The following is a 494,874-nucleotide window of genomic DNA, read 5'->3' on the forward strand; positions in this document are numbered from 1 at the left end:
TCTGCACAACCAAACTGCCTCACATGTTGCTGCACACATAGATTGATATTCTGCTTCTACTGAGGATAAGGCTACAGTATGCTGCTTCTTGCTAGACAAAGAGATGACCCCGGACCCAATGATGAAGGCGTAACCTGTAATTGATCTTCCATCATCTAAATTTCCTGCCCAATTAGAGTTTGTATAACCTGTCAAACTCACATCAAATGAGTCAGAGTACAAAATACCAAAGTCTAAAGTTCCTTACAGATACCTCAGTACTCCTTTCGCTGCAATCCAATGGTTCTCATGCGGTTGAGTCATGAACTGACTCAAAACACTCACTCCATAAGCTAAATATGGTCCCGTTGTAGTCAAATAGATAAGACTACCAACCAACTATCTATACAATGTTGCATCTGCATATTTTGAACCATCATCTACCTGAAGATTGTTGTTCTGTTGTAAAGGCACAAATGTAGCCTTACACTCATCCATTTTGAATTTAGTTAACAAACTCTTAGCATACTTACCCTGGGACAAGAAAGTTTGGCTTGAATCTCTCCAAACTTCTAGACCCAAACAGTAATGCATTTCTCGAAGGTCCTTCATCTCAAATTTCTGTGATAACTGCTGCTTGATTTCTTCAATGAGATTGTTTGCACTCCCTGTCATGATCAGATCATCTACATATAAAGAAATCAACACTATCTGTCCCTCATCATTAAACACAGTATACAAATTAGGATCATTTTTGCTCCGTTTATAACCATGCATGAGGAAAAATGAATCAATTTTTTCGTACCAGGATCTAGGAGCCTACTTTAAACCATATAAAGCTTTCTTTAATCTACATACTAAGTGCTCTTCTCCCTTCTTAACAAACTCCTCAAGCTACACTAAGTATACTTCTTCTTTTAAATCACCATTTAAGAAAGCAGATTTAACATCTAATTGATGTATTTTCCAATGATGCTTAGTGGCTAAAGAAATAATCAATCTAATGGTATTTAGTTTTGCAACAGGGGCAAATGTTTCCTCAAAATCAATACCTTCTTTCTGGGAATACCCCTTTGCAACCAACCTTGCTTTATGCTTATCAATATACCCATCTGCTTTAAATTTCAACTTAAATAACCATCAACAACCTATGAATTGTTTAGCATGAGGAAGCTTTACTAGATCCCAAGTATTGTTCTTAATAATCGATTCATATTCCTCCTTCATTGCTTCCTTCCATTCAGAACTCTTACTAGCTTCATAAAAATTAGAAGGTTCTGCAATGTTTAACATACCAGTCATGAGCACACAATCCCTATATTGAGCTGGTAACTGTTTCGGCCTGCTAGATCTCCTAAGTGGCGGGGGTTCAACTATTTTGCTGTGTTCTTCTCTTTGTGGACTTAAGTGGATTTCTCCTCTTTATCCTGTTGCTACTGCCACTGTTGTTGTTGTTGTTTCTGTTGCTGTTGTTGACTGATCCCTATTTCAATATCCTCATCTGAAGGTAAGGGTACATTCCATTCTTCATTGTTTTGAATAGGATTTCCATCGTCAACCTGTTCATGGAATACTACGTCTCTACTAACAAACACCTTGTGAGTAGAAGGATCAAACATTTTATAAGCCTTATACTCACTGCAATATCCAATGAAGGTACATTTAGTGGCTTTTGAATCTAACTTCTTCCTGTTCTCTTTGGGAACATGCGCAAAAGCTTTACAACCATATACTCTAAGGTGACTTACTGCAGGCTTGAAGCTAAACAATGCTTCAAAAGGAGTTTTATAATCAAGACTTTTAGTGGGACTTCTATTCTTCAAATACACTGCAGTATTAACAGCTTTTGCCCAAAAACCATCAGTTAGATTCTTGCCTTTCAACATACTACGAGCACACTCCACCAATGCTCTGTTTTTCCTCTCAGCTACTCCATTCTGCTAAGGAGTGTAGGGTGTTGTAAACTACTACTGTATCCCATGATCTTTGCAGTATTTGATGAAAACCCCTTTCTTTAATTCTCCACCTTAATCTAATCGAAGAATCATGATGAACTTTCTTGTCTGTTTCCCAATCATGTTCCTGAATTGCTTGAAATACTCAAAAGAATGACTCTTTTGTTTAAGAAAATATACCCATGTGAATCTTGTACAATCATCAACAAAGATTAAGAAATAGTAGGCCCCACCTAACGATCTTGTCTGCATAAGGCCACATAAATCACTATGTACAAGTTCGAGTATATCCCTCTATTTCCTATCTTTAATAGCAGGAAATTCATCTCTATGATGTTTACCGAATGCACATGCTTCACAATCAATATGCAACTTTTTCAAAACAGGAAGACCATCTACCATACCTTTGTTCTGCAACAGAAGAAGGTCACTGAAATTGATGTGCCCAAGTCGCTGATGCCACAAATTTTCAACAGACTTATCCGATGACATCAAGGCTTGTTATGGTATACTCTTCACATCTAGTTTGTAGATTCCTCCTGTGCGAATACCTGTAGCAATAGGCTTCATTTGGTCCAACAAGTATTTAATAATACAATGAGATTTAAAGAATTCTACCTTGAGATCCTGATCTGTAATCTTTGATACAGAAATCAGGTTCTTCTTAATACCAGGAACATACCACACATCAGATATATTCCTGATCTTTCCATCAGGTAGAGTAACAAGGACATCTCCATGTCCCTTGATCTCGTACCCTATATTATCTCCAAGGTATAATTTTACTCCACTATTGGATTCTCTAAAATTTTTGAACCATTTCTTTTTACCTGTCATATGTGAGGAGGCTCTAGAATCTATGAACCAAATATCTGATTCATCCTCCTCAGTAGCTAAAGTAGTCTCGGCTTCAACCATAAACAATCTTACATCCTAATTTTGATCTGCATCTGCATTAGCCAAATAACCTGCATGCCTTCTCTACTTGTACCTCTCCCCATCTACCCTTTTCTTATGGCAAAATTTAGCAATATGGCCTATCTTACCACAATAAAAGCATTTAGGATCAGAGTCATGTTTATGCGAGGTCATACCTTGTGGTGTCCTTTTTCTTGATGTGCTGCCTCTCCTGTGATCAGCCACTGCTTTTCCCTTTGACTTGAATTTGGACATCAATGCAAGATCTGGATTTTGAGGTTCGAGAGACAACCTCCTTTCCTCTTCTTGTAGCAAGATCCCAGTGAGCTCTTTAAAACCGAGAGGCTTTTCTTTTACATTCAATCCGATTATAAACATCTGATAATCATCTGTCATGTTGTTCATAGTAATCGTCACCAGATCATCATTTGCCACGGTCTGACTGATATCAGTTAGTTTATCTTTAACCTCCTTTATTCAGGATATGAATGAAGAAACAGACTCATTCTCCTCCATCATGATTGAAAGAATCTTCTTTCTAAGGTACAAAGTTCGACTGTTGTTCTTGATCTCATACATCTCTTTGAGAATCGTCCAGATATCATTCGTTGTCTTGCAATCCCGAATGTGAGGGATGATGCAATCTTTGACTGATAACTTGAGAAGAACCTTCGCCTTCATCTCCCTTTTCTCCCAGTCTTGAATTGTTGTATTCGATCCCCTAGTTGCAGTAGTCAGCTTGACTTCATCACCAATGGCAATGCCATAGGCATTCTATCCCTCAAGCAGAGTCTAAAGCTTAAATTTCCAATTTGTGTAATTGGAACCATCAATCTTATTACTCTCATTGAGATAAGCTTCAACGATTTGATTATTCATCTTGAATGAATAAAATATTCAACAATTTAAGCAACCCTCAAATGTTAAAAAAAAATACCATGATCACTGAGAATTTCCTTCGCAAAAAAAAAATTGCCCTGAATAATAATAATTCCTCAAATTTCAAAGGAACTCTAGATATATATATATTTTTTAAAAGATCACTCCGAATTCTCTTAAAAGAAAAAAAAAATACGCACCCCCTTTCTTTTTATTAAAATAAGGAGCCCTCCAATTAAAAAATAATCCACAGAATTTTTTTTTTAAATTAAAGCTTTGAAGAAAATTTAATTAAAAAAAAATATCTGAACGATAGGTCCAGCTGGCAGCTTTGGCAATCAACTTCCAAGCCAGCCCATGCAGCAAGGCTCGGTGAGCTCCTCTCTGCATCACGGCCTTCCGTCGAGCTTCTCAAATTAAACGCAGGTCCAATGGGCTTCCTCCAATCACACGGCCTCTTGAATGTTGTTGCAGCCTCCTCCTTTCTGCTCTGCTGGTGTTACTTTTCAACATAGGTCCAGTACCCACTAATTCCACACAGAATCCAACGCCTTCCTCCACACAGCCAAATGACAGAGCCTCCTTGGCTTCACCACCGCACAGGTCCAAAAACACGCCTCGCTGCACGCATCCACCACGCAGTCCTCTCACGTAGCGATTGGGAGATTCAACCTCCACGCAACTACGTAGCCAAAAAAACATGCAGACTCCTTCCTCCTTCTCGACACAGGTCTCCTACAGGATAGCGCGAGCTCCTTTCACCCTGGCAGACTACACAACACGCAGTTTTTGTTCATCGCACTCCTCTTCGGCAACCAATCAGAAGTCATCCACCACGTAGCTATGACAGACTCCTTCCTCAACATAACGTAGTGGACGCTTTCCACGCAGCTTCCGAGCACATGCAGCCAGACAAAACGCAGCCAGCACAATCGTCGCAGTTATTTACCTCGGATCTGTGACTAGTCGCTGATGTAGACCAAAATCCAGCGACGATGCCGAAAAATAAAAATTAGCGTAGTGTCCAAGAGTATCGGTGTGATTACTCTTCAGTCCCCACGCGACAGTGTCGCATTCCTCAACTCAGCGTACAAGCCTCTCCTTCTTGCAGCTCTGATACCATGTCAACAGTTGCACATGGAAGACATGAATTGGCAAACAACACAAGAGGAGCTCACAGGTGCGGATCACCAGGAGCTCCTACAAGCAAATATGCCGCTTAGGCTTCACATTAAACTTCAATAATAAATAGATACACTTAGTTAGGCATAGTAAATCAAATCCCTGAATGATAAGTACTGAATGTCCAAGAAAAGCACAATCATAACTACGTAACAATATTAACCTAATCTCCATTAATTCTAACAAGTTTGAAGAAGCCTAGTACGAAGAAGAAGAGAGAGAAAGCATAAGGTAGTACGAAGAAGAAGAGAGAGAAATCATAAGGCTCTTTGAGAGAGCAGTGGATGTTTGAAGAAGCTTGAAGAAACTTGAAGAAGCAGCAGAGAAAAAGTTTGTTCTAAAAAATGACAGTTTTTTTCATTTTTTATTTTGGTTGAGAGCATTATAACAAATAAAAGCTCAGCGGATAATAGCGTTACAGGTCTCAAACTTGTGAAATTCTGCACACATGCAAATTTCTTGTGTGCTTTGTGCGTTAGAGCACTAACGCTGACCTTCACTATCTAGAAAAGAGTTGGCACGCGACCTTAGCACCCATCCCGCCGCGTTAGCAAAATCAAAGGGCATAAGTCGAGAATTTTTGAAAAGTCAAAATCAAATACTTGGTCTTTTTGAAAGGTTCACGACATTCATATAAAATCCACCACATTTGAAAAAGCTTCATGTTTTTTTAAAAAAGGGTGTGCTTTATAATTCTTTTAAAAGGTACAAAGATTTGTCATCTATAAAAGGAGTATTGAAAAGGGATCTTAAGGAGTTATGAAAATGACTTTTTTTTTTCAAGAAGAGCTTAGTTCCATTTTTTTTTTTGTTAAAAAAAAGTGATTTAAAAAAGACGTATTGTTTCAATCGATTGTAGGCACTGTGATTTCTTTTGTAAAAGCTTTTGTGAAAGTGTAGTTTTCGCGAAAATTTGTAGACTCGTTTGTTTGTGGAAGCGAAGGAGCAACGACATTTTTTATTGCAGTTAGATGCAATGTCTAGAATTTGTTTTGCTTGTTGAGTCGTAGTGAGCGAGCGCTCAACAAATGGGAAAATCCAAGAGGCTTCTTGTGATTTCAGAAGCCAAGACAACCAAGGAGGCCTAGGATGCCCTTGAGAGAATTTTTTGTGTAAAGAACAACACTTAAATTGAAGATGAAGGTGGATCTATAGAAACCAATCTACAACGAGATGAAAAGTTTGTTGAATCACACTGTTCTTAGCCACAAATGGACGAAAATTTGGTGATTCCAACAATAGAGCTTGTTAATGATAATATGGTGATTCCAGCAACAAAGCTTGCTGATGAAAATTTGGTAAATCCAGTAACAAAGCTTGCTTATGAAGATTTGGTGATTCCAGCAACAGAGCTTGCTAATGAAAATTTTGTGAATCTAGCAACAAAACTTGCTAATGAAATTTTAGTGAATCGAGCAAGAGAGCTTGTTGATGACAATGAAACTGTCATTGGAGAAACCGTAACTATGGCGAATCTAGCAAATAATATTGTTGAGGTAAAGTTTTATGAAGAATTATTAGCTAATAATGAATGGTTGGAGGTGATGCAACAAAAACATCATATAGAAATGATGTTATTCAGCGAGAAAAACCCACTTGAGTCAGTGGAAGACAACCTGTTTGCAGTAGCACATGTTAGTAAAGAAGTCAAAGAGAAGATAGAGAAAAAGGCAGAAGCAGAGTTGGAAGTACAACAGAAGGAAGCTCTCATTACTGAGCAGAAGGAACAAAACCAATGTGGTTCTCCAAATATTTTTAATTCTAACATTTATTTCCAGTGTGCAGGTACACAGAATGACTATGAAGAAGAGTTAAATTTCCTTGAAGCATGGTTTTCAACACCATGTCTAGATGAATTCTGCATAGAAATTGCAGAAATGAATGTTGAAGACAGCATGCATGATGAAGAAATTAATGAAATTTTTAGGTGCTGGAGTCGTGAAGAGATGAAATTATATTATGGTCTAATTTTGCAACATATTGATTATGAAAAACGCACTACAAAAGATAATATGCGTGTTAGATGATCCAAAAATACAATTTTTATCATAGGTTATAAATTAGAATAAAATAATTATTAATTTAAGATATTAAATTAATAATTATTATTCTAGAATGTTTAATTATTTAATGGAGATTTTTAGAATTAGCATATTGTTGTAACTAGATATGACTCTCCAAATGTGTCGTATCTTAGGCTCTATTATAGGAGATTAGTTAGCTAGTTGGTTTGAATAGCATTTATTGTAAATGGACACTTGTTATTTAATAAGTGATTCATAATTAGAGGTAGTTAGGACATGGAGCTTATAAATCGCTCATTGCAAGAGTGTTTGGTTGTTCGGGTGTAAACTCTTGCAAATCAATTATGTAATTGTTTTTTTTCTGATTAATAAAATTACGTGTCTGAGGACACTTCTGCCATTATTGTGGTATCAGAGCTCCAGTAATGCTGCAGTTGATTTGAGGAGGAGATTCCAGCTGTGGAAAAACTCAACTCCGTTGAAGTGATCAGCAAAAGATTGGTATGCAATTTGCAATTTTTTTATTTTTTTTTTTGATTTTAGATCTGCCCATTCTAAAATCATTTTAAAAACAACTGCAAATGCAAATCTGATGATTTTTTTCAAATTGTTTGAGTGAATTAAAAAAAGAGGACAGCGCTGTATATTTTAATGTTTTTTAAAAAGTCATTTTAAAACATTCAAATCGATGCATATTTATGGAAGTTTCGAGTTGTTGGTTGTTTTGGCTGTCTTGGCGATTATGTTGCGGTGATGCCTGGATTCGTTGAAAGGAAATGTCACAAGCTGAGAAGCATTTGCAGATGACAATGGATTTCAGTGCTGTCGAATGGTGTGTTATATGCAAATTGGCGATTATGTTGCGGTGATGCCTGGATTCGTTGAAAGGAAATGTCACAAGCCGAGAAGCATTTGCAGATGACAACGGATTTCAGTGCTGTCGAATGGTGTGTTATATGCAAATTTATTTGTAGCTTCAAGTTTGCAGTGTCAACTTCAATTGCAGAGTCAAACATATCTTCCAGCAAATCTTGCAACTTAGAAAAACAGGAAACCCACTGAGATTTGAGCAAGATTCTACCAATCGTCCCTGCTCCACAGTCATATTATGTTGTGCATTTTGTAACCTCTGGACGAATTGCGAAATCGTCTGAACTAAAGCCAAGGCCTCCTTCTTTTCATTTAAAGATTTGTTCAAATCCCTTGCCTGGGTTGCTAATTGGCAGAGATCCACGTCGATGTAAATTGGAAGGTGTATCCCCTTGCCATCGTCCGTAGAGGGCTTGTCAAGTCGTCGAAGAACAACATTTAAATTATCGGATATGTTTTCCACCTTTGAAGCGCCATCAGAAGCCCGCAATATGATGCTGGAAAAGTCTTGATAGTGCGATTTAACGTACTTGTGGACTCGATCTTTGATTTGGAGGGATCGAATGTGCAACCTGTCCTTCAGAAGGTGGAGATCGGGTGCCGACACTGGAGATGATTCATCCAACTCCGAGGCCGAGTTTGAGACTAACAGTTCTCGGATGTCCATATGTTCTTCTACGTCCGAATTCAGTAGATTGCCCTCACTTCCCGACGATGTGAGCAAATTTGAATCACATTGACGTTGGTGGAATCTGGCATATTACTTACGTTTCCCAAATTAAATCTTCACGTCATTTTTTTATAAATCACTTTTGGAAAGTGATTTGAATGTTTTATCACATTGTTATGTAAAAGTGATTATAAAGGTTTTTTAATGGAGCGATAAGGTGTGAAGTAATGGAGTGATAAGTGAGGTGTTTAAAAGTATTTTTTTTTTTAAAAGTCATGTCATGGAGTATGGTGTTTTGAAATTTATGATTTTTGGAGTAATAAGGAGTTTTATTTGTAACTTGGAGAGATAAGGTGTGTTTGATAATTTGAAGCTATTTTTTTAATTGGGATCATCATATTTGTAACTCAAAGTAATTTTACTTTGAGGGGGGGTTAATTTTTTTTTACCACATTGTGCAAAAGCACCGTTGTAAAAATCAAATTTTGAAAGTTGCCTTGTAAACATTTGAGAAATTGACTAGAGCCAAGTGCAAAGATCAGTCAATTTTCTCTTGTTTTGACGACTATTCGAGGGTCAAGGCCAAGCCCCGATAGTTTGTTTTTTGCATTGTGTGTTGCTGTTGCGTTGACTATCTTTTCCTTTCTGTTCTGCTTCTTGGTGCGTCTCTTCATCGCTAAAAATGTCTAAGTTGATTAACTTATTTTCTGATTCCAACAAACTTGAGGGCACTAAATCTTATAAAACGTGGCATCGTCTTATTGAAAGCACACTCATTTACAATGAATTATGGCAAGGAATATGTGATGGATATGTAAAGCCGAATAAACCCACAGATGCAGATCCACTGGCAAAATGGGAAATCAAGAATGCTAAAGCCTTAGCTCTTATTAAATCGTCTGTGAATGATGAAATGTATGTACATATAGAGAATGCCACAGATGCATGGACTGCCTTGAAAACTTTTAAAGACCTCTTTGATACTCAGCTAGAATCAAAGAAGGTTGATCTACAGTTAAAATTGTTGCAACAAAAATTAACTGAAGATGGTGATATTCTTGAATATCTCTCCAGACTTAAGAATATTAGGCAGGAAATTATTAATGCTGGTTTTCCCGCAATTGATGATAGCTTTATGGTCGCAATTGTAATTGCTGGGCTTCCTTCTTCCTATACGCATTCTTTAGAGACTTTACAAGTAACTGGGAAATTAGAAAAACTAAAGTTTGATGAACTTTGTGAAATGTTAAGTCAACATGATAAAACTTTTGGGAAGAAGAAGAAAGTTGGTGAAAATGTTTTTCTCACAGAAGCCAGCACAAGTAAGTCTTCAGCAGATAGTTCTCGAGGAAGAGGTAGATGGAATCAGAATCAAGCAACACATAATCGAGGTCGAAGCCAAAGTAGAGGCAACAATTTTAACAGAGGAGGAAGAAATAATTTTCAAGGTAGAGGAAACAACCAAGGAAGAGGCAATTTTCAAGGACAAGGGTATAATAGTCAAGGTAGAGGACAATCTCAAAATAGAGGTCAAAGCAGAGGCAGAGGACAATATTCAGGACGAGGAAGAGACTTAAGTCAAATTGTATGTCGAAGATGTAACAAAGTTGGCCATTATGCTGAAGATTGTCGAAATTCACTTAGTAGAATTCCCAAGTTTCAGCAGCATTCAACACAATTTGCAAATGATCAAGATGAAGACAGCTCATAATATGTTTTTACTTCCTCACCAGCATCACAAATTTCATCTCATCTTAGAAGTGACTATGAAGATGCATGGATCTTGGATTCCGGGGCAACTCAGCACATGACTTGTCGACGTGATTTTTTCTGGAATTTTCAAGAATGCCAACTTAATTCAATTTTTCTTGCTGATGATACAAAACATACTCCTTATGGAAAAGGAGTAGTGAAAGTTTTTCTCCCTGACATTGGAGAAAAATTGATTTCCAATGTATGGTATGTACCTAGTTTCAAGAAAAATTTGCTCTCTTTAGTCACGATTCGACAAGCAGGACATCAGGTAATTATGGAATATGGTTTAGTGAAGATTAATTCAGTGAAACAGAATTTGAAAACAGTCATGACAGGTTATGAAGATGGAAAACTGTTACGGATGAAAGGGACAATTATTCCAAGGCATTCTGATTTTGCAGGGGCAATGACTATAGGTATTTCACCTATCAGACTATGGCATGTAAGATATGGACATTTGAATTTTGAGAGTCTTTCACAATTGCAGAAACAAGGAATGGTTAAAGGCCTTCCCACATTCAAAAGGGAAAATGCAAAATGTGAAGCTTGCATTTATGGCAAACAAAACCGTTTTTCGAAGAAGCCTAGGAGCTAAGAAAAATGGAAAACCTGCACCAACAAATGAAGAAACTCAGGTTTAAAGAATACAACAAAGAGAAAAAGTTGAAATAGTTTAGAGGCTACAAAATTTGGAAAAAGAGGAGAAGAAAAGTAAAGCCTTTACCTTAAAGTTGTAAGCTTAGCTGAAACAAGACCAACATGTATCTTAATTGAATTTTATGTGGTTCTAATTAAGGGTGAGTGTTGGAGAATCTAATCCCAACCATCTGTTAGGTGTCACCACCGTCCCTCCAAGTGTCCTAGTTTAGTTTCATTGAGTCGAGTTTAATTCCAATCATTTATTACTCATGTTTCAAATGTAATCTTATTTAAGTGATTCAAAATATGGAGAAGAGAATGTCCTCTCCTCCATTTTTTTTGTTCTCTTCAATTTTCGTCGAAAACACCTAGGTAGAACCCATGGAGTAAAATGTCACGGAATAAATTGTTGTCTATCATTTTAAGCAATACGTATTGTTTGTCACTTGAACGAAGTGGAAATTACGATGGAGTTAAGTTGAATTTTGTACCACAATTAGTAAAGGTTGAAATTTGTACCACAATTAGTAAAGTTTCATCGTTATTACATTTGGGGTTGTACATATGATTATATTTTAGAGCCATAGTGTAACCACACTGCTTTTTTTTTTCGTGAAAGTCATGAAAATTCCAACCATATTTTGAGAAAATGCAGTAAGGATTTTTGTAAATCCAAGTTACAGTGGTTAAATTTCAAAATTTTAGGTGTTTTAAACGTTTTTGATGGTGTTCAATCCATTTCCACCATCAAAAACATGATTCAAATACAACCTCTAGAAATATTTTTTGAATTTTTTTTGCCAGATTCCAGCCACATTTGACCATCAAGACAATTCCTCCACCTCTGTAGACAACTCCTATTTCATATTGAGTCAAATGTGAACACAAAGGCTTATGTCCTTAGACAGTAACGACTAGCGTATAAGACATATGAGTAGAGAAACTGTACCTAGAAACTGTAAAGAAATGAATTATTTAGTTTGATTTAAGATTTTATTCCTATGCTCAAAAAGCTTGGAGAGAAACCTCTCGAGCTCACTGAATTTTGACAACATAAAAGCCTAGGAAGGTCAGTATTGCAACAAAGATTTTGAAACAAAGATCTAAGGTGGTTTTATGAGGGGCACTCTATGAGGAAGTGATTTTCATCCTCGATGTTTGTATTCTCACAGAGATGGCAGAACCTTTCCATCCATGGTGTTTTAGGAACTACCCAACGACTCGTTTCACTATGGAGCTCATAAGAGTTCATTCTAATCTTGGCTATATTAATTTCTTCTTTGAGCTAGATAAAACAAAGGGATATTGTTGATCTTCTAGGGTGGGTTTGATGACCTCCTTATAATATCTTAATTTTCTTTTAGCTGCTAAGTCTCTCTCACACCACATTTTTTCTTTGAACTTAGAAGTAACAATATTTTTAATGTTATTAATGTTTTTCAATGCAATGTTCTCGTCGATCTCCCAATGGTTTAACCAGGCCCTGGTGTCTTTATACCAACCTCGTTTGAGCCTTAGGTGGTTTTGGGTGGAATTTAAGGCTAGCTTAGGAAGTTTATGGTCTCCTATGTTATTGAGTTTGTGCTTGTACAATAGAAGCCTAGTCATAGCTAGGCTCTCGATAGGGGAAAGATTCTATAAGGAGAATAGGATAGGGTGTGTTGCTTTTAATTTTGAGGTTATACGTTATAAAATGCTTCTAAATTTGCTCAATCTTTCTCCAGGATTCTCTAGAGATGCTACAACCCCAAACCTCACATTCATATAAGATAATCGGAGTGACTAAAGTTTCAAAGAGGAACTTCTTTCTATCCCACATTACGAGGTTTGTCGTTTTACAATTATTTCAAGACCAAAATAATCTTTCCATCCCTGTTATGAAACCAGCTCAAGAAAAGATAGAAAAGATAGATCAACGCCTTAGAATTCAGCCTCTTCGAGGGGGCAACCTCCTTTACATTACATAAATGAACAATTCTTGGATGATACAAATGACAAAACCTCCTTTCTATATATAGGAGTCTAAGGAGTCACAATATAATCCAACCGACCTAACAATAATAATATAAAGCCACAAAAATAACAATAGAGGGATTCTATGGGGCACAGAAATAACAATATGGGGGTAATAGGGGCACAACAATATAAATAAGGGGTATAACTACAATAGTAATGGGGTAATCACTAGTATTATAGGGACCCAACATGCCCCTCTCCTTCAAAAAAGTGTTGTCCTCAACGCTTGAGTAGTTTTGGATACTTCTGCATAAAATTCTCATCCTCCCATGTGGAATCTTCAGCGGATAAGTTCTTCCACTTGATAAGATACTCTGAAATTGATCGATTTCGTAGCTGTCGAGTTCTTGTTTCTGTGACTGCTTCCGGTTCCAATATAATTTTTCCTTCCTCATCAAGTTCTGGCAATATTGTTTGAATTGGGAGCTTGTCACCTATAACCTTCTTTAAACATGAAACATGGAAAACTGGGTGCAATCGAGAAGCTGCAGGAAGCTCCAATTTGTATGCCATAGTACCAATCTTTTGCAACACCTTGTACGGACCATAATACTTTGGTGATAATTTATTATCCTTCTTAGCTTGCTTTAGGGACATTTGCTTATATGGTTGTAGCCGTAGGAATACCCAATCACCTACATCAAAACTTCTTTCACTGCGATGTTGATCTGCCTGTTGTTTCATTCTATTTTGTGCCAACACGAGATTATCCTTTAAGAGTTGGACTTTTTGTTGATGTTCAATATGATGTCCCACAGCCTGAACCTTAGAATTTTCTCTTAAATATGATGTGATGGATGGTGGTTGATACCCATAAAGTGCAATAAATGGGGTCATTTTTGTTGCTGTATGGAAGGAAGTGTTATACCACCATTCAGCCAGAGGCAACCATTTGACCCATTGTGTCTGTTTATCAGATACAAAGCAACGAAGATATCCTTCCAAAAATTTGTTTACTATCTCATTTTCCCATCAGATTGAGGATGATAAGATGAGCTATGAGCTAACTGAGTACCAAGACAAGAAAATAATTCTGTCCAAAAATTTCCAGTGAAAATGGGATCTCTGTCACTTACAATAATCTTTGGGTTTCCATGTAGCTTTTGAACTGTTTCCATAAATGCAGTAGAAACTGTACTGGCTTTAAATGGATGTGATAATGCACAAAAGTGTGCATACTTGGTAAGTCTGTCAACTACCACCATGATGACACTCTTTCCCTCAGACTTGGGTAAACCTGTGATAAAATCCATTGAAACCTCCTCCCAACGTTGGCTTGGAATGGATAAAGGTTGTAATAGACCCGATGTCTTAATTGTTTCAACTTTATTTTGTTGGCAAACCAAACATTCCGCCACAAACTTTTGAATATCTGATTTAAGGCCATCCCAAAAAAATTCCTTCTTAACCCTGTGGTAAGTTTTTAAAAATCCTGAGTGCCCTCCTAAGGGAGAAGTGTGCAATTCCATAAGAATCTTTTGTTTTAGCTGGGAATTCTTACAGAGGTATAAGCGATCTTTGTACCATAACGAATCATTTTGCCAGCTAAATGTATCAGAAGTACTGGAATCTTGTTGTAGCTTTCGAATAAGTGCCCACACTTCTTCGTCATTCTTCCATTCCTCCCTTGCTTCGTTTATCCAATCTGGTTGGATAATAGAAATGGCACACAACAATGCTTCCACATCCTCATCCTTTCTTGAGAGTGCATCTGCCACCACATTTTGCTTCCCTTTTTTGTAGATGATTTCAAAGTCAGAGGATAATCTTTGTTCTAAAAAGTATTTAAGGCTATCATGATCTGTTTTTACCTTGAAGTGTCTTCCCATTAGGTAGGGTCGCCATTTCTTAAGTGCATGGAGTATTGCCAACATTTCCTTCTCATAAATAGCTTTGCTTAAAAACTTTCCCTTGATTGGACGACTTTCAAAAGCAATGGGTCTTTCATCTTGCATTAGAACAACACCAATTCCATTTCCTGAAGCATCACATTCCACAATAAAGGTTTTTGTGAAGTCCGGTGTAGCTAAGACCGGTGCTTGGCACATTGCCTCTTTAAGATGTTCAAAGGCCTTTGTTGCTTCCGGAGTCCATGAAAATGAATCTTTCTTCAATAATGTTGTTAGAGGTGCTGCTATTCTCCCATAATTCTTAACAAACTTGCGATAATACCCTGTCAACCCAAGAAATCCTCGCAGATGCTTTATGGATGTGGGGATTTTCCATTCCTTAATGGCTTTAATTTTGCTAGGGTCTACCTTAACTCCTTCATGAGATACAATATGACCCAAATATTCCACCTCCTGGACTCCAAAGAAACATTTGGATCTTTTTGCATATAATTGTTTCTCCTCCAATAGTTGTAGCACCCTGTGAACATGATCCTTCCAAGACTTGTTGTAGATTAGTATATCATCAAAAAATACTAACACAAATTTTCTAAGGAATGGTTTGAAAATTGAATTCATCAAACCTTGAAATGTTGAAGGTGCATTGGTAAGGCCAAAAGGCATGACCAAAAATTCATAATGACCCTCATGAGTTCTAAATGCCATTTTTGGAATGTCTTCAATCTTCATTCTGATTTGATGATATCCCGAACGAAGATCCAACTTGGTGAAGTAAATTGATCCATGCAATTCATCCAGTAATTCATCAATAACAGGAATGGGGAACTTATCTTTAATAGTGAGCTTGTTGAGCTCCCTATAATCTGGACACATGCGCCATGATCCATCCTTCTTGTGCACCAATACTACTGGAGCTGAGAAAGAACTTTGACTCGGTTGAATTATACCAGCCTCTAGCATTTCTGCAACCATACGTTCAATTTCACTTTTTTGGACATAGGGATATCTGTACGGCCTGATGTTTGGAGGAACACTTCCTGGAATCAGATGAATAGCATGATCATGATCACGCATAGGTGGGAGACCCTTGGGAGTCTCAAATACCTTGGAATGATTGTCCAAGACTTTTTGGAGATCTGGAGAAATAGATGATTCCAATGTGGAAACATCTAGCGAACATAATTGTGCAATTACACCTCTTTGCTCCTTTTTTAGAAGCTTTGTCATACCATTAGAGCTGATTATCTTTCCTGGTTTCCCTGCAATACCCCTTAATTCAACTTCCTTTCCTTCCGTAGAAAATTTGATGAAAAGTTCTTGAAAATTAAAAGCTATTGTACCCAAGGATTGTAGCCATTGGACTCCTAGTACAACATCCGCACCTCCCATTGGAATGGAAAGCATTGGGCTAGTCAATACATATTCTCCCATGGATAGCTTGATATTATGGCACTTTCCAGAGCAATTTATTGTTCCTCCATTTGCAATCATCACTTGACACTCTGGTGCTGGATATAGGAAGCAATTCAATTCTTTTGCTACCCTACAATGAATAAAATTGTGGGTGCTTCCTGAATCAATCAACACTATTACCTTTTTCTTCTTGATTTGTCCTTCTATCTTGATGGTTTGAGGAGTGGTAATTCCCGCCAATGCATTACAAGATATGGTCGGATTTATTTGTTCTTCATCTAGGCTTTGTTCCTGGACTATATCTTCTTCTTTTGACCTTTCTTGCTCCTTTTCTTCTTCCTCTTCACAATCTATGTAGAATAATTTCTTCTCAGCACACTTATGACCTTTAGTGTATTTGCTATCACAACTGTAACAAAGCCCTTTTTCTCTTTTTTCTTCCAATTTTTGTGGTGTCAACCTTATAGGTTGTGGAAGACTAGGGGCAACAACACTTCCGTCTTTATAGTTGTGAGTGGTATGCTTCCTGGTTGCCATAATTTTGCTTTCCATTTTTCTTGCTAACCTGAATGCCTTCTCTAATGAATCAGGTTCCCAAAGGCGAACATCATGTTGGATATTATCCTTTAAAGACCCTATGAACACATCAATCCTATGCTCCTCTGGAATATCTTTTACCCTTATGTTCAATTTTTGGAACTCCTCAATGTGCTCCATTACTGAACCCTTTTGTTTGAGACTTATCAATTGGCTAAAAAAAGTGTTGCTTTTTGTATCTTCATAATGTGCTATCAATTCTTCCGTAAAAATTGCCCAAGTGATAAATTGTTTACGAGAGCAAAGCCATTGATACCATACAAACTGATTTGGTTCCAAATATACAGTTGCCATACGTACCTTTTGTGTGTTTTGCACATTATTGAGATCGAAGAATTGCTCCATCTGTAATATCCATGTGGCGGGATCCTTGCCATCAAACTTCCTCATATCGATTTTTGGAATATGGTGATTCTTCGATCCAACATTAGCGTCTATGGAATCATGATTAACATTTCTTTTGTTCTCATCATGAGTTTCCTTTACTACCTTTTCACCATTAGTGACCCTTTCTTGTAGCAACTTCTTCAATTGTTCAATATCTGTCTTCAAATCTATCTTCAAATCTGCCATGTCTCTCTTCAAATCTGTCTTTGAATCCTCCATCTTAGCTTCCATGCCCTTTATCTTAGATTCCACGCCACTTATCTTAGCTTCTGTTAGCTTTTGTGAGCGTGACATTTGTTGCACTTGTTCTTGTAATTTTGATATATCATGTAGCATTTCTTCTTCTTCTTCATGAGTCATGCTAGAGCTTTCAGGTTCCTTACTAGGTGTTTGCATTTTCTTTCCTCGGGGCATTAGTTACCGATAATAATGTTTTACTATGCCCTTTGAATTCCGTTAAACCAAGCTTACACAAAAATTTAAAAAAGCCTACACACCGTTTTTCACTTTATAGAAGCCTGATATTGAATCTGATGTATCTCTGTAATTTCGGATCATCCAGTTCTGAAATTGCTACCTGTAGTAGCCTTCTGCGTCCTCTTTCCAATGCCACAAGTCTAAGCCAAATTGGATTCTCCAAGGAAGAGTTATGTGAAATCTCCCACAGTGACTTGCTTTTAGACTGGTTCAGTAGAGCGAACTTGTACGACATGCCACGAGTCACTGTTTAAACCTTTGAATCTGAAACACACACATAAGAAACTACAGTCCGTCCTCTTTTTGTACCTTTTTACGAAATTTCAATCCGATCCTCAGAGAGAGAGTTATGACGATTTTCCCCAGGTCACCTGTTTTGAATGTAATTCAGGAGTCTGCAAAAAGGCCAACTTCCTCAGATCATATCTCCGAAAATATCGCGCGAAAGGCTCTGAAATTCGGATCCAAGGTTCAGCGCCAATTCTTCTCAAATGGGTTTTTTTTTGCGACTTCTGAAACGTCACAGAAAAAACGTTATAGCGAAAATGCCACGATGACCTGTTTGGAGCAGCGAGAACCTAGAATCCAAAGCTCTGATACCAAATGTTATGAAACTAGCTCAAGAAAAGATAGAAAAGATAGATCAACGCCTTAGAATTCAGCCTCTTCGAGGGGGCAACCTCCTTTACATTACATAAATGAACAATGTTTGTATGATACAAATGACAAAACCTCCTTTCTATATATAGGAGTCTAAGGAGTCACAATATAATCCAGCCGACCTAACAATAATAATATAAAGCCACAAAAATAACAATAGAGGGATTCTATGGGGCACAAAAATAACAATATGGGGGTAATAGGGGCACAACAATATAAATAAGGGGTATAACTACAATAGTAATGGGGTAATCACTAGTATTATAGGGACCCAACAATCCCCCTTTAATCCTTTTCTCAATGCTATAGTTCTAGTTGAGCTTGTGATGAATATCAATTCCTAGGTACTTGTAGGAAGACACTTCCTCCAAGTTACTATTGTCATACATAAAATTAGCGTAAGTGTCCTTCTTGGATTTGATAATCATAACTTTTGTTTTGTCCGTGTTAACAATCATACCCATGGTAGAGCAGAAATCCTTAAGAAGTATAAGTTGCTTATCAAGGTCGGATGGGCACCTTGCGAAAAGAAAAATATCGTCAGCGTAGAGAAGAAGTATGATGGCTATCCTAGCTAAGATTGTGCCAGCACATCCTGCTTCCTCTAAACAACCTTCTAGCTTGTCGATGTAAATGCCAAATAGGGTAGGGGAGAGGGGGCAACCTTGTTTAACTCCGATATTACACTTAATATCTTTCGACCACCCCTCATTGCTCTTTAACTTGGCAATTACATTCTCGTATAACCTTATAGCGACATCTCTCAACTCAAAAGGAACCTTTAGCTCTTCTAATCTGTTCCAAAGGTTGTTTCTAGGAACCGTATTGAAAGCCTTTCTAAAGTCCACAAAGCAACAAAAGAGATTGGATTTATCATTCCGACATTCCTCCACAATGATCCTAAGCGTAACGAGGTGGTCTGTTTTTGAGTGCCGCTTTCTAAAACCCGCTTGGACTTTAGCCCACTTACCTTCAATTTCAGGACATATTCTCAAATTCCTTTCCAAAATAATACCATATAACTTGTCTAGGAGAGGGCTTATCATAGTTGTCCGATAATTAGAGGGGTTATTTGTATCCACACTTTTAAAAATAGGGATAAAGAGGCTTTGAGTCCATGGTTTAGGGAACCCTTGCTTGATCGCTTTATTGAAAAGCTTATGAATGTGGGGGATGAGGACAGGACCTCCAATTTTTAAGATTTCTGCCTAGTAACCTTCAATGTCCTTAGCTTTCCCATTAGCCAAGAAATTAGCCCCAAAATCAATGTCTTCTAATGAGAAAACTTCTTTCGTTGTGAGGAGGGTTTCAAAGTTATCCATGACATTTGGAGATTCATAAAGCTTTTTAAGATAGGAATTCCAGTCATGTAAAGTAATTTTATTATTATCTTTAGTTTTCCTAGTTAGAACATGCCTCCAGAATTTCTTAGGAGCTACCTTAGAGAGGTGTAAGAGATTCTCTTGTCTTTTACGAATATACTACCTTTTTTTCCTTTTAGTTAGGGCTTTGTATATTTTTATCTTGCCAATTTTAAGAGATTCATCAACTACTTCCTTAATTGCTCTCCTCGCACTTTTACAATCTTTGTTATACCATGGGTTGGTTTTGCTATTTCTTTTATTACTTGAAACTTCAATTGAGAACTTGTTAATAAAATATGAGAGGGTTGTAGTAAAATTATGATAGAGATCTTCTATGTTGTCTATACTAGATAAAGGAAGCAAATTAGTTTTTAATTCATTTAGAAAGAGATCTTTTTTATTTCTATCAAAGATTAACTTCTTTTGGCTATAAGTTTTATCTTCTATGGGATCTCTATGTATGACAAAATTGAGAGTTATAAGTAAAGGCCTATGATCAAAGTCAGGCTCGTGGTCATTAAGATGCCAAAATTTGTTATTTTGTTGTATAGAGGGAGATCAGAGATAACATAGCCTACCATGATGCTACCAAGCCTATGGATGCAGGTCATCTGGCTAGAATTGGGCCACTTCTTTAGACGGTTGAAAATTATGAGATCCTGAGCACTACAGAGCTTGACTAGCTCCGAACCAAACAAATTCTCCCCAAAGTCTTCAAAGCTCCTTTTGTACTGGCTAGCCAGAGGAATGTCTTCGTCTAACCAAAGGGGATTAGGGTTGGAATGGTTGCTTAGAAGAATAGCTTGGTTGCTTGAGGTTCGAGCATTAAAGTCACCCATTAAAAGGATATTGCCTTCATTCCTTAGGCTAGAAATATCATTTTCTAAACCATTGTAAGGAGTATTTTTATCTAGATTATTTTTCTTATAGAAGTTATAATTGATGGGGGGGAAATAATAGATTGCTATGTAGGTCTTTTAATCATAAATGTTAGTAATTTCTATCCAACTATATTTGTTGTAAGGGTCGTTTTTATAAACCCTAGCATGGGGAGAGATGTCCTTAATGTAACAAGCTATACCCGCAATGCCTCTACGGGAGGATCACTTATTCCAGGTAGACCATAATGTAAAGCCATCTATGTTAGGGACCTTAGATTCTTCATGCTCCCAAGTTTCAACAAGCAAAAATAATATCAACATCATTCGAGATCCAACTTAGCTTGGGGCCTCTGTTCCATGGAAAGCCCCGACAGTTCCAAGAAGGAATCTGGCGCATGTTGAACTGATATTCATTATTATCTTTTTGGTTTGTATCTCGAATAATGGCTTTTCTGTTTCTGATTATTGCCCATTTTCCTTCCTTCCTTCCTTCCTTTACCTTTTGAACCTCCTTTCTCAATTCTGCTTGATCTTCTGGACTGAGATCTATTTCGATATATATATATATATATATATATATATATATATATATATATATATATATATGTATAATAGAGTTTTAAATTAATTATGAATATGTTATGATACTTATTCTACAAATAAATTATATATATATACATATATATATATTATTTACAATTTTTATTAAATATAATTTTCTTTTGTAAAGATTAATTATTATTGTTTTTTATTTTTATTTTTTAAATGAAGGTTGTATGTCTATCATTTTTACTAGTTTTTATAGAATATTTGATTAAAAATATATGCATAGTGAAAAGTTTACTATTCACTTCAAAATAATTATAAATGGATGACCTTTCAAAGCTTATCCCTGTGAGATTGTGGCTCTTATTATTTTATAGATCTAAAAAATTTAAATGCACAATTTATAAAAAAAAGTCTTAAAAAATATAAAACAAATTTACAAAAAAATTATAACTTAATATCAAAATTAAAGTCAATTTACGTCATCATATGCTTATAGAAGTAAGCGTTTTCCTATAATGATCATGGATATGATTAGATACTTAAATATACCAAAATAAAACAAACAACATTGGGTATGTGATGCATAAGAACAAACAACATGGATTACAAGTTCCAAAATTACTTGAAACTATATTAAAAATATTATTACATTTAAATTTAAGAAAAAAATGTAGCGTGATAAAGAATTATAGGATAAAAGAAAATTACATACTATAAAGACATGATTAATCATAATTTAGAAGATCAAGCATCTCTCCTTTTAGCTAGGATAAAGAAGAATACAACATTTCTAAAATAAAAACATGAATAAAAACAAACTCTAGCAAACTTCATACTGAAACTGGACCTTAAATGATTCTTGAAACACTTTGAGATGAAATAATATGTCTTGTTTGGATATTGAGAAGGTTAATCATTAAAAGCCCTTATCTTAAAGTGACTTGCAATAATCCAAATTATTTCTTTCCAAGAATTTGTCACAACAATGACCTTCCTAACCTTCTAAATCATCAAAAAGATAACCATCTTCAAATATTTCTCTTAATATTTTAAAGTATAAAAATAAAATGTTGAAAAAACTAAATAATCTCAAATTTTCTCCTAAAACCTAATTCCCAATTAATCATTATCAACACCCATCATCTAAATATTTAAACTAAAAATATAAAACCATCTCAAATAATGTATTCTTACCATTATTGAGATTTTACATGAAACCTAATTATTTTTTTACCTATTTTTTTTTAGGTATAATAAACTCCCTTTGTGCTCTTTCTGGCAAAAAGATAAATTAATAGGAAGAAAAAAATTGCATTGTAACCCAACCTTTACCACCATGCATGGATTATATGTGGTATGAACCTATGAAAACTTCCATGTGTCTCTCACCTAAGAACCTTCACTTAAATCTTCTTAACCATAAATTAAGATAACAAACACTTAATAAATTGAACAAATTCACTTGAAAGAAATATTTATAATACTTAAAAGTTAAAAAAAAGGGTGTAATTTATCCAAATGCATTTTGTGCAATGAGGAGCTTTTCATTTAGTGAGGGATCCAATTTGTTGTTGAGGAGTCCAATTTGCTTTAAGATTAGGTTTATGAAGTTGATTTAATATCTATTTTTGTATTGGGATGTGTTTTGAGTTTATTGATGTGTTTTGGGTTTATTGTCATGATTATTATCTCTTGTGTAAGAAAAGGAAATAAATGAACACAAATATATTAATAAATGGATTAATATAAATAGATAAACATAATTTATAATTTATAAGAATATAAATTGACATATAAAAAATGGAAAATAATATTTGTTAATTTATATGAGCATTTTATTATGTATTATCAATTTTTTATATCTTAATTTTTTCAACAACATAGCATATCAAACTTGCAAAATTAAACTCCTCAATGAAAACGCAATTTTTAACCAAAGATGCAACAAAATTTTACCCAAATACTGTGAAATGGAAATTTTAACACTAGTTGATTAATGGTTTTAAATAATCTCCCATCCAATAAATATAGAGTGAATTGAAATACCTAGAGACGGTGAAATTCCGTAGTAATAGAATATGTACTTCATGGTAAATGAAATCAAGGGGTATTTTTCATCGCACCACATAATTATCTACATTCCCAACGGGAAATGGAGAGAGTGGCGAGAGGAAGTGGACACTTTTTGTATATATAAAATAATATTATATTAAATTTTATTAAACACCATAAAATTATGGTCGTGGTTTCATAAGAAAATCTATGTGACTAGAGGTATTCCAGTGATCCACTTTATTTCCACTTTTCATTAACATGATACATGGCTATTAAAGTAAGAAGATCAATATACGAAGGTTCAATGGAAGGGATGACTATCAACTTAATAATTATATTTTACATATTGTATAAACATTAGGGAAGAAAACAACTCTTCTAGGATACTACAACAATAAAGACAAATTAAAAAGAGAACCTATGGATTGTTACTATAACAATAAAGACAAATTAAAAAGAGAACCTATGGATTGTTAGTAATCTTATTAGTTTAAATTAATATAAACAATTATTTTTTCTTAAGTTTAATAGTCATTTTTAACTTTAATCTAACTTAGAATCATCTTAATTATAGATTTATCAAGTGTCTAGAGGGATCAAATCTTTGGAGGTGTAAATCATTCCTAAGTTTTTCACAAAAAAAGAGGTTTGCACCTCAATAGATTTGATCCTTCTCCGCACATATCATATATAGGCTCAATGCATCTCTTCTTTCTCTCTCCTTCTATCTCTCTCTCTTCCCTCCCACTCTACTATCACCCACATGCTCTCTCCATCTCTCCCTTGTCACCTTCTCTCGCATTCCACATTCATCTCCTTATGTGTTTCTTCTTCTCTCCCTCTCTCTCCGCCTCCAACTCCATCTCTCCCTCCCTCCTTCTCGCCTTCTCTCTCTAAAGTCGTCTCTCTTTTCCTTCCTCTCTCTCCCTTTCTCTCCCACCTCCCTCTGTCTCTCCCCTCATCACACACGCACTCTCTCTTTTCCCTCCAACTTTGTCACAATATCCCTCCTTATCTCCTTCTCTCTCTCCCCTTCTCCTCCCATCCATATTTGTGTCTCCTTCTCTCTCTCTTTCCCTTCACTCCCTCTCTCTCCTCTACGCCTCTATATCTTCCCTCCTCGACTCACTCACACTCCCTCCATCTCTCCCTTGTCACAAACTTTCTCTTTCCACCTCTATCTCTCTATGTCTTTGTTATTCCCTCTCTCTCCCCCTCCCCCTCCAGCTCCATCTCTCTCTCCTTCCCTTTCTCCTTCTCTTTCTCCAATACTCTTTCTCTTCATTCCTCTCTCTCTCTCTCTCTCTCTCTACCCTCCAACTCTGTCACTATCTCCCTCCCTCCCTCCTTCTCTCTCTCTCCTACTCTCTCCCCCCTCCATCTCTATGTATGCCTCTCTTTGTACCCTTCCTTTCCATCCTTTCCTTCTCCTTCTCTTTATCTTTCCTCCTCTGCTCTCTCCCTCACTCTTTGTCCATATCTCCCTTGCCACACCCTCTCTATCTACCTCAATCTCTCTATGTATTTATTCTTCCATCCCTCTCTCTCTCTCTCTCTCTCTCGCCTTGAATTGTCACTCTATGCAATCAAAGATAGATGTTATTTGTAATATATCTTAAATTTTGTTTTTTGTTTTTAATTGTGAAATGGGTTATGGTTTTTGGGCATGTGGCCGTATGATTAAGCCATGGTATTGTAACAAAACATATTTACAAGTTAATAATATCTATGGTAAAGTTATATTGTAATTTTATTATAAGTATTAATTTTACATGCTTATTAATTAAATATCAATATGCTTATGGAATCATTATTAGCCCCTACCAAAATCTGTTTGTCTATTGATCACTATTAGTTTAGCATTGACACATGCAAATTATAATTTTTAACTTTGAAAAAGAAATATTTACTTTTCAATATTATTAAAATATTAATTTTCAAACATTTGATTGGACCATAACTTAAAGGTCTTATTGCATCTTTTGCACAATAAAATGCCATGTGGATAATTTCCATATATATTTTATGCCATAATTTATTGATATGGTTGCAATATTCATGCATGACTTTTAGATATCCATCCAAAAAATAAAATAGTTGAACATAACTTTTAATCACGTAAATAACATATTTACCTTCAATTACTTCCCATCATAATTTAAGCGATTATTTGCATAAGAAATGGCTAAGAATAAGATGTAAAAAATATACTTACATGAGTTATCTTTTCTTCAACACTTATGTAAGAGTAATTCTTCAACACTTATGTAGGAGTAAAATTGTAAATGTGTAGACTTACTAGTGGTTACTACACACCAAAATTTATAAGTTATTATGCTTAAGCAAGCAATTTGTGTATCCACTTCATGTCTCAATTTATTAGTTTTTTTCAAAGCAAAAATATAGCATGATTTGTCTAATTTAAGTTGATTTGTATAGGATGATTTATTAATTTAGCCAAGTTGGAGGGACTAAGCTCCCATACAAAACAAAATTACAATATAACAAATTGAATTTTATTATTTTTATTACTTCTAACTTTTTATTATTACTTTAGCCAAGATTTAAATGTTGATACTCATTTAGAAACACTACAAGATGTCCCTCGTACTTACTTTTAACATGTTATTATTCTTTAATTGAGTAAACATATAAATGTTAAATGTTTACGTTAAATGTTAAATTTCACAAATATTTATTCCTACATATCTACCCCTATTCTTTCAATGCAATTATAATTTATTTGGTTTTTTTTATTTTATTTTTTATTTTAGCAAAGTGAAATGTATTTTGAAGTAAGTGCTTTGATATTTATTATGGATTGATGCATACCAATATTTACCCGTCATTCAATTAATATAGTTGTGCTAGTTATGTACAAATAAAATTAAGGTTATTGTTTAGTTTATAACATTCATAAAAAGATTTTTTAAGCGATAAAATTTTATTTAACATTATATCTACTAAGTATTGAGAATAATCAAAATTTTCTAGTTATAAATGTCTTTTTCAATGTAAAGAATGAACTATATAGAGTTAAAATGAATTTATAGTAATTCTTTATAATATTATTTATATTATATATTAATTTCAAATATCTATATTGTTATTTTTAAATCTATTTTTTTTTTATTATCATCATCATCAATAATTAATAAACACATTTTTTTTTGTAAACCCTGGTATATGATGATTTAAAGGATATTTTAGAAAATATGAATGCATTTCTTTTCTTTTCACTAAATTTTAGATTTATAGACCTATAAAAAAGAGTGTTCTCTTATAACTATGTTAGTCTATTTTCATAACTAAGAAAAAGAAATTGTTACATATAATGTAAAATGAATTATGTTTATTGTAAATATGTTTTACCCGAAATTTCGTAAGAATCTCACCATCATGGTATAAATACTAAGTGTGAACTCACAATTCTCCACCATGACGTGTGAATGTTTTATTTATGATGTAGCTGATATAAAAATTTAACCTTTCTCAAACATTCTAATTTGTTTGTTTCTTGGTTCAAAAACATTGTAATTTAATATTTAATAAATGAAGGATTTTTAAGTATCCATGATACAATATAAACAATCAAGTGTAGATGATAATTTCAGTTACAAGCCTATAAATAAAAATTGCAAATAATTAAAATACACATATAATATTGTTTATTTTCTTTTAAAAAATAATAATCAACTCTTTCTCTTTTGTCTTTTTTCTTTGTTTCATCTTGCCACCCCTTGAAGAAGGGTTCATAAGAACCAACTATAAGTTGAGATATAGTATCTTGGGATTCATAGAGTGAACTACTTCTATATCTCAATGAGATAAATCAATTTCATGAAGTCTCTTTATTCCAGCTAAAAAAGATTTAGGGGCTACTAACTTCTTCAAGGAGGAAAACTTGGTATCCATATCTTTTATGTTGGTCCTTAAAGGAGAAGTAGAATCCCCCATTGACAATCCCCATCATGATTATCATCATTTTGTTAAAAGTTTCATCTTTTTTATTATGTTCTTCTCCTACGAAGGTAATCATGAGCATGGAGACAATTACCTAGTAAATACGTTCGTAGATGCCAAATTTGATAGAGAAATTGTGTTCTCATAATATAAGAACTAATTGCATGTAAAAGTTTTTCATTTGAGAAGAAATTTGTTTAAAATACCTTTTTGTAAATCAATATCAATACAAATGTGAGTATATGTATAAAATCCTACAATAGCACTCTCAAGAGAAAATTTGACATAAAAACCAAATAATTCCCAATATCTTAAAAAATAGATAAATACGACAAAGGTAAAAGTAGCTTAGCAAGACAAACCCAATCTGACCTTTTAATAATCGATGAGAAATAAAATTTAGAAAAAAAAGGAAAAAAAAAAACCTATGTTTCCCAAAACAATTGACCATCCTCAAATAAGATGCGATAATCAACTGATCACAACAATGAAGAAAGGAAAGACGAAATTCACTTTTATTTATCAAAATAAATAAATCATTAATATAAAATTAAAGTAAAAGGCCTATAATAAGGGGTATATGGTTACATCTTTTTCGAAAAAGAATGAAGGAAGATAATTAACCTCAAATGTTGTAATTTTTACGGCCGGCACAACATCCTTCTTATCATCTCACAAACTAGGCACAGCATCCTTCTTATCATCTCACAAACTAGTCCCATGAATCCTCGAAGAGAATTTCCAAACAACCACTCGATCATCCACAATATGCCCATGCTTCCCTAACCTTTCGATTTGAGTTCCCGATACATCTCCAATGATGGCTCCCAAAATATGAGAGCGTTCATAATTGTCTCGGCATGGACTTCAAATTTCAAGCAGTCTTTTGGGGAGAAAGATTGAGTGCCTCTCGTCTCACTATGACCAAGGAAACCTAAAAATAGACCCAACTCATTAGTGAATCTCCCTAAACATATACCAAACTCATTAGTGAATTTCAAAATTATTTTTCTTTTCTTCTCTCTTACTCCATTGAATCAACAATATGTTCAAATGCAAGTTCAAAATAAGTGTCCTTTCTAATTTATTGTCATTCATTCATTCGTTAGTAAGCTTGAGAAATAAACGTTGATAAAATTAGTTTTCAAAATAATGAAGGACAATCCCCTTCGGAAAACAGAAGTGTTTATTTCCCTTAGAACGGTATTACTCCAAAAATTTAATAGGTTCATTTCCCATCAAAGAATTGACATCAACGAAAGCAAACTCCAACTTTCCAATGGTCTTGATAAGAACATATATAAAATACAATTTGATACGGTTTAAAAGAAGGCGACTTCAAGTTTGAGGAATCTTTTTTGTTAGTAAAAAAAAATTGCATTATATTTTTATTACAACACAGTTTACATAGTTCATCTTATTAGTCTCTACTCTCTCATTCCAACCAAATTTTCGAGAGTGGGGTTGGAACTAGCCAAAATGAGCTTGTAACAACTATTATTTCCAAAGTAAATACATATATAAGCATATCTTGCATAAACAAAAAGGAAACCAAAACTATCAACTGCATATCACGGGGGTTTGTGAGGAGGGAGGAGGAGGAGCAAAGAGGCCACTGCCACCATGACGATGAAAATCAATGTGCTCCACACTTGCTTCCAGACTGCGAAGGTGGTCAATCATACGACGTTGTTGACGTCTCACCCTGTTGTAAAATCTCGAATTGACTAAACTCGATGTTCTCGAAGTGTGCCATGGTCTCATTTCTCTCTTCATGTCTGTGGCCATGGAGAATGTACGTGTTGAGTTCTAGTTGACGTAATTGACCAGCATTGGAGTCAAGGGAAGTTGGAGCTTCAACTTGACCTTTAGATTGGACTCAAGATATATTCTAAGTTTCCTCTGTCTCTCAGCTTTCTGAGATGGATGACGAGGCATTGTGGTTGGGCTCATGATGCCGCACCTCATGTTGTTCCCCCCCACCACGTCTTTCCCACCCTCTTTGCTTAGGAATTGAGGAGAAATAACAATTAACCAGAAATAGGGGTGATGTTCCCGTGAAGGAGAATTACTTATAAAAAAAAATAAAAATACCTACGATGAAGAGATGCCATAGAGAAGGGTGAAGCGCCTAACTCGGTGACTCCCTCCAACTGCACTGAGATGCACATGCCACTTCCCAAGAGACAAGACCTTCCTTCCTTCCGCGACACACTTCTTGGGTCACCTCGTGGCCTTATTTCCACTTCATGGCTCCAAACAAGCTCCGTCCCAACTACACCGACCACTTTCCAAACACTATCCAAAAGGAATAGGAGGAGGCAGACCAAGAGGTGAACCTAGAAGGCCTCCATGCCAATTCCTTCTCCCCACCTATGAGCATGTGAATTTGATTTTTGCCCACGACTAAGAAGTATTGCGAGCTAGCCTCACTCATTCAACCGAGGTCCCTTCTAACATAATTCGACCTCAAGGTGCACTGAGGATTCCCTGTAGAATCCCCAACAACCTTCTTCCCCCAAGTGACGGAGAAATCAGCCACGTAGAGCTCAACTCATACAATCCAAATCTCTCGGGAGGAGCGAGAGACACCAAGAACCACCGGACCGAGAAAAACAGTTGTTGCTCTTCTTCCCAGATAAAAATAATGAGGCTTGTCGCCATGTCTTCCAAGTTCCCGAGGCACCAATGAAGCATAGTGTGGAGATGACTCGGTTTGACTTCCGAAGAAACCCGGGTCCCAGAGACACAGCAGAGAAATCACCCTTGACCGCACCAGAGAGATGAAAGAACACACAACACCTCGCAAGCAAGGCTACAACACCGGGGAGTCACTATGAAAATAGAACCAATCGCACTACCTACCCACACTCATTTCCCAATTCGTCTTAGTGAATTACCTCTGCAATGACCTTTTTATATTAATCTCTAGCAAGACCTCTTAGATCCGCTGTAAACGGAGTCCTTTATAGCGATAAGTGGAGTAATTCTCAGCATGGAACCAGCAACGGTCCCGACCACTGATCCTCTACCACTTGGTTGGTTGTCGAATCACTCCATCACGGATTCAAGTTTGACCAATCTTAAAACAAAGTGACTTTTTAATAAACTACTTGAGGTTTTGAAAAATATGCGAGGCTTTAGAGTGTATATATGGAAATATATATTACCTTTCTTTAGTATAATTTTTTTAAATATAAAAATAACACAAAATTTTATTGAGATGAAAAATTAAGTTATCTATAAAATGAGGACCCAGATTAACCCAACAGCTTAACCAATAGTAAGCCTTCGTAAATATATTATGTGTTATTTTTTTTTACATTTTTTTTTAATAATTGTGTATATAATTTCTAACCATTAATATCTTTATTTTATTATTAAATTATTATTTATAATGATGTACAACATCACCTAATTCTTTAATGAAGTGTTTTGCTTCAATCCCAATTTGCATTTTCAAATTTGATAAGTTTTAGAGCATCTTTGAAGTATACCATCGAGTTCTTATAGAGGGTAATGAACAATGAAGATAATTATGATTTATTTTATGGTTATAATGTAAATGAGTTTATTTTTAAAAAATTATTAATATAAATTTTTTACTTTCAGTATATTTTTACTAATTTCAAAATAGGAGTTTACAACATGGAATATAATTTCCTATTCAATATTTCACCTGGAAGACTAAATTATACTTAAAATGTTATTTTCCTTAAAACAAAGATGGACAACTCAGAACAAATAAAAATAAAACAATCCATGACAAGATTGATATACTAGCCTGATTTCCCTTCAAAAAAGCAACAAAACTAAGGAAAGTAGTGAACATATCCATATCACTATCACATTCACGGGTCCAATTTCAAGCCTATAACCTAAATGGGTTCATATGGATTTGTTGGCAAGTGGTGGAAATCTGTCCACCAAGGGAGTATCTGAGATGTGAAGTTCCAGTTAGACCTCACACTGTTTGGAATATGAGCCCCATCCAGAGTATTTGTCTGGTTGCCATATATTATTATAGATTTTCCTTGGCTTTAGTTGTGAGAAAGAGAGAGAAGCATGTATGTCCCTTTGCAAAAGGAAAGTAAGTGTGACTAGTGAATGTCTGGTTGCATGTGTATCAACGTTCTTCTACTACAAAGGGAGGAAAGATGATCCTCTAAGAGAGAGGTAATAGTACCACTCTAGTGGAGGTGCACACAAGTGAAAAGGGAGTCGACTAACATCAAGAAGAATATTCCACATAGATGCAACAATTGTTACAACCATTACAACACATTTTCCGTTAGATAAGCACTAAAATTATCGAAATAGTTCAACTAGTATAGTACAAGTAAAAGCAAACATGAATCATAAACATTCACATAGTAGTCTTATAAATTTTCACAATACATGCATGAAAATGTTCTAGCCATCAGGATTAGAGTATTAAGTAAAAGTTCCAAGATACATGAATACAACAAACATCACTAGTTCCAATAGTGGAGTGTTGGAGCCATGAATTGCTCCACAAAAGTATTGAATTTGTCTCTTTGATGCCTAGAAGCCAAGGTGAAGAGTCATTTTCTTGTACAATGAGGGTGTATATATAACAAGTGGAGTGATCCTTGACATGCCTTGTGACTCTTGGACTACCCTCATGACTGTTCGACTTTTGTACAACCTTTTGACTTCCTACATGACTTTTCACATTACCTGAATTACTCTTAGACTTCCAATTTACATTATATTTCTCCATTATAGAACTTACATAATACACAAAATGATGTGGCACATGATGACTCATGATACAACATGACATGACATTGATGACATGGAATTCATGATGATGTGGCACTGTCAAGTCACTCTTTTCTGCTAGTTTCTTTGTGTCTTCTCGATAGATAGAAAATGGTCTTTTGTTTCTCCTCCTCATGACTTGAAGATAAGGAGTCTTCAATGTGGTCTTGATTTACTGTCTTCTATATTCCTCGTGTGTTCCTTCATCTTTTCTCCTGATGGTCATCTGGTTTCTTTAGTTCCATAGATGTGTCTTAACATTGTCTCCTTCTCCATCTCCTCCATCATCATCATGTCATAGCATGAAATAATACCTACGACTGCAATACACTAATGACAAGACGACATTAGTTTGAAAAACACCTAATGTAATATGCTTCATGAAATCGCTTATTAGGGCTGGAACTAGTGACTAGTCGATTCATTGGCTAAGGGATGATGCAGTTCCATAGGTCAAGGTTTGAGACTAAGGCTTGAGACTACGCAATGTGTAGTTCTGGAGGCCTAGGTAGAGGGACTGCACAGTTGAGCGAATCAAGAGCTCAAGATGGAGACTTAAGGCTTGAGACTGTGTAGTGCATAGTTCTGAAGACCTAGGCTAAATGGTTTCACAGTTGATCCACGTGGATCTCTAAAAAGTACTAGTGGCATGATAAGAAGGCTCAAAACTCAAAGTGGCAGAAACTCTACAAACTTAGCATCGGATCGAAGTGCTCCTAATCCTTATTCCAATAGTGCGAACAACACTCAAATCCGAGTTCATATGAAGAAGATAGAGTAAGTCAAAGATCAAGGCTGACTTGGATAGGTGGTAGGAGAAAGATGACGTGGCAGACACTCTCAACTAATGGGGAAGCGCCAAGTGGGAGGCCACCATTGGCCCCGCATATTGCAAATCATAGAAGGAAGTGGTCAAAGTTAAATAAAATCGGCCCCAAGCAAGTCAGGTTTTCGATGTGATGTATTGTAATCGCAGAGTGAGATTGCAATATCACAATCGCACATCGCAAAAAGGGAAAGGTTAAACGAATTGGCCCCTGGAGCAAGCCAGGTTGTGATGCCATATATCACAATCATAGAATCATGTTGCGATTTGCGATATTGCAATTACAGTTCGCAAAGGGGAAAATAGTCACATATTGTACCAACCTTGGTTCCCACCGATTTTGATATGAGCTTCCAGACCCGATATCTTATATGTTGTGTTTAATAGCCTGTCAGGTCCATGGTCATCAGACGGTGCTTTTTGTAAATACTTGGGTCTGTACATTGATGGAAAATTCCGATTGCGATTTTCGATGGGTTATCAGTGCCGATAAAGTCGTCGGTTAAGGAGTAAGCATCCATCCTTCGTATTCATTCATCGTTTGAGTTTTAATGTGGTAACTAGTATGTGGACTGTTTTTCCATGTTTCAAAGGGTTGTTTCCGCATAATATTCAGGGGACCAAGAATCTGTGCCTGAAACAAACCTGCCATCTAAAACTTGTCATTTGTTTGGAACTACCTGGAAATCGAGGAGTTAGCCACCAACCTATATATATTGGACTGTCTGCATAGGAAAAGGGGAGAAGATTGGCTTATAGTTTAAAACATTGTACGCAGCAGTAACTCTAGCAGCAGGGGCTGGAACCTTGCCTTGAGCAGCAGGGAAGTTCCGAGAGGGTGAAAAAAGCCCGATTATCCGAATTGGGTGTTCGGATAAGCGTTTTTGCATGATTTTTCGCCAAGATTATGGTGGTATTGTTTGTTTCTAAAGTTGGGCTCTCCATTCTTCGTCCATCTTCAAGCTTGGAAGTAAAAGGATTATACTTGAATGTTGCTTGTACTTTTATCTCTTTTTATGCCACTTAATGAAAGAAGGCATCCACATTATTGAGCAAGGCCCGGAGATGTAGTCCAAATTGGATGAACTCCGTAATCAAATCTTTGTGTCATGGTTTCTTTCTTATTGTGTTATTTCCGCATTGTTTTATGTGCTTTTAAGTTCCATGGTTTAAAAGATTTGTTTCATGTAATTCTGATGCATCTATAAGTAAAAGGTATTTGATTTAGTTTCGTATCGGAGCAGGTCCTTGTTGATGCAAATTTCATGAGTATATCCTAACTCAGAACAAGTTGCGAAAAGGTGAAGGAAAGCTTATGTCCTTTGATCATGAAGCAGGACGTGCAGAACGAAGAAGAAACAATAGATCAACAAATCATGAAGGTGGTGGAGAATATCCCCTCCCTCTCCATCTTCCAGTGACAATTTTGCTTCTTCTTCTGATCATTCTCATAGACGTCATAGACATACATCTAAGAAATCGTTCCTTAAACTAGATGTAAACTTTGAGTTTCCTATGTATGATGGGGAATGTAATGCAAAAAATCTCAACAACTAGATTAGAAAAATTGAGGTCTACTACCGGATCCAACAGATCAAGGAAGACGAGGCAAAGATCCAGTTGGCATCCCTTTGACTAAGTGGCACCACTCTCATTTGGTGGGAGAGCAGATTGCAAGGTAGAGAAACTGTGCGTAACCTTCTCTCCTCATGGTCAAATTTTGTTTCTGCATTGAAGAATCAGTTTTACCCTTTGGGATATAAACAAAAAGCATTAATGGAATGACAACACCTAAGGCAAGGCCAGGGTCAATATGTGCAAAACTTCACCGAATAATTTAGAAAACAAGCATTGAATTTGAGCATTCCATTAGATTCACCAGATGTTGTAACTAAGTATATCGATTATTTACATAGTTACATGAGGAATTCATTATTATTATTTGAGCCTGCTACTATTGATGAGGCCATTTTCAAGGCCATGCATATTGAAAGCTGGGGAGAGCATGAAAAAAATGACCACCCGAAAAGGGTCGCAACAACCAAGAGAAGAGTGGCAAAGCCCTCTTGTACACATTGTGAGAAAGAGGGACACGATGAAGAGAATTACTGGAAATTGCACCATGAACTGAGACCTACAAGGAATGACAGAAAGGAGAGGCAGAAAATAACTACCAGTAAGCAACAAGATCATGAGTCTGAATCAAAGGAAGATGAGAAGGTTACAACTGCGGTATTTGGACGAGGTAGACCAATTGACCTGGGATCAGATTCCTGCGACGAAAGGAAGATTACAGCTCTCGGGATCGCAGCAGATGGACCCATCGATTTAAGTTCTGATTCAGATTATGAAACAAAAGTTTCAATAGATATTGTACCAAAGATAAAAGTGACACCCAATGCAGCATGGCTCCAGGAACTTGAGGAGATCAACCAAATCATTCAAGTAGAGAATGCTGAGCTAAGGAGACTCCTATAGGAAGAAGAAAAGGAGAAACAAAGGTTACTATGCCAATTGCAAGCCAAAGACGAAGCCTTGGAAAATATACAACATAACCACCTTGAGGTAAAATGTGGTTCTTCGATTTCATGTACCTTTCGTGGTGATGATTTTGCTGCTTTTCAAAAACACGCTACAAGTATCGGCTCCAAACTATTATGGAGAATGCAGTATGAGGGGAAGGGCCTCGACATTAATGGCCAACATATCATAAACCCCATAAAAGTAGAGGAATTGCCTCGTCATGTAGGACTCCGGTATGTCAGGAAGGATGTTGGGGAATGCTCCAAAACAATCAGCGACCCACCAACGAAAGGTGATGAGGACACCTCATCACATTCCAGTAACAGTGAGGGATCCATGAACACTTATCAGAGGCACATCAGGAGAAAGCGTTCCAAGATGATCAAGTGTGGAAGAGGAAGAGACAAGGATGAACATCAGAAGCCTCCATGCCAGACACTTTAGGCCCAAAAATCACCCATGAAGGATACTATCATTGAGGATATTCCACAAGAAAATATGCCACAGGAAGATGACCCATTTACTTTATTAAGTAAAATATGATTTTTTTAGATAGTAGCTTGTTATGGCCACGGTTTGCAAATCATACGTTGCAAGTAAATGTAAAAAGTGATGATGTGTTTTCGATCGCTTCAAAACGCAATGATAATATTTGTGTCCTTATATTGTGAGTAGTTGAGGTATTGGTTTTCCTTATGTAATCCTTGTCCAAAGAGTGTGTCCTATAAACTCTTGGAAAGTGAGGTGTTGTTTGAGTCATGTATGGTTTCTATATGACTGCAATGGATGTACTAGCTTTGTGTGCAGGTGGTTGAAAGTGTTGTTTAGCGAGGACACAGATAGTGTGTTGGATGTGTTAATTCTTTGGTGGAGTACACTCGTGTGAGCTTCAAAGCAATGCATCCCAGAAAATCTCGGTGGATGGAGAAATAAAAAGTGAGGGAGAAATTTCATCACTTGCCAATTGACTGAAAGGGCATCAGATAAACTTAGCATCGGATCAAAGTGCTCGTCATCCTAATTCCAATGGTGCGAACGACACTCAAATCCGACTTCATATGAAGAAGATAGAGAAATTCAAAGGTTAAGTTTAACTTGGACAGGTGGCAGGAGGAAGGTGACGTAGTAGACACTCTCAACAAACAGGGAAGTGCCAAGTGCCAGGCCGCTATTAGCCCCACATATCATAGATCACAGAAGGAAGTGGTCGAAGTTGAAGAAAATCAACCCCAAGCAAGCCAGGGTTGCAATGCGATATATCACAATCGCACAGTCAGGTTGCAATATCACAATCACACATCGCAAAAAGTGAAAGGTTAAAATAATCGACCCCTAAAGCAGTCCAGGTTGCGATGCCAAATATTGCAATCAAAAAATCATGTTGTGATTTGCGATATCACAATCACAGTTTGCAAAGGGGAAAACAACTGCATATTGTAGAAACCTTGGTTCCTACCGACTTGGTTCCCGCTGATTGCAATATGAGCTTCCAGACAGGATATTTTATATGTTGTGTTTAATAGCCCGTCGAGTATGTGGTCATCACAGGGTACCTGTTGTAAAGACTTGGGTCTGTATGTCGATTACGATATGCGATGGGATATCAGCGTCGATAAATCTGTTGGTTAAGGAGTAAGCGTCGATCCTTTGTATTCATCTTCCATTTGAGGTTTAATGCGGTAAATAGTTTGTGCACTGTTTTTCCATGTTTGAAAGGGTTGTTGGCGCATACTATTCAAGGGCCCAAGAATCTCTCCTTGAAACAAACCTGTCATCTAAAACTTGTCATTTGTTTGGAATGGCCCTGAGATTGAGGATCTAGCCACTAGCATATATATATGGACTATTCGCATAGGAAAAGGGGAGGAGACTGGCCGATAGTTCAGAAAATTGTACGTAGCAGTAACTCGATCTCGAAGCAGGAGCCGAAACCTCACCTGGATCAATGGGGAGGTTCCGAGAGGGTGTGGAAAGCCCGATTATCCAAACTGTGTGTTCGGATAGGCATTTTTGCAGCATTTTCTGCCAAGATCATGATGGTATTGTCTGTTTCTGAAGTTGGGCTCTCCATTCTTCGTCCATCTTCCAGATTGGAAGTATAAGGATTGTACTTGAATGTTGCTTGTACTTTTATTTCTTTTTACACCACTTAATGAAAAAAAACCTACCCACTACTCAGCAGGGCCCAAAGACATAGTCCGAATTGGAAGAACTCCGTAGTCAAATCTTTGTGTCATGGTTTCTTGCTTATCATGTTATTTCCGCATTTTTTTATGTGATTTTAAGTTCCATGGTTTACAAGATCTGTTTCATGTAATTCTGATGCATCTATAACTAAAAGATATTAGATCAACAGTTTAGGGACTCATGAGGTCCAGACTGAGGCTTGCATTTTCCAAATGTGTAGTTCAAATAGGAGAAAAGGCTAGGAGCTTGTGCAATTGAGCAGTTAAAGGGCTCAAGCTTAAGGCTTAAGCCTTAAAGTTTCCCAATGTGCAGTTTAAGAGGGACAGAGGCAAGTGATTTCATAATTCAAGAGCACAAGGCCAAGGCTTGATGCTTGACACTGCATAGTGCACAGAGAATGTTGGTTGGAGGCAAGGATTGTGCGGTTCTGGAGCTCAAGGGTAGGAAATGAGCACTGAGATTGTGCAGTGCACGGTTCTGGAAGGCAGAAACTGCACATTGCACAGTGCCAAGAGACAAGGTTGTTGCTTTTGGGTTGAGAGTGCACAATGCTTAGTTTAGGCTGGCTAAAGGAGGCTGAGTGGTCTGGTCAAAGGTTTTTCCCAATTTGACTAAGTGTCAGATTAGTGAGAGGAATATAAGCAAAATCATGACTCTGAACATGACCACACACTTAGATCACTTGAGGACACAACATGGAACACTCAATACAGATGAAAAACATCCTTTCCTTAATGCAACAACTTTGCGAGGACCTACACCAAAGTTACACTTTGCGACGACTGTGACGACACGTGTGTGACAGTGCTTGAAACTTTTGGAATGAGTACGATACATGTTTACATAAGAAGAAAAACTCATTATCACCAATATTAACACTTGAGAAAAACAAAAACTACTTTTATACGATGTTCAATGCCTGCTATGCTAAAAGGTGACATTTTTTATATGAAAAGAAAAGTGTTAATGCCACCTGCGATATGTGAATGACAGTGAAAACAACACATGTCAGAGAAAGGATAACATGAAAATGACACTAACTAAAGTGAAAGAAAGAAAAAGAGACAATCACAAGCATGAAAATGACACTCATGAAAATAGAAGTAAAAACGCAGCTAAAAGTGAGAGACTATCAATGAAAGTGCACGCTCACTTTCAACATGGGTTGAACATTTCACGGGAACTATCTTGATGGACTATGCGAGGCCATTTCAAGTTTTCATGAAGGAATACGCTCGTGAATTCATTACAGGTTGACCATGTGTGAGAAAGTGACTTTGACACTTACAACCCAAGAGGGGAGCTTAAAGACTTAACAAAATAACAACCGACAAAGAAGTGACTACGAAATGATTGATCACAAGATCCACAATAGGCTATAAAATTCAAGTATAGAAAAAAATTTGAGGGTGTTTGTCGCAGTGACAACACCTCACAACACATTAGTATAATTCTAGCTTCTCTTGCTTGGTAAACCTTTTTTTCCAGAGCATATTTGTTTAGGGAGTATTGATTCATTGTTCAGGTTACCATGGCTTCCCTAATAAACCTTTGCATAAACATTGTCCCTTTCATTCCTTTACACAGTTAAACACAAACTTAAGGTCAGTGATCACACAATGTTTCAAATCAGGAAACGTCAATGAAGTTCATGAGGTTTATATTTTCAGACTGTATTTTTTCATCTCTAGTGTTTCTCTGCTGCCAGTAGACCTGGACAGTACCCCAACAAAGTCACTTTAGGGACACAAAGATTACTCCACTATGAGCAGGCCTAGACAGTACCCCGACCGAGTTTATTACTTCGCGTCTCTGCGCAGGAAACATTTCTCTTCTTTCACCTTTATTTATTCATTTTATATAATTCTATGCATCGAAACTTATATATCTCATGGGAAGAAGAGATATCCCGACTTATTGAGAGAATAAGAGGTTATCCCTATAGAGGAGCATATATAAGACCTCTTATATTGGTTTTCTCATTTAGATTTTCCCCTTGTCCTTCTATACTAGATTGGATTAGCTTGAAAACCCCGAAATATAAATACCCAAGTGTAGGCATGAGGTTTCCATAATAGACATGGAGATCATGGTTCAACACAAGGATTTTCTTATGAAAGGATCATATTTTCCACCAAAACATCATCGAATAAAAGTCGTAACCAAGAAAAGTAAGAACGATAGAGAGTTAGCCAAATGTTGCAGTGTCACAAGGTCCTTTTTTATTTTTCCGCACTGTCTTTTGAGACCAAATAGGACACCCTTCATGCAAATTCTCATTAAAATAAATACAAAACAGAAAACACAACAAGGAAACAAAACTAGGAGGACAAAACAAAAGGAGACTAATCGAAAGCATGATGTGAAACCAAAATGAAAAAACAAAAGACAAACTACAGAAAATGAATGTATGATGAATGTGCAGGTAAACTACTATGCAACTACACCTAGTCCTAACCTAAACAACTAGAAGGTTGGGGTATTGTATAATGAAATTTCCAATGTAGTCACCACAATTATTTGCGACCTACAATCACAAAGATATGATTGTTTAAAATTGAGATAAAAAAATATGCAACAATAAAGGTAAGAGCTTGAATATTCTCCACAACAAATTTAAGTTATTTCCTGTCAATGGAAATATATGTCATAACCATTACTTCTAACCAATTCACAATTTTAATTCTTTTATGAAAACTGTAAGAAGAGAAACTTTGGGGTTTTATTGCAAATGTATGTTCATCTATAGTGTACTCCTTAGAAAGCATGAGAAAAGGCCTAAACATGTTATTTACGATGGAGATTTATAGGTAAGATTACTCCAACCATTCAACGATTGGATCATGAAACTCAAAACAATCCTCTTGAGAATCTTGAAATCTTTGAAAATATGAATTTTCAATTAAAAGCGTGGGATCCGGATGAGAATCTTGTAAGGAAAATGAATCTAATAATATTCAGAAGGCTTGTGAGGATAGTGAGGGCCTGACATAACCATCAGTGAAGGATGAAGTACATGATTTGCTTGACAAGTATCTGAATGGTGAGATAAACCATAAATATTAATCAATGTGAAGCAAATGTCATTAAATATACTAGTGGGAAAATGATTAATGAATGAAATTTAATATTATGATCATATGGGCCATTTGTGGAGAGAGATTCTCGGTTAGAAGATAACAAAGATATATCAGTTTGAAAATCTTTATGAATGCCTTGAACAGATGAACTATCTTCCTGATGTGATAAATTTAACAAATGATTTCCTTGTGACTGGTCGCACGTTGTACTTTCATGGTAATCATCGAAAGAAGTGAGAAAGAATGCCAGTAGAAGAAACATGTGAGACCAATCAAGATACAATGAACAAAGAAGAGTTTGATTCACACTATAAATCATAAATTCATTAGCACTCAGGAGGATTTCAGGTGTGATGAAGAACAAGATTCACAATATAGCATTCACTAGAAAAATCAGGAGTTGACTATTCTGAAATCAATCTGATAGGCATGATTGCTTCGGCCAAAGATGATTTTTGAAATGATTAACTTCACAGTTCCATGATTCTATGCGAGATACACATAACAAACCCAAGTTTGATACAAGAGATTTTCATGAAGATGAATCAAATGAGGAAGGTTCTTGAATCTCATAAAAAATAAAATCTTGCAAGCTTGAAAGACTACATCCAAAATATCAAACATCTTTCAAGAAGAAATTTTGATTGAGTGAAACCATGTAAAGGTGATCTGAAATCACTTATGAATGATCTCAGTTAATTAATGTAGGTATTATAGACTCATGCGTTGGGATATGCCTATGTTATTTTAAGCAACGGATCGATAAGATTGTGAAAGACACAGGCTTTGGAAAACAGTAAGAGAATCACAACAAGTAAATTCAACAAAAAAATAGAACAATTTAATAAGGAGTTCACCCAATCCTCCTGGCTACATCTCCTGGTCCAGCTTTCAGCGGTGGCCTTTTTTAATTGTGCCTTTAAGCAGAGTTTTTACAATGAGGAGCTCAATTTAAGTCTCCTGTAATAGATGATGCTTAGTAGGGTGGTACTTGGATTCCCCAAGCCGCTAGAGTACACAGACTCCCCCTTACCAAGTCTCGACCTCAACTGGTCTTAATGGGATGAGTCCAATTTAGTACTGAGTTCTCGACAGATATCCTCACAGGGATTGCTTGAACCTCTCAAGCCTTCTCAGTTCTGTCTCCTCAATGCTGCCTTAGCTCTGCAAGTTAGCTCGACTTCCCTGTTCTCTGCTTCTTTCTTCACTCTCTATTCTGTATCCCCTCTGCTCTTTGTCTGTTCGTGGCTTAAAGCCAATCTATCCCGTGACTGTTCGCTTCCTCTTCCAGCTCTTCGAATCGTCTGCCTCTGTCCGCTGGAATTCCCTGCTTCTATGTCATCGCCACTGTGTAACATTTCACAGAGAGGTGGCCACTTGTCCCCTCACGAACTAAGCGTCAGCTATTCCTCGAACAATTGTTATTCCAGTTATTCGTGAAATGATTCATCCGCCAGCTCATCAGTCATGTCGGACCCCAAATGTCATATGCCTCAGCCTATTCTTTGGTTAAATCCGGTCTCCCATCGGGTGCAATCTCCGCCGTTGATTTGGGGTCTCCAGATCCTACGTCATCGCTTTTATTGCACGGGTGAGTTGCTTGACCGTTACCCTGCGATGAGAGTGGTTTTCTCTCTCATCTACTGGACACGCATCATTCAGTGTATGGCATTGCTTGGTCCTCTGCCAAACCCGCTTACCGCCCGAAATGCCTCTAATATTCCACTGGTTTTGAGCGCGGTACTCGCCTTCTAACGTTTCGTGTATTTCTACACGGTTTTACCTGTTTTTCGCATGACTAGGTGCCGGGGCTTTTCCTTCTCTAAGGTTTTTATCCTGCAATTTCGCTAATCGCGTATCAAAAATGACCTCTGTTTTCTGATCTGGACTCCCTATTGCTAGTTTGCGCCACTGGGCGGTCTCCATGGGCCAACGGTCAGTGTGCTTTGACCTAGGGTCCTCGTTGTTCCGTGATGGCTACAACTGCCACTGTCCAGAGGTCCTTCCTGATAGCTCGTTGTTCACAAGATTTTGGAGTTTGACATAATATGAAACAGTCATAGAACTCTGATAATTTTCAAGGATCCAATTCGGATCACGACCTTCCCATTGAAAAAGCTTTTGGACCACAAAAAGTTGGTTTTCAACCATCGACTGAGGATACAACTTTCTCACCTGTCCAATCTCTATCCATTTTGCATTGCTCGTCTTTGAACACCTGAGCCCAATTCTGAGGTACTCAACATCTCCCCTGTGCGTCGTTCTCACCTTCTTGTCCAAAATTGTGTCTTCTTGCAATTCATTAAGATATTCAGGTAGCAGGTCATCAATAGAAGGAAATTGACTACGTTCTTCAGGATCTTCAATTAGTGAAGGTTCAAATAATCTCAAGCTATCTGCATTTACGACTGAGTAGATGTGCATGTAAGCTGGTAGATCAAGGTGAAAAGCATTCTCACCAATTGTCTCAAGTATCTTGAAAGGTCCATACCTGATAGGCTTTAGCTTTTTACCTTCACCTTGCATTCTGTCCTTGTTGATATACAACCAAACTTGATCACCAAATTGGAAACTATGATCCATCCGATGCTTGTCATGCCTTGCCTTGTATTTGGCTTGGCTCTTTTCCAGTTGTTCCTGTACTGCCTGATGGATCTCTTGGATTTGTTCAATGAACCTAGTTTCCTTGTCCACATCGCTGTGTCCCTCAAATGTTGTGTCTTTATCAAAGACATAATCCAAGGGAGACCTTGGTGTGAAACCAAAACAGATCTCAAAAGGAGATCTCTGTGTAGAAGAATGTTTGGCTCGGTTGTAAGCATGTTGCACATAACACAAATGTTCATCCCAAAGCTTAGGATGCTTGCTGCAATATCCCCTGAGTAACTGGATCACTGTCCTGTTGACTACTTCTGTCTGGCCATCGGTTTGTGGATGGAAAGCTATGCTTTTCTTCAGTTTGGTGTCCACCAGTTCCCACAGACTTGACCAAAACTTCCCCACAAATCGGGTGTCTCGATCAGATACAATGGAAGTGGGTAATCCAAAATGAACCCATACATGTTGAAAGAATAGTTTTGCAATTTGTTCAGTTGTAATCTGTTTATTACAAGGTATCAAAATACACATTTTGCTAAACCTATCCACAACAACATACAAATAATCATGACCTTTCCTAGATTTAGGTAGTCCTCCAACAAAGTCCATGGAAACACTTTCCCAAGGATGAGAAGGAACTAGTAAGGGAGTGTACAAGCCTAGTTTTCTATTGTCGGGCTTGCTTTTAGCACACATAGTACACCCTCTTACATATCTAGAAACTGTCTCCTTCATTTTTGGCCAATAACAAAATCTTTGCAGCTGTGCAACTATTTTAATTACCCCAAAGTGACCTGATATTAGAGAAGTGTGTGCTTCTCAAATTATCTTTACTCTTTCAGTTTGTTGAATGCATAGCTTCCCACAATGATTTAAGAGACGGTCCTTAATATGATAATCCAATTCTTCTACCCGTTTTCCTTGACTTAAAGTTGAATATACATCTTTAAAGTCTATATCGTGAGCATATTGTTCAATGTAGCTCTCATGTAACACAAAATTATGCTTAAGTATAGTAGATGCATTTATAATGGGTCTAGATAACATATCTGCAACTTTATTGTGTATGCCCTTTTTATATTTGACGGCTAAATGACATTGTTGTAGAAAACCCATCCATCTATAGTGTCTTAATTGTTGCAACTTAGTTTGGGAGTGTAGAAATTGGAGTGGTTGATGATCAGTATGTATAACTATTTCTTTGCCCATTAAGTAATGTTTCCACTTTTTCACGCTCTGTACTAATGCATACAATTCTTTATCATATGTGGGATAGTTAACTACTGTAGGATTAAATGTCTGAGAATGATAACATATGGGTTTACCGTGCTGTATCAACACTGCTCCCATGGCATAGTCACTGGCATCTGTTTGGATCTCAAACGGTCTTTGAAGATCAATCAGTGCTAGTACTGGTCCTATACCATCCTGTTAAAGCATGTAAGGGAGCTGCAATTAAGGAAAAGTCAGAAATGAACTTTCTCCAATATTGTGTTGCTCCTAAGAAGCTCCTAACTTCTATAGCAGATTTGGGTTTAGGCCACTTTACAATGACTGCCACCTTAGAGGGATCTATCTTCAATTCACCACCCCCTACTATATGTCCCAAATAATTCAGAGATGTTTTGCCAAATTCACATTTTGAGAGTTTAACATAAATTTTTTCTCTTTTCAAAACATCTAGTGTCTACTTAACATGCTTTAAATGTTATTCCCATGTTTTGCTAAATATCAGAATGTCATCCAGATATACAATAAAAAAAATCATCAAGAAAAGTTCTGAGTACATCATTCATTATTCTCATGAAAGTAGCAGGAGCATTAGTTAGGCCAAAAGGCATAACTAGCCACTCATACAATCCCTGCTTTGTCTTGAAAGCAGTCTTCCATGCATCTTGTTCTGCAACTTTGACCTGATGATATCCACTATGTAAGTCTAACTTGGAAAAATAAACAACTTCTTTCAATTGATCTAATAGATCATCTATGCGAGGAAGGGGATAACGATTTTTTATTGTTATCTTATTCAGTGCTCGATAATCAATGCACATTCTCCATGAGCCATCCTTCTTTCTCACCAAAACGATTGGAGATCCACATGGTGATGTGCTAGGTCTGATGAACCCCTTCTCGAGCAACTCTTGCACCTGCTTCTTGATTTCTGTATTCTCTAAAGCGGACAACCTGTACATTCCAATGTTAGGCAATGGAGCATCTTGCTACAAATTAATATCATGCACTATTTCCTTTTTGGGTGGCAGACCTTTAGGTTCTTGAAACAAGATATCATACTCTGAAACAATTTTTTCTAAATCAGCTTGCTGTTTAGCATCACAGCCCTCAAATACATTGGTTTATCAAGTTTCTTTTCCTTTACAACCATCAATAAAAATTGTTTGCATGAATTTATAATTCGTTTCATCTACCCTGACTTTATGAGAGTATAATTATTCCTGAGCTTATGAGCTCTTACAAAGTATTCGATTCCATCTTTAACGAGTAGATACTTGTTATTGGCTCTAAAGAAAATGGCTTTTCTGTCGTACAAGTAAGGAATTCCTAAAACAATTCCACATATATCCAAAGGAATTATGTCTAACTCAACCTCATCTACAAATGATAACCCAAAAGAAAACTTGAGTTTGCATTGTCTAGTCACTTGTAGTTGTGCTTTATCGCTTAACCATCCTAATGGGTATGGTTTCTTGTGAGGTGTAGTCAGTAATCCCAACTTCTTTACAATTGCTTCAGAAATTAAATTTACTTGTGAGCCACTATCAAACAAAGTATCAATCTTTTAATGTTTGGAAATAACTCGAATATGGAAAAGCTCATGCCTTTTTTTCTCATTTTCTTCATCAATAGTAGATTGCCTAGAATTACTAGTAGATGCTTCAGAATTCTTACCTTTTATACCTGTGACTGCAATGGTTGTTTCATCTCCTGAGTTCGACCCCAAATATTTCTGAATAGATGTAACAGTCTTCTTCTTCTTGCCCTAGAACTTCTTAGGTCTCAGCTCCGGGTGCAAAATCCAATAATTCTCATCATCATGCCCATCCTTCTTACAGTGACTGCATGAAGACTTGCTTTTCAGTGTAGTGTTGGCCTTCCTTGCTTTCCATTTCTGTTTTCTTTTCTCCTTATTCTTGCTTGCAGTGGGTTGGGGTGATCCCCCAACTTCTGGGTTTCCATTCTTTCCTCTATCTTCTAGATGTGTAGCTTGAATAGATATCTCATCTATACTAGTGGGATTAAACATGAGGATAGTGTGCCTCATGTATTTGTGTAGACCACCAATGTACTTCAATAGAGTCTCAGGTGAGTCTAATGAGATTCCCAGAATCAAAGCTCTCTTCCTAAATTCTTGGGTGTAACCTTGTACACTTTGCCCTTTCAATTGTTGAAGATTTTTCCAGCTCATCATGGCTTGCTGCATGTAGGCCAATGGATAGAACTGCTTTTTGATTGCAGAAACAAATTCACTCCAGACAGAAAGAGTCTTACCATGTCTCTTCATGTCAGCTTAGGTCCTACCTTCCCACCAAACCAAGGTAGTGCCTCCAAGGCGTAGGCTAGCTAGCTAAATCTTACTCTTGTCTGAATCAATACTCTGCACTCTGCAATAAACATCAATTTGTTTGATCCAATTGTCCAACAATTATGCATTCAACTCTCCATCATATATTGGTAAATCAAATTTAACATCTAGTTTAATCAAAGATGTCTTCTTTTTATGTTCAGGGCTATTAGGAGGTGTGAGAAAGCTTTCTTCTTTCCCTTTGCCTTTTGAGTGGTCATGGAGGAGAGACTCTTCTTCTCCTTTATCTTGTTTGGAGCCTGATGAGTCTTCATCTTTATGTTTTCTAAAGTCCTTATACATTTCCTCTACCATGGACCTTATGGTCAGGAAAATATCTATAAATTGAGGGTCTGGCCCCACAGGACCTTCCTCTGACATTATCTTCCGAGGATAGACTCTTCCAATTTCACGATTAGTTTCAACGAACTCTCCTCCTCCCAATTTGAGCTTTGATCTAGTGAGCATTCAACAGCTAAATCCAGCACAAGCTTGTCTAACCTTAACAACCTAAAGCTCTGATACCACTTGATCTGAAATCACTTATGAATGATCTCAGTTAATTAATGTAGGTATTACAAACTCATGCACTGGGATATGCCTATGTTATTTTAAGAAAAGGATCGATAAGATTGCGAAATACACAGGCATTGGGAAATAGTAAGATAAAAACAACAAGTAAATCCAACAAAAAAACACAACAATTTAATAAGGAGTTCACCCAATCCTCCTGGGCTACGTCTCCTGGTCCAACTTTTAGCGGTGGCCTTTTTCTATTGTGTCTTTAAGCAAAGTTTTTATAATGAGGAGCTCAATTTGAGTCTCCTGTAACAGATGATGCTTAGTAGGGTGGTACTTGGATTCCCCAAGCTACTAGAGTACACAGACTCCCCCTTACCAAGTCTCGACCTCAACTAGTCTTAGCAAGGAAATGCGACGGAAAAGCTCCGGTGAGACATCAGGTAATGCTTTGAGTGCAGAGTCTAGGGGAAGAAAAATGGAAAGAAGAAAGAGCTCAAGATATCGCAGTAAATCAAGGAAAGGCATATCCAAGTCCAGATCAGGGATAATGTGTTGGAAATGAGGAAAGAAAGGACACCTAGAGAAAGACTGTAGATCTTGGAAGGGAAAAGAAGGAGATGCACAACAAGAAAACAATCATGAAGCAAATGTGATAGGTGAGGTGTTACAAGATGCTTTGATTCTTTCTTTCGAAAATATTACTGATTCCTGGGTGGTAGATTCAGGGGCCTCATTCCATGCCACACCTGATAAGAAATACTTTCATGACTATGTTCAAGGAGATTTTGGACAAGTTCGTTTGGGTGATGATAAACCCTTTAAAATTGTTGGAATCGGTAAGGTTCTTGTAAAACCGCAAAATGGAAACCAATGGCTACTAAAGGAGGTAAGGCATGTTCCAGATCTAAAGAAAAATCTGATTTCAACAGGGCGGTTAGGAGGTGAAGGTTTTGTGACAAATTTCATAGATAAAGCTTGGAAGCTCACCAAAGGAGCCCTGGTGATAGCAAAAGGCGAAAAGGTTGGTACATTGTATTTATGCAATGGTATTTCTAACTCTGTTAATGCTTTAACTTCCAAAGGAGCAGATGCAACATTATGGCATCATAGGCTCGGACACATGAGTGAACAGGGGATGACGATTCTTCACTCAAGGAATTTGTTGTCGGGTTTGAAGAATGTTGATTTGGACTTCTCTGAGAATTGCATTTATGGAAAACAGAAGAGGGTCAGATTTCTCCCAGTTGGGAAAGAAAAGAAGAGCGAAAAATTAGAGCTTGTGCATAGAGATGTATGGGGACCTGCTCAGGTATCATCTCTCGGTGGCTCTCGTTATTATGTTACTTTTATTGACGATGCAACTAAAAAAACTTGGATTTATTGTATTAAGAATAAATCTGATGTATTTGACACTTTCAAGAAATGGAAAGATTTGGTTGAGATTGAGACAGGAAAGAAATTGAAGTGTCTTAGACCAAACAATGGAGGTGAATACTGCAGCAAAGAGTTTGGTAGGTACTGTTCAGAGCATGGAATTTGCAGAGAGAATACAGTTCCAAGACCACCACAAGAAAATGGTGTGTTAGAAAGGATGAACAGAACAATCATGGAGCGTGCAAGGTGCATGAGATTGCATGAAGGATTGCCTTTACAGTTTTGGGAAGATGCTGTAGATACTGTTGTTTATCTAATAAACAGAGGGCCTTCAATTTCCTTAGATGGTGGTGTTCCAGAGGAAGCATGGACAGGTGAAAAGGTAAACTACTCCTTTTTAAATCCTTTTGGTTGTGAGGCCTTTGTCCATATTGATAAAGAAAATAGAACAAAGCTTGAGGCAAAGTCAAAGATATGTACCTTTATTGGATATGGTCTTAATTATTTTGGTTATCGCTTATATGATTACGAAAATCACAAAATCATTAGGAGCAGAGATGTAATATTCAATGAAAAGGTCTTGTATAAGAATCAGTTGCAGGAAAAAGAAAACAAGGAATACACAGTTCTTGATGAAATCACTGAAAAAGTAAAGGTGCCTGAAAATAATAATAATCAACAACCACAACAATAGCAACCACCACAACAGCAACAGGCACACCAATCACCTGAAAGTGGTGTTAGAAGATATACCAAGATAAGTGGACCCCCTGAACGATACTCTCCTTCATTATCTTATTTATTGTTGACTGATTCTGGTGAACCCGAATGTATGAAGAAGCAATGCAGGTTCAAAGCAGGAAGAAGTGGGAGGTAGCCATGGAAGAAGAGATGGACTCCTTAATGCATAACCAGACTTGGGACTTAGTTAGGTTGCCTGCAGGAAAAACTACATTGAAGAATAAATGGGTTTACAGGCTGAAGGCAGAAGATGGAGGAAAACAGAGGTATAAAGCTAGACTTGTGGTGAAGGGTTTTCACAGACGAAAGGTATTGATTTTGATGAGATATTTTCTCCTGTTGTTAAAATGACTTCAATCAGAACTATTCTAAGTCTAGTAGCAGCTGAAGATTTGCATCTTGAGCAGTTAGATGTAAAGATAGCCTTTCTCCATGGGGATTTGGAGGAAGAGATATATATGCAGCAACCACAAGGATATGAGGTAAAAGGGAAGGAGAAATTAGTGTGTAGGTTGAAGAAGAGCTTGTATGGCTTAAAACAGGCTCCAAGGCAGTGGTATCTAAAATTTGACAAGTTTATGTCTGAACAAGGTTATACTAGATGTCACTCTGATCATTGTGTTTATCTGAAAAAGCAAAATGATGGCAACTATATTATATTGCTATTGTATGTAGATTACATGCTTGTTGCAGGGTCTAACATGTAGGAAATAAATGTGCTCAAAAGAAAATTGGCAAATTCATTTGCGATGAAGGATTTGGGAGCTACAAAACAAATCCTTGGTATGAGAATAACTAAAGACAGGAAAAATCGTAAATTAGCATTGTCTCAGAATGAGTACATACAAAAGGTGTTGAAAAGATTTAATAAGCACAATGCAAAACCGGTTAGTACACTTTTTTCTAGCCATTTCAAGCTTATTAAGGAAATGTTCCCAAAGACCCAAGAAGACATGGATTATATGTCTAAAGTTCCATATGCATCAATAGTTGGAAGTTTAATGTATGCAATGGTCTGCACAAGGCTTGATATTGCACATGCAGTGGGAGTTGTAAGTAGGTACATGAACAATCCAGGAAAGGAACATTGGATGGAAGTGAAATGGATTCTCAAATATTTGAAAGGTACCACAAATCAAGCATTATGCTTTGGTGGTTCAAGCATTTCTCTACAGGGATATGTTGATGCAGATATGGAATGTGACAGAGATAACAGGAGGACCACTACAGGATATGTATTTACTGTTGGTGAAACAACTGTCTGTTGGGTTTAAAAAATCCAAAGTGTTGTTGCACTTTCAACAACAGAAGCAGAGTATGTTGCTACTACAGAGGCTAGTAAAGAAATGATTTGGTTACAAAGGTTTATGGGTAAATTGGGTAAGGAGCATGATATGGGCACGTTATACAGTGATAGCCAAAGTTCCATTCATATTACAAATAACTCAGCTTTTCATTCCAGGACTAAACACATACAACTCAAGTACCACTTCATACGATCAGTGTTGGAAAATGGAGAGTTGAAGCTGGAAAAGATACACAATAGCCAGAATCCGGTAGATATGCTAACAAAAGTTGTAACCATGGAGAAACTGAGAATATGCTCAGTTTCAATTGGTCTTCAAGGATGATGAAGAAGATGAGAAATAACCAGGTCCAAAGAGGAGTCATTGTCCAGCAAATGAAGCAGCAGTGGAGTTGCTACAATCATTCTCCAAGTGGGAGATTGTTGAGTATGGAGCATGATTGTTTAGAGGTCTTTGTTTCAGCCGGATGTATACCCCAGCAAGTTTGTATACCCCTCCACGTGGGGGGGTGTGGCGGGGGACTTGTCCCCCCCTCTGGGGTCCATGGGGGTTGATCCCTCCCGACTGGGGGGTCCCGAGGCCAGCGGTCCCCCAGCGGGGGCTTGGGGGCAGCGCCCCAGAAGCTAAAAACAGATTTAAAAGTGCCTTGTAAAAGTATAGTAATTTCTAGTCAATCTGGGCCATTCATTAGGCGAATGATCTGATGGTAGAACTTATGTTTAGTTTACGGTTTTTGGCCCTAGAAGGAAACCCCTCTTTTTGTATGAGGGCATTGTATTTGAGGTTGTGTAATAGATGTGTATTTTGTGTGCAAGAAGCAAAGAGGTGAGACTGTGAGAGAAAACAGAGGATATTACAGCAAATCTGCTGTAGGTTGTGTCTATTCATTTTGCTGGATAATAGAAAGGAAGGATTGATTGTTCGGGGTGGACATAGCCCAAACTACGTGAACCACATATATTTGTGTCTCTCTTGTTTGATGCGTTTTCTGTGTTTATATTTCTACAATATTTTATGTGTTCCATTGCTCCGTAATATATAATTTTATAACAGAAAGAATACTTAATGATTTTATTTTTCTCATTTCTATCATGGATAATCTCACCACGTTGTGTCAATTCAAAATTTAACTCTTCATATGGAGAACTTGAAGAGCATGTAGTCTCTTCATCACAAGTTGATGCATTACAAATGACAGAGAACAAGAGATAGAGAGATGAAGAGGAAGTTTCGATAAGAACATTTTCTTCGGCTCGATCAGATTCCAAATCTAATTCCGTCAAATCAACATCTTCTAGAGGAACTAAAGTATCATTTTGTGCACTTGGGAATACATCATCCTTACAATAATGGAGTTAGAATCATCAATATGATGGTTGTACAAGACTTCATATTGATTAAGAAATTCGATTCTATTCAATTCATCACTAATATTCTTAGATTCAATATTAGCCAAGAGTGAAGAAACACCATCTTCACAAAGAGGACTCTGGAAAAGGGAAGAAAGATCAAAAGAATCCTCACCTTCTTACTCCTCTACCTATGAGATTGAGTGGAAATGGGTCATGAGAAAGAGATGGTAGAGGATGACAAGTATCCAAATCAGATTCAAGATTTAAATTATGAGTGGTAATATGATCTTATGAAATGGAGAAATTAGAATTCACGATAGGCTTCATGAACCATTATGTTATTTCCTCCATGGGATTTGAATAATGGAAAGCGAAGGGTAATGAAAAGTTGTATTAGGAATTTGATTAACAAATTTCCCAACTTTCTTATCATCGCAAGGAAGCACCCTCATCGGGACTGGAAAATGAAGAGTACAAGTAACAAAACGAGTAGAAGGTTCCTCCTCTGAAATTTGAGGTGTCTGAAGATTTACAAGTGTTGGGGAAGTAGAAACATCAGGGGTTCAGATTCACCATACAAAGAGACATGGACCAAATGCTTAAAATTTTGTTTAAAGAAATCCCAATCTGTGTCTTCTATCGAAAGCTCATAAAAAAGGTGAAGGAATCGATCAAAAAAATATTAATTGATTCATTAGGCTTCATTTTTAGTTGACTGATTCTTTTAAGAATATCCTGGTAATCATACCTATCAAATTTTTTATGAAGCTCCTTCGCAAGTTGTTCAAATTAATGGACAGAAGAAGTGGGTCATGTATGATACCATCTCTTAACACAACCTTCAAATGTGAGGGTGAGCTATCTATCCATGACATCCTTGTAATGTATTCCATTAAAAAGGAAAAAATGAACAACTTTAAACAAATGTTCACAGAGAGCTAATTCACCCTTGCCATAAAACTCAAAATTGGCACAAGTTATTAACAAAATTCACAGGGATGGTAAGATTAAGCCCTTAAAAAAAACATCTTGGCATTGTGATTTGGGGAACAACCATTTTGGATAATATGTTCAAAGAAGATGGAATGGGCATATCCTATCATCTAGCCCTCCTTTTAGCACCATTTGTCAATGAGTTATGGAAATCCGTTAACCAAGGGATTCTCCTCAATGTGAAGTCCCAATTAGACCTCACACTGTTTGGAATAGGATCCCCATCCATAGTATCATCCTGGTTCCCATATATTCTTATAGATTTGCCTCGACTTTAGCTGTCAGCAAGAGAGAGAAGCATGAATGTGCCTTTGCAATAAGAAAGTATGCATGTTGAATGTTCAGTTGAAGCTATATCAAGGTTCTACTATAAAGGGGGAAATGTGAGCCTCTAAGAGAAAGGTAATAGTACCACCCCAGTAGAGGTGCAAATAAGCGAAAAGAGAATCGCCTAACCTAAAGCAGAATAGTCACATATATGTGATGATTTTTCAACCATTACAACATATTTTCAATTAGATAAGCACTAAAATAACTGAAATAGTTCAACTACTTTAGTATAGGTGAAAGAAAACTTGAATCATAAACATTCACATAATAGTCTTACAAATATTCACAATCCATGCATGAAAATGTGTTGGCCATCATGCTTCAAGTATTAAGTAAAATTCCCAAGATACATGAATACAATGAACATCGCTAGTTCCAATAGTGGAGCGTTGGAGCCATGACATTCTCCCCAAACGTATGGACTCTATCTCTTTGATGCCTTATGGCAGAAGCCATTGTGGAAAGTCAATATCTTGTACAATGACGGTGTATATATAACAAATGGAGTGATCCTTCACCTACCTTAGACTCTTGGACTACCCTCATGAATGTTCGACTTCTCTATGTCCTTTTGAAATCCTACATGGATTTTCACATTACATGAATGACTCTTGGACTTCCACTTTACATTATATTTCTCCATTATAGAATTTACATAATCCAAAAAATGATGTGGCACATGATGAATCAAGACACAACATGACATGGACTACATGATGACGTGGCAGTGTGAAGTCACTCTTTATTGTTACTTCTCGACAGATAGAACATGGTCCTTTATTTCTCCTATTCATGAATTGAAGATAAGAAGTATTGAATGTGGCCTTGATCTTCTGTCCTCTATTGTAATCTTGTGTTCCTTCATCTGCTCTCCTGGTGATCATCCCGTTACTTTAACTCAATAGGTGTCTCTTCGTGTGGTCTCCTTTTCCATCTCCTTTATCATCATCTTCCACTAGCATGCAAGAATACCTGTCACTACAATCCACTCATGACAAGACGAAATGAGTCTGATAAACCACTAATCTAACATGCTTCATAAAATCACTTGTTGGGGCTAGAACTGGTGACTAGTTGAGTGAATGACTCAGTCATTTCACAGTTCCAGAGGTCAAGGTCTGGTAGTGAGGCTTGCGACTACACAATGCATAGTTCTAGAGTTCTAGGTAGTGGGACTACACAGTTGAGGGACATAAGGGCTCAAGCTAGATGGTTGAGGCTTGAGACTGCACAATGCACAATTCTGAAGGCCTAGAATAAATGATTGCACAGTTGAGGGACTCAAGAGGTCAAGCTTGATACTTGAAGTTTCCCAATGCACAATTCAGATAGGGGAACAGGCTTCGAGGTTACGTAGTTGTGGGTTTCAAGGGATCAAGCACAAGACTTGAGGTTTAAAGTTTCACAATGCATAGTTCAATAGGGACAGATGCCAAGTGATTGCACATTTGCACAGTTCAATAGCTCAAGGGCGAGGCTTGATGCTTGAGACTGCGCAGTGCACAAAGAAGGTTGGTTGGAGGCAAGGATTGTGTAGTTCTAGAGATCGAGGGTGGGGAATAAGTACTAAGATTGTGCAGTGCACAGTTCTGGAGGGTAGAAACTTCACATTGCACAATGCGAAGAGACAAGGTTGCTACTTGAGGGCTGATACTGCGCAATGCATAGTTCAAGCTAGCTAAAAGAGGTTGAGTGGTATGGTTGGAGAGTTTTCCCAGTTTGACTAAGTGTCATATTGATGCGAGGAGGATAAGAAAAATCATGACTCTAAACATGACCACACACTTCGATCACTTGATGACATAGCATGGAACATTGAGAACACATGAACAATATCCTTTCCTTAATGCAACAACTTTGCGATGACCTACACCAAGTGCGACATCAAGGATACACTTTACGACAACTGTGACAAAACTTGTGCGACAGTGCTTCAAACTTTGGGAATGAGTGCCATGCATGTTTACCTGATAATAACAACTCATTAACACAAATATTACCCCTTGAGATAATCCAAAACTAATTTTATTTGATGTTCAACGCATGCCATGCTAAAAGGAAACATTTTCTATATGAGAAGAAAAGTGTGAACGAAACTAGCGATATGTGAACGAGAGTGACAACAACACATGCTAGAGAAAAGATTACATGAAAATGACATTAATTTATTAGAAATAGAGAAACATTGACAGTCGAAACCATGAAAATGACACTCATGAAAGTGAAGGTGCACCAAAGAGACTGTTGGAAAATCTCACCGAAATAGAAGTACAAGCACAACTAAAAGTGAGATATTATCAACGACTTTGTGCATTGACTGTCAAAATGTGTTAAAGGTTGCACAAACACTGTCTTGATGGACTGTGTTAGGCTAGTTCAAGACTGCGTGAAGGAATGCGCTCATGAATTCATTATAGGTTAAGCATGTGTTAGTCCGTGACTTTGACACTTACAACCCAAGAGGGGAGATTAGAGACTTAATAAAAATTCAAATGACTAAGAAATGACTATGGAACAACCGATCACAAGATCCACAGTAGGCTCCAAAATTCAAGTATAGACAAAATTTTAAAGGGTGTTTGTCACAAAAACAAAGAGAGCATATATATGTCTTTATGCTATTAGGGGAATGTCAAGGTGGTGTTCCATCCTCTCCATCCTCCGGTCCAAATCACAGAATTCCTTATGCACATGCTCTAGAGATTAGAGAATATTGTGGTGGGATTCATGATGATCCAAGATAAATCTCCCTCGTAGAAACTTCATTTTCCAATACATGTCCACTATCTAATGTACTAGTTGAACATGCCCTTGTATGCCCTGTATGAGGGATGAAATTTTCCCCTTTAGTCAAGGCCTCAGTATCTGATAGGGAGGTTTTGTGAGAGGAGGCCCTACCTTATGTTTGATTAATTTCCTCATATATATCGCCTAGAGTTAACTTTGAGTGGTGAGAAGCAAACCCCTTGATATGATGGTGCATATGTGTATATCCCCAGTGAGCCCTCTCTTAGTAATAAGTTTCTCCCTACCGAACTCAAGCACCTTGCCTCGACATGATTGGCCAGCTCACTAGTATCCCTAAAGAGGAACCTGACTCGACTAGTCTAGATACAACATGGAAAACATTGTAAGCGCTCTACTTGATGGGCCTCCAAATTAGACACAAATTAAGGCCCATATAACCTTTCTTAGGCACATGAAGGCTATATTAAACCTCTCCTTCTACAATTAATAATTTTTTTAGCTTTAATATGTTCATTAGGAAGGTTTAGAGTTGATTTCATATTTGTGCCTAATATTATTTATTTTTGTAAAATATTGTCAGAATATTGTGCAGATTATGAATATTTGGAGGAGTAATTTAGGGACTTGATCCCTACTACACGAGGATCAATATTGGATAATAAATCAACAAGATACTCTAAAATTATTGCACAAATTCTGGAGCTCCAATAATTGAGAAAATCTAGGAACACTTTTTGTGTCATTTAATGCACATTCCTAGTGTTAGGAATGAGATACATTATTTGAGGGATTTTGGAGGGGAAAGGTTCCTCCCTTCAAGGAGAATGCTTCCTCATCATCTTGTATAAGTACCAATTCGAATTTTCCTTTAGGGGTTGGTTTTTCTTACTCCTCGTATGGAGAAAAATTGTATTTTTGTAGCTCCACTTTCATCTCTTACCGGGATGCAATTGCATTGATGGAAATACTGAATTTTGGTATCATTTTCAGCTTCTAAAGCTTGGTATCCTTCATAAGACTCTGAGTTTCCTTGGTCTTGGCCATCCCAGGAGCCTCAGAGCCCTTTTGTATAATTTACTTTTCTTCTTTTCACTTCTTATTCACATTCATCTCCTGTTCTTGTTTTTCCTATTTCTGCATTTAGTATTGATGATTTCTTGTTGTAGGATTGGGTTAAATGGTTGAAGTAAGTTCTTTTGCAGGACCAAAAGAATTATTTCATCCTAAGAGAAGCTTTGGAAGGTCACAATAATCATTGAGCTACTTGGATTTTTTTGCTTATTCCCAAATCTAAATTTTTTAGAAGTCCCTTGTGGCAAATAGTAGTAATTTTATACTATTTTTTATAACATTCTAATGAGCTCCATTTGCATTGATTCCAATTGCATTATATCGTAAAAACATTCAAGTTAATAACAAAATTCACCCAATTTCATTTTCACTTTATTAGGTTAGGTGTTTGATAGATTAACTAGCTCACTAGTTCTCAAATTTCTAAATTTTAGACTAGTAATTTTCTAATATTTGTAAGCATGTGTTAACATGGGTATTTTTAAGTGATTCCACTTGTAATGGAGACCTAAGACATCCTATTTAATAAAAACAATTGTCCCATCCAATTTGGATTTTATTTTCTTGGTCATTCGGTGAATTCTATCTTCCTGTAGCAAATCCTATAGCAACACCTATAATTTCTTGTAGCACTCTTCTAGCACGTACATATTTTCTTGGATTTGCTCAAAAAGCTTGGTTTTTCCCCTTAGGGTTGAATCATGGTGCGTAGTCTCTAAATCCATGATTGAGGAATAATAAACACCAATTAGAACATGCATTTTTAAAAAGTAGATTAGGCCTATTTATTTCAATTCATGCTCTTAGGATTTCAATTACGAATTGTTTTTCTTACCTAGGATTACCTTCTTTTCAAAGTAACATTTCCATTTATGAAATTAGTTTAGGATTCGATTTCATTACATCATGAAAGTGAAGGAAGGACACATTGTATGCTGCACATATAGTGTCGATACCTCTTAAGTTTGTACGAACCCTGGGTTGATAATTAAAGTTGGTAGCCTTGGGTGTTCCAACATTCTTATCGCAATACTAAAGCTCATCACTACTCTGAAAGGACTCAAGTCTAGGCTAGGGAAGGAGTGGGGGCCTTCCTAGGTAGACTTTGCCATAATTAACTATAGGGCAGTGAAAAACACAAGTGTCTCTAGTTCATCATCTGCCCTACTTTAACTCACAACTATACAAATAAACCACCAACCTAGATGAGAAGTCAGCCAATAACAAGACAACAAAAAATCTGGCACTCAAAGTCACTGATAGAATAATTCTACAACGTTGAAGATAGTGTTGTTGTCCCCCAAATGTTAGAAAGAAAACCACTACCTAACCACCATCATAGAAAAGAACTAGTAAGAAAAACCACTTAAACACAACTCATCAACCACGAAACAATATGGAGATTGCAACATAGGATTGAGAGGTAATGCACCATTAGATCTAACACCTAACCCTATTGCCACCAACAATTTTCCCAATCCCAAACTGAAGAATTATAGAGACACCACCATAAATGCGATATAGTGACCATTCTAATCTTTGAAACAGATAATACTTTCTACAACAATAATTGGAAAAGTAACCAAATTTTCTATCAAAGAAATAAAACTAAAGTCGACACCTCAAATTATCTGTCAAGGGAAGTGCCCAAATCCAGCTCAAGTTCGAAGAAGGGGAGCTCGCTCACAAATTCCAGTAATGAGAGGGAAAAAATTGTAGTTTTATGACATTCCCGATTTCCCATCCTATTATCTTGCAACTTAATCGATTATTTTGAAGGAAATCAATGTAGAGGCAATATGTAGTTTTACCTGTGGGAAGTTGAAGCCACCAAGTATAAATTCCAACTACAATCACTTCCTAGTAAATCCTTCGTTGGTCTAGATCCTCCAACATTTGACAATCACCATCATAGCTACTTATCACCCCAGATTGTGCAATGTCAGTTACCTCCTCTATAACCCACGACCATGTCTCACTTGAAAACCCTTTACTGCTACAAATTTCACTGCATGCTCCCAAGTGTCAAACCTCAAACAAATATACTTAACGCCTGCAGACTCCACACAATTAATCTTCTCGTGAAAACCATAAGTGCCCTACCATCATCCCTTCATTTGTAACATAAGATTACCCCTAATTAGCACACTAACCTTCATTTACTATTGTTGCGGTTATGTTGCCACATCCCCTGGCTCGGTAACCAAATGGGGCAGTGGAAACCTGCCTCATCCCCATGCGTGAACTCACAAGTCACCCCATCTAGGGATGAATAGAATTAATTTTAATTAAAGATAATATTTTATAAAAAAATAGTATTTTTATATATATTGTAATAATTAATATATTTTTTACGGGGCTTTGAATTGACGGTGAATGGGTGCGCTGTTAAGGCACTCCTTGCGATAGGTCATTGGTTCAATTCCCCGTGGGTACTTAGTTTAGTCTTAACCTAGAAAAAAAAATAATTAATATATTTTTTAATTTAATAAATATCTTGAATAATATTTCATCTTAAAGAAAGTTTAAACTTACTTAGTAACTATGTCTCTAAGTTTATGTTTGTTTGTTTTTCAATTTTTAGATCTTATTCATAAAGTTGAAACTTTTACTCTTACTAACATAACGAGGGTAGTTATTTTTTAATATAAATTTTGTAAACGAAATAATAATAATATATAAATTCTACAATTTAAAGATTATTCGGTATATTTTCTAGTCAAATTTATCCCAATTATGCAGGAATTTGTTGTAACGATAACTTTGATATGTGAACTTTGTACAATTTGAATGCCCTCAAAGTCTTTTCAAGATATTGAATCCATTTATGTATTCAAAAATAATTACGAAATAACATAAAAACACTACGTGACTTAAAAATGTTTTGTCGCGACAACACCTTTATATGATATATATTTTATGTTTAATGGATTTTCAATTTCTAGAAATAATTACAATAAAATCTGTAAATGAGTAAAATGAATATAATCTTGTAAATGAGATGATAATATTATAGATATTTTTAGTTAGTGTGTTTGTAAGATATAGATTATTTTATGGGTTTTAGTTATGAGATCAAATAATTTTACATATATTTTTATTAAATAAAAATATTTAATAATATTAAATTAGAAATTTTAATATGTATAATATTTATAATTTTTAAAATAACTTTTAGGATTATTGTGGAAGAATATGGCAATAATAAAATTGTTACCTTTTGTTGTTTTGTAGACATTAGAAAAGCTTTCGACATAGTTTCTTGTGATAAGCTACCGAAGAGGCTAGAAGAGATAACAGTTCCTCTCATGTTGAGGGTTGTTTTGTCTAGGCTATACAAGAATTGTATTTCCAAGCTTAAGACCACCAAGTGTTAGTGAGAAGAAATTAAACACAATATCGAAGTTAAGCAAGGGTGTCCCCTATTGCCTACCCTTTTTGGCATTTACATTAATAAGCTAGAAGAGAAATTTGGAAGCTGGAGGATGTGATGACCCTAGGCTCACTCGTATGATCATTACTCGTCTCCTTTACGCTAGTGATATCATTCTTCTAGCCAGGAGCCATGATGATTTCGACAAGCAGGTTACAATCATCAAAGATAATCGATCCAATATGGGTATGATTGTTAATACTAGAAATACTAAACTCATGATAATTAAATCCAAAAAGTTCAACTATGATAATTTCATTTATGATAATAACTAATTGGAGAATGTTTCTTCATACGAATATCTGGGAATCAACATTCATCATTAGCTCAAATGGAATTATATCATTGAGAAAAGGATATTTGGAGGTTGGAAAGCTTATTATGGCCTTGAAAACAATTGAAAATCGATATATCTTTGGGTATGTAGTAAAAACAACTCCTCTTTGAGACTCTCGACACTCCTGTTATTTTTTATGGATGTGAGGTTTGGATTTGTTGTATATCTAGAAAATCGTAGAGGAATATTGAGCTGATCAAAGAAATTCATAATGTACAACATCAAGATTAAAGAAAATACCCCCTACCCTATCCTCCTGATTGAATCTATCCTTACCCCCATTGAAAGTATTGCTATGATTAGGTATCTTATGTATAAGAAGAAGCTATAGAACATGGAAGCCAAAAGGTTCCCCAAAATTGCTTCTAACTTTAGGCAAAACCCCCACCTCTCACTCACGAGAGGTTGGCATAACGATTCCCAGTATTGGCTAGGTCAATGGGGGCTAAAGGAGGAGTTAGAGGGAAAAGGGAAGCTATGGTATTATAAAGAGGTCATCACCCTCAATCTTGTTAATCAAAATTGTGTTTTTGTCTTGGCCAGTGCTAATACGAAAATGAGCAAATCAAAGATAAGAACTAATTCTCATGAAGTTCAAAGTGAAACAAGGTGTTGGTTAATTCCGAAAACGCCTTGGGATGAAAGAGTTTGTCACCTTTGCGACACTAAGAGGGTTGAAGATGAAAATCGCTTCTTCATGCACTGCCCAACTCTTACTCACGATTGTTCTGATTTTCAAATTATTTGTCACAATACCAATCTTCTGGACTTGGCAATTTTTTTATTATCTAGGAACACTTCTCTCCCTTCTTTTCGATCATAGAAATAAAATATTAGATAAACTCAATTAATACCTTACTTTCTTTAGGTCTCATAACACATATTTATCTTAATAGAAATTAATCATCACCATCATTATTATTATATTTTATATTATATATCAAAACTGAATTTAAATAAAAAATATCAAAATTCACCACTATTTGAAATAAATCAAATAAGGTAATTTCATAAAAAAATTATTTAGTATAAAAGTTTTTTTAGAATATCAAAAGTTTATAAATAAATTGAATTTAGATAACTTAACTATTATTATTTAACTTGAATACATTAATTTCTTTAATTAATTAGTACATTTAAAATTTAAAAGCATCAGATATTAAAATTTCTCTTCAACCATTCATCCTAAGACATATTGTTAAGTTACTTTATGATGAAGAAATATAAGTCAATAATAAAATATATTGTTAAGTTATTTTCTATGCTTTTACAAGGTAATTGAGTGGAGGTTATAATTTTGTTCCAAAGTTTTTTTTTTGGGAAATGTGAGTTAAGACAATCAAGATTAGATTTTAGGTGTCTAAATTTTTTCGATAATGTTAAATTTATTTTTATTATGAAAAATCCATTCAAACACTCAAAACAATATTATCATTTGTTTATTATAAACTTGAAAATCAATCACTGAAAACAATTAACACTTTTCAAAATACTGAAGGAAAATTACCTCCGAGAAATAATCAGTGTTTACGTCCGTTAACAAATAATTACTCTCAAAAAAATTAATAGGTTCATTTCCAATGGACTTGGAAAAATAATCAGTGTTTACATCCATTAACAAATATTATAAACTTGAAAATCAATCACTGAAAACAAAACACACTTTTCAAAATACTGAAGAAAAATTACCTCCGAAAAATAATCAGTGTTTACGTCCGTTAACAAATAATTACTCTCAAAAAAATTAATAGGTTCATTTCCAATGGACTTGGAAAAATAATCAATGTTTACATCCATTAACAAAGATTATAAACTTGAAAATCAATCACTGAAAACAAAACACACTTTTCAAAATACTGAACGAAAATTACCTCCGAAAAATAATCAGTGTTTACGTCCGTTAACAAATAATTACTCTCAAAAAATTAATAGGTTCATTTCCAATGGACTTGGAAAAATAATCAGTGTTTACATCCATTAACAAATAATTACTCTCGAAAAAAATAATGGGTTCATTTCCAATGGACTTGATAAGACAACAATCAAAGTAAACTCCGACTTTCCAATGGAATTGATAAGAACGTATATGAAATTAGATTTGATCCGTTTTAAAACAAAGCGACTTCCAACTTGATAAATCTTTAAAAAAAAATGACATTTTAAGCGAGTGCTTTGAAAGATATGCGAAAATAATTTCAAATCTTTTTTAAAATTGATTTTTTTTAATTAAGCCGTAAGTAAGGCGATCCTGAGCCATTGATTCTGTGTGTTAGACAATTGGGGTATTTTTTGCCGTTAGTTTAATCTGTTTTTTTTCATAGAAAAATGGTTTTTTTCCCACGGGTTGGAAGAGAGAGAGAGGATCTCGCTATGGGCCATGAAAGGCCAGGCCTGCTAGCGATGAGACTCTTCGCAGTGACTGAACCGACGAAACGTGTCTTTCTTCCCTGGTTTCGTGTCTTTCTTCCCTGCATGCCTAGCCTTGTGCTGTTATATCAATATTTGTACTTCTCTGCTTCACACATGGGATTTCTGCTCAGAGGTCTTCTGGTTGGAAAACTCTTAGCGGTCAGTGTTTCTTGCCCTTCTTTCTGTTATGGTTTCTGATTTATGTTAGCCCTTCTTTCTGTTATGGTTTCTGATTTATTCTTTTAAAGCTGTTATGGTTTCTGAAGTCATTGGGATTTGTTCTTTGCTCTGAGCCTCATTTTGCAGCTTTGGCATTTTTGCACTCGTACGTTGGCCGTTTGCACAAATTAAATATGTGCATCTTTGTGCCTGATAATCTGTAGGGATATATCAAACCTGGGTTCAGATGGGTTTTGGTAGTATCCATATTCAATATACCTAATCTAGCATTTAGATTCAATGCGCAAACGCGCGAACATAAACATGGTGGCTCACCCCACCCTCTCCACCTGCGCTGTAGAATGCTTTTGGGTTCACTGAATGTGCTAAGTCTATCAGTTGATGTTGGAATTCCGTTGAACATAGCAGCTTTCTTTAATCGACTTTTTCAACTTTACTTACAAGTGTTAGAGATGAGCTTGGTTTGTGCTCCTACTCCAGTGTTAGAACAAAGCCTTTAACACCTGATGTACTTGGACAACAGATTTGTGTTACACATCTTTGATCTTTTCCTTAAAAATCAATTTCTGTATGAAATTCTTTCTTATCAATTTGCATGCATATAAATTGTTCAACACTGTCAGCTCACACCGTGTACTTGATCCAACCATGCAGCCAAAGATGAATCCATCAATAAGAACTTTTCTTGCAAGGTGTGCTTCTAGTTAATATAACTTGAATCCCCTGTTGTCAATTAATTTGTTGATTCATTATGGAATCTATCCAACAAATAATTTAAAGGTAAAGGCCTCCAGTAAAATTGCCAAACTTATTGGATTGGTTCAATATCGACCAGTCCTCTGTGTTCCCAAATAAAGCTTAAGAAGAATGACTTTACCAGAATCCGTTCTTAGACATTCCAACATATCAATTGCATGAATTTTGCAATTCTTCATGATGCAACCCTTACCAATGACACTGTGGTAGGTTGGAGTTGTAGCAATAAAGGTAATGTTGGATGCTATGCGTAATTTGGAAAAGGCTTACAAGGTAACATCCCCCCAATTTTTTTTGAAATCATGGTATATATTCTGAGATTTGGAGGAGCCATTTACCTTAGCCATTGTGACTATTTGTGTTCTTAGTGTCACTGCTAATCTAGATAGTATCATAAGGAGAATCCTCACTAGTGCATTGAACAGAGCTGTCTTGTTGTCCGTCACATAGAATTATGTTGGCTTCTTGGAGGCCGTCTTCAATAATTAAAGCTGAGAGCACCCTTTGAACTCTCCATATCCTTTGTGTCATTCAAACTTCCAAGCCTCAAGGCCTTGTTATTCACACTTCCATTTGACAATATTTTTTTGCTTTCCTTTGTGTCATTCAAACTTCAAAGCCTCAAGGCCTTGTTATTCACACTTCCATTTGACAATATTTTTTTGCTTGCTTGTAATAATGAGACCAGCCTTCCATTCTGATGGTCTCCAGATATATAATTTGTAGATGCATGTATGTCCTCCACCTATTTGATTTGTTCCTTGAGGAGGTCTAGGCCATCCTAAGTGAAGAATGCAAAAAGAGGCTCCAGTTATTCCAAAATGGTCATGAACATGCAGTTTCACTTGCATTGATAGCAGTATTTGCAGCTGCTAGGAGTTCTTCACGATCATCATTCGACTCCCAAAATTCCTGTGTTTTATAGAACTTATCAAACTTTCTCTAGTGCCCCCTTCATGTTCTGATATTTGTATTATATCAGCATTACCTTTGACAACTCCACAGAGAATAATTCTAATTCCAGTTTCTGGTACAAGCTTGAAAGAAAACTTTGCCTTTGGATTTACCTTGCTAATAGAAAACATCTCTGTGTTTTTTGCTACTTATTCCCACAATCTGTAGAAGTTGCTATAGATAAGTAGTGATTGATGACAAATGAAGGGTAATCAAGTCGTTGCTTTAGTCTAGAGATTATTGCTGCTACAATCACTCTTTTTACAAATGTAACACAACAAATATCTTCACCATTCCTCTACAGTAAAATAAGCTGCACTAGAAGATGTACCTTGGGTGTTAAAATATTCCTTTTATTTGCATCTAAAATGTCCTCCTTTGTTCTAAATAAATTTCCCACATCTTATAAGCATAAAATAAACCAAGTCCTCAAGAGAGTTGGGGAATGTTAAAAGTTCATCTTTACTGATGCAGACGTTACTGCCACCTGACAACTTTTCAAACAAGCCTGAGAATCTGAGTGATGTTGTTGATTTTAATGTTATAAGGCCAGTCATTATATTAGCTTTAAATATCAACATCGGAATGGCGGAAAGAAGTCCACATAAGACATTTCAAATCAGGGCAAAATCTCTATAAAATCTCTCAACAATTATTAATTGTTTGATCTTGTAGATCCTACCAACAATATATACCATATCTTGTATGCCTCAAACCATTTGAAAATTCCTTATGAAATCCTTCCAAAGGACCTTTTTCAATGTTACGTTCTCCTTTTGGGATTATCCTTCCTTCAAATAACGCTATAAAGACCTTTGCGATAAAAAAACAGTGCCTATCAGCAATTTTAGATCGCCTCTTCCCAATTGGTTTAGGGTCCTTTTCTCTGGTGGTAAACATGCTCTTGATTGGTGGAACACCACACAAGATACAAGAAATATGAAAGCAAGTCCCATCACCAACTCCAGCCTCTGGAGTTTTGGTGTTTAGTTCATTGACGTGAATATCTATCTGCTTTGCTTGCCTAGAGGCTATGAAAGATGAATGTGCCACTGTTGTAAGACACATTGTGAGTTTCACATTGCCTTGACATTGATCATGAAAACTGAGACTAAATTAAAATTATTGTGTTGGAAGGGACCTTTTTTGACTGTGGACTCTGGTTTATTTCAATAATCAAGAGAGCAAGCTTAGTGGTTTACTCACAAATTCATTGAAAATTGAAAGCAGGAATAATATTCTAATGGAAAGTGTCACAGGGGTGCAACTCAATTGTTGTATTATGTAAATAAAGAGACTTGAAATTCAAATCCTTGGAGGAGCCCAATCTACTGAGATGAGATGATAGGTCCCAGAAGTATAATGAAAGGGACAATTAAAATTAAAATTAAATAAATAAATAAATATTTAAACAAGAACATTCAATTCATACACCCATTTCTCTATTCTTTCAGATGTTTGCAGCTTGCCAACCAAAATGAAAGAGGAAGAGTGCATGCGTCCAGCTACCCAGAGATGCCAAGCATATAAGTATCAATTATTGCCCTGTGATTCAATTTCACCATCACTCAGTGCTGGTTATGTTAATATGATTCTTCTTGAGTTATGTAGTACAATAAACAAGGTTTTTGCACTGCAACATCCTTGTTGTATGAAGTCCAATGTGTATGTGCATTTGTAAATGGTAGCCAAGAGTTCTGTTAGAATTTTTTCATGTGGCTGCTAAAGTAGATATACCCATAAGGAACTTTGTTGATATTGTTGGTAAATTATTTACTTGCAGTCATGGAAGCCATTTGAGCACTGTACAAGAATAACAATACCCTCTAGCTGGAAATGGGTGAAACAGTTGGGTAGGAGGGACTTAGAGCTATTTTTATAGGGCATTTCTTTCGACATGAACTTGCAATTGGGCTTAATTTGTTCTTTCTTGTTTCTGTCATCCTTGAAATGTGTTGGACGTGGTGTAAATTTTGCACACCTCAGCCACATACACCTCTTGTTCCATTTGACAGCTTTTCCAGTAAGTTTAAACTGGGGATTATGCAAAAGCTAGCAGTAGGTGGTTGCATTTTCCTGTCTATATGCTACAGTGTTCTCGGGATATGGATCCCTATGTATTGGTGGCTGAAGGAGAAGCATGAAGGTTTTGCAAATGTGGGCAAGTATATTTTCTAGGCTCTGACTTGGTCTACAATGTCATCTTATGTTCATCACTCAATCACAAAAGAAGGTAAAGACAAGTTCCCACTTTTATTATAGTCGTTGTGGAGCCTATCATTCATTCTTCGTACTTTCTTCATCTTCCTCGACATTCAACAATTGACAGAATAAAGAAGCGTGGATGTTGATATCTTTGTTGAAATTATGGTTCTTCCCTTTTTGGATTTCTTTTGTTATAGTAGTTGTTGTGCCAAAAGTGGTGAAGATTCCTCCTCACAGACCATTCAAGAACCTCTCTCAGTTGGCTATCATTTTCTTGGATGAGTCCTTTGCATGTTGTTGGTTATAAGAGCCCTATGCACATTGATGATGTACCCCAAGTTGCAGATGTGGAGAGGGCAGGTCAGATATACCATAAATTCATAAATCAGCCAGAGGCCAAATGTCATATTGGTCATTAGCAAAAGGCTTATTCCTATCTCTCTGGAAGGAAGTACTTTTGACCGCATCCTTAGTAGCACTGGAAACCTGTGCATCATATGTAGGTCCATATTTTATAAGTGCCTTTATTCTGTTTCTAGATGGAAAGAAACAATTTGAAAGTCAAGGCTATGTGCTAGTTTGTGAATTTCTTGTGGCACAGGGTCTTCATCAATCTCAAATTTGAATTTTAGAAGTATCCATTTACTAACGAAGTTCCATTCAGTAAACTCAGGGCTAACACTCACACTCAGATATATTCTTTTCTTAGGAGACCAAGAAGATCAACTTCTTTTATTTCTTCACTTCTTATGTTAAATCTATTGTTTACTGCAACTTTGTGATTGATATCAAGCAGGGGACGAATCTTGTGAGGTGTGTTTGCACTTAATGTTGGTTGATGCATTGCTTTCCATCATTTTTTATGTATCTTGGGTTGAACCTCCAGTAAAAATTCTTGTTATATTTCTCTCTAGTACAATTTCTAAATTTAATGATATCATATTGTACTAAATTTAATGATATCATGTTTGTGACTAAAGAATATCAGCAAGGTTGCTAGTGCTCAGAAACAGGCTTTGCTTTTACCTTTAATGAGTCAAAATTTTCTTGGGCAGAATTTGGCAAAATAGCCTTTATGAGAACAGGGCACAGCTGAATTTGATATCTACGCACCTTGGAGAAAGTGTTGGTAATGTTTTCTTTACTACTTGTTCTCGGATCATCTTGCATGCAGTTTAATCTCTGTTCTGTTATTGAATTTGAAGTTGTTTCTCCCTACCTTTATCTGACAATAGCCATTTTTTACTATATAGCAAGCAGTTGCAAGGTAAATATGATATTAACTAATTTGTAGTTGCTGTTTTTATTTCCCTTTTTACAATATTTGGATGCTAACTTAACACTATCAGGATACATCTATGGGTTGTCCCAGAAACATTAGACAGAATGGAGTTGCATGTTTTCATGTTGATGTTTCCTGAAGGAAGGAATCCTGTTGCAATGACGTCTCTTTACTTCATCTTTTTCTTAATAAATATGCCATAGGGTATATGATAATAATAATTTCAGGTCTTAAACAAATACATCTCCTACAAAGTGATTCTTAGCTGACTAACAATTATCTTGCAACTGACATAGTTTTACACCTACAAAGAGATCATAATATGTGGAATGGACTAGAAAGCCTGTTGACAACATTTGTTTAGTAATTTGAGCTTAAATTGGACGTTAAGGAAGAAGTTATAGCCACCCATTTTATGAATCTATTCAAATGGAGTGATGGCTTCTTCAACAAGGATGGAGATAGTTACAGAAAGAAGAAAGAAGTAGCCTCTATTGGAAACCATTTTTCCTACAAGTTTCCTCTTGCTAAACATGGGAGTGACCTACAAATAAAATAAACATAACAAGTAAATATGAATGGATAACAGTTATATATACATAGTTGGGGAATCTATCATCTTTTGAAAGGGTCTTTGCACAATGTCTATTGATTATTCCCCTCCAAAAAGTAAGAATCTTGGTCACATGATTGCATTATAGTTTATAACAAATGATAAATGGTCAGATAGAAACTAAGCAAGTAAAATGCATGCATTAATTCTAAAGTGTACATCATGGAGCTAAAACAATTAGTTATTCAACACTATGCATTCAGTACCAACTTCCAAGTATAAGGCGGTAGGCTAAACATATTAAAAACATGAGCCATGGAAATGGTTGATAGTATGAAAGGAGAAAAAAACAACTTACTTGAAGCAGAAAGTGTTTTTCATATATTTAACATTATGTATATTATAGAAGTAAAAGATGAATCTTTTATCATATTGTTCAATTTACTTTGGAGACGATGCTTAATAGTAAGTGGGTATTATGGTATACATTTTTATTTGCTGGGGCACCCACATTAGCCTGGGATTTTATAACATAAGAAAACCTTTAAATCCGTGCAAAACCTTCTTCGTGAGGATTAGATTGTGTGGATTATATTGGGTTTTTTTCCCGCAGAGACTATTAATTTGCATAGCATTGTGCAACTTTTGTTGGTTACTCACACAGCAATGTTAAATACAGATACTTTGCCTTGGCCTACTCTGTTTTTTCACTGGGCAATTCAACTTTCAGTGTTGAAGGACATTTCTAGACGTTTTTTGTATTGCTTCATCTCCGGTAACAACCTTAATCTCCTTTCCGAGTTTTTGCTTCATTTCTATTTCATCCATGGACCATGATAGAAAATCCTCTTCCATCAATTGTAAATTAGCCACTGAGCAGCTATAGATTCTTATAAATTTGATTCAAATTTATTTCACGATTGAAATGATTCAGTTATATATATGCTTTCTTGATAATTTAAACTTTATTCCTTTGTGTTAAACTAATGCAAAGTGGTGCCATCGTGACTGTCTTGTTTCTAGTGAACAGACTCTAGAAATGCCTTACCTGCCCTATCCATGAAATTCAATATGCGTTACAATCTAATATCTATTAGCAAGTGTTTGTTCATTACTCTCATTCTATGAAGAAATGATGTTGTGTTAAGCTGAGTAGAAATAGATGAGAAGGAAGCATCTTGCCAGTAGCGTGTGTGAGGTGGCAGGACTATTTCCTGGGAGAGTAATCAGCTAAAAGAGTTTATAGCTTTAAAAGATCACAGGTGTATCAGAATTTCTTCCATTAGATCATGGCCTCGTATAGCCTTAAAAGATCACAGTTGTATCAGTGTCTTTCAGAGGGATATAAACACTGTTGTCATATTTTTTCTTGCGTTTGACATAAGCCATGAGTTTATTTTCCATTTTATCCCCAAATAGTAACAAAATATATCTTCTATGTTCTTTCTTGCTTTAGTCTATTGAAAGGATTACTTCCTCCGAAAATTACCAATACCGGATAACAGCTTCAGTCACATCTTTTAAAGGAAATATGCTGGAAGATATTATGCTTCAAGCAGTGCTTAGAAGATGCTGCTAGCTTAACTTGTCAAAAGAGTTGTAATGGTAATTTCAAGTCCAAATTACATAGCACACTGATTAGAAAATGCTACTAGAATAACTTGTCAGAAGATCTGTAATGGTAATTTAAAGTCGAAATTATATAGCATACTGATTGGTTCTTGTGATGCTCCTAAAGCTGACTGATTTAAGTACCATTGCCAAGTCTTTCACTGTTTGCATTAATCAAGCTAACTACAGAGAAAATATAACAGAGTCACAAATAAAAGCTTAGCCCATATGCTCACTGTCAAAGACAATTAACATTCCTATAGAAAAAAAAGGAATCAATAGTTTCGGTGGCTTAACCAATAGCTAAGCCCACTTCAAATAGCTAGCCTACCTGTGAATCTGTTTACAACAGAGCTCCCCAAATTTCTAAAGCAAGCATAAAAATCTCAATAGGCCCTTCACAAGCTTCACGACTAGCATAAAAATCTCAATAGGCCCTTCACAAGCTTCACGACTATACTATTGTATTGCTTGCTTGCTTGGTCATCTAAGGGGTTGAGGGTTCTATATAGTCTGTAATCATGCAGAAGAAAGTAATCCTATGCATACTATATTTTTGCAACAACCTCATTATCATATTACAGATAGAGGACAACAAAATAATACCATGCATACTAGTAGTTATGTAGCAATCTCCTGATGCTCATATTACATATAAGAGGCAATAAAATTTTCATCTTTCCAAAAAAGGTGGAATATGGGCCTATTACAGTCTGATAGCTTGGTCTTTCCTTCATCTGCTCGAAGTAATATATAAGATGAGGATGCTTCCGAAAATACTCTTTGTCCAACTTCAAAACCTCAGCACAATCTGCCACAGAAAACTCAGCTCCAGCCAAAAACTGTGTGTTTGTAAGCTATTTCTCAACCTCATTAAGTAGCCTTATAAGTTCATTCGTGTTTGAAGCCAAAGCCTCCTGATCCTTCAACATTTCCTCCATGGCATGCATGGCTTGAAGTTTGTTGTGATATTTTCCAGCCAAATCAGGATTTTCCACAAGACGAGTAATGACAACTTGCCTTTTGAATTAGCGTGATCACTTGGACAGTGATTTATCCTAAAGAGTTTCGAGTCCCATGAATCAATCTTCTCTAGCCACTCCTGGACCTTGCTCTGATCTACCCTTTTATGGCCTAAAGGCTTGCCAATCTTGGCAAGATACCTGTTTTCCAATAAAAATTGGTAGGATACGAATAATTAAATAGACATCAGTAAGGCCTCTGAAAATAATTCAAATATTATACATTCTGTAGGTGAAAGAAACTTACCGAATCATAGTTAGTGAGTCACAAAAAACTTGATCCGCAGTGATTAGTACAAGAATCTTACCATTAGGAATTTGCCTGAAAAACTCTGCATCCAAATTCCTTGCTTTGAAAGGATCCACAATGTGGGGGTTATACTTCGTATTTTTCTCTTCCATCACCAAGCATACCTTTTGGTAGTCAACTGTAGGGGGATGGTAATAAAAATCCATCATATTGAATGCCTTACAGTTTGCAGACCTTGCAATAGATAATTCACAGACATGCTTCTTACTGTTGTTTCCGACAGCAATGAATGTGATGCATATAGCAATGTGAAAGGGAAAAATTAGGCTGGTAAATTATTCTCAAAGATAGGACAGATTTTTTCATTTAGTATGTAATCTATTATAAAATCGCACTTTGATGCGTTCAATTACTGGAGAAGCCTCAATGCTACAGTTAATCAACAATTTAGGTGTATCAATGTCTTTCAGAGAAATATATACTCTGGTATATCTTTTCTTTATTTTGGATGATTCTTAAAGTAGAAATATATCGTTATTCAATATAATAGACAAATTGAGACTGGTTGGTCCCTACCTAGGTTTCTAAGTGTTTGTACCTTGCAACATGTTTTGCTTCATGGCGTTTATCCAGCAATAAAATCCAGTATTTCTGAAACTATTATAATACAGCAGATCCGGCTATGGAATCCTAATTTTCATATGGGAATTACAGGACTAATCCAGCAATGGACGTCCAAATTTCATATGGTAATATGTATCTCTGAAACTATTACAACAGGACTGAACCAAATTTTCATATGGGAATTACAGGACTAATCCAACAATGGACGTCCAAATTTCATATGGTAATATGTATCTCTCAAACTATTACAACAGGACTGAACCAGCAATTGAATACAGATTTTCATGTCCATGGGAGTATTATTTCTTTTCAAGGGTGCAAGTCAGATTACAAAGAAAATATTATGAGAAAACTTAACACGCTAGTTTTTTTTTGAAATTTAGGTGATGGGATTCCATCAATATCTGGTATGTTCTCTTCAATAAGACAAGTCCAATTCCAGAGTGCGAGTAAGTAGTCAAATTAGTGAACCACCATTAGATTTAGCAAACATTTGATGAGTTAAAGTGTTTGCAATGAGAGAGAATTAGTTAAGATATTATTTAAGTTGTAGCTTAATTATGTATTCTTTATTGGTGTATATTTTTAAGTTAATTTTAATATTTATTTAAAAATAAAAATTTACATTTTCCTCAACTATTTAACCAAATTTACTAAATCTCGAGATAAAGGTAAATGGTGTTTCATTTTTAGACGAAGGTTGATATTAATCTACTATCTCTCTCTCTCTCTCTCTCTCTCTCTCTCTCTCTATATATATATATATATATATATATATATAGATATAATTTATATATATAATTTATATTTATTAGTCTTTGCCATTATAGTTTGTTGATCATTATTAGTTTAGTATTGATCAATCCAAGTTATAATGTTTGAATTTGAAAATAAATATTTATTTTTAAATATTATTGAAAAAAATATTTTTAAAACATTTTATTGGACCATAACTTTGAAGGTATAGCTTTTTTGCCATGTCAACTGCTACCTCAGATTTTTTTTTGCCATAATTTCTGGATGTATTACTGTGGTACGCATATTGGAATTATCAATTCATTTCCAGGAGGACAAATAGTGACAGAGGAAACAGAGTATCTTTCTGCACTTAATAGGGCCTCCAAATGAAAAGAAAAGCCAAATTTCTGCACTCTGAATGACTCTATCTTTCATAGGTCTGCATCATGTACGACCTGCAAAGGAAATAGAAACCAAAGTTGAAACCTCGAAAGTAATATGCATTTTAGCTTTGCTATGTTTTCTAGAGTCTAAGGAGCGTTTTTCCACCATTTAAAGACTGCCACATAAGCAAGGGTGTTACCTGGCAAATGGAATGTTCGTAGATTTATCAGTCCATTTTTTTGCATGTCAATAATCATTTTTATTGACATCACATGGCATCCAATGCTACAGATTTAGTATTGATCTTGTGAGGTGTGTTTGCACTGAATGCTGGCTGATGTACTGCTTTCCATCATTTTTTATGTATCTTGGGTTGAACCTCCAGTAACAATTCTTGTCTCCTACCTTATCCCAATCTCCTCTTTGATCACTTTATGTACATTTCCTTTACTTCTTATTGTATAACCAGGCACCAAAGCCACCATTGTCCAACTACTAATGCTTTCAAGCCTGGCTGTAGCTAACCTTAGCATAGAAAAATTAATAAAACTTGAGATAAATATAATGCCTCAAATAGACCTGTGTCATTCTAGTATCTGATGATTTGGTGTTTTTAACTTGGAAAGATACACCTTCAAAACAAATAGTTGCAAATGCCATCAAATGTATCTGTAACATTGCCTTCACGTGAGAACTTATTGATCTACACTGCCTGCACATGTTTCTAAATGTATTTTTTTCCACATCAATACCACATGAGACTATATGGACTACATCCTGGTTACTCATGGGTTCACCATTCTCTTGATATCGTTTTGCACACCTTTAGATTAGTCATCCATTGGTGTTTCACCAACATTCATTTTAACTAATTCCAGGAGCTTACTTCTCATTGAATCAAAATGTACAGTTTGGGCATAGTCTTGTACTATAAGCCTTGATCATTGTAAAAGAGGCATCTCTGTTTAGCTGGGAATTTTTTTTGTTTATTTAGTTGTCTAATACCAATGATTCTATTTGCAATTCTTAGACAATAGAGGAGAGTTATGTTCGCCTTCCCATTCCAACCCCCTCAAAGTGCTTACTATCACTAAGTTAATTGTGTGCACACATCAAATACCAATGACTTATAATTCTTGCCATGACTGCAATTAATAGACTATTGTTCTTCAACGTCACAAGCTGGTTGCAATTCACATCAAGTACAGGATTTGAATTGGGCATTTCAACATATTATTGACAACTTTTTTTACTTTGACTTCTAATTCTATTTCTCAATCGACTTTTTCAACTTTACTTACAAGTGTTAGAGATGAGCTTGGTTTGTGCTCCTACTCCAGTGTTAGAACAAAGCCTTTAACACCTGATGTACTTGGACAACAGATTTGTGTTACACATGTTTGATCTTTTCCTTAAAAATCAATTTCTGTATGAAATTCTTTCTTATCAATTTGCATGCATATAAATTGTTCAACACTGTCAGCTCACACCGTGTACTTGATCCAACCATGCAGCCAAAGATGAATCCATCAATAAGAACTTTTCTTGCAAGTTATGCTTCTAGTTAATATAATTTGAATCCCCTGTTGTCAATTAATTTGTTGATTCATTATGGAATCTATCCAACAAATAATTTAAAGGTAAAGGCCTCCAGTAAAATTGCCAAACTTATTGGATTGGTTCAATATCGACCAGTCCTTTGTGTTCCCAAATAAAGCTTAAGCAGAATGACTTTACCAGAATCCGTTCTTAGACATTCCAACATATCAATTGCATGAATTTTGCAATTCTTCATGATGCAACCCTTACCAATGACACTGTGGTAGGTTGGAGTTGTAGCAATAAAGGTAATGTTGGATGCTATGCGTAATTTGGAAAAGGCTTACAAGGTAACATTCCCCCAATTTTTTTTGAAATCATGGTATATATTCTGAGATTTGGAGGAGCCATTTACCTTAGGCATTGTGACTGTTTGTGTTCTTAGTGTCACTGCTAATCTAGATAGTATCATAAGGAGAATCCTCACTAGTGCATTGAACAGAGCTGTCTTGTTGTCCGTCACATAGAATTATGCTGGCTTCTTGGAGGCCGTCTTCAATAATTAAAGCTGAGAGCACCCTTTGAACTCTCCATATCCTTTGTGTCATTCAAACTTCCAAGCCTCAAGGCCTTGTTATTCACACTTCCATTTGACAATATTTTTTTGCTTGCTTGTAATAATGAGACCAGCCTTCCATTCTGATGGTCTCCAGATATATAATTTGTAGATGCATGTATGTCCTCCACCTATTTGATTTGTTCCTTGAGGAGGTCTAGGCCATCCTAAGTGAAGAATGCAAAAAGAGGCTCCAGTTATTCCAAAATGGTCATGAACATGCAGTTTCACTTGCATTGATAGCAATATTTGTAGCTGCTAGGAGTTCTTCACGATCATCATCCGACTCCCAAAATTCCTGTATTTTATAGAACTTATCAAACTTTCTCTAGTGCCCCCTTCATGTTCTGATATTTGTATTATATCAGCATTACCTTTGACAACTCCACAGAGAATAATTCTAATTCCAGTTTCTGGTACAAGCTTGAAAGAAAACTTTGCCTTTGGATTTACCTTGCTAATAGAAAACATCTTTGTGTTTTTTGCTACTTATTCCCACAATATGTAGAAGTTGCTATAGATAAGTAGTGATTGATGACAAATGAAGGGTAATCAAGTCGTTGCTTTAGTCTAGAGATTATTGCTACTACAATCACTCTTTTTACAAATGTAACACAACAAATATCTTCACCATTCCTCTACAGTAAAATAAGTTGCACTAGAAGATGTACCTTGGGTGTTAAATATTCCTTTTATTTGCAGCTAAAATGTCCTCCTTTGTTCTAAATAAATTTCCCACATCTTATAAGCATAAAATAAACCAAGTCCTCAAGAGAGTTGGGGAATGTTAAAAGTTCATCTTTACTGATGCAGACGTTACTGCCACCTGAAAACTTATCAAACAAGCCTGAGAATCTGAGTGATGTTGTCGATTTTAATGTTATAAGGCCAGTGATTATATTAGCTTTAAATATCAAAATCGGAATGGCGGAAAGAAGTCCACATAAGACATTTCAAATCAGGGCAAAATCTCTATAAAATCTCTCAACAATTATTAATTGTTTGATCTTGTAGATCCTACCAACAATATATACCATATCTTGTATGCCTCAAACCATTTGAAAATTTCTTATGAAATCCTTCCAAAGGACCTTTTTCAATGTTACGTTCTCCTTTTGGGATTGTCCTTCCTTCAAATAACGCTATAAAGACCTTTGCGATAAAAAAACAGTGCCTATCAGCAATTTTAGATCGCCTCTTCCCAATTGGTTTAGGGTCCTTTTCTCTGGTGGTAAACATGCTCTTGATTGGTGGAACACCACACAAGATACAAGCAATATGAAAGCAAGTCCCATCACCAACTCCAACCTCTGGAGTTTTGGTGTTTAGTTCATTGACGTGAATATCTATCTGCTTTGCTTGCCTAGAGGCTATAAAAGATGAATGTGCCACTGTTGTAAGACACATTGTGAGTTTCACATTGCCTTGACATTGATCATGAAAACTGATCAATAGCCATTTTTTACTATATAGCAAGCAGTTGCAAGCTAAATATGATATTAACTAATTTGTAGTTGCTGTTTTTATTTCCCTTTTTACAATAGTTGGATGCTAACTTAACACTATCAGGATACATCTATGGGTTGTCCCAGAAACATTAGACAGAATGGAGTTGCATGTTTTCATGTTGATGTTTCTGAAGGAAGGAATCCTGTTGCAATGACGTCTCTTTACTTCATCTTTTTCTTAATAAATATGCCATAGGGTATATGATAATAATAATTTCAGGTCTTAAACAAATACATCTCCTACAAAGTGGTTCTTAGCTTATTAACAATTATCTTGCAACGAACATAGTTTTACACCTACAAATAGATCATAATATGTGGAATGGACTAGAAAGCCTATTGACAACATTTGTTTAGTAATTTGAGCTTAAATTGGACGTTAAGGAAGAAGTTATAGCCACCCATCTTATGAATCTATTCAAATGGAGTGATGGCTTCTTCAGCAAGATGGAGATAGTTACAGAAAGAAGTAGCCTCTATTGGAAACCATTTTTCCTACAAGTTTCCTCTTGCTAAACATGGGAGTGACCTACAAATAAAATAAACATAACAAGTAAATATGAATGGATAGCAGTTATATATACATAGTTAGGGAATCTATCATCTTTTGAAAGGGTCTTTGCACAATGTCTATTGATTATTCCCCTCAAAAAAGTAAGCATCTTGGTCACATGATTGCATTATAGTTTATAACAAATGATAAATGGTCAGATAGAAACTAAGCAAGTAAAATAAATGCATTAATTCTAAAGTGTACAGCATGGAGGTAAAACAATTATTTATTCAACACTATACATTCGGTACCAACTTCCAGGTATAAGGCGGTATGCTAAACATATTAAAAACATGAGCCATGGAAATGGCTGATAATATGAAAGGAGAAAAAAACAACTTACTTGAAAGCAGAAAGTGTTTTTCATATATTTAACATTATGTATATTATAGAAGTAAAAGATGAATCTTTTATCATATTGTTCAAGTTCCTTTGGAGACGATGCTTAATAGTAAGTGGGTATTATGGTATACATTTTTATTTGTTGGGGCACCCACATTAGCCTAGGATTTTATAACATAAGAAAACCTTTAAATCCATGCAAAACCTTCCTCGTGAGGATTAGATTGTCTGGATTATATTGGGTTTTTTTATCGCAAAGACTATTAATTTGCATAGCACTGTGCAACTTATGTTGGTTACTCACACAACAATGTTAAATACAGATACTTTGCGTTGGCCTACTCTGTTTTCTCACTGGGCAATTCAAATTTCAGTGTTGAGGGACATTTCTGGACGTTTTTTGTATTGCTTCATCTCCGTAACAACCTTAATCTCCTTTCTGAGTTTTTGCTTCATTTCTATTTCATCCATGGACCATGATAGAAAATCCTCTTCCATCAATTGTACATTAGCCATTGAGCAACTAAGAGTCTTATAAATTTGATTCAAAATTATTTCCCGATTGAAATGATTCAGATATATATCTGCTTTCTTGATAATTTAAACTTTATTCCTTTGTGTTAAACTAATGCAAAGTGGTGCCATCGTGACTGTCTTGTTTCTAGTGAACAGACTCTAGAAAATCTTAGATACAAACTTCAATAGCTTTGCTTATGTCTGTCAGAATTCTGGACTAGTCATATCCCTGTATTGATATTATATTCCACTTGGCATTTTTTTTGTCATCCACACATTAAGAAAGCGGAAAACAAATACATGCATGTACATTTACATTTAGAATGCATGCGGAAATTGATTTAGGACTTAGTGTGTGCTCTCTGCTCTATGTTGAAACAATTTCACTTCTCTTTCCTTAGTAGCTAGGATTTTCACTGCAAAAAGAAAGTAAACGACTGTTTATCATCTTAGATTGCATATTTAGGAATTGTATATGTACATCACGCGATCAACCTTAAAGGAAAACTTCTTAAGAAAGATCAACTGTAAAATACATTTCAATAAACATAAAAACGCTTTGGAACCTAACGCACACCATTTAGAAGTCTAGGCTAGAGACGTGTTCCGACATCGTAAAGCCTGGTAACTATCACTTTCATCGTAGGTTGGGTGATTCCTCCTCTTTGAAATGACAAGTGTGAGTACGAACTTGTGCTCCCACGTACCGTCGAGTATATATTGGGAGACCACAGTAGGCTATATCCTTTATCCTTAGGAAGCCGTGTCTTCCGCCCTATCGATCGCAAGGCACTTAACACAGCATTCAGGAAGATTGACTGCCGTACCATAAAAAGTATTCTGCAGTTTTGCGATTGGTTTGGTAATCCCCCTGTCTAGATATCCAGAGTAGTCACTTTCGTTCCTTTTCGGACTCCTTAAAAGAAAAGGACCATCTGAGCACTTGTCACTTCAGGCTTGTTAAAAATCGAAGGCGACTAGAGTCATCTTTAGCTTTTTCTCGACTCTTAAAAATTGAAAAAGCAAATTGTGTCAAAGCATCATAAAATTTATTTAAATCGGAATAACCTCACTGTTCCCTCGTTGGTCTTAGGGTGGGAAAATCGAGTCCACCAATCAAGGATTTCCCCTTGGGGGAATCCTACTCCCTTTTCCTCTAGGGGAGATGTTGGTCCACCTCATATGGCTACATTGTCCATTCCACGGCTTGCAATTGGCCTGCCAGTATGCTTTTTCTCGACCTCTGCCGTTCAAAACACCATGCTTCTTGAACAATCAACTCAGCAACCAGATGATACTAGAGTTACCCAAATCGAAGGTGACTAAAATCATCTTTAGCTTTTTCTCGACTCTTAAAAATTGAAAAGCAAGTTGTGTCAAATCAGAATAACATCACTGCTCCCTCATTGGTCTCAGTTTGAGAAAATGGAGTCCACCAATCAAGGATTTCCCCTTGGGGGAATCCTACTCCCTTTTCCTCTAGGGGAGATGTTGGTGTACCTCATATGGCTACATTGTCCCTTCCAGGGCTTGCACTTCGCCTGCCAGTATGGCTTTTCTCGACCTCTGTCATTCAAAACACCATGATTCTTGGGCAATCAAATCAACAACCAAATGATACTAGAGTTACCCCCAAACCTTCTATTTCGTTTGCTTCTCCCTCTCCTTCTTCCTCTTCGCTTGGTGGAACTATGCTTCAAAAAAAATGATTGTATAAAAGTTGTTGTAATAAATATCTTTCTTCATTATGTTTACAAGCTTAGATGCCCACTCATTTAGAAAAAAACTGAACATGCTTCTTTCCCTTTGCCCTTTAATTCATATTTTTTCAAGTAATGTTGTAGGAATGTAATGAATTTTAAACATCTTACGCGAAGAAAACAACATTTTTGTGTTTTCTTTTGTACCAGAAAATGACATCAAACCTTACTGAAAATGAAATTTCCTCAATGTTATCTGGATCAACTCATATTCAACCATACCTACAAATTTTTGAACTTGAACCAATACAATCAATGCAAAATTCAACTCCACAATATCGTACTGCAATTTCAGATGGAACACATAAGAAACACATCATGCTTCCAAAAGATTTCAATGATCTCGTAGCAACAGGCTTGCTACAAAAGGGTTCTGTTATAAATGTTAAAAGTTGGACTACCTCAGCTATTGGTCCTTCAACGTAAGTTTGTTATAAATTTCTTATTTCAAATTTAACATTTTTTATTTATAACACAACCGCTTCTAACAGTTATTCCTTTGACTCTCATTTGTCGTGTAGGTCTATAAAGCTAATAGACTTTGAAATATCTACTTCATTTGCACCCTTAATTGGCAATCCAAAAACTATGAGTATCCCCATCACATCTGATGAAAACACTCCATCCTCATCAGACCCACATCCTTTATCAAAAAGACACTGCCCTCTTCCAACTACTCCAACTCCGTCCGTTCTACCAGTTCAAATTCCCATCAAATCGTTAAACCCTTGCCACTCAAACTGGTGCATAAAAGGATACGTCCAAAGAAAAACAACTCTTCGACAGTTTCAGAATCAATACGGACCCGGTAAAGTGTTTGGTTTTGACCTGTTCGATACAGAGGGTGGAGAAATACATATTACATGTTTCAACCATGTTGCAGATTATTTTTTCGACAAAATCCAAAATGAAAATGTCTACATTGTCTCTAAAGGGAATGTAAAAATGGCTAATAAGCAATACAACCACTTGAAGAATGACTGGGAAATTTTGTTGAATGCAACATCTACCATAGAACATGTTGCCAACGAAAAAAAACATAATCCAAGAGCGCGATTCAATATAAAATCAATCGATGATATCAGAACAAGGAACGTCAACTCCATTGTTGATATTCTTGGTGTTGTCACGGACATTTCCAGTGTATGCACTATAGGTAGAAAAGACGGCTCTGAAGTCAATAAACAAACAATACAACTTCGAGACATGTCAGGGTATAGCATAGATGCAATCTTTTGGGGAGATAATTTTAATGCCGTGTCACAGGAAATCTCCTCCCTATGTGCTACAGGAAATAACCCCATCATTACAATCAAATCTGCGTGTGTTGGAGAATTTAATGGAAAAAATATCGGCACTACAACGAGATCCATTGTTCCTGTAGATCTTGACATTGAAGAGGCCCATGTGCTAAAGTCGTGGTTTAAAAAAGAAGGTTCGACTGCAGCTTCTACATCTTTGACAACAAGATCTCCTTTTGGCCACCAACAAAAAAAATAACAATTGCTGACATTTACAGTATGGATTCCTTAGAGAAACCAACATTTTTCCAATTAAAGGGCATAATAACAAAAATTGGGATGGATAGTTTTTACTACATTTCTTGCCCGTCGATCGTTGGTGGGAAAAAATGCATGAAAAAACTTATTCCAAAAAATACAGGGATGTGGTTCTGTCCAAAATGCAAGCTGAAGTAAGCGACTGTGATTACAGATACTTATTGAAAATCGACATAGAAGATCACACTGGGGAATTGGCTTCAATTGTTGCTTTCGAAGACGAGGGATCTAAAATTCTTGGAAATAATGCCAAAGACTTCTATCTGTTATCTTCAGATCCAGAACTGATCAACGAAATTGTCTCTAGAGCTCTATGGACAGATCATATCTTCACACTATCGGTGAAGACATAAACTTTTAAAGAAGTCCCATGATTGAAATGCGTTATCATAAAAGAAGAAAAATTGCATTTCACGACAGAATGCAACAACATCCTTCGAGAAATTCAGAACATCTCAACATTGTAGATAAATATTGCAAAATGTATTCCTTGCTTTTTGGCAATTCCTATTGTCCAATTTTATAAATACAACTTTACAAGATATACTGTTGCATGCCTTCTTATGAAATTTTCTTATATACCATTGAAATAAGTATTCGTTCTCCATTGTATCTAGCATTATGTGAGTAGACAAATTCACATTTTTTTTTTCCTTTTATCAGCTTTACACATGAAACTACCTACATGTATACAGAAAAAATACTAATACGTTCTTTCAAAAACATTACTCAAATAAAAAATTTCACATAACACTGTTCAGAACTTAGATTTTTTTCCCTTCTTTCGCTTTCGCTTGCATTTTTTACCCTTCTTTCGCTTTCATACAATAACATGGTTGTTGTCTCCAAATAACATTCTTCTTTTCCCCTCTCTTGCTTATAGGTACCATAAATTTTGCGAATGGCTTCTTCTTCTAATAATGAACGTGCTCGAAGATACTATGCAACAAATAAAGAATGAATAAATGCACGGCGCCATGAGCTTTACCAAGCAAAAAAAAACATCATAGAATGTCAAAAACACAAAAAACAAAAGGGTAACCAACCTTCCTCGTCTGAAATGGCCCACCCTGAAAACAATCCTCCCTTGCAATTATCAGACTCTTTATCTTCTCAGCAAACCTCTCAAACAAATACATCCATGCCTCATTGCCCTAACCCCTCCTTCGCACATGCTTTCAACAACGTTTATACTAATCAAGCACATCGAGATTTCCGTTCAAAGATTGATAAACTTCCACCTAAATTCCCATGCTCCATTTGTCTTGAATCATATCCTGGAATACATATCCGCAATTCCAACCGCATGTATTGCTGCTCCAGATGCGTCTCTGAAACAAAGGGTCATCGCTTCTCATTATCAAACAACATGAACCCTGGTCCTCAACCAGCTACCCTTACATCTCTTTCACAAATAGAAGAAATTCTCATTGCTAGGGTTAACCCTATACTGAAAGTAACACATGCACGTGGTGGCCAGTATAAATACAGTGGCCACACAATTTGTTTTCCTCAAGACATTACAAAAATCGAAAACATGTTGCCACGACGTGTTGAACACTTGGACATCCTAATTGTCACGCATCATAGTAATGACCATAAGGCTTATGATTTCATTGTCAGTAGACATCGCGTTCTCGCTGCATTGGAATACAAATTGGAAAATGACCCATACTATAACAATGTTCGTATTAATACCAATGCACTGACATCCTTACCAGCAATCCCCACCAATGTCTCCTCCTCCCTTCACCATTCCAATACTACAGAAACCATTGTCCGCCTTCCACTTGAACCACCCCATGAGCTCACCGAAGATTTCACAGACCCATCCGCAGACCAAACGTCATCGTTCGTACCCATCATACCTAATACAAATATAGAAATCCAAGAAATCCGCCATTATTTGCATGCTTACAACCACCAATCTGATACTATAATTGAGTGGCCAACAATTGGTTTATCGCCAGTCAATGAATACAACACAGAAGGTCTACTCTCTATGGCTTTCCCCGCCCTTTCCCGATAGGCGTTGCAATGCCAAATCAACCAAGAATGAAAGCAGTGCAGTTACATGAATATGCACTTCATCTCATACATTACTATGATAACAGATTTGGAAGCCACCCACGCTTTCGTTATTACATATATAATCTCATGATGCGGCATCGCAGTCAAGCAACAACATCGATTTTTGTGAAAAAAAACATCACAGATAACTTTCCAATATCTATTCAAGATCTGAACATCCGATTAGAACAATTTCCAGATGAGCAATTGGCAGAGCAAGTCATGCGATTCGGTAGCTCTTTACGTGGAACAAGGTCATTTTGGCACAAAGCTAAAAATGAACTAACGGACATGATATCTCAACTCGGTTGCCCGACGTTCTTCTTCACATTAAGTGCAGTTGATACAAAATGGCCTGATCTTCATGCAATCATGCCCGGATGTCTTCCTTCTGATATTGCAAAACAACAAAAGTGGAGAAATGATAACATTATCTCTAACCCACATTTAACATCACTATATATGCACCATAGATTCACAACATTTCGTGAGATTATCTTAGAGAAACACTTGAATACAAAAGATTACTGGTACAGGTACGCATTCTACCACATTTTTTTTCTCCAAGAACTCTAAACAACATTCCTCACCTATTGCAGAATTATCTTACAAAAACGCATACTTGATAGGTATGAATGCAACATAGGGGATCTGCACACATCCATGGTTTCCTTTGGATAGAAAATGTACTTGATATGGAAAATCTCAACCGGGAAGACACAGAAGCAGTCGATATTACAAGGCAGTTCTTTGACAAATATATTTCCGCTTGGAACCCTCGTGCTCCTTCGACTTCAAACCAACCAAATGCTTGGACAAATCCCGAAGACCCTTGTCTATTGTCCACACTAAAAATCTTCAGAACCAATCCTTTCAGTGACTATGAACAGCTCGTCAATTGTGTTGAACGTCACACAAAATGCTCAGAAAGCACATGCCTAAGAAAAAATGGATCCTCACTCCAATGTCGTTATAAAGCGCCGTGGGAATTACATCCAAAATCGGCCTTATTCATTGATTCCAATGGCCAAAAAACATACACCCCTGCTCGCAACGACGATCGACTCAATAGCCATAACCCTACCATCCTATCTATTTGGTTTGCAAATGTTGACTGCCAACCAGTACTCTCCATACACGCTGTACAAAAATATATCGCCAAATATGCATCCAAAGCAGAAAAAAAATCTGAAAGCGTCCACCACATGCTACGTAGAATTGTCCTGGATTCACCCATTACTGATCCAGCAACATCCACATTTCAAAAATTTCTTGCAGAAACCCTTGTTGATCTTGACATTGGAGCACAAGAAACCTGCCATATGCTGCAAAAATTACCATTAACATTATGTAGTCGGCCATTCATTTCTTTAAATGTAAACCAAAAAATTCTTATGCGCCTTCCACAAATGAACACCACCTCCACTACATCCCCGCACATCATAGATACATATATCTAGCGCCCTTCTACCCTAGAGTCCACATCACTAATAGAATCGGCAAGATCCTCGTCATATGATCCTCGTCACAAAACAAACAATGGAAACAAAGGCCTACAAAAGCAATTGTTTGGGTCATACCACGTTACTCCTCCATACCATCCACAACAGAACCTTGCTACGTTGACTTTTGTAGGGTTGAACTTATGCTATATAGGAGATTCTGCTGTAGAATTCATCGCAAATTGGAAAACATTTCGTCCATTCTACAATCCTTGGAATCAACACTGCACACTATCTGATATTGAATCTGTCACAAATGATACCTCAACTATAAATGAAACCAATCCAACAGACACCATGGAAATAAATGAATGGGAATTACTTTCCCAATTACACCCTACAAATGAGCTTCTCATAAACGACCTTGACATGCTTGGTCTTCATGGCTTTGATGACACCCATAACTGGAATCATAACACTATCCCATTCGATCTACAAAATAATGCAATACAATTCATTGAGAATAGCCGCTCCATCCACCGCATTCTTCAAACACATCAACATATCCTGCCGACCCTTACTACATTATCTCCAATGCAAAGAAAAGCTCTAAATATTATTTTTAATCATTTTGCTAGGAAGGATTATTTACCCGCTCTCAGAATTATAATACAAGGCACTGATGGTATGGGAAAATCCCTCCTTATTAATTGCATCAAAGATATGCTCATAGGCCTTGCAAGCCTGGAACCTTCACCGATCATGCTCCTCGCCCCTACAGGGGTTGCTGCCTTCAACATACAAGCATCGACAATCCATTCTGCTTTGCACCTTCCTATAAAGGATCTTACGCCCTTAGAAGGTAATGCTCTTGCAAAATTCCAAGAAGAACTCAAGCATATAAGATACATACTAATTGATGAAATGAGCTTCATTGGGCCAAAGCTTCTCGGCCATATTGATGAACGTCTTTGTGAGGCATTTCCCCACCAAAGAAACACTCCTTTCAATGGTTTTTCCATAATATTGGTTGGTGATCTCGGTCAGCGACCACCCGTCAAAGACATACCTCTATATACAGGGACGAGCCACGGAAGCGCACTGTGGAACACCTTCAACACAGTCATCACATTAGACACAATATTTCGCCAACAAGGCGATGGCATCGCACAGGTTACTTTCAGGAACATTCTCCAGAACATTAGAGATGCAAATCCAACAATCGATGACTACAATGTACTCATGTCGCGCACAGATTCCTTTTTATCAGAAGAAGAAATATGTTCATTCCATGATTCCATGCATCTATTTCCAACAAATGCTCAAACAATGGTCCATAATAAGCAAATGATGAAATCTCTAAACACTCCTATCACACGATCCATTGCTGAAGATGACAACACATATTCCAGTGTTTTCTCTAAAGACGAGCAACTTGAGCGAATTGTATTACTATGCAATGGCGAAAAAGTTATGTTGACTTCCAACCTTTGGGTTTCAGCCGGACTTGTTAATGGTTCCCTTGGAAAAATTTTAACCATATTTTACAAAGAATCAATTGCACCACCACAAATTCCAACATTTGTTGTCGTAGATTTTCCCAAGTACATTGGGCCTCCTTGGGATGAAAGAAACCCCACTCACTTGCCTATTCCAGCAGTAAAAAGAAATGGTCGTGCACAAATTCCACTGAAGATGGCTTGGGCTTTAACCATACATAAATCTCAAGGTATGACACTTCCAAAAGCAACAACTGACATTGGAAAAACAAAACGTCAAGGTCTCACATTCATAGCTATTTCAAGAGTGCCTTCTCTACAAGATCTCCCAATTAACCCCGCATTCATTTTGGATCGTTACAGTAAAATGAAGGACAACAAAAACATTGTTTGCAGAAAACACGCAGAAGAAATTCTCCGTTCAATGCCGCCTCCAGATAATCTGCTCCAACCCATACTTTGACATCAACAAAAGGTTTCCTCCATTTATTTACCTCATTCTATTTCATAACATATTTTTCATATCTTTCAACAACAACAAACTTTAATCAATATTAGTAAATAAGAAAATATTAGAATGTCTTTATATTATTTGTACATCTCATTCTAACCTTTTCTTTCTTTTGCAACAGGCCACATGGACTCAGAAATAACATACGTGCACAACTACGAGTAGACTGGCAAGCAAAAAAACTGCATCTCCAGCTGCGCATTTACCTCCAATGGTGTTCAATATGCCATTATTCACCATGCATCTTCCACTAACAATATATAAATCCCCATAGCAAAGGTAACTTCATTTCCATTCATTCCAGATTAATTTTAACACAACTCACCTGCAAAGTATTACTAATAAATTTTCGCAGCTGATTTACATATTACTAATTCTAACAAAATATACATTTTGCACGTCCATTACTGCTTCTTCAGGTCTTCTCTACCTCCACCATGTTTTCATACAACTTCAAATATGGAATGACAAGCACAATGTTCTTTAGACTATTATATTCCTTCTCGAACATCTTTTGTTACAATTCACTGTTTGTATTTTCCATTTCAAACTTGAAAAAGGATGTTTCAAGATCAAATACCGTTTTCATGATTTGTTTCCTCACAACTATTTGTGTTTTCCATTTCAAACTTTAAAAAGGATGTTACAACACACTATTTGTATTTTCCATTTCAAACTTTTAAAAGGATGTTACAATACACTATTTGTATTTTCCATTTCACACTTAAAAAAGGATGTTTCAACATCAAATACCATTTTGATAGTTTATGTCCTCACAACTATTTGTGTTTTCTATTTCAAACTTAAAAAGGGATGTTTCAAGATCAATACCATTTTGATAGTTTATGTCCTCACAACCAATTCATTGTCAATGGGTTTTAACATATTTTGTTGACAAAATCAATTGATTTTAATGATTATAATACATGTTTTCAATATATCTTCATATTAATTTAATTTTCCATTTGAATAATGATTTCTTAAATAGCCCTTTCCAAATCAATATGGTTGCCGAGTTGTTGTTCCCATATTAATTTAATTTCCCATTTGAATAATGATTTCTTAAATAGCCCTTTCCAAATCAATATGGTTGCCCGGTTGTTGTTCGCATGGATTCATTCATTTATCTTCACCTTTAACTCCACAATTTTTACCAACTACAAACAAAGGTCTCTAAACAGGTTCAATGCATATTTATGGCTACTTGCATTCCATTTCAACGGTTTTTGGCATGGATTCCTCAAATTAAAACTCAAATTGATTGACCCTTTATTTCAAAAAAGCCCGCAAAAGCCTATTCACATTTCAATATTCTTCCACACATTATGCCTTACAGCGTTTCCTTTGCAACATTAGGTGCAAATGCTAGTTTAATTTAAAATATATATATATATATATATATATATATATATATATATATATATATATATATATATATATATATATATATATATATATATATATATATATATATATATTATTAAGTTTGGTAGGATTATATTTTCATCATGTCTAATATATCACTTTAATAGGCATAGGGAATTAAATTGGGGGCTTCACATCAAGGAGTGCCTTAAGAGAGCTTCTGAATCTATCCAAAAACCTGATGAACAATTTAAAAAATATTAAAATATAAAATTATCTGTTTTTTATCCAAATACTTGCTTAAGTTATGGTGGGTAGTAATTGATCAAAAGTTATCCTTTAATTTTTGGTGGTTAACAATGAGAATTCTAAAAGTATCTAAAAAACATGGCATAAATATTGCATGCCACCAAAATATGAGGAAGTTGCAATAACAATCATTACAAAATAAGACTTACGAATATAATTTTTTTTAGATTTTTTATTTTTAAATATAATTTTCATATTTGGCAATTTGAATACATTTTAAAACATTAAAATTTATTTATTAATTTTCAAAATATTTAGTTTAATATTTAGTTTTTTCAAAACTTTCATAAGCTTCATGGAAGTTTTTTTTTTTTAATTTCAAAATTAATTGAAAGTCAAATCTTTTTTATTAAAAGAAGAAAATAATATAACACGTATAAAAATAGCCTCATATAAGCTTTTTAACTATGTATAGCTTATAACTATCAATATTTTTATTTTTTTTCTTGAACTATTAATTTAAATGGTATACATCATCACAAAATTATTTATAGCTTCTAATTATCAATATTTTTATTTCTTTATTGAATTATGTTAGGGTGGTTTACTTAAACTTGATTTGGTGATGTTATCAACATTTTTTGTGCTTTGGTTTCCACAATTTTTCCCATGGTATTCTTGTATAATGTAACCTATTTAAAGGTATAAATAATCCAAATAAATTTACCCTTCAGAGCCGCTCGGATCCCAAGCAATAATGTCTTTATACACCACCAATTCTCTTGGTGTTTTTTGAACCTAACAACTCTTATCAGAGCAAGGGGAGGTGAGTCTAATATGTGATTATTGAGTGGAGACACAATCAGTAAGGAGTATTTTGAATAACCAGAACAGTTGAAGAATCAATTTAGATCCGATAGAATAGTGTGGCGAAGAAGTTTTGTAAGCCATGGAGAAGCTACTAAGAAGAGAGTGTGCATGTGCTCTCAAAGGTTGTAACTATTGTGATAAAGACGAATGACAGTTACTAAATGGACATGAGTTGTATTAATAAGATATTTTCTCGATCTAATTAGTACAAATGAGGATCAAGTTGAAATGGTTGAAATGATTGTCTAGTGGAGGCACAATATAAAGGTGCTCAAATGTATTGAAATATCGCATTGTGGGAGGTGGTAAGGATAAGAAAATGGAGATAGATTCAATGGTGTTTGAGGAAGGTGAAGGAGCCAACATGTGATGAGAGTTACAGTGATGTGATAACACTAGTGCTTTATGAACAACATAAAGGTTTTGGTCAAAAGTAGATGTATTTCCTAAGGATGTTGTTCGACTTTTTGTTCATGCGTACATATTTCTTAGGGGCAAAGATTTTATGATCTTTAGAATTTGGTAAGGCATAGATGTAGTGCAATGGTACATGGAGTCCTTAAATTGTGGAATGGAGCACTTGGATAGGTACCATGGTGGTAGGTATGCTGGTATCCTAGCTTGAGGGGGAATGTGAAATCTCAGGGGAGATGGTTGATGAATGATTAGGACTAGCTTAATCTGCTAAAGTCATTTATAAAGGGGGGATTGTTAGGGTGCTTCATCTAAACTTGATCAATAATTTCCTCCTCTAGATTTGGGAAAAACCATAAATTTTCTCATTCTATTTATCTTTAATGTATCCTATTTAAAAAGTTAGAAAATTCCAAGTAAAATTTTCTTTCAAGTCACATTAAGATTTCAAGCAAATGCCTCTTTAAAAACTACCACTTCTATTAGTGTCATTCTAATAGCGTCATGTGAACCCATCAAATTCTTAATTAAAATGATATACAACACCACACCATCCTTAATGGAAGAAAAGTGCTTTCCTTAAATTCCAATATGTAGAGGTTTTGAAATGATAAGTTTCTTAGCATCTTTAAACTATATCATATAGAGTTCTTAAAGGAAAGTAATGAAAAATGAAATTCATTATATTTGATTTTATGATTAAAATATAAATAATATTTTGTTTCAAAAATATATAAATATAAAATCAATTTTTTTTAATTTATATATATAAAATAAAATATTTATTTTATAATATATTTTAATTTAATAATTAATATACATTTTAATATAATATATATTTTAAAATATTATTTGACATAAAGTTTATTTTTTCTTAATAAGTATGCTTTATGTACTTACGGTTTCCAACGTCTATATCTTGTTTATAAACCTGAAACCTTCACCGTTGCTCACCCTTCTTGTCATCACGAGAGTATTGATCTTTGCATATAAATCTTTTAAACTACATAATCAGAACATTAAAAAGACATGAGTTAGTGTAAATATAAAATATCACTTATGTTTTATGGATTTTCAACTATCAGAGAAAATGATTATAAATCTTTGTAAATGAGTAAAATGAATACAACCACGCTGATCCTTGCATATAAATATAGTAAAATACATAATTCAATAAGTGTAATTATAAGATATAAATTATGTTTTATGGATTTTGAATCGTCGAAGAAAATGATTATAAATCTTTGGAAATGAGTAAAATGAGTATAACCTTGGTGAATGAGATAATAATATTATATAAAAATTTAATTATTATATTTGCAAGGTATATGAAATATTTTGTAGGTTCAGTTATGGTAAACTATATATATATAATGAAACTTTAGTTTATCATATTTATGAGTGAATTTTAAATTTAAATTTACTATATTTATGGGTTAGTTTTAAATTTGATTAATATTTTTAGGATTTTCTATAAAATTGTTAATTTATTTTTCTGATTTTGTGTATTATTAAGCTGAAAGGTATATTGTAAATTTAATATAAAATAAATATGTAATATTTTTTGTGTTTAACCTAAAATAATGTTGTCTACAATGAAAACAAAAATGAATATATATATTTGATTGATTTTAATTATAAACATTATAAAGCATTAATATCTCACTCTTAGTGTGCTCACTTTGTGAGTTGTTGATATGAAAACCCAAAATCTAGAAACAAGATAAAGTAAAAAAAAATAAAAAAATCTTATGTTTTAACTTTTGAAATGAGGAAGATGTATAATTCTTAAAAGGGAGATATGTAATTCATTCAATTCTTCATATAAAATTATTAACAAAAATAAAAAAATCACTATACATTATAAATTAAATTTGGTATTAAGTAACTTCTCTCTTATATATATATATATATATATATATATATATATATATATATATATATATATCCGATCACTAAACAAGAGCTCACACATCTTATTATCGTTTTGATATGGGTGATGCAATACATTAATAAAATATTTCAATGACAACTATATAAATATATGTGGTTAAAAGATATATATATATAAAGTAATCAAATTTCTTCAAGTGCAAATAATTTTTCAAGTTTTGCACTCTAAAAGATTTATGAACATCAATATATTTGATTTTTGTCTCCTCTTGCTAGATCCATGATTAAAATGGATTGATACTTAAATTATATAGTATCATGTTAATACAGTTTGAAAATTAAAATGATAACTATGTGAATCTAATTTTATATTTTTAAATGTCAAAATAAATAATCATAATAATAACTTTGAGATAAATATATATTTTTAAAAGAGGTGTTGCAAACCAAACCCTCTTAAAATTGAAAAGAGCATATTTCTATATTTCTCTTAGAAGACAAAACATAGTGGAAATACATTCACTACCATCAAAAACTCATGGGGTACTCAAAATCTTGAAACTTTAGAATTGTAACCTTGATTTCCCAAAATTTCTGCCAGCTTTTATGAAAATCTTGCTAGAAATTCCATTATTTTCCAAACAAATTTGAAGCCCACCCAAAATAGCCAGCAATTAACATCGAATAAAAGATAAAAAGTGAAACCTTCTTTTTCATGCAATTTACAATTTTTGGCATTAAAAAATAACATCCATTACAAGGTACAAGTTTGTGCAAATCTAATCCTCGCTTTGTTAAAACTATTGGAGAATCTAATCCCAACCACCTATTAGGTATCAAAACAGCCCCTCCAACTATCCTAGTTCAGTTTCACTAAGTCGAGTTTAATTCCAGTTTAACTCTAGTCATTTATTATTGATGTTTCAAATGTAATCTGATTTAACTCATTCTTAATACTCATAAGAGCATGTCCTCTGCTCCATTTTTTGTCCTCTTCAATTTTTGTCATCTTATCACATCTTAGACTGCATAAGACTCTTTGACATAGCAGTAGAGATCAGATAAGTTTGCATAAGACTCCATGAGAGAGAAACAACCTGAATGAAGAGAGAGAAACATAAAGAATAGGTGAGCTGGCATAAGACTCTTTGAGACATCAGTGGAAGTTTTGTCAACAGTTGCACATGGAAGACACGAATTGGAAAACAACACAAGAGGAGCTCATAGGTGCAGATCACCAGGAGCTCCTACAAGCAAATATGCCTCTTAGGCTTCACATTAAACTTTAATAATAAATAGATACACTTAGTTAGGGATAGTAAATCAAATCCTTGAATGATAGGAACTGAATGTCCAAGAAAAGCACAATCATAACTATCTAACAATATTCACCAAATCTCCATTAATTCTAACACCCCCCCTTAATGGAGAAAGGGTTCTTAAATATATCAGCCATATTATCACAAGAATTACAATATTCAACACAAATCTCTTTGGACTGCACCTTTTCCCTGACAAAATGAAATTGAGTGTCTATGTGCTTAGTGTTTTTATGAAACATGGGATTGTAGGCCAGTTTGATGGAACTTTGATTATCGCAATTGATAGCCATAGCTTTTGTCTGTTCTTCTCCTACATCTTGGAGAAGTCTGCACAACCAAACTATCTCACATGTTGCTGCACACATAGCTTGATATTCTGCTTCTGCTGAGGATAAGGCTGCAGTATGTTGCTTCTTGCTACACCAAGAGATGACCCCGGACCCAATGATGAAGGCGTAACCTGTAATAGATCTTCTATCATCTAAATTTCCTTCCCAATTAGAGTCTGTATAACTTGTCAAACTCACATCAAATGAGTCAGAGTACAAAATACCAAAGTTTGAAGTTCCTTACAGATACCTCAGTACTCCTTTCGCTGCAATCCAATGGTTCTCATGCGGTCGAGTCATGAACTGACTCAAAACACTCACTCCATAAGCTAAATCTGGTCCCGTTGTAGTCAAATAGATAAGACTACCAACCAACTATCTATACAATGTTGCATCTGCATATTTTGAACCATCATCTACCTGAAGTTTGTTGTTCTGCTGTAAAGGCACAAATGCAGCCTTACACTCATCCATTTTGAATTTAGTTAACAAACTCTTAGCATACTTACCCTGGGACAAGAAAGTTTGGCTTGAATCTCTCCAAACTTCTAGACCCAAACAGTAATGCATTTCTCCAAGGTCCTTCATCTCAAATTTCTGTGATAACTGCTGCTTGATTTCTTCAATGAGATTGTCTGCACTCCCTGTCATGATCAGATCATCTACATATAAAGAAATCAACACTATCTGTCCCTCATCATTAAACACAGTATACAAATTAGGATCATTTTTGCTCCGTTTATAACCATGCATGAGGAAAAATGAATCAATTTTTTCGTACCAGGATCTAGGAGCCTACTTTAAACCATATAAAGCTTTCTTTAATCTACATACTAAGTTCTCTTCTCCCTTCTTAACAAACCCCTCAAGCTGCACTAAGTATACTTCTTCTTTTAAATCACCATTTAAGAAAGCAGATTTAACATCTAATTGATGTATTTTCCAATGATGCTTAGTGGCTAAAGAAATAATCAATCTAATGGTATTTAGTTTTGCAACAGGGGAAAATGTTTCCTCAAAATCAATACCTTCTTTCTGGGAATACCCCTTTTCAACCAACCTTGCTTTATGCTTATCAATAGACCCATCTGCTTTAAATTTCAACTTAAATAACCATCTGCAACCTATGGGTTGTTTACCATGAGGAAGCTTTACTAGATCCCAAGTATTGTTCTTAATAATAGATTCATATTCCTTATTCATTGCTTCCTTCCATTCAGAACTCTTACTAGCTTCATAAAAATTAGAAGGTTCTGCAATGTTTAACATACCAGTCATGAGCACACAATCCCTATATTGAGCTGGTAACTATTTCGGCCTGCTAGATCTCCTAAGCGGTGGGGGTTCAACTATTCTGCTGTGTTCTTCTCTTTGTGGACTGGAGTGGATTTCTCCTCTTTATCCTGTTGCTACTCCCATTGTTGTTGTTATTGTTTCTGTTGTTGTTGTTGATTGATCCCTATTTCAATATCCTCATCTGAAAGTAAGGGTACATTCCATTCTTCATTGTTTTGAACAGGATTTCCATCATCAACCTGTTCATGGAATACTACGTCTCTACTAACAAACACCTTGTGAGTAGAAGGATCAAACATTTTATAAGCCTTATACTCACTGCAATATCCAATGGAGGTACATTTAATGGCCTTTGAATCTAACTTCTCTCTGTTCTCTTTGGGAACATGCGCAAAAGCTTTACAACCATATACTCTAAGGTGACTTATTGCAGGCTTGAAGCCAAACAATGCTTCAAAAGGAGTTTTATAATCAAGACTTTTAGTGGGACTCCTATTCTTCAAATACACTGCAGTATTAACAACGTCTGCCCAAAAACCATCAGTTAGATTCTTGTCTTTCAACATACTGCGAGCACACTCCACCAATGCTCTGTTTTTCCTCTCAGCTACTCCATTCTGCTAAGGACTGTAAGGTGTTGTAAACTGCTACTGTATCCCATGATCTTTGCAGTATTTGATGAAAACCGCTTTCTTTAATTCTCCACCTTAAGCTAATCGAAGAATCCTGATGAACTTTCTTGTCTGCTTCCCAATCATGTTCCTGAATTGCTTGATATACTCAAAAGCATGACTCTTTTTTTTTAAGAAAATATACCCATGTGAATCTTGTACAATCATCAACAAAGATTAAAAAATAGTAGGCCCCACCTAACGATCGTGTCTGCATAGGGCCACATAAATCACTGTGTACAAGTTCGAGTATATCCCTCTGTTTCCTATCTTTAATAGCAGGAAATTCATCCCTATGATGTTTATCGAATGCACATGCTTCACAATCAATATGCAACTTTTTTAAAATAGGAAGACCATCTACCATACCTTTGTTCTGCAACAGAAGAAGGTCATTGAAATTGATGTGCCCAAGTCGCTAATGCCACAAATTTTCAGCAGACTTATCCGATGACATCAAGGCTTGTTGTGGTGTACTCTTCACATCCAGTTTGTAGATTCCTCCTATACGAATACCTATAGCAATAGGCTTCATCTGGTCCAACAAGTATTTAATAATACAATGAGATTTAAAGAATTCTACCTTGAGATCCTGATCTGTAATCTTTGATACAAAAATCAGGTTCTTCTTAATACCAGGAACATACCACACATCAGATATATTCCTGATCTTTCCATCAAGTAGAGTAACAAGGACATCTCCATGTCCCTTGATCTCGTACCCTCTATTATCTCCAAGGTATAATTTTACTCCAGTGTTGGATTCTCTAAAATTTCTGAACCATTGCTTTTTACCTGTCATATGTGAGGAGGCTCTAGAATCTACGAACCAAATATCTTATTCATCCTCCTCAGTAGCTAAAGTAGTCTCAACTTCAACCATAAACAATCTGACATCCTGATTCTGATCTGCATCTGCATCAGCCAAATGACCTGCATGTCTTCTCTGCTTGTACCTCTCCCCATCTGCCTTTTTCTTATGGAAAAATTTAGCAATATGGCCTATCTTACCACAATAAAAGCATTGAGGAGCAGAGTCATGTTTATGCAAGGTCATACCTTGTGGTGTCCTTTTTCTTGATGCGCTGCCTCTCCTGTGATCAGCCACTGCTTTTCCCTTTGACTTGAATTTGGACATCAATGCAAGATCTGGATTTTGAGGTTCGAGAGACAACCTCCTTTCCTCTTCTTGTAGCAAGATCCCAGTGAGCTCTTTAAAGCCGAGAGGCTTTTCTTTTACATTCAATCCGGTTATAAACATATGATAATCATCTGTCATGTTGTTCATAGTAATCGTCACCAGATCATCATTTGCCACGGTCTGACCGATATCAGTTAGTTTATCTTTAACTTCCTTTATCCAGAATATGAATGAAGAAAGAGACTCATTCTCCTCCATCCTGATTGAAAGAATCTTCTTTCTAAGGTACAAAGTTCGACTGTTGTTCTTGATCTCGTACATCTCTTTGAGAATCGTCCATATATCATTCGTTGTCTTGCAATCCCGAATGTGAGGGAGGGTGCAATCTTTGACTGATAACTTGAGAAGAACCTTCGCCTTCATCTCCCTTTTCTCCCAGTCTTGAATTGTTGTATTCGATCCACTAGTTGCAGTAGTCAGCTTGACTTCATCACCGATGGCAATTCCATAGGCATTCTATCCCTCAAGCAAAGTCCGAAGCTTAAATTTCCAATTTGTGTAATTGGAACCATCAATATTATTACTCTCATTGAGATAAGCTTCAACTATTTGATTATTCATCTTGAATGAATAAAATCTTCAACAATTTAAGCAACCCTCAAATGTTAAAAAAAATACCCTGATCACTGAGAATTTCCTTCGCAAAAACAATTGCCCTGAATGATAATAATTCCTCAAATTTCAAAGGAACTCCAGATATATATATATATATATATATATATATATATATATATATATATATATCACTCTGAATTCTCTTAAAAGAAAAAAAAATACGCACCCCCTTTCTTTTTATTAAAATAAGGAGCCCTCCAATTAAAAAATAATCCACGGATTTTTTTTTTTTAAATTAAAGCTTTGAAAAAACTTCAATTAAAAAAAATATCTGAACGATAGGTCCAGCTGGCAGCTTTGGCAATCATCTTCCAAGCCAGCCCATGCAACAAGGCTCGGTGAGCTCCTCTCTGCCTCGCGGCCTTCCGTCGAGCTTCTCCAATTAAACGCAGGTCCAGTGGGCTTCCTCCAATCACACGACCTCCTCAATGTTGTTGCAGCCTCCTCCCTGCTGCTCTGTTAGCGTTACTTTTCAACACAGGTCCAGCACGCACTAATTCCACACAGTATCCAGCGCCTTCCTCCACGCAGCCAAATGACAGAGCCTCCTTGGCTTCACCACCACACAGGTCCAGAAACACGCCTCGCTGCATGCATCCACCACGCAGTCCTCTCACGTAGCGACTGGGAGATTCAGCCTCCACGCAGCTACGTAGCCAAAAAAACATGTAGACTCCTTCCTCCTTCTCGACACAGGCCTCCTACAGGATAGTGCGAGCTCCTTTCATCCTCGCAGACTACACAACACGCAGTTTTTGTTCATCGCACTCCTCTTCGGCAATCAATCAGAAGTCGTCCACCACGCAGCTATGACAGACTCCTTCCTCAACATAACGCAGCTTTCCATGCATCTTCCAAGCACACGTAGCCAGACAAAACGCAGCCAGCACAATCGTCGCAGTTATTTACCTTGGATCCGCGACTAGTCGCTGATGTACACCAAAATCCAGCGACGATGCCGAAAAATAAAAATGAGCGTAGTGTCCAAAAGTATCGGCATGATTACTCTTCAGTCCCCACGCGACGGCGTTGCATTCCTCAACTCAGCGTACAAGCCTCTCCTTCCTGCAGCGTTGATACCATGTCAACAGTCGCATATGGAAGACATGAATTGGAAAACAACACAAGAGGAGCTCACAGGTGCGGATCACCAGGAGCTCCTACAAGAAAATATGCCGCTTAGGCTTCACATTAAACTTCAATAATAAATAGATACACTTAGTTAGGGATAGTAAATCAAATCCCTGAATGATAGGTACTGAATGTCCAAGAAAAACACAATCATAACTATGTAACAGTATTCACCTAATCTCCATTAATTCTAATAAGTTTGAAGAAGCGAAGAAGAAGAGAGAGAAAGCATAAGGTAGTACGAAGAAGAAGAGAGAGAAAGCATAAGGCTCTTTGAGAGAGCACGGGATGTTTGAAGAAGCTTGAAGAAACTTGAAGAACAGCAGAGAGAAAATCTGTTCTAAAAAAAGACAGTTTTTTTTTTTTTTTGTTGGGTTGAGAGCGTTATAACAAATAAAAGCTCAGCGAATAACCGCGTTACAGGTATCAAACTTGTGAAATTCTGCACACACGCAAATTTCTTGTGTGTTCTGTGCGTTAGAGCACTAACGTTGACCTTCACTATCCAGAAAAGAGTTGGCACGCGGCCTTAGCACCGGTCCCGCCGCGTTAGCAAAATCAAAGGGCATAAGTCGAGAATTTTTGAAAAGTCAAAATCAATTACTCGGTCTTTTTTAAAGGTTCACGACATTCATATAAAATCCACCACATTCGAAAAAGCTTCATGTTTTTTTTTAAAAAGGGTCTGCTTTATAATTCTTTTAAAAGGTACAAAGATTTGTCATGTATAAAAGGAGTATTGAAAAGGGATTTTAATGTGTTATGAAAATGATTTTTTTTTAAGAAGAGATTAGTTCCATTTTTTTTTGTTAAATTTTTTTTTTTTAAAAAGACTTATTGTTTCAATGGATTCTGGGAAATGTGATTTTTTTTTATAAGTGAAAGTGTAGTTTTCGCGAAAATTTGTAGACTCGTTTGTTTGTGGAAGCGAAGGAGCAACAACATTTTTTATTGCAGTTAGATGCAATGTCTAGAATTTGTTTTGCTTGTTGAGTCGTAGTGAGTGAGCGCTCAACAAATGGGAAAATCCAAGAGGCTTCCTGTGATTTCAGAAGGCAAGACAACCAAGGAGGCCTAGGATGCCCTTGAGAGAATTTTTTGTGTAAAGAACAACACTGAAATTGAAGATGAAGGTGGATCTATAGAAACCGATCTACAACGCGATGAAAAGTTTGTTGAATCACACTATGCTCAGCCACAAGTGGACGAAAATTTGGTGATTCCAACAATAGAGCTTGTTAATGATAATATGGTGATTCCAGCAACAAAGCTTGCTGATGAAAATTTGGTAAATCCAGTAACAAAGCTTGCTTATGAAGATTTGGTGATTCCAGCAACAGAGCTTGCTAATGAAAATTTTGTGAATCCAGCAACAAAACTTGCTAACGAAATTTTAGTGAATCGAGCAAGAGAGCTTGTTGATGACAATGAAACTGCCATTGGAGCAATCGATACTATGGTGAATCTAGCAAATAATATTGTTGAGGTAAAGTTTGATGAAGAATTATTAGCTAATAATGAATGGTTGGAGGTGATGCAACAAAAACATCATATAGACATGATGTTATTCAGTGAGAAAAGCCCACTTGAGTCCGTGGAAGACAACCTGTTTGCAGTAGCACATGTTAGTAAAGAAGTCAAAGAGAAGACAGAGGAAAAGGCAGAAGCAGAGTTCGAAGTACAACAGAAGGAAGCTCTCATTACTGAGCAGAAGGAACAGAACCAATGTGGTTCTCCAAATATTTTTAATTCTAACATTTATTTCCAGTGTGCAGGTACACAGAATGACTATGAAGAAGAGTTAAATTTCCTTGAAGCATGGCTTTCAACACCATGTCTAGATGAATTCTGCATAGAAACTGCATAAATGAATGTTGAAGACAGCATGCATGATGAAGAAATTAATGAAATTTTTAGGTATTGGAGTCGTGAAGAGATGAAATTATATTATGGTCTGATTTTGCAACAGATTGATGATGAAAAGCGCACTACAAAAGATAATGTGCGGCAGCAGCCCACATACAAATCGTTTTTCGAAGAAGCCTAGGAGCCAAGAAAAATGGAAAACCTGCACCAACAAATGAAGAAACTCAGGTTTAAACAATACAACAAAGAGAAAAAGTTGAAATAGTTTAGAGGCTACCGAATTTGGAAAAAGAGGAGAAGAAAAGTAAAGCCTTTATTTTTAAGTTGTAAGCTTAGCTGAAACATAGACCAACATGTATCTTAATTGAATTTTATGTGGTTGTAATTAAGGGCGAGTGTTGGAGAATCTAATCCCAACCATCTGTTAGGTGTCACAACCGTCCCTCCAAGTGTCCTAGTTTAGTTTCATTGAGTCGAGTTTAACTCCAATCATTTATTACTCATGTTTCAAATGTAATCTTATTTAAGTGATTCAAAATATGGAGAAGAGAAAGTCCTCTCCTCCATTTTTTTGTTCTCTTCAATTTTCGTCGAAAACAACCCAGGTAGAACCCATGGAGTAAAATGTCACGGAATAAATTGTTGTCGATAATTTTAAGCAATACGTATTGTTTGTCACTTGAACGAAGTGGAAATGACGATGGAGTTAACTTGAATTTTGTACCACAATTAGTAAAGGTTGAAATTTGTACCACAATTAGTAAAGTTTCATCGTTATTACATTTGGGGTTGTACATATGATTATATTTTAGAGCCATAGTGTAACCACACTGCTTTTTTTTCTATGAAAGTCATGAAAATTCCAACTATATTTTGAGAAAATCCAGTAAGGATTTGTAAATCCAAGTTACAGTGGTTAAACTTCAAAATTTTAGGTGTTTTAAACGTTTTTGATGGTGTTCGATCCATTTGCACCATCAAAAACATGATTAAAATACAACCTCTAAAAAGATTTTTTGAATTTTTTTTGCCCAGATTCCAGCCACGTTGGACCATCAAGACAATTCCTCCACCTCCGTAGACAACTCCTATTTCATATTGAGTCAAATGTGAGCACGAAGGCTTATGTCCTTAGACAGCAACGATTAGCGTATAAGACATATGAGTAGAGAAACTGTACCTATAAGTTTGTAAACAGGTTCGTATTTTATAAGGGGTAAAGGTAGGTCGATGCCTGATGCTTTTTTTCGTCTTTGTTATTTTGCCAAAGAGAGACGAGGAGGCTTCTTTTCTTCTTCGAGGGGCGCTCCAAGGAATATTTCTATAATTACATTTTTTTGGGACTTTCTGTTATCGTATGCAGTTATAATTGGAAGCAATTATTTTATTCCAATTTTGGCAACACTCGTCATCTGTTGCGCGAATATAGTTGTTCGAAATCATCCGATACATCATACGAGAGTTTGCGGTTGTATTTTTGGAAGGATTGTCGTTGATTGTTTGGAGTGAATAACAAAGAGAAAAGGACAAGAATGGTCAGGGGAAAGACACAGCTGAGGAGGATCGAGAACACCACCAACAAACAGGTTACATTTTGTAAGCGCAGAAATGGTTTGCTGAAGAAATCTGACGAGCTTTCACTACTTTGCGATGTCGAAGTTGGACTGATGATTTTCTCCACTAGCGAGAAGCTTTATGAATTTTCCAATCCCAGGTATCTCTGTATTTTACCTACCTACCTGATAGATTGCTTCTGCTGTATAGATATTTGATTGCCCCATTATCTTTTAACAATAAGGTTAGCTGGTTGAACTTTGCCTTCACAAATGAATCTTAATAATCTATAATAATCAACGAGGCCTTATGGGCATAACTTTCCAGATGTCGACTTCCTTATGGTCAAACCATTAACAGGCGGTTATTTTGGATTTTGGAACCAAGGACTTTTATTGATGTTATGTTGTTATGTTTTCCGAGAAAAAGGTTTCGTGACCGATCGTCGAGTCGAATTACAATAGTTTACTTCACTTTGATGGCAATTTTGCCTTGGTAAATGAGAGAGTTAATTAAAGGTAGGTGACTTTGGATTTTGGAACCAAGGACTTTTATTGATGTTATGTTGTTATGTTTTCCGAGAAAAAGGTTTTGTGACCCATCGTCGAGTCGAATTACAATAGTTTACTTCACTTTGATGGCAATTCTGCCTTGGTAAATGAGAGAGTTAAGTAAAAGTAGGTGACGCTTTAGGTTTGATTCTCAAAGTATTTTATGTTATACGTAAAGAATTATTTATATTATAGAGCTACGGCCCATGAGATCATTCGAAAGAATGTTTTAAAAACATAATCCAATGGATATATCGAAGGATCTCAAACCGCATTTATGAGTCCCCAAGCACCATATGGGATAATAAAACCCAAGCACCATATAAGATAATAAAACAAATAAAGAGAACATATTAGTGACGATTTTGGGATTATTTTGTAATTATCTCAAATTAGAATATTTTGAAATATGATAAAGAGGACTGCAATTAAACAATCTATTTCTCTCTTGTTTATGAAATTTTAAAATATTTTTTTAGTATGCAATGAAATTAACATAATCTACAAATGAAGGTAAGGTCAATTTAGCAATCAAATGATGATTTTCCCCTAGTCTATTCTTCATAATTAAAGCTAGTGCTAGAGAGAATATACTATCGGAGCGTTTCAATTCAAACCATTTTAGGATGAAGCATACTATTATCTAATTTTGTAGTTATGGAAAATACACACAATTCACTCCAAAAAATTATCAACAAAATATTTTTTCATTATAAAAATGTTTAGAATAAAGTCTAGACTAACCATAATCTCAGGTTTAGTCAACATGAAGACACTATGCTTTTACCATAAACTATTTTTCATAATTGAATGTTTTATAGTTTTATTAGGTAATCAAAAGATTCTTTTACCCTAAACTATTCTTCATAATTGAAGTCAGTGCTAGACATATCATACTAAATTCAAGCCATTGCAGAATGAAACACACCATTATCTGATTATGGAGTTGTAGTGAATACACAATTCACTCTACAAAATTATTAACAAAATCATTCTTTATTATATATATATATGTTTAAAATAAAGTATAAACTTCCTATAATCTTAGGCTTAGTCAACATCAAAAGATTAAAAAAAACAGAGCTTTTTTTTTATAGTTTTATGAGGCAATCAAATGATGCTTTTACCCTAAACTAGTCTTCATAACTCAACAAAATCATTCTTCATTATATGATGTTTAGAATAAACTATGGACTTACCATAATCTTAGGTTTAGTCAACATACAGAGAGTAAACAAACAAAGTTTGTTTTATAGTTTTATTCAACAACATAGTTTGATTAGATCATAAAACATTCTACATATTAAGATAAATATAAGTTTTTCTATTGTATTATAAAATTTGTAATTTTTTATAATTATTGTGTTCTTGTTATTTATTTATGTATTATTATTATTCGTTATTTTTAATATTTTTGTGTTAATTATAGATCTGGCATATATTTTTAAGTTATAAATATACACAGTGTTAGAATTTCATATGTATTTTTGCTAGTCAAATATAACCAATTTTAATAAGTATCTATAAATTGTTAAAAGGAAAAATAATAATATTTTAAAATATTTACAAAAATTTATTTCTTATTTAATTTAAACAAGATTACATGTTAATTAGATTATATGGAAAAAGGAATAGCCTAGAAATATTAAGTTAATATCCAAGAGAGATGAAGCTTCTACCTACTTGATCTAAGTTCTTTGTTTTAAGACAAAAAGAGTTTAAAAAATAAGAGTGAAAGAGAATGCAAAATTCAATTTCATGGAGTTGAAAAAGTATTAAGAACTAGTAAATATCTTATCAATCTTTCAATATATTCAATTCTTTTCATAGACCCCTTAGTCCTTATTTTGATTCATCCACTACAAGGAGTAGAGTTAATCTGGCACAAACGTGTGTAGGTTGTAATTTTTTTGTTACCAGTATTTTGGAATTGACTCTTTATGGTTATAATTGGAAAAAATAAATCCACTCTTTATGGTTATAATTGGAAAAAATAAATCTTTCTTAATATGGTAATTCATGTTATACATATTTCCACTTGCAATAATTAAAAAAAAAAATACATATTTTATTTATAGAAAAATATTTATGAACGACTACATAATGAAGGACAAAAAAGGTGTATATAGGTGATATCATATCCTCTTCCACAAAAGAACATGCATTTAAAGAGAGTCAATGTAATCAATTGGGTTAGAATAGAGGCCTCTCTTACTAACGGAGGTCCTTTGGCCAAGAGTCTATGGAACTTAATCCCACCACATAGAACTAAAGGAATACAATTATCTAAACTCATAAGAAATCTACCTTACACCTTATCTTCCACTAAATAGATAAGGTTCTGATCCTCAAAAAATGCCAACTCCCTGGAAGTTTAGGGAAATCATTATTACGTTAATCACCAAATAACATAGACCTCTAAAAGCACCTTTGAGCATTGATCCTTAAGAAACTTTAACACTTTTTGGAATATTGACAATCAATAATGATGTGCTTCACTATCTCAATCATTGTCAAATAGGATATAGGACATTAGAAATCATATTTTTGGCCAACCTAGCTTTGGCCAAAACTCAATGATAAATCACTAGTCATATAGAAACTCTTAACATATAAGAAAACTATAAGACCAGATGTAGTTCAATTGATGAATCCATCTATACTTGGAATCCCTAGATATACAAGTAACATTCATGAGTAAAAATGGAGGATGAATTTGATAAAATATGGAATACATGTGATGAGAATTATATTGTTAAAGGTGTCAAGCAAGAAACCAACACTAGTCCCTCTAAAATGGCCCATACATTCAAATGTTCTATTTTTACAACTTAGAATTAGGGACAAGCAATTTTAGATACATATTTAAAGTATCATTATAAGTAAAGAGAGCATACTCTTAAGAAAGTGCATGTGGCTCCTTCGAAGAATGAGAGATTAAATCCAACAAATCATACTAGATAATGATTCCCTTCTCGCTCAACATACAAGACAAAAAATGAGGTAACTGCACCATCCAACTCTAGATGGGATTGCAAGATAAATCCCATCAAGCCCTATTTCATTCCCATTGCCAACAATCCAATTAAAATTTTCCTCCCACGTAGCCTAGATGCTCTTAAATGTGTTTGGAGAAAAACATCTAAAATATATAACAAGAATAGATTATATCACATAGTCTCATTAAATTCCAACTAAATGTTTCATTGCAAGCACTCAATGTTGAAATAAAATAAATGAAGCAGATATATACTCAAAATACCACACTAGCCACTTCGCTACATGAATACTCCTTGACGGGTAACATCAACCAATCCAATATCCTCCTTGTCCTTGGCCGTAAGGAAAACATTCCTTGGCACCAAGGAAAATTATCAATATCCACCATAATTGAATGATAAATATTCTCTGAAAATAAATTCAAGTCATCAAAATCGATCACTACTAGGAAGCCAATGGGATATATAATAACATGATGCACTTGAATAATATGGCCAAGAACAATCAAATTACCTAAAACAAAAGGATTTTATGATGACATGTATGAAGCTTACTTTACAACTTTTGTAGACACTAATCCCACATGGTGACTAGTGGCAACCTTACTCAATAGGGAATAAAAAAATATCATCTAATAAGCCTAGGTGAAATACAATTCTAGGAAGCAAGGATCTAACTTTGGGTATATCCAAAATTAATAACCAAAAACTAGTTTTATGAACATTGACTATGGTACTTAAGGTATAATTATGCCCTAGATAACCAAGGGGTCATCAATAAATGTTCTATCCACTCCAACTATGAGAAGAGAGTCCCCTTTTGGGTGCTTGTTAGTCATATCGAAACCATATGATAGAAGAATTCCACGAGTCCAATTAAAAAGACAATTAGGATCCAAAAAATAACCCAAATAACTTTTAGCAAGATATAAAAATAAGGGGCCAAAAGACACTCTTTGTGAATGGAATGATGAAAATTAATTCTTTCAAAACAAGGCCCTGTGGATTGAAACAAATGTTGAAGCATCAATGGAAAAATCATTCACCATGGGAACACATTGGGGACAAAACCCCAAACAAATAAATGACTTATAAATAAGGCCAACAAACTTGATGACAAGCTTTGTTAAAATCTAGTTATAATATTATCGTATGCTTACCAAATTTTTTTGCCCACTACATAGGCTCCCATATAAAATTCATATTGTCAAGAATGAATATCCATTAAACAAATCATGTCCACTACTATCAAAGAGCATACTTTTCCATATAGTATATTTGTAATGCCAAAGAATTCACCAAAATTTTATGAGAAACCATGATCAAACTAATAGGTTTACAACCACCATTAGAATCATTGGGTACATTCTTGGGAATAAGCTTTATCACCCTCTGGTTAAGAAATTTAGATAGTTGAATAGGAAAAAAGGCTTAGAAGGCGAAGGAACATAATTCATCACTAATAGATTCCAATAGGGCCTTCTAGAAATTACAAGGAAACCAATCCATATTTGGGATTTTCCATTCTACATAGAATATAATGAAACGAAAAAAAAAAAAAAGAATCATGGAAAATTATTTGTCTAACCTATCCTTATTACCAAAAGAAACCTTATGATGGACCAAATGGAAATAAGCATCTCTGGAAATTACCACCCCATCTATCAAAGGATAATGAGATAAAACATTATTACAATTGGAGTTAAACATGCTTCTAACCTCAACAAGACACTATATAGGATAGCCATCTATGTCACATAACCCAGACACCCTTTCATTGCAACATGTTACTTTAGAAAGTCAAAATAAGACATTGAATCCTATTCCCCTAATTGAATCCTTTAAATATGGGAGCAGACCCAAGAACCTCTTACTAAATAATCCTTGATGATGTGAACTACCATCTCCAATTTTCTAACCTCAACCTAAAGAGTCACATTATGGAGATACTCTCCAAGGAAGGTTTGAACCCCTTTCAAACATTGATGAGCTAACCAAAAGTCCTTGTTTTGGTTCCTAGTTAGCATCTTCACCCAAGTGCTAATGAGCTTAACAATATCCTCCCACTAAATAATCTACCCTCTATCCCCAATTAGATGAGGGAAAAGGCTCCATACTCTCTCAACAAGGGCCAAAAGTCCTTGGAATCCAAAAGAAGAGACACTTAACTTGGATAGTGAATAAGGGAGTGAATTAATAGATTTTTCCAAGGAAATTATATTATAGATCACAAATGGTTTGAACTGGTCACATTTAAAATCATATCAATATGACAAAGCTAACAAGAGAACGAAAATCCATCCTATAGCCCACAGAATGGATCTACTCAAACCTTCACCCTATCCATTCCTGATTAATATTTAGACTAAGTATACCAACAACCATAATCTAGCCTCTTTTTCTTTGAAATGGGGTAAAAAATTTGAATATTATCTTTATAAAAACACTACGCATTCTTCTCTAAACAACTAACCACAGAACTTATAGGTGCACATCTATCCCCTCCCCACTCAAACATATTAAAATTCCCTCCAACAAATCTCTTGGAAATTATATGAGATAAAGCCATCCAATACCAATTCATGCGTCGCTTTGAGCTAAGATTAGCAGGACGAATTTCACTAAAACTAACCCCTTGATCTTGAATAAAAAGGGTGAAAAAATTACTTCAGTTTGAACTAAACAAAACTACACAAATTTGAAAAGAGGAAGAGGGATCTATTTCCACACATCCAGTTTGGAAATGCTTTGAATTCCAAAATGGTCCATTGATACGACCTCAATGGGTTAATACATGGAATTAAATTTATAGGATATGACCCTAAGAGAGGGAATATATGGGGTTAAATGTGTATATAATGTGTTAATGTAGATGTAATAGGGTCAACCTAATAATGAAGGAGCCACCTGTGCAATGTGTGGATAGGTATATATATATATATATCTATCATGTAGTCATTATTGAGAAGAGGTGCTTGGGATGTATGAATGAAATTGGGTATTCACAGTAGGTTCTCCTATTCTTGAAAGAGTTATTGTATAACTTAGCTCTCTTATCTATATTGAATTTGTGCTCATACATTGATGTACATGGTGTGTACTTTTGGTTCTTTATCTATTTGAATGATAACATTCAACCTAAAAATAAAGAGGCCACATGTGCATTGTATGAAGACTAATATATAAGTATCACATAGACGTTATTAGCGAGAGGTTATTGGGATGTACGAATGTAATTTGGTATTTGGGGGAGCTTCTCCTATGATTAAGTGGTTATTTTATAACATACATATTTTATCTATCTTGGAGTTGTACTCAATGCACACATAGGTATATTTAACTTCCTAAAGGAAGACAACATCTAGTGTGACACGTTGCAAGGCATTTTTCACAAAAATATTGTAACTAGGAAGCATCATCCCATGGAAATTCTATGATAGTAAGGGGAGAATCATTCCGGGAGAGATGAAAGCATATGCTACCAAACTTTTTTTCTGTCTCATATCCATCAAACTAAATGAATGAACCATCATACCCTTGCAATAATTTTTCTTTCTATTGGGGGATAAAATACCTAGTAAGTCAATCAACATGAACAAGAGAGGTGACCACCTTTTTCTTGTTCATTTTGAACTATCGAGTAGGCTCAATGTCCATGGAAATCAACATAGAAGAAGCAAATACATTTGGGATAACTAACATAGGGATCTGTTGATAGGGATGGAATTCCCATCAATAGTCAAATGATATTATCCGATGTGAAACCCCTCTTAGATCTCACAACATTCGAGATAAGAGACCCATCTACATTCTATCATGGAAGACATCAATGAATGATTGATTTTATATCAATTAAAATCAGTAAGGGTAGAAAATATAAAAAGGCAAAGAGAATTCTAACCTAAATGTAAAAAGTAAACTACATGTAACTATCCTTGCTAAGATTAATTAACTATCAATGAATGAATCGCTTGTACCAAATATGGCTTATAGATGAGGAAAATCAATTAGCTCATTCCATGCACAGTTAATGTTAAAATTAATTTTAAATAGTGGAACATATTGACAATGTCCATACATAATACTAATTAATGCTATAAATTCATAATAGAAAGCAATTCCATAGGTAGAGATAAAAGAAGTGACATTTGTAATTAGCATGAAAATAGTCAACTAGATGAATATTGTATTTCACATGAAGTGCAAACACGAAAAATATCACTGCATAACAACTTGAAAAAAATTAGAATTCTCTAACTATGTTAGGAAAGCCAAAAAATCAAAGTTGAGTCTTTACCCACAGGAGGTTTCAATGGATTTTATCACAGGTTTACCCAAGTCTGAGGGAAAGAGTGTCATCATGGTGGTAGTTGACAAACATACCAAGTATACACACTTTTGTGCATTATCACATCCATTTAAAGATAGTACAGTTTCTACTGCATTTATGGAAACAATTCAAAATCTACATGGAAACCCAAAGATTATTGTAAGTGACAGAGATCCCATTTTCACTGGAAATTTTTGGACAGAATTATTTTCTTGTCTTGGTACTCAGTTACCTCATAGCTCATCATATCATCCTGAATCTGATGGGAAAACTGATATAGTAAACAAATGTTTGGAAGGATATCTTTGTTGCTTTGTATCTGATAAAAAGACATAATGGGTCAAATGGTTGCCTCTGGCTGAATGGTGGTATAACACTTCCTTCCATACAACAACAAAAATGACCCCATTTATGGCACTTTATGGATATCAGCCACCATCCATCACATCATATTTAAGAGAAAATTCTAAGGTTCAAGCAGTGGAACATCACATCGAACATCAACAACAAGTCCTCCAACTCTTAAAGGATAACCTCGTGTTGGCACAGAATAGAATGAAACAATAGGCAGATCAACATTGCAGCGAAAGAAGTTTTGATGTAGGTGATTGGGTATTCCTATGGCTACAACCATATAAGAAAATGTCCCTCAAGCAAGCTAAGAAGGATAATAAATTATCACCAAAGTATTATGGTCTGTACAAGGTGTTGCAAAAGATTGGTACTATGGCATACAAATTGGAGCTTCCTGCAACTTCTCGATTGCACCCAATTTTCCATGTTTCATGTCTAAAGAAGGTTATAGGTGATGAGCTCCCAGTTCAAACAATATTGCCAAAACTTGACGAGGAAGGAAAAATTATATTGGAACCGGAAGCAGTCACAGAAACAAGAACTCGATAGCTACGAAACCGATCAATTTCGGAGTATCTTATCAAGTGGAAGAACTTATCCGTTGAAGATTCCACATGGGAGGATGAGAATTTTATACAAAAGCATCCAGAACTACTCAAGCGTTGAGGAAAACACTTTTTTGAAGGAGAGGGGCATGTTGGGTCCCTATAATACTAGTGATTACCCCATTACTATTGTAGTTGCATCCCTTATTAATATTATTGTGCCCCTATTATCCCCATATTGTTATTATTGTGCCCCATAGAATCCCTATATTGTTATTTTTGTGGCTTATATTATTATTGTTAGGTCGGCTGGGTTATATTGTGACTTTTTAGACTTCTATATATAGAAAGGAGGTTTTTTCATTTGTATCATCCAAGAATTGTTCATTTATGTAATGTAAAGGAGGTTGCCTCCTCGAAGAGGCTGAATTCTAAGACGTTGATCTATCTTCTCTATCTTTTCTTGAGCTGGTTTCATAACAGTGTGTGTCACATCAAGGGAAGGTTTTGGCACAATGTGCCTCAACATACATTACTTTTAATATGTCATAGCATTGGGAAGATAACTATTTCAGTGATGCCCTAAAAAACAAAATTTAAATGAGGAAAAGGAAGTAAGTTACATTGAGGAATATATGTTTAATGTTCCATGTCATTGAAGAGGTAAATTTTTTATGATACATCACAGAAGAAGTATAATTTCCTACAGTGTATCCCTAAAAAGTATAGTGTTGTATTACAAGGAAAAGGTCTTTCGAAGCACTAAACATGAATGTTTCTCATTAAAAAATCTCATAGGAAAATATAGAAAATGATTGGGATGATTCCATAAGGTCTTTAAAATAGCCCATAAACATATACATAAATTTGAAAAGAAGTGAAGAGGAGAAACCTTGTTAAAAAAACCTATAGACAATGAAAATGGAAGGTCCCATTTCCCCTTCATTATTTGCTTGAAAATTCCATTTATGAAGAAAATGATGGGATTAAACGGAAGTCATTGATACTTACACAAAAATTTCTAAGGTATCCTAAGAAAACCAATCACCAAGGTAGACATAATTCCCTCAGTTTCACAATAGGGCCTAACGAGATTTGACCAATTTAACTACAATGGATACATTTGAGAAAACATCCTCAAATCTAAATCTTCTAGAGTTTGAGAAATTTAAAGCTAAACCATCAACACCTGAGCCAACTAAATTTTTACCAATAATTCCTGAAAGGTTCCTAACTCTAACACTAGAACTTTAATAGAAGGACATATTTTTTATGAAATATTGCCTTCCCTAAGCTCTAAATAAAAGAAATTGGAAGTGTAACTAGTTCTTTGACCATTAGAAGGAGGAGGGAATAAACCACTACCCTCCCTTACCCCATCACCCAAGTGTGGCTTTCAAAGAGTACAACCTCTGATAAGGTGATATTGAGTATGAAAAACATGTGTTCAAGAGATTTATGTAATGAATCTTTCATTGAGTAAAACCATAAATTTTGTTTATATAGATAAAAGGAGGGAGGATATTGTGGATATTCACCTCCAAAAATACTCAATTATTTTCCATAACATCATTCAAATGACCATTTGGAATAAGGAATTTATAGATAATTTGAATATAGGGTCAAAAAATAGATAAAAACTAGAGAGAAGTGTGGAAAGCTCTATCCAAAGAGGGGTTGGGCCTAGTCACAATCATGAATATTGAAATCTTCTTGCTATTAATAAACACAAGTAAGAGTAACAATGATACTCCAAGTAGAAAACTATAAGACATGGAAAGTTGTAGCATGAAAATTAAATAAAATGTAAACATATTTTTTTGCATATATTTCACTCTATAGAAAAGGGACTATTGTCCCATAGATCTCGCCTTAGGATCTACTAGACTACAAATAAATGATAAGAATAATTTCCATAAATATCATTGCATATAATTCCTTTCATAAAAGAGAAGAGGTAAAGAAGAAAATGAACCTATCAATCCTCACATGTGGTGCAAATTGCAAACTTGATCTAGAAACTGAACACCTTGCACCTCACCTAGAGACTAGCTTGATCCAGAAACTAAACACCTCGCTCACCACCCAAAGATATTACTTTAGCTCGTAGAACCTTTCAACTACACACATTCACAAACATACAAAGCATATTTTTGCCTCTAACCAAAGGAAAATAGCATACAATAAGATCCAATCACAACAAAAACATCATGATCTCATGCAAGGAAACATATAACAGGGAAAAATCGATATAAATGAATTACAATGGGATCATTATACGTTATTCATAGGGTGCTTCTCTTTGATTAATTCATCTTCCTCCGTCCTTTACTTAAACACATAGACTGAGCTCATCTATCCAACATGGAAGGATCTTCAGGTAGCATTCCTCCATGATGACAATGCACTATACTCACTTTGTCCTACTCTACCACCCCTAAGAAGGTCTAGATTTATATTCCATTCCTAGATGTGGGAGGATATATCTAGACACTTTGGGCCAATAGAAGTTAGACTTGAAGTCATGTGAATTGGATGGATACAAGTCATGGATCAATTTCATGGCATGTCAACCAATAAATTGCATACAAGTCACAGATAGACTTGATGGCATATGAAATAAGCAATTACAATTCATGCATAAGTTCCATGCTTAATTATCAGTTTTTCCTAACTCACTATGAAATTTCATCTAAATTATGATTTTTTCTCAATTATGAAATAATTATTATTTCAAAATTATAAAATTGTGATAAAATAATTATGAGAAATTAACAAATTAAGTAATTTTGACCCTTCAATATCGAATAACTTCCTTGTAATGACTATGATGATAAATACCAATATAATGGATGCCCCATAATGCATGGTTAAAAGAGAAATTGATGGTCAAAATATAATACAACTAGTTATGGTGTTCTAATGATCATTTAAATATTATTACTATGTAGGTCTCATCCGTACCATTCCAATGGTATATCATGCTCTTGAAAATTCCTCTCGAATGAAAAGTTATGGCCATTTGAAAACCAGCTCTAGTTGGAGGCCCAAACTATAGGGCGAAAATAAAAAAATATCAATATGTTAAAGAGTGCACACCTTCCGAGTGTATCCGTAGTCCATTGACCCAACCAATGGCTAATATTCGTAGAAAATGTATGACATTTAACCCCATTAAATATTGTGCATCTTTCCAAGATATAATACATCTAATCAACAGATGAAGAAACTAGAAGGTAGATGACATGACAACTTGCATGACAGTTAGTCCACCACCATGACCTCCCTCAGACTAACATGTGGCATGCCAAGATTGGCTATCACATAGAAAAACATCATAGACGATATGTACATGTAGATGAGATGTCACTTGACGACATTAATAAGCCTATGTGGCATCACCAAAAGTTGCCATGTGGTAGGGAAAAATGGCAAGTTTTTGTTGGTATAAATGCTAGAAATGGGTGATATGTGGCAACCCAATGGACTGCCATCTAGCATGATGATGCCATCATGCGAATGGCCAGATTCCCTTAGGGACTTTGTCATAGGGATCGTCACATAGGACTAAGGCACTAATTTTAAGAGGCCTAATTAAAAATGCTAAAGAGAGTGTGGTCACATGGTGGGACCAACCCCGATATTATGGCAGAAGTAATGGTTGTATGGTACTGTGTTGTGGTTATATGGTTGAACCAAACCTAATTTTATGGAACGTTGTTATGGCCGAAAGAATGTTGGATGGCATGCATTGAATCAAAGTTGAAAGAAGGGGTGTGGCCCTTGGTTACATAGCATGGATTTTAATAGAGATTTACCTTATTGTATAGGTCGAATCCATGGGCCCTCGAGTCAACCCTTAACAATCTTGGGACCTTGGACCACTATAAATATCTGCCCTAGTTTCTCATTCAAACAATAAAGCGATCAATTGACATATTAGTAGACTCAATCTCGATGGAGCAATTCGTTTGAATTTATGTATGGTTTTGGAGAATAGTAAGGAGGCTTGGAACTTTTCATCATGATTCAAACTCATATCATCCACCTTAGTTATGGCCACATTATGATACACACATAAAAAAAGGTATGGACTACAATGGATTCCATGTCATCGTTTAGGCAAAGTAATATATGTGGTCGCACATCTTGACATGGTGTAACACGGTTTGGCATGAGGGTCATACCCTTGCTCTGGTCTCGGATTGCAATCCTTATAATGTCGGAGGATTTGGCTTACAAACCTCACACATAGGTCGGTTGCTGGCATAACTATGGTGTATTGGCTGAGACCCTAGTTTGAGTCTTGTCAGTAGTTAGGCGCACACATTTTTTTTATATCACATTGGATATGTTTTGTGGAATTATTAGCATATAGATAATGGCTTTACCGTCACGCAGGCATGAAAATATAGACAATTTGTAGAAGTGTGCCCTAAATTGACCAGTTTTTCCAGTGCTTAATTTAATATAAGGCTTTATTTAGTTTTTCTAGGATTTTGGTCTCAATATTGGTCAAAATTAGATTCCCAAATAACTTGGGAAATGAAGCTTAATTTTAGATATAACGAAGGGTGTGCAATTTCTTATTGGTACTTATTTGATTGATAGAATTTCTTTTTTACATTTTGAGGGTCTATGAGAAGGTTACATTCGTTTTCGGTACATAATGAAAATAGGTTTTGATAAGGGGTATGTGTGGCCAGATTAATGGATAAGCTGACGTGCAGTATGGAAAATAGCATGACAACTAGTGATAGTGGTTTGCATGATAGTTTGTGGCAGTCATTATAATGACAGTGGTTGTAGGTAATGACAATGGTTGCAATTTGTGATCGTGTTTTCTGATTTTATTTTTATGTAGTGATAAATGATGACAGTGGATCCAATTTGAAAATGATATGAAATAATGATCCGCAAGGAGTTGAAGAAAGAGGTGGGTTCCTCCATTGATGTTGTAGCCTCGATTGGGTTGGAGTCCTGAGCATGTTGGAGCTTGCTCTTCACTGAGGTCGGAGCTTTAATTAGGTTAGAGCCTAGAGCAAGTTGGAGCCCACACATCATCAAGGTTGGAGCATCAATCAAGTTGGATCCTACAGTGAGCAGTTGCATTCATTCTTTCGAGGTTGGTGCCTCAATTAAGTTGTAGCCTACCACAAGTGGTAATCTTGCATACCTTGGGGTTAGTTTCCTCTTATAGGTTGTAGCCTGTGAATTTATGTAATGAATTGGAAGTAAAAATGAAAAGGTTTGTGCTTTTCTCACGTATGGGTTTCCGCAGAAAATTCTTGTGTCCCTTTCTGATGTGATGGCTTCTTGACATGTTATTGATATGTTGGTAGCTTGATGATGAATTGTTCTAGTTTATGATATTGTACTTATGGTTATGATTCATTACTATATGATTGTTTGAATGTGAAAAGTTAAGAAATTGTTAAATTGGTCTCACATTGATTCACCTGCTCTCTATGTTTTTTAAGAACTGGGTCTTTGAGGTCGCTCTCACATGCAACATTCACCACTTATCACATTTTCTTCTTTTATGGAAAATAAGCTCCTCTTTAAAGCTTTTTTAGGTTCAAACCTTACACATCCTTACTCTTAGAGCATCTCACAACTCGTTTTCTTTAGATTTTTATCTCTTAAAATTAGGTTCTTTTTGGAGCAAACACACCCATTGAGATATTGCTTCTACACATACCCTAGACTCCTTCTTTCTTAATAGTTCTTTTGTTTATACTTGAACTCCAAATCCAGCCTAGCAATTTTATTTTCACCAACAATTCACCCTAAAGAAAGATATCCTTCCTAGTCAATCTATGAGACAAAAATCAAGGTAGACCCATCAAATGATTCTTGAACCCTCCAACCCTAGATGGAATGACAAGCTAAATCCCAACCAGTAACACTGCACTCCCAGTGTCAATAAACCAAACCAACAACTACCTTCTAGATCACCTAGATTCTCCTAGAGATGATGGAGGCTAAAACCAAAATAAATGAGGAGGAAAGATGATATCACACAGTTTGAAAGTCCCTTAAATTCACTTGATTGCTACACTAAAAGCACTAAATGTCAAAATAAGATATGCCAATGAGTTGAAGCCTCCAGACACGATATTTTTGGGCGTGTGTTATATTCTTTGCATTATCAGTTCGACGCCTTGAACATTGTGTCAGGCACATCGAGGGGGAGTCACAAGGGGGGTGGTAGTAGAACCCCCCATGCATGGGGTCTCAGGTAGCACCCATGGAATTGTTTTTTATGCAGACCCAATAATAGTTTGGCAAACCCAAGGATGGGGGGGGACCCAAATATGGTGGGCAGACCTACCGATGGTTTTGTCCATGGGTTTTACACATGGTTTTGGGTATGATGGTTTTCTGCCCATGGTATTTTGTAGATCCAATCAAGGGAACGACAATTATGTTCTATTCCAGGGTTAGTGGATTGGGGTTTATGAATGTTTCATCATGTATATATATGTATTATAATGTTGGAAGGAAAATAATGAAAAATAAATCTAGTAGTCCCAGTTTTGGGATCCAAGGGAAAATCTCTATGTATATTCGTTTTATGTTCTCACCATTGTATATTTTCTGTTTTTAAGAATTCGTTTGTAGGTAATTTATATACATGGTTAAAACCAACATACACCACCCTCTTGGTTTCCATAAAAATAAGATGAGTGGCAACATTAATCAATCTAACACTCCCCTTGTCCTTAGGCGTTGTGAAACATCCCATGACACCAAAGGAAATCCTTGAAGTCCACCATTGTTGGACCATATATAAGGTCTCAAAATATGCTCGAGTTGTCAAAAATCAGTCATTATAGAAAAACTAATCAGACACTTGATAAACATGGTATGCCTAAAGAATATGGCCAACAATAGTCAACATACTTGCAAATGGAATGATGTGAAATATGAAGATTAGTTTGCAAGTTCTACGAATACCAATCCCACATAACAATTGGAGGTAGCCCAATATAAAAGGGAATGCAAAATATTATTTAATAGCCCTAGGATAAGTATAAGTGTAGGCAATAAGGATCTAATATGGTGGGTTATCCAAACCTGATAACTAAATTTTATTTTATGAAAATTTACTATTGCACTTGAGGTAGTGAAAAAAATTTGTCTAGGAAAGAAACATTCAATCAATATATGAATTATCTACCCTATTTGAGAGAAGGGAGTCATTTGCAAAGTATTTTTTAACCATCTCGAAATCATTTGGGATAATAATACCACGAGTTTGGCTAGTAATAAGGGTGACCTCCAATAAATAACTAAAGCATTAGTAGTCAATACATATAAATAAGGGGCCAAAGGCATCCTGATTGAGTATAAAAATGTGAATTAATATAAGGATACAAGCGTCTATTATGTGAAACAAAATTTGAATCATTCGTAGAGAAAGAATTAACCATGGTAACACATCAAAGGAAAAGTCCTAAAAACATAAACATATCAAAGAACAATGAACAAAATCATAACCTTTGTCAAAAAACAAAATAAATATCGAAGTATATTCCCTAATGTCACATGCCCACTCCATGGCATCCCATGAAGAAACCACAATATCAAGAATGAATCTCCCATAACCAAATCTCATCTACTCATGTTCAACCAAATTATTTGTCATTAACTAGATTCACAATGTGAAATACTTTTACCTAATTTTATAACCAACCATGAGCAAAGTGATAGGTTTCCAACCACCATTGGAATCCCTACCATCATACCTCATAATAAGCTTGATAACCTCCTAGTTTTGAATCTCATATAGTTCACTCATAATTGGACATTAGCATTGTTATTAGAAGACAATGTAGTAAAAAATGCATACTTGGAAAATTATTTTTCTCCACAAGAATCCTTACGGGGGACAACACAAAAATACGTATGTATAGCTCAACCACCACCCTATTTTCAAAGAATTTTGATAGCCTGAACCATTTTTAAAATTGGATCTAAGAATACCTTTAACCTTAGCAAGGTCCTTGGTAAGGGAGCCATCCATGAGGTGCAATATAAGCTCCATTTCCATCACAAACGTTCACTTGGTATCGTTAGAATAAAACATGGAACCCCCATCTGTTTCATGAATCTATTAAAATTGGAGTGGACCTAAGCATCCCTAGATAAATAATCCTTATCTCATCAAACCACCATCTCCAATTTTGGATCATTTTGGTAAAGATTCACATTTGGACAACCTATTCATGAAAGGTTTGAATGTGCTCCAAATGCTTATGAGCCAATGACAAATGTTTGTTCCACTTCGCAATCAATATCCTACCCAAAACATTATTTGGATTAATTTTAGGATATATTGTAGCCTCCCACCAAATAATCCACAACTAATCCCCAACTAAATAAAGGGAAAGGTTTAATTCTCTCTAAACAGGGGCCCAAAATTCCTTCGGCACTAAATAAGATGTATTTAGATTCAATAATGAAGAAGGGGGTGAAATAATGGAATGTGTCAAGTAAATTAGATTTGGATGACTAAATAATTTGACATGACCGCTTTTGCTTCCAATTTGGGAAAAATCGTGATGAGAATCTTTACAATGAAACCAAGCACACTTCTCTAAATTAATATGCATGGAACCTACACATGTACATATATCCCCTTCCCACTAAACCATATTGAAATCTTCTCTAGAATAGGAAGAGACAAATCAATATGCCACTTGATCATGAGTCAAAAAGGTGACTTGTATGCATTGATCATATACATCTAAACTAGGCAACTATAACACCTTACAAAGATGAAGAGATATCAATAATAACACCCCCACTCCCTTGAAAGTTCTTTAAAGTCCAAAAAGGGTCATTTATAGAATAGATCATTCTATTATTGTAAGGTCCCTATAATACTAGTGATTCCCCCATTACTATTGTCATTGTAGCACTAAGTTTTATTGTTGTGCCCCTATTGTCCCCATATTGTTATTATTGTGCCCCATAGAAGCCCAGTATTGTTATTTTTGTGCCCTTATATTATTATTGTTGTGTCGGCTTTGATTATATTATGACCCCTTAGACTCATATATATAGAAAGAATGTTTTGTCATTTGTATCATCCAAGAATTCTTTATTTTTGTAATTTAAAGGAGGTTTCCCCCTCGAAGAGGTTGTTTTCTAAGATGTTGATCTCTCTTTTCTATCTTTTTGTGGGCTAGTTTCATAACATTTGGTATCAAAGCTTTGGATTCTAGGGTTTCACTACTCCAAACAGGTCATCATGGAATTTTTGATATAACATTTTTCTGTGACGTTTCCAAATCTAAAAAAGAAACCCATTTGAGCCGAAATCCTTATGAACCTAGGATACAAATTTCAAATCTTGTAACTCTATATTTTCAGAGATATAATCTAGGGAATTTAGGGTTTTTGCAAGGTCTCAATTACATTCCAAACAGGGGACCTTGGGAAAATCATCATAACTTTCTCTTTGAGCAGCAGATTGAAATTTCATAAGACATTATAGAAAGAGGACGGACTCTAGTTGTCTGTGTAGCTGTTTCAGATCTGAAGGTCAAAACAGTGACACATGGCACATCATACAAGTTCGCTCTACTGAAACATTATATAATCAAGTCGTCTTGGGAGATTGGGCATAACTCTTTCTTGGTAAATCTAATTTTGATTATACTGGTGGTGTTGGAAAGAAGACTGAGAGGGCTACTGCAAGAAGAAATTTCATACCTTGGAGATCCTCAATTACAGAGCTACAACAGATTCAATATCGATCTTCTACAAAGCGAAAACATGTGTGTAGTCTTTTTAGATTTTTGCATAAGTTTGGGTTTAAAATTTAAGTTGAAGTTCAAAGGGCATACTGAAGCATAATTATAATTAATTTATGCCCTGAAGAAAGAAAATGGAAACACCTAGTAAGCAAACTGAAATCTCTAGCGTGACTCATGAAGAAGAGGAAGAAATGCAACATGATATATCAAAATTACGAGACCAAGTGCAACAAATTTCACTCTCACAAAAGGTAACAGAAGCTAAGATTGATGTTTTAAAGAAAGGCGTGGAAGCTAAGATGGATGGCGTGGAGTGTAATATGAATGGCGTGAAAGTTGAGATCGATGTCGTGGAAGCTAATATGGATGGCATGGAAGCTATGATGAATGGCATAGACACTAAGATGGAATATTTGAAGATAGATTTGATTAAGTTGCTACAAGAAATGCTTACTAATCGTGAAAGGGTAGTAAAGGAAACTCGTGATGAGAACAAAAGAAATGTTAATCATGATTTTATAGACTCTAATGTTGGATTAAGGACCCACCATGTTCCAAAGATCGATATGAGGAAGTTTGATGGCAAGGATCTCTTAACATGGATACTAGAGATGGAGCAATATTTCGATCTCCATAATGTGCAAAACACACAAAAGGTACGCATTGCAACTTTATATTTGGAACCAAATCAGCTTGTATGGTATCGATGTCTTTTCTCTCATAAAAAAATTGTCACTTAGGCAATTTTTACGGAAGAAATGATAGCACATTATGAGGATACAAAAAGCAACACTTCTTTTAGCCAATTGATAAATCTCAAACAAAATTGTTCAATGATGGATCACATTGAGGACTTCCAAAAATTGAACATAAGGGTAAAATATGTTCCAGAGGAGCATAGGATTGATGTGTTCATAGGGACTTTAAAGGATAACATCCAACATGAGGTTCGCCTTTCGGAACCTGACTGATTGGAGTAGGCATTCATGTTGGAAAGAACAATGGGAAGCAAAATTATGGCAACAAGGAAGCCGACCGGTCACAACTATAAGGATGGAAGTGTTGTTTCCCCTAGCCTTCCACAACCTACAAGGTTGACACCCCAACAATTGGAAGAAAAAAGAGCAAAAGGGCTTTGTTATAGTTGTGATAGCAAATACACTAAAGGTCATAAGTATGTTGAGAAGAATTTATTTTACATAGATTGTGAAGAGGAGGAAGAAAAGGAACAAGAAACATTAAAAGAAGTGGATATACACCAAGAACAAACTATAGAGAAAGAAGAAATGAATATGACCATATCTTGTGATGCATTGACCGGAATTACCACTCCTCAAAATATCAGGATAGAAGGACATCTCAAGAAGAAAAAGGTAATAGTGTTGATTGATTTGGGCAGTACCCTTAATTTTATTCATTGTAAGATAGCCAAGGAATTGAATTGCTTCCTATATCCAGAATCAGAGTGTCATGTGATGGTTGTAAGTGGAGGAACCATAAATTTCTCTCGAAAGTGCCATAATATCAAGCTATCCATGGGAGAATATGTATTGAATAGCCCAATGCTTTCCATTCCAATGGGTGGCTCTGATGTTGTACTAGGAGTCCAATGGCTACAATCCTTGGGTACAATAGCTTTTAATTTTCAAGAACCTTTCATGAAATTTCCTTCAGAAGAAAAGGAAGTTGAATTAAGAAGTATCGCAGGGAAACCAGGAAAGATAATAAGCTCTAATGGAATGAAAAAGCTTCTAAAGAAAGAAAAATGAGGTGTAATAGCACAATTATGTTCGCTAGAGGTTCCCACATCAAAATCATCTATTTCTCTAGATCTCCAAAAAGTCTTGGACAATCATTCCAAGGTATTTAAGACTCCCAAAGGTCTCCCACCTATTGGTGATCATGATCATGCTATTCATTTGATACCAGGAAGTGTTCCTCCAAACATCACGCCTTACAGATATCCCTATGCCCAAAAGAGTGAAATTGAACTTATGGTTGCAGAAATGCTAGAGGATGGTATAATTCAACCTAGTCAAAGTTATTTCTCTGCTCCAGTAGTATTGGTGCACAAGAAGGATGGATCATGGAAAATGTGTTCGGACGATAGGGAGCTCAACAGGCTCACTATTACAGATAAATTTCCCATTCCTGTCATTGATCAATTGAATGAATCAATTTACTTCACCAAGTTGGATCTTCGTTCAAGATATCATAAAATCAGAATGAAGACTGAAGACATTCAAAAAAAAACATTTAGAGCTCATGAGGGTCATTATGAATTTTTTGTCATACCTTTTGGCCTTACCAATGCACCTTCTACATTTCAAGGTTTGATGAGCTCCATTTTCAAACCCTTCTTTAGAAAATTTGTGTTAGTATTCTTTGATGATATACTAATCCATAGCAAGTCTTGGAAGCATCATCTTCAACATGTTGGTAGGGTGCTCAAACTATTGGAGGAGAAACAATTATATGAAAAAATCTCCAAATGTTTCTTTGGAGTACAAGAGGTGGAATATCTAGGTCATATTGTATCTCATGAAGGTGTTAAGGTAGACCCTAGCAAAATTAAAGCCATTAAGGAATGGAAAATCCCCACATCGATAAAGAGTTTGCGAGGATTTCTCGGGTTGACAAGGTATTATCGCAAGTTTGTCAAGAATTATGAGAGAATAGAAGCACCTCTAACAACATTATTGAAGAAAGATGCATTTTTATGGACTCCAGAAGCAACGAAGGCCTTTGAACATTTTAAAGAGGCAATGTGCCAAGCGCCGGTCTTAGCTACGCTGGACTTTATAAAAACCTTTATTGTGGATTGTGATGACTTAGGAAATGGAATTAGTGTTGTTTTAATGCAAGAAGAAAGACCCATTTCTTTTGAAAGTTTTCCAATCAACGGAAAGCATTTACATAAAGCTATTTATGAGAAGGAAATGTTGGAAATACTACATTCACTTAAGAAATTGCAACCCTACCTAATGGGAAGACACCTCAAGGTAAAAATGGATCATGATAGTCTTAAATAAATTTTAAAACAAATATTATCTTCAGAAGAGCAGCAAAAATGGGTCACAAAGATGTTGGGTTATGACTTTGAAATGATATACAAAAAAGGGAATAAAAATGTTGTGGCAGATGCACTCTCAAGAAAGGATGAGAATGTGGAAGAATTGCTTTGTGCCATTTCTATTATCCAACCAGATTGGATAAACGAAGCAAGGGATGAATGGAAGAATGACGAAGAAGTGTGGGCACTGATTCAAAAGATACAACAAGATCCAAGTACATTTGATATATTTAGCTGGAAAAATGATTCATTATGGTACAAAGATTACTTATACTTATGTTAGAATTCATAACTCAAACAAAATATTCATATGGAATTGCATGCCTCCCTTAGGAGGGAACTCAGGATTTTTAAAAACTTACCACAGGGTTAAGAAGGAGTTTTTTTGGGATGGCCTTAAATCTGATATTCAAAAGTTTGTGGCGGAATGTTTGGTTTTCCAACAAAATAAAGTTGAAACAATTAAGACCTTGGGTCTATTACAACCTTTATCCATTCGAAGTCAACGTTAGGAGGAGGTTTCAATGGATTTCATCATAGGTTTACACAAGTCCGAAGGAAAGAGTGTCATCATGGTGGTAGTTGACAGACTTACAAAGTATGAACACTTTTGTGCATTATCTCATCCATTTAAAACCAGTACAATTTTCTACTGCATTTATGGAAACAAATCAAAAGCTACATGGAAACCCAAAGATTATTTTAAGTGACAGTGATCCCATTTTCACTGGAAATTTTTGGACCAAATTATTTTCTTGTCTTGGTACTTAGTTAGCTCATAGCTCATCTTATCATCCTCAATCTGATGGGAAAACTGAGATAGTAAACAAATGTTTGGAAGGATATCTTCATTGCTATGTATCTGATAAACAGACACAATGGGTCAAATGGTTGTCTTTGGCTGAATGGTGGTGTAACACTTCCTTCTATACTGCAGAAAAAATGACCCCATTTATGGAACTTTATGGATATCACCGTCCGTCCATCACATCATATTTAAGAGAAAATTCTAAGGTTCAAGCATTGGAAGATCACATCAAGCATCAACAACAAGTTCTCTAACTCTTAAAGGATAGCCTAACTTTGGCACATAATAGAATGGAACAACAAGGACATCAACGTCACAGCGAAAGAAGTTTTGATATAGGTGACTAGGTATTTCTACGACTACAACCATATAAACAAATGTCCCTCAAGCAATCTAAGAAGCATAATAAATTATCACCAAAGAAGCTCAAAACCAATGGCCTTAAATTCATAAAGAAGACAATATCTCATCAAACACGCTACAACACATCATGCATATGGGAAGCATCATCCTATGGATGTTTTAAGACGATAAGGGAAGCTTCATTCTAGGTGGAGATGAAAGCCTAAATGATTAAACCTTGTTTTTGTCTCAAGTGTATCCAACTCAAGTAAGGAGAGTTATCTACCATAACAGGAGAGGACACCACGTTCTACATGTTCATTTTGATTTATCCGAGTTGACTCAAATCCCAGATTTAACAAAGATCTCTTACTTCTGTGATGTAATTAGAGTTGAATGAACATATATGCATGTTGTAAAGAAGAAGGAACAAGAAAATAATCAACAACATAAAACACAAGACGTTGATAACGGAGTTCGTCCAGGAGGGACTACGTCTCCGGGCCTCGGTGTCAAGATGGTGTAGACCGCTACATTAAGTCCTAGAAAGAGTGATGATGTAAATGAATGTGTTTTCTCTATCATGCAAGTAATATTCCCTCACACAGGAGTGGCTCCATGAGATGTTCCGCTGCAAGAACTCTCCTTCACAAAAGGACTCCTATCAGCATGACATAATTTCACGTATGATAATAATGAGCATCCTGCCAACATGGCATCAAAGGGATCTCAATTCAAATATATATGGTGACACATGAGTGTCCTGTCAACATGACGACAAAGGGATCTCAACCAAAACATGACAATAAGTACATCTCACATTAAGAAAAAAATAAGATCCCACATTAAACATCAAACAGGGATCTATACAACACAATGCATCTCAAGCAAAGAGACAAAGAATTACATGATCACACTGCATATACCTCACTTGAAGGAGTTATCTGAAGAAGAGGATGATAAACTTCTAGATATGGCCGCACCATCAATCTCATGGCATCGAATCTCATGGGAATGACTGCTAGCACATTGAATGCTAACACCTGCACTCCACTTTGAAAAGTGGCCGAAAAATAGAATGATCACATGGAAAATCTGATTACACCACCAGATTTGTGGTATCAAATAGTGTAAAATCAACTGTCAAATTTCTGAGTTCTGACTATGTGAAAATCTGGGGCTACATTTAACTTTTAGATTCCCCCTAGATTACTCAAAGATTCCCTCATACAGGTCATCTGAAAATCTGCTGCTTAGATCAAAATTTTGTCTACGCCATTGAGATCCTTGCAAAATTCTGAGAAAAATGAGTATGAAGTTGGTTGCATTCTGACTCTGGCAAATTTCAGCCTCCAAGGAATCTAGAAGATTCCCTCAAGATTCTCGAAGATTCTCCTCCACTGGGAATCTGCAAATCTGCTGCTCAAAAGGTGAATCCAACCTCACCATAACATTCCCTACGCAAATCGTAGAAAAATGACTCTAAACTTGATTACATTATGATAAAATGAATTTTTACCTCCTAGGGAATCTTTTAGATTCATCTCTGCATCAGGGAATATTCTGTGTGGAAATGCATGTCAAGGTTCCGCCTCTTGGAACTGTGTCATGGTTCCGCTCCTGGCTCAGGGTTTCGCACAGTCACGGTTCCGCTCCTCTCTCGGTTCTCAAATCCGCTCCTCTATTCTGTCGTCCTTCCCGCAAATGAATTCAAAGGTTTATATATTAGATGTGGGCGAAGCTATCAAGGTTGAGCCTCATGGCCCAGCGATGGCGGAGTAGTTTAGGAGGGTGTAGGTTATGGTTTCAAACCCCCGCCTCTCCAAAATAGTGCATTATATATTTTACAAACAGTGGTATTTTTTCACGCACCGTTGTTATTTTGGTAACCATTATTTTGTTTGATTTAAATTTGGACGGAGTTTTGTTTGGTGTGAGGGTGCCCGGGAGGTGGGCCGGCCACACCTAGCCGAGCGGGTTCAAGCCCCGCCACCCTCGGTTGACTTGTGACAAGTGTTGACAAAGGGTGTGGCATGGGCCGGGTCCACCGGAGGTGGCCTGCCCACCGGCCATGTAATATGTAATCATTTACATCAATGCATATGGTGGTTGGAGGGTCCGATGGGGTCATGGCCATTGGCCCTATTTTTAAATAAAAATTTGTTTTAAAATAGTATTGGGTTTGGTGGAGGTGGCGGGGGTCATGGCCCGCCCCCTAATTAAATATAATTTTTTTATTTCTTTATAACAATAATAACCATTTTTTTATTTTGTTTAATATCAGGGATATTAGACAAATTAAGTACCCAAGAAATTTGCCTGCTTTTGGGAGCTAGGTTTCATGCCCCTGGGTTGGTAAAATTGTAGGACACTTAAGCCTAGCCCACAACCCAGCTTTGACCAATACTTTGATTGGCCCTTTCTCCCTCATACGAGCTCGAATTTGAGTGTCGATCACACCGTTGGAATCACGGCAACGTGCACTTCGATCTGGTGCTAGTTTGTGAGCGTTCTGACCACTTTATATTTTGACCCTTTTTGAATCCTACATGACTTCTGCATGTGTCCGGAGCCACCTAGATCATTGATCCACCAAGTAAACTCAATATCTATGTCAATTAGCCTAGAAGGGATACAGTCATCCATGATAACTGATCTACGTTTTTGGGGTTACCTAGGAAAATCCACTACCATGTTAGATCTACTACCTTGAATGTTAGGTCCCTATAATACTAGTGATTCCCCCATTACTATTGTCATTGTAGCCCTTATTGTTATTTTTGTGCTCGTATTGTCTCCATTTTTTTATTATTGTGCCCCATAAAAGCCCACTATTGTTATTGTTGTGCCCTTATATTATTATTGTTATGTCGGCTTTGATTATATTGTGACCCCTTAGACTCCTATATATAAAAAGGAGGTTTTGTCATTTGTATCATCTAAGAATTATTAATTTGTGTAATGGAAAGTTGGTTTCCCCTACGAAGAGGCTGATTCTGAAGTTGTTAATCTATCTTTTCTTCTATTTTGTGAGCTGGTTTCATAACAATTGGTATGAGAGCTTTCGATTCGAGGGTTTTGCTGCTTCAAACAAATCATCGTGGAATTTTCTCTATAACATTTTTTCTACAACGTTTCAGAAGTTCAATTTAAAACCCATTTGATCCAAAATCTTGATGAACCTCGGGTACGAATTTCAGATATTGTCTCGCTATATTTGCAGAGATATGATCCAAGGAATTTAGGGTTTTTGCACACTCCTGAATTATATCTCAAACATGTGACTTGGGGAAAATCGTCATAAGATTCTCTTTGAAAATCAGATAGAAATTTAGTAACAAGTTACAAAAAGATAACGGAATTTATTTTTCTTTATATCTATTTCTGGACCTAAGGTCGAGACAATGACACATGGCACTTCATACAAGTTTTCTCTACTGAACTCGTCTATAATCTGGTCATTGTGGGAGATTTGGTATAGCTCTTCCTTGGAGAATCCAATATTGATCAGAGTTGCAGGGTTGGAAAGAGAACTCACAGGTCTACCGCAGGACACAATTTTAGACCTTGGAGGTCCAATTACAAATATACAACAGATTCAATATCAAGCTCCTACAAAGCGAAAAAAGGTGTGTAGTTTTTTTTTAAATTTTGCATAAGTTTGGTTTGAAAAATTAGTTTGAAGTAATTAAAAGGGCATAATGAAGCATAATTATTATTAATTTATGCCCCAAAGAAATAAAATGCAAACACCTAGTAAGAAACCTGAAATCTCTAGCATGACTCATGAGGAAGAGAAAGAAATGCAACATGATATATCAAAATTACGAGACCAAGTGCATCAAAATTCACTCTCATAAAAAGTAATAGAAGCTAAGATGGATGGTTTAAATAAAGGTGTGGAAGCTAAGATGGATGTTTTAAATAAAAGTGTGGAAGCTAAGAGGGACGGTTTAAAGAAAGGCGTGGAAGCTAAGATTGATAGTTTATAAGTAAACAATGAAGATTTGAAGTAAGACATGGAAGGTTTGAAAGGAGTTTTGATAAAGTTACTACAATAAATTCTTCCTAATGGAGAAAAGATATTAGAGGAAACTCATAATGAGGACAAAAGAAATGTTAACCATAATTTCATGGACTCTTATGTTTGATTGAAGACCCACCATGTTCCAAAGATCGATATGAGGAAGTTTGATGGCAAGGATCCCGTAACATGGATACTACAAATGGAGCAACATTTCGATCTCCATAATGTTCAAAACACACAAAAGGTAAGCATTGCAACTTTATATTTGGAACCAAATCAATTTGTATAGTATCGATGGCTTTTCTCTCGTAAACAAATTGTCACTTGGGAAAGTTTTACGAAAGAAATGATAACACATTATGAGGATACAAAAAGCAACACTTTTCTTAGCCAATTGATAAATCTCAAACAAAAGGGTTCAATGATGGAACACATTGAGAACTTCAAAAAATTGAATATAAGGGTAAAATATATTCCATAGGAGCATAGGATTGTTGTGTCCATAGGCACTTTAAAGGATAACATCCAACATGAGGTTCGCCTTTGGTAACCTGATTCATTAGAGAAGGACTTCAAGTTGGCAAGAAAAATGGAAAGAAAAATTATGGAAACAAGGAAGCCTATCACTCACAACTATAAAGATGGAAGTTTTGTGTCCCCTAGCCTTCCAAAACCTACAAGGTTGACACCACAACAATGGGAATAAAAAAAAGAAAAAGGGATTTGTTACAGTTGTGATAGACAATACACCAAAGGTCATAAGTGCGTCGAGAAGAAATTATTTTACATAGATTGTGAAGAGGAGGAAGAAAAAGAACAAGAAACATCAAAAGAAGAGGATATACACCAGGAACAAACCTTAGAGAAATAAGAAATGAATCTGACCATATCTTTTAATGCATTGGCTGGAATTACCACTCCTCAAACTATCAAGATAGAATGACATGTCAAGAAGAGAAATCTAGTAGTGTTGATTGATTCGGGAAGTACTCATAATTTTATTCATTATAAGATAACCAAGGAATTGAATTGCTTCCTATATCCAACACCAGAGTGTCAGGTGATGGGTGCAAGTGGAGGAACCATAAATTTCTCTGGAAAGTGCCATAATATCAAGCTATCCATGGGAGAATATGTATTGAATAGCCCAATTATTTCCATTCCAATGGGTGGTGCTGATGTTGTACTAGGAGTCCAATGGCTACAATCTTTGGATATGATAGCTTTTAATTTTCAAGAACTTCTCATGAATTTTTTTTTTGAAGGAAAGGAAGTTGAATTAAGTGGTATCACAGGGAAACCGGGAAAGATAATCAACTCTAACAGAATGACAAAGCTTCTAAAGAAAGAACAACGAGGCGTAATTTCCCTAATATGTTTGCTAGAGGTTCCCATATCGAAATTATCTATTTCTCTAGATCTCCAAAAAGTCGTGGACAATTATTCCAAGTTATTTGAGACTCCCAAAGGCCTGCCACGTATTTTTGATCATGGTCATGCTATTCATTTTATTCTAGGAAGTGTTCCTCCAAACATCAGGCCTTACAGATATCCATATGGTCAAAAGAGTGAAACTGAACGTATGGTTGCAGAAATGCTAGAGGCTGGTATAATTCAACCTAGTCAAAGTTCTTTCTCTACTCCAATAGTATTGGTGCATAGGAAGGATGGATCATGGTGCATGTGTCCAGCTCATAGGGAGCTCAACAAGCTCACTACTAAATATAAATTTTCCATTCCTATCATTGATGAATTATCGAATGAATTGCATGGATAAATTTACTTCACCAAGTTGGATCTTCGTTCAGGATATCATCAAATCAGAATGAAGACTGAAGACATTCCAAAAATAACATTTAGAACTCATGAGGGTCATTATCAATTTCTGGTCATGCCTTTTGGCCTCACCAATGCACCTTCTACATTTCAAGGTTTGACGAATTCCATTTTCAAACCCTTAGAAAATTTGTGTTAGTATTTTTTGATGATATACTAATCTACAACAAGTCTTGGAAGGATCATGTTCAACATTTTGACAAGGTGCTCAAACTATTGGAGGAGAAACAATTATATGCAAAATCTCCAAATGTTTCTTTGGAGTACAAGAGGTGGAATATCTGGTTCATAGTGTATCTCATGAAGGTGTTAAGGTAGACCCTAGAAAAATTAAATTCGTTAAGGAATGGAAAATCCCCACATCCATAAAGAATCTGAGAGGATTTCTCGGGTTGACAAGGTATTATCGCAAGTTTGCTAAGACTTATGGGAGAATAATAGCAACTCGAACAACATTATTGAAAAAGATGCATTTTCATGGACTCCGGAAGCAAAGGAGGCCTTTGAACATCTTAAAGAGGCAATGTGCCAAGCACCGGTCTCAGCTATGCCGAACTTCACAAAAACCTTTATTATGGAATGTGATTCCTCAAGAAATGGAATTGGTGTTGTTTTAATGCAAGAAGAAAGACCTATTTTTTTGAAAGTCGTCCAATCAAAGGAAAGTATTTACACAAAGCTATTTTTAAGAAGGAAATGTCAGAAATACTACATGCACTTAATAAATGCCGACCCTACCTAATGGGAAGACACTTCAAGGTAAGAACTGATCATGATAGTCTTAAATAATTTTTAGAGCAAAGATTATCTTCACAAGAGCAGCAAACATGGATCAAAAAATATGTTCGGATATGACTTTCAAATCATCTACAAAAAAGGGAAGCAAAATGTTGTGGCAGATGCACTCTCAAGAACGGATGAGGATGTGGAAGCATTGCTTTGTGCCATTTTTATTATCCAACCAAATCGGATAAATGAGGCAATGGATGAATGGAAGAATGACGAAGAAGTATGGGCACTCATTCAAAAGTTACAACAATATCCCAGTACATCTCATACATTTATCTAGAAAAATGATTCGTTATGGTACAAAGATCTCTTATACCTACCCATTGAAGCTTCCACATGGGAGGATGATAATTTTATATAGAAGCATCCAGTACTACTCCAACGTTGAGGACAACACTTTTTTTGAAGGAGAGGGTCATGTTAGGTCCCTATAATACTAGTGATTCCCCCATTACTATTGTCATTGTAGCCCTTATTGTTATTGTTGTGCCCCTATTGTCCCCATATGCTGGTTGCATAACATTAAATCTACTTTATAGGGTCTCTTCAGATATAAACAATTACATAGCAAGAAACAATGTGTGAGTAAAATACGCCCATAACTAAATCTTCTAGAGCCTAGGGAATTTGTACTTGAATCACTAACACCTTGTTGGGTATGTGTTATATCCTTTGCACAATTATAATGATGTGTTATACATTGTGCTGGACTAAGAAATGGGGTCACATGGATGGTGAATCCCCCCTAATTGGGAGGTCTCACAAGGGGATGGAAGTCCCCTTACATATAGTTTTTTAGGGTATTCTTCCCAAAAAAACAATTAGGTAGTTTTTTGTGTTTTTTTTTTCAGTCTTTTTTGGTACATGGGTTTTAGTTTTAGTGGTTTTGTGACATGTGGTGGTTTAGCCCATTGTTTTGTAATTTTGGTTAAGGAACTATGATTGTATTCTAATCCAAGGTAAATGTATTAGTATTTTATTGATTCCAAGGGATATACATATTATATTGTAACATTGTAAAGATAGAACATATTAAAAAATATTTTTAGTTTTCCTGGTTTGGGTTTCCAAGGAAAATATATATTCTAATGTTTTTTTATGTGTAAAATTTCATCTTTTATGATTTTATTAAAAATATGTTTGCAACAATTAATGTTATGGGGTTAAAACCTACTTGGTACTTGAGACGTTTTGACTTAAATAGAATTTCTTTGTGGCTAAAGGGTTTGGCTCATGCCTGGGGTATGTCATATTACAGTGGGAGATGTACATAATTAAGTCTTGTGGTCAAAGTAAATGATGAACAGTTCAAACATACAGATCAAAAAATTAAATGGGAAGACTTTTGAGCTATGGAAACTCAAAATGCAAGATCTGTTGGTGGAGAAATATTAAGGGATCACAATGGATCTGGGAACTACACCATCGTTAATGTCGACAAAAGGCTAGACGAAGTTTGATTGAAACGAAAAAGACACACTATGATTTTAGCTTAGAGTTAATGTTACTAAATGTTTCAAGAGAGGTTACAATGAAGGCATTGTGGAACAAGTTATGTGATTTGTATCAATTTAAGCCCCTATTGAAAAAATTGTTCTCGTGTAAAACTATATATAACTTGAGGATGAAGGATGGAGACTCAGTGACACAACATCTGAGCTCCTTCAATAATATGGTAATTCAACTATTATCTACTGATATTAATATTTTTTATAAAGATAAATGTATCATTTAATATATTTTTTTACTACACTCATGGGATACTCTCGTTGTTTCCATAGGTAGTAATGAGAATACTTTTAAGTTTCGATGAAATAGCCTTATCCTTGTTATCATAAGAGATGAGATGGAAATACATGGAAGTTAGAACACAAATTCCTTATCTATAAGAGGATTCTCCTAAAATAGAAATAAAAATAAGTCCTCTATTGGGGGACCTAAAGCTAGAGGAGGATCTAAATCCCTATGAAAATTCATGAAGGTATGTTGGAGATGTGGAAAAAATAATATTAATAAATAAAGGTTGTGCATCTGAAATTATTGAGAAAGGGAAGTGATCTGATGATGCTCCTTCTAAAGAAGTGAAAACCTCATTATATGAATGAGGGTACTTCTAATTTTCTTCTTCAAGGACACTTGTAGATCATGAGGCATGGATACTTGAATCATGTGCATGATTTCATATGACTCCTCACAAGGAGTGGTTTTGTGAGCATGAAAGATATGATAGAAATGATTTTTTATTATGAAATTACTTCATAGATAAAATCATAGGACAAGGAAAAGTCAAATTAAAACTCATGGGTGGACGGATTATAAAACTCCCTAGTGTTCTACACATCCTAGGATTTGCTGAAATTTGATAATTTATATAAGCAAGATGATTGTTCTAGGTGTAAAAAAATGTTTGAAAATAATACTTACAGGATGGTTTGAGGAGAAATGGTAGTGCTAAGTGAATATTAGATTGAAAATTTGTATAATATTCTAGGAATCCTTATTACTAATGGGCGCAACAATTTTCTTATTCTTTTGAGTAGCGCTAAAGAAGAAGAAATTCCTGCAATCTTTGGAGAAAATAGTATCTTTGTGGCATTGAAGGTTGGGGAATATTGGAGAGAAGGGCCATTGGGTACTACATGGAAATGTATGATAGAAGGTATGTCTAATTGTTATATGGATTTTTATTTTTGAAACATTGTTTATATGGGGAGAAGAATTAGGTAAGATTCTCCTTTGGTGCTATGGGGTTAGAGGGAATATTTTAATCCATGCAAAGTGATGTCTTTGAACTTTTGTTAGTTCCATCATTTAGTAAACCTATGTATGATGTTTCATTATATATGAATTATTAAGGAATACATGGATTTATTTCCTTCAAAAGAAATTCTAATTATTTAACAAATTCAAAGAGTTGAAGCCTCTCGTGGAAAATCAAACAAAGGAGAGAATTAAGGCATTGAGAATAGATAATTATAGAGACTTCTACGTCATTGAATTCAAATAATTTTCTAAGAAGTATGATAAAACAACACAAAATACCACTCAATCCATGCCTTAACAAAATGGAGTTGTAGAAAGGGTGAACAACACATTGATGGATAAAGCAACGAGCATGCTTGGTGGTGTCAGGTTAGGACAAAAATATTGGGTAGTTAATGGACATAATTTTTTACATGTTAAATAGATCACACTCTTCATTGTTGGATGAAAAGACTCCACAAGAGGCACAAAGTTGTAAGAAAACCATTCTTAAACATCTCAAGGTATTTCATTGTGATGCTGATGTACACTTCTAAACCAAAATAAGTGTAAGCTAGATGAGAAAGCTAAAAAATATCATCTCTATCAAATATAAAGAAGGTTTGAAAGGATATAAGCTTTGGAACACAAAAACTAAGAATGTTATGTTTAATAGAGATCCAGTATTTAGATAAATCAAAGATATAGTAAAATAGGAAGTCTTACAAATGGAGAAGGAACCGAATAAGATATAGATTGAATTGAAGGATTGAAAACAACAGGAATTGGAAGAAGTAGAACCACGTACTCTGATATTAAGGAGATTAAGTTGGGAAAAATGGAAACCAAAAAGTTATACTCCACTTGATTTCCATTAAATTTTTTCTTTTTCTTTTATTACCAATGATGATCCTAGAACTATTAGGGAGCTAGTGGATTCATAGTCTGACAAGTTATTGAAAAAGGCCATGGTGGAAGAAATGACTCACAAAATAGAAGAAAGAGATAGATCAATGACTTTAAAAGTAGCCTCTTCGAGGGGGAAACCTCATTTACATTACACAAATGAACAATTCTCGGATGATACAAATGACAAGACCTCCTTTCTATATATAGGAGTCTAAGGGGTCACAATATAATCAGAGCCGATATAACAATAATAATGTAATTACACAACAAAAAAAATAATGGGCTTGTATGAGGCACAATAATAAAAATATGGGGCCAGCATGGGCACATCAGTAACAATAAGGGGCTACAATGACAATAATAATAAGGGAATACACTAGTATTATATGGACCTAACATGCCCCTCTGATTCAAAAAAGTGTTTTCCTCAATGCTTGAGTAGTTCTGGATGTTTCTATATAAAATTCTCATCCTCCCATGTGGAATCTTCAGTGGGAAAGTTCTTCCACTTGATGAGATAATCTAAAATTGATCGATTTCGTAGCTGTTGAGTTCTGCTTTTTGTGACTGCTTCAAGTTCCAATGATTTTTCCTTCCTCGTCAAGTTCTAGCAATATTATTTGAACTCATAGCTTGTCACCTATAACCTTCTTTAAGCATGAAACATGGAAAATTGGATGCACTCGGGAAGATGCATGAAGCTCGAATTTGTGTGCCATAGTACCAATATTTTGCAACACCTTGTACAGAACATAATACTTTGGTGATAATTTATTATCACTCTTAGTTTTCTTGAGGGACATTTTCTTGTATGGTTGTAGTCGTAGAAATACTCATTCACTTACATCAAAACTTCTTCCGCTGTGATGTTGATATTCCTGTTGTTTCATTCTATTTTGTGCCAAAGTGAGGTTATCCTTTAAGAGTTGGAGAAGTTGTTGTTGATGCTTGATGTGATCTTCCACTGCTTGAACCTTAGAATTTTCTCTTAAATATGATGTGATGGACTGTGGATGATATCCATAAGGTGCAATAAATGGGGTCATTTTTTCTACATTGTGGAAGGAAGTGTTATACCACCATTCAGGCAGAGGCAACCACTTGACCTATTGTGTTTGTTTATCATATACAAAGTAGTGAAGATATCCTTTCAAACATTTGCTCACTATCTCAGATTTCCCATCAGATTGAGAATGATAAGATGAACTATGAGCTAACTGAGTACCTAGACAAGAAAATAATTTTGTCCAAAAATTTCGAGTGAAAATGGGATCTCTGTCGCTCACAATAATCTTTGGGTTTCCAAGTAGCTTTTCAATTGTTTCCATAAATGCAATAGCAACTGTACTAGCTTTAAATGGATGTCATGATGTACAAAAGTGTGTGTACTTGGTAAGTTTATCAACTACCACCATGATGACACTCTTTCCTTTGAACTTGGATAAACCTGTGATAAAATCCATTGAAACCTCCTCCCAACGTTGACCTGGAATCGATAAAGGTTGTAATAGACCTAGGCTCTTAATTGTTTGAACTTTACTTTTTTGGCAAACGAAACATTCTCCCACAAAATTTTGAATATTATATTTAAGATCATCCCAAAAAAATTCCTTCTTAACCCTGTGGTAACTTTTTAAAAATCCCGAGTACCCTACTAAGGGAGAGGTGTGCAATTCCAGAAGAATATTTTGTTTGAGTTGGGAATTCTTACAGAAGTATAAGCGATATTTGTACCATAATGAATCATTTTTCTAGCTAAATGTAACAGATGTACTAGGATCTTGCTGCAACTTTTGAATGAGTGCCCACACTTCTTCGTCATTCTTCCATTCATCCTTTGCTTCATTTATCCAATTTGGTTGGATAATAAAAATGGCACAAAGAAATGCTTCCACATCCTCATCCTTTCTTGAGAATGCATCTAAAACAACATTTTTGCATATAATTGTTTCTCCTCCAATAGTTTGAGCACCATGTCAAACATGTTGAATATGATCCTTTGAAGACTTGTTGTAGATTAGTATATCATCAAAAAATATTAACACAATTTTTCTAAGGAAGGGTTTGAATATGGAATTTATCAAACCTTGAAATGTAGAAGGTTCATTGGTAAGGCCAAAAGGCATGACCAGAAATTCATAATGACCTTCATGAGCTCTAAATGATGTTTTCATAATGTCTTCAATCTTCATTTTGATTTGATGATATCCTGAACGAAGATCCAACTTGGTGAAGTAAATTGCTCCATGTAATTCATCCACTAATTCAACAATGGCGAGAATGGGAAATTTATCTTTAATAGTTACCTTGTTGAGCTCCCTATAATCCAGACACATGTGCAATGATCCATCCTTCTTGTGCACCAATACTACTGGAGCAAAGAAAGAACTTTGACTAGGTTGAATTATACTAGCCTCTAGCATTTCTGCAACCATACATTCAATTTCACTCTTTTGGGCATATAGGGATATCTATAAGGTCTGATGTTTGGAGGAACACTTCCTAGAATCAAAAGAATAGCATGATCATGATCACAAATAGGTGGCAGGCCTTTGGGAGTCCCAAATACCTTGGGATGATTTTCCAAGAGTTTTTGGATATCTGGATAAATAGATGATTTCAATGTGGGAACCTCTAGTGAACATAATTGTGAAATTACGCCTCATTGTTCTTTCTTTAGAATCTTTGTCATGATGTTAGAGCTTATTATCTTTCCTTGTTTGCCTGTGATACCCATGAATTCAACTTCCTTTCCTTCCAAAAAACATTTCAAGAAACGTTCTTGAAAATTAAAATCTATCGTATGCAAAGATTGTAGACATTGGACTCCTAGTACAACATCAACACCACCCTTTGGAATGGAAAGCATTGGACTATTAAATACATATTCTCCCATAGATAGCTTGATACTAATGGGCCTCTAGATTAGACATAAATTAAGGCCCATACCTCTAAATTAAATATTAATTTAAGGCCTATGACCATCCTTCATCACATTAAACCTCTCTTTCTACATTAGATAATTTATTTTTAACTTCAATATATTCATTACGAAGGTTTATGAATAATTGGATATTTGTGCCTAATATTATTTATTTTTGCGGAATATTATGAGAATATTGAGCAGATTATGAAGATTTGGATGAGGAGATAATTTATGGACTTGTTCCCTACTACAAAGCGTAAATAATAAATAATAAATCAACAAGACATTATGGAATTATGGCACAGATTGTGGAACTCCAATGATTGAGAAAATATAGGAATGTGTTCCACTAATCAAGGGACTAGATCCACTAATCAAGGGATTTTGGTGGGAAAAACTTCCTCCATTCATGGGGAATGATTCCTAATCATTCTGTATAAGTACCAAGTTGAATTTTCCTCTAGGGGGATATTTTCATTAGTGTTCTTGTTGAGAGAACTCGTATTTTTGCAGCTCCATTGTATTTTCTTGCAGGGATGTAATTTTATTGATGAAAATAATTAAGATTGGTGTCATGTTCAGCTTCTAAATCTTGTTCTCCTCCATAGGTCTCTATGTTTCCTTGGGCTTGGCCATCCTAGGAGCCTCAGAGCCCTTTTGTATCATTTTCTTTCCTTATTTTTACTTCTTATTCACATGCATCTCTTGTTTTTATTTCTTTCTATTTCTGCATTTAGTATTAATGATTTCTTGTTGTAGGATTGAGTTAAATGGTTGATTTAAGTTCTTTTGTAGGATCACAAGCATTATTTCATCCTTGGAAAAGCTTTGGAATTTAATAGTAATCATTGAGCTGCTTGGATTAGTCTTCTTATACCCAAATCTAGATTGTTGGACCTCCTTTTTAGCAAAGAACAGTGAACTTATGCTATTTTTTAGAGCATGCTAACGAGAATCAATTGAGTTGATTTCACTTGCATTAGATCACAAAAAAATTATAGTTCATAACAAAAATCACCCCATTGCATTTTCACTTGATTAGGTTAGGCATTTTTTAGATTTACTAGCTCACTACTTCTCCGATTTCTAGATTTTCGACTAGTAATGTTTTTCTATTTTTTAGCATAGGTTAACAGAGCTCTTTTTGAGTGATTCCACTTAGAATGAGGACCTAAGACATCCTACTTCATAACAAAATTTGTCCCATATAATTTGGAGATTATTTGCTTGGTCACTAAACCCTCACCAATTTCATCATTTCACAAGGAAACTTCTCCAAGCTTTTTGAGCAAATCCATCCATCTCCCAACTCTGGTTTTGAGTTCTCAAGTGGTCCTAAGCACTCCCTTGCCTCATTCCATCCACCAACCACCTTCCCTAAGCTTTCCATCACCTTCAACATCCATCCTTTTGCTTTCGGTTCTATCTTGTAGGTTTTTAGGGGATCTTGTAGGTTTTTACTACATCTTGTAGGTTTTCCTGTAGTGGCTTGTTTTGAGGCCGAATTGAGGGAAAACCTCTAGGAAGCCACACAAGGTCACCTAAGGGTCTTCCAAGACTTCTAACCATCCACCATCATCTCCAAGCCACCTTCCACATCACCAAAAGAGATTAGCTTTCACACTCTCACATGAAAAAAAGACAAAAAGAAAAACAGATTTATTTTATTCATTTACATGCACAACAATAGAAGGTTTGATGGTTTGAATCTGCATGCTTAAGACAGTAGGATTACATACATGTTAACTTATCATTCTTTTGAAGAAAAACCTCTAAGTAGTTAGTTAAAAAATTGGAGTGTTTTAGCATTTGATTTCAGTCTCGTTCCTTGTACTTTCTTTCTTGCAATAAGTTAAGGTTCCATTTCGAACATTTCATTCTTTGCAATTAGTTTAAGATTTGGCATCAGCACATGCACTCCATTACATCATGACAGCAAGTGAAGGACACATTTTATGCCACACATATAGTGTCGATACCTCTTAAGTTTGTACGAACCCCGGGTTGATAATTAAAGTCGATAGCCTTGGGAGTTGTAGCATTCTTGATGCAATACCGAAGTTCATCACCTTTTGTCGCCGTTTCCGCGAAGGTGTCAAAGTATGCATTGTTTTCTTCCCTATTTGATTCATTTCTTTTTACTTTTTTTAAAACAAAAAAATATTTTCATTAGGCATATTTCATTTCAAAAATAGGAAAGTGCATTGCATTAGTGTTTTCATCCAATCATAAAAACAAAAAAAATCTCCAACACCAGCCCACCCCTGCCATTTGATCACATGGTGCAGTAAGATCCATATCACCATCCACTTTTGTAGGTAGAAGAATGAGAAGAGATGGCAAAGAATGTAGAAGAAATGGATGGCGATGATGACAATGAGGAAGATCCTCTCAGATTTTCCATTCAAGATACTAATGGTAGCATGCACATGAAGAACATCCATCCATATTTTCTTCCAAAATTTCATGGTCTAAGGTCAGAGGATCCGGAAACCTTTCTCTTTGAATTTGAAATTGTTTGTAGATCTTATGGTTACTTATTAAAAACTCAAAAATTGATGCTGGTTCCGACAACATTGAAGGATAGAACTCTTAAATGGGTCATGAGTTTAGGGACTAATTCAATACGATCATGGAATGATATGCAAAAGATATTTCTAGAAAAATATAAAGATCATGATCTTAAGGAGTAAATCTTTAGAATGAATCAAAGAGAAGATGAGAGCCTTGAGGATCTAATAAAAAAGTTCATGTATAATGTTAAGAGGGAAAAACTACATCATTTAGGTTCTGACACACTAAAAACCCTCTTACTTAGAACAATTATGGATGAGTGGATTTATATTCTTGATCTCATGAGTAGAAGTGACATATATCAATTATCTTTTGAAGAAATTTGTGAAACATGCAAGCACATATCAAGAGGAAAAGCAAGAGTAGGTAAATCAGCATCATGATCGGTAAGTCAAGATAAACTTGGAAATTTGTTTGATGATTTTAAAACAGAAATTCGTAGCAATCTAACAAAACAAGTAGAAATGTTAAGAATGAAAGATGAAGGAAAAGAAAATGTCGATATTTGTGTTGCGGAATCACATGATGTTAAACATTGTCCATCATTACCAAGGTTAAGGGAAGTTCAGGAAGAGGACAATGGAGCAAGTCAATTGTGAATGCAACAATGTTATGTAGCTCCAAGAGGACCATGGCAACCTATTCAACCTAATATGATGCAAGATCCTAATTCACAATTTCAATCTTATGCACATCCACCTCAAAGTAATTGGAACACACCCTTTCCTTGGAAACATTGGCCACCTCAACCCCAAAACCAATCTTGGAAACAAGGTTGGAAAGGAACTTATGGAAGCCATCCACAATATCCTCAATACTTTCCTCAATATCCTCCATACCCAACTCCATGTTATCCTTCCCATTCACCTCCACCATAACCACAACCCCAACCACATCCATCTTAAATATCCACTCCCACTCAACTACCTGTACCACCATTTCCAAATCCACACATTGAAGTAGCTTAGCCCACTTACAATATTGAGGTACAACAATTCCAAACATCTCCTCTTGAGCTCAATGGTATTCACCATAGCTAAGGAAGATTATTACAAAAAAAGTGATTCTCTTGATGCCATTGAGGGACAACATGCAAAGAAAGAAGATTTGAAAGAGAAGATCAAAGAATCATTGATTGCACTTGATGAAGAGCATAAAATAAAATCAGAGAGTGAGAAATCTCCCTCATGGTTATCATCAAGTCCTCCATGTGTTCAAGAGAACAATCATAAAAAGAGGAAGATTTTAAGGTCATGGAAGAAGAAGACATCCGAGATGATCCAACTCAGCAAGTGGACCAGGGGCATCACAACTATATTGAAATATGGTTCCAGATAGTCATTAAGTTGCAGCAATACCCTCTTCTTCAAATGTGCTTGATATCATCAAATTCAAATCATTTGATCTTTCAAATCCAAGTACATGTCAAAACATACATTCCAAGCCTTCACATCATTTTGTTTGTCATTTTGATGTGCACATGTCTCCATTGGAAGTATTATTATACTTGAAAGTGATTTTGTTTTTCAAGTAGGGTAGGGTAAAGAAAAAACAAAAAAATGAAATGAAAAATAAGAAAAAATAAAATAAAATTCTCAGGTGAAAACCTCCTTGGAGGCGCCTCAGGTTGGCTCATTGATTGAAAACCTCCATGACGTGGAAAATGGGTTGGAAAAAAGAAAAAAAGAAAAGAGAAAAAAAATAAGAAAAGATCCTAGGTGAAAACCTCCTTTGAGACGCCTAGGAAAACCTACTAGTTGAAAACCTCCTTGAGGCGGCTAGTAGGCCTAGAAGAAGAAAAAAAGGAAAAAATAAAAAATCCTTGCTCCATGTATTTTGTTGATGAATGTAGGTTCTCTCCAACATCTACAAGTAACAAAAACAAGTTGGTACCAAAAGGAAAATTGGTCAAGCCTAGTCAAAAGAAGTCAAATTTTGACTCTCTCCTCCTGTGCTCAAATGCTCCAACAAGGCCAAGGCCATGCCAATCCATCACCTTCATCTATTTTCACCATCCACCCATCATTCTCAAGCTTTTACCATTCAATTTTCTTGTTGTCCTAAAAAACTACAAGATGCTCTCTTTTAATACAGGGTACAAAAACACATAGACCATAAATTTGTTTTTGCCATAACTTGAAAACCATGCGTCCATTTTCCAAGTTTGTTTAGGGGAAGATGCATATGGATGATGGTGACATGCTCAAGCAATTTCAGCAAATTCCAGTGTATTGTTTTTGAGATATTCGCCACCATCACCTACAACCATTTTTGCATTTTCTCGATATCCGTGCATCCATTTAAAAAGTTGTTTCATGGGGAGATGCATATAGATGATGGTAACATGCCCAAGCAATTCCAGCAAATTCCAAGGTGCGGTTTCCAATAAATTGACCTCCACCACCTTCATCCATTTTTAGTTTTTCTCGAGATCCATGCATCCATTAACCAATTTTTTTTTATGGGGAGGTGAATAACGATGATGGCAACATGCTCAGAATGTTTCAGGTCAAGCCATTCTATCATTTGGGAGATATGGAGAAAACAAATCGTTGTCCTGAAAAACCTACATGATTCCCTGAGATCCTATAGGATATAGAACAACACCTACCGGATTGGCAGTGAGCAATTTTAAAAGGGAAAAATAGAGGTTGGCTTCATCAAGCAGTGTTAAGGAGGTAGGCTCTATATTTCCCCACATTTTTCCAAGTAAAAGGAACATAAAAAAACACTTCTAGTTTGTTGCAGCAAGGGAATTGTATACACAAAATTTTTAAATCTGGTATGAGACATATACAAACCTCTATCCATCAGAGAAAAATGACAGGGGGAACCCATCAACATAGTGAGGATTCATCATCACTCTCCTATACTAGAGATATTCACAAGGCACAATTGGATGGGTTTCTTTGAAAAATTAAGGGGATATGATGATGAAATAGCCAGAGATTTGCAGTGAGGTTTAGTATGGAGATCCAGAGGTCAAGTAAGCTCATCCATAGCTTAGTAGCAGCATCATGATCATCAGCATCACCATCCATCACCTGTACATGAACATCAACTCAACAGCAGCATGCATGTCTCTCCAACAACCATCAGGTAGGTATAGGTATGCAATATTCTTTTTTTTCCAAGGAAAAAAACGGTAACCTTTTATTAAAAAAATTTAATGAAAAGTTACACTAGCAGATGCAATGAAGCATTCCGAAAGAAGCCACCTGGGCTCGAGTGCTTTCGCACCCAACACTGACATGTGCAAAGAAAAAGAACTGAGAAGAGAAGAGAAAAGAAAAGAGAAAGAAATTTCAAGTTTTTCTCCCCTTCTTCTTTTCGACCTTACGCCACTCTCCTTGAGTGGGCTCGGTCGAGGCAATGACTAACTGGTTTTCAGCATTCTGAGAGCCTGTTTCTTTGTCTGAGTCTGATGTGTCTGAGTGATGATACCATTTTGTGCCTCCCATGCTTTGGTCCACGCTTGTCATCTGAACCTGTGAAGCCTTGTTGTCTGATGGGTTTTCCTTCTGGTTCTCTGTTTCATCTTCCTCTATAGTGGTATCATCCTCTTCTGCTTCTGTTTCTTCTTCTTCTTTTCTCCGTTGGGCTTTCAGTTCTGCTGCTCTCTTCCTTACGACGTCATCTATGTTCTGCCATCCTTTTGGCTTCCTTTGGTGCGGCTTGCTTTTGTTTTGACTTTTGCATGCGTTAAACAGATGACCTGTTTGTTGACATCCCCTGCATCTGAACGCTGTATTCTCGTAATCCAGAGTTTGTTTCCACTGTGAGTTGTTGAAATTTAGAATGATGCTATCAGGTAGTCCTTGGCTAAGATCTACCTCGACACATATCCTGGCAAAAGTAAAGATTCCTTTTATGTGTCTCTCTGAATCAATCTTTAACATTCTTCCAAGGGCATTCCCTATAGCTAATAAGGCCTTGTAGTGCCAAAAATGTATCGGAAGGTTATGCAGCCTTACCCATACTGGCATCCTTGATACCACCATGGTATTGGCATCAAACTCCGGGAACCATGGGGTAATAAACAGTCCCGCATTGCCCCAGAACCATGGCCCTTCGTTAAGGATTTTTTCCTTTTCTTCTTCTGCATGAAAAGTTACTATGAAAAAACCCTTAGAACATAGTTTTATTTGACAATTTTTGGTCCAGACCGTGTAGATCCATTGGTACAAGGCATCGGTTCTCGGCCAGAAGCCATTAAATCTACAGATAACAGCGTTTTTCTGTAGATCTGAGAAAATGTATTCTACCTCTGGTAAATCCAGCGAGATGGCTGGGCTTTCTGGCGCTTGATCCACAATGTACTGCCCTGGGGGTGTATTATCAGTTGTAGCTTCTTTCATCTTTGGGGCTTCTTTCCCTTTGGCTGCATCGCGGTAGGTACCTGTAGGTTTTGAGGTAGCTCCCTTAGATCCACCTCGCAGTCGGTGATTGAGGGTAATAGTTGAATCCTTTGCCACATTGTAATGCTGGAGTGTGAGTTGGTCCTGCAAGCAGTACCCAGAAAAAATTAGGATTTGTAGTGCAGCTGGAATCCCTATTTTTTCCTGAATCTCTTTTTTTAGCTCCAAAACACTCATCCGATCCCAGATCTGCACACAAATGTGTCTGCCTTCTGTTGATCTGATAAAAATTTGCTTCAGATCCGTTGTGTCTGCTTTGTATTCTGGATCTGGCCAATTTTTGTTTTGCTTCTGTCTGGGATCTGCAGATCGAGACCGCGGCGTGCCAAAACGAGGCTTAGGAGCTGGCATGCACCTCTTTTCTCCATAGTCACAAACAAATTTCCCATACCTGAGCATGAACTGCTGCATCGATGTGGTATAAGCCCAGATCTGCGCTGCATGGGCCATAGAATTCTCAAAACGCCGTGGAGCCAGGGCCCTACTCCCATCCTCAGCTTGATCTACAGCTTTGTCTTTTAATAACCGTCCTCGGTCGACAGATCGAAACCCCAGGGTTCCTAAATGGCCCATGAAAGCTAGCAGATGCCTCTTCTTTTCATATTCGCAATCAGATTTTCCATACCTGTACGATGGCGTATCAAGACGCGTCAGGGTGAAAACCATTTGTTTTGGGGCCGAACAAAAAATTTCTGATGCCGCCGTGGAGAAGTCTATCTGCACCCTGAAGGAGGGGAAGCGCAGATTGCTAAGGTTCGATGCGTGAAAATCCTTTCCATCCGCCAATACGATCCAGTACCCAAAAGGGGCTCCGAGCTCAGATCCATCGACCAGACCTCTATCCGATCTGAGGCAGATCAGAACTTTTGGATCCGCGGCGGCGCTGAGAATGCTTGCTGAAACCCTAAGACCAAGAAACGCCTCCATCGCTCTCCAGTTCACGTGGACTTGGACATGAATACAATTCCTAGACATTAAATCAAGGTATGCAATATTCTTGACCTCTTCTCTTAAGCATATTATAGTTAGAAATTTGTTGTCAATGCATGAGAGATGAGGTTTTATAAGCTAAGGATGGGTCAGCAGCCTCAGCCGCCTTCAACTAGTTAATTGCAGCTCACTCCTTCACACATGCAATATTGAAAAGTCAAATTATGAAGGGTGATGATTTCAAGGAATGAGGACAGCAATTAAAAGAATAAATTTTTGCAAAGGCCAAAGTCACAATAGCACTCCAAGCCCTCCATCCCCTTCATATTCATTATCTATTCATCATTCATCCATCCCATTTCATTCTTGAAAAAAAAATAGAGCATCCTCTCCATTTTCACAAACCTATACTACTCCCTTTGAGCCCCGGAATCATCATCCAATCCCTCTACATAACTCCCATACAGTTAGAAGACTTTGAAGGAAGAATGAATGACTACTACAAGAAGGAAGAATGTTGCTACAAGAAGGAAGAAAGGAACAAATTGTGTTAAAACCCAAAATGGCAGTGCCTAAGAGAGACCTAATCAAAACAAATAACTCCAAGGCCATTAGGCAATCACCTAGGCCACAAAAGAGAAGAATAAGGCAACAAAAAGAAATAAGGCATTCACCATCAAAATAGAACTCAAATTGTAGTGATGAAAAGAGGTGTTCTAAGGGGTCTCCAATCTTTTTCTAACTTTTGTCCAAGGCCTAAAAATGGGAGAAATGCATGGGAGTCAAGCTAAGGGCCTTCCCTAACCTCAAACTATCATTCATGCTTAAAAGTGGTTTCCTGTAGTTTTAACAGGGTTTCCTGTAGTTTTGACAAGGATTACTACAGGATGTTCTAGTTCTCATGTAAAGGCAGTCTGAAGGTTTTAGAGGTGTACAAATGGTGGAACAAGGTAGCAGAAGGTTGATAAAGATATGGAAGACATTGCTAAACTGAAAAATATTCAAGAACCCATATTGAATAAGGGCAAGAAAGCAGGCTAATGGTCTCAAGAAAGAATATTTTTCCTTTGCACAAATATGTTTTTGGGCTTGTCCTTGCAGAACTTGCAGCCAATATTCTTAATGCACATGAGAGAAGCCACCAAGACCATGGATGAGGCACAATGAGGTCACTAAGCTACTTAGAGGATGAGCAACACTTTCAGCAGGGGGTATGATGGGCCTCTAAATTAGAAATAAATTAAGGCCCATACCTCTAAATTAAATATTAATTTAAGGCCTATGACCATCCTTCATCACATTAAACCTCTCTTTCTACATTAGATAATTTACTTTTTACTGTAATATATTCATTAGGAAGGTTTATGAATAATTGGATATTTGTGCCTAATATTCTTTATTTTAGTGGAATATTATGAGAATATTGGGTAGCTTATGAAGATTTGGAGGAGGAGATAATTTAGGGACTTGTTCCCTACTACAAGAGGATCAATAATAAATAATAAATCAACGAGATATTATGGAATTATGAGACAGATTGTGGAACTCCAATGATTGAGAAAATCTAGGAATGTGTTCCACTAATCAAGGGACGAGATCCACTAATCAAGGGAATTTGGTGGGGAAATCTTCCTCCATTCATGGGGAATGATTCCTAATCATTTTGTATAAGTACCAAGTCGAATTTTCCTCTAGTGGGAGATTTTCATTAGTGTTCTTTTTGAGAGAACTCGTATTTTTGCAGCTCCATTGTATTTTCTTGCAGGGATGTAATTTTATTGATGAAAATAATTAAGATTGGTGTCATGTTCAGCTTCTAAATCTTGTTCTACTCCATAGGTCTCTATGTCTCCTTGGGCTTGGCCATCCTAGGAGCCTCAGAGCCCTTTTGTATCATTTTCTTTCCTTATTTTTACTTCTTATTCACATGCATCTCTTGTTTTTATTTCTTTCTATTTCTGCATTTAGTATTAATGATTTCTTGTTGTAGGATTGAGTTAAATGGTTGATGTAAGTTATTTTGCAAGATAAAAAGAATTATTCCATCCTTGGAAAGCCTTGGAAGTTCATAGTAATCATTGAGCTGCTTGGATTAGTCTTATTATTCCCAAATCTAGATTGTTGGACCTCCTTTTTAGCAGAGAGCATTAAACTTCTGCTATTTTTTAGAGCATGCTAACGAGATTCAGTTGAGTTGATTCCAGTTTAATTAGATCAAAAAAACATTCTATTTCATAACAAAAGCTACCCCACTGCATTTTCGCTTGATTAGGTTAGGAAATTTTTAGATTTACTAGCTCACTAGTTCTCCGATTTCGAGATTTTTGACTAGTAATGTTTTTTTGTTTTTTAGCATAGGTTAACATAGGTATTTTTGAGTGATTCCACTTGGAATGAGGACCTAAGACATCCTAGTTCATAAAAAAAATTTTCCCATCCAATTTGGATTTGATTTGCTTGGTCATTAAACCCTCACCAATTTCATAATTTCACAAGGAAACTTCTCCAAGCTTTTTGAGCAAATCCATCCATCTCCCAACTTTGGTTTTGAGTTCTGAAGTGATCCTAGGCACTCCCTTGCCTCATTCAATCCACCAAACACCTTCCCTAAGATTTCCATCACCTTCAACATCCATCATTTGTCTCTTGGCTATATCCTGTAGGTTTTCAGGGGATCCTGTAGGTTTTTAGTACATCTTGTAGGTTTTCCTATAGTGGCCTGTTTTGAGGCCGAATTGGGGGAAAAACTACAAGAAACCACATAATGTCACCTGATGGCCTTCCAAGCCTTCCAACTATCCACCTTCATCTCCAAGCCTCCTGCCACATCACCAAAAGGGATTAGTTTTCACACTCTCACATGAAAAAAAGACAAAAAGAAAAACAGATTTATTTTATTCATTTACATGCACAGCAATAGAAGGTTTTATGGTTTGAATCTGCATGCTTAGGACAGTAGGATTGCATATATGTTAACTTAACATTCTTCTTAAGCAAAGCCTCTTAGTAGTTAGTTAGAAAATGGTGTGTTTTAGAATTTGATTTCAGTCCCTTTCGTTGTACTTTCTTTCTTGCAATAGGTTAAGGTTCCATTTCGAACATTTCATTCTCTGCAATTAGTTTAGGATTTGGCTTTAGCAAATGCACTCCATTACATCATGACACCAAATAAAGGACACCTTTTATGTTAGACATATAGTGTCGATACCTCTTAAGTTTGTACGAACCCTGGGTTGATAATTCAAGTCAGTAGCCTTGGGAGTTGTAGCATTCTTGTTGCAATACCGAGGCTCATCAAATACTATGGCATGTTCCAGAGAAATTTATGGTTCCACTATTTGCAACCATCACTTGACACTTTGGTGCTAGATATAGGAAGCAATTCAATTCCTTGGCTATCTTACGATGAATAAAATTATGGGTATTGCCTGAATCAATCAACACTATTACCTTTTTCTTCTTGATATGTCCTTCTATCTCGAGAGTTTGAGGAGTGGTACTTTCAGCCAATGCATTAAAATATATGGTTGGATTCATTTCTTCTTTCTCTAGGGTTTGTTCCTAGTGTATATCCACTTCTTTTGGTGTTTCTTGTTCCTTTTCTTCCTCCTCTTCACAATCTATGTAAAATAATTTCTTCTCACCACACTTATGACCTTTACTGTATTTGCTATCACAACTGTAAAAAAACCCTTTTTCTCTTTTTCTTCCAATTTTTGTGGTGTCAAACTTGTAGCTTGTGGAAGGCTATGGGTAACAACACTTCCATCTTTATAGCTGTGAGCGATAGGCTTCCTTGTTGCCATAAATTTTCTTTCAATTTTCCTTGGCAACCTGAATGTCTTCTCCAATGAATCAAGTTCCCAAAGGAAAAACTCATGTTTTATGTTATCCTTTAAAGTACCTATGAACACATCAATCCTATGCTCCTCAATGTGCTCAACCATTGAACCCTTTTGTTTGAGATTTATCAATTGGCTAAAAGAGGTGTTACTTTTTGTATCCTCATGACGTGGTATCATTTCCTCCGTAAAAATTGACTGAGTGACAATTTTCTTACGAGAGAAACTCCATCGATACCATACAAACTGATTGAGTTCCAAATATAAAGTTGTAATGCGTACCTTTTGTGTGTTTTGCACATTATGGATATCGAAATATTGATCCATCTGTAGTATCCAGGTTATGGGATCCTTGCCATCAAACTTACTCATATGAATCTTTGGAATATGGTGGGTCTTCAATCCAACATTAAAGTCTATGAAATCATGATTAACATTTATTTTGTTCTCATCATGATTTTCCTTTACTACCCTTTTGCCATTAGTAAGCATTTCTTGTAGCAACTTTGTCAAATCTATCTTCAATCTTCCATGTTGACTTTAAGTTTTGCTTCTATACCATCCATCTTAGCTTCCATGCCATCCATATTAGCTTCCAATCCATTCTTTAAACCATCCATCTTAGCTTCAGTTACTTTTTATGAGAGCGAAATTTTTTGCACTTGATCTCGTAATTTTGATATATCATGTTGCATTTCTTTCTCTTCTTCATGTGTCATAGTAGAGAGTTTGGGTTGCTTACCAGGTGTTTCTATTTTTTTTCTTCGGGTCATCAATTAATGATAATTATTCTTCACCATGCCCTTTGCATCACTTCAAACTACTTTCTCAAACAAAACTTATGCAAATTTAAAAAAAACTACACACCTTTTGTTTTCCGCTTTGTACTATCTCGAACTTGAATCGACTGTGTAATTTCAGATCTCCAAGTTTTGTAATTTTGACTTGTGATATCCCTCTAATTCCTCTTTCCAACCCCACAATTCTGATCGAGATTTGATTCTCCAAGAAAGCATTATGCAAAATGTCCCATGATGACCTGATTATAGACTGGTTCAGTAGAGCAAACTTGTTTTAAGTACCACTTGTCACTTTTTTGACCTTCGGCTCTAAAAACAATACCCAACAAACTATATTCTATCCTATTTCTGTCAATTCTTACGAAATTTTAATCTCATGCTCTAAGAGAATGTTATGAAGGTTTTCCCAAGGTCACCTGTTTGATATGGAATTCAGGAGCCTGCAAAAACCCTAAATTCTTTGGATCATATCTCCGAAAATATAGCAAACCAAGATCAGAACACGGGGTTCAGCACGACTTCGGCCTAAATGGGTTTTAATTTCCGCTTCTAAAGCTTCGTATAAAATATGTTATAGCGAAAATTCCACGATGACCTATTTGAAGCATCGAAACTCTACAATCCAAAGCTCTAATACCAAATGTTATGCAACCAGCTCACAAAATAGAAGAGAGAGATAGATCAATGAATTCAAAAGTAGCCTCTTCAAGGGGGAAGCCTCCTTTACATTACACAAATGAAAAATTCTTGGATGATACAAATGACAATACCTCCTTTCTATATATAGGAGTCGAAGGGGTCACAATATAATGAGAGTCGACATAACAATAATAATGTAATGGCACAACAATAACAATAGTGGGCTTCTGTGGGGTACAATAATAATAATATGGGGACAACAATAACAATAAGGAGCTACAATGAAAATAATGATAAGGGAATACGCTAGTATTATAGGGACCTAACAAGAAGGAACCAAAGAAGATATAGTTTGAATTGAAGGATGATGAATCAGACTATGAAAAAAATAGGAATTGGAAGAAGTAGAGCCACATACTCTGATATTAAGGAGATCAATTTGGGAAAAACGGACACCAAAAAGGTATAATCCACTTGATTTGCATTAATTTTTTTTTTTTTCAATGATGATCCTAGAACTATTAGGGAGCTAGTGAATTCATAGTCTGACAAACTATTGAAAAAGGCCATGGTGGAAGAAATGGCGTCCTTAGACAAGAGTGATTATTGGGATCTACTGGGGTTATTAGTTGTACAAAATCCCATTGGAAACAAATGCGTGTTTAAGAAAAATTTGAATGCAAAAGGAAAATTGGAGAAATATGAAGCTTAGTTAGTAGAAAACATTTATTCCCAAGTAGAGGAAATTGACTTGAGTGATATTTTTTTCTTGTTGGAAAGTTAAATTCTATTACATTTATTTTATTTGTTTTTTCTCCTTTTGATTTTGAAGTAGAATAGATGAATATGGATACAACATTCCTACAAGGAGCTTTGGAAGAATAAATCTAAATAATGAAACTTGAAGGTTTTCTGTGAAAGGAAGGAAATAGATGGCATGTGGGCTAAAAAGGTCTTTGTATGGGTTAAAAGAATCAACAAGTATGTGATATCAAAAATATCGTACTTTTAAATTGATACTTGGCATCACAAGGAGCCATGCGGATCACTATGAGAATTTTAAGTTAGTTGGTGATCTTCTTATTTATTTGGTCTTGTATGTGTATGATATGTCGTTGATTGGAAATGATAGGGAAATCATATAGGAAGTAAAAACTTAATTGTCCTCTAAATTTGACATGAAGGATATTGGCATTGCAAATTTCATTTTGGTGATGGAAAATAAAAGATATTTCGCAAAGAGGAAACTCTAATTAAATAAGAGGAAGTACATTAATAGAATTCTATAGAGTTTAATATGAAAGAATATAACCGATAAAGATCCATATTCCTATAATTATAAATTTATCTACAAAACAGTGTCCTAAGTTGTAGGGAGAGAAGGAGGACATGTTCCGTGTTCCATATTTCAATGGATTTAAAATTTTGATGCATGAAATGCTATATACCTGATTAGACATTACACATGATATGGGAGTATTGAGCAGGTATATGTAAAAACTAGGGAAGGAACATTAGGTAACAATAAATAAGGTTTTGAGTTCTTTACATGTCACCACTAGTTATGGCTTGTGCTACTGATGAAGACTAGGATTGGATAGAATGTTCAAAATACATGGCTTCGTTGATGCAAACTATGCTAGAAATATGGATCACTAAAGATCTACAAGTGGGTGCATGTGTAACCTATTTGGAAGACCAATCAATTGCATAAGCAAGATACAATATGTAGTGGAACTATCAAGTATATAGTGGAACTATCAAGTATAGAAGAATACATGGTAGCTACTCATGCAAACAAATAAGTAGTATGGTTATAGAGACTGTGTTTAGTTATTTGGTTTCTAAAACAAGTTATAAAGATTGATTGCGACAACCATAGTGCAGTTTTTATAATGAAGAACCCAACTTATTATTCTAAGACAAAGCATATCACCTTGTCAGATATATTGTTGAGGATAAGAAGGTGTTACTCATAAAGGTGGGAACTTTAGAGAATGTTGCAGACTCATTAACAACATATGTGTGCACTAAGAATTTCTCTTGGCATCGAGGAACACTGGGAATTACCACCTTTTGTTGTTGATCTTTGACTCTTGTTCCCCCTTATATTAAAAAAAAAAGAAGCGAGAGAATGTTGGGTATGCGATATATTCTTTGCATTACTAGTTCCACATGTTGTACATTGTGCTGGGTGCAATAGGGGATTAACATCCGCATCTATTTAATGGGGTTCACAAGGTAAAGAAGCTCCCCTACATGAGGGTTCAAGGGTAGCTCCCCAAAACAATAAATTGGGCTATATGTTTCATTTTCTTTTGGTGGTTTTCAACACATGGTTTTCGCTTTTAGCAGCTTTGTCGTGCATGGTTTATCCCATGGTTTTTTAATTTTGGTTAAGGAACTATAATTGTGTTCACATCTAGGATAAATGGATTGGTGAATTATCAATTCCATCGGATAATGGTATTGTATTGTAACATTATAAGTGTAGTACATGCTAAAAAAACTTTATATTTTTCCTGGTTTGGGTTTTAAGCTAAAATAATTATTTGAATATCTTTGACTACCATTACATCCTTTTCTATTTTATTAGGAATATGTTTGCAACAATAAATAGTATGAGTTTGGAACCTACACATCTAGTCCACATGAACCTATGTCAACAAAACCGAAACCATTACTTTCACTAGAACTAGTGATCCTACATCTCAACACATTAGCATTAGCACCACCAATTGAAGGATCACTCTATATTGAAAGATTTCCTCCCCTAAGTATTCAATTAGAGTAAATAGAAATGCCACCATTTGCTAGACCATTAGAAGAAGGAGGAGCTAAACCACTACCCTCCCCTACCACCTTACTCGCAAAGAGAATTTTAGAGACTAAATTTCTCCCATGGGGTAATTTTTCATGTTTTTTTTCCAAAAATATAATTGACAATTTCTATTTTTTTCTAAACTGATTCAGCAAATTTCTATAGAGTAAATTTATTTGTCTCTAAAAATTACATTTTTTAACAATCTATATAAAATCCTTAGAATTCGAATATTTTCACAAAAATATTTCTAAACAATTTATGTTTTGACAATTAAGCATTACAAACATTCACTAAGGTTTATACCCTCTAAGATAAGCAAGGGTTCTTAAGACTTTTCCATTATAGTCATTGGGGCATGATTTTCAAAGAGGAAAATATATAACTAGGTGTTGTCACTGCCACAAAAAACCTCCAAAATTTTGTCTCCACTCAAATTTTGGAGCCTCCTTGTGATCCTATGATCTGTCATTCCTTAATTCTTCTTAGTCGCTTCATGATCGATTTATGATTTTCTAAGTGTTTAATTCTTCATCTAATATTCAAACTGTCATAACCACTTGCCTATACATGCTTAGCCTTTCATGCATTCATAAGTACACCCTATTCTAGTAAGCCTAGCCATCAATGTGTACCCTATAAAGTCAACCATTGCACAATACCTATGTATGGTCAGCGCATAATTCCAATTGACAATTTCTCCCATGGCTAGTTGCAAGTGCACCATTATCCTTGGTGAGTTTTATAAATTATAGCTTTTGAAGACTTTTTCTTTCGTAAGTGTCATTCTCATTTTCGCGACTATCATTTGTGCTTCCTTTCACTTTAACAAGTAACACTTTATCTTTCTCTTCACTTTAGCATGTGTCACATTCACTTCGTTTAGCTTTTGCAAGTATTTTTTTCACCTTTTCTGACTTATGCAAGTATCCTTTTTAGTATTTTGTACTCCTGCATATGTTGCAACTTATCACATTACTAGAGGTAGCTCTAGTGCATCCCTCTACATTAGTTGATCATATATATCACAAAAATATTCACTAGATACTCTCCCATAGCTTCGCGCACTTTCTAGTTGCAGTAAACACTCATGTCGTAACTTGTATTATAAGTGTCACAAAGCTATGTTACAACTGTCACAATTAGAAATAAATGTCACTTTGTTGTGGTTTCAAGGTATGCTTGTTGATTTTGAGTACTGAGCATTCTCTTGTCTTGTGTTCATCTTATCTGAGTGCGAGAACCTTGTTTCGGGACTTATTTGAATGTATTTTTCTCTCTTGTTTGACTGATCCCACACTTCATCATTTTTGGAGCATTCACTGTCTTTGCAACTTGCAAACACTCTCCTAGAATTGTGCATTGCACAATCTTAGGTCACAGTGAAGCATATGTGCCTATTGGAACTACACATTATGCAGTCTCTACCTCTAGCAAGTGTGCATTGCACAATTCCAATACTCATTCTTTGCCTTCTACATCTACAAAGTGCACAATCACTACTCAATCATACTTCCACTGCACATTATGCAGTCTTAGTTAGTAGTCAGGCCTTTCTTAGTCCTTGACTTGCTCAACTACACAATCACCTACCTGGGTCCCTCCAGAACTATGCACAACACAATCACAATGAGAAAGCTTGCCTCACTAGAGCACTAACTCTCCTAGTCCCTTATCCACCTTACATTACACAGTGACAATGAATATACATTCATCACTACCTCCTATAAATTTGCATTGTGCAATCCCTGAGACTCCTTCTCAGTCTTGCACTATATTCGTTCTCAATCAGCATGTTGCATACGGTAGAATATAAACTAGGATATTTATGAATTTATGTTGTCTTCTCATGAGTTAATTGCATTTGCAGTTATTGTTATCTTGACATGACATGATAATTATCAAGGAGGAAGCCAAGGATAGGCTACAAGAGAGCACTTGTAGAGAAGAAGCATGAAAGGGACCATCATGAAGAACCTTAAGGAACCTTGGACCAAAACAATGACATGGAAGCTCATGTTAACTTGGAAGGTTTCGACACTCATCTAAACCCTCTTCTAAGTGAAGATAAAGAGCAAGCAAAGATCCATCATGGGGAAGATACAAATATGGCAACTAGGATAAAGACTTGGCCTGGAAATATCATAATGAAGTCCCATGTCATTAATGCGAAGTCATGGCTTGTCCAAGTGTCATCACAAAGTCATATGTGTCAATGTATCTTGCCACATCATTTGTGGAATATCATTATTACATTTTCAAAATGATAAAATGTAAAATGTGTGGAATACCAAGGGTCCTAGATGGAATGTGAAAAGTCCCTTGAAAGTTATAGAGTCATTAGAATTTTAAATGTCATATAGGAATTTGACAAGTCATAGTAGAAGCTCAAGAGTCAGGAGGAAGGTCAAGAGTCACATGGGAAGTGGAGAGTCACCTCATTTGCTATAAATACACCCTCATGACTCAAGAGAAGGGACTTTGGACTTTGTACTTTTCACCTTAGCTTCTCTAGTTTTGAATAGGAGATAACATAATTATCTGGAGGAGTAAGTGGTGACTTAATGTTCCACTATTGGGGCTAGTATGCCACATTGTAATCGTATATCCTAACACTTACACCTAACATATGAAGCTCTCATAACCATCACACTTTCATGCATATGTCATGAGTGATTCTGAGACTATTCTTTCATTTTTCTCGATGTATGTTTATGTTAACACATACTAATGAAAATAAACTATATTATTGGATTTAGTATGCATCTTGTTGCATGTGCATTGTTACTTGATTTTTATCATCGTTTTTATCTTGTGACCTAATTTTCAGGTTAATAAATGATTCTTTCATGCTCTTGTGTGTCTCTTTTGGGATAGTACTATTAATTTTCTTCTAGATACTCACTCTCCTTTTCCCTTGCGTGAAAGTACCATATATGCATTACAGTTGTATGCCTCACAATGTGAACTTACTTTCTTGTTTCAAAGGTTATTTTCATAATCTCTTATGTTGATAATTGCAGCCAAGGAAAATTCCTAAGTATAATGGAAACCGACCTTATCGCTGGTTGGGACTCCTACTCAAATGATATGGGTTCTAGTTGGAGCTTCATACCAGGGAGACCCCCTTGGTTGATAGATTTCCAACACCATAAATAGTTAGTGCTATAAGCAGGGCCAAATGACAAGTTGAGACCGCCGAGTCTATTTTGAATCTCTTATCTTGAATGGCTCATTCCCAAATCATACTCCCAAGATATTTTTGTAATAGATCCAATCATAAACTTTCACTCCCTCTAGAACTTTTTTATAACTTGTAACATTTAAAGTTAAATGGCAACAGTGAAACATCTATAGCCTAGCATACATCTCCATTTCTCAAGTTTTTTGAATCTCATGAAATAAATTATGAATATGTTTCTTATAAATTATTCACCCTCACTCTCGAAGGTTGAGTTAAACTATGGTGTCATACCTTACCATCTACTTCTATTAATTCATTTTAACAACTTTTCAAGGAGCTTCACAAGGCCTTTCATATGTATGAATACCAGGATGTTTATAAAAGGATCAATGATCTTAGAATGAAACCTAATTTATCGATAGAGGATTCTGTTGATATATTTCTTCACTTATGTTATTCTTTCTGAAGAAGATGTGGATTGGGATTTATTCATTGAAAATGTTTAGTATTTAGTTCAGATTTCTTTAGAACCTCCTGAATATGAATATTTTATGAGTCTCCAAGCTTCTCTTGGTCTCGGGACACTTAAATTTCAAATGAGGAACCTACTCTCATTTATGCTCCTTATCCTCCTCCTTTTCCATTACCAAATAAAGTGGTCTCTCATGCCAATGATGAAGTTGGAAAACATGAAAACAAAATTGTTGATCCACTTATTCTACCTCCATTTCCTTCCAGTGTACAAGATTGTATCTAGGAAAACTTTAAATGTTTTAATAAGTCCATGGAGCCTCATGTGAAGATTAGTCCCTTGATTCCTTCATTTGACATTAACACGTATAATCCTAATCATGAATCTGGTTTGATTGAAAGTATTATTTCTTCAATGGATACTTCTCATCCTTTGTTGTCAATATATCATGAACCTATGTAACTCGATCCACTAGATCAGTTTACTACACCAACTAGTTATTTAGTCCCTCTTGATTTTCAGTTTTCTCATCTAAATGGTGATCAAGTACATAGTGGTCACATTCCATAGGTAGGGGGACAATAGTGTGAAGACGATTTTAATCACTCTTCTCTCTTTCAAAATACTCAGTGTCAAGATGTTTCTCCTTCAAAATATGGGTGAATGTACATTCAAAAGCAACCATTGAGCTTTGTATGGTCATTGTTCTCATCGACAAGGCAAAGTTACAGATTGGTTAGCTGTTACGCCATATCTTTCTGCCAATAGGGAAGACCTTCAATTTCTTGTGCAAGCTATTCAATTTGTCATCATTATTTTTGCACATTGTTTTATACCATTATTAATTGCTCATATCCTTGTACTTGCACGTGAGGAGAAACTTCGGTGGCTACATTGCAAATTTCATTACACTTAACCATGACCTTCTAGCATGTTATATTTGGAGTATGTATGGTTGCATTTTAGTTTTCATTTTCATTGCATTAACCTTGTATTTTTCTTGGCATATAGTTTTTTCATTGGCTTTGTCTCTTGCTTTTGTCTTGCATGTTTCTTTTCTTTTAGTCTTACATTTGCTTTATTTTTTTGCTTTTGCCTTTCTTCTCTTTTCATGTCTTTTATTTTGGGTTTTGTTCCATAAGACGATGAATGAAAATTGTTCTTTTCTAGTTCAAGGGAATAATGCGGCAAAGTTTTGCAAAGGAAATTGTGATGACGAGCAACTCTTGGCTAATATGACTTCTTCTTCTTTGTTTGTGCCTACACTTTTTTATAGTCAATGATGTCTGAATGGAAAACATGATTCTTTTCTAATGGAAAGCCTTTGATATTACCATGATGCTTGTATCTATTTTAGGATATTCATTCCTTGACTCAAGATGATTGAATGGTGTTTTGCTTGCCAATCCAATTGATCTGGATTTAAACATGAACAAAACAAATTATAGAGATAACCATGAATAAAGAGATTCAACAGAAAAAAAAATACTTCATTTCATTAATGTAAAATACTGAAATATGCTTACAAACATAAATGGAAATAAACTAGCTCGGGCGATGGTAACTTATATCTGAGGAGAGATGTGGCGGCTACGTGCCTCTGAACTGTCTTATAATGAGGCTCGAAGGCCTATTTATTGTTGAGAAACAATGGAAAACCCTAAACATCCAAAAACCTAACCCTAGGAGATGAAGCGCCAAACTATGGGCCCTATTTGGGTAAATTGGTACATCAATATCCCGGGGTCATAACTTTGGTATACGATCTTTGTTTGACACGCACAGTACCTCGTTAAAAAGATCTATCTGAGGAATACAACTTTTGAGTGAGTATAATTTGTCCTTTGACCCATGTTGCTCCCCGTTTTCCCAAAGAAACGTTGTTTAGGGCCTCAAAATGACTTTAGAAGTTCAGGACCTGAAAAATGGCTAAAAATAGTAAACTGTGCTACAATTAAGGAAACTGAAAAACTGAAAGAAACAATGGTGGAGGTCTAACTGGAATTGATGGGTGGCCACCAATATCCACTTGGATAATTCCTCCCCCCTTAGGAAGTAATGGTCCCCATTACGTTGAGTTCCTCCATGAGATGAGGAATCTTCTGATGAACTTGGTCCCTAGTTAGCCACTTGCCCTGGTGAAGGAGTTGGCCTGCTTTGACAAATCGATACAGTTGGATATTTTGCAGGCAAGTGTGCTTGATCTGTGCGTCCATGGTCCGATCAGTTGCAGCTTATTCCATGCAATCTGGATTTAACTCTGTTGGTGTGATTTGTTCTGCAATGTTGGATGTGTCTAGTAATGGTCGAAAGTATTCCCAAAGGCGGTCCACATTGAACACTGGGTGCAGGCCAAAGAATGGGGGAATGTTGAGCTCAAATGCATTGTATCCCACAACCTTGGTAATGGTGTAAGGACCATATCGGAGTGGTCTGAGTTTCTGATGGGCTCCGGTAAGGTGTTCCTTTTACAAATGCAAGCAGACGTTGTTGCCCACCTGAAACCTGTGTGGCACCCGATGTTGAGCATGTTGTTGCTTGTACTTAACATTTTATTTCTCTAGAATGTTGTGGACCTACTCACGGATATGTTGGATGTTCTTAATGAAGTTGTTTGCCTTATTTGTTTCAGACTGGACATGAGTCGAATGTGCCTAAGTAGTTGTAAATGGCGTTGCCACATCAATGGGACATAGTGACAGGAATCTGAAGCCCACCTGAAAAGGGTTGTGGCTAGTCGAGCTGTGGAGAGCCCAGTTATAGCAGTGTTGAACATAGGGGAGGCTCTCATCCCATGTGCATGGATTCTTTGAGTTATACATGCATAGTATGTGTACGATCATCCTGTTGACAACCTATGTCTGACCATCAATTTTGGGATGGAAGGCTGTGGACTTAGTGAGTTTGGTGTCCAACATCGACCAGAGACTGGACCAAAATGTATTGAGGAACCTGTTGTCCTGATATGAGATGATAGACTGTGGGATCCCAAAGTGCACCCACACTCGTTCAAAGAAGAGTTTAGCAGTGGCTTCTGTTGTGACATTCTTCTCACCAGATGCCATAATGGCCATCTTCGAGAACTTGTCGACGAAAACAAAAACACAGTCATTTCCATGCTTAGTAGAAAGAAGGCCCGACATGTAATCCATGGAGATGGATTCCCAAGGTCGACTAGGGGTAGGCAGCGAAGTATAAAGACCTTGCTTCTTGATTGTTGGTTTGGCAATGGCGCAGGCAGTGCCGGATCTGATGTACTTCCTGACATCTTATCGAAGATTCGGCCAATAGAAATACTTTTGTAGTACTGCCACCGTTTTCTCGACCCTGAAATGCCCAGCAGCCCGACTGCCGTGTGCTTCTCAAATCATCTTGGCACGCTTGCTTGAAGGAACACAAAGGGGACCTTGGTGGCATAACTGGGCATCCTAGAGGTGAAAATATGGAACATGCTGACCCTCCAAGAGTGTCCGGTATGTGTGGCCAAATTTTGGGTCTCTTTTGTAGAGAAGTGGCCAATCAGAAGTCTCGTGCCCACAAGAGTTGAGCACTGTGGTTAACGCCATGATCAGTGGTCGACTGAGGGAATCTGTAACATTATTGGTTTTTCCCTTCTTATAGTTGACATTCAAATGGAACTGTTGCAGGTATGTGGACCACTTCTAATGGAAATCATTCTGCAACTTCCCTTGAATCTGTCTCAACTTCAGGGGCCGGTCGCCTTTGTGGATGATCGTTTACTTCCCTAAAATTTAATGCTTCCATTGTCAGCAGGCCTGCACAATGGAATACATCTCTTTGTCATAAGTGGGATTCTTCCGGACTGTGTTTGAATGTGTCTCACTGTGATATGCCACTGGATACGCATGTTGAGTAAGGACTGCCCCAATAGCATAGTCAGAGGCATTTATCTCGATCTCAAATGGTTGTTGCAAGTCTGGTAATGCAAGCACTAGTGCCGAGTAGAGGTGGTGTTTCAACTCTGTGAATGCCCTTTATTGAGATTCAGACCAAAATAATTGTTATTTCGCTCCTCCCTTGGTGACTTAACTCAAGGGCCAATTGATATGAGAAAATCCTAACACGAACCTGTGGTAGAAGTTGGCAAGACCTAGAAAGCTGCAAAGCTCTATCAGAGTGGTTGGAGATGGCCAATCTCGAATGACTTGGATCTTGGTTGGATCCACATGCACCCCTCATTCATTAATAATTTATCCCAGATACTGAACTTGGGTCATTCCAAAAGTTCATTTCTCCAAATTGGCACATAACTTGTGTTGCCACAGTGTTTGGAGAACCTGTCGGATGTGGTAGAGGAGCTCTTCCCAACTCTAGCTGAAGATCAGGATGTCATCCAAGTATACCACTACACATGAGTTGGTGAATGGCTGCAAGATGTCATCCATTAGCCTCATGAAGGTTACAGGAGCATTCGTCAACCCGAAAGGAATAACCAACCATTCAAAAAGGCCTTCCTTGGCTTTGAAGGTAGTCTTCCACACATCAGAGGGTTTGGTTGGTACCTGGTGATATCGTGACTTCAAAATGATCTTGCTAAAACATTTTGCCCCCTTCAGTTTGTCCAAAAGGTCATCAATCCGTGGGATCGGGTACCTATTCAGGACAATGATCTTGTTCAGTGCCCGATAGTCAATACAGAGTTTCCAAGTCCCATCCTTCTTTGGTACCAACACGATCGAGCTCCCACGAGATGATGAAGTCAGTTGGATGTGACCTTTCTGTAGCAGCTCCTGAATCTATCTCTTTATTTTATCGTTCTATAGAACGGAGCACCAATATATTGGTCCATTGGGTGGCAACACACCTGGGGTCAGATCGATGGAGTGCTTGACCTGACACTATAGAGGAACCCAAGCGGGGGAGGTGAAGATGTCCTCGTACTCCTCCACGACCTTGTCCATCTGTAGTTTTTGTGTGGAGGGGCCCTATATAGAGGTCGTGGCCACTGTCTTCTTCTTTCCTTGAGGGCGTATCATCAGGAAAACAAATTTCCCTATTTTGGAAATGAGCTTATTGCATTGTTTTGCAGTAACCAAAGAGATGGCGTTAGGCGATGCTACCTCTGGTGCCTGTACAACTTATTTCCAAAAGTAACAATAACAGCATGAGGCCTTGACTCATACACAACATGTCGCTTCCACAAGTATGGTTGGCCTAATAATACATCACAAAAATCGAGGGGAGCAATGTCACACAATAACTCATCCGTGAAGGGCTTGATGTTGTATGGAAGGCGACACTGCTGGATCACGCGAATATCCCGTCCTTGGTGAAGCCACCCAATGGTGTATGGTTGTGGATGTGTTGTGGTCGATAAGCCCAGCCGCTTCACGACCTCTGCCGAAATGAGCTTATTTTGGCTCCCGTTGTTGACTATGAACTGTAGCGGGGAGCCCTTTACCCACATCTAGGAGTGGAAGAGACGCTCCTCCTCCTCTAGATCTTCGGGTTCCTCCTTCTGGATCTTCGTGGTGCAACTTTGGCAATGGGCTTTTCATCGATAATCTTCTTCCCTTTGTCATTCCCCTTATCGGGTTTTGACTCAGAGTCAAAACATGCATTTGATTCCGAAGACTTTAGCTCGGCCACCAGTGACTACCTGGCCCGACACTCACTTGTGTTGTGAGTGGAGCTCTTGTGGAACTCACACCACTTTCCCATGTCTGTCTTCGGCTTCGTCGTGTTGTTCTTTGCATGCAGCTTTGGCGTGTCATCCTAGGTTACCCCGTCTTGGCTTTGTCCTTTTGTTAAGTGGTTTGGGGGCACCTTTCCCTTTCTTCAAATTTGCAGATCCAAAGTCTCGCTTCTTCTGTTTAAACTTCTAGTCGATCTTGACAACGTATATGTACGTTGTGCCGAGCGAGGAGATGTCTAGGAACTCCATCTCGTCATGGATATACCTGTGTAGGCAACCACGGTATTTGAGTAGCAAATGCAGCTCAGAATCCTTGATACCCACCTTTGTGTGAAGGGTATGAAAAATATTGGTAAACGCTGACATGTCTTGGTCCCTTCCCTGCCACAGCGTGGTCCACTTTATGTATTTATCCTCATAGCTTCTAATAGGGTAGTACTGCTCCTTGATGGCATTCCAGAATGAATTCCAAGTGGGTGCGGTTGAAAATAGTGAGGTCATACTTTCAAAACGGCTGAAAAAACATCGTTTAGGGCCTCAAAACGGCTCTAGAAGTTCAGGACCCGAAAACCTGCTAAAAATAGTAAATTGTGCTACAATTAAGGAAACTAAAAAAGTGAAAGAAACAATGGTGGGGGCCAAGTGGAATTGGTGGGTGGCCAGCAATATCCACCTGGATCACCAATCGGGTAGAGAAGGGAAAGGAGAAAACTGAAAGAGAGCATATTAATTTTAGAGGAATATAACAATATCTCAAGGAATAACCTCTCTTTCTCTGAATAAGTTGGGATCGCTCTTCCACCCTCATGATATAAATAGCGATAAAATTCAAGTGAGAATCTTGAAAATAAAATCAGGGGTGAAAGAAGAGAAAGGCTTCCTGTGTAGAGAGGTGAAGCACGTAACTTCATCGAGGTATTCAACAGGCATGCTTGAAGCAAAGTAGTTATTTTCTTGTAGTGACTTTGTTGGGTTACATAGTAGGCTTGTTGGCAATAGAGCAAAACTGGAGATGAAACTAAAATTTTGGTAATATTAAACTCATGGATATATACTATCCTTCTCCCAAATTTAAATAATTGACATATGGTGAGCCTTGCAAATATTTTTATCTGAGAAAGGGGATAGGAGGGACTATAATTATAACTGGGATAAATGGGGAAGCTGAGGTGGTCCACATGGTGAATCAAGACTTCTTGAAAGACAAGACTTTATGCATAAATCTATTCCCAAATAGAAAATCTATAGTTATTTCAATGTGTCGCCAAGTGTTTTCGCTGCGACATACACCCTCCAAACTCAAATTTTGAAGTGTCCTTGTGATCCTATAATACATCGTTCTTAGTTTCTTCGTGATTGTTTCATCATTTGCTAAGTGTTTAAGTCTTCTTCTAAGATTCTAACTATTGAAACCAATTGCCTACAGATGCTTAGCCTTTGATGCATTCATAAGTGCATCATGTTCTAGCAATCCTAGTAATCAATGTTCACCATAGAAAGTTATGTATTACACAATCCCTATGGATAGTCAGTGCGCAATTCTGGTTGACAATCTCTCCCAATGTTAGTTGCAAGTGTACCATTATCCCAACGAGTCCTCTCAATTGTCGCTTTTGCACACGTTTTCTTTCATAAGTGTCATTTTCACTTTCGCGATTGCCATTATTTATTGATTTCACTTTAACGAATGTTACTCTTGCTTTCTCTTCATTTTAGCATTTTCAATTGTCATTTTAACCTTTCTTTACTATTGCAAGTGTCCATTTTAACTATCATAGTTTAAACTTCACTGAAACGGTTATAACAAAAATGTCAAAATTACTTGTTTATGGTTAATTTCATGATTAGTAAAAAACCATCACCTCCATAGGATATATCCCATAAAATATAATCCGTCAAAATTCATAATTTTTCCATATCTAATTTGTTATTTCATATTAGAATTCTAAAACTATCATAGTTGGAAGCTTCACCCTAAATGTTTTATGGCGAAAATTCCAAAATAATTATTTAAATATGATTTAAGGATTAATCACAAGCCCTATCTTCTATCGACCACATCTCTGAAATTATAGTGAACTGGAACTTGAAATTTTAAATACTTATATGATGTTACTCCTCTATTTGTACAAAAGTTCACTATTTAAAACTTCCTAAAAAAGTCAGTTAAAAAAAAAATATCCTATTGACTCATTTAAAATTGAGTTCAAGTTTAGTCACCAACCCTATAATAAATAAGCTAAATCCACGAAAATTTAATGAATTCGAACTTACAATTTTTACCACCTATTCCTTACAATTTCACCTCATGTTTCACAAATTGTCATGGTCTGAAATGTCTAAAAAAATATTTTCCAGTGAAAATGCCGATATGACTTGATTATCTTCGGAAAACCCTATTATCATAGTTTTTATACCAAATGTTATGAAGTACACGCCTTGAAAATGATAAGGAGATATCGCCTTTCAAATTTTTTTAAATGCGCAAGAGAAAATGAGATGTACAAGACAAGTTGAAACAAAAGGTACAATTTCAATGAAAAGGTAGGATCAAAGGTTTTTTCCGACCTACTAATATAACACTAGAAATTTAATAACTAGATATTTAGGGCATAATAAGAATTTTTATATTGAACAACCTCAAGCCCCCTCCTCGAGTACTACCTTCCATCCTCTTCTATTAACAAAATGCCTCGAGTAACAGACATTTGTGTAGACAAGCATGCACCTCCTACCTTAAACATCTTTTAAGCTCCCGCTAGTGGTCCCAAAAATGTCTTGAAATGATAGTACATGGTTCCCACCATACTTATTCTAGCAAAGCATTTTTTCATTTAGATCCACATCTTTCAAAAAATTAAAATTACATAACATGGTCGATGGGAAGAACAACAATCAAATAGCCACTTAATATTCAACACTAGTAATAATCTCCCTACAATGTCAGTTTCATTTGCAACTCAACACTCGGTCGTGATGGATGCTTATTCCAATATTTTTCCTAACACTAGTGCCTTTTCAATCTAGGAGGAACGTGAGGAATTTTTCAATCTAAATTAAGAGGAATTGATGTGGATCATAATGGTGCATCTCCCAAGAAGGACACCTCACCGAAAATGCATAGCCTTAGGAGGTGATTTTTGAGTTATCTAACATCATTAAGTTATAGTTAGGTGCATCTTTCATCCCTCAAGCTACATGCATATGCATTTTTATTATTTGTTTCAACATTTTTGCTATGTGAATTTAGTTTATTGTATCCTCGGGATAATAATTACTTTGAAAAGAGCCATTGTAAAATTGAAAAAGGTTGTTGATTAGATTAATAAAATTAAACGTGTATTCCAATTCATTGTCTTTTGAGGTACTTTCTCATTTAAATTTTAAACTTTAATTATATAATCCAATTTAAATCTTCATAAAAAATATTCATCTAACTAATAAAAATTTGAAATAATATTTAAACATATTCAACTTATATTATAATTATGAATATCATGTTTACCTCCTCACATCTAAAAATCAATAATATCTTAATTTTTAAGAAGAATTATATTTGAAATATTACTAGTAACTTAAAAACCTATATAAACTTATTCTTTAGTTTTTTGCGCATCTGTTCATTCTAAAATTCATCTTACTTATGAACATTTGAAATTTATTTTTTCACTGACATTATATTCTTTCTAATTACACATAATTATTTTTAATATATACATTAATTATGACAAGACATTTCAAAAAAAAGACGCTCAGTGACATATTCTTCCAATTCAACTATCCTTCAACACCGATTAGGTTGTATGTTTGTTTGTTTTGTTTTTTTAAAGTTCATCCTAAAATTCATCTTACTTATCAACGTTTGAAATTTATTTTTTCACTGACATTATATTAATAATTATTTTTAATATATACATTAATTATGACAAGACACTTAAAAAAAAAACGCTTAGTGACATATTCTTCCAATTTCACTTTCAACTATCCTTCAACACCGATTAAACACTTTATATTGGTTAGAAGTTGAAGTCAAAGTCTCGTTCTATGTATTTTTGAAAATATATAAATATTAATTTTTAAATAAAAATACAGAATTTAATTTATTATTATAAATTATGATGTTTTTAATAATATTAAAAAATATTTCATCATTTTCGCATACAAAACATAGATTTGTTAAACATTCCTGTAGTTTTAACATTATATAATCATTTAAAAGGAGGCGATGATAAAAATGTACATTGATTTTTTGAAAGGAGAGGACTCTTTTTGGCAATGGGATCGATATTAGTTTTTTTTGGCAATGGCATCGTTTTTTAATAGGGAAACAATTAAATTTTCCATATTAAATAAATTAAAAGCTTTGAGAAACTTTCAAAATATATATATATATTTTACTATTTAAGTTAGCGAAAATGTATTATGAATATTTAGTAGTCCCTATATTTTACTGGCGATGTATTTCCAATATTTATTGGTCCTTGAATTTAGGCGACGATGATGCTGAAGGAATTTCGTTTCTTTCATTATTTTTTTCCTTGTATTTCATTATATTTTTTCGCGATGTATTTCCAATATTTATTGGTCCTTGAATTTAGGCGACGATGATGCTGAAGGAATTTCGTTTCTTTCATTATTTTTTTCCTTGTATTTCATTATATTTTTTCCTGAACTAAGTCGAAATTAGGGCCAGGTCAATTTCAATGTTGAACTGTTCAACACTAATGGAAAAGCTATCACCAAGGTTTTGCAAAGCAAGTTGGCTTGGTGCAACTTGCTTGAACGTCGCTTAAAATACTTTGATTTTCCAAAATGACTCCCATTCTCAACCATAGAATTTTAACCTCTAATTTAAACCCTTTCATTTTATCTAAAAGCTTTATTTATAAATATACCACTTTTCTGAAAATTTTCATCGTTTAATCTGGGTCTACTGGAACATCTTAATCACTTGCTTCACTAACACCAACAACATCGACGGCTTTGTCAACGACCAAACCAACTTGCCAAACTTTGGTTAGCACTTAGCAATACAGGATCCACATTGGTTGTCAGTACAGGAGCTGCAGGATCAATCTGATCAAATGCTAAATATGGAACTAGTGAAACAACCAGATTAACATTTGGCCTCAAAAACTGCTTCTGAGGCATGTGATTCCACTCCTGCATCCTCTTTAACATAATCGATAGAAGCACGACCACGAAAGCCTGGATCTTGTTCTCTACAATATGGCTTGCGACTGCGAGCACTTTATTTTGTATCCGGATCTCCCACTGACAGATCTGCGCATAGATTTAGGTGTGTATCTCCCACTGTAAGGTTCTGGGTAAAAAAGTAGTTGCAAATGGAATGCTATTGCATTCTACGTTTCCCTGTTTATGTTGCTCCTCCAAGTTTGATTGGATACACTACTGTAGTCCATACTTCGAAGACTCGTTTGAAAGAAACAAAATACTATAGTATAAAACCTATAAAATAAAAGTGTTCTAGCAACCGGTGTTTTTAAAATGTGTTTAATATTTCCATGTTTTTATTGAAAAATGATGAAGCAGATATAAAAAAATCAATGTTAGACCAAGGAAACAAATTTACAACATAACTCGCCAACTGATTCTAATCAAATAAAAATTACATTGATAAGCGTTCAATTTATAGAATCTACCAGGTAATTTAACTAGTTTTTTCCATTCCAGTAAGATGGAGTTCCCTGCACACGATCTATACAAAATCCAACTCATTACAAATTCAATAACGCAGAGATACCGAGACAAAGCTACCAATGAATAGAAATATGGGTATTGACTGAATATTTATAGATAACGGCAACAAAAAATTGACCGAGGTGTTTCTTATTTGAAAACCATATTTATCAACTTTTCCCCCAAGATAATGTAAGCGAACAAGCTCGCCATGGATAAATGACTTGTGTATTCAATATTGTTTTATTTTTTAAAAACCCCTAAAGTTGGTTTTAATTTTGAGCTCCTTTTTTCTCAAATCAAAGAAATTTTCTGGACCTGACAGTTTTTGGAGACTCCAAGTCAGTCATCAACCGGGAAAACTACAAAGACTCCCTTAACTCCCATAATCTCGATCACTACAGTACAAAAACCTTGATCCATGAGCTTCACTTTTTCTCCATTTCCCACTTTTACAGGATCCAAAATGGTGAAGTGAATCTTCTATCTAAAAAAGGTTGTTTTTCATAAACTGCAAAGATTTTTTTCCGGTTCTATGCTGCTGGCTCATTGAAAGAGAAGGAACATTTTATGATCTAATTCTGAATGTTGTTACACAGTACTCTATTTTTTCTGTTTTGTCATTTGTCTACCCAATTACATGTTTTTTGTTTTCCTGGTCTACACAGTAATGCTCTCCCCTCTCACTCTAAAGTCTGTAATTTATTTTTTAAACTATCATGCTGCCATACAAATATTTGCTTTTTGAACAGATAACATTGAAATGATCTAATCTTTGGATAAAGTCCCCTCTGGAATATATATTCTCTGAACTATGTACTTCCATTATCTATAAATGGAAAGCGTTGTTTTCTGCTTGGAAAAAATCGAAGAAAAATACAAATTCCCAACTGCAAGTCGATGAAAGATCAAAACGCGCTCAAATAACATAGTACCCTGGTCACGGTATTTCATAAGCACCGAGAATAAGAGGTAGAAATGCAAAATTAATAAATTTAATACCATTTTGCATTACAAATATAAATTTAAAACCAAGCCATGAATTTCAGTATTTAATTTTTGAAAGTTGGTTTGTGCGAGGGAATGCGATGGTAGATTGAGTCCTAGAAGATGAAACAATAATTAATAATTAAGGATTACTCTGTAAATTTATATGAGAAAAATAATCAAATTATAAATTTAAACATAATAATAAATTATCAATTTAATAATTTAATAATTTAAAATTTAGAAAATAATATATAAGCATTTTCTAATATAAAGGGTAAAATTTAAAATTAAATCATTAATATAATAAAATTTCAAATTTAATTGGGGTAGTTTAATTGATATTTACTATGTCATGAAGTATTATGTAAACAATGAAATTCAAAGCTTAAATACAATTTCTAATCATAATACAATTTTTAATATTATTAAAAAAATACAATAATATATTGGAGGATGATGATTAACCTCCACTAAAATCAATATGGAACTTATCACCTTAATAAACTACAAGATTAAATGAGATTCTTTAACATGTTAAGGTACAATATTAATTGATATTCTTTAGATCACCATATTTATGTTGATTGAAAAGGGCAAGTAGGTTGGTAGTGTGACGAATAAAATTTAGAATGGATGTGAATAAATCTACACATATCTACACAATCCAAGGGAAAGTGCTTTGATATTAGTAAATCTACAAAATCCAAGAATAAGTGCTTTTCATCTTCAACACTTTTAGTATCTCATAGGACTTGTGACAAAGCCTTTCTTTTTTTGCTGAAGCAAGAGTCGGTCCTTCTATTCACTTATATGTATAAAATAGATTACATAAAATACATTGAGCTTTGGAAAAAGATCCATGGGCTTGAGAACCAGACCAAGGGCCCAAAAAATTGCTCGTACGGTCATCCAAGATCTAACGGTCGAGGATCAAAACAACACAAAAACACGTGAATATGGAAAACCTAAAAGCGGGCCCACAAAGGAAATAGAGACCACAGTATAAAGATTTCAGGTCCACTAGGGAAGCCAGGAAGATACCCCGAACCCACCAACATGCACATTGAACCTAGGCCGTTGATCTGCAACTACTTGATCCAATGGCTGTGAGGAATATCGAGCTGAAAAGAAGCAGGAGGAATACCCGCCCGATGAAGGCGATATTCTCTCTCCTCCTTGAGCCACGTGTTGAACGTTTAATGGCATCACGTTAATTTCAAGAAAACCGCTCCGAGTTGTGAGGATGCTCGAAAATCCAAAAACTGCCTTAACTGTAGCATAACTCAAATTACCGCGGATTCGTTGCACCCACTGCCAACCATTCGGCTGAGAGACACATTTGTGCCATTGCCACACAACTTTGATCAGAATGTCGCAATTATGCCTAACTACACACTCGCTAACCCAGCTCCCGTTAGCGACTCACAATTATGTTTCGGACAAAGGACTGGATATTCTTTTCATAAATATCCCTGGATTGCTGCTTCATGAAGACTGTACATCAACTATTTCCAGAACTCTACAATCTACTAGAATCCCCTGTTCTGATAGAGCTCTCGGTCCACATTCACCTGTCTGAGACACTCATCCCTCAATCTGCCCTGGGGGACCTCTTTCCATCTATATTTATTGCTGCTTTTAGCACAGAGAGCTCCTTCATTAGCTAAAATGTCTGCCAATTTGTTGGTTGTCCAGCGCACATGCGTGAAACTTAGGGTTCTCATGTTCTGAAGGTGGGATTGGATCCTTTGATAAACCTGAAGAAGCCTCCAATGTCTCGAAACTTTTTCCAGAGCCAAGCCATAGCAGATTTTCTTGACCGAATTGATAATCAACTCAGAGTCTGCTTCAATTATGATGTTATGAAGATTTTTGTCCCTCAGGATTTCTAAGCATTGCTCAAGGGCCATGAGCTCCGCCATATTGTTTGTGGCTTTCCCCAAATTACAATGAAAAATGAATTGTATGCAACCCTTTTCATCCCTTATCACTCCCCCATAGCCAGCCATGCCCGAGTTTCCTTTTGAGGCCCCATCTATGTTGCATTTCATAAATCCCTGAGGGGGAGGGTGCCAGAAGTCTTTATCAGCAACAATTTGATTTGTATTTTTGTTATTGCCCTGAGGAATAAGCCCCTGCATACCCAACTGTAGTAGTATCTGCACATCAGCATCTGAAGGGTGATTCTCAGGTGGTTTTTGCATAAGAGTTCCTACCGTCTCCTTGAGCTGTCTTAAAATTTGTTCCATGATGCTCTGGGAAGAACCCTTTTTATTTTTGAAAATTCTATTGTTGCGTTCTTTCCAGACATCCCAGATTAGGAAGCTTGGAGCTAAAGCCCAAGCTTTGTTGACTGTTTCATAATCAAAGAAGTTTTTCCTCCAATTCTTTAGGGTGCTGGTGATGCTGCCCATGTCCCTATCTATTTGTCTGAAAATTGAAGCAATCCCATTCCACAATGTGGAAGTAAATGTACAGAGGTTGAGAAGGTGATCCATAGTTTCTTCTTGTGATTCACATAGCTGGGATTTGGATGGGCCAGATACACCTCTTTTCTGGAGGTTTTCCCAGGTAAGAATTTTCTTATGCTGCACTAACCACATGAACAGTTTAATTTTCATCCATCCTTGAAGTTGCCATATATTCTTCCAAACCCAATCCAGGTTTGTCAAGTCAAGCCCAAGGGCTATGCGTTTTTCCTCTTTAAGGTTAAAGGTGCCTTCATTGTTATTGCCCCATCTCAGTTGGTCTGAATCAACTGATATCAGGATCTTCCTTTGTTCCAGGATGGCTGTTAGAGCTTCAGCCTATGCCTTCAAGGGGGCATTATCCCTGTAATCCAGTTCCTTCCATATCCTCCATTTTCCTCCATTATTTTCCTGATCCCAAAATTCATTTACTTTGAGTAACCCTTTGATGTCAGTATCATTCTTGAGATTTGCAAAGTCTTCTCTCAACAGTTTAGGTTCCTGTTGCCACTTATCGTCCCAAAACCATGCAAGGTTTCCATCTCTAATTTCCCAAAAACTGTTTTTCTGAACAATGTCTCTGTTCTCCCAAGCTTTGTTCCAGATGTGGGAGCCTTTGATGATTCCAGACATTCTAATGTGATCCCTGTCTTGCCAATTGTTTGCATATTTCTGTTTCCAAATTTGTGCCCAAGGGGCAGCTGAATCTTTTAGCCATCTCCACCATAGTTTTGCCCCCAAAACTTTGTTTAGCACCTCGGGATCATCCAGTCCCAAACCTCCATGTGTTTTAGGTTTACAGATATTTTCCCAGGCTACCAAGGCCCATTTTCTTTTCTCTTCCCCTTTACCCCAAAGAAAATCTCTTTGGATATTTCTGCATAGTTGCATGACTCCTTTTGGAGCTGGAAGGGTTGAGAACATGAAGATGGGAACAGATTGTAGGACAGCTTTTGTAAGCACAAGCCTACCTACTAAGTTCAAAGACCTACTTGTCCATTTCCTTGTCTTGTCCTGTAGCTTATTAATCACAGGCTCCGAGACTGTCTTGCTCAGAGGTTTGTCTGTTAGTAGTACTCCCAAATATTTGGATGGTAGCATATCTCTTTGAAAGCCTAGAATTCTGGAAATATTTCTCTGAATAGCAATGTTAGTGTTAAAAACAAATATCTTTGATTTGGATAGGCTTACCCCTGTGGCTGTAGCCATTGCAAAGTCTTTCAAGATTTGTTTGTAGGCTAGAGCTTCCTTGACCGTAGGTATGCCCTATAACATAGTGTCATCCACGAATTTTTGATGGGTCAAAGCATTTCCGTTCCCAGTTAGTTTGAGACCCCGGATTTTACCTTCATCTTTGGCAGACTTTATAGCTAGGCCAAGTCCTTCCATCATGAGAATAAAGAGGATGGGGGAGAGAGGATCTCCCTGTCTGAGACCTATCGAAGGATTAAAGGGCTTTGATGGAGAACCATTTACCAGGATAGAAAAACTAGAGGTAGTTACAAGGGTCATTACCCATCTCACCCAGTTATGGTCAAATCCATAAGCTAGAAGAACTTTCCTTATGTAGGCCCAATTTAACTTATCATATGCCTTTTCTAGGTCAAGTTGCATAATCATTCCTGCCTACCTATTGCTTATAAGAGAGTGAACCACCTCATGAGCTTGAATGATATTATTGAGAATTTGTCTGCCTTCCACATGCCCAATTTGTTCCACAGAAACCAGAGTTGGTAGAAGGGATTTAAGCCTATTGGAAATTATTTGCGAAATTATTTTATACACCACATTGCATAAAGCTATAGGTCTGAATCTGTCTGGTGTCATAGCATTATCCTATTTTGGAATTAAGGAAATGAAAGATGTATTGAGTGCCTTCAAAATAGTTCTATTTTTCCTGGAGTCCTCCACCACATCAAGGATATCCTGCTTGACAATACCCCAACATGCTTTAAAGAAGTCGACATTAAAACCATCTGGGCCTGGCACCTTCCCATTTTGCATATCTTTGATGACTTCGCTGACCTCCTCTTCATTCACAGGCCTATTTAGATTATAATTATCTTCTCTTGTCACAAGCTTAGGAATGTGCTTTGTGAAGTCATTGATGTATTGTGATCTGTCTAAGAGAGGTTCCTCTGCTATGCCTTGGAAATGTTGAACCAACACAGCTTCTATATCTTTGTGGGTGTTGAGTTGGTTTCCTCGAGAATCCTTGATTATTGAGATCCTGTTGTGAGACCTGTGATCCATGGTAGATTTGTGGAAAAACCTTGTGTTCCTATCTCCTTCTTTTAGCCATTGTACTCTAGATTTCTGTCTCCAGAATATTTCCTCTTGTTTGCATAATTCTTCCCATTCCTGTTGATGATTGTTAGCCTATTCGTTTCCTCCATCGTTGAAGCCATCGGTGATAAGGGTTTGATTAATTTCATGCATCTTCCTTTCAAAAAAAAAATTGGCTTCAAAAATGTTGCCAAACTCATTCTTATTCCAATCTTTGAGCCTGATTTTGATATGTTTCAATCTTTTATGCAAGAGAAACATTCTCGTACCCTGAATCTGCATATCCTCTTTCCACCATTTTTCAATATTGCTGATAAAGTCTGGATGGGTGAGCCAGATATTTTCAAACCTGAAAGGTCTATTTCTTGGAGTTCCTATACAAGACGCCTCAAGTTGAACAGGCCAATGGTCCGAGCCACCAAAAGGGAGTATCATCGCTGACATGTCAAGGCCTGTGAGTATAAGGTCCTCTGAGATAATGAATCTATCTAGCTTTGAGGCTACTTGAGACTCTCCTCCCCTTTTATTATTCCAGGTAAAGAGGCCATTACTTGTCTCTGTGTCTACTAACCTCATATTGTTTATAAAATTTTGAAAAGCTATGGAGTCTCTGCCTAGTGATCTGGTTCCACCTTTTTTTCCAACAGGGATTTGATCATGTTAAAGTCCCCCCCCCCCCCCCCCCCCCCAAAATCCATGGTATTCCTGAATGTCTGTCTCTTAGATCCTCCAGTGAAGTAAGCAGTCTGAGTTTTTCCTCAGGCTTCTGTGGACCATAAACATTTGTGATTAAATAAACTTCCCTGTCCCCTAAAGGTTGAATGACCACTGATAAGTAATTCCTAGATGCTTTAACATCCAAGATACCTAGTTTCTGGGGTTCCAAAGTGTGAGAATACCTCCTGCTGTTTTGTCTGCTTTGACTTCTAGAAATTCATATCTAGTTAGCCATTTGCTATGTATTTCTCTTATTTTTCAGTTGAACATTTAGTTTCCTACATGAAAATCATATCTGGTTTTTCTTCTTTCATTCTATTGCTAAGATTCATTTATTTCCATTTACTCCCTAGACCCCTAATATTCCATGTTGTGAGCTTCATTAAGAAAGATTTGTAAAAGAGTAACTAGTTAGGTCTTTCATCTTACCTGAATCTATCATCAGTTTTCCACATTCTATTAGCAGCTCGTTCTGTTTTTTCCTACCCCTTTTCCTGCCTGGGTTCCTAGGAGCAAGTCCCGATGTTGTCTTCATAGTTTTCACCCCTTCGTTGTCCTGACTATCGAGGTTTCTTTTGACTCCCAACCCTTTTGCCTGAGTTCTCCACAGAAACAGCTGCTGCACTCTATTGAACTCCTCTTGTGGTAGCGAATCCATTCCTTTTGTGGTTCCCTGCTCCAGGAATTTTTCCAGATCTAGATGCTCCCTATCGAGAATATCCTGTAGTTCATGATCCTCTGTTTCCACCTCACTCGGGGTCATCTCTTGGTCCTTATCAAGTTCCATGGTACTCAGCAGATCCTCCTTTTGTTGGTTGTTGTCATGTGTGTCCTCCATATTTTCTTCCTTTTCCTTCTCCCCTGGGCTGTCCTCCAGAGTCTGATTTGCCTTATCTAGCTCCTCTTCTTCTTCTAGTACCTTGTACCTATTTTGGCTTGTCTACTTTTCCTCATTGATTTTTTTTGAAACTTTCTCCCTCCTTTACCTTTATTTCCCACTTTGTGAAAGCTATCAGTTTCTTTCCCTGAGGTAGCTTTAGTTTTGCTCTCTATTTTGTTTAGAGGGAAATCCCTGAATAGATGCCCATGTTCATCGCATTTGCGGCATCTGAAAGGAACATGCTCATAGTCCATCGCTTGTACCCATTCTTCATCAAAAACTTCGAGAATCACTTCATCCGATAGAGCTCCAGAGAGATCCATCTCCACGCATATATGGGAAAAGTATGTGTACCTTCCCCATCTAGTGGCCTCAGATATTTTTACAAAATGCCCTAGTTTATTTCCTATTGCTGTTAATGATTCTAGCTACCAATAATCCAGTGATAAGGAGTAGAGTCTTACCCAAACCAGAACCGAAGTGAATGTCTCTTGCTCTGGGACAAAATTAATCACCCAAGGCCGCATATAGAGGCCTGCGGCAGCATAGAAGTAGGGCCCTCCTTCAAACACCTTGTATTTATCCTCAATGTTAGTGAATACTACAGTGAAGAAACCCTTTGACCCAAGGTGCAAGTCTATATCCCCTTTAGGTTTCCAATGATTCTTTATCCATGCCTGTAACGCCTTCTCCGTTGGTCATAACCCCATGAATTTACAAATGACTACGTAAGTTGCCATATGTTCCCTATGCGCCTGTAGCGCTGGATCACTCAACACCACTCTGGGTGTGATAGTTGTCCTAGGCTTACACGGTCCATTTTGTTTTCTGGTGTCTACATTCTGATTTTCTTCCTCTATTCTTTTCTCTCTTTTGACGTCTTCCCGCCTACTCTCCTGCTCCTATGTGTCTCTGTTGTCTTGTTTTCTTCCTCCTAAAATACCTGTTTCAGCCTCTAGCGGTTTCTTGCCGCGACTAGAGACTACCTGACTGTAGGAGGGAGTGGAACTCCTCCCCTTACGCCCCTCCATGATGCCCAACGCTGAATTTTTTTCTACAAACCTTAGTTCTCCTCAACACCTTTTTTTTTACATGTCCCGATTTTATGTATCTTTATCTCACTCTTTCAGTTTCTTCTTATTTTTTCAAGCAACATTGATATTCAGCTTGTGACAAAGCCTTTCATTTCATGGTGTTTTGGGAATTGACCAACGCCTAGTTTTGCTTTAAATCTCATGAGAATTAATTTTTATCTTAGCAATGTTCATTTTCTTCTTGAAACTAGTGAAGACAGATAGATAATTCTTGTTTTCAAGATTGGGGTTGATTAACTCCTTATAATATCTTAGTTTCCTTTTTCCCTCTAACTTTTTATCACCCCACAATTTCTTCTTAAATTTGGAAGTAATAATATTTTTAATATTATCCTTATTCTTCGAGGTAATCTCCTCATTTATCCCTAGTAGTCCAGCCAACAATGGACATGTTATGACATCCCCGGTTGAGCCAAAGGTGGGGGTTTTAACAAGACTTAAAAGCAATTTTAGAAAACTTCTTAGCTTCCATGTTGAATAACTTCCTCTTATATATATATATATATATATATATATATATATATATATATATATATATATAGATATATATATAACCATGCTTTCACTGCGGCAAAGGCTAGCTTAGATCAAGAGGATGGGTAGGGTAGGGGAGTATTTCCTTTAATCTTGACGTGGAATGTTATAAATTGTTTTTGAATCTGCTCAATCTTCCTCCACATCTCCCTAAGTATACTAAAATCCAAAACCTCACATCCATATAAAATAATAGGGGTGACAAAAGTGTTAAAGAGGATTTTATTTTTAATTCCAAATCTAAATATTTGTCAACTTATAATTGTTTCAAGCCCATCTTAAGCTTTCCATCCTCCATTTATATTTTTCTTAATGATATAATTCCAATTTAGTAGATGATGGATGTTGATTCTTAGATATTTATATGAAGTAACTTTCTGTAAGTATTTATTATCATAAATAAAATTATCACAAGATATCTTTTGGGATTTAATTATCATGACTTTAGTCTTGTCAGTATTCAAATTCATACCCATATTAAAGTAGAAATCTTGGAGGATTCTTAGTTGCTTACTAATATTGTCATGGCTCTTTTCCAAAAGAACAATACCATCAACATGAAGGGGAAGAGTTATGACTATACCAGTAAGCACGACACATCACATCGCGCATCCTCCAAACACTCTTCTAGCTTATCAATGTATATGTCAAAAAAGGTTAGGGGATAAGGGACACCCTTGCCTGACTCTAATAATGCATTTAATTTCTTCCAACCAATCTTTGGTGGTTCTAAGCTTCACACTAACAATCTCATAGATCCTAGTCACAGTAACCCTCAACTCCACAGGAACCATTATTTCTTCTAGCCTCTTTCACAGATTTTTTGTGGCAACAATGTCAAAAGTTTTTCTAAAATCATCAAAACAACATAAGAAATCAATTTTATTATCGCCGCACTTCTCTGCAATGATCCTAAGAGTAACAATATGGTCAACAATTGAGTGATGTCTCCTAAACCCAGTTAGGCTTTAACACTTTTGTCATAACTTAAAAAAAAAACCAATCTTATTTATTAGTTTTAAATTTAATATCAAAATACAAATTTAACTACATTTCCTAATTTAATATACTAACTTTAATATTCAAAATTAAAGTGTGTTATGTGAACATATTAAACCAAAACTAAATTTAGAACTCTATGGGCTTTGCACAAATATAGGGTCAATTAATCACAAAATTATGTATAGCTTTGTGTTAACATCTACAAACACATTTTAATGTTGTTAGAAAAACTAGAATGGTGGAGTGTATTTCTGAGTTATAAGTAGACGATTAGAAAGTAATATGTGAGTCGTGAATAAAGTAAAGTATGAAAACTAAAAATGAAATCAAGTGCATAATAAGATTTAGAATTTATGTGCTTGGTACAAATGTAAAGTCACTTAATTAATGTTTAGTGGAAAAGACATTATAAAAAAATTTATTATGTTTAGTGAAAAAGACATTATAAAAATTTTGAGGTCTAAAATAAGCCTCCTAAGAAATATTATAAAATAATAGTGGAAATAATAAAATAAGATTAAATTATCTGACCAAGTATTGAAGGAAAAAAGACAAAAGTTATTTTTTCACTCATATTTTCAACTTATCTCCCTACGATTTTACTCAAACTTCGAGTGGGAGCACTCGTTTGATGCAGAATTTAATTTTGCATCCAAGGAGTACCCACGTTGCATACGTTTGATGGTCCCTAGTATCCTACTACATGAAAAATGTTAAATACATGAAAAAACGTGATTCCAATCACATTTTTTCATGTATTTAACATTCTTCATGTAGTAGGGTCTATCAAAAGTATGCAACATGGGTACTCCTTGGATGAAAAACTAAATTTCGCATCCAATGAGTGCTCCAGCTCGAAATTTGATAAAAAAAACATAGAAAGACAAGTCGAAAATATGAATTAATATATATCTTTTTATCTTTTTATCTTTTTACTTGAAAAATGTTGAATCATCCCCAATAGTTGACATCATCATATTAAATAATATTACTTTTTATAAAATCCATTTTTGTTATAAAAAAAATTTAGACCCATTTTTTGACAATTTTTAGAAGGGTTTACACAACTGCAATTACAGACTAAACAATGATATTGCCGTTTACACAACTACAATGACAGACTACATTTATGAATCACAGGTAGATCATAAAAACGCAATGACTATCCTTTCTTGGAATAAACCCCCTCCAAATATTATGGAAAATGAAAATACATCTCATAGTATTCTTAAACTCAAGACGTATAAATGTCATTTTGAGCCCTCTACAAATTTTAACAAAGTGTTGGCCAATGCAACACTTGTTCCAGAAAAATCGCAAATGTTGATGTAGGAAGAGGAACTCCTAAAGAGGTGTTACAACTCTCTCTAAAGAGATAAATACATTGACGAACCTTTTACTTGATTCTCATCAATCACAAAGCTAGATATATAACTCGAACAAGGGAGCCACTGCCATGGCGGTAGTCCCTGCCGGGGTCTGCCACAACAACAATACAAACGCTCGAGAATAAGCAAGTATACGCTGATGGAGCTAGATTGCTAAAGGCCTCTTGAACATGAAAATCATTTCCCAGAGTTTATAAAAACACAACTCTCTTGATGTTCAAGTTAATTAAAAATACCAACTGCAAGTAGAGTGAGAAAGGCTTGCATGCAAAAAGGGAAGCCAGACCTGAAAACGAGAAAGAAACACAGAATGCAAGCCCAGTGAGAAACACCGGCATGCAAGAAGGGAAACTAGACCTGAAAACGAGAAAGCTACACAGACTGTAGGAAATAAGGAAGCAAGATTTAATAAGTTTACAGTAAACTTCATGAAATTGATGGAGAAACGCAAGGCCAATCGTTGCAGCTCTCCTTTGCTGGCTCTCAAAGCCTCAAGTTGCAGCAACAATGTCTCCTTTGCTGGCTGTCAAAGCCAAAGTTCGAGCAACAATGTATTGAAAGGTGAAAATCAGCGCACTGCTTTGTCGTAGCGGTAGTCCCTGCCGGAGAGAGTTTTAACGGTCTTTGGCTGCTGCCGTCCTTCATTAACCATTCTTGCCTCCCGAACTCTTGCAAGCGGTTTGTAGGAAGCGCCATGTTTATTCATGCCTCCTTCCCTTCCTATAGGGCCAGGGCAGGTGCAAGTACTGGGGTTTCAAGTGCAAGTGCCAGAGATGCGTTCTGGGGCACTCTCTAAGGACATCTCTGAAGCCTATAATTACTGCATGGCAGGTGCAAGTACTGGGGTTTCAAGTGCAAGTACCAGAGATGCATTCTGGAGCACTCTCTGAGGACATCTCTGAGGCCTATAATTACTACATGGTTTGACCAAATGCATCACCAAGCAGAGGAGGAATTGATGGCTACAAGGTCTGGCTTCAACAGAGCCATATCTGGAAGCCCACAGACGTTTTAAGTCCATTTGTTAAATTAGTCTGGGTGTAGGCTCTCTGAGGTGTCGAAGAGCTGACTTTGATGCCATGGTGGTTGTAGACTCGAGAATTATGCCATGATTTGAAGATGCTTAAGTTTTTTGTAAATTTTTATGGGCAATAGCTTGTGAGTTGGTTGCATTATTAGATTATATGAAACGATTTATGGATACACTGCTTGTTATATAAACAGGTCACTGCGTTGCGGACGACATACCTGCCAAATGATATCGGTTGCATGTAAAAACATAGTTGACCTAAAAATAAAACATAGGATAATAATCTTCAAAAATTTATATAATGAGTTTAAAGCTCTAACTAAAACATAGGATATGATCTTCAAAAGTTTAATCACTTTAAAGCTAAAAACGCAAGCTGGCCCTAAAGTAAAATATAGGATATGATCTTCGGAAATTTATGTAATGACTTTAAAGCTCGAGCTAAAGCATAGGATATGATCTTCTAAAATTTAATGAGTTTAAAGATGGAACTTAGGTTAATGGGGTAAAATTAATGCGCTAATCAGGTAATCTAAAACTAAGTTGCGATAAGAGGTCCATTCTTCTTTCCCAATCAAATAGCTAGGAAACTTTGGTTAAACGTTATCATCCCTAGCTGCGATGCTCAGCCACAAAGAAACTTTGGTTAAATGGGTGATATAAAAAGCAAGTCAACAGAATTAATATGCGGTCAACGACATACCGATCGCTATATAACAAATGTAGCTCCCAAAACTTTATTTCTTGGATCAGAAATAGTCATCTGATGAAAATTACAGAGTCCAATTTGGGTATAAAAGCCTTAGATATCCATTAACCATCTTATTATTGATGTTTGGTGTCTGAGTTTACGAGATCTCGTTTGAATAACGAACGATCCTTTAAACATGATTTTGGGAGAAACACTAGCTGATGAAATTGATTCAAGCATTGATCCTAATCCATGGGGTAGGAGTTAAAGGCACTGGAAATGGAGGTTTCGCTGAGTTGGATGAATTTTTCTCGCTGAACAAGAACTGCAATTACACAGAGATTTACAACAGTTTATTGGCCCACCAATTAACTCCTACGGACGACTCAATCAAAACCATATTTCAACATGCATGATAATATAATAAAAAAAGGCAAATGTAAATGACATTTGCACGGAAGTTGTGACATGTGTTGGCACCGCCATTCACTATTTTCTATTTTCCATGTAATTTTTACAAGTTGTTCTGACCAGAAACCGGGTGGCATCCTCAAGAGCTCGCATTTGTAAGTGGCAATCGACTCTAATTCCCATGATTGAATCAAACTGTCAAACCATTTGCATATTCCCAGACCTCGCATTTGTACGTGGCATTCGGCTTTAATTCGCATAACAGAATCAAACTGCGAAACCATTTGCATATTGATTTGGTTTTTTTCCTGATTTCTAGAGGTGCTCAGGCTGTATTTTAGCCATAGAGATTTCCTCTGACTGCATTTTGGCCATGCAAAATTAGGAGTATAAGCTTAACCACGATTGCTTGGGTGTTGGGCAGACAACTAGCAGATGAAAGATGACAACCAATAGACCAGGAAGTAGACCACACCTAGCTAGAACCTGGCTTTCTCCATCGAACCCTTGATCCCGCTAGGCGATGATGTGAAACTAGGGTGATTGGTGGGTGAGTAAGTTTCGTGTTTCAGGTGTGCACGAGGGGTCTCGTTTCAGAGTGAAGTGGAGAGCGGCATGCTTTAGAGGCAGAGAGGTGCTGGTGGGTTTGAATCAGCAGTGCCTACTTGAAGATCAACGTCACTGTTGACAAGGATCCTGGTATCATTTGGGATTGCAGGGAATGTAGTGTCTTATGTTAATGCTGCCTTCTTGGCTTGAATTTCGTTCAATAAGCCTGGGGTAACCACCCTTGGATTCACAGTGAGGCACCTGTAAGCCATGCAGAGATTGTAAGTGACAAAAGTAATGTGGACCCCACATGAAGGCCACGCGCCTTACTATTCAGTTCCCCAAAACAACCATGCAAGACATGGAGGATGCCACGTGACTACGTGACTACTTGGAGTCTCTCGATTTTGAGCTTGATTACCTCGGAGGTAAGGAAAATATCCATTACAGAGCTTTGATCTTAATTATATTTGTTAGCCTCTTGCATGCAAGTCTCATTTTTTTTACCGTTCCACGGAGCTAGGGTTAATTGCAGGGGCGACATTGGTGCTGGTGATAGTCCTGCTATACTGTTTCTTCAAGAAGAAGGCTCTGGCAAATGAAAGGAGGAGAAGCCAAAAGAAACTCCTCTCGGCCAATGGTGGATCCTTCAGAATCCCAATTTTCACATACAAGGAGCTGGAGAAGGCCACAAAGGGCTTCTCCGAAGAAGAAAGATTGGGAAATGGTGCGTTTGGAATGATCTATGCCGGGAAACTCAAAGGCGACTGTCCCGTGGCCGTAAAAAAGATCAGACATATCGACACCCAAAAGGACATGTGGAAAGGTCCTTGGAAGACATGTGGAAAAGGACATGTGGAAAGGATCTTGGAAGGACATTCGCGCTTAATTTACTTTTCTTCATTTGTGATAACAGTGAAATAGAGTTACCAATGTATTTGGTGGTGAAATCCATCTCTCTGTCGATACTCACCTCTCGACGCTCTTCAGTTTTCACTGCTAGTGACCAAATTCAATTTCTCCATTAGTAAAGTATTTTTCTTATACTCCCTATAGAATTACTTTACCTATGTCTATTTATTCTCAATATGATTATTTAGTGAGATTAATCGCACATATTAAAAATGTAGTTCTTTCTACTTATACAGAAATGGTTTGGAAAGGAGCATTGCCATCGCGAGGGAGTCGGTGCCATTCATTCTGTGAAAAATGGTATTTCACTCATTTTGTTTTATCAGTTTATCCAAAATGACTACATAACCGTGGCTTTGGAAAGAAAACCAATAGATGGTATGGCTAATTAAAAGCTTTAAACCCAGCGATTATATACTGGGTCTACTCAATTGGCAGGAAATCAACTTAGAAAAAAAAAAAAATAATACAGAGCATGACTGTTAATTTACTAGACCTTCATTGAATAATTGAAAACTTTTGCCTTTAGGCCCATAAAGTATAAAAATATAACATGCAGAAATACAGAACCCACCTTGTTTCTGAAAACTAAAAAACATAAAAATAAATAAAGAAATATCGTTGAGGCTAGAGAACATGCCTCTCAATTACGCCACTTGTACCATCCCCTCAGTAAATAGAATGTGACAATGGCCATCAACTGTTTGGCTTCTTTGTGGTCTGCTATTTATTCTTTACAAATAATAAATTAGTGATTTTGCAGTAGGTGCAACATTTTAGACATAACAACTTCCCCTTAGAAGCTGATTTAAGATCTTACCCAGTTAGTTGAAAGCTTTGGTTGCAGGTAACTATGCGTGGAGTAAGCATCTCAAGATCGAGGCGCTTGATGTTCAAGTTAATTAAAAATACCAACTGCAAGTAGAGTGAGAAAGGCTTGCATGCAAAAAGGGAAGCCAGACCTGAAAACGAGAAAGCAACACAGAATGCAAGCCCAGTGAGAAAGACCAGCATGCAAGAAGGGAAACTAGACCTGAAAACGAGAAAGCTACACAGACTATAGGAAATAAGGAAGCGAGATTTAATAAGTTTACAGTAAACTTCATGAAATTGATGGAGAAACTCGAGGCCAATCGTTGCACCTCTCCTTTGCTGGCTCTCAAAGCCTCAAGTTGCAGCAACAATGTCTCCTTTGCTGGCTGTCAAAGCCAAAGTTCGAGCAACAATGTCTTGAAAGGTGAAAATCAGCGCACTGCTCTCTCGGGTATGCACCGGCTAAGGATGGTGTCATTTAACAATACTAATGTTGCATGCATGCAAAAGGACATGTGGAAAGGTCCTTGGAAGACATGTGGAAAAGGACATGTGGAAGGACATTCGCTGCAGTAACTTTGGATGTATGCCCTTCTAAAAACGTTTTGGATATAGAAAAAACTTTGCACGATAAAACTGTTTGGATATGGAAAAAGATTTGCATGATAAAAGACTTTGCCACAACCGGACTTTGGTTAAAATAAAATAACATAGGACTTTGGTTAAAACAACGTTGGGCGAACCTTCCTGCATCGAGGTGTTTTTGCATCGAACAACGTGAAGGCTGTAATAAGAGGTCAATTGTTTTCCGAAACAAAAACTTTGCTTAAAATTTTGTTGAATGAAATTGGTCCCGTAAACTTAGGTTAAAATGCAAAAACAGTGAAAAAAAATCGGTCAAACTATAAACTAATGCTCGGTCAACGAGCGAGCGATCACTAATAGTCCCAGGCAGGGACTAATAACTAATTGATCGCTTGAAAAGTTTACCATTGAGCAACGTTAAATTTTTCGCAAGTTTATTGAAAAACGTAGCTAGTTGTCATGAATAGATGGAGTTTTGATACCAAACTGCGTCCCTTGAAGTAACTACTTTATTCTTTATGGATAATGATTCATTCAAGATCTTTACTGACCATGTCATTCTCATGTTTCTAAATAAGATGCACCCGAAAGACACATTGGGATAATATATTACATTCATTGACTTATTAATTGAGTTAAATATTATTTATTTTTTGTGCATAATATTTGGTAATTAGATTTAAATAGTTATTGTTTTTTTTTGAAGATATAGTTTTTTAAATGTATTTAACATAATATTATGATGTAAGAAATGCTTCTCAAAAGAGAAAAAAAAATCAAGAACCCAATATTCCATAATTAGTTAAAGTGTGTCTATTTGTAAATGAAATATCAATTATTTTATCTGAGTTATTTTATTTCCTCGCGGTTGGAGCCATTCTTCACCAATAAAGTGAAAGGTTCCTACATAAGTTGGTATTGAGCGGAGGGTATAGCAAGGTACTCATTGAGAATAGAAAATAATCGTTAAGGCTAGGATTTGAGTGGTGGCAAGTGCTATTATTTATTTGTTTAAGTGTATTAGTACTCATTCATGTTTCCAAAGATGTTTTCCATAGTTAAACATAACATTGCAAAGATGAGACGTGGAAAAATTTAATATGGAAACTCATTTGTGAGAATTTAATTCGTAGAACATGATTGTCTTACTGGATGGGGGATTCTAATCATTGTGGTGATGTTCCCATCAACACTTGTTTAACCATTGAGAGTTTTGAAGTCATTCTCAACAAGAAGGTTAGTATTTGTTCAATTCTTAAGGGGTTGAAGATGTCCTCAACCAGTCATTTATGAAAGACAATGATAAGGAGTGGATTATGGATTAATTTCATAATCCAATCCATTGTGCATCTATTAAGGTCTGCTACATAGATGGACATTGTTTAATTAATTATAAATTACCTGCAATTAGGAATTTACTTTTGGGGTTCATGATAAATTCTAGTGTTTACATGTCTCATCTGATCAAGAAAATGTATTATGTCCATTTGGAATGAAAAGAAATGCATGATTTTCTTGAGTGGATGCCAATTGGCTAGGGTAAATTCCTTCGATGGATTCAACTACAAATCTTAGGCTAGACTTATGTGAAAGGCCTAAAAAGTCCTCATATTGTACAAATTTATTGTATTAAATGCATATAGTTGAGCTAACCACTATTCATAGTTTTGAGGACATAATGTAATCCAGAGAGCTTATTTTGGTAATTTCTGGACGAAGACTAAAATGTATTCCTATAAATATACTTTAGAGAAGTACAAAGAGACCGCGAGTGTAGGAGCTCACATAGATAGGTTATAATTAAGCCCTTAGATGAAATTGTAAGAGGCTTCAAACTCTATGTTCACCTCATGGAGTATAAGTAAAAGGAGTTACTTGGAGGGGAAAAAATGAAAAAGTGGCCTATGACCCTTCTTGCCTCATAGAAATTGTTTGAGTAATGGAATAATTCTCAAATGTCTTGAAATCCTTTTAGGATTGATATGTTTGGCATCCTCAGAGGAAATATAAGGCAAGGATATTCCAGTTAATGATGAAGATAGACCTTCTACTCCATTGAAGAATGTATTCAAAAAAATGAAGTAGAAGCTTGTCATTTTTTGAATTTGGGGATGGGAACTTTAGCCCTAGCTTCTCAAAAGAAGGGTTGGTGGGTGTTGTTATCGCAATCCTAAATGAAAAAGGGTTAATGTCAGAGGTTTAGCTAAGAGAAAATGTTTTGGATATATAAACATTTAGATCCTTTGTAAAATTAGAAGAATCTAGATATCTAGCAAGTATGCCATTAATCAATTTCTATGAATAATTCATCCCATATGATAGAAAATAGATTTAGAAATCTAAAAAATCTTAGGAACACCCTTTTTTGAAAAACCTAATCTGGGATGATAGTGGGGTAGACAATGTGGCATGTTGATGTAGGTATATGGAAATAATTAGATGATGTGCATGTTGATGTGTCAACATGGATAGGATCATATGATGTGGCACGTTGACATTGAAATTGAGGTGGCATCCCTCGTGGATGACGATATGGGGATCAAATGTCCAAAATTTGAAATATTAGAACAATCCTTTTTAGAACTACTCTGAATGTTGAATGGTTTGGATATCCATAACTTCATATAAGAATCCTTTATGACATGGTCTAACATAGGTGCTACCTAGTGTTGCGAACCTGATGTAAAGTTTATGTGGTTGTGTGACATGGAATCTACGAGTCTAGAGGTCCAACAATTATTTTAATTCACTTTGTGGGATTATCCAAATGAGCATATTTCATATATCTAGGAATCTTGACATATGGATCCATATTTTGATTTAATTTGAATTATTTCAAACTTTTGGATGGTAGATGCTCTAGATATCTATAGGGATGGATATCTAGAAGTATGATTCTTTAAATAAAGCGGATTAAATGAAAATCCTACATCTATATATGAATTAGCAAGTTAGCAACTAACATGCATGTCCTACAAAGTTGGGACAATGTAGTCGTGACACATGGGCACATGATCACCATGTATTAACCACATGTCAAGGTGACATGGTTTAATATACAATGACACATGGGAAATGAATTTCCTTACATCAAACAGGTTTCAACTCCATGAAAATTGATGTTGCATAGGTGGAAAATCATCTAAGGGCCATAAATTTATTATAGGAGCTTGGAATGAAATAAAATTTATATTGTTTGAAATATCTTGACAAGGAGAATGGGATGGTGACCGAAAAAATTAGTTGCGAGATAGTTATGGAAAATTGATACCCCTCCTCCATAAAGTGACTTTGGGGGTTAGGTATGCCACATAGTGGCATTAAAGCCAAATTTACAATATTGGTTCCACATAGGTTGAAGATAAAAATATCATCCTATAAGAATTAAAATGGTTTGGGTGTTTCACGCACACACATAGATACAAATATATATAATGACTTTTTATTATTGCTAATAGAATTCTTTTAAGTAGAACACAATGTCGACATTCAACCAGATACGGTAGATACTTAAGGGTCCCATAACTATGAAGAGGATAAGTTAGAGTACTAAGTTTTACTTATGAAAAAAATACATTCCAATGGTCATCAACGGGACAAGCTCTGGAACCAAAGATTAGTTGAGACTATGAGAAGTTTAAATTCTAAGTACTCAGCGACAAGGTTGATCAAAGCCAACATAAATAAAAACACTGATTAACGCTCAGATTTTGTGAAGTCTAAATCAATTTTGTTAGAATATAGAATACTAAATTGAATCCAAATAATCTATAGAACATGGAATATGTAGGAAAACTAATGAAACCCATAATTCATGGGAATCTAGAACTACCACTAGACGACAGTGTCCATTCCTAGGACAATAAATTAGGAAAGAAGGCACACTTTTTTATGCAGATAGTGGCCAAGGCTTGCCACCAACTAGAATTCAAGAAAGGGAGCCCGAGAATAATGATTTAAAGGGAAACTCAAGAAAAGCCATCCTTCTACCTTCAATGGAGATCATTGGAAGGGTTAGGAGGGATAGGACTAGGTGTTGGGATAAGGAAGTATATTCAATTATATAACTACTCTATGAACTTGGAGGCTAGACAAGATCTTTATTAATTGGAAGGAAAATCTTCAATGGCATGGGAACACTTCAAGAAAGTGAATAAATTAGATGAAAAATAGATAACTTGGGAGCAAGTCAAGAAGTATTTCCAAAAAAGTATTTATCTGAATGTTATTATGATAAACATATGCAAGAGTTCTTTGAACTCAAGTTTGGAAATATGGCAATGGAGTAATATGAAGGGAAAATTTTTGAGCACTTGAAGTATGTTAACTTCGTTAAGGATTAAAATTTTAAGATGCGTAGGTTCTTGAGTGGGCTACCTCCATATTATTGGCAAGGTCATGTTTTATGAGCCTAGTACCCTAGAAGAGGAAATAATAAAATCTAAATACCTCTATGAACATAATAAAAGTAAGCCTACATTCCAAAAGGGTTAGGGTGAGAGGAAAAAATATTAGATGTACTGAAGATAGAAGGGTTACAAGCCCGCATTTTTGAAGAGAAATCCTCAAGAAATCTAGGAAAGGAAACCTGCACCTAGTTAGAAAAAGAACTCAGACACATCATGAAGGGAACCAAAATATCCACCAATTAAATGATTTGGCTATGAGGGATATCAATTATTTAAATAATTACCTGATAACGATGCAAATTTTAGAACCACACATAATATACAAGGAGCTAGTACAATAGTTTATATGGGAAAAATAATTGCTAGTATATATGCAACTTTGGACAATCAATAAGCTAATCATCAAGCACACATGGTGAAGTTTGAAGATAAGATTAATAACCACCACATTGCAATTTACATCGGTTTTGGAGCTAGCCATAGTTATATTGACCCAAATATTTTTGAAACATTTAGAACTAAACATAAGAGGGCTTGATTAGTATAATTAGCTACATGGCAAAAACAATGAATTAATGAGTCAGTAAAAGAGCATCCAATAAACATGAATGATGTAAATACCAAAGACCATTTAAATAGGATTTATGTAGCGGCCATATGACCCCTCATAATAATGAATTTGTTGAAAACACATCATGTTATCTTAGATTGACACAACAACGCACTTTTTTGCCTTGATGAAGAAGAGAAGTAGTGAAGGGTACATGGAATTTCAGAATTTGTTTGTGTAATAGAAATATCAACATTACAACTAAAGAAAAGTTTTAGAAAGGGATATGAAATTTATGTAGGTCACATGGAGGAAGAGGCCAAGGATAAGGTACCTATCATTAAGGATTATTCAGTGTTAAAGGAGTATGAAAATGTTTTTGGTGATATCCTAGGGTTACCTCCTAAAAGAATATTGATTTAATTCATTTAATGATTGAAGGTTCCATAGCCTCTAAAGCACCTTAGAAAATGACCAAACCTAAAGATAATGGATTGTAAATTCATGTTGGAGATATTTTGAGGAAGTTCGTACATATGAGTAAGACCATCCCTTAGGGTCCTCTAGTGTTTTTTGTTGAGAAGGATGGTACATTGAGATTGGGAATAGACTTTAGATAGTTAAATAATATGATGATAACGTATATGTATCTTTTACTGAGGATGGATAACTTATTTAAATATCTAAGAGGAACTCAAGATTTATGCTAGATTAACTTTAGTCATGGGTACCATTAAGTTAGAAATAAAAAAGATGATATCATTATTATCGGCTTTAGAACTAGACATGGTTTTTATCAATTTGTCGTGGTTTCTTTTGGTTTATCTAATGCACCAACTATGTTCATGTGCTTGATGTATGGGATTTTAAAATAATTCTTAGACACGTTTTTCATATTATTTTTAAAATTCATCCTTATATATTGAAAATAAAAAGAAGAATATGAACAACATTTAAGGATCATATTACAAGTACTTCGAGATGATCAAATCTATGCCAAACTAAGTGTGTGTTCATTCTATCATGAGTAGGTTCATTATTTAGAGAATATAATCGTAACGAATGGGGTAGTTGTGGAACTATAAATGATTAAAGCTATCAATGAGTTTTCAACACACAAAACATTGACATAAATATGATATTCCATGGGATTACTAAGTTACTATAGAACATTCATTGAGATTTTTTCAAAGATAGCATATCTATTCACCTCATTATAGAAGAAGGAAATGAATTGCGTTAATTCATGATTGTGAAAGGCCCTTTCAACACATAAAACAACTTTTGACAAGTGAACCAATTATATGGATAACATATTCAAATGAGTAGTTTGTTGTGTGTATGGATGCATACAAAGAAGGGCTAGAAGTCCTCATGCAAAATGGGAATGCAATATGTTTTGTTTAAAAAAATAGCAAAATACCACAAGATATATGGAACTCATGATTCGGTGTTGCTTGTAATAGTTGATTCTCTCAACGCGTGGATATAATACATTTGGGTAAGAAACTTGAATTGAAAACCAACCATAGTGGTATAAGGCACTTGTATGGGCATTAAATTTTAAATTGAAGGCAAATCATATGGCCTAGATTTCTAGTTGAGTATCATTGGAATAAAATACGTAGAAGGAAAGGAGAACAAGGTGGTGGATGCACTTAGTAGAAGGATTCATGAAGTGCATGCTACAGGCACTAGTGTATGCAGATATAGTTTAAACATCATAATTCTAGAGGCTAGGAATAAGGAAAATTGTATTAACAAATTAAATAGGATTTACAACACAATAATTTGCATTCCAAGTATGGAGAAAACCAATTGAGTGATGACTAACTAGTCAAATAGAAAACAAGAATTTACATACCTAACTCAAAAGAGTTGAAACAAGTATTATGGATTGAGATGTAAAATGCACCCTATGTTGTGAACCCTAGGTACTAAACCCTAAAAGATTGCAAAATGTAATAGTAATTTTTTGGTATGAATTTTTTTTTGTCAATTCATAGATAGAGGTATGGAATGCTAAAATATTAAATTTTACCATAGGCATTCAACATGACTACCTTGGCCTATAACAATTGTTAAATGGAAGTGGAAAGTTATATCTATAAAATTTATTAATAAATTGCATAGGATTTTCAGGAAGCATGAATCCTTTATGGTTGTGGTAGATACACTTACTAAGGTTTCCCAATTTATTTGAGTGAAATTAATGCACAACGACGTGAAAATTGTTGACATATTCATGAGGGAAATCACCATACCACATAGGGCACCCAAGAAAGTCATCCTAGATAAGGATACTAAGATCACCTCCAAATTTTGGAAAGGTTAGATCAATGGATTCCGAACTAGTTTAAACTTTACAATGACTTATATTACACAATGATATTCCTGAAATATCTAACAATATGAATAAATGTGGAAGTCTCCAATCACCAATATCTAGCCTCTATGGAGAGGCATATCTCAAAGAGATAATAATTTTTGAGAAATTACGCATAAAGATCCAAAAATGAGTTGTTCATTTAGAATTTTCTTATTAAAAGGCTCTCCAGCACTTGTTTACTCATAAGGCTCTCTTTTGTCCCTGATGATAGATGGAGTTCACATCCGAAACGTTGGACGAATCACATATATTACATAGTGCTATTCCAGAAATCTCTAACAATATGAATAAATGTGGAAGTCTCCAATCACTCGTATTTAGCCTCCATGGAGAGGCATATCTCAAAGATATAAGAATTTTTTAGAAGCTACGCATCAACATCCAAAAACGACTTGTTGATTTAGCCTTTTTGTTAGGGTCCCACCCTAACCCCCTTATTTATGTCATGGGATCACGTCATAGTCAAGAGTCAATAAAGCCCATATTAATATTTGTAAGTGGTTAACCCGCAATTAATAATGGGACCACAGTTAGTTGCAAATGGGCTGTAGTATTAGATAGATGGTATTAATAAAACCCACGGTATTGGCCCATGGTATTGCATGTATGAGTCATATATAAAGGATAGAGACTCCCTGCGAGGAGCATTGTGTCTTATTTTGTATTCGAGCTCTGCTCTATTGGAGGTTGCCCCCTCGAAGAGGAAAGTGAACATTACTCTCTGAATAATAAAATCATTGCTATTCTGTGTTCTGGGTATCTTTTCTTCGCAAATTCTATATTTGGGTATCATTTTGCAGGTTAAGAGCATAACAAGTGGTATCAGAGCACTTTCCAGGGCCGGTGGGATCTCCAATTCTTAGCAAAAAAAAAAATCGGCTAGAGACGTGTTCCGGCGTCTTTAAACCACGGGATCTGTCGTTAAGCGCATAAAACTGCGGATTTGGGGAGGCATGCACGCAGGAAATACAAGAGGTGGTCACGTCTGTTGGACTCCCTTGTAACCCCTGTGGGTACCCCTTCGAGTAGTAGCGCATTAGACAGAACCGCGCACAGACTGTCTTCCACGTACCCTCTGGGTATATCAGAAGCCCCCTAGGCTCCCTTGAAACCTCGCCATAGATAAACTGTCGGCCGTCTTGTGGCTACAGTACACCGAGAACAACACTCGGAGAGATTACTCGCCCGTACGATAGGGAAGTTGGGTTGTACGGCTAAGGGTACAGTCGATCCTCCTTAGTTAGAGCCCTGAAACATTGGGCCTCGTACTACTGCCAGACCCTTATGTATATTGCGATCTGTAGCACCTGACACTCCTCACGACCATAGTTTCCTTTTCTATCGGGGGATCACACATCATCTATTCCCGATCCGCGTGTGTAAAGAGGTACAGCAGCAGCAGACATCAGTCCCGCAGATCCATCAGATCCGTCGCAGCAGTTGTTTCGCCATTCAGATCTCTCAGACCCACCAGAGCGGAGTTGTTGTGAAGGGTTCCTATATCGGGGTATACTTTTCGCAGGACTTTTGGCAGCATTGACATTTTGAGGATTTGGCGACTGCAGTATTGATCAAGAAGGAGTAAAACTCCGTTAGGAGTTTTCCAAAAAAAAAAAAGAGTCTGAGAGCTGAGCAAGGTGGTACCATTCAATTTATTAGTCAAATTTTTTCGGCGGTCCCAATTTTTCATCAGGTTGGTGTATGGTAGAGACTAGAGCTCAAGCAATGGCAAATGAAAGGATGGACAAAATTGAAGACACTGTGAACTCCATCCAATCTGTGATGAACTCCCTCCAAACTGAGATTCGCGGACTAAGTCTCCAGATACAGCAAGTCCTCCCGAAGGGCAAGGAGCAAGCCCACGAGGAGGTGTATAATGGCCATGAATACAATGAGGGTGAGTGTAGCCACTCTCCTCACGTCTGGCACACACATCCACCACCCAGTCAGCGACCTCCCAAGTTGGATGTGCATAAATTTGACGGTTCTCACCCGTCCGCATGGCTAGCACAAATGGAGCAGTATTTCAAATTGAATCATATCCCAGATGATGCGAATAAGCTTATGTTGGGGAGCATGTACTTAGACAATGAACGGTGGCAATGGTGGGAATGGCATCAGCGTTGCAATGGACCTTTTAAGACCTGGACCCAATTTACCAAAGCTCTTCGAGATCGCTTTGAACAGGAAGACTCTTTTTTGGGTCGTCTCACTAAGCTCCGACAGACTGGTACAGTGGATGAATATATTACCGCTTTTGAAGCCTTAGCCTTCCGCACTAGGGGTCTCACAGATGAGTTCTACACGGAATGTTTTATCAGCGGTCTTAAAGAAGCCATCAAAGCTCAAGTTCTACTTCACCACCCTCCCACGTGGACGGAGGCTTGCCAAGTAGCTCGTAAGGTGGAACGTACATTAGCAGCCCAACACAGTCGCCCAAATTTCCCCGCTAAAGGTCGTCCCCCACAAGCTCACAACACGACTCAAACACTTAAGGTCCAAAAGGTGTCACCTGCAGAAATGGCCGAAAGAAGGAAGCAAGGACTATGTTACTACTATGATGAAAAATACTCCCCAGGTCATAAATGCAAGGAGCCCAATTTTTTTCAAATAGATGCCACTGACTACAGCTCAACAGAGGAAGATCCATCACTTGAGGAACATGAGGCGCTAGAAGACGACAACCCAAAGGAGAATGTCTCTGAAGACCCAGTTATTTCGCTGCATGTGTTGGCAGGGATTTCTTCCCCTCAAACTCTCAAAATCCGGGGTTTTCTTAAACATCGCCCAGTAGTAGTCTTGATTGATAGTGGAAGTACCCATAATTTCATCCATCAAAAAATCGCAGAAGCAGCACATTGTTTTGTAAGAGCAGTTTCTAACTTCCAAGTCAAAATTGCGGATGGGGGCACAATGAAATGTGAAGGCCGCTGTGAAAATGTCAAACTTCAAATGGGGGATTATCAGTTGAAAACCCACATGTTTGCCATACACATGGGGGGTTGCGACATTGTCCTCGGAGCTGAATGGCTCCGCACTCTTGGGCCAATCACAATGGATTTCCAGGAGTTATATATGAGTTTCAAGCAGAACAACTCCACACATACCCTCCATGGACTCCAGGCGGGAGCCCCCTCTATCATCAGCTCGCATAGGATGGAAAAATTGTTAAAAAAGGGCCATCATGGAGTAGTAGCTCAATTTAATGCCATGCAGGTAGTCGAAACCATGTCTCTACCAATTCATCATGAGATGCAACAGATTTTAAATAACCATCGGACGGTCTTTGACAAGCCTAAGAAGCTTCCACCCTCGCGAGGGGAACATGATCATAGCATCACCTTGGTTCCAGGGGCCCAACCCCCAAATGTGCAGCCATACAGATATCCGTTCACCCAAAAGAATGAAATAGAAAAAATCATCAAGGAACTGTTGGAAGCAGGTGTCATTCGTCCCAGCATTAGTCCTTATTTATCCCCAGTGGTCATGGTGCTCAAGAAAGATGGGGAGTGGTGGATGTGTCCCGACTTCAGGGCCCTCAATAAGTTGAGAGTCAAAGATAAATTTCCCATCCCGGTGGTTGACGATTTGCTGGACGAACTCAATGGGGCTCAATTCTTCACTAAGTTGGATCTTCGCTCAAGCTACCACCAAATTCGCATGAAGGAAGTAGACATTCCCAAGACAGCTTTCAAAACTCATGAAGGCCATTATGAGTTCCTGGTCATGCCATTTGGTCTTTGTAATGCCCCCTCTACTTTTCAGAGCCTTATGAATCACATTCTCAAACCATATCTCAGAAAATTTGTCCTTGTCTTCTTCGATGACATCCTCATCTATAGTGGCACTTGGCCTGCACATCTTCAACATGTAGATCTACTCTTGCAACTGCTCCGCAAGCATAAATTATTTGTCAAGATGTCCAAGTGTTCGTTTGGCATGGAAGAAGTTGAGTATTTGGGCCACATTGTGGGGCGTGAAGGTGTCAAGGTGGACCCCAAAAAGATCCAAGCAATGCAAGAATGGCCTCAACCTAAGACCTTGAAGATCTTGAGAGGATTTTTGGGTCTCACAGGCTATTATCGTAAATTTGTCCGCAACTATGGCCGCATAGCGAAACCCCTCACTCAACTCCTAAAGAAAAATTCCTTCTTCTGGAACGAGGAAGCACAACAGGCATTTACCGCTCTCAAAAACGCCATGTGTTCCACTCCAGTCTTAGCACTACCTGACTTCACCAAATCCTTTGTCACTGAATGTGATGCTTCGGGTATAGGTATTGGGGCGGTCTTAATGCAGGAAGGACGACCGTTGGCCTTCACAAGCCAACAACTCAGTGGGAGGAATCTGGGCCAATCTACCTACGAGAAGGAAATGATGGCCATCTTACATGCAGTCGAGACCTGGCGACCTTACTTATTGGGGCGACGTTTCCAAATCCGCACAGATCATCATAGTCTTAAATATTTTTTGGAGCAACGCCTATCCTCCCCACAACAAAATAAATGGTTAGCCAAAATGCTGGGATATGATTATGAGATCATTTACAAGAAAGGGAAAGACAATAGTGTAGCAGATGCATTATCTCGCCAATTTGAGGAGGAAAGTACTCTGCTCGCAATTTCCCTCCCCATTCCAGACTGGATTGAAGAGGCTCGCACGGAATGGTTTTCACACCCCGGGCTCTCCTAGCTCATTTCTCAATTGCAGGTAGATCCTAATTCCACCAAGGGCTACTCATGGCAGAATGATATTCTTCGTTACAAGGACAGAGTCGTAATCTCACCAACATCCACCCTCAAAAGTCGCATTTTGGAAGAATTGCACTCATCTCCCATTGCAGGACATTCGGGCTTTCAGAAGACGTATGCTCGCACCAGAAGATCATTTTTTTGGACACGCATGAAAAAGGAAATCCTCACCTTCGTAGCAGAATGTGATGTCTGTCAACGCCACAAAGGGGAAATCGTCAACACACCAGGCACATTACAACCATTGCCCATTCCGGCATCAATTTGGACAGAGGTTTCTATGGATTTCATTACAGGTCTTCCAAAGTCAGGGAACAAGTCAGTCATCATGGTGGTGGTGGACCGACTATCGAAGTATGCTCATTTCTGCGCCCTACCCCACCCGTTTACACCAACTTTGGTTGCTCAATCTTTCATGGATCAGATCTTCAAATTGCATGGCATGCCCACTTCTATTGTGTCCGACCGCGACCCAATCTTCACCAGCAATTTTTGGCAGGAACTCTTCAGAATACAAGGCACTCAACTCAAACTCAGTACTTCATATCATCCGCAAACAGATGGTCAAACCGAAGCAGTCAACAAATGTCTAGAAACCTACCTTAGGTGTTTCACTTCAGAAAAGCAACACCTTTGGGTACAGTGGTTACCTCTGGCTGAATGGTGGTATAACACCAACTATCATGCCACCACCAAAATGACTCCCTATGAAGCAGTATATGGTCAACTTCCGCCTTCCCCTACTTCTTATCTCAAGGGGTGCTCCAAAGTACAAGCAGTGGATCAACTCCTACAACACCGCGCAACCATGCTCGCCCATCTTAGAGAGAATCTTCATCAAGCTCAGAACCGCATGAAGCAACAGGTCGACCAGCATCGCTCAGAGCGCCAATTTCAAGAAGGGGATCAGGTCTTTTTGAGGCTGCAACCATATAAGCTAACATCACTCAAAGACAAGGGTTGTCAAAAGCTCTCTCAAAAATTCTACGGACCATACCAAGTACTTCAGCGCATTGGAGAAGTGGCTTATAAGTTGGCTTTGCCACCGACGGCAAAAATCCATCCAGTTTTCCATGTATTGTGCCTCAAGAAAGTGATTGGGAACAATTGCCGAGTTCAAACCAGTCTACCTGAATTGGACGAAGAAGGATCAATTTGGCTTCAACCCGAACAGGTTCTAGACACACGAGACAAGCACCTGCGCGGCCGCATGATTAAAGAAGTCCTCGTCAAATGGAAAGACACTTCTCCGGAAGATGCAACTTGGGAACCGGCCACTATTCTTCAGCAGTTTCCGCAGCTTCAGCCTTGAGGACAAGGCTAGTCTTAAGGGGGAGGGCATGTTAGGGTCCCACCCTAACCCCCTTATTTATGTCATGGGATCACGTCATAGTCAAGAGTCAATAAAGCCCATATTAATATTTGTAAGTGGTTAACCCGCAATTAATGACGGGACCACAGTTAGTTGCAAATGGGTCGTAGTATTAGATAGATGGTATTAATAAAACCCACGGTATTGGCCCGTGGTATTGCATGTATGAGTCATATATAAAGGATAGAGACTCCCTACGAGGAGCATTGTGTCTTATTTTGTATTCGAGCTCTGCTCTATTGGAGGTTGCCCCCTCGAAGAGGCAAGTGAACATTACTCTCTGAATAATAAAATCATTGCTATTCTGTGTTCTGGGTATCTTTTCTTCGCAAATTCTGTATTTGGGTATCATTTTGCAGGTTAAGAGCATAACACTTTTCCTATTAAAAGGATCTGCACAACTCGTTTACTCATAAAGCTATCTTTGGTCCCTGATGATGGATGGAGTTCACATCTGAAACATTGGACAGATCACATATATTAAACATTGCTATTCCAAAAATATCTAACCATATGAATAACTATGGAAGTCTCCAATCACTCATATCTAGCCTCTACAGAGAGGCATATCTCAAAGAGAAGAATTTTTGAGAAGTTGAACATCAAGATCCAAAAACAAGTTGTTTATTTAACATTTCCCTATTAAAATGCTCTCCAACACTTGTTTATTCATAAGGCTCTCTTTGGTCCTTGATGATAGATGGAGTTCCCATCTGAAACATTGTACAAATCACATATATTACACACTGTTATTCCAGAAATCTCTAACAATATGAATAACTGTGGAGGTTTCCAATCACTCATATCTAGCCTCTACAGAGAGGCATATCTCAAAGAGATAATAATTTTTGAGAAGTTGTCCATCAAGATCCAAAAATTAGTTGTTCATTTAGCCTTTCCTATTGAAAGGCTTTCCAACACTCATTTACTCACAAAGATCTCTTTTCTCCCTAATGATGAATGGAGTTCCCATCCGAAACTTTGGACGGATCACATATATTACATAGTGCTATTCCAGATATCTCTAACAATATGAATAATGGTGGAAGTCTCCAATCACTCATATCTAGCCTCTACAGAGAGGAATACATCAAAGAGATAAGAATTTTTTAGAAGTTGCGCACTAAGATCCAAATATGAGTTTCTGATTTAGCCTTTTCCTATTAAAAGTATCTCCAACACTCCTTTACTGACAAGGCTCTCTTTGGTCCCTAATGATAGATGGATTCCCCATCCAAAACGTTGGAAGAATCACATATATTACATAGTTCTATTCAAGAAATCTATAACAATATGAATAATTGTGGAAGTCTTCAATCACTCATATCTAGCCTCTACGAAGAGGCATATCTCAAAGAGATAAGAATTTTTGAGAAGTTTCATATCAAGATCCAAAAATGAGTTGTTGATTTAGCCTTTTCCTATTAAAAGACTCTTTAGCACTCATTAACTCTCAAGACTCTCTTTGGTCCCTAATGATAGATGGAGTTCCCATCCGAAACATTGGACAAATCACATGTATTACAGAGTGTTATTCCGTATATCTCTAAGAATACCATACTAAATTAGAAGGAAAAATTGAGAGGGTCAATTAGGTGATTAAGGATATGCTCAAGATGTATGTGATGGATAAACCACCTAAATGGGAAGAATACTTTCATTTAGTTGATTTTACACACAAAAATGCATAGCAATAAACCTTGAAGATGATTCCTTTAAAGCCCTGTACAGTAAAAAATGCAATACAACGATAGTTTTAATTAACTTAGTGGAAAGAGTCATTATTGGAATAAAATTTATGAGGGAGATGGAAGATAAATTTGTTAGAATTATTGAAAACTTTAGTGCTACCCAAGATAGATAAGAATCTATGAAGGTAAGGACCGAATAAATAGGAAATTCAAAGTGGGGGAACAATATTTCTTGAAAGTAACAACTAAAAAGAATTTGATAAAACTAGGAAGTTATTCAAATGCAACAATTCAATGTTGTGGTCCTTTTGAGATCTTTGAAATGATTGGTCTAGTTGCATATCAACTTGCATTTCTTGCATCCATACATATTCGTGATGTGTTTCATGTGTCTTTACATAGAAAGTGTGTTCTTGATGTTATCCATGTGATTGATTGGAATGTGATTTAAGTGGACCCTAAAGGCAATTTTCAAGTAGAACTAGTATGCATCCTTGAATGAAAGGTCAAGGAACTTTGGAACAAGGTCACAGGGCTAGTAAAGGTACAATACATTTGTTACACCCCTAAGGATGTCACATGGGAACATACCTAGACTAATTTTTACTATGCATATGTAACTAATGCATTAAGGATAGTGTGTAAATTAGGAGGTTTGGAATGTAATACCTCAAGAATACTCCTATACTATATTTTGCATATTTTCACTATCTTGGTGATCCAAGTTTGATTGAGATTTTTTCAAATGTAAATGCGCTTGTTTTGGGGCGTACATTCCTATGCTTCATGTTTTGAGGATATTAGAGTGTTGGAGTGAATAAGACTATTAAGTTATATAATGTAAAATGAAAATCATAACTATAGTTACTAAAATACATTTTGCTACAGATTGAGTAAGGCATGAGTAATGGGGGGGCTAGAATTCCACATGAGGGAATAGTGAGGTGGTGGACCATGACATATACCCAAGTTTGAAAAGGAGCGGGAAGGAATTATTATGAGTTTCAGAGTGGTGAGGGTGTGTTCCTCATATTCTACCCACTGGAATTCATCTATGCATACACAAGATGCATTTCCATAACTCTATTAAGCATTCCCATCTGATTGAGCTATATTTATTGGATGATTGTGGTCATTTGAAATCCATTGCTGTATTTCTAGCTCATTACTTTTGGTGTTTCATATTTATGTTAAAAATTAGGTAAGTCAGCTTGATTATCCCTTGATCTTGGTATCTTAATTAGATTATGTAATTAGACGGTGAAATTCAAGGCCAAAGTCGCTTGCTCACCTTAGGTAATACTTGATCCTAGAAGGGGAAATATTGGACAAGTTAGCCAAATATGAGACATGGAATATGAGTGGAGTACTAATGTCTAGAGATTATTTTGTAGTACCAATGTCCACAAATGCGTACCAATATATTGTTAGAGTAGTCTCTTCTAGCTATAGATCTTGTGACTATTCCACTTCTTAATATTCTTCATTTCAAGATTATGTGTAAAATAATTTCTTCTTACCTCATTTATTCTTATTATTGTACTTTACATCATAGTCGAAACATAATCCCTCTACTCTTATTTCATACATTCATTTAAGTGCCAACCTTCCTAGTTTAGGAGAGGGAGCATGATTTTCGCTATAGTTAGCAGGGTCCAATTTTCTATTACCATATTTGAAGTTTCAAGTTTCCCTACTAGATTGAAAGTATGCTCTATGGTTTTAGGTTCAAAGAGAAACTTTATGATGGATACTTCCTCTTAAATTTCCCGTAGATAGGTATAATAAGTTATCCTTTGAAATGACTGTCACCTTGAGACTCAACTTTTGGAATTGTTGAATATGCTCTAAGATTGGACCTTATTGTCAATGATTTACCTATTAACTGATCAAAATATAGCTCTTAATATCCCCATAGTTTTTTAATCAATTCTTCTATAGAAATGGACTAAGCTACAATAAATTAATTTTCCTTTTGCAAAGCCATTGGTGCCATAAATTTTGGTCTTGTTCTAAGAACATGGCTGTAATATTTACCTTTTGTAAGGTTTCCACTTGATGTGGATCAAAGTATTGTTCATCTATAATAACCATTTTATAGAATCATTACCATCAAAATCCCTCACTTCGATCTTCAAAATGTAGTAGTTCCTTGGTGGTAACTTGAATTGCTGATGATGTAGATCTTGGATTAAAAGGTCATGATTATGATTATTTGATTCAACATTTGTGCTCTCCAATTGCAATATAATAATCCACAAATATGATTGAGTCTAAATACATTGTTTCTCCTTATGTTCGTGATTACCTTGCTTCTCCATGTCCCTTTAGATTTTGCAAGAGCATGGTTTGTATTTTCTTTATTTATTCCTTAATTTTTATCATGGATTTTCATATTTATACGTTGTTTTCATCAACTATTCCTTTCAAAAGTGATAATTCAACCCTCATAGTATCATTTTCTTGCTTATCCTCATTTTTCACTGTGGGTAATTGATACTCAAAATATTTTATTTCCTCATTAGTAATTAATGATTCTATAAAAGGTTTAATTGGTATAGTGAATTTGTTGGGTCCCTATAATAGTAGTGATTATCCCATTACTATTGTAGTTGTATCCCTGATTAATATTGTTGTGCCCCTATTGTCCCCATATTGTTATTACTGTGCCCCATAGAATCCCTCTATTGTTATTTTTGTGGCTTTATATTATTATTGTTAGGTCGGTTGGGTTATATTATGACTCCTTAGACTCATATTTATAGAAAGGAGGTTTTGTCATTTGAATCATTCAAGAATTGTTCATTTATGTAATGTAAAGGAGGTTCCCCCCTCTAAGAGGCTAAATTCTAAGGCGTTGATCTATCTTTTCTATCTTTTTCTTAAGCTGGTTTCATAACATTTGGTATCAGAGCTTTGGATTCTAGGGTTTCGCTGCTCCAAACAGGTCATCGTGGAATTTTCGCTATAACTTTTTTTTTGCAACGCTTCAGAAGCTAAAAAAGATAACCATTTGAGAAGAAATCGCGCTGAATCTCGGGTCCAAATTTCAGAGCTTTTCGCGCTATACTTGCGGAGATATGATCTGAGGAAGTTGGTTTTTTTGAAGACTCCTAAATTACATTCCAAACATGTGACCTGGGGAAAATCGTCATAACTTTCTCTCTGAGCATCAGATTGAAATTTCGTAAGAATGTACAGAAAGAGGACGGACTGTAGTTTCTTGTATATATTATTCAGAGCCAAAGGTTGAAACAGTGACTTGTGGTGCGTCGTACAAGTTCGCTCTACTGAACTAGTCTATAATCAGGTCATTGTGGGAGATTTTGCATAACTCTTCCTTGGAGAATCCAATTTGGATCACACTAGTGGCATTGGAAAGAGGACACAGAGGGCTACTGCAAGTCACAATTTCAGAACTGGATGATCCAAAAGTACAGAGATACATCAAAGGCCATATCGAGCTCCTACAAAGTGAAAAAAGGTGTGTAGATTTTTTTTAAACGTTTGCTTAAGCTTGGTTTGAAAATTTATTTTGAAGGAATTCAAAGGGCATAGTAGAGCATTATTATCGGTAACTGATGCCCTGAGGAAAGAAAATGCAAACACCTAGTAAGTAACTTGAAAGCTCTAGCATGAATCATGAAGAAGAGGAAGAAATGCTACATGATATATCAAAATTACAAGACCAAGTGCAACAAATGTCACTCTCACAAAAGCTAATAGAAGCTAAGATAAAGGGCGTGGAAGCTAAGATGGACGATTTGAAGATAGATTTGAAGACAGATTTGAAGAGAGACATGGCAGATTTGAAGACAAATTTGAAAAAATTTCTACAAGAAATACTTACTAATGGTGAAAAGGTAGTAAAGGAAACTCATGATGCGAACAAAAGAAATGTTAATCATGATTTCATAAACTCTAATGTGGGATCGAATACCCACCATATTCCAAAAATCGATATGAGGAAGTTTGATGGCAAAGATCCTGCAACATGGATATTACAGATGGAGCAATTTTTCGATCTCAATAATGTGCAATACACACAAAAGGTACGTATTGCAACTTTATATTTGGAACCAAATCAGTTTGTATGGTATCAATGGCTTTGCTCTCGTAAACAAAATATCACTTCGGCAATTTTTACGGAAGAATTGACTGCACATTATGAGGATACAAAAAGCAACACGTTTTTTAGCCAATTGATAAGTCTCAAACAAAAGGGTTCAATAATGGAGCACATTGAGGAGTTCAAAAAATTGAACATAAGGGTAAAAAATATTCCAGAGGAGCATAGGATTGATGTGTTCATAGGGACTTTAAAGGATAATATCCAACATGATGTTCGCCTTTGGGAACCTGATTCATTAGAGAAAGCATTTAGGTTAGCAAGAAAAATGGAAAGCAAAATTATGGCAACCAGGAAGCATACCACTCACAACTATAAAGATGGAAGTGTTGTTGCCCCTAGTCTTCCACAACTTATAAGGTTGACACCACAACAATTGGAAGAAAAAAGAGCAAAAGGGCTTTGTTACAGTTGTGATAGCAAATACACTAAAGGTCATAAGTGTGTTGAGAAGAAATTATTCTACATAGGTTATGAAAAGGAAGAAGAAAAGGAGCAAGAAAGGTCAAAACAAGAGGATATACTCCAGGAACAAAGCCTAGATAAAGAAGAAATGAATTTGACCATATTTTGTAATGCATTGGCGGGAATTACCACTCCTCAAACCATCAAGATAGAAGGACAAATCAAGAAGAAAAAGGTAATAGTGTTGATTGATTCAGGAAGTACCCACAATTTTATTCATTGTAAGGTAGAAAAAGAATTGAATTGCTTCTTATATCCAGCACTAGAGTGTCAAGTGATGGTTGCAAATGGAGGAACAATAAATTGCTCTAGAAAGTGCCATAATATCAAGCTATCCATGGGAGAATATGTATTGACTAGCCCAATGCTTTCCATTCCAATGGGAGGTGCTGATGTTGTACTAGAAGTCCAATGGCTACAATCCTTGGGTACAATAGCTTTTAATTTTCAAGAAATTTTCATGAAATTTTCTGTGGAAGGAAAGGAAGTTGAATTAAGGGGTATTGCAGGGAAACCGGGAAATATAATCAGCTCTAACGGTATGACAATGCTTCTAAAAAAGGAACAAAGAGGTGTAATTGCACAATTATGTTCGCTAGATGTTTCCACATTGGAATCATCTATTTCTCCAGATCTCCAAAAAGTATTCGACAATCATTCCAAGGTATTTGAGACCCCAAAAGGTCTCCCACCTATTCGTGATCATGATCATGCTATTCATCTGATTCCAGGAAGTTTTCCTCCAAACATCAGGTCGTACAGATATCCCTATGCCCAAAAGAGTGAAATTGAACGTATGGTTGCATAAATGCTAGAGGATGGTATAATTCAACCAAGTCAAAGTTCTTTCTCTGCTCCAGTAGTATTGGTGCACAAGAAGGATGGATCATGGCGCGTGTGTCTGAATTATAGGGAGCTCAACAAGCTCACTATTAAATATAAGTTTCCCATTCCTGTCATTGATGAATTACTAGATGAATTGCATGGATCAATTTACTTCACCAAGTTGGATCTTCATTCAAGATATCATCAAATCAGAATGAAGACTAAAGACATTTCGAAAACAACATTTAGAACTCATGAGGGTCATTATGAATTTTTGGTCATGCCTTTTGGCCTTACCAATGCACCTTCAACATTTCAAGGTTTGATGAATTCCATTTTCAAACCATTCCTTAGAAAATTTGTGTTAGTATTTTTTGATGATATACTAATCTACAGCAAGTCTTGGAAGGATCATGTTGAACATGTTGACATGGTGCTACAACTATTGGAGGAGAAACAATTATATGCAAAAAGATCCAAATGTTTCTTTGGAGTACAAGAGGTGTAATATCTGGGTCATATTGTATCTCATGAAGGAGTTAAGGTAGACCCTTGGAAAATTAAAGCCATTAAGGAATGGAAAATCCCCACATCCATAAAGCATCTGTGAGGATTTCTCGGGTTGACAGGGTGCTATCGCAAGTTTGTTAAGAATTATGGGAGAATAACAGCACCTCTAACAACATTATTGAAGAAAGATGCATTTTCATGGACTCCAGAAGAAACAAAGGCCTTCGAACATCTTAAAGAGGAAATGTGCCAAGCACAAGTCTTAGTTACACCGGACTTCACAAAAACCTTTATTGTGGAATGTGATGCTTCAGGAAATGGAATTGGTGTTGTCTTAGTGCAAGATGAAAGACCCATTGCTTTTGAAAGTCGTCCAATCAAGGGAAAGTTTTTACACAAAGCTATTTATGAGAAGGAAATGTTGGCAATACTCCATGCACTTAAGAAATGGTGACCCTACCTAATGGGAAGACACTTCAAGGTAAAAACGGATCATGATAGCCTTAAATACTTTTTAGAACAAAGATTATCCTCTGAAGAGCAACAAAAGTGGGTCACAAAGATGTTGGATTATGACTTTGAAATCATCTACAAAAAAGGGAAGCAAAATGTGGTGGTAGATGCACTCTCAAGAAAGGATGAGGATGTGGAAGCATTGTTGTGCGCCATTTCTATTATCCAACCAGATTGGATAAATGAAGCAAGGGAGAAAGGGAAGAATGATGAAGAAGTGTGGGCACTTATTCGAAAGTTACAACAAGATTCCAGTACGTCTGATACATTTAGCTGGAAAAATGATTCTATGGTACAAAGATCGCTTATACCTCTGTAAGAATTCCCAACTAAAACAAAAGATTCGTATGGAATTGCACACTTCTCCCTTAGGAGGGCACTCAAGATTTTTAAAAACTTACCACAGGGTTAAGAAGGAATTTTGTTTAGATGGCCTTAAATTAGATATTCAAAATTTTGTGGCGGAATGTTTGGTTTTCCAACAAAATAAAGTTGAAACAATTAAGACACTGGGTCTATTACAACCTTTATCCATTCCAAGCCAACGTTGGGAGGAGGTTTCAATGGATTTTATCACAGGTTTACCCAAGTCTGAGGGAAAGAGTGTCATCATGGTGGTAGTTGACAGACTTACCAAGTATGCACACTTTTGTGCATTATCACAACCATTTAAAGCCAGTATAGTTTCTACTGCATTTATGGAAACAATTCAAAAGCTACATGGAAACCCAAAGATTATTGTAAGTGACAGAGATCCCATTTTCACTGGAAATTTTTGGATAGAATTATTTTCTTGTCTTGGTACTCAGTTAGCTCATAGCTCATCTTATCATCCTCAATCTAATGGGCAAACTGAGATAGTAAAAAAATGTTTGGAAGGATATCTTCGCTGCTTTTTATCTGATAAACAGACACAATGGGTTAAATGGTTTCCTATGGCTGAATGGTGGTATAACACTTCCTTCCATACAGCAACAAAAATGACCCCATTTATGGCACTTTATGGATATCAGCCACCATCCATCACATCATATTTAAGAGAAAATTCTAAGGTTCAAGCAGTGGAACATCACATCGAACATCAACAATAAGTCCTCCAACTCTTAAAGGATAACCTTGTGTTGGCACAGAATAGAATGAAACAACAAGCAGATCAACATCGCAGCGAAAGAAGTTTTGATGTAGATGATTGGGTATTCCTACGACTACAACCATATAAGCAAATGTCCCTCAAGCAAGCTAAGAAGGATAATAAATTATCACTAAAGTATTATGGTCCGTACAAGGTGTTGCAAAAGATTGGTACTATGGCATACAAATTGGAGCTTCCTGCAGCTTCTCGATTGCACCCAGTTTTCCATGTTTCATGTTTAAAGAAGGTTATAGGCGACAAGCTCCCAGTTCAAACAATATTGCTAGAACTTAACGAGGAAGGAAAAATTATATTGGAACCATAAGCAGTCACAAAAACAAGAACTCAACAGCTATGAAATCGATCAATTTCGAAGTATCTTATCAAGTGGAAGAACTTATCTGCTGAAGATTCCACATCAGAGGATGAGAATTTTATACAGAAGCATCCAAAACTACCCAAGTGTTGAGGACAACACTTTTTTGAAGGAGAGGGGCATGTTGGGTCCCTATAATACTAGTGATTATCCCATCACTGTTGTAGTTGTATCCCTTATTAATATTGTTGTGCCCCTATTGTCCCCATATTGTTATTACTGTGCCCCATAGAATCCCTCTATTGTTATTTTTGTGGCTTTATATTATTATTGTTAGGTCAGCTGGGTTATATTATGACTCCTTAGACTCCTATATATAGAAAGGAGGTTTTGTCATTTGAATCATCTAAGAATTGTTCATTTATGTAATGTAAAGGAGGTTGCCCCCTCGAAGAGGTTGAATTCTAAGGCGTTGATCTATCTTTTCTATCTTTTTCTTGAGCTGGTTTCATAACAGAATTTTAGATATTTTTCTAGATCCATCTGGGCAGGTAATAATAGTACTTCTATTTATCCCAAATATTAATCGCCCAAAAAATGGATCTTCTAATAAAAAATTATGTCACTTGTATATTGCATACCTTTAAAACCTTAATCTGGAGACTATATCGGTGAATGATCTTTGTCTTGATATATATGTGTGTGTGTGTGTGTGTGATTAAAGTAGTTATGAGTATGAAAAATAGTCTTGTAATACTTTGATATGTCTTTACTCCAATTCCATGTCTTATAAAAAATTGATGTGTTGAGTGAAAAGTATGGTAACTTTCCCAAAACTTAATAGTTTTGGTTCCTTCCATAGGGAAAACTTGTATATCATGCTCCATGTCCAATTCTATAGATATGACTATAAAGTTTGAAGGTGAGCTAATTTGGTATGTTTCCTCGAATCTATGAAAAATTCAGAATCTAAGGTGTCCCAAAAGAAAAGTTACAGTGAAAATCTCATGATCACACTTTTGAAATTGATTTTGTGATCATTCACAAACACTAACTTCCATAATGCATATCTCTAAAATTATAGTGAACCAAAATATGAAGTTTTTACTATATGAACATTAAAATGTTTTCTCAATATGCTCAAACTTTCACACTCGAAATCTTCACAAAAAATAAATTATAGCAAGGGAACTAGTTATATATTTTGGCATTTTGATCACCTTGTTTTAACCCCTTTTATCCTCAATTTTGAGCTAAAATTCTTCGTTTTTACCAATTTCTGTGAGGTTTATGGCGTAAAACATTACTAATAAAGGTAATAATTATTTTAAGAAAATATTATCTTTTTAATTCATGAATATTAATTATAATTTTTTATTTAGTTACTAATTTGTGAAACAGCAATCCACAGGAATTATTGTAATTCAATAAAAACATAATTCTTGTAATTCGTCCAAGTTTTATGGGGTTCCATGTCAACCAATATGATTCTTACACTTGGTATAGGTTAAAAAATGTTCACTTGATGTATAATTACCGATCTATCTCCCCCATAGTTGATCGCAACCCACTGGTCAATGCAGTCTCTCTACTTAGCAATTCTTGCAGTTAGTTCAGAAAAGTACTAGAATCTTCTCTATCAGTTGGAATTTGAGCATTTGGACCTGAAAAATTGTATTTGAGTCACAAAAGATCAAGGATAATTATATTTGATTGCTATGTTTCCTTTCTAAATACTATATTTTGCTTAAAACTCTTAACCGATCCCATTTTTTTAGAAAAGTCAGCTTTAGTTTGATAATTTCTGTATAGAAATAGATTATTAGGGAAGAAACAGGATAGGCATATATTTTTAGTGGTTGTCTCTAAACAAGGTTACTATTTTTTACTGTTTTTGAACTATATGAATATAAAGAAGACTTTCTCTGGTATGGTGTACAATTTCCTTTAGTTTCTGAGTATTTTCCATGACAACATATCCGGGGGGGCTTAGTATGTGTTGTAATGTTTTCTGTGATGTATTTTATCAATTTTGATATGCTTTGATTTGGTTTTGATATATATATATAAGTGTGCTCCGTTTTCTTGTAATCATTTGTATTTTTCCTATATTGATCATGTAATTAAAGCAAATTCCACTGATTTTCCTATAAATAATACCCTGATTTTCTGTAATGATACAGTTTTGGTGACAGAACGTGGGTAATGGACATGATTTAGCGGAAATTGATTACTATTGTGTTTTAACGATATTTATTAGAATTAGTTATAGTTAATAATGCTTAAAGTAATGATTGAAATAGTGATTGAAAGGATTTAAGTTTTGAATTTAAGTGTGATTTTCATTAAATTTGTGTGAATTTACTTATCCTTTGTATAACACTGATTTTACTTGAAGTTCTTTTCATTACATTCTTCTTCTTTTTTTTTTATTGAACAACTATAATTTCAAAAAGAAAATTTAGCATCAAAGTGTGATGTGTATCTCTAAATTTGAAAACTTATTACAATAAGGTCAATAATTGAACTTAGAATTATGAAAACAATCTCAAGCTTGAATCAATTCTGAGATTTACTTGTACTTAGTTTACGCTTTATTTTTGCATACTAGAACCCTTAATTAGCTAGTTTTGCACATATTATTTTTCACCTAATAGTTTACCTACCATGGCTTGACAAACAAATGTTGAAGCGTTTATCCCACCTTATGACTTTACAAAGGGTTCTAATTTTACTTTTTTAAAACTAATTTTATGGCCATTCACAAACCCTAACTTCGATAGAGCATATATCCAAATGTATAGTGAATCATTTTTATTTTTTTTACTATATGTACCTCGATATTTCTACTCAATTTGCTCAAGAACCAAAGGATTGAAACATCCTAGAAATAAATGTATAGAAAAAAATATGAGTTGATTCATTTACACAAATTTCAATACTAATCACAAACCCTAATTTTCACAACATATATCACCAAAAGTATAGTGAAACAAAATCTGAAACTTTAATCATATGTTACTTGAGATAGCCCCTCAATATGCTCAAAATTTCACCATCTGAAATGATCTATAAAAACGGTTATAGGGAAAATTCCAAGATGTCTTGTTCGAAGGAGCAAAAACCTAGGTTTGTATTTTTTGATACCAAATGTTAAGAACCAAATACCTTAAAAGTGATAAGAAACCAATAATTACAGTCCACTTTGAGTGAAAAACCTCCTTGTACAATGAATACAATGTAGAGTACACTATTTGATGATCCTAAGATTAAGTCTCCTTAATATATAAATAGACAACAATGGATACAATTATAATGAAATAGTACAATGAGAAATTCTAGTTCACATAACAATATATCAATACAAATATAATAACTCAATAGGTAAAACATAATAAAGAATTAAGTTTAACATAAACTTATAGAAAACTTAACATTATAGAGTACTTAACATCATTTGAAGTTGAATAGAAAAATTGCTTTACAATCTAGCTATGTATCTGTCTGTACTATTGAATCAAAGAATAGTACTCCAATTGGTACAAGGTGCCTCATTAATTTATTTAGACTTGTGTTGAGTTATGGGAGTACTTAGCGTTCGTTGGCCATCTTGTCATGCTGTTAGTATTGGTAAAGTTCTACATGGTTGATTATTGGTTATGTGCTTCGAATATGCATTATGGAAAATTTGAGATTGTCATACCTTTTATGAAATTTAAAAATAGCATTAGCGGCTTTTTTTCATATATCGATGAAGTTCCCCATTTAACAAATGGGTTAGCCATTTTTGACATGTCTGAAGCTACATGTTCACATTGTGCTGCTATGATTTACGTGTGCGTTGCGCAAAAGAGACACGGTGTCACATGCATGAAGAGATAAGACATTAACGTGTTGGTTCTATTGGTGCAGTCGGTCAATTGAAAATTCTTGCACAAATAACCCCCGAGTATGTGAATTGACTGCCATTGAAATATCTTACATTACTATACAAGATATTTTTTTAAAACTTTTAGTAATCTTTCTTAAATCAAAATATTAAAAATTGGAATATTAATTGTTATTTTTAAATAATTTTTTGTGAGCATAAATAAAAGGCTTAATATTCACAAGTAATTTAAAATGCTTTCAAACATTTTAATATAAATTTTATTTTTACTAATATAAATTATGGAAAATATCCTTAAATTAAATGTTTAAGGATGGATTGAGTTGTTTTAAAGTATTTTAATTTATGTTTGAAGATTAATTGAGATCTTTTAAAAAATATAATTTAATAATTTAGATTACTAATATAAAATGTAAGGAAACATATTTTAGTTATATTTAATCCTAAGGAAACATATTTTAGTTATATTTAATCCTAGTATGAATTTTTATTTTTTTAATATTTAAATTTTAAATTTTAAATCAATTACTATACATATATGTAATTAATTTAATTATAATAAAATATAAAGAAATATTTTTTTAATTAAATATTTTTTTTATTATGATGATGACGATGATGATTAACGTCCATTAAGACTAATGTGGTCTACCAAATATAAAAAGAAAAGAGTTTAATTGTGATTCTTCAAAATCTTGTTTTTGTGCTCAAGTAGAAGGGAAAGAAGCACTCCAAGGTCACTATAGTTGGGTTGGCTTAATAATTCAAGAATATTGGAGGTGTGGCTAATGATAGGGAATTGAGAGCGGATGTGAATAAGAGTCAGACGGTCCAAAATAAAGTGTTTTTCATCTTCCACCATCTTAGTATCACAAATCTGATAGATTATATCATCCCAGGGAGTCTTGGGAGTAGACCACCGTCTGGTTTCCCTTCGAATGTCATGAGAAGTAGTTCTTATCCTAGTGATGTTCATTTTCTTCTTAGTGCTAGTTAACACAAAGACATAATTTTGGTTATCAAGGGTGGGGTTGATCACCTCCTTATAGTACCTTGGCTTCCTTTTACCCTCCAACTCCTTATCATCCCACAACTTGTCCTTAAAATTAGAGTTATTAATATCTTTTACACTCTCCTTTCTTCCCATGATGATCTCCTCCTTAGTCCCCCAATCGTTGAGCCAAGGCTAGGCATCCTTATGCCACCCACGCTTGAGGCACAGGTGAGGATTTTGGCTAAAGTTAGAAGCAATTTTTGGGAGGCTCTTGGCTTCCATGTTGTAAAGATTCTTCTTATACATCAGATATCTAAATGCAATGGAACTTTCATGGGGGACAACCCAACTTCGATCAACAGGATATGATAGGGAATATTTCCCTTGATCTTGAGGTTATAGGTTATGAATTGCTTTTGAATCATCTCAATCTTTTGCCAAGACTCTCTAGGTATACTGCAACCCCAAACTTCACATAGGTATAAGACAACAAGGGTGACGAGAGTCTCAAAGAGGAACCTTTTTTTACTCCAAATGAAAAGATCAACTGACTTACAGTTATTTTCAAGCTCATAATAAGATTTCCAGCCACCAATAATTCTTTTGTCAATGCTATAATTCTAGTTTAGTTGATGAGGAAAGTCAATACATAAATATTTATAAGAATAAGCCTTCTCTAGACAATGGTTATCATGGATGAAACTACCATTGATGATCTTTTTGGATTTAATGATCATGGCTTTAGTCTTGTCGATATTAACTGCCATACCCATGCTGGAGTAGTAAGCATGAAGAGTCTTAAGCTGCTTGTTTAGGTCCTCATGGATTTTTGCAAGAAGAACAATATCATCTGCATAAAGGAGAAGAGTAATGATTATACCAGCAATCTCGGTGCCCTTACAACCTGCAGTCTCCAAACACTCCTTTAGCTTATCTATGTAAATACCAAAAAGGGTAGGGGAAAGGGGACACCGTTTCTTAACCCCAATATTACATTTAATATCTTTAGACCACCCTTCATTAGTCTTAAGCTTGGAAATGACAGCCTGATAGAGGCAGATCACAACAATCCTCAGTTCATGAGGAACCATGATCTCTTCAAGTCTCTCCCAATGCTTATCTTGAGGAACACTTTCGAAAGCTTTTCTAAAGTCCATAAAACAACAGAAGAGATTGACTTTACTATTGCAACATTCCTCTAAAATGATCCTAAGAGTGACAAGGAGGTCAATAGTTGAGTGATGTCTCATAAAACCAGCTTGCCCTTTATCCCTTTTACCACAGTTTTCAAGCCAAAGGCTAAGCTTCTTTTCCAAAATGAGCCCATATAGCTTGGATAGGATGTGGTTGATCATAATGGTCATGTAGTTAGAGGGAACACTTTTGTCCCCATTTTTAAAGATAGGCGCAATAAGGCTTTGCATCCAAAGTTTACGGAAGCTATTCTTTACATCCAAATTGAGAAGCTTCTGGAGATGAGAAATGAGGATAAATCTTCCCATTTTAAAGATCTCACCTTGGTTTCCTTCAATATCTTTAACTTTCCCATTAGCAAGCTTATTAATCCCAGGCTTAACATCTTCTAGATAGAATACATCTTCCTTAATAGGAGTGTTTAAGATGGTTCCCATGGTGTTTGAAGCGTCATACAGCTTCGTAAGATAGTTGTCCCAATTTTCTAAGGGTATAGAATGATTATATTTAGTTTTACGAACAAGCACATTCCGCCAAAACGTTATGGGCGCAACTTTAGGAAGGTGGAGAAGATGCTATTGTCTGTTATTAATATATGACCTCTTCTTCTTGATCAGATCTTTGTATATACTTATATTCTAGAGCTTAATGATTTCATTACGGGCGTCTCTGATTGCTTTCCTGGGAATTTTAAAGTCTTTGTCATACCAAGGATTGGAAGTTCTATTATTCTTATTATACGAAGTCTCATTAGAGAACTTGTTAATGGTAGTGGAAAGGGTAGTAGTAAAATGGTAATAAATTTGATCAATGTTGTTATTATAAGTCACGGAGATGAAATCCCTTTCTAAATCCCTTAATAAAAGGTCAACATTACTTCTATCGAAGCAAATCTGTCTTTTTCTTTCACTGGTCTCCTGTATGTGGGTGATATGCATAACAAGATTGAGGGATAAAGACAAAGTCTTATGGTCAAAGTCAGGGTCGTACCCATTAAGTAGCTCAAATTTTGTAATACAATTGAGAACATGGGTTTCATAAAGGGCATAATCCATGACACTGCTACCGAGTCCATGGAAACAGGTCATCTAACTCGAGACAGGCCGCTTGTTAATACCATTACAAATGATTAGGTCCTTAGAACTACAAATTTTGAGGAGCTCGATGTCGAATACGTTCTCGATTATGTCTTCATAGTTTCTCCCGAATCTATTAGCTAAGTTACCATCTTCATCAAGCCACAAGGTGTTGGGGTTAGAGTTGTTACTTAACATAACAACTTGGTTAGTAGCAATATGAACATTAAAGTCCCCAAGCAAAAGGATATTACCTTCATTCCTTAGGTTGTAGATGTGTTTTTCTAAGGTATTGAATGGACAATTATTATCTAAGTTATTTTTCTTATAGGATGTAGAGTTGATAGGGGTGAAATAACAAATTACAAGAAAGATCTTATTGGTGGTATAATCATAGACCTTGATTCAAATGTATTAATTGAAGGGGTCAATTTTATGAAGTCAGATGTGAGAGGAAACAATGTTCCTTATGTAACATGCTATACCACCAAAGCCTCTCCTTGAGGATTTCTTCTTCCAAGTTGACCAAAGAGTGAATCTGTCAAGGTGGGGGACTCTAGATTCATCATGTTCCCAAGTTTCAAATGAGAGAATAAGATCAATATCACTTGGGATCCAACTTAACATAGGACCTTTACACCATGGAAAACCACAACAATTCCATAAGAGGATCAGGAGTGATGGTAGTCCCTATTTATCACTCGTGTTTGGGACTCTATCACTAATAATAACTTTTCTATTCCTAATGGTTGTTGATTTCCCTTCCTTTCTTGCCTCCTTGACCTTTTGGACTTATTTCCTAAGTTTAGCTTGGTCTTCTGGAATGAGATCGTCATTTATAAAGATTCTTGTTCCTTTTAGGCTTGGGGATTTCCTGAGTGTACCTATTTTATGGTCATTACAACTGACCTTGACACATATTAGTCTGTGTTTATGCTCAAGTACCTTTCCTACTCTTATTTCTCCGATGAGATAAGTTGCTTGAATTTGAGATTTTGTTTTTAATTGTTCTTTAACTATTTCTAATGTGTCTTCATTGTTTTGTTCTTCTATATCAACAATTATAAGGTGTAAGGATCTTTTGTGTCGCTCATGGTTGAGTACAATTAGTTTATTAATTTCTTCTTTTATGGGTTTAGTATCTAATTCATTCTTTGTGTTATTTAGGGCTGAGTTATTATGTAGTTGCTCTTTTAGATTTTTAATCTCGTTTTTCAAAATGTCATTTTCTTTAACAATTGCTTGTTTAGTATGTTCTATTTCTTGGTTTCTACCTTTCATTCCTTGGAGTTCAATTTCAAGTGCGCTTATTTTATCTTCTTACGATCTATGGTTGTTGTCAAGAATTGTAGTTAATTATACTTTAAAATAGTTTTCTCTTTCTTCCCTTCATCTTTCTAAAGATTCAATGTACTCATAAATACTCTCTAGGGTAATTTTACTTGGTCTCCCTTTGCTAGAAGGGTGTTTAGAAATATGACGGGAAGTAAATATATTTATGGAGCTAAATATTTTCAATAATTTTACTTTAAAAATCAAATAAATTATTTTTAAAAAATTGAATTAAAAAATTAATCATTTCCAAATATAATAAAAGCATAGTTCATTTCCAAATATTTTAGTTTAAAAATCACCCAACTCATATTAAATATGGAAAAGCATTTTTTTTTTTAAATTTACACACCATAAAAATACATATTATACAAATAGTATAATAAATATAAATATTAATAATTTAAATATATTTATTAAATAAAAATAGTATTGATAAATAAACATAGTTATTTTTTAAAATTTAATTATTTTCTCATATAATACATTGAATTTCAATACAAAAAAAATATCTTTATTCACATATATAAAATTATATGTATTTTACAAAATAATATAATAAATATTAAGGGATTTAGGCTCCCTCATTTATAATAGAAATATTATCAAATTTATTACTAATTTACTACTACTCTTTCCAATACCATTATTAAGTTTTCTAATGACACTTCGTATAAGCAGAATAATAAAACTTCCTATCCTTCGTATAAAAAAGACCGTAAAATTGCTAGGAAAGTGATGAGAGATTCTCCTAATGAAATCATTAAGCTCCGTAATATAAATATATACAAATCTCTCATTAAGAGGAACAAGAGGTCATATCTTAATAAAAGACAAGAACATCTCCACCTTTCTAAAGTTGCGTCCAAAATGTTTTGGCAGAATGTGCTTGTTCGTAACACTAAAGATAATCATTATATCCCCTTAGAAAATTGGGACAACTACCTTAAGAAGTTGTATGACTCTTCGGACACTATGGGAACCACCTTAAACACTCCTATGAAGGAGGATGTATTTTCTCTAGAAGACGTTGAGTTGGGATTAATAAGCTCGCTAATGGGAAATCTAACAATATTGAAGGAAACCAAGTTGAGATCTTTAAAATGGGAAGATCTATCCTCATTCCTTAGCTCCACAAGCTTCTCAATTTGGCTGCAGATCATGACATCCCTCAACTTTGGACGTAAAGCCTTATTGTGCCTATCTTTAAAAATGGGGACAAAAGCATACCCTCTAGCTACAGGCCCATTATAATTAGCCACATCCTAGCCAAGCTATATGGGCTCATTTTGGAAAGGAAGCTTAGCCTTTGGCTTCAAAGCTAGGGTAAAAAAGATAAAGGGAAATATGGTTTTAGTAGGCATCACTCGACTATCGCCCATATTGTCACTCTCAGGATCATTCCAGAGGAATGGCGCAATAGTAAAGCTGATCTCTTATGTTGTTTTGTTGACTTTAGAAAAGACTTTGACACTCTTCCCCGAGATAAGATTTGGAAGAGACTTGAAGAGATCATGGTTCCTCCTGAACTAAGGATTGTTGTGATTCGCCTCTACGAGACTGTCATTGCCAAGCTTAAGACCAACAAAGGGTGGTCTAAAGACATTAAATCCAATATTAGAGTTAAGCAAGTGTGTCCCCTATCCCCTACCCTTTTTGGTATTTACATCGATAAGTTAGAGGAGTGTTTGGAAACTGCAGGATGCAAGGCCACCGAGCTTGCTGGTATAATCATTACCCTTCTCCTTTATGCTGATGATATTGTTCTTCTTACAAACATCCATGATGACCTAGACAAGCAGCTTAAGACTCTTCATGTCTATTGCTCCAAGATGGGTATGATAGTTAATATCGACAAGACTAAAGTCATGATCATTAAATCTGAAAAGATCACCCATGGTAGTTTTGTTGATAATAACCATTGCTTAGAGGAGGTTTCTTCTTATAAAAATTTGGGTATTGACTTTCCTCATCAACTCAACTGGAATTATAACATCGAGAAAATGATTATTGGAGACTAAAAACCTTATTATGAGCTTGAAAACAATTGTAAGTCGATCGATCATTGAATTTGGAGTAAAAAGAGGTTCCTCTTTAAGACTCTCGTCACCCATGTTGTCTTATACGGATGTGAAGTTTTGGGTTGCAGTATATCCAGAGAATCATGGAGAAAGATTGAGATGATTCAAAAACAAATCTTCACCTAAAACCTAAAGATCAAAGGAAATACTCCCTCTCCTATCCTATTGATTGAAGTTGGTTTTTCCCCCATTGAAAGTACGACTATGTTTAGATATCTGATGTATAAGAAGAAGCTTTACAGCATGGAATCCAAGAGGCTCCCAAAAATTGCTTATAACTTTAGTCAAAACCCCCACCCTCGCCTCAAGCATGGGTGGCATAAGGATGCCCAGTCTTGGCTCAACCATTGGGGAATTAAGAAGGAAATCATTACGGGAAGCAAAGATATTCTCAAAGATATTATTACCTCAAATTTTAAGGACAAGTTGTGGGGGGATAAGGAGCTGGGGGTAAAAGGAAGCTAAGATACTATAAGGAGGTGATCAACCCCACCCTTGATAACCAGAATTATCTCTTTGTGTTGACCAACACTAAGAAAAAAGTGCACATCACTAGGATAAGAACTAATTCTCACGAGCTTCGAAGTGAGACCGGGCGGTGGTCTACTCCCAAGACTCTCTTGAACGATATAATCTGTGAAATTGCAATACTAAGAATGTGGAAGATGAAAAACACTTCTTTTTAGACTGCTCGACTCTTACTCACATCTGCTCTCAATTCCATAACATGTGCGACACTTCCAATATTCTTGACTTATTAAGCCCACCCAACTATAGATATCTTGAAGCATTTATTTCCTTTCTCTTTGATCATAGAGACAAGATTTTGAAGAACCACACTTAGATTCTTTTTCTTTCTTGAGGTTTGATAGGCTGCATTTTTTTTTTTTAATTCAACATTAATTTATTTTTTCAATTATTTAAAAACTTAACTTTTATTTTTCAAACTTTTCTCATAGGATTCCAAGAAATAATACAATAGAAAATAAACCCTAGGTAAAATAATTAATTTGAAACTTTTTATACCTAATATATTGAATTTTAATAATTTTAAAAATATTTTTTTTGAAATATTTTATATAAAAAGAATTAACCAATATGACGTAGTTAAAAATATGTTTTTTTAGGGACCAGAGACTAGTAACCACTATTTGTATCATGTACATCCACTCTAAGGGATTACCTAGTGTCGGCTCAATCACTGACGTTGACTGTGAAAGTGTCAAGGAAATTGAATTAGTGACCTTTAAATAACAAAAATACTTTGACGGGACTCTTAACTAACCCTCATAATTCTAATTAAAAATATAAACATTTAGTTTGTTTAATAATATCAAGAAATTATTTATAATTTAAAAAAAAAAAAATTACATTATTAGAACTTATATTATTTAAATAACTATAATTAAATTGTATTTTTATTTATTTAATGTATTATATTATTTTAATAATTATAAATATTTGAAAATTTAAATTGATTAACATTAATAGATAAAAACATAGACATTGAAAAATTAAGTTTAAAGTTTTCTTTTTCAATAAAAATAAATAACATCATTACAATGATAATGAATGTAAACTGAAATCAAATTTAATCTATGGGGCATTGTTTTATAGTACAAATATAGGTACATAATTTTTTAAAGATTAATGTTTTACACCTATTTAAACGTAAACTGAAATCAAATTTAATCTATGGGGCATTGTTTTATAGTACAAAAATAGGTACATAATTTTTTAAAGATTAATGTTTTACACCTATTTATGAATGTAAACTGAAATCAAATTTAATCCATGGGGCATTGTTTTATAGTACAAATATAGGTACATAATTTTTTAAAGATTAATGTTTTGCACCTATTTAATACGTACCATAATCCCTTTTTTATTTGATACCCAGAATGCTTGTTATGGATACACATATTAGTGTAAACGGTCGCAATTCGGCCATATATTTGGAGTAAGAATTCCATTTTTAACCATTTGTACACTTTGCCACGTGAATGAAGTGAATGACGAGCGCGTTTAATTTGATTTTGGTCCACATTCGGCAATGTCCGCTTTTTATGTCTTTTCGTACTGACTCTATTGCATGTGACAGAATCCGTGGGAACTGTACTGGATATTGACTATATTAGACCCCATGTACAGTATTTGTAGGTGCTGGTGGTAGATCGATGCCATTATCCTTCATTTTTTATGGCCATAGAAGTGAACACTTCTGTAATTACTATGTTTGCCCTTTCAATTTTAATGCCTCTTTTTTTCTAGTGGGCGATTGTTGAAATTCCCCTGTTTTGTTTTGAATCTGATGGAGTCTTTTGAGGCAAAAGGGAAGGGAGAGAAGGGGAGAATGGTGGGGGAAACCCCAGTTGAACAGGATTGAGAACGGGACCAGCAGGCAGGTTACTTTTTGTAAGCGCAGGAGCGGTCTGCTGAAGAAAGCTTACGAGCTCTCAGTGCTTTGTGATGCCGAAGTGGCACTTCTTGTTTTCTCCGCAAGAGGGAAGCTCTATGAGTTCGCTAATCGCTAATCCCAGGTATGTAAATTTACCCTAGATATTCGCTTGCGTTATTGTACAAATGTTATCATTACCCTGCCGATATTTTAGAATTTGGAAACCTGGGGTTTCTAATTGATCTTATATACTCGAAAGTAACATTTGGTTGCTGATGATAGTAGAGATATCATTTACATGGGCTGAGTTGAAACTTCCAACAGTTTCCTTTAGTGATCCGCTCTCTGGGGAATTCTTCCCATCCTTGCGACATTGCTTTTCCTTTTCTCATAAAGCGTTACAGACTGACACTGAGATTACAGAGCTTTTTACGGCTGTTCCTGCAATGCTAGAAGAGTGATGGATTGAATGTATTCATTTTCTGGTCCGCGTCAAAATTCAACGGTTTCAAACATTCAAATTTACACACTCGATTGCTATTGTTTTGGAAGAGCAGATTCAGTAATAATAATGGCACCGATGCTACGAAACAGAAAAAATGTTCTATCATTTCAGGAAACATTGATAACAGAAAAGCATGTTAATAAAAAGCTGGGAATAGTTTCGAGTAATTCCCAGTCCCTGAGGATTAGATAGTTGCGTGCATACCGAGTTATTCATCGAATATGCAATTGAAAATCAATACAACGTAATCCATGCAGATGTCAACACAACGTAATCCATGGTAGCATGAGCATAAGGGACGAAGACGAGATGTCAACTGATGGTCATCACTAGAACAGAACTGTACATCAATTACACCATCATCAATCAACTATGGAATATGATGTTGATGAACCTCAGTATGCGTTCTCCTCAATTATCAATTACACCACCATCAATAACTGTTAAATATGATGTTGATGAACCTCAGTATGTTTTTTCCATAATTAAAAACATAATCACATATATCTAAATAGCAATCTGGTTAACCCAATGCAAAAATGTATGTCGCTCTCATGAAAGAGCCATCTTACCAAGAATGGCCGTGATCCACGCTGTTGTTTGTGACGATAGACCATGAAACTAGACCAAATTTAAGTTTGAAAGTATAATTCTGAGTGGGTAAAACCAGTCAAAGAGACCTTCCTCTCAAGACTATTGTACAGCAGGATGATATATACCCTAAAAGTACTTCAAAATGCAGTTTACTGCCTCCAATTAATGTTATCCAATGTACCTGATTAGGCTTATTAATGTCCCTCAAGGTTGACAACAAAAGCAAAGTTGGGCATGATGTGTTAAGTAGAGGAGATTTCCTACCATCTCTCTATGCAAAGTAGCATCTAAACATGGAGTAGTCAACTTGATACCAGATACGATGGGAGTTGGTGCAGATTTGCAATCCTCGTTTTGGACCACCAAACGACGTCAAAGGCAAGGACCTACAAATTAGGTCAAAGGTCTGTTTAGGCTTTGATACGAATATGCCATTTTCTAACTGCTTGTAGTTTACTCTATGGCCTCCAACTCAAATGCTTAGATAGGTTCATTCTTTATTATAGAAATGTAATGGAGTTTTAAAAAGAAGCTGATTCACATAAAAGATTAGATGGACATCGTCTTCATCATCATGTCCCATGTAGAGACTCATTATCTGTAGAACAGAACTGTATGTCAATTACACCACCAACTGTGGAATATGTTGTTGATGAACCTCAGTATGCGTTCTCCATAATTAAAAAATAATCACATTTATCTAAATAGCAATCTAGTTAACGCAATATAAAAACGTAGGGTGCTCTCGTGGAAGAGCTAGATTACCAAGAATGGTCCTGATCCACGCTACTGTTTGTGACGATAGACCATGAAACTACACCATACCCTTAAAATAATTCAAAATATCTTTTGTTGCCTCTAATGTTATCAGTGTAACTTGTGAAGCTCATTAATGTCCCTCAAGGTTGACAACAGAAGCAAAGTTGGGCGTCATGTGTTAAGTAGAGGAGATTGCCTACCATCTCTCTATGCAAGGTAGCATCTAGACGTTGAATAGTACACTCTGTAGTCTACTTCATACCAGATACAATAAGAGTTGGCGTAGGTTTGCAATTCTCTTTGTGGAACATCGAAATTAGGTCACTGGCAAGGACCTACAAATGAGGTCAAAGGCCTGAGGCATTGATATAAATATTCCATTTTCTTTTGAGCTCTAGTTAGGCTTTGATACAAATATGCCATTTTCTAACGGCTTGTAATTTACTCTATGGACACCAAATCAAATGCTTACATAGGTTCATTCTTTATTATAAAAATCTAGTGGAGTTTTAAGAGCAAGATTATTCACATAGAAGATTAGATGGACAATGTTTTCATCTCCCATGCAAAGGTTCATATTTGAATGGCAATGGATGAATGCATTTTTAGAAGAATTTTTAGTCCATAAAAGACTAAGTTGTTGTTATATGTAGGTCTTTTCACATAAATTTTATTAAAAAATGTGTTCTTGATATCCATTTGATGTGTGTGTTAACTGAACAATGGATTGTGTAGTGGGTTTTTTATAAACAAGTTGCCCACACACAACAACACCATGGTTACCCCTACATGGAATTTAAGACATGGATGGGGCTTAAATCCCATGTTATACCACATTCCCTACCCATGAAGAGGAAATTGTGTCCATATTTACTTCATCAAAACATGTAGTAGAGTAATTAAGGACCTCCTTCTATAAGTAAGCTTCAACTATCAAGCTTGCCTTGTGCCACTTAAATTGAGCATCTTATTTGAACCTATTTTTGAATATACATTTCCACCCAACAACATTCTTCAAGGTAAAATAGAAAACCATTTTGCTTTTGTGATCCTTCATTAACAAGTTATTGTTTATTTTCATTGCATCCTTATGGGTTGTTCACCTTAGGATTCTTCATGTCTTTGTGTCTCATGTCTACATGATATTTTCTATAACAAAAATCTCTATATAACATGTGCCCATAATCTTTGTAACAAGAGAAAATGTTACCAATTCATATCTAGGGTCATGATAGTCTAAATCAAGATTCCTTGTTTCCTAAGAATTAGTCATAACTTCTTGTACAACTTTATTCCATACAATGAAGAAATAGCGTGTAATAGGAGATTTGTAAACTCTTTGATGAATTATTTCCATGTCAACAAAAATAATAAAACAATTTGATGATGAATCTCAACATGAAGCAGGGGTGTTCTCATACAACTCAACATATGTGCAAATAATAACTTCTCATCTCTAGATCATTCACCTAGTAGACCTTAACATCTTTAATGTCTAATAGGAAATATGTTATAATGACTCTTAGGCTTCATATTTTTATGCTTCTTGTTAGGGATGTGAGATCAAGCGCCAAATCAAAAAACTTTCAACTCAACTATTTTGGGCTTTGATCCACTCTATGCCTCCCTTGTATTTATCCCCTTCACAACTCTAGTGGAATCTACTTGTTGAGATATAACAAGTTCATTCAACTAGCTATGTTGAAAAGCTTTGTTTTTATTTTATTTTCTTATTTTACCATGTACCATGCTGTTACCGGGAATAGTGTCTATGCAGAATTGCTAATCCCACTAAGGCTAGTGGCTACCTTAGAAACAAACAAACTAAAACTACTTTCGTTTTCCTTTATGAGAGATAGATGAGAGAAGAATAAAGGAGACCAACCTCTGTCTTGCGCTTGGTTCCTTGCTCGATTCCTCTCTCTTCTGATAGTCCTTTGCTACTCGCTTTCTTGTATACCTAGCTTCAGAGAGTACCTGTAGAATCAAAGCAGCGTAACACTATATGAGAACATAGATCTATTATCATAAACAATATAGGATCAGATGTAAATTGACCATACAAATGCATAAAACATAAATCATACAAGAGTATGGAGGAAAACTTGAATAGCTTTATTGATAATCAAGAAAGAGCCAAGAGAACTACAACCAATTGTTCTGACCCAACATCATCCTCTCAGCAAGAAGCCCTTCTTCACCTCATGAAAAGCTTAGATCACCCAACACTATGATATTGCACCAAGAAACCAGCAGCACTTCCTTACAAGATGCAAAATTCCAGCCTTTGGATCTCTGGGATGAGGGATCCATATATAGACGTCTGCAAGGGAGGTGAGTCGGCGTTTGAGAGTTGATTAGTGTCTTCTCTCTGATAGTTCTTGATTCCACTTGGAGATTGATGATCTCTTACTCATCCCTGGTCGAATTTAGAGAGGCAAGTGTCACAAGAGAAGTTTCTGGAAGATTCCATGCTTCTCCACCTTGCGGATTGACCCTGCCATTTGTCCCTTCTCGCCCATCGCACCCCATAGAAGGGCTTTTTGAAATGCATCGCACCTACTGTGTGTATTTAGGTGGGATGCAATGCACTTTGCCTATGGAGCAGGTGAAATGGTCCAGTTTTGACCAGTTCTGAGTAGTTTTTCATGGAGAACTTCTGGGAGAAGATGTAATCAGTTGACCTTGTTCCTTTAGGGGTCGGAACAACACTTTTAGGGACTTAAGAGCCCTTGGTTTATTGACATTTATGATTGGGGTTGCAGTGCCCAAAAATGTCTATAACAGTTGCCCCCTAAAGCATGAGGTCATTAATTTGTTGATGTCGGGTGAAATGCTTTATCATGAGGATCTGAAGTTATTTCAAGCTGGAAGGAGACCTGTAATAAGATACAATACAATACATTATCTTCATAATATTTTCATGATCTAGCTAAGGCGGGCATTCCCATGCTCATCTTTATAAATTCATTTTCATGTACATGAGACAGACAATCGTCTGAGTGTAGACTGATGATTCTGGTAGAGCCATCATCCCTTAGATTGGATGATTATCTGTGCAGCAATGATGTACATTTGATGTCTTTATTTTCCTGAATATATATCGCAGCTCGGATGGATGAAACTAGATCCGGGGTCTTCAATCTGGTTCGATCTTCACTCAAAGTACAAGTCAATCCATGTGAGAGATGTTCTGGAGTCGAACATGGAAAGACATCGCCTGATTACCAGCCAATGATGTAAGCCGTTAACAGGCGCGAGAGGAATCACCGATAATGATGATGACCCTCAAGGTACTACAGTACAATTTACGTGGTGTGAATAAAGGACTTGGCGTCGAACACCACGCAAAATCTTTCGGTCGAAGGCCATTGATGTAAACCTGTCGCCGGAAGTGAGAAACTTGCCATTGAGGCATGCAAGCTTCAAAGTACTGAAAGGGTTGTTCCTAGATCGGCTTCTTGGATAATGAGCTGATGTCGACAAGAAGCAATCCGTCATAGGAGGGCCTTAGTGAATCCCACATCAATGACACGGAACGGAGCAAATGATTTTAATGGAGGTGAAAACGATCTGGTGATATACGGTTCAGGGTGGCGGTCATGAAAGAATGGAGCGAAGATGTATTATAGTGGGTGAGACACAGGTGAATTCTCTGAGTGACTTCTCTTGAACATATCGGCGACACTGACATGATGGATTGGTAGCATTAACCCCAAAAGTGGATGGTGTGATGGAACCATGGTGATGTGACCAGTGAATGGAACAACCCAACTCGACTTGGATGCAGAGTGAAAGTATCATGTTCAAGAGCGACTTGCTACCAACAAAGTTTCTTCAAGTTTTCTTCCCAATTTTCCCCCAGTCATTGTTGACCAGTACCTCTTTATTTTTGTCATGCTTGAGGAGGATAGCATATGCTTGTTCTATAATTTTCCCTTCGGGCAAACCCATCCCTATGTTTTAACGAGCCTAGCGACAGTGAAACTCGTTCTTGTCTGTTATGGACAAGTTTGTCGCTATTAGGTTTTAACGAGTTTAACGACAAAGATAACTCGGTCCTTTTCAATTTTAGAGAGTCTGAAAAGGGATGTAAAGGAAACTCCAAAAATCTTTTTTCATCATCTAATCCCTTAAGTTCGAAAAAGTGTAAAATAATACAGAAGGGATGAGTTTTCGGTACTTTTAACGAGCCGAACAAAACAAGCGCTCGATCTTTTTGTGTAATAATCACTCAGGTCCAAAAAGATTAAAATCTAAAGGAGGAATAGCACTTTCGGTCACTTTAATGAGCTGGAGAGGCCAATGGCTCGGCAATCTTTTCATATTTTACGAGTCAGTTGAAAAGAGCTTAAAGGAGACTCGTCTTTGAGGAACGAGTGATAAATTCGGGTAGCAGCTGATTCCAGGTAAGGTTTGGAATTTTCCAATCACGGCAGTGTTATAAGGATGGCTAACAAGATCACTCTTCGCAGCTGTTCCTCAAAATGGGTAAACAATCAAGTGGAGGTGAATGATCGGCCAATACAGAGTGGAGGTGATGATGAGAACACGACCAAGGCTTCAAAGGCTGAAGTACTACATTCACGACGGTTATTTATCGGAAATTGGTTCATTTTTTATTTTAAAATGAGCTTAAACGCTGGGGGAAACACTTGCTCATTGCTTATGTTTATTTTTTAACGAGCTTGAAGTCTGCGTTAAAACTGCTCGATATAACGGTCATTTCTTGACTTTACCATTAATAGCTTTGTTCCTTCAAAGATTGTACTGCATGCTCAATCGCTTCATCAAACTAGTTAGAAATGAACAATATATTTTTGAAAAATGAGTGAAGACACTAATATTTTACTTGAATTATGTAAAAAGTAATTTCAAAGTGCTTTTACCTCTCATTTTACCATTTCATTTGAACTTTGGCTTGTTGGAGCTTTGGAGGTGCTTTCCTCCTTGATTTTCACCAGCTGATTCCGGGAGATTCTGTGGACAATTTTTGGCGTCGTCTGGACCAGGTAGGAGCTAAACCTGAGCTCTTTCATTTCATCCTTTCCATTTTGCATTCTGAGCCTGATTTCTGGTTTTTCTGAGCCTCTGGGGTTTGAAAAACTCGCTCTGGCTCCATCGCACACTTTCTATATCGAAAGGTGCGTTGCATGTCGGCCTACTCACTGGACAGTTGGCATGCAACGCACCCAGAACAATGCTGGAGGTGCAATGGGCGCAAGGAGGGAAATTTGTTCACAGTTTTCAATGGAAATTTTTGCCTCTTTCTCACCAAATCAGGATCTAACTCTTCCCTTGTTTGTTTTCGGAGATTCATTGGAGCAAAATGCCTATTACATGGTGAGAATGTGAGCATGAAGAAGAGGACATGCTTGCTTTACATGATCCGGTTACAGTAAATGCACTGCGGAACTGTGGCCTGCTAAGTTTTTCCGCATCTCTAGCATGAGGCAACAAATCAACTTGCTGTAGTATTTGCTCGATGCTTGGGACCCTACTAGCCAGGTGTTCCAGATTAGGGGCAAATCCATCCCCTTGACTGTCGTGGACATCTATTTTTTGACCGGCTTATCGAGGCGGGGTGCCCCTATCTCCTTATCAGGTTTGGCCTGCGGGGGTGAATCTGTGAGAGATTATATTCGCAGGTATTGCAGAGAGGGATCTCAGCCGAGTAAAGACAGCAAGATCATCATCCGAGATGTCACTGACAGGTCCCTGAGGACCATTCTGTTCACCTTTGGTAGGATGGCTGGTGGTGCGGCTCTTCATGTGGCCAACCGGTCTTATATGCAGTATGCCTTAGAATGTCTTGAACCGAAGGTGTTCAACTGGTGTGATGCAGTACTCCTTGTGATGAAAGAACAGTTGACCAAGGTGAAAAATGGAAGATTGAAGAACTTTGGATATGGTTCTATTTTGATGCAGAGATGGGTAGACCATATGTCCAGACATGCTGGTCAGTCTCAGATTTCCTTTTCTGATACCTTCTTCGGGTGGTTCGATCGTCAGGAGATGGTTTTTTCCGAATATCCATATGCTGGTATGGACTTCCGGGGTGACCCGGATTTGGTACTGTCGGCTGGTGAGCAGTGGGGTGCCATTGGTAAATTCTTTGAACATATTTCTGTTTATCGTTTCTCTTTTATAATGTCCTTGCGCTTTATTCTGTCAAGACTAATCAAAACTCATGTGCTCATGCAGATGTTGTTTCTGTTCAGCCAGTAGTACACCTGAGAGTGTCAACTGCCGCTCCAGCAGGAGAGGCTGTGGGAAGGGCTATCCTTCGCGACCTTGATGTGGCCGAGACTCTTTCAGCATTATAGGATCAGGTCGAGGGCCTCACTCTCGCTATTCCAGATGTGAGAACTGACGAGCTGCCTCTGAGGTTGCAGTGACATACTACTGGCGTGCCAAGTCGATGGACTAGGCTTTTACGCATGATTGCACAGGCGGTGACTTGTTATCACCAGCATCATTAGACTAGGGTGCCCCTTAGCGTTTTGAGTTTTGGGTCATTTGACCAATTTTGTCTTGGTTAGAGAACATTATGTGTGAACCATAAACAGTTATATATATATTTTTTATTTTTGGAGTTTTATTTTGGTTAAGTTACATGATCCGACTGCAAATATTGATGAAATGTTTCTTTTTATAAATGTTGCAAATGTCTATCTAACACATAATTTGCCAATGAGTCAGTTAATGTGTTTAAATTTATGGAAATATGCTGATATTGAATAAAATCAAATTGCCTTTCCAAAATCTTGACCTTTAGGAACATGCGATAGATAGCTGGATTTTGGACGGAGTAGATACCAGTGAGCTGTAGTATGACGAGTTGTGAGTCTAGCTTGACGACCAGTCGGCGTATGCCATGTGTGATGGCATCAGAGAGAAGTTCTATCAACGCGCTATATTCAGCGATGTTATTCGTTGATCGACCAATACATACCCCTCTAAAACTTACTAACTCGCCGCTTGGATCAAAAATGGCCCAGGCCGTAGAAGATAGGTTCCGCGAACTACGACTCGCTCCGTCGGCATATCCAACAAAAGATTCCAATAGGTTCGACATCTGCGACAAATGTAAAAAGTGGATTTACTTGACCAAAACGATTACCCTTAGTGAAAACAAAAATGTAACAAAAGCATGCAGGTTACCACACTGAATCATGCATAGTAACGCTTAAGGTACAACCCGTTACGGGGTTGCGCCAGTGGAATTCTATCGTGATCCATTAACTCGTAGGCTCCTTTTGCTAACACTCACTTAACAATATAGGGGCACATCCCTAAAGACTTGAATTTACCTGCTCCTAATTTATCAGATTCCTGGTCATAAAGCAAGACCAAGTCACCTTCCGAGAAGATACAAGGTTTGACATTCTTGTCGATCTGTGCCTTGACTCGTTTCTTATGGGCTTCGTTAGCCAAAGTGGCATCACGACGGGTTTCATCCAATTGGATTAGTTCCAAGAAACGAGCCTCCTCTTCTGAAGTTTCGGGGAGAAGGTCGATTGGGAGTTTGAGGGACGAGATTTCACATTAAACTGGTAAGATTGCTTCTAGGCCATACACCAGTTGGAAGGGTGTAAACCTGGTCGCATTTCTTACTGATGATTGGTATGCCCACAAGGCTAAGTACAGGATCATGTGCCTACTCCTTTTGTGGACTCCAATCATCCTTTGTAGCATGCGCTTTAGGACCTTGTTGATTGCTTCAACTTGTCCGTTGGAACGCTGAATCTGGCGACTACATGATTGAAAAAGAAAAGGGCAGCTGTTTCACTAGTGTTAACTAATGTAGGCATCGCCTCGGCCCATTTGGTAAAATAGTCCACTGCGACTATGATGTACCCATGCCCCCCGGTCGAGGTGGGGTTACATGTCATGAAATCAATGCCCCATTTGGCGAACGGCCCAACAGCAACTATTGGCTGCAGAGGTGCGGGTGGTCTTCTAGTTTTGCTATCGAAAATTTGACAGGCATGGCAACTTTTGACTGCTGTTATGCAATCTTTGAACATTGTTGGCCAGAAGTATCCTGCTCATAAAATGTTTTGCGCCGTAGCGTAACCGGATTGATGCCCTCCACACGCGCCTGAATGGCAATCATTCAGGACTTTTTCGACTTCCTCATGGGTGAGGCACCTCCTCAGAACTGTATCGACACCAGGACAGTAAAGCGTGTTACCGACGATCATGTAGTCTTTTGATTGGTATCGAATATGTTTTTGTTCGGAGCGGGAGGTATTAGGCCTATATTTTTGGGTTTGGAGATAGATGATTATATCTCCATACCACGGATTGCTTGAAGATATCAGAAACAAAGATTCATCCACGATTGTTTTTTCGGATGTTTCATTGTTGGACAACGATGGGAGATCGCATAATAATTCTGCGAAAACCAGGGCTTTCTTTGACTTGGATTTTAAAAATTCCAGATCAAACTCTTGTAGAATTGCTATCCATTTTGAATATTTGCCCCCCAGCAACTGTCGCGACAATATATAAGTCATGGGGTTGCAATCTGACAGAATGGTAGTTTTTCGAAAGAGGACATAGTGTTGAAATCTCTGTATCGCTTGAACAGCTGTGAGCGCTAGCTTTTCAACATAAGAATATTTGCTTTCTGTATCATTTAAGTTCCTACTTAAATAATATATAGGATGTTCAATTCTGTTGTCTTCTTGAACTAAAACCATTGCGATGGTTGTATCTGTTGCAGCCAGATACAGGTTAAAGTCTTTTTGATAATTAGGAGTGTACATTAATGATGCTTTCATTAGGGATTCCTTTAAAGCATCAAAGGAAGCTTGCGCGACCTGATCCCAGACGAAGGGCACTTCCTTTTTCAATAGACGTGTATAACCTTTAGCAAGTTCAGCGTAATTTGGAATGAACCTCCTCAGAAAGTTTGCTTTCCCTTGGAGTTTATGAATCTGAAGCAAATTTGAAGGTGGAGGCAAATTAATGATTGCCTGAACCTTACATGGGTCGAGACGAATCCCGTCCTTTGAGACTACAAAGCCAAGTAAACGACCAGAACTGACACAGAACACACATTTGTGTGGATTGAGTCGTATCTTGTAGTGTCGGCAACGTAGAAATATCGCTCTTAAATGCTGCGGATGATCAGTCCGCTTTCGCGAATGAGCCGGAAGGTCATCGAGATATGGTTGAACGATGTTTTTGATGTCATGGAAGGCATAATTCATTGCCCTCTGAAACGTTGCCCCTGCGTTCTTTAAACCAAAGGGTAATTTGCGATATGCGAATGTGCCCCATGGACAAATAAATGCAGTCTTTGACTGGTCCTGTGGGCGGATATTTATTTGATTATACCCGGAGAATCCATCCATGAATGAAAAGATTTCGCATCCGGCGCATTCATCAATTATCTGGTCAATAAAGGGTGTAGGGTAGTTGTCTTTTGGACAAGCTTGATTTACATCCCTATAATCGACGCACACTCTAATTGTTCCTTGTTTTTTCATCACAGGAACAATGTTCGATACCCAATCAGTTAGAGGAACCGGGTAAATGAAACCAGCATGGAGAAGTTTTTCAACTTCTGCCTTAATGGCAGCGGCTTTCTTGGGGTGCACCTGCCGTAGCCGTTGTCGTACTAGTTTGACATCTGGATACATCTTAATTTCGTGTACAACTATACTCGAGTCAATGCCTGGCATTTCATCATATGACCAAGCAAAGACATCTTTGAATTCGTGAAAAAGAGCGTTATATATTTTCAGTTCTGAGGGAGAACAACATTTGCCAACATAAATATTCTCTACAACATCTGTTTTGGTCGAGATATTTATGGCGATAGTCTCTTCAACGTTGGACAAGTTTCGCTCGGAATCCACCGTGTTTACAGTATTTGATAGGAAATCAAAAACTGAAGGATGATGAAGGTCGTCAGGAGTATCTTCTTTACAATCCGGAAGATGGGAACGATGGTGGTAATCTTCCCATGGCATTCCTTCAATTACCATTGATTGAATAATTCCTTCGTCGGTGCAATGCACTTGCGACCAAGGATCTGAAGGGGTGCCATATTCCTTAGACCTACCTATCCAAACGCTTGATGAGCGTTGATTTAGGTTTGCCTCCCATGCTAGAAACATTGATTGCTACAATATTTCTATTGGGCTTGGAGGCAATACCTGCGTATGATCCATGTTTATATCGTTTTCTGAGATCTTTTGAATCGAAGATATCATATTGCAGGTCCCTACCAACGCTGCTTCCGCTAGATTGATTGGAGGCGGAAGGGAAAAAGTCCCCATTAATATAGGGTCTTTTAGTAGGCCTACTCCGATATTTTGAAGTGAATGGGGGCTTCCATGGATCATCGGAATGCTTCCCGTAACTTGGGAACCATTTGGGAGGAAAGTTTGTTGATCGACGATTGTAATCCCTCCTTGAAAGGGAAATGCAATCTTCCTAAAGTACGTCGACACAACAGCAGCCATAGCATATATCCATGGTCTTCCCAGTAGGATGTTGTAATCGAGGTTTCCGTCGATAACTTCGACATCTATGTCTACTATTTTCCCCCTTAGTTCAACTTGCAAGTTACTTAGAATACCGTATGGGGTATATGTTCGTCCGTCAAATGCTTTTAATGTTGTTGAGGATCGTGACAAAGTTGGAGATCCCAAAGTTTTCCAGCAACTCATCGACATAATACATGTAGATGCCCCCTCATCAATAATTGTTCGATGAACAGTTTTGTTGAGGGCTTTCACTTGAATGAGGAAAGCTAGTTGAGCTGGTAACTGAGGATCATATCATTTATGATTAAAGGACACAAGATCAGAATCCTTTGGGTCTATCCCACCAATAGCTGATAACAAAGCCTACTTTTGGGATGGGCAATTTTGCAGTACCTCAAGCGTCGACATAGCGGAGGGCGATTGGGCCAGATCTTCCACTATATTATAATGCTGTGCCGCTCTGGCACGAGGATTAAATGTCGACTTGTGTACTACTCCCTTTGGCGGTTTTATTGTCAGTTCAGGAATGATGGGCGGCGCAACTTCCATCGAAGTTGTTGTCGAACTACTAGGTTGATCTTTATCCTTGTTGCTCGACAGCTGTGGATTCCCGTAATCTTTGTTCCTTGTCGATATCAAAGCATCATTTTGCTGCTTGGAAATCGACAACATCAGCACTTGGGACGGGGAAGCATTTCCGCTGTCAACCAGATTTGTTCCTGGATTTGGAAACGGATCAGTCAGTACTGCTCAGGTTTTTGAATTCTTACAGAATTTCTTAAGCTCAGCTTTAAATGGACAGTCTTTTGTCCAATGATCCTCATCACATATTATCCATGGATTTCTTGGTTTCCTATTTCTAGTAGGGTTTGCAGAAGATTTTTCAGGTGATGATTCCTCCTGTTTCTTCTTCTTCCCTTTGTTTTTCTTCTTGCCTCCTGGTTGTTTGGTTTCTTTGCCTTTATCAGTCGAGATGGCATTTACTTCCGAGGCGAGAAGCTCTTCTTTCGCATTTTGACTGGAAATCTTACGGGCCATTTTAGATGTAGCCTTTGTCGATTTCGTGTCTGTTGCGCCAATCACGCCATCGCCAGCATGAGAGTCATTGTTCGATTAGGAGGAGGGGGGACTGAGAATTCCGTTCTGGGAGCGTCAGGTATTTTATCGTAGAGCGTGCCAGACTGAGTATAAATCAAGTCTAATTATTGCGCACGAGCAATAACTTGCTCTTCGGTGACGACTCCTCCTTTTGCCACATCTTCCGTGATGGAAGGCAATAATGACTTAATAAACCATTCAGCTAAAAGCTGATCAGGAACATAAGTTTTTACCATTCTACGATGACGTTGCCACTCATGAATATGATCGGATATGTGAGTGGCCGTTGTTTGCTTGAAATTGGTAAGAAGTTCCGTTCCCGTTTCGTACCTTATCGGTAACTGAAAATGGGTTAAAAAGGTTGTGGCTAGGGTACTGAAGTTGTCAAACGAAGCTCTGGGTAATTTGATATACCATTTTGCTACCGGACTAGTTAACGTCCTTTGAAAAAGGCAAAGCCTAATCGAATCATCGTTTAGGGTGTTTGATGAACACCACAGATGGAAGGTCATCACATGATTCGACGGATCTTCACTCGGATTTCCATTAAATTTAGGAATATCTGACGGAAGTTTATGCGGAATCGCTGGCCACCAAGGGGCATAGGCGATTGGATCTTTTGTTAACCGATTCAGATCTGGTAACTCTAAAGTCGCCACGAAGGGTAACTGTTGATTCAGGTTAGGCGAAGCATACCCAAGATAAGATGGAATTGCCTGAGTAGTTGGTCTCTTCTTACCAGCATAATGCATTTGATGCTAGTAACTTTGGTAAGGTTGATGGGCATAACCATTGTAGAATGGTTGATTTTGACCATTTTGAATATATGGTTGCCCACTATTTGCAAAGATTTGTTGCTCAGATCCTTGGTATACCTGTTGGAATTGCGGTTGTTGGTATTGCACCAGCCATGGTTGCGAAGCCATGTGCTGTTGTCTGATACTAACTGTTTGACCAAGATGAGGGGTAATTGTACCTGTTTGGGCCTGTGTCATTCCACTAGTTGGCGATTGTGGTTTAGTCGCAGGGTCAAGAGGCTGTTGCATTACAACCTAAGAAACCTGAGGTTGGCATACAACAGGCAGTGTTTGTACTTGCGACACTATCACAATAGCTGGCGTAGTTGGTATATTTGACATAGGTAAACATTGTTGCATTGAATACACTACTCTTGGTTGTTGAGGTAGTATCGGCACCCAACCGTTAGATGTAATTCCAGCATAACCTGAATTTTGTTGTGAAGTCCCATATGGTTGTGCTCCCGGAGGAGACAATGAAAGGGTATATTGCCCCCATACGGTGGTAATCCGGTGCTTAAAGGAATTGTTTTCCCTTGAGGACTGGACTGCCCAAATTGACACCCTGAAGGATCAATTTGCTGAGACTCAACATAAGAGTTTCCGGATACTATTCCGGATGAACAAACAGGAACGGACCATACTGTCGAAATAGCCCCTAAGTGGGCCCCTTCTAGCGATTGAGAGCTAGTTGGGACAGATGGTATACCGACGAACATTGTCGGAGTGACAGCAGGAAGTTCTGCCGTCGCTGTGTCGGACGACACAGTCCTAGATGTCGACGGTTGTTCAGACATTTCTAGTCTATCCAAAAGATTGCCTAGCGATTCTACAGGAGCTTCCGATGGCGGTAGACTAATTTCTGATGAAGAAGGATACAGAGTGATCCCGACTCCAAATTGCGATGGAGTACTAGATGGAGGATCCTCCACAATCTCTTCTATAGCAATCAGACCAGGTGGAAGAGGTAGACCGTCTGGTCCGTAAAATATTTTTGGTGCCGAAGAAGGTATGGAATCTGCAGCGACAAATGTTTGGGGAATAACACCCTCCGAATCAGTTGTAGATGGAATTGGTTCAGTAACACAAGTGTTTACCCTCACACTAGGATCAGTGCTACTGTCCTTCGGTGGCTGCTGAACTTCTTCTGTAAAGGCAGGGATACCAGAAATGTTTGGAGTAACCGGAGTCTCTGATGGTGTTGGAACACTTGTTCTAACTTTACCAGGGGATTTGGAACCGATTAAATGAGTTCGCTTTGTCCGTAACAGTTTCGCTTTCGGAGACAAAGACGGTTGTCTCGTAAGTCCCCACGAACGACGGGGTTTCAGTTGACTTTCTTCCACGATTGCGGATTACTCGATCAACTAAAAATCAAGGGGAAGTATGTTTCCGAATTAGATGAATTTTAGACGCTTTGACACAACTTGTTTTTTCAATTTTTAAGAGTCGAGAAAAAACAAAAGATGACTCTAGTCGCCTTCTATTTTTAATGAGCCTGAAGTGACAAGTGCTCAGATGGACCTTTTCCGTTAAGGAGTCTGAAAAGGAACGAAAGGGACTTCTCTGGAAATCTAGACAGAGGGATTACCAAACCAATCGCAAAACTGCAGAATACTTTTTACGGTATGGCATTCAATCTTCCCGAATGCTGTGTTCAGTGAATTGCGATCGATAGGGCGGTAGACACAGCTTACTATGGATAAAGGATTAAGCCTATTGTGGTCTCCCAAAATATATTCGACGGTACGTGGGAGCACAGGTCCATACTGGTACTTATCGTCTCAAAGTGGAGGAATCACCCAACCAACAGTGAAAACAACAGTTACCAGGCTTTACGACGCCGGAATATGTCTCTAGGCTAGACTTCTAGATGTTGTGCGTTAGGTTCCAAAGCGTTTTTAGATTCATTAAATTTATTTTATAGTTGATCTTGCTTCAGAAATTTGCCTTTCAGGTTCACCGCGTGATGTAGATGTACAATTCCTAAAATGCAATCTAAGATGATAAATAGTCGTTTAATCTTCTTTTTGGCAAATGAAAATCCTAGCTACTAAGGAAAGAGAGATGGCGTTCTTTCAACAAAGAGAAAAGAGCACACACTATATGCACCGTCCTAAATCAAACCAACAAACAGTCTAAATGCAAATGCACATGCATGTATTTGTTTTCAGCCTTCTTAATATGTGAATGATAAAAAGAAAGCTAATGCGCAAATCTGAATTATCTTTCAAAGCGACAATTACTAACAAGTTTCTTTTCAAGACAAAATGAGGACAATGACAACACTTTGCGATTTCGAATTGAAAACTTGCTTTCGACGCTATAAAAACTACTAATTTAGATCAAATACAAGAGTAACAAGGTAATCGACTATCAAGAACAATCAGATTCTCTTCTATGACTGAAAACGACACTTGCAACACTTTCAAATCAAGAAACGACAGTACAATTACACTACTTCTTTGTAAAGGAGAACTGAAAATGACTCAAAAAATACATAAAAACATTTACAGTTCTTTGCACAATGGAGGTGGAATAACAGCAAGGAAAGGGGTTTCAAACAGAGGTGTACTGACTATAGGCAGCAAAACTCCTGAATAGAGCTGAAAAGAATGAACACAAAAACCAAAATTTAGGAACAAGGCCTTGTCTGATCAGCGCACCTGTAACACAGTGAAACTGAAATGCAGCGCACCTACTACACTCGGGAAGTGCGATGCATTTGAATTTCACAGAACAGACAATGCGCTGGACTAGGGACGAGACTTTGATTGGGTTCCGGGTCACAGTTTGCAGTTTAGTTCAGGGATTTTGGCCTAGCAAGTGGTAATCAGTAAATCAATCACAGGGGTAGATCTAAGGAGGTTACTAGAGCCACCACAAGGGCAATTAGAGAGTTCGTAAATCAATTGTTTAATTCATAAACAAAACCCGGAGATAGATTGAAGAGGCATTTATCTACTTTGCATTTGCATAGCAAACGCAGTTCGAAGGCTACCTGGCTCAACTTCAGGCTTCGTATGTAAGTTTATAAAGTAAACAAATGTAGATAAACAAACAATCTACTCGCTCCCCAGTATGGTCGCCATTTTGTTACCGGGAATAGTGTCTATGCAGAACTGCTAATCCCACTACGGCTAGTGGCTACCTTAGAAACAAACAAACTAAAACTACTTTCGTTTTCCTTTATGAGAGATAGATGAGAGAAGAATAAAGGAGACCAACCTCTGTCTTGCGCTTGGTTCCTTGCTCGATTCCTCTCTCTTCTGATAGTCCTTTGCTACTCGCTTTATTGTATACCCAGCTTCATAGAGTACCTGTAGAATCAAAGCAGCATAAAACTATACGAGAACATAGATCTATTATCATAAACAATATAAGATCAGAGGTAAATTGACCATACAAATGCATAAAACATAAATCATACAAGAGTATGAAGGAAAACTTGAATAGCTTTATTGATAATCAAGAAAGATACAAGAGAAATACAACCAATTGTTCTGACCTAGCATCATCCTCTCAGCAAGAAGCCCTTCTTCACCTCATGAAAAGCTTAGATCACCCAACACTATGATATTGCACCAAGAAACCAGCAGCACTTCCTTACAAGATGCAAAATTCCAGCCTTTGGATCTCTGGGATGAGGGATCCATATATAGATGTCTGCAAGGGAGGTGAGTTAGCTTTTGAGAGTTGATTAGTGTCTTCTCTCTGATAGTTCTTGATTCCACTTGGAGATTGATGATCTCTTACTCATCCCTGGTCGAATTTAGAGAGGCAAGTGTCACACGAGAAGTTTCTAGAAGATTCCATGCTTCTCCACCTTGCAGATTGACCCTGCCATTTGTCCCTTCTCGCCCATCGCACCCCATAGAAAGGATTTTTGAAATGCATCGCACCTACTGTGTGTATTTAGGTGGGATGTAACGCACTTTGCCTATGGAGCAGGTGAAATGGTCCAGTTTTGACTAGTTCTGAGTAGTTTTTCATGGAGAACTTCTGGGAGAAGATGTAATCAGTTGACCTTGTTCCTTTAGGGGTCGAAACAACACTTTTAGGGACTTAAGAGCCCTTGGTTTATTGACATTTATGATTGGGGTTGTAGTGCCCAAAAATGTCTATAACACATGCTCCATGCGATCTTGATCAATGTCTTTTTCTTTTCTTGTTCTTAAAAAAACATTTTATGGTAGAATGTAAGGAATTGTACAATGACACTACCACATTCTTACCAAATTCCTTCATCCAATTGTGAACATATTCTTTCTCAATAGTTTCTCTAAGACTCTTTCTTTTCAAGTGATATTTCTTTTAAAAAAATATTTCTTATATTAATATAAAAATATTTACATCAAAGAGAAAAAAATAATATAGCAACAAGTTTTGTATAAAAACATTTACTTCTTGCTTAAGAAAAGTAAAATAACAATAAAATCATTATATAGTTGAATAAAAACCTTTGGAATCGTTGGTCAACAAAAATCCTTGGCATCTTTGATCAACAACTACATATGAACCTCCTCTTTTCATAATTGGCAAAACGTAAAGAAAGAGCTAGCCTTGTTGTCAAAACAATATTCACACCACAGTTTCCAAAGAAAAAACAAGGCAATAAAGCTCAAGAAATGCAATAAATCACTAATAAGGGACAATACCAAATCTTTGGAATCACCCAATGATATGTATTTCCAATGTAAACTTCCTCGCAGGTTGAATGCTTATACTAAACATACTCCCAAAAAGACTTGGTAAAGAACAATCTCAAAGGAAGTGCTTTATAGTTTTTAGCGTGAGGTTGGAATGGAAAAGCTAATCTAAGACTACTTTAATTGTATCTTGGTAGGAAGATGGTGAATCCAATCTAAGATTGATTTAATTGTGTCTTGATAGGAAGGCCCTAGTAAATCATTAGCCATGGAAACACACAACAATTGTAGTTGGCTTAAAACAACCACATATTATACAATCCATTAATCCACCATATTTTTGCATTGATAAGCACCCATTGTGTATTAAAAACATGGAAGAGTTCATGTTGCTAATGAATAAGAGCGCATGGACTCTAATAATCATACAAAACTAAGGGGTGTCCAAAAATGTATTTCCAACGATTCTTAAAGGGGGCATGTATGTCCATACTCTTTTGGAACAAGTTCTTATATCGAATAATATCAATAATTTCCATTATAGATGGCAATACATAGAGGAAAGAGTGAACTCACAAAAAATGGATCATTGATCCTTCCAATAGTGATCACTTGCATCTAACGATTTCGTCCAGTAAAAATACTTCTTCATACATAGATGACACCCATAAAAAGGGGAATGTTTAAAACACAAGTGCTTGCACCTCACATATCACAATTGGTATTTTAGACAAATACCATATTGTTGCTAAGGATTTCTAGAATTGAATTGTGTATAAGTTTGGAAACGTCTGAATTTTTGAGTGGACACTCTTATTGAGAAATCTAGGGAAACTAGATTAGGGATTTCTCTTACTTTAGTAGCTTCTTGTGATGTATTTTTACTTAAACCTAATTAGCTTCTTCTTTCACTTGATTATTATTAGTATTCTCTTCATCAAATAACTACCAAACCATAAAGAATAATAGGATAAAGGACACAATATATGGGCAAGCAACCAGGGCCAAAACCTCGCCAACGTAGAGGAAAATCCACAAAAATTCTTCTCTTCTTATAAAATATTCAATTAACAAATTCCAATACTTATGACCCCTGCCCAAGACCCTCCAAGACCAAGTCAAACCTCTCTTCCGTGGTGAGGTTTCCTTCCAGCTATTTCTGCAATTTCGACCTCTGAGTAGATTCTTTTGCAACTTTGACCTGCATAGCAAATTCTTCTCCAACTTCGCCCTGCCTAGCAAATTCTTCTGCAACTTCGAATTGCCTAACATATTCTTCTAAAGCGTCAACTTTCCTAGCAAATTATTCTACAACTCTGACCTACTGAGAAAATCCTTCTACAACTTCGACCTACCCAGTAAATTCTTCTCGAACTTCAACCTACTCAACAAATTCTTCTCAAACTTCAACTTACACAACAAATTCTTCCGGAAATTCAACCTAGAAGTTTATTCCTAGCACTTTCGATTCCCCATCAACACTTCAACTTTCCCAATAGATTTCCAGAACTTCAACTTGTCCAACAAGTTTAAAACACTTCGATTTTTCAAGGAAATGTAGAAACCCTAGCATGAGAGAGAGTGAGAGGACCAAAAACTTTGATCTTGTTGTTCTTCTTATTTTTCATCCCTTTCTAGCTACTTTCTTGAGGAGATGAAACTTGCTTGAGTGTCTGTGCAGATGAGGTAGATTTCCTTCTCATTTATAGGCTTTTGAGGGGTATGGATTTCTATATCTAGGCCGACTTCTCCCTTCATGTAGGATGGCTTGATCTTTGCATAATGATGAGGTCTTGGAGGGTATTTTGACTTTATTTCACTGAAATATTTTCTTTTTACAATATATAACATGCCCAAAAGTGTCTTTGATACATGAAAATGACTCAATTGACTTGTAGACTCAATGAAAAGCTATAGAATCACTCAATGGGTGCTTGACCTAAAAATAAATCTCCCTTGAGCATGAAAGCCATGCCTCAACAATAATAATAATAATTTTATTTTTCTCTTTTCATTAAATACATAAAATCATGATTACATATGACATTTGAAGACCGAACTTAGTTACATATTTCAACACTCCTTCTTAACTAGGGATGTATTCATAATCAATACAAGGTACTTAGACATTCTCAATCTGAAGAATTCTCATAAGAAGAGTTGGATTGGTTACCCATATATTTAGCATCATATCATCGAGCATTTTCACATAGCAACCTTGACTAATATGTCCCTCTCCACAATATCGTAGCATAATGCTAGCGAGACCAATGACTTATAGAAACCATCATCTTTGTCTCTCAAGGTACATACTCCACCCAGGCGTTCACAGAGTATGTCCTTCCAGGACTATTCTTATCTTGGATTCACAATCCTCAAAGAATATCGGTCCTCTTTGATTACTCTTATCTTGGATGCCCTACCTCATCCGTAAAGAGTATATGATACTAAATGTTTACTAAATCCTTCATTCTTTCGTCCCAAAGTGAAGACAAGAATGATGTGTCTATACCTTCCTCTAAACTAGGGAGGATATATCCATTCCTATAAAGGAATGTACATATTCCCATAAAAGAAATGTACCCAAGCTCCTTCTTATTCAGGGACTTGTCCAAGATCCCTCTTAACTAGGGAATTTCTTCCAACAACTTTCTTCTCTAGGTGGAGATCATGGGATTATCAACTACTTGTGGGGCTCCATGTTTCTATGCCATTAATTTTTTCTTAAACAATATGGAGCCTTCATATTTTTTATGGCATCAACCATCCAGCACTTTCCTTTACGAGCCACATTGGTCATGTCATCCTTCTCTCTATCAAAAAGTGATCCTCTTGTCCCTATCTAGCATTTTTCCTCGTACAAATACCTCTTACACATCATGCTTCCTCTAAGATATTTCATCCAAGCATATGAGTGCTAGTTGTAGGTGACATCTACAACTCTTTTTTCAATAGCCCTATATCGACCCATCCAAATGTTGTTTGAAAATAAAAAAAGAACATCAAATCAAAGTTAACTTTTGTTATGGCCTTTCATCATGACATCTTGCTTGCCTGCAACATCCTGCACATTCATAAACAAATCTCCAAGACTTCATATGTAAAGGGTCTCCTTTCTTTACAAACCTTATAATGGTCTTCTTCTCTATGGAGATCTCATTATCAATTCTTCTAGTCGTCAGATGTTGACTTCGTGTAACCATAGTTACATCTTTCGTGATCTCTTCTTTCTATCTTCACATATTGCTTCACAGGAACTTTCCATACGTAGTTCCTTCATATTTTTCAACTACCTCATATTCCATATGAGAACTTATTATGTTGATTTCATATTTATCAATATGTGAACCATCCCTTCATGCATCTTTTCAAAAGGAGAGATCTGTGATCATGCTCACGAGGTAGAGCATTTACCCATGCCATCTACAACTATGTGATGACATGGCTTAATCTATCCAATATATATATATATATATATATATATATATATATATATATATATATATATATATGCCTCTTTTCTTCTTTTGGTCATCTATACTTCCTACCGCAACTTCCTTTCCTTCATTGAGAGTACTTCAATCATCTTGACCTATTGCTCTCGTATGTCACCATACCATCATCCTTGTAAACAATGTATCCCAAACAAGTTGGAATGATCAACGAGACACTTTCTTCTTCCAAGTGGAGGTGAACATTCTAGTGAATATTCCAAAAAAGGATCTTGATTATCCTCATTCGACAAATGCTCTGTTATCACAATGATGATGGATGATGAATTCCTTCTATCATGCTAGATGTATTTCTTTCAATAATATGTACTATATATGATTTCAATGAGGTTTCCAAGGGATACTTCCTTTATATGATGATTGCTACATCTCTATATACTTCTACTTCAACTATTAATACAAGCTTCTCTAATGATATCATGAGCTCTTTCTTTAATGGTATGCTTTTGCTATGATGCATCTCATCATAATGCTCCTCATCTTGACTGACATGGTGGGGATCTGTTCAACTCTTACTTGTTCTTGCTATGCATTGGAGAAACTGTAATAGTAAAGATATATCCCTTTGGGTTTCTTCTCATCAGGATCTTCCACTTCTTCAGTGATATGAGCTTCATTTCTTTCATTTGCCTTGTTTCCCTTCTTGAACTTGGGGCAATATCTCTTTTAGTGCCCATATTCCCAACAATCATATCATTGGACTTTTGACATATTCTTCTTCGTTTTATGAGAACTAGATTTCCCAAACTTTCCTTTTATCTTAGGAATGGCAACAAATGATTGAACTTGTTCACTTGGTTGCACATTGATATTTTCTTTCTTCAATTTTACATCATGACCAAAGTTCATTGAATGGGGTGGCCTCCTTCATTACAAAGATATTAGATGTTAACTTTCCCCATTCCTCTAGAAGTGCGTTGGGAACTATGGCGGTCATTTCTTTATTGGACATTGTTTCCCCAACTCTTGTAGTTGGCCTCTTATTTTTGATACCTTCCTCAAATATGGGGCTATTCCATCTTCCTTTGAGTATTCATTTTGTACATCTAGTTCCTCAAAGATATCAATCCTCCTACAGTATTTACAAAGAACAATTATGTTAACTTGTCATATATTTCTTTGTATGTCTCCAACTTTGATACATAAGGTATGTGGGGATCTTTTCTGGATTCAATGAGAATCCTTTGAGCCCTTTCTTCCCCTTTCATTTAATCTACGAGAGATGGAGTTTCTTCCTTTGGAGGCTTAGTAATTGACCCCTTAACATGTTTAGTGACTTCATTTTCTATGAGGATCAAATATGTCCTCTTCTTCCATGCAAGAAAGTTTGATGACTCAACCGATTTGTTGTTTTCTTTCCAAAATGAACTCATTTTGATAAAAAATTCAGTCGTAAATATAAAGGTACTTACTTGGCACGTGAAGATGCTCCTTGATGATAATATCTTCAACTTGATTCCTTCTTTATTTTGATGATATTATTGATAATAGAAGATGTCTTCCTTCAAAAGTGATTCTTCAAAAAGAGGGAAATCACCTTGATTCCTTGATGATGATAACAAAGCCTCTTCTTACTTCGCTTAAATTTAGGGACTTCAAGATGCTTCAATGAGTAGTCCTTCTTTAAGTGGAGGTAGGGTCTTGTAGACCATATCTTTGTGATGATGATGTGGGATTTTGAAGAATGCTTCAAGTGTATAACCCTTCTTTGGATGAGCTAGGGTTTTGAGGTCTTATTTACTTGGGATGTGATGATTGATGATTGATTCTCTTGATGATATTCTAATGCTTAGGCCCTTGAGTGTCCTTATTTAAGCTGCATTTCAATGATATAGTCACCTTAGATCAGATACCAATTTTGAGAAATTTAGGCACAGTTAGATAAGGGGTTTCTCTTACTTTGATAACTACTTGTGATGTATTTCTGCTTAACCTAATTAGCTTATTATTTCACTTTATTATTATTAGTATTCTCTTCATCAAACAACTACCAAACCATAAAGAACAATATGACAAAGGACACAAGATATACACGATCAGCGAGGTCCAAAACGTTTCTGATTAGAGGAAAACCCGCAAGAATTCTTCTCTTTTTATAGAATCTTCAATTGACGAATTCCAAGACCTATGACCCTTGACCAAGACACTCTAAGACTAAGTCAAACCTTTCTTCCTTGACGAGCTTTCCTTCCAGCTATTTCTACAATTTCGACCTCCCCAACAAATTCTTCTACAGCTTCGACCTGCCTAGCAAATTCTTCTGCAGCTTCACCTTGCCCAGTGACAAATCCTTCTGCAACTTTGACCTGCCTAGAAAACTCTTCTGCAACTTCGACCTGCCCAGTAAATTCTTTTGCAACTTCGACCTGCCCAACAAATTCTTCTAGAACTTCAACCTACCCATCAAATTCTTCTATAACTTTGACTTACGCTACAAATTCTTCTGAACTTTGACCTAGTAGTTTCTTCCTAGCACTTCGACTTGCCTAGCAGCTTTTAAGACATTTTACTTGCCCAACAACTTTACAACACTTCAACTTTCCCAAACATGTAGTAACCCTAACACGAGAGAGAAAGAGAGGCCCAAAATCTTCGATCTTTCTATTCTTCTTCTTTTTTGTCCCTTTTCAGCTATTTTCCTGCGGATATCAAGCTTGCTTGAGAGTGTGTCCAAATGAGATCAAGTTCCTTCTTATTTATAGGCTTTTGAGGGGTATATATTGCTATTTTTAGGTCGACCTGTCCCTTCATTTAGGCCAACTTGATCTTTGCACCATGACGAGGTATTGGAGGGTCTTTTCACTCAAATAAATTTTCTTTACAATACGTAACATGCCCAAAAGAGCTTTTCATCCATGGCAATGACTCAATTGACTTGTAGACTCAGTGACAAGCCCTAGAGGCACTCAATGGGTGGTTGACTTAAAAATAAATCTCTCATGCCTCGATGACAATGTTAGAAAACTCAGTGAATGGAGGGAGTCAACTTCTACCAAAAGTGCATCAATGTACAAAGAAATTAAACTTAAAATAAAAAAACTATAGGTAATATTACAAAAATAATCTTTGTAAGATACCAATGTTAATGATTGAACATCCAACAAACCTAAATTTAATATAGTAACTATCTAAAATCAATTAATTGAAAGTTGTTTGTTATAGGGAGTCATTATCGATCATTACATCCAAAAGAACTAAAGGATTGCATACCAAGATATATAGTAAGTAGTACATCAAATCTTAAATCCATAAGAAATAACATGATATTTTCATATAGAATTCAAGCCATTTTCCCTCTTGCAACAAGGCCCATAAATTTTTCTACCGATATTTATATCTGTATTAGAGCACATGACTCAATATTATTTCTTTTGTCATGCACTGAAGTTGTTTTATTTGTCGTCGGATCTTCACTTGGAATTTCTAGTATTTATGCAATAACTTTTCACTACAACTAGGTTTGCGCTTTCTTGCATTGTAACATTGATTGGATTTTCAATTGTTCCTTTCTCCACCGCTTATATTTTTATTTATGAGTACTTTAACATTTCCTTTCTAATAACTTGTTCTAATTTATCTTCTAGTGACTTCTTAGCATTCTTAAGCTTCTTAATTTGCATGATTGTGATTCTTGAGATGTGAAAGTTCTTCAGTTTCTTATTCATCGACTTTATCTTTAATGTTTTGATCCTAAAGTTTCTCATTTTCTAATGTTTTAATTTTCTTTAGAATTTTTTTTACTAAGGCTCTTTAAATGAGAATTTTTGTCATCTTGTTCTAAAGTGATTTCTTTAAATTTCTTCTCGAGGTCTTCATTTTATTGTTATAGTTTTTATTGTATTGCTTCATCACCTTTGTGTTATTGATTTGTGCACGTAACTTTTTACCATGGCATTTTAGGCGAGAAATTCCTTTGTTTTTATCCATGATAACTTTGTCGAATTCTTTTTCCATATTTTATATTCAATTTGATTTTCTTGAAAGATCGCCCATTGAGATGTTTTATGGTATTTCCATGAAGGTAATATCCTGATTTCATTTTAATATCCTAAAATATCATATTCTTCTTCCTATGGAAAAGCTAAAACAATTCTTAGTGTTTAAGATCAAGTTACCCATTTTTGTAAATAGGGTAAACCAATAATTATCTTAAACTCTTGTTTATACATAATTGTAACTTTGAATTGATATATATATATGAATTGCTATTTGTAAATATTTAGTTTCATATTTATTCATACAAATAATCTCTTTCTTTAAAATTATATTTGGTGGTTGTTTTAATTATTGATTTCTTAAGTCAATATTAATGATGTAGGAGCATCCAGCGCAATATTATCATTGTATTCTAGTAGAAATAGGGGGTCTTGTATTTCAAGGAAGTTGGTTTCCTAAGTATTGGATTTATGTAATTATTTAATGTTTTGAGTGATTTTAATGAGTAGGAATTAATTGAATATTGTGAGGCTTTATTGTAAACGTTCTCGAATGTAGGAGAACATGAGAGATTTAGGATAGTTGAGTGATGGGAGGATAGAGAATTGATTGTAAATCCTAGTTTAAGAGTCAATTCATGATTTTGTGGATTTGAGAGAATCTTTAGGGATGTGAAAGAGATTTTAGGATTTTGTTGAGGGATTTAGGGATCTAAACCAGAATTTGGTTTTAGAATTCCTTTGTATAAATATAAGCCAAAAAGGCATGAGCAGAGGTTAGAGAGAGAGGTGAGATAGGTAGATAGATAATCGATTGAAGTTTTTTGTAAGCCTGCGGGCAGATAGTGAATAGAGACCATTAAATCAGAAGACCAGGTCGAGAAGAATCCCACTTTGTAATTATGTGGATTTATATATATGTTAAGAGATTTAATTTCAAGTTGTATAAGTGTATCGTCGAGTATCAAATAGTGAATGATTGGTGAATTAACATAACCTGTGTAGCAGAGAGTTGCAGGTGGAGTCGTGGTGGATGTACAGGGAGAAAAACGAATCCAAGATTCGTAATAGATTCTTGAGTTTATTGAAGGATGTGTAAACGCTCTGGAATGACACAGGTCAAAGGGGCATGAGAAGTTAAGCCAAAAGGGAGTGCAGCCTAATAGCAAAGGCATAACGCAGAGTCTTTTGAATAAAACCAGAAGTTATATAAACCTTGGAAAATGGTGTAAAATCGATGTAAACAGGCGGACGGAGTAATGGAATTGTAACGCTCAGCAACCGTCGGATCAGGAAGATCAACGGTTAAGATTAAGTCGCAACCGAGCTTGGAGATTTGCGATGAGTGAGCAGTGATTAATTGTGGACCGTTGGATCATGGCCAAATCAACAATCACGATTTAAATTGCAATGAGAAGTCGGAGGCGCAAGGGATAGTGGCGATGTTAGTGGTGTTGCGATATCGCCGATAGCGATTATCGGCGGTTGGAACTATCGGCGATTGGAGTTTGAAATGATCGGGACTGGAGAGGAATGCGATATGCGATAAGCATACCCGATAACATTATAGGGCTTGTTTATTATGATTTGAGTTCCGAAATGTTATGTATTCGCATATCGGGGATACGAAGGGTTCATGTGTAAGCTGACTGTGAAAAGGCCGATTGCGATTGCGATTAAGGCATAGCCTCAGGAAATGTGACCAGGCTGTATGGAAGGCGGAAAAAGGGTATGTTGCATACATTTCCCTTTGTAAAAGGTTTTGTAAGGAATAGCACTCGCGAAGGAATTTATGTATAAACATATATATTAACCAAGGTTTAAGAGGGGGGTTGATATATATATATATATATATATATATATATATACGGGCTTACGGGTTATAACATTATATATATAAGTCATGAAGACTTAATAAATCCCGATAGAAAGGAAAGCCCTGATAGAGGGTTTTAAAGCGGGGTGATTGAGTTCCGACCAAAAGGAATTGTTGTATTGGGCCTTAATCATTTAAGATTTGTAGATTTGACTTAAGTGAGGGTCAATTCCTGGGAAAATTATTTATGCATAGGTATACATGCAACTGTGGGTATGTGCTGGGGTAACCCTGCATCAATTTTGGTATCAGAGTTGAATTATAAATGAACCATTTGGTATAAGGCAGAACAAAACAATTATGTATGAAAGTTTCTTGAAATAATTCAGAATCGAGAGATGTGTATGAAGGCAAGGGAGATCAGATTTTAAGCTGATGGTCAAGCAGCCAAACTACAGCTGGGAGAATGGAGAAGAACAGTTAAGTTCTTAGAGGCAGGTAAGGCAGAATTAAGAAGAGATTGCAGAGACAAGAAGAGTCTAAAACGATGTTTGGAGAATGGAGATTCACTTGGATGTGAAGAATGAATGGAGAAATCAGGCAGGTATTGTGTTTATTTAATCCTGATGTGAGCTTTGCTGACAAAGAAATAAACTGAAGAATGATGGTTGCAGCTAATGAAGTATCTCAGCAAAAGGAGATTAAGCCTTAAGAAGCAGTAATGGAAGGAATTGTTAAGGATTTCTAAGTGGAAAGAAAACTCAACACGAAGGAATTGTTGCTGATAATTAAGCTTTGTCAAGATAAAGCTGGAAGATTGGAAGAAAGGATCAGATTCTAAAATCTGATTGACAGTAGTTGAATATCGAGAAATTGTGCAGTGGAAGCATAAAGATTTTCTGAAACAAATTTGCAGGAATGGTGAGATCTTGGAAGTAAATGAAGGTATGTAGTTTTGTCTAATGATTAGCAGATATTGAAAGAATGAAATTTTATAGCAAGATTACAGTAGTTAAACTGTAAGAGGGATGTTTGTAAGTTTTTGAAGTAACAAAGGTTGAAGATACAGCTGAAAGCTAGTGGAAAGGACAGTCCATTCAAAAGTGCAAGCGAATGGAAGGACAAGATCAGACAGAGATCTTGAAGGTAAGATCTGAGTCAGGAGAGCTTGGTGAGGTAAGTGGCAGTAGGACAGGACTTGCTGTTGAAGAGGCTTTAGTGCAACTCATAGTAAAGTGAGTGAGGAACTCATAGAGATGGAGAGGATGATGACTAGTGACAGTCATAATAGAGGTTCTGAAAGAGACCACAACAGAGGACAAAGGAAGAAGGATGCCAAGGCAAATGGCATACAAAGACAATTAAGAAAAGAGGAATATGAGAGGGAGAAGGCTGAGATAGCAGTTCAGCTTGAGCTGTTAATGTAGATGTTGCAAAGAAATGAAGCAACCAGAAGCATGGTTATGTCATGAGAAAGAAAGTGAAGTGGCAGAGGCTACAGGAGAAGAGGAATCAGCAGGTGAATATGCAGTTAATAAAGGAGTTAAGGGAACTTGAATAGATTATAGAGAAGCTCGAAAGAGTTGAGCTACAACAAAAGGAAGATGTTGAAGTTTCGATATGTGAACCAGAAAGTGGACCATTACTTTTTGAAAGTGATGAAGAGCTAGAGGAGTTGAATCATATGAATGATTCGAAGCAGCTAGAAGACTTGATGACTGAAGCATCAAATAATATCGTAAGGTCTTGTGATTTTAAAACTAATGATTTCTGTATGATTGTAGGTTTCGAAGAAGATAGACAGTCTTTTAAAGTTGTCAAAGATGTGAAGGAATACCTTCCAGAAGATGAAAGTTTTGAAGCAGAATATGACAAAGAGACCGAGAAAGAATCAATTCACTATAGTGGAAAAATGCTGGAAGACATCATTGAAATAGATGATGAGAAGGGGACACTAGCTGACAGTCTCAAGAGTTCTTTGAGTTTGGATCAGCGCACTGATACGCTGACAGAAGAAGAGAAATCAATGCAACATATTGAAGTGTTGCTAAAGGGAAAAGAGGTACAGAGGCCTTATATTTTTTTATTATAATGATTGTCTTATAATTGAAGATGTTGTTGTAGAAGTTGGAACATATTTGGCACAGGTGGATAGCTAAATGAAGGAAGAGGAGGAAGAACATCTACTGAAGGATGTCAAGAAAGATTTAGCAGAGGAAGGAGGACCATGTGATGATGGATCAATAACAAATGAAGTAACGGGAGATTGTGTAAAATTTCCAAAGTTCACTCCAAGTAAAATCATTGAGTTATATAGAGAATTAGACTTTCAAAGGAGGAAGTTGGAAGAGTAGAGGATGAATGTCTAGGATAGATTGCTGAAGATGTTGTCATAAATAATAATCAAGAAGAAGTTGACAGATGCAGAAACTAGAAGCAGGAAATTGTTCTAAAAGACAATGTGGCAGCAGCAGAAAAGGTGCAAAACAACAGTAGAGAAGAAGGTAAAAAGGAAAAGGAAACAATCAGATTAAGTGAAGAACCAGCAAGGAGAAGAGTTCAACAATCAAGAGATGGAAACAATCAGCAGACAGAGGATATACTGGACAGAGAGATTGAGTTGATAAGAATATTAATGATGAAAGTATCTCAGAGAAAGACAACAACAAGAAAGAAAAGGAGTGACAACAAGAGGAAAACAATAGCAGACTACGAGAGCAAGGCAAGTGGAGCATTACAACATAAAGTATGGAGACTTGGAGACCAGAAGTAGACAACAACAACAATAGAACAATTGACAAGCAGAGACAGATTACAAAATAAAGTCTGGGATCCAGGAGGAAACAATTATCCAGACTTATGACTAGGTGGTCATAAATTTTCTTACATGGGGAGTCTGATGCAGGAGCATCCAGCTCAATATTATCATTGTATTCTAGTAGAAATAGGGGGTCTTGTATTTCAAGGAAGTTGGTTTCCTAAGTATTGGATTTATGTAATTATTTAATGTTTTGAGTGATTTTAATGAGAGTAGGAATTAATTGAATATTGTGAGGCTTTATTGTAAATGTTCTCAAATGTAGGAGAACATGAGAGATTTAGGATAGTTGAGTGATGAGAGGATAAAGAATTGATTGTAAATCCTAGATTAGGAGTCAGTTCATGATTTTGTGGATTTGAGAGAATCCTTAGGGATGTGAAAGAGATTTTAGGATTTTGTTGAGGGATTTAGGGATCTAAACCAGAATTTGGTTTTAGAATTCCTTTGTATAAATATAAGCCAAAAAGGCATGAATAGAAGTTAGAGAGAGAGGCGAGATAGGTAGATAGATAACTGATTGAAGTGTTTTGTGAGCCTATGGGCAGATAGTGAATAGAGGCCATTAAATCAGAAGATCAGGCTGAGAAGAATCCCACTTTGTAATTATGTGTTGATTTATATATATGCTAAGAGATTTAATTTGAAGTTGTATAAGTGTATCATCGAGTATCAAATAGTGAATGATTGGTGAATTAACATAACCTATGTAGCAGAGAGTTGCAGGTGGAGTCGTGGTGGATGTACAGGGAGAAAAATGAATCCGAGATTCGTAATAGATTCTTGAGTTCATTGAAGGATCTGCAAATGCTTTGGAATGACATAGGTCAAAGGGGCATGAGAGGTTAAGCCAGAAGGGAGTGCAGCCTAATAGCAAAGGCATAAGGCAAAGTCTTTTGAATAAAATCGGAAGTTATATAAACCTAGGAAAATGGTGTAAAATCGATGTAAACAGGCGGACGGAGTAATGGAATCGTAATGCTCAGCGATCGTCGGATCGGGAAGATCAATGGTTGAGATTAAGTCACAACCAAGCTTGGAGATTTGCGATGAGTGAGCAACGATTAATCATGGACCGTTGGATTGTGGCTAGATCAATGGTCATGATTTAAATCACAATCGGAAGTCGGAGGTGCAAGGGCTAGCGGCGACGTTAGTGGTGTTGCGATATCACCGATAGCGATTATTGGTGATCGACGGCTAGAACTATCAGCGATCGGAGTTCGGAATGATCAGGACTGGAGAGGAATGCGATATGCGATAAGCAGACCCGATAACATTATAGGGGCAATTTATTATGATTTGAGTTTCGAAATGTTATGTATTCACATATCGGGGATGCGAAGGGTTCATGTGTAAGCTAACTGCAAAAAGCCTGATTGCGATTGCAATTGTGATTGAGGCATAGCCTCGGGAAATGTGACCAGGCTATATGGAAGGTGGAAAAAGGGTATGTTGCATACATTTCCCTTTGTAAAAGGTTTTGTAAGGAATAGTGCCCGCGATTGAGGCATAGCCTCGGGAAATGTGACCAGGCTGTACGGAAGGCGGAAAAAGGGTATGTTGCATACATTTCCCTTTGTAAAAGGTTTTGTAAGGAATAGTGCCCGCGAAGGAATTTATGTATAAACATATATATTAACCAAGGTTTAAGAGGGGGGTTGTTATATATATATGGGCTTATGGGTTATAACGTTATATATATAAGTCATGAAGACTTAATAAATCCCGATAGAAAGGGGAAGGAGTTGTATTGAGGAAAAGCCCTGATAGAGGGTTTTAAAGCGGGGTGATTGAGTTCCGACCAAAAGGAACTGTTGTATTGGGCCTTAATCATTTATGATTTGTAGATTTGACTTAAGTGAGGGTCAATTCCCGGGAAAATGATTTATGCATATGTATACATGCATATTGTGGGTATGCGTAGGGGTAACCCTGCGTCAATTAATGTAATTTTCGTTATGGTTCATAATGATAACGATGTTGATCATGTTTCCTTGAGTACTTATACTTAGTGTAAATAATCTGGAACATGAAATTACATGACATTTATAGGACAATTTTCCTTCCTTCGTTTTGGAAAAAAATATTTAATCACCAGGGAATTAAATACTTTGAAACTCTTAATTTTTATTTATTTTTACACTGGTACCCTTGCGTCAATTAATGTAATTTTCATTATGGTTCATAATGATAACAATGTTGATCATGTTTCCTTGAGTACTTATACTTAGTGTAAATAATTTGGAACATGAAATTGCATGACATTTATAGGACAATTTGCCTTCCTTCATTTTGGAAAAAAATATTTAATCACCAGGGAATTAAATACTTTGAAACTCTTAATTTTTTTTATTTTTTTACATTGGTACTAAACGATTGTTGGCATTATCACTAACGTGTTCTCCTTGATGGCATCCTGCTTGTTAAATATATCCTTGATGTCAACCTCGTTATAATATGATGGTTAGGGAATTAATGCAGATAATAGGTATTATGATATAGGTGTTATGAAGGATATGGACAGAGAAATGGAAGTACAATTAAAGATGGATGTGAAAAGTGAAGTTTGAGAAATTATACGCGGTCCATATGAAGAAGGGTGACTTACATACTCTAGTACTATGAACAAAAGTCACGTACATAATCTGACCCATGGAAAAGTATATACTACGAGTCATTTCTATTGTAATTTCCCATAGGTATTGAAGTGAAAACATCTATTTAATCCCATCAACAAATACCATCAACTTTACCAAAGGATTTACCTGAGGTATTGGCTAAGGAAAAATATATATAAGGAGATGCAGGTGAAGGTATTAAGTATGCAAGTAATGAGTTATTCATATGTGATTTTATCTGGAACAGGTGTGCACTAGGGAGCAAGGAGATTGCTTAGATCTGACAGATCTAAAAGGTCGTGAAGACTAATGAATACACTTGCTTGATTTGTTTATACTTGTAGCTAACAATGATATATTTGTGGTTATAATGTTGTTATGTTATGAATGTATGACAATGAAGATTTTGGAATGCGAGTTGTGTTTGGAGCAAAGGTATGCCTCAGTAATTTAAGATCTGTACACTAGTTTGTTTCTAGATAGTCACATACAAGGATCTGTCTCTGGTTAGTAGCGTATATATTCTGAGATATGTTTCCTTGGTACATTGAAATATGTACATGGGTGTTGCACATGACAAAGGTGTATATATATAGGTATTCTTGATAACAATCACGTATATACTCTTTGTTAGATCTGGTGAGGGTTTGAAGTGCTATTTGATGATGTCTGTTAATGAATTCTATTATATTTGTTCTTATCTATCAATGATGTCTATATGTATCTAGCAATATTGATTGGACTGGTTGTGCATTGATTTGGTATGGTTGTAATAGTTGGTTTAGATTGGTTTTCTTCAGTGTTTATTTGGTTTGGAGTGCTTCAATGATTCTATTTTGAGATTCAGTATTTCAATTTGGTATTAAGCATAATGTTGGGTGTGGGTTTCGTATGAAAATTTGATGAAAGGTGGCCTACAAGTTTTAATGATTGCTTGAGACAGGTGGATCCATTCTGAAATATTATCAAATGTGGTGCACAAAAGGTTTCTGAGGGTTGGAGGCTTCAGTAAGGGAGTCAATGATTCCTTCTAGTGGTAGTTGGTAAAAAATATTTAGGGGTAGGTACTCCCTTTTGGTAGGATCCAGTAAATGAGATTAGGGGTTGTAGCTCCCTTTTAGTGGGTGCTAGAGAACCAGTGGACGTTTTAGCCTCGTGCAAATGGGTTCCTGCATACTGGTAAGAGTTTGTGCTAATACAAGATGTAATGAAGTATTTATTTATATAATAAGAAACAAGACAAAGATGAAGAAAAGGGTGGTTTTCTCCCACATTGGATTTCCACTTGAAATGTTGGTGTTCATATGTGTTGACGTGTTTCTTGTGTGTTGATGATCTATTTTCACTTTGCTACTCATGGTTTCTACTTAATAAATCAATAATTAAATAATGATGCATTGGTTAAATATAGATAGTTGATGGAACATATGAGAAGTTAGTTAACTCAATATATTTTGTTTTCTTTCACTGATGTCACATACACACGTTGGTTTCATAAAGAACAATAATGTACAAAATTCAGAATATGAAATTGAAAAGTTAGAGTGAATTAAAAATACTGATTCACTGCACCCCCCCCCCCCCTCTCAGTGTTTTTCCTAACAATTGGTTTTAGAGTAGGTGCCTCTAAAGAAGATTGATCGCTTAAAGGGACATCTATCAAAATGAGTTGTCAAGGGGGGGGGGGGGGGGTTATTTTCTTCCAGCCCACCCTTATTTATGGATCTAACTTTATATTTTGTAATTTGAAAATGAGATCATATTTGTAGGGACTAGGAGCTTGAGTATGGGGAATTGTTGAAGGTGGATATCAATACCCAACCTCCATTCCCATAGATAATGTAGGAAAGAAGAAATATGAGAATAATGCAAAGGTAGTAATTGTTATTTTGGGAAGTTTGGTTGAATCTATGTTTGTGAAAGTCATGCAACTGAGTATGGAAAATAAATATGGGATAAGCTTGTCCAAACCTATGAACGTGGCACTAAGGTAAAAAGTGCTAGACTTCAAACATATAGAATTCAGTATGAGACTCTTAGAAGGCATGATGATGAAAAAGTTGCAAGATTTTTTCTTAGAGTAGTCAGAATTGTTAACACAATTAACAACCTTGGTGACGAAATAAAGGAAAGTACTATTTTTGAAAAGCTTTTGAGATCATTAACTCCAAAGTTCAATTCCAGAGTCTCTGTCATTGAAGAAATAAAGGATTTCAAGAAACTTACCCTCGAAAAACTCTATGGGATCTTGACAGCCTTTGAGATGAGAAAAGGAGGTACATCAAGTATGAGAGGAGCAACCTTCAAAGCTACATATAAAGGGGAAGAAAAAGAAAAGCCTAATATACCTACATTTCAGATGAGGAAGAAGTGAATTTCGTGAGAAAGTTGCAAGTGGGAAATGCTAAATTCCAAGGTAAGCTTCCCTTTAAATGTTTTGCTTGTGTAAGAATAGATCATTATGAATCCAAATTTCCATATAAAGGAAATCATGATGAGAAAGAGAAAGGAAATGATGTTGACAAGAAAAATGTCGATAAGAATTTTTCTTCCAAGAAAAGTTTTTATTCTAATGAATATAGTAAAAGCACATCTGATGATAAAAAAGATTCATATCAGATTGTAATACTTGCTACCAAATACTTATGGATCTTTAAGATTGATCAACTAATGAATTAGATATTTTTGAAGAATATGATTTAATGAAAGCATTGAAATAAATGATAGATATATGAGTGCAAATAAAGAATTGGAAACTAAAGAAAGAAATATGGTAAAGGAAATAAGCATGTTAAGGATGAAGTTGGAAGAAGCCAATAGAAGAACATATATCTTAGCAAAATAACTTCAAGAAAAGGAAAAGCATTATGAAAAATTAGAATAAAAATCTATGACTCTAAGGAAAGATTAAGAGAAAATCAATGAATGGGTAAAGGCATTTGAATCCCTAGAGAAGATTATCAACAAACAACACTCTCACCTAATCAAGACAGGTATTGGATATAACCACATAGCTTCGGATTCACAGCGTAATGACAAGAAAAACCAACATAAAGTATTTAAAAAGAAAACTAATTCAATTCACACATCTAAAAGGAAATATCCTAGGCATAAAGGAGGGTTTCATGCATATTGTTTTTCTTGTAACTCCTTTGGGCATAAGGTCATTGATTTTAGGTCAAGCATTTCGAATGAAAGAAAAATATGGGATAAGTTCCATAAGTTCAAGTATATGATTAGAAATTGCAAGTAGATTTGGAGGAAGAAGGAACATCAATCAAAGACACGGGAAGATTTCCCCTATTGTAGTTCCTTGTTCTTAAAAGCATACTTCTAACAGTAACCGCAGAAGTAAAAGCGACGTACATAACCTCGTGAAGAACATATGATGACTATTAAGTCCATGGGATTAGTGGTGTATGATGTTAGGGAGAGATATCCGTGTGTATCTAGATGATGATTCCCTATGTTGTCTTGAGATTATCTAGTGATGTTTATATTACTGACATTGCATTTGATGAAGTGACAATAATGGACATGTCATGTTCAGGAGGAGTCATGGTTATGAAAAATCAGAATATTGTATTTTTTACGCGGATATTATGAAAGACAGTCGCATGTATAAATGATTCTTTTATCTAAAACAATCATGTATGCCTCTCAATAATGAAAATGAAGTGGCACAAATTCAAGGGGAGCCATGTATATACTTCCATTAGTTTCTTATTAGGATTTTGGTTCTAGAATTAATATGTTACATTTTGTTGATGATACACATATGCTTCTTAGGAGTGATGCTGGTTCATGATGATTTGTTGCAAAATCTTATATTGCTGCTAATAGAAGGGTTCTTAGGTGCATTTTCTAATTGATGAGATCGATATGGTTGGATGAAAATTTGGCACAGCTTCAAGGGGAGTGTCTGCTATGCTTCTAATAGTTCATTGTTGGCATTGTAGTTTCTTGAGCACTCCTTGGTGCATGATGGTTTTTATGATGAATTCATGGTTATTATGGCTATTATCAGTATTATTTTTTCTCACTACTGAAAATGATGCGTGAATTTCATGTAATGAAGTTATCCTTGAGTTGCACTTGTTGAATTTGTTAATGGTGTGTTAATATTACTTGATACAATTAATCAGGATGATGTGTATGCTATGGTCATTATTGATGTTGATTAATGGTTTGTGATTTTGGAGGTCCTCTTTGTTTTTTATTGATGCATGGAGATAATATGATGTTGTATATGATATATATGGTGTCATGGTACAAGAGATTGATATGTATTTGCTACTTGAGGATTGTGTCTCTTCCTCAATATGGAGAGAGTATGCTGACCTTGATGACATAAGATCAAGGGGATGAGTTGATAACAAATCCTTCTTATACATTCTTATACTTTTTCTATAGTTGATTGATGGTCCTTAGAGACATTGCATATTTTGTCGCCTGTTGATGTTATTGGAGAAATTGATGCTACACTCCCTTATCTTACATATCTTCTTGATGATGAGTATATTCATGCTTCTATGTCACTTCCATAAGATGATTATGTTGCAGATTCCTATATGGTCATGGTTGTTGCTGATGATTATCATGGTTTTGCAACCTCATTATTGAGGTTCGTATTTTTGGTTGTATGTGTCATAAATGTCTCTTGTTGTAAATGTTGTGAAAAAAATCATGTTGTAAATTATTGTAAAATTCAGTCACGTATGGGATATTGAGATCAAGTCATGCCATCCCATTATTTTGGGACATTGATGTAAAATTTGGGTCCAATATGTAAACCCAATATGTTGGGGGATTGATGTAGTCATGGAACCATAGAGTCATTGGTGATAGGAAAAGTCATATTTCTTTGAGTCATAAAGACTTGTAGTTTTATTGCATATCTTCAAAAACTCCAACATATGCTCAAGGGGAGGATGGCCAGTATGCAAATTTCATTATTTATATTCAGTAGATCATACCTACAACGATCAACACTACAAGAGAAGTACTTCATTCAGCCTAGTTCAAACCTTTGCACTTGATGTCAAAGGAGGAGAGAAGCTTGGTGTTTGGAGAGAAGGCTTGGCTCAATGTTTGGAGAGAAGACTTGGGGTTTGTAGGTGTATTTATAGAGGTTTTCAAGTGGTGTCCAAACACCAAAATGGTTGCCATCAAGTCTAAATGGGGAGATTGTTGGCATTATGGCTAATGTGTTGTCCTTGATGACAACCATATTGCAAATATATCCTTGATTTCAACTTAGTTATAATATGATGGTTATGGAACTAATGAAAATAACATGTATTATGATACATATGTTATAGGGGATACGGACAAATAAATTGCAGTACAATTATAGATGGATGTCAAAAGTAAAGTTTGAGAAAGTATATGTGGTCCATATGAAGAAGGGTAACGTACATATGTTGGTACTACTTAAGGAAAGTTTCATACATAATATGATCCATGGAAAACTATATACTAGGTGTCATTACCATGGTAATTTCTCATAGTAATCTAAGAAGCAACATCTATTTGATTCTGTCAACAAACACCATCAACTTTACCTAAGGATTTACTTGAGGTAGTGACTAAGGAAAAAGCTATATAAGGAGATGGAGATCAAGGTGTTAAGTATGCAAGTAATGAGTTGTACATATTTGATTTGATCTGGAACAGGTGTGCACTGGAGAGCAAGGAGATGGCTTAGATCTAATAGATTTGAAAGTGTTGTGAAGACTAATGAATACACTTACTTGATCTGTTTATGCTTGTAGCTAACAATGATAGATCTGTGGTTATAATGATGCTATGTTATGAATGTATGACAATGAAGATTGCAGAATGTGAGTTGTGTTTGCAATGAAGGTATGCTTTAGTAATTTAAGATCTATATGTTGGTTTGTTTCTAAATAGTCACATACATACGTGAATCTATCTCTGGTTAGTAACGTATATATTCTGAGATATGTTTCTTCGGTACATTGATATTTGTACACGGGTATTGCACATGATAAACACGTATATACGCAGGTCTTCTTAATAACAATCACGTATATATTCGAAGTTAGATTTGGTGAGGGTTTGCAGTGTTGTTTTATGATGATTGTTGATGAATTTTGTTATATTTGTTGTTGTCTGTCAATGATGTCTATTTGTATCTAGTAGTATTGATTGGATTAGTTGTGCATTGATTTTATCTGGTTGAAATGGTTGGCTGAGATTGGTTTGCCTCAGTGTTAAGTTGGTTTATAATACTTCAGTGATTAAGATTTTTAGATTCAGTATTTCAGTTTTGTATTGAGCATAATGTTGGGTGTGGGTCAAGTATGAAAATTTGATGAAAGGTGGCCTACATGTTTCGAGGATTGCTTGAGACAGGTGGGTACAGTCTGAAATATTAGTAAGCGTGGTACATGAAAGGTTGTTGAGGTTTGGAGCCTTCATTATGGAAGTCTAAGCTTCCTTCCAGTGGTAGATGGGAAATTTGTTTAAGGGGTAGGTGCTCCCTTTTAGTAGGAGCTGATAAATGAGATCAGGGGGTTGTAACTCGCTTATAGTGGGTGATGGAGAACGAGTGGAGGTTGTAGCCTCCTTATGGTGGGTTCATGTGTACTGGTAAGAGTCTGCACCAATACAGGATGTAATGAAATATTTCTTTATATAATAAGAAATAAGACAAACACGACAGGAGCAGTGGTTTTCTCTCACTTTGGGTATCCACCTAAAATCTTGGTGCTTATATGTATTCATATTTTTCTTATGTGTTGATGATCTATCTGCTCTTTAATTCTCATGGTTTCTTCTTAACAAATGGATAATGAAATAATTATGTGTTGGTTAAAGATAGATAGTTGATGGAACATATGAAAAGTTAGTTAACTGGATATACATTATTTTCATTCACTGAAGTCGCGTACACACGTTGGTTACATAAAGAGCAATAGCGTACATAATTCATAATATGAAATTGAAAAGTTAAAGTGAATTAAAAATATTGATTCACCCCTCCTAGTGTTTTCTATAACAAGGTTATATCTTATTTTTCACCTCTTTTAGAAAAAATTAACTTTATGAATGCTTTTATTTCTTTGTCTTTTGTAAAACTCCACCATTATGCGAAATGAGAAATTAATCATATCAATTTTAGATTGAGTTTATAGTTAAACTTATATTATTGTTTATGTTATTAAATAAGTCATTAAACATTTACGGATGAGACCTTTCACTTCAAGTTTTTAACTCTCATTATGTAGAAGTGGCACAATTCACTTCTATCTTCCTTGACATATTCCTTTGTTAATAAAGGGACTTGATGGTCAACAATAATACAATAATACAATTGTAATTTCACAAAAATAATACAATTGTTTTATAATTTAATAAAGGGACTTTATGGTTAACCTTTAATCCCTCACCCAACTATTCTTCTCCATGATGGCTGTAATTTTAATGTATGAAAAATGGAAATATGTAAGAGTATGTATTGAATAGTATGGATGAATAAACATCATTGTACAAATCTGAATAACAATGTTTGATTAGTTTGATTGTATAGATGATGAATCCATTATATTGTTGCAAATTTATTAACATGGATTGTGTGCCATAATAGAGATTCAAATTGGTTGGTGTCTAGATGGAGTCATAATAGAGATTCAAATTGGTTGGTGTCTAGATTGATTTGAATGACATAGTGCTTAATTCATAAATGGTTGTTTTGGCGTGGATGTGGTACTAATGGTTACTGTAAAAAGAGTGGTGACCTAAATTTTCTCAGACTATATGGAATATTGTCAGCGAAGATTTTCTTTTTTCTTTGTATTCTTACAAAACTAGTAGTGGAGTGGATTGATATTTATTTTTACTAGAAGTATTGAAATACAATTGCTCAGATTGGAGAAAAGCGCAAGGGCTGCGAGAGATGAACCCTAGAACAGCCGCCGCCGCAGCACCCTCGGCCTCCGTTTGGCCTCGGATCTCTGCCGCTGAAGGGGAAGATCCACCCCAGATAAGAGGGCCGGAGCCGAAACAGGCACTGAGTAGAGTTACGGAGCCGAAACCCAACTGCGAAGATGCAGCCGCTGTAGCCTCCCTGTCCTCGGCCGCTGCCTGGCCTATGCGTGGACTTGCTGTTGAAAGGAGGGCTCGATTCAGGAACCATTGGAGGCGTGAACCCGAGTTGAAGATCCAAGCGGAGGATGAGCCGAAGGAAGAGGCGAACTTCCAGGCGCTGAGCTCAGGAGCGCATAGCCATGGCAGCTCTGGCCCCTCCATTGATCAGGGGCCTCTCCACAGATCGGTCGCCCTTCCCTTCGCTGCAGATCCGAGTTGGAGCCAAAGAAACCTCAGGCAGAAGATTTCTTCCCTCCTGCTGCCGCCTTTGCGTCAAGAGATGGGAGACTCAAAAGATTCTGGCCCCGTGCTGCTCCAAGAATCTTTTGATAATTCCTCTGCCCCCTTTCAGGTTCAAATAGCACAGATCTTGAGCAAGACCGTTATGCAATGGGTAAAACCTACAGATCTGGTGCAGAACCTCAAAGCAAATCTGGAGCACAGACTTGGGATCCCCTCAGCCCTACAGAGACTTATTTTACAAGGTAAACAGCTCGAAGATCCTCTTCCTCTCTCTTTTTACATCATAAAAAACAACAGTTCTTTAGTGTTTTCCTTTCGCTTGAGAGGTGGAGCTGCAGGGCAATCCTCTTCTACTCCTCCATACTCCTACAAAGCTACAGTCCGCTCTGAGATACCCGCAACCCCGGAACCCCCCAAACCCAAGCCTTTCTTGGTTGACAAATTGGAGGAGGTTCCCTCGGTTGAGATCTCCTACTCTGACCTTGGAGACGACACCCAAAAATATGCTGAAAGGGCCATCATCTGCAGATTCAATGGGCTCTGGCCACACTCAAAGGATCTTTATGACTGGATCAATGACAACTGGACCGACCGTTGCAAGGTTCATTTCTGTGCAAAGGGATATTTTATAGTGCTGTTCGATAACCCCGAGCACTATGAAAAGGCCTTAGAAGAAGGCCCTTGGTTCATGGGTTCAGCAGGCCTCTTCTTAACTCCATGGTTCCCAGACTTTGACCCAGCTTCTGCAGTCTTCACTAAAGCCCCTGTATGGATCAGACTTCCAAATCTCCCAATACACCTGTGGCGCACAGAAGTATACAGGCAAATAGGCAACACCCTGGGTTGCTTTCTAATGGGAGATTACAAGAGAGAACGGCAAGGTCTCTACACATATGCTAGAGTATGTGTGGAGCTGGATTTAAGCAAGGGATTGCCAGAGCAAATCAATCTCAAGATCAAGGACTATGTTTGGACCCAGTATATAGATTACGAAAACACTGCCTTCCGATGCCGCCACTGTCACCTAACAGGGCACCTGCAGAACTCCTACCCATCGCTGACAGCAAGAACGAAAAAGGGCATCTTCGCAAAATCCAAACCCAAGCGTTGGGCTCCCTGTCCACCACTGCCAGCTGGGAGCTCTAGCTCCCCAAGTATGGAGGATGAGGAAAGCGATTCAGAACCGGACCAGGCGCCTCAGCCGATGGTTCCGCCCACGGATACTAAGGGGCACACCCATGTCACAGCAATCTCCCAGAAACGGGCCCATGAGACTTCCTCCTCTGAATCAGAAAAGGAGTTCCCGAAGATAGAAAATTCCAGTCTTCAAGTTGTTCTAGCTCATTCTCCCCATGATGGCTGGACAAAAGTCAACAAAAAGAAAGGGAAAAAACACTGTGTTGTAGTTTCTGACCCTGTGGGGTAAAAGTCAGTTAGTCAGTTTTTGCTCTCAAATTATCTGATGTAGCTCTGAGATTGTATCTTTCTACCGGGACCGAGGTTGATGGTTCCATCATTTCCGGTCTGCCGGCTTCTTGCTTCTCCTGATTGTACTATATTTTCTTAATAGATTTAGTCTTTATCGATAAAAAAAGAAAGAAATACAATTGCTCAGGGTCATATATTTTTGTTTCTTTGAAATACCTCACAAATAGAGAGTCTCCAAGAATGATCAGTGTGGTGAAAGGCCTTGCCAAGCAATGTATGAAAATAAGTATTGCTAATTAATGGGATTAAAAAGCAAGAATTTGATAGTAAATGTGACAACCAGTTTGGCTCACCAATCAGAGTATTTAAAATATTTGGAATATAAACAAATCCAGTTAGGATTAAATAAAAATATATTGAATGAATGTATGGGACATGATAATATCATATTATAAATGAGTGGCCTTGTACAAATACATAGGTTGTAGTGCACTTTTATTAAGAGTAATGTCCTTTTAGTAGGATATGTCCCTTCACTAATTAATAATTATTATTCATTGATATTATTTATATTTATATTTATTACAATATCTTTCTTGAAAATATTACAAGAAGGAAACACGATTCTGTATAATGCATTCTGATTTAAGTGCAATCTATATATCTTCTTAGAGATTCAAAATTTCCAAAATCGGATTACCATGTAAGTTACATTGTGGTAAAATGTGGTTACTCTATGCATAAATGGTAGGTGAAATCAAAAGTATGGACGTATTATTTTCATAGAACCAATAATAATGATAGTTTCTTTACTTCAAGGAGAGGTATTTAAACTATCTCTCGAGCAACTTTTTTTTTATTTTTTATTTTTATTTTTATCTCAAAACATTTAGTCTCTAAAAATAGATTAAGATAATAATATCACTCCCTAAAATCCCCGTCATGATTTTAATGGATAGAATCACAACTATTTAACATAGGACTACATTTAATATATTAAGTGAACTATCATTTGCAGAATAAAGCATGGCATGCAGTCTCCATCTATTATAAGGGCATATCCCTAGGAAAATAAAATATGTATACCATCATATGGGAGCATATTGTACCTAACTTGACTCCATAAGTGAAATCCATTTATGAAAAATGAGGGTGGAGACAACCTCATCAATTTAGTTAAGGAAATCAAGGCAAGGGATGAAACTAACAATTGTCGATTCTTCCAGAATTAGTGTTCGAGCTAACTAATTAATATGGATTGCATCATTATATAGTTTTTCATCCATCTTGATACTTTCAGAGTGGAAAAAGTGGAGGAATCAACTCACATGATATTTTTTACCAGCGAGACCATGTTTGGAAAATTGGGGTCCAAAACCTTCTAGGAGCATTTTGAAGCATCAAATGATGTTTGGCGGGAAGGGGGGGCGGAGGGAGCGGTGGTGGGGGTGGGTGGGTGTGAGGCATTTTTATTCCTTAGAGATAGGCCATTTTTTTCATATTCTACACAAAAATACCTTTCCAACAATACAAGAATTACCTCAATTAGAGTTTTTATGTAAAATTTATGTTACTCAGAAGATGAGCCATAATTCGAGAGGATGCCACTTCAACCCACATTACTTGAGGAAAATATATTGGCAACATGATTATGTTGAAGGAGACTCTAGAAGAGTCCAAATTGTAACTCTGGTTAAGGTTTGATGGAATCAAATGTAACCATTAGTAGGCTATTAGGTTGGGTTATAACCAGGCCACTAGGAGGAAAAGGGGTTCCATTATTTTTTAGTGCATTTGTTCCATATACAAGTCGAGAAATGGATAGGGACAGGGAAAGAGCACGTAGAGAGGATTTGTGCATTGAATTACCATGTGGGTCATTGGCCTTACTTATTTGTAATTGCAACCATTTTCTCTTCGGATAAAGAGAGCATCACGACCTCACCATCTAGCTAGGATTTCTCTCGAAAAGGCTTCCCAGGTTATACCTTGTGTCAAATAATGGTTTTTGAGTTTTTATTTCATTGTTCTCTCTTTTATGGATAAAAATAATTTTCATGCATATGCAACAAATCAAATTTACATATCCATAAATCTAAAGAGAAATAAACCCTTATAGTATAGATTTTTGTTTTTTAAGTATAGTTTATCAGATATGTTGTGATAAACAATCTAGTGGATTATCCATAGAAGATTATGGATAATATTGGTATTTGAGTCTATTTCTTTGGGTATATTGTGGATATTTGTAGGAGATCTAAATCGATGAGGCTAAAAGTCATAATACCCTAATCATGGACGATGAATATGTGAACAACCCTCGGGATGTTGCAGAGGTTTTGATAGTCATAAGCATAAATTGTACATAAAAGTCATAATGTGAATCTCCTCATATTGGCCTTCAGCAATAAGCTTATGGTATTTAGAGAAAACGGGGGTTCTAATAAAGAGGACAGATTAGATGGGATATTGAGATGAAACAGGTAACACACTAAAGAAAGGATTCAAAAGAGATCAACCCAGTTTGAGTACCCTTAACCATTCGTAGTCCCTATTCAAAATGGAAGTGAAGGTCAATATGAAGCCATAGCAGCATGAGATCAATGATCTAAAGCTAAATCACTAGTTGCAATAACTAGACTTTTATTTTAGTGTTCAACATGTTAATTTTTGCACTACTCTATATTGTTTCAATTACTTTAGCCCAATTCAATTTTTCAATTAGCAATTAATTCTTTCATTAATCAATAGTAACTGAAGATAGAATAGTAATGCAATGGAAATAGGGAACAATCAATACATTAACAAGATACACTGATTTGGTCAACGGATAGGTGAAAACCCCACAAGGGGGAAAACGCTTTGAAATTATTATTCTATTAGATTTTCATAAAATGTTCAACAAAGAGTACAATGAGACAATATAAAATTATCCATCAATAATTCCACCAAACAATATCCAAAAATATGATCCTAGCAAGAATATTGATAAGAGTCAACCTTCTCAATTTGTGGTTAGTTATGGTCAATTGCAATCACTTGTAAAAATGAATCCCCAAGTCCCAGCTGCATAGAGGGAGAGTCGTTTTCGACTGAATCTTTCTAGCTACAAGGATATGCTTCTATGCATGTGGTTGTCACTGAAAAATTCTTGTCTCGACCCTACAATTGTAAACCAAAAACCCTAATCACATGTGCAGACTTCAGGGTGTGCAATTTCAGACCTATATGAACCAAATTCCATGCACTCACTTCAGACCTGTGTGAACCAATCCAAAGAAAAGAGAAGAAGAAGATGATTAATGATGATGTCCAATATAGGGTTACATCACTTGTATTTATAGGATTCCAAAGGTGTCCAATTTCCTTTTAGGTTCGACCTATCCTTTTGTGCACATGTGCACTTCAATTCAAAAATAGACTTTATATTATCAAAATCAAGTGCTTCAAAGGTCAATTTTGGTCCTTTAGAAAAGAAGAATCTAGTTCCATGATTGGAATTAGTCATTGAGTTGCCAAATTAACACTCCATATTAGCTAGAGAAAAATTCGAACTACATGATGTAGTCATCACAAGTATCTTGTCATTAGATCGTGTCCCATCTCTTCTTGACACTACTTTATGAAACATTCTCAAATATAAAGAGGAATAATAATAGGGGAGCTTCAGCTCAATGTTGCAATAATTGTTATCAGGATAATATCGGCAAGGGAAAAAACTGGGAAAAATTGTAAAAACCGGGAAATAATCAGGAACAAATCATAAAATACAAAAGTATTCGTTTTTTTTCAATTTTTTTAATATCTAAAGCATCTACAACATAAAAGAAATACATTGACACATAGATAGGATAAAAGAACTAATATATAAGATGTGTAATATGATTTCTAGTGCTACATCACACATAATAGTGAATCATGTCCTGAATAGTAAGTCTTGACTCCTGAGTCCCAATTCAGCCTCAGAATATCAACAAAAAATATAATAATATATTTCATATCATGAGTCATAATGTCATATACAATGAAATGAGCCAAATAACTAAACTCTAATACTACTGATTTCCTCTGCCCCTCTTGTGAGAAAATGCAATAGCTTTCACTTTCCCTCTAGATGTAGATGTCGGTGGAGTTGGCAATGGACTCTGTTGTGCTGTAGAAGCTAAAGAACTAGGAGTAGGAGCTACATGACTTAAATCACTTTCTCTACTGGTGGCAGGGGTAGCCCGGGTAAGTGGTGTCACCTCCTCCTCCTCCCCCTCTACGCCTTCCACTACCTCCTGCTCTAACCAATCATTGGCAAACTCCATCAGAGGCCTCTCGGCCTCAGCCCTGCATGCAGCAGTGGTATCAATCCTATCCAATGAGATGGCCTCCATATCAGGTGCCCTCTCAAGTTGCCTCACCCACAATCAAAGATTGTAGTAGACGTAGACCATGTCATTATGTTGCTGGGACTGCAGCCTGTACAAAGATCTGAAATAATAATTATAAAAAAAGTATTGTTTAATGAATTAAAAAAATTAATTGGAAATTTTCAATATTTTAAGTTTTAAGTTTAACCTGTTGCGCTTCTTGTTGTGTACTTTTTCAAATACGCTCCAGTTGCGCTTGCATCCTGAGGAGCTACGTGTTTCATTGAGGATTCGAATGGCAAGCTTTTGTAGATGGGGTACCCTGACACCATACATTCTCCACCATGCATCTACAACAAAATTACAAATAAAATTTAAAATAAACATAAGAAAAAAATGAAATTTGAAAGTTGAAACAAAGTATGAAGTTATGAACTTGAAGAGACAATGAAATTTGAAACAAACTAAAAAATACCTGGCATTTTAGTCGTCTTATCAGTCATAACCATCCCAAAGCCAAATGTGCCACCTGTCATCCTGTATGTCTCCATTTCTTTGGAGATTTCTGTATGTTCTGTTGGAGATCGCACCATCCTCTAAACACAGGTTAAGAATCCATCCATGATCTCAGCATCAAATATGAACCCACATGGGTAAGAAAATGTGGGGTTCAGGTAGATCCCTGCAGCATGAATGAGAGGATGGAGTGTGTTGTTCCATTGTTCATCAATCACTTCCCATAGGAGGAGTTGTTTCTGAAACCTTTCATCTCCCTTATCATCATAGTAGGCCCGAATGGGCCCTTTGGCCCTATCCATGGCCTCATACAAATAGCCCATTGCAGGGTTCTCACCATCAAGTAATTGAAGAAACCTTTACCAAAGGTTAAGTAACAGTGCACATCTCTTGTACTCCTGCCTAAAAGTCTTCCTGGTATGAAACTAATCTGCATATGGCCTCTCCCTCTGGTTTGCGGCTTATTTTCAAAGCATGCCACTTCTCTGAAAGAAACATTCTCTTCACATCCCACATAGAATTCAAGAGGGATTGAAGAGATATGAAACTGGTGTCAAACCGTGTAATGGAAGGGTGCACCAACTCCTTATTGTTGGTGAATTTTTTCATCAAGATAAGCACAGATGTATGACTATATATAAATTTTGCAATTCTTTTTGATGAATCAACAATATCTTTGACAAAGAAAATTTTACGTATGTCCTCCAACATCAAATCAATACACTGTGCAGCACAAGGTGTCCAAAATAAAGTAGGATGCCTCATAAGCATCCTGCCAGCAGCAACATAATTTGCAGCATTGTCCATTATAACTTGGAAAACATGTTCTGCACCCACCTCCAAAATAAACACATCCAACAAATCACATCAGCTTTTGCATCTTTTATATGTGAAGATGCATCAACAGATTTCATAAACATTGTCCCCTTGGGATAACTAACCAAGAAGTTTACAAGGGTTCTCCCCTTTTGGTCGGTCCAACCGTCTGACATCACAGTGCATCCTATTTGTGCCCATGATGCCCTAAACTTCTCCAATATTTTGGTGCGCTGAACCTTTTCATTTCGAAGAATCTGGCCTTTAAAGTCATCATAAGAAGGGATTTTGTACCCTAGGCCAACAGTTGCAATATCATCAACAGTAGGCTGGAAAACTGGATTATTCCTTGCAACACTAAAATGAATATCACTTCAAAGGAGAAATTTGGCCTGCAACTTGTCAGCTTGTTTTTTCTCAATTTTTTTAAGCATTGAAGTGATAGATCATTGTGAACCAGGCATGGTTCTAGGAACAAAAAATGATGAGGTAGCTACCGGGTTGGTTGTAGATATTGATGCTGAAGTAGAACTAGTGCCACTTCATTGTTCCCCTGAGCCTCTTTGCTAGTTGCTTCTTCATTTATGCTTTGGTTTCTTTCTCGTGCTCTAATTCTTCCAATGATCTCATGGCTCTTCGAATGATTTCTGGATTTGTATTTGTGGAAGGCCCTACATCAAATCCAGGGATTTGTGCAAGGTGATACTTCAATCTATAAACCCCCCAGACATATGATGTCCACACAACTTGCAACTCAAGTTTATTCTATCAAACCCTCCATCAGGTTCACCAAATTCCCACAGAGGGTCCAATTTCCTTGGCATGTTTGTAACTTGGTTGAACTCTTGACTCTTGAGTTTTAATGTAAGATGAATTTTAAACTTTGAATTTGAATGGTGAACCTATGGCACAATAAGAATTGTAAGATACAAAAATTAAAAAAAATTACATACATGAGTAACATGACACAACACATTGAATTTTTGACAATTTAACAAACAAACAAAACCTCAACTCAATCCAAAATGAACCCTCTCCACTCTGCAACAAAAATATAAAAAAAACACCATCAAATAAACTCAAAAATATTTGATAAACAATGGGCTATCCAAACCCAAGCAAAAACAAAAAAAAAACGAAACGAAACACATAAATTTGGTGCCCATACTGGTTTGCCGGAGAAATTTGATCCTCTCTCCTCAGCTCTCAATCCACCACGGTTTTTCTCCTTCTCAGCTCCCAATCCACCAAGGTATTTCTCCTAGGTCACTCCCAATCCACATAGCTGCCACTGTCTGTCCAAATGAATAAAAAACATTTGTTTTTTGGCTTATAAAACCCGCTGTCTGCTGGCCCCATGATAACTACAGTTTGAATCGCGATAACTACGAAAAAATCGTGATTATTTCAATTTATCACGATTTTTTCATGATTTTTTTCGAAAAAAATTAACGTAAAAATCAGACAATATTATCGTCAAACTAAAAAAATTGCGATTTTCTGATATTATAGCGATTTTCGCAACACTGCTTCAGCTACAATCCTCGATCCATCGGGGAGCCACTACTACTACTTGGAATAACTGCCAAAGGGAAGCTAATGTTGCTACCCAGGAATCTATGTCAGCGGGGAGCCAATGCTATGACTTGGGAAACGTCTGCTAATGGGGAGCCAATGATATGTGTTATAGACATTTTTGTGCCTTACGGTTCTAAGCATGAAATGTCCATAATCCAAGGGATCCTAAGTCCCTAAATGTGTTGTTCCTACCCCTAAAGGAACAAGGTCAACCAATTACAGCTTCTCCCAGAAGTTCTCCACCAGAAACTGCTTAGAACCAGTCAAATCAGGATCATTTCAGCTGCTCCACTAGCTACCTGCGTTGCATAGCACCCCAGTACACTAGCTAGGTGCATTGCAACGCACCTAAATGCACTACCAGGGTGCGCTGAGCGGGAAATGACAAATGGCAGTATCATTCCGCGAGGTGGACAGACAATGGAAGCTTCCAGAATCTTCCCCAATGACACTTGCCTCACTGAGTTCGACCAAGGATGAGTAAGAGGCTCTCAGTCTCCAAGTGGAAGCAAGAACTGACAGAGAGAGGCCACTAGTCAAATGACAAGCTGACTCATCTTCTTTGCATACATCTATATATGGATCCCTCATCCCAGAGATCCAGAGGCTGGAATTTTGTACTTTGCAGAGAATTGCTGTTGGTTTTTGGATTGAGATTAGAGTATTGGGTGATTTATGCTTTGTTGGAGGTGAAGAAGGGATTCCTTTGCTGGGAGGTTGATGCTGGATCGGGACTCACTTGGTTGTATCTCCTCCTGGATCTTCTTGTTATATCAATAAAACTATTTGAGTTTCTCCTACATGCTTGTGTATCATTGATGTTTGTTGCATTAGTATGTTTAGCTTAAATCTGATCCTAAGCTATTTATGAATATAAATCCATGTCTTTGTGTAGTTTTCCTCTTCTGTGATCTTACAGGAACTTGGTGAAGCTGGGCAAGTGAGGAAGCAGGTAGCTGGAAGCTGTCAAAGAGAAGAGAGATCGGATAAAAGGACTAGCGCAAGACACAGGTTGGTTCATCCTATTCCTCTTCGTGTATAGTTCATAAAGAAGAATACAAAAGTAGTTTTCTCTGTTTGTTGCTAAGGCATCGTCACACCTTAGGTGGATAGGGTCGTTCTAAATAGACACTTTTCCCCACAACAATATGACTAGGGAAACCTCTAGAAGCAAGGAGCCAATGCTATGACTTAGGAAACCTTTGCCAGTTGGGGTCCAATGCTAAGATCTAGGAAACCTCTGCCAGTAGGGAGCCAATTCTATGACTCGAGAAACCTACATGCAATCGAAGGGACACCACTTACCTTATGAGGTAAGGATCATGCCTATCCCATTTACTGGTGATAATAGGAGGGATACCACTTACCATAAATGGTAAGGATTGTGCCTATCCTATTATCTACTAATCTTCCCAACTTAACCTTCAAGAGTCACTAGTAGAACACTTGTATCTCTAGCTTGAGTTGGATACCACTTACCATAAATAGTAAGGATCGCGCCTAACTCAAGCAACCAACAACCATTGGTCAGATGGGTGGGAAAGAGGGATGTCAACTTGAGTATACTCTGTCAAATTGAGAGGTCCCTTAACCCTAAGAGCTCTAAGGCTCAATTCCTCTCCCTTGGAGATCAGACAGGGGGGAAGAGCTAGCTCAAAGCCCTCGATTAGCTTGGACCCTTACTCGGAAGGGTCACATCCATCAATCCATGTTGTTGTATGTCTGGAAGTTGCTGATCAATCAAAGTTTGATGAAATCTCTCAGCGTATCATTATTAGTGTGTCCATAGAGTCTCATATCTTTGGAAGTATATCTCATACCACAATCCTTCTTATTCTTGATCATCGGAGGCTCACTACTTGTCAGGAATATATATTCAATATGTAAAATCAAAATAATTCATACATTAGATCAATTTCAAGTGGAGGTTCAGATTGGTATTGCTACTTGAGAATCCAACCTTCACTAGGTAACTGTCAATCTGCGCATACCAGACTAAGGAACTTGCTTCAAACCACATAATTCTTTTGATATGGAAATGTAAGTCTTCTTGTCGTTTACATTGAACCCCTGAGGATATGCAACACATACCACTTCCTTGAACCTTTCAATGCTTTCATCTACTTCATACTTCATATTGTATAGCCATTTTGAAGTTGCGCCATCCCATATATCATTCTTCATAATTGATTCATCAGCCTTAGCATCCTTCCAGACTTGTTTTCTCATAGCTACTTCATTTTTTTCAAAATTATGATCAGTCTTGATCCTGTCAGAGGGGAATGGTCCGCTAGACATTTCTTTATTTTGGTGCAATATCTCATTTTGATGATTGGTGTCATGGAGTGTTGCTAGAAGAGGTCTTTCATTGACTCTATATAGTCATCCTACTCTAGATCTCAAGATAAAGACATCTTTCATCTCGGATCCCTTCGTCTAGGTTAGTAACTTTCTATTAATGAAGGCTATTATCATTCTTTCATCTTCCAAGGTAGAAATATATATCAATTTCTTCTTTAATTTTGGAACATACATCACTTCATTAAGAATAATAGATTTTCCATAGTCCAAATCAGGTTTGGCATTACCAATGCCCATTACTGGATATGTAGAGTTGTCCCCAAGAATAATCTTCAAACTTGTCTCCCTCTCAACTAGATTTGAGAGGACTTCCTTATACCTAGTGAGGTGTTTAGAAGCCCCACTATCTACATGCCAACTATTGCATGAATCTAGAGGAGAATAATTAGAGATATATGAAATAAGAATGTATTCAGATTGACCAATGACTACGTTACTTTCATACCTGGAGATTTTTGACTTATTTTGAGGACTAGGACTTTCTTCATGATCATCCAGAGTATCTCTTCTTCTTCTATCATCTCTCTCTCTTCTATCATCTTGCCTTCTTATATCATCACTTCTTCTTCCATCATTGATTCTTCTTATATCATCGTACTTATTGTTTTTGTAGCTTTGATTAGATCCTAGAGCATCTCTCTTTCTTAGACAATCTAGAGCATACTAACCACACTTGTGACAATTGTAACATTGAATACCCCTTGATCTCCTGTGAGATTCCATTGAATCTGGAGGGGACCTACTCGAACTAGATGTTCTTCCTTTTACCCTTTTCTTCTTATCTTGAGTAATAAAAGAAGGCTCTTCTTCTCCATGCTTATGAATTCTCCCTCTTGAAATCATCCTGAATTCTTCTTTAGTGAGCTTTCCAACAAGTTCATCAAATGACAAAAAGATATTATTATTTCTTAAGGTGGTAATGAAGGTTTCCCAAACAGGAGGGAGACTTTTAAGAGCTACCTTTACCACGTCCTACTCACGCATAGTGTCCCTAACTCTCTGCAATTTATGTTTAAGACGAGTTATCCTCATGATATAGGATTCCATAGTCTCTCCTTTATTCATCTTTATGTATTTCAGTTGATCTTTAAATTTGATGATTACACTCAATTTGTTGACTTCATACATGATAGCTAGCTTATCATACATATCCTTAAACGTTTTTCAAATTTCCAACATATGCAAGTAAATGATCTTGTAAAAAATTAACTATAATTTTCTTTGCTTTTAAGTCACGTATCTTGTACTTATTCTTGGCGCAACGGAAGAATTTTCTAGAGGCTCAGGTACTTTTCGTTGGATGTATTCCAAGACATTATTATCATCGGCTATGATTTACATCTTGGTCTTCCAAGCAACAAAGTTATATGAGTCACCCAACTTCTCATTTTCCTTGAAGTAAATGGTTGACATCTTGATGTGATTAGATAGGCTCCTTCAATTCTTGTCTCCTTTGGGCTTATCCTTCACCTTAGCTCTGATACCATGTTAATTTTTACACTGCTCTATGTTGATTCAATTAGTTTAGCCCAACTTAGTTCTTCAATTACAAATATTTTAGATATAAAACAATCCTTTCATTAATGAATTGCGACTAAAGATAGAATAGTAATGAAATGACAATGCGATACAATCCCCACATCAACAAGAGACATTGATTTGGCAACGATCAGGGAAAAACCCCACAAGGGGGAACCCTTTGAAATTCATCTTCTATTAGATTGTCATAGAATGTTCAAAAAGAGTACAATGAGCTAAATTCAAAAATATGCAACAAGAATTCCACCAAACAATACCCAGAAATAAGATCCCAACAACAATACTGATCAGAGTTAACTTTCCCAATTTGTGGTCAATTGTGGTCACCTGTATAAATGAAACCCTAAGTCCCAGCCGCATGGAGGGAGATTCTGTGTGCATATTAAGCTTTCTAGCGCACGTATAGGCATGTATGTGTGAAGCTATAGCCAAAACATTCTTGTGTCAACCCTACAACTGGAAACTAAAAACCCTAATCACACATGCGAGCTTCAAACACTTCAATTTTAGACCTGTAAGAACCAAATTCCATGAATATACTTCAAACCTATATGAACCAATCCAATGAAAATAAAAGAAGAAGATGATTTACGATGATATCCAAATTAGGGTAACTTGACTTATATTTATAGCCTTCTAAGGGTGTTGAATCTCCTTTTAGGGCTGACCTGTCCTTTTGTGCGCAAGTCAACTCCGCTTCAAAAACACACTTTGCTTTGTCTAAATAAAGAGCTTCAAAGGCCAATTTTAGTCCTATTGAAAAGAGGAATCTAGTTTCATGATTGGAATTTGTCACTGAGATTCCAAATTAACACAACATATGGAGGGAGAACAAAAGATTCCATTTGTGAGGCTAAAATTAGAGAGCCATGCCTTGAATTTGTGGGAACGTCACATAGAGACCTTAAAGTTGGAGGGAGATCCTTGAATTACTAAGTGGGAGGGCTTTAAAACCCTCATAAAATCACAATTTTACCATATTGGGTATGTAGAGGACCAATGGATATGGTGGAATTAAATTAGGCACAAGAAAGGGTAAAGTGTACAACAATACACCATGGAGTTCAGAAAGATGGCCATAATTTTTTATATATCCCCAAAGAACAAATATGTGTTCATCAAGTATATTGGGGGTCTATACACCATTTTCATAAGCAAGTGATGTTGTTTAAGCTCAGATCAATGGATGAGACTTATGTACATGCACATTTTCTAGAGAACATATGCTAAAGGAAAGGGAAATCAAGTGGATTAAAGTAGAAGCAACCTTAGCATGCTTCTAAGAAGGGGAAGAAGAAGTGGAAAAGGGGAAAGATAAAAGGATGAAAACAATAACACACTAGTGAAAGGATCCCAAAAATCACTGCAACCGTTATAATATTAATGGTCATAGAAAAGACAAGTGTTGGAAATTGCATCTGAAGTTTCACTTGAAAAGTGAAAAGAAAGAAAATAAGAAGAGGAATCTCATGGCCATTGGTTCAAAAAACGAAATTGAAAGAAACTCGGATGTGGATGAGAAGAACGTATTTATGTTAGTGTAGAAGGGGGTGAATCTGACTAAGCCTTTAGAAACAAGAACAAAAAGAAAGGACCAAACTCTTTCACATAAATATATAGGTCAGGAAGATAAAGATTGATGCTCTTCTCAACCAAGGATCGCAGGTGAATATCATTGCAATAGAGATGGCTAAAAAAATGGGATTGGAAGTTCATTATCATCCAAGCCCATATTCATTAGGATGGGTAAATAATAATGTAGAGTTGAAGGTAACATAATAGTGCAATATGATATTTTCTATTAGTGTTGATTTTATTGATGAAGTAGAAGTAGATGTAATTCCCCTTAATGTATGTGGTATGGTGTTTGGAAATACCTACATGTGAAATTAGGATGTAATCTTCATGTGGAGAGCAAACCTATACCAACTCATAAAATATGGAAAATCATTCACCATGAACATGCACAAAGGAAAGTCAAAAATTTCGCTGGTAAGTTTCAATAATGCCACGAAATTGATCAATTACAACAAGGAGTTCAATCTATTGTTTTCAATAGAGAATCATTATTTATAAGAGTCAGTAAGAGAAAAGGCATACATGGAGACATGTACTAAGAAATAAAAACAACAACTAAAAGAGTTTTGATAGGGCTACAGGGATGTTTTTTGGAAGCTTAAAGGGTTACCACCCAAGAGGGAAGTGGAGCAGATATCCAACTATTATCGGTCTGCCCATTTCCAAACATTAGGTTGTATGAGTAGTTTGTTATAGATGCAAGTAAGGTGAAGAAACACTTTCAACAAGTACTGGAACATGGCATTATTCGATAGAGTACATCACGATGTGGGTAACCCATCATGACAATGAATGAGACTTTGAAAATATACATAAATTATAAGGCGTTAACATAATTAAACTCAAGAATAGGCATCCCCTACCCAAAATAGATGGTCTAATATATTACTTGTAGCAAGAAAAATACTTCACCATGTTGTACTTAATGTCTAGATATCACTAGGTTTGAGTCAAAGATGTTGATACCTAAAAGACCGCCTTCAAAACTAAGCAAGGTTTGTATTAGTGGCTAGCCATGCTTTTTAGCCTATGCAATGCACTAACTATCTTGATGAAGTTAATGAATGATATAATGCAACATTTTATAGAGTCATTTGTTATTATCCATTTGGATTATAGATTGGTATACAATGATACCTGAGAGGAGCACATCTCACATTTGACACACGTGTTGTAGACATTAAAGAAGCACCCGTTGTTAAGAAATCTCAATACACGTGAGTTTACACAATAGTATCTGGATTATCTAGGGTATGTGATAGGTGGAGGAGAGCTGGAAATAGATCCTGTCAAGATGGATGACATCACAAAATGGCAAGTGCCTACTATTGTTTTTGAGGTTAGGAGTTTCATTGACACAACACACTACTTGAGGAAATTCATACCCTCATTTTTAGTGGTAGTAGGATCACTACACGTGATAACAACAAATGGCAAGAGTTTCTTGTCAGGAAAGGGTCATTAGATGGCCTTTGAGGAACTAAATAAGATCAGTCAACTGGTAGTTTTGGCATCATCGAACTTGTAGCAATGCTTTGAAGTGGAGACAAATGCAATTTGGTATGCTATGGGAGAAATCTTGATGCACAAATGGTGGCTTATATGATACCATTCCGAAGTATTTCATGGGGAAATTATTAACTACCCTACCTATGACAAGGAGCTCTATGCCTTGGTGAAAGCTCCGAATAAGTGGCACTAGGGCAATGAACGTATGATAGATCATGTGCATTCCTAGAATACTAAACAATACTCTTAAGTTAACTACATATTGGAAAATACCTCTAAAAAGCACATTATTTAACCCCCTACCAACACAAACCCAATACACCTTCCTAATTTGAAAAAGCCCTACTTTCACTAGATATTGTAGGTATTCATTTTTTAATTAACATTTTTTATACCCCTTTATATTTTTTCATTAACTTTGAGCCCCATTTTTTGTACCTTCCAATATAAAAATTGCTTACCCCCTTATATGCTCAATATATTATGTCATTATTTCCTTAATATATATCCACCAATATGAATGCACATGGTATGGTATTGCTCCCCTAGTGAAGTCGTCAGGAGAAGTGGAAGCATTGTTTGATGGGAAGGAGATAGTAATCCAAACAGATCACTAACTACTAGAATACTTGCAGGCCCAAAGTACCTACAATAGGATAGGCATTACAAGTGGATGGGGTTTCTACACAATTTCATTTAGTGATCAAGTATAAGAAGGGCAACCCAAAAATTTTGGTTGGAATGCTTTCAAGGCCACCCACATCAAAGACCACAACTTTGGGAACTCTGATGCGTAAAGAGAGGCATATTCAAAAGAGGAGGAATTCAAGGAGGTTTTTCGATAGTTGCAGAGTCAAAGTCATGTGCATGATGGAGACAACATCGTATGTTTCCATCTCTAGGACGTGTTACTCTACATGATAGATAAGTTATGTCTTCATAAAGGCGAGTGATTCTATCTTATTAGTGAGGCTCACACATCCAAGGTTGTAGGGCACTTTGGTGTAGGGTAGACACAGGCCAACTTACAAAGGCATGTGTATTGGCTCGAGATGCAAAAATAAGTGTTAAAATATGCAACTGTAGTCAAATTACACTTTAGACATCTCACTTGATAAATATGAGGATTGCATTGAATTCCTCTTTTTTATAGGATTAAAATGGAGCTAAATATCACTCATATCTGATAAGGGAAAGTGTACTTATGAAGAAAAGCCCACATGTGCATATTTGATAAGGTCGACCCTAAAGAAAATTAGACACCCTTGAAAGACTATAAATACAATTGACCTCTACATCATCATGATACACTACTATATCTTGGTTTTTGTCTCAAACAGGTTTGATTCTCATCAGCAGAGGAACAGGTTTTCCTAAAGATGAAATTGTAAGGTCTCAAGCTCACGTTTCTGTTTTAGGATTTTGGGCCTTAGTCACACGCACATGATAGAGAGATCTTGATTGCAGTCGCTCACTACTAGGCTCATCTGCGCAACCTAAGAATCCCAATCAAACACAAAACTCGTCCTCTATGTGACCAACATATAGAGTTTCAAAAATCTCAGTTGCAGACTGCAGTCGCTCACTTGTAGGCTCCAGTGAGGGACTAGAAGCTTCCGAGTCGCACTTATGACTCCTCCTCTGTGCGACGGAGACCTAAATGATGGAATTTCAGTTGTCTGAAGATTTCTCTTAGTGACCACAGTGTTTGGGAGTTGAACGCACACAGGGACATTTCATTACAGGTTTTAGAATCAAAATTTTGAGTATAAGCATTGCTGGGTTCATTTCATGTTCATTGTGTACATGTTTTAGTTGGACACTTGTATGGATGAAGGTATGGATCATTGTATTGTATTTCACTGAACCATTTGATGATAATCTAATAAGAAGAAGAATTTGAAATGGTTTTCCCATAGTGGATTCTTCCCTCGTCTCTGAGCAATCCTAGTCTCTCTATGTATGAATGTTTTTCTTCTATTGGTCCCTTATTTGACGTTGCATTGATTATGGTGATATTTTTCTTTATATATAGCTGCATATGCTACTGAATAATGATGTAAATATGAATAATTTTATGATGTTATGGGCTGAACTTAATGTGTTTATGAAGAAATGCAATTATCAAAGCAAAGAACAATATAACCCTCAGAAAAATTAAAATGGTATCAGAGCTGGGTCGAAAAAAGTCATGGAGATCACCCATATGATGACACCATTGATGGATGCAAGAGAGAATGGTGGAGACCTGAAATAATTCTAGCGTTTGAAGGAAACCCTAGGAAATTTGTGTATTAGGGTTTGAAGGATATTAGAAGGCTTTGACAGAAACCCCGGTTTATGTCAATTATTTGAGACATGAAATCTAGAAACTCTAGCAGGGTCAATGTGAAGATGCTCAAGCACTTGTGTCAGAATTGATGAAGCCCTAGATGGGATAGTTTCGATTAGGCTTGGTTGTTGATAACATTATGGACATATATTGAAGTCATCAAGTGGACTATGGACAATGGTGGCTCTTAAAGGCTGGTTCAAAAGGGAGATGATCACCTCTTATTGAAGATATGTACTTTGTGACTTATGATGCTCCTTTATATCTTTACTTTTGACTTATGGATCTAATTATTGTTTTTGTTATTACTTATACTTTCTATATGTATATTTGAGTATTTGTATTCTTCTAACCTCTTGATGACTTGTGATAAGTAGATCCTTCTTGAGGATCGTGGTTAATGTAGGAAGAAAGGAGCTAGTAAAGGTAACAAAGTTCTACAAGTTTCCTATCCCAAATAAGAAGGTTCACAGGTATCTGAATACCACAAGGTATGGATTCCAATGTTATGTTACAACGATAAGCCCTAAGGTTTCATAAGAATGTCCCCTTCAAAAATGGCTCATATATATGAAAGTGATTTGGATTCATGGTTCTTATAATGAAATGGTGGACTTGATAGTAAACAAGTATCTTACCTTTTAGACATGATGAACTTCTTGATTCTATGAAGCTTCCTAATATTGATTTGTGATATAGTGGTGTACTTGATGTTCAAATAACATCTATCATTTTGAATATCTTGATCCCATAAAGAAGGCTAGCACCTTGATTCTAGTAGATGGTAACTTGACACTATTGATATTGTTTGTAAAACGCATTGTAGCCATGATGATAGAAGTGTAATAATGAGATTGATATTTAGGATCCTTTGTTGACTGTGGTTATGTTTTGATGTTCCTAGTAACTATGGCATATTGTAAGATTGAATGCCTTAGCTTGATTGAGAAAGAAGTAATGTTTTGATCATGATTTTTGAATTATACTCCTATTTAGCTATCTCACACTAACCCTAGTTTGACTTTATGATATAACAAATTTGTTGATGCATAACAGTGTTATAGACAAATTGATGACTTGAATCTGGATTCCCTTTCAAAGGGAGAATCTCTACATAAGATCGTTATGCCTATTATATTCTTTACGGCTGAACTATAATTTATGGGCATGAATAGACAAATATCTTATATTGTTGATCTACAGTAAAGTTCTGACCTGAGAAGAGAGAGTTTTCCTTTACTTTAAGACTTAATTGCATGGATGGAAGCTCAAGTGTGCCATTGTAGCCTCCCGACCGCTCGGAGGAAGGTGTATGGGTATGACTATGCCTATAGGATAGAAGAGTGAAGCTTTATGCATAAAATCAGAAATACACTTGGAGGATATCAATCCTACAGACATGGAGCAGACAATAGAAAGTTCTATGAGTAGGGAAGTTTGAATGTTTGACTTACTATAATGTGAATATGTTGACTAAACTTGTTTTTTTAGGTGACTGGGATATGCATATCAATATGTCATTATGATTTAACAATTGAGGCTCGTGTATGACAATATTTGATAACAATGGCAAGGGTTTGGCTAATTGATATAGATAAGCAATATTTGGAATTCTCACGTGATGCTTGATAATGATTTAAAAGTTTGGCTTGATTATTGAGATATGTTTTGGGATATAGATCCCACTGTGATAAAAAAATTTGGATATGACCTTATGACGAATGATTTGATTTTACGATTCATAATTTGTAATGCTATATGGGAATAATGACTTTTAGTGACTTATATTGGTATTAAATAAATGTTCTGTGTTGAAATCATTAGTTTTGAGTCATTAGTTGAAACATAATCATATCTGATTCAGTGTGGAGTAATCTCACAATAAATGGATGGAACTTGCGTGACTTATTCTTAGTATATGCATTTTCATCTAGTGACTTATATTATGATCACGAGGATGAGTTGATGAAGAATGGTTTGATAATTAAATGACAACTTGTTGGCATGATAATAGATGAAGTTGTGACTTGGAGAGCTCTACGTATCGACTAGTCTAAATGATCTGATACAGTGATATTGATGAGTTTGACATTAATTTTGATCTAGCATCTAAAATGTGACTTATTTGATTTTTCATGAGCCTCAGTATTGCAGCAAGCATGTTGCAACTCCTAGGGCTACCAGCTTTACTTTATCAACTTGTGGTTTCGTACAAACTTGGAGGTGATAGTGCTATATACACATCAGATGCATCATTCAACTCATGTCATTTCTCGACTGGGGCACTTGGTCATTAGGGTTCTAGACCATTCCTCTATTGGACTAAAGGGAGTCTAGCTACTGATAGTGGAGTGTAAAACTAGTTCTAGTGCAGGAAAAGTAAATTCTTGTTAATTCAGGAAATGAAAGTTGCTAACTTGTAAATGCTATGATATGACATAAATCATCTAGCTATGAAATTACACAAATCACTTGTAGGTAGGAAACTATGCTAACCTTTCCATTGATCATCTATCTACCATAACTGCTTGAAAATAGGAAGTTATTCTATCATTTCAAAATCCAAACATGCATGCATTTAATTATCTCATTCACACTTGCAGAATAGATAAAAGTCCTAATTGCTAAATTCAGAAATATAAAATCTAATGCTATCTAATCTTGCAGGAGGGAAAGGAATGAAAAGGTTGGTCTAGGTGGCACTTCTGTTCATGGAGTCCAAGCTGAGGGGTTAACCTACTCCTACACTAGGCTATACTACCATTTTAGGTCAAAACAGGGTCAAAATAGGCAATTATAGGTTTTCTACAGGAAACTGCTACAGGATGTCATGTACTGCTACAGGAAGTTCGCTGAGAGGATTTGAAAGGAAATAATGGTGAGATGAAGTGCTGGAAAGGTGCATGATAGTTGTGTAAGGTGTAGGGGAGGTGAACATCACCCAAGGCCAAGACCAACACTTCAAGAAATTCAGATCTGCCCAAGACAGCTTGCTCACGGTGGCTCGAAAACAAAGGTTCGGAGAATGGGCTGCTGTGCTTCAACAGAAGGTGGAGAAGACTTAGGTGGAGTTGGTTGGAGGTGTCCCTTCTTGCAGATCAACAATTCTCGCAATAAACCTTGTTTCTCTTTTCATTTACAAATTATTTCATGTAAACATGGAAAAGATGAGTTGAATTTAGAAACACTGATTTAACTGTTGTTAAAGACTAGATCTGTGTAATAGACTACCTTCTAAGCTTCGACAATCTCAAGAAGCAAACTAAAAACTGCAAATATTTCCAAAGAGTCATAAACAATTATCTAACAAAGAATGAAACTTAACCTAGGTAATGAATAAAGGACAAACTCTGGTTTTGGGGTGTGAGAGTGGGGCCCCCTAATCATGATCTCGTAAGGGAGATGGGATAGGGGTCACTGTCACAAGATTTTCTTGTATATTTTCCTTCACTAGACTGTAACACTAATCTACTCTTTAAGCTAATGAGAGCATGGATAAGAAATAACTTATTCAACTTTCTAAGCTAAATCGAAACAGAAATAAACTTCGGCAGTAAATCAACATTCTAGGCTAAGTATATAGATACGAAGGAGAGGAAGTTTTGCTGCTAGGGTTGGGCCATAACCCAAGAGATTTAGTCCTCTGAGTCAACTCAGTGCTGGATCAAAATAGAATTTCTCATTATCAGAAAAAGCTCAAATATTTCATAACAATAACAATCAAATTTACTTCAGCTTAATGGCTTCTTGGCTACAATAAAACTTTGAATCCTAATGATTCCCTTAGCTTGATTATTTATACAAAAATGGAGCTACCAATAGCTCCCTATAAAATAAGGATTCTTGGCTCCCTAACTCGAGAATAACTTTTCCTTGACTAGCACTAGCTTCACTGCCAATGAACTCGGCTTTCTTGTCTTCTAGTGACATCGAGCTAATAAGATAGAGTGGGAGAATATTTGAATGATATTAGGAGTTAAGGAGGGAGACCACTTCCTATAATCTCTCTTGCTTGTCTACTTTGAGTCCCTGCACTCAAGTCAACTCAAAACTGCTCCAATTTTCTGCATTTAACACACATTAGGCCAAGGACATAGTAACTCACTTTTACTCTTCTCACTAACCAAAATATAATAAAATTTGTAAATAAATGTCAGAAAAGATGATTTAATAAGTTGGAGAGTGGCATTGTGACCCATATAGTTTACCTATTGATGAGCCTCATCAATTTGATTACACAATATTGATTTATGTAAGGTAGCGCATGGTGGTTTGGTAAAGTGTTATATTTGCAAAAAGCATTGCATGAAGAAAGCTCCTTGATTTTGATGTGTCTGCATTGACAGTTATTTGTTGAAGCCAATATGATGTGTTGATCCAAACCTCTACTTCAGGAGTGTTCCAAGGTATGATCTTGATTTTGTTTTCGGTTTTATATGCTGACGGACTACTATTGACAGGTAATGAGCCTTTGATGATCTAAGTAAGAGAGAGATGACTTTTAAAGCTCGAAATAATGAATCACGACATACTGAATTGGTTTCTGAAGTTTGGAAAAGAAAATATATATTATGAATCTATTGCAGAAGTGTTGGAAAGTTGAAATGAAAATCCTTGGACAATCTAATTGAATTTCAAGAAGTTGTGAAGAGATATTGTTGAACTCAACTTGGCAACCAACAATTGAGTGAAGCATTGATGTTTTGATTAAACACCGGTCTGTATACATATATGTTGTACATAACCTTATCGATTCATGATTGAGCCGCCTCATACACATAGAGTTTCTACCAAGAACCCTTTAAGATATTTGCATGGAAGGAACAATTTTTGGATTAAGACATTCTTCCTGTGATATGTGATTGCATAGACGTACTAATGATGTTTTAGATTATTATTGATGAATGCATCTAGGTGATACCTTTGTACGAGATCCACCATGATATGATAGGTTCATAGCTATAAGCAAGACAAAGGCTGAGTATGAGGTTGCTAACGTGGCTAGCTATGAGTCAGGATGAAGAAACGTTTTATAGAGATGTTTGAGAAAGTTCTGGATATGACATGGATACATTGTGATAATACTGAGTAGATATGATTTGCAGAGAATACAAAATATAGCTGGGATTGAGATGCCTTCATATATTGAGACAATGTTGTTGTACATGACAAGTTTAGGCTTGTAGTTTACACCTCCTTGAGAGGGAGGATGACTATGATATCCTTTTTGCGATATATATATTTTTGATCTAAAATGATATTTGACTTCATGTCCTCAATGAACATGAGACTTACGTTATTGAGACATGGCGATTACCAGATATGAGCACGATGATATGTTGTTGATCTATAGAGAGCATCGTTGATCAAGAACACTAACCCTACTCTTCCCCCCTATCTAAGCTCCTAGGGTGTGTGACGCAGCCTAAGCCGTATCTACCCACATTATGCAAATAAAATTGCATGTCAAACTATGTCACATGAATTTTAATATTCCTTCTTGGTAAAACCTTCTTAAATCAAGGTTTAATGCTCTTAATTAAAGGCTTAAGCGAAAGCTATTTAATCACATGTTAATCAGATTATACCCATGGATTTTCTTACCATCTGATCCACAACAAACCTGACCAATCACCATCAATCGTGTGTCGCACAACTGACGTGTTTATTTCAACACTTGACTTTTGGCCGCTCCAAATGAACATCATCGATCTGTCCTATTTGATCCAACGGCTATCGCGACGTATGACACGCAAACTATCACGGCCGATCTGCATCGTATATTTCATTTACCTCAATCCAACGATGATTGTGTAATCTCGTGTGGTTACTAGCATGATACATAATAGGTCGAGAGCGCGCGGGATAAGCGGGTTTGCTTCCCCATCGATGTACTATGTGTCAACCCTTCAAGCTAATCGTGTCAATTTGTAAAATACTGTTTACCACTTTGAGACCATGCGAGATACTACTTATCGATTTTGTAGACCACTCCATTATTTTGCTGTCACGTGGCTAAATCTTATCCCTTCATTTCTTGACTTTATTTTGCGCGACTTAATCCTAGCCGTCTATCTCCCTCAATCTTGTCCATTGATCTGACTGATCCAACGGTTTCTGTGCACGGTTACTTCATTTCTTCCTCCTTTCCCTTCTTCGTCTTTATGCAATTCCTCTGTGTTCTGGTTTATTCATCCGACTTGCCTATATGATTCTTTATGCATCTATTCTTTCTAATATTATTCAATCACTTTTGATTGCTATACTTCTCCTCTATGCACTACCCTCTCTCTGTTCTTTTGTGGTTTAGGTTTTCTCCAAGGTTTCTGGCCTTTGTTTGTTCCTCAGTGCAACTTCCTCCTTGTTGGAGAGGTAAATCCCCTCTGCGGACAGAGGCGATCCCACTAGCCCAAAATGGGTCTAGCAACAATCAATTAACGCTACCATGCAAGTTCCTAGTTGCAAATTGAAAGTGGATTATGAGAACCAACCTGGAGTCCAACGCTAGTGTCGTAGACGAGTTGATACTCTCATTCCCTTGCTCCGGCAGGTCACGATCCTCACGATCTCCGCGAATGGATACCTGCACATGCAAAGAACGAAGCGAATACAAGCATAAAATCCACTAAATACAACTATATATCGGTCAGAAAAGACATAGATCAAACATTATCATAATGAACAATAAGATCGGAACCATAACGATAGTCGTTTATTAATGAATAATCAACAGAGGAAAATACAACCAAAGCTCTGACGTTGAATCTCTCCTCTGGCTAGGTGAGCAGCTACATATGTCTTTCAATAGACCTTTCTCTCTCTTTGATTATGAATACACAGCTCAGACTTCTAGCAGCGTAACCTCCCTATGCTCCAAGACTCTTACTATCACTCAAGACAAGCGTTATCACTATTACTCAAAAACTAGCTTGTCAAATGCATGAGGACATACTTTTATAGATGGAGAAGCGGAAGAAGATACAATGAATCAAGACACCCATTATGGATTGGCATTATCTCCAAAAAGCCGTTGTGGATAGATGTAAGGGATAGATGATGAATCTCGACATCTAGAAGATTAGCTTTATCCTCAAAAGACTTCATGACTTGAAGGGAAAAAACATCCGGGCGCGCATTTGTTAAAAATCTTTTCCAAACTTGGTTGGCGCGGGTGTTACTCTAAGACAGAGCGCCAATGGGCGCACCTTCTTTTGAGGATCTCCCTCATTGGCGCGGGTAGTACACTGTGGACCCGCGCTAATGGAAAAAGGGAACTTATCAGGGATATTCTGCAGGAGGTGTCTTCAGGGCACATGAAGTCCATACTTAGGGGAACATATTGCAAGTGTTTTTAAGTTATGTCACTGCTCACAGGTCCCGGAATGAGTCCTCCAAAGTACGGGAAAGGGGTAACAGGGACGGTGACCAATGGTGACAAATTACTGTGTAACAGATGCCCCCTAAAGCATGAGGCCCGAGAGAGAGAGGGGTGAAATGCTTTACAAGAACACATGTAGCTGCCGCCGAGAATCTGCATCGAGAGATACAACTGATAGCTCAAGTACATGATATATGTGGTATGGTCGCAGCCATCCATAAGAGAGTACATAATAATCTAGATCCATAGTATGGGCGCAGCCATCTGGTTAGGATCAATGAATAGACTCAGGTATGGTCGCAGCCATCCAGTGAATGAGTCATGTAACAAGAATCACGCCTGGATTACAACAGACAAAATCCAGGGTCTTGCGCTCCATCTCGACCCGAACAAAAGTACAAGTTCAAGCATGCGAATATATGAGCTGAAGTCAAACATGCATGAACATTGTCTGATTACCAGTCAATAATGAAAACTGTTAACAGACGCGAGAGGTACCACCAATAATGACAATGGCCCTCAAGGTACTATAGGTACAATCTACAGCGTGCGAATTAGTGATCTGGCATCGAACACCCGTAGAATCATTCGATCGGAGCCCAATGATGAAAACCTCACGTCGAACACGAAGAACCTGCCATTGAGGCATGCAGGCTCCAAGGCACCGGAAGGGAGTCTCTAGATCAGCTTCCTGGATAATGAGCTGAAGTCGACAGGAAGTGACCTTGATCGAAGGTGGGCCATGATGTTTCCCACATCATCGACACGAGACAGAGAGATAATGTTGTGAATCAGGATTATGTGAGCTATCAGAGGGGGTTGTTTTTCTGTAGAGGTCAACTTCTCTTGAACATATCGGCGGCACGATAGTGGAATTGGCAGTATTTGACATCAATGGATCAGAGGTCATGGTGACGAGGTAATGAGCAGATGAGAGGTCAAACATGATTACCCAAATCCACGGAGGCAAGTGAAAAATGAGATGAGATATCCCCACCCAGACACGAAAGCAGACAAGTGCCATGTTCAAGAGCGACATACTGCCGACACGACAATAATTATGGTTCCATTTTTTCTCCCGCCATTTCTGGCGAGTACCCCAATTATTTTTAACAAGCTTGATGGGGATAGCATATGCTTGAGGTGCGTCATTTCGACAGAATCCGATGTCATCAAGTTTTAACGAGTCTGACAAAGGAAGAACTCGGCGTCTTTTCATGTTTAGAGAGTTTGAAAAGACAACATAAAAAGAAACTCCAAGGGTGTCCTTTTTCGTAAAGTTGTGTCTCTCGAGCCCGAAAAAGTATAAAACAATTCTCGAAAGAACCGCCCGACCATTACGATCGAGGAGTACTTTTCATAAATAGTGATTTCGCCCTGAAAAAGTAAAAAAGTGATCAAAACCACGTCGTTTCGTAACCATTAACGAGTCTGAAACGACAAAAACCCAGTAATCTTTTTTATGTTTTAACGGTCAACAAAAAGAACTTAAAACGACCGCCTCTTATTAACGTTTAACGAGTCAAGAGGAGTAACTCGGCAATCTTTTCGTCTTTAAACAGTCAGAAAAGAGCTGAAAGCGGACCTCACAGTGACTTTTTCGTGTATTTACAGAGTCCGAAAAAGTATAAAATATAACTCGTTTCACCATCGAAGTTGCATAAAAGACCTGTCACTGTGCAAGAAGCAATCGTAAAATCCATTTTCCTCCACAAATATATTAAAATATTCAAAAAATAACTTTTTAAACCTAAAAATGATTCAAAAAGTCTATAAATATGGTGAAAATGTAAAATTAGAATTACTTTTTACTTTTTACCTCTTGAATAGTAGTGGTGGTCCGTTTGGGAGCAAACTTCAAGTGGTGATTACAGCCGATCCGTGTAGCCATTCGAGATTTCTTCAGTTCCAGGTAAGAGGCGCTTCCTTTGGCTTTATTTCCATTTATTTTTTATGCATTTTGTCCGCTGATTGAGCCTCTGCAAGGAGGAATTTGAAATTTAGGGCCGCGCCCCATTGGCGCGGGTATCCGGCACGGATCCGCGCCAATGGGGTGATTTACCCAAAGGTGCCGCGCCATTGGCGCGAACTAAATTTTACCCTAAATTTCATCATTATTTTTTAAATTTGCTCGGTTTGTAAGCTTGCCAGTGTTCTAATAATGACTTATTCATCCTTGTGGGTGCAGGAAACAAGCAAAAATGGTGGTGGAATGGAAAGAACGTGAACATGATGTTGTATATGCCTTGGCCATCGAGGATGAGGGATGCATGAACGCTCTGAGGGATTGTGGACTCAAGAAGTTCTTCCTCACGCCTTATCTGCGAGCTCAGCCTGAGTTATTGCAGTTCATAGTGCATGCTTGGGATGTGGATGACCAAGTATTTCGCTTACGGGACCAAACCTTAGAGCGGGATGTCTCTGACGTGTATTTCATCACTGGGCTATCACGGAGAGGGGCGAGCCCTATTTTGACCGGAAGCAGGCCTTCCGGAGAGAAGATGGGTGAGGTGAAGGACCGAGTGTGTCCAGAGGCACAGTTTGGGAGAAACTGTGCTAAGGTGGATATCGCCACCATCCAAGATTTGGCTCTTAAGGTGATATTGTTCACCATCATGCGTGCAGCTGGGGTATAGACGCCCCATGAGGCAAGAAAGAATCATCTGTTACTAGTGACAGAATGCCTTAGCCCCACCATCTTTGACTGGGCTACAGCAGTGACTACCAACATCAAAAGGCAGCTCACAAAGTGTAAGCGCGGAGAAGTGAAACAGTTCGGGTATGGCTCGATAGTGGTGTCGTTCTTCTTGGAACGATTACCCCTCTTTCAGATGCAGGGAGCTGTAGTGGCTGATCCATTGCCACGGGAGCCTAGGATGGCACGCTGGGCAGCATTGATGCCCAGAGGAGGAGGGGGCCAGCAGATGTCTTGGTGGCCCGAGTTCTTCATCTGGCTCCATCGTCAGCTGATCGTAGTGGAGGATTGGCCATACGCGGGAACTAACTTCATGGGAGACCCGGACCTCCCACTGCCAGAGGAAGAGGAATGGGAAGAGGAGCTGGGTATGATTTCTTCATTTTTTGATGTTTTATGTATTTTCATTTTTTTTTGTTAATACATGTATGTTCTGATAACAATCATATGTACTTGCAGATTTAGGCCCAGAGCGACCAGCCGGCATGTCTCCTATAGCTCGTAGAGATCAACCTGCAGCCGACCCTCAGCAGGCAAGGGGTGCCGGGGGGGAGGAGCTGCTGGTGCAGAATCTCGAGGGTCTTACCCAAGGGATTCCGGGCTATGCTAGGCTGGCGGACGTGCCCTTTGCATACCAGAGGCATACAGTGGGAGTATCGACTCGCGTCCACCGTCCGTTGAGACGTTTGGTGCGAGCGGTGACATGCTATCATGAGCATCATCGTGATTTGACGCCTAGGTTTCATTTTTGCATATTTTTGAGAGACATGTTGTCTCCGGCCATATGAGATGAATATGTATTATTTTTTGGACTATGTAACACGCATGGCGCAAACATTATGACACACACGTATATATATACATATGCCTATGGTTTATTATTGTGCTTTCATGTGCTTGCTTGTATAATGTTTTGATTACAAATTACGCAAATGTCTATCTAATACATGATTAGCCAATGCATCAGATAATGTGTTTAATTGTCGTGGAATATGCTGATATGTGATAAAATCAAAGTTCCTCTCTAACAATCTCACACGTAAATACAACCTTAAAATGCGATGGTCTCTGACGGAATATTGCCCGTTGAGTTGGTGGATGACAAGTTGAGAGTCCAGGTTCACTACCAATGCACGAATGCCGAGATTAATTGCTTCAGCAAGTAGCTCGATTACAGCACAATATTCGATGACATTGTTAGTGGTATGACCCAAACACACCTTGAAAATCTATCAGCTCGCCATGAGGATCATAGATCACCCACGCCGCAGAGGACAAGTTGCGAGTACTGCGGCAGGCACCATCAGCGAAACCAACATAAGGTGCATCAGACATCTGCACAAGAAGTGAAAGACATAATAAGTGGTAGTTACGCCTTTAAAACTGACACACATACACACAACAAACTTGCTAGAGTACATGTATGTACAAAATAAAATGTACAAGCATCATGCATAGTACTTTTTCAAGTACAGCCCGTTTCGGGGCTTTCCGAGAGGGTTCCCTTCATAATCAATTAGCTCGTAGGCCCCTTTTTGCAAAACTTTCTTGAAAATGTAAGGGCCCAACCACATAGGCTCGAGCTTTCCTGCTCCTAGCTTATCGTTTGCCTGATCGTATAGCAGGACTAAATCTCCCTCAACAAAAGAACGTGGATGTACAGTCTGATCGAAGTGAGTCTTGACTCGCTTCTTTTGTGTTTCGATGGCCAAAGAGGCCAGGCGACGGGTCTCATCTAGCCGTTCCAGGTAAAGAAGGCGTTCTTCTAATGGGGTAGTGTTGGGAAGTAGCTCGACAGCAAATTTTAATGAAGGGATTTCGCACTCAAATGGAAGGGTAGCCTCCAGTCCATAAACTAGCTGAAATGGAGTGAAACCAGTGGCGTCCTTCACGGAGGTTCGGTAGGCCCACAAGGCAGGGAACAACATCAAATGCCAGTTAGACTTATGCATGCCAACGGTACGCTGAAGCATTGTAACCAAGATCTTATTGATAGCTTCAACTTGGCCATTAGACTGAGGGTAGTATGGAGTCGAACTATCGTGCTGTAAGCCTAGCTGGGTTGTTAGTTCCGACATCATATGATTACGGAAATGCTTCCCGTGATCAGTGACGATGGCTTGAGGGACGCTGAATCGCGAAATAACATGATTGAATAAAAATTGCGCCGCTGTGTGACCGTCTTCAGTTAATGTAGGCATCGCCTCGGCCCATTTAGTAAAGTAATCGACGACAACGATAATAAACCCATGCCCCCTAGCCGAGCGAGGTTTACAGGTCGTATAATCAATGCCCCATTTTGCAAAATGTCCGACGGTGACAACAGGGTGCAATGGAGCGGGAGGCGCTCGCATCTTCCGCTGGTATATCTGGCACTCATGACAAGAACGGACGGCAAGAATGCAATCCTTAAAGATAGAGAGCCAAAAGTAGCCAGCACGGAGGATTTTTTGGGCAGTAGCATATCCGGACATGTGACCACCACAGGCACCAGAGTGGCAGTCATTCAAGACACGCTCAGCTTCCTCGAGAGTTAGACAATGGCGGAGAACAGAGTCGGCGCCGAGGCAATATAGTGTGTCCCCAATGATACGGTATGGTTGAGACTGATGACGAATCCTTCGTCAAGCGTCTTTGGACACGCCAGGGCGAAAGGAGGACGTCTGCAGATATATAATGATAACCCGTACCAGGGGTCGAGGGTGCTGATGAGAAATAAAGTATCATCCGGAATGTGATCCTCTGTGTGAGAGGGCGGGGAAGAAGATGGCAAAGAGCAAAGTAACTCAGCAAAGACAAGGGATTTCTTGGACTTGGCAGTGGTAAATTCCAAGTCAAACTCTTGGAGGATGACAATCCACTTTGAGTACTTCCCCCCCAGCAAATGGCGTGACAAAATATACGTCATGGGGTTGCAATCAGAAATCATGGTAGTAGTGCGCAACAGAATATAATGACGGAAACGTTGGACGGCACAAACGACGGCCAAAGCCAACTTCTCGACATAAGCATATCGAGTTTCCGTATCTAAAAGATTGCGGCTGAGATAATATATAACATGCTCAGTGCCATCATCGTCAGCTTGAACGAGAACCATGCCGATAGTGGTGTCGGCGGCAGCCAAATACAGAGTGTAGTCACGATGATAGTTCGGAGGACGAAGCAATGGAGCAGAAACAAGGAGACCCTTGAGACGCTCAAAAGATTCCTGAGCCATGGTATCCCAATGAAAAGGGACATCTCGCTTTAGTAATCGTGTGAAACCTTTGGCCACCTCGGCATAGTTTGGAACGAAACGTCGTAGAAAATTTGCTTTACCCTGCAAGCTTTGCAATTGCTGTAAAGAAGCAGGGGGAGGAAGATTCACTATAGCCTCGACTTTAAGGGGATCCAAACGGATGCCCTCTCGGGAGACGACAAACCCGAGAAGTCAGCCGGATTCAACGCAGAAGACACATTTGTGAGGATTGAGTCTAATTCGGTAGTGTCGACAGCGAAGAAAGATCTCGCGAAGGTGAGTAGGGTGGTCCTGACGTTTGGCTGAATGAGCTGGAAGATCATCCAGGTATGGCTGTACAATGTGTCGAATGTCATGAAAAGCATAGGACATTGCACGTTGGAAGGTAGCACCGGCATTTTTGAGACCGAAAGGGAGCTTCTTATAGGCAAAAGTGCCCCATGGACAGATAAAGGCGGTCTTGTGTTGATCAGCGGGAGCAATATTGATCTGGTTATATCCAGAAAAACCGTCCATAAAAGAGTACATTTCGCTTCCGGCACACTCGTCAATAATTTGATCAATGAATGGTGTGGGGAAATTATCATTAGGACAGGCGCGATTAATATCACGATAATCGACACAAACACGGATTGTACCTTGTTTTTTATCCACAGGTACGATATTGGAAACCCAATCTGTGAGCGAGATAGGATAAATAAAACCAGCTTTAAGAAGCTTCTCTACTTCGGCCTTAATAGCTGCAGCCTTTCTGGGGTGTACAGGGCGTAAACGTTGACGAACAGGCTTAGCACCTAGGTACGTGATTATCTCATGCACCACTATGCTAGGATCAATGCCGGGCATTTCTTCATAGGACCATGCAAAGACGTCACGAAATTCGCGAAAAAGATTGGAATAAAGTTGAATTTCCTCCGGAGTACAAGTGACTCCAATGTGAAGATGTTCGACAACCCCTGGTTTCACAGAGATGTCGATGGGCTGGGTTTGCGTAATGTTCGCCATATTTCCTTCAGAGGACACTTGGTAAACTTGGATAGGTGTTTGAAGGATTTGAAATGGGAGACAAGGAGCAAACCGTTCGAAACAAGGAAGGATATCCTGATGGGCATGTAGAAACAAGGAACGATGGTGAGAATCATGCCAAGGAGGTTCCTCGAGGGACATAGTCTCAATAATGGCTTCGTCAGAAGGGAATGTTTCTTTTAAAGGGTCCGAAGAAGTCTCATCTACAAGCCCTGAGGATGGAGCGAACGAGTGGAGAACCTTGCTCGAAAGAGCAAGTTCAGAAGAGGGAGCCGATGCAGCAATGATTTCGACATAGTTGAGCTCGGCAGGGCTCAACGGCATCTGGTCGCCCCAAGAATCTACTTGGTCGGTGGGAGGGAGGATCCACGAATCAGAACAAGTAGTAATCATATTGACGGAAGCGACAGTAGGAGGTGGGAGCGGAAAAACACCCATCAGGGCGGGATCTTTGAAAAGCCCGTGACCCAGACTCTCAGATGATCGGGAGGTATGCTCCACAAAAGGAATATTGCCCTCAGAAGAGGAAGAGAAGAATGACAGCTGGTCTATAGTAACAATCTTCCCTTGATGAGGGAAACGGATGACACGAAACAAAGATGAAGCTACAGCTTGTATCGCGTATATCCAGCTACATCCGAGAAGGAGGTTGTAGGTAAGAGTAGCATCAACAACTTCAACTTCCATTTCGACCGTCTTCCCTTCCAAAGAGATGGGCAAGCGTTGGAGTATACCATAAGGACGGGATGCTCTTCCATCAAAAGCTTCCAAGGTTGTGGGAGACTGGCTCAGCGTCAGAGATCCAATAGCTTTCCAACAGGCAACAGACATGATGCAAGTTGAAGCACCTTCATCAATGACTGTACGATGAATCATTTTGGAATCAATAATAACCTGTATAAGGAATGCGATTTGGGGAGGCAGTCTCTGCATATGGCGTTCCAAGTCAAAAGTAATTAAATCCGAGTCGGCCGGGTCTATGCCACCGATAGCGGATAGCAAGGACTTCCTCTGAGAAGGGCAGCTCTGGAGAACTTCTAAAGCAGACATAGCCGATGGAGTCTGAGCTAAGTCCTCAACGATATTGTAGTGCTGTGCAACACGGGCGTTTGGGTTGTAAGAAGATTTCCGGAGTACTCCTTTTGGAGGGGGTCGGATAGGCGTCTCAGTACTAGGTCTCTCGATGTGGAGCGGGCCTGAACTGAACGGAGGAGCACTAGAGGGGACCTCAGGCTCTTTCCTGGCAGATGACGGATAATCTTTTGTTCGAGTACTGATATTGACAGGTATTGTTCCAGCGATAAACACTTGAGAACCGAAGGAAGAGGGAGGTTGAGAGGGGTCAGCCACCATTTGAGTTTGTTGTGAGGGAAAGGGTTCTTTGAGCACCGCAGGAGTCCCGGGAGCGCCTTTCAACAAACAACTAACTTCGGACCGCCTAGGGCAGTCTTTGGTATAGTGATCTTCATCACAGATAAGACAAGGATACTTGGGTTTGCGCTTGGCACCTTCCTCGGGTGGAGGTTTAGGGGAGTCCTGTTTAGGTTGATCTGGCTTATTCTTCGCTTTCCCTTTCTTCTTTCCTTTCGAGGCTTTGTCTGCCGTGGTGGACTGGACGGCATTGACCTCGGAAGTAATATTTGAAGTGGGTGTTACCTGAGAAGTGTGTTCATTCGAAGCATTTGATTTTTGCTTCCCAGGGTTCGCGGAATTTTTCTTCGAGGACGAATTAACATAACCAATAATACCGTCAACAGTTGGTGTTGGCGGGGCTTTGGATGTTCCTGGTCTCAGGGCGTCAGGCAGGTAATCATACAATGTACCTGACTGAGAATAAACCAAGTCAAGGTACTGAGCACGCGCGATGGCTTGCTCTTCAGTGACACACGCCCCCATGGCAATGTCCCGAGCTATTGGAGGAACGAACGAAGTCATAAACCAATCGGTAAGAAGTTGGTCGGGAATCCAAAATTTGATCATACGTCTACGCCGTCTCCATTCATGGATGTGATCAGAGATATGCGTGGCCGTTGTCTGTCTTAAGGATGTCAGGAGGTGTGTACCCGTTTCATATCGAATGGGCAACTGAAAATGAGTGAGGAATGCCATAGCCAACGAGTTGAAATCCTGAAAGGATCCGCGATTGAGCTCAATATACCACTTAGCTGCAGAGCCAGTGAGAGTCCTTTGAAAAAGGCGAAGCCGAATCGAATCATCAAGCCATGAATTGGATGAACACCACAGGTGATAAGTCATGACATGAGCTTGTGGATCTTCATTAGCTTTACCATCGAATTTTGGATAGTCACCGGGAATTTTCGTTGGAACCGGAGGCCAATATGGATTATGGAGAATAGGATCATTGGTCATTTTGGACACATCCAGTAATTCTAAATTCGCTAAGAAAGGTAACTGAGGATTGAAGGACATCTGGGGCTGCTGGTGGGATGGAACACCAGGGTTCCAACCAACTGGCGGTTGCCCCCAAGGGCTTGGTCCGGACGGATTTGGCCCTATAGGGTTTTGTCCGTAGGGATTTGGGTTCTGCCCCCCAGCGTTCCATGGATTACCAAACGGTCCTGCAGGAGCACCATATGGTTGCGGATAATTCTGATAAGGATTCGCCTGCAGTTGTTGATAATTTTGATATGGGGCAAACAAAGGTTGCCCTTGAGGTTGCTGGTAACCATACGGTGGCTGGACTCCAAACTGAGTTTGAGAAACAGGCTGAGTTTGATAGACTGGTTGGGATTGAACTCCAACTTGCATTTGAAGACCGGATGGGGTTTGGGGTCCAGCTTGGGGCAAAAAACCGGGTTGAGCAGCGCCAGAAGGATGTCCTGTAGGTTGGGCTATCTGGCCAGAAGGATGACCTTGTTGATATTGAAGTTGGCCTACCTGCCCAGAAGGTTGTACCTGCTGGGAGTGGAGTTGTTGTTGCACAGCTGAAGGTTGTCCTGACGGACCAGATGGCCGAGTGGGCTGGGCAGTTGGTTGGCCTAATTGGGTTTGAGGCTGACCAACTTGCCCAGAGGGTTGATTATACTGGACGGTGGGCTGACCAGGTGGTCGAGCCGCTTGTCCAGATATCGGACCATACTGGAGATTGGGTTGGTTTGGGTTAACAAATGATTGACCAATTTGTCCAGTAGAATAACCTTGCTGGATACCAGGTTGGGCTTGTTGAACAGAAGATTGACCTGAGTTACCAGAAGGTTGAGCATAAGAGGTGAAAAACGGACCACCAGAGGTGAAAGGGTTTCCTTGAAAGGATTGTCCTTGTAGGTCTTGATGAGGTGGTCTTTAGGATTGCGTAGGCGATGCTTGGCCACCATGATAAGAGGTGGGACCCCAATCAATTGACAGCGGAACTGAAATCTCAACAGTCGGTTGAGACAACAAAGGCCCACCAAGATGTGGTACATACTGATCGTATGGGCCCTCAGGTGGGACGTTTGATGTAGGATCGAAGACTCCGAATAAAGAGGCCGAAGGTCGACTAAAAATAGGAGTCGAAGAAGCCACACATACCGTTGGAGCGGTTGTGATTGAGGTAACAGACGTACTGCGACTTTGTGGAGTAAAAGGTTATGTGGTGGAAAAAGTGAGTTGTGACCAAATGGAACTCGTGAAGGGAGTTCCAGAAGACATAACATTGCTTATTGCTTTATAGCCTGGAGGTAGTCTAGGAGTGCTACTAACAGGCGTAGATTTCGTTGCGGTGGGAATTTCACCGCTCGTCGCAACGGATTCGTCAGTCGAAGTAGGGGATACGTCCTCCATGTCGGAAGAAAATGGTGGGACTAAAACACGAGGAGAAGTGTATTCCCAAAAAGGGATACCGTCCTCAGAAGGTTCCCAAACAGGGTTCCAATGAAACTCGTAAGTCTCGTCGCCTGGAGCACGAGAACTAATCGGTTGTATACTCGGAACAACAGAAAGAGTTTCACTAACAACCGGTATCTCGGAAGACGAAATTGGTAATTCCGCCAGGATGAAACTTCCCAAAATCCTAGGGAATCTAACGAGACAAGACCCTACTCAAACTAACGCAAACAAAATCTAACTGGGTAAATGTGTATCGTGGCCGAATAAATTTTAAGACAAAGGAACTGAACTTGACCTTTTCATGTTTTAAGAGTCGAGAAAAGGACAAAAAGGTGACTCTAGTCTCCTTCGAATGTTTAATGAGCACGAAGTGACAAGACGCTCACTGGCACCTTTTCTTTTAAGGAGTTCGAAAAGGATCAAAAGTGACTACTCTGGAGACTCTAGGCAAAGGGTTTACCAAACAATGTGTAAAACTGCTTATACACCTTGGAAATCAGATGAAAACCAAGGACTTCCCGTACGGCAGTCAATCTTCCCGAATGCTGTGTTCAGTGCATTACGACTTGTAAGGCGGCAGACATGGCTTCCTGTGGATAAAGGATGATAACCTAGTGGGGTCTCCATATATACTCGACGGTACGTGGGAGCACAAATCTGTGCTAGACCACTATCGAGTCACAAGAGGAGGAATCACCCAACCGTAATGTGAAACAATAGTGACTAGGTTTAACGACACCGGAACACGTCTCTAGCCTAGACCTCTAGAATGTATGCGTTAAGTTCCAATGCGTTGTTAGATTCATTCAGTTCGTTTTACAGTTGATCTTTGATTAAGTTTCAGTTTTTAGGTCCTACCGTATGTGATCTCTCAGAATCTCCTAAATGCAAACTATATGCCAAAATATATCATTCCATTCAATAAATGCTAACTACAGAAGAGTTGAGATTTTCAAACAAACAAAATGATCACCAAACAATCAACAAAGATCCTAATGCAGCTAATAGCAATAAATGAAACATTTTTTTTCTTTTCTTAAAAAGTGACTAATTGCCAATAACAATGAAGAATGCTAACTAATATAATGCAAAAAGATCATTTGTTTTTTTTTTAAAATGGCATAATGCATTTAAACAAATTTCGAGAAATGATAACAAAAGTAAACAGACAAATTTCACTCAATGCAAGTAGAACCAAGTCTGAAACACCAAGACAATCTGTCAAAAACCTCACAAAGACCTCAATGAACTATGTGATCTAAGCCCAAAACGAAGTCAAGTGAAATCCAAAAGATCAATAAGTAGATTGCTGGAAGCACACAATAAGAGGTTTTGTCAACCACTAGACAAGTGCAGAAAACAACCAAAGAGTTGACTGGACAATCAAAGAATCAAAAACTCCCACGGAAGGCTCGATGTACAAAGCCACTAGATGCTCTAGGGCTAGGATATAAGATCGATGGAAAAAGGCAAACACCCGAAGGATAAAGGTAAAAAACCAGTCAAACAGAGTTCTGACACACTCCAGTAGCTGAAAAGGATGTAAAAAGACAGAAATCTGAGTTTAAAAACTTCCAACAAACAAACTAGCAAAGTTCACAGGACTGGCGTGACTGTCAGCCTGTAACTCGCGCTATTAAGGAATTAGCGCGAGTTGCTTTTGTGCAACTTGCGCCAACTGGCGCGACTGTCAGGTAGAAAAACGCGCTAATAAAGTTTGCTGGCTTACAAAATAAATCAAGCAATCCAGGGTCTGGTCGACAATATTCAGACAGATCAAACAACAAGAAACAACTTAAAAACTAACCCAGAAATCTTATTTACACAAGCAAGCAAGAGAAAACCAAAATGCAAGACAAACTCCAAGCTGTTCGGTTCGTAAACCAAACCGAAGATTGACTGAAGTGGCGCTGATCTACTTCGCTAATGCAAAGCAATAGCGTTTCGAAGGCTGCCTGGCCGTACTTCAGGCTCCGTCCAAGGTTTATGAATCAAACAACAAATAGCTTCCCCAGCGAAGTCGCCAAATTGTTGGAGAGGTAAATCCCCTCTGCGGACAGAGGCGATCCCACTAGCCCAAAATGGGTCTAGCAACAATCAATTAACGCTACCATGCAAGTTCCTAGTTGCAAATTGAAAGTGGATTATGAGAACCAACCTGGAGTCCAACGCTAGTGTCGTAGACGAGTTGATACTCTCGTTCCCTTGCTCCGGCAAGTCACGATCCTCACGATCTCCGCGAATGGATACCTGCACATGCAAAGAACGAAGCGAATACAAGCATAAAATCCACTAAATACAACTATATATCGGTCAGAAAAGACATAGATCAAACATTATCATAATGAACAATAAGATCAGAACCATAACGATAGTCGTTTATTAATGAATAATCAACAGAGGAAAATACAACCAAAGTTCTGACGTTGAATCTCTCCTCTGGCTGGGCGAGCAGCTACATATGTCTTGCAATAGACCTTTCTCTCTCTTTGATTATGAATACACAGCTCAGACTTCTGGCAGCATAACCTCCCTATGCTCCAAGACTCTTACTATCACTCAAGACAAGCGTTATCACTATTACTCAAAAACTAGCTTGTCAAATGCATGAGGACATACTTTTACAGATGGAGAAGGGGAAGAAGATACAATGAATCAAGACACCCATTATGGATTGGCATTATCTCCAAAAAGCCGCAGTGGATAGATGTAAGGGATAGATGATGAATCTCGACATCTAGAAGATTAGCTTTATCCTCAAAAGATTTCATGACTTGAAGGGAAAAAACATCCGGGCGCGCGTTTGTTAAAAATCTTTTCCAAACTTGGTTGGCGCGGGTGTTACTCTAAGACAGAGCGCCGATGGGCGCGCCTTCTTTTGAGGATCTCCCTCATTGGCGCGGGTAGTACACTGTGGACCCGCGCTAATGGAAAAAGGGCACTTTTCAGGGATATTCTGCAGGAGGTGTCTTCAGGGCACATGAAGTCCATACTTAGGGGAACATATTGCAAGTGTTTTTAAGTTATGTCACTGCTCACAGGTCTCGGAATGAGTCCTCCAAAGTACGGGAAAGGGGTAACAGGGACGGTGACCAATGGTGACAAATTATTGTGTAACACTCCTGAACTTACTTCTACGTACTTTTAAGCGCTATCACATCTGAACTTCAACTTTGATCCTTCAATCAGATTCAAACGATCAGACCACTATCTTTCATCCTCCACCTCTTTGTTCTTCTTTAATTCCACCTGCATACATATACTATGCAGAATTACTCTAATTCACACACAATTTATAATTCCATTAATCAATACACACCACAAAACTCAGGAATCGAATTTTGTGTCTTTATAAACAATTATTTACATAATGAATCTCTCTCTCTCTTTGGCCTTATTTTCTAATCGGTGGCCTTTTTCCGTTCCTGCTCGTAGGCTTACAATCAAACCTTATCTAATCTCTAAACTCTAATTCTTACTCTAACTCACTAACTCACGCTCTCTATGCCTTTTAGGTTTACATTTATACAAAAGGTTTTGTAACCCATTTCGGTTAAGATCCTTAATCTTTTGAACTAAGTCCAATTTTGACTCAACTAATCCCTAAGGATCCTCTCTAGTTCCAAAAACCATGAAACCAATTCCCAATCTAAGATTTATAATTGATTCCCAAATCTCACAATCCTTATGGAATCTTAACTAGCCTAAATCTCTCATGTTCTCCAACATTCGGGTACATTTAAAATATCCCTCACAATATCTAATTAATTCCTATTCTTAATATCTCTCATAAACTTGTATAAAAACCTTAATAATGACATTAATTTAATACTTAGGAAACCAACTTCCTTGAAAACACAAGACCCCCTATGTCTACTAAATACAATGAAATTGCTGAGCTGGATGCTCCTACACCAGTGTGGAATTGAGATAGAGGGCTTCTAGGGTTTATGGATCTTCGGCCAATAGGGATGTAGATGTTTCTCCCCTATTTGTTACCCAATGGATTGGAGATGTTGCTTCCCTATCTTGGTCTTTGCAGAGTATACCCTAGTTGGCATCATTCCCTCAAGCTAGGCTTTTTGGGATTACCACTCCTCGTTTGGCCAACAGGTTGAGATTGTAGTCAGGGTGTACAACCCAAGTTGATTATGATGCAAGTGTTCTACTGCATGACTATTGAGGGTCATTGTTGGGAAAATCGGTAGGCAATAGGATGGGTTGAGTAGTATCTCCCCTATTTCACCTATTGCTCGATATAGGGTCGTAGATGTTTCGCCCCTTGATGAGGTTCGAGGTTGAGATATGCTCCCCGATGTGGTTCCAGGTTGAGATGTGCTCCCCTGATGATATGCTCTCTAATGGTGGTGTGAGTGATAGATTTAACTCCCCACTAATATTTCCCCACTAACTCACCACTAGTATTTCCCTCTTGGTAGCATTGGGCTCCCTACTGGCAGAGATTTCGGGTGGTAGCAGTGGCTCCTCGATGGATAGAGGGTGGTAGATTGAGCTCCCCTTCGATGTCAAATTCTTCTTCTTTTAGATTCGAGAATTTTCAGCATATGAACAAGGAAAATCAAGAAATAAGCAAGAATAAGAAAGATTGGATCAAGATGAACAGTGATGATATGATATGATGAGATACAAGAGATTTGATATGATTTTATGATAAGATACACGTGACATGGTGTAGGTGGAATTCTCCCTAGTTGAGAGGGTGTGTTAAAATATGAAACTACGGTCAACTTCCTCTTGGGATAGCTCATTTGGTGGACAAAATGATTGCATTTAATTCCTATTTTTGATAGAACCAAAATTGACCTAAATATCACTCAAATTGGATAAGGGAATGTGTACTTATGAAGGAAAACCCACATGTGCATATTTGATAATGTCGGTCCTAAAGAAAATTGGACACCCTTGGAAAGATATAAATACAAGTGACCTTTACGTCATGAGACACTCTTCTATATTTTTTTTTGGATCAGACAAGTTTGGGGCTCATCCGTGGAGGAACAAGTTCGCTCAAAGATGAAATTACAGGGTCCAAAGCTCACATTTTTGTTTTAGGGTTTTGGGCCTTAGTCGCACGCACATGATAGAGAGATCTTGATTGTAGTCGCTTGATACCAAGATCATCCATGCGACTGAAACATCCCAGTGACATGTACAAATCGTCCTCCGTGTGACCGACATCTAGGGTTTCAAAAATCTCGCTTGTAGATTGTTGTTGCTCGCTTGTAAGCTTTAGAGAGTGACTAGAACCTTCCTAGTCATGAACATGACTTCTCCACCCAACCGAGACCTAAACGATGAAATTTTAGTTGCCCGAAGTTTTTGCTCAGTGACCACAATGTTCGGTAGTTGACCGTAGACATGGATAGTTCATTACAGGCTTCAGAATCATAATTTTGAGTATAAGCATTGTTGGGTTCATTTCATGAATATTATGTGCTTGTTTTAGCTGGATAGTTATATGGATGAAGGTATGGATCATTGTACAATATTTTTCTGAATAATTTGATGATAATCTAATAGGAAGAAGAATTTGAAAGAGTTTTCCCCATAGTGGGTTTTGCCCTGGTCTCCGACCAATCCTGGTGTCTCTATGTGTGAATGTTTTTCTTCTATTGTTCCTTTATGTTCCACTGCATTGATGATGATGATATTGTTCTTTCTATACATTTGCATATGTTGCTGAATAATGATGTAAATATGAATAATGTTATGATGTTATATTAATGAAGAAATGCAATTATTAAAGAAAATAACAATATAGCCCTACGAAAAAATAACAATAGGTATTTAGGTTCATAAGGGGATGCATGCTTTGTTGTACCAAAAAACTTAGTAACAAGAAACAAGATTGTTGGGCAGTGGATTCCCCCATAGCATGTTTTTGGGGCTTAAAGCCCGAATTTTGGTCAAGTGTAATGTAAAGACCCTGCAAAATGCAGGCGCGGAGCGCAAGAGTCTAGGGTTGTTTGCCCTAAGATATTGTAAGATAATGTAAAGTGTGTCAGCCTACCCATGGTCTGCGGACCATGGGATTGTATAAATAGAGTGAAGCTCTAAGTGTAAAAGGGGAGTCTTAGTTTTGGAGAAGTAAAAGAGAGATGCAAAGGAATGATTAGAAGTTAGAAGTGGATCTGAAGGCATTGGGTCGTAGTGATAGGTAGAGGCTCCATAACTGAGTGCACGGAGGCCTAGTAGAGTCCGCAGCTGTGTGTGCAGACCCCTGCAGCTAAGTGCGCAGGGCAGAGTTGGTAAGGATCGGATCGGGGTAACGTGGTATTCAAAAAGGACGCAGAGGGTGCAAAGAATAGAAAAGCTACACGAAACAGTGTGGCGCGCAGATTAGGATTGGGAACTTTTAGAACCCTCATCAAGACATCCCTAGGGTGTGAAAACCTGGTTCTAGCACTCTCCCATACTACTTTGGGTGAGACCTTAGTCCGCAGTCCACAGACTATTGCCGAAAGGGCCAGTAGTATCGGGATTTTCTTGGCTAAACTCATTGCTGAACCTGGGTCAAGCCCCCCGTAGCCAACAAATGGTTCCATTTCCGGGACCGGGATCTGCCTAAGGGATGTCTGATGTCGTGCCACTAGAACCCAACAAAGAAGTAAATTGAAGAGTGGTTGGACAAGAAGATTCACGAGTTCATGACACAAGAAAACAGAACTCCACAAGTATTCGAGAAAAGGTGGCTAGATCACTACGTGTATATAGAAATCCATGAGATCTTCTTCGCATCCTTTCCTTCTGAACTATATGAGTGGATTGCGAGGCTAGCCAACAGCTAGGGAAGGTGTAAACTCGACCAACCGATAGTGTGGACTCTGGAGTTAGTGCGTAGACTAGAGGCATCAGAAGATAAGATCACGCGAGCTATGAACCATTGGCTTGACCGGATAATAGGGGGATTGATGATTGAGTTTGCGGTAGACACGATTGTAAGCTACAGCGAAGCAGAACGACATTTTCTCAAGGGACCATGAGGTAAGTACATTAAATCTCTGAATACCTAGATTAAGATGATGTTATGTGAAAAGCGGGTTATGCGAATACATTAATGTTTGGAACGATGCAGAGCGGAAAGATCTACAAAGGTAGCAGGGAATTAGGAAATAGTCCCTTAATTTCACCTTCGCGAGAGAGCGAGGAGGAGCTCACTCGGGTCTCTCCAAGAAGTGCGGTCAGTTTGATAAGACAGTGCATTCCGCAGTTACCACCTCCACCCATGCCACCACCCGCTTCACCTCCTTCACCTCCATCTCCACCCACTCCACCTCCACCAACCCCGCAGTTCAGCATGGCGAGTGCGATCAAGCTACCCGTATTCAGAGGAGTAGGGAATGAGGATCCAGACTAGTTCTGGTTCGTGGTAAGAGCAGTGTGGGAAGCGCAAGGGGTCATAGACGACAACATTAAGAAGGCTACATTGGTGAGCGCGCTGCAGGATCGCACGTTGACATGGTATATCAAGCACTCTAATGACCACCCAAATGCAGGGATAACAAAGATCCAGAATGCATTGAACAAAGAATTTAGCTAGCTGGAATCAGAGACACAGTTAATCATCGGGTTTAAAGAGATCGCGATGCTTCCAGGCGAGACCCCTGGGATCTAGATCAGCAATTGAAGAGTACGATCCGTGAGGCTAATATGAGGCTCACAGATGCACAACATCGCGCATGGTTTGTGGCATCTCTGACACCGCACCCGAGGACGGCGCTGTCACAACACAAAACTTTCTACCTAGGCTAAAGCGTTGGAAATGGCGATGAGATTGCATGAGACACCGATACAAGATCTGGGGCTAGGAGTTCAACAAATCCACGTGCGACTACAGAATGTCTGCCTGGAGATGCAGAGCTTGAAGCAGGATAGGGCACCACGGCTAGAGGCGCACAAGGAAGTATGGTGCATAAAATGCAAAGGCTAGGGCCATGACAAAGACCATTGTCCAGTATTCGCGAACTACTTGGTAGGAGGGGGGCCAATGCCATTGAGATCGGAGGCACAGGCAGGGCCAAGTATGACACCCACGTTATGGTGCGTGATCTGTCAGATAGCAAGAAAACACACGCCAGATAATTGTCATTTGTTACAGAAGTATACACAGACTCCACAAGAGTTGTTTTGTAATTTCTGCAGGTCGGTGGGCCACAACGAGTGCACTTGTCGCAGCGACGAGTTAATGATGGATCGGACCCCAACCTATATAATGCAAACAGAAACACGAGGTGGCCTCGACTCAGCTGTGGGGATAGCGCGCACTGGATTTCACGGGCGAGGTCGAGGACGAGGAGGAATGGGACCAGGAATGGTCCGCAGACAGTTAATTTGTTACAATTGCGGAGGACCAGGGCACTATGCCCATGATTGTACCAATCCGACAAGGACATCATGTTCGTACTGTGCTCAATTTGATCATGAAATGACAGATTGTCCTACATTGATCACACAGATGCGCGAGAAAGGGGTACTCCAGCGTCCTCTCACTTAGAACATCCAAATGATGAGTTTTGAACCGCGTGAAGAAGACCCAAATGTGAATATGATGCTTAGAAGTGGTGCGACCACAGGGGAGGAAAAGGGGAAGCAACCCAAGGAAGATACATGGGTTCGCAAGGTTCCTACAAAGGAACCTGAGTTTGATCTAGAACTCACAAAGGAGACGTTCATGGAAGCTAAGAAGGTCTTCGCGGAGGCCTCTACTTCAGGTAGTAAGGATCAACCAGAGCTAGGGATGGATCCTTTATGCTTACTACCTTTTTGGAGACATGCATGAAACTACTGTGCGACAATAAGGCAGTTAAGGGACTACAGGAATTGATCACCAGGTGCGCAGGGTCAGGGGAACCGCGCATAGTCCGGACACTGGGAAAGAATGCATTGCGCACCGGGAAGGAAATGAGATTGACGGCACAGATTGGCGAATACAAAATGGATCAAGTAATCCTAGACCTAGGTTCAGACACGAATGTATTACCAAAGCAGACATGGGAACGTATGGGCAGGCTCGCATTGTAGTGTTCCCCTATTCAATTACGAATGGCAAACCAACAAAAGATTTTGCCCATGGGGAGGTTACAAGGGGTAACAGTCGATATCGAAGGCGCGAGCACACAGACGGACATTGAAGTAACAGAGATTGTCGATGACAACAATCCCCATCCCGTGTTGCTAGGAATAGATTGAGCGGGTCACTGATATGAATGGAGTTATCAACCTGAAGAAGCGGAAGATGATCTTCGAGAAAAAGTCCCTACGCATAGTAGTCCCGCTAGACCTAGCCAAAGGGGTGTGCTACACTGAACCTATACGCGATGATGGAAGCAACGATGAGCTGGATTGTATTTACAAGATAACTGTGCGAGATCAGGATTGGGTGAATCTGATTGCAGACGGAAGGATCTCGTGGGCTCGTGTGAGTTCCTGCACTCTGGACTCAGACGAAGAAGATGAACGCTGGTACAATCGATTGAACAAAGTGACAACACTCAATTGCAACATGATGACTAGATCACTGCGTTGTGTAATAACCCAAGTCCGAGATCTACCAACATATGATGGATTGACACTGGTGGATGAATTCTTGAACAAGTTTGAAAGTACAGTACCGGAACAATAGTGGTTCGATGCGTTGAAGTGGGCGCTGCGCGCAACACCTGTGCACTGGTGGGGAACACATCAAGGAAATTTTGAGAACTGGCACGGATGTAGAAGGATGATGCGCCTATGATTTGGGAAACCACAACTACGGATAGAAAATACGATGGACGAGATGACCCGCGCACGCACCTCATGAAATGGACCAAGGCCTATGGGGAAGAACCACAGCCTGAATGGGTACATTTATCCTACCATACTCTGGATACCATACCCATGAATTGGTATATTAAGACGGAACTCTGACATGGTATGGGTGAATGGGATGTCTTGAGCAAGGGATTTTTGTTAACATTCACATTTGAAGACCAATGGTCGGATACTGTTGACGACGCGCTGCAAGCAGTGAAAGCCGCCATATTAAAAATACCACAAGAACCAAGGCAAGTACTTCAACCAGCATGGGTAACCCAGTTGAGCAGTGCCCTAGAATGTTATAATGTGCAAGTAGAGGAGGATGATGACGACCCCCGAAATATTAATATTCCAGAAACTGAAGGTTGTCGCGAAATTCGACGACCATCAATTGAGGATCCCGACATCATTGCGCCGCTAAACACAAAGCAGGTAAACATTGGTACAAACATGGAACCGAAGTACGTGACACTTGGTGACTATTGGGACGATGCTATGGTAGATAAGGTCACCGAGTTACTCCGTGAATATCAAGATTTGTTCCCAACCAAAATCACGGACTTAAAGGGGATCCTTGGCGACCTAGGGATGATGAAGATCACTTTGAAATCGAACATGAAGCAAGTTAAGCAGCGACCTTACCGTTTGAATCCAAAGTATAATGAAAAGGTCCACGATGAATTAGACAAAATGCTCGCAGCCAGAATTATTGAACCAGTGGAAGAATCTGACTAGGTGAGTCCTATGGTAGTACAAGAGAAAAAAAAAGGGCGAAATTAGAATTTGCGTGGACCGTAGGAAGCTTAATGATGCTTGTGTTCACGATCCATTCCCAACATCTTTCACAGATGAAGTATTAGAGAATGTTGGCGGTCATGAAGCTTACTCATTCACGGATGGCTTCTCAGGGTACCATCAGATCAAGATCACGCCGGAAGATAGGAGAAAGACAACCTTCGCAACCGAATGGGGCTATTTTCAATACACCGTTATGCCCTTTGGACTGAAGAACGTGCCAACGATATTTTCGTGCATAGTGGTGGCCGTGTTCAAGGAATACATCCACAAGTTCTTGGAAGTCTATCTGGATGACTGGGCTATGTTTGGGCTAGTTAAAGACCATATAGCGAGATTATGTTTGATGCTAGATACTTTTCTGACAACACCAGATTGCACTAAATCTTAAGAAGTGCACCTTCCTCATCCCCTTTGGAAACGTGCTCAGCCATGTGGTCTGCAAACAAGGCCTGAAGGTGGACCCTGCGAAGATTGGTGTTATTCTCAATCTGGAAGCACCGCGAAGTGTTAAACAACTATGCACTACTTTGGGGCACACTAGTTACTATCGCAAATTTATCAAGAGCTATGCACAATAACAGCACCAATGGAAACAATATTGAAAAAGGACGATACATATTGTTGGAATGATGATTGTAGGAAAATTTTGGATGTTCTCAAGGAGAAAATGGCATTTGCTCCCATCTTGGTCTTCCTAAAATGGGACGTAGAATTTCATGTACATGTTGATGCATCGTGTATTGTGCTGGGAGCTGTACTTACGCAAGAAGGCGTGGATCACCCGATCGCGTTCGCAAGTCGGCAGCTGTCCAAAGCTGAAAATAACTACTCTAATACTGAGCACGAAGGGCTGGCAATGGTATATGCGTTGTAGAAATACTGACACTATTTACTTGGCGGACACTTCAAGATGTGTATCAATCACTCCGCGTTGAAATACCTAGTGAACAAGCCTGTGTTGGGGGGGCGAATATGCCAATGGCTGTTACTATTTCAAGAATATGACTTTGAGGTCATTGTAAAGCCAGGATGCCTAAATGTAGGACCAGATCACTTATCACGAATTGAGACCGCCCAAGAGCTAACAAATTTGGAAGAAGGAATACCTGATGCACAACTCTTTGCAGTGCGCGTCGCGGACGGCCATTTTGAAGATATAATCCATTTTTTAACTACAGGGACTGCACTAAAGGAATATTCAGTCTAGTAGAAGAAGGAATTGGTGGTGGGCACGACGGACTTTTTTGTCATCGCGGGGCACCTCTACAAAATGGGAAACGATGAGATATTGCAAAGATACGTACCTGAATTTGAACGAGGACAGATCCTCACGGAAGCACATGGGGGGGCTGCAAGAGGAAACTATGTAGGATGTGTGACAACACATAAGATTCTTCGCGCCAGGCTATGGTGGCCAACCCTACATCAAGATTCAAAATCACACTGTCGAGCATGCGACATATGTCAAAGGACTAGGAAACCATCATGAAGGGATGAGATGCCACTCAATCAACAGATGACGCTGCAGCCATTCGAGAAATGGGCAATCGACTTTGTGGGACAAATCAAACCTCAGGGAAAGATGGGTGCGCTCTACATCATCACCGTGACAAAGTACCTAACTCGATGGGCAGAAGCACAACTGGTTAAGGACTGCACGACTGCTACAACTGTGAAATTTTTGTTCGACAACATGTTGACAGGATTTGGTTGCTCGAAAATTTTAATGAGTGACCGCGGAATGCACTCCCTGAATGAAACCATTAGCGCACTCACCGAGGAATTCCAGGTGTATCATCAGCGAAGTACACCGTACCATCCGTAAGCTAATGGGATAGTAGAAGCATTCAAAAAAATTCTGGAGACTACTTTGACCAAAGTATGTAACACGCAGCGAAACAATTGGGACCTACGCATACCTACCATATTATGGGCATACAGAACCATGTGCAAAAAATTGACGGGTCAGACACCTTTCAAGTTAGTCTATGGCACGGAAACAATCATGCCAATGGAATACATCATACCTCGTTTGCGGATAGTAGCACTTACAGGCATGTCGGACCGTGAAGCCTTGGAAGAAAGGTTCGCGCAATTGGACGAACTCAAGGAAGAACGGTTTTTGGCAGGATTCCATCAGCAGGTGCAGAAACAGCGCGAGAAAGCTTGGCATGATCGCCATATCAAGTTGCGCACATTCAAGGTAAACGATTTAGTGTTGCCTTATGACAACAAGTTCGAAAAATTTCCTGGAGAATTTAGAATGCATTGGTTGGGACCATATGTGGTAAAAGAGGTCACAAACAGAGGTGCGGTCTGGATAGTCAAACTTAATGGAGAATCTGTCCCAGGAAGAGTAAATGGCAGTTGCTTGAAGCCCTACACGGGTGGGTTGGCTGTTTGAGTAACCAACCAAAGCACAGTTTTCGCTACCCAAAAAGTCGGATAAAGGTGTGAGACTATAAACATAGGTACTAGAAGCCGACATCAAAGTAAAGAATCAAGCCAGACGCAGATGATTCATAAGCAGAAATGGAGTAGATCTAGCGGACGGCAGAGCAGTGCATTGTGGACCTTCACGCAGCCCAGACACAGATGGAAGGACTTCGTGCTAAGATTGCCGCACCAACAGAGTGACTTGGGATGAGTCACGATGATTGTGTTGGGGACCTGTTGGGCAGCGGATCCCCCCATAGTATGTTTTTGGGGCTTAAAGCCCGAATTTTGGTCAAGTGTAATGTAAAGACCCTGCGAAATGCAGCCGCGGAGCGCAAGAGTCTAGGGTTGTCCGCCCTAAGATAATGTAAGATAATGTAAAGTGTGTCATCCTACCCATGTTCCACGGACCATGGGATTGTATAAATAGAGCGAGGCACTAAGTGTAAAAGGGGAGTCTTAGTTTTGGAGAAGTAAAAGAGAGATGCGAAGGCATGATTAGAAGTTAGAAGTGGATCTGGAGGTGTTGGGTCGTAGTGATAGGTAGAGGCTCTGTAGCTGAGTGCATGGAGGCCTAGTACAGTTCGCAGCTTCATGCGCGGACCCCTGCAGCTGAATGCGCAAGGCAGAGTCGGTAAGGATTAGATCGGGGTAACGCAGTATTCACAAAGGACACACAGGTTGCAAAGAATAGAAAAGTTTCACAGAATAGCGCAGCGCGCAGATTAGGATCGCGAACCTTCAGAACCCTCATCAAGACATCCCTAGGTTTCCGAAACCTGGTTCCAACACCCTCCCATACTACTTCGGGTGAGACCTCAGTCTGCGATCTGTGCACTATTGCTGAAAGAGTCAGTAGTACCGGGATTTGCTTGGCTAAACTCACTGCCAAACCTGGGTCAAGCCCCCCGTAGCCAACAAAGATCTATATCATCCCTTATTTGTATATGTTCTTCCCTGGGAAAGAATTTCCATGGACTTTATGGGAGGTTTACGAAGAACTAGAATGGGACATGACTACCTATCCATGGTTGTTAACAGGTTCAACATGATGTGTGTTCTGATGCCCTATAAGAAGATCATCAACAGAAAATAAGTAAAAAATTTATTCTTTTGGCAGGTCTATGTGAACTTTGCGATATCGATGAGCATCATTTCAGATAGGGACACAAGATTTCTTAGTCAATTTTCGACTAGATTGTGGGTGAATATGGACAAAGGGTTGAAGAGGTCTACAACATTCCATCCTCAAGTAGATGGGAAGGTATAAGTAGTCAATAGGACTTTGGTGTAGCTTTTGAGGGGTTATAATGAGAAGCATCCAAAGAAGTAGGATGAAAATATAGTATATATGCAACACTCTTATAACATAGCACTCCACACTTCTAATGGGAAGTCCCAATTTGAAACATTTTTTGGATATTTCCATCTTCACCTTAAGATATTACATATGGGTAGCAAGGAGGATTGGAAAATGATATCTTATGAAATGCATTGATGACTAAAAAGATTGTTGTGAATATTAATCATACCAATATACAAGTAGAGGAGACATTACAAAAGTCATATGAAAAATATAAGGTCAGACCTAATCAACATAGAACAAAGAAGTCATTCAATATAGGAGACGTAGTATAATTATAGGTGAACAAGAACAGGCTACAGGGTCCTCATAAAAAAAATATCAAAGATCTACAATTTGGTTACTTTGAGATACTAGAGAAGGTGGGAGATAATTCCTATAGAATCAGTCTACCTTCTTACATGCACATTTACCTGGTTGTGAATGTAGAGAACCTGAAACTCTATGAGCATTCCATGCAAGATCAAGAAGAGAAATAGGTTTTACCTTCCGTAGAATATTTGGGACTAGAGACTCAAGTAGAGTTGACAAAGGGTATAATTTGGTAGAAGAGGTACAAAACTATAAGACAAGGGAAACATGACCTTTGGCAGATAGGGTTGAAAGGATAGCTTCCAGGCAAGGCTTAATGGTACATTCGAGAGGTGGTGCAAGACATTTTTCCTAACCTCAATTAGTAGAAGGTTTTGGGGACCTAAAACCGCCCAAAATGGGAAGGTGTGACCAGTCAGGTTAGATCATTATATTGTTTCTCATCCATCTCAATGCTTCTAGAATGGAAACTGTGGAGGAATAATCTCACAAGACCAATTTTACTGGCGGGACCCAGTTTGGAAAATCAGGGTTTGAAATCTTTAGGAAACATTTTGAGGCATCAAATGATTTTTATTTTTTTTGTTCAGATTAAAACTTTTCTACTTTAGCACCACATATTTTTTCTTATTATTGTACACATAAATACCTTTCAAACGGTGTAATAAGCGCCTCAATCATCGTCTGTATGTGAACATTATGTCACTTTCATTTTTACCTTGCTATTTTCACCACCATAATTCGATAGGATGCCACATCATCCTGCATTACTCAAGGAAAATGGGCTACCTACATGATCATGATGAAGAATATTGAGGAGTACTAACCATTGGTATGCTGTCGGGATGTGTTATCACTGGGCCACTAGGATGAAAGGGTGTTCGATTCTTTTGTAGTGCATTTTTTCCATAGACGTGAAGACTAGCTAGGAGGGATAGAGAGAGAGCATACAAATAAGATTTGCATGTTGTATTAGCCCACAAGCTAAAGGCCTTACTTCAGTTTATTCACAACCATTTTCTATTCAGTGAAGGAGAGTAGAGAAACCTGACCTCCCAACTGGGCTTTCTCTTTGGAGGGTTTCCCAGGTCATATCTTGTGTCAAATATCTATTTTTTTATGATAGTAATTTGCATACTTATGCAATAAACAATAATTTATATATCCATAAATCCAAAGGGAAATAAACCATCAGAGTATATATTTTAAATTGGTAATTATAATTTATCAAATCTGTTGTGATGAACTATTTAGTGGAATATCCATGACAGTTTATAGATCACTGGTGCTTAAACCACATTTCTTTTGGGCACTCATGAGTACTTGTCTCACGAAATAATTAAGGGGCATTGTTGTGGGGAAAAGTATCCGACTCGGAATGACCCTATCCCTACTCTAAGGGTGATAGTTCCTTAGCAACAACTGAAAGTAAAGCTTTGATATTTTTCCTTTATGAAAGTACAGAGAAGGAAGAAAAGATTGACCAACCGATGTCTTTCGCTTTTGTCGATCCTGTCTTCTCTCTTTGCCTCTTGTTCCCAGCTCCTTGCTCCCTTTGCCGGCCCAGCTACACAAAGATCCTGCAAAAACAAGAGAGGGAAACTACAAGAAACATGTACTCATAACTGATGCATGGATTAGAATGAATCAAATATACAGATAAAAACAATACATCATTGCAATACAAGTATATAGGAGAACATCAAAGCTTTATTGATAGAAGAAAAAGGTTCTGAGAAGGTTACAACCATAAATGGCTCCAATCCAGCAGCACCTCCCCAGCAGCAAGAAATCTCCTCTTCCCCTCTATAAAAGCAATCACCCAATAGCTCTAACTATAAACCAACAACACTTCCTTGCTTTGCACAAAATTCCAGCCTCCCTAGACCTCATAGAAGAGCTCTATATATAGGAGATTTGGAGAAAGGATGAGTCAGCTTGAGACTGACCTAAAGCTGCCTTGTGTCCTCTCCCTCTTCAGTTAAACTTCAGTTCTTGAGTCCACTTGGAGATCCTTGCTTCCACATGGAGATCAAGTACCTCTTACTCATCATAGGGCGAATTCCTTGAACCAAGTGTCAGTTTGGAAGCTTCCTGGGCAGTTGACACCTTGCAGAATGACTGTGCCACTTGGCCAATCTCGCCCAGCACAGGTAGCCTTCATTGGTTTTGAATTTCAGCGCAGGTACAAGGAGGAGCAGTTGACATTCAGCGCAGATGCTCAGTGGAGCAGCTGACATGATCTAAAACTAACCTGTTTTTGAGTGTTTTCAGGTGGAGAACTGATAGGAAGTGCTGTGGTTTGCTGACCTTGTTCCTCTAGGGGTAAGAACAACATGTTTAGGGACTGAGGATCCCTGTAATTATTGACATTTCATGCTCCATGCTGCGAGGCACAAAAATGTCTATAACAGTTGCCCCCTAAAGTATGAGGTCGTTTATCGGGTGAAATGCTTTATCCAGAGGGTCCGAAGTTCATTCAAGTGCTGAGAGGTGCCCTGTAATACAATACAATACAATATATTATTTTTCATTCTGTTTTCATGATCTAGCTGAGGCGGGCATTCCCATGCTCAGCTTTATAAATACATTTTGGTACATAGAACAGACGATCGTCTGATGGTAGACTGATAATTTTCTGCTGAAATTATCATCCTTTGAATAGGATGATCATCTGCTGCAATGATGTACATGACAAATGCTTTTATATTTCCTGAATATGTATCGCAGCCCGGATGGATGAAACTAGATCCGGGGTCTTCAAACTCGTTCGATCTTCACTCTAAGTACAAGTTGATCCATGTGAGAATTTCGCTGAAGTCGAACATGGAAAGACATCGCTTGATTACCGGTCAATGATGAAAAACCGTTAACAAGCGCGAGAGGAATCACCGATAATGATAATGACCCTCAAGGTACTGCAGTACAATTCACGTGGCGTGAATAAAGGACTTGGCGTCGAACACCACGCAAAATCTTCTGGTCGAAGGTCATTGATGTATACCTGTCGCGGGAAGTGAGAAACTTGCCATTGAGGCATGCAAGCTTCAAAGTACTGATGGGGTTGTTCCTAGATCAACTTCTTGGATAATGAACTGAAGTCGACAAGAAGCGATCCGTCAAAGGAGGGCCTTAATGAATCCCACATCAATGACACGGAACGGAGCTAATGATTTTAGTGGAGGTGAAAACAAACTATGACATATGATTCAGGGTGGCGATCATGAATGGATGAAGGATAATGTATGGCAGTGGATGGGACACGGTTGACACTTTCAGAATGACCTCTCTTGAACATATAACGACACTGATGCGATGGATCGGTAGCATTACCCCACAATGTGGATGGTTTGGCGAAGACCATGGTGATGAGACCGGTGAATGAAACAACCCAACCCGATGTGGTACGGAAGAAAAGTGTCATGTTCAAGAGCGACTTGCTACCATTAAGCTTTGATGTTCTCCCAATTTTTCCCCAGTCATTTCTGACCAGTACCTCTTTATTTTTGTCAAGCTTGAGGAGGATAACATATGCTTGTTCCATAACCTGCCCTTCGGGCAAGCCCATCGCTATGATTTAACGAGCTTAGCGATAGGGAAACTCGTTCTCGTCTAAAGACAAGTTTGTCGCTAATTAATCATTTTAACGAGTCTAACGACAAGGAAAACTCGGTCCTTTTCATTTTTAGAGAGTCTGAAAAGGTACAGAAAGTTAACTCCATAATTCCTTTTTCGTCATCTAATCCCTTAAGCCTGAAAAAGTATAAAACAATACAGAAGGGATGGGTGTTCGGTACTTTTAACGAGCCGAACAAGACAAGCGCTCGATCTTTTTGTGTAATAATCCCTCAGGTCCAAAAAGATTAAAGTCTAAAAGAGGGATAGCTCTTCCGGTCCCTTTAACGAGCTGGAAGGCCAGAACTCGGCAAACTTTTCATATTTTACGAGTCAGAAAAGAGCTCAAAGATGACTCGTCTTTTGAGGAACGAGTGATAAACAGGGATAGCAACTGATTCCAGGTACAATTTGGAATTTTCCAATCACGGCAGTGTCACAAGGATGGCTAGGTGAAATCACTCTTCGCAGCTGTTCCTCAAAATGGGTAAACAATCATATGGGGGTGAACGACCGGCCAAATGACGGTGTAGGTGATGGATGAAAACACGACCAAGGCTTTTAAGGCTGATAAATTTACGATCGCAATGGTTATTTACCGGGATAGGTTCATTTTTTAATGAGCTTGAACTCTGGTGGAAACTTTTGCTCACGCTTTTCTATTTTTTAACGAGCATAAATTCCGCGGTAAAACTGCTCGATTCATGCGTTTATTTTTTAACAAGCATGAACCATGTGCTAAAACTGCTCGAAATACCAGTCATAAAATAAGAATGCCTCCTCTAAGGTTCCATTTTTTATAGAGCTTGCGCCTTACCAAAGCTATGCTCCAACTCATCCTTCCTTTATGTAAGTTCGGAAAACGGTTAATCTTAAAACCAGATAAATAACCGCCCCTAGCTTACACTCCAAAAGGTTTGCATGCCCCCAGGTATAGGATAGAATTTCGAGGCTGCCCCTCTTCTCCCCCACTTCTGCTCTTCTTTGGGTGTTCCCAGCTACTTGTCACCTTGCTAATCTAATGTTTAACGATACTAGTCTTCTCGTTATTTTAAGGGGTCTTACGCGGTACTTGTCTTCCCGTCGGCCCAACTTTTAACGAACAGCTGTTTGTGACAAGAGAAGAACACTTTTCAAAGACAAAACATTGGTGTTATTGAAGGAGGCTTGCCTCTTTCTTATTATCCGAAGACGGTTCTATTTGCTGCCGCAAATCAATCTCTTTCTTTGGCGATGTCTATCATTAGGTTACTCAAAGATGGTTACCCTATGTCACAACAATAGAATCTCTTTCTTTGGAGGCTGCCCCTACTTATCCTTCAAAACACTTGTTTTAATGGTGAGGCTTGCTTTTCCCCAAAGATGGTTACTGCTTGTCGCAATAAGGGAATTCCTACTTGGGCATTGCCCACTTCTTTAGACAAAGGTGAATGACTCTTTTGCCAAACACATAACTTTAACAAAAGAATACTATTCCAGAACAACCCCTCTTCCATCCACGGACGGGGTACGGACTAGTCATATTCTTCTGCGGAAATTCTACCTTATACCCAGGGTTTCTTCTGCCCGAAGCAGACCAGGGTGCATGCCCCCTGGGTTCCAGTCTTTCTTTCCGAATCACTCGCACTCATCGGGAAGGAGGACTGGGGGTGGAGGCATATCTTGAGTGAACAGACCATTTAGGATTGGTATTTGACTATTTGCGATGCGAGATCCCGGAAATGAAAGTTGGTCTACGAGCTTGACTATCCTTCCTTCGTGTGGAAAACACATTACTCTAAAGAGTGAGGAGACTATCGCTCCCATGCAATAAATATAGTCACGTCCAAGGAGTAGGTTATAATCCAAGGGTCCTTGGATGACCATCACGTTCAAATTAACGGTCTTCCCTTTCAATGTAACAGGCACATTGGGGAGGATTCCTAATGGTCGACTGGTTCCTTTATCAAAACCTGAGAGATTTCTTAACTCAGGTAAAAGCGTCGGGGAACCCAGTGCTTTCCAAGCAATAGAGGAAAGGATACTCACAGACGCCCCTTCATCAATGATAGTACCAGCCATAATCATTCTATAGATCTGGACAATGATTCTGAATGGTATACTGGCTGGTAACCGGGATCTGCCTAGTTGATTCCAATAAAAGGATACAACCAGGTTGCTTGGTGGTGGGACCGAATATACGGCCGGGTATGACCCTGATGATGTTCCTTCCTGCGATAAAGGAATGGGCGCATTGCCCTGACGCTCATCAGAGTTGGTGCTAATGAAAAGAACCTGGATGGTGTCATCCTTATTCTCTTCAGTGAGGGTGTCGCATGAAGATGACTCTTCGGCGACGGTGTCATTTGAAGATGAAACTTCTGAAGGTAGAACCGGGTCAACTGCCGTATCGACCTTTGGACTTTCGTCCGGTCTGGATTCAGTAGGTTCATTTTCAGTGACTGACGCTTCAGCCGACCACTTGAGCGGGCCAGCTGTATTTTCAACCAACGAAGGACTTGGCACGAGTTTTTTGTATCCAGGAGGAAGTTTTACCGGTGAAACCGGACGATCTTCCAAAACTCTCTTCGCTTCGTCTAAGAAGGGACAACGGTGGATGGCATGACTGCCTTCACACAACTTACAGGGGAATCTTACTCCCCCTTTTTGTCTTGATCCTTCACTTTCGCTGGTTGACGGAAAGCAATCAACCTGATTGTCAGAGGTTGATGCCCCCGAATTGTGCAGACGAGGGGACCAGTCCCTTAGTATCCGGGGAATACAGGGACAATCTCTATGGAAATGGTCTCCTCTACATATGACACATGGCGATTTAGGCCCGGTCTGTGCAGTGGGTGGGTTTTTGTCAGATGTCTTTTGCTTGCCCCCAGTCGCCTTAGGCTCCTTCTTCTTCTTTTCCTTCTTCTCCTTGGGAGGCTGACTTTTGCCGGCTCTACCTTGCGAAGACGAAGGATCGGAGGAAGAACTTTTGGAAGTAGAAGGCTGGTGGGCAGCTCTAGACTGATCTAACTGTTGACTCGATTGAGCAGGAACCATGGTGGCCTGAACTACATTGGTTGAGAACAGCCAAACTGGCAGGCCTATTGTCAGTCCTGGAAGCGACAATGTGGCCATATGGGGCGCACCAACTTCTCCCCAAGAGGAGAAAGGACTAGGACTTCCATCTTGTGGACTTCCTTGGTTGGGGCGTTCCATGTTCTCAACTTACAGATCAACGCGGGAATGAGAGGTGATTATGTTCCGTTTAAAATGAATTTTATAACGACGCTTTATTAGACACAACTTTGCTTTTTCATGTTTTAAGAGTCGAGAAAAAGCTAAAGATGACTCTAGTCGCCTTCGATGTATTAACGAGCCCGAAGTGACAAATGCTCGGTTGGACTTTTTCAGTTATAGAGTTTGAAAAAGGCCAAAAGAAACTGCTCTGGAGATCTAGGCAGAGGGTGTGCCAAACCTTTCGCGAAACCACAGAATACGTTTTACGGTACGGGTGGTCGATCTTCGTGAATGCTGTGTTCACTGCATCGCGATCAGTAGGGCGGCCGACACGGCTTCCTAAGGATAAAGGCTTTATTCCTATAGGGGTCTCCCAATATACTCGACGGTACGCGGGAGCACAAGTCCGTATTGATACTTATCGCTTCACCGTGGAGGAATCACCCAACCACTCAACGCTAAGATATCACGTTTAACGACGCCGGAACACGTCTCTAGCTTAGACCTCTATGTGTTTGCGTTATGTTTCAATGCGTTGTTATGTAAATTCAATTCATTTTAATGTTGATCTTGCTTAGCAGTTTGCCTTTAAGGATCACCACGAGATGTATATATACAACTTCCTAGATGCAATCTAAGATGAGAAGCAAAACTTTTCAATCTTTCAACTTTGAAAACCTTAATCTACTGAGGGAAAAGAAAGACATCAACTTTTCACACAGATCATAGAACACACACTAAATGCACTTTTTCCTAAATCAACATGCAAACTGTCAATAATGCACATGCACAATGCAGATATTTCTTTTCTTTATCCTTAATGTTGATGTAAGACAAAAAGGAAACTGTTGTATAACTTTGAATCTAATTTCAAGCGAAAGTAAACAAGCTTGTCCAAAATCAAAAGACACCTTAAGATCGACTTGTTTAGACACTGGAAATGTATAGATTCAAACCACAAAATGAAAAACAAACAAACTCAAACAGCCATGAACAGTAATAAAACTAGCTCTTAAGATCACAAAGACACTTTTACAGTTCAGGATCTAAGAGGCCACAGCTATACTGGTTTTCTTTTCACAATGGGAAACTGTAACTGAAACAAGAAATACTGAAAGAACAATCACAGTTTCATCACACAACTGAGGCAGAATAATGTCAAGGAAAGTTGGTTTACAGCAAGTACAAATGACAAGCAATCAGCAGCAAAATAACAGTGAAAACAGGGCCAAGACTCAGTGGGAAACCTCGGGAAGACATAGCCTAACTGGTTCAGCGCAGGCTCTGGTCTATCAAACTGAATCTCAACGCAGTTCCCGAAGGGAGTACCTGCGCTGAAATGCAGACTGCCTTTGGACAGCCTGCACTGAGACACGAGAGTTGCGTTTACAAGGGTTTCCGGGTCATAAAAAGCTCAAAAATTCACTGTTTTTGCTGAAATAAAAAGCTATAGGTCAAGTACAAGCTAAGGGATGATCAAGAGGATGAAAAGCTATCACAAAGAGCACAAGAGTCCTTGTGGATCAGCTCTTAAAATCATAAACTTGCTCAGAAACTGAGCCAGAGCAGCTGCCCTCTACTTTGCAATTGAAGAACTCAATTGCAGTTCGATTTGGTGCTCTCCTTGTTTATGAGATGAATAGCAAGAAACACAATAAACCAACAAGATACTAGGTCCCCAGCGGAGTCGCCAGTTTGTTGTGGGGAAAAGTATCTGACTCGGAATGACCCTATCCCTACTCTAAGGGTGATAGTTCCTTAGCAACAACTGAAAGTAAAGCTTTGATATTTTTCCTTTATGAAAGTACAGAGAAGGAAGAAAAGATTGACCAACCGGTGTCTTTCGCTTTTGTCGATCATGTCTTCTCTCTTTGCCTCTTGTTCCCAGCTCCTTGCTCCCTTTGCCGGCCCAGCTACACAAAGATCCTGCAAAAACAAGAGAGGGAAACTACAAGAAACATGTACTCATAACTGATGCATGGATTAGAATGAATCAAATATACAGATAAAAACAATACATCATTGCAATACAAGTATATAGGAGAACATCAAAGCTTTATTGATAGAAGAAAAAGGTTCTGAGAAGGTTACAACCATAAATGGCTCCAATCCAGCAGCACCTCCCCAGCAGCAAGAAATCTCCTCTTCCCCTCTATAAAAGCAATCACCCAATAGCTCTAACTATAAACCAACAGCACTTCCTTGCTTTGCACAAAATTCCAGCCTCCCTAGACCTCATAGAAGAGCTCTATATATAGGAGATTTGGAGAAAGGATGAATCAGCTTGAGACTGACCTAAAGCTGCCTTGTGTCCTCTCCCTCTTCAGTTAAACTTCAGTTCTTGAGTCCACTTGGAGATCCTTGCTTCCACATGGAGATCAAGTACCTCTTACTCATCATAGGGCGAATTCCTTGAACCAAGTGTCAGTTTGGAAGCTTCCTGGGCAGTTGACACCTTGCAGAATGACTGTTCCACTTGGCCAATCTCGCCCAGCGCAGGTAGCCTTCATTGGTTTTGACTTTCAGCGCAGGTACAAGGAGGAGCAGTTGACATTCAACGCAGATGCTCAGTGGAGCAGCTGACATGATCTAAAACTAGCCTGTTTTTGAGTGTTTTCAGGTGGAGAATTGATAGGAAGTGCTGTGGTTTGCTGACCTTGTTCCTCTAGGGGTAAGAACAACATGTTTAGGGACTGAGGATCCCTGTAATTATTGACATTTCATGCTCCATGCTGCGAGGCACAAAAATGTCTATAACAGGCATGAGGGAAATTACAAGAAGACCTTCTAGAATATCTTAAGGGGGCAATATTTTGATTTTTGGTGGCTGTGATTTGATTTTTTGTGGTATGATTCTTGCTTTGGGGGAATGTGATACTAAGGATCCATTAGGAGAGAGAATAAAGGTTTTTTAATTGTGTGAGAGCATAGGGTAGAGAAATAGGCATACGAATTGTAGAGGATAATGTAAGTGCAAAGAAATGGGTCCGAGAGTTATATATGGGAAAAATGAAATGAGCACTAAAGAGCGCAAATGGAATAAATATGGAGAGAAAAAGTTATATAGAGATACCTAACTGATGAGTCTAGAATAACAAAGACGTTTTTCAATAGAAATTATGTGAACTTACTCTAATACCAATATTAGAATGCATAAAAATGTGTGATACTCATGGAATTCCTTTTTAACTTATTATAATACACATATAATTTCATCTTATATGATATTTGGATTCATCTTCCATAGACCCTTGGATCCTATATAATAGTTCATATTCACTTGAGACTCTTCGTACTTTCTCAAGTGAATAATACCATAACACAAATGGATTAGCTTTCCAAAATTGACTTAAAAGTAATCATGTGACAAACTAAAATGAATTTATGAATCATTAGATGATATTAGTTAGTGGTCTTTGTCAATGAATCAACCAATTGAAGCTTCTGAGTAAAGGAAATATCATCTAAAGTTACTACATTCTATCCAATCTCCCTTACACCCCTCGTAATCCATCCCTTTTCTTACCGAAATTAGGATCAAATAGTTGATTCAGGGTTACCTTACCCCTTAATCATTCTTCCTTCTTTGCACCACACATCTCTGAAATTTTACCACGAACATGATCACCTGTAATGTACCCATCCACTTAGAAGACATAAGGAATTGGATCTGTTAGCATAATAAGGTTCATGTAAGCTAGAACAGGAAAAAAAATCAAGGGAACACAATTTGTCCATGATAAAACATTACAAAAGCCAAAGTGGTGAAAAGGGGGGCATGGGTCGTAGGCAATGAAATGTCACTTTTAAATCATAAAGTGAGAAAACCCACTAAAATGACTTTGTTAAAATAAACGGGTAAAAGGATGGCCAGAGTAGAAAATGTGTTATAGAAACGGAAAATGAGGAGTGTGTCATAATTATTGCATTTTCTCACTTGGGAATTATAATCTTGGAGAGATTTTGAGGAAGACTCTAGGGCTTTTGGAAACCCTCATTTCTAGTTGTTGGTTTTAGTGTTGAAACTATACAGTGCCCTAGCTTGTGTTGGAGTGGGATCACTCATACTCCAACATTATGCTTTAGGGAGAAGAGGATATTTGGAGAAGGGAGTAAGTTAATTGTGTTATCATTTTATTTTATACACTAACTTTTCCTCTTCTATATTTCTTATACATTCTGTGTATCGCTTTGGTGGAGATTCCAAATATCAGACATCTGTTGGAGGTTGTTGTCCATTGCTCCATATTGGTTGAAACCCACAAATTTATGGCACCAAAGGAATGAGTTCAATTCAAGGAGGGTCGAATGTCTTTGTTGTTGCTTTTCATGGGAACCAAGTACATTTTTGGGCAGAGTTTTGTCACATATAGTGTGTCGCATTTCATGTTATGTTTGCTGATCAATTTTGTGCTAAAGGGACAATTTTCTCCCCCATTACTAGCCAACATTAGGCTATTTTGTTGGCTGAAATGATTCACTAGAATATTGCTGAGAATGTTGTCATGTCGCAGGCCATGGTTATTGCCTTGAAGGACATCCAAATTCTATTTGCATCATTGTATGGGTACACTTGTGAAAGGGGGATTAAGCTTATACCATATAGGGGCCGAGTTCTACTACATCCATCGTTGTTAAGACGCTAAGTTATTTCTTTCTACTAGAATGTTTAATATATATATGTTTTAAAGTTGAAGATTGAATAGTGCTACCACTATTGATATAGGAAGCTATTGTCATCACTTGTTGAAGTTTACATAGATACCTTATTTTATGGATGTATATCAGTTCTCATATCAATATATAAATATGAAGTTTTGTCTCCTTATTTTCTCATAACAATGGTCTGGACAATTGTTGAGTATTTTATGACTGATTTATTATCAACTTGAAGTGTTTCGATGTGCATTTACTTGGTATTTTATGTATTGTATTAAATAAATTACATGAAAGTTCACCTATAGCCAAAGCTATGCAAATTGTTCGACGAACTGTGAAACTGAAAACTGAGACAAAACTCAGAAAATCAAAGGGGAATTTTTGAGGTATTCCAAGTGGGTATCTAAAATTGGTCTCAGGTCATGGGCTTGGATAGTTGTGTGGTTTGAAGGCAAATATAAATTTGTAATTTGATGAGTTTTGAATATCACCGATATAGGGGTGTCAACTATAGAATAAATTATCAAGGTCGGGAAGCTTCTCCACTTTGCGAAGAAGAAGAAGAAACTCCTAAAAAGGGGAAAGATGTACGGTTTGAAAAGCGTGAGACCAATATAGAGGATAAGGAGAACCAATAATTTAACTACTTTATTAACGTTTTAAATGATTTGGCTAAGGGCTGGAAAGTTATGGTGGAGATTATGGCAACCAATAATTCCTATGCTATTGGGCCATTAATGCTTACCCGTATCTTATGCAGCACCATACCATGCCCATGGTATCGCCATGCCCATCCTGGGGCAGTGAATGCATTTGTGCGAATGGATATGATGTGTAGATACGATAGGTACAATTAGCAGTGAATGCATTTGTGCGGATGGATATCATAGATTTCAAGTGTTCATTTAACACAATTGTATCTACCTGCACTAAATTATACGTTCCCCGCCATCTGCATGAACCAATTCCGCCTTTTATATAACAGGTGAAGGGCGAACAGGGTATGGGCATCCATTTCTGCATTTTGAGCTATTTGAAGAGCGGCACAAAGGATTTTAGGCACTAAACCTGCTTTCTTAGACCTGCACCTACTTTCTCAGACTGACAGGTACATTTATGATGCTACCATTACGATTTCGCATGGTTTGTTTGAGTTTTCTATAGTCGTGCAGCTCAATATTGGATCCAATTTTAGTGCGTATGGAGATGCTGAAATTGTTTCCTTTTCTACAGAACAACGGCTTTCTCAGACCTGCACCTGCTTTCTCAGACTGACAAGTAAGTTTATGATGCTACCATTACGATTTCGCATGGTTTGTCTGAGTTTTCTATAGTCGTGCAGCTCAATATTGGATCCAATTTTAGTGCCTATGGAGATGCTGAAATTGTTTTCTTTTCTACAGAACAACATCATTCAAGCATACTTCTGTGGCATCTAGAAAAACCTGGTGTCGTCCAATTTCTGCATAATATCTTTACAGGTGCTTGCAGCGATTAGGAAGCTCTGAGAGTATTTAGGAAGCTCTGAGAAATTGTTAGGGGGCTGCAGCTCGTATTGATTATTCGTGCAGATTTAATGTTTTTTAATTTAAAAATAGCAGATATTAAGTAATAATATTAAGTAATGATAGGTTTAACGTAAAACCTATACTATATTCTTAAAAAAAAACCTATTATTTCAGGTTAAAAAAATATTTCATTTCTTGCCTTAGATCAAGCATTCCAGGAAAAGTTTTCATTAGGATTTTGTTTTGTTAATAAGAATTTAGTGATTTTGGTTGATTTAGTAAAAAAAAACTGTTATTTCAGGTTAAAAAAATATTCCATTTCTTGCCTTAAATCAACCATTCCAGGAAAACTTTTCATTAGGATTTTGTTTAGTTAATAAGAATTTAGTGATTTTGGTTGATTTAGTAAAAAAAACTATTATTTCAGGTTTTAAAAATATTCCATTTCTTGCCTTAAATCAAGCATTTGAGTAAAAGTTTTCATTAGGATTTTGTTTGGTTAATAAGAATTTAGTGATTTTGATTGATTTTGTTATTTCAGGGTAAAAAAATATCCCATTTCTTGCCTTAGATCAAGCATTCCAGGGAAAGTTTTCATTAGAATTTTGTTTTGTTAATAAGAATTTAGTGATTTTGGTTGATTTAGTTTTCATAACATATAAATTTAGTATATTTGGATTAGTTCAAGTTTCTTAATATATAATTAAGTTTTATGGAATATAAATTATTTTCTATAAAAAAAATAATTACATTTACTTTTGAGTTAAAATAATATTTGTTTATATAATTTGGTTTATTTGTATTAGTTACTATTTATTAGTCTACAATGTTAAAATAAATTGGTTACCAAAACTATATTGGGTTGCATGATTTTTCAATTTAATTTAATTTAATTTGGCCTAATTTTACATATGAATTTGTTATGATTTTGGTTTCAAAAATGCATATCTACTCATATTTATCTACATACATTCAATTTATAATACACATTTGCGAAAATAACTTTGAGATTAGATATAATTTTGTTTATTTAATTAAACACTATATATTTGTGAATGAAAGTTTATAGCTAGCCTCTTAAGAGAAACGAAGTGTGACATTGTTTTTAATTTGTTTTTTTTATTTTTCACAAGTCACATAACTTAATTAGTAAAGGAGTAAGTGGTCCATAATCTACACATATTTTTTACTAACCAAAGCATTTTTACTTCATTAGCAGTGGGACTAGGAACCGAGTGTTATTAAAGAAAGGGAGTAGCCCCTGCTTCCCTTGTGTTTTTTAGACGATCCTGGGTTTGCATCTGAAAGCTTTCTCAAAGCACTTGGTTTCCCATCTCCCTTTTTAGGCTCACATAATGTAATAGGAAGGTAGTAAGTGGCCCATCAACCACACATTATTTTATTTGTAGGTAAGGAACAAGCATAACTTAGTAAAAGTAGAGGATTTTGTAAAGGATCATCATATATCCACATCATTCCACTTTTTATGTTCACTTTGTCACTTACACACACATTGCACTACACACACTAAGCTACTCTATACTTTGAACAAAGGGCATCAAGTTTCAAGAGCTTTTGTTCATAGTTTATTTGAGCTTACTTTTTCACACCATAAGTGAAGGAAGACACCTAAAAGCAATCATAACTTGAACAAACTAAATTTCCCCACAGGGGCCATAAAATAATTTATAGTTTAGGTTAGGACTGTTGGGGGTAGGCATCAAATAAGCCGCCATGGTCATGTTACATTTTGAAACATAAAAGTTGTCTTTTAGGGTGCTTCAAATCCTTCAATCATCCCATGGAAAAGACTACATGGGCATCACAAAGACCCAATTCAGAGGGGGTTCGGCTTAGGCTCAGTGCGTGCGGTACTATATGGGGCTACCCAACTTGTATAGTGCTCAGTACTGATCACCGATTACCAAGAAGCTAAAGACTCGACTGCCCCCGTGAGACGAAGGTATCTTATTGGCCAAATTTTAGGGCATCTTTCCCTATAGGTGGAGGTGCGGGAAGCACTAAAGCCTGATTCATTACCTTGGTTAATTCTTTTGGCTGCTGGAAGCGTCACTAGTTCTTTTGAGACGTAGCCCCAGCACCCGTCATAAAAGATATCTCTGCAAGGCCCAGCTACTTTGAGAGTGGAAAGGACGAATAGGTCTTCATAGGATCTTTTATCATACGCAAAACAAACTAAAACCATTTTTCTTGTTTGATTTATCACATAGCTTAACTTAAACGGAAAGTAACAATTTATTTTTCACTTTGTTTTATGTATGTAATTTTTTTTGTATACATATCCCTCGCCTCACCACAGAAATGACAAACAATCCATTTAACAATATATAAATACCTTACTTTTTCATATTAAGAATATTAAGAGAATGATATGCAAAACATTCCAATTCCCATTTCACCTAAATATACATTTTCTACAAATAAAAATTGAAACGAAATATCTAAGTTTATGAACAAAATATTTTCAAATAATAAAATAATTAATAAAATTATAATTAATTAAGAAAATTGAAGCCATTAACTATATTTCATTCACTATAATTATAAATTCTAATTACTTATAAATAATGTTTCCTTTTTGTCCATCAACTATTCTAGAAATGTAATTAGGACTGTAAAATATACTATTGTTATTACCAAAATTTAATAATTTAATCAAATTCAAATGATCCATTAAAAAAATGAAAAAAAGTGTAAACTTACTTCATAATATATTTTGTACAAATTGAAATATGTTCCCAAAATACTCTTGTTGATATCTAAATGGAAATTTTGTTATACTAAAATGGAAATAATTCACGTATTTGTCATTGAGATTTTGAAATTTGTTACCAAATGATATAGAACCGGTTATGGTTTATTAAGTTTTATGTCTTAGGATCCAAATCAATGTTCTTAACATTTATTTATAAGTGGAGAAAGAAGTACAACTAACACATTTTAATAAAAGCACACACATATTGAATAAATAAATAACATACCAAGTTCATCAAATGTATTGACAAAAGTAGGATTCTAATTCTTAGAACTAGCTGCAAAGTTTATGTTCGGTTAGAAAAATTCAAAATAATAAAACTAGTGCAGTCATAAAAATGAGATGGCTAATAAATATTAGTAGATATCAATTTTCAAGGAGATATGCCTTTCTCAATATATATCAAAGTAAAAAAAATTACTTCCAAAGCTTGTGTTTTTGAAAAACAATATGTTTGATTACAAAAGTTCAATGAAACTACTGCAACCATATAAATTAGATGACTAGTAAATAATAGATATCAATTCATAATCAATAACAATAGACACTACTTTAGTATATCTCATTTTATTAAGATTTAAAAAAACATAAAACTTAACTAATTTATAATTGTATTTTAAATTATATTATTATTATTAATTATAAAAACAAGTAATACATAAATTAAACATCTATACATTTATAAAAACATGTATCTAGATTTTTAATCACGAGGATTTGCACTCACTTTACCATGGAGATTTTCTAATGTAAATAAGCTTTCATATAATATGAAGGCTTATCAATACCACATGACCAAACACCATAACTTGTTTTATATGATACTTGGTTGTATGGAATTTTTTTTTAATTGATCAATTTAATTAAAAAGACCAAAAAAACATAAATATTCTACAACATTCCACGAAAATTAAATTCCTACCACTAATAATTATTGATTATTCAATTAAAATTCTAAAAACTCTACTAATTTTCTGAACTTACTAATTAGCATCTTATAGAGTGGGGTGGTGGGTGATGTAGGGGTTATTACAGATCCTATATGATTAATTGAAAGTGCATTTGTTTAGGTTCTTGATATTTCAATAAATAATCATGTTGAATCTTATACACTATGGAAAAGTTTGAAGGCTTCCATCAGCTTTGTTTTCAAATTTTGAAGGTGGTGATGGATTTTTAGAATGTAACAAGGCATATGGTTCACATTACTCCATTGAACACTCATTTGGCTTTAATACTAAAGTGGGTGAAGAAGGTATCTAAGAGCTGTCTAGGGTTAACTTCTTGCATGATTTAACGGAGCATAATGCTTTAATCGAGATATATGAAAATCAATCAGCACGTTGCTTATGTGAGCAACTATTTGGTTCCACACAATTTCGATCCAGCGAGAGGTTCCACCCTTTATTCTTTAGGGATTATGGTTGTAGGCTTTGGGATTTAGCTAGAGGAACTAGATTGTAAAATAAAGTTTGATTTGGTGAGTCTTAACTTTTGGAGCTACTTGATTTGCATGATCCTTATCCTATTCTATAACATTAGTAAGTCACCACCATTGTGTCTTGTTTTCTGAAAGAAGATTTAACAGAGGGGATTGCCTCTTGTCTTAATTCACAACATTTTTTAGTGGTTTTACTCTCGATATTTGGGGGTTTGCTGGGAGAGGTGTTATGTCTCCCTTTCATCCCTCTTCGAAGGGCCCCTATTAGCACACTGATTCCCACTATTGTACAATCAGTGGGGGTGTATCATAGCCCACACCCACTACCTTTTTTCCTATTTTACTTCCACCATGCCTTTATCCATCAGGCCTAAACCACGCCTATATCCATCACCAAGTGGTCCAGCATCTACTTAGGAAGGGCAGTCTTCTCCATTGCCCAAGATCTACAGAGTGAGAATGAGTAGTTAATCAAAATCTCTTCATGAATTAATAAAATTGATTCTATGCATTATATTTTTTACAACTAATTGATTAATGTAATTTTTGCAGAAATATCAATCAGGAAATTCACTTGGGAGTACCATACATAAATAATCTCTCTTTGTTTTAAACAAAAAATATTAGAAACTTCCTTAAAAAAAAACATAAAACACAAGTATATGATAAACAAAGCACAATATATCGTCCCATGATAAATGCAACTTATTGTATAAATAAAAATAATTTCATGTGCATTGTAAAGAAATCCTTGTAGGAAACAATCATAGACTCTAGCTAATAGATTATAGGAAAGAAAACTTGGGTCCCCACTAGGACCTTCCAATTTAGCATTTTAAAAAGTGGTATATGATAAATAATAAATATTAAAAATTAACGCACACTATCTTTACAGAAAGTAACTAATTAGTATATACTTACTATGGTTTTTTTTATTATGAACGAAATTTATTAATGGATCTATGACATTCATCAAGGTATAAACCTTCTTCAACAATGTTTTGTTTTGTTCAATCATGTCTATAACAAGAATAACACATAAATATATAAAATATGTTTTTAAATTTTTATAGAGTGAAGGACCTTACAAGACTACATAGTGAAATGTAAAGTAGTATTTCTTCATATGTTGATTAACGGTAAAAGAAACAAAATCATTGCTTTTTGAAGCTTCATGGAACTTCCAGGATTTTATTGAATGTTTGTGTTGTTGGCCATTATTTCAACAACCCAACCACTAGCTAATTAGTTGATTAATGAATGTTCATATTTATACTTTTAAAAAACTTAATAAAATATGACACGAATGTTCATATTTATACTTTTAGTAAAATTAATAAAATACACCATTAGGAGAAGAAGGCCCAAGTGAGTAGGATGTTGATTAATCTTGTATAAAACTTTACTATTCTTTTATCATGAATAAATCAGTTTTTCTCCCATCATGTCTTCTACCCTTTCTTCTTCTTCTCCTGGTGAAAGTCTTGATGCTGGTAACTAGGAGGATAAGAAGAATAACATAGGGAAGAAGTAGAAGAAGCAACATAAGAAAGGGTTTAACAAACCAGCCATGGCCGTGAGTGTTGGCAATGTTGAGGAACCCTTCAACATTTAACACATGCCCAAATACCTTTTCAAGCTTTATAAGGGTGATCACCTTCTTAAGGATTGTTCTGGTATACCTAGAGTCTTAGAAGTGTGGTATAAATATTCCTATCAACTTATGGTTGATCCATTGACTAGTGATTCTTAAGTTCTTGGGGAAAAGGGTAAAGTTAGGTTTCCTTGTAGGTTATTTGAGGGGAGGCATCAAAATCACCTTTTCCCTCATATTGATGTAGCCTCTAAATTTTCTAAATCAACTTTGTTTAGAATGCCGACTTTTACTATGGAGAATGTGTTGAGTCTTGCTCCCTTTAGTAAACTTAGTTCTTTCTTGATCAAACTCAAAGTGGTGTGACATTCCTACATTAGTTTTGACCCAAACCGTCAATCTAGGAGTTTACAAAACCTTCCTCCTTTGAGAGAGGTGTTATGTCTCTCCCTTCGATCCCTCTTTGAAGGGCCTCTATTAGCACACCATCTCATGTCTCGATGTTGGGCACATCCTTGATTTTATGAGATTTTCATGTTAGGTATTTCCCTTCGACCCCTTCCACCTCAACCACTCATCACAAGTTGTACCATGAGACCAACATGGTGACACCACCTCCACAAAGACATCATATGTCATACATGGTTAGTCTAAATTTGTATGAAATATATAAGTTTATTAATGACCCAAATATTACCTTTACCAAAGTGGTTTACTTGAAAAGTATAAAATAGTTACCTAAAAATGTGATTTCTATTCTTAGTGATATGCATTAATCAAGACCATAATATCTACTCAAACCAAATTATTTTCAATGCAATTTTTATAGGTATTTGAAGAATGAAGAAGTGGGAGAGGATTAATGAGTTGGAAGTTGAAGACCCAGAGGATATGATTGAATTTTCAGCAGAAGATTTAACATGGATAGAGATTGATGGGGACCAAGTTGCAATTATTCCATATTGTCGACTTGATGATTTTATAAGAGGAGAGGAATTGAGTGAACATGAACGCAATCAATTTCTTCTTACTTCTAAACGAAGTAAAAAAGCATAGGATATCAGACAAACATATTTTTCAGCATATCTAGAGTACATTATGTGAGTCTTTATATCTTTTTTCAATATATGTATAATTTTTTTCAATATGCATAAATGTTATATCTAATTTGTTGTAAATTTTTTATATATAGTTATTGGTGTGCATATGGTTCGAAGTGCAACAACAGAATTATGAGTGCATCCTCAGGGCAAAACAAAAAACACAATCAACATGAAAGTATTAAAGTTGGTTGCCAATGTCACTTCATTGTGCGATGACTTCAACTTAGACCAGATGATGCTGTAATAATATATACTGCATGTAGGCATATTGATAAATCCAATGTTGTTTGTCATGGAAAAGATGCAATCGATAGGCCTATGAGATTCAGTTATGCACCACATTTAACAAGGGATATGTGATCTATTGTCCAACATTTAATCCAAAGAGGTTTTAATGTTACAATGATATGGGACAAGTTCATCTTTGATGTGAAGGATGGACTCGGTGAGTTATACACAGGGACATCTCGAGATACATACATGACAAGACAAGATATATTAAACATTTACAATGATACCATAAGGCTAGAGTATGTTAAAGATCAAAGTGATCCAATCAGTGTAGAATGTTGGTATAAGGAACACGCTGAGAGCTTTTTCTTCTACCAGAAACAAGATCTTGCTGAAAACATCCCTTTTATCATAGGCATACAGACAAAGTGGATGCGTTCAATGATGCTAAAATATTCTCACAACAATATAATCTCAATGGATTCAACATTTAGTACAAATAAGTATGGGGTGAGTACAAAATTATCCTAAATCTAATTCATTTATTCAACACCATTTTAATGCTTGTATCTTATATAAATATAATTATGTACTTTGTTTGTAATGTAGTATCAACATTACACTTTAATGGTCTTCGACAAACATCACAATGGGGTTCCAATAGCTTGGGTGATATCATCACGCAATACTATAGTTGATATTTGTAAATGGATGTCAACTCTCTTTGCCATTGGGAAGAAAGAGCAACCAGATTGGCATGTTAAAGCCTTCATTACAGATGATGCTATCGCTGAAATTGAAGCATTAAGGTGATGTGTTTATTCTTTTTATAAGAGACATCAAAATATTCTTAATGTATATTCACTCTAAAAATTATGTTATTCCAGGTCTTCAATCAATTGTACAATATTATTATGTGTGTGGCATGTTCGTCGTGCATAGTTGAAGAATGTTGGAAACAAAGTCCAAGGAAGGGAAAACCAAATCCGAATTTTCCATGCTTTAGGAGAAATCATGCACACATGTGCAGATGATGAATCTATAAAAAGGGTAGTTGAAAATATATTTGAAGGATTCAGTGACCATACAAAGTTTTTGGAATATTTTAAAACAACTTGGTTAGCCAACAACAAAATATGTAAGTTTCTTATAAGTGGCTTTAATGACTCTATTTTGCATGTCATATGTATAGTTATTAGTTCATAACCAATAAATTTCTTTCTACAGATATGTGGGCAAAAGCGTACAGAAATTTTCCACATTCCAATCAAAATACAAATAATGAAATTGAGTCTTACCATCGATATATCAAGCAAAGGTACCTAAGTGAGAAAAACAATGCATGCCATAGGCGGGTTGATTGGTTGATTTATGTGTTGTTGACAAAGGTTGTATTATATTACAATCATATGCAACGTTCAAAAGAAGCTGGTTTTGTACGACCCAGAAAAATTGAGGAACAATTGAATTCATCCATGTGTAGAGCTAACCAAATCCCAAATGAAGATTGTGTGCCTGATGAAAAGAGTAACAACGATTATTGGGTTCGTAGCCAAAATAACAATACTCGTGATATTTGGTACAATGTCATATATAAAGATTCCAATCTACACTTTTGTAATTGCAAGTGAGCCTTAAATGGAAACATCTGTAAACATGTATTGAGAGTTGAGATGTTGGCAAGTAACATTAGTTTGGGTGAAAATGTATTCCCTAATGTCACTAATCCTACTACAGAAATTCCTAGAATTTTATTTGATTTGAATGAATCACCTATATTGGGCTCAGAAATCCAAACAGAGCTTCTACCATGCTTTGATTCTCCTCCCATTCTAAATTATCATAATGAAACAAGCATTGATGATTTAGATAATTTCTCATATAATGTTCAAATGACCAATGTACGACCAGATAGTGCATTATTTGAAGATGATGAGATGAAACGTGTTAACTCATCAACTCATGAGAAATTGAGATCCATAATACCTACAAATTTGGAACAGGCATATGCATTAAACAACTTGGTAGACAAAGTATGTCAAGAATAAAACAAAATGTTTTTCAATACTATAACTCCATCCAAGATCACTACCAAGAGAAAACATAGTTTCTTGAGCCCAGTCAATAAGAAAAGGCGTTATGGTCACAAGTCAAATGCAGGGAAAGATAAACTACAATTTGAAATGGTTGGACGAGTTCATGCAAAAAAAAGAGCATGAATGAACAACTGGAGTTGTCTTCTCAACGACAAAGAACTATGGACCACATCCCTGAGTTAGTGCAACATTCTATTATACACAAAAATTGTAAATATGATGTTATGCATTTTTTCATGTGAAATATGATATACTATCATTTGCAATGCATAGGCATAACTATATGAACTTTTTTTGTTGTTACAGTTGACGGGCCAACTTATCGACTCCAATTATTTGATGAGCATGTCGATGAAAGAAACTATATCATTGGGAGCACTTCTCCAATCAGTACCATCCCAATTCCCTCCCTGAGGGTGCTTCCCCCCATTGTACAATCAATGGGGATGTATTGTCGGCCACACCCACCACCTTTTTCCTTCATAAATTCTCCCATGCTTATAATCGCCTCCCTAAACCCTTCCCAATTCTCAACCCTACCCTTTAACCATCCACCCTTCTCATTGTTCCAATCATCCACCCTTAACATTCCAATTTCCCCCCCTAGGGTGATCCCTCGCCCTAGGGTTATTCCCACTATCGTACAACCAATGGGGATGTATCATTGCCCCAACCCACTACATTTTTCCAATTTTTCTCCCACCATGCCTTTATCCATCACACCTGGACCATGCCTATATCCATCACCAAGTGCTCCACCATCTACCCAGGAAGGGCAGTCTTCTCCATTGCCGTAGATCTTCATGGTGAGAATGAGTAGCTGATCAAAAACTTATCATTAATTAACGAAATTGGTTATATGCATTTTGGATTTTACAACTAATTGGTTATTGAATTTTTGCAGCAATATCACTTTGGAAATGCATTTGGGAGTGCCAAGAGTGGCGATGGTGACTTATACACCCAATTTCTAGATCAGTCGCGAGGCAGCATTTCCATAATGTCATTCATGGGCATGAACTTCCATTATCTATGTTGGGAATGGAGTTCCATTTTGTAGAAAAGAAAAATGTATAACTAGACAAATTTGGAATACAAATACATGAATTTGAACTTTTGTGTTTGACAATGTCTTCATTCACTTTTAAATTCATGATGTGGATTTGATGTTATACTCTATCAATGTTACATTAGTTTTGAGGAATGTAGTTAGAATGGATTTATTTGTTTCATTTACAAGTTATCAAGTTTGCAAGTTAAGTTATTTTTATATTTATATCTTACTCAATGTTGCACGCATGAAAAAACATATCATTACCAAGGAACTTTGCTTAGTTATAATAATAGATGTATCATGTACATGAAGAGAGCATATATATGGATTTAGATTTATTTTAATTTTTAATTTATGAAAAAGAAAACTAAAGTTGAATTTATGAAAAAGAAAAGTACACTATACAAGCCATATAAGAAAATCTGCAAAAATAGATAAAGATTTTAGCCTTTACCACTTAACTATTAACATTTAAAGATGAAAACTTTATTGATAAGTGGTGTAGTATTATTTAAGTTTTATTTTATATATATATATATATATATATTAACAATTCCTTTATTTATCTTTGGAGCCCTGTAACATAATGTACACAACTCAATGCAACATAATGTCTTATGTAAATTCCATTAGGTAGATCAAATTAAGTATCCTATTGAACTTTACAATACCTTATAGAATATGTGCCACATGTCAAGTTTAGGTAGCTCAGAGTGGATAGAGACAAAGAGAACACAATTGAGAGGGTTTACATTTTGTAATAGCCCATGGACCACATCTCAGGTAACTACATAGATAATGTCTTCTCCTTTGCACCTGTGTTATTTCAATTCGAGATAAAAGAGAACATAATAGATTCACCTTTCGAATGAATTTTCTTTTGAAAGGGTTTTCCGGAAAATAATTGGCATTCATTGTGGTTTGTGAGTGATTGTGAATACTTTTCTTTATTTTTCACATTTAATTTATTGCATACATAAACAACAAAATTGGTAATAATGGATCTCGAGTCTAAAGGAATTAACCCTTCATAGTATAGATTTATATTTAAGTAACATATATGTTTTGATGGACTATCTAGTGGAATATCCATGATAGTTTATAGATCAACTATGGTTAAGGACCTAATGTACATGAATAAGATAAACAACATGGATGATAAGAGACTCCCCAAGTTTTTTTTCAACTCTATCCATTACGATCAACACCTTAAGAAAAGATGGCATCAAGATGATGTGTTGGTTAAATCATTAGGGAATATAGGAGGATGTCATCCTACCCATACGGACAATATTAAAAATATAATTGTATCTAGATTTAAAGAGGATTTGTGGTGCAATGAAGAGTTAGACATTAAAAGGAAGCCAAGATATTACGAGGGAGTAACCCGGATTCTAAAAGATCAAAAATATCTTTTAGTTCTAACTAGTATAAAAAAGAAATCAACATTACTAAAACAAGAACCAACTCCCATGAACTACATAACTACAATGGTCATTGGGAAAATTCCTAAAACCGTGGGATGTAAAAATTTGTCATCTCCGTGATCATTGAAGATGAAAATCAATTTCTCAAATTAAAACTCATTTACCTTTCTAACCTCCCAAATCTAAAAAACTATGATAATCTTGGAATGCTTCTCTTACAACTTTTAAAGCATGAAAACAAGATTTCAATGAATTTAAATAAACTTTCCCTTTTAAAAACAAAATTTTTTAAAAAATTAAATAATCTTTACCTTTTAAAAATGAGATAAACTAATTTTGATCTCAATGAACATGAATTATCATTATTATAATCACATTAACATAAACATTATTATTTGGTGTTGATATAGATACCATTATTGCAATGATTAAAATCTGTTCTTTATATTCAATGTATTTCTTCTTTATAAAAAAAATGATAATAATAAATCAGATTTAAATAATAAGTTTGATGTTTATGTTGAATTTTGTCGATTCTTTTATAAATTATATATAATTTTTTTTTTATAAAATTATATCATATCCATATGTCAATAATTATTTTTTATAAAAAAATAAAAATTTAAATTATTATAACATTTTAATTAACTTATTATCTTTAATTCATAAATATCTATTTTAAAATATTTCAAATAATTGTAAAAATAATTATTTTTTATTAAATATAAATTATATTTTATAACATATCATTTTTTATTAAATTAATAATTAATAATAAATTTTATATAAATTATTTTAATTTATTTAAAAAATGTTATAATATAAATAAAAGATTCAGAATGAGCATAGTAATTGAGATAAATATTCTATAAAAAAAGGTCCTTTATACGTTTAACATTACTCATTTTAAACACTTATCATAAATAAAATAAAAGTTTAACAAATATGATACAAACAAAAACCAAATTCCAACTGAATTGACAGGTACGATCGGAATGTAATATTTAATGCTATTGCATTCAATGTAATATAATGTTGGTATCGAAAATCTTGTCCGTATGATGTTGTGAGTGTTTTGGTTGATCTCATCGCACGAATGCAGTGATGTGTAGATGCCGTAACCACATTTATTGTGGCCGATTACCATCGCATGAAATGGCTATGGTCATACGTAAAAGGGAGTACTATAAGGCATTAAAATCCCAATAGCATAGGATTTATGGCTTGCCAGAGATTATGGGGAACTAGCTAACAATGGATGTTCTACCGAGGTCTCAGGGGCAGAGCAACTGAAGAAGGGTCCTATCAATGGTGAAGGATCTAATAGTGGAGAGGAAAACCATGCATGCACAACCATGGAAATCCACTCACACATATATAGCAGGTCGTCTAGCCCCACTATGCCATAATCTCCAAATGAGACAATTACTGACCATGAGGAATAGGATGATTGAGACATACCTTTTGGGGAATATTTGGAGGAGTATAGAACGTTGGGACAAGAGTTTCAATCTACCATGAATTTCACATATTTTTGTAACCTCGAGATGAAAAATAAGCCTAAATGTGTTACATAGGCTATGAGGTAGAACAATTAGCTTCAGAAGACCTTGAGAAAAGTTTTTATCCCATTTTTTGATCGGTCGTCAAAATGTTTAGCTAGATAAAGGGTTCAAAAGCTAGATACATACTTCCAGCTTTAGGAGGTGGTAGAGGCTAATGACATTACTACATTACACGTAGATGGAGAGGACCATGAGTTGTGGTACCATGGGTTAGTGACCTTGAGCTATGCCTGGGAAATTCATATTCAAAGTTTACTTAAAGACTTAGAGTGATTTGACACAAAATATCCAGAGATTCATTTCAAAGAGGTGTCACAACTCAAACAGACTAGAAGGTGGAAGGAATATATCTCATGGTTTCAGAGCTTGGCAGTTATGGTCACCAACATATCTGAGGCATGACTAGTGATGTTATTTTGGAGGGGCTATATTAGCCTCTACATGGTTGGGTTAAGGATCATCAACCTGTAGCTCTATGAGATGCAATTGGGTTATAGGATGTTGTTCCTCGAAGCAAGTTTACTATGAAACCATCCATTCCTCAAAAGAACATAGACTAAATGATTTCAAACGGAGTAAACATGGAAATCAAAGTTGGATGAGGAGAATCGGAAGGAGGTAAGGAAAAATAAATTTTGTTTCAATTGTAAGGGCCTAGGGCAGCAGGACACAAATGAGTAGGGAAGGACTAATTAGGCCAAGAACACTACATTGAGGTCTTCTTAGATAGTGACAATGACGAGGAGGATTAGGATTTAGGGCAGGGAAAAACATAGGAATAGGGACATTGTGTAGCAGGTGAGGAGTCATCTTAGGTTGAGGCTAAAGGAACTATTATTGCATCCATGTCTAAACTTCACAGGTACCATGTATTCAAAGTCACTATGGTCATGTTGGGACAAAAGGTGATAGTGTTGTTTGATGGTGGGACATCACACAACCTTATAGATGCAGGGACGGTGGATCAGAGGTGGATTTCGCTGGAGGCATTTGATGGATTCATGGTGGTGATACCGAGTGGTCATCAGATGGAGTGCACCATATGGATCCCCAAACGAAAAATAACCATGGGCAACTACACATTGACATATAACTTTTTTGTGGTGGACATATCAGATAACAATGTGGTACTTGTTGTTTAGTGGCTTTACTCCAAAGGAAATACATAATTTACTAGAGGAGGATGGAGATGGAGTTTACGTATCATCATGGTAGAAAGGTAGTTTTGCATGCCATGCATCGGTATGCACCGAAGGTAGTATAATGTCGGAGTATGGAGGCAACATTGCGGCATGGGGACATAGAATTGGCAGTAGAGTGCTAAAGACATATGTAACCACCTTGAAAATATCCAGGTGAAATTTAGGTATTACTCTGCAAGCATCAATTTTTTTTATTGGAATTCCTCTAGGTAGACATCTAGATATGGGATTTGAGAATGTGATAGAGTTGGAATAGGGGGTTCAGGCTATTATAACTAGCCCTTATCATCATCCTAACGTTTATAAGGATGAAATTGAAAAGGTTATCAAGGAGCTACTAATATGGGGCCATATTTGTCCTAGTGATAGCCCCTTTTCTTCTTCAGTGGTGATCGCTAATAAAAAGGATGGCACCTTGGGGATGTGCATTAATTACCAGGCTCTCAATAAGAGACCAATAAAATATCAGTACCCAATTCCAAGGATTAATGAAATGATGGATGAATTGAGGGGAGAAAAATATTTTTCAAAGATAAATCTTCGCTCAGGCTACCATTAGATCTGAGTTTTGGAGCAGGATATCCTGAAAACTACTTTTAGGTGTCACTATTGTAACTGTGTGTCTTTTGTTAATATAATTGAGCTAAAAAATGCCCCCAAAACATTTTAGTCTTGCATGACGCATATGTTCAACAAGGAATAAGTATTTGTTGGTTTTCTTTGACGACATTCTCATCTACAACAAAACTTGGGAGGATCACCTTAGGTATTTGGACAAAGTCTTGGGAGTTTTAGAAGAGAAGGAATTCCATGTAAAGGAGTCCACATGAAAATTTGGTATGACTCTGATACTCTATTTAGGGCATGTGATCGGGGAAAATGGGGTTCAGGTGCACCAGGAGGAGATAAGGGAAATCCTTGAGTGGCCTATCCCAAAGAATGTGACTGAAATAAAGAGCCTCTTGGGCCTTTGCATATATTATGGAAGGTTTGTTAAGGGTTATAACAGTTAGAAACACCTCTTACAAACCTTACAAAGAAGGGAGCTTTCATATGGTTTGATAAGGCATAGGAAACCTTCGAGAGAATGAAATAGGTAATGAGTTCATTCCCTATGCTTGCACTGATAGACTTCACTCAACCATTACTTCTTGAGTGTGATGCTTCGAGGATAGGTATAGGAGCAGTATTGAAGCATAATCACCACCCCAATTATGTTTGAGAGTTGCAAACTCAAGGATTATGAGTGGTGTTCCTTTATATATGATAAAGACATGTTGACCATTATGCATGCACTCGCCAAGTTTAGTTAGTACCTAGTGAGGAACAAGTTTAAAGTGAAGACTAGTCATAACAACTTACAATTCCTCATGGAGCTATAGAACTTGAGCAAGAGGAAGTAAAAGTGGATCAACAAACTGAAGGCATATGATTATAATATTCAATACATGAAGGGCATGAACAATGTGGTAGTAAATTCCCTCTCCAGAATTCCATCCACCCTATATCTCATGGAGATTATGGTTTATTGGAAATCCCTCTTGTTGGTGGAGAACTCCAAAAATAAATTTTCTTGTGGGATCCTCAATGGGATAATCTAGGATGACAAGTACAGTGTCGTTGATGACATTATTTACAACAAACACTGGATTTACCTAGTACGAGAGTCTCAACTCAAGGAAAATATGATGCAAGAAACACACAACTCGCCTTTACCAAGGCACCCTGAGTACTTGAAGAGCTATAGGTAGATCAGGGAGAGGTTCACATGGAAGGGATTCAACATAGATGTGTTGAGGTTTTTGAGAGAATGCATTGTCTACTAGGAAAATGAAGCAGACCATACTCATATGGCAGGGTTGCCTCAACCGCTTCTCATCCTAGAACAAAAATAGAGAGCGTTTTCATGGATTTCATCACTAGATTCGCAACAGGTGTAAGGGAAGGATTGTATCTATGCTGCGGTGGACAGTCTCCCTAAGTTTGAATAGTTCTTCATCATACCTTTCGAATATTTAGCAACATAAGATGCAAAGTTATTCTTCAAAGAGGTATTTAGATTGCATGGGTTGTCGAAGGCCATTGTGAGTGACAGGGACAACAAGTTCATGGGGGGGATCCTGACAGGAGTTGTTTAGGCTGGTTGGGATGGAGCTAACACCTAATACTAGTTACCACCCACAAACTGATGGGCAAACCAAAATAGTCAGCAAATGGCTAGAGTGATATTTTTCAAACTATACATCTCGCCAGAAAAAAGTGTGGGTAAAGTGGTTATACCTAGGAGAGATGTGGTATATCACGACTTACCACATGTCAATTGGAATCTCACCATTTAAGGCCTTGCATGGAGATGAATCCCCGACATCCATGGATTGGGTAATTCCGGATAACAGAGCCCCTCTAGATAAGGATTGGGTTTAGGAGAGTTGGGGAATATTGCGAGTGTTCAAAGACAATTTGTAGATGGCTAAGAGACAATAGAAAACCTATGTAAACGAGCATCAGTTATAATGTAGCATTAAGGTTGGGGATTTGGTGTATCTTTATCTACAACCTTACAGATAGTAATTGCCCAAAATTAAAGTGATAGAGAAGTTGAAACCCAAATTCTATGGAACCTACAGGATTATGAGATATATAGGGGAGGTGGTCCATGACTTAGAGCTTCTGGAGGGGTTTTAAGATTCACAATGTTTTCCATTTTTCTATCCTAAAAGAATCCCTAGGACAAGATGTAGTCACTTCTAATGAGCTTCCAACACTCGATGAGGAATGGGCACTCATCCTAATTCCTCAGGAAATTTTGGATGGAAGGGAATGAAGGCTAAGAAGAAAGGTTATAAAGGACTACGTAGTGAAATGGAAATATTTACATGTTGAATATGTGACATGGGATTCCTCAGGAAATTTTGGATGGAAGGGAATGAAAGCTAAGAAGAAAGGCTATAAAGGACTACGTAGTGAAATGGAAATATTTACATGTTGAATATGTGACATGGGAAGGGGAACATGTGCTCCAACATCTGGGACTAAAGTTGCTCAAGGACAAGCAATCTTGGGTGGGGAAGACTATAACATCCCCATCCTCTTATAAGACATAAGGAAGGGGATCCGCTAGCCAAATAGGGTTCTCGTAGGCTAGGACGGGAAACATTAATCAAGGGAACACAATTTTCATAGGAGAAAACATTACAAAAACAAAATTGGTGAAATGGGGGATGTGTGTCCTAGACAAGGAAAAGTCACTTTTAAATCACAAAGTGAGAAAAACCATTAAAGTGATTTGATTAAAATAAAAGGGTAAAATGGGGGAAAGTGGAAAATGAGCTATAAAAAGGGAAAATGAGGTGTCTCTCCTCATTCTTGTATTTTCTCACTTTAGAATTAGAATTTTGGAGAGCTCTTGAGGAAGAGTCTAGGTTTTTTCGAAGCCATCATTTTTGGTTGTTGGTTTTAATGTTGAAACTTTACACCCTAGCTTGTGTTGGAGGGGATCACTCAAATTCTGACATTGTGCTTCAAGGAGAAGGTGATGTTTGTATAAGGGTGTAGGTTAGTGGTGTTATCAATTTATTTCATAGACTGGATTTCACTCTTCTTATATATTTCTTATATAGGTTGTGTATCTTTGAGATTGAGAGTCCAAATCTAAGCCATTTGTTGGAGGTCGAAGTCCATTGCTCCATTTTGGTCAAAACTAATAAATCTTAACCACCAAAGGAATGAGATCACAAAGTACATTTATGGGCAGAGTTATGTCATATATAAGTGATCGTGTTGCTTGCGAAGTTAAGGCAATTTTATTGGTTGAATTGATTAACTGTAATAAGGCTGAGAATCCTCTCATGTTTCCTTCCATGTTTATTTCCTTGAAGGAGGGTCGAGTTCCCATTTTTATCGTTGGGTGGGTACACCTGTGAAATTGGGATGATATTGATATCATATAGTGGTCGAGTTCTATTACAACCATTATTTTAAGAGGCTAAGTTCTTTGCTGCTGTTTGAATGAATATTGTGTAAATGTATTGCAACTAAATACTGAGCAATTCTACCACTATTGATATAAGAAGTCATTGTCATCACTTGTTGAAGCATACCCACCTTCCTTGTTTTAGTTATGTATATCGTTTCTCATATCAATCTATAAGTATGAAGTTTTATCTCTTTATTTGTTTTTCTCACCAATATCGCCTTATTTGTTTTTCCACTATTGTTATGTGTATGCATACAATACTTAGGTGGTAGGGTTCCTTGGTGGATCTTGGAGATTAGATAGCCTAAGAACTCCTAGGCTAAATATCCTTCAAGGACTCCATTAAGTAAAACACCCAAAAATGATGTTTAATAAAGAAACGCTCTACGTAACATAAGGTAATGAGTTCAAAGGACCTATGGGTAAATCCAAAGGGTTTGGATAGTCATTTAGAGGGTCAAATAGATCCTAGACACATTCTACCTCTAGAATAATAATTGTTGTTATAAATTAGGATTTTAAAGAAGAATAATTTATTGGATGTAAACTTTATGACATCAATAACAAAATAGCCTATAAATTATGAATAAATTTAAATAAACAAAGGATATTAAATTAGTAAACAAGGGAATATGTTGGAGGAATTTTTCAATAGCAAAAAATCCATAAAATTGCTACAAATTCCTAGACGTCATCCCTAAATTGGTAGTTGAAAAACACATACAAAATGATATTTTTCCTTTTTATTATAGAAGATGTAGTTTAAATCTATGACTACAAGCTCTAAGGTATTGTTTTCTATTCAACACATATTTTTCCATAATATAACTTTAATTTACTATAGAAAAGAGGAAAAATATAGAAATCTTAGGGTTTGAATTCTTTATAAGTATTGGCACACTAAATGAATTAGTGCCTTTTGTAATCCTAGGGTATATGGAGTTAAATGGAATGTCTATCAAATAATACTTGGTTTGAGTGAGTTATGAGAGAGAAAATATCTACGTAAAAGAATAGCAACTTTCAATAAATTGGATCTTTAAGAGAAAGGAAGCTATACTAAGGATCGTTGATGGAAACTAAGTGATAATTTGGAGGATGAAATGTTAGAGACATAAAAGATTCAATACAATTAAGTTGAAAATTTCAGTTAAATCGTAATTCAGCAAAAAACTACCAAATCGAGGAAGACACTCAGAATAAAATTGCACAGTATCACAATAGAATCACATCATCTGTCCAAGAGAGAATTCGCTTTGATCAAAATATCCTACCCAATAAAATTTTCTTTAGAAATCATCCATTGTATACAAGAGGAAATAAAAGAACTAGTGTGGACACTCTTAAGTGAGTAATGAGATTGTGTGATAATAATCGTATCCCAAATTGAATCCCCTCTATTTATATGAGGTCAATAGAGTCAATTTTGGAGTAAAATTGACTAAAATCACTAAAAATAACATAATATGTGATAACAAGTCAATTACTTCACAAGATAACATGAAAGATAGCTATCTCAATAAAAAATAATAACAAGAAGCCTCCTTTTATCCCTCACATATGAAGACAAGGTTATTCCAGTGTGATGTCATCCTATAAAGGTGAGTATCTCCAATAAAATGTGTCAAAAGGACATCATTTCATCCAAAAGTGTCCAATCATCAATAAAACCTTTTCCATGAATATGTCATCATGAAACAAGCCCATGTGATCACTCCAAGCCGCAGAAGAAGGACGCAATAAGCTACGGGAATAACATCATTGTACCATCCCTCCCATAGTGATATCAAGCTATCATCATTATCAAATTCAGTTATAAATAGGACAACATCCATCAAGAAGCTAAAATACTACCCTAGGGGCATTTTGTAGTCTTTCTGGTACATATGCTTTCTAACAAATATCCTAGCTCCATTAAATAACATTCTAATCTATTGAGGGAGGAGAGAAGGTCATGAGGAATGTTGAATACGAACCAAGGTTAATGATCCTAGTAAATTTATAAGCATATTGGATGTGGTCCATATAATTGTTGGGCATGGAATCCCCCCGCAACATGTTTTGGGGCTCAAATCCCAAATGTTGAGTAATATTATTGTAAAGCTCTGCGAATTGTGGGTGCTGAAGGTATGATAGAGTCATAGGGTTGTTCGCCCTAAGTTTTGAATGTAATGTCGGCCTACCCATGGTCCGCAAACCCTGGGATTGTATAAATAGAGCAAAGCTCTAAGTGTAAAAGTTAGTCAAGTGAAGACGAAAGGAAGAGCGAAGCATAGAGCAAGGGTCTAAGTGTGTCTTGGGTCATAGTAGTAGGAAGAGGCTCTGCCACTGAGTGTGCAGAGGCCTAGTAGAGTCCGCAGTTGAGTGCGCAGGGTAGAATAGAGTCTGTAACCGAAGAGAAAGAATAATAAAGGATCTGAATTACGTGTACTTGTCTTGGGTTATTATCTGTTGGATATGAATTGCAATTATACTGTTTATTTACTGCGCGCACTTGTATGAATTGTGAATATTGTTAAGTATAACTTAAGGCATACAAATAACCTAAGTTAATCAAATCAGATAGGATTACTAGTAAGGAATTGGGTAATAACATTGTTCGGCCCAGAGTAAGGTTGCGCGAAGGCAGCATCTCAGGCCGCGAGGTACGTGCAAGTGCGCGTAGCGACGTGCGCGCAGGGTCGAACCGTGGACCAGTTGAAAACATCAGACATCTCAAGGGTGCGGAAACCTGGTTCTAGCACCTTCCCATACTACTTCGGCTGAGACCTCAGTGCGCGCTCCATGGACTATTGCCAAAAGGGCCAGTAGTATCGGGATTTGTTTGGCTAAATCACCTCTGAACCTCGGTCAGGCCCCAACAAGCCAATAAATGGTTCCATAGAGATAGAAAATTGTCTGATGTCTGAGCATTAGGAGTTCATGCAGGAGCATCGAACTGTGTTGGGAGCCCTCATGGCGAAGCTGTAGGAGTTACAAGTATGGACCCCTCAGGAAGGTACCTTGTCGACACACGTCACAGCAGGAACTTCAGTAGCAGAGAAGATGTTGCACGCAAGGATGGCGAACACAATAATGTTGCCGGAGGGAGCTCTAGCGTCGTCAAATGCAATGGATCGATTGTTGATTAGCATGATGAAAGGCCTTGGCCTTAATCTGGTTGCCCTTCCTCGAGAAACGTTGTACCAGTTATAGGATGGGATAATGGTAGAACTGCGGGCCAGGGAGAGCCGCGCGATCTAGGTTCTTAGCGAGTAGAAAATTAACATAGAACAGCTCAGCTTGCAGTGTGACGAATTAGTGTCGCAGAATCAACAGTTGGTGCAGACAATAGATGATGCTTATCAACGCGTTCCAGAGTTGGCCATCATAGCAGATCTACCGGTAGAAGTGCAGATCCATAGCTTGGAAATTGGAGTCAATTAAGCCAGAGAAGAGACGACAAAGGTTCAGCTGGAGCTGAATCTTCAAATTGTCGAGCTGCAGTTGAAGGTGCCACTTTCCACTCCCCCAAAAGTTCGAGAATAGCGCACCAGCGCTATTGCAGCAAGATTAGAAGGAATTGGAGGTGAAGTGTGCGACTGTACGAATATGTTGGAACAGGCACTTGAGGTCCTCACGACTTTGCAGGAGGACCCCAACATCCAGCGACTGGAGACAAAGGCGCGTGAACTCCAGCAGCAGTACGACAGCATTAGGGGATCTGCGCAGACAGTATTCCTCACTCAACGGCTTGCGAGGATGCAGCAAGCCAAGGCATTAAAGGAGCAGGTGGACATGGCGCGCCATAAGGAAGCAATTCTCAAAGTGCGCATTCTACCATGGATTGACGAGTTCTTCACAATCACGACGAATATTGAAGGGAAGCTTGCGCACATTTATGGGATGCATGCACAAATACAGGGTAGCACGCCGGAAACAGAGGTCTCAGAAGAACGGATGCAGCACGTTCATCAAGCAACAGCTCAGTGCACTGCAGACATCAACACGTTCATCAAGCAGCAGCTCAGTGCATTGCAGACATCGAGCTGCAGTTGAAGGCACCACCTTTCAAAGTGGAGAATATAGTTTGGAAAATTGGTGTATAAAAATTTCCAAGAGTATTTGGATGAATCAAAAAACATTCTTGGAGTTATTCCTATTCTACACACAGTGATGTTTCCAATGACACAAGAATTACCTCACTGAGAGTCAGTATGCAAAAGTTATGCCACTTAGAAGTTGACCTTCATGTTTTGTCCACCATTATTTGAGAGGATGCCACATCAACACCATTACTCATGGAAAAGGGGCTAGCCACATGACCATGATGGAGTCACTAGAATATTCCATATTTTAATGGTAGTTAATAGATGAACTAGTCAAATCCAACCACTAGTATGTTATCGGGTTATGTTATAATTGGGCAGATTGTAAATTGCTTGTGAATATCATATCATTTAGATTTATTTTGTGGCCTCTAAGTTGCAATAGTTCTTTAGATGTTCAAAAATTCACTTAAGCTGTGCAAAATAGCGATGCATAGGAGAGTCTCAATGATAACCTTGTATAGTCTAGAGTGGTACATGAGAAGATGTGGCGCTAGCTATACTCACTTTTGAGGGCATGTTAGAGTTACAGGATGCATGGAGGTTCCATGAAATCTACTATGTGCATTTTTATGGGTGGCTATTTTTTGTGAAATTGATTGGGCTACTACCACAAAGTGTGATTACTTAATTCTGCAAATCCTATCATCAACAGAGCATTGATAAGTCATCATTATCTAACCACCTAAATGAGTATCTGGGAGAGTGTGTGTCTCTCAAGTGAAACAATACTTAGATTGAGAATTTGGATGCATAGAGGATTAAGATCAATAATTTCCAGATGAAGAATATACACATAAACCTCTAGGCTTGAACTCTCACACCGCATATATCTCTTTTTCTCCCTTTTATTTATTTCTCTCAACTAGTTTGTGATTTTGATACCTTTTGAAACACATTATAAAATAATAATAATAAAGAAGAAATAGGAGGTGTCACTTTTGGATGGAAATTATACATGACGGCTTTTAGTTCGTAAAACAAAAATATTTGTGTCTTATGGAGGGGCTTGAAAACTTGTTTCTTTATTTGTTCCTACAACTTGAGTTGGAGGATTATTTTATAAAAGAAGGGAAACATCCAAAGGTTTAGTGAGACCCTTTCTTTGCAAAAAGATTTGTTTTCAACTCAAAGTGGTAAAGGTATATTGGTATCATAATATAATAATCATATGATTTTTTGGTCATGTTTGTGTCCTAGATATGGTCGATATTGAATAAGGGGATCGAAAGGAATTGGTCTTTGTCAACAACTTTTGAACATGTGTTTGGTTTTTTCGTCTACATTCAATTTGTCATGACACATATGGAGTATCAAGAAATGCAAATAAAATCAACAATAAAAGAGATGGTTTCCTAGGACATTGGCAAATCATCCCATACAATAGTCCTTTGAAGCATTATAATTGATTATTTCATTGTAAGGTTGAAGGATAAGTTGTTAAATCAACTATGACCTGCGTAGAAATGAATAGGGAGGTCAAGTAAGTAAATCAATGTAATAACACTTAGGGTGCATGACTAGTAGTACTCAACACCCTAAGGTGATAAATATTCAAGTATGACACATAAACATAAGATCCAGTGAGTGTGACATATAAAACTAAAATCAAGAAAGTGTGACACATAAGCAATACAATCAAGTGGGCGAGTACAAGAAAATGTCACAAGTGAGCATGAGAAAATTCAGTAATGTAGGTAAGCATTTAAAAAATGCATCTAAATAAATCAAGTATTTGCAAGAGCACAATCATGAATTGAAAAATCAAATTGAGTAATTTGAGTGGGACTTACAACATAAACAAAATATAATTGATCACATGGTTGATGCATTATGGTTTTTAAATAATCTTCAAAGTTATCTAGATATGAAGGGTCTATTGATTGATGCACTCAACATAAAATTAATAGAAAAGTAAGATCGACTTGATTATATTCTTGATGCAACATCTACAACTAGGATAGATATGATTTGTGACATAGAGGAACTCACACAAAAGTCTAATGAAATTTGTGATACTGATGAACTCCTTAAGAATGTTGATGCAAGTTATGATGTAGAGGAGATACTAGAGAATATTGATGCAACATATGATATATAAGATATTGTCCATATGTTTTGTGCAACATGTGAAATAAATCAAATCTTGCAAATGGTTTACAATCATTCTGATATAGAAGAGTTGATGGAATCATACAGTGAATTTGTTGAGTATGTTGCAAGATGTTGGAATCTTGTTGTCATTGATGTCAAGTCGAACCATTGGTGTTAGGTGATGTGAAGGTCAAGGGGAGCTTATTGAGATTGTTGATGTTGTTATTGGTGCCTGTCATGTTTATTAAATGGTTGATATATAGCCTAGTACCGTATCTCTGAAGGAATTTTGTTTCTAGGTAACAACTTCAAAAACTCAACTAAATTTCTTGGTTGGATAGCCCTCTCAGAGATATTTCCTATGGCATATGGAAATTCGTCATACTCCCAAGGAATGAGGAGAAAATTGTTTTGAAGTAAAGGAAATGTTAGCAAGAAAAAATCTTGCAAGAAATATGGGCATCTCGGTCATGTGGGGTGAAAACTATTAAGTTGTTGAAATGATAGATGAATGTTCTATTCATCTAGAAATCTGAGGCATCCAAACTCATATGGGAATCTCGAGCATCAAATGTGCAAACAATTCATGTATGGCTAAAAGAGCTAGATACTAAATCGATCAGATTTATGAGGGCATTTTGACTCATCTGGGATGCACTAAGGCATATGTACATATGGGCCTCTTGAGATACATTCATCGATCACACATTTTGAACATACAAATATCGTACAAGAAAAATTCATCTAGGTTTTAAGGCCATCTAGGCATTTAGGCATGCTAGAGGTGTAACATAAAAGACAAAAGTAAAAAGGTCAGATATTGGATTTTCCAACACCGAACAAAAGTGGACCCCAACATGACATGGAAACACATGTGAAGGAAGATGGTAGTGAGATGGAGATGACATGGCTAATGGTGATGATGTGGCACCTGATTGTTGTGACACATGGTAGGCGATTTGGCTTTTCAAGGCAGACATGTGGCCCTCTTTTTTAGTGACAGATGGAAATGATGTGGCATAATACGTGGTAGAGAAAACATGGTAGTGACCTAGTAGGTGAATTGGTAGAGCCTCATGATTCACACGAGGGAGTGGTTTTGTAAAACTCCACATTTTAAAACAAGTTTTTCCATGAGGAGAACTAGTAGTCGCAGCTATAGAAGTAGATATTGGCTAAAAAATGGTAATGTTCCTAGCATAAAACAATTTTGTCTATCAGGTTAGGTTAGTTAGCAATTAAATTTTGGCGACAAGAGAGAAGAGATAAGCTCCATGTTTCTATTTTAGTCACATAAGGCTCTATGCAAGTGTTTGAGGGTTTGTTCACTACTGGACCATTGGTTTCAAAGTATTGTCATTATAAATGATGAGCGGTAGCCAATAAAGAAAGAACATCCCATCTATTGTGGCTCGACAAATGACAACTTGTAGACTCCCAACCCTTTGTTAAAGTTTGAATAGATGGGGAGCCCTAAAAGTGTAGTCTTTGTTGTTAGATGGAACTCGCTCATATGATCAGTGTTGTATCAAAGGTAAGAAAATGAATTGTTCTAACGGTTTCCTTTATGTACTTAACATGATCAATAAAGTAAAGCAAGAATTGATCAAAGAGTTCGAAATGACTAATGTTGAATTAATGCATTACGTTCTTGATGTGGAGATGTAGAAATCACATGATGGTATATCAACTTACCATTTAAAGTATGTTGAAGACTATTGAGAGTATTGAAAATTGACAAACAGAAACAACTGGCTCCTGCATTAGCAAAAAGGTAAAAACCTAAGCAATGAAGATGAGTGCATCCAATTTAATGCGATCTATTGTTAGATTTTGGTTGGTATCATGATATACTTCGCATCTACTAGGCTAGAGTTTATCTTTTATATAAGTTTTGTTTCTAGATTTATGGTGGACCCATGCAAAATTTATATTATAACAATGAAGGGAATGTTATGTGATATTAAAGGCACAATGGATCGAAGCCTTCATTACATGAAGCAAGGAATTTGAGGTTGGTTGGTTTGTCAATTTTAGAGTGTGATGGTTCAGTGGATGATCAAAATTATCCTCTAAGATATTGTTTGTTCTTCATAGCGGCATTATACTGTAGAGCTTGATTATGTAGGGAACTATTTTACTTTCTGCATTGGTGGTGGAGTACGCAACAAAGAGTTAGGTATGTTTTCATGTAGTTTGGAAATGAAGAATCTTGTAATATTCGTTGCAACAAAAATATTCTCCCACTATTATACATTGTGATATAATAGTGTCATTCAAAGATAAAAGACTCTTATGTGTCATGGAATAACAGAATATAGAGATTCATTATCAAGTCATTATAGATTTGATATAATGAAGAGAAGTGTAACTACAATATTGTGGGACAAATTGGTAGATACATGTGCAAAGATAATTCTAAAAGATTATTTTATTTCACTTAGTAGGTAATTAGGATTTGAACTATTAAGCTTAAAGGAGTAGAATATTTAGAAAATTAATAGGCTAGATTTAAGCATGTGCATGAGTTTATTTTTAGATTGGGCTATATTAATTAGTTAATATACATTTTTCCTAAAAGTTTATAGTAACTGAATAAATATGCAGATCATGTAGCATGTTGATTAATATTTAGATTAGATTTTAACTTGAGTGATATTTGGTTGGCTAAACTATTTTGTTCTTGTTAAAATTATCATTATGAATATTGATGTCAATACCAAATAAGTGTGAAGTGAAAAACACTATTAATTTACGACATTAATATTAGATCTTATTAAGTAGGAAAAATTGGTAGATACATGTGCAAAGATAATTATAGAAGATTTTTTTATTTCACATAGTAGGTAATTAGGATTTGAACTATTAAGATTCAAGGGGTAGAATATTTAGAAAATTAATAGGCTAGATTTAAGCATGTGCATGAGTTACTTTTCAGATTGGGTTATATTAATTAGTTAATATACTTGTTTCCTAAAAGTTTATAGTAATTGAATAAGTATGCAGATCATGTATCACTTTGATCAATATTTAGACTATATTTTCATTTGAGTGATATTTGGTTGACTAAAATCTTTTTTTCTTGCTCAACTTATCATTATGAATATTTATTTCAATATCAAATAAGAGAGAAGCGAAAAAAATTATTAAGTTACGTCATTAGTCTTTATGTTGTGAGTTATTAGTTCCTCTGTTGTATTTGTTAGTTAATCTTTCCTTAGCAATAGTAGTTTGTGTTGAAAAGTGTAACTAGGTTCTGTCTTCATAATGACATGTGTAATTGTGATTTTATGTAATTGATGAAAAGAATAAAAATAAAGTTATTATTGTAATGCTCGAATAATGGGGTTTGTGAACAAGGAATTTTATTTTTAGTGATGGTTCCCATTGTGAGCCTTTATGATTTGTCATCTAGTCATGAAAGTCAATTTGAATCTATGTCATGTATGAAGGAACATTCTTGGGCACGTTACATTTTTGTATGAGTCATAAAAGGTATAAGAAAGCCCTCCAAGACCAAGAAAAAGTTACCACCTTCAAGTTGGCTTCAAAAGAATAATATAATGTCTCAAATGGACATGTAGGCTCATCCTCTAGTCAATTCGGATAATTAGCATGGGAAACAACTATAAATAGGGTAGTTCAGATTCCATTTTAGAACAAAATTTCATAGAAGTATTTTTGGTGGTTTGCAATTCGGTAATTGTCTACGGTTAGAAGGAGTGTGAAGAGTCAAGGAGAGGAGCACTATAATAAGCGAGACAGAAAAAAGGAAGACCAAATTACTTGGGTTTGTCTTTGGGATAATATCTTCACATATATGGCAGAATAGTAGGGTTTCTTCAGTACCATATTAGGCCAAGAAAAAGTCTCCAAAAAGCGTCTTCTTATCAGCTCCACTTCTTGTCGAGTTCATCTAGAAGATTCCTCAAGAATAGAGAAGTAAGGAAGACATATCCAAGTTTGTTTTCTCTCCTCACACATGTGAAACTACACAAGTACAAACTACAGTTCTTTGGAAAGAGACTCAAATTTTAGCACTGCAGACAGTTCGACTTGCGTTGACCAAAGGAGGAGGAAAGAGCCATATGTTTCATTCAAGGAAGTATCTCATCAAAAAAGGCATGTGACTTGTTCATGGAGAAGCAAATAGGTAAAGGTCTTGGTCTTGGTATTCTTCAATCAAAGTCTCTATAAGAAGAAGAATTTGTTTGTGTTTTCCTCTCAAGTGGGAGAGGTTTTGGCCCAGGATGATAGGCTATATTTTGTGTCTCTTGTCTCTTTATGGTTTATGCATTGGTAGTTGTTTTATGAAGAAGAAAACTAATAATATAAGAAAGAGAAGATTCTAATTTAAGAAAGTAAAAATCATTCACAAGCAGTTATCATAAGAAGAGAAATCACCTAATACATGATGCCTTAGATTTCTCAACATGGTATGAGAGGTAAGGTGAGAATGTCAAGGAAGGGCATCTTATCAAGGCGCACTCAAGGATCTAATCTCGAAGAAAGAATCAAAGCAAAGATCATCTTGAAGATATGATCTACAAAGGAAGCATTATAACCCTATATCAAAAAAAGAGTCTACAAGGAAGTCTTGGATCATCATCAAGAAAGGAAGGACAAGTGAAAGAGATCTACGAATCAAGTTCCTTACCATTGAAGACATCACCAAGAAGTCATCATTGATCTTCATCAAAGGATCCAAAGAGATCTCACTCTCTATGGGATCAAGGATCAGTCTTGAAGAAAACGACTTTCATCAAGGAGAAGTTTTCTACTCTCTATATCATCATCAACATCAAGGAAGCAAAAAGGAGAAGAAGCATCCTATCAAGTAACTATATTTATGTCCACATATAAATCTGTCAAAATTCCTTTTTGCAAGGTAGGAAACAAATTATTTTGGGCTTTAAACGATCTTGCATGGAAGAAAATGATAGATCTCGATCTCAAATGATATATCATTAAACCAAGAAAGGAAGATGCTCAAGCTCTTGCAAAGTATATGAAAGGGGAAGTTAGGGCTCAAAGTATTCTCATAGAATATATCAAGGATCCCCTCATCCCATAGGTATACAAACTTGAAACTTCAAAAGAAATCCATTACAAACTGGTAGAGTTGCATTCTGTAAGCATTGTTGGGGAAGTCATATCATTAAGGCAATAACTCTACAATTTGAAGATATTAGGGGAATATGGAATATCCTCATACTTTATGAGGATATCTGAAATCGGGTATCAACTACAAGATCTTGGAGAAATCATGTCTAGTAGAGAAATGACTACATTTGTATTAAATGCACTACCATAGGAGTGGGGTAACTTTACTTCAAGTATTTATCGGAAGAAAGAAGCTACTCCATTCTAGGATTTATGGTCATTGTGCAAGATTGAAAAATTAGACTAAAGGAAACATTTGATGTGGGAGCAAGTGTGCAAAATCAAGCATATGTAGTAATGACAAAAAAAGGGAAAATTTGGAAAGTTTGGTCCTAAAAAAAACCAGAGGAACATGGCTAAAATACAATGCTATGGGTGTCAATAATATGGGCACTATAGGAGAGATTGTGCTAAGCTCAAAAAGGATAATAACAAAATAGGAAGAGAAGAAGCCCACATTACCAAGGAAGTGGAGGAAGCTAAAAAGAAGAAATCCAAGGAGAAAGTAATAGATTTCCACTATTGAGATAGTATTCCTAACATGAGTTCTTTTCAAGTTCCTAATTCTTCTGTTGTAAGATATGGCTACCATGATTGACGAAGTAAAATAATGGGATGCATCAAGGCATCACAGAATCCTTGAAAGCAAGATCTCATAACATCATCATAGAGAAGCATGAAAGATGGTTAGAATTTATGGAAGCCAAGGATACCACCCTTAAGAATCTCATCAGAAACATAAGTGGAAAGGTCATCTAGTTCAAGGTTCATCATACATTTGTCAAAAGGAAACATCTGCTGATGGGGATACTTTAGATCCTCAAGATTCTCTGATGGAACCTTCATTGAAAGGTTTACCAACCATGAGGGGAAGAAAGTGTTTCATCAAGAATTCAAAACTTGTGGAATTCATGGGATGATTGTATGATGACACATAAAAATTAAGCATATCAAGGGATTGAAGCTCTTTCAATCAAGGAAGTTGTTGCAGGAAGTCTGGAAGAGCCAAAGGAAAAATGAGGTATGTATGCTTACATGTGATATTGTTGAAGTCATGTCATATGGTTTCAATGCTCTATCTTAAGAGCGTGACCAAAAGAAATGATCTCCTCCCTCAAAGGGATGCAAGAATGCATGGGTCACACATTAACTAGATGAAATTAATATAATATGTCCTCATATGAAGTATGCGGTGGTTGACTACAATTGAGGAACTTTGATTGGAAGATCTTGGGAATGAAATGTTTGAAGACAGGAAGGAAGAGATCATGGAATATGAAACAATGCTAAAGGAAATCAACATCTGAAAGACCAAGAAGATTTGACTAGAATATCTCCATGGAAGATATGAACGCTCTGATGGAGTCTAAAAAAGAAAGACACCCTTGACAATATATATCATTGGGAGATGTGTTGATACATATCTAGGATCCTAATGCAAACTAGAAGATGTCATGATGAAAGACCATCACAAAGGCAATGTTGATTTTAATGTTCATTCCTTTATTTTTGAACAAATATCTGGATGGGTTTATGCAAGGTTCTAGAGAGAAGATCTATGGATGTCTTCAACCACCGATGCATATGTAGTAGGATGAAATATCCTTAAGTAAAAATGGCATGAAGGAATGCTAGATATGGACTAACAGATCACTTTATCATTTTGACATGGTTGATTCATGGATGGTCTGTGCCCTATGTAGAAGTCCCAAACATGAAGACTCCTAGATAATGAAAAGAATTTCATGTCATCGTGAGTTCTTCAAGTAGCTGGTTGTCACATCATCTCCACCTAGGGAGGTGTTGTAGATCCCTAATTAAGAGGGAGTCTGGGAACAAGTTTCTTACTTGGAACAAACTTGAAAATTCCTAAGCCAAGAGGGAGCTTAGGTACACTCCTTCCGTAGGAATGAGTACATCCATTTATTGGAATAGATATATACTCTCTAATTAAGAGGGAGAGGTAGACACATAATTCTTTTCTCCATTTGGGAAGATGGAATGGAGGATGTTGGGTAAAAAATATGGCATCCGATATTCTTTGAGGATGAGTTAGGACATCGAAGATAAGATTAGTCATGGAAGGCCTATATTCTTTGAGGACTGGGAATCCAAGATAAGAATAGTCCTAGTGGAACACACTCTTAGAACCCAGGCGGGGTATGTTTCGAGAGAGATAATGATGAGGGTGTCTATACATCATTAGTATCCACTGCATTGTGCTCAGATCTCGTAGAGAGATAGAGCTATTAGTCAAGGCTTTGTTATGTAACAATGTTGGTTTATATGATTCTAAACTGATGGGTTACCAATCCAACTCCTCTTATAAGAAATTCTTCAGATTGAGAATGACCAAGTACCATTATGAATACAACCCTAGTTAAGAGGGTGTGTTAAAAAGTGTAACTAGGTTTGGTTTTCATAATGACATGTGTAATTGTGATTTTACGTAATTGATGAAAAGAAGAAAAATAAAATTATTATTGTAATGATTGTCTCATGGGTTACATGAGAAAGGACTTTTATTTTTCGTGATGCCCCCCATTGTGAGCGTTTAGGATTTTTCATCTAGTCATCAAAGTCAATTTGAATCTATGTCATGTATGAACGACCGTTCTTGGGCATGTTACATTTTTTAATGAGTCATAAAATCTATAAGAAGGCCCTCCAAGACCAAGACAAAGTCAACTCCTTCAACTTGGCTTCAAAATAATAATATAATCTCTCAAATGGACATGTTAGCTCATCCTCCTGTCAAGTCGGTTAATTAGCATGGGAAACAACTATAAGTAGGGCAATTCAGATTCCATTTCAGAATAAAATTTTAGAGAAGTATTTTCAGTGGTCTACAATTCGGTAATGGTACGTGGTTAGAATGATTGAGAACAATCAAGGAGAGCAACACTATAATCAGCGAGAAGGAAGAAAAGAAGACCGAATTGTTTGGGTTTGTCGTTGGGCTAATATCTCCACATATATGGCAGAAAACTAGGGTTTCTATAGTACCATACCACTCCAAGAAAGAGTCTTCAAAAGTTTGAAGAATCTAGTGCAAATGTAGTTAATGAGATTATTCTTAGCATGATAACTATTTGAGGTATTTTTCAATTTTCTGCTTATTCCAATCTTCACTTATTATTATTAGAGTGTGTCTTCTTTAGTTCATCAAATAGCTATCAAAGCAAATAGATAGGAACACAAGAACTTAGCATTCTGCTAGGGCCAAAACCTCTCCTTTTTAGAGAGGAAAGATCGCATAAAAATTCTTCTTATAGAGATTCCAATTGACGAATACCAAGACCATGACCCTTGACTTTCTAGAGCTCTCCAAGAACAAGACACCAATCCTCTTGTTATGGTTGAGATCATCATTACTGCTACAACACTGAATTCATCTTTACTGCATCGCTAAGATCATCATTACAGCTGCAACATCAAGGCCAATACTACTTCACTGTCGAGATATTTATTAAGATTATGATCTTCAGGATCATAACTAAGATCATGATCACCATCATCCAGAACGCTTGCTGATATAGAGTGTCATTGTTGAACAACTTCATTATATGTATGCCACGTCTATGACTGTGTTTTTCTTCATGCAATGAGATCTTTATGATCATATGTATGCTCGGACTATTTAGTATGCCAAGAAAGAGTATTATGGTTGAGTAGCTCCATCATAACACATACGCTGAGACATCGTGATCCTTCTTTGATGAGGTAGTAATTATGTCGAGAGTGAGATTATATTGAGACAGTGATTGTGCGTTTACTTAGAAAGAATGTTGAGGTTGTATGTCATGTCAAAACATGTGACTGTTAGATATATGCTTCACAATTATATTGATCCTCAATTGAGATCCTCTTTATGTTATCTATCCGAAGAACTGATACCTCCTTGAGATTGCGAGGTTTTACTCACTGTAATTATCATTGAATACTCTGAGACCATGTAATTATATGCATGAAGAATCAAAAAGAAAATTTGAGTTCTCTTGTCTCACTTTTGTGTAGACCCTTGATCAAAAATGGATCCTAAAACACTCTAAGTATTCATATACTTAAACACTATCACAAGGGAAAAACATTAACAAATGGTGGAAAACACTATTGCACAGGAAAAACATGAAGAAATGTAAAAAACAGAGTTAAGCGGAGGCTAAAGCAACATTGCACAGGAGCTGTCGGATCGGACCGACGAACGATCTAGATCTAATCGGCATATCACAATCGGAGGTGGTGAGTGGAGTCTATCGGAGGCGGTCTTATGGAAATTTCGATAGTGATCAACGCGATTAAACGAGGCCATTAATCAAGCACGCAGATCAACGGTCCAAATCTACTTGCAATATCGCATCGCTAATACACACAGAGAAGGACTTAACCCACGGCCCGAAGGTTCGGCGATATGCGATTGCGATATGTCACATCGCAACTATGTAAGGGGTGATGCCAAAGACATGCAACATGCGACATGCGCAAAAGCCAGACCCGAAAGGGTTGATGGATGCGAATATATATATTTTGGGTTCCGATAAAAAGCGTTTTTCTATGTATTTTCGCATTTTCGTTAAATAAACGAAATACAAAGGAAATGCGCCCAGAGCAATAAAACGGACCTGAAAGGTTTATACATGCAGCTTTATACTATTTGAGTTTCATAATGAGTGGGATTTTGGGCGGGCCTCAAGCGGTAAGTGGTATTGGATGCGCTTCGCTCGATCCCATACACTAGCCGACACGTGGCTTGGTGCGGGAGAGAGAAAACCGCCTTTTCGGGTGGGTAATCTCCGTGCGTATAAGCTGCTCGAAATGAATAACAACCATTGGATTAAAGATCACACAGATCAACGGTGGGCTTGTGATAGTGACCAAAGGCGGATCTAGAAGGATTATAGGGCAGATTCAATGATTTTTGAAGTCCGATAGAAAGAGTTTTTGCGTGTTTTTAGTGTATTTATTTGTGTAAATAGAGAAACATGTTCCTGGGGATTTCAACTACGCCAGTGGTTCTCTATGTTTAAAAAGATGTGGCCACCATACCTGAAGGTGTTTTACAATGATTGTTTAACGCTCAGAGGGGATTTGAACGGACAGAGGCCAGAAGCCAGAAAGCCCGAAAGGGGAGACAAATAGATAAGTGCCGATAGGCTTAAAAGCCAGTCAGTGGTAGAGACAAGGCAGGTAGTTGCTGAGACAGAGAAAAATCAGAGGACAGAGAGAAAAGGGGAGAGTCTGTGTACTCTTGTAGGCTTGATGATTTCAAATAAATCCCTGTTGTTTTGTCACTGTTGTGTTGAGACTTAGATTGAGCTCACACTTGTAATAATCTGCTCTTGAAGACATAATATATAGGTCACTACTGAAAGCTGGACTAGGAGACGTAGCCCAAGAATTTTGGGTGAACTCCTTGATTATTTGTTGTGTTGATGTGTGTGTGTCTGCTATGTTTCTCTAATTGCTCATTGTCTATATTATTCGCAATCTTTTCTATCCATTTCACTAAGTAATATAGGCATTCCTGCATATGAATCTGTAATACCTTTATATTGTTTTAAGATCTCACTTTCAGATCAAGTGGTATCAGAGCTTTGGGTTTTGTTAAGGTTAGACAAGCTTGTGCTGGATTTTGAATGCTAACTAGGTCAAAGCTAAATGTAGAAAAGCTAGATAACTGGACAAGATAGATTGATGTATATTGCAAGGTGTAGAACATTGATTCAGAAAGGAGAAATATTCAGCTGGCTAGCCTTGGCCTTGGAGGAACTGCACTAGTGTGGTGGGAAGGAAAGACACAAGCTGATCTGAAAAGACATGGTAAAATTATTTCTACCTGGAATGAATTTGTTTCTGCCATCAAAAAACAATTTTATCCTTTAGCTTATATGCAGCAGGCAATGATGAGTTGGCAAACTCTTTGCCAGTTAAAGGGTCAAATTGTACAAAGTTATACCCGTGAATTTAGAAAAAGAGCTTTAACTCTAGGCATATCTCTAGACTCACTTGAAACTTTGTTGAAGTATATAGGTGGTCTGCATAGCTATTTGAAGCATACCATTCTCATGTTTAATCCCACTAGCTTAGATGATGTATCAGTTCAAGCTACGCATTTAGAAGCTAGAGGCAAGAATGTGAACCAGAGGTTGGGGGATCATCTAAACACCCTATAAGCAAGAACAAGGAAAATAAGAAACTAAAATGGAAGGAGAGGAAAACAAACACTGTACAGAACGACAAACCTTCACAAAATCATTGAAAGAAGGATGGACACGATGAGGCACACTGTTGGTCTTTGCATCTAGAGCTAAAACCTAAGAAGTTTGGTGGTAAGAAGAAAAAGATTGTTGCTACTATTCAGAAAGACTTGGGGTCAGACTCAGGTGATGAAACAACAGTCACAGCCACAGGTATAAAAGGAAAAAATTCTGAAGAATCCACAAGTAACTCTACACAATCTATTGATAATGAAAATAATGAGAGGAAAAGACATGAGCTTTTTCGTATTAGAGTCATTTCCAAGCACCAAAAGATTGATACTTTATTTGATAGTGGATCACAAGTAAACTTGATTTCTGAAACAATTGTAAAGAAGTTGGGATTACTAACAAAACCTCACGAGAAGCCATATCCATTAGGTTGGGTGTGTGATAAAACAAAGCTACAAGTGACAAGACAATGTAAACTTAGGTTTGCTATTGGGTCAACATTTGTAGATGAGGTTGAGTTAGATATAGTTCCATTGGATATATGTGGTATTGTTTTGGGAAGTCCTTACTTGTATGATAGGAAAGCTATTTTCTATAGAGCTGAAAATAAGTATCAACTCACTAAAGATGGAATACAATATATTGTAAGAGCTCATAAACTCAATAATATCTATTCTCTCATAAACTCAAGGCAGATGAAAAGAATTGTGAATTCATGTAAGTAATTTCTATTAATGGTTGTAAAGGAAAAGAACCTTGATAAAAACAATGTATTTGAAGGCTGTGATGCTAAACAGAAAGTTGATTTAGTTAAAGTTGCTTCAGAATACGATGTCCTATTTCAAGAACCTAAAGGTCTACCACCCAAAAGGGAAATAGTACATGATATTCATTTGCAACAAGATGCTCCATTACCTAACATTGCAATGTACAGGTTATTTTCTTTAGAGAATGTAGAGATAAATAATTATGTACAAGAGCTACTCGATAAAGGGTTCATAAGACCAAGCACATCACCATGTGGATCTCCAATTGTGCTGGTGATAAGAAAGATGGTTCGTGGAGAATGTGCATTTTTTATAGAGCACTGAATAAAATAATGATCAAGAGTCGTTATCCTCTTCCACGTATTGATGTCCTATTAGATTAGTTGAAAGAAGCAATTTACTTTTCCAAGTGAGACTTGCATAGTGGTTATCATCAGGTTAGATTTGCAGAACAAGATGCATGGAAGACTACTTTCAAGACAAAGCAAGCACTGTATGAATTGCTGGTTATGCCTTTTGGCTTAACTAATGCTCCTGCCACTTTCATGAGAGTTATGAATGATGTACTCAGACCTTTTATTGATGATTTTGTAATTGTATATTTAGATGAGATTCTTATTTTCAGTAAGGCATGGAAAGACCATGTAAAGCATGTAAAGTAGATTTTAGATGTTTTAAAAAGAGAAAATATCTATGTGAAGCTGTCAAAATGTGAGTTTGGCAAAACATCTTTGAATTATTTGGGTTATATTGTAGGGGGTGGTGAATTGAAGACATATCCCTCTAAGGTTGAAGTCATTGTGAATTGGCCTAAATCCAAATCTCCTACAGAGATTAGAAGTTTCCTAGGAGCAACACAATATTGGAGAAAGTTTATTGCTAACGTTTCTTTGATTGCAGCTCCATTACATGCTTTAATAGGATTGAAAAAGGTGTTTCAGTGGGGAGGCAAACAACAGAAAGCCTCCGACACCTTAAAAGAAAAAACTAGTACAGCACTAGTACTAGCACTGCCAGATCTTCAATGTCCATTTGAGATTGAAACAGATGCCAGTGACTATGCCATGGGAGCAGTGTTGATGCAACACGATAAATCCATATGCTACCATTCTGAGACATTTACTACTGCAGTAGTACAAAGTGTGAAAAAGTGGAAACATTACCTAATGGGTAAAGAAACAATCATACGTACAGATCATCAACCACTTCAATATTTGCACTCACAAACTAAATTGCAGCAATTAAGACATTATAGGTGGATGGGTTTTCTACAACAATTTCATCTTGTCATCAGATATAATAAGGGCGTACACAATAAGATTGTAGATATGTTATCAAGACCAATCATAAATGCATCTACTATACTAAATCATAACTCAATAATGCATGAAAGTTACATTGAACAATATGCTTAAGATGTAGATTTTAAAGATGTATATGCAACTTTAAGTCATGGCAAGCAAGTAGAAGAATTGGATTATTATGTTAAAGACCAACTCTTATATCATTTGGGAAAGTTATGCATTCCACAAACTGAAAGAGTTAACATAATCTCAGAAGCACATACTTCTCTCATATCAAGTCAGTTTGGTGTAAGTAAAATAGTTGCACAGTTGCAAAGGTTCTGTTATTGGCCAAGAATGCATGAAACAATTTCTAGATATATTAAAGGGTGTACTATGTGTGCTACAAGCAAGCCCAGTGATAGAAAATTAGGCTTGTACACTCCAGTTCCAATTCCTTCTCGTCCTTGGGAAAGTGTTTCCATAGACTTTCTTGGGGGATTGCAAAAATCTAGAAAAGGTCATGAAGATTTGTATGTTTTTGTGGATAGGTTCAGTAAAATGTGTATTTTGATACCTTGTAACAAGCAGGTTACAATTGAACAAAAATCCAAGTTGTTCTTTCAGAATGTATGGGTTCATTTTGATTTACCCACTTCTATTGTATCTGATCGAGATTCCCAATTTGTTGGGAAGTTTTGGTCATGTCTATGGGAGTTGATGGACACTAGATTGAATAAGAGCACAACATTTCATCTACAAACAGATGGTCAAACAGAGGTGGTCAATAGGACAGTGATTCAGTTGCTCAGAGGCTATTGCAGCAAGCATCCCAAGCTTTGGGATGAACATTTGTGTTATGTGCAACATACTTACAACCGTGCCAAACAGTCTTCTACTCAGAGATCTCCTTTTGAGACTTGTTTTGGCTTTATACCAAAGTCTCCCTTGGATTTTTGTCTTTGGTAAAAAAATAACAGTTGATGGACACAGTGATGTGGACAAAGCAACCAAGTTCATTGAACAGATCCATGAAATTCACCAGGCAGTGCAGGAACAGCTGGAAAGAAGTGAAGCAAAGTACAAGGCAAGACATGACAAGCATTGAGTTGAGTATAGTTTCCAAGTTGGTGATCAAGTCTGGTTGTACATTAGCAAATACAGAATACAAGGTGAAGGTAAGAAGCTAAAACCAATAACGTATGGGCCTTTCAAGATACTTTTGAAAATTGGTGAAAATGCTTTTTGCCTTGATTTGCCAGCTTATATGCACATCTATTTAGTCGTTAATGCAGAAACCTTGACACTGTATGAACCTTCATTGATTGAAGATTCCGAAGAGCAAAGTCAGTTGCCTTCTATTTGTTAGGGCCTAAATCTACCTCAGGCTGAGAAAGACAGGTCTAGGGTAACATCAAACCACGCTTAACCTGGTAGCTAGCCCTACCAGGTCGGTAGAGGGCTCTCTCCTTGTCAATATCATGAAAATATGACAAATAAAGCTTGAGATGACTGATATAAAGACTAATTTTAGGCTAGGTATATGCTCAGAGGAGTTTGATTGAGTTTTATAGTATTTTGTTGGATTAGATGTGAAAGACAATTTTGGGTCCGGGGAATGAGTTCAATTTTGCAGAGGTTTCTATGGGGTGAGGTAGGTAAGTGCTTTAGTGCCTTGAATTAAGTGAAATGGAGAGTCTTAAGACTGGAGAGGAGTTGGAGATGGCATGGAAGTGTCATGAGTCCTCTTCAAACAGTAGAAAACATGTAAAGCTAAACAAACCCTAAGGTAGAGCACTGCAACATCAATGATTTCCACCTTTATACTTGATTCATTTAGTTAAGCTGAAAAAAGAGAGATAATGGCACACATCAACACATGATAACTTGAATCACAGAAGGAAAAACAATACTAAGTCACCTAGCCACAAGAATCGCACAAAATGTTGCAAACCCTGGTCTATTTCCTTACCAAACTGCAGAGATGATGTACAATAATGCTCAAAGCATTCACAAGAGTCCAACCTTTACAAATGATTGAAAAAACACATGATATAGACCTCCAAACCACCTGTGCTATCCATCAGGGGTCGAATCCATGAGAAGAGGGGTGGTTTCAACTATATCTAAATTAGGAACACAAAAATAGGCAGTGGGACAACGTGCCTCTAAAACCTAGGAAACTGATTCATTCAACTCAAAATCACGTACAACTGATGTATCTACTTTATCAAGTTAATTTTTTATCATTTTTACATCATAGTACATAAATTTACATCATGTCACATCATGAATTTGACCATAAGAGAGAAAAAGTTAAACTAGAAGAAAACTAGGCAAAAAACAGAGTTTTTGAGCAAAATTGGCACTTTTTCATCCTGTGCGTAGCGCCATTTTTTGTGTGTGTAGTGCTTTTTCCAAGCTTATTTTGGAGGGCTTCCCGAGGTCCAAATCAGGTGAAAGATAGCTTGTTGGAAAGCCTGGTGAGTCTACTTTCTGGAAAAACTTGAATTTTTTGATTTGGAGTCCATTTTCTCCTCCAAAATTGCAATCTCCCAAGACTACTTCCTGTGTGGCCCAAAAGTGGCAGAGAGGGCTTTTTTTGGGTGTTTTTGGCTCTTTTGGAGGCCCAAAACTTGTCAAAATTTCCTAGTAATTTTTGAGCATGCATAAATTTTCATAAGGAATCCAAAAATGCCAAGTTTTCTTCAAATGGATCTCCCTATCAAAAGCGAGCGCCAGGTGGCGCTATGCATCTACCGGAAAACCCTGTTTTTTGCTTTAAAATTTTCAAAAATGACAAAAATTGCTCTAAATTTTTTGAAATTTGGCATGAGTGATCATTGTTAGGTGTTTTTCTGGGCCAATGATGCTTCAGCCAAGATCTTCAACCTGTCTTGCTCCTTTTTTCTCTTTAAGGCCTTTTCCAACTTAGCCTTAAGCCTCTTTATCCTTGCATTACAAATCTTGTTTCGGGTTAGGTAGTGGTAGGCTAAGTGATGAAGCATTTTTTCTCTTTGTTTGCCTTCCCAAGAAACTTCTCCAAGTGCATGTTCATCTTCTCCAACCAAGACTCCTTGTCATTCTCTATCTCTTGTTCAATGGAGGTCAACTCGACCTTTGCCTCCTTGGCCCTTTACCGGTTTTTTTTTATGATTCGCAGCTCCATGAGGTCTTGTTTGTCGGTAAGTTGCTTGTTTTCTTGCTCAAGGTCTTAGTCTCTTTAACCTCTAGCTGTCTTGAAGGTCCTCCTTCCTCCTGATGCACTAATGGAAATATCTGAGGTCCCTCTCTATAGGTTTTAATGATGTAGTAGCTGATGAGGAATGAAGGGATGATGTGGGGACAAGAAGAGTATGAAGAGATTTTAAAAGATAAAATGAGTGAGGTGTATGGGGATGATGAGTGCTTCAAGGAGTGGAGGTTTTGAGGTTTTAGGGAATGGGGGGGTGAATAGGGTTTTAGAATGTAGGATAAGGGTTTGATAGGGAAGTAGGAGTAGTGAAAGAGTAGGATGTAGGACTTAGGGTTTGGGAGTAGGGTATACAACTAGGGTTTGAGGTAGAAATTAGAGTTTAATGGAGTGAAGTTTGATGAGTGATGGATAGTGAGGAAGAGTTGATAAAAAAGTGTAAATGGAGTAGAAAGGTAGCCAATGACCGTTAGTGGCTTATGAGAGGTAGTTTAGCTTATTTCGGGTTTATGAGAGAAATCTCAATGCCAATAGGGTTTGCTATGAAATGACACCAAACACACTCAATAAATCAAGCACACTTCTTTCTTAGCAAGGAGGAATGATAAAATTACTTGGCACCAACACTAAATAGCTTTGGAGGTGTTTTGATAACAATTTTGAGGTGTTTTCAACAGGTGTGTAGCACCAGTGTAATTTTACACTGGAAACCTGTCATAGGTGCGTAGCGCCTTTTTGCAGACCCGTTTTGAGGGCCTTCCCGGTGTCCAAATTGAGTGTACGATAGCGTTTTGGAAATCGTATTGAGCCTACTTTCCAACCCAACTTTAATTTTTCGATTTGGAGTTCATTTGCCTTGTCAAAAGTTAAATCTCCCAAGACTGGTCAAAATGTGCAAAATGAGGCTGCCTAAAGGCAGAGTACTGTTGCAGTCAACGTTTGAAGGTCTGCCTCAACTCCAAATTGAGTGAAAGATAGTTCATTGGAAAGCTATTTGTGTCTAGTTATCATTGGACTCATCAAGCAAGTAATTTGGCCAACCAAGCTAGGAGAAATATTTATTTTTCCAAGGCCACTCCAGAGATGCAGCAACCCTCCTGAGGCAACTTTATGTTTTACATTTCTCTACAACCATGAAACCTGTGTAAAAAGTGAAGTATTTTTTTCTTCCTTGTCCTATTGTGGACAAAAACCTCGCTCAGTTTTTCCAAATTCACTTTTCCTTGCTCAGAAACATCATTTGAGTAAAACTTATCCTGATGTGTGCAACAGGGGATTTGTCGAAATGAAGTGAAATGAAAGGGAAAAGGGGCTTTTAAATTTTTGAGAAAATTTTGGGAAGTAGGGAGGGATGTTAGGAAGCAGGGGAAAGTGGAATTTCAAATATTGAGTGAGGGGAAGGGGTCCAAAACCGCAAAACACAGGCCTAGCCTAGAAAATTGTCAAATTGTAGCAAGAAACTAGGGTTTGTGCGAAAATGAGGAATTTGAGGGATATCAGTGATGGGAAGTGTTTAATAAGGTACATTAAGGATATAGAAAGGTGTACGAACATCAGGATACAAGTTTTGTTGATGATTTGACCATCCAAGAGAAATTACCTTTAAAACCCTAGGAGAGGGAAATGAACCTTACCTAGGCACAACTGAAGCATGAACAAGGTGTAAAATGACCCATTAGAACCTAACATGATGATGACAACCCTCTGAATGATGGTACACTCAGCTGAATGGTGACATGGACCGACATTTGGACAACTTTGAAACGAGTGAAAACAAACCCTAGACCTAATACCTAGTGACCAAATTTTACTTGAAGACTCACTGAAATGACAAACTTTGACCTTGACACCTTAAAATCATTTTGTAAGAGCATGTTTGATCACTGGAAGAAGGCTGCAAAGACCGACACTAACACTATTGATGGTATGTTGCTTGAATATCTTAAAGAGTTACAGGAAGAGACAGTTCGGGACAGGAAGGTGAGAACTACGCGACGAGGGGATGTTGAGTACCTGAGAATTGGACTCAAAGGTTCAAAACTAAGTAGTGCATGATCGATAGAAATTGGACAAGTGAGGAAGCTATATTCTCACTTGATCGATGCCTAAAAACCAACTTTTGGTGGTCGAAAATCTTTTCAGTGGAAGGTGCGATCCAAAATGGATCCTAAAACCCTCTAAGTCTTCATATACTTAAACACTATCGCAAGGGAAAAAAATTAACAAATGGCGGAAAACATTATCGCACGGGAAAAACATGAAGAAATGGAGAAAATAGAGTTAAGCGGAGGCTAAAGCAACATTACATAGGAGCCGGCGAATCGGACCGATCAACGATCCAGGTCTAATCGACATATCGCAATCGGAGTCTATCGGAGGCGGCCTTATGGAAATCGCGATTAAACGAGCCCATTGATCAAGCACGTAGATCAACGGTCTAGATCTACTCGCAGTATCGCATCGCTAATACACACACAGAAGGACTTAACCTACGGCCCGAAGGTTAGGTGATATGCAATTGCGATATATCACATTACAATATCCCATCACAACTATGTAAGGGGTGATGCCAAAGACATGCGACATGCAATTAAGCCGGACCCGGGTTTATGGATGAAAATATATATATTTTGAGTTCCGGTAAAAAGGGTTTTTCTATGTATTTTCGCATTTTCGTTAAATAAATGAAATACAAAGAAAATGCGCCCAAAGTGATGAAACGAACCCGAAAGGTTTATACATGCAGCTTTATACTATTTGAGTTCCATAATGAGCGGGATTTTAGGTGGGCCTCAGGCAGTAAGTGGTATTGGACGGGCTCTGCCCGATCCCATACACTGACCGACAAGTGGCTTGGCACCGGAGAGAGAAAACCACCTTTTCAGGTAGGTAATCTCCATGCATATAAGCCACCCGAAATGAATATCAACCATTAGATCAAAGATCACATAGATCAACGGTGGGCTTGCGATAGCGACCAAAGGTGGATCTGAAAGGATTGTAGGTCAGATTCAATGATTTTTGAAGTCTGATAGAAAGAGTTTTTGGGTGTTTTTAGTGTATTTCTCTGTGTAAACAGAGAAACATGTTCCTGGGGATTACAACCGTGCTAGTGGTCCTCTCTGTTGAAAGACAGGTGGCCACCATACTTGAAGGCGTTTTACAATGATTGTCTAACACTCAGATGGGATTTGAATGGACAGAGGCCAGAAGCCAAAAAGTTCGAAAGGGGAGACTAATAGACAAGCGTCGATAGGCTTAAATGCTAGTCAGTGGCAGAGACAGGGCAGGTAGTTGCTGAGACAGAGAAAAAGCAAAGGACAGAGAGCAAAAGGGGAGAGTCTGTGTACTCTTGTAGGCTTGAGGATTTCAAGTAAATACATGTTGTTTTGTCACTGTTGTGTTGAGACTCAGTTTGAGCTCACAATTGTAATAATATGCTCTTGAAAACATAATAGAGAGGTCACCACTGAAAGCTGGACCAGGAGACGTAGCCCAAGAGTTTTGGGTGAACTCCTTGGTTATTTGTTTTTTTGATGTGTGTGTGTGTGTGTTATGTTTCTCTAATTACTCATTGTCTATATTATTCGCAATCTTTTCGATCCATTGCACTAAGTAATATAGGCATTCCTGCACATGAATCTGTAATACCTTAATATTGTTTTAAGATCTCACTTTGAAATCAACCCTATTGGGTATATAAGGATACTTGTATAGATATGTCACCTTAATTGACCCGACCTCATTGTTCTTTCATATATTGCATTTGACATCGTTTTGTTTGCTGCTCTTTTCAAGAGGACTGTACTTGTTCTTGGAGGGCTAATCTAGTTACTAGGTAGAATTATATTCATTACATATATGACATTTACTCCTAAGCCTCTCAATGGGAGCCATCTATAAAACAAACTTCTTTCTCATGAAACCCATGCAACAAGGAATAATAAATTCATTTTATGAAAATCATAATTACAATGTCATGAAGACCAAACCTAGTTACACTTTCTTCAACTCAAAAAGGGTCTTCTTATCATCTCCACTTCTAGCTGAGTTCTTTTAGAAGAGTCCTCAATAATACCGAAGGAAGGAAGACATCTCCAAGTTGTTTTTTCTCCTCACACATGTGAAATTACAAAAGTATGGACTATAGTTATGTGGAAAGAGACCGAAATTTTAGAAGTGCATACAATTTGACTTGCGTTGGCCAAAGGAGGAGAAAAGAGCCATGACTTTGATTCAAGGAGAGACATATAGATCAAGGGTCTTGGCCTTTGTATTCGTTAATCAAATTCTCTATAAGAAGAAGAATTTCTTAAGACTTTCCTCAAAAGTGGGAGTGGTTCTCGCCTTGGATGATAGCCTATATTTTGTGTCTCTTGTCTCTTTATGGCTTATGGATTGGTAGTTGTTTGATGAAGAAAAACATTAATAACATAAGAAAGAGAAGATCCTAATCTAAGAAAGTAAAAATCATTCACAAGAAGTTATCATAAGAAGAGAAATCACCTAATACTTGATGCCCTAGATTTCTCAACAGTCTAAAGTTGTAGTGAATATGTAGTGTTTTGTTTTATTTTAGCTTCGTTATCCTTAATCAATAGATAAAGGGCATACACCAATGCTGGCGCTAGATTGGTTGTCCAATCAATGGTGCATTGTTTGTTATTGCATTGAGGTCAGAAACCCTAAAATATTAGATACCCATAATGTAGTTTATGCATTGTTGGTAAGAACAAACTCAAATCTTTTATTAAGCCTATAATGACACTAATGTACAATTTAAGTGGAAGTAGGTACAAATAGACAACATATTAGAAATGCTTGAATACATCATTTCAATACAAAGTTCAACTACATAGATTGTAATTGGTTTAAACATAATGGAAATATTCATCAATATTCTTTAGTCTATTTTATTAAATTGTGGGATAATTGTTTGGCATATTGCAACAATTTACATAGGTTTCTATATCTTTTCCAACTTTGCACAATCAACCACCACAATGACTACCGAAGTGAATTTAATTTGAGAGAGAAAATAACTCAGCAACTCCTTGCAAATTGAAGGAAGAAGGCTTGGACATTTGTGACAACAATGAAAAATGCATGTGAATATGTAGTGTTTTGTTTTATTTTAGCTCGGTTATCCTCAATCAATAGATAAAGGGCATACACCAATGGTGGCGCTAGATTGGTTGTCCAATCAATGGTGCATTGTTTGTTATTGCATTGAGGTCGAAAACCCTAAAATATTAGATACCCATAATGTAATTTATCCATTGTTGGTAAGAACAAACTCAAATCTTTTATTAATCATGTAATGACAATAATGTACAATTTAAGTGGAAGTGGGTACAAATAGACAACATATTAGAAATGCTTGAATATATCATTTCAATACAAAGTTCAACTACATAGATTGTAATTGGTTTAAACATAATGGAAATATTCATCAATATTCTTTAATATCTTTTATTAGATTGTGGGATAATTTTTTGGCATATTGCAATAATTTACATAGGTTTCTATATCTTTTCCACCTTTGCACAATCAACCACCACAATGACTACCGAAGTGAATTTAATTTGAGAGAGAAAATAACTCAGCAACTCCTTGCAAATTGAAGGAAGAAGGCTTGGAAATTTGTGACAACAATGAAAAATGCATGTGAATATGTAGTGTTTTGTTTTATTTTAGCTCTGTTATCCTCAATCAATAGATAAAGGGCATACACCAATTGTGGCACTAGATTGGTTGTCCAATCAGTGGTGCATTGTTTGTTATTGCATTGAGGTCGGAAACCCTACAATATTATATACCAATAATGTAATTTATCCATTGTTGGTAAGAACAAACTCAAATGTTTTATTAAGCATATAATGACAATAATGTACAATTTAAGTGGAAGTAGGTACAAATAGACAACATATTAGAAATGCTTGAATACATCATTTCAATACAAAGTTCAACTACATAGATTGTAATTGGTTTAAACATAATGGAAATATTCTTCAATATTCTTTAATATCTTTTATTAAATTGTGGGATAATTTTTTGGCGTATTACAACAATTTACATAAGTTTCTATTTCTTTTCCACCTTTGCACAATCAAACACCACAATCACTGTTGAAGTGAATTTAATTTGAGAGCGAAAATAACTTAGCAACTCCTTGCAAATTGAAGGAAGAAGGCTTGGACATTTGTGAAAAACAATGAAAAATGCATCTATTTACTACAACATCTATGCAGTTAATAAAAATATTACTCAATGGTAAAAGGAACCGTGCTTATTCCTTGGAAGATGATTTACACACAATTTTAAGGATGCTAATGGTCCCTACTATTACCAATGCCATCTAACTAGTTTGCATGCCACAACAAAGTTTATTCTCCATATTTTGTTGATGTATTTGAAGGCCAAACATGATCCTTGTGACTACCTTGGTCATCTCTTAAACTTTTGGGCATCAAATTGATATTTCTCATGAAAGTATACCAAGGTGTTATTTCCAAACTTCCATGACTCCTTTTATGTATCAATATTATTTGGCCATAACGCAATATGAAGGTTTAAATCATTCTTGAGCTTTTATGGTGTAAATGAACAACATATTTTGCGAGGTCGAAAACCATGTGAAATACTTTCATCTAAAGAAGTATGAGCTTTATTTATTTTCTAATGTTATCTCTTTTATCTTGGAATGCATCTACATCCACATGAACTCCATTATAATATTATAAGTGCAAGTGTCTATTTTTAAGTGAATCTTTAAAGGAACTAGTTAAAATAAATGGTGTGTAAGATAATTTTTTGTATTTGAGGTGGTCTTGAATTACACTACCTAGGTTGGCAAAATGTGAGCTTTTTGCTCACAATATTATTGATAAAACACCATTTTCTAGTATATGTCATTTTTTTTTCCTTATACTACTCATTTGTCCTCCTTCTATGAATTTCATCTTTCTTTTGCCACTTTGTTTAGCACACCTCTATAATTTTCCATTACACTTAACCTTTCACACTTTTACTCCATCTTTCCACCACCTCTAGCTAGTTTTCCATCCTCAATGTCTTTAGCATTTCCTCCCCTACTTGTTGAAATTGATCCACTTTTGGAATTTGTTATAAATGTTTCTCAATGTGGTTAGTTTCTTTAAATTTAACCTCCTTAATGGGGCATTCCACACCATGTTGCTTATGTTTTCCATTTTACACCCTCAATATTATTTCAATAAACACCACTAATACTTGTTTTCTACGTCCCAATTTACTATGCTTTTCTTTCACTTCAACCTGTCCTTTGTTGCAATCATCCTCAACTTGATCCTATGCTTCTTCATGTTCCTCTCTCGCATCAACTCTTCTCACTGGAACTACCTCTCCATCATGAATTTTCATGTATTTCTTTAGCTTCCTCATCCTCTAGCTTGCTTTACTACCTTGTGGCATTGTAGTTGAATATCTTCTGCTCAACATCATCTTTACATCATTTCTTACAACATGCTTATTGTTTATTCTCTCAAGTATGGTGCACTTTTTTTTGGTTGTTGCACATTCCATTTTACTTGTAACAAAATCAACTTAAAAGTTAGCATGACTCAAGCATTTCCACCTACATCTCCTATGATGGCACTTTCCCAACCTCATTTGCTTGCAACTTAGTTGCTACAACAACAACTTTTGTTGCAACACTCCTCACTACTAAATCTGCATCTTTGGTTTGCACATAGAATTTATCAACTAGATTGTAACTCGCCACTGCTTTTTAAGTATGTTTCTCTAACTTATGTGTCTTAACCTTTTCCTTTGAATGTTTCATGAAAACTTCTCCTTTTTTTGTGCTCTCTTTAGTGACATATATTTTTTCTATAATATTCCCTACTTAGAACTTCATTGTTGCAAGACCATTCACTTTTTCATCATTTATCTCCTTTGCAGCATAGCTCTCTACCACAACCCTCTCCTTTTGTGGCTTGATTGTCACAATATATCCTTCCATATCCTTCTCTAGAATGATTCCATCACAATCACAATGTTTTTTCTCAATCACAACTTTCCCTTTCTTGTGGGTTCACAATCTTCTTCTGCTTATTGTTTTAAATTGGAGGCATCTTTGCATTGCTCATCTTCACGATCATGCTTTGGTGGACATCTCTTCTAGCCAATTTTATGACTTATCCTTTTCTTCCTATTTTGCAACATTTCTTCTGCAAATTTATCATTTCACAGACAATTCTTCTATTACCTCTTTATTTTCATTGAGCCTTCTCTAGGGTTCCATTTTCTGCAAATGACTTTTGCATGTCTTCTTCAACTTAGAATTTTCTCATCGGCTCCATAATATGATGCCTATGTAGTTTTGCAATGTCTACACAAGAAGTTTACTTAAAATGTCTCCTCTTATAACATCTACCTAATACATTTTATTTCTATTGGAGCTATCTGTTCCCCATGTTAAATGCACACTTAGTCACTTGCAATTCCATTTGCAATGACTTTGTCTCCTTCATAGCAATACTAATGTTTTTTTCAACACATTGTCTTGTCTTTGAGAAGTTTCTTTGTCGTTGTGCAGAGACCATACACTACTGCACTCCTTAGGGTCCATGCAGGTCCATTTGATGATCCTACCCAGTGCTCCTCCATTGTAAATGTTTGAATCCCCTAGGATTCTACTTTCTTCAATACGACTTGATGTAGTAATAACGTTTCACACACGTGATATGATACACATGATTAAATTACTCCACTATTTCTATGAATAAACTTAATTTCAATGTTAGACAGACAAGTGGTAAGGTTTGCTATTCAATAGAAAACAAACATTATTACAAGATAACATATCTGAAATTATTAATGTACTACTACACATTGTCTATAATTGGTTTAAATCATCCAAATTTTCTGATATCTTTTATCAAATCATCCCCAAGTTCTTGGCAGTCTTCCAACAGATGATAAACTTTACTATAGAGTTTGGAGCAATGCACAACCAACCATCACAACCACTCTTCATGTAATGTCAAATTCAGTGCAGGAAGCCTCTTCTCTACTTCAAATTGAAGCCTTATGCCCCATAGTTATGTAATAACAATAATGAACTCCTTTATTGACTAGATCCACTACATAGTCATTTGGAATTCCATTGAGAGGTTAAATGTGCCTTGCTTATTTGTGGGCAAAGGATTTATACACAGATTTAGGAATGTTAATTGTCCAGATTATTCTCAGGGTTATCTAATTGGTTTTCATTCAACATCATGATCTATTCTCCTTATTTGGTTGACATGGCTGAAGTATAAACATAGTCTTTCATAGGTTATCTTTTTAGCTTCTTCAACATCAAATTAATATTTTATTTGAAAACTTGTCAAACTCTCACAATAGTGATATCCCATAGTCTTAAAACCTTCCACATTGCATTAATCCTTCATTCTTGTTTGACCATTGTCGAATTGTATTTAATGACAGGAATTTAAATCTTGGCCAAGCATCCATAGTGTAAATGAACATGATGGCTAACAAAATTGCTAATGGAAACAAAACTTTCCTAGTGAGATTGATGTGATTCTTTTTTATCCATTTCACAATGAAACACTTTGTATTGATATAAAATGAACAATAATATTATAATGAACTCCTTTATTGATTAGATCCACTACATAGTCATTTGGAATTCCATTTAGATGTCAAAGGTTCCTTGCTTATTTGTGGGCAAAGGATTTATACACAGATTTAGGAATGTGAGTTGTCCAAATCATTATCAGTTTTATCTAATTGGTTTGCATTCCACATCATGATCTATTCTCCTTATTTGATTGGCATGACTGAAGTATAAACATCATCTTTCATAGGTTATCTTTTCAACTTCTTCAACATCTAGTTAATATTTTATTAGAAAACTTGTCAAACTCTGACAATAGTGATATCCAATAGTCTTGAAACCTTCCAATTACTCCTCCATTCTTGTTTAACCATTGTTGAATTATGTAATGTTAGGAATTTAAATCCTAGCCAAGCATCCATAGTGTAAATGAACATGCCCACTGGCAAAATTGCTAATGGCAAGAAAACTTTGGCACACACTCAGATTGATGTGATTCTTTTTTATCCATTTTACAATAAAACACTTTATATCTACATAAAATGAACAATAATATTATAAATGCAAACCTCTATTTTGAAATTAGTAATTCAAAATGTAGAATAAAGGATAGTTTTTCTACATTAAAAATACTCCTGCAACATTTTGGAATGTTTAGATTGACCAAATAAATTACATGTTACAAAAAAAACTTATATATATACATATATTTTTATTTTTTTCCTATATTAAAAAAGCTCCTGCAACATTTGAAATTGTTTCCAGTATCCAAATAATTTACATATTTCAAAAATAAAAAAATTAAACTAAAATATAGGAAAATTTCCATACATTAAAAATGCTCTGCAGTATTTGGACTTGTTTAGATTGTCCAAAACAATTTCCATACATTAAAGATGCTCCTGCAGTATTTGGACTTGTTTGGATTGTCCAAAGAAATTTCCATACATTGAGGATGATCCTGCAGTATTTGGACTTGTTTGGATTGTCCAAAGAAATCACATAAATGTAAAAAAAATCTAACAAGAAGAAACACTGAAATAAAAACTTCTCTAGGCAAGCGATAATAAAAATATCATATAATACGACAAGGAACCTAAAACCCTCTAAAACATAACGCAACCCCAAGGAACTCACTGCAACTAAAGGAGCATAAATGATGACGTTGGAAAGGGTAACAATGATGATGCTGAAATACGCAGAAACTACTTCCGTTTCTCCTATGAAACTACTGCTACTTCCAAAGAGGTGACGGCTATTGGTATATCTCACTTATGGATATAGAATGAGATACTGAAAAGGCGCGGTGGACCTACACTGTCGTCCTATTCAGACGCGCATAGCTTTTGTTCGGACATCGAACATATTGACCGCACCGCTCAGAGACACATGGGCGTTGGAAGAAGAATCTTTTAGTTCGTTTGAAGCCATATGTACCGAACCAGAGATGAATCGACAGTAATTGATATTTTCTTGGTAGTGTATTCCGTAGAGTATGTTTGGATACTTAATGAGTCCAGAGGTTTATTGAGTGGAGATTAATTTACAGTTTAGTGAGTCTAAAATTGGTTGTTGGGTATTAAAGTTGAAATTTTGTTTGGTCTATTTAAGAAAAAAATTTAATAATAAAAAAAATTAGAAATTTATACAAAATATTTAAATAATGTTAATTCATAAATTAAATCATATTGGATCAGCTCAGAGATGTTATTATTTTAAAAATTCTAATAATAAAAAAAATTAAATAGTTATACAAAATATTTTAATAATATTAATTCATAAATTAAATCATACTCATGTTATTAGGTTATTAGGTCAGATTCGGCCTGGAGTATGCCGTAAAACTGCTTCTGCTTGGCTAAGAGCTCGTCTTCCTCGGACGTAAGGAAACAGGTTAACGGCCCAAGACCCAGAGGCATCTGGCAGGAGTGAGAGCCTGCTCCCGATTACGGACCACTAGCAGGGTTATGCCAGGTGGTGTGGTTTTCCTATTTAACAGTGATGAGTCAAACCCAGCATTCGCGGATAGCAGCCAGAGATGGCTGTCCTCACTGTTGGTTTGACACCTGAGTTGATAGGTTTTACCACCTTCGGATAAGGTTATTAGGTCAGATTAGACATGACATCAAGAAAAAAGTAGCTAGGATGAAACAGTACTCTAGTAAGCGGGCCGCACTTAAACGGGAGAGACGCAGATAATTGACTTATCAGTATTTTCGAATAGAATCGTATTGTATTTGGAGTGTCTGGGTTCAATAGCTGGTTGTAGAAGCAACTATTGAACCCTATTTTATATACTTACGTTTGATTTTATATCCCCTGACCCGAGAGTCTCTGATTTGCTTTCTTAGAGAGGAGGAGGATGGCAAGGGGAAAGACACAGATGAGAAAGATCGAGAGTGAGACCAGCAGACAGGTTACGTTTTCGAAGTTGCTTTCTTAGAGAGGAGGAGGATGGCAAGGGGAAAGACACAGATGAGAAAGATCGAGAGTGAGACCAGCAGACAGGTTACGTTTTCGAAGTTGCTTTCTTAAAGAGGAGGAGGATGGCAAGGGGAAAGACACAGACGAGAAAGATCGAGAGTGAGACCAGCAGGCAGGTTACGTTTTCGAAGCGCAGAAATGGATTGCTGAAGAAAGCGTACGAGCTGTCGGTGCTCTGCGATGCCGAAGTGGCACTTATTGTTTTCTCCCCCAGAGGGAAAGTCTTTGAATTCTCCTGTATCTGGTACGTGTGGTTAATGTAAATTTCTGTTATAAGTTTTGACTACCCTCTCTATCTTTTCACACAATGGCTGATATACAATAATCAATAAAATGTTTTAACTATTTTCCAGAGAAAAAAAACATCATAGTTTTAACTATACTCTCTATCTTTTCGCACAATGGCTGATATACAATAATCACTAAAATGTTTTGGGAATAATTATCTGGACGTACAGTTATTTTGGATTATTGGAAGACTAGGGTTTCTGATGGATGCATTGTTCCTCGGAACAAAATTATCGAGCTCTTTAGGCACAAGAATTTGGTTTCGAGATACTCTACCTCGGAAAACGTTCCGACTTTTCTCCGTATTTTTTCACACATTTGGAGATGTACATAATCAATGACCGTTTGGGAATAACTATCAGCATGTCGCGTGCTGAATGGTCCGCCGACAAACAGAAGTTACTTTGGATTTTGGAAGTATGGAGTTTCCAGTGGACCCTTCTGTCGTCGATATACACTTATTGAGCTATTTAGGAAACAATATGCTTTCCTGATAAGTGCAGACTTGCTTCTGTGATTTCCTAGTGGTTTAGGGTTATTCCTGTAATGTTAAATTTGTGGAGGCTTGATTTTACACCAAAACTCGCAGGTGTTGGTAAATGTTACAAACTAGTAACTACCACCAGGGTGTGTGGTGATTTTTCCAACACCCCGCTCTAACGCAACTGGGGGGAATCGAACTTGGGTCCAAGATCTGATACCAAGTGGAAGTTTGCCGTTACACCAAAACCCGCAGGTGTTGGTAAATGTTACAAACCAGTAACTAGGATCCGGTGGAAATTACAGATTCTATAGAAGTGCGGTGATTTTTCCAACAAAATTCAGTTATATATTGATTTTACTTTCTTCCTATCATTCAAACCTATTTAGTCCGGAGGGTTTAGAGGATTTGGTTCGAGTTCCACGCTTTGGAACTTTGCAGAAATACTAGTTCGTATGGTGGTTCTTTTACCATTTAGAAAAAACCACTTGGAAGCTGAAATTTAGTGATTAATCATTCAAAAATCTCTTTTACTTTTCAAAGATCACAACCAATGAGTCAAAATTTTGTGTATTTCAAATCCACCGCATTTCTTGTTCATTAGACTTTACAAGCAGCATTGCTTTAAAACCTAATGATCAGATTGGAGTAATTTAAAAAAGGTTTTGTCATTTTATTATTGATTGTTCATATGAGTAAAATATCGTTTAGCTTTAGGGATTTTAACAGCTGCATTGAAAATAGCAATTTATTTAGCCATTAAATACCAAATCCAAATTATTAACATTTAATTGTTTCCATAATGCTTGATTTTGGGATGTTGTCAACACTGAGCTTGAATCTCTCACTGAAGCCCATGTATGTAAAACCTGAGATGACTTGAGAAAAGCGAAAGACAACTCTGCTAGCCACACTGATCAGCCCCTTTGAAATGTTGCCTTTCATGTTTTCTTGACCCAGAGACTTTACTTGTGGTCCTGTTATTACTCAAATTACAATATTTGAACCACTAGAAACTTGAATACAAACCCATCACACAAAATAATTGAGTTAAAGGTTATATAACTGCTGGAATAGAAAAACAAAAGTAATGAATAGAAAAGATGATCTTATGTGAAATTTGAAAATATATGCCCACTTAACTTTGTGCTCCTAAAATTTGCTGAAGATATTCCAAAAAAATCTATCTTAAACATCCATGAGATCTACTCTAATTTTTTTGTAACAACCAATAAGAGATTTACTCTAAACTTCTCGGTAACAACCAATAAATCTTGGATTTCAAGTCAAGCTCTGTAATAAATCTCCGATTTCAGACGAAGTTCTTTGTGAAAGGGAAGCTCTATGAAATCTCCAAGTATGTATGGTGAATGTCAATTTCTTTTAGCAGTTTATACTTCTCTCTCTATCTTTTCACACTATAGCTGATATACAATAATAAATAAAGTGTTTGGGGAATAATTATCTCAATGCTGATTCGCTGAATGACCCCTCCAAGCTGAACGACCCGGCCATAAACATGCAGACATTTTGGATTTCATATGTCTAGGGTTTCTCATGGATGCATGGTCCTTCGAACAAACTTATCGAGCTCTTTAGACCCGGTCATTACAAACTTATTGAGCTCTTTAGGCCCAATGTTGGAGGTACTACACACCTAGGACCTTCATTACTGGCACATGCGAACACTTAGTTAGAGCATTCACTGACATCCAACACTTCAACATTGGAATCTTCACCGGATTGGCCCCTTTGACTGTCCATGCATGCATGGGACTACATGCAAGATCCTTTCTACATGATTTACTCCCTCATTTGCTCCTCCTTTCACTCCACAACTGACTAGTTCCCTCCTGAACTTGTTGTAGGTGTCGAGTCCTCATCTTGATCACCACTATGGCGCATTACCTTGGGATATTCACCCAGTAGTGCTATATCATGAGCATTGTAACCTATTTTTTGAATCAATAATTCTTTTCGTTCTTTCGGTTTTATTTTAGTGTTTTTGCTCTGCAAAGCTGTGTGTTCAACCTTTACTAGATAGATTCATCTATGCAGGTTTTTTAACACATTTACATGGTATCGGAGCCAGGTTGCTAAAAAAAAAATGTGCACGAGTACTTTATTTTGTAGGTAATACAGCTTGGAGATCAAAGATCGACAGAAAAATGGAGTTTCCCAAAGCATCAATCCTAACACCGTACAACTATCATGAATGGAAGGACCAAATGGCTCGATACCTTCGTCAGAAAGGGTTATAGAGGATTGCCATGGCTGCAGAAGTGGAACCCATCCAAGTACCTCAACCGCATGGATGAGGCCCGCGGATCCATATGCGTGTGCGTCTCCCCAAAGTTGCAGTTTCATCTATCTGCCTGCAGTACTCCCAATGAGATTTGGAAAAAGGTTTAAGAACTCTACCAGAAATAGGATGAGATGAAAGGACATCTGCTCGAAGTGGAGCTACTCTCATTAGATCCACGGAACTATGACACAATTCAAGATTTCTTCACCAAATATAATGATCTATTGCTGCAACTCAAGGGTTGTGGAATTGACAAATCCAAGGAGGAGAGTCACCAAGTTCTCTCTATTGTGTCAAAGCTCGGACCAGAATACTCCATCTTCGTGTCTACATTTCATTCAGTAAGGCTCGTAATAGGTAAATCCTACACTATGCCTTCTCCCAAAGAGTTCACGGAGTCCCTCACTTTTGAGCAAGATAAACTCATTGGCATGGGAAAAATCAAACCTCCAAAAGCGCATGCACTTGCCATGCATGATGGCAGCCACAATAAAAATCACAGATCTGATTCAAATCAGAAAAATCAGCAGCAAAAAGACAAGGGAAAATCGCATTCCCATCCAAAGAAGGAAGGGTACACCAAGCCCTTCAATGACTCCTTCGGCTCCAGAAATGAGAAAGAGAAGAAAGGAGACAAATGCACCTACTCTCACCGAGGATTCCATCCGGAATCCTCTTGCATGAAGAAACAAATTGACCAAATGGCAGAAATCCTTCAGAAGCACAAACTTGGGCACCACATCCCTTAGGGCACCAAGAAGAAAACAAAGGATCTGCCACATGGGAAAGGTAACAATTTTCATGCTATAGTTGCAATTAACTCTTCCCCTGATGCATGGATTATAGATTCTGGTGCGTCACATCATATGGCAGCTACAAATAAAGTCTATTCCTCTTTGGATGCATGCAAAGGACCTCCCATCCTCATGGGAGATGACTCACCTATTGAGGTCAACGTAAAAGGTAGAGTGGAACTTTTACACAGTAGCTTTGAAGATGTGCTTCATGTTCCAAAACTTTCAGTAAACCTGCTTTCAATTTATCAGATCACTCATTCCAGCACCGGAAAGAGAGTGGAATTCACTCTAGATGCAGTGAACATATATGACCTACATAGCAACTCCAAAATTGCAACAAGTGAGGTAAACAATGGAGCTAGATGTATACATTTTCTAAATTTATTGAATCTGAATCCTCCTTATTGCTTACGCATGCTGATGATAGTAGTAGGCTTTGGCACAAGAGGTTTGTTCACTTAAATTACAGGTATATGCAACAGCTAAGCAAGCATGAGATGGTAGAAAGCTTGCCAAATATCAGTTTCTCCAAAGGCGTTTGTGAAGGGTGTGTCCTTGCAAAATGTCCTAGAGAAAAGTTTGACATAGGCAAGACTCATAAAGCATCCTCTCCTCTAGATCTGATCCATAGTGATCTCATGGGGCCTTTTCCTCATCCTTCCATCAACAAAGCAAGGTATGTGCTTACATTTATTGATGATTTCTCATGGTATACTTGGGTGTATCTTCTGAGGGCCAAATCTGAAGTTTTTGCGCACTTTGAAGATTTCAAAGGACTAGTTGAGACACAGTCAGAGATAAAGATCAAATCCCTCTGTACAGACAATGGGGGGGAATATGTTAGCACAACACTTCAGAACCTTTGCCTTGAGTCCAGTGTATAGTTGCAGCACACAATTCCATAGACTCTGTAGCAGAACGAAGTTGCTGAGAGAAAGAAACAATCTCTGAAAGAGATGGCTTTCTACATGCTGCATGCTAAGTCACTACCTCATAAGCTATGGGCTGAAGCACTTAATTGTGCTAACTACATCCAAAATAGATCCCCTCATAGATTTGTCAAGGATCAGACCCCCTTTGAGGCTTGGAGCGACACTAAACCGGAGGTCACCCACTTCCGTGTTTTTGGCTCCCGAGCATGGGCCAGGATCCGCTCTGAAAAGAGGAAATCTCTTGATCCACAGAGCATTGAGTGCATATTTGTTAGATACCCTAATGGTGTGAAGGGATATCGACTCTTGATTTCCTCTACGGACAAGCTCATCATTGAGTGAAGTGTCCAATTTGAGGAAAGCCTCTCACATGCACCTCAATTGTCGCATGTAGATGCCTTTTATCTACCTCATGACCAAGCCGATGACTCAGTACACTCAGATGCATATACAAAGCATGCAGATGCTGAGGTAGAGCATGCAGATGCAGAGACAGAGTCTTCAGATACAAATTCAGTGCATGCTTATGATGATCCACATCCAAGCTCAGATTGGGCTTCCAGCAGTAATCAACTTCCCCTGTCATAAATCAGAGAACAAGGAGCTTAAGTGAGATATATGCACAAGACCACCCAGCTGATAGAAATGGTCTTGTGGCGGATAATTCTGGTCTGCAGAGGACTAGCTCAGAGTTTATTGAGCCTACTCTTGCCCTCACTACCATTGAACCAATGCCATCCCGGCATTATCATTTGGTTCAGTCTTCTGATCCGCAATCTTATGCTGACGCTGCTGGGCATCTCTCTTGGGAGTTCACCATGGAGGAGGAGTACAACTCCCTCCTCGAGAACCAGACCTAGGATCTCGTCCCCCTTCCTTCAGGAAGGAAACTTGTCCAATGCAAATGGGTCTACAGGACCAAGAGTCCCAGCACAGTCTTATACTGGGTCAAAACCTATGGAGTTGAACAACAAAAAGAGTAGTTGGGTGAAGGATAGAGAACTACTGAAATGTTGGTGTTATGGAAAACCACAATTATTGAGGTATTACCCACATAATTCATGGTCCATTCAGAATATTCAAGTGATCCACGAAGCAACAACTGCGAATTATGTTGCCAAAAACATTCCTAGGATCATTGTTGCACAAGAGGACAAACAGGTTGAGTATCAATATACCATGATTAAGATGATGGTACCATTTTAAACCAATCTATTTTTGGTTTAATTGATCCAGGGGCTAGCTTAAGCTACATTAGTACCCAACTTGTGGAAAATTTTGAATTAAAATTTAAAAAATTCAAGACTGCATGTTTGGTACAGTTAGTAACCGGTACCAAAAGAAAGGTAAATTTTAAGTAACGCAATGGTTCGTTAACTTTAATGGATATTCCACATAAGTAAATTTAAACATTCTTACTTTCAAATCCTATTTGTGTTAATAGCATTGATTGGTTAGAGAAAAAAGGAGCGATTATAAATTGTTTGGAGAAAACAGTAAGTTATGTGAGTCAACATGAGTAAATCTAGATAATTAGAGCCATACCAAAGGTAATATCAGTCCGACAAATTTTATCTTTACAACTTAAAAGGAGTTCACGATAAGGATGTCAGATATATATAATGCAGGTGGAAACAAATACACAACAAACATAAAAAGAAAATTTAGAGTCCCTGCAAGTCATTAGTGAATTCAAAGATGTTTTTTCTAGAGGAAATCCCAGGTTTACCTCCCCACAGAGACATATATTTCTCCATTGATCTAGTACCAGGTGCCACCCGAGTGTCTAGAGCCCCTTATCGAATGAGTATACTAGAATGATTAGAAGTGAAAATGTAGTTAGAGGAACTACTAAATAAGGGTTACATTAGACCCAATGTCTCACCTTTGGGGCGAGGGGGGGCTATACTATTCATCAAGGAAAAAGATGGCACATTTAGAATGTGCATCGATTATCACCAATTGAATAAATTTACTGTCAAAAATAAATACCCGCTACCTTGTATTGATGACCTGTTTAATCAATTGACGGGAACAACTATATTTTCAAAGATTGATTTAAGGACCGCCTATCATTAGCTGCAAACAAAAGATGAAGATATTAACAAGAAAACTTTTAGAACTAGATATGGCCACTACAAGTCCGTAGTTTTATCCTTTGGTCTTACTAACACACCAACAATGTTTATGTGTTTAGTGAACAATGTAATTCATAAGTACCGTTATAAATTTGAACTTATGTTTATAGATGATATCTTAATGTATTCTAAGAATGAAGAAGAGCACAAAAAACATAGAAAATTAGTATCACAAACATTAAGGGAACATAAACTCTATGCGAAACTTAGTAAATGTGATTTTTATAAAGACATAATATAATATTTGGGTCACGTCATTTCAAAAGAGAGACTGTCTATTGGTCCTGAGAAGGTTAGAGCTATATTAAATTGGCCAATACCTAAGTATGTGTCAGTCATCCACTCATTTATGGGAATCATCGAATATCATCGAAGGTTTATAGAAGGTTTCTCTAAACTGGCTTACCCTATCATCTCCTTACAAAAAAAGGGGACAAAGTTTGAGTGGATAGCCAAATGTGAGGAAAGCTTTCACAAATTGAAATAACTACTCACAGAAGCTCCTATGCTAAAAATTACAGAACCAAACAAGGAATTCATTGTTTGCACTGATGCTTGTTGGAAGGCCTTCGGGGTGTTTGATGAAGGAAAATGTTGTTGTAGCATGTGAGTCTAGGAAACTAAAACCACACAAATAGAATTATGTTGTGTATGATTTAGAGCTGGATGTAGTAATACATGATTTAAAGGTGTGGAGACACTACATGTCAGGAAAAAAATTTACTTTGGTAAGAGATCATATCAGCGTGAAACATTTTTTCATCCAACCAGATTTAAATGCTAGACTGGCAAGGTGGCTGGATTTTCTCATTGAGATTGAATTTAATACTAAACACATAAAAGAAATATAAAATAAAATAGTAGACGCCTTAAGCAGACATGCACATGCTTTAATAGGATAATCTATTAGTAGTATTCATACTGATTTTGTAGAACAAATTGAAAACTCAAAACAAGAAGATCATAGATACCTAGAAATTCAACAGAAATTACAGCAAATGGGAATTCAAGGATATGATGAAATTTTTGAAAAATTCTAAACCTACAGAACTAGATTGTATGTTCCTAATGTGAGCACCTTAAAACAAATGATATTGGATGAATATAACAAGAAACCATATGCAGACCATCCTCAATATCAAAAGATAATAACAATATTAAGGAAATAATTATTTTGGCCAAGTGTTTCTGGGAAAACTAGTGTCTTATTGAACAACTAGCCCTCTAGGTTTGGCAGTTACCTTAGAAACAACAGTTTAAAGCAATTCAACGATTTCTTCTATGTGTAATAGATAAGAGAAAGATAATGGAACCAACCTAGAACTTTCACTTAATCCCTTGCTTGATCTCTCTCCCCCTTGACAAAGCTTGCAACTCCTCTTCGTACTTAACTCGCTTGGAGAGTACCTGCACAAGTACAACAACAAAGAACAATCAAAGCATCGTGATCTATTACAACAAAAACATTACAGAATTAGATATATAATGAACAAATGATAACATTCATGATTGCACAATCATATGGAAGAAAACTTGAAGAACTTTATTAATAGAAGGGAGAATTACAACCCAGTTTTCTGATCCAGCATCATCCTCCCAGCTTCAATCCCTATTCACCTCATGAAATAGCAAGATCACACCAACAATACAATGCTCTTTACTCAATTACAAACTATCAACACTTCCTTGCAATTCACAATATTCCAGCCTCCAGACCTCTTAGATGAGGGATCCATTTATAGATGTGTGCAAGTTTGTGAGTCATCTCTGGGGTTTTTATTAGTGTCATTCCACTTGTTGCATTTGGTTCCACAAGAGAAGAGATAACTGAAGTTTAGATCCCTTACTCATCCTTGGGCGAATTCAAAGAGGCAAGTGGCAGAGGGGAAGTTTCTAGAAGATTCTATGAGCATCCACTTAGCAAACTGTCCTAGACATTTGTCCATCCTTGCCCATCGCACCCTATAGAAGGCCTAAATAGTATGCATCGCACCCTAGCAGTGGAGCAATCAGTATGGTTCAATTTAGGCAATTTCTGGATGGTTTCTCAGATGGAACTCTTGGGGAATGATGTATTTAGATGAGTATGTTCCTTTAGGGTATGAAACAACTCTTTTAGGGGTTGATGAGCCCTAGTTTATTGACATATAAGTTTGGGGTTTATGTGCCCAAATATCTCTATAACACCAAGCATGAAAAGCGAGGTGGCAGAATACATAGCAAAATGTATAGAATTTCAACAAGTAAAGGTGGAACACCAACACCCTACTTGATTTTTGAACCCATTTCGCATTCCTGAATGGAAATAGGAATTGATTTAATTAGATTTTCTTATAGGATTACCAAACATAAAATGATAACATGATTCCATCATGGTGGTGGTGGACAGTTTCACTAAAACAACACATTTTATATCGGTGTAGTCTATTTATGAAACAACAAAGATTTCCAATACTTTCATGAAGGAAATTTTTTGACTACATGAAGTGTCGAAGATGGTAGTGCCAGACATGGATGCTAAGTTTACCTCTAAGTTTTGGAAAGCTCTGTTTGGGGGCATGCGAACTCAATTAAATTTCAACACTGCGTATCACCCTCGAATGGATGGACAGAAAAAAAAGTACCAATTAGATCTTAGAAGACATGCTACAAATGCATTTGGCAGAATTTGCATACAACAACAACTACCAAATTTAATAAAAATGAGTCCTTTTGAAGCTTTTTATGGCAGAAAATGTCATACATCTCTAAGTTAGAGTCAGCCAGAGGATAAATTGATATTAGTACTAGATGCTTTGCAGGAAATAGAACAGGTAAGATGGAATATTAGATAGAACATAAAAACTGTACATGACAGGTAGAAAAGTTATGTGGACAAGAAAAGAATCCATAAAGAATTTAAGGTTGGGGACCATTCTTACTTACAAGTAAAATTGAGGAAAAATACCTTAAGAATCGAGACCTGTGCAAAATTAGCACCACAATTATGTGGACCCTTTGAAATCTTGGACATAATTAGTCTAGTGGTATATCAACTGGCTTTGCCAAGCCATATTAAAGTGCACAATGTTTTTTGTGTCTTTATTAGAAAAATATTTCCATGATAGTTCTCATGTAATTGGTTGGAATTTGATATAGGTGGAACCCGAAGGAAATTTCCTTCGAGAGCCATTGTGCATCCTAGATCAGAAAGAGATATTGCTTCGGAATCCTGTCGTTGCTCATGTTAATTTGTAGTGGAGGCACTTTACACCTGAGGAGGCAACTTTGGAGTGAGAGGATACAATGAAGGAAACTTACCCATCATTGTTTCAGGAATGAAGTAGATCAAAAATAAACACCTAGGACGATGTTAGTATCCTATAGGACGATGTTAGTATTGGGTTGAAATGAAGTCTTATCTAGTTGATTAATACACATATCTAAAATTTTAGATACCATTTTAGCAATCTCCCCCTTTTTATAACTACAATCTCTATAAGGTCTTTTATTAGAGGGAGTTCTTCCATTTATCAATCCAAATCTCTACATGGAGGTATTCCTTCAGTAATTTATTGGAAAACCCTATAGATTTCTTTGGAGATGTATTTAGTTATTCTATAATTGTTTCATATACTTAATTTAATTCCATAGAACAAAGAATAACCGAAAATCCCCTAGTACAATTTAGGAGCCTTTCCTTTATATGGGAGATGGTGACTTGAGAAGGTGTATTTTTTTAACACTTTGAGTTCAAATGAATTCCTTCAAATTCAAATCTCCTGAAGAATCCTTATATTTTATAAGAATTGTAGTTATTGTTCTCAACCATTAAATTCTAAAAACATAGATTAATCCTCCAATAGGAATAAGATACCTTTGGATTTATAAATTATATGCTATTATATTTAGTTTCATTTTATACCATTCTCCTACAAAATCAATATTATCCCCATTATCAACAAAAAGTTGAAAATGTGTCACAGGATATAAAAACAATTAGGAAATTGTACTAATCTTATATCAATGAAGTTGTGCATACTAAATTAATCTATATGAACTATGACCTTTCCCTTTAAAGTGTCATGCACACTTAGATTTTTGAGGTGTTGACAGACTTGGAAATGTCTGAACATATATTTCAAACATTTTTGAATCCCTGTTATGCACAATTTCAACATTTGTTTCTTTTTCTTTTAAGTCCATCGAGTCTTCAATACCCCTTTGTGTAGATGACTTCATTTTAAGTTCATCATTATTTCTGAAGGTGAAGAATTTTGCTTTTCACCATTTATTATTACAACTAAATTATAGTCCTTTTTATTTTTTTCCTCCATTGCTTTTTTTGACATTCGAGTAGGTTGAGATAAGGTTGTCATATGAACCCCAAAAAATTATTTGCATCCTACATATGTTCCAAAGCTAAATATGTGTCTATCTCTACTCTTGACATTAATATGATGCTAAATTATAGAGCTTCCATAATATTTTCAAGATGTTTTAAGGAAATATCATGTTTAAAGTCATATTTTAATCATAATCGACCAACTCATAGGCTCCTTTTGTTAATACTCTTTTAACAATGTAGGGGCCCATCCATAATGTTTCGAATTTACCTGCTCCTAATTTGTCAGAGTCGTGATCGTAAAGCAAGACCAGGTCACCTTCTGAGAAGACACGAGGCTTGACATTTTTGTCATATTGCGCCTTGATGCATTTCTTATGTGATTCGTTAGCCAATACGACATCACGACGGTTTTCATCCAGATGGATTAATTCCAAGAAACGAGCCTCTTCTTCAGAAGTTTTGGGAAGCAAATCGATTGCAAGCTTGAGGGATGTGATTTCGCATTGAATTGGTAAGACTGCTTCTAGATCATACACCAACTGAAATGGTGTAAATTTGGTCGGATTTCTCACCGAAGTCCTATACGCCCACAGAGCTGAGTACAGGATTAAATGCTAATTCCGTTTATGGACTCCAATCATTATTTGCAGCATGCGCTTAAGGACTTTGTTGATTGCCTCAACTTGTCCGTTAGCTTGCAGATAATATGGAGTAGAACTATCATGGGACAGTCCTAATTTGGCAGTCAATTCGACCATCCTGTGATTGCGAAAATGCAACCCATGATCTGGGACTATAGCCTGTGGTACACCAAATCTAGAAACTACATGATTAAAAAAGAAAAGAGTAGCCATTTCACCACTGTTGTTCAATGTAGGCACCACCTCAGCCCATTTGGTAAAATAGTCGACTGCGACTTATAATATACCCATGCCCCCCAGCCGAGGTGGGGTTACATGTCATGAAATCAATGCCCCATTTAGAAAATGGGCCAACAACAACGACTGGATGCGGTGGTGCAGTTGGTAATCTGGTCTTGCGATCAAAAATTTGACAAGCATGGCAATTTCTGACTGCAATTATGCAATCTTTGAATATGGTGTGCTAGAAGTAACCAGCTCGTAAGATCTTTTGTGCAGTAGTGTAACCAGATAGATGCCCCCCACAGGCACCTGAATGACAATCATTCAAAACTTTTTCGGCTTCCTCATGCGTGAAGCACTTTCACAGAACTGTATCGACACCACGACAGTAAAGTGTATCACCAATGATCAGATAGTCTTTGGCTTGGTATCGAGTACGTCGTTGTTCAGAGCGAGAGGTGTTAGGCCTAAAAGTTTGGGTTTGGAGATAGACCAGTATATCTCCATACCACGGATCACTTGACGATATCAGAAACAGAGTCTCATCCACGATTGATGCTTGGGATGTTAAATCGTTGGATGACGAGGGAAGGTCACAAAGTAACTCTACAAGGACGAGAGATTTCTTTGATTTGGACTTGGTGAATTCCAGATCAAACTCCTGCAAAATGGTTATCCATTTGGAATATTTGCCCCTCAATAATTGACACGACAGAATGTAGGTCATTGGGTTGCAATCTGAAACAAGGGTAGTTTTGCAAATGAGAACATAGTGTCGAAATATCTGTACTTCTTGAACAGCTGCCAAAGCCAACTTTTCAACATAAGAGTACTTTATTTCTATATCATTAAGATTATGATCTAAATAATATATAGGATTCTCAATTCCATTATTTTCTTGCACTAAAACCATAGCTATGGTTGTATCTGTGGCGGCGAGATACAAGTTGAAGTCCTTTTGATAGTCAGGAGCATACATTAATGATGCTTTTATCAGGGAATATTTTAAAGCATCAAAGGAAGCTTTCCCAACCTGTTCCCAGTGGAAGGGTACTCCTTTTCTCAAAAGACCTGTATAACCTTTAGCGAGCTCAGCATAATGTGGAATGAACCTCCTTAGAAACTTAGCTTTCCCTGGGAGTCTCTGAATCTGAAGCAAATTTGAAGGTGGAGGCATGTCAAGGATTGCCTGAACCTTAAATGGGTCAAGTCGAATTCTGTCCTACAAAACCAAACAATCGACCAGAACCAACACAAAACACACACTTGTGCGGATTGAGTCGTATCTTGTAGTGTCGGCAACGTAGAAATATGGCTCTCAAATGTTGCAGATGATCAGTCCGTTTTCACGAATGAGCAGGAAGATCATCGAGATATGGTTGAACGATGTGTTTGATGTCATGGAAGGCGTAATTCATTACCCTTTGAAAAGTTTCCCCTGCGTTCTTCAAACCAAAAGGTAATTTACGATATGCAAATGTGCCCCACGGACATATAAATGCAGGTTTTCACTGGTCCTGTGGGCAGATATTAATTTGATTATATTCGGAAAATCCATCCATGAATGAAAAGATTTTGCATTTGGCACATTCATCAATAATCTGGTCGATAAAGGGTGTAGGATAGTTGTCCTTCGGACATGCTTGATTTACATCCCTATAATCGATGCACACTCTAATCGTTCCTTGTTTTTTCATTACGGGAACAATATTCGATACCCAATCAGTGAGAGGAATAGGGTAAATGAAGCCAACACGCAAAAGTTTTTCAACTTCTGCTTTAATGGCAGCGGCTTTCTTTGGATGAACAGGTCGAAGGCGTTATCATACTGGTTTGACATTTGGATACATCTTGATTTCATGTTTAACAATTCATGAGTCAATGCCTGGCATTTCTTCATATGACCATGCAAAGATATCTCTGAATTTGCGAAAAAGAGTGCAACAAATTTCTAGTTCTGATGGAGAGCAAGATTTACCAACGTGAATATTCTCTTCAACCTTAGGTTTGGTCAAAATATTAATGGCGATAGTTTCTTGAATGTTGGACAGATTTCACTCGGAATCTACTATATTTACAGTATTTAATAAAAAATCGAAAACTGAAGGATGATTGAGGTCGTTTGAATAATCTTCATTTCATCTCGAAGGTGGGAACAATGGTGGTAATCTTCCCATGACGTCTCTTCCATCATCATTGATTGGATTATTCCTTCGTCAGTGGAATGTATACGAGACCAAGGATCGGAAGAGGTACCATATTCTAAAGACCTATCTACCCAAACACTCGTCGAGTGTTGATTTGGGTTTGCCGCCCAAGCCCAGAAAATTGATTGCTACAAAGATTCGATGGGGCTTGGTGGCAACACCTCACGATGATCCTCACTATCAGAATGGTCGGAGCTCTTCTTAAACTCAGATGATGTAGAAGAGATCATATGACAGGTTTCCACTGTGGCCACTTCCGCGAAACCAGATGGAGGCGGGAGGGCAAAAGTACCCATTAAGGAAGGGTCTTTCAAGAGACCTACTCCAACATTTTGAAGTGATTGTGAACTTCCATGGATCAATGGAATGCTTCCAGTAACTTTTGAATTGTTAGGAAAAAAGGCTAGCTGGTCAATGATTGTTATTCCACCTTGGAAGGGAAATGCAATCTTTCTAAAATATGTAGACACAACGGTAGCCATAGCATAAATCCAGGGCCTTCCTAGCAGAATATTGTAATCAAGGTTTCCATCAATGACATCGACTTCAATTTCTATCGTTTTGCCCCTCAGTTCAACTTGCAAGCCACTTAAAATCCCATATGGAGTGTATGTCCTTCCATCGAATGCTTTTAATGTTGTTGATGATCGTGACAAGGGTGGTGAACCAAGATTTTTCTAGAAACTCATCGACATTATACAAGTAGATGCCCCCTCATCAAATGATGGTTCGATCAACAGTTTTATTAAGGGCCCCTCATCAAATGATGGTTCGATGAACAATTTTATTAAGGGATTTTACCTGTATAAGGAAAGCAAGTTGGGCCGGTAATTGAGGTGTATATCCTTTATGATTAAAGGCCACAAGATTGGAATCTGCTAGATCGATTCCACCTATTGCTGATAACAAAGCCTGCTTTTGGGAGGGACAATTTTGCAAAACCTCGAATGTCGACATAGCGGATGCAATTGAGCCAGATCTTCCACTATATTATAATTTTGAGCAGCTCGAGCACGAGAATTAAATGTCGATTTATGCATGACTCCCTTTGGTGGCTTTATTGTTAATTCAGGAATTATGGGTGGAACAACTTCTGGTGAAGTCGTTGTCGAATTGTTAGGTTGATCCGTAGCCTGGTTGTTTGACGACGATGGATTCCCATAATCTTTATTCCTTGTCGATATCAAAGCATCATTTTGCTTGTTTGAGATGGATAGCATAAGCACTTGGGATGTGGAAGCATGATCAATAGCAACCAGATTAGTTTCTGGGTTTGGAAACGGATCAGTCAGCACCGCTGAGGTATTTTAAGCTTTCAAAAGCTTTGCAACCTCAGCTCGATGTGGAAATTCTCTCGTATAATGGTCCTCGTTACATATCAAACATGGAAAACGAGGAGTTTTCTTTGGCCCAGTAGGGTTCTCAGATGATTTTTCAAGAGTTGTATCTTGCTATTTCTTTTTATTATTTTTCCTTGTCTTCTTGCCCCTTGGATGCTTTGGATTTTTGCCTTTCTCAGATGACACAACATTAATGTTCAAGCCAAGAGGTTTTTCATTTGCATTTTGACTAGAAACAACAAGGGCTTTACCAGATGGACCCCTTGCGGTTTGCGTGCTTGAGGCACCGATCACATCGTCGCCGGCATGAGAGTCCCTATTCGATTTAGGAGGAGGTGGAACGGAAAATTCTGGTCTAGGAGCGTCAAGAATTTTGTCATAGAGTGTGCTAGACTGAGTATAGATCAAGTCTAAATATTGGGCACGAGAAATGACTTGCTCTTTAGTGACAACTCCTCCTTTCGCCACATCCTCAGTGATAGATGGCAATAAGGACTTAATAAACGACTCAGCTAAGAGCTGATCGGGAACATACGTCTTTAGCATTTGAGGAAGACACCACCACTCATGAATATGATCGGATATGTGAGTGGCCATGGTCTGTTTAAAGTTGGTAAGGAGTTATGTTCCCATTTCGTACCTGATGGGTAACTGAAAGTGGGTTAGAAAAGTGGTGGCAAGGATGCTGAAGTTATCAAACGAAGCTCTAGGCAATTAAATATACAATTTCACTGCTAGACCAGTGAGTGTTCTCTGAAAAAGGCGAAGTCTAATCGAATCATCATTCAGGGTGTTAGATGAGCACCACAAATGAAAAGTCATTACGTGATTTGATGGATATTCTCTTGGATTTTCATTGAATTTAGGAATATCGGAGGGAAGTTTATGAGGAATCGCTGGCCACCAAGGGGCGTATGCAATTGGATCATTCATCAGCCGGTTCAAATCTGGTAATTCCAAAGTTGCTACAAAAGGAAATTGTTGATTCAGGATAGGTGGAGCATACCTAAGATAAGATGGAATCGCCTGAACAGTAGGTCTTTGCATACCAGCATAATGTATCTGATGTTGGTAACTTTGATAAGGTTGCTGGACATAACCATTATAGTGTGGTTGTTGATAACCGTTTTGAAAATGAGGTTATCCATTACCTACAAAGCCTTGTTTCTTAGGTCCTCGATATGCTTGATATTGACCAAATCCAGTTTGAGCTTGTAAACCAAGCCCAAACTGAGGTTGGGTTTGCTGGAATTATGGTTGTTGGTATTGTACCAGCCATGGTTGTTGGACCATTTGTTGTTGCCCAATACTAGAAGATTGACCAAGATGTGGATTGACAATACCCGTTTGTGCCTGAGTCGTTCTAGATAAGGAAGCACTAACCTGAGGTTGTGATTGAGCCGTAGAGACAAGTAGCTGTTGTATTGCAACCTGAGAGACTTGAGGTTGAGACACAACAGGCTGTTCTTGTGCTGGCGACACAGTCATAATAGCAGGTGTAGTGGGAATATTTGACACAGGTTGAATCAGTTGTGTTGGATATACAACCTTGGTTGTTGTGGCAATATGGTTGTTCCCAAGGAGGTAACAATGAAAAGGCATACTACCCTGCATATGGCGGCAGTCCAGTGTTTAAAGGATATATCTATATTTGAAGACTGGTTTGCCCAAATTGATATTGGCATGCATGATCAAATTGCTGAGTTTCAACGTAAGAAATACTAGATGGGACTCCGGATGAATAAATAGGAGCAGACCATGTTGCCAAAGCAGCCCCTGAGTGGACTCCAGCTAGTGACTGATAACTAGCCAGAACAGATGGTATACCAACAAACATTGTAGGAATGGCAACAGGAAGTTCTGCCGCAGCTGCATCAGATGACACATTCCTAGATGTTGATGGTTACTCAGACATGTTTAATCTATCCAAAAGATTTCCTAGCGATTCGACAGGAACTTGCGATGAAGGGGGATCAAAAGAACCAAACTCAGGAGTAGAAGGACACAAATGAATCCCAGTTCCAAAATGAAACGGGGTACTAGATGGGGGATCCTCTACTATTTCCTCTATAGTAATCAGACCGGGTGGAAGAGGTAGACCATCAGGTCCGTAAAAGATTTTTGGAGCCGAAGAAGGTATAGCTTCTGCAGTGACAGATACTGGAGGGGTGACACCTTTTGAATTCTGAAACTCAACTTCCAGATGTTCAGGTAAGTGAACTTCAGTCTCAAAGGGAGGTTCTTGAACAACTACTGGTTCGAATGTAGCCTCGGTTTGAATTGAGATGGGTTCTGGATCAATTTCAGATGGATTTGTTTCAGGTATAAAGGTGTCTACCATTACACTAGGATCAGTTCTAATGTCCTCTTGTAACTGCGGAACTTCTTCTCTAAAGGTAGATGTATCAGAAATGATCGGAGTAACTGTAGTCTCTGATGATGTTGAAACAAAAGTTTCAAATAAACCAGATGAATTGGACTCAGTTAAACGAGACCGCTTTGTCCAGATTGGCTTCGCTTCCGGAGTCAAAGATGGTTGACTCGCTAGTCTTCACGAACGACGGGGTTTTGATTGACTTTCTTCCACGATTGCGGATTACTTGATCAACTCAAAATTAAGGGGGAAATGATGTTATTCTGAATTCAATTAATTTTAAATACGCCTTAACACAACTTTTCTTTTTCAGTTTTTAAGAGTCGAGAAAAAGCTAAAGATGACTCTAGTCTCCTTCAATTTTTAATGAGCCTGAAAGGACAAGTGCTCAGATGGACCTTTTCTTTTAAAGAGTCAAAAAGGAACGAAAGTGACTACTCTGGAAAATCTAGACAGAGGAATTACCAAACCAATCGCAAAACTGCAAAATACACCTTGGTGATAAATTAAAGAGAAATTACCAAGGACTTATGTACGACAGTCAATCTTGCCGAATGCTATGTTTAGTGCATTGCGATCAATAAGGCGGCAGACTCAGCTTCCTATAGATAAAGGATATAAGCGTATTATGGTCTCTCAATATATACGCGACGGTACGGGGAGCACAAGTCCGTGCTAGTACTTGTCGTATCAAGGAGGAGGAATCACCCAACCTTCAATGAAAATGATAGTTACTAGTTTTTACGATGCCGGAACACGTCTCTAGCCTAGAACTCTAGATATGTTGCGTTAAGTTCCAAAGCGTTGTTATGTTCACTGAAATTTATTTTAAAGTTGATCTTGTTTAAAGTTTGCCTTTCAATGGTTCACCGTGTGATGATGATTTGAAATTCCTAAAATGCAATCTACAATGATAAACAATCTTTGTTTATTTTGATCAATGAAAATCCTAGCTACCAAGGAAAGAAGATTACAATTCTTTCAACAAAGAGCAAAGAGCACACACTAGTGCATTTTTCTAAATCATTTTTTCGCACACAAACCAAAACAAAATGCTAAATGCACATGCATGTATTTTTTTTCATTCTCCTCAATGTGAAAAATGCCAAAAAGGAAAACTAAATGCAGCAAAGATCTGAAATATTTCTTTCAAAGTGACATTTTCGATAATTTTTTCTTCAAAAGAGAAAGGAAGAATCAATGAAACTTTTCAATTTTGAATAAAAAATGCTTTCGACACTTCTAATAAAAAAAAATTAAATCATATACATGAAGAAAAGTTCAATCGACTATCAAGGGAAGGAAGAATCCACGACACTTCTCTTTTTGACACAAAACGACAATTACGACACTTTCTGTACCAAAGTGACAGATCGATTTAAGCAACTTTTCGACAAAGGATTGTAAATGATGACAAATACACAAAAACATTCACTAATCCTAATCTAATGGAGGCTGATCTATGTGATGCAAGTAGGCCTCAGTAAGGAGGCACTGTTCATAAGTAGCAAAACAACTAAACAAAACTTAAAACAAGGTCAAAACTCTCAATTTCTAGAATGGAAAAAGAGCTCAATAAATCATCGCACCTGGGCTTCACAGAAACAGGGATGCATCACACTTACTGCACTCGGGAGGTGCTATGCATACTGAGTCACAGTGGGAGACAGTGCGATGGTCTAGGGAGCGCAACTGAGATGGGTTTTGGCTCAATTGTGGAGCTATTTTCAATGAGTTAAGGTGGGTTTTGATGAACAGTAAAGAGAAAAGTATTAAGGAATGCCTTGAGAGGTTACTGAGCTACCAAAAGGGCATCTAAATGTTCTTGCAAATCAAAAGTTTTATTCATAAACTAAACCAGATATTGATTGAAGCAACATTCATCTACTATGCAATTACAGAGCAAGAGCAGTTTGAAGGCTATCTGGTTGACTTCAGGCTCTGTCTATAGTTTATAAAACAAACAATAACAACAAACAAACATCTATTCGCTCCCCAGTGGAGTCGCCAATTTGTTTCTGGGAAAACTAGTGTCTTATCGAACAACTAGCCCTCTAGGTTTGGCGGCTACTCTAGAAACAACAGTTTAAAGCAATTCAATGATTTCTTCTATGTGTAATAGATAAGAGAAAGATAATGGAACCAACCTGGAACTTTCACTTAATCCCTTGCTTGATCTCTCTCCCCCTTGACAGAGCTTGCAACTCCTCTTCGTACTTAACCCGCTTGGAGAGTACCTGCACAAGTACAACAACAAAGAACCATCAAAGCATCGTGATCTATTACAACAAAAACATTACAAAATCATATATATAATGAGAAAATGATAGCATTCACAAATAATAACATTCACACCAACAATACAATGCTTTTTACTCAATTACAAACTATCAGCACTTCCTTGCAATTCACAATATTCCAGCCTCCAGATCTCTTAGATGAGGGATCCATTTATAGATGTGTGCAAGGGTGTGAGTCATCTCTGGGGTTTTAATTAGTGTCACTCCAGTTGTTACATTTGGTTTTAGAACAGAAGAGATCACTGAGGTTTAGATCCCTTATTCATCCTTGGGCGAATTCAGAGAGGCAAGTGGCAGAGGGAAAGTTTCTAGAAGATTCTATGAGCATCCACTTAGCAAACTGTCTTGGACATTTGTCCATCCTCACCCATCACACCCTATAGAAGGCCTAAACAGTATGCATCACACCCTAGCAGTGGAGCAGTCAGTATGCATCGCACTTTGCCAGTGGAGCAATCAGTATGGTTCAATTTAGGCAATTTCTGGATGGTTTCTCAGATGGAACTTTTGGGGAATGATGTATTCAGATCACTATGTTCCTTTAGGGTATGAAACAACTATTTTAGGGGTTGATGAGCCCTAGTTTATCAACATATAAGTTTGGGGTTGATGTGCCCAAATATGTCTATAACACCAAGCATGAAAAGGGAGGTGGCAGAATACATAGCAAAATGTATAGAATTTCAACAAGTAATGGTGGAACACCAACACCCTACTTGATTTTTGAACCCATTGTGCATTCCTGAATGGAAATAGGAATTGATTTAATTAGATTTTCTTACAGGATTACCAAACATAAAATGACAGCATGATTCCATCATGGTGGTGGTGGACAGTTTCACTAAAACAACACATTTTATACTAGTGTAGTCTATTTATGAAACAACAAAGATTTCCAATATTTTCATGAAGGAAATTTTTTGACTGCATGAAGTGTCGAAGATGGTAGTGTCAGAAATGGATGCTAAGTTTACCTCTAAGTTTTGGAAAGCTCTGTTTGGGGGCATTTGAACTCAATTAAATGTCAACACTACGTATCACCCTCGAATGGATGGACAAAAAAAAACAAAAACAAAAAAACAAAAACAAAAACAAAAACAAAAACAAAACAAAACAAAACAAAAAACACAATCATCATGATATCATGTTGATGTAGGCACACCCATACTCAGCCTATAAGCTAATATTACATGTACAATAATCAAATTCATTTCCACTGGTGACAAATGGTGGACCCATATTTGGATATTTTTTGAACAATCATAGTCATCGTACTTTGTGATTTGGTATGAATCTTGAAAGTGTAGCCTGAATGGATGAAACTAGATCTGACGTCTTCTACCTCGTCACTCGATAGTACGAGTCTAAACATGCGAACAAATGAGCTAGAGTCAAACATGGTAGACACCATTTGATTACTGGCCAATGCTGTAATCCAAAAATAAATGTGAGAGGAACGTCTGATAATGATAATGCCTCTCAAGGTACTACAATACAATTTAGGTGATGTGAATGAATTAGCTGAAGTTTAACATTACACAAAATCTTTCGGTCGAAGGCCAATGATGAGAATTCGTCGCCAAAAGAAAGGGAACTTTCCATTGAGGTATGTAAGTTCTGAGGCACTGAAGGGAGTTTCTAAGTCAACTTCCTCGATAACGGGATGACGTTAATAGGAAGTGATATGTCATAAGAGGGCCTTGATGTATCCCTCACAAATGACATGAAAAAACTATCAAGATTGAGATAGAATGTAATGATTCAAAGATGGTTCAGGAAAGGTAGACATGAAGTAAGGTTTAAGGTTATAATACCCCTATATTTCTATGTAATATTTTTTTGTTTTTTGATTGAACTTTTTTAGATGTGATGGATAGGAAACCATGATGGTTTTGAATTAATATGAACAATAAAGTATGATGATGTAATAAATGAATTTTATTAATGGAATTAAATCTGGAAATTACTTGGGAAAAAAACACTTGAGTTAAGAGATTCTTGCCAAGATCCATAAACCAGTAAAAGATAAGCTCTTATGAATAGAAGGGAGGTTCGAAAATTAAAACATGGAAAATCTTTTTGAAGGGTGGTTGTAGCAGCTGCAACAAGTCCTAACAAGAAGATATAATAAGAGATTAAGCAGTTTGATTTCCTTAGCAGATCGATTTCCAGAGAGAAACAACAATTGTCGGAGAGCAAAAAATATAAGTAGAGACAGTGAGGGGAAGAGATAGTGATCCATAGTTGCAACAAGAAGGAGGCTGAGTTATTCGCAGTGAGGAAGTGTAGAGGACGATGCAGTTGCTTCAGAAGAGCAATTCAATTTAGATGGATGAAAATTTTATTCAACTTATAGACACCGGAAAAATTTTCCAGAGGGTTGGAGAATCAGTTTCCTAATAGACATAGGCATAAAGAATTCATCAGAGGGAGTTCATAGGCTTGACGTCATAGGGCCTATGAAAGTAGTGTGTAGAGGCTGATGTGGAGGGTCAAAAAGGACAAGTTTTCTCAAGGAAAGTTGTGTCAGGATTACTTTTGTAGGAAGGGAAATTCCCTTAGGTAATTTTGGCAAGATTTACTCGTTGTTTGGATTGTCGGTTGGGCATCCATATATTTTACTCAAATTTCACTGTTGCATAATAATTAAAACCCTCATTGTCACATCATTTTCCCAAGATGGGTTTTTCTAGGGACAATTGTCCAAAAATAACGGTGTCATTTTTTGTTTGTGTGTGTGATAGTATTTTGTCAGTTTGTAATGTAGAGAATTATTCGTTGTTTGTGTTGGAAAATAAACTATTAAATTAAATTAGCAATTAGAAGAATAATTTCTAGTTGCTGCAATAGATGAAATTTTCACATGGTATCAGATCGTGAGTGATCAGAGGGAGTAGCAGGCCAAAATTCTTAGAGGCTGCAGCGCATTGATAGGGAGGCCAAATTGTTGGGGCAAAAAATAAATATTTAGTTGCAAGGTTGCTTAAAGGTCGAGTACCCTAGGTTATAGATTCTAGAGGTCAGAAGGAACATCAACAACTCAATTTTTTGGTGAGCGGATTCCTTGGTTGGAGCAGAGGGTTTTTCAGTAGCAGAACCAACGTCAAGTGGAAGAGAAAAACATGCATATTAGAAGGAAATTTTCTCTTAGAGAACTTCGAGTCTCAGAAGTTCGATTTTCCAGGTAGATTGGCAGTAGCAGCTAGCATATTTGTGCATTCCAGAAGGGACTGTGAGTAGCAGAGCAACAACCGAGCAGAGAGATAGAGGGAGTTTTCAACAGTTTTTGAGATGGCCACAGAAGGGCATAGATATCAAGATAGGTTGGATGGTTCTTCCAATTATGCCATCTAGAAGGCTAGGATGTCCTTCCTTCTAGATAAATATGGCCTGAAAACCTATATTGACAACATCTTGGCAGTTCCTGAGGATGCAGATCAACAAAAGGAGTACATGAAGGAGATGGAAAGGGTGAACTGGTTGATCTTGGATGGACTCTTAGATCATATAGTCTCACATATAGCGATTAAGGAATGACCAAAGAGATGTTGGATTCTCTCTCCACGCTATATGAGGGTACTTCCGAGCAATGGAAGATGTTTTCAGAAGAAAAGCTGAGCTATATTAGAATGCAGAAGGGGGAAGGCATAGATCCCTTTCTCACCAAGATTCAAGAGGTCTGAGACCAGCTTGCAGCTGTTGGGGCAACACCTCAACGTTTAGATCTAGCACAGTTGGCACTAAATATTGTCTCAAAGGATTGGCAAGCCTTCGTCCAAAGTATATTGGGCATAGATATGCTACCAGGATGGGACAAAATGTGGGCTAACTTACAACAGGAGGAGGTGAGATGAGCTTCTCTAAAGTGCTCCATCAGTGGCAGCAGTAGCAATGGATTGAATGGTGTGAAGGAGGAGGAGAATGTGGTCCTCACATCAAAGGGTCTTTGTCAAGGGCAGGGAGAGAAAAAGAAGAAGAAGAAGAAGGACCTATCTAAGATCAAGTGCTTCAATGATGACGAGTTTGGCCACTACAGTACCCAGTGTCCTATCAAAAAGAAGGAAAAGTAGGATAATCATGACCAAGCGACAGTCCATACTGAGATAGATAGGTTTTCCTCCAGGTTGGAGGAAGACTTTGCGATGATGAAAACCATACCTCCAGGAGTGTCGTGGGGTGACTTGGAGTTGTAGCCCGAAAGAGCTACAAATATTGGGTAGGGTCCTTGAGGAGTCCACGTCATGGATCATTACTTAGCTACAAAGGACCACAGTATTAAGTAGCAAGATGGATTAGTGGTCGTTGATGCAGTCAGTACCAAAGTGATAGTTGCAGACTAGTAGCAGTCAAACGCTAAGGAGCACAGTGCAGTGTTGACAACATAGCAAGTGGCACTGTCCAGAGTTAGTAGAAATGCAGATTATTTAGTCACTCTGCAAAGGCTAGTAACAGTCAGAGACTCAGGGGATAGATGCATCATACAGAACACAGTTGATTTAGTATTTTGGATGCTTCTTAGTTGTTGTAGTTGCAGTTGCAGCAACAACAGATGAGAGGTAGTTGGAGTGTCAATGCAAAGTTGGCAGTGGTATAACACTGTCAGTAGTAACACAAATGCAAAATCAAAGTTGTGCAGTGGTTGTTCTAGAGTATGTCTATACATCAACAACGTCACAGGAGTTGTCATAAAGATAGGGTGTTGTGGCAGGATGTGCAACACTAGTGATAACACAACCCTCGCTAAGAGGGAGTGATATTTACTGTGGAATTAGTTGTGTTCTAGCTAAGAAATTTGTTATAGAGGCTAGAATACTTGAGATTTCCAAAACCCAGAAATCGTTTTTGCAAATTCCACCTAGAGATGTATTAATTAAATTATTAAACAATTTTTAGAGGTTTCCTAGCTCTAAACTTAGGAAAAATGGTTAATTAATCAAAGTTAATTAATTCAGGGTGAGAATAATCTAGAAACCTACATGGATCGATCCAGAAATTATCTAAGACATCAATTCCAATTTAACCTTGGTCGTTAAATCAACACTGCAATTTATCGAAGAGCCATATATCGAATATATCATTATTGATTGTTGTCAACACTAATTCAATAACTACACCATCAAACACTAAGGAGCACAGTGCAGTGTTGACAGCCATATATCGGAGAGCCATATATTGAAGCAGAGATAGTGAGGGGTAGAGACAGTCATCGAGAGGAAGTTTTGCACAGTGCACTATTGACAGCGATATATCGAAGCAGAGATAGTGAGGGGTAGAGATAGTCATCAAGAGGAAGTTTTCCAGATCAGGAGAGGCGACAACATCGAAGCCAAGTTATTCCCTATGAGGCAATGTAAAGGACTACGCAGTTACTTCAGAAGAGCAATTAGATTTAGCCGTAGGAAAAATCTATTTAGCTTCTAGAGGCTGGGAAAGTCTTCTAGAGGGTCGGAGAATGAGTTTCCTAAGTAGAGATAGGAAAATAAACTTCATCAAACGCAGTTCATTGGCTAGACGTCATAGGGTCTGCACAAACATTGCGCAGAGGTTGATGTAGAGGGTCCAAGAGGATGAGTTTTCTAAAGGAAAGTTGTGTCGTGATTGATTGTGGAGGAAGGCAAATTCCCTTGTAATTTTGGCCAAACTTGTTGTTTGGATTGCCAGTTGAGCATCCATAGATGTACTCAGATTTTATTGTTGCATAATAAATAAAACCCTCACTGTTGTACCAGTTTTCCCTAGTTGGGTTTTTTGTGGACAATTGTCCTAAGATAATGGTGTCATATTTTATCTATGCGTGTGCTAGTATTTTCTCAGTTTCCAGAACTATTTTCTTCCACACTTTATTGGTGAAAATTACAGTAGAAAATTATTTGTTGTTTGTGTGGGAAAATAGAGTTTTAAATTAAATTAACAATTTGAAGAATAATTTCCAATTGCTATAATAGATGAAATTTTCACAGGTTTGTATAGGGTAAGGGATGTTTTCCCTATGGTAACCATTAATTGTAAGGAGAGGGTAGTAATATAGATAATGTACATTACCATATGATAAAAGGGTTATCTTAATAGTGCTTGGAAAATATGAGGACTATTTTCCAAGACAGGGAATAACTAGGAACATGGGTTGCATTATTCATTAGAAAGAGGGATGATCATAGCCAGTATTCTTAATAACAAGCTAACTATGTAATGCCAACTAGATATGAGGGTGAGGGAAGAGAAATAACTTAGGTGAAAGTAGTTAAGAATAGAGTGACTAGAACAATGATAATTAAGTAAGAGGGGATTTTGGTACATAAATAACATGGTCTACAGGAGACATATTACACCATGAGAAGAAAACATTGAATCATAGTTTCATGTGAAGTAGACCAACTAAAATTGATAGCAATATCCAAATTACATAGTGTATTAATGCTTATGGATGTTCCTAGGATTAGTGAACTACATACACTTTTGCACAATCCTCTCATGAATATTGCATGGACCCCTCCATTAATGATTTGATTGAAATGAGATTCCTCTTCAGGGATAGAACATGCATCACGGTAGGGATAGACCTTTTCCATCCCTTCGCTTTCCCACTTCTAATTCAATAACTACACCATCAATGTTGAAATATCTATGGAATAGTTTGTGCACAATAACACCTAAATAGGTTTATGAATTAATCTCTATGGAATCTCATATTAAAGATGTTTTTTGGTCAAAAAAAATCAATATTTCTCATTTATACATTAGATGGTAACATGTGGATTTCAAATAGATAGTTGTGAATTCTTAGTCGCCTTTTGAAAGCATGACATTAGACTCTTTTTTTCCTCATGTAGAAGTTATTTACAACTTTCAATTGCTTTTAGTGCTCTGTTTTTTATGTCACTTCTAGGACATGGCTTCTTTGTTCCTTCCTTGCTAGAATACTTTTGTCTTAAGTTAAATCTATGGCTTCCACTTGATATATTATATTTTCACTATTAAGAATGGCCTGTTGACAACATGACATCAACTTCAGGGGAAAACTCAACGTTAGTCCTCATTGTATCTTCTTGCAAAAGTTGGGCCATAATATCATGAAGCTTGACATGATTAAAATTTGTATCTATATACATAACTATTATAATATTTTCTCATTAATTTGGAGGAATACTCAATAAGATTATGCATCTCTCTTCAACGCTCAATTTGAATACAATGGATTTAAGTGGATTGACAACTATGTTGGATGTATTAATATGTCTAGCCAACTTATCCCTTTCCATCTTCTTAAGATCATAATGTTTCATTATAAAATACATTGTGTGAGTGAGATAGATTACCTCATATAGAGATTGCAACTTTTCCTACAAGGTGTTTATGATATCAACATCATAGTATATAATTTATAAAAAAACAATTTTTTAAAAACCCAATCATATTAAGAGGCTTATTACTAGTGATAGAAATGAATGATCTATTCAAAAAACCATTTCTCTTTATCTTCCATGGATTTAAATTATTTCTCATAAAATTTCAATTTTAGTGCTTAAAGTAGTAGGTGTGGTATCATTTTCTCAAAAAAAAAATTGTTCAAATTATTCTACATGATAAATCTTCCTGACCGCTAGATTTCACTATATACTGCAAATGTTGCTAACCCAACTACTAAATTTCAGAATATAAAATTAATCTTACTTATCGACGTAAATTACTACTATATTTATCAAGCTATTGGTATAAAAATCATAGAACTATGAGTATAACTTGTTACTTAGCAAAAGAGACTTTACAACACATCTCATAATTTTTAAAGATATGGGTGGTAATTTGTAATAAGAAATGATGATAGAAGGGATTAGATAAAAATTTGTATAAATTCCTAATTCTCAGAAATAATCCTTTGGATTGAAGGGTTGCTCATCTTAACCTAACAACACATCTCTTAATTTTTAAAAATATGAGTGGTATGGAAATTAAAAATTGTAACAAGAAATGATAAGAGAAGAGATTTGATGAAAAATTTGTATAGATTCTTAATTTCTAAAAAAATTTAGAAATAATGCTTTGAATTGAAGGATTGTTCTTCTTAATGCAGTAAGTTTTTTTGGTTAAGTTTATCTTATTCTTTAATTTAAATAGAAATGGATTGTATTTCTTATATGTGTAAATATTGCAGTGAATATTTACTTTCTTGAAATGAGGAAAGTGCCAAATTAATGTAATTTATGCCTATTGGATAATTCAAGTCAGGGTCTTTAGAATGGATGAATATCATTAAAACATTCTTAATTTATTCTCACTTAATTTGTAAATGATTTTCCTTAAATTAAGAAAAAAAAAGAAGTTAAGAATAGTAATCTTTAAATTCATCTTTTTACATAAGACAATAAAGGAAAAAAATCGATGACTGAAACCAGTGTTCTTTATGTTGTTTTTTTTATACGGGATTTGTTAGCGATGATGAAAAGTGAATTGTTTAACTTCTCTTTAATGTTATGTTTTATATTTTATTGTTTAGTAATCAAAGTTTCTTACTATAATTAATAGTTAAGTTTATGTTTTATATCGCATTAATAAATGTATTTTTACTTGTAAATATTTTTGGATATTTTATATCATCTTCGTTACATAAAATAGGTAATGGTATGTTTTCTTATTTAATACGAGTTTAGTAATTGAGTTTTTTAATTTAGATGTGACGATTTAAGATATATTAAAAAGGTATTAAGATTATTATTTATTTGTTTAAATTATTAATTCAAATAATAATTTCTGTTTTCTAAAGAAAGTATAAAATCACGACTTATTTGTTTAGATTGTTGATGATAATAAATGATGTCAGAATTTTAGTTTTTTTTAATTTATTTGATAAATTTTTGTTAGGCCACGCAGTAACTCTATGAGGCAAAAATGATTCGTGTCATATTCCATCAGGTAGGTGTTTGTTATATACATGAGGGAGAGACTGTTCAGTTCATCTCTCGATCACTGTTCATATTTCTAATTTATTTATTTATATAAATTCACTCAATCACAAGGATTAGGTGTCAACATTCCCCCCCCCCCCCCCTTAATCTGAAGGGATGTTGGTGAGTTCAAGCATCATTCTGAATCATTCAAGCTTTTCTCTTCTAAGTGCTTTGGTGAAGATGTCTGCAATTTGCTCATTTGTGGAACAATGATGGAGATGGATTGTTTTGGCCTCAACATGATGTTGAATCAGATGATATTTGGTATTGATGTGCTTCATTCGATCATGGAATTTTGGGTTCTTGGCCAAGTTTATTACAGAGGTATTGTCAATCATGAGTGGAGTTGATTGTACTTGTTTTACTTGCAAATCTTCAAGAATTTTCCTGAGCCACACAATTTCTTTTGTTGCTTCAGCTGCTGCCACGTATTCTACTTCTGTTGTGGAATCTGCTAGCACTGATTGTTTGTGTGATCTCCAGGAGACAGCTCCTGATCCAAGACTCATAGCATATCCTGAAGTTGATACCCCAGTTTCTTTGTCTCCATCGAAGTCTGAATCAGAGTATCCAATCAAGCTGAAGTCGTCCACCTATGTATATTTGATTCCAAAGTTTTGAGTTCCCTTCAAGTACCTTAGAACTATTTTTGCAGCAGACCAATGTCCCTCACAATGCTTTTTCATAAATCTGGAGAGGATTCCAACAGCAAACGAAATGTCTGGTCTGGTAGTAGTTAGGTAGTTGAGACTTCCTACACGCTGTCTATACTTTGTTGCATCCTCAAATTCTTTTCCTTCAATAGATGTGAGCTTTAAGTTTTGTTCCATTGGAGTTGTAAGAGGATTAAACTCTGTCATGCCAAACTTGTTCAACAGATCTCCAATGTATTTCTTTTGATAAAGAAATATGGACTTTGGATGTTGGGTTACTTCAATGCCAAGATAGTAATGAACATAGCCCAAATCAGTGATTTCAAAACTTTTCCCCAATTCCTTCTTTATGGATGCAATGTAGCTTTCATTGTTCCTTGTCATCAAAAGATCATCTACATATACTACAAGATATACAACTGTTTTGCCAACTTTCTTGACAAATAAAGTTGCGTCATCAAGATCAAAATGTTTGAAATTGAGTTTCAGAAGATGCTCAGTTAGTTTTTCATACCAGGCTCGCGGTGCTTGTTTGAGGCCATACAAAGACTTCACAAGTTTGCATACTTTATGTTCATGTCCTTTCACAGCAAATCCTTCAGGCTGGGACATAAAAAAATTCTCTTTTAGATCTCCATTTAGGAAAGCAGTTTTTACATCCATTTAGTGGACTTTCCAACCGTTCTGAGCTGCCAATGCAAAGAGTGTCCGGATGGTAGCCCATTTTGCTGTGGGGGCAAAAGTCTCCTCATAAGCGACCCCTTCCTTCTGTGCAAAACCTTTTGCCACAAGCCTAGCTTTGTGCTTGTCAAGTGAGCCATCAGCTTTATACTTGTTCTTGTAGACCCACTTGCAGCCAATTGGTTTGGTTGCTAATGGAGGATAGAACATGATGCAGAAGAAAGTTTGGAAGACCAGGCAGTTTAAGCCTAATTGTGCCAAGCCCTGATGGCTTGATTTTTGATTGATCTACAAAGTATACTGCTCCATCAACATTATCAGTGAAATCTTCAAAAAAATCTCTTCTATGAGTCATGTGGCAGGTTGCTCCTGAATCAAGCAACCAATCATTTTTCCAAGAAGCAAGTGAAGCATTAAATAAATCTTCATTTACTCCAATGTTACATTGTGGCACAACATAGTGACCGGATTCAAGTGCTTTACCTTTGTCTGTATCATCAGTTTTACCTTTCTATTGCTTTCTTTTCTGCTCAATTTTGTCCCATGGTAGCTTGCATGTAGAGGCATCATGTGATCCATTTGTTTTGGAGCGAATGCAATGCAAATTTTCCTTTTCTCCTTGAGAATGTCTGCCCCCCTGCCTCTGAAATATCTTCCTCTTCCTCTTCGACCACCTCTTCCTCTTGTAGAATCTTGAGCAGGATGCTTTTCTTTATGAGCAAGGCACACAGCCTCTTCAGAAGATTCAGGGGCTGTCTTCTTTCCAAAAGCTTTCTCTCTTTCAGCAAAATTTTTCACAAGAGAATCAAACGTTATATCTTTGAGATTTCCAATTGCTTGCAATGACTCAAGATAATTGGAGTAAGTAGGATAAAGTGCCTTGAAAAAAGCAATAAGAGGAATATCCAATTCAACTTTAGTGGATTTGATATCATGCATTATAGACTAAACTTCAGATGTAAGAGCAAGAGGATCATTATTTTGCAGTTAAAAAGTGAAGAGTTTAATCATGAGTTGAACAACTTCAAGTGCAGAATGTGAGTCATAGAGTTCTTTCAACTTTTGTAAGGCTTCAAAGGCAGTTGAATATGATGAAATATGGCGACTCACCTCTTCATTTACAGATGTTGCGATTAATGCATAAGCTTTGTTGTTTTTGTTTTCCCAAATGACGAGCTCTTTGTTTGAGGTAGGCTTTACTGGTTCATTATCTTTGTCTCCGACACACACTCCTTTCCACAACTCATTGAAAATGAGGGTGTGTTTGATCATCCGGGACTATTCATGATAGTTCTCCTTGCCAGTGAAAACTATTCCCACCATGGATATGATTGAATGCATTCTATAAAAAAAATTACTTCTGCTGATAGAAAAATACTTCTGCCAATATACAGTAAAATTGTACTCAAAAGGGCATTCTCAAAAGATTTCAAATCTCTTTCTTATATACCAATATGGACGCCAATACCATGTGACCCATATAAATGTTTTGCTTTAAACCTCATATAAATCCACCATTATATATGTATATGCCATACGTCCCCTTTATATAAAAAACTCAATTACCATACGTCCCTTTGTATATGTAATCTTTTCACCATTTAAAAATGCCATTTGGTCTTCATAAAAGGGATTACAATTTAAAAAAATTATTTAACGGCTTCCTCGGGTTCGCTACACTTGCAGATTCTACCCTAAAATTCGAATGTGTGCCAAGAAATTACCAAAGAACATGCGGCCATTGTAAGGTCCAGCAACGCCCTCCATGCTTCTGAGTCGATTCTGCGCTACAAATCTTTAAACAGGTTACCTGCGTCGTCGATTTCTGGCAAAATTTCTCAAACAAAAACTTGTTCCAAAACATTCCACAAAGGCGAATTACGGATGCTTCATCCTCGCGGCCTCAATCAATCGACTTTTTTTCTTGTACGATTAAAAGGAGGAATGGGATGAAAATCCCTCTAAAATAGAGAAGCGCAGAGCAAAATTAAACCTTGTGAGTTTGCAAGCTTTGATACCTAGTTTGCAGAACGAATGAAACCATGGTTCGAAAAAGAGGGAAGGCGAGGCTATAAAAGGGATTTGTTGTAGATTGAGCAGCGGTAGCAAGGGCAAATACAAATCGAGTACGTGGCATACAAGGCAGGGTATCAAGTCCGTATCAATAGTCACAATAGAACAGTTAAAATATAATCAAATATAATCAAATCGAGGGCCTATTTTCTTGACCCAAGCGGTGCTGTAAAAAAAACAGGAGCGTATACATTCAACAGGCATGAAACTTCATAAATCGAACAACCTATAAATTCAACAATTCGGTCTAAGAACACACTGGCAAACCTGAGATTTCTACAGTACAGGTTATCACAATGTTCAATTGCAGACTTTCACAAGAGTTACCAATGCAGAGGCTTTCAAAACCATTCCCGGGAAGCGCGCCTTCTTCAGCCACGCGGGTCTGACCACCAGTTATGAGGGAACATTCACAACGTTTATGGATAGTCCACAGAGCCAGAGAGCGCAGGCAGTGTAGCAGATAGGTGTACAGGTACTCAGTCACTGAATTATATGGAGAGCAGAAGAGCAGACTAGAGAGTTACAAAGACTTAAAGGCTAAAAAAGGGAGCTGGTTCTAATACCATGCCAGGCGAGGCAGTAACTCCATAAGGAAAAAATGATTCGTGTCATATTCCATCAAGTAGGTGTTTGTTATATACATGAGGGAGAGACTGTTCAGTTCATCTCCCGATGACTGTCCATATTTCTAATTTATTTATTTACATAAATTCACCGAATCACAAGGATTAGGTGTCAACAATTTTATGTGAAAATATAAAGTAAATACATATACAAAGTTTTTTTTGTTTAAATTCCTAAGATCCTAATTGATTATAGTAATTGCCTTCAAAATTAATCTCAATTGTATTTATATTTTATTAGATTACTATTATTTTTATTTTGATACTATATTTATAATAAAAATCTTTATACTTATATTATTATTATTTTAAATTATTTTAATTAATTTTTATAAATATTTAATATAATATTGATATTATTAATTGTCCAATCAAATTCCATATGAACAATAAAACTTAGTTTACGGAGAGACTCATGAAAAAGCACAACAAAAAATTAAATAAAATAATGTTTTTGAGCTTACTAATTTTTTTAATAAGATATTGATATAATTGATAATATATAAATAATAATATAAAAGTATATAAAAAAATGGTGAAATAATTTTCATTTTATAAGATATTGATATCATTGATAATATAAAAAATGGTGAAATAAAAATTATATAATGAAATTTTATATTTTTATTATGTCTATCTTATATTTTATATTTTTCTTTAGAAAAAATCACATAGTTGTTATTTTATTAAAATTAAATTATACAAATTACTATTTCTGCAACCTTCAAATATATTTTATTATAATCACATTATATTTTATATTATTATTTTAAAATATTTTAATTATAATTACATGGTCAGGGCGCCTTTTCTATCTTTGTCTATGTTAATATTGATTTAAAAATGTTAGAATATGAATTTGAAAATTAGATTCATTTATAAATGTTAAATATAATATTGATATTATTAATTTCACAACCACACTTATATAGTAGAAAAGTAGGAAATATAGAAAAATTTCAATCCAATTTTGGTACGAATAATGATAACTAGTTTACGTTTCAATATTTTATTGCTAAGATATCAAGATTATGTTTGTGTGTAGTGTTTAAAACGAGAAATTGCGAATATGGAAGCCAGGATTGAAATTCTTGAATCCATGCAAAGGTAACGAACTTTCAATGTGGATCCATGCAATATATTTAACTATTTTATCCTATCTTGTATTCGACTTTAGGATGTTTTGTTGCACTTGTTGCAGAAAGATGTTGGGCGAGGAGCTGGCATCATGTGCATGGAAGGATTTGAATCACTTGGAGAGCCAGGTTGAACGAGGTTTGAGAAATGTACGAGCGCGAAAGGTAGTTATAACATGATACTACTTTTAATATTCATCATGTATTAATGTAAATAATATTGTTTTATTTGTAGTTTCCTGTCTGACATCTCAGACTGAAATATTGGTGTGACTGAAATAGAGCAACTTCAAAGAAAGGTACCTCCTTTGCAGAGATTCATTCGAGAATGTACAATTAGATGCTTGTTAATGTGGAATACAAATATATATAATTAGATTATTTGTAGGTGATAGTAATCATGTGATTGAATATATATCGAAAAAATAGGAGATTGAATTTGTATTTTTTTTACCTGATATTATATTAGAAATATAGAGAAATGAGGAGAAAGAATGTTCACACAACATAATTGATCATATAAAGCAATTACATATATAAGATAGATTTAGATCACTTACTTCGACAATTTGTGAGTCTTAATCTAATTCATAACTTAAGAATCAAGAGCTTCTTGATTGACTCCTCTAATTCATAATAATAACTATATAAGACATGGAAGCATTACTTCCAACACCCTCCCTTAATGCTTACATGGAAAATATTGAAAACACATATTACAATAATAATTTAATATTTGTGAGATTTGTCTAATATGGTATCACTAGCACTCATTTCCACTCTCAAATATCATAGTTTCAGCGCTTTTTTTCACCACACTTTCGACCTTCCCACTTCATTCATTTAAGACATAACCGCTTCACACCAACATTGATGTGATTTGCAGAATTGACACTTCTCAACCTCTGCAAGCTCAACACTTCAGTCTCTATACTTAACCATCCTATAGAACTGCCACCATCTGTTGAATCCACTACACTCCTAAGCCTTCATCAATTACCTAAGATAGCATTATGGGTATAAAACAATTCTACAAATTGGCCTTATATAAAATAACTTGTACTAAAACTCCTAGAGCATGAAGGCTCACACCAACTTAACTTTATCAAGAACCATATGTACCTAATACTACCAGAGCACCACCAGTCACATTAATCTGTTAAATAAATAACATATTCTTTATGGTTCAACATCATTTCATTTCATTTCATTTAATTCTGGCCCAATATAATAACACAATACTTATTCAATTCACACAACCAAATTACACACTATCGAGAAAGCGGGACTCCCGCACTCTCTTTAGGATCCCATTAATCACCTTTGTTGTCGTTCTGCCAATCCGCTTATTTTTTAACACAGATCCATGAAGTTCTGCCAATCCACTACTTTTTGAACACAGATCCATGCAGTCTTACACTATGATACAACAGGCATACCGCCAGCCACATAACTTTAGGCACAATTACATCCAAACTCTAATGCAGGCTCCACACATATGCTCTCAATGCACAGCTTCAGCCTTGGCTCCACCACGCACAGCTCGAGCCTCCACACTCGGCTCCACCACGCGATCTTACACACAGATTCTCCGTTATCTCAGCCACAGGTGCCTTATCTCTTTCGCTCTGCGGACTCCTCACGCAGAAGTGTTTGTGCCTAGATCTGAGAATTCAGGGGTAGCGAGTCCATTCACGTCCGACAATATCGTCACCTTCTTCATGTATTGAGGTTGCGGCCTTTTGATATCAACAAGGATTTCGGGCAGGTAAGTGCCAAAGAATCAACTTGTCGGCGTTTTATTTAATAGCGATGAATGAAATGTCAGCACTCGGCCCCGATTACTGTATTCCTTTAATAGCACCAAGTGTACACTCTCGGATAACAATTTCACACTTTGGTTCCTTCTTACAATCACGCCCATCTATTTTAGCTGGACTCCAGATCTACACAAGAAACAAAATAAAAACAAGTACACATTTATACTATGCTAATCTAATCGATTATTCGGGTAGTTTTGACATCTTTCTGGCCTTCTTATAAAGGAATCAAAGCTAAAACCTGCTCTGATATCACATTAGAAAATTTTGAGAGCTTATAAAGGAATCAATTTAAAACCTGCTCTAATATCGGGCAGACGAGCGATGGGCGCGCGGGCACGGCGGGCGCACATCGGTGCGACAAGCGGGCGGACATGCGACGGGCGGGCGCTCCTGGCGGACATGCGACGGGCGGGCGCTCCACTTGTGACGATATGCGACAATCCTCCGGACATATGCGACGTTAAGTGCGACGATAGGAGCGCACATAAAAAAATGGCTAAGTGTTTAGAGCGAGTTTATATGCGTTGGAGTAATGGCTTGCAAGCCGACTTGCAAGAGTCATTCGTTGGGCGTATGTACATTGATGTGGGGGTCGGCCTTAAGGCTGCACACCCCCCCTTAACACATACGTTGATGCATATAAATGAAAGGTGAAGAGAGTTCATTTCACCATCGACATTCGCTCACAAGACCTTCGCATAAGAGGAGGAAGTGCGCAGTAGGGGTAAAGTGAATGCGCATATCTCATGCGCATTGGACTTAGAGGAAGTGCGCAGATTGTCTCGGTTGAAGGTTGGCAAGGAGTGCCGTGTATTGGGTGAATTCCGAAGGGCAGTTTTGTGCAGGACTTAGAGGTGGAGTTCTTGGTGTCTCGGGTGAGCACCCTCCTACCGTATGAGGTTGGCACATGTATTGTAAAGGTTGTCTATGCCTTGATTGTAAATTATTCTAAGTATAGACTTGGAGTTTTGCCAAGTATACTTGATGATGTATTATTGAAGAACTGTTATAATATATTATTGTTGGGCAGACTGTTCGGGAGTTGCCCCTCCCTTTATACTTGTTTGCAATTGTTGATGTTCTTGGTTAATTGCATATGGATAATGAATGAGTATGCGCTTCATTAAGTATAAAGGATAATGCATTTTACTTTGTTGCGAAACACAAACTAAGTAAGGACAAGTGAATTAGGCGTAGTCCATGTGCACGAGTATTGTTAAAAAGAAAGTGTTCGGTGGTGCCGCACCTCGCCGGCACGGTTGAAAGACCACCGTAGGCTTGGGGGCGTGACACCTCACGCAGAAGTGTTTGTGCCTAGATCTGAGAATTCAGGGATAGCGAGTCCATTCACGTCCGACAATATCATCACCTTCTTCATGTATTGAGGTTGCGGCCTTTTGATATCAACAAGGATTTCGGGCAGGTAAGTGCCAAAGAATCAACTTGTCGGCGTTTTATTTAATAGCGATGAATGAAATGTCAGCGCTCGGCCCCGATTACTGTATTCCTTTAATAGCACCAAGTGTACACTCTCGAATAACAATTTCACACTTTGGTTCCTTCTTACAATCACGCCCATCTATTTTAGCTGGACTCCAGATCTACACAAGAAACAAAATAAAAACAAGTACACATTTATACTATGCTAATCTAATCGATTATTTGGGTAGTTTTCACATCTTTCTGGCCTTCTTATAAAGGAATCAAAGCTAAAACCTGCTCTGATATCACATTAGAAAATTTTGAGAGCTTATAAAGGAATCAATTTAAAACCTGCTCTAATATCATATTACAAAATTTTGAGAGAAGAATATAGGGAATGTTCACATAACACAAATCACATTCAAATATGAGACCTACATTATTGATTTGGACAAATTATAACTCACAACCTAGGAATCAACTACTTGTAGATTGACTTTTCTTAATGATAACTATACATAACATAAAAACATTACTTCCAACTTATTATTTAGTAAACTTTAATTTATAGTAAGTGAAAATATATAAAATAAATTGAATTAGGACTAGTGTAAGTGATATTATCTAACCAGTAAAAAATATATATATAACACTTGAGTTATTTGCAAGTGATATTATCGATATTTATTTATCTTTTTCGTGATTGTAATTGTTGATTTTTTATCAGTTCATTTTCCTCTCTATATGCACTACTAAATTTGGTAAATTGCGGAGGAATGAAATTTTGCATATGCATGTTTTGGAAGTTATTGTTCGTCTAACAACTCATATGTATTGTCATGTTGTGTTAACAAGGTGTCGAGATAAAGCAATGGTGATTAAGAGTTTGAGTAAATATTTGATAAATAATTTTTTTTTGCGAGATGATTCATGTTGGACTAACTGAAGTTTTACTTGTTTGAGATTTTGATAGAGATCCAAATTATCAAATGTGTTTTTTTTAAAGAAATGATTCATGTTGGGTTGAGTGTAGTCTTAGTTGTTTGAAACCTTGATAGAACATCCAATGTGTTTATTGTGAACTATTAAAATTTGCAGTAAACTTATTGACATTTTTTTTAATGTAAAATACCACAATAGAGGAGAGTAAAACATAGTAGGCTAGCCTTTATAGTTTAGATGTGAGGCATCATACTAAAACAATCTCTTTTTAATGCAGCAAGGGACTCTTCATATAACAATATATTGTTCTTCAAAGTGCTAATTGTTAAAAAATAAAAGAATCGACTTTATTGATGAATTGGACAGCTCACATGTGAGCAGCTCCACTTGGTGCTCTACATCAATCATCTTACAATAAAAAATATATATAGTGTTCACACATCTAGGGAAGTTAGAACCACTGCCTAAGAAGTAGCAACTAATTCCTATTCTAACACTCTAGTGAACCGAATCTCACGAGATTTACATATTCTCCATTATATTCAACACCTCCCCCCCTTAATGGAGTAAGCGGTTCACAAGTATTCCTAACATTTCCCTAAACAATTCAAACTTGATTCTACCAAGAGGCTTAGTAAATATATCAGCTACATTATCACATGAATTATAGTATTCAACACATATTTCCTTTGACTGCACCTTTTCCCTGACAAAATGAAATTGCGTATCTATGTGCTTGGTGTTTTTATGGAACACCAGATTATAAGCAAGTTTGATAGAACTTTGATTATCACATTTGATAACCGTGGCTTTTGTTTGCTCTTCTCCTGCATCTTGGAGAAGTCTTTGTAACCAAACTGCTTCACATACTGCTGCACACATGGCTTGATATTATGCTTCTGCCAAGGATAAGGCTACAATATGTTGCTTTTTACTGCACCATGAAATGACCCCAGATCCAATGCTGAAGGCGTATCTTGTAATGGATCTTCGATCATCCAAGTTTCCTGCCCAGTCAGAGTCTGTAAATCCTGCCAATCTAACATCAAATGAATCAGAATATAAAATGCCAAAATCTAAGGTTCCTTGTAGATACCTTAGCACTCCTTTTGTTGCAACCAAATGATTCTCATGAGGCTGAGACATATACTCGCTCAATACACTGACTTCATAAGCTAGATCAGGCCTAGTAGTATTCAAATAGATGAGACTCCCAACCAACTTTCTATACAATATTGCGGCTGCCTCTTTCGAACCATCATTAAACTGTAATTTGTTGTTTTGTTTTAGTGTTACAAATGCAACCTTACACTGGTCAATTTTAAACTTGTTCAACAAAGTCTTGACATACTTACCTTGGTACAAGAAAGTCTGGCCTGAATCTCTCTAGACTTATAAGCCCAAACAGTAATTCAGTTCTCCAAGGTATTTCATTTCGAACATCTATGATAACCGTTGTTTGATTTCTTCAATGAGTTTGTCTGCACTTCCTGTTATAATCAGATCATATACATACAAAGAAATCAATAGAATCGCCCCTCATCATCATACACAGTATACAAGTTAGGATAATTTTTGCTCCTAATATAACCATGCTTAAGAAAGAATGAATATATTGTCATACCAGGATTTGGGAGCCTGTTTTAGTCCATATAATGCCTTCTTTAATTTGCAGACTAAATGCTCTTCCGCTTTCTTCCCAAATCCCTCTGGTTGCATTAGATATACTTCCTCTTTCAGATCTCCTTTTAAGAAAGAAGACTTTACATCTAGATGGTGTATTTTCCAGTAGTGTTTAGTAGCTAATGCAATAATCATTCTAATTGTGTTTAATTTAGCTACTAGGGGAGAATGTTTCCTCGTAATCTATACCTTATTTTTGGGAATACCCCTTTGTGACCAGCCTAGCTTTATATTTATCTATAGATCCATCTGCTTTAAACTTTAATTTGTATAGCCATCTGCACCTGTGGGTTGTTTGCCTTCAGGAAGATGAACTAAATCCTAGGTATTATTTTTAATCATAGATTCATATTCCTCTTGAATTCCTTCCCTCCATTCATTACTTTCACTAGCTTCCTTAACATTAGAAGGTTCAACCATGTTCAACATACCAGTAATGAGCACATGATCCCTCTATCTGGCTGGAAATTATATCCGTCTGCTTGATATTTTGAGTGGTGGAGTGGCTTCAAACCTGTTTTCATCTCCCCTTTGCGGACTAGTTTCAAACCTGATTTGATCAGCCGCATCTTCTTTCTCCTACTATTGTTGTTGCTGCTGTTGTTGCTCACCAGCCCCTATTTCATCACCTTCTTCTAAAAGTAAAGGTACATGTCATTTTTCATCACTCCGAACAGGGTTCCCATCATCTACATGTTCATGGAATACCACATCTCTGCTTGCAATAACCTTATGAGTAGAAGGATTAAACAACATATAAGCCTTAAAATCACTGCAGTATCCAACAAAAGTACACTTAATGGCTTTTGAATCTAATTTCTTCCTATCTCCTTTCGGGACATGAGCAGAAGCCTCACATCCAAAGACTCGAAGATGACTTACTATAGGATTGAAGCGAAACAGTGCTTCAAAATGAGTTTTATAGTCCAAACACTTAGTAGGACTCCTATTCTTAAGATACACTGCAGTGTTTATAGGTTTCACCCAAAAACCATTGGTCAGATTCTTACCTTTCAACATATTGCGGGCACACTCCACAAGGGTTATGTTTTTCCTTTCTACAACCCTGTTTTCTTGAGGAGTGTAAGGTGTTGTGAACTGCTATTGTATTTCATGTTCTTTACAGTATTTGATGAAGTCACCCTTCTTGAATTCTCCACCTTGGTCTGAACAAAGAATTTTGATGGACTTTCATGGTTTCTTCTCAATCATACTTTTGAATTGCTTGAAGTATTCAAAAGCATGATTTTTTTGCAGAGGAAATACACTCTGGTGAACCTTGTACATTCATCAACAAAAATAAAAAAATAGTAGGCCCCTCCTAATGACCTTGTCTGCATTGGCCCACATAGATTAGTGTGTACAAGTTCAAGTACATCCCTCTGCTTCCTATTAACAATAGCAGGAAATACATCTCTATGTAATTTACCAAGGGCACATGCTTCACAGTCAACAAAAATTTCTTCAAAACGGGAACACCATTCACCATACCTTTTTTCTTAAGAAGTAGTAGGTCACTAAAGTTTATATGCCCATATCTCTGATGCCATAGATTCTCTACAGACATCACTGATGATGCCAATGCTGGATATGACGAACTTCTGACATCCAGTTTATACAATCCTCCTACATGTACACCTGTTCCAATGGACTTCATCCGATGCAGCATCTCTTTTATTACGCAATAAGATTTAAAGAACTCTACCTTAAGATCCTGATCTGTAATTTTAGATACAAAAATCAAGTTCTTTTTTATCCCGAGTATATACATAACATCATGAATATACCTAATGTTTCCATTAGGTAGTACGACATGGACATCACCATATCCCTTGATTTCATACCATGTATCATCTCCAAGGTAGACCTTCGTAGCAATGTTGGATTCTCTAAAAATTTTAAACCATTCCCTCTTACCAGTCATATGGGGGGAGGCTCCTGAGTCCACGAACTAGATTTTTGCTTCATCCCGCTTAATTGACAGCGCAGAATCAGATACAAACAATTTGATATTCGAATTCTAATTTGCATTAGCGAGATGGCCTGCATGCTTCTTGTGTCTCCGTTGACCTTCATCAAACTTCTTCTTACGACAATTTTTAGCCATATGACCAAATTTACCGCAATAAACACATTTTGGTCCTGAATCAATTCTGTTTGGAGACATACCTTGAGATGGAGGTGTCTTTCTTTGTGGGGTTCCTTTGCTTTTCTGTGTTGCATTTGTCTTTCCTCTGAAGGGCTTCTTCTTTGCCATTAGGGAAATATCTAAGCTTTGCGGTTTCAGGGGCATCCGCCTTTCCTCTTGTTGCATTAGGATCCTTGTCAATTATTCAAACTTGGGGGATTTTTCCCTCACAATCAAACCAGTGATGAACATATGATAGTCGTCAGTCATACCATTCATGGTAATCATGACCAAATCAATGTTTGATTCTATTTTGCCAATGTCGACTAGCTTATTCTTCAGCTCCTTGATACGAGGGATGAACAATGCTACTCATTCATTCTCCTCCATTTTAATGGAGAGAATATTGCTCTTTAGAAACAGTAAAAGATTTTTGTTCTTGATCTCGTACAAGTCTTTGAGAGTTGTCCATATGTCTACTACAACTTTACAATCTCGAATGTGAAGAATAATGCAATCTTTCACAGACAATTTAAGCAACACCTTTGCCTTGTTCTCCCTCTTTTCCTAGTCCTCAATTGTTTCTTTTGTTCCACCTGTGGCTAGGGTCGGCTTCAAATCATCATCATTTGCGACCGTCCATGTGTTTTGACCCTCCAACAGGCTGTGCAACTTAAATTTCTAGTTGGAGTAATTAGAACCATTGAGCTTATTGCTCTCGTTCAGGTAAGCCTCAACCATCTGATTGTTCATCTTGACAAAAAAATGACCTCTAGCAAAAAAAAACCAAATCTATCCCAAATCCAAAGAGCAATCTCAAAACGCAAGCTTGAGATTCAATTTTAAAAAAAAATGCCCCAATTCAAAAACTCTTAATTTTTTTTTTTGCTAAAGCAAGCGTAGTCTTTCTATTCCAATTAAAATAAAAGTTACATAATATAAAAAAAGGGCTGAGTTGCCCAAGCTAAAGCCAAGCCCAAGCTTCGGGTCCATAGACCAAGCCTCAGTTCCAAACCATCTTTCCACGTTACCATCGCGGTCCTACCGCACAACAAGTCCAATTGATCAAGCCCTGCAAATCTAACGGTCCAGGTGAAATATCGGGTGAGCAACACACTCACACTTTAATGATAAAAACGGACCCGAAAAGATAAAAGAACGACATTAGAATCCATATTGGGTCTGAATGGGATGATAACCTTCAAGCCGTTTAGCTACCCGAAATTCACGAGAAGCAAGCGATCTCAAAAGGCCTCTCCAACAAGATCAGAACTTAATTGCACCTTCGGACCCGAAGCCTTATAGAGTCAAATCTTAAACACACTTCGGGTCCAAATGGAGGGTTAACCAACGAGAAGTTTGCCGCACGAAATGCATTGTATGTCTGCGATTATGTTGACCTGTCCCCTCTTTAATGAAGTTCTCGACAACAAACATTAAAAGGCTACAATTAATGTTTTTCTTATACCTTTGAAGACTTGTTCTGTAAATAGTTTCCCGCCCGTGAAATTGATAACTGTAGATTTCCGTGACCAAATTCCCGCCCGATAACCAGACTAAACCCCTAATTTCGTTGTTGACCTCCTACTCATACTTTTCCTCATGTCGACTAAAAGTCCTTTGTACATGAAGAACACCCTGCTTATACATCATCCTTCTTATTTCCTCTGTTCTGGCAGATCTCCCTGTCTACTGATGCCTATTTGTGGCACTCATCCCTTAATCGACCTTGAGGAGTCTTTGACCATTCATATATTTTGTTGCTTTTGGCACATAGAATGCCTTCATTAGCCATGATATCCACTAACCTGTTGGCAGTTCTTCGCACATGAGTTAAACTAAGGGTTCTCATGGTGTGTCGGTGGGATTGAATAAGATGATAGACTTGCAGTAATCTCTAGTGTTTCGAAACTTTGTCTAGCACTAAGCCATTGCATATTTTCTTGACTAAGTTGATTATCAGTTCAAAATCAGTTTCTATTATGGTATTATGTAAGTTTGAGTCCTTTAAGATTTCTAGGCTTTGCTCCAGGGTCATGAGCTCTACCATATTATTAGTGGCTTTACCCAGATGACTATGAAAGATGACTTTTATTAACCCCTTGTCATCTCTTATTACCCGTCCATACCCCGCGTTGCCAGGGTTTCATTTTGAGGCCCCATCTATATTACACTTCATAAAACTAGGGGGGGCTGCCAGAGATCTTTATCAGCTGATATATTACTTACATTATTAGTTATTCCCTGGCGAAAGAGCCCCTGTAGGCTCAACTGAAGCAGAATCTACCTATCTTGTTCATGAGGTTGCTTCTTAGGGGGGTGGGTTTATAAAGCTTCCTACAGTCTCTTTGAGCTGTCCTATGATCTAATCCATAATTCTCCGGGCAGAAACACTCATGTTCTTGAAGATTATATTGTTGTGTTGTTTCCATACATCCCAAATTAGAAAGCCACGAACCAGTTCCCAAGCTTTGTTGATTATTTCATTTGCAGAGAAATTACTCCTCCAATTCCTCAGTGTGCTTTTGATGCTACCAATGTCCCCGTCAGAATGTATGAAGATTGAAGCTACCCAATTCCACAAGGTGGAGGTGAATGGGCATAGGTTGAAAAGGTGTTCCATAGTTTCTTCTTGTAATTTGCAAAGTTGGCATCTTGATGGACCAATTACACCTCTCTTCCACAAGTTTTCCAAAGTTAGAATTTTTTTATGTTGCACCAACCACATGAATAGTTTGATTTTCATCCAAATTTGATTCTTCCATAGGTCCTTCCATACCTTATCAGGGTTTGGAAAGTCAAGCCCAGGGTTATTTGCTTGGCCTCTTTAAGGTTAAAGTTCTCTTCATTGTTTTTGACCCATCTCAGTTGGTCTGAAGATGTTGAAATCAGAATCTTTCTTTGTTCCAAGATAGCTGTGAGAGCTTCTACCTGGGTCTTCAATCGAGAGTCCTCACTGTAAATCAGATTCTTCCATACTCTCCATTTTCCTTCTTTTTTGTCCTACTCCCAGAAGTCATTTACCCTATGTAACCCTTTGTCATCGGTATCCTTCTTAAGATTGTCAAAATCTTCTCTCAGCAATTTTGGTTCCTGTTGCCAATTATCTTCCCAAAACCAAGCAAGGTTTCCATCTCTGATTTTCTAGAAACTGTGTTTTTGAACAATAGCTTTGTTCTCTCAAGCTTTGTTCTAGATGTGGGAGCCTTTGGTTATTCCAGACATTCTGATGTGCTTCCTTTCTTGCCAATATTTTACGTATTTTTGTTTCCTAACTTTGGCCCAAGGGCATCTGATTCCTCTAGCCATCTCCACCATAGTTTTGCCCCCAAAACTTTGTTTAGGATTTCAGGGTCATCAAGTCCCAAACCTCCATGTGTCTTAGGTTTACAGATCTTTTCCCAGGCTACCAGAGCCCATTTCTTTTTCTCTTCCCCTTTGCCCCAAAGAAAATCTCTTTGAATATTTCTAATGCGTTGCATAAGTTCTTTAGGAGCTGGGAGAGCTGAAAATAGGAACAGTTTGTAGGATGGATTTTGTAAGCACTAATCTTCCTGCCAAATTTAGAGACCTATTTGTTCATTTGTGGATTCTGTCCTGAAGTCTATTAATAACAGGCTCCCAAACTATCTTGCTTAGAGATTTGTTTGTTAGATGAACTCCCAAATATTTGGAGGGTAGCATTTCTCTTTGAAAACCTAAAATTCTGGTGAGGTTTCTCTATATAGCAATATCAGTATTAAAAAGAAAATTTTTGATTTGGTAAGGTTTACCTCAGTACCTGTAGCCATAGCAAAGTCTTTCAGAATTTGTTTGAAGGCAAGAGTTTCTTTGACCGTAGGTGTACCCTGCAGCATGATGTCGTCCACAAATTGTTGATGATTCAAAGCATCCCCATTCATGGTGAGTTTGAGCCCTTGAATTTTGCCTTCTACTTTGGCAGCTTTGATCTCATTTCCCAGCCTTCCATCATGAGAATAAAGAGGAAGGGTGCGAGCAGATCTCCTTGTCTAAGACCTCTTGTAGGCTTGAAGGTTTTGGATGGTGAGCCATTCAGCAGTATTGAAAAGCTTGAGGTGGTAACGAGGACCATTACCCATCTTATCCAGTTATGATCAAAGCCATATGCTTTTAGAACTTCCCTGATATATGCCCAACTAAGCTTGTCATAAGCCTTTTCAAGATCAAGTTGCATGATCATGCCTGTCTACTTATTTCTCTTCAAAGAGTGGATCACTTCGTGAGCTTGAATGATATTGTTTAGAATTTGTCTTACCTTCCACATATCCAGTTTGCTCCTTAGACACTAGAGTTGGAAGAAGGGGCTTAAGACTGTTTGCAATTATTTTGGAAATAATTTTGTAGACCACATTGCATAATGTTGTGGGTCTGAATCTATCTAGTGTCATAGCATTTTCCTGCTTTGGGATCAAGGCTATGAAAGAGGTGTTGAGCGCCTTCAACACAGTTTTGTTTTTCCTTGAGTCCTCTACCACCTCCAAAATATCTTGCTTGACTATGTTCCAGCATGCTTTGAAGAAGTCAACATTGAAACCATCCGCGCCAGGAGCCTTCCCATTTTGCATTTCTTTGACGACTAAGCTGACCTCCTATTCATTCACCAGCCTGTTAAGATTATAATTATCTTCTCTTGTCAGAAGCCTAGGAATGTGTTTAGTGAAGTCATTGATGAAATGTGATCTGTCTATGAGGGGCTCCTCTGTTATGCCTTCGAAATGTTGAACCAGAGCAAATTCTATTTCTTTGTGGGTATTGCGTTGTTTTCCTTGCGTATCTTTCAGTTTTAGAATCCTTTTATGAGACCGATGATCCATAATATACTTGTGAAAAAACCTTGTATTCTTGTCTCCTTCCTTTAACCATTGAACTCTTGATTTCTGTTTCTAGAAGCTTTCCTCTTGCTTACATAAGCCTTCCCAGTCCTGTTGAAGCGAATCAGTTTGCTTCTTACCCTCCTCGGTGAATACCTTTGTGATGAGCTCCTGGTTAATTTCCTATAGCTTTCCCTCAACTACTTTTTTGGCTTCAAAGATATTGCCAAACTCATTCTTATTCCAATCTTTAAGCCTGAGTTTGATGTGTTTCAGCCTCTGTTGCAGAAGGAACATTTTAGTACCCTAAACATTCAAATCTTCTGTCCACCATTTTTCAATATTGTTGTTGAAGTCCAAATGGGTAAGCCAAATGTTTTCAAATCTGAAAGGTCTATTTCTTGGCGTTCCTATAAAGGACGCTTCTAAGTGAATGGGCCAGTGGTCCGAGCCTCCAAAAGGAAGAATCATAGCTGAGAGGTCAAATCCTGAGAGGATAAGGTCCTCAAAGATAATGAATCTATCTAGTTTAGAGGCCACTTGAGCAGCCCCTCCCCTTTTATTGTTCCAGGTGAAGATACCATTGTGGGTTTCTGTATCTACTAGCCTCATGTTGGTAATGAAGTTTTGAAAAGCTATAGAATCTTTGCCTAGAGATCTAGTCCCACCTTTTTTTTCTGAGAGAGATTTGATCATATTAAAATCCCCTCTCAGAATCCATGGCATGCCCATATGTCTTTCTCTTAGCTCCTCCAGAGAGGTTAGAAGCCTGAATTTTTCCTCAAGCTTTTGTGGACCATAGACATTTGTAGTCAAATAAACTTCCTTGTCCCCCAAAGGTTGGATGATCACTGATAGGTAGTCCTTGGATGCTTCAGCATCTAGGATTCCAAGTTTCTAAGGGTTCCACAGTGTACAAATTCCCCCTGCTGCGTTGTCTGCTTTAACTTCTAGATATTCATACTTAATAAGCCACTTGCTATGAATTTATCTTATTTTGTCTACAGAACATTTTGTTTCCTGGATAAATACCAAATCTGGTTTTTCCTCCATTCTATTGTTGAGATTTCATTGTTTACTTCCTAGACCCCTAATATTCCATGTTGTAAGTTTCATTAAGAAAGATTTATAAATGAGTAACTAGTTAGGTCTTTCATCTTACCTGAGTTAATCATGAGTCTTCCACATTCTATCAGCAGCTCATTTTGTCTTTTTCTTCCTCTTTTACTTCCTGGGTTCTTGGGAGCATGTCCCTCTGTTGCCTCCATAGTTTTGACCCCTCTGTTATGTTGACTATCATGGTTCCTTTTGACCCGCGAACCCTTTGCCTGAGTTCTCAAGAGGAAGAGCTGGTGTACTCTGTTAAATTCCTCTTGAGGTAGCAAATCCACTCCTTTGGTAGTTCCTTCCTCCTGGAATTTTTCTAGATCTAAATGCTCCCTTTCCAGTATGTCTTGCAGTCCCTGATCCTTCGTTCCCACTTCACTTGAGGTCATCTCTTAGTCCCTATCAAGTTCCATCGTGCTGTGTTGATCTTCCTTTTGTTGGCTTTTGTCAGATCTATCCTCTATGTTGTCATCCTTTTCCTTCATTACTGGATTGTCCTTCAATACTTGCTTCTCTCTTTCAACCCCTGCTTCTTCTTCTAATATCTTGAACCTATTATGACTAGGCTGCTTTTCTTCATAGAGTTTTTTTTTGTTCTCCCCCCCCCCTTTTCCTTTTCCTCCCAATTTAGTAAAGCTTTCAGTGTCTTTACCTAAGGTTGCTTTGATGCTGCTCTCCATTTTATCTACTGGACAGCCTCTAAAGAGGTGCGCATGTTCATGGTATTTACGACATCTGAAGGGTATATGCTCATAATCCACCGCCTGCACCCAATCTTCATCATAAACTTCTAAAATTATTTCATCCGGCAAAGCACCAGAGAGGTCCATTTCCACGTATATTCTGGCAAAGGAGGTATATTTTCCACGCAGTGTGGCCTTTGATATTTTTATAAAATGCCCTATTTTATTACCTATGGCCTTTAATGATTCTGGCTGCCAGTAATCTAGAGGTAGGGAATAAAGTCTTATCCATACCGGTAACGAAGTAAATGTCTCACGCTCCAGAATGAAGCTCATCACCCAAGGTCGCATAAAGAGACCTGCAGCCGCATAGAAGTAAGGGCCTCCTTCAAACATCCTGTCCTTATCCTCTATGTTTGCAAACACAACTGTAAAGAAATCCTTGGATCCAAGGTGCAGATCTATATCTCCCTTAGGTTTCCAATGGTTCTTTATCCATGCGTGTAGGGCCTTCTCCGTTGGCCATACCCCCATGAATTTACATATCACTGCAGAGCTCGCCATGTGCTCCCTGTGCGCCTATAGCGTTGGATCACTTAACACCACTCGGGGTGTGATGGAAGCCCTTGGTTTACAAGATCCTGTTCGAATTCTGGGGTCAGCTTTTCGACTGTCTATTTTTGTATGTTTCTCTCTTTTGACTACCTCCTGCGTTTTTGCCATCTTCTGTACTATGTTGTTTTCTTGTTTGTACACCCTGTTTCCACTTCTATGGGCTTCTTGAAACAATTAGAGAATACATGATTGTAGGAGGGAGTAGAACTCCCCCCTTCAAGCCCCTCCAAGGTGCCCAATATGGAAATCCTACTCCAAACCCTAGTACTGTGCGTTTTTTCTCCTCACAGTGGGCTCCCAACATTGCCCACTACAAAGTTATCATCATCCAAAAACCCTTAAGTTTAAAAGAGGCTCTTTGTTTTTTTAATACTCTTCCCCTTTTTTAAATGTATGTCACCAAAATTTAATAATCCCAAAACATTTAAAAAAAGAATGTTACAATCCACGGACGTAGATTAGGGTCATTATATGCCCATAACACTTCTTTTTTTAAAAGAAACTACCATACACTATTGCAGATTTGGCTCTCCGCCCCATTTGCTCTCTTTTGGGTGTTCATGCAGGCCATCGCTGTGACTCTTTTTATGGCCTTCGGATTGGAAACTCGGACCTGCAGGCATCAGAGCAGCAAGTTTGACCTCGAGCACCAACGCCAAGCAACAACCGATCAGGGACCATTCACCCACCGATCTGCAGCCTCCACAACACGCAATCTCCACATTGTTACTTGTGCCGCGGTCTCCACAATCGGACCTCTCTCTCCACATAGGTATGTTGCTCCACCATTCGGCTTCCACCTGGAGCAGCACGCAGCACGGCCTCACACAGAAAGGCACCTCCGTTTAGAGGCAGGCAGGAAAATTTGCTCAACTCTTATTCAGCCACTTAATTCGGCCCAATATTTGAGATAATGCAGCTTCCAAAATCAATATTCAATTGGGCCTCCTCACAGTGAAAACCCGACATCCCGATACTTACGCCCACGACGGCTACTAAGTAACTTGGCCTCAGAATTGGCTATTCGTTTCAGGCAATACGTCGTTATTTTCTCATGTGTTTCCACCACCTGTTCGAGTTGGGTTTGGGTGATGTAGTTGAAAATAATTAATATTCTTTTGTATTAATGGAGAAAATGGTTACATTGTTGTAACGTTCTCCCTAGTTTAGGATTAGTTCCTAGAGTTTAGGGGTTTGGGTGCAACTTCCTAATTCCTAGTATTGTATTTAATGATGTAATCTTTCATTGATGAATAATAGAGTGTACGAGAGTGATCTCTCTATTTTTTGTGAATGTAGTCTCCAGGTGCAGGCCACACCTGAGAGCTACATCTCCTTCTTTTCAATTATGTTCACATTTTATCTTGGTATCAGAGCTCAGATTGGGTGAGCCTGATCTTCTATCACCTTTGTGGCTGAAGTGCCTTTGTAGCTAGCTTGCCTGTGTGGCTTGAAGTACCTTTGTGGCTGCGTGTACACAAGAGCTCTGTGCTCAATTGAGCAGGTGCACTGCAGAACACTTGGCTCGGACTCGGAAATTTTTTTCTGAGTAGAAAGGAGATTGACGCGCTTTTCGTGCTGACAGTAGCGCGAGGAGGCGGAATTGGCGTGATTGTTAGGATATTAATCGCGCCAGAGCGCCAAAACACCAGATTGGCACGGAATTTCACGGATTAATCACGCCAGCAAATTTTACTTAACCGATTTTTCCTTGCCGTGGTTCTCTAGATCGGCAACGCGCCGATACGCACAAGGATGCGCCAATCTACCTTCAAGGGGATCTGCGGGAAGCCTCATCTTCGTTTGGCGATTTGCGAGGGGTGCAGATCGGAGAAGTTGCAGATCTATCCAGGAGAGGCAGATTGGATCAATTTTAATCAGATCAATTCTTCTGCTCTATTGAAAACGCCGAATTTGCTCATTGGAGTGGGATTGCCAGACACTGTAGATCGGTGGCAGAGGTGACAGATCGATCTGACAGGTATCGTTTTTTGTTGTTGGGTAGATTCATTTTGTAGATCTGATCAGAATGAGTAATACGATGGAATCTTACCTTCACGAGTCTGGTAAACTTGATGGATCTAACTTCACGAATTGGAAGTTTAAGATCCAGACCTTGCTTGAGGGTGCGAATGCTTGGTCCATAGTTACAGGCGATGAGCAGAAGCCGAACGCAGGGCCACAGGAGCAAGACTGGGATAAACGAGAGAACAAGGTGAAAGTTTTGTTGAAAATGTCTGTGAAGGACAACGTTATTGCGCACATCAGAGACTGTAAAACGTCCACTGAGATCTGGATGACCATCAAAAATCTGTATCAAACCCAGAACACAAGCCAAGTCTTGGCACTTAAAAGCAAGCTATTTTCGATGAGGATGAACGAAAATGAGACTGCTGCTACATTTGTTGCGCGAATCAAAGATGTTAAAGACGAATTGGGGAACATCGGAGTGACGGTGTCTGACTATGATCTTGTCGCAATCACACTGAACGGGATGCGAGATGAATTTCAAACGTTCATCACTGGATTGGCGGCAAGGGAGAAAGCACCCACATTTGATGATCTCACAGGGATCTTGCAGCAAGAGGAGGAGCGGCGGCAGAACTTGAACCCCCAGAGTGATGATCTTGTGCTGATGGCGAAACGACGATCATTCAAAGGAAAGCAGTCACAGCAGCAATCAAAGCAGAAAGGAGGAACATCACATAAGAATTCACATTCACATAAAGGTATGCTTGCAAATCATTCTGAAAAGAAATGTTATTATTGTGGAAAGAAGGGTCATATACAGAGTGAATGTTATAAGAAGCAGGCTGATGATGCAAAGAGGAGGCAGGCAAATGCAAAGCACAGAGGATACTTTGTTGAAGAAGATAAAGACTTCAGTCATGAATTTCGACTGTGCCCTTTCAGCATCTAATGAGGACGATATTTGGTATGTCGATTCCGGAGCATCCTCTCACATGATAGGTAAAAAGGAATTTTTTGATAGTCTTGAAGAAAGTATAAATGGATCAAAAATATACCTAGGAGATGATAGTGGATACGAGATTAAAGGTTATGGGGTGATTTCAGTGAAGTTACCAAATGGAAAAATTAGTCACCTTAAAAATGTTTTATATGTACCCGGAATTAAGAAAAATCTGATATCTGTATCCATGATGGCTGATCAAGATATGCAAGTCGAGTTCTTCAAGACTCATTGTGTGATAAAGGATTGCAGGAATGAAATAGTTGCAACAGGCATGCGAGTTGGAAGCCTATACAGACTGGATGCAGGAGGATCGACAGCTGAACAACTCTGGCATCAGAGGTTCGGTCACTTGAATTTGCAGGACCTCATGTTATTGCAGAAGAAAGGTATGGTTGAGGGACTCCCTATCTTTCGTAATATTCAGTTAAATTGTGATGGTTGTGCCTTAGGAAAAATGCATAGAGAACAGTTTCATGTGCGTGATAGGAGGAAGGAAACAGATATTTTAGAACTAGTGCACACTGATGTATGCAGACCTATGCAGACAAGGTCGCTAGGAGGAGCATATTATTTTCTGTTATTTACTGATGACTGCACTAGATATTCATGGGTTTATTTTTTGAATAAGAAAAGTCAGACTTTCCAATGCTTTATAGAATTTAAAAACTTGGTGGAAAAACAGTTTGGTAAGAGTATAAAAATTCTCCAATCTGATCAAGGCGGAGAATACAAGCTAAGGGAATTCATGAAATTCTGCAAATCTCACGGGATTGTTCAGTAGTATACAGTGCCACACACACCACAGGAGAGTGGAGTTGCAGAGCGCAAAAACAGAACCTTGGTGGAGTGCGCAAGGAGCATGATATAAGGTAAGGGTCTATCTAATAGTTTTTGGGCAGAGGCTATCAACACTGCTGTATATTTGAAGAACAGAAGTCCTACCAGGTATCTTGGCTTCAAAACCCCTTTTGAAGCTCTATATGGATTTAAACCAGCAGTAAACCATCTAAGAGTATTTGGGTCAAAAGCATTTGCCCATATACCCAAAGCTGATAGGAAGAAATTAGACCCTAAAGCAGTTAGATGCATCTTTGTTGGTTATGGCACAAAATTTAAAGCATATAAATTATTCAATCCTGAGTCTCGTAAGACATTTGCAAGCAGGGATGTAGTGTTTCATGAACAGGTACAGGAAGGGAAAGATGATGTTGGTGATGATTGGCACATTCCATTGTTGTTGGAGGAAAGCAGCGAGGATGAAAGAGAGCAGGAGCAGAAAGAAGAGCAAAAAGAAGAACAGCAAGAAGGTGATAATGCAAGCCCAGTTATAGTAGAAGAAAACAAATTTGAGGTAAGTCCCCTACCAAGGAGATCAGGTAGGAAGACTCAATTACCATTAAAATTGAGAGACTATGCTTTGATGTCAAAGGTTTTGAACATTGTAGAACCCACTAATTACAAAGAAGCTAGTCAATTTAAGGAGTGGAGGGCTGCAATGAATGAAGAAATGGAATCAATTCTTAGAAATGATACTTGGGATTTAGTTGAACCAATTCATGTCGAAACCGCTTGAAAGTCACTGGGTAGCAGCAAAAAGCGTGTTGAGGTATCTTTGTGGTATTGTTAATTATGGTATTTTATACACTGACGCATCTGATGTTACTCTAGTAGGTTTTTCAGACTCAGACTGGGCAGGTAACTTGGATGATCGAAAGTCCATCACAGGTTACGCATTCAGCATAGGATCCGGGGTCATAGCATGGAGCAGCAAGAAGCAGAGTACTGTAGCTTTGTCTTCGTGTGAAGCTGAGTATCAAGCATTGTGTGCAACGACGTGTGAAGCAATCTGGTTGAGAAGGCTTCTCAAAGATGCAAGAAAAGAACAGAAGAATCCCACTTCCATCAAAAGAGACAACCAGAGCACCATTAAATTGGCATACAATCCACTGTTTCACAAAAACACCAAACATATAGACACTCAGTTCCATTTTGTTAGAGAGAAAATACAGTCAAAAGAAATTGTTGTTGAATATTGTAAAACTTGTGACAATTTGGCTGATATTTTTACAAAGCCACTTGCACGTGTGAAATTTGAATTGTTTAGAAGGATGCTAGGAGTCCAGGAGAACCCTTTCTCCATTAAGGGGGGGAGTTGAAAATAATTAATATTATTTTGTATTAATGGAGAAAATGGTTACATTGTTGTAACGTTCTCCCTAGTTTAGGATTAGTTCCTAGAGTTTAGGGGTTTGGGTGCAACTTCCTAATTCCTAGTATTGTATTTAATGATGTAATCTTTCATTGATGAATAATAGAGTGTACGAGAGTGATCTCTCTGTTTTTTGTGAGTGTAGTCTGCAGGTGCAGGCCACACCTGAGAGCTACATCTCCTTCTTTTCAATTCTGTTCACATTTTATCTAATGTTCGGCCCAACAACAGAAGAAATTTTTCCCTCAAATACAATAAATTCGGCGTTAGATAATGGAATCGGCCCCGGTTGACTCGCAGAACTTTCCACACAGCTCTGGGACTCTCTTACACTGTCGACACCCACTTGGGCTCAGATCAAACACTCGGATGTTTATAAACTGGTGTCATGTGCAGCCTCAATCACCTCACTGACCAATCACTTGCAGATCTTCTCAGATCTCAACAGATCTAAACACCACCCGTTGCGCAGTTGTAAAAAAAATTCGCATTTCACATACTATCGCGATCTTTGCTCGATGATCGTGATATTCTGTAGCGATGGACCGAATATTTCATAGACTATGGACCGAATATTTCATAGACTATAGCGATCTTTGCTCGGAGATCCGCTATATTCGGGAGCAATGGACCGAATTGCTGGAAGGAAACAAGCAATCATCACACTTTTCCCCTTCAAATCCGCGATGGTCAACACTCTCTTTCCTTCACAAAAGGCGATGATTACTGTGAATTAAATTAAAAAAAAAAAAAATCGTGTTGCTGCATTGCCTCTTTACCATAGTGGATTTCTTCACACAAGATCCCCACTGAGCGATTCACAGACCCTTTAAAACTTGCAGCTCTGATATCATTTTAAAACATTGAAGAATCAACTTTATTGATAAATTGGACAACTCACAGGTGAGGAACTCCACCTCGAGACTGCCTCAGCAGAATGTTCTACATCAATTATTTTACAATCAAAAATATATATAGTGTTCACACATTTAAGGAAGTTGGAATAGCTACCTAAGAAGTAGGAACTAATTCCTATTCTAAGGCTTTAGTGAACCCAATCTCTCTAGATTTACATATTCTCTATCATCTTAAACATTCATAGTTAACTATTGGAGTTTGCCGTAAGCTATAAACTTATCCAGAGTTTTTATGATGTAAAATCCATTAATAAACATAAGAGAAAGTCGATAGAAATCATAAGAGAAAGACCATAGAAATCAACATGGGCATGCCAAGTTACTAAGAGTGATAGTCTCAGTGAAGATTTTGTGTGTCTTCTTCTCTGTTATGTAGCCACATACTGTATTAACTGGATCTTGTGAATGCGAACCCTGATTTCCACAATGTCCTGTTTGAGCTTAGTCATAGTAGTATCTGGATTTTTCCTCTTGCCAGTCTGACTCGATCTCCTTCCCCCGAGAATATGGCCATAGACTCTTCAATACTCGAAAATAATGCAGAAATCCGAGAAAACATAAATTTCGTTTGTCCGGCGTGACCAAGGTTATGGACAAAGCGTGGGTGTGAATGTTGAGGAGGTACTCCTTATCTTACGCAATCCAAGTTTCATTCTGAGCTCTTGCACGACCCTCCATTTTTGAGACATGCTGGACAACATTTCTCTTTGGGATTAGGCTTTGTGGCCATCTCACTTTCCATGGCAAAATTGTTCGTGTATCCCCTGTTTTGGCTAACCTGTTACCGGGACGTCAAATAGTTTATCAGAGTAGGCCAAACAGTTTTTCAGAGGGATTTTCATAGTCAATAATAAACTTAAACGTATGTTCTGATAAAAACACTAAGCGAAATAAAAATAATAGATACATACAGAGTACCACAAATTTAACTGGAAAACCTAGTATGCATGAGGAAGGTAGATAAATACTACGAGCACAACAACATGGGATACTAAAAATTATATACCAAACTCATTACCGTAATAATATTTCAGAAATATGAAAAAGTCATAAAAGTAGCATATTTTTATTTTTATTTTATTTGGCTTTACATATAACAATTTCTTTATTTCAGATCAAAGAAAAGTTTGGCTAAATTTTATTTTATTTAGTCTTACATATAAAGATATATTAATCAAATTTTGTGATTATGTTTCTATCTCCATGTTATCTTTAGTCTTACATATAAAGATATATTAATCAAATTTTGTGATTATGTTTCTATCTCCGTGTTGTCAAAGGAGTCATAAGACACTTTTTATAAAATTTGCATCATATCAATCAAGAATTTGCGAAGTTTATGCTTTTCTTTTGGCAAAATCTTTGTTAATATATTAGTTGGAATTTCTTTTATGTATATTTTGTTTAATTGTAATAGTCTATCATCTAACATTTGGAAAATCTAATGATATCTCATATCAATGTGTTTTTTGTTAGAAGGGAAGGTGTGAATTTTTGGCTAGATAGATTGTAGTTTTGGTATACTTTTCTTGTTGTAAATTAGCTTCTCCAAGAAACTTTTCATCCAAAGCATCTCTTTACATACATGAGTTTCAGCCACAGTGGTAGAAAGGTCCACCACCTTTTGCAATCTAGATACCCATGAGACTACAACCTCTACAAAAGAATAGATGTGTCTTGTTGTGGATTTTCTAAAATCTATGTCACCTACTATATCAGCGTCCATAAATCCTTCCAACAACATATCAATACCTAGAAAGAAGAAACAATAATCAATTGAGCCTTCAATATTTCTTAAAATCCATTTAACTAGAATTCCAATGTTCCTTGCTTAGTTTTGCCAGAATCCTACTTACCATTCCCACTAAAACCTCGAGGGAAAGTACATACAATTTGCATATGTCAGGCCAGGAGTAACTCCAGTTTGGCAGAAAACTGATTCATTTTATTTCATTAGGTAGCTATTGTTATATACAAAGAATGTAACTGCTCAGTTCATCTTCTGATGATTGTTCACATTCCAAATTCACCCAACCGCAGAGGATTAGTTGTCAACATTCCCCCCCTTAATTTGAAGGAATGTTGGTGAGTCCAAGCATCGTTCTGAATCTTTCAAGATTTTCTCTTCCAAGCGCTTTGGTGAAGATGTCTGCAATTTGCTCATTTGTGGAACAATGACGGAGATGGATTGTTTTGGCCTCAACATGATGTCGGATCAGATGATATTTAGTATTGATGTGCTTTGTACGATCATGGAACTTTGGGTTCTTGGCCAACTTTATTGCATAGGTGTTGTCAATCATGAGTGGAGTTGATTGTACTTGTTTTACCTGCAAATCTTCAAGAATTTTCCTAAGCCACACAATTTCTTTCGTTGCTTCAGCTGTTGCCACGTATTCTGCTTCTGTTGTGGAATCTGCTGGAACTGATTGTTTGCGTGATCTCCAAGAGACAGCTCCTGATCCAAGACTCATAGCATATCCTGAAGTAGATACCCCAGTTTCTTTGTCTCCATCGAAGTCTGAATCAGAGTATCCAATCAAGCTGAAGTCATCCACCTGTGTATACTTGATTCCAAGGTCTTGAGTTCCCTTCAAGTACCTTAGAACTCTTTTTGCAGCAGACCAATGTCCCTCACAAGGCTTTTGCATAAACTTGGAGAGGATTCCAACAGCAAATGAAATGTCTGGTCTGGTAGTAGTGAGGTAGATGAGACTTCCTACAAGCTGTCTATACTTTGTTGCATCCTCAAATTCCTTTCCTTCAATAGATGTGAGCTTTAAGTTTTGTTCCATTGGAGTAGAAAGAGGATTGCACTCTATCATGCAAAATCTTTTTAACAAATCTCCAATGTATTTCTTTTGAGAAAAAAATATGGATTTTGGATGTTGGGTTACTTCAATGCCAAGATAGTAATGAACATAGCCCAAATCAATCATTTCAAAACTTTTCCCCAATTCCTTCTTTATGGATGCAATGTAGCTTTCATTGTTCCCTGTCATTAAAAGATCATCTACATATACCACAAGATATACAACTGTTTTTCCAACTTTCTTGACAAATAAAGTTGCATCATCAAGATCAAAATGATTGAAGTTGAGTTTCAGAAGATGCTCAGTTAGTTTTTCATACCAGGCTCGCGGTGCTTGTTTGAGGCCATACAAGGACTTCACAAGTTTGCATACTTTTTGTTCATGTCCTTTCACATCAAATCCTTCAGGCTGGGACATAAAAACATTCTCTTTTAGATCTCCATTCAAGAAGGCAGTTTTTACATCAATTTGATGGACTTTCCAACCGTTCTGAGCTGCTAGTGCAAAGAGTGTCCGGATGGTGGCCCATTTTGCTGTGGGGGCAAAAGTTTCCTCATAATCGACCCCTTCCTTCTGTGCAAAACCTTTTGCCACAAGCCTAGCTTTGTGCTTGTCAAGTGAGTCATCAGCTTTGTACTTGTTCTTGTAGACCCACTTGTAGCCAATTGGTTTGGTTCCAAATGGAGGATCAACCAGCTTCCAAGTGCCATTCTTTATGAGGGCATCATACTCCTTTTGCATCGCTTCTTTCCATTCATCATGAGAAGCAGCTTCTTTGAAGGAAGTTGGTTCAAAATCTGTAGACAAGTTCAATTCACAATCATAAGTAACATCCATATCAACAGGTGAATTAGAGTCATCTACATCACCTCCATTTTGTCGGTTTGAATTTCTGGTTCCTGTTTTTCCAATTTCATCAGGATGAACACTTTCAAGTGTCTTTGTCAACCACTTTGGGGGACCTTTCTGAGATGGTCCAGGCTGCTCTGTTGATTGAGTTGGGACTAAATCAAGATTGAGTCTCCCAATTCTATCAATTACATCACTTAAAGCATCATCCGTTGTTGGAGTTTCATTCGGGGGAGAGTGTTCTTCAGAAGAAGATTCCACATGTTGATCTAGTATAGGAATCCCCCCGTCAAGATGTGAAATTTGATTATCAAATTATTGAAATGATTTCGTTTTTGCGAATCTATCCAAGCGATCAAGTTGCCGCTCAACAACATTGTCAGATTTGGATGATTCAAGAAAAATTACATCTCTAGATACAACAAACTTTTTATTTACTTCATCATAGAGGCGGTAAGCTTTGGAGGTGTTTGAATACCCCAGGAAGATACACTTACGACTTTTAGCACCAAGTTTGTTTCTATGTACCTTTGGTATCAAAGCATAACAGGTGGAACCAAAGATCCTGAGATGTTTTACCGAAGGAACATGTCCATACCACAATTCATAAGGAGTCTTGTTTCTTATAGCATTAGATGGACATCTATTCTTTATATATGCAGCACATAGAACAGCATCAGCCCAAAACATTATCTTTACATTTTGTAAGAAAAGCATGGATCGTACCATATTCAAGATTGTTCTATTCATTCTTTCAGCTACACCATTCTGTTGGGGATTATAAGGCACAGTTGTTTGATGTTTGATCCCATGTTGGCGAAGATAGTTTTCAAATTCATTTGATGTATATTCTTTTCCATTATCAGTGCGAATAGACCCAATATGAGATTGTGCATCATTTTCAATCCATTTATGAAAATTTTTGAATGTTTGAAAAGCATCAGATTTGTTCTTCAATAAATAAACCCAACACATTCTGGTGTAATCATCAATAAATGTCATGATATATTTATTTCCATTTGCAGAAGGAACAGGCATTGGACCACATAAATCTGAATGAATGAGTTCAAGCTTCCTATGTGCTCTTGAATGTGAATCATGAAAAGACTGTTTGCTATGCTTTCCTAGAATGCAAGCATCAAATTGCTTATGTTTCCTAGGAATTGTAGGCAAACCAGAAACACCATTTTTCTTCAATAAGCGGAGACTGTCATAGTTTAAATGTCCAAATCTAGCATGCCATAATAAACTTGATGGAAGTGTACCTTCTTCATGATGAGAAATATGTGAGAAATGTTGTGCATGAGCAGAGGTTCCTTGCAGTTTGAGAAGCCTTTCTTCTTCTATTCCCCTCATGACAAGTGAGTGGTCAGAAGCTTTTCTTACCTCAAGTTTGCCATCAAACATATGAATGGAGTGACCTTGCTGGCGAATGTGGACCAAGGACAGCAAGTTTCTCTTGAGCTGTGGGAGATATAGAACATGATCCAGAAGAAAGTCTGGAAGACCAGGCAGTTTAAGCCTGATTGTGCCAAGCCCTGATGGCTTGATTTTTGACTGATCTGCAAACTATACTGCTCCATCAACATTATGAGTGAAATCTTCAAAAAAATCTTTTCTATGAGTCATATGACAGGTTGCTCCTGAATCAAGCAACCAATCATTTTTCGAAGAAGCAAGTGAAGCATTAAACAAATCTTCATTTACTCCAATGTTACATTGTGCCTCAATATAGTGAGCAGATTCAAGTGCTTTACCTTTGTCTGTATCATCAGTTTTACCTTTTTGTTGGTTTCTTTTCTGCTCAATTTTGTCCCATGGTAGCTTGCATGTAGAGGCATTATGTGATCCATTTCTTTTGTAGCGAATGCAATGTAAGTCTGCCTTTTCTCCTTAAGAATGTCTGCCCCCCTGCCTCTGAAGTATCTTCCTCTTCCTCTTCGTCCACCTCTTCCTCTTGTAGAATCTTGAGCAGGATGCTTTTCTTTATGACCAAGGCACACAGTCTCTTCAGAAGATTCAGGGGCTGTCTTCTTTCCAAAGGCTTTTTCTCTTTCAGCAAACTTTTTCACAAGAGAGTCAAAGGTTATATCTTTAAGATTTCCATTTGCTTGTAAAGACTCAAGATAATTGGAGTAGGTAGGATAGAGTGCCTTGAGAAAAGCAATAAGAGGGATATACAGCTCAACCTTAGTGGATTTGATATCATGCATTATAGACTTTACTTCAGATGCAAGAGCAAGAGGATCATTATTTTTCAGTTCAAGAGTGAAGAGTTTAATCATGAGCTGAACAACTTCAAGTGCAGAATGTGAGTCAAAGAGTTCTTTTAGCTTTTGTAAAGCTTCAAAGGCAGTTGAATATGATGAAATATGGCGACTCACCTCTTCATTTACAGATGCTGGGATTAATGCATAGGCTTTGCTGTTCTTGTTTTCACAAATGATGAGCTCTTTGTCTGATGTAGGTTGCACTGGGTCATTGTCTGCTTCTCCGACACACACTCCTTTCCACAACTCATTGAAGATGAGGGTGTGTTTTATCATCCAGGACCATTCAGGATAGTTCTCCTTGCCAGTGAGAACTATTCCTACCATAGAGATGATTGAATGCATTCTGTAAAAAAAAATACTTCTGCTGATATACAGTGAAATTGTACTCAAAAAATTTCTGTGGGAAATAACTTTGGTTGTTTAAAAATAATCAATCATTCACCACGAGCTCTAAAAAGTTGGAGCAACAACAGCATCAACCGTGAGCTCTAAAAAGTTGGAGCAGCAACGGCATCAACCGCGAGCTCTACAAAGTTGGAGCAGCAACGGTATTACAATTTCAAAGTTCACTGAAAAGACTAAAAAAAATCACCATAAATCCCTTTGATTCTCTAGACTTTGAAGCCAGTAATAAAAATATGGCAGCGTTAAAGTGCTGGACAGTTTTTAAAATATGGGACAGCGTTAAAGTCGTTTTAAAGACATACTAAAAAATGCGCTGGATCACCATTGCCAATCAATATATACCATTTAATATACGGTATTCAACGCAAATGGGAATGCAAAAAAAAAATTCCGCACTCAACCATATACCATATACCAAGTCATACCAAAACACATTCATCATATGCTGAACACTTTATGAAACTGTGACCACAAGCCCTTCCGTGTGCAGTGGTACCATGAAGTTCCAGCGTCTCCTTTGCAGAGACCGACAGTTATATGATTTAAATGCGCTGTTCAAAAAATATACCAATCGATACCACCGTGAATCAAGGAATGCCAAGTGAAGATTCTCAAGTGAGGCATGCGCATGCTAACAAGTAGCTCCACGGCAGAACAGATCTACGCCGAACGAATGCGTGCCAAATCCCATTTCATATCCAGGAGCTTAGCTTTGTAAAGGGTGTCGTGGACTCTGAAGACCTTCCTCTGAATATTTCTCGCGAAACTCTCCAACAAAACAAAATATCAAAAGTTATTAGGAACAATTATGGAGTCTTGTGAACAAACAGAAGCCTATCCGGATGAGAAAACCAGAGGATATTACGAAGGAAGAATATGCGGCATTTTACAAGAGTCTGACAAAATGACTGGGAAGAACATTTGAGAGGCGTATTGAACAGTTGAGAGGCGTATTCGAAATTTTGTTAAAATTGTAGACTCCAGATCTTTTGCGTCATGAATAGCTGCATGGACAAAGTCTGCAGCAAGAATGCTTGACTATTCAGTTTCAGATGCGGTCAATGATACACAAGACAGGCCATGACAGATGCGTTAATTATGGACAGAGCCCAGTGGCGCAAGAATATGGAACGGTTTTGGATTCTGAGCGCATTCAAATGAACAGGGCGCAAAAAATCATAAATAGAATATGTCAGGGCAGCGTAGGTGTGGCAGACAGAACGTAGGTATGGCAGATAGAATTATAGAGAGAGCAATGGAGCAGATCAGGAGTTACAAAGACATAAAGGGTAAACGGGAACCTGGCTCTGATACCATGTCAGGCCAGGAGTAACTCCAGTTTGGCAGAAAACTGGAGTTATAACCACCTCTCGAGGATCCGTTAACTCTGGCGATGTGTCCGTTTACTAACACCTGTGGGTTTTGGTGTAATGGCAATCGTGATCCCAACAGCATACATTAAGCTTCTTACTGCGAAAGCATATGGAATCTTGCAAATTTCTGCTTTTGCTTCAATACTAATGTGACATTGTTTATTTATTAATTTAAGATGACAAACAAGTGGTATCCCTGCATGTTTTGCATTGGCCATATTAAATTTTTCCAATATGTAACGAATAAAATATATATAAATAATGTAAAATAATTGTAAACAATAATAATCATAAATAATGATTAGTTAAGCTAGTAATTAGGTTGAAGAGGCATGTCTAATAGGACATGACTCTTCATGGAGAGACACTTGCTTGGTATATAAGCAAGCCTCTAGTTCTCATTTGTAAATCATTCATTCTCATTCATTTTTTAATATATAATATTTGTATCCTCAATGAATATCTTGATATTCCAAGTCTTTTGGAGTAATTAATTTGTAGAAGGAATTTTGTTCGCTTCACAATACTTTTCTAAGCTATTGTTTTGACAGTGAAAGTTTCCTTCATTTGCTGTCACTTATAATTTCCATCCCCAAAATCTACCTTGCTTCTTCCAAATTCTTCATTACATATACCTTGTTAAATTCTTCTTTTAATGTGTTAATCTTCGAGTTATCTATTTTTGTAATAAGTCATGAATTGTCGTTTTCATCTCTTTTATTGTGAATACAATAATATGGAATTATCTTTTTAAAACCATGATTAAGCATAAAAGATTCAAATCACGCGTTTTTCAATCCATGTAGACTCTTCTCTAATTTGCTGAGAAATTTTCTTTATCTTTATTAATAATTCCCTCTAACTGCTCCTTATATATGTCTTCTTTGAAATCGTTATGTAGGAAGGTTGTCTTGACATCTAATTGTTCTAATATTATATTTAGAGCAGACCAGGTACCATTGATATTAATGACATTTTAAAAAATGAAGAGAAAATCTCCATAAAATAATTTTACATAATCTTGATGTCTTAAACAAAGAGACAATATTGTTCCAAGAGTCATGTAAATTCACTATCTTATAAAACTTTGTCATTAAGTATATAATTCTTCCATTCAACATTAAAATTAACTCCAACCTAAACACAATATAATAAGAAAAACAAAAACAAAACTAGATTTTATAAAACACTGACAGTGGGCTTGCCACTCTTAATCCTTCCATGTTGGTGATGCATTTTCTTTACTGACTTGGTGAGTCATTTCATGTCCTTACTCTTCCTTCTAGTGGCCTTCATCTATTATGTGACATAGTTTCTTATTCATTACCATATCGCTACTTTAAAATTGCTTTCTTCCCTTTAGACTGTTAGTGCTTTTTTCCTATGTATTCCAGATTAAGAAATAGGGGAAAATAGTACATATTTAGTCAAAAATTATATTCCCATCCTGATCTACCATCCAATCATCCATAATTCGGATGAAACTATCCCTCTTCCTATTAAATGTCCTCAGCAAGGTTGCTCCATTGTCTTATAGGCTATTCAGAATGTTGTAGAGATTGAAAATTTGTTCTAGAGTTTTGGTACCTTGTCTGCATGTTATTTCACATATTGTCAGAAATATGTAATATTTTTCCAGAGAATCAGATCCAAGGTCCAACAAGTAGGCTATCGTAACATATTAATATCCATCATATTTTGGTGCCCATCGGAGGATATCTGGAGTGTCATTTTGTATCACAAGAAATGAAGAGGCGAAAACTAAAATGGAGCTAACTGTTCTTCTCACCATTCAAAATAATTAAATAGATTACATAGGAAGCATTGACAATAAATGATTGAAGTTAAACTCAACTAAACTTAACTAAATCTAAACTAGCTATGACACCTAGCAGACAATCGAATTAAATATGATGACACAAGGCAGATAATGAGATTAATATCTTAACACCCCCTCCTAATCTCAACTGTTACAAGTAGTGGCACTTACAATGCCTAGTCTCTCTCTTTGAAATTCAAATACATTTTTACTAAAATATTTGTGAAAATGTCTGTAAGTTGATATTTTGAACTACAAAAAGTAAATATTATGTTTCCATCATTAACAAGCTCGTGGATGAAATGAAACCATGTGTCAATGTGCTTGATTTTTTTGTGAAAGACATGATTTTTTGATAAATAAATTGCAGAATTATTATCACAGTAAATCATAGTTGGATCCTTCTGAGAATTTGAAAGATCCACCAATAGTCTTCTCAGCCACACTTCTTGAAAAGATGCTAAAGTAGCAGTTAGATATTCTGCCACTGCTAAAGATGTTGAAATGATTAGCTATTTCTAGGATGCCCATGAAATCATATTGGTTCCAAGATGAAAAACATACCGTGAGGTACTTTTGAGATCATCCAAATTTCATGCATAATCATTGTTTGTATAGGGTTCCTTCAATATATCTTAACATATTTTTTGCAACCTTCCAATGAGAAATCTTTGGTGATTGCATAAACTTGGAGACAAAACTAGCTGCAAACATGATATCAGGTCTAGTTGTAGTGAGATACAACAAACTACCAACTAGACTTTTATATAATGTGGAATCAATTAGTGGTGCTACATCTTGTTTTCTCAGCTTGGTGTCTTGAGAAATTGGTATATCAGCTAGTTTCCAATTGGTCATTCTAAACTTTTGGAGGATATCAGTGGCATTTTTTTGTTGACCACCAGAAATTCCATTAGGAGATTGCTGAATTCGAATGCCTAAGAAGTATTTAGTGACACCTAGATCATTCATATCAAACTTTGGTTGCATTTCAATTTTGAATTCTTCTAACATCATATTGGTTGTATAAAGTAGATCATCAACATAAAGACATACAATGAGAATTTCGCATTCATGATTTTTTGTGTACAGCGTTGGCTCATGGTTTCTTCTGAAAAAATCCACTTTTGATGAGATAGGTGTCAATGCAATTTGACTGAGCTCGGGGAGCTTGTTTCAAGCCATAAAAGCTTTCTTCAACCTGGACAGCTTATGCTCCTTTCCTGGAACTTCAAAACTAGGAGGCTTCTTCCTGCAATATACCATTTAAGAAAGCATATTTTACATAAAGTTGATAGACTTTCCATTTGTGTTGAGCTGCTATCGATAAGATAATTCTGACAGTGTCTAACCTTTCTACTGGAGCAAAGGTTTCTACATAGTCGACACGAAATTGTTGTGAGAATCCTTTGGCAACCAACCTTACCTTATGTTTCTCAATCTCTACTTTTTCATTCAGCTTGCTCTTATATACCCATTTTACAACATTTTTGGTTTTGTCTCTTAGGAGATCAACTAATTCCCATGTCTGGTTCTTCTCTATGGCAACGATTTCTTGGTTCATTGCATCAACCCAATGCTTTTATTTAAATGCTTCTTCAAAATTGGTTGGTTGAGATGAAAGAATGGAAAACATATTTTGTTGATCAACCTCATGCTCTTGCTCATATGTTTGTCTGATGCTTCTTGTTTTCTGATGATGTTGAATCACTAGTGGATTCACTGCCAGAAGAGCTACAATTTTCAGTGTGGTGTGGATCTTCTTGAACCTACAATCTTCGTAGTTGTGGTGGATAAACATTTTCATTTAAAGATTCATCAATATGATAAAACCAAGATTTATTTTCAAAAAATTTAACATCTCTACTTAAAACAAACTTCTTGGTATCTGGATTGTAAAGTATATAGGACTTTGATTGCTCACTATAGCCTATGAAAATACATTTTTCACTACTATCATTAAGCTTCTTTCTTAGCTGTTTGGGAACATGTGAAAAAGCTACTGATCCAAAAATTCTAAAGTGACATACATCCACCTGCTTACCATCTCATACTTATTGAGATACTGCATCTTGGAGACTAATCATTTGAGATCTGTTGAGAACATATACTATAGTTGAAACTGCTTCAACCATTATAAATTTTTTTTTTTACGCAACATACATATGGCCATATTCATGAGTGTCTGGTTTTTACCTTTTGCTACTCCATTCTGTTGTGGAGTATATCTTGTTGTGTTATGCATGATAATTACTTGTTATTAACAAATGGCTTTGAGGACATTGGATTTGTATTCTCCTCCTCTATTGGATCTGAGTACTTTCAAAGGCTTTCCATTTTGTTTTTCTGCTTCTACCTTGAATTATTTGAACCTTGAGAATATATCTGATTTATTTTTGAGAAACTACACCCATATATTCCTGCTATAATCATCAATGAATGTCAGAAAATAAGTACTACCACCAATAGAGAGTGTTTTCATTGGGCTACATATATATATGTATGGGCTAGCTCTAAAGGCCCTTTTGCTATAGTGGAAGATGTCAGAAACTTCTCTCTTTTGCGGTTTGCTAGAATACATATCTCAAAGTTACAATATTTCTCATTCATAACAGGGAGACCAATGATTGTTAAATGTTTCGGAATCAGACTTAGAATCTTGAATGGAATATTCCCATACCTAGAATGCTATAGGTGAGACTCATTTATTCCTAACATATTCTCCCCAAAATACTATGAGAAATTTCAACTTCTAAGAGTTAATGGAAGCATCCTATTCTTGGTTTTTTCAACCTTGTCTATCAGTCTTCTACTAGGATGTTTTTCATAGATATAACATGTGTTCCCTTGAAAAATTACATTATAACCATGTTCCATCAATTGACCTACACTAATGAGGTTTAGCTTCAGATGTTGAACATAATAAACATCAGTTATGTATTTCTATTGATGTTATTTAATACACTACCTTTCCCTTCATCTTCAATACATGAACGGTCTCCAAGAGTAATTTGACATGTTATGGAAGCATCAATGCAAATAAGTAGATTTTTGTTACCTTTCATATGATTGTTGCAACCACTATCTATTTACCCCATAACATCATAACATTATCCATATTTACATCATTATTCAACAACATATGCAACTATGTAGAAATAACAATATCATCATCATCAATGCAGTGGAACATAAAGGAAAAACATAAGAAAAGCTTTCACACAAAGACACCAGTCTTGGTCAAAGTCTAGAGAGAAACCCACTATGGTAAAACCCTTTCAAATTCTTTTTCTTATTAAATTGTCATTCAATGATTCAATAAAAGAGAGTACAACGATCCATATCTTCATCCATACAACTGTCAAGCAGAAATCAACTAAACATTATCCATGATATGAACCCAACCATGCCCATACTCAAAATCCATGATTCAAAAGCGTGTAATGAATTGTCACTGTCTGCGGTCAACTACCAAACATTGTGGTCAACAGAAAAATGTAACTTTAGGTCCTAGTCACAAGGAGGAAGTGAGCATGTGATCGATTAGGAGCTTTTAGTCACTCGCTTGAGCCCACAAGCTAGCGACCAGTCGAATTTGTCCTTTGAAAATCTTGGAACTGAGAGACAAAACCCTAAAAAAACACGTGTGAGATTCGGACCCTGTAATTTGACCTTTGAGCTAACCCATTTCTCTATGAACCTACCCCAGACTTGTGGGAGCCAAAAATAAGAAAGAGAATAGAAGAATTATTCATGATGATGTCCAAATGAGGTGGATGTCACTTCTATTGATAGCCTTCCAAGGGTATCCAATTTGCTTTAGGGCTAATGTGATCAAATATGCAAATGTGGGATTATAATTCAAAAATACACTTTCCCTTGTCGAAATTTGATCATCCTTTTTTGGTCCTCTCGAAAAGAGGAATTCAATGCAGTCATAATCTCCATCAAATGAGCTATCCAAATTAGAATTTGTCCTTAGTTGTCAATTTTATCAATCCCTCTCAACTAGGGAGAATTCCATCTGCATCATGTCATCTGTATCATATCATCAAATCATATTCAATCTGAAGTATCTCATCATCACTTATCGTCAATGTTGATCTCGATTCATCTTTTGCTTATTCCTTCTTATCTCTTGATTGTCCCTGTTGATATGCTAAACATTTTTTAATCTAAAAGAAGAAGAATTTGACATCAGAGGGGAGCTCAATCTACCACCCTCTATCTATAGGGGAGCTACTGCTACCAACCGGAATCACTACCAGTGAGGAACCCAATGCTACCACCTGGGAAACATTAGTGAGGAGGCACATCTATGACCCACATCAAGATCAGAGAGCTTAGCTCAATCTAGAACAACATCAAGGCGCTTAATCTCAACCCAAAATCTCATGGGGCAGCTAAACATCCACAACCCCATATCGAGCAATAGGTTATATAGGGGAGCACATCTCAACCCATGTTGTTGCCTATAGAGCTTCCCAACAATGACCCTGTTGATGGTGCTGGATCCACCAACATTCAAGGGATCTCCCTGGTATGAAGTCCCAACTAGACCTCACACCATTTGGTGTGAGAGTCCCATCCGATATGATGGCCCAGTTGCCATTATCTTAAATTTTTGCCTTAGCTCTTGCTTGTCAGCACATGAGAGTGATCTACTTGTCTAAGAACAATGAGATTTGCGTCCCTGGTGAGTGATAATGTTACTTGTGTGAAATTTCTTTCACTGTAGAGGGAGAGGGTGGGAGTGAGTCTCCAATCGAAAGGGAGGAAGTCCTAACTCTATTAGAGACACACAACACAATAGGACATGCACAGCTTCCAGAGGAGCAGTCCACATGAATGTGGCAATCACAACACACAAGGGAACATAGCATGTACAACACATAGCGGGACAATCCACGTGAGTGCGACGGTCGTTATAACAAGTTTATGTGAAAGTTTTTGTCTGATGTTCGGGGAGGTAACCAACACGGGCATGACAACATTAACAAATTATACAACACATTTTCATAAATATATGTATTAGAATAGCTTAATGAAATCAATTGTTTAACACAAGTTAAAGAAACATGTATTATAAGTGTTCAAGATTAACCTTACAAACAGTTACAACAGGTGTGAAAATGTGATGGCCTGTTATCATGCTTCTGAATTAAGAGAAAGTTCCAAGACACATTGATACACCATACATCACTGATGCCATGAAAGAGGCATTGGAGCCACTGCTCACTCCTCAAAAAAAACACTATAGACTCTCAAGGCTATCTGGGAGGAGCCAAGGTGAAAAGTCCTTTGCATGTACAAATGAGGGGTATTTATAGCCAAGGGTAAAACTAGCCCTTGTGATTGTTTGACTTCCCTCATGAATATTTGACTTTCATGACTTTTCAACTCTACATGTCTCTTCAGATTACTAGTGGGTCTCTTTGACTTCCATGTTACATTACATTGATTTACAATAGTATGACCAACCATAGTGATGTGGGTGACATGACTCATGACACAACTCAACACGCCAGTGCTAGTATGTTCATGCTAGTGCTGGTGTGCATGTTGAGTTGCAGTGCTGCTGAGCAATGGATGTCCTCTTGGTGTATCACAACTTCACCTCCGCATGGCAAGGTGTGCAGAGTCTTCGATTTTTTTCGGTGTTCGCTTGATGTTTCATGTGCAAGTTCCGCCTTTGCTTGTACTTTGGCATGCTTGATATGTTTGTCAGTTCACGAAGTATTCTCCTCGCATGCATCATCTGTTTGCGAGAAAATATCCTCGCATGCATCGTTCGTTCGTCGGTTCATGAGCACATCTCCTTGCATGTACTCTCCTTGTTCATCCCATCTGTCGTTGCGCCAAGCCTTATTCATGTATCTATATCTACAGTCACTCATGATGAGACAACATCAAATCCATAAACCTCCTAGTCTACCATGATGCATGGTCGTTTGCTTTCAGATGCAGGTGACCGGGAGAAAGGACAAGGCTATGAAATTGCGATGGAAAGTTTCAAGTTGGGACGCTGGTGAAAATTGCGCAGAGGTCACTGGGAGACTGAGATAGAAAATTCAGATCAACAATGACTGTCCGCGGGATTTGGCTTGGCTAGAAGGCAGATCTGCGTAATTCATGGAGGGAGCTGGCAGCAGGCTGCGGGAGGCTTGGCAACAAAAACTGTGCAATTCATGGAGGGAGCTGGCCACGGGATGCAGGAAGGCTTGGCAACAAAAAATGCACAATTCCTAGAGGGAACTGGCTTGCTGAACACCTCTGCACAGTTTCCGCACTGATCGGGATGCTAGGTAGTTGAGGGGCTTTCTCATGAAATCTGCGCAGTTTTCTATGTGAGCAGTCGGTCGGCTAATTGGGGGGTTGGCTCGGAAACAACACAATTTTTTCAAGGAGACAGGGACGGGCACTTGGTGTCTGTGCAGTTTTCTGTGTCAACAGAGCGGGCAAAGTACTACAACTTTTGCGCAATTTTTGAGGGGAGAGTCTCGAGGACATTGCCCTGTCAAACTCTCTGGTTGACCAGTTGGAGGGTTGGCTGATCAGCTTGCGGGAAATGCAGATTGAAATGGATTATTGGACATTTTTGTGTTGTTCTGGTGATAGTCAGTTGAGTCAATTGTAGTATGGAGGCTCGACTATTAGAGGGTGATCTGGTCATCGAAGTTTCATCAAAATTATTAAGTGTGTGAGCGAGTGAATTTGTTCATACACGACCTTCCAAACACACTTGACATAACTTGATGACAAGATGCTTCAAACCATCAAGACAACATATACTCATCCTTTGGAGCCTCCCTAGTTCTTACCAAACTTTCATAAAATTCCTACTATTTCTGTAACTGAACTTACTACGAAGTTGTCGCAAGAAGAGCAACGACAAACGTGTTCTTACAATCCTTTTATAAAATTCCTACTATTTCTATAACTGAACTTACTACAAAGTCGTCGTAGGAAGTGTTAGCATCCTGCAGTCATTGTAGTCAAAAAATAAATTTTGTGTTTCAAATTTTGTCAAAAGAATAAAGTGTGGCTATAATCTTGTGGAAGATCAAGCTTTAGGTCCTAGGTGGGAATAATTTTTTTATTATCCATTGTAAATATGTCAAAGTGTGTCAAGAGTTACAAAGATGGTCTTTTTATCCCAAGGGGTCAAGTTAGCTAGGTCTAGGGGTCAAAATTACATCAAGTGATCATGAGAAAGATTGTGTTTCCATGCTTTGTCATCATGGGCATAAAATTATAGGTGTCTTGAGTCAGTTTATATGTCAAATCATGATTGGTCATGACATCAACAAGGGTACAATGGTCAAAAGGACAATTGTTGCACTTTTTCCAAGTGCATCACTTTGGTCTTTCAATTTCAAAGCATAATTATCGCCATCGAAATCTCCTCTTGGCCAATTCGGGAGGTTATTTTCATGGTCGTCTTCATACAATATTTCTTAAATATCCATTATTCCCATCAGAAGTTCGTTGGTGGTCATGCTTGGTTGTTGCGCAAAGGAGGCAGGGAGCGTTGTGTTTCCACACAATGGTGCGTTTCTCTCAACTTGGAGATGAAATCTCTCCCACATGTGCAAACTCAAGTTCATTTCAGTTCCTTGGTCTTGTATGGTTACCCAATTACATGTATGAGCTGAGAAAATAACATAGAAACTTGCAAGTTACATAATTTCATCATCGTTGTGTTTTTGTAATCTCTACGTTTTTTCCAATTGTTGTGCTTTCTACTAACCACTGTGTTTTCATAATTGCTGCGTTTTTTGTGCTTACCTTGGCCAAGTATGTGTTTTTTCTCTTTGGAGCCTCCATATGAAAGGTGTGCCATGCCTTTGAACTGAAATTAAAGCTCCTATCATAATTTCTTGTGCCTTAGAGGTGTTTGAAAAACTATTTTCTCATGTGTTGTGCTTCTAGCGCTGCACCTATTTTTCGAATTTTTTGCCACTAGAATAAAAAATGGATTAATTGTCTTGGCATTTCAAGGAGGTATTTGTGTTGATTGGTCGGTGACATATAGGGTTTTACTTCTTAATTTGCTATCAAATATAACATTTGGGGCCTTTTTCCATTATTACTATTACTTGTTGCACAAATTATGTTTGCATTAAAAATGATATAGTATCCCCTGCTCCAAGCAAGAAACCATGTCATCTCCAGACGGAAGAAATCACAAGGGAGGTACTATTGTCAGATTTGAACCACAAGACCTCACATTCATTCATGAAGACCCAGTTATTAGAGTTTCTTTTGAGTAGGTGGGATGTATCAAGTTTCACGAAAATATTTATGGTTATAATGCACAACTTACTAAGGAGTTTTCCATAAGATTTGATGGGTTGGAGGCTAAGGTTGGAGCACTCACCTTTTTAGTTATAGAGGTCACAATATCAGCTGCAATGGAGATCCCCCTTCACGGAGAAAAATGGTTCAACGGTATGCCCCTTGATATTGCACATTATAAAGCCCACGGGGGTTTGGATTGACGGTGAATGGGTGCACTGTTAAGGCACTCCTTGCGATAGGTCACCGGTTCAAATCTCCCGTGGGTACGTAGGTTAGTCTTAATATAGAAAAAAAAGATATTGCACATTATAAATATTTTTTGAAGCCCGAGTATAGAGACAAGGAGTATGGGGAATTGTTCCTAAAGAGTATCTATTTGAACATCAAAACAAGATTTTGCAAGATATTAATAGGTATTTTGCATGTGAGGAGAGGTTTGGAAGGATTTACTAATACCACTTCAGACTCTTGATGCATTTTACTGGGAAGAGTCCCTTGAATTTTCCCTTCTATCTATTCAAGAGTCTCATTAAGATGGTTGACAAAGTGCAGCGGAAACAAAGTCAAGTGGAACCAAGCCTTTTCCACTTTTCCTTAAATAAGTTGTTGGCATTGGAGGAGTTGAATAAAAAAAATCAATCATGGTAGTCATTTGTTGATTATTCAAAATTGGTGGAAGATGTTCCAACTAGTCCCTTCAGCAAGAAGGGAACGCCCTCAGTAGTGGTAAAGTACATTCAATCACCAACTGGAAGCTCAGTGAAAAGGCCCTTAGCTACAGTGGAGTCTACAGGAAAAAAGAAAGGGAGGAAGCTACAATTTTCTCCAAGAGTGGTGGATGTCCCTAAGAAACCCATCACTAGGTGTGCTGCAAAACAGGTGCCCTTGGAGCAGACATTTGAGACCATGGAGACCATACCAGAGGATGAAGTTATTGATGATAAAGTAAGGGAGATTGCATAATTACAAGAACAATTGAAGAAGGCCCATTTAATGATTGCACAGTTGCAGTAGGAAAATAGGCAACTAAAGAAGGCTATTCTAGAGAAGACAACTCAACCTAGTAAAGATGTAGCAGTGGTTAAAGCTACACTAGCTGCTGCCAAGTCTAAGGGAAAATAAAAGGTAATCAAAGAGGATGTTAAGAAGGAAGAAGTTCTAGCAGCTAGGATTACCAGATTCTCATCTATCAAGCTACAAATCCACGAAGAGAAGATAGTGGAATAAGCGAACATAGAGGTAGATGAGGGGAAACACACCTTTAATAGGTTGAGAAGGAAACTGAAGGAACCTAACAGGGAAATTTTTTAGCTCAAGAATTTTCTTGGAGATGTGATTTCTTTCTTTGTAGATATCTTCTATGACAAATCATGTTTTGAATGTGTATCTTCTTGTTTAGTTAAAACAAATATTTGATTCAGAATTCACTCTAAACAATGCTCTGCTTCAGTTTTGCTAGACATCTATGTTTTTTTGCTAAAATGACAATTAGAATTGATGTTGATGCTTGATGCTCTTTTTTCATTTTCCATTTTTTCTTCACTCGCCCTGCTACAATGAACTCAGATTTAAAAGCTCTAAAGAAACTACCTATTCGCCCTTGTGTACTTTCCATTTTATCTTCATTTAATCATTATAAACATAATCAGGTAGATATGACTGTATGACCAATGGATTTGTCTCATTTCCTGCCAGCAGACCTTTAAAATTCATACCCTACTGAGCACTATACCTAGCCTAACATCTGAGAAATTGAACTTCCTAGACAAAGAGATCCATCCCTAAAGCTAGAAGGACTAGATTCTAGCTTATAGACGGTTTTGTGATTATCTCTGAAATTTCTCTCCTCAGCCTAGGGAAAATTACAGAGATCTAACAGGAAGAACAACGAAAAACAAAGGAAAGAGAGTCATCTCCTATTGTAAGTGCACTTGTCTCGAGAGAAAGATGAACTCAATATCCAAGGAAATGTACAACAACGTAGTTCTTGTTATTTGTACCGAGTCTAGATGGTACCATTTATGATTGTATTTGTTGGGAGATTCAAGGAAATCTAGGAGGGTGGAGGCTAAGAGATTTGTTTTGACTTATATTCTCAAGCATTAAAAGAGATTCTCTGTTTAAATATGATACCTATTAAGCTTATGTTTAAATCTGATACCTATGTATAGGAAATGCTTCTCTGTGTGCAATTCTATTTTCACATGATATGAGAACTATTTTTATCAGGAAATGTTGAGTTTGAGAGTTAAATAGACAGTTTCTCTGAGAATTGATACTCCTCATGAAACCGACAAACTTTTCCTGAATTTTGTTGGTAAGTTTGGGAATGGTTTAGAGTTTTGGTTTTTTTTTTTTTTTTTCAACTGAAGAAATGATGTCGGAGCAGCTTTCATATATACATAGTCCTGCACAGGATTGGACAGGATTTGTGAGACCAAACCTTCCCACCTAACCATTGGATCACATGATCCGAAGTTTGGTTATAAGAGTGTGGATATTCTATATTTCTTTGAGAGGGTCCCGCCCAACGGACTTGTCAAAGCTCGATCGGAAGCCAGATTTGTGGCCTTAAATTTGCGCTGAAAATAAGTAGCCTCCCAATGGGCATTAAATGAATAGGGGTTGTATATACCCACCGTTGGATTTTGGTAGGTCATTTATCCAACAGTGGCCATAAACAATGCCTTCTCATTTAATGTCCATTGGCAAGTTGTATATGTGTTGCTATACATTTGAAAGCTCACGGTCTTACTATTGTGCCTGTCTATTGCTTGACTAAGCTTTGGAAAAAGACATGAATTAAATTTAGTTACAAGTAGTTGAGCATCTTCTACAATTTGAAACTGAACGTGAAACATTGTAAGAGGTCAATATATTATTGTACATATTGTTCTTAAACTGGCTGAAGTTGGAGCCATCTTACGATTAAATTTTGTTTCTAACCTCGTGGGTAGAACCGTGCAAAGATTAATGCATGTGTTTAGTGGTTTATTTTATTGGCTTCTTGTTATTTCTGAATTCAGTTAGATCCAGACTTTCGCTGATTTTCAAATCGATTCGGGTTCTGTCACCATTCCTTGTTAATTATTTCAAAGTCCATTGTCGCATAGACATTGTTTTGTTGAGTGACTCGGATTCAGGTATCAAGCTGAACTTTTGTGGTGATAATAGGTTTCCGTGGTTTGTGTTGTATCTTGCATTGCCTAGGCACACATTATCTAAAAAGACTAACGTGTTACAAAAACCTTTTGATTTTGCATTGTTTACTTGATCATGGTCATAGCATTGCGCGGTTTATTCTGGCTGTGTTCAGCCATCCGTTTTTGCTTTGCATGAACCATCTATATTCTTGTTCTTTCTTGAACACAGAAACAAAAGAATTTATGCTTTAACGAGTGTATATTTCTTCTTCTATCGTGGATCAGCTACTAAGATACAAATGTTATGATTGCTGAGACTTGAAACGCTTGACTTCAGTGATTAGTTACTACTTAGATACAACTCTAATGAGCGCTGAGACTTGAAACACTTCACTTTAGTGTACATTATTAAGTATTCCCGTGAGGGGATTTTTTTGTTAATGTCGAGAAGGTTTGGCGAATCTTACTGATCTTTAATATTCAAAATGTTTGAATTTTATTTTAAAACAAGATGTAATTCTTTTATCATAACTTGCATTCTAGAAAAACATGTCTCCATTAATTTGTCAATCTATAGGATGGCACCTTCAGAGGTTCGAAAACTTCCTGTCTAACATAATTATACTCACTAGAGGTATGAAGGACAGAGAGTTTTGTGTTCGCAGATCACAATGTAAGTAATCATTCTTCTAACACCTAACTGATAACAGGATGCAATCCTGCTAATTATTAACCATGAAATTACCGGTTTCTGAGTTTACCTGCCAAAGGCATCCACTTGATTATACGAAGTGGTTTCTCTGACTAGGTTGTTGTATTCGGATTAAATTCCAGACTGAGCGGTTATACATGTGATAGGAATGGAATACTCAAAAGTTGAGAGTAGAGCGAATACCTTGATAGAAGTAGGGGAGAAGTGCATTCAAACCACTTTAAAACAATCATAAACCTTTAAACAAAACAATTTTCATACTATTTTTGATGTTTTATATTAAGGTTATGTATATCGTTTACATAAAGTTATGTGTTATTGGCTAGTGTTATTAGCATGTTATGTTATTGGGTTTCCATATTTCTTTATTACGGTATTCTATGTAAAGCTTATTCTTTTTTATATTAAACACTTACATTATGTTGGAAATATTAATTCTAACCACCACCTTAAATACACTAACAAACACCATGATTGCCCAATCAACCACTGCATGGTTGCGATTTTGTTTGCATTTCGGTTGGAGGCGAAATAACTGAAGTCAGAGCAGAAGTACATTAACGTTGACCATTCCGCAACACAATAGAGAAGTTAAGGCATTTAATGAATTTTGGTAAATAGATATGGGAAAACATTCACTCCGCGGTTGTTTCCCACACTCCACAACACCTGCAATTTGAGAAAACCAATTACTGTGTAAGATTACCCATGTTGCTTATTACGTATTTGCTCTATCATGCATTAATGTCAAATTTGTATGTTGAGATAAATATGGATGTAAAAGCCATTTGTAATGTTGGGCAACTTAGAAAGCTAAAGTGAGGAGAAAATCATGGAGGAAATATTGGTGGAAGCATGAAAACAAGTTTTACGAGTTTTACAGAAATTTACTTGCAACCCTAAGTTTGTAGTGTTTTTCACTTGGAGCTGCAACCTCCATTTGTCATGTGAATGTATGTCCTTATGTTTTGACATATAATATAAAGTGTGGCATGTTGCGTTATGGTGTTAATCTTTCACAAGTAGATTTACTGCAACCTCTTTTGTTTTACTCTGTTTTGCCGTGAATGAGTTTTGTATTTTATTAAGCCCTTGTGTAGTTGCGATTTCCTTGCCTCAACTGAAGTTGACTTCGCAATTCTGAGTGAGACTCTCTTTTCTGCAATCGAAGGGGGTTAAATATTGTTAATGTAAAAACAAGTGTTTTTACTAGCAATTTGAAATTGTTTTGAGGGAAGAATTTTTGGAGCATATTTACCAGCGTGTAGAAAGTTTATTTTCACTCAAAAATGGCAACTCCAATCACAAGCTTGACTAATCCTCAAATACCTCAATTTAATGGAAAAAATTATGATTATTGGGCTATTACAATGAAGGTCTTGTTTTATTCTCAAGACATTTGGGATTTGGTGGAGAATGGTTTTCAAGAACCAGCAGATGCAGCAGCATACAATGCCTTGTCTCAAGCAGAAAGGGATTTGTTGAGGGACAACAGGAAGAAGGATGCAAAAGCCCTCTTCTACATTTTTCAAGCAGTTCATGAAAGCATGGACAGTAACAAAGTCCAAGAAAGCATGGGACACCCTCCAGACAACCTACCAAGGCATGGCAAAAGTCAAGACAACAAAGTTGCAAATGTTGAGAAGATATTTTGAAACACTTTGTATGAAAGAGTCTGAGAATGTAGACTCGTTTTTTACACATGTAATTGGGTTGGTTACTGAAATCAGGTCTCATGGTGAGACACTTGAAGAAAGGAGAATAGTTGAGAAAGTTTTGAGAAGTTTGCCAGCAAGGTTTGATGTCATTGTTGTGGCCATAGAAGAGACAAAGGATCTCTCACAGTTCTCAGTGGATGAGCTTCATGCATCACTGATTTCTCATGAACATAGACTGAATAAAGCAATAAGCTCCTCATTGAAGCATTCCTTCAAGACGCAAGTTTCATTTGGTCAAGGTAGAGGTAGAGGAATATCATATGCTAGAGGAAGAGGAAGAAACCCACACAGAGGTGGAAGAAGCAACCCTTCAAGCTCAAGTGGAAGGGGCAGCAATCAAAATCCAAGTCAAGGCCCAAGCCAAAATCAAGCACAAGGTCAGAGGTATGATAAATCTCAAGTTCAATGTCATTACTGTAAGAAGTATGGTCATTATGCAAATGAATGTAGAAAGAAGCAATATGACATTAGTAACAAACCAAGTGTAAATTTCAAAAAAGAAAATGAGAACCATGATAACATGTTTTTAGTTTATAATGCAGCACAAGAAAAACAAAGTGATATATGGTATCTAGATTCATGGTGTAGCAAACCACATGTCACGGAATATAGAAATGTTTTCTAGTCTAGATGAAAGTGTGAAATCTGAAGTGACATTAGGGACTCATAACAAAGTCTTTGTCATGGGAAAAGGAAGAATTAATATCTTAACAAAGAAGGGACAGAAGAAGTACATCTTAGATGTTTACTTTGTACCTGGTCTGAAGCATAACCTCATAAGCATTGGACAGCTCATGCAAAAAGACTACAATGTCTTTTTCAAAGATGATGTGTGCACAATTTTGGATAGGCCTCCAAGCATACAACTGATTGCAAAGGCACAGATGACAAACAATATAATGTTTCCCCGGTCAACCACTCCACGGTTGCGATTTTGTTTGCATGTCAAAAGACTGAAGTGAGAGCAGAAATACAACGCTGATCATTCCGCAACACAACAGAGAAGTTAAGGCATTTAATGAATTTTGGTAAATAAATATGGGCAAGCATTCACTCCATGACTGTTGCCCACACTCCACAACACCTGCAAGTTTAGAAAACCAATTACTATATAAAATCGCTCATGTTGCGTGTTAATTATTTTCTCTGTCATGTATTAACGTCAAATTTGTATGTTGAGATAAATATGAATGTAAAAGCCATTTGTAATGTTGGGCAAGTTAGAGAGCGAGAGTATGTGAGGTAGTGAGGAGAAAATGGTGGAGGAAATATTGGTGGGCGCGTGAAAACCAATTTTATTGAGTTTTACTAAAGTTTACTTCGCAACCTCGGAGTAAGTTTCTAGTGTTTTTCACTTGGAGCTGTGACTTCCATTTATCGAGTGGATGTAGTGTTTTTCACTTGAAGCTGCGACGTCCATTTATCAAGTGGATGTATTTCCTTATGTTTTGACATATAATATAAAGTGTGGCTTCTTGTGTTATGGTATTAATCTCTCACAAGTACATTTACGCCAACCTCTTTTGTTTCACTGTGTTTTGCCCTTAATGAGTTTTGTATTCTATTAAATACTTGCGATTTCCTTGCGAAGTTGACTTCGCCCCAACCGAATTGTGAGTTGAGTGACACTCCTCTACCCCCTAATTTTTTTTCTAACGCATTAGATGCCATACATACAACTTGTGCTAGATTATGTTATCGCTACATCCAAAACTTTAATTTTCATTTCAAATGACTAATGCTTGTGCATTTGTTGATATTGGTCAGAATTGGATTTTCTGTGAACAATTTTTATGCCTCTGATATCATATAACCGCCTCATATAAAATTTCAGTTAACAAATTATTTTCATTGTAACTTTGGTTTTAATTTTGATAAAATTGTAGGAACGAATATTAAGTGAAGAGAATGCTTTCCTCACTAAAAAGGTGAGACGAAATTAAGATGCAGGTGTTGCCATAATGCAATTTTAATAATTATTATTATTAACTATTTTATTGTATGAAGTTTCAAGTTTTTTTTGGTTGTTTCAGTTTTTTTCTTAATTATTATTTCAGTTTGTCGATCCTTCATTCCATTTCGACAATTCTTGGAAGTGAATCTGGAAGCATTCGTGTCCAAATGCTCATTTTGTTATTAATAGTTCTCATTGATAATCAATGTATTCGTTACTGTGTTATCAATTTATTATGAAATCTTTATATTAATAAAAGGTAAAGATTCTTTTTAGATCGCACCTAATTGTTCAGCACGTCCAAAAAAAGGCTCTCGCCAAGGGAACTAAATGTTTTTTAAACCAAAGCGTATCTTCCAAATTCAGTATGTAACCTTTCTATGAATACATATTTTAAAGGTTTTGTCTTTTTTTTTTTCACTCTGCCCAGAAGCATTACAGGCGGAGTTTTCCTCATTCAGCCGATGAGCGTGAAGAGTGAGAAGTATAATAGCCACGCGTGTGGAGAATTTAATCTTGCATATACTCCTACGTGTGTATATATGTGATGTTTTATATATATCTATATAAACGATTTGAATATATAAAATTTTAAATTATACCCCTATATCAAATTGTTATTCTTTTATTTTAGTAATCATATCAAATTATTATTTAAATACCATGAACATTATACAATTTTTTTATCAAATTATTATTTAAATACCATGAACATTATACAATTTTTTTTTTCCTTCTGAATATAATTTTTATTTATTTTTAACTAAATATTACTTATTTATTAAATTTTAAGAAAATAATTGTAATTTTGTATTATTAGAAAAATAAAATATTATAATAATTTTTTTTTCTCTCTCGCTCATGAATTGAGTTTATTAGAAATGGTTATGCAAAAGTGTAGTTCCTCTACAGTTATACGCGTAATGGGTTAAGAGGAGAGAACATACTTAACCATTAAACCTATTTAAGTTGTACTAAATAACATAAATAAGATATATTATTGGTTTGAAATTAAATATGATAGTTGTATCTATGCTTAAAAACTTGTGACATTATAACACAATTTAATATTATCCTTGTATTTACATAAAATAATTACGTTTGAGTTTATATTTATGGAGTATGTTTTAGTGGTGGTTCCTTTAATTTTATGAATTAAATGATAGATTTTAGGTTTTCTTATATTTTAATTTAAAAATATTATAAATTATTATATAAATAATATAATATTATGCTGACGAATGGGGTGAGAGATCGGGGTGAGAGATCATAGTCGAGTAAGTTACCAAGGGAATTTGAGCAAGGTTGTGGAGTAGGGGTGTAGGTGATAGTTTCGATGAACACAATGTAGTATGATATTGTTGTTATCCATGAATGTAAGGATGTTATCCATAACAAGATAAGCAGGAAAGGTGGCCCAATCATTCGGTATCCTAGGCAAACAATTTTTGACAACGCAACCCACAGGCTAGTATCTTGGGTTTGAAGCATGGAAAGGACAGTTCTTTGAATGATGAGACAATTATGATAGAAGGAGGACAAAGATGTCTTTTTTCTTTCCATGCATTTAGTTTAGTCATGCATTTCAGCAAATATCATCTCTGATATTATTGTCTTTGCAGAGTTAGTGAATGAGTTTCCTCCCAAGTTTGTTTATTCATCTAGATCTAATGATTTTAGCAATAATTTATTTCATGCAATGATACTCATTTCATTTAAAGTTCAACTCATCATTTATATTATTTTATTTTTTGCAGCGAGTTAGTTTCTTAGTGATTGATGCAATCTCCTTTCAATCAAACAATAATGCTTAATTTAGATAATAATTTTTTGGTATAGTTAGTACTCTTTTTGTGCACTTAGCTTACTTAAATCATCATATCTTTGGTTATTGTTCCACATTCCTACAATTTGTCACTACATAAATTTATGTTTTAATGAGTTACAATAAACTCCATATTTTCCTATTTGTTGCATGAATTGATCCATTAAGGGCGCTTGATGATGGGAAAAGCCTGTTCACAATATATAAGCACCCCTCACCACATTAATCCCTCAAAACACATATAGGATGCATAAAACAATTGTTGGTTGGGTATGTTTCCTCTTTCGAAATTGCAGCATCATGTAGCAGTCCACCGATTACATTAGAACAAGTCCATATTTGCACTGAAATAATGTTTTCATTCATCGACACATTACAATGCAAATCAGACCCTAAAGATGGAATTTAGAAGATCAAAGACCCCTTAGAATGCTTAACCTAGTAGTTGTAGTGAAATTTCTTTCCTTTCTATAAGTTATGATTTATTGTTTGAATGTTCTATTTTAGTTGCAAGTTGGTTTAGCAAGCATAATAGAATAGACTTTGTTTTGTTCCACCTTTCTTGAAATTATTTTCTTTCACTTATTATAATTATAACATGTTTAGTTCTTGTTCTTTTCTTACGTATACTTAGACTAGGTTTATTTGTGATTCTTTCCTTTTTTGCAAATTAAAATAAGTTTACTTTATGTCCTTTACTTTTCTGCAAATTAGAGTATGTTTACATGTTGTCTTTTACTTTCATGCAATCAAAATAGGTTTACTTGCTTTCATATCTCTATGTATTTCCAAGAGCCTAGATAGTAGAAGTGGTATCTATATGGCTTAGTTTCCCTTTAGTTGAATCAGATCAACCAAAGAAGAATGCATTTCATGTTGCACACATTGTGTTGACCTATGTCAAGTTTTTACAAACCCCAGGTTGATAATTAGAGTCGATACCTTCACGAGTTTCATTGTTATTATTTTAATATTGAGGCCCATCACCTTTTTGGTGTCGTTTTTTGCAGGGAGGTGTCAAAGTAGGTACTATTTTCATTTTTATCTTGATTCACTTCCTTCATTTCCTAAAAGAGAAAAACACAACTTTCATTAGCATTTTTATCTAGAAAAAAAACAAAAACAACATTTCTTTCATGCCTTGTCAGGTTAGGAATAACAAAGGAAAATTTATAACGAAAACCCCCACTCCTACATACAACGCACCTTCAATTGTTGACTATGAGCCTCCCACTTTATTTATAGAGGATATAGAGGCCTTTATAGGTGAGAAAGTGTGGATTTATAGGAGGTTTGAGGAGGAGAAGAACCTCCATCATATACTAAATCCATGGTTGGAAACAACAAAACTAAATTATTTCTTATTAGGGAGGCAAATGGGGAAGCCAAAATGAAAAATATCAACCTCACTATTCTTCCACAATTCCATGGAATGTCTACTAAGCACCCTGGCACTTTTGTGTTTGAATTGTTTGTAGTATGCAAGACATGATTATACATTGATGAGTAGAAGCTCAAAATATTTTCTTCTACTCTGAAGGATGCATCCTTGCTTGGTTTATGAGCTTGGAAGGAGACAACATCACTTCACAGGGACAAATGCCACAAGATTTGAACACCAAATACGGGGATTAATGTAGAGTAAGAGATACACAAGATGCAATATTTACAATGACCCAAGGACTATATGAATCACTAGAAGACTATGAGATAATATTTTAGCTAAGCTATAGGATGACACATAACTAAAAGATTGATCTAGATTCATTAAAACTAGTCTTCCTCCAGGGGGTTAGAGAAGAACTGATGGAGACTCTCAATATGTTGGCCAATGGAGATATTTATTAGGTCAACTATGAAGACATCACAACAATGTTCAAAAACCATGCTAAAGTTTCTAGAAAAAGAGGTAGTTTTATCCAAGGTTTGGTAAGTCCCTCATCCCCCACTTCAACCATTAAGAATGAAATAGGAGGTATATTCAAAGTTTTTAAAAGTGAAACCTTACACACCTTTTCCTTGTAGATAAACACACTATATATTAATAAAAAACAAGAGGAAGTAGAAAGGGCATTAGCCATATTCTGCCCTGGATGTACCAAGAGACATACTAAAATGAGTGCCCCTTAAATAATATAGAAATTTGTTATGTGTGAGAAGAGAACCATTCAACTAACAAATTTCCATCTTTTCCAGAGTTGAAAGTAGTGTACAATGGAGGAGAGGGATGCATGAAGTAACTTTTCTTTGTCAACTAGAAAAGGCCACAAGTCCCCATACCATATCAACAAGGTATGAACTATCACTCCTCTTTCAATACAAATTATAGTCCATCATTTCAATCTTGGTATCCACCGAGCACCTCACCTTGATCTATGCCCACTCTATGGTCCTATCCTCCCCAACCTGCTATTTCTCCTTTTTAGCCATACTAGCACCAACCTCTTTAATGGGGTAATATATCATTAGGGTGGAGGCCTCAGGTAACCCAACCACCTACCTTGATGCCTCCTCCTCAACCATAATTACGTTAAAACAATCCTATAAAACAACTACAAATTTGTGCTCAAGCGACCTTGAACTGCAACAACAAGTAGACCTAATGAGCCTATGGTGAAGAGGCATCTTATAATACCTATGTTGTAGAAATCCAAGGAATCAACCTTAAGCCTGAGAAGGTACTTCCTAATGCTCACCCACCTTCTCCAATAGAAAATGTTGAAAGCTTTTGTGATGCCTGCAAAATAAAATGGAGAACTGAATTTCTCATGAATTTAAAGATGAGCATATCTCATTTTTTGACTACTTGAGCTACTAGAATAAAATCTCAATTGTATTATGAAATTCTTCAAATGAATGTGATTCACATATATGATGCTATGATAGCTTCATTTAAATCTATTTAAATTTATTGGAGACTACAATCATTGACATCTATTTAGTTGATTGATTTATCAAATTGTGGGAAGAGTGCTAGAATGGCATGTGTGATAGAAGAGAATATAACTAAACATCACCACCTACAAAGGAGACCAACGTCATCACTAAAAGTATCACGTTTATGAGATACGGATTGTAAATGAATCACTTTTGGGGAATTAAAATTTTCTGGTTTGAAATTTTTTAGTATAGCTCATGGGATTATGACATAGGTGGAATGATGGAGAAAGGAGCCCAGGAACAAAACCATTGTGGTGACATGGTATCCCTCTAATGCTCCGATAACCTCATTAGAGAAAGTCATAACTAGTACCTTGACTATAGAACTCCATGACTAATATAATAGAGCATGGCAAACATAAACTTTGATATAAGACTCTAACAATAATAACATGCAGCAAAACTCCCAACTAGGTATGTTTTCTATAATGGGGGTTTTCTAGGCTCATAGGCGTGAGTAGTTGATGGGGGGCCATGTAGGAAAACCCCCAAATAGGTAAACTGCTCGAAATTCAGACTTTTTAGGCTTGAAAAGGTGAGTAGCTGATGGGGGTGCATGCATGTAAACCTTTGGATAGGTAGATTTCTTGCAATTGGGGTTTCCTAGGCTTGGAAGGATGAATAATTGATGGGTGAACAAATCCATCACATTCTCACTAGGATGTGACGATAATAATGTCTTTTCATTGCAGACAATAACCTGAATTTGTTACATGTGGAGGTAAACGAGGCCAAGAATAACCATGGAGATAAGTATCGAGTTAAAGAATTAAGTGTTGAAATTACAACTTAATTTCATTTAAATTTATTATGAATAATGTCATAAGAACTATATTCTTGTGATACTAGTGAGCTAATGAATTATCCAACTAGGATAGATGATGTTGATTACAAGGTGACATCAGAGTAGCACAACATAAGTATAATTGATCTAAAGGCCCTAGGGACCAACCACTCAGGTGACAGGGAAACCCAAAAGTATGCCCTAGTCAGCATGGGTTATGCCATGAAAAATGTTTTTATTATTAGATAAAGTTTGAATGGTGCCTTGGTAGTAAGATTCCATCATCATTATTTTGGTACGACGAATTCTTACCAAGGAATGGATCACTTGAGGGCATAAGGGGCAAAGAAGAGGATGCTTAAACATGCAATCTATGTGACTATCAAGAAGAGGAGATAACGAGGGATCTAAGAAAGAGAATGGCTTGGATCTGTTCCTTGCATATTCCATGTGAAGTATGGGACAACCAGGCTAGAATGTGCTAGAATGTCAGACAGTCTATATGTGACTAAACCATGGATAATGAAATGACATGGCTTAAAATTGAAACTTAGGAAATAGAAGATGACATTGATGTAAGAGTTGGTATTATTAAGCTCAATTTTTTGTTTTGTTTATACAACATTGAGGACGATGTTGTTTTACAAGGGGTGGGGTTTGTGACATCCCTCACCTTACTACTATTTTTGTAACATTAAAATTAAGACTAAAATGCAAATATCAAGAAACATGATTGGTGAATACGGTGATTAAATATTTAAATTTAATTAACACTAACTAAAGGAAGGATTGCTCTATAGATTGAATGCGTGAGGGAAGCTTTCTTGCTTCCATGACTTGAAATCCATAACCCAATCAAATTAAATCGTTGAGCCACCTATTGCAAGCCAATCACATTACCTAATAGATTTCAGTAAAATATGTAATTGAAGATAAGGAATTTCCTTATAGGGATTTTGTTAGGGTCTTATAATAATAGGATTCATAATTTTGAATTGGCTATGGTTAGTCTTGTAATATTGTACAAACTTTTTCTTTCTACAAAAAGTTTTCCATATTAAAAAATTAAAAAATGTAAAGACGGTATGTCCTAAAAGAATAATCAAAGGACAAAAAGAAAAGTAAAAACATCAAAAAAGTGAAAAATATGAACCCCAAAAAAGAAATAAAACAGATCATGAAAGTGTGCAAATTCAAATGCCACTGCTTTTTACTTTACTATGCAAAATAAGGTTGTGTGCAGCTTGTTAGAAATGCCACTATCCATGATGGTCAAACAACTTAATATTGACTCATCCATGTTTTAAATTTTATGTTCATAGATATAGAATAAAGATCTAGCCCAACTGTTTAATCTTGGCAGATTAGTAGCTAGGTAGAGAATAAAAATGTGCTCATAAGCTTAATCTGAGCCATTGGAAGTTATAAGGTTAGAATTAGATAGTTTGCTTGTCAAAAGAAAATGAAATAAAGGGTCTGCAAGCTCAAATGCACCCAATAAAGTGAAGAAAAAATGTTAGGATAAATAAAGGGTAGGTAGAAGAAAGGTTGCAGATACACAAGGTTGTTAGATCAAAAGCACATATATCATGCTTAATCCTATGTTTCATGTGTAGGAGCATTTATGAGAGTGAAAAGATGTTCACAAGCTTGTTTGATTAACTTCCCCTCATTTCATTTCACCCCCACATACATACTTACTAATTTCCCCATTATCCCCTCATTTCTTATTAAATACCCTTTTTACCCTTATTTTGACCCTTGACCCTTGGTTTCACACATGTCTCCAGTAAATTACCTTCCAGAACTCACCCCCTTGCCCAAAACCCTTTTTCCCTAGTGTGAAATCCATTCTCCCATTGCAAATATTACCATCCCCCTTATTAATTTCCTATTTCCCCTCAAAACCCATAAAACCCCTTATCCTAAGTTTTTTTTATCCCCCCACATTATTTAATTAACTCCCCGATTCATATTTCCCTGACAAAAACCTTTTAACCCACTAACCCTTGGTGCGGTTGAGAAACCATGCCACAATAAACCCTAGTCCCACTCAATTAAACCCGAGCTTATATTTAATCCCTACTTTATTCATTAATTATTTACAAATTATTTGTAATTAACCCCTCAGGCCCCGCAAATCCTGGTCTCAATTCCCTCCGTGCATATTGACCACGTGACAACTGTCCGATCTCCCACCCCCAGATCCGACGGTGCGCATCCATGTTGCGCACAATCACTGTCCGACCATTACCAGCTAGAGAGCACGCGAGGTTCACGATTTTGCCCAGGCACTATTATGCTACATGGAAGCCCCATGTTAGATCACGTGCTCGTAAGGAAACACTGCCTTGCCTCCAAAAGCGGTGCGATGGCCCATGAAACCGCCTCCCAGCCAAGACCAAAAACCATCCACTATTTGTTTGTAAATTCTACGCCAAATTGTAACCGTTGTCGGTTAAAAGGTCAAAGAAGCCCCATTTCAACTCTTTTCGCTCGTTTGCACTGTGAATGTTGCTCAAGCCTTTCTGCGACACCCTAAAACTCTGCGACTAAAATTGACCATTTTCTACCACCCGAAGAATCTTTGGACACCTAATTTGAGCATCCAGTTCACAGCTAAAGCCACCGTACCCTCTACAACCACCATTCAAACCAGTTTGCAAGCTATACCACCAAATTCCAGGTATTCTTGAGAAAAGCCAGAGCGACCCTCTCAATTTGAAAACATACAGTCAATTAAAATCTTAATTAATTGAAGCTAATTAAAATTTCCCTAAATTGAAGAGTATTTCAATTCAATACCCAAAGCCCTTCTTTTTGCAAACTATAATTATCCTTCGATGTACCAAAGTTTCCAAAACCTTACATCTGTAGCAACCACAAGCCTAATCCCTATCCATAAACTCAGTCATGGCTTCCCAGACCTCTCTAGATGTGAGACCCGTGTCAACCCCTCACCTCGACATCGACCATTTAGCACTAGCAAACAAATATTTTAAAATAAAAGATACTGCTTCCCCAGCCTACTTTATGAAGTTCCACTACTGGAGTAAGGACAAATTCCTCAACCATACCAATGACAACCATTTGTTGGAATCCAATTTACCCAAGTATTTATTCCCTGAAGTGCACCCATTCCCTGATATCATACACTTCTGTCATGCCTGCTATATCCCTAGCCAAAGAGCTATTGTTGCCACTAATCAATAGTTTTTGTTCACAATTACTCCAAAGTTTATCAACCAAATGCTACAAGTCCAACCTAGCCCTAATGAGACCCCACCATCCATTAGAGACCTATTGGACCTATATATCACACTAGACCTGGTTAAGATAAGACAAATCTTCCAGAATTTCATCATAGAAGACCACCATACTCCAACAAATAGTCCACCTTATGCTGCGACCATTTTTCCAGAGAAAGGCAGACATATAATCACCATGCTCTCTTGCATCCTAGGATATACCACAGATGAGCATGTGGATGAGATTATCCTGGCCTTCCTGTCCATTTTTACCCCAAGCAAGCCTCCTGATGCCATATACAACTACGCTCAGTTCATTGTAGACAGAATGCATCAACACTTCACTAGACTGCCATCTGAAAGAGTTATCAAGTACTCTTCATTGTTATTTCACATGTTTTATATTATTAAGCAAATAAAGTCCCTGTCAGCATCCAGAAGTTGGATACCAAGGGAAAAAAGAGATCAGTTGTTTACTAGACACCCTTGATCCATAAATACTCCACAATATTTACCTATAAAGATTTCATTGATTCATTTGTCTACCTAGTCATGAACATACTGACCAGTAACACTCAACCCAGAATAGCAAGGTGGGAGATAGGTACCTGTACCGGAACCACACTGAAATCAAAGTCTATGGATGCCAACTTGCCCCTTATAAACTGCCCAAATACCTCCCCATGTGGATATTTGCACTTGAGTATTTTAGGCAAATCATCAATTCAGATGAGCTCAACTTCCTAGATGCTAGGAAGAAAACCCAGTTTAAAGTGAAAAACTAATTGGGCCCCTTCATTTGCAATAACAGAGGCTGACAAGATATTGCAACAGATGAAATTCAGGAATAGCTTCATGTGGCAGTATGACCCTCATGGGGTCATAAACAAATTGAGAATCAAGGTCAAATTGGGACCTTCGATCCACCATCCAAGACCTGATATTGACTAGTTTTCCAACCAATCAGAATGGTTGGAAAACACATTAATTGACATGGATAGCACAGTAGTGGATGTAGAGAACACACTCATTGATGTTGAAAAAAAATCGACCAGAGTTCTTTCCTGCATGTTCCAAAACTAGGCGAACCAATGAGTAATCCTCCTGTTTTACAGACCCCAGCAGATGAGGAGAGGAATCCAGGGAGGAGGGTTCTAGTTCTTCCATGGAGACCACATATGAATACTTTGAGATCAGGAAAAGGCCCAAGTTGAATCTTGTGTTTGAACAGGAAGAGAACATTGAATCAGTGGAAATCACTGACACTGAAACAATGGGGCAAAGAAGCAAAGACACAGTTGCTTCAGGAGAGACTCAACAACCATCAACCTCCAACACTCAAATGATTGAGAGACAACTAATTGTTGAGGTTTCCTCCTTCAGTAGGCCAGCTGATAAAGAAAGAGACATCAAAGACACGTACAAGGAGATAAAGATGAGGAACAAGAAGTTAAAGGCTAAGACATATGCCCAATACTTCAAACATACACCAGCCAACCAGAGCATGTTGACATCAGCTTTTGACATCAAAGCAGGAAAGATGCAGGTCTCATTCATGCAGCCAACTGTCCAGCAGCCAAAGACCTTAGCTGATTACAGAAAAACCGATTTTGAGGTATTGGCCAAGGATGTTCATCCCATTGACCAGATAGAGTTTCATAGGCAGGCTGGAGAAATGATTTACTCCACCCTCACAGGAAAGGCCATGGCTACACACAAGCTACAGGGTTCACTGGACAACATCACAGCCCAATACAAATTGGAGAATGCCTCCTCATAGTCCAAAGACAATAGGATCAAGTTATTGAAGGACTTGGTCGTTGAGCTGGGACATGATCCTAGTGACATTAAGGCTGCTGAGAAATTGTTTAAAAAGAAGAATGAGGATATAGAAGCTCTCAAGAAACAACTAAAGCTACCTCATTTAGAACACCCACAAACAAAAGAGGTCCTGGAGAGCCAAACCAATCATGAATAGATGATGGACCTCGTGCTACAAGTGAATGATTAACTAAAGGAGATGGAAAAAGAATTGGATAGCTTGATTCAGCAAAAACAAGCAAGTCTTGAGGATGCCCCTGCCACTATCATTCTAACAGTTTCTACTGCAATGCCTTCCACTTTGGCAGCATCCTTAGCTCCCACTTCTCTCATGGCCACAGCACTGTAAGCATCTACACTGTCTACATCAGCGACATGGTCTACAACAACACGGTCTACAGGTGATGAGGCAAACAGGTTGGTCAAACCAATGGAAGACATGTCCATTCAGACTAGTGAAATGAACAAGCTTAAAGAAAAGGTGACCAGTCTGGAAACTGATTACAAGCTCACCCAAATCATGCACAAAGAAGAAGTGCAGAAAGCAACCAGGATGAATGAAAGAATAACAATCTTGGAGAAGGAACTTACATTGAAGGAACCCCTTGGACAGGCTAAAGAACAATTGTGGGCCAATATCATTGACTGTGTCAATGAGATTTGGCCATCCATCCAAGTAATTTTTGAGCAAATTGATTTGATAAAACAGGCTACAGAAGCCATACAAAGAGTGAAAGCAGAACTTGGAGGCATGCCAGAGGAAGCTGGAAAGATCATTCACTTCCTCAAGTCCAGGAACACACATGAGCTACATGAATTAGAGATACCTCATAGAACAGGTACAATTTTGGAAGTGAAAAGGGTCCTCACCAAGAGGAATTCAATGTTAAACCTGGAAGACAAGTGCCAAACCATGCAACTGGCCATTGACAGATTCATGGTCAAATTTGAGAGGCAGAAAGGTTTACCGAATCCCTTGGTAATAAATGATACGCTGATGACACAGGAGGAATACAATAGAAAAATCACAGAAGTAGCCATAGATCAAGTGAATACTTCATCCATGAAGGGAATAGCTACTGGCAAAGTCTTGTACCAAACCTTTGAGAATTTGTTTTACCTCTAGCATGAGGTAAACACCTTTTTGTGAATAAGCCTACTTTTTCCAAGTATACAAAGGCAAATGAGATTTATAGGAAGATGTTGAATATCCAATTATCAAATGCTGAAACATGGGAAAAATTAAATGACTTATTGTAGAAAGTCAAAAGGTGAAAATGTATAGTAAGAGTAAAAAAGCACAGTAAAAGGACAATGACAGATCAGCCAGGTCAAAGTGTATTAGGTGAAAGTATATCAGTTGAAAGGTCAAAGTAAATAGAACATCCACCATGAAGACTAAATAACAAAGCAGAGATTAAAAGGAAAAATATCAAAGATTCAAGACAACACAACCTAATAAACAGGGACAACAAACAACAGTTCAATAGTTGTCCATATCTTCTTGCATGAAGATTTTTCTTTCTCCTAGATTAGTTCCCAAAATAGTTTGGAATATTTTTGTATAAATACTTCATAAATCGAAGTATTGAGGTGTGGGTTGCTATACATTTGTAAAGTTATTTTGATCATAAACCTAAGGGTTATTGTACCAATTTTCAAGTCAGTAGACTGGAGCAAGTAATAAAGAGATTGCATTACAGGATTCATGTGTAGAACTATTACAGTGAAGTATTTTCTTTGTCAATTTGTTATTCTCTTATGTTTTTCACAAACTTAAATGTTATCTAAAGTTGAATGAATTAACTGGAAGCTTATCTCAGAATTTGTTTAAGTACACTCTTTTTTCAACAATTAATCATTTACATGTTTTCTTCTGATACCCGGATCTGAGAATCCTTAATTTCTCTCCCATCCCGGTCAACCTCTTTCACTTTCTTCATAATCTGGCCTAAGGAACCCTTAATTTCTCTTTGGATCCGATTGAAAACCACATCACCATCCAGCCTTGAGATCTGAAGTAATTCTGCTATCTTGCCCTGTAGACATTGTTTTTAGAACTTGATCCAGTCTTGTTTGTCTGACATTTGACCCCATAGCCCAATCGTAAAAGACACCGATATTTTCATCTAAGTAAGTGATCCCACCACCAAATCTGAATCAATACCCAAGCACAATCATAACGAGCCTAAAATCAAATAACTAAACAAAGTTAATTAAAAAGGAGAGAGCCCTCTCTAAGAATTACGAAGGCCAAACCCTAATCTCCAAAGTTGGTTTGTGGTTACCTCTATTCATTTCTTTCTCCAACACTCTAGAGAAATTTTCGAGTGATAATAGATTCAATATATTGCACTATGGTGGAGAGGGGCAATGGATAGTTCTCATTCTCCTCATGAATTTAGGAAACAATAAAAGAAAGAGGGTGGTTCCTAATTCTCTGTACAAATCAAATTACAAGAGGATCACTTCTCTCATACATGATGGGACATCGAGGAAAACATATATTCACATAATAGGGAAGTGTGTGTGGTTCTTCTTGATCAAGTTCTCCTTATGCTTCTTCTTGGTTGGGTTTCTATTGCTATTTTAAAATTTAAGATAGGTGCAAATGGTGTGGACCTATGGAGCACGATAGAGGGAAGATGAGGCCATTATGGAGCTGATTTTTGGGCCTTATTCTCTATGAATTTGGGTTTTATTCCCTATGTGTTGTGATTGAGGCCACTCAACCATGTATGTGTTTTTGTTAATCTTCATGCAAGTTAAGTGAGTTAAATTTCTACATAGTCGAGATTGATGGTCGAGGTCGATTGTGGTAGCTCGTAGTTGGGATTAGTGTCAAATTTCTCACCCTTGATGGATGGGTGAGATTAACTGCGGCCCCCCACCTTCCCTAAATTCAGAACTACCATTAAGGGGCATAGGATACCATTGGTATTGGTAAATTTGATTTCACGCCATCTCATATTTGGCTTCGATGTGGGAGCCATGCCCATAAATATCTTTCCCACTCCCAGGTTGTTGTCAATTGTTAATATACAGTGCGAAGCATGATAAGGAGCAACAATGCCAATGTAGTGATGTGTTTGTGATATCAAGGCCATGTCGAGGCCATGTGACTGCTATGTGGCTTCCTTGTGATGACATGGACCCATTTTTATTGGAAATATGTTATTGAGCATAACATGCAATATCAGAGTCACACTGATACAAAATTTATATGATCGAAAAGCTCTTGGGGAGTTTATCACAATGGTGGTATTAGAATTATCTTTTACTAATTTTAAAAAGTGATGTTTTTGGTAACCTCATGTGCAAAACATATCTTGGATGTTAGGTTAAAATCAATAGGTGACACCTCCCACAACAAATGAATAGCTAAGGGGCTGGGAGGGAGTGTTACAAAAAGTCACTTGGTAACATTGACTAATGAGCACCACTTGGTATCATGCCACAACACAAGAGGCATTGGAGCACACTCCACAGTGGCTAGAAGAAAAACCAGATGGATGAGTAACAAACTCATATGTATGATACAACTCCTAGGAAAGGAAAAACCTAACTGTAAGGTAGTGAAAAAAACAAATGCCATGTTCAAGGGCAATGTGACTGACATTTCTTTTTTGACTGATAGAATAATCAAAACTAATTCCCTCACTCTCCTTTTATTATTTGGTTTTGCTTCATAGTTTAGTGAGCATTAAAGAGAAGACAAGTAACCTCAATGATGCCTTTTTTCGTTCAATTTTAACAAGCCAAAATAAGTCACAAAAGGATTATTCATATACTATCTTCCTTGTGCTTTAACAAGCATGAAGAAGAGATAGTAGTATGCTCGATACTGGGTGTGTTTTTTGTGAGGTTTTAATGATCCTGAAAAAGAGCTAAAAGAATGCTCAATTCCTTTCAGTGATAAATGAGAATTAGAAGGAAAAAAAGGAAGCTTGTATTGGAGAAATCAGTGGAAAAAAGGGTAGCAATGTGTTTTGAGTTGATTGAAAGGACCTAAGCAAATTGATGTAGAAAGGTTGGCAAGATAAATCACATATCACATAGATCTCTCTAGAAAGGATAGGAACACTGAGAGAAGGCTAGAAATAACACCAAGGGAAATCTCAATGCAATGATGAAAGTGAAATAAACTCATATACACATGCATAAATAGGTAGTGCCTAACAACTATCACAAGGAAAACAATGGTGTAATACTCCTGAGGTATTGAAAAGGGATGAAAACTAAGAGAACATAAGGCTTATATTTAGAGTCATTGTGGGTCAAAAGGAGGGATTCCAAAGTGATAAAAAGATATAGGATGGAAATTGATATAGAAAAGAAGTGCAAACTAGGGAATCCATAAAAGGAAGGCTCCACCATGCAAGTTATTGCATGCGAATGTAGACAGATCATGTGACAAACTAATGGGATTATACCTAAGGAACAATGGAGATGGTTACAATGGTAAAAAATGGAAAAACGATGGAAGGAAAAGACCTACCCCTATATGTTAGGTTCAATAAAATTCATCGAGGATCCAATAGATGTCGTAATAAAAACACCACCCTATACTATAAAGACCATCCAGAAAGGATATACAATGGTTAATTCACACAGTGAAAGAAATAAAATATGGATCAAGTAAAAATATTCTTGTATATCTTTCAATTTTTGAGTTTTATAATTTTCCTAAATTTTTGCCATATATGATGAACTATTTGTGTCAAGTTTGTATCCTACTTATGAATTTGAATGATGTGATTCAAAATCCATGTTGTGTTGACGTGCATGCTTTTATAAATGCTAGATTAATGTGACAGTGGTCAATGTAAAAGGAGGATTAATGTGGGTAACCTTATGGTCTCACAATGGGTGTGCCTATGATGAAACAAGAGTTTGTGACTACCAAATGAAAATCAAGAAACAAACATGATGACAATTGAACTATCAAAACCCACCAAAAATTAATAAGTGTTGACACCACGAGCCAAACCAAAACTAAATTACACATGTACAAGTGCAATGTAGTCTAAGATTTTGTGTCATATAGTTTTGTTGATGGCCAGAAAATGACCAAAATAAACATTTGCGAGACCACAAGGTCATAGCCCCAACTAAGCTATTTTCTGTTTGGATTGGTGGTTCCAACTCGTTCTAATGGGTTATTTACCCCCTCACTCACCCTGTTTACTTGTGATATTTCTAATTAGCTATCAAAAAGAAGAGAGATATTGAATTTACCCTCTTACACAACTCTTTACAAGAAAGCAACCCTTAAGCTGAAATAAGGGCTCAACCAAACCACACTAGTATTCTCTGCTGTGTAAGGAGTCTTCTAAAATGAAATAAATTGATTCCAAATGCAAATCTATTCTAGGACACAAGCAATAGAAAATAAATCCTAAACATATCCTGATTGAAACAAGGATTAACCCCCCTCTCAATCAAGAGCAAGGTAAAAGGAAATTTGGACTAGCTTGAATTTGGAATAAAAAATAGAAGCTAACAAGCCAAGGAAATAGTTCTTGGACCTATCACTTATTCACACAAATATTCACATACAACCATCTCATAAGTAGTTGCCAAATGTTCATTTCACATGAACAAATTAAAATGAAATGAATTCAAAATTAATGACATGAATACATTAAGGAATATTTCTCATAAAACAATCATGATTTAATATGAAGACACACTTGTTATCAATTTGCAAAATAGTTAACAATCATAACATGTCAATCTATTTGAATTCATTAATCAACTTTGATTTCAATTTGATCGATCATGAAAAGATAGCTTTCTAATGATTTAAACAAGCATATAATTAAATGAATTTACAATAGTGTAAAACTCAAGAAACATATACTTATTTGGATCAAAAATTGCCTCAAAATTAAGATAAATTGAATCTAATAATCAGTGTTTAACTTCGACAATAGTGTACAAAAATTGTAGATCCGATCAAAGTTTCTTGAGCTTATAATTTCTCAAGAAGTTTCATGATAACATGAAACTTTGGAGTTGTAATACATCACTTTGTATATGGTTCAAACTAGCTAATTATCTACAAAATTTAGTCCCCTATATTAGTGCAAAAAGACCCCTATTTGGAGAGAATTGGAACCCTTCTCTAGAAGAATTGGAACTCATCTCGATTCTCCAAATTCTTATTTATAATTTACAAACAAAAATTCCAAAATGGAGAGTTATTGAAAGAAATTTATATCCATCAATCTTGGAGCTGCAAAGTTTCTTTTTTCTTTTTTTCTTTTTTTTTATTCTATTGATTCAAATCCCTTGCGCGTCACCCTCTTCTATGAGCTCTACAAAATTTTCATCAAAAATATCAAGAAAAACCAATTAAATTCAAACAACAAATGGTAGGTCCCTATAAGGCTAATGTGATCCCCTTATTGTTATTGTTAGAATATCCCATTTATTGTTATCACTTTGATCCATAGAAGCCAACTATTGTTATTGTTGTTCCCTTACATTATTCTTTTTATGTAGGTTTGATTATATTGTGACCCCTTAGACTCCTATATACCAAGTTGGTCATCTCATTTGTATGATCCAATAAATGCTCATTTATGTTATGTAAAGGAGGTTACCCCATGGAATATGTTATTTTTTAATTCATGTATCTATGTTTTCTTTTATTTTGTGATTTGGTCGTGTAACATTTCAAATCAGAGATTTGGATTCTAGGGTTTCGCTGCTTCAAACACATCATCTTGGAATTTTCGCTATACATTTTTTTGCATGAGGCTTCATAAGCTGAAATTTCGCCCACATGGAGCTGAAATCCTGTTTAACATTTTGTAAAATGTTCAAATCTTGGTTCACTATATCTTCAAAGATATGGTCTCAAGAAATTAGGGTTTTTGAATTCTCCAAAATTCAATATCAAACATGTCACCTATGGAAAATCATCATAACTTTCTCTACAAGCATCGAGTACCGTAGTTCTTATTGTTTGTACCTAGTCTAGATGGTACCATTTAGGATGGTCTTCATTTGGAGATTCAAGGCAAGCTAGGAGGGTGGACGCAAAGAGATTTTTTTTTGCTTATATTCTCAAGGATTAAAAGAGCTTCTCTATTTAAATTTGATACCTATTGAGCTTCTCTTTAAATTTGATACCTGTGTATAGGCAATGTTTCTCTATGTGCAATTTTATTTTCACCTGATATGAGAACTAATTTTATTAGGAAATGTTGGGTTTAGAGTTAAATTCCCTTGCATATCATGCTTCATTGATTGTATGGAATTTTCTTGTTTATCCGGTATGAGAGTTGTAGATGTAGGTGTGGGTTGGAGGTAGTGTCTCCGAGAATGGATACACTTTGCATGGATTTTTTTGGTAAGTTTGGGAATGGTTTAGATTTTTGGTTTTTTATTTCAACTGAAGAAATGATGTCGAAGGAGCTTCCATATATAAATAGTCCTGCTCATGGTTGGAGAAGACTTGTGAGACCAAACCGTCCCGCCTAACCATTGGACCACATCATCCAGAGTTTGGTCATAAGAGTGTGGATATTCTATATCTCTTTAACAGGGTCCAGCCCAATGGGTTTGCCAAGGCTCGATGGAAAGCAGGATTCTTGGCCTTACATTTGCGCTGAAAATAAGTAGCCCACTATTGGGAATTGCATGAGCTCGGGCTTTATATACCCACAGTTGGATTTTGGTGGGTCATTTATCCAATAGTGGGCATATATAGCCCCTTCTCATTTAACCCCCGTTGGCAAGGTGTATATTTTGTTGCCTTACATTTGCAAGTTCACGGTCTTATTATTGTGCCTATCTATTTCTTGACTAAGTTTTGGAAGAAGACATGAATTAAATTTAGTTACAAGTAGTTGATCATATTCCATAATTTGAAACTGTAAGTGACACATTTTAAGAGGCCAATATATTATTGTACAGACTGTTCGTAAACTCGCTGAATGTAATGCCCCAGGATAAATATAAATATTTGACTTTACTGTGGTAAATGAAAAACTGAATTGATATTATTATCTGTTTGAATTTAATAATATTTTCTTATAAAAAAAAATATGAAATGTTTCTTTAAGAGCTGGCAACTTCTCAATGAGGAAGTTGGAGGCAAGACAGTTGTTGTGATTCCAACCCTAATTGTTTTCCCTAACTGGAAGGGCTTCCAGAGGAAAAGAGGGAAAGGGGGAAAAGGTCTGTGTTGTTGGGATAGGCAAAAAAAAAAAAAGAAGAAGAAAGAGAAAATGGCCAAGTCTGGTGATGACCAGATAGCCAAGCACTAAGTGTGAGCATCTTGCTGCGGACAGTGGTCCTGCAAGAGAGCTAGGGGGGAGATTCTGGTCCCAAAAGATGAATCTCATGGACGAGTGGCAGATTGGAAGCAAATGAACAGAGGTAATCTCGGCTTCTCAAGTGTTTGCAAGTTACAGTGGCACAGGTAAGTGGGTTGAACCACTTAGAAAGCATTTAAAAATATTAATGAAGTAAACTATATTAAATGTTTGCACTATTGTGATATATTATCTAAAACCTGAGTCAACTGTGAAAGTGACTCTTACTAGGTGCCCATGTTATTTTCTGAGAAAAAAAGAATATTGTAGGGGTCATCTTAACAAAAAAATGTACAGTTAATGGAAACAAAATTTATACATATAAAACCACCTCTTTATTCTAATTTGATATGAGCAGAGCACTGTAGAGGAAGTGTGGAATTGTGCAATAGGGAAGGAAAAAAACAGGCAACTAAAGACAAACCTTTTTCCTGGAAAAAAAAACAAGGGTCTTGCTGGGGTAGTGATGTAGGAAAAGTTTATGAGAAATAAAAGACTTAATTAATGAGACTTTGTAAGCTTAGCGCGCCTAATGCTCTGGCATATGATGAAGTGCAATCAGTTTGGCAACAAACCGACTCCCACGAGAATGGTTCTGGTATGACAAATTCAGAAGCAACAAGTTTTGGTCCTAATCTGAATTCTTTTTAAGAAAAGAACAGTAGTAGTGAACAGGGGAAAAGCCCTAAAAGAACAGCACTGTTTAACCCTACAGTAGCTAGCTAAATTTGCTTTCTGCGAGAGAGGAATTACAAACACATGTGCCCAGAACCCTGGGTGTAGGGTTTTCAGTCTAGATTTAAAAGCTTGCTACAACAGAAATTGAATTACATCTAAATGATAGAAGGAAGACCCGTATTGATGGTCGACCCAGTCCTCCGGGTGAAAGGGCTTCCTAAATTCCATCTGATAACTCAAAACCCCCAAATTAACGTGTCATTTCTCAAACCCTCATTAGAGATAATTCAGTTAATCGCCAAACAAGTATCCGACTAGTGGCTATACTGTCCAGTCGGGTTACAAACAAGAATTAACAATGGCTTTACTGCCGAATTCATTGACCAAATTAAACAAAAAAAAAAAATTATAAATACCCCTCTGCTAAAATGCGTAGCAAGAAGAATTATAACAAATGAGCGAGTCGAAAGACAGTATTAATTTGGAAACATTGCATGTAATTTCTGTGCAATAATAAACTGAAGAGACCAAGAAAACAATAAACGTGGAACATTAATATATATATACATATATTGGCACCGCATGGAACTCTGTGGTATAGCAAGCTGAAGAGTTGTAGTAGGTAAACAAAATACATGATAATCTCGTTGGAAACAACATAAACCCTACGGAAATTATAACCAACGAAGAAGACTTTCCAAATGTAAAGGATTTACAAAATGACTCAATAAACCAGATTCCATTAGCATATGACTTCCAGCACTTATAATGAAACATAAACACAAGAAAATGGACATGCTGTAAGACAGCTTAAGGTATTTACAAATAGGCCAGTGCGGCTCAAAAGGCTTCAGAGGTAAAAACCCTCGAAGCTAAATTTCTTTACTTAAAATATATATATATATATATAATACATGAGTAACAAAGTCTCGACGGGCGAGCTAAAAACCCGAACTCTACATTGCATAAACAGTAGCAATCTCAGGAATAAGGTCCCTCTCGCAAGAGAATTAATGGAGCAATAACTAAAAGACCATAACTAGGGTGGAAACCCTCATACCTGGCGGAATTTGGAGTTAATTCCATTTCTGGAGAACTGTGTTTCCATTCGGAACCAAGCTCGAAGACAGAGTCGAGAGGATCCTGCATGAGACCACGGAAAATAGGTTAGATATCTGAAGTAGTCTCAGGACCAACAAAAACAAAGAACTCTGAATGCATGAGGCAGGTTCAACCATTGTTGCGTAAAGAAATTGGTATACACAGTTTATACAGTTAAAGACTTACCAGTGACCAGATTCGGAGAGCGAAGACAAAGGTATGGCGTTCTGAGCACCTTCCACTATCACCACAGAAGCCTGGTTCGAAGAGTGAAACAGGACCATGAACGAGAGCAGCAACCAAGCAGCGGACCAAGCGAAATGGCGGAAGAATGAAATTCCAAATTGAGACCAAGTGATGTGAACAAGGTTCAAGCCATCTACAGCCGTTGGATCGCCAAGCCAGCTCCAACACCGTTGATCCCAAGGGGATCCCGAGGCAGTAGCCGAGCTGGTCAGGACTGCACATGCCACGTACAACGGGTAGTGCAGGTATTAAATTAACATTTCAATTTAACAAAAATCAAGGCGGCTAGCCGACGGCCAAAGATCCATAACCCAATTTCCCATACCAAACGACGGTGTAGATTGAAATCGCACTGTCAGCAGAGCCTGCCTAATTTAATACTAAGATTACCAACTTCATAAGTATATGGGATTATGCATACGTGGATAGGATGCAAATTAAATAGCATTGGAGTATGTAAAATGAATATATTTACAAACGTAAATAAATAAATAAATAAATTTCTGGGTTTATGACACTGAAGTTGGAGCCATATTGTGATTAAATTTTGTTTGTAACCTCGTGGGTAGAACCGTTCTTCAGAACCGTGCAAAGATAAATCCATGTGTTTAATGGTTCGTTGGATTGGCTGCTTGATATTTCTAAATTCAGTTAGATCCATATTTTTTCTCATATTCTAATAGATTCGGGTTTTGTCACCATTCCTCGTCAATTCTTTCAAATTCCATTGTGGCATAGCCATTTTTATGTTGTTCTTTGGAGTGACTTGGATTCGGGTATCAAGCTGAACATTTGTGGTGATAATAGGTTTCCCTGTTTGTGTTGTATATTGCATTGCCTGGGCACACATTATCTAGAAAGACTGGAGTGTTACAAAAACCTTTTGATTTTGCATTGTTTGCTTGATCATGGTCATAGCACTGAGCAATTTATTTTGGTTGAGGTTCAACCATTCGTTTGTGCTATGCATGAACCATCTCTGTTCTTGCTCTTTCTTGAACACAAAAACAAAAGAATCTATGCTTCAACGAGGGTATATTTTTTCTTCTATCGCGGATCAGCGATTACTTAGATACAAATGTTATGATCGCTCAGAGTTGAAACACTTCACTTTAGTGATCACCTACTGCTTAGATACAACTCTAATGAGCGCTCAGACTTGAAATGCTTCACTTTTGTGTACATTATTCAGTATTCTCGTGAGGGATTTTTTTTTGTTAATGTGGAGAAAGTTTGGCGAATCTTACTGATATCTAATATGCAAAATGTTTGAATTTTATTTGAAAAGAAGTTGTATTTTTCATTTTTTATTTTTCCATAACTTGCATTCTAGAAAAACACGTCTCCATTAATTTGTCAATCTATACGATGGCACCTTCAGAGGTTCACAAACTTCCTATCGAACACAATTATACTGTGTGTATTTATTAAACAAGAGGACCGAGTGTTTTCTGTTAGCAGATCACAATTTAAGTAATCATTCTTCTAACAACTGACTGATAACACGACGCAGTCCTGCTAATTATTAATCATGAAATTACCGGTCTCTAATGTAAGGCATCCGCTTGATTATCCGAAGTGGTTTCTCTGACTAGGTTGTTGTGAGCGACAATACGTGTGATAGGGGTGGAATACTCAAAAGTTGAGAGTCGAGCGAACACCTTGATGGAAGCATGGAAGAAGTGCATTCAAACCACTTTAAAACAATCATAAACCTTGAAACAAAACAATTTTCATACTATTTGTGATGTTTTATATTAAGGTTTTGTATATCGTTTACATAAGGTTTTGTGTTATTCGCTAGTGTTATTAATGTGCTATTTTGTTTTATGTCATTGGGTTTCCATATTTTTTTATTAGGGTATTCTATGTAAAGCTTATTTTCTTTTATATGAAACACTTCCAGTAGATGCCATAAATACGACTTGTGCTAGATTATGTTATCGCTACATCCTAAATTTTAATTTTCATTTCGAAATCTCAATGGTTGTGCATTTGTTTGATATTGGTAAGAATTTGATTTTCTATGAACAATGTTTCTGCCTCTAATATCATATAACCTGGTCATATAAATTTTCACTTAACAAAGTAGGTTCATTGTAACTTTGGTTTTAATTTTGATAAAATTGTAGGAACGAATATTAAGCGAAGAGAATGATTTGCTCAGTAAAAATGTGAGACAAAATTTCAATGCAAGTGTTGCCATATTACAATTTTAATTATTACTATTATTAACTATTTTATTGTATGAAGTTTCGAGTGTTTTTTGGTTCTTTGATTTTTTATTTTTTTTTTCTTAATTATTATTTTAGTTCGTCCATCCTCATTCCGTTTCGACAACTCCTGGAAGTGAAGCTGGAAGCATCTAAAAGAGTGAAGTCGAGACTCAACTGGTTATGAGACCGCCATGTACAAATGCTCATTTTCTTATTATGTTATCGTAATTGTGTTATCAATTTATTATGAAATCTTTATATTAATAAAAAGTAAAGATGCTTTGTAGATCGCACCTAATTGTTCAGCACGTCCAAAAAAAGGCTCTCGCCAAAGGAACTAAATCTTTTTTAAACCAAAGCGTGTCTTCCAAATTCAGTATGTAAGCTTTGCTATGAATACATATTTTAAAGGTTTTGTATTTATTTTTCACTCTGCCAAGAAGCATTACAAGCGTAGTTTTCCTCATTCATCTGATGAGCATGAAGAGTATAATAGCGACGCTTCTGGAGAATTTAATCTTGTATATACTCCTACGTGCGTATGTATGTGATGTTTTATATATATCTATAATATAATCGATTTGAATTTATAAACTTTTAAATTATATCTTTAGTTTATATCAAATTGTTATTATTTTATTTTAGTAATCATATCAAATTATTATTTTAAATACCATGAACATTATACAGTTTAGGTGTACTTACTATAAAGTTAAACGTGTGATGGGGTTAAGAGGAGAGAACGTACTTAAACCATTAAACCTATTTAAGTGGTACTAAAAATGATATATCATTCATTTGAAATTAAATATGATAGCTATATCTATGCTTGAAAACTTGTGACATTATAACAAAATTTAATAGTATCCTTGTATTTACATAAAATAATTACAATTGAGTTTATATTTATGGAGTATGTTTTAGCCGTGGTTCCTTTAATTTATGAATTAAATGATAGATTTTAGGTTTTCTTATATCTTAATCTAAAAATATTATAAATTATTATATAAATAATATAATATTATAATGATGGATGGGGTGAGAGATCATAGTCTAGTAGTTAGCAAGGGAATCTAAACAACGTTGTGGAGTAGCGGTGTATGTTATAGTTTCAATGAATAGAATCTAGTATGATACCATTGTCATCCATGAATGTAAGGATCTTATCCATAAAGAGATAAGCAGGAAAGGTGGCCCAATCACTCGGTACCCTAGGTAAACAATTTTTGACAGGGCTTATAACTTGGGTTTGAAGCATGGAAAGGACAATTGCTATGAATGCGGGATTATAAGAAGGGACATGATTGTGATTTTGCATAATGGCTTATGGGTACACCATCCAATTCTCTGAATGATTAGACAATTACCATTGAAGGAGGACAAAGATGTATTTTTTCTTTCCATGCATTTAGTTTAGTCATGCATTTCTGCAAATCTCATCTCTGAAAATATTACCTTTGCACGGTGAGTGAATGAGTTTCCTCCCAAGTTTTTTTATGCATCTAGCTCAGTGATACTCTTTTCATTTAAAGTTCAACTCATCCTTTTTGTTATTTTATTTTTTGCAGTTAGTTAGTTTATCAATCATTCATGCAATCTCCTTTCAATGAGACAATAGTGTTTAATTTAGATAATAGTTCTTGAGTATAGTTAGTACTTTTTTTGTGCACTTAACTTACTTAAATCATCATATATTTGGTTATTTTTCTACATTTTCACAATATGTGAGTACATAAATTTATGTCTTAATGAGTTACAATAAACTCCATATTTTCCTATTTGTTGCATGAATTAATCCATTGAAGGTACTTGAGGATGGGAAAAACTTGTTCACATTTATATAAGTGCCCTTCACCACCTTCATCCCTCAAAACACATATAGGATGCATAAAACGATTGTTGGTTGGGTATGTTTCCTCTTGCAAAACTGGGGCATCCTATAGCAATGCATCGATTGCATTAAAACAATCCTATATTTGCACTCAAAGAATGTTTTCATTCGTCGACAAATTACAATGCAGAGGAGACAGTGAATATGGAATTTAGAATATCAAAGACCCCTTAGAATGTTTAACCTAGTAGTTGTAGTGAAATTGCTTTCCTTTCTGTAAGTGAGGATTTTTGTTTGAATGTTCTCTTTCAGTTGCAAGTTGGTTTAACAAGCATAATAGAATAGACTTTATTTTGTTCCATATTTTTTGAAATGAGTTTCTTTCACTTCTTATAGTTAGAACATGTTTAGTTTTTGTTCTTTTCTTTCCTGTACTTCAACTAGGTTTATTTGTTATTTTTCCTTTTTTGCAAATTAAAATAGGTTTACTTGTTTTCCTATCTCTATGTATTTCCAAGAGCCTAGGTAGTAGAAGTGGTACCTATATGACTTAGTTTTCCTTTAGTTGAATCAGATCAACAATCGAAGAATGCATTGCACGTTGCACACATTGTGTTGACCCATGTCAAGTTTTTACAAACCCCAAGTGGATAATTAGAGTCGATATCTTTAGGAGTTCCATTGATATTATTGTAATATTGAGGCCCATCACCTTTTTGGCTTATAGGGAGGTGTCAAAGTATGTACTATTTTCATTTCTCTTTCGATTCACTTCCTTCATCTTCTAAAAGAGAAAAACACAAATTTCATTAGCATTTTTATTTAGAATAAAAAAAAAAACAAAAACAACATTTCTTTCATGACTTGTCATGTTAGGAATAACGAGGGAAAATTTATAACTAAAACCCCCACTCCTACAAACAACAAACCTTGACTTGTTGACTATGAGCCTCCCAGTTTATTTATAGAGGATATAGAGGCTTTTATAGGTGAGAAAGTGTGGATTTATGAGGAGGTTTTAGGAGGAGAAGAACCTCCATCAGATACTAATTCCATGGTGTGAAACAACAAACCAAAATTCTTTCCTATTAGGGTGGCAAATGGGGAAGCCAAAATGAAAAATATCAACCTCACTATTCTTCCACAATTCCATGGAATGGCTACTGAGCACCCTAGCACTTTTGTGCTTGAATTTTTTGTAGTATGCAAGACATGATTACACATCGTTGAGTAGAAGCTCGAAATATTTACAATGACCCAAGGACTATATGAATCACTAGAAGACTATGATCACGTGCTCATTATTTAGCTCAAAAATCAAACTTCTCAGAATGGCTCAAAACCTAGACAACTGCATCCACCTCGGAAAAATGATCCTAATGCAACTGGTTTCGTTGAAAACCAAGTTTGTATGAGAAAGTTAGTGTTTTGATCGGTTTACTAAACACGCGAAATTTGGAAAAAAAATGTCGAGTCACTGCAGAGTCAGCAGTCTGTACTGCTAACATGGCAAGTTACTAGGTATGGTCAATGGTGAATCACAAGTGGGTAAGTGGCATCATTTTCATTGGGTTGTACAGGTTGTGTGTTGGTGCATTCTTATTGGTTTATTTTTGGACCAATGGAAGAATGCCACATGGAAAGCCTGGAGGCCACCATGTGGCACCTCCCAATGGCCTAAACATAGTTGACTTCAACAAAAAATGGGTGGAAGTCGAGGTCAAACCCACGATCTGGCGCACAAACATACACCTTAATTTCCTTCGCTACCGGGTAGTTCTTACAATGTATGATCTCCGTTTACATTTGAAGTTAAGAAATGTGAGTTTGGGCTATTAGGGGAGGACCAGCCCTTCCCCATGTGAACGCATATATATAAACTGGAAGCGGTTACGGTTATGAAACCTGACGGCTCCGAAAAAATCCAAACGGTTATGCATGTGAACATATTTGTATAAACACAAACAGTTTGTAGTTAACTCCGGCAGACAACCGACCAACACTACGACAGTCATATGTGAACGCATTTGTATAAACGACAAACAGTTTGCATTAACCACAACGGCTCTGACATACCATTACTGGGACAGTTAGTGTCTTGACATATGAATGAATTGGGGGTTACATCAAACGATCAGCTAACCCGATGACTCTAACCCCACCAGTTAATGCGACATTCACTTTGCATGTGAGTAATCCATGAAAACCACTAGATATAATAGTTATGGTTAATACTAATCGCGGGTTTAACGTTAATAAGCACAGTTTAACATTAATTAACTGCAGTTTAAAACGATGGTAAGTTTGGTGGTGGCCCCCTAATTCGGGCCTGCCTCTAGATTTAGTGGGGCGAACTAGAGATATTCCAGAATTAGAGGAAAAATTATAGGAAAAGACTGTATCAATCATAAAAAAGGCAATTTTCGACCAAATTGAGCTCAGGATGAGGTGTCCCTGGCTAATTTAGACATTCTGAACACATTGGTACAAGTATCAGGAGCCATAGATGTTGGGTTGTGTTATATTCTTTCCACGACTAGCCCACGTAGTTAACCGGGGGGTTAGGACGGGGGTGGAGCCGCGCCCTTCGTTGCGCCGATTGTGTAGCGGGGGGAGTCACAGGGGGTTTGAGGGCTGCAAGTAACCCCACTCTATGGGGTCTGGGGCAGCGCCCCAGAAATTTTTTGTTTTGGAAGCTATGTTAGGTTGGGGGGACCTACCTATGGTTTTGTGGATGAATTTCGCACATGGTTTTGGATGTGATGGTTTTCGGTCTATGAGTTTTGGATGCGATGGTTTCTCGGTCAATGGTATTGGATGCTTCAGCATGTATAAATATGTATTGTAACATTGAAAGGAACATAATGAAAAATCAATTTGGTAGTCCCAGTTTTGGGATCCAGGGGAAAATCTCTGTGTATATGTGTTTTATGTGTTATGCTCTCGCATTGTTTATTTTCTATGTTCTATAATTCGTATACAGGTAATTTATGTACGGGTTTAAAACCTACATTTGGTATCAGAGTTGTTTTGGCTTCAGGGGGATGCCTTTGTTGCTGAGGGGTTACGCTCGAGCCTGTGGTAGACCCTGTTCAGTAGGAGATCTGCGGGGTCGATTCTGGTGGTGAAAGAAGATGGCGAGCAGTGTAAAGATAGAGATTGAGAAATTTAATGGTCAGAGTTTTGAGTTGTGGAAACTCGAGATGGAGGATCCGTTGGTGGATAAAGATCAGTGGATCGCAATAGATCTGGGTACTAAACCAACGGGATTGTCTAATGAAGAATGGAAGAAGTTGGATCGGAAGGCAAAGAGCACAATACGATTATGTGTCTCAAATTCAATATTTCTGAATGTATCAGGGGAAGCTACGAAGAAGGCTTTGTGGGACAAGTTAGGGACTTTATACCAATCTAACTCTCTAATGAATAAATTGTTCCTGCGGAAAAAGCTGTATAACCTGAGGATGAAAGATGGAGACTCGATGACAGAGCATCTGAATGCGTTTAATACTGTGGTAAGTCAGTTATTGTCTGTTGATATCAAAATTTCAGATGAAGATAAGTGCATAGTTTGTTGTGTTCTCTACCAGATTCGTGGGATAGTCTGGTTATTGCAATAGGTAGCAATGCAACTGCCTTGCAGTTTGATGAAATAGTCTCATCCTTGCTGACAGAGGAGATGAGACGGGAAAATATGGAGAGCCAGAGTGGTGATGCCTTGTCTGTACAAGGACGGTCCCAGAACAGAAACAAAAATAAGTCATCGAGTGGGAGATCTAAATCTATATGGAGATCTAAATCTCCAGGAAAACCTATAAAGGTGGTATGCTGGAAATGCGGAAAGGAAAGGCACTACAAAATGGAGTGTAAATCTAAAGCTCCTGACAAAGGAAAGGGATCTGATGATGCTCCTTCTCCAAAGGAGAAAACCACCTCAGATGAAGGTGGGGATGTGTACTTGGCTTCTTCAAGTACACATGTAGATGATGAGGCATGGTTGATTGACTCACGTGCATCCTTTCACTTCACTCCCCATAGAGAGTGGTTCTGCGAGTATGAGAAATACGATGGTGGTGATGTCTTCTTAGGGGATGATAGGAAGGCTAGAATTGTTGGTCGTGGAAAAGTAAAGTTGAAGTTGCAAGGTGGAAGGCTTAGAACACTTCCGAGTGTTCTGCATATTCTTGCATTGGCCAGAAATCTGATTTCTATAAGCAAGTTGGATGATGCAGGTGTAAAAATAGTGTTCGAGAAGGATACCTACAAGATGGTTCAGGGAGCATTGGTATTGATGTGGGGAGTTCGGATCGGAACTTTGTACAAGCTGCAAGGTAGCACTGTTGTTGATGGGTGCAACAGTTCTGTGGTTCCCGAAAGTGCATCTTTATTGGGTATAAGGATGGTTTAAAGAGTTATAAGATTTGGAACCCAGTAACAAGGAAGGTTGTGTACAGCTGAGATGTGGTGTTCAAAGAGGTGAAAGATGTTATTAAATATGAAGTCTAACCAAAGGAACTTGAGAAGATAGAGTTTGAGCTAAAGGAGGAAGAATCAAACTCTACAGCAGAGGAGGAATTAGAAGATGGAGAGCCACAAACACCGAATGTGAGAAGATCAGTTCGAGAAAGAAGGCAGCCAGAAAGGTATAGACCATTTTCTTTCTGTTCAAATTTTGCTTTATCTATTACTGATGATGATCCCAGAACTATGAAGGAAGCAGTAGATTCAGAGGATGCAAAACTCTAGAAAGAGGTCATGGTTGATGAAATGGGATCTTTGCACAAAAATGAGGCTTGGAATCTAGCGGAGTTGCCGGCTGGAAGGAAACCCATTGGCAGCAAATGGGTGTTCAAGAAGAAGACAAATGCAGAAGGAAAGGTGGAGAAATACAAAGCTCGGTTGGTAGCAAAAGGTTATTCCTAGGTGCCAGGAATTGATTTTGGTGATATTTTTTCTTTTGTTGCCAAGGTAACTTCTATTAGATTACTTTTATTTGTTGTTGCTGCTTTTGATTGTGAGGTAGAAAAGATGGATGTGAAGATAACATTTCTTCATGGGGATCTGGAAGAGGAGATCTACATGAAGAAACCTGAAGGCTTTACGGTGAAGGGTAAGAAAGAACTGGCATGCAAGTTAAAGAAGTCTCTGTATGGGTTAAAACAGTCACCAAGGATGTGGTATTAGAAATTTGATACATTTATACGGGGACTTGGCTTCACCAGAAGGAAAGAAGATCACTATGTGTATTTTAAATTAATTGGTGACCGTGTTATTTATCTGGTCTTGTATGTGGATGATATGTTGCTGGTTGGAAATGACAAAGAAATTATGTAGGATTTGAAGACCCATTTTTCCTCCAAGTTCGACATGAAAGATCTTGGTGCTGCAAACTATATTTTGGGCATGGAAATTAAAAGAGATCGGACAAAGAGGAAGCTCTGGTTAAACCAGAGGAAGTATGTCGAGACAATATTGCAGAGGTTTAATATGCAGGATAGTAAACCGGTGAAGGTTACTATTCCTGTAGGTGTAAAGTTATCTGTTGAACAGTGTCCCAAGACACAAGAAGAGGAAGAGGACATGTCTTGTGTTCCATATGCAAGTGCAGTCGGTAGCCTGATGTATGTGATGGTATGTACTAGACCAGACATTGCACATGCAGTGGGAGTATTGAGCAGGTTTATGTAAAAACCAGGGAAGGAGCACTGGACAGAAATGAAGCGAGTTTTCAAGTATTTGTGCGGCACTAGTGATTATGGTTTGTGCTACCAAGGAAGACCAAGATTGGACAAAGTGTTGGATATTCGTGGCTTTGTTGATGCAGACTGGGCTAGAGATCTGGATCAGAGAAGATCTACAAGTCGGTATGTGTTTAACCTATTTGGAGGTGCAATCAGTTGGATGAGTAAGAAACAATCTGTAGTGCCACTATCAACTACAGAGGCAGAATACATGGAAGCCACTCATGCAAGCAAGGAAGCAATTTGGTTGCAGAGATTGTGTTCAAGTATGGAGTTAGTACAGGGAGCTATAAGGATAGACTGTGATAGACAAAGTACAATTTTCTTGGCAAAGAAGCCTTCATATCATTCAAAGACAAAGCACATTGATGTTCAGTATCACTTTGTCAGGGATATGATAGAAGACAAAAAGGTGTTGCTGGTAAAGGTGGAAACTTTGAAGAATACTGCAGATGCATTGACAAAAGCTGTGAGCTTTGATAAGTTCTCTTGGTGTAGAGAAACAATGGGCATTGCAGGGCTGGATAAATGACTAAGCTCTCTTGTGGCCCCCTGTGGAAAGAAAACAACAAGTGGGAGAATGTTGGGTTGTGTTATATTCTTTCCACGACTAGCTCACGTAGTTAACCGAGGTGTTAGGAGGGGGGCGGAGCCCCCCCTTCATTGCGCCGATTATGTAGCGGGGGGGAGTCATAAGGGGGTTGAGGGGTGCAGGTAACCCCACTATATGGGGTCTGGGGTTACCTATGTTAGGTTGGGCGGACCTACCTCTAGTTTTGTGCATGATTTTTGCACATGGTTTTGGACGCGATGGTTTTCGGTCCATGGCTTTGGGCGGGATGGTTTTTCGGTCCATGGTATTGGATGCTTCAACATGTATAAATATGTATTGTAACATTGAAAGGAACATAATGAAAAATCAAGCTGGTAGTCCCTGTTTTGGGATCCAGGGGAAAATCTCTGTGCATATGTGTTTTATGTGTTATGCTCTCGCATTGTTTATTTTTTGTGTTCTAGAATTAGTACGCAGGTAATTTCTGTACAGGGTTAAAACCTACAATAGAGCTGTGTAAAATAGCCTTTTTCCACATTGAGCTAATACAGAGGCCCAAGCCATGGAAGCTCGAGTATGGAGATATAGCCTAGGAGAGGTGAACTTCATCAAAACATTGTGTTAAAGTGTCTCTTTGATGGTTTGTTGTACTTAGAATGTATTCTATTCACTGTTTGGTTTTGAAGCTATTTTGCTCATGAATGTCATTTTAAACTTAAAGAAATTTAGTTGATTGCATACACAAACAACTAATGAAACCTCAACACAAGAAGCAATAAGCAAGCATATGTTTAGAAATTTGTAATTGTTATTAGCACAACAAAACTAATCATACAAAAATAGATTGAGTTGGTATCAGAGCAAAGGTTTAATTGCTTGATTGCTTGAGTTTGTGCAATTAGGGTTTTAATGGTTGCAAAATTATGGTGCTTACAAGGTTTAAGTTGTAGAAAAGAGAAGGGAAGCTATTGGTTGCAACTCCTGCGATAATGACCAGAAGAAGAAGAGCCACAAGGAAACAATCTCCACTACCCAAAGCTCCAATTCCAACTACACTGGAAAATCCTCAAGTTTTGTCTTCAACTGAGATTGAAGAGGTACAAGCAATACCAATTTCTGAGCCTGAATCCATAGCCATTATGTTTGGAGAAAGAGAGCCTGAAGGCCCTTCTTTAGAAGAGGAATAATTCAAGAAAAATTTCTTCACTTTAACTGAGATGGTTAAATTCCTCTATGAAGAGAGGAACACTAGAATG

At 36.9% G+C, this 494,874-nt stretch overlaps 2 pseudogenes; one reads left to right on the forward strand and one right to left on the reverse strand.

The window, feature by feature from the left end:
* Positions 1 to 71,434: 71,434 nt before the first annotated feature.
* On the reverse strand, positions 71,435 to 72,301 carry LOC149212082 (glutathione S-transferase TCHQD-like; annotated as a pseudogene).
* Positions 72,302 to 221,869: 149,568 nt separating this feature from the next.
* Positions 221,870 to 485,721, forward strand: LOC149212083 (MADS-box protein SOC1-like; annotated as a pseudogene).
* Positions 485,722 to 494,874: the final 9,153 nt, after the last annotated feature.

This window comes from Pinus tabuliformis, chromosome 1_1 (assembly GCF_031772625.1).
Source record: "Pinus tabuliformis cultivar Carrire ecotype Pingquan chromosome 1_1, CPIR1, whole genome shotgun sequence".
Taxonomy (NCBI): Eukaryota; Viridiplantae; Streptophyta; class Pinopsida; order Pinales; family Pinaceae; genus Pinus; species Pinus tabuliformis.